The 483,537-nt window shown below is 43.2% G+C and overlaps 1 protein-coding gene, 1 long non-coding RNA gene and 1 other non-coding gene across 9 annotated transcripts; 1 reads left to right on the top strand and 2 right to left on the bottom strand.

The window, feature by feature from the left end:
- Positions 1–31,473: 31,473 nt before the first annotated feature.
- On the bottom strand, positions 31,474–325,995 carry KIAA1217 (KIAA1217 ortholog). 6 transcript variants are annotated; one of them, XM_069458968.1, is made up of 21 exons: positions 325,926–325,995; positions 316,279–316,562; positions 180,604–180,793; positions 135,564–135,762; positions 131,648–131,741; positions 100,539–101,371; positions 80,230–80,334; positions 79,636–79,682; positions 72,494–72,660; positions 61,614–61,789; positions 56,092–56,222; positions 55,060–55,207; positions 50,942–51,383; positions 49,440–49,623; positions 45,632–45,795; positions 42,330–42,494; positions 38,990–39,109; positions 35,194–35,274; positions 33,476–35,080; positions 32,891–33,016; positions 31,474–32,174 (listed from the first exon to the last, which is right to left on the bottom strand). In XM_069458968.1, exons 1-21 carry the CDS (start codon positions 325,993–325,995, stop codon positions 31,677–31,679), a joined length of 5,829 nt encoding a protein of 1,942 aa, XP_069315069.1. In that variant the 3' UTR covers positions 31,474–31,676. The 6 variants fall into 6 exon arrangements, with proteins under 6 accessions (XP_069315069.1, XP_069315070.1, XP_069315072.1 ...); XM_069458969.1 differs by lacking the exon at positions 80,230–80,334; XM_069458971.1 differs by lacking the exons at positions 33,476–35,080; positions 80,230–80,334 and having other exon boundaries at positions 45,632–45,792.
- Positions 108,050–113,521, top strand: LOC138375274 (uncharacterized). Of its 2 annotated transcripts, XR_011231487.1 has the most exons (6): positions 108,050–108,273; positions 109,117–109,287; positions 109,386–109,579; positions 110,974–111,071; positions 112,681–112,832; positions 112,926–113,521. It is a non-coding gene; the product is annotated as an uncharacterized lncRNA (long non-coding RNA). The 2 variants fall into 2 exon arrangements; XR_011231488.1 differs by lacking the exon at positions 110,974–111,071.
- On the bottom strand, positions 140,208–140,299 carry LOC138375443 (small nucleolar RNA SNORD116). The gene has a single exon (XR_011231513.1). It is a non-coding gene; the product is annotated as a small nucleolar RNA SNORD116 (small nucleolar RNA).
- Positions 325,996–483,537: the final 157,542 nt, after the last annotated feature.

Here is a 483,537-nt window from a genome sequence, read left to right as displayed (position 1 = left end):
TGAGTGAAAAGAACCTGAGTTTGAGAGTTAATCCAACTCTGTACTTTCTAGGTATGCAAACTTGGATAACATCTCTGAATTTGTTTCCTCATATAAACAATGACAATAGTAGTACCTATGATAAGGATGGGCATTAGATTTAAATGAGATACTATTCCACATATAGTGCCTACCACATGCTAGTTACAAAAGAAATCAAAGCTGTGCTAGGAAATAATGGTTACCCCCCCCCAAAAAAAATTTCAGAATGTTAAGGTTAAAAAGGACCTTAAAAATCATTGAATTTAGGGATGTTGAATCACTAACAATGCAATAACTCCAAGTGGAGCCAGTACCTTGAATAGTTAGCTACTGGTGATTTTCTTAAATAGGGCCGACTCTTGGTAAAGTTCTGAGCAAAACAAACCATATTCTTTGCTCAAGTTTAATCTGAGTTATTTAGAAACGTATTGCTGAGTTTCCAAACACTTAAACTTTATAGTTACATTAATAACTCTTACATACATAATTCTACATGATCACTAAACTTACTCTTGATAGTTTTCAGACATTCGAAAATAATTGAGATACCCATCTTGGCACAGCATATGGTCAAGTTTCAGAAATGTTGCATGTCTGCTTGGAAAGAATATTCTGTCATCATCGGGTGCTTTTGTTAGGCTGTTAGATCAAGTTTATTCATGTTTTTCAGATCTCCTGTATCCTTAGTGATTTCTTACCTGACTCTTACCAGTTCCTGAGAAGTATCTTATGATTGTAGATTTGCATGTCTCTTCTTTTGTGTCTGTCAATTTTTTCTTCATACATTTGGAAATTAGTTTACTAAGTAAATATAGATTTAGAATTGTTACATCTTCATGATAGATTGACCTTTCTGTTATTATGGAACAGCATTCATGATCTCTACCAAACCTTCTGGCCTTAAAGTTACTATTAATGTAGCTGTATCAGTTACTTTTAGTTAATATTTTTATAATCTTTTTCATCCATTTAATTTTAATCCTTTTGTATTTCTATTTTTCAGGGCTTATCTCTTATAGCAGCATATAGATTTTCTTTAAATATGGTCTGATAATTTTGTCATTTAATTGGAATCTATAACCTATATGAAGAAATTTTTCATATATCCTAGTTGTCTGGTGAAATTCCCCAACTTGTCTATTTCTTGAGCATGTTAATTATAGTTATTTTAAAACTTATTTCTGACAGTTTTAATATCTGGCTCACCTGTAGAACTGTTTTTATTTTGTATATATAAAAAAAACCAAACAGCAATGGTTGATGCTTTCTTCCTCTAGAAAGGACTCACTCTGTATCTGCAGGCAGGATTGCAGTTTTTCTAAGGATGGTTCTACCTCTGGTTCAGCCCTTTCCCAAAGTGTAACCTTCCAGAGACTCAACTTACAGCCTAGTGCATTTCCTAAGGCCCCTCCTGAGCACGTCCTGAACACCATGGTTTGTTACCTCAACACTTCGAGACTGCCCAAAACACCAAACTGGTTTTTTACTTCCTTTTAGTCTCTCATCCTGAACAACTTAGGAGTTAAGCAAATGCCTCCAAGAGAAAACCACCAGGTATGGAGTTCTCTTCTGTCTGCCTCACTCTTTCCAGGAATCTTGGTTTCCCAAGCCTTAGTTGACTGGGCATCCCACATGCCCCTGCTCCTATTATATATGTATTTGTCTCCCTGCCCCCGGCCCAGGGAGATTGCTGCAAGCCTGCTGCTTAGCAGACCCCTCCCCACCATGCCAGACTTCTTAGTCGTCTTCTGCATTCAAGAATCAGCAAATACCCACAAGAAAAACAGCAAACAGAACCTTGGGTTCTCCTCAGTTAGCTTCCCTTCTGCCTTGGATTTTGTCTTCAAGTTCTGGCTGCCTTGACAACTCTCCAGTTATTTTTTGTAGTTTATTCAGCTTTTCTAATTCTCTTTAGGAGTACTGGTCTGCTATTCCATTAGTTGGAAACAGATTGTTTCCCCTAAACTCAGATTGTAAATAGAGGTTTTTTTTTTTTTTTTTTTTAGATGACACAAGTATGAGGCATAATATTAAAAAGTATGAGACACGAGATAATTCTTCATAATGTGGGAATTTTGATAATTTTGTCACCCTGCATCTTCCAACATGCAATTGTATTTATTTTCATGATAAAGGAATATGTACTACTATTAAATGTTAAAGTATTCCCTAATATACCTTAGAATTGTAGATTCTCTGAAAGCATCCAGATAGCCAGAAGATTGTAGGAATCTCTTAAGCAATCTGATTTCACACCTATAATTCAGCAATTTGCAGCTATTTGAACTGACTGCCCTCAGTCCATTTAAATTATTCTCATCTCACTTCACTAAAACTCTAATGGTTAGAATGGCCTCCGACTACAGATATTGTATCTCATTTTTGTACACTTTCTAATCCAAATGTTTTGAGTATTTTTTTTTTTTTTTGAGTCTCATTTTAGAGGTAGCTTGTATTGCTTTTTACTAAAAGGAAACCAGCATTTGTCTAGGCGTTGTTAATTGAAACATTAAAGAAGGGCTTGCAAAGTGGTTTCTGCCCTCGGAAGGGCTGAACAGATGAAATTATACGGAGATTTTGAAAATTTGTACTCCTTGATTTTTTTATACCATCACATTCATCAAGCCCGACTTAAAGTTGGCCTGGAATACTACACCAGATAGACGGACCAGGTGATACCTGTGACCTGACCACTGGCCAGCTGTGCGACTTTGGGCAAGTCACTGCACTTCTCTGGGACTCCCTTTTTCTAATGTGTAAAAGCAAGTGAGTTAGAATAGATGATCCACAAGTCATTTCCAGCTCTACCGTGATTCTGTATACTGCAATACTAGAACCCTCTAGATACGTTTTCCAAAAAAATGATATAAACAAAAAATATTGAAAATTACAGAAAAGAATGACACTCAGTTTATATCACCCAGAATCTACATGTTAATATTACAGTGTTAAATTTTTAACTTATGTAAATCGTATCATAGTATGGTATTTATAGCTGTCACTTGCTTTTTTTCACTCAACAATTTTTGAGATCTGTCCTTATTGATACGTAGAGATCTGGTCCCCATTTTCTTGGGCTTGGTCACTGTCATTGAAGTGGTTTATTTGTCCATACCTCCTGTACACACACACACACACACACACACACACACCCCCCAGTGTTTTAAAATCTCTGGGTTGTAAAATGCGCACATTTCCAACTTTGCCAGGTTTGGCCAAATTAATCTCCAAAGTCCAGCAGTAGCATATGAAGATTCTCATCTCTTCACATCCCTCTGGGACACTAGGCATTGTTAGGGTTTGAAGATTTTAAGACAGAATTGATGGGTATGAGGTGACATCTCACTACTTTGCATTTCCTGCACTAGTAGGCAAGCGAGCGTTTTTCAGATGTTCAACCACCATTCCAGTTTCCCTGGCCAAACTGTGTTAGCCTTTGACCATATTCCTGTTTTTCTTTTTCTCAGAGTCAACATAATCTGGATACTAATCCTGATTTCAAATACCTCCTTTCAGTCTGTATTTTTTTCCTTTAAACTTTAAGGTGTTTCTTTGCATAGTTTTAAAATTTTTTATTTGACCTGATTTGTCAGCTTTTATGCGTGTATCGTGAGATCCACTTAGAAATACTTCCCTGTCCACAGGCACAAGCTAGAGTTGTTTTCTAGTGGGCTTGAAGTATGGTTTTCATGTGTCTAGAATTTACTTTGTGGCCGATAGGTGGTACAGTGGCAGCATTTCCCCACCATGACTTATTTTTGAACTTTTTGCTACAAAATTTCAGATCCATGGATTCATGGCAAGATAATCAAATGTCCCTAACTCGCCACTCCACTGTAGCGAGGTTAAATCACACAACACCAGCAGGGCTGCTTCAGCGCACTGTTGTGTGCGACAGAGACCAGCAGGAGCTGGTTGTCATACAGGCATCTCTGCTGGCTGCTCAGGAGGCAAAGGGGAGCGGGACTAGGGGAAGAACATCTGGTACGTGGGCCTCCAGCATCCCTGCTAGGAGAGCTGAAACCAACACCAGGTAGCATCTCAGAGGAAAAAGAAATACAAAGCAGGGGAAAGCTTGGCTTTGTCCCACCAAGGGGAAGATGAAGACATTATAGGATATGCTCAAACCTTCCAATCATAAAGCAGTCACAAGAGGAAAATATGGGGACATTAAAGATTTATCGACTGTCAAAATTTGTTGACCGTGGCATTCTGAAGATGCCTACAGATACAGAAAACAAAACAGATGTCTTAAAGCCTTTACTTTCTGAGAATAGAATAAAAATGGCAGTCATGAAAATCTACCAGCAGGATAAGGCAAAAACCAGGTGCTCATACACCACGTGGTCTGAATTTCACAGGGATGAGTCAGCATCAGATTTGGAGGTGTGAGTAAGTTTCCAATAGGCTAAATACCTACACCTCGGTTCTAGACTGAGCTATGTAAATACAGATATTTCTTTGGGTAATCTTGTAATGGTATTCATAGTTTCACGGTGGCTTTTTAAACTTACAAATTGAAGTCGTTTTCTACAGAATCTACATTTGCTACTGAATAACCCAACAAATATTTGAAGATCTTTATCATGTCTCCCAAATCCTATCTTTTCCACTCAAAGTGCTGTAACTGCTTAACATGGAGAAGTGGGCATAACTGACAAGGAGGTAGGTTTTGTCTTCGTCTGAGGTTGAGGATTCTAACAAATTCTAGCTGTTCAAAAGGAACAAGGTTGACTTAAAAAACGTGAAGGCTAGTCCCACTCAGATCCTCCACCTCTAAAATGTCATGTTTCAATGGCATTTGCTGCACTGGGCTGCCCCCGACTATGGTTCTAATTCAGTTTCTAGTTGTTGAGCTGAAAGAAAACGGTAAGTGGATTTTGGAAATAAAATGTGTTTGGGCTCTCACAAAGTATGCTCATTTCTGGCTGTGATTTATAGAATTGAAAGTCTAGGACTTACACTCGCTCTCTTTTCTGTGTAAATGTTACCTAAGCAACTCAGGAAATATATCCTAATAACCACTACCAAGAAAGATGGTTCAATTGCAGAAATAGGCAGATTCAGATGTCCCTAAAAACCTATCAGACCTACTATTGCCTTTCATCCGTTAGGGTATCCCTCCAGCCACAAGAAATAACAGTTTTCTCAGTGATGCTTCAGAAGCTTAACTTCTGACACTTACTACCATGACAACAAGTAGTATAATTCTTTAGAAAGAACTTAATGAGCAGCTACAAAATAGAGTTCCAACTTAGTTGTGCTTCCCCCCTTCACTTTCTGGCCTCTGACAAGATCTTTCTCATCTGAGCCGCACAGCACAGAACGTTATGTGAGTAGCTAGTCTCCAGATTCTTCCAAGGATGGGTGGTGTTATGCATATCCAGTGTCACGTTGGGTTCATAGAAGAAAAGTTCATTCATGACACACAATGGATGTCTCAGGATCACACATGAATTTCAGCAAAAGCATTTCACAGCCTGCTCTTCCCCAAGGCAGTGGGCTAAAGAGATAATCATTATCGTACAGCAGTAGCTGGGATCCTGAGGGATGAGACTGACTTCATATCCTAGCTCTACCACTTACAAATAACAACAGCATCTATCAAGGATTAAGTGACTTATGCCAAGGCTTGAGAAGTACCCGATACATAGTAAGTGCCATCTATGCTAATCACCCACAAGAATGTAAACCCCACAAGGGTGACGGTCTTTGGTTTAACTGTTGCATTCCAAATGCCTAGAACAATGGCAGGAACATAGTAGGCGCACAGAAGATGCTCATTGAGTGAATAAGAATATTGTTGAAAGTCTAGACTGAGAAATCACATGGTTAGAAGGTTACCATGTAATTTATTATCCAAGAGTGGACATTCCTTTTTTTTTTTTTTTTTTTTTTTTTTTGAGATAGAGTCTCACTCTGTTGCCTGGGCTAGAGTGAGTGCCGTGGCGTCAGCCTAGCTCACAGCAACCTCAAACTCCTGGGCTTAAGCGATCCTACTGCCTCAGCCTTCCGAGTAGCTGGGACTACAGGCATGCGCCACCATGCCCGGCTAATTTTTTCTATATATATTTTTTTAGTTAGCCAGATAATTTCTTTCTATTTTTAGTAGAGACGGGGTCTCGCTCTTGCTCAGGCTGGTCTTGAACTCCTGACCTCCAGCGATCCACCCGCCTCGGCCTCCCAGAGTGCTAGGATTACAGGCGTGAGCCACCGCGCCCGGCCTAAGAGTGGACATTCTTTGATGTAAAGGATCTTGACCCATGGTAGCATTGGTTTTTGTGCATAGTAGCAGGTAGGATCTATATTTTTTTAAATCCAATGGTCCCAATACCATGTACTGGAAGTGCCCTGTTTTCTGGTTAATTTCCAATGCCAGCTCTGTCATCTCTCACTTCCCATATATGTCCAGAGCTGTTTGGGGCTCGCTATTCTACTCCCTTGCTCCTAGTAGGTGCTTTGTAAGTCTTGATAGGGAAGTTTACTTTCTTGTTTTTCCTTATCCAGGTCATTCTCGGTTTTATGAGCTTCCATACGAATTTTATAATTCAACATTATGTCTTTCATTTTTTCTTTCTATTGGGGAGATTCTTCTGGTCTCTTTTTAATTTGTCAAGTTGGATGTTTAGGCTAAGTATCTTAGTTCATTTATTTTCACCCTTTCCTCTTTTCTAATATTTAAGATTATATATTTCCCTGCAAATTGTCTAAGCTGTATCAAACAAGTTGTAATGCTAAGTAGTTTCATATTTCCTTTGACAGATGGCTTGTTTAGAAGGATATTTTAAATTTGCCAAAGATATAGGATTTTTCTAATTTATCTTTTTGTAATTTTTTTTTTTTCTGAACTTAACTGCATTGTGGTAGAGTATGTGGTGTACATGAGCTTAGTTCTTTGCAATTTGTTGAGGCTAGGATACAGTCCTAGTTAATGTTCTATGTGTGTTTGAAAAAGATGTGTACACTCCAGTTGCAAGGCACACACTATTCTGGGTCTGTCCATTGTGATTTCAAATATTTCTCCTTTGGGGAGGTCTGTCAGTTACTGAGATGGCTGCCCCCTTGTAGGCATGGATGATGAATTTGTCACTTTCTACTTTTTTTTTTTTCTTTTCCCTTTCCCTTTTTTTCCTTCTTTTCGCTTTTACACATTTAGAATGTCTAGAACTTCCCGTTTCTCTCTTTTAGGATGGTTGTGATTACCCAATAATTAAGCTTTTTATCATTTTTCTAGTGATTCTTTTCTATTTTTTACTTAACATCTACTTTGTGTTTTGTTTAATTTAGCTACACTAACTTTGTTTTGGTTTATGTATTTTCCATCCTTGGTGTATTTTTTTCCATCCTTTAATCTTTAACCTTTGTCCCGCTGTATTGAGTTTGTCTTTATAAATACCACATAGCTGCCTTTCATGTTTATTCCTCTTGTTTACAATTAATCTTACAAACTACAGCACTTAAATTCCATGATTAGTCTTTTTCCATTGATAGTACACATTTGTTTTCATCTGTTGAATTGCCTGTTTTGCTATTTTATTTTTCCTTTTTCACTCTGTAATTTGGATTTTTTTCTTCACTTTCCATTTTCCCCATGCCTAATCTCTATCCTTTTAATGGATACCCAAGAAAATTGCATATTCATACTAAACAAGTATTAATCAATAGCTATATCCTTCCCACAAGCAATACAAAGATCTAGGCATACTTTAATTCCAGTTGTCCTCTCTCATATATTAATATATATACTATCATTTTCCAGAATTTAACCCCATAAATTACACATTATTATTGTTTTATATACTCAATGTCAGTGCTTATATTTACAGATTTACAATTTTCATTGATCACTGTTCCTTCTTGCACTCCAGGCTACCTTCTAGGATCATTTTCCTTCTACCTAAATTATATCTTTCAGAGGTTCCTTTAATGAGTCATTGGGGATAAATATTCTCAGCTTTTATTTATCTTTAAATGTAATTATTTTGCTTTCATTCTTGATTCTATCTCAATCCCCAACTCTAAACCCTGCTACTCTACTCCCCATTCCCTGCCTGGCTCTGTCCTCACACTCCTGCTGGGAGATGGTCAAAGCCTCCACTGCTCCTAGACTCGATCTGTCAGACAAGCCACTTCCTCCAGCAGACTTAACTTTCTTTGTTAATGACAGCTGAGTCACAAGTGAGAACAACAAACACCGGGTGGTCTATGCCATTGTCTCTGCCTCTCAGGTAAGAAAAGCCCACCACCTTCCAAATCAACCCCCACCCCTGGCCTCCTATCTCCCATATCTGTCCCTCCTCAGGCAGCTCCTCCAGGCCCACACAGACAGGTATCTGCCTCAGCCACCGGAGACTAACTCTGACATCTCTCACACGGGTATACAGCCTGGCAACTCAGTACTTCTAAAAACTCTTCGTCCAAAGCCCTTGGAGCCACGGTGGTCAGCACCCCATGCAGTTTATGCCCACGGCTGTTAAGCTCCTAAACGACTCCACTAGTTCCTTGCATCACATCTCCCACATCAAACGGTCCCTGCCTCAGGATACTTCACCACCCTACTCCTGCCACCAGGTCAACATTAACAGGCCACATCAACAGGTCTACACCAGGTCCCCGATTCCCGGTCGTGGTGGTTCCTCAACTTACCCTGTACGCCCCATTACAGAGACAGCTGACCTCCTTGGCCCAAGTGGCCCTCCAAAACCAGAGGGCCTTAGACCTACTCACAGCTGAAAAAAAGACACCTCCATCTTCCTCTGTGAAAAGTGCTGCTACGATGTCAACAGGTCAGGTTTGGTAGAACAAAACATCAACGAAACAAACACCCTCAGTGAAGAACTCCACAATCGCTGGTGCCAAGACACATCTCTTGGATAAATACGTTCTCCACGAGCCACCTGGCTTCTGCCTCTTATTAGGCCTGTTATAATCACCTGCCTAATTTTTCTTTTTGCTCCCTGTCTCTTACCGTTCCTCCAATGCTGCATGCAGAAACTCTCTCGGGTCACAGTAAACCAGCTGCTGTTACACCCCTCTCCTCCCTACCAAACTCCCCTCCACCTGACCATTCCAGCCTCACCCCTGAACTACAACCCCTTTCAGCAGGAAGTAGCCAGAAGATTCGGCGTCCCTTATCACCAAAAAGGCTGGAATGTAAGGTTGGTTGGGGGGCCGTGTAGCCCCCTCCCCTGCTATAAACCCCTCTGCCCTAAACAGTGAGTCAGCTCCACTTTTCTGTTTGAACAAACGCCTCCCTCACCAAGCCCAGCCACATCCTGTGACTGGCAGCACACCCAGCCCCCACGCTGTCTGCCCGACCCAGGAGACACACTGTTGCAGCCCCAGAGACATCCTGCTTACTGAGAACCTAATAATCCACTTAAACAAGCACCTAAAAAGCAAGCCCCCACCCCCCTCCTCCACTTATGCCCCTCACCGCATATAAATACCCTTGCCTCAGTCCCAGACAACTGCGACTTCCCGAGCCCCTGGTTTTTCCCGGGACCCAGGAACCTCGCCGGGGTCCTTCCCTTGGGATCCGTTATCCTCACCCTAAAACACTCCAATAAAGCCTCTTTACTTAACCCTTTCAACTCTGCTCGTCTTTCTTTCTCTGGTGCCGACCATCCAAAAACCTTACAATTGCCTCGCAGACACTTCCCGTCCCCACCCTGGGAAGACATCTTTCAAACAGAGGGATTCACCGTCCAAGAAGAGATGAGCGAAATCATCTCCTTGTGCTTGTAGACTTCTCATAGGGCGGGGGGTGGGACAGAACTCCAAAGACTCAAACTTCACATGAGCCAACCCCCAAAACAGGAATATGACTTTCGTATTTTTTCTCATGAGTGCCGTACCGTATTTCTAGTAGAGATAGCATTTTCAATATCTGAAAACAGTAATCTTCCCATTCCTCCAGCCCACGGTACCAGACATTATGCAGACAAAAGCATTCAATCATAAAACTGTGGCTTAAACATTTCTTCCTTCCTTGCGTTCCTTACCCAGCTGAGGGGAGGCTGCAGGCAGTAGGACCACGACAGCCCAAACTTGTCAAGCTCGAGACCCCACATCCTCTCCTACGTGACCCTGCCCTGGGACATTTGACAGTCGCGCCCTCCAGCTATACCTCCTGTTTCCAACCTACCCAGTACCCCAGTTATGTTCATCTCCTGTGGTCTTAGTGAACTGCCTGCCAACATGTGGCCATAATGAGAAGACAGAGTGGTTCAAGGCAAACAAAAAGAGATGTCTCAAAAAAAATCTGGATTTTTTAAAAACTGGAAGCTCTAGCAGCAGTAGTCCCACACAGGATGGTGGCCAGGGTAGCAGCCACCTCTTGGAGCGTGTGTGCCCTCCTGTTCACTCAGCCCCCACAACCTGTGTCACCCACCGGCCGGGCCCGCTGCACATCGGTGTTGCAATCTCGGCTTTAAACCCCGGATTACTACCCGACTCCGGGCGCGAAGGAGGGTCCCTGAACAAACAGAACCACACTGCAACCCCCTGACCTCTCCACCCATCCCCACTCCCAGTCTGATGGGGCAATTGAGGGGAAGTTCGTCTTTTGACACATCCATTTCCCTAATGCCATCTCCACCACTTCCTGTACGATGGCAACAGCAAGGCTACATGCACGGACACTGTGCCGACTGCCATCTCGAGTGTCTGATACGCATCCACACAGAGTTCTCACAACCGCCCGGTGGAACAGATCGTGGCCCAGAATCCTGGTTATTTCCTAGTTCCCGTTCTGAAAGACGACACTTCTGAGCCTCTCTCACAGCTGCGCTTGGACACGTGACTAAGTTCTCACCCACTGTCTAGAAGTGGTTCCTGCCATTTCTAGCCAGTGCGCGTGACAGGCTGGGGACGTGGGCCTCTACGTGCTTTCTTCTTTCCAAGGATTGCATGCAGCCTGGCGCTCTAGAACCCTCTTGAACCATGAGGTAGCCTCAGAATGGGAGCCTTGGACAGTGGATCCCGAGTCCCTGACACCGTGGATTGCCACACCAGCTGGGGACCGCCTACCTCTGGGCTGCTTGGACATGAGAGAGAAAGAGACTTCTCTTTGTTTAAGCCATTATTATGTTGGATTTTCCATCATATGCAGCTGAAGCTTGGCCTAGATGATACAGAAGTATAATATTTCTATCTTATAGATGCAGAAACTCAGACACAGAGACATTGAGCCATCTGTCCAAGGTCATGCAGCTGGGAATGACAACTCTGAGATCTGTACCCGGGTCAGATGTCCCAACCCGCATGTTCTCATGCCTAGTGATGGCGTTGGGGTCTGTCAAATGCACTGCAGTGGTTTCAGTTTTTGTTTTGCTAACATAGAAATTGAGAACTTATAAACTTTAGATAGTTCTATCCCCTTTATATTAATATGCTAAAACACAAAAGTAGGCCGGGCGCGGTGGCTCACGCCTGTAATCCTAGCACTCTGGGAGGCCGAGGCGGGTGGCATTTTTGAGCTCATGAGTTCGAGACCAGCCTCAGCAAGAGTGAGACCCCATCTCTACTAAAAAAATGGGAAGAAATTATATGGACAACTAAAAATATATATAGAAAAAATTAGCCAGGCATGGTGGCGCATGCCTGTAATCCCAGCTACTCGAGAGGCTGAGGCAGGAGGATCACTTGAGTCCAGGAGTTTGAGGTTGCTGATGCCATGGCACTCTAGCCCGGGCAACAGAGCGAAACTCTGTCTCAAAAACAAAAACAAAAACAAAAAAACAAAAGTAAATGGAAACTTCAGGTAAGTATTGTCTATCTAAATAAAATGTAGTCACTTGAGGATTTTAGGTGGTGATATATGTTATGTCACTTGGAAATCAGTCTTTGCTAAATTGAGAGGATTTTCTTGGGTGAAATATATCAAGAAGAAAAAAGAATGTGGAACTTTAATAGTTTAAACACTTAATTTCTCTTACATGTATAATTGAAATATGCTTTTATTTGCTAACTCTGGGCCATTTTTATAAGCAATCTCAGCTTTTCATAGGAAAGCTAAATTCAGAGTAGGGGCTCTGAGAAATAAAATTCCCTTAGGAAAAATGCTTTGATTTAAATTTATTTCATTGTCTGATATGAAAAAAATCATTTCCTAGGGAGGTAAAATTCTCACTTGTAATGGTTCAAGCTGAACATAGCCCACAACTCAATTCCTACTTGAAATTCAAACAATACCTTGGTGCATACAAATTTATTCCTTAAAAGCAAAATATATTAATACAGGTCTGTAAACATTAGAAGTGAGCCCGACAGCTAGAGCAGTTCTCATTTTATGCCCCAAGGCTTTCCCACTAACGACACTGGCTTTGCAGACATCGCCTGGATTCTTCCTGACTCAGCCTCTTTGGTGGTTCCAGCCTCTGGAAGCTGCTGGCAGACATTGCTGCCACCCTCCCGACTTCAGGTCACCCTCCCTCCTTTCTCTCCCCCTCGTCCCAGGCAGCAGTGGCCACCTCTCCTGTCTCCTGCTGGGAGGGACACCAGGGGAGGTCTGGGAGAACGCGCTTCCTCAGAGCAATGCCTGGTCCTTTCTAACTCTGCAGCAGGAAGCCACCCTGGCTGAAGGCCATTGTTCTTTCCCAGGGTTCCAGCAGGGGACACTAAGGTGGGCAAGGGCAGCCCTAACATCAGACAGGCCTGGAGCCAACTGGCATGTGTGAGAGCTCGCTGGTCAGAGGGGACCACAAGCCACTCAGGTCTCTATCTGGGGGACTGTGCTCTTCTTCCCAGGGGAAGCTGGCTGTCACCACCCCAGGGGGTATGAGCAATGGGATGGCATTCTCCCCAAAAGGGAAAGGGACAGTTAAAGCCCAGGGCAGGTCAATGATGTGGCCACATCCAGGAGAGCGTCAGGACATCGCCTTTTAGACTTTGGCGTGACTGACCTTGAGACAGCAATTGAGCTAATTTTTAAAAACCTTGGTCTCCAATTTAAGCCAAAATTGTCAAGATCCCGTCAATTTTTCTCAATGCCTCCATCTTGCCAGAAGCACCTGACATCACTACGGCAAAGGGGTCAGGGAACTGTGCTCGGCTGCCCGGACAGTGGCTGCCGGGATGGATTCAGACCCCTCCTCCCCCAGCGTCACCCCCGGGCAGGCAGCACGTGCCGTGTCGCAGGCAGTGGAGGTGACGAAGAAGACAGTGCAGCCCTGAGCCCACTGCAGCCACTCAGCCACCCCCGCGTCCCATCAGGCGCCAGGTGGGGTCAGTCCCTCCTTGTCAGCCTCTGTGCTCTGTCCCCTAAGCTCCTGCACAGCCACGACTCAGTCGGGGACCCTCCCGTTCCCCACACGGCTTCCAAAATGCTTCCCAAGATGCAAGTCATGACGTCTTTCTGCTTACCATCCACTCGTACTTGCCTTCTGCCCGCACAGCCGGTCACTAAGTGGGTTGCGCGGCGCGCAAGGCCCTTCATTCAGTTCCAACAGCTGCAGCTGTGACCCTCTGCCCTGCGGCCAGACCACCCGGGTCCCTGGCTTGCACTGCTCTTCCTGACGGGCCTGCTCTAGGCTCCCACCTGTCCCTAGCTCTCCGCCAGCAGCCCCACGACGCGTGTCCATGTGCCCTGCCTTTCCCGACGCAGTTCGTGTTCTTAAGGACAGGGCTGTGTGGCCCCCACACTGTGGGATGCCGAGGCCCACGGCGGGCCTGGGACCCTCGAGGCAGGTCAGCAGTGAAGACCACAGACACCGAGGAGTCCAGGCCGGGACAGCCGGGACTAGGCCAGGCATGGGGAGTCACTGGGCAAAACCCCTTCGCCACACGGGGGGCCGCTCCTCCTGCACCCCCCGGGCACTCCCGGGGACCAGACCCCTGGACGCTTTCCCACCTCTCTGCCTCCTTCTCCTCCTGTCGCCATGGAGCTTCCGCTCAGGGGACAGCTCCTCTGTGCGGTTCTCCTTCCTGCCCCACCTCCCAGAGCACGGCTGCTCCGTCCAGGGGTTCCTGCAGCTTTTCTCGTGCCCCTTCTTCTCGGAAGGGGGGGAGGTGACAGATTTCGAGACCCCAGGTCACGCCTTCTAGATGACACCCTCACTTTTCAGGGAACGGGCCTCTGGGAAGTCAGGGACGGTCAGGCAGGATTCCCACAGGGGCCCTTAGAGCCTGCGGGACGGTGTCGCGCCTGCTCAGAAGCAAGAGCCCTCGACGGTCTCAAGAACAAAGCGAAGGTGCCTCAGACCCAGCCCTGGGCCGCGAAAGCTGCCAGGGACGGGACAGCACCAGGTCTCAGCCCCGCCGGTCACCATGGTCACCACGGCGCTTCTCCTGGGGGGAAGAGGACACACCTGCCCCCTCCCCTCCCCCTCCTCCCTCGGGCTCCGCCCCCGCTGCAGCAGCTCCAGGCAGCGAGGGGGGCGAAGCCCCGCCCCTTGTGGAATGAAACTGACTTTCTCTGTCCCCAGCAGCCACCAGAGGCCCACACGGAAGAGCACCTGCAGGGGTCCCTTTGGGGCGGCCTCACCCTTGGGGGTCAGATTGGTTGTGTTATTGAAGTTTAAGACTAATTAGTGCTTATAGGCCGGGGCTGGGGTAGTGCACACACACACACACACACACACACGCACGTGTCACAGGCTCAGGCAAGGACCTATTACCCAAACAGGCCTGTGTCGGGTCCAGGGTGTCACCCACACAGGCCTCCCCTGGCACCTTCACACTGAGCCTAAAGCAGGACCCAGACCCGGGAGTGGCGCCGGGTCCTTATCTCTGGCCACCGGCTGGAGCCGTCGGGGTGCAGCGCAGTACGGGCGGTGGTGTCCAGGGAACTGAGCCCCGTTTCTGGCGTGAACAAAGTAAATTTATATTTAAACATGGATGCTGGCCGGGCGCGGTGGCTCACGCCTGTAATCCCAGCACTCTGGGAGGCCAAGGCGGGTGGATCGTTTGGGTTCAGGAGTTCGAGACCAGCCTGAGCAAGAGCGAGACTCATCTCTACTAAAAATAGAAAGAAATGATCTGGACAGCTAAAAATATATGGAAAGAATTAGCTGGGTGTGGCGGTGCATGCCTGTAGTCCCAGCTACTCGGGAGGCTGAGGCAGGAGGATCGCTTGAGCCCAGGAGTTTGAGGTTGCTGTGAGCTAGGCTGACGCCACGGCACTCACTCTAGCCCAGGCAACAGAGTGAGACTCTATCTCAAAAAAAAAAAAAAAAAAAAAAAAAAATATGAATGAATGAATGGATGCGAAGGCCACGTACAGTCAGAAGCATTCCCTGCGCCACCCCATTTCCCACGGCCGCCTGTCAGCCTCCGCCCTGCTGCAGAGGGAATATTCTCAGGTCAGCCGCCCCTAACCTCCAGCCCTGCCCGACTCAGAAAGCAGGTCACATAGTCCCGACCTGGTGAGGAGGCCACCGAGGGTCTGGGCACCTACGACTCCCTTTCTTGATCTCGCCTGCATTAACCCTTTGTGCGTGCGGTCTACTTCCTGGTCATGCCCCGGCCCCTGTGCCGGCAGGAGGGCTGCACGCTGGCCCCTCCCGCAGGGCAGAGCCATCCAAAGGCTCCCTGCCTGCAGTGCTCATCGAGGGCCCCTCATGGCTGTCCCCAGGAAGACCCCTTCCCGGGACTACTCTCAACCCTGTCCTCCTGCTTCTCGAGCAGTGAATCAAGACATCGGAAGCATCAGCGCTTTGCCCGAGGATAAGCACGTGTGTTTCACACTCCGGGGCCAAGAGAAGGCTGCAGGTTGAACTCTGCAAATTAAGAGAACCTGGTAGCCGAGTTTGGCCGGGAACCTCACATTTGCAGGGCTCAGGATGAGGGTCCAATTGGAGGCACACATACCATATGTCTAAGTATGTAAAAGATATACATCGAGCTAATGGACTGCTGAGGAGAATCTATTCTATGCTTCTGCCTTGATAAACCTGTTTTGATAAACTCCAGTGACATTCCACCCCAAGCAGCCGTCCCTTGGTGACCGCTCCAGCCTAGCAGTCCATACCCCAGAGCCCGCTACCATCTGGACCTTGGACATAGGGCAGAAGCCCTCGCAGGCCCTAGGTGCAGGCTTGAAGCATTTGGGCAGAGAATTCCAGGGTCCCCAGCACTTGCCTCATGGCCGGGTGTGAGAGGACACAGCTCTGGACTGTCATGTCCTTTTGGCTCTGCAGATGGCTTGTCTGCGAAGAGGGTGCCATGGAGCAGGACCACAGGGAAACCCTCTAAAGGAGAGGTCTGGGCCCTTCTTGCTCAATCTCAAGGCAGTTCTTTTTGCTGGGTTAGAATCAGGTTTTAGTAATGTGAGCCAGGATCCAGTAATAACAGTAGCCAATATTATTGAACACTCACTGTATCCTGCACGTTTTAAGCATTTTGCACATATGAACCGATTCAATTCTAACAATTTTATGAGATGGGTGGCACTATTTACATCCTCTTTAGAGGAAACTTAGGAACAGAGATTATGAAAGTACCCACGGCCTCAAAGCTAGTAAGTGGTGTAACCACATTAAAACCCAGGCAGCTGTCACTGGAGTTCTGTGTTCTTAACCATTACAGTCTACACTGCTTTGTCAATGTACCCTATTAATAATAATAATTATACCCCATCATGTCATTAGCCACATTAACAGAATAAAAGGGAAAAAACAAGTGGGTCTTCACGATACAGAAAAAGCATTTACTTAAATTCAATACCCATTCGTGACAGAAAGAACTCTAAGAAAACTAGGGAGAGCAGGTAATCTGATAACAGAATATAATCTCATGAAGATTATTTTACCAAAAACCTTTAGTAAACCTTATACTTAATGATAAAATATTGAAAGCTTTAACCCTGAGAGCAAGACAGGGATAAGTGTTAATGCTGATGCTATTCAGGAAAAAAGAGCACAGACCAATTTTCAACATCAGGAATGAGAGAGTTGTATCACTACAGATTCTAAAGATATTAAAAGGACAGTAAGAGAATATTATGACCAAATTTATGCGAATAAATTTTACAATTTAGGGGAAATATGAAAATGCCTTAAAAGACATAATCTACTACAGCTCCCTCAAGCAGCAGCAGATAACCCGAGTAGCCCTGTATCTATAGGGAAATTGAAGCTGTAGTTAAGAACCTTTCCACAAAAAAAACCTCCAGGTCCAGATGGTTTCACTGGTGAATTCTACCAACGATTTAAGAAAATAATACTGATTTGACACAAATTCTTTCAGAAAATAGAAAAGCAGGGATGTTTCTTTAAGAAGATATTACAAGAAAACTACAGGCCATTTCTCATGAACATACACTCCAAAATTTTCAACAAAATACTAGTAAATTGAATTTAGCAATACATGAAAAGAATTGTACACCATGATCAAGTGGGTTTTATCCCAGAAATGCAAGATGGGTTTAACACTAAACAAAAAACAAAAACAAACAAACCACAATGTAACTTACCATGTTAACAAATCAAAAGAGAAAAATCATACGATCATTTCAAGAGATGTTGAAAAATTATTTGACACAAGCCAACATCCATTCCTATTAAAATATCTTAGCAAACTAAGAATATAAGGGAACAGTCTCATCCAATAAAGGACATCTATGAAAAATTTACAGCTAACATTATACTTAATGGTGACAGACTGAATACTTTTTCCTTTAGATCAGGAGCAAGATAGAAATGTCCGCTCACACCACTTCTACTTATAACGTACTGAAGGTTCTAGTTGTTGCAATATGTTAAGGGAAAAAAACCCATCCAGGTTGGAGAGAAGTAGTAAAAAGAGCCTTTATTTGCAAACAACATGATTGGCTATGTAGAAAATCTAATGGATCTACAAAATGCAACTAAAACTAAGAAATTAGTTGAAATTTTTAAAATACCATTTATGATAGCATCAAAACATATGAAATACTTACAGATAAATCTGAAAATACTATGAAAACCATTACTGAGAGGAATTAAAGAGCACCTAAATAAATGAAGAAAATATATTCCTTAGAGTTGAAAAAATATGTTAAGATGTCAACTCTCACCAAATTGATCTATAGAGTCAATATAATCCCAATAAAAATCCCAGTAGACTTTATCGTATAAATTGTCAAACTAATTCTAAAATTCCTGTGGAAATGCAAAAGACCTAGAATTGCCAAAGCAACTTTTAAAAAGAGCAAAACATTTGGAGAACACACACTAGTGAATTTCAAGGACTTATTATAAAGCTACAGGAAACAAGAGTGCGGCCTCAACGCAGAGACAAATACAGCAATGCAACGACCTGTTGACGCTTACAGGTGGCAACGTGACGGGGATACACATAAATTCATCTCTGCATACAGACTACCAATTGCACAGGCACAAACAGCGGCTGCGTGACAGCATTTGCACGGTGGAAAAGGCTCGGGGAAGCTTTTGGCGACCACCTTCATTGAGCAAACGGTGGGGCATCGCTGCTCAAAATTTAACGCGGTCGGGGAGCTTGAATGGAAACACGATGTTCGGGCTAAGAGAAGGGGACACTCCTAGCAGGCCCTGCCCGGAGACTTGCTCAGATTTTGATAAAATACATCATGATCTGCCCCTTGACTACCTTTTATGAGTTAAACCATTGCTTTGATTAGCACACCTGAGTCAGCCTCCCCCCCCCCAGTTTGTACTTTTTAAGCCATGTGTATACAGACAGCTTCTAGCACCTTCATCCCCATGGTGGACAGCAAGACTTCTTCCAGAAATTCCACACGTAGGAATGAAAGAACAGCAAATTCGTGGTGAGCAAAGTGAAACGTACCGTAGGCAGGACAGAGGGCTGCCTCACCGGGACTCCCGTTTCTGCCCATGGGATTTGAGTTCCCAGAAGATGCCACCTTGGATCTGCCCCCTGACGCCCAGAATTCTACCGCTGGGCACCAGACCCTTTCATTAAATGCTGCCCTCCTCCTGCAGGCCTAGTATGCTTGGAAGGGAACATCAGTTTTCTAGCGCCTTAGTTTATCTTTTCATTCTCCCCCAGAATAGGAATGATGGGACATAGTCGGTAGTCATGAAAGGGAACCCTGAGCTGAGGACAAATGCCACCTGCCTCATGGTTTCATCCAATGTCACAGCTATAAATGGCTAGTCAGTTGTGCATTTAAAATTTTTTTTTTGTTGTTGTTTTTTTTTTTTTTTGTTGAGACAGAGTCTCACTTTGTTGCCCAGGCTAGAGTGAGTGCCGTGGCGTCAGCTTAGCTCACAGCAACCTCAAACTCCTGGGCTCAAGCGATCCTACTGCCTCAGCCTCCCGAGTAGCTGGGACTACAGGCATGCGCCACTATGCCCGGCTAATTTTTTCTATATAGATTTTTAGGTGTCCATATAATGTGTTTCTATTTTTAGTAGAGACGGGGTCTCGCTCAGGCTGGTCTCGAACTCCTGACCTTGAGCGATCCACCCGCCTCGGCCTCCCAGAGTGCTAGGATTACAGGCGTGAGCCACCGCGCCCGGCCTAAAATTTTTTTTTTAATTGACACATAACAATTGTACATATTCGGCCGGGCGCGGTGGCTCACGCCTGTAATCCTAGCACTCTGGGAGGCCGAGGCGGGTGGATCGCTCAAGGTCAGGAGTTCGAGACCAGCCTGAGCGAGACCCCGTCTCTACTAAAAATAGAAACACATTATATGGACACCTAAAAATCTATATAGAAAAAATTAGCCGGGCATAGTGGCGCATGCCTGTAGTCCCAGCTACTCGGGAGGCTGAGGCAGTAGGATCGCTTGAGCCCAGGAGTTTGAGGTTGCTGTGAGCTAAGCTGACGCCACGGCACTCACTCTAGCCTGGGCAACAAAGTGAGACTCTGTCTCAACAAAAAAAAAAAAAAAAAAAAAAAAAAAAAAAAATTAAAAAAAAAAACCAATTGTACATATTCATGGGGTATATAGTGATATTTCAATCAGTGTAATGTATAGGATCAGGGGAATTAGCATTTTCATCATGTCAATTTCATCATGTAGCTACCTAAAACTACATGTCATAGCTGCAGCAAAAGCTGAGAAGGAAATTGAGATTTAATGGGGAAAGGGGCTTCCCACAGTTTAGAGGAAGTTCCACAAGTGACCACTAGATGGCAGAAGATAAACACTCTTTTCCTAAAATGCTGTTGCCTCCTAAGTCTTAAACGTTTGCCTCCAAAGTGGATGATGCAAAGGGTAGGAACCGCGCGGGCCCAGCCACGTCCCGTCCGCCAGCCTAGGGACCCCACAGAAGGGCACGGTCGTCCCTGATCTTCGGCAGGCCCTGCTATGGGCCGCCCCGTGTGTATGTGCACACGTTAATTCCTGTGCTTATTGATGATTTGCTGACCGTTCTGCACCCCACCGTCTATTTCCGTCTCCCCAAGCGCTATGAAGAGGGGGTGCTCACGGGGGAGACCCTGATGCAGGCTTCCTGGAGGGAACCGCGCAAGAGCCGAGATCAGAAGGATGAGGAGGTGGTGTGGTGAGGGTAGAGGTCAGAGGAATATTCCAGAAAGAGGAAGCAGCTTGTGGCTGAGGCTTCCCTGAGGAGCTGAGAACAAGGTAGGGTGGCTGGGCCGGAGGGGGCCACGGGGCGGGGGGTTTAGCTTCACCCGAGGGGCAGGGAGACGCCAGACCCCGTGGGGCAGGAATGCTGTGCTTGGCCTTGGAGGGGCTCCTTCGAGGAATTCTGGACAGAAGGGGCTGAGGGGGGTCATGGCCCCTTTCTCTGGAGTTGCTCCCTCAGTGAAAGGACATTCCTTCTCCAGGATGGGCAAGGCCCCTTCCACTGTGCAACCGATTCCATTCATACGTGAGACGGAAGAACAGTGATCACAGTCACCCTGCAGGGATCGATTTATTCCTGAAAGTTTTCTTCCCCGACTCCATGTCCAGGGGAGTGAACTCTTTCTCCCGAGTCAAATATACCTTCTCGGCTGGGCTTCCTGGAGTCGATGTCGGGTGCAAACAAGCACTTCTCACAAAGAGCGGTGACCTTGCCCGGACTGTCCTGGCCCAGAGGAAACCAGGGACGTGGCAGAAAGAGGCACCGGAGGCCCCAGACCCAGACCCAGACCCTGGTCTGTGCAGTTGTATGAGCACAACATGTGAACAGGGAAAAGACACCCAAGAAAGGAGACGGAACAGGTCCAAGACAAACTCCGCCTTCCCTACAGATCTAAGAAATCTTAGAAATCTTCTACAATCTTAAATCTAACCTGTCTAATCTATAACCTCAGATCTAACCTCTTTACGGGACAGTACTGAATACCAGTTTTAATGCTGGCTCAAAGAGAATATGATGAAGTAAACATGCCTCAGAGAGTGACCCAATGCCTCCCACAGACAGGATGGCATGCCTGTCACTTGCCACCGCTGTGAACCTTCTGGGTCCCTGTTACCCCACACAGGAGTGTTGACCAGTGTGGGTGTAAGTTTTATCAATAGAAAGGGGCCTTAATGACATTTCATATGGAATACTTGTAGGTAAAGCCTTTTTATTATTTATTTATCTTTGAGACAGAGTCTCACTCTGTTGCTCCGGCTAGAGTGCCGTGGCGTCAGCCTAGCTCACAGCAACCTCAACTTCCTGGGCTTAAGCAATCCTTCTGCCTCAGCCTCCCGAGTAGCTGGGACTACAGGCATGCACCACTATGCCCGGCTAATTTTTTCTGTATATATTTTTAGTTGACCAGATAATTTCTATTTTTAGTAGAGACTGGGGGGTCTCGCTCTTGCTCAGGCTGGTCTTGAACTCCTAACCTTGAGTGATCCTCCCGCCTCAGCCTCCCAGAGTGCTAGGATTACAGGCGTCAGCCACCGCGCCCAGCTAAGGCTTTTTATTTTTATTTATTTATTTATTTTAAGAGACAGGGTCTCACCCTGTCCATCAAGGCTGGAGTGCAGAGGTGCAGTCATAGCTCACTGTAGCCTCAAACTCCTGGGCTCAAGAGATCCTCCTGTCTCAGCCTCCTGAGTAGATGGGACTACCCTCACCCAGCTAATTTTTAAATTTTTTGTAGAGATGAGGGTCTTGCTATGCTGTCCAGGCTGCTAAAGGCTTTATATAAAGCCAAAGGGGGCCTAAAAAACTGTGCCCTGGGCATAGCAATATGCAGATGTTGGTGACACTAGAAGTGGCCGTTTTAGGGTGTGGTGCCAGCAGAAGCCTGAGGAGCAGGGGGTGGAGGGGTGGGGGGGTAGAGACCTCTGGTGTAGACAAAAGACAGAAACTGAGGAAGGGTTGGGGCCGATGAAGAAGCTGGAGCAAGCTGTCCACATGCTGCCATGCAAGGCATGCCTGGACAGATGTCAAAGGTGTGGGGGAGCAGCTCATGGAAAGAGCCAGACTTCTGAGATGTGAGGGAGGGAACTTGCTCTGCAAGGCTGAAGTCTGAGACTGGCGTTTCTTCTGCCCAGGACTCCTCTGTGCTCACCCTAAGCACCCCAACTCTCTCCGGCCCCATCCCCAAATCATATCCACATAAGCCACCCTCCCCGAGTCCCCTTTCTATTGGAGTGGCTCAGCACTCGTGATTTTTTGCTTTATGTATTCATACTATGTCACATAGAGCAGCGGTCCCCAACCTTTTTGACACCAGGGACTGGTTTCACGGAAGACAATTTTTCCACGGATGGGGCAGGGGGCAAAGCTCAGGCGGTGATGCCAGCGACGGGGAACAGCTGTAAATACAGATGAAGCTTCATTCCCCACTGCTCACCTCCTGCTGTGCCGCCCCCCCATCTCCTAAGTTGCATGGGAGACAATCTTTCCACGGATGTGGTGGGGGGAGGGTGGCATGTCACAGCTCTGCAGCTGGTCCCTAGCAGGCCACTGACTGGTACCAGTCCAGTCCTCGGCCCGGTGCTTGGTGACCACAGACAGAGAGGCCCGGAGGCAGCTTTTACAATACATCACCAAGACAACATTCACCATCAAGTGGGGCGTCCGTAACAAATGCGTGTGAAACGTCTCATTGACCCGAGTGTTAGGAACCGTGTCTGGGACTTCCAGAGGCTAAGGGAGGAGCTGTACTTCCTTGAAGTTCAGTCCTTGAATGACTCCAACTGCAAAGGCAGCTGAATCCTGTAAACGTTAGCTCGCTGCAACCAACACAAGCGCCACGTTCAGGCGATATTGGCAGACCCTCGGCACTGCAGGTGTCAAAACACAAGCCAAAAAGTGCAGCGAGTGACAGTATCTGCTGGAAAGACAAAAATATACCCACAAATTCCAAGTATTTCTTTTAGAAACACAGTTGGAAAGTTTGTGTGTGGGGGGGGATCAAAACCAGTAGCTAAGCCACATTTCAAGTGTGAATCTGCTGTCGTGGGATCATAGTCACCTTTACTTTTAAAGGACAGAGTCTGCTCAGTACTCTTGGGCCCACTGGTTTCTGGAATGAGACTGTGGTTCTCAAAGCCTGGCTTCCCACTAGGGTCACCGGGGAGGATTTAAAAAGCCTCCTCTTGCTAAGGCAGCACCTGCGAGGGCCTGGCCCAGGCCACAGTACTTTATTAAAAGCTTTCCAGGTGATTGTGGTGTGCGGCCGGCTTTGAGAACCTGGAACACGAGCCACGCCTGTCCCAAATGCAAGATCGGGCTTTGCTGGGCTCTTTTAGTGCTGGGGCGATTCCCGCCGGCCACCGCCCTGTTCCTTAGCTTTTCACGTCAGGTCAGAAAGGAGATGGTGTCTGCAGGGTAGGGCCCTGGCTCTGCGTGATTAAGCCCCGTTGCTAAGCCCGGAGCTTCCACATTCTACCCCAAGAGAAACCCACTCCCACTGCCTTTTCCAAGATTTCTGTTCTTTCCTTCCTTAGCGGTTGGGGTCCTCCTGTGGTTAATCACTCGCCCTTCCAGACAGGAATGAGAAGCGCTTACAGGCTAATACAGATACAGCTTCCTAGAAACCTCCCAGGAGTGGGCCACACGTGAACCCCAAGTGCAGCTGTCAGGCAGAGAGGGGGTCCCAGGCTGGATCCTGCAGAAGCCCATTGCTGGATCCTTCTGCCCTTGGGGCTTGATCGGCTCTCAACAATGAGGTACAATAGCGCTCTGGGAGGCCGAGGCGGGTGGATCGTTTGAGCTCAGGGGTTCGAGACCAGCCTGAGCAAGAGCGAGACCCCCGTCTCTACTAAAAAAATAGAAAGAAATTAACCGGACAACTGGCGCATGCCTGTAGTCCCAGCTACTCGGGAGGCTGAGGCAGGAGGATTGCTTGAGCCCAGGAGTTTGAGGTTGCTGTGAGCTAGGCTGACGCCACGGCACTCTAGCCCTGGCAACACGGTGAGACTATCTCAAAAACAAAACAAAACAAAAAATGAAATGCGAGTTCTTTGTCACATGCCAGTGGTGCTCACTCAGCAGTCCTGCCTCTGAGGGGCCATCGCGGGTATTTTGGAGTTTTAGTTGTCACAGTGATGGAGGCAAAAGTGGCAGCCAGTAGGTGTGGGGCAGGGAAGCCAGATGTCCCACAGGGAGCTGCCCAGGAATAACTCTCCACCCCCCCCCCCATTCCCAGCAGGCCCTGGCGACGTCCCACTGGCCATTTGCTTAAGTGAAAACTCTGTTTATATTAATAATTATCTGAGCCTAGAGGCCAATTCCATTTTATGTTTCAACTTTTTGCATCCTTCAAATATACAATAAAATTTCCAGGAATGGGTAAAATGAGAATCGTGATTTGCTTTGTTTAAAGCGTTAGAGTCGCTCACTGTTTGGGAAAGGTCACAGCACCAGGTAACGTGCACGGTGTTTGAGCTCCCGGTGCAACTTGCCTGAATGCGTCAGCGTTTGTGGCTGAATTCCCCTAGCCGGTGGGGCGCCTTAGACCGCGGCTCTGTTCCATTTCCATTAGGGGGTCATGTTTTGTTCTTGAAATTAGGCGAGTAGGTAGATCATCAAGAATTTCATCTTGCACAAAACATTTGTAGTAACTTAAAGCGGGGCTCAGGTCCGGTAGGAGAGAGTCTCGTCCCCGCATCTCAAATGCCCTCTCTAGTGGCGCAGGGGCTCTTGCCTGTAATCTCAGCACTTAGGGAGGCCAAAGGGGGACGATCGCTTGAGGCCAGGAGCTCGAGACCAGCCTGAGCAACATAGGGAAAGCCTGTCTCTACCAGAAAACCGCCCCCCAAAACAACAAAAACCCCCCCAAAACCCCCAAAAAAACAGCCAAACAAAAAAGCCCCAAACACAATGGCTCTGAGGGGCCAAAGTGCCCACTCACAAGTCTATGCCTGGGAAGCCGAACCTCGAGAAATCCCTTTTAGGGGGCGCTTGGGAGCTGCTTACCCCAGCAAGCGAAGTTCAGGAAGGTACCAGCCAGAAGATTGCAGAGAGAGGGCGTGGCTAGGCTGGGAGGGTGGGATGGGACCCGGACATGGATTGGCTGGGGCGTGCCATGGGCGGGGCTTGGCTGTGCCGGGGGGCGGGGTCTTCCTACAGGTGAGGCGGTTTCCCCACCATCCCAGCTGGGCGCCCTGGAGTTTTAGTTGCCCGCCTGGAGTTTAAAGGCAAAGGAGACGCGATCCCAGGGACCAATCCAGCGTCACCTCCCTTGCAACAGTAACACTAGATGAGAAGGTCGCCCTCTGAGCAGAGCGCCTCTCTACCTACCCACCTTTTGAAGGTGTGACAGCCAAAATTTGCAATCCAATAATCCCGTGGATGGGTGCGCGAGCGTTTGTCCATTAGGCTCATTTGTTTGATCCAAGAGTGAAAAACCGCCTGTTAAGGCCACTGTTTTTAAAGTGACAACCTAAGCAGCTTCCACCCCACGCAGAACGGTCCGCCCACCACTTGTCCATCCCAGAAGTGCGTCCCGCAGCCTGTGTTTTCTACAGCCAGGTGGGCAGGGATGATGACAGTAACTTTCTCAGTGTCTTTGTGAGGATTAAAAGGCAAAAGATGCAAAACACCTGGCCCATGATAGGCAACGGACGGCAGTTGTTGCTGATGTGTTCACAGACACAGGGTTAAGGAGCTCTCCATAAACGCAAGGCAGTGAAAAAATTAAGCATTTTGCGTAGAGCTAATGTGTGCACTGTAAGCTCCCCTGCCTTCTGGGCAGAGCGCATTGAGCGCGACTTAACCTTCCGGCTTCTAGGTCAGCCAGGTGAGTGTTTGCTTCTAAGGTGGGCACCAGATCTGGACATGCGCCAGGGCAGGGCCCGGGGTTTTCTCCTCAAATGTGCTCTTGGCATCACGTTATTGTTTTGGACATGACCTCCTCGAGAGCACAGATCAAGGAGTGCATGATTGCCTGTGGCCAGTGGTGTGTTTCCCTGGACAGTGTCACCTGGTTACTTTTGCAAAATTACCTTTTGAATTTTCAGTGGGACCACTCATTCCTCTACTCCCTCGGAAAAACTTGGTTGCTCTCAAATGCCTTTGCATTTACAGAGCCTTGGAGAAGGGAGGAAGTTAATTAGAACTACGGAGTGGGGCATTTGGGAAGAGGCCCAGGTTTGTCTATGAATCTGGCCTTGGAGTAGTGGCCGTATCTGCTCTCCGTGCCCAGTGGAGACGTCCCCCTTTTTGTTATGGGTCTTGCCCCGAGCACTCAAGCCCAGGGATGGGCACCATTTGGCAGCACCTTCTCCCAAGCCTGAGAATACAACTTCCCAGAGGGACCGTTCTGCAGATGCGATTCCCAGAGCCTGGCTTTTCTCCGTGTGTGTAAACGTGTTTTACTGGAGAAGAAAGCCAGCCCCAAGCAGCATTAAAGGAAAAGCAGCTTCTTTAATGGGACACTATTAGAAGTTCTTTCTTATACCTGCAAGAGCCAGGTGCCACCGTCTCCATGAAGCACTGGACAAGACCCTGCTCTGGACTCCTGAGGCCAACTGTGTGGCCTGCTCTTGCTCGGCTGCTTGCCTCGGCTGGGACTTGTCCTCCTGGGTGTTTGGGTCACCTTCCCCCCAACTAGACTGGAAGCCCCTTAAGGGCAGAACAGTGTCTCAGTCACCATTGTAGCAATAATAATCCTCACTTAGCTTTATGGGATGCTCAATGTGTCAGGCTCTGTCATAAGAATTTTGTATACACCATGTTTAATTCAACAATCCCAAGAGGTGGTTTCCATTATTAACCTCCATTAACAGATGAAGCTGCCCAAACATGCCCAAGGTTGCACACCCAGAAAGCAGCACTGATATCACAGCCACACGACACCCTCTACCCCCGCCCAGTGAAGGCTGGATGAATCTGAGAAGCCCACATGGTTTATTTCCAAAAAATCGTTTTCAGACACAATGATTTACTAGTTGAATGAACTTAAGAGAGACTCTCTTAAGTGAGAACTTTTTTTTTTCCCCCAAAGGGAAGATGACAACTTTTATTATTACAAAAGCAAATTTAACTTTAGTCATTTGAATAATTGCAAGAGCAGACTAAGGGCTCAATCCTCACACAGGCAACAAGTCAGGCACAGCAGGGAGCTACAAATCGTAAGAGAAAGGTTTTTGTCTTACCTAGAGCACTCTTCCATGCTTTGGAATTAGGCTAAAACACTCAGCAAACCTAATCAGTTCCCTTTAATCCTCTGTTCTTTAAAAAAGAATGAGATCTAGGTATTAATCTGCTGTTTAGTGAAAACTAGTCACTAAATCCTGGCCTGAGAGATATCCACATTTCCTTTAGAACAGAAGAAACCAGTTAACTAACAGGTGTGTACATTTCTGAGCGCCCAGTGTGTGAGTCCTTAAGATGCAGACCTTGCAGGCTCAGACCTGTTTCACCCAATGCGTGTGGAGGAAATGGAGGTGAGGACGATCACCTGAGGAGTGCGAGGGCTCGGCTCCAGCACACACTCTTCCCCGGGCAGCAGGAAAAGGAGGCAGCGAGGACTTGGGCTGACATCTAAAGCACTAAGCTAATGTGCCAGGCAGAGGGGAGCCTTGGGAAGCACAAAATGTCACTCCACCTGTGTGTCCACAAACCTGAGGTTTTCCACATTGTTTTAAAGGGCACAGAGGCAAATGTTGACAAGGTAGAAAGGACAATGACCATTTCAAGGGTTGCTTAAGTCCTGGTGTTTTCTGCCTAATCAGACATAATGCCAATCTGCTTTTCCCCTATACTGGAGAACAAAAGATTTTTGTCTCCACTCCCACACCTCTAGGCCCTTATAATAGTCCTTATTAAACAACTCAGCTAGCATATCACTGTTTCAAGGAAGCATAGGATTAGAGGTATGTGAGAACTGTATTTATTGGAGGGAAGACTCAGTAAGTTCTAGGATATTAGTAAGAATATCCTAGAGCCAAAAATCAGCAAAAGTTGAACCAAATCTACCCTATCTGAATTCTGGCAGTACATCGGTTCAATGGAATCCACTCAACTACTATTGGAAAATGAAACCACTTCCTATTCCATTTACTACAAAATCTAATATAACCAACTGACTGCTACATTTAAACCTAGTAAGTCTTTTCAGTTGTGCATACAAAGTTACACTTATTTAACAAGTTGCTGCTATGGCAAGATCTCTAAAGAAACAAGATCATGAATGTATTAGATGGATATCAGAATATATTAGATCTGCTAGATTCACTGAAAAAGTTAGCTGGAAGAAATAAAAGCCATGTTATCTGGAGACAGATAATCGTCCCCCAAGAGACTCTCAATAGTACCTTAACAAAATGTGACCATCTAGCAGCTCAGCTCAGCCTACCTAACATGGTCCACTGTCTATGTTAAAGGACCCGAGGTTCTGCTGTGATTTTCACTGTCACAGTTTCTTTCTAACTTGGTCCTGAGGTCTCTCTGTCGAGGGCAGCTATAAGCCAAGATAGCCACTCTCTAGCAGAGCCCTGATGTGGTGCGGTGGGGGTGTAGTTGGGTTTGGGTGTGTCGGTCAAGTGAGGCACAATGAAAAGGTGAAACCAAACAGCATGAAACAGAAAAAATTTCTTACTTACAGATTCCAGAGAGGAGAGAGATCCCAGGTGCTGCTGCAGGGCCGATAGGAGCGAGTGAGAAAGGACCCAGAGCTCTATGCCTTTATTAAGGTCCGTGCGTGCTAGCCCTTAAGCGTTCCCGTGAGGCTGGGGATTGGCTCGTTTGCAAAAACCCGTGCACACGTGCCAAGGGGCGGCCCGCATTTGCACGACTCCGGTGTTGCCCATTAGATTTTATCATGGTCAGCTGCTGTGGGTGTGCTGAGTTTTGGGCCAGCGAGATGAGGAACAGGTGGGCCGTACTGCAAACAGCCACACAGGGAAGGCAAGTTTTAATGAGACCAAAAGAGGACAGGAGACAGCCGGGTTTCAGACAACTTATGTCAGCCCTAAAGATGGGTGTCGGGGCAGCAACTATATTAAACAAATTTATGACGGGTGTCTTTTTGGTATGTGTTGTCATGGGTGGTCTACACACACCTGGATTTGGTTCCTCCAATTATGCTTGTTTCTTCTCCGGTTTCCTGAAGAGGCAGGCAGAACTCTGCTAGATCTTGCTCAGGGTAGAAGACAGATCTATGTTCATTTTTCCCTTACCTGGTGAACATGTTCTGTCCTCCATTCTATTGGTTGAAATTACCATTACCTATAGGATCTTGCCAGAATGCCAGGAAGTCTGAAGTTAAACTGAAAATGTGAGCCATGATCTGCTATTTAGCTGCTTACAAGGAATTTTCAGCTTGTCCATAAACAGAAACGAAAAAATGGGCACGAATTAGCTATTATGTATGAAAGTAATGTAGGTGTTGAGATTATGACATATGATTGAAATGTTGGAACCTAAATAAAGATTTTCCTAAGCACTATCTGAAACATGTGACTCCATTAATAATAATAATGAGACATCATAAAATATTTCTAGTGAAGCCAGCCCAGCTCAGTAAGCCAGACGCTTGCTAACATGAGCAACTGGGTTCTAATGTAGCAAGAACATCTGCATTATTACATCAGACTACCAAATTAAATATTTTGCAGGTGAAAAATAATGATAAGCGCATTCCTGAGATTGTTCCTGTAGTCGATTCATAATCTTGGTATTATTTCTGCTAACTTTCCTCCCATTCTTTTTAAATGAAAACACATAGTGTAATATTAGCTAACATATTTCCCTTGACCAACAATATTTTTAAAAACTGAGGACTCAGAAAAAAAAAAAGCCCCAGTGATAAAGGTATTTTATTTCCATGTTATGTCTACTGGAAATGTTTTTAAAAGAAAGAGAAAAGAAATAAGAGCCCCTCTGGTAAATGAGGGTGTGAACTCTGTATCCGGGTTTGCTTTCTGGGAGCCAAACCTTGATAAGCCACAGAGAAGACGACAGTCAGCAGGCCACATCCAAGGCACCACACTTGCAATTAATTTATTAGCAACTCATCATTAGTCACCCCAGAGCTTTCAGGAAAGTAGCGTTTGTCTGAGTGGATGTGGTTACATCCCTCAAAGCCAAAAACATTGAACTTGGTAACAGTTACATTTTATTCTTTTGACTAGGAAGTGGTTATAGTGACAAGGTACAAAAAATAAGAAGCATGCAGCCCTTTATTTTATTTTTAGTTTTGCAAAGTCTCTGCTTATAGTTCTGTATATTACATGACTGTGTTATACAAATACATTTATTTACAAAAACACTCTAGCTGTGCAAACTTGTGGCTTTTTAAAAATGTGTGGATAGTCCGTACCCTATCTGCCCATCCCAATATATACTTTTAAAGCATGCATAAAAATTAACTTTGGTGTGGGAAAACTACTCTATGTGCTGTCACATACAGTATTTTAATGTCTATTTGTATTTATATATTTACAAAGTGTATCAGTTTACAGAACCGTACAGAAGTGTACATTTTAAAATCCACAATGCAATAACATGGGTTACCAGGTCTCAGAAAACATAAGAAGGGGTTAGATACTGTAAAGAAAACAACTTGAGAACCTCGATATGTTAAAAAAAAAAAAAAAAAAAAGAAAAAGAAAAACAAAAGAAAGAAAGAAGGAAAGGAAGGAAGAAAGAAAAAAGCAAGCAAAGAAAATGAGCTTGCTTGGGCGAGCAAATTATTATACATACTTTTCATGGCAGTGCAATAGATTTGATAAATTGCCTTCTACAAATGCCCTCTGTTGGCTTGTGTAGAAGTTCATTGGCTTAGAGTCTAGCACACTACTTTCAAATGTACAATGCTATAGTATCAAAATGTTTTGGCAAAAAAGACTTGGAAAGGAACCATGAAGTTTTGACAAAAATAGAAATCTGTAATAAAGCTAAATAACACTAAAATAAAAGGAAATATTATAGTATCTGTTTTACAATTTGTATAGTCACACTTGTGTATTTCTCTGTTCACTTCTAGTCTCCGTAATGAAAAATATTTTTATACAAAACATACTAAAATTCTGGAATCGTACATGTTTTACATGCTTCATACAATTTTCCCGTCTCCCACACGCCTGTCTCTCTCACCACACTCTTTTTGTAACACATGCTTACTGCATTGTACTAGATATTGATATAGACAGTAAACACTATGTAGTTACAACAGCAACAAGGTAAAAAAAAAAAACAAAACAAACGAGCTTTACTGAAATCTATTCATCCAGTACTTAGCACATACTTAGCATTAAGTCTCAAACAACACAGCAATATGTTACATTCTCTTGTGAAAACAGTTATTGCAGACCGTTAAATTTGTTGTTTTTGTTTGTTTGTTTTTTAATGTAACTCCAACTTGTGCCTAATAGGATTTGGCCTTTAAGAGGTTTCCTTTGCAGTGGATGGGATGGCTTTGCTCGAACTTCCGTTCTGTGCCTTGTAGCTGGTGAGGCTAGGAGGAGGGATGGTTCTCACGCCCTTGGCACCTTGGTTCAGTGAGGTGGGGGAGGCAGGGGAGGGGGGCGAGGAGGAGGAGGAGGAAGGAGGGCCTGCTCGGCCGTTTTGAGTCTGCAGTGAGCATGAAAGATGGTGACCTTTCCCTGTGTGAGTGGGGCTCTGAAACTTTAAGGAGCCATTAGAAACAGAGGGGATGAGGGAGGCAGAGTGAGCCGGCCGTCCTGTTTGGGAGCTGAGAGGGTTAGAAGGAATTGCTGTTTTAGTAGCAGGCGGATTAGGGAGGCTAGGGCTGTCACCACTAGAAGAGGGCAGAGAGCTGCTTTTCCCAGAGCTGGGAGAAAGGGCTGGAATCTTAGAAGCAGGTAAGGAGGGGGAAGTAGGTTTATATTCCCCACCAGCTTTCTTAGCAGTTCCATTAGCCTGCAAACAAAGATGGCGGGAGACAGTTTGTCAGAAAGCTGGCAACACGATCGACCCCCAGGGCCTGGCAACACAGCCCTTCCGAGAATAACTCCATAAAAGAAAAATGACAAAACAGTTCAAGGCCTGAGCTAAGTCCTGCCGTGCTGTCCTGGACCTGGTAAGACCCCCCACCCACGCAGCCAAGGAAGGCAGAACAGGAGAAAGGGACGAAGGCGTCTGTGAGAAGATCATGTCATCCCAACTACCATTTCCCACGTGCCAGGTGGGCCGTGCCCCTGGGTGGTTACTGGGGTGGGGGCCCCCCGCGTTGTGATGGAGAGTTAATGTGCTCTAATGCAATGCAGTCAACACAGACGTTAGTACTGGTGGCTTTAAGGGCAGAGTTCAACGACAGGTTGGTTTGTCTCTCTTCCCCAAGGTGTTCGGATGAAGCACTACATTCACCAAAGAAAAGTCACCTGGCCTGGCACCGTGTGTTAACAGTTAAAATGTGGAGTCACAAAGTAAAAGATGTTTTATTGCGAGCATGCAAAAAGCGTGGTGAAGAGTTTAACAAAGGTTTCTTAGGACTTTCTTCATGCCCCCAAGATCCGGGATGTCTACGTAAACCGTATCTTACAAAGAAAAACACAATATTTGGCATAAACTAAGTCAGCGACTTGCTTCTTAACAGAGACAGCGTCCATCCAAAATCGGGTTTAAGGTAAAACTACCTGACGATATTGGCGGGGATCCTGCAGTTTGGACGGCTTGCTGGCTTTGTCCAGGCTCCCGGGTCTGTTCTTGGCGCTCATGGGGACGGGCATCCTGCTCGTCGTCTGTGGGGTCCCGCTGGAGCCCTGCGGGAAGGACCAGGGAGGGACAAGGGGAAGAGAAGGAGAGTGGAGTGAGCGGGTGACCCCCGAGGCTGCCCCACTGTGCGCAGAGAAGCTCGAGGTGAGAAGCCACAGCTCTACATGCAGGACAGATCTAGGAGACACCAACGGGGGTTAATCGGAAGAATCAAACGGAACCAAACTGCTCACTACTGATCAAACGGATTTTAATGGGAGTGTCAGAGCAATCATCTCCTTGCGTTTACCCAACACCAGTCAGCAACAGAGGTCAACGACAGACTCGATTAGCTGTTAGGCACCTAGTTGTTGTTGTTTTGAAGGTGAGGGACAGAGGATGGGAGGAGGGTATCACGCACCACCTCAGAGGAAGCGATTAAATCACAAGACACCTTTGCTAATGGTAATTATGGCAGATTTAAGAAAGCAGCTGCTCCTGGCATTTGTTCCACCAGACCAAGATACCTTACGTGAAGCTGCAGGTACTGACGTTGGGGGCTCTAGGACAATGGGGGCTTCATCCGGAACTAGCAAGGGTCGGGGAGCGGCCTCTGGGGCCACGAGGGATGAGTTTGCAAGAGAATCTCTGTTGGAGGAACACGAGGTCTCGGCGAGGGCTTTGGGGCTCATTTCACTGATGGTGTTCTCGAGCTGCTTAATGGTCTGCTCCAGGCTGTCCAAGGTTCTGTAGGTATTTTTTCTAATTTCATCAGTTCTTGAGATCGGAGATGAGCCCTCCACAATGGGCTGCTCCTGTCTCCTGGCCACGCTCTTTGGGGCGTCGTCGGGCTGAGACCTCGTGATTTCAAAGCGCTTGGCCTCTTTGTGCTGCTTCAAAGTACCATCCTCTTCCTCCTCTTCGTAGACCACCACCTGCAACGTCTTCTTCCCCGTTTTGGTTCCCGTGCGAATGGCCTGAGTGAGAGCAGCGAGTTGCTTTTTAGGGAATTTGAATTTAAACTTTTTCTTGGGGCTTTCAAACTGGTCATCGGTCAGGTCGTCACCCTTGCCGTCTGAGTTTGGAGAATCTGCGGGGCTCCACTTGCCCGGCTCGGCTTTATGCGTTTCCTGCCCCCCTGGGCTTCTGGTGTCTGCCGTCAGCCAGTGTGGCTGTGATTTTGTTTCCGCCTGTTGTCCTGTTCTAGGACTGTCCGAGGCAGCCTTCTTAGGAGACATGTGGGAAGTGTTACTCAGGACTCCGGGGTCTCCACTGTCCTCCTCTTCTTCCTCCTCTATCTTGTCCTCTGTCATCATTTTCTCCAACTCCTCATCACATTCCTCAAATATGGTGGAAAGTCTCTTATACGCAGACCGGATGTCCATGGGCTCGTCGAAGATGATGATCACCGGCTTCTTGTCGAGGCACACGACTGGCTCTTCGTTCTCAGGCCCTTCTTGCTGGGAGGTCCCCTCCTTTTTGGCATCGATGTTCACCGTCTGTACGTCTTCTCCCTTCCGGCTCACGATGTCGTGGACCTCCCCGCTGGAGAGGACCTGGACGGCTGTCTTGGTGATCATGAAGGCGATGTTGTCGCTGCCTGCGCTTTCTTCAGTGGGAGAACTTGGACGTGACTCTCCGTCCTCATTGGGGTTCACACTGGCATGCCTAGCCCCCTTGGGTCTCAGAACCACTTGGCCCAAATCTGTCACCGGAACCTCCTGATCTTGTGTTTTGACATCACGAACACTCGATTCCGTTAATCTAGCAGGAGAGGGAACGTGACATTTGTCCGTGTCTTCGTGTCCTTGCAGCTCTGTCTCCTTGGTCTTTCCATAATTCAACTTCGGATTCTCAGTGCTGGGTATGGGGTACTGCAGTCCTGAGACTTTAGGCCCTTTGTTTATTTCATCTTCCAACGAGCTAACGCCAGAGAAACTGAAATTGACCTTAGGCACATTTTTCTGGGAATGGTTTCTACTGTCTCTGAGTAAACTCATACTGGATACGGAATTTTCCTTCATTACAGTGTCAGTGTTGTATTCTGATGTTCTCGATGCATCAGAAATACTATTTTCCGTTCTTCTTTCCCACTTGGTAGGGTCACTAGGTCTTAGAGCCCCTGCGGTAACCTGCGAGGGAGAATGGAGGAGGGAAACCACACACACGTAATCAGAAATGGATCTGTGGAGGAAGGAAATTAATCTGCGTGGTATCAGCCGGAACACAGATGAGGTGAACTCACCTTTCGGGATTCCATTTGGGGACTGCCATTTTCATACGCAACATCAGATTTCCGTACATCTTCATGGAAAAATTCCAAATTCTGGTAGAATAGCGTAGGACATGTTACTCCACACACCACACCCCCCCAGAGTGGACTATCACTACATTGTGCCTTTAATTACATTTCCAGAACATGCGGGCCAAGCACCTGTGTTACACACCAATCCAAAGCCTATAGCTCTGTTTACCTTGGATTGCTTTGTTCGCCAACTTCCAAAAATGCCCTGTGTTTGCATAAGATGAAAATCTCGATTAGCAAAATATGTCAAGTATGTCAAACTTTGTAGGGGAGCAGTTAAGAGAATAAAGGGACAGATTCTGTAGCAATACGTCCTCCTTTCAAGATCTGATTGTGAGCTTAGCACAATCTAAAGCCAGAAAGTGCGATGCATGAGCCGGCAGACGGTTTGGATGCTAATCCAGATCAGCCAGTGAACTGTGTGACTTTGGGAAAGTCCTTTCCCTTCTATGAGCCTCAGCTTTCTTGCTTATAGAATGAGAACTAGACCAGGAGATTTTTAGTTTCCCTTACAGCTAGTTATTTCAGTCCTAACTCTGCTTCTTTTATGGAAATTGTCCTATAAGGACATCCACATTGCTTGTTGGGTATGGTACTTTGGGATGAAAGACACATTATTTTCCCCTGGTCAAATGACAGATCAAAAATGTCCTTGCAGTTTGTACTGCAAGTGTTAAGTGTCCAAATAACCTTCAAACTAATAATAGCCAAGTCAAGCAAGTCCAAATTTATGGTGATAACGCTGTCACAGTATGACCGTGACCTAAACATTTACCAAGCAGATATCTGAGGCTAAAACAATGACTGTGACATCACGATTCAGCTTTAATTCTCTGTATCTTCCGAGGCAGAATGAAGATATGCTTCTGAGGGTCTCACCAAGATTCAGGATTGAAAGATCCAACCGTGAGGACCCAGGTGTTCAGAGCGTTTCGCCTGCGAGCGCGCGGCCTTTCCCAGCACGGGGTGCCGGTAGACCTGGCCCTGCCCCGACACTAATGCTGGCGATGCCTGGTCGATTCAAGGCACTGCTGCCCCTGCTTCTTGCTGCAGAGGCCCGAGGGGAAGAAGGGCTTGGTGACAGCAGGATGAAACACAGCCCCAGTGCAGGCTGCCTGGCTAAATGACAGCACAAAGCACAATTGCCCAGGCCAAGCCCAGGTCAACCCAGGCTCGTCCTGCTACCCCGGTTAGAAATGGAAAGCGTGTCCATACCCACCCAGGGAATATCACACGACAAAAGTCAGTGTTAATCACATGCAAAAACTGCACAAGGTAGGAGGTCCATTAGCCGCCTCCTGTTTAACTTCTGCTCACTCCCCACAAACCCACCAAACCAGTGTAATGATTCAGCCGCTGCAGCTGAACCACATCATTTCTTCTGTGGAATTTTAAATCTAAAATATAAAACAACTAACACATTGAGTAAAAGGTTTTAAAGAAGAAAAATAAATGAGGTTTCAGCCTAAGGTGTCAACTCCAAACATGGAATCAGCATATCATGCTAGGACCCGAGTGCGAATTTACTGTCTGCATGGAAGAAGGAATTGGCATGTGACCTCAAGAAGACACATGTGTGACAGATGTTCCGCTGGCCCCTTTATTGGGGGTGAGGGCTGGTGTCTGCCCTGGCTGGTCGGGGCTCATGCCATTCAATCGTTAAATATTTCCAATGTCCCCCTGCGATAAATGCGTTGTAAAACTGACCCAGTAGCAGGAACACCACTTCGGAAGGTCACTAAGATAAAGATGTCAAGTGTAGGTTTCACAGGACCAGTAATGCCTTTTTATTACTGGGCTAGAAAAAAAACGATGAATGTATCAAAGCAAATACACGAACTTGGTTATAACTGTCAAGTAAAGTCACAGTGATTTCTTAGTCTCAGCTGGTCAGGACTCTGCATGACAGCTAATTAAGCCTCTTTAATATCTGTTTATAGGCTCTGAGATTTGGATTGTTTAGACAACCAGAGCAGCACACTCAGGATGCATTTGGACAATGAACCAAAATGAGAGACACAGTTACAGGGAAAATTGCATACAAGTCACATATTAGGCTGGAGCTTCATGAGGACAGGAGAAAAATGTTTAAGAAAACATTTGATTTCTGGAATGATAAATGAATAGCACAGGAAGAGGTTAATAGTGACAAAAGTCTGGGTTTAAGTCTGATATTCCTGATTATTATGAAGGAGGTTGATCTACTGAGTATAATTATCTGGAATGAGCACCTGTGATTACACCCAGCACTGGGCACTCAATAAAGACGTGTTTATTATCTGATGGGCCTGTGATTGAGATAATTAAATCAATGGGATATAAATTTCTAATTTTGCAGCAAGAAATCTCATGCAATTTTCTGGCCAATTAGAAAAATTCTACAACGAGACAATGATTGTCTCCAGGGAGATCTTCAAGAAGTTCCAAGTTCACAGTCAGTGTTCTAGACAGAAATGGTCACACTGGCTCCAACACAACATGCCATACCATGCCAGGCCTTCCACGAGCTTGTTTTAGTAAGGCCACATAAGGAAATTCCACGTACTGAAAAAGCAATCTATTTCTGATGTGATTTCACGGGTTCAATTCAAATCAGTAGAAGGTTTTCTTCATGAGGAAGATTTATCAATAATAATCTAATAGTCGTCTCCCCTGGTGCACAATGAGATTCCCGTCCCCCTGTTAATGGTTTCTTACGTCAGTTACGTGGCAGACAGAGTTCACACAAGGGCTCCGTCCATGATGGTTATGAGCCTGGGAGAAACAGGTCGGCCTCCCTGGCTGGGCCTCTTGGCTGTGAGCTGCGAGCCCAGAACTGTGTTTCTCGAAGGGCTGTGTTAGAACAGCCCTCTGATCTTGTGATACTAGATCTTCCTCACTGAGCTTACTTTTACGCAGACCCACGTGGAGTTGCTACTCTGTTATATTGCCGGTGATCTGTTTGACTTTAAGGGAAGCTAGAGTCTTTGAATTCTGAAATAGAAGTTCCTGGTGAAAAATGTTAGGACTTGAGTTGGTCATGGCAAGCTTTTTACCTTGAAATTTAGACAGAGGCTTAATTCAGATAAGATCTAAGCTCTAAATCCGACTTAAAGGTGCAATTCAAACATGCAGGCTAACATCCTTCTCCTAAAGTACTTATGCAATGACTGTGGACTCTGTTTCAGAGGCTGCACATCTTTTTTTGAAGCTACAAGTATATTTTAGCATTAAAATTACACTGCACTGTTTTGGAAGGTGCACTTTAAACATTGGTAACACTTTGCAAAAATTCTGATTGGCGTCCTTGGACGTATGTCTCCAGGAAGACACGCCTGGGTGTGGTGGCAGGAATTTTCTGCCATGCATTTTCTCCCCCAACTCTAAGGTTTACCTATTTTTAACGTAGATTTATTTTTATTTTTATTTTTTTGTCCAGAAGACATGGTAAAAATTAAAAAAGCTGCTATATATTTGGTCGCTGTTTCTATTTTTCCTAGAGTTGTTCTAGAAAATCTTGAAAGGTGAATACTCTCGTTTGGGAACATATCGTCTAAGTTCTGCATGTACTACTGTGTCAACCTGAGCCAGGTATCTCTGATCTCAACCTAAACCTGTGTCTTCATTAGTTTAAAAAAAATTAAAGAGAGGAAAAGGGAGAGGGCATGAAGTTCAAGCCAAGAGAGCAGTGTTAGTGTCAGAGCAAGGAAGGGAGGGACTGTCCAGCCATGTGGCAAATGTGTCATTGCCACGTTACCTTCTTCTCCTTGGGAGGGACTGTGGTGCCCAGCCTAGTGTCTTTAAGGTGACTGTCAGCCCGGGACTGCTCAGCGTGACTGTTTGAATTTACATCCATAAAGGAACACTTCTGGAATGCCTAAGGAATTAAAATACTGAGGTTAACAGGGATCCGAGGGTACCAAGGAGAAACGAAGGAAATAGGCAGGCAACGCAGAGGCATGGGGACCCTGGCCCCAGTCCTGCACGCAGGCTGGCGCCGGGGAAGCAGCACCCCCAAATCCTGCTCCCCATTTGGCCTCATGTTGGAGAAGCTGGCTTAGGGGCTGAGCCCGGGGCAAAGACTTCCTTGCTTGCTTGGGCCGTGCCAAGATAAAATGGACAGATCCCTTGCATTTAGTAACAATCTTTATTCCTGACTGGGGTGAACCTGATCTGTACTTAGTAGGGCTTCTTGCTTTGAGCTTTTAAAAATCTTGAATATATAAATGAATTAAAACAAACAGCTATCTTTCCTTTTTTCTTTCTTTTTTTAAGAGTTTTATTGAAATTATATGAAAAAAGCTCGAAAGACATTTTAAACATTTAAACCTTCAAGTAAAAGAAATCCTTATCAATCCGTTCTCTGAAATACTAACTGGGGCTACTGTGTTCTGATGCTCATGAGAATAAAGTGATGCTTTTTAGCATCCGTGTGATTCTGAGTGGCCCAGGAACTGCCTGAGCCCTAGAGATTTCTCTCTGAAAACTGACGATCACAGTTACGACACACAACAGCTGGCTCGTGTGACGTCTGGGTCAAGGCGGACAGTTCTCAGCCAAAGAGAGAAGTACAGACCGTGTCCAAGGCTGGAAGGCAACGGGGCATCCCGGAAGTGTCCAGACAATACGATCACAAGGGCAGGAGAGACAGATGCCCCAGGGTCCCAAGTGTATGGACATCAGTGGTTCTCAACCAGGCTACATATCACCCGATTTAAAATAAAAATACTGTTGCCCAGACCCCACTTGGAGAAAAAGTAAATCAGAATCTCTGGGCTGTAGTATTTTTCCCCCCGCAACTCCTCAAGTAATGCTAACATGCAGCCAGGATTAAAACCTACTAATTTAAACAAATCATCTTAAATAATTGCCTAGTATTTTCCTTACGTTCAGTGTTGTCATTTGGAAATAACCCTGCAGGCAGGAAGAATAACGCATGTCCCCCCTAAGCGAACATTTCAGCACTGCTGCTAAAATCTGAACATAGCCGATGACTAGGGATCTTCTCTGGCCTTTTCTTCCATGATTCTGCTTGTTCCCTCTGTCCCCGCTGCACCTGGCCTCCTTGCTGTTCCTTAGACACGCTGGTCCTAGCTTGCCCAGCTGTGTTTGGCTTACCTGCTTACTTGGACTTTGTTTACTAAGGCTGCTTGCTATCTCCTTTGGACTGGCAGGTCCTGGATTTCAGAGCCTGTGTCATGTCTGATGCCTGGTGTCATGGAGCACATAAAGTTGTTCCATGACTACTCTTACAAGGCGCTGCACCTGCTCCTTGTCCTACCTTGGTCTAAGTCCAGAGTGTGTAGGGACAGAGGAACCAGTGTGGCCATTGGACATTGATGGACTCCCTGATCTATCAGGTTGGGTCCTTATCCCAGTAGGGGGCTAACAGGGTTTGGTTACGTTAGGGTCGGAGCACTTCATTCACCACTATTATCATCTAACCACCAATAACACTGCAAGACTCCAGATGCTCCATTCTTTGTAAAGCGGTCAAAGAGGGCATCAAAGATTTAGAGTTCAGTGGAGGGAAATATCCTCATGGTGGGCTGTAAGTGGCTGCAACAAACACATCACTTCTCTTAGAGGGCTAGCACCAGATTATTCACAAGCCTAAATGGCATTGACTTTATAAATCTGTGGTTTCTATGAGTAGGACTCTCCAACCACTCTGAAAACCTGCAAACAGTCTGATGTTCCAGGCCAGCTGTGAGTTTTAGCAAGGGTGGAAAGAGCTCATGCAGGTGACAAATCACCTGGCAGCTCTGTTTTCCCTGTAAACTCTAAGCTGCTCAATTTTGGCACATATTTTCCATGGAAACCAGAGTGGAACAAAGGCAGTGAAAATGGTGTTGGTTTGAAACTTCTTCCTACTCCGAATGAAAAATGAAAATTCATGGACCTGCAAAAACCACTAGTACACTGTTGAGAAGGCAACATGTTTTGGGGCACCAACGTGCTTCTGGTCTATCTGATTGGTGGAAAAATTCTAGAATAAATGTGAGTCAAATGAAATACAGTAGGCCGTCTGTATCCGTGGCTTCCACATCCGTGGGTTCAACCAACATCAGATGAAAAATATTCTAAAAAAAATTGCATCTGTACTGGACATGTGCAGACATTTTTTTCTTGTCATTATTCTCTAAACAATAGAGTATAACTATTTACATAGCGTTTACATTGTATTAGGTATTATAAGTAATCTAGACATGATTTAAAGTATACAGGAGGATGTGCACAGATTATATGCAAATATCATGCTCTTTTATGTCGGGGACTTGAGCATCTGTGGATTTTGGTATCTGAGAAAGGTCCTTGGACCGGTCTCCCTACAGGTACTGAGGGACAACTGTGCTCTACAAACAGACTTTGGTCTAGGAACTGTGTACATGTCTCTGATCAGACAAGTTCTGAGAACATGAACATAGGACAGATTCACACCCATGATCTGATGTGGGACCAGTTTGGGGTTCAGCCCCAGCACCCTGTTCTTAATCCTACGAGTAGACTGTGTCAATTAGTTAGAAAATAAACATCTAAAACTAATAAAGTATCTTTTTCCCAACAGGCCGGGGGAAATGGAAAACAAAATCATTCAGCTTTTCAAAATACTTGAAAAGATGACCTTGACATTGAACAGGAACCTGGTATGAGCTATAGGAGGCCGGTCACTGGCCTTGAGTCCGTGATTCAAGGTCAGTCATTCTCCATGTTAAAGCTAAAGAACATGAAGCCACCGAAGGCGTGATTTGATCAGTCCTTATCAAGACAAGACAATGGCCAGTATTCCAGCCCCATCTTAATGCTTCTGCGGTGAAGCACAGACTACTAAGACTGAGAAAGGAAAGTGAATCCTACAGGCAGAAATGGGAAGGCGTGTACGTTTGTGTAAGTTTCCCTGAGTTGTACTGTGAGATGGTCATTCCTTGCCCATGTCTTACAGGCACGCTGAGGCCAAGGTCAGAGATGCAGCTCCCACGGCCGTGGTCCACAGGGCCCTGTGCCGTCCCCTCTGGCTAACAAACCTGCGAGCACTGTGGCCGGAGAGTCCCCCGTGGCAAGGCAGGGGGCCAGCGTCAGTCACTACATCCACATACCTGGAGTTCTGCCATTATTTTCTCTCCTTCTTCCTCCTCCTCCTCCTCGTTCTTTGAGGAGGTGGTGACAAGTGGTGGGGACGGGGTCCAGGCTGAAGCAGGTTCCTCGGGGGGACATTTGGTGGCTCTGGTCTGTGGGCTTGGTCCGGCATCGCCACTGCTTGTCTGCAGGAGATTCAAACCACAGATGTTGCCTCAATGCCTCCCAGGTGCTAGCAGAGAAGGGAGGGGCAGATCACATGGGCCCTCACCGCCCGGCCCTGGCTTTCCTGCTCGTAGCTGATGAAGTGGCCAAAAAGCCATTTTACCCCCTTGCATGGAGTTTGGGTTTTGGTTCACACAGGTTGTCATTTTGATGCATGGACTGAAGAATTATAACATAATTGTAACTCCTCAGCACCCAGTGCCTTCAGGGAAAGGGCCTCCCATACTAAGCTCCTTGGAAACTGTATTTTGCATTTAACATAAATAAAACGTGCCTGGTTAAGTGGAACCTAAAGCTCATTGGAACATCTTTCCGTATGGACTCCCCCAACTGTGCCATTAATCTCTGTTACCTCTTTCTTTTGCTTCCCCCTTCCACCCCCATTTTTCAATCATATGATGCCCTGCTTGGGAAGTAGCCATTGATTTGCATTTCACATTGTCGCAGCTCAAAGTCAAGTCAGGATAAAGCAGGGTGCTGAGTCCAGCCCAGGGGCGGGGAACCTGCCGCCTTAAGGCCACACGTGGCCTTCTCGGTCCTTAAGTGCAGCCTTTTGACTGAATCCAAATTTTATGGAACAAATCCTTTTATTTTTATTAATACATTTTTGTTCGTCTTTTATATTTTTATTTAATTTTAAAAATGAATGTATTTAAAATACTAAAGAATGAAATAAGCTACAACAAAATAATCCTCCCAGATTGACTGGCACAATTAGAACATTAGTAGCCACAAGGGCTAAATTGACGGCTGCTACACTCATGATTTAGTTCTAACTTCCCCTGCCTGACTGGCGCCACTACAGCACGAGGCTGGTTGGTGAGAGTTTATGGGGGTCGAGTATGCCAGTTTGTTACCAGCTTTTGACAACGGTGCACTGTGTTTCTGTTTGAAGTGGAATTTGTGAATAGTTGCACAGCTTGATGGTATTTTTCAATTCCGTCTGCTGAACAGCCCATCATGTCAAAGAAGACCAAGAGGACGCTGAAGGATGGAAACTGATTTTTTAATGAGGATTGGGACTTGCAATATGATCTTGTTTCTGCTAAAGATCAGATGGTTTGCTTGCTTTGTGGTACTGCAATATCAACATTAAAGAAATTCAGTGCCCATCACCATTATACCACTCATAAGGACCACAAATATTTTAAATCAGAGGCAGAGGCAGGAAAAGTTGTATTGCAGAAATTAAAAGATGAAAAGCAAAAGCAAAGACAGTTCTTTCAAGCAGCAACAAGACCTGGAAATAATGCCACCAAAGCAACTTATAAAGTAGCTTATATACTCAGGAAAAAAGAGCAGCCATTCAGTGATGTAGAAATTGTGACAGAATGCATTGTCAAAGTTGTAGGATGCTTGGACCCTGATAACATTTCAAAGTACAAACGACTGCCTCTTTCAAGGAGAAACATAACTGATCAGCAGCATGAATTAGCCTTCAACTTCACAGAACAACTTCATGTAATACTTCAAAAGGAAAATATATATTCTTCAATCGCTTTGGACAAATCAACTGATATACTGACGCAGGTTTTATATTTCATTTGGGTCATATCATTTAAGATTTTCTTTGCTAGGAAGATTTACTCACTTTAGTCACTCTTGAGAACAGAACATGGGAAATAGGTATCTTCAACCACTTTTAAGATCAATGTTATGAAGTTGGACTGAATTTGGTAAATTCAGTGAGTGTATGTACAGACGGTGCACCTTCCATGACAGGAAAACATGAAGCGTTTATTGCACCGATTAAAAAAAGTATTAAAAAATCCAGAAACTCTCATTTCTTTTCATTGTATCTTGCATCAGCAAAATCTTTGTCCTAAAGCTACTATTTTAAGTCATACTTTGCAACAAGTTATAAGTATAGTTAGCTATATTCATGCCAATGCAACATGGCATAGTCAGTTTTGTAACATGCTAAAGCTGAACGATGAGGTATTCGGTGCAGATTTGCTGTATCATTCTAAAGTGTGTTGGCGATCACAGGGACAGGTATTAGCTAAAATTTTATCTCTGTGAGAACAGATAAATTTTATGAAGAACAGATTCAGCAACGTAAATTATAAAAAGAAGATTTCTGTAGGAATGTAGCATTTCTGTGTGATATCATGTCAAATCAAAATGACCTGAATATTTCTTTGCAAGGTAAAACTAATTCTACATATGATATGTGGCAAAACCCCCAAGCATTTTGGAAAAAGCTATCTTTTTTCAAAACACTTCTTCAAAAGGAAATTCCAGACACACATTTTCCCTAGTTAGCAAAGGTCATTGATGAGCAGGATGATATATGCAGATCATTTGGAGAATACACAGCGGTTATAGACCTACTAACTGGAGAATGCAATGAAAGATTCACTGACTTTGAGAATCATGACATCACATTCAAATTAGCATTTCAGCCTCACCTAGTTGATACCGCCAATGCACCTAAAGTATAGATGGAATTGATTGAGCTCTCAGTAGATGACATTTTAAAGTCATTGATGCTAAGAAAGATCCAATGGAAATATGGAGAAATGCAATAGAATACCCATGCCTCCAGCAACATGCCCGAAAAATGCTTTTTTTGCTTTTCAACCACTCATTGCTGCAAATCTGCATTCTCCTACCTGACCCAAATCAAGATGCCCTTAAGGTCACAAATGACTGATCCCATCTAGAGGATCAACTGAACCTGTAGACCTCCATGCTGCAACCAAATATTCAAATGCTTTCCAACAAAAAGCAGACACAGTAAAGTCATCAAAAGGTTAGCTAACTTTAAAATTAACGAATAGTTTTCATTTTTTGAAATTAAGTAATAATGTACATTTTTAAGTACCCATTCTCATTGAAGTTTCTTGAATGCAGCCTTATTTGATTACAGCTAAATTAATGCGGCCTTCCAACATGATAAGGTTCCCCACCCCTGGTCTAGTCCAATGACATTGGCCAACATTTCCCAATCTGTGCTGCTCCCTGGAGATCTAGTATAGTTGAGTCCCTACTTCTCTTCTCTGCCTCGCTACTCTTTATGTCCGAACAGAGAGAACCTTGTCCAGGGGTATATCTGAACCCAGAAACCAGTTTCCCAGGGCTTAACCCATCAGACCTTAGTGGTGGTGGCCTCCTTTCTGCCGGTGTAGACCACATCGCCCGACCTCGTGGTGGTGAGCCCCGATCCAGGCAGGTAGCTTCGCCGAGGGGGTGGGGGAGGAGGAGGGGGTGACTTTCCCCCCAGCTTGTCCACGTCCTGTTCTGAATTTGAAGAGTCTTCTGGAAAACAATATGCCATTGCAAAAATAATCTCTTTTCCAGATAATGTCCAGAAAGTCTCGTAGTATATTGCTATAGCAATAACTCATTGTAATCTGACTTAAAAATTCTCTGTTCTCTCCACAGAGCAATGATTAAGGGTATAGACCCTGAAGACTGAGTGGGTTTAAATCCCAAAAAGACTCTGCACAAGTTATTTAACCTGTGTCTGTCTCAGTGCTCTCATCTGCTAAGTGGGTATTATACTAATATGCTTTCCAAAAATATATATATATACGTACTTTCCCCTGGGGTGTTGTGAGGATTAAATGATTTATATACAGCACTTGGCTTATCGTAAATGCTATGCAAAGTATCAGCTATTATTATTAAACTAATTTCTTGCTATGCAGAAAAGCTGAATATTACTTGGAAAGATGAAAGATCAGAGCCTAAAGGCACACCTTGAGGCCCCTGCATGGCCTGCAAACAAACCTTCATCCCCCTAGTCTGAAAATCCAGCTGCAGCAAGAGGGATTTGTGCAGGAGGATGTTAGAGCAGAACGTGGCCAAGGGACGGCCAGTGAGAAAACAGGATGTAAATGGCAACAAAGAACAAGGCCAGAGAGGAAGTGGACAATTTTAGTCATGGTTATGTGGCTGGAAGAGATTCTTTGCTAACGAAAGGAGGCAGCAAATGCAAAGGTGACAGAATGATAAAGTAGTGTGAGCACCAAAGTTAGGAAGGAGATGCAGGTATCTATCTGCTCACGTTCCACCCAGGACATAGGGAAAGGCGTTCCTTACTCAAAGCTCAACAAATCAGCCACACTCCTGCCCTGTATCAACACTGTGCCCAGGGCTAACAGAGCTTGAGAACCAGCGATTCCAGATTGGGAGCTCTGTGCCAGCTCTCGCTAGGGACTGGTCTCCTAGGAGGGTGTGTTTCTTTTCTGGGGAACTGAGACAGAGGTGTTTCAAGGAGATTCTTGAGGATTTTCTGCTTAACATTGTAATAAAGACCTGGGTATATCCTCAGGGTGAAGAGCAAGTGATTCTCATGCACAAGGGTGTTGGGTGACAGGGTGTTGGATAACAGGGTGCTGGGTGACAGGCTGCAGCCATTCTGGGGCCTTGGGAGGGCCACCCCAGCTCTGGGGGTCCCTCTAGGGACTGGCTTGGGCTGACCTACCTAAGGGGATGAGTTCTCTCATCGGGTGGGTGATGACAGACTCTTTCCTTGACGGAACTTTCGTCAGGCTGCCTGGTGTCCAGTTGGTCACTGTGTCTAGGTTTAGCCAAGAATCTTGCTAGGTCAGTTTAGGATGAATTCCTCCATTCTTAATGAGTGAGCAAGTTCCTCTCCCCCACCCATGCTAAGTCCTAGGCCTGCCTTGAGCAAGAATCCGTCTACCCTTGATATTGAGTTCAGTCTCTGTCCTCTATTGCAAAACTCTTGAATAAACTCTTCCTCGCTGTCTTTAACAAGTGTCCCAGTGAATAATCTTTCTTTGACAATGACTGAGGCTGCAATATCCCCAATTTTCCATTGATTTTTGATAGCTGACCATCATTCCCCATCATCTAAGTAGTCGGACAATTCACACAAGAGGAACCATAAATGTTTTTTAAAACTCCAAGCTTAGACTTTTGTGCCTTATTAGTAAACAAAAATACATGAAAACAATAACATCCATGACAAATAAATTCAAAGGGTAGAAACCAATGTTTGGATGATAATGGCAATGGAATGATACTCTTACACATTTCTGGGGGCCTGCCCATTAGTGGACTCTTTCTGAGAAGAAATCACAGCATGCATTAAAAAATAAAAATTAAAAAAAAAAAACCAATAAGAACATTTTAACTGAGTAAAAATACTTTGGGGTGGAATTTACAAAATAATTCATGTGAATATTTCCAAATCTGAAAGAATAAAAAGCTAAAATGAGGTAAGTTAACAAAATGTAATGTTATATGTTTGTGGTGCAATCACAAGAAAGAACAGTTATGAGAATTATATAAAACATCAAAAGACTATATGACAAAATTTGTAATGGGGGGAACAGAATTAGGCAAGATAGATATGTAATGAGCGAGGTCATTTTCTCCATCAGAAATTCTCCCTGGGGACGGTGGGAAGACACCCATCCTTAGGGGGGAAGAGCTGCCCTTCCCAGGCCCTAACCTCTCTGGACAGCCTCTTGCCTGGCGACCCAGGGCCCTACAGAGGCCTAACACAGCTGGCAGATGGGGAAGGACGTGAGAAAAGCCTCGTAGCACGGACTGAGGGGGAAGAGTTTCAGTGAGTGAAGCGTCAGGGAAGAGAAAAGTCCAGTCGGTCTCCCGTATCTGTGGTTTCCACATCTGTGGATTCAATCAACCACAGATGGAAAACATTCGGAGAAAGAAAATCCACACAGTTCCCAAAAGCAAAACTTGAACTTGCCTCCTGCCCAGTACTATGTTGAAACCATAGAATGAAGTGATGAAGACACTGTATTAGGTATTGTCATTTATCTAACGATGATTTAAAGGACAGGGAGGATGTGCATAGGTTAAATGCAAACATCACGTCATTTTATACCAGGGAGTTGAGCATCTTTGGATTTTGGTGTCTAAGAGGGGTCCTGGACCCAATCCCCGCAATGGATTCTGAGGAATGACTGTATAGTGGTTATAAATCGAATCCACTTTAACGTTTTTTGACATGCAAGCCAAGATGTTGACTCCCTTTCAAATGAATTCTACTTGCTAAATGAGCACTGCTGAATGTGACATCACAGAGACATCAGGCTGCAAGTAAAATAATGTCTGTGTATATGATTTTAAGATCAGAATAAGGCACATGGCTTGTAATTGGTGGGAGATATAGTAGGTTGAGATTTTTTTTTTTTTTAGTTTTTTTTTTTTTTTTTTTTAAATTTCAGCTTATTATGGGGGTACAAAGGTTCAGGTTATATATATTGCCCATGCCCTCCCATCTCCCCGAGTCTGAGCTTCAAGCATGTCCATTCCCTAGACAGTGCACATCGCACTCATCATGTAGGTATGCACCCATCCCCGCCCCCACCCCCCATCCCCCCCGAGTCAGAACTTCAAGCGTGTCCATTTCCTAGACAGTGCACATCGCACTCATGACAAGTTGAGATTTTTAAAAGTTACAATAGTATTGACATGTTGATGTTTAACTTCCATGGTCCAGTTGGTTAAATATACATCCTAATAATTTTGATGAAAAAACTACAATTTTGCCTGATGATCTAATATCCCTCAGGGGCTCAAAAAAGCTGCATTTTCCTTCTGCCAGGACACAGAAGGCTCTTGTTTTAAATGCAGGTCTCATATTCTCCCAGCTGGTGCTGCGAAGTGTCATAAATACATAGGAAATTCGGAAGCTGGGAATTTACATTCCCCTTTATTGGGCATTGTTCTAGCATTCTAACGCAGGACACAGCTTCCCTACCGTGGCTAGAGTTAAAAAGCAGTAATGAAGATCTAGGGAACGCTTGAGGATTTGCTCTTCCAACTGACATTTCTAAAGATGCTGACGAAGCGAGACATCGGTGCTGCTGTCCAGCACGTGCTGCCCTGCGGCACCACCCTGGCCCACGCTCAGGAAGCCACACAGCTGGGTAACCAACTGCCACGGGCCCGGACCTTACCTGACAGTTCTGGCCTGTCCACCGGAGCCTCTCCCTTTGGCAGCGGGCCCGCGGTGGATGGCATCTCCAGGTTTGGAATTGACTTCATGATATTGGCCTGAGCTTCTTCTAGGAGCTTCTCAAACTCTTTCCCATTATAATGGTCCAGATTTTGTCTTTTTTCTTCCCATTTCCTTTCTGCTTTCTGAAGAATAAAAACAGGAAAAGAAAGCTTAAAAACTCGAGGGAAAAGCTAATGAACAGCTTAGAGATTTTATATCAGGGCGGAGAGGGGATGTGTTGGTGAAAGGATGTCCTGGTTTCTGTGCACATCAGACAAGCTCTGCCAAGTGCAGGCCACCTGACCCTTCAGCTGTCTGCTATACTGTCTACAGCGACATGAGCTGCCATTTAAGCCCCAGTGATATTCATTCACAGAGAAGCAAGCTCAGAAACCCAAAATCATTAAATGATTACTGAGCACCTACTGTGTACCTCTGCCCATTCTAAACAGAAAGAGACACAGATAATGCTTTCAAAGGTATGCCTCCCACTACCAAGTGTTTGTTTTTCAAATTGAGTTTTCATTGCCGAAACAAAAACTAAACACAGAAAAACTAGTAGAAATAGAAACAAAAACTAAAACACTAGGAACAAAAAAATCCTGTGTCTTAAGTTTGACTTCTATCAAAGAATTGCTATATGACCTTTCTCTTTCCCTTCTGATGGCCTCCACCTTTCATTCTCAGGTGACTATAATAACTTCTCATCCAGCTCCCTTAATCCTAGACCCACCACCTCAACCAGATCTGTATCCTGTATCTTGTTTCCAGATTAATTTCCTAAAGATGTCACTTAAAAAAACTCATGGATTAAAACTGCAGCATTTCTCTGACACCTTGAGAGTAAACTTCAGACATCTTGGAAGGGTCTCCAAGCTCTCTCAAATCAGACTCCAGCCTATTTCTCTCGTCTTCTCTTTTCTTTCTTGTTCTACTTAGACAGGGTTACTCATGGTCCTGGCCTCATGCAGCCTAGAATACCTTCACCACCCTTCTCTGCTAACCTAAATTCCACTATCTTCCCAGATTGGTGGGAAACCCTCCCCAGTCCTGCCTTCACCGCGGTGGAATGCTTGAGCCAGCTTGCCCTGACTTAGGAGAGTTGTCACATTTCTTCCCAACTTCATGTGCACTATGTCACGGTGTAGTTTGAGATCAGCCACGTGCGGGAATATTTACACCAGGGAAATTGGCAAATGCTACACGTCAGGGCCTTCCCCCTCAGAGAGCCAGTTGTTAAACATTTACCAGCACACCACTGCCCCGCCTTCCTGCAAGTGAGGTGTTTCACCCTTCTTTAAAACTGGATGACCTAACTCTTAACCTGGCCATTGAAGCTCACTTCTAGTTCCAAAAATATATCTCCGATCCATGCATATATCATCTCTACAAACCAGACTGTAAACTCTTGGAGGGAAAGGACCATGTGTCAGACTATGAGAAATGGAAATCGGACCCTACCTCAATAGACACTGCCCTGTTCTTGGCACCCACACCGTGGATTTCCTCGATGAACAAGCTCTGCATGGTGGACCCGTTCATGGGCATCTGTGGGGACTGTGGGACCTGCGCCGAGTGCAGGGTGGAGGCTACTTCCTGGGTGCTGGCTGGGGGGCTGGCTGTGCGAGGCAAGTTCTGGGCAGGGTTCAGCAGGGCCAAGGAGTGCTGGGAGGGCTGGATGACCACCGGAGAGCTCTGTGCGTGGTGGACTGTCATGCTGGACACGGAGACCACTTCCGACTTCACGTCACCAGGGACGCCTGAGCCGTGGAGGGGATGGCCGGGGGTGTGGCCTGCCTCCTCCTGGTTCTTCAGGACTTCTGCAGCCATGGCCTTTTCCATAGCAACATACTGCGCGGCTTGGGCTGCGTCTGCGCCTTTCAGGAGCCCATCGGTGACATGTCTAGGAGAAACCATGCACAGCAGCGTTAACTGTTAGGATCCAGCACCTCCTTGTCATCACTGAGACACACCTGAAGGCTATGGCATCCCAAAGCCAGGTGAGATTCAGACACCCCAAAACTTGGAATAGCAGCTCAGGGATGTCTATTAGAATATCCCTTTTGGTGGGCACTGCTGTGCCCAGACTCCATCATTGTTTGGGTGGTGGTGGCAGGAAGGGAACACTGTGAGTCTAACGACACTCTCTGTAACTCCTCCACCCCATCCTGGCCTGTGCAGTCCTGAAATAAGCCCAGTTCTAACCCAACAGCTTCCTCAAAGCCCTCCTGCTTTCCTCCGTCCTTTGCCAAGCATCCTGGAAGGGCAGCCTGCATCCCGGTTCCTTCTGTTTGCTCTTCCTGTGTATCTCGGGAAACCTGAATTTAGTGGGAAACCTGTTGCTAACTGGTTTCCCCACCCGGACTCAACCAAGTCTTCGGCAAGATCAATAGCGACTCCAAATCTAAAAGTTGTGTTTAGTCCTCATCCTCCTGTGATTTTTGGAGTCACCTGGGTGCTATCTGTCCCTCTCCAGCCATGGCGCAGTGGAAGAGACAGGGCCTTTGGTGTCAGACAGACCTGTGTGTTTGAAATCAGTTCTACCATGTTCTAGCTGTATAATGCCGGGAATTTCACCTTTTTGAGCCTCACATACTTTTCTGTAAAATACAATGATGAAAATGACAATGATGATGCCTTCCTGAGCAGTTGTTAGGATGAACATTGTAAGTTATATGTAAGACAGTGTCAAACACAGTACTTGACCCATACTTTTTAATTAGTTCCTCATTCTCTTATTATAATGCTTTTTTTTTAAATTTGAAAAAAGACATCACATGCTATAACTCTTCTACTCCTCACTTCTCTTTTTTTTTTTTTTTTTTTTTTTTGAGACAGAGTCTCACTCTGTTGCCCAGGCTAGAGTGAGTGCCGTGGTGTCAGCCTAGCTCACAGCAACCTCAAACTCCTGGGCTCAAGCGATCCTCCTGCCTCAGCCTCCCGAGTAGCTGGGACTACAGGCATGCGCCACCATGCCCGGCTAATTTTTCTCTATATATTTTTAGCTGTCCATGTAATTTCTTTCTATTTTTAGTAGAGACAGGGTCTCACTCTTGCTCAAGCTGGTCTCAAACTCCTGACCTTGAGCGATCCTCCCACCTCAGCCTCCCAGAGTGCTAGGATTACAGGCCTGAGCCACCGCGCCCGGCCGTGTTTCTTTACTTTACTTTATCTACCCCAGCCCTTTAAATCCCCAAGGACTTTTGTGCTCTCCTTTCCCTATCTCTCTCTCTTGGCCATTTCTTCCATTTTCAATACTCATCTCCATGAAGGTGAGTCTGATTCTAAATCAATGCTCCCTCCCTCCCTCCGTGTTAGGCAGGGATCCGTGTCTAACTCTGACTCTCGCGCTTCAGTCCACTGCTCCGAGTGCCTAGCGGGCAGCTGTGTTCGGACATCCTTCCGACACCCCAAATTCAACACAGGCCACATCCCTTCAGCCTCTTCCCAAGACCCTGAGTCTGCTCTGAACTGCGACTATGATAGTCACCTGCTGCACCTTCCCTGCTGAGGCACGAGGACATGCGTGCTCTTGGGGACAGGCGTGCAAAATTCCTACCTTCCTCCTTGGGTTTTCTGCAGTGCCGGGTACAGCACAGTAGACGCAGAAGGTGCTAAGACAAAGTCAACTGTATAAAGGCTTGTGAGGGGAGGTCTGATGGCAGCTAAAATTCTTTGTATTTATATTTCTAAAGTGACTTAACTGGCTTTAGGTATCACTCTCATCACCCAGAATTTAATGGGACGAAGTGGCACATGACATTCAAAACACACAATCCCGTCCCCCATCTTTTTTTTTTTTTTAGAACTTGCGTTCACTGGAGATAAGAAAAATACTGAGCTTCATTCCTCTAGCTGTAAAAGTATCTTTTTATTCTTTTTCAGGAAGGAGAAGGGAGAGCGTGGCAGCGACACCTGCCATAGTTTACTTAGTAAGGGTGGTTTGTTTTCAGGCTCTGTGGGTGGGTTACCGCACTTAGGTAAGAACTTAGTGAAGAATTCTATTGACAGATTTTGCTCCCACTGGAAGAAAGAGTTCATTTTGGCAATTTAAAATGAGTGAACCCGTAAGAAAATTTAACACAGGTACAATTTCTTCCTGTACGGAGTTAGATACGGACTCTGCAGGAGGAGGCATTTTTCGTTTGAATTCAGAATTCCTTTGGCATCCTGCAACTTACAGAGGTGACGGCACAGCTGTTCCAGTGTTACCAGCTCAAAGGGGCTCTTTCTCGATGTTGTTCATGACTAGAAACATCTAACTCACTCCTTACGGTTCATAAGTCATCTTAAGTTATCTGCACACTTAGTATATTTCCCTTACAAATCTGATCAAGTGATTGCAGCTGGGGATCGAAATTCTCACAAGAAGGTTTCTTGTATGTTACATCTGCCTGTGACCTGCTCTCAACTCTGGTCCAAGATCTGAAGGGCAAGTTCCTAGTTCTGACAAAAAACTAAAAACTCAGGGACTGCCAACTGCTGGGAAGGGTTGATTTTTGGTTATTGTTCAGTGTCTAGTTCCCACGTGAGAAAGTAAGTTTACAAGGCAGGGGCTGCCTGTCTTGTTTATTACTGGATTTGTGATACCCACAGTGGGGCTGGCACTGATAGAATCTCTGTCACCGACCGCCTGGCTGTGGGACAAGAACCAGTATGAATTCCGGAGTCAAACTATGGGTCTATATCCGAGCTCCACCTTGGACTTGCAGGGAATATCCTGAGACCTCAGATTCTACCTCTAAAGTGGGAGTAACAGCACCTTCCCTACAGGATTTTTAATTAGGACCAAATGAGCTAATAAATTTAAAAGTATTGGTTCAGTGCCTACACAGACATGCTCACTGGGGTAAGTCACTGTCACCATGATGTTGGGAAGAAAGAAATCTAATTGTAACTCAACGACAGGGCATGTAACAGTCTGGGATGTCATTTGCAGAGCTACTTATGCAAACACAAATCCCACATACGCATATGCCAGCAGTTTTTTAGTGGGTGTGGAGTTCTGGAATTTTCTTTTCAATGAAAGTCAGGGATGAGTCATGATTTCTTTTGTCCTTTCCCCCACTGTGACCTGGCCGATGAGCAGAGGTCCATGCCACTCAGCTGAGTTTGTTTCTCTTCGGATACTTTCAGCAGGTAATTTAAGAAGGGCTTTCTAACCTCTACTCAGTGTCTTCTAACTGAAGTCTCCTCTGCCCCTGACATGAAGGAGGTCAATAAACTATTTTGATCCATTCTTCCAACTTCAAAATGTTATTTTTAAAAACCCACCTTACAGTGATTTTTAAAAAATGTTTACTGTGCCCTCTAATTTTAAACTCTAGGATGGGCCCTGACGGCAAGCCTGAGGTGAAGAATAGAACCTGAAGCACCTGCACTCAAAGGTCAAGGGTGGCACGGCTCACGGCTTCTCTCCAGGACACTGGAAAGAAGACCTGGCAAGTCACAAAAATGGGGACAGAGCCCGGGAGCGTGGTAGGAGTCGGGAGTTCAAGACCCTCACCCCCAGCCTGCCCGGCTGCCCCTCCCCCCCTGCCCCGGGCAGGCCCCCCTCAGCCCGGCGGGCGCCCGGTCACCTCCGCAGCATGGTCAGGACGTCCGTCATGCCGCGCACGCGCTTCAGGAGACTGTCCAGCTTGTGCGGCTCCTCCTTCAGGAAGCGCACGGCCTCCACCTCGATGCGCAGGATGGCCCGCATCTTGTTTTGCAAGGTGGGAAATTCTCCTGCAGGCCCAAAGCAGCCGGTGAATTGTAGGAGCAAAAACCAGAACGACAACCGCCATCCCGCACCCCAAGACAGCGGGCAGGGTTGCTGGGAAGCGCAGAGTGCTCGAGCCACAGGGCAGTTCAAACACCCTTGGGAGGTGGAGGGTTGAGAACACAAAAGAGTGTCCAGCAGAGTGACCCCAGGCAAGGGCAGAGCTCCGGAAGGCCCGTTTCCTATCCGCATGTTTGGGGTGAGGCCACCACACTCTTAGGGTTGTTTTTAATGAGTTGGAGGCCAGGGGAGGTAGCTCATTTCTGTAATCCCAGCACTTTGAGAGGCTCAGAAGGCAGGATCACTTGAGGTCAGGAGGTTGAGACCAGACTGGGCAACATAGTGAGACCCCGTCTCTACAAAAAATTTTAAAAAATTAGCCAGGGATGGTGGTGTGTGCCTGCAGTCCTAGCTGCTCGGAAGGCTGAGGTGGGAGGATCACTTGAGCCTAGGAGTTTGAGGCTGCAGTGAGTTATGATGATGCCACTGTACTCCAGCCCAGGTGACAGAGACCCTGTCTCTAAAAAAAAGGGGAAGAAAGAAAGAAAAGAGTTTGACACAGGTGACCTGGCACACTGTGAGAGCCCAGTGACTAGAAAGTGTCATTAGTACCATTTAGTCTGAAATCTTACAGCACTCGCTACAATAGCTCCAAGAAGACAGGTATGTTTGTCACCTTCATTCCGTGATGGGTCCCAAATGCCCAGGACAGTGAGTGGCACGTGTAGGTGTTTGATAAATATTCTCAGGCATGAACGAACTTGACAGATTCTCATTGTCACCACTTGACCAATTTTTAAACACCCCGGGAAAGCCACTTCAGACTCCTCCCCTCGAGCCAAAAGCGTACCTTTCAGGGTAGCTACGGCTTCTCCCACTTGTCGCAGGAGGAAAGCCCCGTCCTCCACGTCTTTCAGAGTCACCACCCGGACAGCTGACGCCGAGTCCTTCTTCAAGTCTTCCACGAAATCTTCCAACTCCCTGCGGGGAGAGAGCAGACCGGCCCGAGGAGCTGAGCGCGAGTCCCCCCAGAGGGAGGTGCAGAAGCCGAGGGCTCGTCCGCGCCTCCCCTGCCGTCCACTTAGGGGCTGGGCGTGCGTCCTAGGTAGCAGCTTGGTGGGCTTGGGACGTTCTGCAGAGGTGTGGGGCCGGGACACGGAGGTTCCCCCGTGGGGAGGCCCAGGTCAGTTAGAGGGATGAGATCGTGCCTGGCTGGTGGGGGACCCACTCGTCATTTCCAGGGGTGCTTATGTCAGCCAAGGGGGGGGTGTACTTTGTGTTGGGGAGGGAGAGGGAGGGAGAGGGACAGAGTGAGAGAGAGGGAGGGGGAGGAGAGGGGAGAAGAGGGGAGAGGAAAGAAAACCTATACTGGAGCAAAACAAGAAGCCCAGATTACTTTCTATCAGGCTTCTCAACTTTGGCATTTGACATTTTGGGCCACATAATTCTTTGCTGGGGGGCTGTGCTGTGCATTGTCAGATGTTTAGCAGCGTCCCTGGCCTGTGCCTGCTAGATGCCACCAGCAGCCTCTTCCCACCGCCCCATAACTTGTGACAACCAAGAATGTCTCCAGATATTGTCAAATGTCCCTGGGAAAAGGGAGAGCAAAATTGCCCCTGAGTGAGCACCTCTGGTTTACACTGGCTGTCTCATCGAGAAGGGTGGACTCTTTCCTGTCCAATCTACGAAGAGAGGAGAGATGACTACAGATCTGATTTCTGGGGGGGGTGTGTGTTTGGGTAGAGGGAGATGCCAGTCCCAGCAGAGCGAGGTTAAGGTTTTCCACATGAAACAGCCACCACCACCTCCCTGCGGGCACATTACTAACGCCATCTAAACACGTGTCTGCATGGTTTCAGTTTGCCTGTAAATCCAAGGAGAAAACCTCTCAAAGCAAAAAGGGAAAAAGAGCTTTGAGAAATGAAGGACCACTAGGTGGCAGTAAGTGACCAGCAGTTCTACCTGCTGGAGCCCCGAGTGGGACGAGTGTGGCTCTGGCAGCGAGAAGAGGAAGAGGCAGGCACAGTGTCATCTGCAGACAGATGGCCCGCGAAGTCCCTCTCCAAGAGGTGGGTGAGTGGACGGAGCTGTGGATCGCGTGGCCGCCGTGGGGGGGATTCACGTGGGACGTGCCACGTGTTCAACAGGAACCACGGGGCAACCGACAAATCTACCCATGTCTACGAAGTGGGATGGAGTTGTTGGAGATGCCTCTCATTCTGTTTGGAAAATGGACCAAAACTGCTTATGGCCATTTGAGAAGAAATGATGCTCTTTCAAGACCAAAGAGGAAAGCCTCCTGTGCTCATTGTCCACGTTTGTGAGCTACAGAAAGGTGCCCTGTGTTCCGCAAACACACCCACGGAAACTTCCTTACAGCTACCGCATCCTCAGGGTGGAGAGGTTGTGCACATTCCCTCTTAAGAGCTCTAAATGTGGCGCCCTCGTGTGCAAATGTTCTTTTCCATTGCATAAGCAGACTGTTTCCATGTCGCCTGGACACACTGGCCAGCCCTGCAAAGCTTTAACAGAAGAGCTAAGACCCAAATGTTATCACGGTTCTCTTAACAACCGACAAGGCTGCCAGTCTGCAATTAACACCGCCAGGAGATGTCATCCGACCCAGAGTTAGTCTGCCTAAAATTCTATTTTCATCCCTTCTACACACTTCGTACACAGAGACCCTTAAACTTCACAGCTTTATGGGATGTACAGAAACATGCACTGATGTGATTGTACACAACAATGTCACTTCTGTGCACATGTTTATGATACCTATTTTAGATCAAGTGTTAAAAAAATCACACTTGTTAATTCAAAAATGTAAAAGATAGGCCGGGCGCGGTGGCTCACGCCTGTAATCCTAGCACTCTGGGAGGCCAAGGCGGGTGGATCGCTCGAGGTCAGGAGTTTGAGACCAGCCTGAGCAAGAGCGAGACCCCGTCTCTACTGAAAATAGAAAGAAGTTATCTGGCCAACTAAAAATATATATAGAAAAAATTAGCCGGGCATGGTGGCGCATGCCTGTAGTCCCAGCTACTCGGGAGGCTGAGGCAGTAGGATCGCTTAAGCCCAGGAGTTTGAGGTTGCTGTGAGCTAGGCTGACGCCACGGCACTCACTCTAGCCCGGGCAACAAAGCAAGACTCTGTCTCAAAAAAATGAAAAAAATTAAAAAAATGTAAAAGATGATGGAAGTAAAACGAACGCTGAAATAAATTTTTGATATGGTAATCAATAGGACTTTTAACAGATCAGCTTTGCTCAACAGAATGTCAGATGTTCACGGATGCTACAGTTGTTCGCATTCTATTTTAGTGGCTTTTCATTCTACCTTTGTTAAAAAGAAGCGTAGAGCTTGTGAAAATATATTTCACCCGTTAGAATTTCCATGTAGAATGATCTGGACCCAATTTCTTTCCATAGTTTTACACCCAAATTTCATCTCTCTGCCTTATGAAGGGCTCACCAGTAACTCAGCCCAACAAGGGGACTCACTTTGTAGTGCAGGGCAGGAGAGGGAGGAAGAGGAGGAGGAAGGAGGGGAGGGGGAGGGAAAGAGAGAGGTCACCTTCCTCCTAATGTTCCAAAGTTGAAATTTCCAGCTGCCTTTTATAACTTGCTCTCTTGCCTCTTAGACTTATCCACCCAATCAGTTATTATTCATAGGATATATATATGTACATATTTAAAAGCATCTTAAAGAACACTCTTGAGACACAGTTTTAGGTGATTAGTGCATTTTGCACGTAGTTTCTTTTCTATTCCTATTTCTACTGCTTGGTTCATGCCTTTTGCCTGGACTAGACACTAGGTTCCAATGTGGTCGCCTAGACACCGATCTCTTGTGCCCTGAATAGCCCTGCACAAGATCACCAGAGGGACCTCTCTCTCAAATACAGCTCTGACTTTGCTCATTCCTTGACCAAGAAGACCTGGGTGACTTCCTCATCATGCCGGACAGTAACTCTCAAATGTCAAGGTGCTTCAGGGTCACCCATGGCGCTCTGTAAATTGCAGATTCCTAAATTCTTTTTTTTTTTTTTTTTTGAGACAGAGTCTCACTCTGTTGCCCAGGCTAGAGTGAGTGCCGTGGCGTCAGCCTAGCTCACAGCAACCTCAAACTCCTGGGCTTAAGCGATCCTCCTGCCTCAGCCTCCCGAGTAGCTGGGACTACAGGCATGTGCCACCATGCCCGGCTAATTTTTCCATATATATATTTTAGTTGGCCAGATAATTTCTTTCTATTTTTAGTAGAGATGGGGTCTCGCTCTTGCTCAGGCTGGTCTCGAACTCCTGACCTTGAGCGATCCACCCGCCTCGGCCTCCCAGAGTGCTAGGATTACAGGCGTGAGCCACCGCGCCCGGCCCAGATTCCTAAATTCCATCCAGAGAACTTGGGAATCTGGGATTGGACCCAGGAACATTCATGAAAAGCCCAAAGTCCAGGTTTCCGTTACACGATCTTCCGATCTCAGTAAGTACAGCCTGGACAGGCATCACGCAGGTATCCAGGGCTGGAGCGTGGTCTAAGTACGGGAAGGCATCGTGCAAAAGGAAGTGGCACAACCCTAACAGGAGACGATATTAGTATCATGCACCCAACTTGCCCACCTAACTAGATCACCCCCAATTCTCCAAGGACATCCTGTGCTTTTGAGGTCCAGAGACTTTTTGGTCTGTAGGATTCCTCTGCCTGGAAGACCCTCTCTCTCTAGCCTCTGCTGAGGAGATCCCCAATCTTCAAGGCCATCTCGGTTTAACAAACCATTTTTGAAATTACTATGTGCATGGTACCGTGCGTGACCTCGGGAGCTTATGAAGAACAACTAGAGTCGGCTACGTCTTCCTGATCGCTGGGGTCGGGAGCAGTCTCTCCTCCGTGTGGGTTCACCTGGCCCCTGTAAATCTCCGATTTTGTGCTGTACTCACATTTGTATGTTCTGCTTTGCTAGACTGTTGTTTCCCAAGGGCCCTGTGTCTATCTTATTCATTTGTGGCCACCCCACAAATCCAACCAGATAAAGTTCTCTTAGGACAAGCTTGTTCCATTACTTTTCCTGTTTCATTCCTATGCTGGGCTCCTAATCTCAGGATATTATTGAGATTAAAGACGGCTTTCGTAGGCCAGGAGCAAGAGTTATCTCAGCTCGCCAATAAACACAATTCTTAAAGGAAGGAAAATTACTTTTCTTCATAATTTTATTGGAAAATTTATACAAATATTATTAAAAGGAAGTGTACTTTTAAAGGAGTTTTCAAGAAGAATTTTGAGACCTAGTTTTAGATAATTGGGCTGTCACAAAAACATTTCAGACAAATAATAGCTTTACTAACTCATGGTGGGGTGATTAATTCTGTCTATAAATGTGTGAACTAAGTAAAATTTTAGAAGCTATTTTGAGATGTGGATGAACAGCGGTCTAATTTAATTTCTTAGGAAAGGAATAACTCAAAATAATTTTTTTCCCCTTCTGGACTACTGAGAGGAAAATTCTAGTTTTAATCAAACACATTGGCTTGGCATCCAGGGTGCGGTAAGCCACAGCTCCAACGTAAGAGAGGTGACAAAACACAACACAACCCAGCACGGAGACTTCTGGTCCTTCCAGTCATGGGAATTTGCAAGTTGCTCCGTTACAATCCCAATTTGGGCCATTTAAGCTTTTCAAGAAACAAGAGAATTACCAACGCTAGAGGAACCCCCTAAAATTTCTATTTATTATTCTAAAAGGGGAAGTGGTTCTATGATAACCCTTCTTTGCATAACAAAACATACATTATCGTAAAAGACCTGTCTGCCTCCAGGCGGGGGGTTAACAAGTCTCTGCTCATTTCAATGGCGGGACTTGATAGATGCTTTCAATAAGAACCTTAAATAACAATCATAACGTGCACGGAAGCATCTTTCATTCTGGGTCAGATTCGCTTTACATTTAAATGCTTCTTTTGCGATTTTAACTACAGCTGAATAATAGGAGGATGATTTTAGTGCTGTGATATTTTGGCCATCAGTTTTAATTTAATGAGATTAAATACGTACTGGCCATTTATCACTGGGTTTTGGCATTCACTCTTTTTAGTTTTATGTGTTGCTGGTTCCCAGGAAAGAGTATGATGCTGCAACTTCTAAAGACACTAGCTCAGTTGTCTCTTTAACAGGAGGAGGACCACTGAACTTCATGGGCCTCAGGGGGGCTGCCTAAGTGTGCATGGATACCGGCGCCAGCAGACCTTGAACTTGTACCTAATATTAACAGGTTTTCCATCAAGAGAGAGGGACACCAACTGGGAAGGACTTCCTTGTTGGCAAAGACAATTTTCCTTTTCAGGTGAAATAGCTCAACATGCAACAAGTGACTGGGAACACTCACCCCAGCTTCTTGACGATCTTCTCTTCCTCGTGAAGGTATTTCTGTCTCTCTTGCTCCACCAGGACGCGCTGGCGTTGCACGGGATCCTCCAGCCGCTTCATGGTTTCCATCACTTTGCCACTGATCTCCAGCTCCGCCTTCTTCATCATGGCCCTCAGCAGCTCCTGGTTCTGCAGCTGTTGAACAAAAGAAACCGCCCTCAGTGGGCTCTGCCTGCCCGGTATCTTGGGGACTGAACGCCTTGCAGCCGTTCAGAGGCAGCTTGGGGTGAATAGCCCCGCAGCTGAGCCTGTATTTATTTCAGTGAGAAAGGGAAGGGAACAGAGACTGTACACAATGTTGCTCCTTCAGCCAACATCTGAGTTTTAGTAGCTGAGCAACAACCAGACTTTGTTTGGTGTCTCTGTCTGCAAAAAAATAGGATTATTTCTGCATCCTGGACAACAGGCATAAACTCTCATTGACATATTTTTATAGCGACAGCCAAGAGCCCCAGCTTTGGGGCCAAAAAGACTTTGGATGAAACACTGGACCCTCTCCCTAGATCACTGTGAGACTTTGGGTCCGTCACTCAGACTCCCTGGGGAATGCACTTTCCCTGTTGGGGCTATTGAGACAGCTACAGGAAATACTGCTTGCCACAGAATAGGTCCTCAACAAGTGGTGATTTGGCTACGGAATATTTCAGAGTATAAGTTATAAAGAGGGTCTGTGTCCCTCTTGTTTGTTGGCTTCCATGGACTAAACACCGTGGAATCACAGACCCTTGGGCACTAGTGTGTGTGGACACCGCATGGATATTGATGGTAGAAACAGTAATGATTCTAGATCAGCCCAAGGCTCTTGACAATTAATTAATATCCCTGGATTTCAGGTAGGTTGCTTGTCATTACAGAAGCCCACGAGTTCCATATAGTTTCCAGAACATTCTTGTTTCTAATCCCAGAGGGTGCAGGATGTAGGAACTCGCACCGGGCTTCACAAGGATCTAGTCAAACACTGGAGTCCTTGGGGCAGGACAGCTTCCTAACAGCACATCCGTCAGGCGAATTCCTCCGTCAGCCTCAGTAACCGTAATTACATTCTGCCCGTTCGTTCCACTATCCCGCAAGTCCTCCTGAAATGGCAATTAGCGAATTTCAATTGTTTCCTTTGTTTCCTGGGTTCGTGGACCGGTTTACAACGAGCGCATGTCACCTCGTGGGAGTGATGATGTCTGTGTCGACTGTCCCCTGTCTGTGCACAGTGAAGGGAAATGCAATCTAACTGTGTCACCGCCTGCAGGTGACCACATCGTGCCTCCCACGTTCTCTCAATAAAGACAAAACATTGCAACACGGGCCACGAGCAGAGCCACCGTTAGGTGCCAACATCAGCACTGCGTGACGATGGCCTGGCCTCCAGAGAGAGAGGTGGCCTAGGTTCAATGTCTAGTTTTACCGCTTCGTAGCTGTGTGACTTTGGGCAGGCTAGGAATCTGTGTCCATCCATTCCGGAATGGGAGGAACAGCTCCCAGCTCATAGGTTGGTCACAGATAGAGTCTCACGAGACAATAAAATAAAGCGGTTACGATAGCGTCTGGCGCCAATCTAGCCCTGAGCACACAGCAGCTGTTGTTATCAGGGAGCGTGAACCTGGGGGTAAGGAAGGCGGTTTTGTCTGGGATGGAACCAATAAAACCGTGCCTCTCCTGGGTTACTGCCTCTGTATGACTCAGCATCACACTCTCACACTGCTTTTGCTAATGTCTTTTTATTGTGGTCATAAAAACCATAGTCAGTCAATATTTTGCTAAAAGTCCCCATTTTTGGAGGCAGTATACAGAGGATGACTTCCTCTAATTTTCTCTGCAGCAACAGCCTGTCCACCAGGTGTGGGCAGTCTGCTTCCTTCCCACACGGCTCATGCACCTGGTACTCTCTGCTCCAGCCACCCACAACCAGTCTACTGACTGGCCAGACTTCTTTCTGCCACAGGGCCTTTGCACCTGCCCATCCCAACTCCTAGAACGCTTTTCCCTCCACCTGGTTAATTTCTGCTCTCCACACAATCTCCACGACACCGTGCCTGGCACACAGTAGAAATTTAATAAATATCTGTGGAATGAATGAACTGAATTGAGCAGTGATGTTGATCATAACAGGTAACAATGGAGAATCCAAAATTCTTTTCAAAATGGTAGAAATATGTGGTGACCCATGGACCCAGATATGCCTTGGGCTCAGCTCTCAGGCCCCACTCCTTGCCATGATGGGAAGGGGCTGTGGTAGGCCTACATGTCAGCACTGTACACATAGGTCAAACAAATACACGCAGCAACACCACCTGCTATCAACACAGCATGCTCAAATTCAAGGCCATGTATCAAATCCCACAGCGCTACCGCCTTTGAAGGGAAAGGGGAATGAGTGATGACTCGTATAGAAGAGAAAATGAGTAATTAACACATTGACCGCCACACTAGAAAAGAAAATGTTTCCTTGGAGCCACGGTGTTTTATTACAAAAATAAAACTTTGAAAACAACATGATCCTTTCTAATTTAATACAAAATGTGTTATTTTTTATTGTTTTTTGTGTGTGAGTTATATGCAACTTGAAAAATAGTTCACGCAGCTCCCAAGGTGAAGGGATGTGTGAGTTACCTATGCTTCACGAGGCCCCAGGCTCAAAACTAGAGTGAGTTAAATATAACTCACACGGCGGTTAATGTGTTAAACAGGTCTAAAAGTTATAAACACCTGCATCCCACCCCTGAGAGATTTTGATTTAATTGGTCTGAGGTGCAGTCTGAACACTGGGAATTTCTAAAACTCCTCCGACGACTCTGATTTGCCACCAAGGATGGCATCATGGACTAAGAAAAGGGCTCTGGAATAGACAGGTATGTCACCGTGCCATGACCTGTGGGGCACAGTGGGACAATTAAACCTCCTGCCCAAGTCCTACAAACAAGCTCAGGTAAAGCCGGGGTCTGGAAAGCAGTAGACATTAACAATGGCTATCAAGCTAGAAATCATTGCTGCAATACCTAAAATTCTTAAAAGCGGAATTTGAAAGACGGGAAAAGGGAAGCCCTGATAAGTCCCGTGACTTGTTCAGGGTCACTCCGCAGTTACAGGGCACAGTCAGGACTAGAACTAGGTCATTCAAATTCAACCCAGTCACCTTCCCACCACCTCAAGTTGCTTTTCTATCACTGTTTAATCCCCAGCTACAGCACGGCGTCTGGCACACAGGAGGCGCCCCATGTATACAGCTGACCCTCAGACAACACAGGTTTGAGCTGCACGGATCCACTTACATGCAAATTTCCTTCCACCCCTGTCACCCCAGAGACAGCAAGACTCATCCCTCCTCTTCCTCCTCCTCTTCTGCCTACTCAACATGAGGATGATGAACATGAAGACCTTTATGTTGATTCACTTCCACTTAATGAATACTAAATGTATTTTCTATTCCTTATGATTTTCTTTTCTTTTTCTTTTTTTTTTTTTTGAGACAGAGTCTCACTCTGTTGCCCGGGCTAGAGTGAGTGCCGTGGCGTCAGCCTAGCTCACAGCAACCTCAAACTCCTGGGCTCAAGTGATCCTCCTGCCTCAGCCTCCCGAGTAGCTGGGACTACAGGCATGTGCCACCATGCCCGGCTAATTAAGCTGTCCAAATCATTTCTTTCTATTTTTAGTAGAGACGGGGTCTTGCTCTTGCTCAGGCTGGTCTTGAACTCCTGACCTTGAGTGATCCTCCCGCCTCGGCCTCCCAGAATGCTAGGATGACAGGCGTGAGCCACCACGCCTGGCCCCTTATGATTTTCTTAATAACAATTTCTTTTCTCTAGCTTACTTTATTGTAAGGATATAGTATCGAATGCATAGAACATACAAAATATGTGTTAATCTACTGTTTATGTGATCAGTGCATTGTTTTTGAGATCCAGTCATATTGTTGAGTATTTCAGTAATTCATTCTTTTTATTGCTGAGTGGTATTCCATTGTATATTTTTATATATTGACTTGATACTGGAAATTTTACTAAGTTTACTTATTTCTGGGGACTTTTGCAGATCCTTTTTGATTTTTTATGTGTACAGTCATGTTATTCATCAGTAAAGTCAAGTACACTTTTTACTTTCCCAATTACATGCCTTTTTCTTTTTCTAGTCTTAGGAACATGCTAGGATCTTCAACGCGGTCCTAAGCAGAGGTGAGAGCAGGTTTCCTTGGCTTTGTTCCTGATTTTATGGGGAATGTGTTCTGTGTTTCCCTGTTAAGTATGATGTTTTCTGTGGGTTATTCACAGATATCTTTTATAAGGTTAAGGAAGTTTCCTTCCACTCCTAAAGTGAAAGTGTTTTTATCCTTGAATCATGCTTTTTCTGCATTTATTGAAACAATATGATTTTTCACCTTTATTCTGTTAATAAGGTCAAATACATTGGTTATTTTCATATTAAAACAACCTTGAATTCTTGGGATAAAACCCTGGGATAACGTATTGTCCTTTTTATACACTGCTAGGTTCAATTACTAATATTTTATTAAGGATTTATGACATCTGTTTTCATGAGGGATATTGGTTTGTGGTTTTCTTTTCTTATAATATCTTTGTCTGGTTTTGCTCTTAGGGTAATACTGGCTTCATAAAATGAGTTGGGAAGTGTCCTGTTTTCTAAAAGAGTTTTTTCCTTTTAATACATTAAAGATGCTTTCCATTGTCTTCTGTTTTGCCTTTTGTTTCTGGTAAGAAGTCAGTGTTAATACTTTTGTTTCCCTGTATATAATGTGTTGCCCCCTCCCCCCAATGCTTTTAAGATTTTTCTATTTATCCCTGTTTTGTGGGGGGTTTTTGTTTGTTTTTGTTTTTTAGCATTTTGATTACAATGTCCTTTGGTGTGATTTCCTTTATCTTTACCATTCTAGGGGTTTACTGAGCTTTTTTAGTCTATAGGTTTACAGCTTTCATCAAATTTGGGAAAAATTTTTAGCCATTATCTCTGAATATTTTTCTCTTCCTACTTGACCACTTAATATTGTTTCACAAGTCACTAGATTTTAGCTCCTTTTCTTCAGTCTTTTGTCTCTCTGTACTTCAGTTTGGACAGTTTCTACTGCTATGTTTTCATGTCGACTGATATTTTGTTTGGACAGTGATAAATCTTCTGTTAAGTTCATTCGGATATTGTGTTTTTTAGCTCTTAAAAGAGCCACTTGGACATTTTTCATATCTTCCATTTTTTTGTCTCATTATGTTCACGTTTTCCTTTAAATCTTTGAGAATAACTATAACAGCTGCTTTGAAATCCTTGCTGCAGACTTCATGATCCCTGTCATTTCTGGTTGGTTTCTACTGACTGATTTTTCCTAAGGTAATAGGTCACATTTTTCAGCAACATCACATCTAGTAATTTTTTATTTTTAAGAGACAGGGTCTTGCTCTGTTGCCCAGGCTGGAGTGAAATTCAGCTAATTTTTAAATGTTTTTGTAGAGACAGGGTCTCGCTATGTTGCCCAGGCTGGTCTCGAACTCCTGGCCTCAAGTGACTCTCCTTCCTTCGTCTCCCAAAGTGTTGGGAGTACAGGCAGGTGCCACTTTATCCAGCCGTATGTATAGTAATTTTTGATTGGCTGTTGGGCATAGAGTTTTGAATTATGTTGTTTTCCTTTACAGATTTTGGACTTTCTCTAGCAGACAGTTCAGTTACTTGTGAATCAACTTTCTCCTTTAGAGGCTTATTTTTAAGCTGTTAGGGTAAATCTAAGGTAGTCTTTAGGGCTAGTTTAGATCTAAGACTGAGGCACAGCCATTCCCTGATCTCGACTAAATGCCTAGGTGCTCAGCAAGACCTCTCACTCCTACTTGTCAAAACATGAACATATCCCAGGCCTGTGTGAGCTCTGGGATTTTTTTTAACTTACAGCCCCTCAGTAGGTCTTTGCCTGCTTAGTGGTCTTTCATAGTACACATGCCTGGCTTATTATTCAGTAACAGACCCGCATATTTATATAGTTCTGTCTCTGCAGAGCTTTCTCCTATTTGGTACTCTAGTCCACACATTCTAGCTGTTTCCATTCTCCAAACTTTGATCTTATCTCCTCAACTCAGTAAGACCATCAATGCCACTCTTGGGTCATCCTTTTCTAGCATTAAGATCTGAAAAGTGCCTCCAGGCAGAAAGCTAGGTCAACTGTAGGTTGATTTCCATTCTCCTAAGCACCACAGTCCTGCATTGTCTGTTGTCCAATTTCTGAAAATAGTTGTTTGAGATATTTATTTTTCAGTTTTCTAGTTGTCAACAGTAGGAAGGCAAGTGGAGTTGCAGTTATTCCCTCCTAGCTGGAAACATAATTTATTGAAAATGCCTTGACATTTTTATAAACACACTTAGACAGAAATAATGTTTTTGGCCATTAAAATTTTAATTGGCCCAAACAAGTTATCTGTATCACTTCACGAAGAAACTAGCAGACGGCTGAACTTAATTCCATCCATCTGAGAATGGCCCCCATCTCACAAACCCAACCTTGATTTCTTAGGTAAAATCTATGACTACTGGTCTTGCCAACAGCGGATAACATGATTGGGCTGACTTTGCTGTGTAGTGGTGGCACTGAGCAGGGGTTATGCCACCAATCAGGAAGTTTCACGATGATAATCTGACCCCAGAGTAACTCCTGACCCTCTGGACAAGCTCCCCCAGGCATCAGAGAACAAGGAAAATGACGCCTCACCATAGCTTCATGTCATCAGGTGCTGTTTCCCCATCTGAGACAGCCTCTTGCTGTTTGAAACCCAGACTAGAGCTTGGTGCATCGTACAGCAGCCTGATCATCGACCCTGTACCAGTTCCATTGATTATTTCTGCCTGGCAGAGGAAAGACAGTCTTTTCTCAGGGATCTGTGACCATTATTTCCCATGTCACAAGATAAATGAGCCTCTGGTACATTTCCACGACGCACTATCTTATAAAAAGACACATTGAGCTAACTGTGTTGGATTTTATCATTTCAAATACAAGGGCTCTATGGACTACTACATTTATGTTTTATTTTGCTATTTTATCTCTTCTTTTTCCTGGGAAGAGATAGCAAGTTCTAAGGAATCCTAAAAAAATGTAACACTAATTTCAGAATAACCCATTTTTTTAAAATTTATCAGGAAGCAGAAAAAGGAGATAGGTCTAAGAAAAAAAATGTGGGGATTAGAGAAGTAGGATGTATCCATTCTCTCTTTAGACCAAGTCTTATCAGACCTCCATAGAACCTGTTCCATCTCTTCCAGAAGCTTCTCTCTCCCCTCAGCCCACAGAGAGCGGCAGAAATGCAGTCACTTCCTTAGATAGGGGATTACTTTGGTAAAATTCAAGTCCTATGGCATTTTGGGAAAAAGATGTTGCTCATTATGTTGAAAAGTGGGCCTTTCCCTAAATCCTATTAGGAAAGGTAGTGGACAAAGATGATCCTTTTCTGAAGAGAACATTTGTTAGGTGCAAGACCTTCACGAGATCCTTTTCCACGGTTTCCAGCTACTCACAGACCCGACTGTTACTTGCAGATGGGAACCTAACACTACAGAAGCTCCATACAGCTCTTGTAGCCATTGTCACTAAGCAGAGAACACATCCGACTAGCCACTAGGAATGAGACACTTTGTTTGAAGTCTGAGCTTTTAGTTGCTGGGTGTGTCTTTTGCACTCATGGGACGGTGGATACCTCATCTGTTTCTGCTTCACCCTTTGTGACAGTGACTGTTCTCAACATTCCCAGGAGGGATCTCAATGGACTGAGCATTTGTAATACCTGAGAGCAGTAGTTCTTATCTTGGAACATTCTAGAATCACCACTGCCTAGCCTCCATTTGGTCCATACCAATGCAGTCAGATTCTGGCAGTGATACCAGGTACTGGTATTTTTGTTCAGGGCCTCAGGTAATTCCAATGAGTAGCCAGGACTGATAATTTATGGGACCGATAATTTATGGGAATCTGGACAGCAGAGGATGACATGAACAGGGTTTTCATGACCTTCCACTCAGGCCCCTTTTACCTCCCTTGACATTACTTTTGCCCCATTGAAATCTACCCACTCCACTGTGTCTGCACCGAATTTTTATTCATGAGAATAATCCATCAATTCTGAAAATGCAATGCTCAAATAGGATATGCTACATAGTCTAGGATTTTCCGATGATTTGATTATCTAATTACTACAGCCGGCTGCCAAGCACAAACGATTTCATTCAGTGTCACTATTTTATCACACAATTCAAAGAACATTTGAATTTCTAATTCAATTTTTTGTTCTTCTGAGACTATTCTAGAGAGTTTCGTATATCTCCAATGATAGCTCCATTATCGGACTTATAATCACTCCGGGGTTGCACTTCATTTTTGGTGTAAAATAATACATGTGCTGAAGGAACACTGGTGCTGAAATAGCTTAATTATACTAAACTGTTTTTATCTTAAATAGACTCCCCTGACTGAAAAGGCAGAAGTTTGAGCAGGAAGAAAGCAAAATGGGACCCCAACAATACTAAGACAGAGACAGAAACAATAGAGCCAGGTTAGGAAGCAAAGTCCTTTCCCTGCGTGTCTGCTACTTAGAACTGCACAAACTCCCCAGCTCAAAAGCACATTTGTTCATTGTTCTTTATTCCCAGAAAGCCAGAAAAGTTGAACAATAAGGAAACTTGTGTGGTTAAGACAGCATTCCTAGACCTTGACCAAAGAGCTTCTTTGTTTAAGAAAGCTACTCTTCTGCACTGAGCTGCTACAGTTCAAGGGTTTTGCAAGGAGAGCCCAGTTGTGGGAAAACCCTCCAAGCCAGTGGGAGGATGAAACAATGCCAGCCACCAACAAGGTGATGCTACAGCCACAAACATAGCCTTGGTACCAAATTCACCTCTGACACCTATGAAGTATCCAGGGAGAAGTGTGCCATTCATGCTAAAGTAATGCCGTCTTGTACCCAAACCTCTCACTTTTGAGAGGTACTTCCAGGCAAATGATACATTTATTTTTCTTGTGAGCGTCCAATGAGGGCAGCACAATTTCCAAATGGCCAGCAGATGGCGCCAAAGGCAGGCGCAGCGAGAGGAGGGGCTTAACCGCCAGAAACCCCAGGTAAGCTAGGAAGTGACCTGCAGCCTCTGGCTGGCAGATGTGTCCTATGGCCTGCAGAGTACTAAGTAATTGGTTTTTAACTACTTTCCAACATTTTAAAATAGAGATAATTCATATAAAACCTGTATTTCCAGGTGTGCTTACAATATTGAAACATCTATTAATAGAAACGCTGGACTCTAATTCCATCGGGTTAAGAGCTGTCTGGAACTGAGTGGCGACTGTCCTTTAAAGGGGCCAATTTCCCATTGTCCTCCTGCTTCACTTGCTGTTACTGCCTGGACTCTGAAGACATGTGACTTTGTCACCTCTGCATACAACCCCAGCCCAACCTGTACATTGCATTTCATTGCAAAGTGTTTTTAAAATTGCAAAGCCATGAAGTGCTAATGCAAAGCATGTGTAACTTCATCGATCACGTGACTCAGAAGAAGCTTTAAATGAATTTGCATTTGATGTCCAAGTGTCTGGGACGTTGCCAGAGAGACAGCAGCTTTGGGAGATCTGAGGATTGGGCAGTGTGATCTGTTCTATCAACTCTCTCTTTTTCTTTTAATTTTTAGAGGCAGGGGCTCGCTCTGTCACCCAAGCTGGAGAGCAGTGGTGTGGTCATAGCTCATTGCAGCCTCGAACTCCTGGGCTCAAGTGATCCTCCTGCCTCAGCCTCCTGACTCACTGGGACTATAGGTATGCACCACCACGCCCAACTAATGTTTCTTAGTTTTTAGAGATGGGGGTCTCGCTAAGTTGCCCAGGCTGGTCTCAAGCTGCTGGCCTCAAGTGATCCTCCCGCCTCTGCCTCCCATCGCTGGGATTATAGGCGTGAGCCACTGTGCCCGGCTCTTTGGGAACTCTCAAGACCCAGGCTGGGGCCTCAGGGCAGGTCTCTCAAAGCAGCTGCCCTTGTGTTTGTTCTCTGGGAGGCAGAGGGTAAGGGGAAATCATTTTCTTAACCTTCATCGGGTGGTGAAAAAATGTAGGGCTCATGCCACCAGCACACTGGATGGGGAGGAGAACTGTGACTTCACACAGAGGTGCACAGACCCACTTTCTTAATGACCACGAGGAGATTGCATATGCTGCTTTGGCACATTTCTGGGATCTGTTGACCAAGATTCGTGACACGAAGGGTCATGTTCCCTCCCCTTTGACTCCCACGTAGCCCATATATTCCCTCCCAGTGGAAAAGGGCAAGGAAAATCAGATGGGTCTCACCCTCCAAATGAAATGCAGATGTTTTTCTTAACAAATAGTCATGGGGGCTTTTTTTGCTTATGGTTTCATCTTCTACTCTACACTCATCATTCTAAATACATCACATTTCCTTGCAAAAAAAAAAAAAAAAAAAGACTTGGGCGACTGTCCACCCTTGTGCCCGCTCACTGCAGAGGGGGACGGCGCCCACACGCTGTCAGCAGGCAGCCTTAACTGGCTGTTGGCGTGTTCTAAGGGAGCTTCCCTGCATTCAACTCTTTTCCAGAAGCAGATGTTGAATAGTTTCTTCCTGGGAAAAGCATGCACAGCTTAAAGAAGGTGGCCTAGATTGACTATAGTTACGGCAGGTGCCTCTAGCCCAGGACTGTGCGTCTGAGAGAGGACACCAGGTCGCTAGGGTTCTACTCTCCAGGTCTTCAGCCAGCCCGGGGAAAAGCACGCTAGACAGAGCCCAGGGAAGGCGCAGGGGAGCTGGGGATGTGGGAGGAGGTGAAAGGGAGGAGGAGAAAGCTGAGCCAGGGCGGCTAAGTCAGCGCCTGTACCTGGAGCTGCCGCATCTGCTGCAGCTGGAGCCTGAGTTCGGCCACGCTCCGCCGCATGTCCAGCAGGCTCGCGTGGATGGTGGAGGTGCCTGCAGGCGGGGGCTGGCCGGGTGGCACCGTGGCCTCCAGGGCGCCGAGGGTCTTCCCACCAGACACGTGGGGAGTTCCTACGAGAAAAGAGCAGCAGAGAACCTCAGAAGGCCAGAAAGGAGAGCCCAAGCTACACGTCCCATCCCCATGCAGATGACTGCGTAACTCTAAAAACACTCGTTTCTTGCATTAAGAAAAAATGCTAAACCGTGCAATGTTAGAGTGCGCAGTCTGTAGAACTCTAGAAGTTCTAGAAGTTTGGTGCCAGAGGAAGGCAGGCCACAGAGCAGCACGACAGCATGGTGCCATGCTAAGGAAGCTGCCTATGTTCCCATCTACCCGTCTGTCTGTCTTGTATGTTTGATACAGAGTCTTGTTCTTTCGCCACAGCTAGAGTGCAGTGGTGTCATCATAGCTCACTGCAGCCTCGAGCTCCTGGGCTGGAGCGATCCTCCTGCCTCAGTCTCTTGAGTAGCTGGAACTACAGGCGTGCACCACCGCGCCTGGCTAACTTTTCTATTTTTGGCAGAGACGGGGTCTCGCTCTTGCTCAGGCTGGTCTTGAACTTCTGACCTCAAGTGATCATCCTGCCTTGGCCTCCCAGAGTGCTAGGATTACAGGCATGAGCCACTGTGCCTGGCCCTATCTATCTATCTTTAAACACACAGGTTTGCACAGAGAAAAGTTTAGAAGTCTACATGACAAGGTTTTAATAGTATCTCTAGCTGTTTGTTGGTTTTCCAATATAAGTTTCATATTTTTTATTACTATTTTTTTGTATTTTTAAATCTGTATAGTGAATACCTGTAATTTCATAATAGAAAAAAATAATTTTTAAATTCTGAGACCTAATATAGACCGCTTATGTGACAATTTCCTGCATGGCCGATGCATCCTTCTTTCTGGGCAGAGATCGGGGATCGACTGATGACCAAGGGGACACGAGTAAGAACTGTGTACCGTCTTGAATCCCTTCAGGTTTCCAAAACCCCAAGACGCAGGACCTCTCCACACACATCCCCTTTGCTAAGAAAACAAGGCGTGATGCAAAAATTCTTCAGGACAGGAATCAAAAAACGCAACAGAGAGCAACTCTTCCTACATTGTTTTCTAGCTACCATAAACGTTTGCTCCTTGAATTCAACTTAAATAATCCTCCTGTATTTCCTGATTCTATCTGGGAAGGGCCTGATACCACCAGGTTGCCTTTGAAATGGCTCAAAAAGAACCGCAGGTGGGTGAAAGGATCAGCAGGGTTTAAGGTACGGGAATGAAAATGAAGTGCTGTGTTCTTCTTAGGACAATGCGGTTCTATGGAACAGGCCCCTGGAGTGGGTGCTGAATCCGCATTACTTAGGCACACACGTGCACACACGCTTCCGTTCCGTTCTCCTTCCAGGGAAGGGAAGGTGGGATCTCTGTCCCAGCCCAGGCTGGCCTTGCAGGACAGCACACGGCCGGTTATCTGCATACGCTGGAGTGGCTACGGCGTGGCAGCCCGTCCCTCCAACCCGGCGCAGCCACCGTGCGGTCCCTCCCCAGCACACACTCCCTGGCAGAGCGTCAGTGGAGCCACTGCCACGGGCTGGAGGTGGCGGGACAGCGGGAGAGGAGGCTCCTCAAAACTGTCCTCTTCCTTGCTTGGCCTCAGCAACACTGATGGGGAGCTGACGGCTCAACACGCCCTTCACCAGCCCTCCATTGGCCCCCCTTGGGGGAGTCGGCAGGGCAGGCCAGCAGGCAATTTACAGGACGGCCGAGGGAGCCCCGGCGGAGCAGACAGTGAGGTGTTTGTCATAGGGCCGCTCACACCATCACCAGGGATGGCTCTCATCAACTCTTGGTTGTTCTCCTATTGCCACCACCCACCCAAGTAAAAGTCACCCTCAAAAGAACAAGGTTGGCCGTCTCTGCAATGTTCAAAAGGATGTTCTCCAATTGCAAAGGTACTAAGAAAAGAATATCCAATCACATTTCTAATGACAGCTGCGTGTTAGAATTAACTTAGTGCCTTCCGAGGTCAATTATTCTGAGATGGGACCAGGATCAATGGCAAGTTTTCCTTTTATGATCTGTCAGATTACTTTATCCTCACTCTCCCTATACACAGAGGCACAGGCGTGTGTGTATGTGCGTGCACACACACACACACTCACAACATGAAATAGCATTTGCACAACAAATCAACCTATTTCTCCAACAAAGACCACACTGCGCTAGCTAGCCCCTCTCTGGTAAGAACCATTCTAATCCCTCAGCCAAAGGCAGGCGCACGATCCTTCCTCACCCCTCCTTCTCCTTACGCTTTCTGAAGGTACCAATACACCTCACCCATCTTTTATTGTTTTCTTTTTGAGACAGGATCTCACTTTATCACCCAGGCTGGAGTGCAGTGGCATCATCATAGCTCACTGCAGCCTCCAACTCCTAAGATCAAGCGATCCTCCTGCCTCGGCCTCCAGAGTAGCTGGGACTACAGGCATGTGCCACCACACCTGGCTAATTTTATTTTATTTTTTTGGTAGAGATGGGGTCTTGCTATGTTGCCCAGGCTGGTCTTGAACTCCTGGCCTCAAGTGATCCTCCTGCCTCAGCCTTCTAAAGCGCTAGGATTACGGGTGTGAGCCACCACACCCAGTCACCAATATTTTATTCCATGGAGGAGAAGCTCGCGTCTACACACGGCTGTGACAGCTGAATGCCTGAATAACTGGTTTAAAAAATATCTTTCATGAGCACATTTCTATATGGAATCTGCACTCATTTTTAAAATGTCTTCATCTATAACTTCTTAATCTGGTATGTCTGGTTTCTAGCTCCATCATTTATGGAAATGGCTCTTTATAAGTGGATCAGTGACATCCTAGTTGTCAACCCCAGGGATGCTCTCCAGGGCTGACGTGACTTCGCTTCAATGTGACGCTGAGCTTTGCCAGTCCCTTCTTTCCTTTTTAGTCACTTTGAAACTTTCCTCTCCTTCATCTTCTGCCCTCTCTGCTGCTCCATATGAGTCAATCTCTTTTCCAGCTCCTTGCTCTGTCACCCTTTGAAACCCTGGCGTCCTGGGTCTCTTCTGCTTTCTAGGGAGATCACTTCCGCTGCCGCCACCTGCCAAGGGCTCCCACGTCCTCGTCTGCAGCACAGCTATTTTCAGACCCACATGTCGAAAACTGCCCAGCACTGCCAGACTTTCCCATGAGCAGGTCAAATTCGTTATTCCCACTTATCTTCCCCAAACCTCTTTCTATCTCTGTGGTCCTAAATTTAGCACTATTATCCACTCAATTATTTAAACCAGAAACTGGGGAATCATTCTCAGTATCCACTTCTTAGTGTGTGACCTTGAGCAAGTAACTTAACCTCTCTCTCAGTTTCCAGATCTGTAAAATGGGTATAAGGGTTACTGGGTGGGCTAACAGAACATGTAGACTGCTCAGCCCAGGGTCTGGCAGAGATGAAGTCCTCACTGCAGTTAGCTGTGATCATTATTTCTCCGAGCACAGTGGGTGGGAGGACCCCCGGCCAGCCGGCCCCTCCTCACCGAGGGTCTCAGCAGGTGCAGAAGGCTGGGCTGGGAGTTGGGGGGCAGCTGGGCTGGGAGTTAGGGGGGCAGCTGGGCTGGGAGTTAGGAGGGCAGCTGGGCTGGCTGAGCTCTCCAGGCGAGTGCCCTGGATTCTAGATTCATCATGGAGCTACATCTGGTGGGTGGGGACCCCAAGTGGCAAACGAGTTCCCATAACCAGAGGACCTGGGATCCACCCACCAGGCCCACGCATGGCGGGGGTCACATGCTGTTCCTCACGTGCCCAGCCGAGAAGGGACAGTCAACACACAGTTTGTCCCCAGAACCTCATTCCTTTCTGCATACTTCACCCCCTCCAGGCAATTTATCTTGGTCAGTTTTCTCTTAAGATGAATCATTAAACGCACATTTGATGTGGATCTACTGTGTCTTGTTGGGATAAGAAGAACACAGGCTTGGGGCCGGCCAGACTGTTACTCTTGCAAGCTGTGCGGCTTTGGATGAGTAACTTAACTTCTCTGAGCTTCCCTTTCCTTCCATGTAAAATATGAATAGTGACATCTTCCCTGCAGGGTTGTGTGTGTTAAATGATCTAAGGCAGAGTATAAAACCCACAGTATGCCTTTGAGATGGGAGGTTCCTTCTGTTCTCGTATATCCACAGTAAACTACCTATTCCTTAAGTAACCAGGGAGTCTACGTTTCCCTCTTTCATTTAATCTTGGCCAATTCTTGACTTCTACATCATTCCATTTCCTCCTCTGCAGAACAGGGATAATACTTCTCGTCTTGTAGCTTACTTCCTAGGATTCTGGAAGAATTATTATGTTTTGTGCACTGTGTGAGGCTGCTATGGCAACCAAGCCCCTGTGGACAACATCGAGCCCTGATACAACAGGACGAGAAAGTCTGAGCTCAGCAGAGATGCGGGGAGCGAGGCCGCGTGTGCGTTGCCGGCGGCGTCACAGATCGGCTCAGGCTTTGGGAAGAGAAAACTGGCAGTGTGTTGCCAGTGCTACTAAACTGTTTGTGCCTTTGGACTCACTGACTCCCCTTTGGGAAACACAGCCAAGGAAACGGCATTTGCTCCTGCCCCGTGATCAAAGCGGAAATTTACAAAATTTTTCAAAGCAAAGAAATGAAACAACTTATATGATCTTTAAAGGCATTGGGGTATCTTAACACAAAAGAATGAAGTAAGATGATGGCATGTGGACTATGTTCATGTGTGTCACATGTGTGTGGACACGTGTTCAGTTTCCTCCTCTGGAACACTGCAGCAAGAATTGCACCTTGAAGCCACAGTCAGGAGTTCACGAGGGACTGTGGGAAACCACTGATCACGGTGCCTGGCACAGAGAAAGCACTTACCACGTGTTTCCTGTCATTATTATCCCACAAAAAGCAAAAAGGAAGAAAATGAGAACACAAAAACGGCTTGCACGTGCTGTTGAGAACCACGGCATCGGACGCTCATCATTTCTAGAATGGATTCCAGAGGGTGGAAGGTTTTAGCGTTTAGTAGGTTCCTTGTAGTCCCTTAAGTTCATAACACATTCAAAAAAATGAATGAATAAATATCTCCAAAACAAACTGGCAACTGCACTGAAGACAAGTTTAGCAATTTCCATGAAATAATTCTCTGGCTGCGGCCAAGGCCACTGATTGATTTCTAAGCAAAACAACAGATCCTGCCAGGGTCAGGAACGCTGGCGAAGCAGTGCCGTTGGCTTTGCAGCTCCGCTGTGCTCGGCCAGTGCAGAGGCAGGACTGCCAGGGGCCTCGCTGAAGTCCCCAATTCGGTCCACTCTACCACGCTGCACACAACTGAGCACATGGCTTCCCTAAATGTGGGGGTTCCACCCAACTTGCCATATGCTTGCTGTGTAATTTAGCATCTGAACATGTCCCTGCTAAAGATTTCTATTTCTAACCCGATGGGAGGGAAGGCCTAACCTTCTGGAAGAAGCTTCTCTTGAGACTGCAGGGGAAGACATTCGTCACATAGACCTGCATACTAGTGATGCCACCGCTAATGGAACTGGGTCCTCTTTTGGGGGAATGCTGGCATTTAAAAAGCAGGCCCTAGTCCATGGATACCTTCACATCCTGCCTGGACACCTGGTCTCTCCCTATTGGCTCTTGTTCCTCCTCGTCCATCCCCATATTGCTGCTGGGCTGACATCCTTCCCCAGTGTAGAACCTTCCAGTAACTTCACTTAGAATAATATCTAAATTGGCCGGGCGCGGTGGCTCACAGTTGTAATCCTAATACTCTGGGAGGCTGAGGCAGGTGGATCGTTTGAGCTCAGGAGTTCAAGACCAGCCTGAGCAAGAGCGAGACCCCATCTCTACTAAAAATAGAAAGAAATTATATGAACAACTAAAAAAAAAATATATAGAAAAAATTAACGAGGCATGGTGGTACATGCCTGTAGTCCCAGCTACTCGGGAGGCTGAGGCAGGAGGATCCCTTGAGTCCAGGAGTTTGAGGTTGCTGTGAGCCAGGCTGACGCCACGGCACTCTAGCCCAGGCAACAGAGGGAGACTCTGTCTCCAAAAAAAAAAAAAGTAAATGCCCTTGACCTGGATGGCTCTTCTCCCCTCTAAATCCTATTCATCCTTCGGGCCCCAGTTTGTGTCACTTCTCAGGGACATATCCTCAGTGTAGCAAGCGTTGTCGGTTAACATATCGACTGCACACTAGAAAAAAAAGTTTTTTCCCTTTCGGACCACGGTGTTTTATTACAAAAACAGAATAAAAACTTTAAAAACAAAATGATGCTTTCTAATTTAATGAATCATTTGTTATTTTTTATCGCTTTCTGTGTTTTTTTCCAATAAAAAAGTAATATAAAAACTTGAAAATTAGTAATGCAAAAAGTAATGTGAAAACTTGACAAATAATTCGTAAGGGTAGAGTGTTTTCCTGGACTTGTCAGCCTTAAGTGTAATTTAAAGGTAAATATAAATAGAAAAATGAAATGTACTGACTTCTGTTTATTTAATGCACGTTTTTAGAATTAAGCTGTCAATATTAATTGTAACAGTAAGAACATCAACAAGTATGATTTTCACGAACCAGCTGCAGGGTTTTTTGCCCAGGTTTTGATTCACGAGGTCCTGGGCTCAAAACTAGCGTGAGTTAAATGCAACTCACACGGCAGTTAATGTGGTAAACATCTACCCCGCACTTCTTAACACTCGGCCCACGGAAAGTTACAGGTCTCATTATCCATCTTCCCCGCAGGCAGCCCCGTGTCTCCGTGAGGCCACCGCACGGCCACAGAGATGGGCAAGCGAGTGACTAAGTGAATGAATGAAGCAAGAGTGACGGGAGAGGACACTGCTTCACTCGTGGCATCAGTGAGTGACACAATCTGCAACGCCAGCATTATCTAAAAAGGTGTGGAAGTGAGGGAGGCATCCAGGAAGCCACTGAAGTCACACCAAGTAGGTGACTTAGAAGGTTGAATACTTCCGAGACCAGCCCCGATCCAGGGCAGCCCGGGGCTCCCAGGAGCACTTACCTGCACTGTCTGCGTGGTTCCTGGCTGTGGTTTTCATCATTTTCTCGCTGAATAAAAGAAAAAGAGAGTCAGCTGTACGGTTTCCAAATGGCCTTTTTTTTGTCCCTCTCATTCACTATTCGAAGCGATTAGCAGTGATGGCATTAAGCGATGAGGCTATTTTAGCATCAGCACCACGACCGGCCGGATGGAACGACTTCCCAGGTGTCCGCCCGACACCGGGGGGTGGAATGCAGCCCGGCACACGCGTGACTTTCGGATGATGGCGACGCGGACACGCGAGGATGGCGGTTGCAGGCACAGCGCAGTGAGTGGTCCATGGAGCCACATGCACTGGGAAGCCCATTCCCCCTTCTTGGGCCAAAGTGTGACATTTGACCAAGAATTACCAGGAGGAAAAAACAAAACAAAACAAAACAAAACCAAGCAAATAAAAAAAAAAACCCACCCATGATTCATAGAGATGTGAATATTTTCAGCCTTGAAATGATTACAAGGAAACAGATTTGAATGAATGAATTATCTTAATGATTAAAGAGAAACAGATCGAATTATTTTTTTCATTGGTTTGTTTTCTTCTTCTTTTTTTTTTACCTAGATGAATCTTTGCTATTACTTGCAATGGGCCCTTTAAAAAGTGCAGACTGCACCAGGCCAGTTAAACTGGCAATCTGTTTCTCCATGGCTTGCATCCTCTCTCTGCAAAACAAGAGAATTGTTTGTTAAAGCTCTATTGACTTTCAGACTGGTTTTTCTAGGTAAATGATCCACCTGCGGGTTATAAAACGTCCTACCTACAAGGCCGCCAAAGTTCACCCAACCCGGCTCAGGAACCTGAACAGCCTGCAAATCCCCTGCTGAGGTCAAGATCTGATGATCACAGTTTAGCATCAAGCTGGTGACCTCACTGCAAAGCCACCGTGCAAACCAGCGGAGGCCTCCCGGGAAATGAAAAACATCTCCCTCGGAAACAGCTCTGCACGTCATGTGTTTTTGAGCCTTTCAACTCTGCTTCCCTTATTCACCCTGCACAAAAGGGCCCCCATTTAGCGCCAGTGGCGTCCCAGGACAGGTGCTGCCTGGCTGCACACACGTCTAAGAGAGCTCCTCGGCTGGGAGGCTGCTGGGAGGTTTTGGGGAAAATGATGGCCATGTTTGTCGTGGGTAGAGTAGTAACATTTGCTTTACAGCTTGAGGGCAACACAAACACATGTCTCTTTTTAAGATTGTGGAAAAATATGATTGAAATCAATGTATGATTTGGGGGTAGTCGATTATCAATCCAATGTCGTAGGAACTTTAGCCTGGAGGCTTCTATAGAATGAGGCAGGAAAACCAATAACCCTAACAACTTGGTCATCTCAAGACGTTAGTGAAAGATTCCTTCAATGATTTACTCTGTGCAAATACTGTTTTTCTCCCTCTTCAGGGCTCTCTGATGCTACATTAGAGTTCGTGTCGCGTTTGAAAGAGGCTCACATTTCTGGACCTCAGATGACGCACGTTTCATAGAAACATCACCATTATTTTCAATGTGGTATAAAAACGATGTCACCTCATGTGAATTCAGTTATATGTACTTGGTAGTTCGAAACAGTCAAAGAAGAGAGGGGAGGATAGTGCTGTGTGTGTGAGGTTTTTTTGTTTTGTTTTTTTTTTTGGTTTTTTTGGAGACAGGCTCTTACTCTTATCTCCCAGGCCAGAGTGCAGTGGCATCATCACAGCTCACTGCAACCTCCAACTCCTGGGCTCAAGCGATCTTCCTGCCTCAGCCTCCCAAGTAGCTGGGACTACTGGTGCATGCCACCAGGCCCCGCTAATTTTTCTATTTTTTGGAGAGACAGAGTCTCACTCTTGCTTGGGCTGGTCTTGAACTCCTGGGCTCAAGGGATCCTCTTACCTCAGCCTCCCAAAGTGCTGGGATTTCAGGCGTGAGCCACTGCACCTCGTGGAACATTTTAAATGGTGTGGGCATCTCACCTGCGATTGTCCTCGTGAGCAGGTGTCCCAGTGTGAGCCTGATACAAGAGAAGAGACCTCACTCCTCACCGTGGGTCTCTGTCCCATGGGGCTCTAGTGTGAGCGACAGGGATTCCCAGGCTACAAACAGCACATGTATACACTGTGGCTCTGAAATACAAGCCAACCACTTCATCTGTTCCTAGTGGACACCATACTGGTTGGTGGTCCACTCTTTCACTACAAAAAACCAACTGGGTAAGTTGGGCTTAGTGAGAGATGGTACCATCTGTATCCTGAACTTTAAGGCAATCAAGAGCATTTTCAAGGGTAATTTTGTCCACACACAAGCTTTGTGGGCTTGAGTTTTGCCTCTAGAGTATAACCCTTACACCGTATGAAACACTGAGCTTGGTTTTGGAATCATAAGCTTCTGACGTCAGAACTGTGTGCATTTCCTTTAGTTTAAAATTGATGGTTCTGTCACTACACCGAGTTTCTTGGCATACCGTCTGGATAGTTAATGATCTTGAACCCACCAAGGGGGAGGAAAAACATCGAACAATTTAAGTGTTAGCAGTATGATCTCTCTGTCCCAATAGAGTGGGAAGAAGACATCTGCCACGGTGAGCGTGGCAATGTTTCTCCACGGAGGGGCTTTGCAAATGTTTCCAGGCGTATTGGTCAATGCTACACGTGTGAGCCATAGAACATTTCACTCATACCTGTGTTCCTGGAGTCCTCTTTGCCATAGAACAGTTCATGTGCCAGAGAGAAAAATTAGTGAGAAATTCAAATAAGGAAAGCAGGTTAGTAAATGCCCATTGGAGATCGCAAGTTGACTGACCCAAGTCACAGTGGCACCTCAGCAACGATGGGGTGGTGACTGATCATGCTGCCTGCCACATGGGAGAAACCGACTCACACAAGCCTTTGGGACATGAAGGACTTCCCTGGGGAAATGCTCAGTCCCAGGTGAAAGTCGTCCGGCACCCGCATCCATCTCACAGGGGCTCTGTTCATGGCAGAGCTAGAAGTCAAATGAACGACCCTGAGGGCGGAGTTGCATTCATAGCGACCCTGAGTTGCACTAGTTTATCACTCGTATTCAATCCTAGGCAAATGCAAAGGCTATTTCTTTAAGAAAAAAAAAAGTGGCATGACATTTTTAGGGTCTAGCCATCTTTGGTTAGGAAGTGGCTTAAAGGGTCCCATACAGTTGGCGTGTGGGCTACGAAGGCGTGGTGACAATATAAGTACATGCAGAAAACAGTGATATTAAGAAATGCAAGAAATAGGTAGGTCTCATTTATGTAGAGACTAAATGAGATTCTGCTAAGAGGGAAATGGCAGAAGACAGTCCTGGGATTCCAACACTGGCCACCGGCACGGTGCTGATCAGGGCTAAACCAGGGTCCTTTCTGATCCCTCTCTGGTCTGCAGGTTTCATTACCTCGTCTGCCAAAGAAGAGCAGGAGCATTAAAAACGGAAACAAAGCACCCAAATCATTCCAGATAAAAGATATTGATCTTCAACAGATTCATCATTGTGGTTAGAATTGTAGAATGTTATCTACAGCACAGTAGCCAGGCGCGGTGGCTCACGCCTGTAATCCCACACTTTGGGAGGTTGAGGCAGAAGGACTGCTTGAGGCCAGGAGTTCAAAACCAGCCTGGGCAACATAGCAAGACCCTGTCTCTACAAAAAAATTAAAAAATAGTTGGGCGTGGTGGCGCACGCCTGTAGTCCCAACTACTCGGGAGGCTGAGTCACAGGATTGCTTGAGCCCAGGAGTCTGAGGTTGCAGTGAGCTATATGATTGCACCATTGCACTCCAGCCTGGGAGACAGAGTGAGATCCTATCTCTAAAAACTGAAAAAGAAAAAAAAGAATATTATAGTACAGGGCAGGTCATCTCCACATGGGAATCCATAGGGCTTTATACATATATGCCTTTGGCATTTTTCCCTGGCTCAGTGGGTACTTGGTTTTTCCCAGATAATAGTTTTAGGGTGCAGAGAAACAGCCCCCAAATAGCATCTCACTCTCCTTCTTCAGGGCTGATATTGACTGAGGTGCAGAACTGCCTGGGATGAGAGTTTGGATGTTTTGGAGCAAAAGTGCTGTATCCGGTGCAGATGCCCACGTGCTTGGCTCTGTTTCCTGTGTCTGTGAGGAAGGCAGTGAAGGCTCCCTGGGTGGCCTCTTGCAGCTACGTCACCAGCAGGGCCACCAGGAAAAAGACGTGATGCGTCAGAGATACTGAGTCAGGCAGCTGCTCATCTGACATCCTCCCTGGAGAGTTGAGACGCTTGAGTCTGAGAGTAGAGGGGGAGCGATCCTCTCCCCTTGCCCAGGAAACGAGGGCGAGACCCTCGTGCAGGGAAGGCCGCTGCACCCGGAGCACGGCGTGGGTCGCACGCCCCGCCATCTTGGCCAAGACCACTGTGCAAAACTACAATTCTTTTGACACATGGTAACGAGAAAATTTTTCCCTCCTATTTAATCGTCAAACTGTTTCTGGTTTCAGGATTCATTTTCGGGAGATTATCTGATTTATAAATTCATAAATAAGATTGTATTTCCATTTCATGGTTGGTAATCTGGAAGCAATTTTATGGTTTAACTCAATTACAGCAACTGGAAACCTACGCCGCCTCCTCCCATGACGAAACGTTATGAAGTCGGTTTTAATGTGGAAGGGACAGAAGTGACACGCAGGGGAAGAAGGGACACGCACACAGCCCTGTCATTTCACTGCAACGGCAATCTTCTGTGCTGATCATTAGAACAGTAAACATGCTTAGGCTAATTCTTGCCAATGTCGCTCGGTTGAAGGTATTACAGGACTGGTATAATAACTGTTGAAAAGATGGTTTAAAAATGATTTCACAAACCATTTTATATCATTCCATAAACCATATTTATGTGATTAGTACGTACAGTCAACTAGTCATTTAGTGCCGTAAGTCAGCCTGGCTGAACGAGTCTTCTCAGGGCCCAAACACAACATTAATACAAAATTCAAGTCCAATTCAGGAAAGTGCTGAGTCTAGTATTGGAAGTCCTGCTACTTTGACCAACTTTCCTGCAAACTCCACGTCTGTCTGTGAAGATGACACAGAACCAAACTGCTGGTGGTCTCCTCTCAAGACAGAGAAAGGAAAACATCTGTATTTGGGGGACTAGTTTTAGCCAGTGACTCCATTTATACAATTTTTTTTTTTTAATTTAATGACCAATCTGAAAACGTAGCATACAACTTTTTGATTCCAGTTTCACCTTCAACATTTGGTTTTTGACTAGGGACTCATCTTTGTACTGACGGAGGCCTCATTAAGCCTGAATTAAGTCCTATTGTACATCTAAGTCAATTAATGGCTATTGGCCGGGCGCGGTGGCTCATGCCTGTAATCCTAGCACTCTGGGAGGCCGAGGCAGGAGGATCGCTCAAGGTCAGGAATTCAAGATCAGCCTGAGCAAGAGCGAGACCCCGTCTCTACTAAAAATAGAAAGAAATGATCTGGACAACTAAAAATGTATATATATACAAAAAAAAAAAATTAGCTGGGCATGGTGGCACATGCCTGTAGTCCCAGCTACTCGGGAGGCTGAGGCAGGAGGATTGCCTGAGCCCAGGAGTTTGAGGTTGCTGTGAGCTAGACTGACGCCACGGTACTCTAGCCTGGGCAACAGAGTGAGACTCTGTCTCAAAAAAAAAAAAAAAAAACAAAAAACCCACAATTAATGGCTAATTAAGAAACAAGTCAACACTGTAACAAGTATGAGGCTGGCAATTCTCCTACAAAGATTCCAAAAGGATGTCTGAAAGAGGTACTAGAAGTGGCTAAAACCAGACAACCAAGCTGACGTGATTAAACCTCAGTCAGCAGCATTAACCTTCCCAACCAGTGACTAATTTTGAAAACCACAGTGATCAGGACTGGCTTTCGGAGCGTACGCACTAGGTGCTTCCTCAATTTAATTCTAGCTCTAATATTTTGCAACTTTTTTCCCTGTTCTTGCTCATTTTCTCTCATCTTCCCCCCTAGAAAGGGATAAATTATCAATCCGTCAGTGAACAAATATTTTTGAGCACTTAACACATTGACTGCCATGCTAGAAAAAAATTTTTTTCCTTGGGGCCATGGCGTTTTATTACAAAAATAGAATAAAAAATTCAAAAACAAAACGATCCTTTTTGATTTCATGAAAAATTAGTTATTTTTTTATTGTTTTCTGTGCTTGAGTTCTATGCAACTTGAAAATATTTCATGCGGCTCCGAAGGTGAAGAGACATGTGAGTTACATATGCTTCACGAGGCCCCGGGCTCAAAACTAGCGTGAGTTAAATACAACTCTCATGGCAGTTGATGTGTTAGTATGTGCTAGGTAACATGCTAGCTGCTATGGACACAGCAAAGAGCAAAATAACATCATTCCTAAACACTGCCTTCTTTTCACATTGTCAAGTTTTTTTTCCCCCCTGGGAGAAATCTAACTGAACTAAAATCCTTTCGTCTTGGCAGTGCTGCAGGCATTTTCCAGAATGGAATAGTGAACAGGTTTAAAGCGAGGCTATGCCCTTGTTTGTTCATGCCCTGATTCTTTGGTATGAGGGGAAAAAAAAACCCAAAGTAATTAAAGACGCTGTTTTCAGATGAGTTCAACAAAACACTGGAATTCAAATCATCTGATTTTGTGGTAAAGCTTCAAATATGACTCTGAGCCATGAACTTTCTGTTTCTGCCCAAAGTTAACCTATTGGCGGAAAAGTTGTATAACTAAAGATGTTGTTTCAGAAACTGACAAATTTAACTTCCCATTGAAATATCTAGATCTATTAAGGAGATGTTGATGTAGCTCATGGTAAATGCTGCTATTTCTCCCCGGGCCCTCTGCGTGAGCAGGATGGCGTGCGCATATGTTCTTTTGTCCCTAAAAGGCACCTCAATCCATTGTTCTGTCTGATGCCTCAACACCTGCCCTGCTTCTGAATTCTGAATTCCTCGTCCCTGAGTTCGCTTCCAGCAGCCAGGACACTCCCTCACGTGCCTGGGTGACTCCAGCGTGGGAGTCCCACTCCTGTCTGACCCACGCCAGCCACTATCTTCCGTGGCTTCAATGTCTGCACCAAGAACCCCTTCTGAAGTTTGGCCTTGTGGATCCTCAAACTCTTTTTTTTTTTTTTGAGACAGAGTCTTGCTCTGTTGCCTGGGCTAGAGTGCCGTGGCATCAAGCTCACGGCAACCTCAAACTCCTGGGCTTAAGCAATCCTTCTGCCTCAGCCTCCTGAGTAGCTGGGACTACAGGCATGTGCCACCATGCCCAGCTAATTTTTTTCTATATATTTTTTTAGCTGTCTAGATCATTTCTTTCTATTTTTAGTAGAGATGGGGGTCTCACTCTTGCTCAGGCAGGTCTCGAACTCCTGACCTTGAGCGATTCTCCCACCTCGGGCTCCCAAACTCTTCTTTATGGACATACTCTGACCTTGAATCCTAACCTGGTATGGTTTTACTGTCTAGGTCTGAAATTCCAAAATCCCCTGCTAAGCATAGCAATCTTTTGTCACCTTTGGTTCCATTATTCATACACACTAGCCCTTGCCCTGCAGTCTGGCCTCACTTTCGTCCACCTTCAATACTATCTGCACGGTCCCCGCTGATTTTCCCTGTCCCTCCTTGACAGGGATTTTACACTTTCCACCCTATCCCAACTGGACTCTCTTGTTTCTGGGCTATTTCTCAGCCCTGCATTTCCCGTGCTAGACTGACTCTGCTTTCCGACCGACTGAGGAGAGCAGCACCTGAGAAAAAATGATCCCTGTGCCCCTTGTTTCCAAGTCAGGGAAGAGCCCATGACCAAACGGAAAGGGTTCATCCGAAATGCTCTGCATTTCACCTACGATGCATGAAGACAGACACATTTAAGAACACCTGTTAAAAAACAAAACAAAACAAAACAAAACAGGCAACAATGAAGCTACGTTTACAAGGATCTAGGGGGAAAAGCTATTTCTAATCTCTCTCCATAAATTCACTGAGGCAGCATGAGAATTAAAGTTCATAATCAGGTGTAAAGAGGGACTGCCACAGATATAATGGCATTCCCACTAACAGTTCTTCACACACTCCGAAGGGGTGCTGTTTATTTTCCTAAAGGCCCCGGAAGATGTTTGATTGTCAATGTCAACTGCAGTTCCCGTCAACAACCACTTTGAGTGTGAGCATCGTGACAGCATTGGGGACCAAGGATGCCAACATCTTCCCTCCAGACCCCAGGCTTCCGATGACCTGGTGTGGGTGGGCGCAGGGGCTCCGCCCCAGCCGGGATCCTATGGGGCTCCCCTGCTCTCGGCGCTAGCGACAAAGTGCTCCAGGGTGATGGAGACAGAGCAGTGGGCCGGGGGAGAACAAATCCTCCTAAGAAGTGACATGTGAATGGAGCCGAAGAGAATGGTAGGATTTAGTTGGGGGGGGGGGGGCGGGGGGCGGAGAGTAGAACACAGTGTTCCAGGGTAGGGCAGAAGAACTAGACCAAATAAAATTTACTGGAAGCAAAAACACCAGGCCAGGAATTAACTTGCATTTGTGCTCTGACTCCACCAGTTTATAGCAGTGTGACCTTTCTTTCACCCATTAATTCAACCAACATTTATTGAGCACCTACTGTATACTAGGCAGTGTTCCAGGCACTAAGAATATAGAAGTGAACAAAACAGATGAAAATCCTTGCCCACGTGGAGGTGATGTCCTACTGACCATAAGTAAAATGAGTAAGAAATCTCGGATGCTAAAGAGTATGAAAGACATAAACAAAGCTGGGAAGAGAGAGAGGAAAGGGAGCTGAAATTTTAGACATGGCGGCCAGAGAGGGCCTCACTGAGAAAGTGACCGTTGAACAAGGACCTGAAGGAACTGAGAGAGCGAGCCATGCACATTATCTGGGGGAGGAATATTCCAGGCCACAGGGAGAGCAGGAGCCTGCCTGGTGGGGCTGAGGAGAGCTGGGGAGGCCCCTATGCCTGCAGGGAGTGAGGGCGGGGGGTCATAGGGGTGGTGCCAGACAGGGAGCAGAGGGGAGACCTGGTCATGGGTTATGGGAAGGGGCCGTATCATTTATCTTCCAAACCAGGATGCTTTGGAAAGAGAAAGGGGAGCTATTGATTATTGCAATGATCGTGTAGGGACAACAGGGATAAGGCAGAGCTGTCCCTGTCCAGGTGGCAAGTGCATTCTCCCTACCTGTGGGTCATCTTAATGACTCTTGCTTTGACTCTTAACATGATGGGAGCCCCCAGCAAGGGACATGAAGGGAACTTGTGTTTTAACAGGGTCACTGTAGCTTCTGCACTCAGAACAGGCTGAAGGTGGGCAGGGACAGAGTGCGGAGATCTCTTAGGAGGCCACTGTAGCACATCAGGTGATAGATAGGGGTGACCTGGACTGGGGGTAGCTGTGAGGTTGAGATCAATAGCTCGAGGCAGGAAATTTTTGAGAATAGATCAAACTGAATTCTCTGGGTGTCCAAAAGTGGGCTGGGAGAGAGCAGTCAAGATGGCACCAAGGCTTTTGGTCTAAGCGACTGGGTGAATGAAGTCACTGGGGAAGGGAGGAGTTCACTTCTGGACATGCTGCATTCGAGCTGACTAACAGATGCCCTGGGTGAGACATAAATTTCTACTCATAAGTCACTTACTATCTCTGCATCTGTTTCCTCAACCGCCAAACTGGGATAACAACTACCTTATCTAACCCAAAGGTTATCACTCTACAGAGACACTGGAAATAAGGGCAGATGGGAAAATGTGCAGGCAAGCACATTGTAACCTGTAACACATTACGGATGTGTAAGTCTTCATTATATCCCTTCAAATTCATTCACTTAACACATACTTCTTGGGCGTCAACCATGTGCCAGGCACAGTACAAGATACTGGGGAAATAGTGGTAAAAGCAAAGGGTTTGTCCTCATGAAATTTGCATTCTAGGGGGTGGGGGTAATGGCTCAATAAACTAGATAGGTAAAGAAATATATATGTGTATGTAAGTGTATATACTCATATATAAATGCACATATATTGTTTATTTAATTTTGCCATTTATATATCTGTGTATGGCGGGGGAGAGGGATGTTGCAAGTTCAAACATCATGGTCAGGAAAGGTCTCCCTGAACTGGTGGCATTTGGGTAGAGCTCTGATGTTGGAGAGAAGCTAGACAGGTGGACGTTTGGTGGCATAATGCACAAGGCAGAAGAATAGCAAATACAAAGTCCTGGAGGTAGGAAAGTCTCCAACAAGTTCAAACCCAGGAAGCTAATGACCATGGAGCTGAGTTCATGACAGAGAATGTAAAACACTGAGCAAACTCTTAGTATGCAGAGGAAACAGGGTGTCATAAGAACCCCATGCCTTGTTAAATAGGGGTGCCCATTCTCTCATAAGGTTCCCACCACCCAAAGAATGTCACGTGGAAATCCAACCTGACTTAGAATTCTAGAATGACAGAATGACCAAAGTTTCTGGTTGGCAGGGACTTATGTAGGCTCCGTAGTTCTTCCCATTCTGGTTCTGTGATCTTGACTGAAGGAAAAACAGAAAGGTGTGGCCAGCCCGGTCACACCCAGGCCTGCTGTTCCCAACACGCGCTATCAATTTCTGAGGTTCCCGCAGTGCTCTGCCCAGCACAGCAGAACGGACTTGGGACTCACTCCAGGAAGCCTTTCATCTATTTCACAATCTACTTTCTGCGCAGGCTCTTCTGGTTGGCACCAGAAAACGGTCCCAAGTCAGGGATAAGGGCACAGTCGTCCCTTAGATCAAAAGAGTCAGCACAACTGTATGATTTCACAGATTTATGTCAATAAGGCTCTTCTTTATAGAGAACTTTCCAGTTTGAAAGTGATCTTATAGCTATTTTCATTTAGATTGCACAGAACTCTTTTTTTTTTTTTTTAAAAAAAAACTTTTATTTCAGAGTTTTACAGGGGTACACACGTTTTGGTTACATAATTTGCTTTTGTACAGTCTGAGTCAAAGTTAAGTGTGCCTATCACCCAGATAGTGTGCACTGTAGCCGTTAGGTATGAATTTACCCATCCCCTCCTTCCCACCTCCCACCTGCTTGATTTCCCTTGAGTTTTACTTCTTATACGTGCACGTAAGTATGAATTGATTAATTCCAATTTAATAGTGAGTACATGTGGTGTTTGTTTTTCCATTCTTGCAATGCTTTACTAAGAAGAATGGTCTCCAGTTCCACCCAGGTTGTTACAAAAGATACTAGATCACCATGTTTTTCACGTCTGAGTGGTGCCCCATCAACAACAGATGCTGGTGTGGATGCGGAGAGAAAGGAACACTTACACACCGTTGGTGGGACTGCAAACTAGCACAACCTCTGTGCAAAGTAGTCTGGAGATTCCTCAAAGAACTGGAAGTAGACCTACTATTTGATCCAGCGATCCCAGTACTGGGTATCTGCGGAGAACTCCCGAGTAGCAGTTATCGTCCCTTTGTTGGGGCAAAGGATGCTGCGGCTTAGGGAGGCAGGGATTTTCCTGGGGAAGCCGAGCTAATTAGCTCGCAGACTCTCCCAGAGCCGCACTATGGCTCTGAGCCGCCTCCCGGTGACTCACTCTCTGGGGTGAGGCCCTTCACTTCCTGCTGGCTCTCTGCTGGGTGACGAGGGCCCCCACTCCCCAGGGCAAGCCTACACCCTGCTTTATGAAATCGCCTATTTTGCATTTTCTTTCTCTTCCCTGAGGGGAATCTGTAATATTCATGCTCTGGAAGTGACATCTCATTTTTTGAACAGGTACAAACCGGTAGGAATAGCCGTTCGTTCATGTTCTGGGCGACCTGAACACGGACCTCCCATCTGGCCTCAAAGGAGAGATGGTGTCAGAAGATACGGCAAGGGATGGTCCCCTGAGTGGTCCTCAGGTGGCTGCGGGAATAAGCCCGCACTCCCACCTGCTTGTGAGCTGTAAAATCGTAGGGCAGCCCCCAAAGAAATAAGATAATGACTCAGGAAAAAGAAGGAAGACAGCTCCTATATTTGGCCTCTCTAGTGTGTGTCTGTTTTTGTTTTGTCTTCTTAGTTACCTGTGTTTGTTGGGGGATGTAGTAGGGACATGCTACTTTCATGACAATGACAAAAATCACTGACACAGCATGACAGTGAAGCAACCATTTCACCAGAGCAACCCAAGTTGCTGGACCTTCAGGAAGTCTCCTGGCTGTTCCCCAACCTGTAAAGTCAGGGGTGAGGACACGGTGTTCTCTGAGCTCCCTTTAGCTCTGAGGATAGACAATGCAGAAGAGGAGGTATTTACTGGAAACATGTGTTGGCCCAACACGAGTGTAGTGGCCAATACAGACTTTTAAAGACCTACCATTTTGGAAAGTTAGAATGAATACTTAGACCTGGCTATATCGTTCATGAAAAATAAAGTCTGGAATGAAATCAGGACAAGTGTAATCTCCATGGAATCCACCAGAGAGAAGGACAACCAATCACAAGAGAGGCTAAGGGTGGCCGGGGCGCCAGGAGAGACCAGGAGCTGTGCGCTGGCTACTTAGACGAGCCCACCTTTGGGCTGGGTGGCACCACACTGATTCTGCATCGAGTCGATCCTACCATCTTTTAAGGAGACCGAGTCTGCACCTACAGCATTACTCTTCTCTTTGAAGAGGCTCTAGTTGGCAAGGAAAGGGAGTTTTCTGAATCTCCCTTTATTTAGCTTCTTCCGGTTTCGTTTCTGGTGTCAGACTTCTGATTGACAGCATTTCATGAATATTCAAAGGAGATACAGAGGCGCATCTCATTTGGTCTAATTAGTGACAGATGATGGCTCTTCCCTTTGAGAGACTGGTTTGTTGAAAGCAGGACAGCCCTTGTGGCAGTCATTCCACTGGTATTTTTGACAGAATCTCCCTGGTGGAAGAGGACGGCTGGCTTCTTCTACATTTGTCAGTTGGTCAAGTATGTTTATCAAACATCTGTCACCTGAACTAAGCAGTCTAAGGAATCGCTCCCTAATATTACTTAACCATGAAGTTCTATGCCCGTGAATGAAGTAATAATTCAATTTATCGGCACTTGATTTCTAAGAGTGGCAAAACATCACATAGAGATGTCATGTTTACAGGCACCGTGATGGTAGAAGTACAGCACATTTTGCATAAAGACCAGTCTGCCTTCCCAAATGACACCTTTCCCTGTCCTTATTTACCTGCCCTACATCCTAGATCCTCTTGCTGTTCTCACGAAGCCTCCCAGACCAGCATAACTTCGGGCAAGTGCTCCCTTTTCTGAATTCATAGCAATTACTGCCTGTATCACTTCTTTGGAATTAATTACGTACAAGCAGTCTCCAAATTATGGCAGGCTTGTAATTGAAAAGTTTCCTTGTACTTTCATTGTTTAAAACTTGGAATAAATGCTGGTTGGGTTTCCAGCTGGCCCACGGAAGCCTCTTGAACCTACAACGTGTTATTAGTCCCGTCATTGTTCCGCATTGTTTTCAAGGAAAACGTGCCCCGACTTCCCAACTGGGCTTGGAGAAGCTGGGAAGAGATCTCGCCCCTACAAACTCAAGCCTCCAGGAGAAGCATTTGCCTTGGCATTTCCTCTTCCCTCCTTCCTCCCTGATTCACTAGAAGACATTGTCACTCTCAGGCTGATGAGAAGAGCATCCCTGGGCATTACCAAAGCCTAAAGAAATGTCAAGAATGCAAGCCTCTTGTGGTTGTTCCTCTAAAACAGGTCTTAATAGGCATTTGTAACTCAGAAGTTTCGGGTAGTTAACTGTGGCACAGCTTTTATGTTTATATTAAGCTTTTAATGTTTTATTACTGTCTTCACAGTTAATGTTCCTAGCGTACGGGGACCACATCTGAGCTTCTTTGTATCCACCAAAGCATCCAGGCCACGGCTAAGCACATAAGACGAGCTCAATAAACATTTATTGATCCATAATTAGAGGTGCATGAAAAAGCAATTCAGACAAGAGCTGAAGTCGGGTACCCTTCAGCATCAAAACACATAACCTAATAATTTCAACCATCCTGGTTAGGTGTCTTTATCATCAGACATGTAGCTCAGAAGCAATTGTAAAAGGATGCCCTAAACCTGGCTTGTCTTTGTGGCCCTGGACCCAAGCAGATATGCAATTCTGACCACTCTCCTGAAATGCACTTCAAAGCGTTTTGATTTGGATCTGTCAACTCAGCTAATTCCATTCCCTCTTCATACTTAGTTTTACTCTCTCAACCCCACTCCTTTATGTGCTTTCTGACATTATGTTCAAAAATGTCTTCCCCCGTTTCTTCCCGCTGCCCCTGGTCTTAGCTCTGTGCATTTATCTCCTTGTTTAACACTCTGCTAGCATTTACTGGAGGGCTTTGCTCAGAGCAGGAACTCTTGACCACTTACTATATTCCAGGATGGCACAAGGCACTTAACCGTAAGGAGCTGCTCCACCCTACGAGGAAGACACGATTATTATCTCTATTTCACAGATGAGCAAACGGAGGTAGAGCAGGATTCAGGTCCCAGCTGGTACCAAGTGTCAGAACTGGGATCTGAACCAGGCAGTCCGGCTTGGGAGCCCACTACAACTTCCTGCCTCTCAATAAGTGGTGGACAGGCAGATTGATTGACCTGCAGGTAGCAATAGCAAATGCTATCAATAATGAGCTGCTTTACCAAAGATGCAAGGTAACAACGGTCATGATCCTTTTCTTATGAATGCTGAAATTTATACTGCTTGAGGATGGGGCAATTCTTTCTTTTCTCTACTCCGTTAAGTAGAAAAAGTTCAAATTTCCTTGAGAGCAGAGTTTCTGAGCCAGAGGTATTTTGCCCTCCCCCTGCCAGGGCACTGGTCTGGAGATGTCTTTGATTGTCATGACTAGAGCAGGATTGGGGGTCATTTGCTGCTGGCACCCAGTGCCTAGAGGCTGGGGATGCTGAGAAGCATTTGCTACAGTTTGGATATGGTTTGTTTGTCCCCCATCAGAACCCAGGTTAAAATTGGATCCCCCATGTGGCAGTGTTGGGAGGTTGGGGTTATGGCGGTGGACTCCCCATGATCGGCTTGGTGCCATTCTTGCAGTAGTGAGTTCTCGCTCGCGAGAGGCTGCATCAGTTTCTTGGAAATGAATTAGTTCCTAGGAGGGGGACTAGGAAGCCAGATGCCCCTCAGATTTCCCTCTCTTTGCATGAGTCCACTTCCCCTTTGATCTCCTCTGCCATCTGATCACTCAGCATGAAAGCCCTCGTCACGTCCTTGAACTTCTCAGCCTGCAGAACCGTGAGCTAAATAAATCTCTTTTCTCTATAAATTACCCAGTTTTAGATGACCTTTTATGGCAACACAAAACGGACAAAGAGAACATCCTGCAATGCATAAGACAGCCTTCTACAGCAAATTATCAGGCCCAGACTGTCAACAGCACCAAGTTTAAGAAACCCTGCTTTAGAGAGATGCCGAGTCTAACTACTTAGGAGATCTCTCATGTGACTTCCTTTTGACTGCACAAGCAAGAAAGGAAAAAAATTAATCATTCTTTTCCCATCATTCAGACTCACTGCCCTCTAGCCAGATAAAGCATAGTTTAGAAAATCTTCAAAGGTCTGCCAGTCACAATGAACATTTTAAAATGATATAGGTCTGAATTTGCACTTTCATTCCATCAACTGTTAAACCAAGCCTCCATCGCATCACTCCAAGCTACCAACACAGTAAGATTGGACCCTCATGAAATGAGAAAGTGACGTAAAATGATTAAAAACAGACACAAGCTACCAGTTAGCGTGCGGGCTTCCCCCTGTACACCAAAGTTTCTGCTCTCTAAGTCTACACCGACTCAGAAATCATAACAGGAACTCATATGGCTTTTCCTTCTCCAGCTACAGGTGCCCAGACAGGGCAGGAATTTGCCCCCCAGTGTTACTCTTTATTAGTTTGTTGGATTTAGCTGCTTTAGGTGCAGAATAAGGTAAAAATATGACCTCCAGTTCAAGTTCACTATGTCTTGAAAAGTCATATTCCATTTGGAGGAATCCATGATACATTTGGAAGGAGAGCTCGTCACTTTGCAAGGAGTACTCTTGAATTTTGAGTGTTATTTCAATAAAGATATTTTACATTAAAGTATATGATCCAAACTACAAATAGAAAATAGCAAAACATAAATGTCATAGAATTTTACAATTCTTAAGGGCCGTTTTATGTGCCATGAATAGAAATAATGATGCTGTTTAATGAAGTAATTTTATAATCTAGGGAAGACAGAGCCTCACATGCCAAGCCATCTGTCACACATGGTCTCCCTGGACAATCTCTGATACTTGCTTGGACTTATCTTCTTTCTGGAGTCCCAGCTAAAGGGAAGTCATTTGGGTAATGCCACCACATCACTCAAAATTGCTTTCTTTCTAGAAGCTCAGACAGGAGAATGGCTGTTCCGAAAGTCAAGGCAACTGTGATCTATTACTCTACCCCAAAGGCCACGGTCCCCTTGGAGGACACGCCTAGCATCACACATGTTATACTACAGACACTGTATTTTCCAGATCTTCTAGATACAATTTGTCAGTACTAGATGCTTATTGAAGCATCTTAAAAAAGAGAGATGACAAATTCATTAGAACGAGGCACATGATGAAATATGAGAATCAAGTTCAAATTACTTAGTCTCGAGCTCTTCATTTTCAAGTCAATAGAGCTGTTATAAAATCATGTTCCTACCAAAAAAAAAAAAAAAAAAGCTACCATTGGATGTCTCCTAAGTCTGGATGTGAAAGAAAGAATTTTCCTCTCTGATTTTTAACATCCTACAGATTTTGGGGCTATTACATTGAAGTGCTCTTCGGAACAGCGTATGAACCCAGCAGAGACGCAAGAAAGCACAGCCAAAGATTTCTCAGCCTCCCTCCTGTGTTTTTGTAGCTTCACATCTCAGAGTAAAATCTCACTTGAGAGTCTCATCTAAAAAGTACTCTCAAGATTTATTTGCTTTCTAACGTTATAAAATTGCAGCAGAAATTGGTTTGATACTTTACAGGACCCTGTACTCATGAAGTTAGGCTTTAAGGGGTTGAAGACTCTTTAACAATACTTATCCAGATTAGATATTTCTAAATAATATCACGGTATGGGTGAGACAATGGACTATAATTTTGTGCTCCAGTAATCATTTCTGGTATTCTTGTTTTTAAAATTTTCTTTGAACATAGTACTCTGATGTATTTTTTTGAAAACAAAATCTACCAAGGATGTTCTCTTCTTTCTTTCCCTATTTCTGCATAATTGTGCTAATATACTAGCTAGGGCAGTTATATTTTAAATGGCATGTATATATTTAGCAGCATAATTATGCAAATTACATGTGTTTATGATTGTAAATATCCTTTAGGAGCAGTTACTTAGCATCTAGTCCTGAAACAATTTTTGAAGAATTCTGGTTGAAATGCTTACAGTTTACGCCTGAATTCACTTCCCTGCTGTGTGAAGGTGGGTCTCATAATTCTCCCTCACCAGGCAGAATAGTGCACAGCGGCAAAAAAAAAGTATGGATTCTTTAGTGGACCTGGACATTTTATGCCACTTAGTGGCTTTGTGGCCTTGGGAAAGTCACTTAACCTCTCTGAGCCTCAGTTTCTGCATCTGTGAAATAGGGATGATGACAGCGCATACCTCACTGGGCTGTCGTGACAATGACTTCATATGATGTGTCAGAACTGCTCAGCACAGTGCCTGGCTGGTAAAAGGCTCAATAATTGCCAGCTGCCACCCACATCCTCCTCCTCCTCCTCACACATATCCCAGCAGCAGGACATGGCAGCCCAGTCCCTGAGTTCTCCCAAACTGAGCTCCGGGCAGACTGTGCGCTGCAGCTGGGGAGGAGGAAGGATGGTGCGAGCCCCACAATTCACTGTCGAGGGCACGATGGGGGGACAGGTGGGGGTGCTGCAGGCAGTTCTAGACTCAAGTTCTTTTTACTAGAGAATCATTCTTCACTTTTGTCATGTGCCTTGCGGAATAAGTGGGGGTGTCTAGGTCTTTCATAAGAGTGACTCTACTGTAGAGGGTAGGGCGTGTGTGTCTGCATGGGCTGTATTTGTCTGTGTGTGTATGTCTGTATAGTGTGTCTTACATGGTATGTGTGTCTGTGTGTGTCTGTATGGTGTGCATGTCCGTGTCTATGTGGTATATGTGTCTGTCTGTGTTATGTGTGTATATGTCTGTGTGTGTGTCCGTGTGTGTCTGTTCATATGTGTGGGGCTTCAGGAGAAGGAATCTAGCCAGCCTACATGCACACAAGCATTCCAATTCTGCCCTCCAGAGATGAGCCGGTTAACAGGTGAGGAGTCACCTTGGCAAGTGTGTGAGATAAAATTCTTCCTCAGCTATTTCACATTTTGGGAAATGAAAAATGTGAAAATGTAAAATTATATTCATAATTACAATCGTATGTCAGCATATGATAGCAATGACAGTATATTTTAGGTGAACATTAATCTTTTTTAGTCAGCCTTTCTAAAATTTCTTATTCTGGAAATATGATGATTTTGATTTTCTAAGAAGGTTTTCTAACATGGAAAAGAGAAATCCATAGAATTTTCTGAGGTTTGGTAAAATGGTAATCTCTGATGCTGGCAAATCCTTTTTAAAGAGGAAGTGGAGGCCCTAAAAGAATACTGGTGGTTGGCTAGGTGCGGTGGCTCACGCCTGTAATCCCAACACTCTGGGAGGCCGAGGCAGGAGGATTGCTTGAGGCCAGGAGTTAAAGACCAGCCTGAGCAAGACAGTGATACCCCAACTCTACTAAAATTTAAAAAATTAGCTGGGCAGAGTGGCATGTGCCTGTAGTCCCAGCTGCTTGGGAGGCTGAGGCAGGAGGATCGCTTGAGCCCAGCAGTTGGAGGCCGCAGTGAACTATGATGACGCCACGGCACTCTAGCCAGGGCAACAGGCGAGACCCTGTCTCAAAAAAAAAAAAAAAAAAAAAAGAATATCGATGGTACTGAAAGCCAAACTCCTCCAAGACTTTGATCAGGGATCCATACAGAGAAGACTCCACAGATTAGCAGAAGCTTTCTTCATTTTTGTTCTCTCCCATAACTAAATCCCTGGAAACACAGGGCTCAATGACGCTCATTAAGTTGCGTATATGTGGTTAACTACATGGTGACGTCAGACTAGGTTCTGGGATAAAAGCAGACAAAATCCCCCAAACCTAGAGAGGTGGGAATAGTTTAATATGATCACGGCAGACTCAAGCTCTCCATCCTTTTCTACCCACAAAGCGGGGCAGCGTGTGTTGGGGGGACGGTGGGATGGTGGGATTCAGGCTGTCAACATTATCTACTGGAGATGGACTGTTTTTTATTGTTTCCCGGACTAAATTCTTACAGCTCTAAGTCCCATCCCCTCAGCGACACACCATTTCCCACCCAGCGCCTCCCAGCCCGCTGCGGGGACCAGTGTGTCATCCCTTCTGTGAAGCCCACGGCACAAGCTTCCAAGCCTTCCGGCACATCTTAGTAGATTTCTCTCTCGTTGTGACACTGGTCGGCTTTAACGAGCCACTCTGAGTGTTTATCCTATACCCCTTGGCTGTCCATGGTTATGAGAAGAGTCCCTTTCATGGATGCTTAGAATTTCACTTCCGAAAGACGTTGGAAAGGAGAGAATAAATACTATTTTGCAATCCTTAATTGTTCTCAGTTCTGCTTAATCAAGCCAGTCACCGTGGCTGTTGTTCTAACTCCATGAGAGAATTAGAATTTGTTGTTCCGTGCATGACTCCAAAACTTTCACATTCATTCTCTTTCCATCCTCCTAAAACCCTTCTGCTGTGACATTCCCTATGACTGAACACATAAGGACGGACAGACCTTTTGTGATAAAACTCTGCCAAAGGGGACAGGGCTTTCTGACTCGTGTGTGAAAATGGTAAGGTAGTTCACATTCCACTTACAATTTTGGTCTTCCTTTTATAAGGTTATGTAAGAATAAATGATATTATCATTTTTAGGCAGGAGCAATGGTTCTAATAAGGTACTGAGTAACTCCATATCTAGATCTTATTTTTTATACCTTTTCTGATCCATATACGACAACAGATAACGTCTTTAACCTCTTTTGGACTCAATTTCTTTGACTAGATTTTTATGATTATAATTATTATGTTGATTTCCTTCAACCAATTCAGGCTAGGGAAATTTCCTCTATCCAAATGAGCTTTTCTATTACTAGATGAGCTTTGGAGAATTTTCAAGATACACCAGGAAGGCTCTGGACTATCATAAAATATATATCTATTTAAGAAGAAATTTAGATACCCGAAAGTGTCTCATTCACTAGCAAAATTCTGCTGATTTCAACACCACCCCTGAACGAGGCTTAAATCCAAACCATTTTATTTTCACGCAAGTTCAATTTTTATCATCCTAGAAGATAGATCGTGACACATTCTTTCTATTTCCCCACCACCAGATAAGAAAACGAAATTGCAACCCACAAGGAAAAACACAAACTGCCATTTCAAACAGGTAAAACTGGAACCACTCACTCCCTAGTGTCAATGGTAGATCAATTATTAGGACCTTTTGATCTCTTTGTCTGAATGGTTTCCGTTAATCGCAATTTTCTTCCAAATTATTCTGATTTATAGGAATAATAAGGCTGTTAGAACCACGCTCCAGTGGCTGCTGTTGGCATACCCGTCCCCTCTGAACACGGCTGCCGGTGTCCCTAACTCAGCCCCCACCGATTTAGAAACTCTTTGCAAAAAAGGACAACTGTGACACTACTCTGTTCTCCACAGCACCCGCCGGGCACCCTGCATTTGTGCTCTTGATTTGACCTCTGCAGAGCGGCCCACACGGGCACAGACCACCCTCGGCCGCCCTCCCCCTCCTTACCTGGTCTCTCTGTCTTTGGGGATCGTAGCGGTGCTGTAAGCAAAAACTTGCTTCTCCACTAGAGGAGGGCCAAGGTCCACGATGCCGGATAATCCCGGAGCGTTCCGTGGTTTTTCTATGTACACCAGGGTGCCCGGCTCCTTCTTAAAGGACTGGCGGCCCGGCGAGGCCCGGTCGGGCTGCAGGGTGAGAGCGGGCCCGTGGGCGTTATAGTGAGCGTGCATATCTATCATGCGCAGGTCACCGACGCGGTGCGGAGAGGCGGGCGGCGTTTTGGGGCCCAGCGTCGGCAAATGGCTATCTGGATACTTCCTGGGCTTCTGTCTGTACAGCGACTGCTCCATGTGCATCTCCGCTTGCAAAGCCGGGTTGCAGTAAGCGCTGGCCGACCGGATGGCCGTGCGGTGATACGCGATGATGTGATCGGGGACGTCCAGCGGGTGCCCGCCGTGGGACGAGGCTATGCTCATGCGGCCCTCGTGATAGAGGTACGGATCGGCGTAGAAACCCTCGTTCCTGTACATCGTGACGTTTTTGCCGCTCAGGTCTTCGTCTGGCTTGACGTCTCTCCTTTCCAGAATGGCGCTGGGGCTCGGCGAGATGGGTCTGGAGACCGGGAGGCTGGAGAGTCTGTCCCTGGGGATGGTGGCATTGCCGGGCACAACCACGGGGCGGGTGCCCCCGTAAGGAATTCTGGAGGGGGAGGGCGGCATGGAATGCGGCACGGGAGTGGGCGGCGGGGAGGTGGGGGCCACGTGGGGCGGGTGGGCTGTGGATCCAGGCCGGGAGGCACCCGGGCCGTCTCCTCTCGCATAAACAATTTCTCTCTGCATCTGGAAAGAAAGCAAGGAATTAGAACGTCTACTTGGATATTCACGTTCTTAAAGAAGTCTCAATTTGTGACCACGTGGCTTCCCGGAAGCGGGAGTCTGAATAATGCCTGTGCCCTGCAAGCTGTCCACACCCTCGTTGCTGGAACCTGCGAACACATTCCAGGTGGCTCCAATGCAGTCCCAGGGGGCTTTGCATGTGGAAGAGAGTAGCAGGAATGTCGGGGTTGGGGGAACTGTGATGTCAGAAATAGAGACAGAGGCCTGGCGCGGTGGCTCACGCCTGTAATCCTAGCACTCTGGGAGGCCGAGGTGGGCGGATCGTTTGAGCTCAGGAGTTCGAGACCAGCCTGAGCAAGAGCGAGACCCCACCTCTACCAAAAATAGAAAGAAATTATATGGACAGCTAAAAATATATATAGAAAAAATTAGCCGGGCATGGTGGCGCATGCCTGTAGTCCCAGCTACTCGGGAGGCTGAGACAGGAGGATCGCTTGAGCTCAGGAGTTTGAGGTTGCTGTGAGCTAGGCTGACGCCACGGCACTCACTCTAGCCTGGGCAACAGAGTGAGACTCTGTCTCAAAAAAAAAAAAAAAAAAAAAGAAATAGAGACAGAAGCCGGAAGGTGGCAAGAGGCGGGGCTGTGAGCCAAGGAATGGAGGCGGTCGCTGGCAGCTGGGACAGGCAGGGAGACCGATCGTCCCCTACAGCCTCCAGAGCGAGTGTGGCCCTGCCGACACACGGCTGCTGGCCCGTGAAACCCATTTTGGACTTCTGACCTCCACACCTGTAAGATAATAAATTTCTGGTGTTTTCAGCCACGACTTTTGCTGTAATTTGTGGCAGCAACCATAACACATGAATACCCCCATGTAGAGCTCAACGTTGCGGGGTCTGAAGGAAAAATAGCGCCACGGTTTAAATTTTGAGGTCATAGTGTTTAATAAATGTGGAGCTCGTGTATCCACAGCGCTGCACTTACGTCTCCTAAAGCTTGTCTCGGGTGCATTTTCCTACCGTCAGCTCTGGGGAACAGGTAGTGACCAGGTTTCCCATCTGTGACAGCTGATACAATCTGGGGACATGACCGGTGAGGAAGAGGAGATGCACGAGGAACAACGCAGAGGGAAGTTCCATTCATTCACCAGTTCTTTATCTGAGCCCGTGAAAAATTCAGGAGGTCAGAGTGCAATTACGGCTGACCCTTGAACAACACGGGTTTGAACTACACGTGTGTGTACGGATTTTCTCCTGCATCTGTCACCCGGAGACAGCAAAACCAAGCTGCCCTCCCCCTCCCCCTCCTCCTATTCAACATGAAGATGATGGGGATGAAGACCTTCATGGTGATGCACTTCCACTCAACGAATAGCAATTGTATTTTCTCTGCCTTATGACCTTCTAAATAACATTTTCTTTTCTCTAGCTTACTTGGTTGTAAGAATGCAGTATCTAATATACGTAACATACAAAATCTGTGGTAATTAACTGTTTCTATTATCGGTAAGGTTTGCAGTCAACAGCAGGCTGTTAGTAGTGAAGTTTTGGGGGAGTCAAGAGCTGTACATGGACTTCTGACTGCCCGGGGATCGGCGCCCCTAACCACTGCACTGTTCTAGTGTCAACTGTAATTTGCAACCACACCCTGTGTTTGGCAGGGAGCAATACTAAAAACTACAGATGCATGGAGGATATGATTCTTCGATGCATTTTTGTTCTGGCCAAGGCCCCAGAGGGAAATGCCCACTAAGATTTTCTGAATGGCCATGAGGGAAGGACAGGCAGCCTTGGCCTGTCCTCCATGTTCCAGTTGTGCCACCACAGGAACCCACATTCCCTGTCCTGACTTCCAGGACATGTGACGAACAAGAAGGGCATAAATGGTTGGGGAGTGCACCAGGAGGGACAAGGGGGGTTAGACCAAGATGAGCAGCTGAGACCCATGGAGTGGGTGATGGTGTGGGTGACAGTGTGGGTGACAGGGGAAAGACAGTAGAAAAGGTTGTAAAGGAAGTAGAACCCAATGCCCTGAATACAAATCAACTGATTCCTTATCATAAAATGCATTTGTTTAGTAAACACTACTTACTGAGCATTTGCTAAGAGCCCGGCATTACTCTAGGACACAGTTCTGAACAAGCCCCCAAGTTCCTGCCATGGAGAGGGCACATTCTTGTGTACCTCTCTCTCATAGATGACAATGTAGAAGAACCCACAGGGACTGGGACTTCCTTATCTTGTTCCAGCCCCGCAAAATCCCCGACCTGGGAGTTTTACATATGACGGTGGATTTCTTAAGGCAAGTGACCAATTAAAAGTTCAAACAGTTATGTGCACATACGGAAGTAACATTCACCAGGTGTTGGGCAGGTAGGGGCGGGGGGAGGAGGAGATGGGTAAATTCACACCTAATGGGTGCGGTGTGCACTTTCTAGGGGATGGGCATGCTTGTAGCTCTGACTTGGGCAGTGCAAAGGCAAGATAGGTAACCAAAGTGTTTGCACCCCCAAAATATTCTGGGAAAAAAGTGCAAACAAGGTGCAAACGTGTGGCAACAAAATGAAGCCCATTGAGTGTACATTAATTAAGCACCACTAAATTGGCCTCTGGGCTCCTGTTTCTGGGGCCCAGACTGTTTCTGGGGCCTGCAGAGTGTGCAGTCTCCTCCTTACAATTACAGTTTTATCTCCACTGCCCCCACAACACACACAGACACACACACACACACACACACAGACACAGATACAGTTCCCACCACAATAGGCTAGTCTGTTCTCTAAATATAACTTGCGACATCCTCAAGCTGTCCTCACCCTGAAACTCTCTCCCCACGTCCTGGCCCTTGTGGGTACACACCTGGGCCTTGGCTTGAGGCTGGATTCCAGGCGCATCTGCTCCACCTGGTCCCTTCCGGGACATGCTCCGGGACAGTCCTCCCTGCCTGCTCAACACCCTCGTGACTCAGGTGTTCATTGCCTTGGACCAAGAGGGACAGTCCCAAGGTCACTGTGTGATAATATACGGGATTGATTCTGATTCCAGAATGGCTGGAGCAACCACGTGACCGAGGTTTTGCAGGAGAGCAACAAAGAACCTCCACGCCTACCTCTCCCACTCTGACTTCCACCATTCAGAGCTCAATCAGAAGAAAGGTGTGGCTCGGCCACAAGCAGCACAGGGCTTCACAGGTCAGAAAATACAAGAGGACTGGCTCAGCGAGCAGCGGGTATCTGGGCAAATTCCCCACATAATCAGATCACGCAATGCAACAATCAACCAACACAAACATCAAGATAAATTCATCACATCGACTCAAACATGCCACTGTGTATAAAGCATCACACGGCGCCCAGGGCAAATCAGGTACAACAGATGGTAGGTCCTATTACCATTGGTCTTATTAATTCCCCCCCCCAAAGACTGAAAACGTCTAGAACTCAATCAGGATGTACAATAGTCCTAAATGGGTTAGTCACTACTCCCTGTTTTTTTTCCTCCCTTAGCTGGCTTCAGATGACATCATGATTTGAGGGACCTTGACCCCAATTAACACAAAGCAGAAACCTCCCTCTTTCTGGCAAGAGAGTAAAAGGAGATATTATGATTCTAGGGCGTATAGAACCATGTAGAAGGATAAAGAACATGAATAAAAGGAATATGCAAAATTAATTTTAATTAATGAAAACTTGAGCAAATATCCTTTAAAACAGTAGAAATATCTGCACAGATATTTTAAAAACGTTTGGTGATGTGCAAAAAAAAATGGTCAGGAGGTACATTATATAAATAGCTTTTAAAACGAAACATTAAAAAAATCTCATTAGAAAAAAATCTCATTGGACTTTCTGTTAGCATGTATAGATGAGATCCAAAAGAAATATAATAATTAATTAAAGATAATTCTGATACATTGTGTTAGGCATTCACATGGGGGACGTTGATGATATTGAAAATATTTAATAGCCAATATCCAGTATGGCACAGGGAGTAGCCAACCAGGATGGGACCTCAGCCAGTGAGGATGGATCTGGGCCATGAGCAATTGGCATTGTGGATCTGGTGGTAATGGCGCGTATCAAAAATAATCTTGCCACCATCCAACAGGGTCCCTGAAAGGATCCCTGTCAACCGTAGTTATCCACAGTGGAGCTGAGTACAAGGATTCGGTTGTGATACAACAGGTAAGCTGAAGTCGAATGTCTCCATCAATACAGGCCAGGCGACTTAGAGGTTGGAAGCCTTTGGCAGAATCCTCATGTTGGTTTGCCAAGCTATGACTGACTTCCCAAGACCGAGTTTTAAAAAAAACTCTGATCATTTCATCCTTGCCTCTAAATAGAGCCCAAGAAGAGAATGACATAATGATCCCATTTTACAGTGTGAATTTTTTTTAAACCCACAACTAGAATGAACCCTTGAAACTGGATAACTTGGGTTCATATACTAAAGGATACGGACCAACCAAAGGCACTCACTCTTAGGATGTGGCGGATGGTAAGAGGAAATGAGAAGAGAGAATCGTTTTCATGTCTTCAGTGTGATCTACCAAGGAGAACACTTGCCATTGCAATAAAAAGTAGACTTTAGAGACTCCAGAAGGTACTTATTCAAGTGACTCAGACAAGGTGATGATTCAGATTCTGTAATTCATAATTTAAAATGACCCCAGCCTTTCATGCTAGTGGTCTTTTCCATGGAGAGATCTTCCTAGAATCAGGCACCTACACAATTTCATTTTGTTTTGTTTTTAAACTGTTATTCGGCGAATGAGTAAAGACATGGTATGAAATACATACTGGGTTTTTTCTGCACTGGTACTCATAGACTTTCTAGGATAGAATTATATTAAACTTGCAAAATGAAATAAATAAACAAAACACCACATACACACACAGAATTGCCATTAACCTTAATATGTCTGAATCCTTTGTTGTACCAACAATATCTCTGACGCTTCATCTTCTCTATCATCTCTTTTCTTCTAGTAAAATTATCTGGATATGCTATATCATTGACACTTTTCCCCCAGAAGATTTCAACGCTCATGTCTTTATGTGATCTTTAAAGAATTTCATTTTATAGCAAGAAAGAGACAACCTACACACAAAAATAAAGGTTCTTCTAACACCTTATCCAAATATAACACAGAGACTTATTTGTCTGCACCTAAGCCCAGACACAGAAAATGTTACTTTATCTGCACCAGAGATGTTGGCAATGTTATGAACGAGAACGTTCTCCCCCATTTATCTGCTCTGTGGGGTGCTGTCTCTCCCTCTTTCCATTACTGTCCAAACCACTATTGTGTCTTGGTTGTTTGAGTCCTTCTAGCTCTTGGAAACAAGGCAGTTTCTTCTAGAGCCTCATTACCAAGGTCCCAGCTGAGAGGCTGTGTCCCTGTCCACGGCACGGCAGCCCAAGATGCTGTCTGCCTCATTCTCCTGGAAGACCAGAAAATATCTGGGGTGGTTCCAAATTAATTATCTGAAGTTCAAGTTAGGAATCCTTACATACAGCTATATTCCATTTCCCAAAAGCCCATTAAGTCAAATCAAATATCCCTCATTTGGAAGTTTCAGTAAGATAAGAAGGAACGTCTTAAAATTATTTCTGGGGGGGAAAAAATCTAGCATGAAAAATGTTCATTTAAAATCATTTTGGGAAACTGTCTCATGTAATCACGTCTCTCTCTGGAGCACTTAAAATACATATATTCGTTGCGGAAAGGGAATAATATCCTCAGTTTATTGTATTTCAAACCCCACCCTTCCCAAGTCTAGAATTTGTAAACATACCACTCAAACAGACCACACAATGAAGTAACCGAAGAAAATCGTAAAGGATTCTTAAGACACTTTCACCCTCAAAGAATTAAAGCCACTTACTTTGTCTTAAGGAAAATCACCTGTATAACTAGCGCCGTGAACAAGCACATTGGCTCAGCTCCCGGCTACACAATTCTTTTGTTTGCTGGCTTCATCTAAATCGTCGCTTCCACACTTGGGTATTTTAAAAACAGCTTTCTCTTCAGAGACAAAAAGCATCACAAAACACACAGAGGGCCTAAGAAGTTTCCCAGCTTGAGTGTTCACAAGACCATTCTGTGTTACCCAGTTTTCTCAGTGGAGCTGCCCCGGGCATGGATACAAAGTAGCCCTCCCTATGATAAGGCAATTTCTCCTCCCCTTGGAAATTAGTCACTGAATAACCTCAGCCAACCCACATCCAACCACAGGCTAGCGCCCGGGTGACTCAGTCCTTCAACAATTGCTTACAGGGAGAACGCTCACCAACTCCCAGAGGCCTAGGTGAATGGGTTAACAGTAAAGGAAATATTACAACAGAGATTTTTCCTAAGGCAAACGGGATCATTAAAACAAGCAAACAACCAGCCACCGAGAAATGAAACCATCAGAAAACCCAACCCCGAGGACCGACCCTCGGATCACTCTTCTGTTGAGTTAAGGGTGCTGTTGTAAAAACCTAGACCAGCACCCAACACTCATTCTGCTGCTGGACTTTTGAAGTCTGGGGATTGGCAACTGGAGGGAGGAGAGCCTCTTCCACTGGTTTATAACATGGGAGGGCGACAAGGAGGCTGTCTATTAATTAACCAGCCTGGTTTTATTTACCAAGCTGGACTTTGGGTGGCAGCCATTATCCGTCCTGCACTGCGCTGGGCAAGTGCGATCAATCAACCCGGAAAATGTATCCGAGACGGGAAGAAAAGAGAGAGAGGGGAAGCCATGCTGTGTAAAGAGGAGATTTGAGAAAGGAAACGAGAGCCCTTCTGCCCCTCCCTAAACAGGACAAAGGAGGAGAAGGCCAGGTAGTCTCCAGAGACTCCGCCAAGCGCAGCTGCTGTCAGCACAGCTGTCCTCTTGCAGGGGAACAGGTACGAGGAGGTAGGTGCGTGTCCATAACCCCAAGTGACTTGTGCTGCTCTCAGCCGAGGACAGGTGTTAATGCATTGCTAACAAAAGGCGAAGGCGAAAGCAAGCATCTCCTTTGCAGGCAGGTAGGCTCTGGTTAATCACCGTCGTGTTTGCTGAGCCCTTGGGGACCGAGTGGATCCCAAAGCTATCCAAGTGGGAATCAGGCGACAAGGAAATCCACACGCCACACGCCGGGCTGGAAGCCCCACTGGCCTCATGCCACACCCAGCTACCACGCTCCGGGCAGCCTGTGCATTTTTAAAACATTTCAAGGCTTTTAGAGGCTGTTTTTGCTGACCAAAAGAATGCTATGACGTCTTTTAAGTTCAACTCCAGTCACCATTGCAGATTTCTAAAAAAAACTGTTTACTGCTATCAAATCGCTTTCTAAGTTATTTAAAAGAGGGGAAAACGGACCACGTGACATTGCCACCCTCCTAAGATGTCTCATGAGAAACAATATTTGGATGAGGTGGTTGTAACAGATGCCACCTAAGAGGTTGGAAAAGAGCAGAAGGAATTCAAAAGCCCTTGTTTTGATTTTTCATCAAATCAGCAAGGGTTTGTTATTTCTCTCCAGAGTAGGGGAAACACACACCATCAGCCCCTGATGCATCTGGTAGACATTTGGCAGGTTTGGTTTCTTCGGTCAAACACGTGCTTTCCAGGAAGGGGGATGTGGGATCGGTTTCCCTTGTCTGATTAAGCCACGACCCCACCCCTACCACATCCCCCAAAGACTCCTGTTTTACGGCGTGAGACGTGCTAACATGCACGGCTCTTTATTGTCATTTACCTACTTATTATGTGCAGGGCTGCTTGTTCCAGTGGCTGCATGGGAAGTGTCCCGGGCCCGGCTGCCCCCCAGGAAGCAGAAGCAGCGAACTCTCCCTGCTCTTTGGCTAAGTGACTCACGCCCTCTTCAACAAGTCATTCTACCTCGGCCACCTTCGAGAGGGTGGCTTCTGTTGACCTTGGCATAATGTAAGTCGGTGGGTTCAATCAATGCAAGAGGAGGTCTGGTTTACCTCTCCCATCCCTTCCTTCCGGCCGTGTTCACAGCAATTTCCTTTCACTTTCAGAATGCTCCAGGGCACCGTCTGCAGCGCACGCATGGCTTCGTCATTAGCAGAGCAGTCACTCACTGTCAGGAGTTTGCAAGCCAAACCCATCCTGTGGTGAATCAGGATGAGTTAAATGCTCTCTAGCAAGCATGGAGCTCACCCAAGAGAGAGGGGAGTTCAGCAGGCCCCAAGAGTACCAGCTAATGAACCAGGCAAGCCCATTTCCTAACCAATATCCTGGTGCCCTGTAGGTCCCATTGGCGTCGCCTGAGTGGGTGACGCTTGGCAGAGGAGGGCTCGTTCAGGCGAACTCGCCACAGGGTTTGGTTCGGTGTGAGAGCACCCACCACTAACACCCCCACGCTGTGGTCTGATCGCTTCACCAGATCCTTCTCAGCAGCGCTACCTTGGGATGCTACAGCCCTTGTTAAATTACTCTTCCCAGCAGTGTATGAAGAGTCGCACTCATTTTCCCTCTCCCTCTCTAATACTAGGGCTATAAGCAAAGTGGAAACAATTTATTCCTTTTGAGTTAGTGTAACGAACGGAAATGCCAGGAAATATTCAGAATTGCTTCCCCAGGAAATAATTTTCATGCTCTGGTAAGGCCAATAGTATTGTGAAATTTAATCCTATTTTCCCTTTCTTATGCATTTATTGGCTTTTCAAAAAAAAAAAAAAAAAAACACATGCCAAAAATACTCTAAACTGTGCCTGTACATATGAAGGTGTCATGAAGTGGTTATGATGTTGGAAAAATTTCAAATGCCTCTTGTTTGCACGGTTAAAATGGAAAAGACTGTCATTTGCAAGGTCTTAAGGTCTTAGTGAACCTATTAATGTTTGATCATAAATGGAATGTCTCCTAGACATGAGACACACTACTGCCCACATCATTTAATTCTCAGGGAAGCGAAGGTCCACTCAGCGGTTAGCTTATGGCTATATTTAAGACGAGCATAATTTCCATAAATATTTTGACACGAGGAACTCTGCTGAGCCCTCTAGTGCCAGGCCAGGTTGGCCGGTACTGCGTCCAACACTCATGAAAGATCGCAGTCTGTAGCGGAATAAAGAAGTCATGTTAAATAAATCATTTAACTTCTAAGCCACAATCGATAACTGTGCAGAGCTGTAGGATGGATAAAAGAAAAATGTCCTTCTCTCACTGATACTCAATCTTCTGTGAGGCCACTCCCCTGCCACCCAGGCCAAGGACAAGCTCCTTTTGTACCTAAAATAGTTACAGTTTGTAAAACGATATCTTCTTTCTACCACTTGCAACAGACGGTACAAATAATTCCTTCTCATGATTTATCTTTATCTGTGCACATCCACCCATTTCCTGGATGGATACTTCTTTTATGCACGACTCCCTTTTGGTGTTTTCTAGATTTGTTGCTAGTAAGTTGTCTGTGTCACCCAGTTATAACTTTTCAGTGCCTTAGACTTTATTTTTCTGACAGTTCTTGAAACTCCTATTTAACTTGTCAACCTACATCCTGCAGTGTGTGATATATTGTTTTATTTGCTCACAACACTTCTTATTCTAACAAAGGCTTTTTATTAGTATGTTTTAAGACAGGATCTTCCCTCTGTTGCTCAGGCTGGAGTGCAGCGGCACAATCACAGCTCACTGCAACCTTGAACTCCTGGGCTGATGCAATCCTCCCACCTCAGCCTCTCAAGTAACTAGGACTACAGGTATGCACCACGATGCTCAGCTAATTTTCATTTGCTTGTTTTAATTTTTTGTAGATGGGTCTCACTATGTTGCCCAGGCTGGTCTCAAACTTCTGGCCTCAAACAATGCTACTGCTTCAGCCTCCCAAAGTGCTGGGATTACAGGTGTGAGCCACCGCACCTGGCCACTCCCCAACCCCAGCCAGCCGGCAGTTTGCAGTTTACAAAGTGCTCTCAACTGTGACCTTACTTCATGAGCCCCAGAACTCAGTGCAAGACACAGAACAGGTGTTACTATCCCCATTTGGACGGGTAGGAAACAGAAGTGCAGGGAGTTAAGAACTTCGCCCAACTTCACATAGCCAGGAAGCAGAGCAGCAGCAAGAAGCCCCGTTTCTGGCGGCTGCAGCTTCACTGCTGCCTCTACTGTGTGAGTATGGAATGCCGTGTCCTCCTGGGCACTGGGAGCCGTTCTGCGAGAAATCACGCTCCTAATGCCATCCCAACCGGGATCGCTGAGAGGTTCCTGGCTTGATTCTTGGCCTTTCCCCAAAGGCCAAACATGGAGTTCTGAAACCAATGAGTGAAACCAACGAGCTACTTCTCAGATGGAGTTCTCCATGAACATTTCTTCTGCTACATGGAGAACTGCATCTGAGACGTAGCTCATTGGTTTCACTCCCCGGTCCAGAGTTTCACAGCAAAGGAAAGGAATCACTGCGCCATCTCTGTGGGCTTGGGATCCGACTGTCTAGGTACTCTCTCAACTTACTAGTAGCTCTTCTCTACTTGCATCAAAAGTAGTAATGGTAATTATATGATTAATTATATATGTTGTATTTAACTAACAGACATAACAGTATATATTATGCTTATATATTATACTTACATATATTTATGTATTATATATCACTCATTAGTTATCACTATATAGATATCACATATTAGTTATATATGTGTATATATCTACATATACACATATATGAATATGTACACACCGATACTCGTATTTCATTATCAATCATAAACACCAGATTATTTATGGAATGAAATATCTGGGTCTTATCTGATTAAAATTCGTTGCCATTATGACCCCAATTCCCCCACTGGGTGACATTCCTGAGACCACACCTCTCAGAGAGGCACGTGCCACTGACAGTAGCACTGGGTCTTCCTTTCAATGGGGGAAACTGACCAAGTTCATTATGCTGTGAGAGAAAAAAGCTAGATACAGCATTATATAGCTCTAGGATGACTATAACAATGTGAGAATTATTAAGTATATGTATTTTAGTTTGATGGTGTGAGATATCCGAACTTAACACGATGATGATCTGTATAGAATTTCATGCGGTCTACTGGAGAGTTTTCAGGGCCCAGGAGAGAACATGGCGGTGGACGTGCTGACGAATGGTAGGTGCCGACTTGGAAACCAAATGGTCCTTAATTCTCGGTCTGTCATTGTCTTCTCACAATGGAGCTACTCAAATCTCAGGAGGCCTGTGCCTTCAACAGCCCCTTTCCATGGGCTCAGGCAGACCCAGCTTCTTACCACCGAGTGTTCCCTGGTAGATTTAACCCCTTCACGCCTGCCTCGGGTATCCTTTCATTTCTCCTTCTTTGCTCACAGCTTTTCTGGAACCACCTCCACGGACCTGGGTTACAATCTCAGCCCTTCTGCTGGAATCATCCCAGTGCCTGCCTTCTGCTGTTTTCACATCGATCTCAGCAGGGTATGTGTTTGTTCTATTACCGAGTAAAAGAACAAACACATAACACAAGGTGAGCTGTGTCAGCAGGGCCGATTTTACAGGGAGGGTTATAGATGACTTCTGATGAAAGGTGTTTTAGCTGTGCCATTATTTTGATCCTCAGCTAAATAATATCAGCCCATATGTCACGAGAAGAAAGGGCTGTGTGAGGGAAGAGCCCCGGAGGATAACACCGACGGACAATAATTCACAAATCCGCCAAGTTCAATTTCTCCTCAAAATAAACATGGAAAAACAATGACGGAGATCTGAATCAGAACAGCTCCTGTGCCAATTCTTCCTGGGTTCAGAAGAGCCACTTGCTCTACTGTCAAGAGCGACTTTCAGAACCAAAAACAGTCCCAATGGGCTATCCTAGGCCTACTGAGTGCACGAGCTGGGAAAATCCTCATGTGTAAGGCTGAAAACTGAGGCCATTTGTTATACAATTCTACAGGCTCGTGAGTGGAAAAAGTTGCACTTTCCCAGTTTTCATTAGTTATGAAAGAATCTAAGAGGTTCCAGGTTTATAAATGAAATGAATATACCTTTGAAAACCCATCTGTTTTCCTTGGGTTTATTTGGAGTCTGTGGCAGAGAACACAAGAGCACCTGCTAGTTTTGGGGCCAGGCCAGTGGCCCTGAATGTCCCCAGGTGTATCTCTCGGCAGTCAGCACAGCGTGGAGAAGGGTGAAAAACACCAAATAAGGAATCACAGAACTTTCCTTCTGGTCCAGGTGTTCACACCTGGTCTCACTTTCTTCATCTGTAAATAAGTCTGATCTAGACTTTCGCTAAAGCCCATTCCAACAAGATTCAGTGGGTCCATGATTGAGTAGCTACCATATATTCAAAGCCCGGGGTTAAGACAGAAGTCCGGATTTTGAAGAGGTTACATTCCAGTGGAAAAAATAAAGCATGTCCATGAATGTTAATAACACGACAGAGCAAGAATGACTTTGCCAAGTGTCAAATGAGTATGACAGACAAATCCTCCTGAAGTCCACAGAAGAATGAGATTCTTCTGGCTATGGTAGTTGAGGGACACTTCTCTGAAGAGGTGAGATTGAAGTGGGTCCATGCATCAGGAGTAGCATTTCAGTAGGTAAGAAAGAGGTTTCTTTCGTAGATATTCCAGGCAGGAAGTAAGGTGTGGTCAGAGACAAGAGGTAGGGAAGGCCAGGTGCCCTGAGAGATTGGATAGACTACTGACCCACCAGAAAGTTACTCTAGGAACTTCAGTGTGTGTCAGATCACCTAGAGCAGCGGTCCCCAACCTTTTTGGCACCAGGGACCAGTTTCATGGAAGACAATTTTCCCACTCACCAGGTGTTTGGGGGATAGTTTTGGAATGATGCAAGCATATTACATTTGTTGTGCAGTCAAACCTCTCTGCTAATGATAATCTGCATTTGCAGCCGCTCCCCAGCACTAGCATCACTGCCTCAGCTCCACCTCAGATCATCAGGCATTAGACTCTCATTAGGAGCCGTAACCCAGATCCCTGGCATGCGCAGTGTATGGTAGGCTTCGTGCTCCTATGAGAATCTAATGCTGCTGCTGATCTGACAGTAGGCGGAGCTCAGGCAGTGATGCTGGCGATGGGGAGTGGCTGTAAATACAGATGAAGCTTCATTGGCTTGCTCACCTGCTGCTCACCTCCTGCTGTGTGGCCCAGTTCCTAACAGGCCATCAGCCAGTACTGGTCCGCAGCCTGGGGGTTGGGACCACAGACCTGGAGGGTTTGTTAATGCAGATCACTGGGTTTTACATCCATTGTGTCTGATGTAGTAGGTCTGGGTGGTGCCCAAGAACTTGCAATTCTAACAGGTGCCTGGTGACACTGACCTGCTGTTCCAGGGACTACTCTTTGAGAACCACCATTTTGGTGAGTAGAAGGACGTGGTAATACAGGGTCACCGAACATTCATATCACAATCTCTGTTCTACGGTGGGCTTGGTTAAACCCTGCTTCAGAAACCCTAATTCACTTTGGATGGTGATCATAATTACCTAAAGTTTCCCTCTCAGTAAATATTTTCAACTAAATCTGCCAGGAGAAGATGGAAATATGGAAGGAAACAAATATTTCTGGAGACTTCCTACTTATCAAATGCTTTCCAGAATGACCTCATTTCATTCCCATCAGATAAACACTATGATCCCTACTTCACAGATGAACAAACTGGGGCCCAGAGACTCTGAATGCCTTACCCAAAGTCCAATAACTGGGCTGGGATATATGAAGCGCCAGAACAATCTTGCACTCTAGCATTAAGAAGTCAGTGTGGAGGTCTGACCGCCTTTGAATGCTCTTCAAAGAAGGGCAATGCTTCAAGGACCTCTGGAGATGAGTATTATTTCCGTCTAAAATCAGGTCCAGAGATACATGAACAGAGTCATCTGTATTGAGTGTTGCCAGAGTCACAGGAGAAGGGTAAAACAGACCAGACCAGGTTAATGTTATCTACAAATGGTGGGGGAAAAAACATCTTCCAAACAATGACTGCAGGATATTCACGTGCCCCACAAGAGTGCTCCATTTCAAAGGAATACCTTCGTGTTTGCAGTTCAAATATCAAGTCAGCCAGCCAGCCAGTGAGCGTGGCTTGGAAATCTGAGATGGTCAGCAAAACCACTGCTTCTCCTTATTTGGATAAATAACAGCCTCAAAGACAACCAGTTTGGGAGCTGTGCGTGCCCTCAGGCTGGGCTTGGCGGGCCTCTCCACCCACACCCTGCCATGCCTTGCGCTGCACCAACAGCTGGAGGAGTTTAGGCAAACATCAGCCAGTCCCTTCTTCCTCAGCGGGTCCAATACCAACAGGAGCTTCCTCCTCAGAGACAGGATCTGCTTCCCTGTGTCCCAACAACAAACATCCAGGTCTTTGAGCATTCCTACACTCAAGGGAAGCCCTGCATTCCTGAGTCTGAGTAGCTCACGAGAAACAAACAGATAGCTACTGGCCCAGCGACTCCACACAAAGAAGTCATACTCCATAGGACAAAACGCCCACGCCGGGCAGGGGTTAGACACTGTCTAGTTGCTCCCCTATACATTGTCCCCATAAAGGAAAGACTTCTGTGCCACACGGGAGGTAAGGCATGTAAAGAAAATGCTCTGTAATCCATGGAGCGCTTTGCAAAGTTCATGATTAGTGAGTTTTCCACTCACTTTAAACAGAAACAAGCTCTAGGCTGAACCAAAAGTAGCTTATATTCCCCCGATGCCCCACCCAACCTCTGGCCCATTTTTACTCTTATTCTCTTTCCAAAAAGTAATCTTGGGGCAAAATTTCTCCTAGCGAGGGCAGGAATATAAAGGTCAATAAACAGAAGGTACCTTCTTAAAATTAGGGAAAGACATTGGCTCCATTTGGATGACTTCTCGGATGCACTGAAGTATACAAATTAGTTTCCAAATATATATATATATATATATATATTTTTAAAGGTTTAATCATCGTCATCAATCAGCACTCCTCTGTACCATCCTACTGGAGGAAGGCAGCAGGGTGTGGTGAAATGAGCACTGGATTATGACTCAAAAGGCTTGGTTTCTCCTCCTGAGAATGTCTTGTCAGCTACGGTCTCATGACAGTGACTGTGGTCCTGACACTGAACTTCTCTGAGCCCCGATTCTGCTGCTAAGCTGGCTCAGTAACACCTTCGGCGCTTACTCTTCCGGTGCTGTGAATATCCAATGAGCTTGGTCATTGCTACCATATTTGCATGCAAAAAGTGTGATTGACACGCATTATCATCAACATTGCCAACCAACGCTCATGGGCCCGCTCCATGAGTTGTGGGGCAGGGCAAAAGGAATAAAATGGATAATACTCATTTTAATATATTCACAGGATGATGAAGAGAATGGCACATTTTTTTTCTGAAATACAAGAACTCACAGAAGGATGGAGATTCTGAATGCAGCCAGTATAAGAACACAGAGCTGTGTTGTATCCCAAAGACAGCATCCAATACTCTGTAGACTCGCGTTCAACAAGGTACTTTTCCTTATTCCCATTCCCAAATTAATTGATGATTTACAACCCCGATCAGGCTATGTAAAAGACTCCTTGTTCATTTCATACTGGTCTGACAACAAGTAGACTCAAATTTCAATGCCTTATAATCATTATGAGATGGGTGATTACCTACATCTTGCTTTGGATTGTTCTCATTCCCTTCTCATCTTATCCCCTGGGAGCACATCTTTCAGGGAACCATGTCATTACCTGCCTGTTGCCAGAATAAAAGTTTTGGTTGGTGAGGAGGAGGCTGAACCAGTTAGCTCAAGATAAGTTTTTGGATGTTCTCAGAATTTCCACCATATTATCTATTCTAGTCCTGTTCCACATTTATATTAAAAACAGGGATCTGGAGGCTTTAGGATAGTTCTTGATGGGAAAACATTTATCCTGCAATAGAACTCAAAATTAATTTTTGGCATTTTTTTTTTTTGGCATAGCCAAGAATGGTGATTTAATGCAAATGTAGAGATGTTTTGTTATTGCATATATATGCCAAGACAGCTTCGCACATATACTCACTGTAGCTATATTTAAGATATAAAATTATATTTGGGTAGTTTTTATATTAAGATCCCCTCTATATATATATGAGTACATATCTGTCGATAAAAATTCTGTGCCAAAATTAAAAATATCAAAATTCCACATCTGACTCATTTTTCTGCTTTAGTCTCAAAGTGATACTGAATAGAAACTTATTAGCATTTCACTAAATTTCCTCAGATCATTGTTACGAATAATAAAAATACAGAAACATTTTAAAACAACATATTTCAGTCTTAAAACGGTCAGATTAACATAATTATAGCCTTAGGTTGCCAAGAGTGGCACATTTTTCATTTTCATGAGAATGCAGAGGTTCCAGCAGATCACAAGCTAATAGGCTCCTTGGTCTAAATATATACGGTAAAATCTGCAGCAAATTTCTGAAGCATTAAGGTCTGAACCCTGTAGATATCTGGTGAGTAAATTACGCTGCAGTGGAGATTTTTTTTTGTTTTGTTTTGCAGTTACACAGCTGCTGGGAAATATATTTTTAGATTTGCTTCTAAAAGCAAGCAAAAATGGTATCCACTCTGTGGATCTGTGTCCATGATGTTCCGTCAGTGCCTACTGCATGGGGTCAACCGTCTACAAAATGTTCTATCCAGTGCCCCTCGTTCCTTGGACGTGAGTACAGGGAACGGCACTCAATGCAAATTCTAGACGGCGCTCTCAGACCCTGACCACAAATCCCATGCTGCAGAGGCGGCGCCTTTCATGACAAATACGCATGGAAGTTTAAGTCCCCCAGTAGATCAGACCCCTGCTGTTTCTAAATTAGATGTCACCCCTTCGCTGACATCATTATGATTTGTCATTGTTGTTTGGGTTTTTGTGTCGCGGCTCTTCCTACTCTATCCAGGGCAAATGAAAAGGAACAGGTTCAAAGAGTGAAATCAGAGCAAGGCAAAGCATGACCTTTGATGTCACCGGAAAAGAAAGAAGTCACGTACACGTGTCGATCGACCGAGCCAAATCTATTTTGTGTATTTCGGGAATACGGAATGAGCGCGAGCTGCCCGCACAATGGGAAGGGATCCTCTAGCTTCAGTGACAAGCTGGAAGTTCACACCTTTTTTTCTGGGGAGGACTTGAATAAATGATTGAATGAACAGCTCTTCTTTTGTGCTAAATGATAAGATGCTGAAGGTCTTGAGAATTCTTACAGAAGAATTGGATTTGATTCTGACGTTAAAATGGTTCATTTTTTTCCAACTGTATAATCTGTAAAGAAGTTTTACTCTTTCCCTTTATGAATCCCCTATTTGCACTTCATCTTAAAGCCTTGGTGTCTACACTTCCTGCATTAACGAGATACGGTCACCACCGTGGCTGTGTCCTTATACTAGCTGTATTAGCACTAATTTAATAATTTTCTTTAAGTCAGTTTTAAATTGACTTTTTTTCCTCTTTTCTTGTGACCTAAGCAATAATATTAACTCTCAGGTTCTTCATGCTACCTACCTATCTTTCCAATATTCATGAAAAACATTACATAATTATTAAAATTTAAAAACCTGCCTTTCTAGGTGCTAACTAAAATCACTGGCTCTAGTGAAGAACAACATTAGAAGTAGTTTAAGTAGTATTATATTCAAGTTTCAAACAGAGTGATTGTAGGAGCTATTTGTCATGGCAAAGAGGCTGATTTTTAAAATAATGCTACAATACTGTACAACATTTCTGAGTCAATATCGCTTTACTCAAAGTATCTCATAATTCGAAGCAGCTGCTATTTTTCAGTTGACCTGATGGCCTATTCTCCTTCCATAAAAATATTGGTTAATCTAAATCCGGTTAGTTCAAAATCCATTTATTTTTGGTCCAGGCTCATGCATTTCCGACTAATGAGCTCTGGCCCTACGACATGATCTCTGGTTCTGTTTTAGTAAGATCATCTAGACCAGAGAGAGCTGTCCCGCTTTCTGGAGGGTAAGTGAAAGCTGGCTATGCCCAACTACCATAATGGATGGCTAAGAGAAGTCAACTAAATTTATAGTGTTTTCCCAAATCAATCAAGAAAACAAAACTTTTAAACCCAGAGGACAACAAACCCAGAGGGATTGGCTTGACAGGGCTCCAGATATAGACAAGAGTCTGGTCTAGGGCAGTGGTCCCCAACCTTTCGGGCACCAGGGACCGGTTTCATGGACTGGGGGTGGGGTGGGGCAGAGCTCTGCAGCCTGGTTCCTAACAGGCCATGGACTGGTACCAGTCCGCAGCCTGGGGGTTGGGGACCGCAGGTCTAGCGGGCAGGTGGCTTGAGCGCCACCCTATTTTTGTCACTTCCTTCTTCTGTGATCTCAACCAAGTCACTCCAACCACTCTGGGTTTCTTGGGTCTCAACTTCCAGGTGAATCGGTTACCAAAGAGGATGCCTAAGATCCTCTTTCGACCTCAAAAACCCGACGACTCCAAATAAGTCAGGCCTGTTCCTCAAAAGCAGGCAGAGTATCTATCACTCCTGCAAATTACACGGAAGCAAAGGAATCACCTACCCTATGGGAGAAAGTAGGACAGAGAGGAAATGTGTTACCAGCAGGCGACATGTATCTTAAAAACATTTTTCCTCTTTCAAAGATTCACATGTGCTTCCCCCACCCCTAAATTTATATAAAAGTAACACATGTTCACTTGAGAAATTTTGGAAAAAGCATAAAGTGAAGAATGGTCACCTGGAAGCCCTCTATGGGGTGGGATCTTGGACTTGGGGAGCCTAGGCTGATGTGGTAGGGAACATTCTGGTACAGTCTGGGCTGCTCTGATGGGGACCCACGAAGAACACAGGAAAGCAAAACCCCAGTACAAGAACAAGTAGGTGCAAGAGATACAACCTGAAAACTCAAGGATATACGCCCCCGGTCAAAGGCAGTTTCTGCTACCATCTATATTTATAAGGGCAAAGAGAAGAGACGTGGCTTGGGTTCCAAAGGGGAGAGGGATGTGGTGAAAACCTCTCACGTGCACTCCAGCCAGTGGCGGCTCAGGACCCTTCAGGAGCTACCCCTGGCACCCCCTGAAGGAGGAGGAGCCTCTGCTCCAATCGCCTTTCAGGTGTGTTGCTTGTGCAGCCAACCCTGGGCTCGATGCTGAAGTGGGGCTGGAAGCCAGCTGCCTGGATCCCAAAGCCCAAACTCTGTGTTGTGATGAGCAGCTGCATCCCCTGTGGATGCTGGTACTTTGCATAACAAATCACCAGGATATTTTTGCTACTGCCAGGAGGAGGTAGGAAGAGCAATGTCCAAGGTGAAGTTCAACGTCCAAGGTGAAGTGCAATGTCCAAGGTGAAGTTCCAGCTTGGAGGCAGCTGAGCCAGCTGCCCTGACCCCAGACCCTCTGACCCTAGACCCCCTCACCTTCAGCCTTTTTAAACATTCTTCCTGTTTCCCTGCTCTGCCAGCAGCCTAGAAGGGCAGGCACTGTTGGCCAGTCTCCATTCAAAGACATTTTCTTGCTCCCAAATCAAACTCACTAATAAGCTCCCTGCCCTGTCCCATGAAAACATTTCTTTTTTTTTAATGAGCGACACAGCACAGGAAGCAAAGAAGAAAGCAGGAAAGGTGTCTGCAGTGAAGAGGAAAGAGTAGTTTATCCAAAAAATGCTTGTTTGCTATTGCCACACTATCTAATGGTCACTGTGTTTATTTTACCCTGGTAAGTTTTCACCAGGTCCCTGGATAAACATCCAGTCTGATACTAAGTTTTGGATGGCATAGTTCTTAAAAAAAAAAAAAAAAAACCACAATCCAGAATAGTGTAAAATAATTTATCTTGAAGCCAAATAAACATTACTTAATTATTCTTATTATTTTCAAGATAAGTTATCTGTATTTGACTCCAAGTTCTCAGCTACTAAGGTTGTGCAGTGCACGACCTAAAAACAAGGAGTGTGGAGACAGCCTGTCTTCAAAGCCAGCTGTGCTACTTACTAGTGTGTGACCTCATTACTTAATCTCTCTTGGCCTCAGTTTTCCAGTCTTAAAATGGGTATAATAGGACCTATGCTGTAGGGTGATTACAATGACCAAATGAAATAGTATATATTATTGAGACCACGTTAGATAACAACTTCTCACATATATTAACTCAGCCATTGACTAGGATAACGATATTTACAGGAATATGGATAAGTAGCTCCATGTACCTTTAAAGGAATCAGTCTGACTTAAAAGGACAGCACTCTTATTAAATTCCTTTAAAAGAAATCAATGCAAAACATTGTGTTGAACTACTGCAAGAGTGAGGCCAAATAGTTATCTCAAGTAAGATTTCTGTCAAAGACTTTTTCAGGTAACCATTAAACCTGATATAACAAGCTTGTATCTGTTATTTAAAAACTGTAGGAGTTTTTAATGTTATATCATAAGGTTTACAGTGGTAGCTCTTTAAAAAAACTTTTTTTCAAAACCCAGATCAAAGCTATTTTTATTTTAAGATTTAAAGTGATTTGCACAAGAACCAAAACACCGAATCATTTTTCCCTAGAATGCTGAAGAACACATACTAATTCCCTCCCTTGTTTGTACCATGTTTTCAAATTTCCTACATTTGCTCAGAAACGGAATGCAAGTCAACAGCTTTGCAAAAACCCTGCAAACTGTCACAAGACACATAAATCAATGAGACCTGTACAAGCAAACGATGCTGACACTTGAAATCCTTTTCTAAATTATAAGGTTAAACAGAAACTAGATCATAAGATTTATAGATTGGAGACAGCCCACTGTAATTTAAGTGGATTCTGAAAAACCGACTAATGCCAGTAACAAAGAGGTTTCCTGCTAAGCAGCGTGCAAGAAGTTAAAATAAAACCTGAGACTGTAATTCCTTATTGCATTCAACTTGACTACGGAAGGCAGCTCCATTGAATCTCAATGTGCCAGGGCGTGACCGAAAAAACCCTGAAGATTATATTTTATTATAAAGGCACAGTTCTTACCTTACATTTTCCGTGAACCTTTCTTTTCTAGAAGAAACTTTCTAGACTTGCAGAGACCTCGAAACCACTCATCTCTCTCGCATGCTTCCAGCTCTGCCTGTCTTCACGGTGACTAACTGCAAGGCTTGGGGTTTTTTTTTTTTTTACAGAAGGAAGCTTTTAGTCAAAATATGTGGTTTAAAGGAGCGGTATCCACCCTTGTTAAAACTATTTCACGGACATTCAGAGGTTTTGTTTCTACTCTATGAAAGTTAAATCTGAGTAGGAAGGCATTTTTTCTGTCCCGGAAATCAGCATAACTAAAACCAATGCTGAGCTAACGAGAAATGTTTCTTCCATGTGTTCTGTCTGGCAGAATCTGCAAGCCATATCAAGGAAACACGTGATGTTTATAAATACAATATGGCTCATGTTGTCATAACCTCTCAATGACAAAAAAAAAAAAAAAAGTACAAGGAAAAGCAAGCAGCCACGCAGGAAAGATGAGATTTGTATCGCTTGGAAGCTGCGTACGAGATATGCATATATTACCCTTTCTTGCTTCTTAAAAAATAAGACTTTATAACTGGAAGCAGGGAGGGAAGAAAAAAATATCACCATATTTCTGGATAGCCACTGTATTCAAATGTGTCTGCCCAGCTAATCATGTCAGTAAGAGAACTTCCTTATCAAATGCAACAGAAACATCTTTTTGCCTCCCAGAGAGGCACAATGTATTAATAAAATATGCATCGTTTGGTACAGCACTCATAAGAAAGTTCCATAGTGCTAACTCAGGCAAATAATAGAATGAAAGCAAGGATTTCACATAGCCTGAACTGATGCAAAAAATTATAGATGTCTGTATAATAGTATTGACTGAGTTATTGATTATTGACTTTTCATCATTGTATCTTCAGAATCTTGCAGGAGAGCCCAGGTCAGAGGAGGGTCCCCACTTGGGTGGGTGAAATCGGTGAACCTTTACAATAATGAAGTTAGGTCAACTGTTCTCAAATCAGCATCCCTATTTTATATTAAATAAGTTTGGAGTTATTTGAAATACTAACCACCAACCCAATCTAAAAGCAAGATCTGCCTTAGCGAGTTATAAACGCAGCAAAACAAGATCTGTCTTGTTTCATTTGTTATCTAGAGATTTACCTCACTTTCTACCATAGGTGAATTTAACCCCTGAAAAACCACCCCCTCCCCAAATAAAATGGCAGATAAGTGTGCATTTCTGACAATTGCTTATTTTAATCTGACAAAGCTAGACTTTTTTTTATTGTTATTCACATCTTGAACTTCAGCGTTATGAACTGCTATCAGATTATATCGATGGAAGGGGGAATTTTGTTAGGACAAACAGACATTCTTATTTCTCGTTTCGGGCAGCAAACAATACCAGGATAAACTAGGAAATGTACTGTAAACCTTGAACGTTTACATTTACCAATCACTGTATTGATCGTAGAAGATAAGGCACTGGCTGAAGGTCTGTGATAGGAAAGTGCTGACATCAGTATCTTTTTCCACCCAGATATTTAACAAGAATCTACCCAGGGAAGGACATTGTCTGAGAGAGCCGCAGGGAGTGTGAAGATGAATGAAATGGAAACCTTGCTACCAAAAAAGCCTTAAGAGTTGAAAAAGGATTTTAAGACGTGCACGTCACTAACTACAATGCAGGCAGGAGAAGGGGCGTGTGCAAAGAGAGGAGGGCAGGGAGGTGGGATTCTATGGAAGTTCCAAGAAGGGACAGACGTGAGGTTTGGAGAAGAGCGGCTGGATGAAGATTGTGGCTTTTGAGTTTGGTCTTCGGAAATTGTTGACCCAGAGACACAAATGATGAAGACAGCAGTGAGAGAGGACAGTAGCGACCCCAGGTGTGATTAAGAAGGGCCCATGCGAGAGAGTTGGCCTGCAGAGCTGTGTGGCTTGGAGCATGCTCACTAACCTCTCTAAGCCTTGGCCTCCACGTTGGAAACCGGAGACTAATAAGAATTCCTCGCACAGTGTAATTGTGAAAACCAAATGAGAGTGAATACAAGCAAAATGCGCAGCATGGTGCCTGGCGCAGTGTATCTGATGAGTGTTAGTTATTAATACGACTGTCGCTGCATGAGTGGAGGGCTTGCTGTGGCTGGCCAAGGAAGATCTCGAACAAATAAAAGAAAATTAGCTAGGAGGGTTTTCTCTAACTTCCATTTCTATGGGATTACTTCACCATCTCCCCAAATCCCAAACCCTTCTTTTCAACGAGAGCACTGCCCTGTGGAAAAAAGAGCTTTGAGTTCTGTGGCCACCGAACACACACGTACGACATAGGCACATGCTTCTTGGTCTTCTCTAGTTTTTGGGGGGCCGTGGGGTGGTGGGTATCTTTTTAGTGCAGTCAGAAGAGAACAGAATGGAGCAAAGTTAAATATAAAAAGATGCCATGAAATAGATGTGTAATAGAGTTAAGGAGTGAAACAAATATTAATAAACGATATTTTGTGTGTTCTTATTAAGAGTATCATTTCAAAACTTGAAAACTTACATGGAAATATCGAGAAGGGAGGTTGTGGACTGAATGCAAAGAAACAGAAAGAAGTGAGTTCAAATCTGAAGTCTGACGTGTGTCAGCTGAGGGAGCTTGGGAACGACCTCTGAGGCCTCAGTTTTACCATCTGTAAAAAGGGAGTTGGTGCGAGTTCTCTGCAGAGTTGCTGACTAATTTAAATAATATTAACATGTAAAGTACTTAACACATTACCTACTACAAGTACAGACACAAAAAGGTCTGTTATCTTATGGTTAGACAACAATGGTATAGAAAGAATACTATTTATATCCTGATAGATTCTGCAAAGAAATTAATAGAATTCACATAAGTTTTTACGATTTTGCAAAAAAAAAAAAAAAGGATGAAGAAGTCAAAGTGAAATGTGTGACAAAAGGAAGATGAAAGTAGGAAAATTAAAAAGAGAGGCCAGGAATGAAGCCAACACACAAAATACACGCCACAAATGCCTGTATCTCCGCTGTGGGTGGGCCACAAATTTAATTCTAAGCTTTAGAGTAGCAGCACAAAGACAGAAAATGATCACTTACATGATTCAAAGATTTGTCCACATGATAAAAATAAACCAAGAGAAGCACAACTATTTTGGGGATGAGAAGAGAAAGTTTTACAGTGGGTCCTCATTAATGACAGAAAATGAATAAGATGGCATTTGTAGCACCATCATTAAAGTGCTCAATGCATCCTGTTTACCGAGCGTTTACATTCACCATGGGTTAAGATGCCCCCACTGGCTTTCGGAGGGATACAAAGTTAAACATAGTATGGTCTCTGCCTTTGAAGAACTTACAATCTTGCGGATGAGACAAACATGCACCTAAGCGATTATAACAGCAGGAGAATGTACAGCACACCCCCAAAAGGGAAAGATTAAATCTAACAGAGCATTAGGGAAAGCTTCGTGGAGTAGGCAGTCTTTTATTTGAGCTCTAAAAGCAAGTTTTTATTTTTTAACGTTTTATTATGGGATTTTCAAAACAGAAAAAGGTAGAAAAAAAATAATATAAGGAACTCCTATCATCTAGCTTTGACATTTTCAACATTTTACCATTTTCTTTCATCTACTTCCACCTTTTTTTTTTTGGTCTGCTGCAGTATTTGAAAGCAAATCCCATTCATCATGTTGTTTAACCTGTAAATACTTTAGTATGTCTTGTTTTTTAAAACATAACCACCAACCTATTATTATGCCCAACAGAATTACCAGTGATCCCTTAATATCCTCTGACTCCGAACACATGTTCCAATTTCCCAAATAGTTTCAAAGACATCTTTTACAGTCGCTTCGTTCCACTTCAGATCCAAACGTGGTGCACGTGTCGCATTTGGTTGTTATAGTACAGTGGATCCCTGAGAACCTTAACTGGGCTCCCGCCCACATTTCTTTATGCCAGCAATTTGTTGAAGGAATGGGACAATTGTCCTGTAATACATTAGATGGGTGGAATTTTGTAAGGCAGATATATGGGGAGGGAGAAGGCATTTCAGACACTTGGAAGAGGAGAATAGGAGAATGCAACGAGGGGTAAAAACTGTGAGTGGCTCAGTAAAGAAACAAGCAATGCTGTTAACTGCAGCCGCAGAGCTGTAGCTGAGAGCCTGGGATGTGGGGCCACACTGCCCGGGTTCAAATCTCACCTCTGCCACTCTATAGCTTTGGGGCTTTGGGAAAATTTCTTAACATAAGCAGTTGTTTCATCAGCTGTAAATATGGGGGTTCATATCAATACCTGCCTCAGAAATTTTACCTTGTGGATTAAATAAAATTATCCATGAACATGCTTGATAAATGCTCAAATAAGTTAGCTATTATAAGAGTGGACGGTCATCTGTAACAGCCCTGGCAGAGAGGAGTGGACGAGCTCTGGTGATTAGCTGGATGCACTGAAGAAAAGTGTCAGGCAAGAGAAGAATCATTGATTATGCAATGTCTGAAATACCTAGTCCCGCACCCCCAAAACATGCATGGGTGCACACGCATGCACACAAACACACCAGCACAGCCCCTCCATCCTTCAAAGGACAGAGAATCAAGAAGGATAAAGACTTGGTGGGAAAAGATTAGAAATTTATTCTTCAAAAGGATACACTGGAAACACTGAAACCACATCCATGTGAGGACAGCCACTGAGAAGTTGGACATTGGTGGGAGGCTGTGGCAGGGAGGATCGCTGGACCCCAGGAGTTTGAGATCAGCCTGGACAATATAGCAAGACCCTTTGTCTACAAAACATAAAAAATCAGCCAGGCCTGCCGGTGTGCGCCTGTAGTCCCAGCTACATGGGAGGTTTAGGTGGGAGTATTGCGTGAGGCCAGGAGTTTGAGACTGCAGTGAACTATGATCGCACTCCAGCCTAGGGGACAGAGAGAGACCCTGTCTCTTAAAGGAAAAAAAAAAAAAGAAAGGAAGGGGACATTTGGGTCTCGAATTCTAGATATGGTAGAGCTAAGGATACAGTTTCAAGTATCATCCACATTAATATAATAGTTAAATTAGCAGTAAGATAAAAATCACAAGTCACAAGTGCAAATGTTCAGATAAAAAAAGAACAAATCAAAAAAAAAAAAAAGAAAAAAAAAAAAGAAAAGAAAACCAAACCCCAAACTGGTAAAGCCAGCTTGAACACACTGAAGACCATTTAGAGGGCAAGAGAAAGGAGTTAGTGAATGAAGGAGGCTGAGGCGTGTTTGAATGTAGGCAAGGAATGTAGACACGCGGTGTGGTGCAAACCAATGGTTTCAAAGGAGACCATTCACAGCGTCAAGCACAGAGCTCCATGGGAGGGGGCTGGGAGGCAGCCGCTGACGGGTGCTGGGGAGTAATTTGAGAAGCGGGGCCAATTCAGGGAGTGTGTTCAAAATGCCAATCTAGCAGTTGTCTGCATACAAGTAAAAATTAAAGACATACAAGTGAAATTAAGGGGAGGAGAGAAGAGGGAGAGTATTCAATGAAGAGAACAGAGACTCTTGGGAACGTAATCTCAAAGCACACAAGAAGGTGGAGAAGCCCCCAAACTATGAAAAACCCACTGGGTTTGGTGCAAAGGAAGTCACCCTTAAAACAGGCAACTGCCGAAGTCCTTCAACAAACAGTTGGTATGAGAAAAGTATACCCTTTGAGAGCCACAAAATGCAATGGTTCATCTTTGAGTTGTACATTTGGGAATGAGAAACCCTGTGAGTACACACATCAATTTTGCAAAAGGGCCCGTTCTGTATGGTGAGCTCCGTCCCTCAGGAAGTGAATTATCAAAGCTACTATCTGATGTAAGGAAACAAAAGCCATGTGATTAAATCAGACCAGGGTGATACGTAGAGAACCAGGAACCTGGTGTGCTGAGTTCCAGCCGAGAATCACAAGTCTCATCAGACAGATGAGCCTCAAAAAAAGTGCTCAGCTAGATGCTAAGTGAAAAACCAGACACACGCCCTCCCCACCACGCACGCATTCCACGCACACCCGGGGGCCCAGTCCAACACCATTCCTATCCTAAAACCGCTCTGGGAGGACTGCCTGCTTTAGATGCAGAGTCTTACATTTTCTTTTCTTTCCAAGGCAAGATATTAAATGCATTGTTTAAGGGGGGGTCTCAGAGGGTTCTGGTGTGGCTGTTGTTGCCACTCTGCTAGTTCCAGCCAGTGTTTTTCACACTATGCATGTTTATTGGTAGTGAGTGCACAGCTGTGGCGTCTGCCCCAGGTGTTCTCTGGAGGCTGAGGAGTGAGGTTTGACATCGGGGGCAGTGACCAGCTCATGCACGTAGTTAACGTTGAATTCTTCCGTGGCCACGTTCACTGCAAACACACGGGAGACCGGAGCTCCCCTAAACCCACCACGCAGCGTGGTTTAGTCTGCAGCAATTGATCCTTGCTGTGGTCTCGATTTCTGTTCCTCGCCGCCAACAACAGACTCGTGCGGCTGGGCTCCAGGCAGAGCTCACCCAAACTTCCTGGCCTTTAATGGCAATGAAGCCACAATCATCAGGAAAGGAGAAAGAATTCCAACCTCCAGAGCCAAAAGGTGAGGCTAAATGAATTTCACGCCTTTTAGTGTCTGGAATCCGCGAACAGGGACCAAGCTGCAAACTGCAGGCAGGATCACACCTAGTCGGTTATGAAACCACTTTGTATTTCTAAGTCCTCTACACTGAGATATAAAAGCTTTTCTGTTGGTTACATGGTGACCATTTGCTGTCCCCTCATCTGGGGACAATGGTTGCTTTTCTCACACAGAAAAACTGGTGGGCTATGGGGAACTCAGAAAGCGACCATGAAGGTCTCATCTGAAAGTAACAACAGAACGACTTTGCTGAAACCCACAGCATAAACTCTGCGTTCTTTTCTTTTTTTTTCTGAGACAGTCTTGCTCTTTTGCCCAGGCTAGAGTGCCATGGTGTCAGCCTAGCTCACAGCAACCTCAAACTCCTGGGCTCAAGTAGTCCTCCTGCTTCAGCCTCCCGAGTAGCTGGGACTACAGGCATGCACCACCATGCCCGGCTACTTTTTTCTATGTATTTTTAGTTGTCCAGCTAATTTCTTTCTATTTTTAGTAGAGACAGGGTCTCGCTCTTGCTTAGGCTGGTCTCGAAATCCTGACCTCGAGCGATCCTCCCGCCTCGGCCTCCCAGAGTGCCAGGGTTACAGGTGTGAGCCACCGCGCCCGGCCAAGCTCTGCATTCTAATTGCCTTTGTTCACGGGGTTAATATTTGATTCTCTCAATCCTCACTGCCGGTCTCTGTGGAGGTGCCACACCTGCGTGAGAGCTAAAGCAGGTGTCCTTCCCAGCCACAAACAGGATCCTCAGAGGCGGTGCTGGGGCACCTGTGTGGAAATGGCTCCGCATGACAGAAACGGAGCTCTGAGCACCACGGAACTCCAGCCCGAAGGAGGGACGTGTCCAAAAATAAAGACATCCCAGGGAGCGAAGACTCTCCCGAAAGCCACCGAGAAAAAGGATAACCAAATAATAAAAGGCAGAGGGTGCCATGATTATTTAGTCCCTGCTCCATGACTGGCATGACCCGATCTGCCTTCACGTGGCTTCGGTTTACATTTGGAGGGTAACCAGATAAATATGCCTCCGAACCTTAGATGTTTTTGAAGTGGCAACACAGCTGTCACTTCAAGTCACACGTTACTTCTGACATAAAAAAGCAGCAGTTGAGTACGAGAGAGGCCTTTTCCTCCAAAGTGTGGGCTTGGAGCCCACGACGTCATCACAGCTATTCCCATCCGGAGTTACACAGAGATCCTTCCAGAACATTCCGGTGGACCTCCTGGCCTCTTCCTTGGTCCTAAACTCACACGCCCTGGATAGAAGGCAGGGCGGTGGTCCCCTAAAGATGTCTGCATCGTAATCCCCTAAACCTGTGAGTGCATTAGAGGTTACGTGGAAAAGGGAGAGTAAAGATGGCTAATACACTGGCCTTCAAATGGGGAGATTTTTCTCGAGTACTGGGTAGGCCCAATGTAATCACAAGTGTCCTCAAAAGCGGAAAGGGAGGCTTAGAGATGAGATCGTGGAAGCAGGGTCAGGGGGATGCTATTTTGCTGGGTTTGAAGACAGAGGAAGGAAACTGCAAACCAAGAAATGCGGTAACCGCTAGAGCTGGGGGAGGGGTGGGGAAGGAAACAGATTACCTCTAGAAGCCTCCAGAAGAGACATGCAGCCCAGCCAGTGACCCCTTATTTGAGACCAGTGAGACTTGTGACAGTCTACAGACTCTAGGACCGTAAGATAGTAAATCTGTGTTGTTTTGAGCCACTAAATTCATTCTAATTTGTTACAGGAGCAATAGGAAACTTATACATGCTGTCAGGAAGCAGAGATAGCCTCACTCAGGAACAATACAATTCCAGGGCGGAATAGTGCCTAGTTTCTTTGGCAATAAAACCTATTAGTTTATTTATTTTTTTCTAGTTAAACTTGAGCATTCAGCCGAGTGCTAATCCACAGACAAGATGAGAAAAAATGGTGCAGAAGCTTCTAAATTTGTATGTGTGTGTGTGTGTGTGTGTGTGTGTGTATGTGTAGAGGATGTACAACTGAGAAGCTAATCTTTTTACCGCCCATTTTTGCTACATAGGAACGCAGCATTATTTTTAGAAATTCAATCCCTTTCTAGTGGCCCTGCATTAATGTGATCTTAAAATCTGCTTTTTCAATGTCCTCTTCTTTTTCCTTCCAAACATCCCTCTATCCTTTGAATGTTCGGATAGTCTCCAGAGATGACCTAAATCTAGAGAATTGAACTCCCAAATCATGCAGATTTTTGTACTCTGCCCTCAACATGGTTCAGTGAAGATTTGATAATATTTAATACAGTGCCATAGCAAAAGTCCAGAATTAGAAGGTGAGAAATTGAATTAGAAAGCTAGGACTTGGAATCACTAATGTGAGAACATGAGGAGATTTCCCGTGCAATCGTACACTTTTTTGTTTGTATGTTAGCTTTGTTTTAACAGGAGAAAAAAAAAATGCAAAAGATCTTCTGAGCAGGTTAATGGACTCTTTTATGCGAAGATTTTCAGGATTTCCTTGGCATGAGGACCTAACCAGCTCCCACTTGAAGATGAAGTAGGATGTGTCCAGCCCTGTTGCGGTACCTTTCCCCCCAAATGACCATGAAATCTTACTTTTCCACCACAGAGAGAGATGAGTGGAGAGCAGCCCCCAAAACTGGGTTGTGCAGTATGATATCATTACATCAGGAGTATAAGAGAGAAGAAGAGACGGTTTGACCCACGGAATAAAATAAAAAATAGGACAGAAACACTTACCCGCATGTCTCCGTTCACAGTTTTTGGTGTGTGATTAAACGCATGGGCGGGGTCTTTGTTGTACACTTTGAGGAGCGATCTGTCTTGAATGTTCCTGGAATCAAAAACATCAATAACTATAGCAGATGAAAGGAGCTTCACTCTGGCCATGGCTTTCGCCTGCTGTTAAGGACCTTTAACAGCCAATCCAGGGGGTGCCTCCAATAAGCCAGTGGAAAGTTCTTTTGCCATAAAATAGGCAAAATAAGGAAAAGAAGAAGAAAAATGACTTTGGCTTTCCTTCCCTTTTCTTGCTCCTCAGGAAAAAATTACACTTTCAGGGCAGCTCCCCTCCCACATACATCGGGTGGCATGAACTGACTTTGAAGGTCCCGAGCACGGACCGCTAACGCTTTCAAAAACAATAAAGCTCCAATATTTACAATCCATTCAAAGAGATTTGGTTAATATTTAAATATTTGATGGTTTACTTTTCCCAAACACCTGCTTTGCTGCTTATCTAATGAATGCACACAAAAGAAAAATGCTTTTTTTGTTTCTTTCTTTCTTTTTTTGGCCTTCAAACACTTTCAGGAAGGGAAAGAAAATTTATCTGCAGCACAGGGGGAAAAAAAAAAAAAAACGACCACGAAGATCAAAACTAATATCTTTACCATGCCTTTTTGTTTTCTTCCATAATGGATTTAAAAAACAAATACTTTTTCTACATGTAAACTGAATTACTGCTCATGAAGGAATAAAAGCAGATAGATTCTTCTCTCCCCTTCAGAGCGCAGCTCTTAGAGCCAAGGAGTCAGACTGTAACAAAAGAGAGGAGTCCCATCTTTGCTCAGAGTTTACCTGAAAATTATTGAAGAGCACGTGAATGGCTAGGAAGTCCTTCTCCCTCCATGTTCAGCTTTCTCCAAGCAGAAGGGCCACCCACGTCCCTTTCAACTCCATCTACACTGCGATCCCTTGCAAGGTGGCTCAGAGAAACGTGTGGAGGAGGAGGAATTCCTTTCCTCCAGGTGTGACCACGTTTAGTGGGCCGACCCAATTGCTGGGATTATTAGGTGTGTTTTTGTTTTAAAAGAAGTGGAGGATTCTTAGACTCGTCTTGTTTCTCTCCTTTAAGTAACTGCCAGTAATTGCTTTGAAGCAACGACTAGCCCAAGCTTGCGCGGTGGCTGTAGGTTTCGGGCAGCTCGTTAGAAGTCTGCTTGAGGGGGAGCCCGCAGCCCTGGTTATTAAAAGGGGTTGGGTTAATATGAAGGGGAAACTTGCAGGGGTAAAGATGTGGGGATTCACTAAAGGAACTCACCCTTTGGCTAGAGGAAGAAGTCACAGGTGAGGACAGGAAAAAACAAAACCTCACTGAAGCCACAAAGGAATTTAGAATGCAGGAGGTTGGTTTACGATTTCTTTAGAGACATGTTCATCTGGGATGAACTAACAATAAAGGCCGGGATTGCTATTACCCTGGTAACATTTACAACACACTGTAGCATTTCCCTAAAGGAAGTTCGAGGAACCCAGCACAATGATGAGATAGCCAAATGTTTAGCAAATAGCCTCTCAATTCAACAACACTGAAGGATGGGAAATGACATTTGGCTCTGAATTTAGAAGATTAAAACCATTGTCTTTAGTTAAAACCTACACGATACTTATTTTAGTCCTATAGAATGCTGGTGGTGAGAACTTTTTCTACCATTCAAATAAAATATAGTTGAGGCATTTTATGCACAAAAGCAAAGACATAGAACAATTCTTTGGAAAGGACGTGCGCTTGCTCATTGAGCACAAACATTATATTCATGACCGAATAAAAGCATTTTCTCCATCTGAACATTTTTAGCTCCATTTTTTTAGATTTGAATCAAAGTAATTGAAAAGTAAAATTACAGACAAATGTATAAATCAATGACTTTCCACTTACATATTTTAAATCACATTTTACAAAATAAGGCTACCAGTCTATCTTAAGGATCAACAAGACCATCAGTTTTGCAAATATATGCACATAAACTGAGAATTATTAGTCTGTAAAGTGATCATCTCCTCTCTCGAGTGTTGCTTTTGTTTACTTGATCAACTGGATTTCCACCGAGGAGGACTCTGGCCTTTCCTCCTTGTCCTGTACCTCCCAATTTTCTCTTTGGGACTACTTCTCAACGTTCCCAAAGAAGGCAAAAAGGAAGTCAAAGGAGTCATACTTTGAGGTTTGGGAAAGACTCTAGAAAAAGGTGATTCATTGTAATATGAAAGTCCTAGCACAGGCTGAAAGACAGTGGGGTCCAATTATTCATAATAACCTCGTCAGCCTTGAGCTCCGTAATCAACTGTGGCTTTGCTTAGTTTCGTGCTTACTTATTATCACTGTGTCTCTCACTTCCTCTAACTGCAAATGCAGAAATGTAAGATGATTGCTGTAAAACAGCATCTCCACGTAAAAATGCTACATGGGATTGTACTACTGCAAACACGCTCTTTAAATATAATGTGATTATTTCATGTTTCACATTTACGCTTTGTATTATTATAAATGCAAAAAAAATTTCTTTTGGTGACAGCTTGATTAATAATTTATTTCAAAAACAAACATGAATTTTCTGATACCCATGAATATTTAAACATGTTTTTAAAGAGCATGAAGGTTGTGCAACAGATGTAGCAACTGTACCTTGGGGCATGTGTCAAACTTTGAAAGCTCTAAATTACTCATACACCTGGACACATGCCTAAATATGTCTTTTGTGATCATTGGTAGATATGTATCAGTTTACATTTATTATGCACTGGAGGCACATTTTAAAAAAGTAGGACTCATTAATTCCACAATGAAGAAACAGGGCAGCTTGCTGTCCCCACAGGGCAGGGACCTAGAAACCCCAAGTCTTGTCCCTGATGATTTGGTGAAGGAACATTTGAAGGTCTTGACCGGTTTGGGGCTGGGCTTGGTACCGAATTGGCTGTGTGCTTTCGGATAAGTCCCTTAACTTTTATGCAGTTCAGACTCTAGTTCCATAAAATGAAAGGGCTGGATTAGTCAATATACAATCTTCGCAGTTCTAAAATGTTTGGAGGCTAAACTAGCAACTGCTTATGTGTGTTGATTTAAGTCCCGTTTCACAGGTTGTTTGTTGGGACAGATCAAATGAATCCCTTCTTCTCTGTACACGACAATACACCAGTCAATAAAAATGCTTTTGTTTCTATGCCAATCGCAATAGCATGAGTCCATTTAGCTTAATTTTAGAGGACGTTCAACCAAAAGTCCTGGAGAAAGTCCATCTGGACAGTGAGATCTTTGGGTAAAGAACAACTATTTAAGAAACAAATGGAAAGTGAGACTGCTTCTCAGTCACTTTTCTTATAGAAAATAATACAGGGTCCACTGCTTTTATTCTAACTGGTTGGGTATAAATCATGACCCAGGAGGATCATGACCTAAAATGTCCACGGGCCCTGTCTATGGGAAAAGAACACTTGAGAGGGAGGAGGCAAAGTTCCAGTATGAAATACTGCCTTCGACTCTCATGACCTTGACTGAGTCTCTCCACTACCTCTCTGGGCCTTAGTTTCCCTAACTCTTAGATAAAACGGTGGACTGAATTATTTCTAACGTTCCTTTCAGATGTAACATTCAAAGACCCGTGTGGGAGAAGTCTGTCCTCATCCTTATAAACTACATCTTGGAAACGAAGTGTAGAAAACCAGACAGTGAATTCACACCTGGTCCAGATAAGCCTGCCTATCAGGATAATGACACGGTTTTATTCACTGGGACCCAGATAATTTAGGACTCAGTACAAACTCCAACAAAACAATATGGTGGACCAAAAACACCCTCTAAATGCAATATAGTGAATGCCCCACCCCCCGCCAAAAAAAGTTCTAAATGCAATATGATGGACCAAAAAAAAAGACTTACCTTACATCATTTAATTCATAATAGACATTTCTGCTTTCATCTTTGATGTAAATGGCGACACTGGGCGACTCCAGCATTTTCATGGTGAGCTGCTGCGGAAAGGCACTTACGAAGAGAGCACGGATTGTGTCTGCGCTTGTGATTTCATTCGGCATCCTGAGCTGCTTGGTTTCATCTCCGTACTGAAGATAGAGAACCCCTGTGTGCAAAAGAAACGAAGTTGTTTCAGCCGCAAGTCAAGACTCACAGGACATGCATGGCAAGCCGAGCCACTTCCTTCCAACCGCACTTAGGAACTCAGGAAGGTTAGGACAAGCTTGGAACAAGAGACCTGTGGGTTTGGAATTTCCAAGGAATGCACTGTCTGGTTAGCATGTAAATACCCACTTTTATTCTTTGAAGTCCAGGCAGGTGTTAAAGAGACTGTTTTCCAGCTATCTTAAAATCAAAAGGAAAAGAAGCTAACTTCTGGTAGCCTAAAGGAAAAGACAATGCTTAATTCCTTTGGAAGGTCTATTTAGAAATCTGACCCTGTAGGGTGATTTTTGTTCATGGCTTTCATTACCTAGGAACACAAGCATGATGGTCATGGGTAAGCTATACAGCTTAAATCTTCATAGGCCATTCAGAAACATTCGAAGTGGAAATGCTACGGTATTTTCCGGTCCCAATACATGTTTATTGAATGTTTATACCATATTACTGTGTACAAGAAAAGAGTCCTGGCACCCTGATGTTTCAGAAATAAGATGGAACAAGTCAGTTACCAAGCACAGGATCACAGAATTTTAGAGTTGCAAGGGGTGCGGGGCCCCAAAAGCAGCACACCGCTGTGTACTCAGACCCTGGAAGGACAGTCCCTTCCCACATTGATGCTGGGCTTGGTCACGTGACTTGCTTTAGCCAATGGGATGTTAGCGAGCGTCATGCAGAAGGAACCCGTGGTATGCGCTTGCGCACTGGATTTTGTTCCCTTGGTGAGCTTGGTCTCGGATGTTCCCTCATATAGAGAAGAACTGAAGCCCCACTAAGCACCGATTCTACAGCTGGAACCACTGGCCAGCAATGTGGATGGACCATCTGGGGGGTGTACTCCCCAGCTCCAGGCGAGCCACCCCGGCTGATGTCACATGGAACGGAAATAAGATATCCCCTCCAAGCACTGCCCAGTTGCATAATCATAAGCAAATATTTTATTTTTGTTATTTTAAGTGGTTATGCTTAGGGTCACTTGTTACTCTGAAACAGATACCTAAAACAGGGTGCTACAATCCTGACACTGAATTTGAATCCGACTTTTTGTGAGAATCTGCTGGGGGTGAACGACCACCACTAGGGTAAGCTCTGGCAAGAGAGGCTCAAAGGACAATAGAATGAATTCTGGTTAAAAAAATGACAATAAGGAATAACAGAAGCACATATCAAAGAATTAAAGGAATGAGAGAGGAAGCAATAACAGATGAGAGGAAGCCAACACCTAAGTTTTCGAGAGAAGAACTCAACATAAAACAGCCTGAGCAACAGCGAGACCCCAAGCTTTACCAAAAATAGAAAAAATTGGCTGGGCGTTGGGGTGCACCCTGTAGTCCCTGCTACTTGTGAGGCTGAGGTAGGATCGCTTGAGCCCAGGAGTTTGAGGTTGCAGTGAGCTGTGATGATGCCATTGCACTCTACCTGGGGCGACAGGGTGAGACTCTGTCTCAAAATCAAACAAACACACAGGGCCAGGAAAGCTCAGGAAATGAGGCACCAGATCCTTGTGAAGGTCGGAATGCACTGAGTTGGAACCACGAGGCTGGATTGAACTTTTCTTTTTTTAAGTGGTGCACGAGATGTGCATTTCTCCCTTTCCACCCCGCTCAGCCAAGTAGCCTCGTAGCATCCACAGGGGGACACAGAAGAGCCCACACCAAACACACCGGATTCTGGCTGACCAGGCACAGGGGGAGGGGGTCAGGTGCCCTCGGACACAGCCCCCTCATTCAGGACGCTGGAGGTCCCCTCTAGGGAAGCCGACTGGCCTATGAGGAGAGACCAACAGATTTTGAGGGGAATGTCAGGTTCTGTCTGGCCACCCCCATGGTGAAGCAGCCCAACCACGTAGAAAAGCTTCCAGCTGTTACGATCGTGCCTCCCTGGTCCGTGAACGCACTCCCAAGGATTCACAGACAGTGTATAAAAGCCTCCATCATGAAAGAAAACCCCCAAATAGACGGGAAACAGAAACTCAGAAGAGATGGGAACATTTGGAGAACAAGAGCCAGCTCCGGGAACCATGAGAACAGAATTAAAAATTCACTGAAGAAGCAAAAACTGATGAAATCTCAGAAAGCAGAGCAAGAAAACTGAAGGATAGGAAGAGAGAGAGAGAGAGAGAGAGAGAGAAGAGAAATAAGAAAAATAGAGAATGACATCAGAACATCCAGACTCCTAGTAATGGAGATTTGGGTAAAGAGATCAGAAAAAACAGAGAAGATTCCCCCCCCAAAATATTATAAGCATGAAGAATATTCTCTCCCCTCCCCCCCAAACTGAGGGACAGGAGACTGCAGAGCGAAAAGGTTCATAAAATGCTCGACACACTCAAGCTCATCACTGATACGTTCTAGAAAACAGGAACAACAGAAGGTCCCGAAAGCTCCCAGAAGGGGTTAATAAAGTCACAGCAGGCATCAGAAGAGCATTCGATTTCTTAGTAGCAGCCCCAGAAGCCAAAAGACAATGAACAACATCTTTGAAAATCCAGAGGGAAATATGAATATTTTCAGTCTAGGTCTATACCCATCCAAACCGTCGGCCAGGTCTCTATTCAGGTCAGCTTCTCAGTGGAGTCTTCCCTGGCCACCTACCTAGACTTTCAGCACGTGTCCTTGCTTTATTTCTGTTCCTTGGCATTTCACTATATGTTATAATTCATATTTTAATTCTTGATATTGCTTATTATCTCACTAAAATCTAAGGTTCATGAGCTCAGGGATTTTTTAAAAAATTTTTGTTGTTGTTTGCCACTGTTATCCTTAGTACCTATGATAGCACCCGTTACATAGTAGGTTCTCAATAAATATTTGTTGAATGAATGTATAAATTATTTATTAGTCATCCAAAAGGAATGTCTCATTTGAGGGGTCTACTGAGCGGTAATAGCTTTTGCTGGATGAAGTAAACAGCCCAGTAACCTCACCCCTGGTTTGTATACACGTTAGAACTACATTCTGAAGCAGCTGTTTCCTTGACCAGAATAGTCCCTTTGTGTTGGGCACAAGCGGTCCCATTTCCCTCTCCATGGGGCCCGGTTCTGACCCTCAGCTTCTGCAGGGAGCTAGCTGTCCAGAGAAAACCTTCAGAGCCTGTCTGATCACAGATCATGCAATGTTCTGGCCCCAAACGGGAGGGGTGGTGACTGTCCCATGTGATTGCTGATGCTATACCAAAAGGCCAAAACCACTCTTGAGGTCTGGGCTCCAGCGATGCCTGGGCGAGGCCACTGCAGACAGGCCACTTGCGGCCTCCCTACGGTTAAGTATCACAGCCTACATTGCTGTCCCCAAGGGCCTGGTTTTCATCTGACATCTGCATTCGGTACGTGCGTGTGCCTGAAATAGAATGTGCGGGCTCTGGAGTGGGGGAAAAGAATTGGGCCCAAACTCCAGTTACGTCGGGGTCTGGCTGGTGCAGCTGGCAGCTGGGTACACAAGTCCAGTCGCAGAGCATGGAAATCTGGACGGGATGGGAACGATGCCTTCACACACAGAGAACGGTCTTTTGACGCTTGACTTTTCCACCGTTTGTTTTCTCGATCCAGGAAAGGCATTTAGAAATGCTTAAACTCGGAAAAAATTCTCTTAACAGACGATGGCGTTTTATTGGCATTGTGATGAACTAAAGCCACATGGTTTTTAGAGATTCCGCGTGTCCTGGCCCACGCTCCCTCGCTCCGAGTTGCTGCTGGCTGCCCCAGACTCACAGAAGACGTCGGGGGCTTTGCATCATAAACGAAGGGATGAGGACGAGAGAAATGCATTTATAGGATGCCTGTTGTATGTCAGAGACCGTGTGCGTGTATTTCATCTCAGCAGCACAGCTCTTGTCGGGTTGGTATTAGGACCTCGTTTTACAGATAAAAAGTAGATGCTCAAAAAGTCCAAATAACTTGCCTAAAAGTTACAGCTAGTAACTAAGACGTATGTCCTCTTCTGTCAATTCCGGAACCCACACTCTCTCCCTTGAAGCAACTGTGGCTGAAATTCTGCATTTACTAAAGCTTTTTCCATTCACTCAGGACGACCTGAGCTGTCCCCATGCTTTTAAGATGTGGAAGCATGCTGGGACAAAAAGTTCCTGTCTGTACCTCAACTGAAGGAAATTCCGACACATGGCAAGAAAAAATCGACATGCTGGGGGCTGGGGGTGGGATTGGGGGGCAACTACAGAGCTCTGAAAGCTGGACAGTGTTGAAATGAACTCGCAACGCGTGGAGTTTTCCTGAACAGCCTGAATATCGAGGAGTTCTCTCGCCTCAGTGAGTCTGCAAAAGCAATGTGGATTTGAACCAAGAACTCTTAGCCACATTTTACAAAAAAAAAAAAAAAAAAAAAGCAAGGTGCATTTGGAGGGTCCTACTTATGCCTACAGATCTTTATTATGTTTCTTTTTCTCTTTTTGAATGATGGTAGTGAGTTTTTACGCATTTTGTTCAGATTTTCCAAGGCATGTTTTTATGGGGGATGCCTCGGCAATGGATCATTATCTTTCGAATCTCAGAATCAGTTCCAGAAGCTAGGACATCTTCTACAGTATCTTTATCTTCATAGGGTATCCAAGGATATTCACAATGTGACCTCAACCTCCTGTTCCTGCCTTAGTTTTCTAAATCCTCCCACCTTCCTGGGGCACCACAGTGACAGAGGACATGTCACCGTGCACACTCACACCTATGCTGCACTGCTGGCCTGCACGCTACTGCTTTGCTTCAATTGCAGACGGACCTCCTCGGAACCGTCTGCCCCAGCCGCTGCACCATCGCTTTTCCATTAAAAGCAGAGGAATTCACTTACCTTACCTACGTGCTCACACTGTGCTTTGTTGAAACTGCAAGCACAGCCTTTAATTCTGCAGTACGGTTTGCTACATACATGTCAGTTTCTCTCATCAGGTGAGAATGTGTAGTAGAGTGATAAGCACCTAGTAGATGTTCAAACATCTTTAATCAAAATGAAGTAAATTCTCCCTCCAGTGTGCCAAGTTAATACGATGTGTGCTTGCCCTCTGGAATGGCAATACAATTTCCCCTAAAGGGCACCTTCTGCAGGCACATGACGGTGACAATCCCGAATGAACTAAATCCCTCCGTTTCTCCAGATCCCATTTGAGATCATGCAGATCACAAGATGCTTTACCAATGGCCAATGGCTAACGCCTTAAATATACAAACAGCCCTGTAGTACTTTCTGATGGGAAATAAGTTTTCAACTTAAGAAAACTTATAACTAAAATAATATTTTACACTAATGAAATTGGCAAAGGTTTTTACAGTAAAATAAACGGTGTTGAAAAGGATTGGGAAAATGGGTGCTTTCACATATCATTGTAGGGAAACTAAATGGATACCACTTCTCTGGAAGGCTATCTGTCAAGGTGTCAAAAGCCCCCAAAAGACACATAAGGTTTGAGGCAGTTAATTCAACTTTTACATATTTAGGCACAAAGATGTTCTTACCAGGATGCTCAATGAAGCATCATTTGTAAGAATAATGTTGGGGAACCAGGAGTGGATGGGGAATGTTCAAAATAGGGGATTAATTTAATAAGTCAATTCCTTTAACTAATCTATTTATTGGAACACCAAACTTTAATTAAAAGGAATTATAAAAGAATGTGGCAAAGTGGAAAAATATGTATTTCGTTAAGTGACAAAGTATATTACAAAACAGGAAGGCACTAGATTTATAAAAATCTGTTAATCACCTTGATGACGTGATGGATCCAGGCATTGTGGGCCCTGAAACCTACACAATTTCGAGGAGCCTCTTAAGAACAAGGATACACAGTCAGGAACATAAGATTAGATATGAAAGTGAGTATTTATTCAGAAGCAGCTGAAACTTGGTTTCACGAATACACCAAAATGTTAACGTGTGGCAGTCTTTGCGTGGTAAGTTCACCCAAACTTCTTTATAATTTTCTAAAATAAGCATGCTTTGGTTTGATCATCTTCAAAGATAATTTCCACCCATCTAAAAAGACTGGCCAAATAGGAATCCTACTTGGGTAATTTTTTGAGCCGGAAGAGGTAAGCCAAGGGAGGGGGCTCAAATAAAAACTTTCAGTAGAGTTGGAAGAATGTAAATTGGCATCTGAAATGAGGAAGACATTGGCATTTAAGATCAGCAGAAGATTCCAGTATAGTTAATGCAGTAAATATAGTCTCTGAAGCTTCAGAGACTATATTCAAGAGTCTTATGATTTAAAACCAAAAAGAGTGTAATGTACTTACAGGTACCTTAGAGATACCTGTAAAATTAGAGATACCTGTAGAAATGGCTTCGTTCATTCACTAGACAAGCCCCCATCTTGTACCAGGAACTGGGGTCGGGGAGGAGGGTACAAAGGCAGTCAAAAGAGTCACAATCCCTTTCTTCTTGGAGGTGTTTTCTGATCTCCCTCTGTGTTCTAACCCCCACAGTGGTTCCATAAATGACACTATTCTTTAGAAGTCAGCACTTCCTACCTAACACCAGCTGACATTTTGTCTGAAACACAGCAGCAATGTGAACAAGGCTGTGTGTGTCCTTCAATGGCTCCAGCGTGCCCACCGATGTCAGTAACTTCTCCCATCCCAGGGAGGACCTCATGCAGCTCAGTCTCTTCCTAGGGGACAGCTTTTCAAGTAGGTGACAAAGAAGAATGATGACAGCCGCCTTACAAAGAAGAAAAAGATAACAGAAAATTTATTCTCCATGGAAAGTCTGAATGCCCTTTATTTTTGGAATAAATTTACCCTTAGAGTTCACTGTCTTTATCTTGAGTTGGGTAAACATCAAACTTCTGCGGCATCCAAGAAGGATCATATCAATCAGTTATTTTCTTATTTCGCTCAAAGACCTGACATTTAAAGACAATATAAGACTTCATAAATTTCTCAAGGAGCTTTTACGAAGGACCAAGAAACTCTAGGCTATGGCAATTTTAAGCCAACTTCTAATTTAGAGTGTGCTTTAAAGAGTCAGGATTGTGGGGCAACCTATGTTAGCATCATGGAAGAATATGTTAAAAAATAAAATTTTGTAGGAAGTTAAATATGATAGAGTCTTGCCCCACCTGACAGACAGCAGTCACGGGACACAGATCCTGTTAGGAGGCATTCATTGTCAGTGCCAAGTCTTGGGGCTCAACCCCTTAACTTAATCTTGTTCTAGACTAACCTATACAGTTGGGATTCAAGTGAAATGATAATATCATTGAAATGAGCAGCCCAAGGCATTCCTCTAAAAAAAAGTCTCAAAGAATGGGTGGATAAATTCTGGAATTCAGGCTGTGTTAAAGATGTGACTGTCTAGATGCTGATTTCCAGTGTTGCAACCCTGTTCATTCCCAGTGAGACTTACTGCTTTTTTACATGGATATTTAGAGACGCGTCCATGAAGAAGCTACAATGCAAAGTCACAACAGAATTTGTATCAACATCAACCAAGTCCATATTTTAATCTTAAAGGTTACTCAACAATTAGGGCAGAAAATAATTATAAGAAAATGCCGTGAGAAACACTATTCTAATTATGGGTATACTACAACTGTTAACTGACTTCTCTTATATGTAAGGTAAACTGTAGGTTAAATTAAATATTGCAATATCAATTCATTTTATAAGGCTAGTATTAACCTGGACATTAGACAAATAGTATAAGAAGGAACTTTAAATTTAAACGCAAACCCCTAAATAAAATATTAGCAAAGCAGATATAGCAATGTAAGAAAAAACACATCATGACCAAAGAGAGTTTATCTCAAGAATGTAAGGATAGTTTAATCTTAGAAAGTCTAGTCCTAATAATTCCTGCAATCTAAATAAGTAGAAAAACTATACACTAATTTAATAGAGTCAGGTAAATGTTAAGAAATATCCAACATACATTCATAATTTTTTAAAAAACCAATAATTTAAGAATTAAAGAGAACTTTCTTAACTTGATGAAAGATAGCCATCAAAAACCTCAAACAAGCATAAGGCTTAATGCTGAAATGTTAGAAGTATCATCTTTAAATTCAGAATTTTTGCTACCACCGCATCTGAAGAACTCACTAACATGGTTAACATAAGAAAGAGAATTCAAAGGTATATGGATTAAAAAGGGATAACCAAGATGGTACTTGCTATAGATGATAAAACAGAGAACCTAAGGAAATCTACCAACTCCTTATTAGAACTATTCAATATTACTGAATAGTACAAGATCAATATATAGGATCAACAGTAACCTCAAATACTAGATAGAAGTCAGAGAATGTGGTTTAATAAAAATATACCATTTATAAAAATAATCTGACAACTTCAAGCCACAATAGTAAGAGGCACGCTTGGTCTGCCAGATATCGGCACTATTAAAACAGTGTGGTTTGGCACAGGGATAGAACAAGTAAGAGCATGGAATAACACAGAGACCCCAGCAAAAGACACAGGTTTTATGAGAGCTTGATATATGAGACGTGGCCATACAAATCCATGGAGAAATGACTATTCAATAAATAGCATCAGAAAATTGGTTCTCTGTATGGAAAAAATAAAAAAATATATCCCTTTCCTATACCATAAGTAAAATCAATTCCTGATGGACTAAAGACTTATACACAAGCAGCTCAATTATGAATCTTCAAAACAAAACACATGGTGTTTTCTCCCAGTATACTGGCATAGGGAAATATTTTTAAAAATTTTTAATTATGGCTGGGCGCGGTGGCTCACGCCTGTAATCCTAGCACTCTGGGAGGCCGAGGTGGGCGGATCGTTTGAGCTCAGGAGTTCGAGACCAGCCTGAGCAAGAGCGAGACCCCACCTCTACTAAAAATAGAAAGAAATTATATGGACAGCTAAAAATATATATAGAAAAAATTAGCCGGGCATGGTGGCGCATGCCTGTAGTCCCAGCTACTCGGGAGGCTGAGACAGGAGGATCGCTTGAGCTCAGGAGTTTGAGGTTGCTGTGAGCTAGGCTGACGCCACGGCACTCACTCTAGCCTGGGCAACAGAGTGAGACTCTGTCTCAAAAAAAAAAAAAAAAAAAAAAAAAAAAAAAAAAAAAAAAAATTTAATTATTATGGGTGCATAATAGTTGTGTATCTTTATAGGGTCCATGTGATGTTTTGATAAAGGCATCAATGTATATTAATCAAATCAGGGTAATTGGAGTATCTATCCCCTCAGGCGTTTGTCATTTCTTTGTGTTAGGAACATTCCAATTCCACTCTTTTAGTTATTGTTGATTATAGTCATTTTGTTGTGCTATCAAATATTATTCATTCTATCTACCTACCTAACTATATTTTTGTACCCATTAATCATCTCCACTTTATCTCCCCTCCCCTCTTTCTAAAAGAAAAAAAGATCATAAACCTCAATATTTGCCAATATTGCTTAATCATACTACATTAAAATGATTATTTTGTACCACAAAAAACATTGCAAAGTAAAGAAGACAAACCATAGAATGAGAGAAGATATTTACAACTCACATGCTCTACTAAGGATTAGTATGGAGAATAATTTAAGAACCCTTATAAAGCAGTAAGAAAATAGCAACGTAGAAAATGGGCAATAATAGATATCCAAAAATGAATATAAATAGGCAATTCAAAGAGAAAGAATCCTAGTGGCCAAAAAACATAAAAATGCTCATTAATAATTATGGAAATAAAAATGAAAACAGCAACACACTATTTTATACCCATCACATAGGCAAAAGTCAGTAGATCTAACAGCCTTATGTATTGGCGAGGATGTGGGCGAAGGAAGCCTGTTATTCATTTCTGGTAAGAGTGTAAATTTGCCCAATTACCATGAGACACCTGAAAAAGTTAAAGATTTGCATCCCATACCTGGTGTCCATCACAGAGAAAACCTCACATGTGAGCACTTGTTCTGGATGCTTATTGTAACACAATTTCTTATTGATTTATTGCCAGTGGTTTATTTGTATAATGGGATAGTAAACAGCAGTTACAATAATTGAAATAGAACCATATCTACCAACATGGATAAATCTCAAAAACTTAATGTTGAGCGAGCATGGAAACTTTCAACATTTAATTCTTTTTGTAAGAGGCAGGGTTTTGCACTGTCGCCCAGAATGGGGTACAGTGGCATGATCATAGCTCACTGCAGCCTTGAACTCCTGGGCTCAAGCCATCCTCCTGCCTCAGCCTCCCAGGTAGCTAGGACTATAGGCACATGCCCAGTTATTTTTTCAAATTTACCTTTTTGTAGAGACTTGGTCTTGCTATGTTGCCCAGGCTGGTCTTGAACTCCTGGGCTCAAGCCATCCTTCCACCTCAGTCTCTCAAAGTACTAGGATTACAGGCATGAGCCACCATGCCAGGCCAACATTTTACTTCTTTAACAATGTAAGAGGGCAGAACCAATTTTGGAAACATGTTTTTCTTTTTAAAATTTGACAAAAATGTATATAGCGCTTGATGTGTGCCAGGTAGTGATCTAAACCCTTTCCAAATATTAACTCACTTAATCTTCTCTATGAGGTTGCTACTATTATCCCCATTTCACAGATGAGGAACACTGAGGCAAAGATCAGTAAGTTATGTGACAAATCTAGCTAATCATTTTAACTATTATGCTATGCTGCCTCTCAGATGTCAAACAGATGCTAACATTTGTTTAATTTCAATAACATCTATTATATTGTCATGTTTTCTATACTTTTTCCATTCAAAAATTTAAAGAAAAATCATTTTTTTAAAAAAGAATGACATGGTACCGGCATTAAAAAAGACACATATAGACCAAGGAAACAAAACAGAGAATCCAGAAATAAATCCACACATCTATAGTGAACTTATCTTCGACAAAGGTGCCAAGAACATATAGTGGGGCAAGGACAGTCTCTTCAGTAAATGGTGCTGGGAAAACTGGACATCCACATGCACAAGAATGACACTAGACGCTTATCTCTTGCCATATATAAAAGTCAAATCAAAATGGATTAAAAACTTAAATCTCAGGCCTAAAACTATGAAACTACTAAAAGAAACATTGGGGAAATGCTTTATGACATTGGTCTGGGCAAGGGCTTCTTGACCTAACACCCTCAAAGCACAGGCAACCAAAGCAAAATTGGACAAATGGGATCACACCAAGCTAAAAAGCTTCTGCACAGCAACGGCAACAATCGACAAAGTGAAAAGACAATCCACAGAACAGGAGAAAGTATTTGCAAATTACCCATCTGACAAGGTATTAATAACTGGAATATATAAGGAGCTCTAACAACTCACCAGGAAAAAAAAATCAAATAATCCAATTAAAAAATGGGCGAAGATCTGAATAGACATTTCTAAAAAGAAGACATACGAATGGCCAACAGGCATATTTTAAAAAATGTTCAATATCATTAGTCATTGGAGAAATGCAAATCAAAACTACGATGAGTTATCATCTCACCCCAGTTAAAATGGCTTTTATCAAAAAAGTAAGAAATGCCAATGAGGATGTGGAGAAAGGGGAACCCTTGAATACTGTTGGTGGGAATGTAAATTAGTGCAACCACTATGGGGAACAGTATGGAGGTTCCTCAAAAAACTAAAAATGGAACTACCCTATGATCCAGAAATCCCACTGCTGGGTATATATGCAAAAGAAGAGAATTCAGTATACTGAAAAGATATCTACACTGACATGTTAACTGCAGCACTATTCACAATAGCCAAGATAAGGAATCAACCTAAGTGTCCATCAATGGATGAATGGGTAAAGAAACTGTGGTACATGTTTATACTGGAGTATTATGTAGCCACAAAAAATGAAATCCTGCCATTTGCAATAACATGGATGGAAATGGATAAAATTATGTTAAGTGAAATAAGGCAGGCACAGAAAGACAAATCTCACATGTTCTCACTCATATGCAGGAGCTAAATGTTAAAAACAATTGATGTCATGGAGAGAGAGAGTAGAATGATGGGTACCAGAGGCTGGCAAAAGTACTAGGGAGGGGGCAATAAAGTGGGGTGGCTCATGGGTACAAATATATAGTCAGGTACTTAGACAGAATGAACAATATTTGATAGCACAACAAAGGGACTATAATCAACAATAAGTTAGGATATACTTTCAAATAACTAAAAGAGTAGAATTGGAATGTTCCTAACACAAAGAAATGATAAATACCTGCGGTGATAGACACCCCAGTTTAATTAATTCACATTGTAGGCCTGTATCAAAACATCACATGTACCCTATAAAGATATACAACTATTATGTACCCATAATAGTTAAAAATAATTTTTTTTAAAAAAAATGACAAAATAGTACTGTCTTAATAGTGCTGCTTTCACAGAGCACCAGATCTGACTCGGGAGCTCTAACCTGAACACAGTTAACAGGAATTTGGAAGTTTCCCTTGGTTTGTGATAAGAGTGGGTGTAGAAATTCTATCAGAAAGCAAAGAGTGAAGACCACAAAGGGAAGAATGAGATTTTCTTAAAGATAAAAGCAAAAATCCAAAAGTACAATAATCATGGCCTTTTAAGGATATGAAAAGCACAACTTTTACAGTTTCCAATTCATGTTTCCAAAGAATCGGAAAGACTCTGGCTGTAATTTATAAAAAGGTTGTAATCACTCCCCCAGGAGATTTATACAGCCTGCATTTTCTTCGGTCACACCGACTAGGACCTTTAGGCACAGAGATTATGGACATTAGGGAAAAACCGTGTGAGTTAACCTAACATGTTTCTTCTCTGCTTAAGTATTAGTACTTCACACAGTGATAACCAGTAATTAATACAGATGAGTAAATATATCTTTAGAAAAGTTTTCAGTATGAAACGCTAGTTTTTATATAATTTACATGTAGTTTTTTTTTTTAAACCACCAATACGTAGTGTTATGAATTTTATTATTTAGGATTTCTCTTATTTTCTTCTACTGGGAAAAAATACTCTGCTTGAAAAGATACAACCTGTTTGGTCCCCAAGTTGGGGGAGAAAGACATTGGGAAGTGTCAACATGACGAACTTTCCTACTCTGGTAAACAAAACTCAGGATCCCTAAGAATTTCTAGAGGAAACCTGCAGGGTAAAGGAGAAGACGCATGCTTCTTTATACTTTCATTCCATTAAGTCATGCTCATGACGAAAAAATAAAGCCACCTGTTGACAGCAAATATTGGAAACAGCTGTCAGCAGGCTTGCACCTGTGGGATTCCATTTCCCAGGACAGACACCTACTTTTTCAGGCTCATTTTTTGAAAGTAGCAAAAGTGTGGGATGCTTAGACCCCACAGAACCTTGCCCTGTGGCACCATCTCTTCCCACCTCGTCCTTTTTCTCACTCTCACACCTAGACGCCACACCTTGGCATCCTTCCTCTCTACTGCGGCTCAACGCCCAGCCCTCTGCAGGGGTCCCTGTCCCCAGCAACGCGAGTCCTTTCTGTCTGTGACTCTCATGACAGTCATCCCCTCTCCAGCAGCTCAGGGAAATGTTTTGGGGAAACAATTACCATCAGTCTGTGAACGGCTGGCCTTTGCCACCCGTAGGCTTAGGGGTACACCCATTTATGTCACCGGGCCCTGAGAAGGGGGTGTCTCAATCAAAGGGTGACGCTGGTCACAGGCAGCCACTGGGAGCTATGCAGGGACACTCCAATGTCACTCCTCACTTTCTCAATCCCCAGACCCACAGAAGAAGGCGGTAGAGTTGGAAAGCTGGCCGGCCAGGGAGGGTGAGGCATGCTCTGAGCATCTGCTCCTCTTCTGGGTGGATTTTTCTCAGCTTCTTCTTAGGTGTCTGAGGGGGAGGTTCAGAGTTTTTTCCAGAGGATGGTGAGAAAGAGTGTGTGGGCAGTTTGGGGAAATTCATATCTCGCTGGCCTTCATTTTGGAGCTCTTAAAAAAAAAAATAGACTCGGTGTACCTCCCACGTGACCTGAAAACATAAAATAAGCTGAAGCATAAAATGCAGGATTTCGCAGGAATGGTCGGCTTGCCCAGATCCTTGTGATTGGACGTGATGGAGGTGCAGGGCTTCCGTGTGTGCGTCCGATGGGATAAGGGTCAAAGTGTGCAATGGAGGAGGGAGTCTGGGAAAGGGACCCCCCCATCCCTCACCTGACATTGGCATATGCACCGCTGATATTCTGGGGTGACCAAAACTGTCTGCAGGGCGCGTGGGGTGAGCCTGCCCACTATGCAGGTTGGGGACATCACTTGTATGTGCCTGAGACCCCCTTGCTGTTTGGAAGGGAGCTGGAAGGAGGAAGAGGAAGGAGGACAGCTGCTGCAGGCCGGGATGGGGGAGGGGACACCTCTTGACCACATGATCCAGCACAGAACTCTGAGGGACCAGAGAATTCTAAACTCAAATCTGGGCCGGGCGCGGTGGCTCACACCTGTAATCCCAGCACTTTGGGAGGCCGAGGCAGGAGGATCCCTTGAGGCCAGGAGTTCCAGACCAGCCTGGGCAATGTAGCAAGACCCTGTCTCTCTAAAAATATAAAATAAAAAATAAAACCTGGCTTTCTAGGTCACTATGATGGTACAGTCATCAAAATAGGATAGAACTTAGCTTATTAGTTAGCTTGGTTTTGGCCTTTAGGAATAGTTAGACACATGGCATATGAGCCTCTGTCAGGCTTGTGTGTGTGACACAGAAAGACTAGGGGTGTTTTCCAGATGCCAGCATCAAACCCAGGAATAGAACCTTCTTCACCTTTTGACACTCAAGTTGGTGTGCTGTCCACTCCATCAACAGGCTATTTTATTTTTATTTTTATTTTTAAAGTAGTGCTCTGGAGGCGGGTACCTGAGCGTCCCCGACTCCTGCCGGGATGTGACTGCTTTATTTCTGGTTTTCTGCTAGTAGCAAACGCTGAGTCATGCTGAGCCGATTTTAGCGCACCCACATTTTATATAGCGGTGAACTACTTTTGTTATAATTTAAGCTCTAAAATTTTCCTGTTACTATTATGCGCTAATTATTTTGTTATTTGTTCCCTCTCTGATTCCCCTGAGCTTTCAGTAGCCCTTCCTGGGGCTGTGATAAAAATTCCCTCTTCCATGACAGGTCACAGCTGCCCTGGGGACATTTTCAGACAGATCCAGCCGGACTCCAGCCTGACGCCGGGGGTGACGGAGCGCCGGGCCGGCTGGTCATCCCTTCTGAGGCTTGTCCCTGGCTGTCCTCCCCCTCCCCCTCCCTGGTCTCGCCTGCTGTTCCCAGTACCGCTCCTCCCGTGTCCTCAGGCCCAGGCCAGAGGGCGTGGAGCCGCTGGCAGCTCTGTGGGTGTCTTCTGTCTCTGCCCCTCTACACGCCCTGTTCCTGTGGGAGAAATGGAATGTCCTCCTTCAGCCCTGGCCAGAGGAGCAAAGGGGTTCCCAAGGGAGCTACTGTTTCTGAGGACCCGGCAGCGGAAAGGGCCCCGATTCTCTAAGGCTCGGGATGGGTCCTCAGATCACGGTCATGTGTGTGGGTCTGCAAGAGTGTGTGCACGTGCAGAGAAGGGAGAATGGGGTTTGAGACCAGGTGTTCAGATCTGGGCCATTTGGTGGCACTTGTCCTGGTAGAGAAGGGGGCTTTTACAAAGCATTCGTAAGACTTATCTAATTTTTGTAAGGGGTATTTTTGAATGCCATTTCTTGCTCCAAGAGCAAGTGGGAAAGAAGAGAGTTGCTGCTAGTGGAAGTCCAAGTGCAAGGAGGTAACAAGAGACCAGGCTACAACATTCCCCCCAACCACCCAGCCCCCAGCACGCAGGGACTTTAAGGAATGGCCAGCTTGGGGGGGGCAGGGGGTGGGCTTGTCCCCATGATGTAAATCTCCAGGGGGCTTGACAAACCTAATTTTCCAATCTGCCCTCAGAAGCCCCCCAAAGACTTTTTCTTGTACCTTTCCCTTTTGTTCCCCTCTAGTACTTTCTGTCTTCAGACATTTAAGAGACATCACACATGGCTACTTCCTCCTCTCCGTTTCCCTTTGAAGTGTCCAAACGGCCTTTTAAGAGTAGCTTCTGTTCCCAACCACAAGATCGCAATAAAGAACAAATGTCCGCAGGTGGCTGAAGCACACAGGGCCCCATTTGAACAGCTCTGGGAGTGGTGGGAGGGAGGGACCGCAAGGACAGAGTGTCCCTGCGCGGATCCACGTCCCCAGGTCTCCCCAACACTGCCTGTGAAACACAAACCCTGCTTCCAGATCCACCACCGATCACCTTTCTCTCTTTCTCACCCCTTTCTCCCGCACGTGCCTCATGATCAAAATGACAACTGTTGGCATTCCAACTAAAAGCACTGGAAAAGCAGCAATAAGCCCTGGAGGTACCTCTATCTGCTTTGTCACCTAAGGACATTGCAGTGGGCTACTCCCATGATAACATGCATTGGCCAAGGTGAGCACCTACCCCGGGGAGAGGAAACCTAGAGAGACTAGACTCAACTCCAACCGCCATCGCTCACTGGCATCTGCCCATTCTCTTGGCTTTACCTTCGGTGACAGCAGTTTAGCTCCTATGTAAACATTATGCTTATGTAACAAGCATAACAAAAGGGAGAATAATAGTCTATGTCCCTTTTCCACCGGACGGGATAATGCAACCTACACAGTGTGCTTATGCAAGGAAGAGCAACTACAGCAAAGCAGACTGCACTATGATTTGCATCCTTAAATTCCTTAGGAATAGAGAACTGTTGATGACACTTAGGACTGTTTTAGATTTACAGAGCAGCAGCGCTGCACTCACTTAAGCAGAATGGGTGCGATCAAAGATGGATTTCATTTACTCTAGAAGTATATCTTGAGTTCCTACATGTGCCACATAGTCTTCTAAAGGCTGGGGCTACAACAGGAAGTTCAGAGATCGAGATCGTAGCTTCTGTGGATATACGATAGACCATAAACTCATAGCAAGTAGGTGGAGGGTGTGCCAAGTTACAGGGAGAAAAATAAAACAGGGTGTGGGGAAGGGAGAGCAGCGGGGTGGGAGTGGGTGGATTGCTATTTTATTCACAGTAGCTGGACATCCTGCCGATGTGAAGGTATTTGAGAGGAGTGTGGGAGAGAGCCTCGCAGATATCTGGGGGCAGAAGGATCCAGGCAAAGGGAAGAGCAAGTTTTCTTGAGACAAAAGCATGCTCGGCCGGGTGCGGTGGCTCACGCCTGTAATCCTAGCACTCTGGGAGGCCGAGGTGGGAGGATGGCTTGAGGTCAAGAGTTCGAGACCAGCCTGAGCAAGAGCGAGACCCCCGTCTCAACTAAAAATGGAAAGAAATTATATGGACAGCTAAAAATATATATAGAAAAAATTAGCTGGGCATGGTGGGCATGCCTGTAGAGCCAGCTACTTGGGAGGCTGAGGCAGGAGGATCCCTTGAGCCCAGGATTTTGAGGTTGCTGTGAGCTAGGCTGATGCCATGGCACTCTAGTCCAGGCAACAGAGTGAGACTCTGTCTCAAAAAAAAACAAAAAAACAAAAACCAAACCAAAACAACACAACACATGCTCGATGTGCTCCAGAAACAGCCAAGAGTACTGTGCTTGGAGGAAAATAAGAGAGATGGCTCATGGAAGGAGGTGAGGTCAGACAAGTAGCCGGTGGTCAGATCGTAGATGTCCTTGTACCCCCCACTGAGCTGGGAAGCCGACAGGATTATGAGCAGAGGGGTGGTGAGATGAGAATGGTTCCCAGGGCTGCTTTGCTCAGAACCGCCTGCGGTGGACAAGGTCTAAAATCCAGAGACCATGGGAAGCCAAAGCAATAAACCAGGAGAGAGATTATGGTGGGTCAGGGCTAGGGAGGGTGAGAAGTGGGCATATTTCTGGATATATTCTGGAAGTAGAATGAATAGCGTTTCCTATCGGATTGGATATGAAATGAGATCAAAAGAGGAGTTAAGATCATGGCAAGGTTTTGTTGATGGGGTTGCAATTTACCGAGATGGTGAAGATTGCAGGAGGAGATGGTTTTGCTGGGGGGAATTAGAAGTTCATTTTTGGACCTGTTGAGGTTGAGGTGTCAAGTAGATGATTTGAACTATTAATATTAATCTGGACTTGAGAGGAGACGTCTGGGCCAGAGGCGTCATCATGTAGCTGACATTTGGCACCAATGGGACTAGACCAGGTCACCGACAGCGTGAGTAGAGAGAGGTGCTGAGGTCCAGGGCAGAGGCTAATGTCTACGGATGAGAACATGAGAAGCCACCAACCAAGGAGACCCCAGAGGAGCAGCCAGTGAGGTCCTAAGAAAGCCGAGAGGAAGAAGTGTCCAGGAAGCCAAGGAAAAGGTGTGTCTTAAGGATGGGACATGCTGAAGTCCAGTGAAATGAGCACCGATCAACATGCGGAGTCAGCCATGACCTCCATCAGAACTGATGGCCCGAACAGACGGGTTCAAGAGGTGACAGGAGGGGACCTGGATGGAGCTAGTGCTTCCAGAAAACCCTTTCTAGTCACTTGGTTACAATGGGACGGTAGCTGGAGGGGATTGAGTAAAACATGTGGAGCTAAAGCTAAAACACGGGGTCACCCAGTCTCGAAATAGTCCCAAATGACCGCTGCACACTGACAAGCCAGTCAGATGAGCCACAGCTCGATGCCACCAGTAATAACAGAAATATTTTTAGAAGATTCAGATTTCTTTTTTTTTTTTTTTTTGACCAAACATTTTTGTGGTATTGTTTCAATCTTAATGGAAAATTATAACAAACATAAAAATCGCCTTGGATCTTTCTTGTAGAATTCTGCCGATACAAACAACTTTTGGTCACAGTGATACGTCCGGCCATGCGGCTACAGTTGTCCCTATGCAGGTGTCCCTAACCCGCCCTTGGCAACGATGGCTCTTGCTGTATAAGGCGTGTTTCGTTTACAAGTCTCTGATCTTTGTGGGCTGCCTGGCTGGAGTCAAAGGGATCGAATGTCCATTAGCAACTTGGTACCGATAATATCTAGTCTCTAAAACCCAAAGAAAAGCTAAACATTTTCCATGTTCACAGCGAGACCCGAGGAAACTGTGTTCATTTAGATGTCAGGCGTGACACAAATGCAAAAAAAAAAAAAAAAAAAAAAAAAAAAAATCACACGGGAATTTTAATTTTCCATTGTTTTCTTTTCTCTCTGCCAGGATAGGCCTAACTCAGATTGCTCAGTAATGCTGACAAATATAATAGAAAAGTATGTCTCAGTTTCAGAAAGTGTATATGTGTGTATATTCATATACGTATGATACCTACATATAATATGCACATATATATGAATACACACACAATTTCTCGTAACAGATAAACCAGCGAGTAATATTAATATTATGAAAGAATTCATCAAGCATATCCTGTAAAGCAGCAGTTAGTATCAAAATGCACTTAAAATCATAATTATAAATTAATTGACCAAGAGTCTTGGGAGTATAAGTGCGATAAAGGGTATAAACCAATAAATTAAAGCTAAAGGGTAAAGACCCATTAATTGGTTTTTTTTTTTTAAAAAACCCACGTCTCAAGTATCTCAAAAACAGTATGCTTTCCTTGTAATTGCAAAACACTTGTACATTTGTTCTATCCTGTCTGCTTGGGAGTTAGTGAGGCTGACTCATCTTTGAATCCTTTCGTGTCAGTGAGTATTAAGTAGGTGCTCAGCAACACACAGCAGTAAAGCCAAAAATTAAAAAAGCGTCTGTCTGAATAGGAAAATACTGATTAACTGAAGAGCAATTGCTTTGTCAGGAACAAATTTATTAAGCTCAGTGTGGCCTATTTAAACGCCACAGTTGGAATTTCAGCCTTAATCTGACATGCACAGTTTACTATGCTATCTTGGCTGACTTGGGTTTTATTAATATTGTTTTTAATAGGCAGCGCCCTCGTACATGGTGAATGTACGTATGTAATAGCAGGTCCCGTACGTGCCAGGGGGCATTTAGAACGCCTCCTTCGCAAGAGAGAAAAAGACATGCACAAAGGACTGAGAGAAACAGGTATTTTAGGTACTTTGAAAAAAACGAGTTACAACTTGCCAATAAAGAATGGAAGAAAATGGGGCTTTTATGCTGAAAAACCAATGCAGGGTTATCTTGTCTCTAATTCCTGTGCCAAAGTGCTGCTCTAGGTGACCCTGGGCAAATCCTTTCATTCTCTCCATTTGCTCATATAAAAGTTCTATTAACCTGCAATTCCTCACATACCAGCCAATCAGTGCTGGCTATTGGATTTTCACTTCGTTTAAGGGATAGAGCCTGACACAAGTGACAGAGAACACTCCCAAACTGTAAAATCAAAGTTCTCCTCCCAGCTCAGAGGAATACGTAAATAAATGTGATTCTAAATGGGGCGGTGTTACTGCTAAAAACCTGAGCGTCGTTAGCCACTGGGCGGGCACTGCTGGACACGGGAGAACACACCAAGAATCCAGACACGGGCTCTAGTCGGGGTTCGCAGAAATATGCCATGTGACCTTGGGCAAATTATTTTTCTTTAAAAAAATACATCTTTATTGAGCAAAATAATATGCAATAAATCACACATTTTTAAAGTGCACAAGTTTTGATATATGCATACAGTTATGAAACTATGACTAAATGAAGATAATGAACATCTGTGTTACCCCAAAATGTTCCCTTGGGCCCTTTGTAATGCGTCCCCCTGTCCCTTGAGCAACGAGTAACCTGCTTTCTGTCACTATACATTTGTTAGCATTTCTTAGAATTTTATATACACAAAATCATACAATATATACTCTATGGGTCTGGTTTCTTTCGTCCATCATAATTATCTTGGGATTCGTCCATGTTGTTGTTTGTGTAAGAGTACATTAAGTGATTTAACTTATTGAAACTCACTTATCAAATATAACAAAATCAGGCCAGGCACGGTGGCTCATGCCTGTAATCCTAGCACTCTGGGAGGCCAAGGCCCGTGGATCGTTTGAGGTCAGGAGTTCGAGACCAGCCTGAGCAAGAGCGAGACCCCATCTCTACTAAAAATAGAAAGAAATGATCTGGGCAGCTAAAAATATATAGAAAAAATCAGTCAGGCATGGTGGCACATACCTGTAGTCCCAGCTACTTGGGAGGCTGAGGCAGAAGGATCCCTTGAGCCCAGGAGTTTGAGGTTGCTGTGAGCTAGGCTGACGCCACGGCACTCTAGCCCAGGCAACAGAGTGAGACTCTGTCTCAAAAAAAACAAAAAAAACCAAAACAAAACAAAACAAATATAACAAAATAGCAGTATTTGACATAAGAATGAAGGTAAAGTCGTGGCAGGCTGCTTAGGTCTGGGAATAGTAGAACCCTCTTTGGGATCTGGCCAATCTTTATAGGTGCAGGGGCAAGAACTTTGTCCCTCTGTGATCCTTACCTCCTGGGATTAAATCAGACTATACATGTGAAAGAGCTTTGAAAGTCTGATATAAACTACTCCATCATGCACTCCAGTTCATTAATTTATGCAACACATATTTATTGAGCATCTACTATGTGCAGGCACTGTACTCGGAGCTTGTAATACAGTGGTGAACAAGAGAGCTGTTCTCATGGACCTTTAATGCTAACTGGGGAGAGACAGGCCATGTGTCAATAAATGAATGAAGCAAGTCAGGAATAAACTTAACAGGGAAGGAAAGGATATTTTAGAAAGTGTGCCCAGAAAAGCCTTCTTCAGATAAGATGATGTTTGAATAAAGATCGAATGGAAGAGAAGCTACCTTCCCATAGATGTCTAGGAGAAGAATATTTCAGGCAAAAGGAACAGTAAGTACAAAGGCCTTAGGGTTGCTGGCAATAAACTAGGCTGTCATAGGAATTGCCAAGATGCCAGTAGCTGGAGCAGAGAGGTGAGGAAAGGGCGGCAGGGAGGCAAGGGCATGTACTCTGCCTTTAGTTCTGTAAGAAATGATGGGCCATGCAGCTTATGAACAGAGGGCTGGTGTGATGTGACTTAGGAGTTGGAACGACCACTCAGGCTGCTCCATGGAGACTGCTGGTAGCAAGAGGGAAAGCAGGGGAACCGGTTAGGAGGCTACTGCAATAGTCCTAGCAAGAGGTGGGGGTGGACCAGGAGTGGAGCAGATCAGAAGTGTTCAGATTCTAGATACATTTTAAAGGTGGGCTGACAGCTCATGATTTATTTTCCCAAAGTGGTTTTATGAAGTGCTTAATAATAACAATATCCCCAATTTATGTAGTATTTACTATGGTTCAGTACTACGGTTTAGTTACACTGAACAATTAATATAGATTATCTAATTTAATCATCACAACAATACTATGCAGTAGGTTCTACCATTTATATCCATTTACTGATGAGGAAATTGAGGCAAAGAGTAGCTAGATAACTTGACCAACATCACACATGGCATTGAGATGTGATCCCAGGTGGTTTCTGGATCAGAGTTTATGCTGGTAATCATAATGCTAAATGACCTCTCAAAGTGAATGTGTAAAAGAAATAATAATATTAAATCTTTTGTTCAAGGTATAGCTAGATCAATCAAACAGCTGAAAAATATAAGGACCATTCATTTAAAACTTAGGGTCTCAAACAAAAAATTCAGAAACAATCTCCTTATCTTTTGTTAAGAACATGACAAACCAATTGTTCAGTGGGGCCACTTTTCCTGGTCTACCCCAATAAGGTAGGGTACCTGGCCACTATTCACGACCATGGCCACATGGCTGTGAAGGACCGTCCTAAGGTGACCCTTTGGAAACCACTGATTCTGAAATGGAACTGAACACCAACAGTTCAGAGCATTAGGCCACGTTTGCCTTCTTTTTGGTGAAATCTTTCTTGCTGGTACTTTCCTTTTGGTTTTTACCTTGGTAAAGGAATGGCTGTCTGGATTTTATCAAGGACACAAAATAATTTTATTGCTAATGATAAAATATTGCTGGGAGACATCCTGTCATTCAGAAACATTTCTATAAAGCCGATCTTCCTCTCAAATTTCTTGGGAAATGTGTCAGGAGCTTACGGATGAGGAAATTGAAGTCTGGAAAAGATAAGAGCTTTGCCCAGGGTCTCTGGCTGATTCCATGACAGAGCTGCGGTGGCAATTCTGGGATCAGAATGTTCCTGAGGTTTTTATAGCAGGCTGCGAGCTCCCGCTGTGACAGGTGCTTCTGTTGTTTCATCAGATGAAACTATTATGAAAGAGCTGGGCAAACTCCTCCCGAATTCTGAGCACAAACGGGTGGGCAACCGCACAGGTTTCTAGGGTGTGTGGCCACATTTTGCTTAATGTTCTATTTGGGTTTACTTCAATCCCTCCTGCCAATGCTGAAATCTGCACACATTAAGGAAGGCAGGACTGTTCAATAATACACCTGATTATAATTCTAACTCCAGGAGGAAACACATTTCCAATCTTTTTCTAGTACATTCTCTACAGTCATCTTAAGCACAACAGATGAGGCATAAAATCTTTTATGAGTCAGTAAATAGACGCTTTTGCTGCACAGTGGTTCAGGTAAGATAAAAGCACTCCCTCTTTTCATCCTATAAACTGGAAACCTTTAGCCATTTATTCCAGGCTAGAAGAGGAAGAAAAAGTCTCATAGACCAGAGAGGAACGTTCAGATTTCTTTTATTTAAACCTGTCAACAAACACGTGCAACTAAATCTGATCACCTCTTTTTTAGGATCCACTCTGTGTGTGTGTGTGTGTGTGTGTGTGTGTGTGTATACGAGAATGTGCCTTAGCACAATTGGGCTTCAAGATCATTTTGACATCAGGAGAAACAGAAACAAAATTTACAAATAGGGGCAACGTATGTAACCTGCAATTCTGTATCCCCCATAACAATAAGATGAAATTAAAAAAAAAAAAAGTATTAAAAAAAATAAAAAAAAAATTTACAAATAGGAAATCAATAGATTTGTGGGGTTTTTTTGATCTTCAAAATACCACTTCCCTTTTCTCACCCATACAGGATCATATCAAGCATTTTATTTCTATGCTCGTAGCTTTACTGAGTGAACACTAAACCCAAGCGTGAATGGGTCTCCCCCTTCTTCCAGGAAACACGACTCGCTGAATGGTGGCTGTTGGGACACAGCTTCACAACTGCCTAGAGCTGACGAGACAAAGGACAGGTGTGAACGCTCTCTGCTGTGCCCATGGTTTCGAGATGATTCCTATTGCATTCCATCAAAGGTGAAACTACGTCAGTTTCAAAACACTGCGGGTACATCTTTTAGGAAATTAGTTTATCTCTGTATTCATTGTGGCCAAGAGGGCACAGTGGGGTTCAAAGAACGTACGCTTGGGAGCTAGAGAGCCCCAGGTTCAAGTTCTGACTTGGCCACTTACTGCTCTGATCTGTCCATAATTTACCCCCGTTTGGTCTTTGTTTCTTATCAATAAAAAGAAGAGAAAGCCACATCCTTTCAGGATTATAACAGGGATTGCGATGTCAGGAGGTTTCTGAACACAGAGCAGACACTCAATAAATGATACCTCATATTAAAATAGCATCGATGGGTTTAGATGCCATTCTACCTTTTTATCATAAAAATATTTCCAAGGCATGCATATCAATCTCCTTCTAGAAAACATGAAGATTTTAGACTGTCTTCACCCTTATCACCTTCCCTGGTCTTTTATTGTTTCTCTCTGGGATTTTTATTTTGTCTTACTTTTAACCTCTTTAAATGATTGGTTACGGCTTATGCTAATTCAGGTTTTCCCAAAGCACGTTTCCCATTTTATTTTCCCACCGTCCCATCACACATTCCATTCCTTCCTTCTAGGCTTATGGTCCCTTCTTAGTAAAGTATACGTTCTTTAACATTTTATTTTGAAATAATTATACAAGGAAAGTTGCAAAGAAACGTACAGGGAGATCTCATGTACTCTTCCTCTCCTGATCGTATAAATACAGGACAACAGCAAAACCAGGTTGTTGACACTGGTGTGACCCGCAGAGCTCAGATTTATACATATACTCGCGTGTGTGTGTGTGTGTGTGTGTGTGTGCGTTGCTCTCTGCAATTTTATCACACGTGAAGCTGTGCTTAACTACTACTGCAATAAAGATACTCAATTAGGCCGGCGCGGTGGCTCACGCCTGTAATCCTAGCACTCTGGGAGGCCGAGGTGGGCGGATTGTTTGAGCTCAGGAGTTCGAGACCAGCCTGAGCAAGAGCGAGACCCCATCTCTATTTTTTAAAAAAATAAAAAATAAATAAATAAGTAAAGATACTCAATTGTACCACTGGTAAGATGACCTTTTATTCAAACTCCTTTCCCCCAGCCACCACTAATCTGTCCCCCATCTCTATAATTTTATTTCAAGAGTGTTACATGTAAATGAAATGGTACAGTATGCAACCTTTTGAGACTGGCTTTTCTTCACTGACATAATTCCCTTGAGGTCCATCCAATTCACTGCATATATCGACAGTTTGTCACTTGTCACTGGGTGGTATGCGCGGCATGGATGTATCATAGTTTAACCATTCGCCCACTGAAGGACACTTGAGTAATCTCTGGCTTTTGTCTATTACAGACAAAGCTGCTGTGCACATTCACATACAAATTTCTGCGTAAATATTAAGTTTTCATTTTTTCTGAGATAAATGCAAAAGAGTGCAATTGCCAGGTCCTGTGGTAAGTCCGTTTTTAGTTTTAAAAGGAATCATGAAACTATTTTCCTGGGGGACTGTGCCATTTTACACTCCCACCAACAACGTAGGAGTGATCCAGTTTCTCTGAATCCTTGCCCGCATTTGGTCACTATTTTTTATTTTAACTATTCTGATATGTGTGCAGTGATATCTCGTGGTGGTTTTCATGGGCATTTTCCTACGGGCTAATGATGTCGAACACCTTTTCACGCGCTTATTTACCATCCACACCTCCTCTTTAGCGAATGTCTCTTTCTGTAATTCATCCAATTTCTAACTGGACTGTTTGCTTTTTACTATTGAGTTTTGAGAGTTCTTTATACATGCTAGATATTGGTCCTTTGTCAGATATGCAGTTTGCAAATACCGCCGCTCAGACTGCAGCTTGTCTTTTCGTCCTTTTAACAGGGTCTTTTAAAAAATGAGATCCAATGTATTGATTTTTCCTTTTAAGGATCATGCTTTTGGTGTCCTGTCTAAAAAATCTTCACGAAGCCCTAGGTCCTGATGAATAGGTCCTGGTTTTTTAATCTAAATTTTTACAGTTTTACATTTAAGTCTATGGTCTATTTTGAGTTAGTTTTTGTATAAAGTGAGACTTAGGTTGAAGCTCTTTTTTTTTGCCTATTGATAGATATCCCATTGATCCAGCACCATTTGTTGAAAAATATATCTTTCCTCCAGTAAATTGCTTTTGCAATTTTGTAAAAAATCAAGTGGGAATATTTATGAGAGTCTATTTCTGGGTTCTTTATTGTTTCATTGACTTGGGTGTCTGTCCTTCTGCCAGTGCCACGGTCTTGATTACTGTAGCTCTTCAGGAAGCCCGGAAATCAGATAGGCTAATTCCTCCCACTTTACTCTTCTTTGTCAAAATAGTTGTAGCTATTCTAGCTCCTTTGCCTTTTTAAAGCAAATTCTAAATTTTAGAATAAGCTTGTTTATGCTTACTAAAATACCCCTTGCTTTGTAATTCATTGTTTTAAACCAATTTGGGAAGAACTGGTGTTTTTACTTGGCCAAGTCTTCCAATCTATGAACATAGTATGTCTCTTCGGTTATTAGGTCTTTGATTTCTTTCATTGGCATGTTGTAATTTTCAGCATGTGGATTGTATATGCGTTTTGTTTTATTTATACCTAAGTATTTCACTTTTTTTGAGCAACTGGAAGTGGTGGCATGCTTTTTATTTTAGTTTCCATTTGTTCATTGTTAGCATACAGAAACACAATCGATTTTGTGTGTTGATCTCAAATTCTGTGACCCCCACTGAACTCATGTATTACTTCTAGGAGACTTTTGTTTTGTTTTGTTTGGTATATTCATGGAGATTTTCTACACAACGTCATCTGGAAACAGAAACAGTTTTATTTCTTGCTTTCCAAACTGCATACCTTTTATTTCTTTCTCCTGCTTATTGCGCTGGCTAGCATGTCCAGAATTATGTTGAGTGACAGTCATGAGATCAGACACTCTTGGTTGCCCCCAATTGTAAAGTGTTTAGTCTTTTACCATTAAGTATAATGTTTAGCTGTAGTTTTTTTTTTGTGTGTGTGTGTGTGTGTGTGTGTGTGTGTGCTCTTTATGAAGTGATGAAGTTCTCCTCTATTCCTAGTTTGCTGAAGTTTTTTTATTTTAATCATGAATTTTCATTGGATTTTGTCAAATGTTTTCTATGTGTCAAATGACATGATCATATGATTCTCCTTCTTTAGCCTGTTGATATGGGGGAAAATCAATTACTTTAATTGATTTTCAAATATTGAACCAGCTTTGCATACCTAGAACAAATCTCACTTGGTTGTGATGTATTATTGCTTATATACATTGATGGATTTGATTTGCGAATATTTTATTGAGGATTTTTCTGTGAAATGCATATGTTACTAGTGTTTTCAATGAATTTGTGAATAGTAAATATTCCTAATTTTGTTTATCTGAATATGGCTTTTTTGCTCTCACTCTCAAATAATTTTGCTGGATAAATAAATATTGGTTGATGGTAATTTTTCCCCCCTGGATTCTGAAGATGCTGTTTCATTGCTTTCTGACTCCTTGGCTTACAAACTCATGCCTTGTAGAGTTTTCTTTTCTTTGTAAGTAACCTGTCACTTCTTTCTGACAGCTTTTTAAGATTTTCTTTTGATCTTTGATGTCTTACAGTTTCTCCACAGTGGGCCTATGTGTTAATATTTTTATTATTCTTATTCTTGCTTGGAATTTTGTTTGCTTTTTCAATCTTAAGACTCAAGCTTGTCTTCAAGTCTAGAAAACGTCTCATCCATTCTCTTAACCACTATTGTCTTTTCCCAACTTTTTTCTAGTCTTCCAGCATTCCTATTAGATACAGGGGGTCTCAATCATTTTATCCTGTCTCTGAGTTGCCCTCTCCTGTCTTCTTTATGTCTCCTCAGACTGTGAGATTTCCTCATATTTATATTTTAGTTGACTATTTCTCTCTTCAGCTGAATAATCTGCATTAGAGGTTTCGATGATCCTAATTATGTTTATGCAAATTTATAGGCTTGGTGTGGTCATCACTAATATTGTTCACAAAGATTCTAGGACCATTGTCGGACTGACTGCACTTCCTTGTCCTCTTTGCAGGGAAGCATGGCCTTGTGACTTCTTTTAACTCAAGCATCACTTCTTGCAGAAGCTTTAGGAGCCAAAGCGAGATTCATCGCACTCCCTTTATCCTGCTTTGGTGATGTGCTCAGATGGGGCCTCCATCAGCAATGGGACCCCATGGCTGTGACAGGCAGGAGCTTCTGCCAACCTGCACTGGACACGCAGCTTGAGCAAAGAACAGTGGTTGTGACACGTGCCACTGCGATTTGGGGGCTGTTTGTTACTGAAGGATCATCTCGCCTGTCCTGACTGATACACTTGGGGAGTCCCCGGAATGCAGGCGGTGAAAGTTCAGGCTCCATCCCTGTGCTCGGTTCCTGTCTAGAGCTTTTTGTTTCTCCCAGATAATTTTCTCTTTTCTGTTTCGATGCCCAGGTCAGAGACAAACTTCTTTGCTGCTTTCCTGGGCTGTGAGCAGCGTCCTCCCCTCCCTCTGCCCCATTTTATTAAATGATTTACTTTATCTGAACCTCAAGGCTATTTATGTGGAAGCCATCAGTCCGCCTTTCTGTTCATTTTCCTGTTATGTAAGTGTCAGAGTCCTAGCTCAAGGGCCTGGTACCCATCTCAGAAATAGCCACCTTCATGGTCATTTCCATTTTGATTTTCTTCTGCACTTCTGGAATCTGGAGATTTCCTGTCCTTTCTTTCAAACTTGCCAAGTGTGAATTTTTTGTTGCTGCTATATTTCATCCTGTGTGTCTGTAGCCACAGGGCACTATTAGTACTCTGAGCTCCCTCAGAGTACTACATGCTGCCAGGTTGCTAGAAATCCTCCTAAGATCGTCTTCACTATCATAATTTCTCTATTTTCCAGACTCTTCTGAAGCATTATCCACGTTCACCTTAACATTAACTGTCTCCCTCCGAGGATGCCTTGGTCACACTCTTAGAGCTGATGAACCCAGGCCCCCAGAGATAGGGATCCACACAACAATGCAACATGCAATGGCCTTTAGAACCTAGAGACGATGTCTAACGTAACCCAAAATGTAATTTAAAGACACGTTATTTGTGAGAATAACGACTATCAGAATTCAACCAACCAACCTAAAATGTTAATTACCATAAACTAACTTATAAACTTAGCAAATAAAACGTAGTGTGAAAGGACAATGACAGAGCACTCATTTTGAACTGGGGGAAAGATGAGGTGATCTGTTTGAATTAACTTCATAGATAGGCCGGGCGCGGTGGCTCACGCCTGTAATCCTAGCACTCTGGGAGGCCGAGGCGGGTGGATTGCTCGAGGTCAGGAGTTCGAGACCAGCCTGAGCAAGAGCGAGCCCCCGTCTTTACTAAAAATAGAAAGAAATTATATGGACAACTAAAAATATATATAGAAAAATTAGCCGGGCATGGTGGCGCATGCCTGTAGTCCCAGCTACTCAGGAGGCTGAGGCAGGAGGATTGCTTGAGCCCAGGAGTTTGAGGTTGCTGTGAGCTAGGCTGACGCCACGGCACTCACTCTAGCCTGGGCAACAGAGTGAGACTCTGTCTCAACAACAAAAAAAAAAAAAAAAAAAAAAAAAAAAACTTCATAGATAAAAAGAACAAAAGCGAACACCTCTCAAACAGGAAATGTCTTGATTTTAACCGTTCTCATGTAAACATTTCTAAATGAAATTCATAATGTCTTATCTTAGAAAACAGAATGTAATGGACTTTTTTTTTTTTCTTTGTAACTCAGGTCATCATTGTGACCATCAGCTAATTCATAGAGCACTTACTATGCACTAAGGCACTCTATTAGGAAATTAACTACACGATCTCACTTGCTCCTTACAACTACGGTTGGGCTGACCCTTCAACAACATGGCTCCGATTGTGGGCATCCACTTACATGTGGCTTTTCTGCTGCCACCCCTGTGACAGGAAGACCAACCCCTCCACTTCCACCTCCTCCTCAGCCTACTCAATGTGAAGATGATGAGGATGAAGACCTTTATGATGATCCACTTCCCCTTAATGAATAGTAAATATATCTTCTCTTCCTTATGATTTTCTTTTTCTTTTCTTTTTTTTTTTTTTTTTTTTGAGACAGAGTCTCACTCTGTTGCCCAGGCTAGAGTGCCGTGGCGTCAGCCTAGCTCACAGCAACCTCAAACTCCTGGGCTCAAGCGATCCTCCTGCCTCAGCCTCCCGAGCAGCTGGGACTACAGGCATGTGCCACCATGCCCGGCTAATTTTTCTATATATATATTTAGCTGTCCATGTAATTTCTTTCTATTTTTAGCAGAGATGGGGTCTCGCTCTCGCTCAGGCTGGTCTCGAACTCCTGAGTTCAAACGATCCTCCTGCCTCGGCCTCCCAGAGTGCTAGGATTACAGGCGTGAGCCACCGTGCCCGGCCTGATTTTCTTAACATTCTCTTTTCTGTAGCTCACTTTATTGTAAGAACACAGTATAGAATACATATGACATACAAAATATGTGTTCATCAACTGTTTATGTTATTGGGGAGGTCAACAGTAGGCTATTAGTAGTCAAGTTTTGGGGAGTCAAAAGTTATATACGCAGGTAGAACACAGGGTAGAATAACTTCCATGGAGAGAAATATACCACTGTGGATCCAGCTCAACTTCAGGGGAGTTTGAGTGATTACTACATGGTCATTTATATGTTATTTGTAGAAACTTCTTCTTACAGTTACGGCCCTCATGAGAGATCTTCACCTTTTCAAACTGTCAAATTTTATTCATCCTTCAAAACCCAAATCGAATGCCACTTTTCATTAAAAGCTCCCCAAGTTATCCCAATCAGAATGTCTTTCTTTCTCTTTTACACTTTTAGTACAATGCAGTGGTTAAGTATGTAGGCTCTGGAGACAGACCACCTGGGTTCCAATCCTGGCTTTGCTCCTTGGCGTGTTAGACGCTGCCTGGTATACAGTAAGGGCTTAGTAAACATTAGCTACTACTGTGTCATTTGCATTCATACCTTGGGTTAGAGTTTCTTACATATACACCCTCTCCGTTAGAGCACAAACTCTTGTGTGGCAGAAACCAACCTTACTTTAATGTCAAAACACCTACAGAACCCAAATTCTCCTTACAGCCTATTCTGCTAACACTCTCATCATCTCCCCTGGATTATTGCAAGACTTTGAACTGGTCTCCCAACTTCTGCCCATGCTACCTTGAGTCTGCTCCAAACTTGGCAGCCAGAATACAACCTTTAAATCTAAAGTGGCCCCAAGGATCCTAACTGGGCAATGTAGCCATTCTCATTCCAATGTGGCCAATGGAGCCAGAGTCCTTGCTGTTGGAAATGTCACATTATTCAGCCGGTTACCTCTCTGACCTCATCACTGGCGGCTCCATCTGCCTCGAATTCTGTTCCCTTGATATCTATGTGGCTTACACACTCACACGCTCCGGGTCAGGGCTCAAATGCCACTTTCCCAGTGAGGCTTTCCCGTCTTCCCTTTGTAAAATTACAACTCCTCCATGATCATCTCTTTGGCACTCCCCGTATCCCTTCTCCTGTTTTGTTTTCCTCCATAGCACTTATACCATCTATTGTATATTTTATTTATCGTCTACCTTCTCTAACAGAATAGAAGCTCCAGAAGTTGAGAGGTTTGTAGCTCTTTTATCGACTGCACTCAAGGTTGCCTAGCACTCTGAGCGCCTGGTAGGTACTCAGTAAGTATTTCTTAAAAGAATGATTTTCCTTCTTCCCACCTAATAGAGCACCATGTACATTGCTGGCATATAATACATATTTTTAGTTGAACTTTGACTCTAAAAAAGGCTCCTGTATTACATGACTCTTTTTATGAATGCAAATAGAAGCACAAGAAAGTGCCTAACCCTAGAGTCACAGAAGACCAGTTACTGAACCAAAGCATAAAGCATCTTGTCCCAGGGGAACTTTATCCCCCGGTGCAATCTTCAGGGGCACTGGCCTTACCCATTTGTCCTCTGCCTTGTCCACTCCACGGACAGTATTGATGTCTGGGTGCTAAACTGACCATGGTGGGGCCAGGGGGCCCGTGGAGCAGGTCAAGGGCAAGACACTGTATAGAAAATCCCTCAGTTAGGTAACTTGGGATGTGTGTGCAAAGTGGCTTGAAGTCATGTGAAAAGATTACCACCCAACACCCAAGAAACGGGTCAGAGGTTAGATGTTGAGTCTAAGCACATTTCTAAGGGTATCAAGCTGGGAGATGACGAGGCAGATAAAGTTGGTTCCCAGATCAAGTATGGAGCAAAAATGGGAACAGCAAGGAGCAGAGGAAGAGACAGAGTCAGGTCAGCAGGATGGCTCCGAGCTTCACCACGGGGAGGACACGGATCCCCAAACCTCTTGTGAGGACCACGCTAGTCACGTGTGCTGGGATTGAATATGTCTAGTTTAAGGACATGATCCAGGCCAGACCTCTGCATTTCCCTTGTAGGAAGGTCTTTGTACTTTCCTGCCAAAGTATAGTGAAAACGTTGATCCTCTAATGGGGACTGATTAAAGCGCCCTCATGTGGTGCTGCGTTGTAACAACACTTTCATTCTTTCCAGGGCACACTGTCACCCTACTTAAGGGGTCCCCTGGCCTGCGGTGTCAGTGCCACCTGGGAACTGAGATGCCAATTCTCGGGTCCCACCCAGATCTCCTGAATCAGAAACTCAAGGAGGTAGGGCTGGAAATCCGTGTTTCAACAAGTTCTCTGCTAAAGTTTGAGAACCACTGTTCTAAATAAGGGTCACGAAAAGAGAAGACAACAGGTTAGGAGACAGAGGCTGGCAGGGTGGGTGCCATTTCTGAACGCAGATGTGGGAAATTGTGGCTGGGGGTGAATCCCATCAGCGCGGGCGGCAGGGACGGAGGATCTGAGGGGAGAAACTGCTGGAACAGCCAGGCCAGGGTGGCTGGGTGTAATCACAGCTTCATCTGTGAAGTCTTTGATTTATGGCTATTTTAAAGCTGGTCCGTACATGGTTACCATGTGTCTTTAGTTATACTGGAAATTCCTTAAATACAAGAATCAGATTTCATGTTTTCTTTTTTTTTTTTTTTTTTTAAATAACTCACCCTGGCACCTTTACCAGTGCCAGAAACCAAGCTGATTCTTAATAAATACATGAATGAAGACAAAGACTAACAGTGGACAAAACTTGGGGTGGAGGGAAGACGTGAAGGATTTATTTTTATCATATTCAGCTTTCTATTACTGGGTGACGTTTAGCCAGAGATGTCTGAAAGCCAATTAACACCTTAGAAAATTCTGCAAATGAAAAGTTGGTGGGAATATCATTTTTAATGACATTACCAAACTTTTCAGAAGCCAAACTCAGCATGATGAAAATCGGAGCTTTACTTGATGGGACGCAGTTAAATCAGCTGCATGTCAAACAAGCGCCGTTTGCTGAACTTGAGAATTGCCGCAAAGAAAAGTAGTCAGAGAAGTCGAGTCTGTACCTAAACTTTTCAAATTTCCCCTCCTGATGCTAAGAAAGCGAGTTGATGTGCTGGGATAAAAACAAAATTAAAACAAACAGACAACTTGACAAACATAATGTTAATGTCTTGAAGAAAGACACACGATATGTTTGTGACAACTGCCATAAGCCCGACTTTCCCCGCAAAGGAGAAAGGAGGTGGCATTTGTTCAGGCTGCCACATCTAAGTCCCGCAGGCTGTGGGGCTTACACAACAGACGTTTATTTTGTCACTGTTCAGGAGCAAGTGTGGGCATGGCTGGTTTCTTCTGAGGCCTCTGTCCTTGGCTTGTGGATGGCTTCCTTCTTCCTGTGTCTTTGCATGGTTTTTGTGCATGTCTATGTCTGAATCTGCTCTTCTTATAAGGACTCCAGTCATATTGGATTAGGACCCACCCTCATGACCTCATTTTAACTTAATCGCCTCTTTAAAGATCCTATCTCCAAAAAATGCAGCCACAGTTCTGAAGTATTGGGGGTTAGGACTTCAACATGGGAGTCTGGGAGGCGCAGACACAATTCAGCCCATAGTAGCCCCTTAGAGAGTGACACATTCTCCCAAGAAACTAAATACCAGCATAGTGCTGCCTCTAGGGCTCACCTGCTGTGCTGCACAAAAGCAGCTTTCCCAGCTGGAAAGTCTGGTCCCCAGATGGCTGCTCCAGACGGGACCTTGACCCCAGCCCCGCTAAGTCTCAACCCCACATCGGGAGCGAACTTGAGAAATCTGGACTGCAGTGGACCAGAAAGAAACCCTCACCAACTCCTTTGCCTAAGGAGACATACATCTAGTCTCTAGCAATGCAGAATGTGTCTTTCCATGTTCTTATACTCCATCCGAAACAGGGGAAACTACCAGAAATCTCAGTTTATGGTCATCAGGAGGCAGCCTTCTGAAGGCCACTGCTAGGATGAGAACACCAAGAATGAAGTTCTCCTTGGGTGGATGGCATAAGATTCGCTTGCATCTTAAATTTTATTTCCAGTATGTCATAGAATATTCTTTAAAATCTGGTGCAAAAAAAAAAAAAATGTAGGAGTACTCATATAGAATTAAATAAACATAAAGGATCATATTTGTAAGTGAGATTTTTAAAAACAAATTAACTTGGCAAGAAACTTTTCATTTATAAAAAATGGTGTGTGCAATGAATCTTGCATTTACCAAAACAGCGAGGCACAGTGAACAGATTTTAAGAAAGAGTTTTTGTGGCAGAGGGAAACAAAAGAGACTGATAAACTAAATGTTTTCCCTCAGAAATAGTTCAGGCAATGTTTTTTAATGTCTCATCTCTCGTTCCAACCAAACCACTGCAGAGTATCTGAGGGTATACTTCCAATCTCATTCCTGGAGAGAGGGTAGAGTAATAGCTAGTATTATTAGAACACATTAAAATTTTGGAATTTTGTCACTGTGGGAGAGATTCCTTCTCCAGCTCTCTTTAGCCTTTCAAGCCTTCAACAATGACCTGGCCCTCAAATACTCCTCACCAATTGAACTTACCCACCCAGCTAAGACAATAATAGCCAAGGGCCAATCACCTGAGGGCTAAATTAATTATCAAGACTTGTATCCCCGGCCCAGGGCACTGGCTCACGCCTATAATCCTAGCACTCCGGGAGGCCGAGGCGGGAGGATCGTTTGAGCTCAGGAGTTCAAGACCAGCCTGAGCAAGAGCAAGACCCCGTCTCAACTAAAAATAGAAAGAAATTATATGGACAACTAAAAATATATAGAAAAAATTAGCCGGGCATGGTGGCGCATGCCTGTAGTCCCAGCTACTCGGAAGGCTGAGGCAGGAGGATCGCTTGAGGCCAGGAGTTTGAGGTTGCTGTGAGCGAGGCTGACGCCACAGCACTCTAGCCTGGGCAACAGAGTGAGACTCTGACTCAAAAAAAAAAAAAAAAAACAGACTGTATCCCCACAGAATGGGAAAAAGTATTTACAAACTACTCCTCTGACAAGAGATTAGCAACCAGAATATATAATGAGCTGAAACAACTCAATCAGAAAAAAACCAAGTAAACTGATTTTTAAAAAGTGAAGGATTCGAATAGACATTTCTCAAAAGAAGACATACACGTGGCCAATAGGTATATGAAAAATGCTCAACATCACTAATCATCAGAGAAATGCAAATCTACAATGAGATATCATCTTACTCTGGTTAAAATGGCTTTTATCCAAAACACAGGCAATAACGACATGCTGGCGGGAATGTGGAGAAAGGGAAGCCTCCTACACTGTGGGTGGGGATGGAGAACATTGCAACAACTATGGAAAACAGTATGGAGTTTCTGCAAAAAACTAAAAAATAAAACTACCACATGACCCAGCAATCCCACTGCTGGGTATATATCTAAAAGAAAGGAATTCGGTATATTGAAAAGATATCTGCACCCCACGTTTACTGTAGCACTACTCACAACGGCCAAGATATGGAATCAACCTAAGTGTCCATATATGGATGAATGGACAAAGAAAATGTGGTACAAATACAATATGGAATATTATTTGGCCATAAACAAGAACGAGATCCTGCCACTTGCAACAACATGGGTGGAACTGGAGGACGTTATGTTAAGTGAAATAAGCCAGACACAGAAAGACAAATCTCACATGTTCTCACTCATATGTGGGAGCTTAAAAAAAAATTAAATTCATGGAGATAAAAAGGAGAATGAAGGCCGGGCACAGTGGCTCCTAATCTTAGCACTCTGGGAGGCAGAGGCGGGTGGATCGTTGGAGCTCAGGAGTTTGAGACCAGCCTGAACAAGAGCGAGACCCCGTCTCTACTAAAAATGGAAAGAAATTATATGGACAACTAAAAATATATATAGAAAAAATTAGCCGAGTATGGTGGCGCATGCCTGCAGTCCCAGCTACTTGGGAGGCTGAGGCAGGAGGATCGCTTGAGCCCAGGTGTTTGAGGTTGCTGTGAGCTGGGCTGACGCCACGGCACTCACTCACTCTAGCCTGGGCAACAGAGTGAGACTCTGTCTCAAAAAAAAAAAAAAAAAAAAAAGGAAAATGACGGTTACCAGAGGCTGGGAAGTAGGAAGGGTGGTGGGGAGGGGGGTAAAGAGAAGGATGGTTAGTGGGTGCAAAAATACAGTTAGGTAGGGTGAATAAGGTCTAGTATTCAGTAGCACGATAGGGTGACTAAAGTTAACAATAATTTATGGCATATTTTTAAATAACTAAAAGAGTGGAATTGGAATGTTCTAACACAAAGAATAGATAAATGCTTGCAGTGACGGATACCCCAATTACCCTGCTTTAATAATTATACATTGCATGCCTGTATCAAAACGTCACATGTACCCCATAAATATGTACAGCTATTATGTATCCATAATAATTAAAAATAAAAAATTTTAAAAAGACCATATCAACTCTTTCCATGTATCAAATTAGATCCCTAGAAAGCTACAGATTCCAGATACGCCCTTCTGACCGCATGACTTAATATCATACTATGTTATTGGAGTTTTATGGTAAAGATACAACTATACGAAAAACCTTTCATAAAACTGTTAAATATAACTGCTTATTACATAATAAGATGTCAAGAACATTAAGATATAGGAGTTCTTGGATTATAATGTTTTAAAACTTTTTTTTCCTTATGAACTGGTATAAATCTCTTCTTAACCCATTTAACTCCCTGCATTTCCTCTTTTTTTTTTGTCTTAGCTGCAATTACAGAAATTCTCTTTATCTTAATTTTTCTGGGACCTGTATTTTGTCCAACTTCTACTGTATTAATTCTTGTTTTAATGGTTCTTATGTATTTTTATTGATTTCAATGAAGCCAAGTCCAATCTATTTTGGATGTAGAGAGGTATCAATAGAAAACACTTACATTATTTTAGTCTATGTTGTCTTTGAAGCTTGACAGAGAGTTCTTTTTAGAATTAGAGTATTTTTCACATCAGAAAAAAAATTAGCTATATGTCTGGGTTAGGATGGAACATCACAGCTGTGACAGAGAGAGACATATGGGAAGATTGATTTTCTGAAATGGCTTTGGGAATGTCACCATTCCAGTAATTTAACCCTATGGCTCCGTCTTCAGCATTGGTAAGTTTTATGTTAACTTTACAACGACCTGTACTCCAGGTTTAGCAACACCCTGGCTACAAAGGAAGAAACAGAAACAGAAGAATCCAATTCTAAGATCCTTCTCAGTGCTAAGGTGTCTCCTTCTTGTCCCCAGCCACTGACAGACCCTGTAAAATAATGACAGCTCAGTGAAGGCTCCAACCCTTAGCATCGATCAAAACTTCCCTCCTTCTCAGTCTGCAGAAAAATCCTAGAAGATACTGGTAAAGGGCATAGAACCTCTCAGGTCCAAATGAACTAAACAATTTCTTCACGGTTTCAGAAATCTACTCTAGAGTTTCAACCCAGGAATTTTAATAGCGAAAGATTTCTAAAGATATACAACTAATAACTACTTTATTTTTTAAAGTAAACACAAACGCATCATGAGTCTACACAATCTTTTACAAGAACATTCTTTCTCGTGGGTGAATTGAGAGCCAAGTGGGTAAATTCGGATCAGTACTCGCTTTTCGCAGCAGACCTCACGTATGAAAATCCTGGTCTGTAAAGGACAAATCAGGGGTGACGACTTGTATCACAAACGCGTGTTTCGCTACGTGAAAGGATTTCTTGACATATTTCTTCCAATGGTTAATTCTCTGCCCCCAATCCATGTTGTATTTAAAGATTGATTCAGTTCATAAAGACATTCATTACATCAAATGTGAGAAAACTAAGAGGCCATCTGTGACTTATCCAATACAGCCAAATGACAAGCACGTGAGGATTCTTGCTGTATAGAGGAAATTTCCTTATAATCCAACTTTCCTCTCTCCCTTCCTTCCTTCCACCACTGGCCTGTTTAATTTCTTTTTCTTATTGTGTGTATGCATTTGATTTTATTTACCAGTTTACCATAAGCTTATTCTTCAGATGAAATCTTATACACACCTGCAATATTTATAGCAGAGAAAACGCCATAGAACTGGAGTGTTCTCTAGAACAGTTTGAAAACCACGCCTTCGCTCACTGCCCGTCCCCCCCAGGCCATCAGGCTGTCCCTGCCAGCGCTTGCCGTATTTCCCGAAACACACAGCCGAGGCTGCACTACAACACCCACAACACAGTAAATCAGACCCCTGTGTCAGCCAGGGTCCAGGTGTAGAGAACTGGACCGGCTCCAGGCAGTTAAAGAAAAAATGGATTTATTCAATGGCTTGCAGAATCACTGTGCTGGGTTTTCACGGTAGAGCTGGGCCATCGCTCAACCTGTTTGACAAAGCGGATGCTTCCTGCCACCCTGGTCAGGTGTGACTCCAAAGCCACGCTGCCTGGATCAGGAAGCTTCCAGTACTGTTGCAGAGACGGGCCATAGCGACGGGCCATAGCTGCACCCTCCTTGCTAGAAAAACCAGATGCTCCGGCCCTGTTCTCTCAACCCTACCTGGCTAGTGACTATGCCCTGGGGCCTTGGCAAATGATAATGAAGAAAACCCAAAAGCCTCCCAGCATGCCTTGCTTCCCACGTTCCAGAACCCAGTGTGCATTTCATAATCCAGGATGAGTCTTCTCTCCAGCCTCAGCAGTAACAGAAGGTGCACTGGGGGGGATGAGGCTGGCATAGGTGACTCCAGCCCGTCACCCTGTCCACCCACTGCCACCCACTTCGGCCAGGGTGCTGGCATATTCTGGCATGTTCTTTTCTAGCACCCTAGAAAAGGTCAGGGATGTGCCCCGAACCAACTGACCCGCTCTGAAACCCTCCTCTGCAAATTTTTGTTTTTATATTATCCTTCCATTACTACCATCGCTTAGGAAAACAAATTGCATACATGTTTCGCTTATTCTATGGAGCAATACCTTTTTTTATTTGTAAAACATAAATAATAAATTTAAAAAATTATTAATGTTTAAATAATCAAGGGATAACTGACTGAAACCATCTAATGCTCAAGCAATCTAATACTAGGCTCACAGTCGTTGCACACACTTCCTCTGGGCTCTCCTCTTTGGAGACTAATATTTCCCCAATCCTTTGCCCTGACCTCCTACCCAGCCTCGCACTGCAGATTCTGGCAACCACAAACCTTCTTGTCCTTAAATCCCCATAGGGAATGATAACCATCAAAGTCACCACCTTGGAAAAAAAGGCCAGCCACACATCCGCTCAGTAATTCACCCCCTGCTGGGGAACTTCTCCCACAACTAGTCTAAAATCCTCCCACGCCATTGAAAACCATTCCTGCTTTTTCAGTCTGAGTGTTTAAGAGGTAGTTTGTTCTAGAAACGGTAACACCTCCGGGGCTGCTGGGCGGTAGCGAGGCCTCTTTCCTAAAGCCATCCATTCAGAATACGGTCGACAAAGGAATCTGGCTGCGTCTAGATTGTGCTTGTTTTCACATGAGTTTTATTTTCAAATTCCTGAGGGCACACAGAAGGGTGGGAACATCTTGTGGCTACCCTTTCCCCGAAGGCGGACTGCAGAGCAGCCAGACACCAGCCACGGCCCGGGGTCACATTCCAGACAGGCATTTATCAGACGGCAGTACCGTGATTAAAAGGAACCTACTCCGTCATTAAGACTCCAGATCTAATATCAGCCGGACAATTCTTCATGGAAATTATTTCTAAAAACCAAACTCTACTGGAAGGCAGTTTTCACTTTTTTTTTTTATTTTTATTTTTTGAGACAGAGTCTCACTCTGTTGCCCGGGCTAGAGTGGCGGGGCATCAGCCTAGCTCACAGCAACCTCCAACTCCTGGGCTCAAGCGATCCTCCTGCCTCAGCCTCCCGAGTAGCTGGGACTACAGGCATGCGCCACTATGCCCGGCTAATTTTTTCTATATAGATTTTTAGTTGTCCATATAATGTCTTTCTATTTTTAGTAGAGATGGGGTCTCGCTCTAGCTCAGGCTGGTCTCGAACTCCTGACCTCGAGTGATCCACCCGCCTCGGCCTCCCAGAGTGCTAGGATTACAGGCGTGAGCCACCACGCCCGGCCTCAGACTCACTTTTATTTTTTAGGCATCTTTTCTCCTCATCCTTTCCATTTTCATTGAAGACAGAGGGAAAGAGAAATGTCATCAATTCCACTGAAAGGATTTCTGCTGGACCCTGGATGGGCAGAGCGGGCAGGGAACCCGCCACTCCATAGAAGTAAAGATTTGGAGATAAAAGGTCATCGGAACCTGGTCATGGGATTAGTCAGAGCCCTGAGCCAATTTCTTTCTTTATTTACCTTTCTGCTTTGTGAGTCTCCAAGATTGGCTAGTCGGCTCTCGGCCTCAGAAAGGACTTGCGTTTTGCTGTCATTTGGCCCTGCCTGCAGCAGCACAATGCTTCTCCCAAAAAAGCAGCGCACACCTTGCATCCCGGGACAGCATCCGAGGGGCGGCTTACTGCTCCCCGTTCTCTCCCCTGCGTGTGTCCTGAAAGCATCTGCGAAATGCACCGTGCCCAGCCTCCCTGCCTTCCTCCCGGTCCCAAAATACACCGAAGCTAGAGAAACGAGGGATTATTCCAGGGGAAGAATCATGAGGCGGGCAGGTTCCTCTCCAGGCACAGGCAGTCTCAAGCGAGGGAAGGCGTCCTCCCTCCCAGGAGGGAGGGGAATGGGTTGAGGATTCTGTCGGTCCAGGCTCCACCCTTGGGGTGCCCAAGCCTCCCCTCAGTCCTGTGCTGCCCGAGCTGGGGAAGGACTCAAGGGACAAACTGAGCCACGTGCAGAGGCGCAGCCCGAGGCCTGGGCTCTCTCCCCTCGCTCTGGGCTCCATGGCTGGGGGCCGGCAGCGGCCGTATCTGACGATCCTGGGGTGACATGCAGTGCTGGTGCTGGGGTGAGGCATATGCTTCCAGAGAAAAATATAAGGGGGCCCCCAAAACTCGGTAATCATGATAAATAATATCCTACTGCACTGTTTTTAAAAATCAAAATTAATGCAAGAATCCACGATGGAACAAAACTAAACACAGTCTTCTCATATAACCCAGCAATAGTGCTCCTTGGTGTCTACCCAAAGGAGTGAAAAGTGATATCCACACAAAAACCTGCGCAGGGACATTTATAGCAACTTTATTCATAATTGCCAAGACTTGGAGGCAACCCTGATGTCCTTCAGGAGGTGAATAAATATATAAACGGTGGTACATCCAGACAACAGAATATTATTCAGATGCTAAAATGAACTATCAAGCCATGGAAATACAGGGAGGAAGCTTCAATGCATATTACTAAGTCAAAGAAGCTAATCTGAAAAGCCTACCTACCGTAGGATTCCCACTATATGACATTCTGGAAATAGCAAAATGATGGAGACACTGAAAAGATCAGAGGTTGTCAGGGGTTGGCGGGAGGGAGGGTGGACAGGCAGAGCAGGGCAGTGAACCCCTCCGTGTGACACTGCAATGGTAGAATCATGGCATTACACATCTGTCCCCAAGAGAGAACCCGAAAGTAAGCTACAGACTCTGGGTGACAACGACGTGTCCAGTAGGTTCATGGATTATAATACATGCGCCACTCTGGTGGGGGATGTGGATCGCAGGGGAGGCTGTGCTTGTGTAGGGGCTGGAGCCATTTGGGGACTCTCTAAACTTTCCACTCAATCTTGTTGCAAACGTAAAATTGCTCTTAAAAAAAAATAAAGTCTTTAATTAAAAAAAAAATCCATCATGAACAGACCACCAAAATTTTAAGTAAAGATAAGATCAACAGGGCTTCGTGGGAGATCTTAAAACTCTGTGGATTAAGAAAATGACAACGTACAGATGCCAAATGACACCCAGGGCTTCCAAATGGCACCAACAGTGGGTTTTTCCAGGAGGTCACAGCTCAGTGTCCAGTGTGCAGCCCCTGGGGAGTCACAGCTGTGCTTCTGGGCCACCCAGGTGCTGGAAGACACGGCTGCTCGTGGCCCGGGCTCTCCGGGGAGCCACTGGTCCCAGGGGACTGCGTGTCTGCGTGTTAAATAAGGCCAGACACGTGGGGAGTTTCCCAGAGAGGAGGCTGAGGAAGGCCCTGGGGAGGGAGATTGCATTTAGAGTCTCCATGACTCACACTTTCCTCTTTATTTCCCACCCAGGCCCAAATGGATCACGCCATGAGGGCCAGGTGCGGTGGGGAGGACATTTCCCCAATTCACCTCAAAGAGGCGGTCAAGGACAGCGCCAACCCCGCTGGCCTGGGGCCAGACTCATCTTCTGGGAACTGGGCTCCCCTTGCTTTGGCAAGAAACGTCTTATTTCTCTCCTTTCCTCTCACTGGGTTCCTTTGTTTCTATCCAGGAGTTATGAAAAATCACAGGCCAAAAAGCCCCCCGAATGGCAAAAGCAGAATAAACAGCTCTGATATATTTTTTCTGCCAGCCACGACAGCGACCACCAGCACTTTACAGCAAGGGGTACAGGGTGCTCTGCAGAAGCTCAGCCGCCCCTGCAGGGAACACCCACCACCCTCGGAATCCCCTGGGCAAGGCTGCCCCCAGCTCCAGCAGCCTCTCTGCTCCGTCCCTGAACTTCGCCAGTGTCTGCCAAACCCTCTTGGCTGCCAGGGGAAAATTCCTGCCTTCAAGACAAAGGCTCCATTATCCAACAGACCCAAGGTTGCCTAGGTATGGGGGAAGGTGAATAGGTATTTATTCTTATCTTCATCTTACTTTGCAAAGCAGAAGCTATCTTTCCAGAGTCCTGAACTTCACTCATTTCCTGCAAAGCACAAAGGAGAAATTCCACTCCTTGCCAGGCTCCTGGGTGAGTGTGATTGGTGTTGAGAAAGCGCAAGTTCCTCTAATTCAGATGGGAAGTCCCAGCCTGGGGGCGGTGTGGCAGCCTTAGGCATCTTGACATTGTCCTGGCCTAGTGTGTTCCTTGGGTGGGTCTCACCCCTGCGGGTCCCCTGGGGCTTCTTTCTGCCTGACACACACACAAGCGGATTTTCTGTGGCCGCCTTCTTTCATTAGAAGAATAAGGACCCTGGATTATAATCCAAGTATACAAATTATAATGTTAAACATTAATATTGATAATGCAAATAGTAATGGTGTTTTTTTTTTTTTTTGAGACAGAGTCTCACTCTGTTGCCCAGGCTAGAGTGAGTGCCGTGGCGTCAGCCTAGCTCACAGCAACCTCAAACTCCTGAGCTCAAGCGATCCTCCTGTCTCAGCCTCCCGAGTAGCTGGGACTACAGGCATGTGCCACCATGCCCGGCTAATTTTTTCTACATATATTTTTAGCTGTCCATATAATTTCTTTCTATTTTTAGTGGAGATGGGGTCTCGCTCTTGCTCAGGCTGGTCTTGAACTCCTGAGCTCAAACGATCCGCCCACCTCGGGCTCCCAGAGTGCTAGGATTACAGGCGTGAGCCACCGCGCCCGGCCTTTTTTTTGGACAGCTGGGACATTGTCTGAACCCAATGTGCTCGGGGCATCATCTGTGATCGAGGAGGCAAAATCAGGGCACCTTCTCACATCTAAATCCTTATGATTTATACACTCTGTTAAAGGTCCAAAAATAGAAATACAAAAAGCAAAGCCAGATAGAAAGTGACTGTCCAATACAAAAAAGCGAATGACACGTGGCAAAGGTAGAAAGAATCCTTCTGCTTTTGGAAAAGCGGCGCACTGCACACGCCGAGCCCCTCCCAAGGTGGCGGGAACAGCCATGGAGGTGTTGGCCACCTCGTCCCTCCCTGACCTGGAGCCGTTCCTACCCTTCTCTGGGCTGCCAGACAGGCGGAGCGGAGCGGGTCACAGGGCACACACCCCAACCGTCCTGGCTTCCGGGACTGGGGAGGAGGTTTGCCAGGTGAGACGCGGTTCATTCTCTTGCCACGTCCTTCCTGCCTCTTGGCTGGAATCGCTAATCCCAGTCAGTTCTGAACGTGCCCAGCCCCAAAGACAGCGTGGACTGCACTGACTCTTTGGCAAATCCTCCATGTTTGCTATTAAACCAATGAAGTTTCCCAGGCCCAGTGTTTTTACAAATCAAGACCAGATTAATAGGGAATGCAGGGCAGATGTTCAGAGTATAAAAATATGCACATGCAATAATAAAGGGGCATCAGAAACCGCCTTCCGAAGCTTACCCAGAGATCTTTCTTTCGTCTGGTTGGTCGACCTCACCACGGGAAGGCTTGCTCGGGTCCGGCTGCCTCTGGAAAAAGGGCTTGGAGCATCCCCCTCAGACATGGCTTCCAGAGAATCACCGGACGTCTCTGATAAATGCTCGATCGGGTCGGGAGGTTGAGGACTGTGAGACAGTTTGGGGCTTCTTGTCTGCAAAAAGCATTTTAAAGACAGTGAGAAAACAGATTACTTTTAATGACGCCGAAAACATTTTCAGGGCTATCTCTGCCAGTCTGGAAAAATAATACTGCCAAAGGGTAAAAAGTCTATCAGAAGATCTGGACAAAGAAGGACAGAAACTAAAGACCCAATGTGTCAAAGTACCAGTTGTGAAAGTTACTGAAAAAACATCATATTGTCCCTGCATCACCCATGAAGATTTTCATTGCTGGACTTCTGTGGTACAAATGCCATTTCGAACGGGGAGTTGAGGACAAGTCACAGTATAAGAAAGAATGATGGCAAATCAATTCCTTTTGCCAGACAAATTCGAACAGTTGCTATCACAACAGATAGGTCTGTGCACTTTCTATGCACGCAAGGGGGATGATGGCCTCACAGCAGAGTAGACTGAACACTCAGTCCTTCAACGTCTTAGAACGAGACTGTTTCCAAAATCAGTAAACTAAGATTGTGAGGGAGATATTTATATCACAGTTGAATTTTTTTTTTATTTTGAGGCAGAAATCCCATAGGTAAGATTATGTCTAGCTTTGGTTATTACTTACCTTGCCAATCAGCAGAAAGTATCTATAATAACTTGAACCCACACAGACAACACATAATTGAATTTCTCTCTTAGTTATCTAGCCTGTTATGGCAGGGGCTGAATGTATAAAATGCTCATAATCCATTAGCCAGCAATAGTCCCTGAACATGACTATCAGGTGAACACTGTGGGGGACTCAGAAAAACAGACACCATGTTGGCTGATGTCAAAGAGTTGCTAAACTAATTGGTGAAATTCATGAAACACAACAAATAATACAACACAGTGTATAAGTGCAAATTATGAACTGTGTGGTATATCCATTCATCTTTCAGCAAACACCTATTGAGCAGCCCCTGTGTTAGGTACTGGGTACAGAATGATGCACAAGACAGACACGCCTTCTGCCCTGATGGTGTTTACAATCTAGAAAGAGGACATAAATTAATGACAAATTAAAGGTGCAATAAGAGCGTGCAGCCCGGACTGGAGGTGGTATGGTGCGTACGGGTGGAGAGTCGGAAAAGTACATCAACTTTGATCTCAAGGAAGACGAAAGTTGGGGAGAAGGGACAAGCCAGAGGGTAGGTGTGAAGAGAGAGAAAGGCATTCCAGGCACAGGAACGGCATGTGCAAAGTCCCTGAGGCAGAGAGAAGGGACATGCATGGGAGGCCTGGTGGGACAGAGACCAGATCACACCTGACCTTGGAGTCATCATAATTCTCCATTTGACTCTAGGGTCACAGAATGTCACTTAAGTATTTAGACACAGAAAGAGGAAGGAGGGGACAGGATCAGAAACATAATTTAGACGATCACTCAGGCTACTGTGTGGAGACAGGAGATTATACACGTGGAAGAGCAGAGAAAGGGAGCTGGTAAAACTTTGGGGATTAGGCTGACCCTGCATCATCTCAACTTTCTCCTTCCCCATGCCCCAGCCCTGACTTGCACGAGATGATCCCAGGCACCTTCTGGGAGGCAAGCTGGCCTGAATTAATCAGGCAAGTGAGTTTTACTAAGATGGCAGCCGTGCTGCAGGGCTGGCGGTGAGATGCAGGCCGCCTCCGTATCCCAGGAGCTGGGTTTGTGTGTTTGTTTGCACTTCCTTAATTTCCTTTCAATCTTCCTAAGGCTGCCAAATGCACTTTGAAGTTAAGTGCCAAGGCACTTAGCTCTTGAGGCAGGGCCAGCTTCCTAGGGGAGCAACCAGTGTGCTCACCCAGGGCCCTGTGCTTGAAAGGTCTGTGCTTGGTTTCATGGTCTGCAGCGGCTTCTGGAACAAGGTACCCTGAAAAGTCTGTAGCCCATCCTGACTCAAGGCCCTGGCTGTACGTCTCTTTCAGGGATGCCCCAGGGGGGCCTGATATTCCAGGGGAACTCCTGGAGCATGGGATGGTCAGCTTCTTCCCGTCTTTCTTGCTAAAAGCACAAGGAGACCAGACCCCTGTTGGCAGAGCACCATGGCACTATCCAGGCACCCGCACCTTGCCACACCTTTCAGGGTCTTCCCACAGAGGGAAACGGGATAAGCTCAGTACTTCCTCCCCTGTGTCCCTTTGGGGACATGGCTCCGGGGAGATGCCTGGGTGTTCCACAGGAAATTCAGCTCAGCTTAGACACCAATATCACAGCCAGAGAGGACACCCATAGACAGTCAAATTATCTCTTTGGGTTAATTTTTCTGTTTAAGTCCCCAAAGTGGTTTATTCCCAGCTTATTCTTCATCAAGTCTGTTTCTGTTATGGGAATCTGGTTTTTGCACATGTTACAAGTATTATTTGACTAGGAAAATCATCCCTAAATCACTGCCCAGTTCACAAAGATTTCGACAAACGCATGGGCTCCTCAATGAAGCTTCCTAGTTCCTCTGCTCAGCAGCATCAAGCCGTGCTGTCCTCATCCCAGACAAAAAAAAAAAAAAAGAAGATATATTCAGTTTGGCAAGATAGCCAAGGAATAACATTACTTTAAACAACATGGCCACATTTACAACCTCTGCTGTTTGGTCATCTTTGCAGCCGAGGGCAGACACGACACGTCTGATGAGTTGTCATTTCCACTGCAGAAGGCAATAATCCTTGAAGAAATCAAAATGCAATCTCTATTTCTCGTTCAGGGTCATTGTGGTGGTGTGTAGAAAAACAGAGATGTAGGCCTAAACCTTCTTTTTCCCCCTAACTTCCTATACATAACTATTCAGCTCCAGACATAAACTACTCTCGCTTTTTCTGTCATTCACTTTCTCCCTGAAAACCATCACTGCATATTAGCAATCTCCTCACACGCGGCATCCTCCCCTCTGATGCCAGCTCACCGCTGAGACATCATTTAGCTCAGAGAAATGACAATGGAAATTGCTGACACTTGCGCCAGATACTCTGTGATTTAATATATTGGAAAAAAAAAAGTCAGAAAGCATTTGGGACACGACCTCCGCACTCAGGACAGTACTAGGCACAAGGGGCTAAGTGCTGTGCACGGTTCTTGAGCTCACCAGGCAATGGAGGTACATTCGGGGCCAAGGACAATACACACACAACAGCTGGACAAAAAGCGCCAAGCGGTGCACACCCCGAGTGCAGACGGCGCTGCCATTAAAGGGTGGGCCAGGAGAGGAGGAAGAGTGTGGGTGGGGGGTGCCGGGGGTGGCCCTGGGCAGAGCGACAGAGCGCACGGCCACCCACTCCCGGCCTGGTCTCCCCTGATTGGACAAAGCAGCAGCCCTGATCTTGGCTGGACCAATCAAATTCCCTTCTCTGGAAATGACCACCTGGGACACGGGATCTATCAGTCGGTGACTATGAAGAACTGGAAATGTGACATCATTTGAAGATGTGGCTGAAATGGGTAAGGAAGGTGACACAGAGAAAGAGTCTAGAGAGAGGACGGAGCCGGGCTCCCACTCCTGTTTCCAGCAGCTCTGAGGCCCTTCCAGTGAATTCCTCTGACCGATTCCATTTTTGTGTGCACAGAACCACCCACAGACACCCATTCCGGCTCCTCCAGCCCAGGCTGCTAAGGCGCCGCACATGTGTATCGGTGATGACCGTGGAGAAAGCTCCGCTCTCTGGAGCTGTAGTTTCTATTTCGTATCTCATGGACTAAAATTTCTCAAAAAGATACAACATGGGGGTTACACTATAGGGATGTTGATTTCATTGGGCAAAGTGAGAGGCATTAAAAATACCTTTCTTCTCTGTGGTACCATTATAATCACAAGAAAGGAAAGATATTTTAATACTAAATAAAGGAGGCAGTATACTCACACAATGTCAGATTTGAAAAAGTGTTTATGTTGGAATTACGGTTCTCATTTTGCCTCAAGTGAAACCTTCTCTCGGGCATGTGTGGTCCACAGCGTGGGGTTTGAAGCCTCCACCCTGAGATGCCCTAGCTGGGGGGAAGCAGGAGATGGGAGGAGCGATCTCTGAGCCATCTGAGCAGGACTCAAGCGACCCTAAGACTGGATTTCCCTCCAAGCTCCACGGAGACCCATGACGCCAATCTCCCTCTGTTTCCATCACAACCTTCTAGAGGGTTCCCCAAATCACTAGATGACCCAAACTTGCCAGCCCAAATGGGAAGTCCTTTGGGGTCATGCACGGAGGGGGTAGGCTGTATAACCTGAACCCCACTTTGTCCTTTCTAGTCTTCTCTTCTTGGAAGAGGACCCCCTGCCACCGAGGGATGCTGGGGAGACAGGCTCCGCGCGATCCCCTCTTCTTGTGCCACCTACACAGCCGGCTCTCCAGGAAAAACACCCTTCCTAACTCGGGGCCGTGGGAAGAGATGAAGAACTAACCTATCAAGTGCCTGCCGCGCTGTGCCCGGTGACTGTCACGTGGTAATCCCATTTCATCCTCCCTACAACTTCCTAACACTGGCTACTATTGAGAAAACAGAGCGGCTACGCAGCTTGCCCCCGAAATGCTAGGAAATGAAGGAACGGAGATCAAGGGTGTAGGATTCCAGCCGACATCCGGGGATGCTGGCTCTAGATCAGTTTCTACCAAAAACTGGTCAACGTATAGCCTCACTGAGCCACAGTTTTCTCATCTGTAAGGCCAGGCATTGAACTACTTGGTATCTAAGATCTCTTTCAGAACTAAAACTTCCTAATCCGATTCATAAGACACACATCGCACAAAGAAGAAAACATCATGTCACCCCCTAAAAATGAGTTTACTGAGATTTCCTTCCAATTATTTACCCTGTACTACTCTCCAGACGTATGTAGCCGGGCAGTGCTAAGATCTAGCTTTGTGCATTTACGTCCTCAAGTGTATGCAACATAGTTGCGCAGCATTAATTTTTAAATGACTGCCACGCTTGCACTTTATCATCATGAACAAATATTTGCTGAGATGTTCGCCATGTACACTATACCTTACAAGGGATCAGATTTATTCTTACTCTTTGCAATGCTATTGGATTTGGAGACTAAAGCCAAAGAGAAAAGAAAATTAGAGCTAGAGGCATGGATGATGTTTTTTTTTTCCTTCCCGCTTTCAGACCCTTTAAACTCTAAATTGACATGCCAAGGTTCAGAAAAGGATCCTGCAAATGTAGCTTTACGTAATATATTAATTGTCAGGAAACCGCGGGGTGTCTGCCTAGCCAAGGTATTCGCTTTGCTTGAGATTACATTCTATGGTGAAAAGAAAAATCAACATTGCCTTAATGAAGTTTTACTTCATCCTAATTAGTGCCCAATTTGCCACAGAGAATTCAGAAATATAACGAAGCTTCCCACATGCAAATGTGTCTGGAATGACTCATTCCTCGGGCTCTTTAATTGACCTGGTTAATTTAGTCGTGACATGCAGACACTTTAACCCCATTTCTTTCGCTTGCGAGACTTTAATTCAAGCCTAGTCAATATCCTGATTTTGATCCACGAGAACTTTTTAGTTGCTAGGTGCCCTTATTAAAGATTCAAGGAACAAAGTATTTAGTTAACAAACAATGGATCATCCATGGACATCAGCTTTTCTCTGTCATTCCTGCTCCATGATACTCTAGCCTCCGGGAGAATGAACTAACTGTCACTAGGGAAGGTCGAAGCTTCTCAATTTGCTTCCAGAGTCCTTTCTACAATCCACATCTTTCTCCCTTCTTTGCACCTTTCTAGTTTTCAGTTTTTGGGTCCTATGCTGAGAACCGGGGATGGAAAGACAAACAGCTCCACCTGTCACACCAGGCTTCCATGATGCCTGTGGTCCTTACATAAACCCAGGTGGCAGCATCAGCTCAGATCCTCCCCCTTCAGGACGGCCACCTGCCACTCTCGGGCAAGTCTTAGGAGCCACAGCCAGGTGTACTCTTGGAATAGCGAACCCCGGTCTCTGCACGGCTGCATGGCTACTTCCCGCAGCTTGGTGGCTTATGGCCAGAAAAACAGAACCTGAGTCAATATCTCCCCAGCACCATTCTTAGCATGGCGGCCACTCTGGGGAACTGAGGACGGCCACGGTTCTAGAATGTCACCTGTGGAAATGAGAACTGCGGTACAAATACAGAAAAGAACTGTAGTTAGTTTTATTACAAGCTTGTAACTTTGGAGCGGGCCTCGCACTACCACCCAGAGACAGTGGTAGATGAGAATAAATCAGCTTTTAATAGAAAACTTGGGCACAAACGCTAATCGGTCTTGCCGTTAATCAAGAACAGGATATAAACACGCAGAAAATTGAGTGTTTAGTGCATATCTGGGTGCTTCATGTGAGCTGTCTGTGGACACATGCCAGGCTTCCTAGTAACCAAGAACTCCTGGGCCTTGCAAGAAGAGGAATCTATATGTACAAACCCCCATTTTATTTTTTATTTTATTTTTATTTTTTTTTGAGACAGAGTCTCACTCTGTTGCCCAGGCTAGAGTGAGTGCCGTGGCGTCAGCCTAGCTCACAGCAACCTCAAACTCCTGAGCTCAAGGGATCCTCCTGCCTCAGCCTCCCGAGTAGCTGGGACTACAGGCATGTGCCACCATGCCCGGCTAATTTTTTCTATATATATTTTTAGCTGTCCATATAATTTCTTTCTATTTTTAGTAGAGATGGGGTCTCGCTCTTGCTCAGGCTGGTCTCGAACTCCCGAGCTCAAACGATCCGCCCACCTCGGCCTCCCAGAGTGCTAGGATTACAGGTGTGAGCCACCGCGCCCGGCCTAAACCCCCATTTTAATGCCAACTTCCAACTCTGCATATCCGAGTTGCTCATAAGCCTCTCCTACCTTGAGTTCTGAAAATTAGCATTTCCCTCCCCCTTCTTGGGCAAAGGGGAAGCATTTTCCCTACTATTTATTTTGATGAATTATCCTTGATAAACTCAGTTTATACCTTGCTTCTTCAAGGCTAATATTTCAATGCTTTCCTCCCTCTTCCACCAAAAGCGGTACCCAGGAATTATTCGTGATTTTCACCTGTGAAAACAGAACGGCGTTTGGTCCTGGAGTAAAATCAGATGATTCAGCAGTTGAGCAAAGTACAACTGTGCCTTTTGCTTCCCCATTTTCCTTCTCTGTGTATATTATTTCATTATAGGACCAGAAAGATGAAAAAGCAATGTTACCAAGTACCCACGAATGGCTCATCTAGAGCCACCCACAGGCATGCATTGCGCTGAGCAAAGTGAGGCAGGTGGGACTCCTCTGCCAACCCACTGTCACTGTGCAAAGTCCTTTCCCCACCTACAGTTGCAAACAAACAAATGACAAGGACACCTCTGTGCAGAAAAGGACTCTTCCTCATTATTTAAAGAAACACCGCATTATACAAATACTCTCCATAGAGTATTATTTGTGTGTCAGATTCATCTTTTGAGGTATTGTTAATCTATCTTGTCCTTGAGGTTGTCAGAAACAAACAAACAAATTTACAGAATGTCTATTCCTGGCCCTAACCTGTCCAGCCTTTGAGTTCTAAGGTCTTCCCAGGGGGAAGGGTTGTGAACAGCATCTTCATGCACCAGGGGCCACTCTGAAGAGTGTCGCCCTAAAATGGGCTCAGAAGGTGAAAGCCTTCAGGAAGTGCATCTGGAGTTGCCTCTAGAAGGGAGAAGGAGGGGTCCCTAACTGGCCAAGAAGAGGGAAGCTGGAAGAGGATGGCAGTTTTGCTGTCAGTGGTGGTGATGATTTTCTTCCAATTGGGAAGACCTGGATTCCATTTGCAATGAATGGCCCCAGCCAGGAGCGTGGACGGGTGCCATGCTTAGAGTGGCTGAAACCAGGAGCTCAAGCTTAGGAGACTTACAGGTCCCCTGCAAACAGGCTGCACGGGAGGCTATTTGCTCTGAGTCCCAGGAAACTCAGAGGCACTTGCTCACTTTTACTGTACCAAACTTCTAAAGATTTCTTATGACTCCAAGCAAGGGGACGGTGCTTCCCCTTCATATGACATGAATGAATTTCTCCATGATTGCTGAAGCCAAACCAGGTTAGTTCGATTTGGGAAAATTAAGAAAAATGACAGTTCCTGTATTAGAGTGTCAGAAAGTCAATCTGTACACAAGACATCTTTAACAGAATAAATAAATCTAGAAACAACCTACAAGCCTGGTTAACACACTGCAATGTATTCGTACTCTAGAATACTACGCAGTCATAATAAAGGTGTTTTTAAGGACTTTTGGGGGTATAATTTAGAAAATGGAAGGAATACACTCAAATATTAGCATGAGTTTTCCTTTGATGATGCCATTATGGATATTATACTTTCTTCCTTTTTCCAAAATGAGAATATATTGCTTTTATAAATCAGAGCATTACTGAATAGTAGTATCTTTAGAGAACAGATCAGAAGGGACGACTTTCTCACATAACATTTAGAATCCAGGAGGATTCCTGTCTATGGCGACCTGAAGGTATTCGTGCCCGTCGCTGTCTTCTCTGGTGTTTTCCACGCGACTGGATTCCAGGTTTAAGGACTTGTCCTTAGAGATGGGCCCTGAAATGAGGACACACATGCACGGAAAAAACACGGGAAGGGAAACACATCTTCATTTTCATGCCATGTCAGATTCGGCAGCGATCCAGAATTGCAAGGACTTCAGTTCCAAAACAAGATACAGTTAATTGGGAAAGACGCGCCAAAGCCATCCGATCGATGCTGGACGTGCAGATTGCCCTTCACCCTTTACAGAGAAAGACTTTCCTATCTGTAGTGCTGATGCTATTGCAGGAAGGTGAGGCAGCCTCTTCACCCTCCTGGATCAGACGTCAACCCGCCACCTGCCTGCCTGGTGGCCCTACCTGTATCATGACATAGACTCTCTTCTGAAATAGCACCTAGAACGGGCTAGCTCAAGAAAATAAGCTTAGCTTGCCCATCATCTCGATTTCTTATCCTACCAAGTTAGCAAATAAGATCATCAGCAAGTTCTATGTCTGGATCTCATGAACTCAAACACCCACCCCTGTCAGACATACGTTCATGCAATTATTATTTAGTGCTGTGTTTTCCTCTTTTATTTTGTTGATACGTTATCTTTTTATGAAGGCATGAACAATGTTGCTTTTAGAATTTCAAACAGGGAAAACGATTTCGCCTCATGAAGAATGAACAAGTATTACTTTGTCACATAACGAGAATTATGTAAAATACCGTGTATGTCACGAAGCTTAAAGCTAAATTTAATGTTCAAACTAATCATAGTACCTATATTTGAAAATTTGCTTCCTTCGAGGTTTTGCCTTTTAATTTTTAGTATATCCACCTTAGGGTAGAAGTCTTTACTGCAAGCTGCCTTGAATCAAAAAATTAATTTATTCATTCTCCCCTTTCTTTCTGGAACAAGAAAGGTATACAGTATAAACAAGCAAAAAAGTTGAATAAGCTTTGGCTCCCACAGTCCTCATTGGCTGAGGTCTGAGCGAGGCAGCAGATGCCTTTGCAATTCAGAGAGTCAAGAATGCACTTTCAAAGGCTCCGGGATAAAAGGTGTCTGCGTGAGGATTGCTGTTATTCCGGTGATGAAAGCCAAAGGACCTGCTTGTAGCTTTTGAAATTTCAAGTAAAGTAAAACCAGCATAAGGCAGAGTGCTAAATACATAGAAGACCTCCGAACAAAAGCCAGTATTAGACCCCTCCTTGCAGCCTAGGATTCAGTGCTTTCTGGAAAGATGTGGGGCCCCAAGCCCAGAGGTGGTACCCCGAAAGTTTAACTGCATTGTTGACAAATCAAAGAGGCTTTCCAGACAGCAAAGGCCCTCAACCCCCGCGAGAGGCTGGGCCACATCAAGGGAGAACTTACAATGTCCTCATCACCCCAAGTGCAGAGGGCCACCAAGCCTTCAGCACTGTGGCCAGACCCTGTCTGTACATCCTGGGAATAGAGTTCACTGTGACTTTCTCACACACACACCATCCACCACCTGCTCAATTTCATTTCACTGGAATGATTTTCAAATGAAAAAAACACACCTTGTGAAAGTTCTAGATTTCCAGGTGAAAGATTCTTTTCTTCCTCCAGTCCTGCTATAGGAAAAGAGGACCATGGTTTGCAAAGATGGACAGAAGACAAGATTGAGAATGAAAGGACTTACTGCTTTTATTGTGTTATTTTACGAAATGCCAACTCCAGTCCTGCCATTTACTGGCAGCGCGGCCCTATGTGAAGCCTTTCTGAACCTCGTTCTCGCTTATATAACATAATCAGATAGAGCTGCAGTGAGGAGTAACTGAGAAAAATGTACAGGACAGCAACTTATAAACCATAAACGATGCAAAGCTTTTAGCTACGCTTACGCAGTAATGCAGTATTCATCTTGTTAGGGTGGTGCTAGATGGCTCAGCTCCCTGCCATGCTTGGGCTGTCCCATGTCCTGTGGGGTCCCACGTGAGAGGGGACCCGCCCTTTAATAGGTCCGCCATGCCTTGGTCTTGTGAGATCGGCAAATGGTCACATCCAACTTCAAAACAGATAATTTGACATCAACAGAGGATCTGAGAGTTCCTCATTTATTAGAGGAGGAAGAACATCTTCAGTTTCCAACCTGAACCTTCCTTCTATCCCATCTCCGAAAAACACCGCTATAACTGTAACTTATTTGTAAATGCTAAAAAAAAAACAACTTTGAAAAAGTTCCCAGAAATCCAAATATTTGCTGTTATGCTAAAAAAAAAAAAAAAAAAAAAAAGGAAAAGGAAAAAGAAAGAAAAGTCAGTACTAAGGAGTTATTTGTTTCAAGCATAAGACAAACAGAAGAGTGGGAGGGGGTCCCACACTCTGTACGATTTATGATGGAAGAATCCCACATGGGTGTCAAACCTGTTCTGGAAGCAGGAGGATGGTTAATGGCAGGGCATGACGTTGTAGGGAAGGGCTCTGACCACGCCATTCTTTTCTGTCTCTGCATATATATCTATTTAGCGTACAGTACATGTGCCAGGAAGTCATAAAGATGGCTGTGTTCTGCATGAATTGTAGAAATGTGAAAATGATTAAGAACTGGTGGAAAAAACTTAGGATGAAACCCGTCAGAATTAGGATGCTGTAGGGCGTGACGATGATTCTCTTTAGAATGTCTAAACATGAACTTCTGTGTTTATTTGTTTGGGCAGGAACTTTCTAATTTGAGCTTGTTACCCTAAAAAAAGATCAAAGAGACTGATTAGGACGGGAAGGTGACAGGGTCAGCGTGGTCACTGGGGACTGACGGATGGGCAGGAGGTCACCTTTGTACGGAGACCAGACGGCTGGCCGTTTCCTAAGCACAGTGTGTCTCAGGCCTCACCATGAAGACCGAATGGTTCCAGCCTGAACGTGTTCAGGGGACAACAGAGAAACAGTCCATGTCCGGGGGACAAAAAGGACGTGGGTGGCTACGTGGCACAGCATCATTGGGCACAGTTATCCAACGCTGAGCAGAATGGCTAGAATCTCCCCATTCCCTTCCTCCCAGTTGTAACACTTTCAACTGACCCAACCTAAAATAGAGGACACGGAGATTTATGGGCAAATAAACCCAGACTCTGGGGCCTGAAGTCAAATCCCAACTCTGCCACTACCTCGCTGTGTGACCTTGGGTAAGTTACTTAACGTCTCTGTGCCTCAGTTTCCTCATTTGTAAAATGGAGTTCACAGTACACCTGTCCCCACAGGGCTGCTGTGAGAAGTTGATCCTTCTAAAGCACTTAGAATGGTGCCTGCTACATAGTAAGGTCTACAGAAATGTATTTGTTCCCATCATCATCATTATCAAAAAGTATATAAGTAGAATGATCCGGACCAAATATTGGATATATTGGAACTGAGTGAAGGAGAGTTATAGAGCTCTGGGATTTCATAATGATGCTGCTTTCTGCTTTTCTTCCCTGAGTATTCTGCCTGAGTAAGCCAACAAGGATGGAGTCTCTTGTTAGAGAGGCCCCACTTTTCAAACGATTGTTCAAAGATCCCTAACTTGCTGTCACATATTACTGCTGACTCCACAATCCAATCTGTGGAAAGCGAATTAAACATTTCCGAGCAAGCATGCAATTAGTGTTCATTTTAATATCAACGCCCATAATTTAAAAAAAAAAAATGCACACGTTTCAGAATGCTGCAAGCACTTGGCTTTGAACGTTTTGAATCAGGGCTTGGGGTAAACAGAAAAGAAGTCCAGGCATCTGGTTTAGTCGCTGACGCTGATTAGAATGCCACACGCAGTTGAGTCAAAAGGCGCACGATGAGGTACAAGTCAGTGCAGAAAAAGAAAAGGGAGAGTACTAACTCGCTGAGATGATTCAATTTTCATCAAGTACCTTTGAATGTCAAGTTCTGCCTGAAGAGAGATCAGCATGCACTTCAAAGCCTGTGGACCAGGAGGAAAAGAGAGAGAGAAAATAGAAAAGAAAAGTGGTGAAAACACGAAGGGGAAAAGAACAGGTTGACTGCATGGACCATTTATTTGTTCGTGACGAATACGTAGCACAGTTAACCCCTCTCCCCCACACAGAGAGAAAAACTCGTGGCAGTTCCATCCTTATATTTTAGAAAGAAATGTTGAAAGCAAGCCCTAACTAGCAATGAATTTTCCCCAAAATCTCCCGCCATGGGTGCATCTGAATTCACCTTGGATCATTAGAGAAATGTGTCTTGTTGACCCACTGCCCCTGAGGTGACTTCCTCTTGTACCCACAATCAGCCAATGGGGTATCACAGCTGCATCTATAATATTATTGCACGTGTGTACAGATACATCCATCTGGACCACCAACACACAGGAGCTTCTAAATGCCATCAGATTTGAATCATACAACATCCAAGATCCACATCACCATTGTATGTCTATAATATATATGTGTGTATTTCTGAATAACTGTATTATTTTAACCTAGTCCCACATATATTAGAGATAAACGTCCACAAGAAGAAAAAGAACATTTGAATACAGATGGCTATACTCAAAAGCCAAAAGACAGGTTTCCAGACAATAACTGTACTAAAATATTCTGCCCAGAATGCACTTCCGTATTAAAAAAAAAAAAAAAAAAAAGTAAAGAATTTGAAGAGAAAAAGGGAGTGACACCATTACAAGAACTATTAGCTACCATGACCTCATAAAAGCCTTTTCTTTGCAGGGGAATAGATTCTCGCCAGGAAGGTGAGCATTGCTGTAGGGCCCTCTCATTCTCTGCTGTGACGTTTACGGGCTTTGTCAACTATGAAAGGAATATCCTGAAGTGGAACCACAAATAATAAAGCCCCGCAGGGGGATGGTAAATAAAAGCTCAAGATAAAAACAGGACGATAGCTCTGAAGAGCTGCTACGGACAGGGAACAGGAAAAAGGGTACAAAAAAATCACAGAGAGTTTCCATTACAAGATGAGGAGTAACATGGGCTGTGGGCAGAGAGGACCAGGACAGCCACAGTTGTGCACAGAGATGACCCAACATGGAAGGGGGTCCCAGAGGAACCAGAGCCCCAACAAAGCTGCCAAGAGGGACAGAGACCCCAACTACTCTCTGCAAGGCAACTCTCACCAGAAGGTCTTGCAACAAAGAAAATGGGATACCCACAGAAAAGGGGACAGGGAAAGTCACTACAGTGGCTGTTGTAGGCAAATATCATTTGAAGGCCAAGACAGTAGGGGCAAGGGAAACACGTGAGTGGTCACAGGCTGCAGACTTTGGAGCAGACCCCAACTCTACTGGTTGTATCTTTTCTTGCCTTCCCCAATCGAGGTCAAGGAAGCTTAGAAGCTGGAAGAGTCGCCCAGCATCAGAGCAGGGAAGGTCCCATGGGGTGCTGGAAAAACAGGAAGCCCTTCTTGGAAGATTCAGTTTACCCTTAAGAAGAAGCTCAAGAACTTGTGGCCTCAGGAACTTCAGTCTCTGCAATCCCGGATAAGTTTTCTCAGGATTACAGAACGAAGCTCACAGAGAACCTTTTTTCGCTTCTCAGTGTGGAAAAGATTTTGAGCCCTATAAGTTTTGAGCCTGACAGTCAGAAAGCAGAGAAAAAATAAAAAATTGGATTTTATTAGGCCTCTCACATACACCAGCTAAATCAAGTGTGTAGAACCTAGAAGCCTGATTTATGGCTTTGACTATAAAATAGAAAATTGTTCCTAAAAAAATAAGAGTGGGTGAGAAAAGAGCTGAGTGCTTTGGATGAACCACTAAATTATCAATTAGAATGCTAATCCAGTGGTTTATCAAACAGAAAGAGGTTATACCAAGATTACGGGAAGGTAACTGGGAAAACAGGAAGGCTCAACCACCTCAAGGAAATGACTAGAACAGCAAAAATATTAATGCTGTAAAAATTAAATAGAAGGGCATTTATTGTTTCAAAGACTCCTAATAAATTCACCAGCTATAATAAGAGGAAAATGGTAAAAAGAAGCTAGAGGTGTTGCCGTCATAAGGAAGACACGTGAGTGCTCTTTGAAAGGCTAAGTGTGGCGGGAAGAAAAGGGATTGGAAGTTTCTTTCCTAAGACTAGACGGTGCTTCTGAGCCCGAAAAGAGTTGATCACCAACCGCAAATATTGTGTAAATGCCTAAGGCACAGATGTGGCAGATAGAACCAAAAATGAATAACACACATATAGTAGTTACGACAGTCTGAACAGTGAGCAGTATTTATTTTCCTTCTTTTGCTATATCTATTTTTTTGGGTTTTCTAGAACAAAGATGATTATTTAACGAGGTAAAAAGAAAAGTATAAGTAAAGGTGGCAAAAAGTGAAATGTCTCTAGTGAGCAACAATAAGGAACTTTGGAGGCTGCTAAAAATTTAAACGTGCACCCAAAGTTCTGGTTTTGTTCAGAAATGGAAGATTTTTCTGACGTCACTTTCCGTAGAGTCAACTTTTGACTCTTTGGAAGCAATCTGACAAGTTAGAGGACTAACCGTGGTGAGGGAAAATGCACTCATGAAAAAAAAAAAAACTATAAGATCTTGTGAAAACATTTCTGTATTAGAGTCTTTCCAGAGTTTGTATAATAATTACAGAGTGATCGCTGAGTCATCCGCCATATACGCCAAGATAAAGATCTAACCGCCAGAGACTTAACATAGATTTTCATTCATGTTTCTAAATCTATGGCAGCACATTGCCTTTTTCTCCTCCGAACTTTTATTGTTAACATCCTTGGTCTCTATTTGGCCAGGGGAGAAGTTTTAGAATAATATTAGTTTCCACTTAGTTCAAGATTCAAGAATGCAAAGTTCCTTTTTTATCCAGTTTCTGGAAGCCTACTGTCTTCCCAGCTTTAGAAGTCTCATAACAGCTATTTAATTTCCATAAGCCCAACTTTCCTCATCAGTAAAAGCAGAGATAACAATAGATCATAAGAGGATGTTGGGAAGATTAAATGAAACCGAGATCTGTAAAACACTACGCATAAATCCTAACATATTCTAGGGATGCACATGTTAGGAATTTGAAGGCTTTTAAAAAATATGCATTATCAACAAGATGTTTTCCTTTAACAAATAAACCACAATAAATACCAAAAGTCTTCAAATTTTGCATACCCTTTTGATTCAGCCATTCTATTTCCAGCAAATGATCTTGCAGAAATAATCTACGATAACCCACAAGGAAGCCTCATGTGGCATTGTGTTTGCAGCACACAGTGAAACTAGCAGGACTAGCAACCTCTAGCAAAGATTGCAGGGGCCAAATCTACAACAACAAGGAAAGAAGTTCACACATATAATTAAGTGGATAAAATCATATTAGAAAAAATGGCATGTGCTTTTGGTTGTCTTTGGGTCTATATGCCTAGGAAAAAATAACAGAAGGACAGACACTAAAATTTTTTTCTTTCATTTTTTTAAATTTCTATGTATTCATGGGGAATAAGTGCAATTTTGCTACATTGATAAATTGCATTGTGTACACCAAAATATTAATAGAGATATTCTATGTGGATCATGGGATTGTAAATGATTCTTCTACTCTTAATCTATTCTTCCTAACATTGGTAGAATATACAAGTATTACTTTTGTAATAAATAAGGAAATGTCTTAAAAAGCCAGCTGGGATTAAGCATCAAATTATTTTGTGCTTGCTTTTCTGATTTGTTCCTGTCTGCAAAAAACTTAGCATTGAATATGATAGAAATAGCTACAGATGAATTTGAAACAAAGGGAGAAAACAAGATTTTATTCATCTGAGAGCTTTAAAAATGGAATAACAGTAAGATCATAGCTAATGCATAACCTCTTCGTTACTTGTCATCTTGCATCGGTTAGTGTGCGCTCATGGAGTTTGTATCAGTTGCACCACGAGGGGGCGCCCTGAACTTAGCAAGTGCAATGCAGCCTCCAGTAGGATGGGAGGAGGCAGTGAAAATCCCAAACATAGAAGGAAACATGACACACTCCACACTGATTGCTTTGGGTCAGTCTTTAGCCTTTTCAATTTGCCCCCCAGAGCCCCTCGCCCAAACCCACTTCGGCTGTAGCCAGTCTAGGAAAAAGCTACAGTGAGCAGACTGCTTTCGTCGTCACCACCCACGACAGAGAGGAGACAGTTGACTGCTGCAAGTCTAATAGATTCAATAAAGTTGCCACTGAAGAATCAAAAGGTAGCAGCCCCTGCGACACAGAACTAAAGAAGACAGGAGCAAATGTTGGGGAAATCCTCTTAGAAGCAATTCTATCCTAAAGATTCAGCCTATGCACATTAAAAAAAGAAAAAGAAAAGTTCTTTTCGAAATTGGTTCATATAAAAAAACTCCTTAAAAAAAGATACAGTCGGCAGGGCGCGGTGGCTCACGCCTGTAATCCTAGCACTCTGGGAGGCCGAGGTGGGAGGATCGCTCGAGGTCAGGAGTTCGAGACCAGCCTGAGCAAGAGCGAGACCCCCGCCTCTACTATAAATAGAAAGAAATTATCTGGACAACTAAAAATATATAGAATATATTAGCCAGGCATGGTGGCACATGCTTGTAGTCTCAGCTACTCGGGAGGCTGAGGCAGGAGGATTGCTTGAGCCCAGGAGTTTGAGGTTGCTGTGAGCTAGGCTGACGCCACGGCACTCACTCTAGCCCAGGCAACAAAGCATGACTCTGTCCCAAAAAAAAAAAAAAAATACAGTCTATCAGTAACTTGGGGAACCAAAGCAATTTCCGGTTATTTGGGGTTTAAAAAAATAGTTACTCAATTGAGAAATCCAATTGTAATATAATTCCTTTTGTAAATATTTAGAATATTAAAGATGCAATAAACTTGTGTAAACTTGTGAGATTTTATAAGTCATGCTCAGATTTATAACTGACATAACAATAATCTCCGAATATAACAAAGTCTGAGGGACGTCGAAGGGTACACAAAGAAAGCAGCAACATCGAACAGGAAGGAATTCAGAGCAGGTATCCTGAGACTATCTAATCCTAAAAATTTCTAATTTCCTAAGAAATCTTAGGACTCTTCAGTAATCCTATAGAGAAGAGAGGGTAGTGGTTGAGAGTATAACTTTTGGAAAGAGCCAGAACTGGGTTTAAGCCTCAATTTCAGCGTTTACTATCTTTGAGACCTTGGGCACGTTACCATAGGCATGTTGTGTGTGGTTTCCTCATCCATGAGATAGCAATCAGAGTATTAATAATAATAATGTTTATACTGCCATTTGTTGTATGAAATAAGAAAAATGCTAAAGCCAGCACGTGGCAGACAGTGACACAGCACTTGGCTTAATAAGAGGCTGATAAATATTGTGACTCCTGGGCCAGTAGGTGGCCAGTGGGGACGTGTGACCCCCTGTGTGCTCCTGTTCTCATGAGTCAAAGTAAGAAGTCTGATTAAAAAAAAAAAAACAAGTATACTTTGCATATATATTGTGTATACAATGGAATACTGGCTTTCAAAGTAGTGGGTTTGAAGGATTACACAATTATTTCTATGACCTTGCCATTACATGCCAAAAAAAAAAAAATTGCAAAGTAAACCTGTCCTAGGCAGGGTGGACATTCAGCCGGTTGTCATTATGGCCACACCACTTTGTGTGGCCACTGTTCTGCTTGGACAACCCCAGGCCACCGCAGCGGTTAAATACTATAGTATTAACCTTGGTTGTTCATCTTCCATTCTGTGTCTCCATATTCTGTGCTGGGAACTTAGTCCCTGATGCAACAGTGTGGAAAGGTGGGATGTCTAAGAGGCTCTGCCCCCATGAAAGGGTTAATATCTCGGGAATGGGTTTTAGATTGAAGGATGAGTTTAGGCCCCTTCCACTCTCATGCACACTGAGACAGAGGCCATCTGTGTCTCGACCAACCCAAAGTTCAAGTTTAATGTTCAATCCAACTCTTCACGTTAACACACGCGGAAATCAGAGGCCAGAGGACACTCGAGTTTCACTGAGTTCCAGGCAGGGCCTGGACTGGATCCTGGTCCCCGACTCTGAGCCCTGTGTTCTCACTGCTGAGCATCGGAGCGTCCTCAGGGGTCATCCCACAGATGCCCCGTTGAGACCACGCCAGCCATGACGGAAGCTTCCAGAGTGGCCGCTGGGTGAAGGCCAGCCCCTCCCCACTGCAGGAATAGCTTCATCGGTGCTCAGATTTCACATACAGAATGAATGAATGAAAGGCTGGAAGAAGCCTCTGGAAGGCTTGGCAGTGCACAGCTTGCTTGATTTGGGAGTTTCCCTCCTGATGATAAACTCCCTGTGCGGGGAATTGAGATGCGTGTCCCAGGCAGGGCACCCACAGCCCTGCAAGCTCCGAGGGCCCGGGCCCAGCCCTCGCCAGCCCACCTGTGGGGACTCCCTCCCTCCCAGATACCGATCACGCTCCAGCCTCCAACTCCCTGGTGCCTCCCTGCTTCCTGGCTGCTCTCATACCTTCTTGAAAGGAGGAAAATATCCATCCCATACGGAATTTCTGTTTGGCAGAGTTTTCCTTCGATTTTCCCCAAAACCCTCCTCCCCTGGAACACGAAGCTAAAGCTAAATAAAAATACTCAGAACCTCTCAAGAAGAAAAAAGAGCTTCCAAACTCCAGGTTTCTGCTTTCCCCTCGCTATGACAAAGGCTTTGTACTGTAAGACGTTCCATCCTGGCTTCTAGAGCTGCCTGCGGGTGCAGGAATTGAGCTCTGTGCCGGATGACAGCTGACAAGTGCCGGCTGACACTGGCCAGGCCACGCAGCACCGGCCTTGCTTTCGGGCAGGCTTCTCACACTTGAGTCCGGGCTAAAGGTAAGAACCTTAAGAGGGAGGAGAGGTAGGATGCGACATGGGGTCATTTATGGGAGCCAGTCAGGAACGCACTTCTGATTCTCCCTTTTCTCCCACAGAAATAGGCTCCACGTTCTAGAACCAACCTGCATCAGAAGCGGGGAGACGTGAGGGGAGCGGGGACACTGTACCCCAGCGACAGGCGGCCAGCTTGGGGTGCTTCTGAGTGCCCTGCCTTCCTCTACCTGCAGTGGGGAGGGGCTGGCCTTCACCCAGCGGCCACTCTGGAAGCTTCCGTCATGGCTGGCGTGGTCTCAACGGGGCGTCTGTGGGATGACCCCTGAGGACGCTCCGATGCTCAGCAGTGAGAACACAGGGCTCAGAGTCGGGGACCAGGATCCAGTCCAGGCCCTGCCTGGAACTCAGTGAAACTCAGGTGTCCTCTGGCCTCTGATTTCCGCGTGTGTTAACGTGAAGAGTTGGATTGAACATTAAACTTGAACTTTGGGTTGGTCGAGACACAGATGGCCTCTGTCTCAGTGTGCATGAGAGTGGAAGGGGCCTAAATTCACCATTCAATCTAAAACCCATTCCCGAGATATGAACCCTTTCATGGGGGCAGAGCCTCTTAGACATCCCACCTTTCCACACTGTTGCACCAGGGATCAAGTTCCCAGCACAGAAATTTGGGTGGGGGTGGGGGGCACATTCGATGCACAGCAGCCTCCCAGCGACACTGGACGTCTCCCCTCACAGGTCATCATCAGGGACGTGCCTAAGCTGGAGGGCAGGTGCTCTGAGGGCTCTCGCAAAGCAAAGCTCTGAACGCCCCTGGGAAGGACCTGCCGTCGCATGACCTGAGTCCCAGACCTCGGTTCAGCACTCGTTTGCTGTTTTACTTTGAATAAATGACTGAACCCGACATTGGGCTTTGTACTGGGCTCATTAAATCGCAGAGCCTCACTCTCCACATCTGCAGGATGACAATGACCATCCCACCTACTGCCCAGGGTCACCAAGAAGCACAAATGAGTTTAACTGGATGAAAGCACTGTTCGCTATAAAGCGCTAAACGTAACAAAGCAATGACGTTATTATCAAGGAGAAGGACCTTAGGGCAAACACAAAAGAAAGAGTCCCTAAAATGTTCTGCTGCTAAAGCACCAGGACTTGTTATGCCCACCCCAGTCCACTCAGTGCAGGGACAGAAGACCTCCAGCGCTGGCCTAAGTTCACAAGTGCTATGGACTAAATGTTTGTGTCCCCTCCGAATTCCTGTGTTGAAGCCCTAATCCTCAATGTGATGGTTTTGGAGGTGTAGCCTTTGGGAGGTGATTAGGTCATGAGGGTGGGGCCCTCATGATGGGATTAGCACCCTTTTACAAGGACAGGAGAGATCTCTCTCTCTCTCTCTCTCTCTAAGGATACATTTGCAAACTAGGAAGAAACCCTCACCAGAACCTGACCATGTTGGCACCCTGACCTTGGACTCTCAGCCTCTAGAACTGTAAGAAATAAATTTCTGTTGTTTGAGGTGCCAAATCTACACTGTTCTGACAGCCCAAACTAAGATCATGAAAACTATGGTGCCAGATGTTAGCATCCGCAGCCCCAGCTGGGGACCCTGCCATGAGACTTGCTAACCTGGGGCCCTGCGGCCCACCTCCCCACAAAGCTGCAATTTCCTCTGACCCCAAGCCCCGTGCACTGGGCTCAGCCAACCCGGCCGCCCTCACCAGCCTGCATTACGCGGGGAGTTCAGTGCCGGTCTCTGGCCTCCCTTCCTGGCGTCTGGCCTGGTAACCTACAGAGACAGCCAGAAATGCTTTTGAGGCTGTGTTCATTCTGTGAAAGCTGATAAGGTTTATTGGGAGGAAAATACCTTCCTGTACAAATACTATTCTTGACAGTTCCATTTCACTAAGAGCAATCACGTAAGAGAGTGATACTATTTCTGAAAGTCAAAGAGGGGTCGATATTATTTAAACAAACAAGGAACATGTGCCATCATCAATTGCCAGTTTGTTTGACCAACATCATTATAATACACACAACATAACTGCGGGCCGTAGTTATAAATTGTTATTTTTAACACTGCATTGTTGGAAGATCATCTATGGAAGAACAACAACAACAGCAACACGACCACCACCACCCAGCTATAGCTCTCTAGCATGATTTGGAAGTCAATGGAGTGAAGGTTATATATTCTGCTAGCTGGGTGAATACTACTGGCTGTCATTTTTCATATCCAGTCAAAGCTTTTATTCATAAAATAAGTAAAGGCCAGGCACAGTAGCTCACGCCTGCAATCCTAGCACTCTGGGAGGCCAAGGTGGGAGGAATGCTTGAGGCTAGGAGCTTAAGACTACCCTGTCTTTACAAAAAATAGAAAAACTAACCAGGCGTGGTGGTGCACCTATAGTTCCAGCTACTTGGGAGGCTAAGGCAGGAGGATCGCATGAGCCCAGGAGTTGGAGGTTGCAGTGAGCTATGATAATGTCACTGCACTCTAACCTGGGCAACAGAGCAAGACCCTATCTCAAAATAATAATAATAAAATAAGTAAAGATTTCAATCCTTGGAAATCAGATGATTGGATTCTAGGAGTTCTTCTTGAAGAAGTTTAATGCTCATTCCCCTGATTGCAAAGAATTAAAATAGAATGTACGCACATGACAATTCAACTCTAAACAGCCTTCGCTAATTGCTTGGAAATACCAAGTTGCAAAAAGTTGAAAGCACAGTCTCTGAGCACACAAACAGCCTCTGGCCCGACACAGAAAAACCGAGAGAGTCAGCTCAAGAGAGAGAAACAGCCCCTTAGCAAAATTAAGTCTTACAGCTCCCTTTATCATTATAAATATGCAAATTCTGGAGTCCATCCACCATTCACAAGTGATCAGCGGGGCACCGAGTAGTGTCATTAAAAGGCTTTTGAAAAACATTTAAGAAGATTACCAAGGGCCCTTCCAGAAGGACAAGAAAACATTACTGCAGAGCTTCCTGGACACTCCGCCCATCAGAACGTCACAGAAATAAGCTGAAAATATGTGATGGAACCAATCTAATGAGAAATATGTTTTGGGAGACAGAGAAAACAGAAATTATTACTTACAAATAGACTGCTGTCGTAAAGGTGGTATAAGCCATAAATAAGGTCCAAAGGGGTTTGGGTGACATTGTCATTTCATAGGCATTTCCATCCGAAACATCTGCCTGGTGGCTCCATCTCCCATCCTTTAGAGCAGCGGTCCCCAACCTTTTTGGCACCAGCGGTCAGTTTCATGGAAGACAATGTTTCCACAGACCAGTGGGGTAGGGAAGGCATGGTTTGGGGGTGACTCAAGCACACTGCATTTATGGTGCAGTTGAAGAACAGGAATTGATAGTAGGAAAATGTGTGCTCTCTTTGATTCTAACTGATGCTATTCGCTTCTGTGACTATGCTTGCTTTTAGCTGTTTGATAAATATAGTTAATCAGAATGAAAAACAGGGATAAGAGCAAAGGTAACTCCATGATAGGCTGGGCTTCCTGGATGTGAGAAGCCTAGTTCTGCTTCTGTATATATGGCTTGCTGGCTTGGTGCTTAGCGTAAGTGGAGCCATGGCAGGTTTCACTAAAGTAAAGGGAAACAAAGCCCCGGGGAGGGAACCGCAAGTTACTTCCTGATAAAGGGCTGGAGAGTCCAGGGGCCTCCAATCAACTAAGTAGATAAGAAGAGCAACACATGATCAGCGCATGAACGGCTTGTGCAGGGCGTGTGTTCCCAGTGTCGCTTGTAACCAAAAACTAGAAGGTATGCAGCAACAGCCCCCCTCCCCCGTCGGAGACCCTCCTCTTCCCCTGGATGACGTTAACTACAACTGGCGCCAGCGTGAAAAGCCCGAAGCTTAGAGTCAACAAACCAGGAGCCAACGCGATCAGCCACTTCTAAACAAAAGGACAAATGAACTAAAGGGGGATGAAGAGCAGACTAGTGTGTCGTGTGCAGACTAGTGTGCCGTGTGCAGACTGACGTGTCGTGTGCAGACTAGTGTGCCGTGTGCAGACTGACGTGTCGTGTGCAGACTAGTGTGTTGTGTGCAGACCAACGTGTCGTGTGCAGACCAACGTGTCATGTGCAGACTAACGTGTCGTGTGAAAACTAGCATACAGAAAAGTATAAAAGCCTAATCTTTACCCCAGGGCAGGGTCCTAGTTCATGGAGAGGCCACTGCGTTGGTGCTCTGGAATTTGGACCCTAGCTCGGGCTAGCCAATAAACTCCTTTGCCTTTTTGCAGCCTCGGTGACTCTGCCTCTCTGTTCCTGGGGCCAAGGGGAACCAGATCTAACACAGTTAAACCTCTCTGCTAATGATAATCTGTATCTACAGCTGCTGCCCAGCACTAGCATCACCGCCTCAGCTCCACCTCAGATCATCAGGCATTAGATTCTCATAGGGAGTCACAACCTAGATCCCTCGCATGCATGGTTTACAGTAGGGTTAGTGCATCGTTAGGGTGCAGGCAGGGGAAGAGGGACCTTGAAGTCAGGTGGCAAAGAGGAAACCATGTTACCAAGATGAGCGCTCTTGGTTGGTCTTGAACAGCCCTGCACAGAACACCTCTAATCTCATCTTCCACCTAGAAGACCCAGAAGGCTGCAGCGGGCCTGAGGCTGATGTGGAGGGACGCGGGGGTCATTCTAGGGCTCCCAGGGAGGGCTCAACACCCTTTTCACCCTCCAGCACTGCTTTGGGGAACCCCACGAGAAATTGTCCAGCCAACCCCCACCAACACTCAAATCTCTACAAAGCCACTCTTTCCTTCAGTTTGCAATCCCAGGCACGAGGGTTTAGGACAAAGTTGAGAAGGTCGCTCATAATTTTCAGATTATTTGCTCCATGATCATTCAACTCTTAGCCAGGAATGTCTGGCAAGGAATCACCTTCTTTTTGTTCCCCTGGCCTCTCTCATAATTTGCCAAGTATCACGGTGACCTCCCACCCCCTTCACAAAGCCAATAAATCCACTTGCCTATCATCAACCAGCAGGTCCTTTGCCTCTGGGAACAGTAACCCACTCTTTCAAGGCAAGATGGCTGAGCAAGAACAACCTTGACACTCCGTCTAGTCCTAGTTTGACATTGACCTTCTCAGTATGGGGCTGTGACCAAGCACCCTTGAAATCCAGAGTAGAGGGCAGTTTAAACAGACAGAGCATTTGATGGGTCGGCATGAAAAGGATGATACTTTTTAATAGCATGGTATACTCTCTGTTAGGCAGATCAGTATGCCTGTTTACGAGAGGGATAGAGCAAGGTTTTCAAGTTTAAACCTACCGTCAACACATAGACCTTGAAATTGGTTGTATGTCAATGAAAAAATATTGCACTACCCATGAATACTCCATGCGGAACACTTCAAAGAAGGTCAACTTTCGGTGGACTCAGTCTCTCTTTAAACGACTGTCTAGTGAGTCTCTCTTCCTCCCCATTCACAATGTGGTTCTCGGGTCAGCCGAAAAGACCAGGGGTGAAGTGTAGGCCAACCCTCAGCTCTGTCGTGGAGTTGTCTGCTGACCTTTTTCCCACCCCAGTGGAGCCCGTAATGTGGCAGAGGAGGACGCAGGCTTCCACTGGGTGTGCAGAGCGCCATGCTGGTGGCCAGCAAGGATGAAGACGAACAGCCTGGCTGGACAAGCCACCCTGCAAGAGGCATCTCTGCTGGGGTCCCCATTGTGCTACCAGACACTGGGGTGTGCAGGGTCTCGTCCTGTTCATCAACCACGGGATGGGGCTAGACCTGTGAGGAGGCAGGATGAACGCTGGAGGGTTGAGGGTGGCTTTAGGGGAACCAGGAGCCATCGTGGTCCAGGAATGCCTCACCAACCTGCCCGCTGCACCCTGCAAATCCCCAGCTGCCTGGTGCGCTAAGCGGGGGCTGCGACCTTCATTGTTAAAAGTGCAAACACCACTGGGAGAGATGCGACAGCAGTCCCATCAGACAGTTAGATTTTACTATCAATAAGTTCAGTAAGAACCCTTTTTGAGCGGAGATTTTGCTAAGATGCAGGTAAAGGGGTCCAGAAATGAACATAACTGGTGCAAAAGGCAATTGTTCCTCACTTCATTGTGAGTAGATGGAGAAAATCCTGTGTTGTCCCTGGCTCCCTAGCTTCCCTTGTCCCACGGGACTGGGACCTCCCCGTCGTACAGGGGACAACAGGTTCAGACGGTAGCACAGCTACACCCACCCATTCTGCCGAATGGAAGACGTGTATGGACGCTGACCTTGAACAGGCGGTGAAGGGCACCGTCACAAAGACTGGCAGCATCTCTAGAGAAGAATGGAGCCCAGGACAAGATAAAGACGCTCAGTGGGGAAGAAAGGAAACCAGATAGGAATTTTGGAAAAGTTAGATTCCAACAATCTACGGACAATGCACAAATTTTCACTCTTCCAAGAAAAGCAACAGCTGAAATACATGACCCATTAAGTATGATCAACTACGAAAATGACCCTTACAATTAAGACATCATCAGTTTTCTGGTTTTGTCCCCACGCATCACTTCCTCATCCCTCCTGCCTGCCGGGTATCTGTCAGCCAGCTCCCATGGCTGCGGGAAGGTGGTTCACACACAATCCGTTTCATGATGTTTCTTTTGGTTTTATCACTTAACCTCATGCTAATGAGACTAAAACTGAGACTGACTTGTAGACTCCAGAGGAAAGACATACCTACCCTAGTTCAAGGTCAATTACTGATGGGTAAAAGGAGTTTACTGTGACCCTCCAGAGATGTCAAAAATTAAACAAAGGAAGCAGAATTTCCTTGATTCTTCTCCAAAGGGAGAGTTTTTCTTAATTACTAATATATCATGGGTTGGGTAGTCTCAACTGATTATGAAAACACACCCAAAATAGGTTATCCCACAAAGACCTTTCAAAATGCAAACAGGCAAGATAGGTTATCTACGATACTGTCCCAGAAGTAGAACACAATAAAAAATTTATCTTCACATACAGTCAAAGTCATGCTAAAGAACTTTGCCTTGAGGAGTTCATGATCTAAAGTGTCAGACTGCCTGCCCTCCCCCTACTTTGGTACAGGCTACCCCCACGGCTGCTACTGGCATTACACGACATGGAAGAATGTTAGCCCTCAACGCTGATGTCATCGTGGTTTAGGAGACAGATCACAGCTTTCAAACCAGGGAGCATCTGCAGCAGATAAAATAGAAAATTACTTTCAACTTCTGAGGTTTCTAGGCCTAACGCCAGAAGGTAATAAGTTATTATAGCTCAAAAATATTTTTTTTTATCCTTTCTTTGAAAAGAAAAAAAGATTTGGGGGCATAGGAGTAAAACAAAAGCAATTTATACCACCTTCTCCAGGGGTGGAGAGTAACCGCATATCATGCCTGCTTTTATCTCCGTGTTCTCTAGTCCTGTCTTTCCCTCCAAGGAGGGACTCTTCTCATGTCCCCAATTCCACCTCCTTCTAGCACCATCCCCCCAAAGGCCTGTTCTTCGGCTCTCTGGGTTAAAGGGATTCCGAGTACACAAGCTTTTCATTATTGCTTAGATTTCTTTTCTGCTGACCATGATTATACACGAACTGGCCAACAATCTCTACTGGGGAGAGAGATTCAATTCTTTTTAAGAAGAAATATCATTTCTATACTTTATTTCCCCATGAAGCTCTCCCAACCTAAAGACATTTAACGTATCCAGCAAGCGACTCATTTTCCTTAATGGCTTTCAGGGCTTGGCATGGATTTTCCCGTGTTTACAATCCTGCCCCAGGAAGTGGAGAAGACAAAAACAGCCTCAGGTTAGAAGGGGAAGGTTCCACCTCTGTGTGTCTGGTGACACTGAGCTGGCCAGGCACGGGAAGATGTTTTGCAAAGGGCACGGGCTTGGAAACACACTGTCCTAGATGTGTCGTCTGCCAAATGACTTAGCCTGACTGAGCTTCAGTCTTCCGGTCTGTAAAATGCAAATGCTGTAATATCATGTAGCATAACCAAAGCTGCAGTCAGTGGTAAATGAAATAACGTCAGCGTCTGGCACATGGTTACAGCTCAACAAATACCTTCGCTTTGCTATTCTCCAACCTCTATTCAAAAACGTTGCCAGGAGACACACAGATGTTAGGGGATCCAAACCAGGGCACTGTTTCCTGTATTACACATTGGCTGATTCTGGTCGCCATTTTTTTTTCTTTCAAATGACCCAGATTATATGTTCCTCACAAACAAAATCACTAAGTGAATATGTGTTCATTGACAATCAATGTAGCCTCCTACAAAAATATAAGATCCTAGCTCTGTCTGAATCCTTGGGCCTACACTTGGGAGAAGCAATTTATGCAGAGCACTAACTACTCTTTGCTGGGCCCCCAAATTTCTCCCCAAAGCGAATTACCAATGACTTCGCCGAAATCACTGCTCAGGGAATTGGTGTGAAAATTTAACTTGCTTAGTCTGGAAATCCATTATTTACAAGATCCTATGGAATGTGAGGGTGGTGGGCTTTCCTGATATGTACACATTTTTCTTTTTTTCTCAAGATCTCACTAATATCCCCCTTTCAAGCAAATATAATAGCTTCCCTTTATCGTTAGGTAAATTTTACCAAAAACACAAAATAATTCTTAGAAAATCTCTTAAACCACAAAGTAAAAAGGAAAGAAATATCTGCTGTGAATTTATCATGAGGACCAATAAATGGGTGCATTTGCTACACTACGCTAGATAAGCTGTTTTCAAGCCAATGCATCTACTAGTCATAAAAATGACCACACACACACACTTCTAGCTATTTGTGTATGTGAGGTTACACGGCAGGTACGTTCCTGAAAAGTACATATGAGTCAAACAAATTTTAATGAAATTATATTTTTCATTTACTAATTGGTTACATATTAGGATTTATTTTCATTTATGAATTATTTTCATTTATACTTTACCTTCAATTGACTTTTCACCATTCAATGTATAGTTGTAAAATGAGTAGACTCTATTATGTGACTATTGGAATGAACTAGAGTAACTTGTATTTTAGAAGTAAATTTGCTGGTAGTCCTTTTAGGATAAGAATAATCATACCTTAAGTTCATTGGGTTAGTAATCATTTTTTGGTTATAAAGCAATTTTCTTAAGACAAGAAATGATATGCAAATCATATGGATTTTATTCTGTTCATTCACCTCAAAACTCATTTTTCTTTTCATCCTAAAATGCTCAAATGCAAACCTCAAAACTCAAAGCAAAGGAACTATGTGTGGGGATGGATGTATTCATTAATTTGATTATAGTAATCATTTCACAATGTATTCACATGTGAAATTGTCACATTGGACACCTTGAATATATACAGTTTTTATTTGTTAATTATACCTTAATAAAGCTGGGAAGGAACCTCCAAGCATTTCTTTCCCAAACTGACAAAGAATTTGTTGTATCTTGTTATGTATGTGTGCATTGTTGTCATTGTTTAATTAGTACTCCCTCTTTTACCCTAATATATTTTTTTTCATTCTCTCTCCCTGTAAGCCAACAGAAATCCCCAGCTATGAAAATAAAATATCTTAAAAAGCAAAAATTGTGATAGAAGCCTTTTGACTTTTTCCATGGGCATGATCCTAACCATTCATCTCCCACTCCCCTCATGCCAAGAGTGGTGAAAGCTGGCATGTATGTAAAACACAAATGAACTGAGTTTCCATTTCTTTCTTTGTCTGAGAAACGTGAAGACAGTGTTGAAGAAGCACTCCAGGGCAAGAGGAGGTGAAAAACACTCAATGGCCCCTCTAGTCCCATTTCCTGCACCTCGGAGTGTTTATCTAGCGGAGTCTTCGAGAAAGTCTGGGGAGAAAGATCACGCACTGTGTCCTTGAGAAAATAAACCGACATCTCAGGCTTAGAGGTCTGAAAACATCCATGAAAAACACACCTTTCTGGACCCTGGGAAGAGGGATATTAATTCCAGAAGGCAAACATCCCTCAGCAAGTGGCTGTCTCCTTTGTCTTTTGACTCTTTTATGAATCCTGCACCTGCCTAAACTTGACGTGAGGAAGGTACGAGGTATCGAGACTAGTGATCCGTCCCTGGAATGTATTTTGAAAGCAATCCCTTGGACTGCTATTGTGCGGTGTTAGCACTCACTAAGCCAGCTCTCAGTTATTAACAGCAGTGAAAGTTCAGCCAGGAAGTTATCTTTAGATTCTATACCAGCTTTGTTGAGATATGGTCAGATAGACAAAGGCAATGTTGGCATATTTTACTGACTCAGAGCGAACAAAACCCAAATGTCCATTGACAGATGAATGAATGAACAAAATATGGTATAGACATACAGTGGAATATCATTCAGCTTTACAAAGGAAGGACATTCTGACATATGTTACAACACGGATGAACCTTGAGGGCACTGAGCTAAGTAAAATAAACCAGCCACATACAAAAAAACACACTATGTGATTAAACCTACGTGAGTGTCTAGAGTAGTCAAACTCATAGAAACTAAGCAGGATGGTGGTTGGCAGGGGCTGGGGGAAGGGGGATGGACAGCTCTTGTTGAATGGATATAGAGTTTCAATTTTATAAGATGAAAAAGTTCTGGAGATTGGTTGCATAACAAGATGAACTTAACAGCACTAAACTGTACACTTAAAAATGGTTAAGATGGTAAATCTTATGTTGTATGTATTTTACCAGAATTTAGAGAATTACTGTTGACAGTCAAAATAAATACATAAAATAAGAGAGAAAAAAAGTGAACCAATAAGCAAAAGAAAACAGAACAACTCCAACCCTGGGTTCTCTGCAAAGTGTCTAAGGAAAGCTCAAATGGCAAATTATTCTTAGCCTATCATTTTTTTTTATTTCAGCACATTATGGGGGTACAAATGTTTAGGTTACATATATGGCCTTTGCCCCATCCATGTCAGAGCTTCAAGCGTGTCCATCCCCCCAGATGGTGCTACCCATTAGGTGTGAATATACCCATTCCCTCCACCCCCCTTCCACCTGCCCAACACTTGATGAATTAACATTCTATACGTGTACATAAGTGTTGATCAGTTAATATCAATTTGTTGGTGAGTACACGTGGTGATTGTTTTTCCATTCTTGTGATACTTCACTTAGTAGAATGGGCTCCAGCTCTATCCAGGATAATACAAGAGGTGCTAGATCACCATTGTTTTTTGTGGCTGAGTAGAACTCCATGGTATACGTATACCACATTTTATTAATCCACTCATGTATTGATGGGCACTTGGGTTGTTTCCACATCTTTGCAATTGTGAATTGTGCTGCTATAGACATTCTAGTGTAGATGTCTTTTTTTACAGAATGTCTTTTTTTCCTTTGGATAGATGCCCAGTAATGGGATTGCTGGATCAAATGGTAGGTTTACTCGTAGCTCTTTGAGGTATCTACATATTACTTTCCACAGAGGTTGCACTAGTTTGCAGTCCCACCAGCAGGGTATGAGTGTTCCTATCTCTCCACATCCACACCAACATTTATTGTTTTGGGACTTTTTGATAAAAGCCATTCTCACTGGAGTTAAGTAATCTCTCATTGTGGTTTTGATTTGCATTTCCCTGATGATTAGAGATGTTGAGCATTTTTTCATATTTTTTGGCCGTTAATCTATCTTCTTTTGAAAAGTCTCTGTTCATGTCCTTTGTCCACTTTTAATGGGGTTATTTGATTTTTTTCTTGCTGATTTTCCTGAGTTCTATATAGATTCTAGTTATCAGCCCTTTATCAGATGTGTAGCATGTGAATATTTTTTCCTCTTCTGTGTGTTGTCTGTTTGCTCTGGTGATAGTTTCCTTGGCTGTGCAGAAGCTTCTTAATTTGATCAGGTCCCATGTATTTATTTTTGTTGTTGCTGTGATTGCCTTTGGGGTCTTCCTCATCAATTCTTTCTGTAGACCAATGCCTATAAGAGTTTTTCTAACATTTTCTTCTAGAATTCTTGTAGTTTCATGCCTTAGGTTTAAGTCTGTTATTCACCATGAGTTGATTTTTGTGAGAGGTGAGAGGTACGGATACTGTTTCAGCCTTCTACATGTGGCTATCCAATTTTCCCAGCAACACTTATTGAATAAGGTTCTTTCCCCAGTGTGTGTTTTTGTCAGCTTTGTCAAAGATTAGATAGCTATATGAGGATGGTTTTATATCTGGGTTCTCAGTTCTGTTCCATTGGTCTATGTCTCTGTTCTTGTGCCAGTACCATACGGTTTTAGTTACTATAGTCTTGCAGTATAGCTTGAAGCCTGGTGAATTGATGCCTCCCGATTTGTTCTTAGCCTATCATTTGTGTTGCAGAGGCAATTCCTTGCTTGTGGATTTAGTCAAAGTAAAATCTTATTCTAAGAACTCTCTCCAGGGGGGACTGGCTCTAGACTCAATCAAGTTTGAATGAAGATCTTCAGCACATTTTATTTAGCCTAATGGACAGCTCTGCACTCCACGCTGAGGGGAACTCAAGCCAAACACTACAGCTGTCCCTAAGTGCCAACTGCCATGATCTGCCACAGCATCTCACAGCCCCTTTTTGTGCATTGGGAAGAAGCAGTTCATTTTCAGTGTTAATTGTCAGTGAAGAAATTACCATGCTTGGTGTCTCAAGCTAGTTGGATTGTAAAAAGATTGTTCAATATTTGAAGCCAAGACAATAGAATACATACCCGCTTTTCCACACCCCCATGTTGCTTCTCTGACTGGGGTCTGGAACTAATAAGCACCTATGCCTGTTGGTTCAACTGAACAGAAACAACCAAACTGCCTATTCAGCTTATGATGTATTTACCACCTGGACACTTGATATTGGATTTTCTGAGACAGTCTGCAGAGCTGATTCTGAGATAAGAATGGTTCTTAATTGCATCGACTCACTGAATCCACAGTCTGTTTTAATTCCAGATCCAAGACACAATCCTACCATTAAACATATGGAAGACAGAGAGAAAGAAATCTCATTTATTTTCTCTCCACATAAATAGTCAGGGCTCTCCCTTAGACTACATGTACAAATAAGGAGATTTTTAAAGCAGGGGCCGTTCGCTGGCCATGTTTAAGTACAGATCTGTGCAAAATGCAAAGTTACATTGCTGCTATTAAAAGCTCATCCTCTTTTAGAAAATACCCAATCAGCTCAGAGGGAAAAAATCCTTCACTATTCACATTATTAACTCAAGGAAGGCTTTAGGTTTCCACATTCCCCAACAATAAGGTCAGAACTGACTCTTGGAATCCACCCCAAAACCTCAACTTCCTGCTCTGCAAGATTTACCTCGGAGAATGAATAGATCCCAACTGCTGCCAAAGCAAAGACCTTTATGTGAAATCAGTCAGATCAGGGCAACCCATAACTCTATGTGACGGGCCACATACTACGAGACAAAGCATAAGAAATACTAATACTTTTCTGGCGGATCGCCTACAAGTGTGTGTGTGAGCAGATATAGTATATTTATTGAACGCTGTCACAGAAGTGAGATTTCCAGATAAGACACTTAAAAATGATCTTCCTAGATGCTATTTTAAAAAATCATCTTATTTATTTTTAATTTTGTTTACATTCAGTCTTCTTAAGCTTAATGTGATGGCCAAAGTTAATTCTTTTTAGATAATACAATGGCAGCATGAACATTAATTCTGATAATAGAGAAAATGGAAACAAAGATGTCCCTTCATTAAATAGCCTCAAAAACAGTGAACAGAGCAGAACAACAGCAAATCTTCCCCCTGCGTGACCCATAAATAAAAATTCTGTCACTCAAACATATTGGAATTGGAGAAGGAAAAAACAGCTCAAAGGAACTAAACATAGAGCTCAGAAACAGACCCAAACACAAGTAGAAATCTGGATCTCACAGATTTCAAATCAGTGGGGGAAAAGATTAATTATTCAGTCAGTACTGTTCACTAGCCACTTGGAAAAAGAAATAAACCTAGATCCCTATCTAACTCCTTACCCCGAAATAAAACTTCAGGAGGATCAAACATTACAAGCTAAGAAAGTTAAACTCAAAAAGCACTAGAATAAAACAAAAAATTTTATTACGTAATATTGGAGTGGGGAAGGCCTTTCTAAAGACACAATTCTAAGAAGAGAAATAAGAAAGAAAAGACTGCTGAATTTGATTACTGGAAAAATTTAAATTTCTAGGGGAAAAAAAAATCTCCACAAACAAAATTTAAAAACTGGAAAAATAGTTGCATCAAATATGGTAGTTAATTCCTTAATTTATGAAGTGGTCCTGCAAATCAATACAAAAGAAAGTAATGAATTAAAAATGGGCAAAAACACAAACTGTAATTTTATACATACACAATTGACTAACATAGGAAAATACACTTTAACATCAATGATTTTAAAAATATAAGTCAAAACAATGAATTTCTCTTTCCACTCATTGGGTTATCAGAACTTTAAAAAAAATCTGATATCCAGGGATAGTAAGTAGAAACTAGCATTCTTACTTGTTGCAAGGATATCCAAATTGGTACAACCTTTCTGGTAAAATCTGTAAATATTTTGAACAATCAATTCCACTTTTAGAAATTTACTCTATGGGTGAAAAAAACACCCAGATGTAGGAACAGACTATCCGATGAAGCTTTGCCTTCCTAAGAAAGAGGATAAAGACGGAAATGGAGAACTTGCAGATTGGGAAATGTGGAAACAAGAGAAATTATCATTTGATTTGCATAGGAGACTGATTTAATAAATTATGATCATCCACATGATAAACAATATAGTCGTTAAAAACGGAGATGTATCTGTCTAAGATGGTGTGGAGTACCTTAAAGATGCATCATTAAGCAAAGAAGCAAGGTACAGAATAATCGTACATTATTATAATTTATATAAATGTAAAAATAAGCTATGCTTCTATACGTTGAAATATGCATATGCCATTTTAGGAGAGGATCTAACAAAAACCTATGAACAATGGTTAATTTCAGAAAGTAAGATGGAGAACGGAGGGTAGAAGCTCTTAATTTTGTGAGTATATGCACAGCTTATTGTGTGATTTGAAGATTTTCCTGTGTACACAGTATGGAAAAATTCATTTAAAATTTTTAATTGAAAAAAAATTAGTCCTCTTTTTGCTGTCAGCTGCTATCTTCTCTGTTTTCAGAGTCTTCTACTAAACTGGTGTAGTATGTAAGGTAGGTCTCTCTAATGAAAACGCTTAGGCTTGGTGACAATCACTTGATTGTCAATTTTTTCCCGGATCTGAATTTATTGCTATGTTCCGATGTTTGAGGCTGTTGCTTTCTGTGATTGTGATCTTGTGAGTCTTGTACACAGGGCTCACCAGCTACTGTGATGTCTATGGTGTATTGTGCTTCTCCAACTCGAGCCGACCGGCTGCAGAGGACGTAATGCTATACCTTCAAGCGTAATTTCATGCTAACAAGGACAGTCTGGTAGACTTCCTTCAATTTTAATTATTTGTCCAACATCTGAATATCAGCTCTCTTTCCAAACATCTATTATAAAGGATAATACTTTAGGAACAAATATTCCTAGTCTATGCAACTATCCTTTCCCTCCCCGCCCCCCCAGGATCCTGGAATGTTAAACCTAAAAGGAATCTTCAAGGCGACCCAGTTCAACTCCCACATTTAAGGTATTAAAACTAGTCAAAGTTCCACAGCTTGTCTGAGTCACCAGTTAGCAACTGGCAAAGCCAGTGGGAAATCTGAAATCTCCTAAACACGAGTTTCGTGCTCTTTGCTCTATAGTCCGTACTGAGGAAATCTAAACTACAACCTCAGTTCATGAAAATAAATGTGAATGGAGCCACAGGATGTGACATAGAGTACAAAAGGAAGTACGGGCCGGGCGCGGTGGCTCATGCCTGTAATCCTAGCACTCTGGGAGGCCGAGACGGGAGGATCGCTTGAGGTCAGGAGTTCGAGATCAGCCTGAGCAAGAGCGAGACCCCGTCTCTACTAAAAATAGAAAGAAATGATTTGGACAGCTAAAAATATATAGAGAAAAAATTAGCCGGGCATGGTGGCGCACGCCTGTAGTCCCAGCTACCTGGGAGGCTGAGGCAGGAGGATCACTTGAGCCCAGGAGTTTGAGGTTGCTGTGAGCTGGGCTGACCCCACGGCACTCTAGCCCAGGCAACAGAGTGAGACTCTGTCTCAAAAAAAAAGGAAGTACGCTTTGTTTCTCTGATTAAACTTCATAAAATTTTCCCAGGAACACTGGGTTCAGATAGGGGAGATGCTATACTTAACCCGGAAGCAGAAGTACTTTAAGTCTCCCCTGAAAGGAAAAGCAAAAGGTGAACTCACTCCACACAGAGACTAATGAAACATCCAATTTAAATAAAAACAACTCCCGAGGACTCTTTTTTAGGAGAAGGAATCCTCTTGGCATGACAATCTTCCAGGCTGACCTCGTGACTGCCATCCCAGTGAGGGGCTTAATAAAGACTTTGCCTACACATATTAGACGTGGGAAAGGGAATCCTATTGCCTACGACTGTGGAATGCTTCTAGAATAGAAAGAAAGAAAAAAGAGTTCATTTGAAAGCTGGCCGCTGCGTCCAGCTTCAGCCCAGGGAGGATGCATTTCTTGGCTTTCCTGTTGCACTGTGATGGTTATTTTGACAGGAGTACTAGAAGGGTAAGAGGCGGCTCTAACTCATATGGACTTGGCAGGCTATTGGGTGTGACGTGGTATCTGCAGGGAATCAGCAATCAGAGAGAAAAGGATTTGCACTTCTTAGGCTTGCACGACAGAGAACTGTTGTCTCCACGTAACATGTGTCAGACACATTTATAGACACACACACGTGTATTCAAAGAATATTCCCACCCACTAGAAGGCTGGATCGGGTACTGAGGCCTTTCTACTTACTTGAAAATAATTTCCAAGTGAACTTCATTATTCTTTATAAGGCTGGTATCTCAGAAGGAAAGAACATGCCAGTAAATGTGAGGGTGTCAACGACACAGGGTAGCTGTCTAGATCGCCCTGTTTTGGGGCAGTTTGGGGGCAAAAGAAAATTCTCAAGAGTAGACTTCACAATGGATCGTTCTGCCTGGGCCAAGGGGGCCTTGCCTGGCTTCAGCCTGGTGACAGGTGCTACAGGGGGTGGGAGGGGAGAGACGGGGGTGGAGGAAGCTGCGACAGTCCCAACCGGAAGAGGACAGAGGGACGGGGAGAGTCTGTCCTGTGAGATGGACTTTGCCACTGGTTTTGGGGGATACTCAAGTTTTTTATGCTAAAAGATGGCCACCCCCCATAATCACGACCCCTAAATGCAATTAGCTGGTGGAAAATACTAACAGTCTCCAACAGGCCTAGGTGCGACAGTGGCCCAGAACTTTCTTAGTGCGCCATCCCAAGTGAGTATCACGATAATGGTACCCATCAGAGAGCAGAGAAGATTCAACGTGGAAATGTATGTACAACATCTGGCCCAGCTCCTGCCCTATGTCGTTATGAGGCAAACACCAAAATTCCTATCATCACACCTTTGAGGTTCTAAACCTAGCAATTTAACAGGTCCACGTGAGAGTAAATACTTCACAAGGGATGGGCATGCGATTTTCTACCACTTAGAAGGCTAAATTTCTTTAGATCGAAATTAGGTAATAACTAGTGAACTATACATCAAGATCTATTAGAATGGCCAAAAATTGGGTGACAATGCCCCAAAGTGAAAAAATATATTCAATGACTTGAATGGCAACGATTATAACCCCAAAGCAACATTTTCTGTGCTAATGAAGAGATATCCAACATGGAATAATACGTGGAAACAAAAAGAAAGAGATTAAGCAGAGATTTGAGAGGCTACTATGTTGCTATGTGTATCAGATACCTTTTAGGCTCTTTGACATGTAGTGTTTTATTCAATCCACACATTAACAATGGGAAAAATACAGTATCTTCACCTCTACAGATAAGAAAACCAAGCTTCAGAGACTTGCGTTAAAAAGCTGGTTCATCCATTAAAGCAGGATTTAAATGTGAGTCACTTAGACTCAAAGTTTTCCTTCTCCGTGTCAATAAAATTTATTCCTAAAATGTTAGTTTATATTTTTCTGAATGTCCTTCTATAAAATAGTTTCAACATAATTCTGTTAAGGTGAACCTCCTCTTTCATAGAGTTATCTATGCTATAAGAATCAATTCTGTCTAGATTTCCTTCCCAGCCACAAAAAAAAAGAACTAAATGAAATAAACTTAAAATACCTCAAATTGACAATATTTTTAAAGGAACATGTATTGCTTCCAGAATGGGGGGGGGAGGAACCACAAATAAGTTTGCATTATGTGAAAAGAAAACCTGCTTCAAACAAAGTTTGAGATTAGGCAGAAATTTCTTGAGCATCAAGGTCAAAATTATAAAATATGTTCAGCTTCATAAAAAGTTGACAGATGCCTCTCTTTGAAGGATTAAATTCAGCCCAGCTTGAATGCATGAATAATTTCATGAGGTGCTTTCCAGCGTGTGCACATGCTGTAGGGCGTGGAGAGCATCTGTAAGTCCTTCAGAAGCCAGGCGCAGTCGATGTCATTTGTTTCAGGGCAGCCACTTGCGTGTCAACCTCCAGGACTGGGGGACTCGGGCTAAGAGGGTTGCTGAGGGTCCAGATTTCCCAGACTGGGATGTTAAGTATTCTGCAAGGGACGGACAAAGGCCCTGCTCTTCAGACACTGGGGAACTCATAAGCACAAGGGTAGGTGTGGGTTCTATCCCAGGTCTCTTTAGAATAACTGAACAAAGCCTCGGCAGAAGAATCTAGAAAGTCACCCACACTGGCACATAAACTACTCAGCACTTCTGGTGACAAAAGGACAGAGGGGGAACTGAGTGAGGCGGGTGGGGCACTGAGACCCTCCTGCTGGAATGGGCATTTGTTAGTTGCCTTCTAGACCACAGCCTCACTGAAGTGAAATTTAGAAAACATTTTGAGAGATTGCAACGTCCCATGTATTGCTGAAACTGGCAAAAAAAAAAAAAAAAAAAAAAAAAAAAAAAAAACCCCGACCAGGAAAAAAGCAAACGCAAAAAACATTTTAAGTCTTCAGATTAACAAAATGCTATTTGTCATGCACCATGGGGTGAGGCATGCGTGGGTGGCCCAAGCCACCATGGGCAGCCACAGGTCACAGCAGAAACGGCGCGTCCGCAGTAGCAATTTCCCAGACTCGTTTCCAAGCACCCAAATTACACTCCATCACTATGAGGAAGTCTTTGGGTTTCTACTAGGAAATAGCTCATGAGACACAGTAGTATCCTGCAAAAATACAATGCAGGTATTTGTACACATATTTTTAAAGGGCTGCGGCAAGTAAATTAGTAGGAAAGATTATTAGACCTCCAATAACAACAACAAAAACAACACTATGACATCTCAGAGTTTGGCCCAGATGATGCCTAGCAAGTCCTGGGTTTTTCAATAGTGTTTTGAACACTACTGTAAATTTGGTAAATGACCGTGTGGTTTACTTAGTAATCCTGAAGAGACTGTCCTCGCTGTGATCTAGAAGAAGCCACGGAGGAGACTTATGCTGGAACAAGCAGTATGCAACTTTTGTGGCCAACTTCTGCCTACATAAATAAACATCCTCAGTTTAAAATAATTTTTATACTGTGGTAAAAAAATACATATAACATAAACTTTACCACTTCATGTTTAAGGGTGCATTCACCTTGTTGTGCGACCATCACCACACCCATCTCCAGAACTCTTCATCTTGCAAAACTGAAACTCTGTATCCATTAAAGAATTCCCCATCCCCCTCCCTCCAGCCCTTGGCAACCAGCGCTCAGCTTTCTGTCTCTGTGAATTTCACTACTGTCTGGACTTCATGTAAGCGAAAGCACAGGATATCTGTCCTTTTGTGATTGGCTTATTTCACTTAGCATCGTGTGTTCAGGGTTCATCCACGTTACACCGTGTGTCAAAATTTTCTTCCTTTTTAGGGCTGAATGATATTCTCTCATATGTGCACACCATGTTTTGTTTATTTTTCGATCGATGGACACTTAGGTTGCTTCCACCTTGTATAATAGCTATTGTGAATAATGCTGCTATGAACGTGATGTTCAGATATATCTGTGTGAGTCCTTATTTTCACTTCTTTGGGATATATACCCAGAAGTGAAATTGCTAGATCCCATAGTATAGCCTAGGTCTAATTTTTTGAGGAATCACCAAACTGTTTTCCACATTGACTACAGCACTTTGCATTCCTACCAGCAGTGCTCCAATGTCTCCAAATCCTGGCCAACACTGTTATTTCTCTCTCATCCTCCCTCCCTCTCTCTCTCTCTGTCTCTCTCTTGCATATGCGCATGTCCCAACCTAAGTGTGCACTAGTATCTCACTGTGGTTTTGATTTGCATCTCCCTAGTGACTAGCAAAGTTGACCACCTTTTCATGTGCTTATTGGCTTTTTGTACATCTTCTTTGGAGAAATGTCTATTCAAGCCCTTTACCTGGTTTTTTAATTGGGTTTAAAAAAATCTGTTGTTGGCCGGGTGCAGTGGCTCATGCCTGTAATCCTAGCAGTCTGGAGGGCCAAGGCGGGAGGATCACTTGCGCTCAGGAGTTGAAGACCAGTCTGAGGAAGAGGAAGACCCCATCTCCACTAAAAATTAAAAAAAATTAGCCAGGCACAGTGGCTAACGCCTATAGTCCCAGCTACTTGGAAGGCTGGGGCAGGAGGATCGCTTGAGCCCAGGAGTTTGAGGTTATAGTGAGCTATGAGCCACCACTGCACTCTAGCCAGGGTGACAGAGGAAGACCTTGTCTCAAAAAAAAAAAAAAAAAAAAAAAAAAATTTTGTTGTTGTTCTTGAGTTGTAGGAGTTCTTTGTATGTTCTGGATACCAATCCCTTGTCAGGTATCACATACCTGAGTTGCAAATATTTACCCCATACTAGGGGTTACCTTTTCCCTTTGTTGACAGTATCCTTGGAGGCAAAACAGTTTTAAATTTTGATGAAGTCCAATTTATCCAGTTTTTCTGTGGTTGTCTTGTATTTCTTTGCATATATTATGCTTTGGTGTCAAATTCATGAAATCACTGCCAAATTCAATGTCATGAAACTTTCCCCCTGTGTTTTCTTTTAAGAGTTATATAGTTTTAGCTCTCACATTTAGGTCTTGTGTCCATTTTGAGTTCATTTTCGTATACGGTATAAAGTAAGGGTCAACTTCATTTTTTTGCAGGTGAAGTTACAGTTTTCCCAGCACCATCTGTTGGAAAGACTTTCCTTTCCCTGCTGAATGGTCCCGGAACCTCAGTTGAAAATCATTTGAGTATTAATTTCTTTTTAAGGTATTTACTAAGCAGGCAACTCTGTTACGCTCATACTAGAGTCTATGTCCTTTCTTAAAGCTAAATCTCCCCAGGCCTTTATATCTAAATACAGATAGCTCAGCGACATCCACGGTTCGCCCACCACGGGCCGAGTCTTGGGATAATCAACATGGACAGAACGCTGAACAGGACAGGGTCACAGTGCTCAGTTTCATGTCCTGAAGGGGAGACAGACACAGAAACCCACACTTAAGCCCTAATGTGCTATGCGCAAGACTAGGTCTGCGCACATTCTAAGGGGAAACAGCAACACTCTACAATGCTTGTTTTGCAGAAAAGGTATTCGCCAACTGTAATTCCTGAGCACAGTTAGCCAAAGGCAAAATCGGAAAGTAGGAAACATTTTGGATTTTGTGTTGTCTGAACTCTATGTTTTTTGTGCTCTTTTTTTCTTGTTGGAGCCCTGTCGCCATGATGGTAGGTGTTCCCACGAATGTCCCACCCATGACAGTGCACAGTCCACTGGCTTTCAGTACACTCACAGGCGTGTGTGCCACAGCGATGCATTTTGGAACATTTTTATCATCCTATAAGGAAATTCCATACCCGTCAGTGGTTATTCCCTCTCTACTTCTAACTTCCTCGGCCCTAGGCAACTAACCGGTCTACTTTCTATCTCCACGGATTTGCCTATTCTGGACATTTCATAGAAATGGAATCATGTAAGTGGTCCCCTGTGACTGGCTTCCTTCACATGGCGTAATGTTTTCAAGATTAATCCATGTCGTAGCATATATTAGCACCCTTGTTTGGATATACCACCTTTTGTTTATCAATTCATCAGCTCATGGACATTTGGGTTGTTTCCACCTTTTGGCAATTATGAACAGTACTGCTATGAACATTTTGTGTGGATTCCATTTGCATTTAAAAGAAGAAGGTTAGAGAGGAAGCTCTTTAAGTCAAGTGACACATATTTCCAGCAGTGGGACTTCAACAGCATGACAAAGATTGGGAAATACATTTTAGCAATATTCCGGCCTCCACAAATCATTCTGAAAATGACAACCTTCTAAGCCTGCAACCTTCTGCCCTGTGCTTCTTTAAACATCCGTGGCTCCAGTCTACAAATACTCTGTGCCGGACATTGTTGGAACTCAAGTCACAACGGGGAGCAGGATAGACATGTTCAGCTCACAGAACCGAGGGGCACCAGGAAGACTGCTGATTAAGTAAGCAAATACAATAAAAATCTACAAACACTGCTCTAACAGACTTCCACGGCAATTAAAAGAGAGCTGAGCACACACAGTTGTGTTAGGAAGAGGAAAATGCCAATTAAAACTTTCTTACAAACCACTAAGTCCTTCAAAACAAGTACAAATTTTGACATATTGTTGAAAGAGATGAGAGGGCTCATCTCCTTCGTTTTCTACTTTGAGTGCAAACTCAAACATTTTATAAATGTATGTATTCATCCCCAAAATATATTCGCTCATAATTTTAAAGATCTCTTGGAAGGAGACACCCACCCTCCCTCACTCACTTATCTCGATGTTTAGCAACAGTCTTCTATCTTCTTTTAAATCTATTCCAAATCTTCTATTCAGTTAAGCCTTTGCCCTCTTAGCGTGTCATTAAAAGAAATATGGAAAAGCTGTCACCAATGTGCTTTTAGGAGTTCTTCGCATACCTAACATGAATAACTTATCTCTCAACATTTTTTCGCATGAATTCAAGTTTTGTTTGGCCTGGAAGCCTTATTTTTCCCAATCTTTTAACCATTTTTGTGGCTCTTTCAATGTGTCTGATCAGTTCTTTGCTTGTAGAGCTAACACTAGATTTCTGAGCCATGAAGGCTAAGACCGGACCTTAGTACAACGTGCTTTGTTACTTGACCTTGTAGGTTGACCTGTTGATTTTGAGCTTATACCCATAAGGCCTTCTCTTAACTCTACTTAGAGGGGAGTTGATCCTGAAAGGACCAACTTACAGGGCTCAGAAAGGAACCCACTCAATACTGCTTTGGGGGGAAAATGCGGTTCTCAGATACACTCCACATGTATGCCTTCTAAGCATGCGTTCATCACCATGAACCTTACACATAAAAGAGTATGTACTCTCTGTACGTCCTACCTTTCTGCCCTCGACATCACCTGCTACAACTTTGTTTTCAACCATGCCTCTAGATCTCCATAATCGCTTTGGCCAGTGATCCTAAACCCCTCCTCCCTGCCTCCTTCCCCTCCCTGCCACCAGCCCGGTCATTTCCTGTGTTTCCTGCACACCTTACATGTTATTCACCATGCTGAATAGGCACTGGGTCCAGCTCTGATTGCCTTGGGACATTTCGTGATATGACCCTCTCTGCCCCTCCGTTAGGACCATTAACTCCGGCTGAAACACACTTCCCATGTGTTCTAACGAGGTACCCCTCGAAGAGCGGGACAGCGGGAAAATAGTCACTTCTTTGTGGCCCGATAGGTGTGACCAGTGGATGGACATCGGCAGCGTTCCTAAAATCAAGCCAGATGACATCTTTCTCTTGCCCTCAATCTACAGTGCCGCCACCGTGTCACAGAGGGAGACCGCCCTGGTCTGACAGCACGTCCTCTCCTTCAAACCACACTGCTAAGACCTGCTACCTTCCGGCCTTCAAGTTATGTCCAAATCGATTTTGTGACGACACCTGCCTGCCACCTGCCACCTGCCACCCTGCCCTGCCCCAGAGTTTCTTCCAGGTCATAAAAGCTTTCAGATTTGTCATTTCAAGGCTGCTCTGCAGCCCGCGTTACACAGAAATGACATGTTGCTCTTTCCCGCGTCCTATCTTCTCTCTATGACTGGTGCTCTGTGAGGATCTCATCGTAAACAAATATTTCAGCACCTTGAGAGCCAGGCTGTGGGTGCCTACAGACTGTAATGTACAGAAGCAGTCTGCGAAAACAGGCTTTTGTCAGCTCTTCTCATAATTTTTCTCATACTCCCCACTCTTAGCCAATACTACCAGACTCTTAAAACAAAGCCGTTTTGCTTTGGGGGGAAAAAATAGACAACCTGACCTACCGTACCGATGTCATTCAAAACCGACTCCCCGCCTCTACCTAAGAAACTACATTTCCCTGTCCTGTTGTTTCTGATGTATTTAAAGAATGTTTCCCTTGATGTGTTTTGAAAGTTGCTTCTCATTTCCTGCCGCAGCTCTCCCGACTCTAGGCTGCCGCTATGCCTTTGTGTTCCTCCTTGGCCCTCTGCCACCTCCGCCACTTTGTTGCAGCGTTCTTGTCTCAGCTATTCAGGCAGCTCTTTGTTCCTCCCATTGAGTTCCTGGTCCCTTCCCCACCTTCATTAGAATAGCCTTGCATTGTTCCCTGAACTGGAATTTCATTAAGTCCCAGCTAGCTCCCCTGGATTCCTGTGTCTTTTTCTATTCAATGCCCACACTCATGGCTTCCTCTTAAAGACCTGAAATCCACTATCATCAATTCCACTTCATTAATACTGCTGATTTTTAGTCCTGGAAGATCCTAAGAAGTCCTAATGTCTTTCATAATCAGATACTTACCCACCTCCTGTGTTTGTAATATTTAATTCTGAAGAGGGCACCCACCCTGGCTCATTCTTCCGCTTTCTCCTTGAAAATGTCCCTACTGTTTCTCTGTGAATTGATTTAACTCTATAAGGCAGAAGAGGGCCATGCCAAGGTTCATGGCTTTGGCCAGATGTTCGGGAAGCCTGTCCCACGGCTTCTCTGAAATGAGAGATCTACATCAGAAGTCCCCGAAAGGGTTCCCTTTACTTTTCCTAAAATTTTACTTCCCAAACCTACAAATTTTCTGACTGATGATATCCTTTTATGTCCTCTTAAATGTCAAAAAAAAAAAAAATTGTGCAAAGGGTAACACAGACTTACTTTTCAAGTCGCTACCTATTCTTAAGCCACACTTTTGAAGTCTTAGGTAAATTATGCATTAGACAAGACAAGCAAGGTTAAGTGAAGAATTGAGATCTCCTCGCCCTCATTTTGCCTGATTTCCTATATTTTAGGCAAACCCATGATGCATTTCCCCAGCCTCTTGCCATTATGATTCCTTTGCTAATGGCTGTGTCTCCAAAACCGTTCATGTTCCTTACAGCAGTCTACTGACAATCCACGGTGGCTACTCCTTGTTGAGTGCCTACATTAGGCGGTGGGGAGGCACAGCGCTGAGCACATCACATGATTATACTCAAATGTCGATAAACCTGGCAAGATAAGTATGCTTATTTCCAACAGATACAAACATCAGGCTCAGAAAATTTCAATAACTTATGATTTACTAAATATAGGCTATTCACATTCGAATTCCTGTTGATGGGCTCCATCAGAGGGTCCACTGTCTGTGACTGCCCCTTAGGGTGTACAAAGGACTGATCACCCAATAAGAGATGGATTTACATCTTATGACAATTTGCCTTTCTCCTTTGGCTCTGAAGAAAGGGGAATTTATACACGTTTTACCCATAGAACAGACTTTTTACTACTTCAATGTAAGCTAATAATTCTTATTTTCCTTTGAGCAGCAAGTACAATGGGAAATATATATATATACACACACACACACACACAAATAATATATATATACAATACAGTATAAATGCAATATGGTATAAATCATCACAATGCTGCTAGTTAACACCATAAGCTTTGAAAACTGGGAAGACACATACAGGAGACTGATCTCATATCCTGTGTTGGCTGTTCACTTACTAACACCAGGATCCCAGCTTCCATGGAATCAGCTATGGTGTCCATCTCAGTACATAGATTCAAGCTAATGCAAGCCACAAATAGAAAACTAAGCATGGGTCTCAAAAATTACGAGATGAAAATTTATCTCTTAATTGTGTTGTTTCTGAGGACATTTTGTGATTACAAAAAGGAGAGGAGAGGCCGGGCATGGTGGCTCACACCTGTAATCCCAGCACTCTGGGAGGCCGAGGTGGGAGGATCGCTCAAGGTCAGGAGTTCGAGACCAACCTGAGCAACAGTGAGACCCCGTCTCTACTGAAAAATAGAAACAAATTATCTGAACAACTAAAAATATATAGAAAAAATTAGCTGGGCATGGTGGCACATGCCTGTAGTCCCAGCTACTCAGGAGGCTGAGGCAGGAGGATCACTTAAGCCCAGGAGGTTGCTGTGAGCTAGGCTGATGCCACGGCACTCTAGCCAGGGCAAAAGAGTGAGACTCTGTCTTCAAAAAACTAAAACTAAAAATAAAAATAAAGGAGAGGAGAAAAAGAACACAGTCCTGAAAATTTGAAAACAACATATCAAGGACTCATTTATTACTAGTAAATAGAAAATAAATACATTGGTATCTCTGCTAATAAAGTCGTTTCACTGCTCAGTGGGCCAGTCTGGGTCCCCATCAGGGAGTCACCAGGTCAGATGCAGATGACATTAACATTTAGCCTCTGGAATGAGGTGCAGGGTGACCGCACATAGCAGGTGAACAACATTAGACCCGGAATCCCCGACCTGAAGGAAACAGATTAAAGATTCTACTCTCTAGAACTAGGGTTTGAAGGGCCATTTGTTAGCTGTGATGACAACGTACGCCCATCCTCCGAGCCTTCATTCCCCTGTCAGTGAAGTGGAAATAACACCAAAAACTACATATTTCAAAGGGTATTGGAGAGGCATTAATACATATATAAAGCACACAGAACTCAATGAATGATTCCCTTAAGTGTAAACCCATACAGGACTTTACATCAATTAATAAAATAGCAAGAACACATGAAAATCAAAGAGGTACTCATGTTTTACATCTCACTTAGGTAAGATGCCATGACTTGTCTGGGTGCCACAGTGATGACAGCCCACTGAACTGACATTTCTGAAACATCTGTATTTGGACCCTCACACCCTTCTCTGGGAAGGCAGCCCCCAGGAAATGTTTTTCTAAAACGCTGACAGCACCCAAGCTAGTTCTCAACAAAGGGTACACCCATTTAGAAGACTGCACCTAGCTTGCATCCATCCTGATGTAAATCTGATGAGTTTGCACTTTACATCTTACCTTTCAGAAAACAAATTAAACCCAAATATTTTATGCTATCTTTTGAAAATACCAAGAAGCAATAATTGAACAAAAAGAAAACCCAAAGTGGTATGCATAGAATACTTCCAATGTAGACAACAATTTACCAGCTTTCTCTGCTTACATTAAGTGTTATTTATAAATCATCGGTAATTTCATGTCATTCTCTTCCCCAGTTATCATCAAAATACCATCCTATTGCCAACGGTACCTTTCCTATGTGTGAGGGTTTGAGGACCAGTGTTAATTCATATAATTGTGAAAGTGTCCAAAAGCAATTTCCGTTTCCATTCTTCACTGGAAAAACAATAATGCCACACACCTTCACTGGATAGCCCAGTTGAGAGAATGCAAAAGCTTAAGAATAGGAAAATCCATTTTTTTGAGATAAGACATGACAAATCAGAAGCGTGACATTTAATAACACAGCATCTTTCACGTCTATTTGCTTTGGCAACCATATCTTCACACCTTTCTATGCAAGAAATGTTAGAGCACGCTGGAAAAAAATGAATTCTGTAACTATGACACCTGTTTTATAAAACACTTTTGTCAGTTATTCTCAAACTAGGCTACCATAAATATTTGTATTTCATGAAGTGGACCCAAGTATTCTGCCATGAAGATTTAAAAATAGCAATCTCTTTCATTCTTAGGGGGTGAGGGGGTCCGAGAATCAAATGGCGTTTCTGTGATTTAAGATTTTTCTCTGTAAGATGTTAATTTCAAGATCTTGGGTGAAATGAATGATCCCAGGAGATACAAGTAAGATGGTAGCTTATGGAAACTTTTACAACATGTAACATCTAACAATATTGATACAGGTATTGTGCTGATGGAAGAGCTTAACGAAAAGGTAAATAAAGAAGTAAAAACTGGAAATGCAGTATAGTTATTTTAGTTCCCCAAGAACACAATGCTTTCATAATGGTACTTTCTTCCAGAAATGTCTCCTGGAACCTGATGAAATAGAAATATTGCTCCAAATCAGGCTTTACTGGGGCAGGTCAGGGTTCTGCCCTGACCTTGTAGGTACAGTTGGTACACCTACCACTTAAAATAGTCTCCCGCTGGGGCTCATTTCAAAGTTATTAATGATATTATATATGAGAAAATAATTCAGTCTAATAAGAGAATAATAATTTTATATATTTAAAAAATTGACACAAATATCAAGCAACCATTAAAAAAAGACATTATGTAATAGAAACTATTTCAATATATGTGAAAAAATGAAAAGACATTTCTATATGTAGACATGGATTTTTTAAAAAAATTTTCTTAAACTTTCTGATTTTTCCATAATAAATGATTTCCTTTTTTTTTTTTAAATTTCCAGAGGACTGGATATTAATTTTTACCTCTATCTGTGATTTATTTGTAATTTATAAAATCAGAAAAAAAGAAACTTTTAAGACGGACAGATTTTTAAAAATTATGAAAGAACAGCTGAGCTTTTTAAGAAATTAGTAAGTTAATACTAAATTGAACAAAGGCCGATAAAATAAAATTTTTATCATCTTTCAAATGTTAACACCATCTATTAAATAAAAACCCTGATGTCGGCATTTGACTATTAGACTTATAGACAACCCCACCCCTACATGACCTCAGGACAGCTGGCTAACTAGGGCATAATTTAGACAATGCACAAATAGAAGGCATAAAGATTAAAGCAGTCAAAACCACTTACCCTAGCAACCCCTTCCCAATAATTCCTGGACCCACAGGAATCTCATCCTTCCATTCTAATCCACATGTACTTCATTCAAGTGCTCACTGTCTTCCATGGTCAACTTAGACTTTGTGGTACAACTTTATGATCAACCCCTTACAAATACCTTTATTGGCCTTCCTTGCCTCTCTCTTCTGCCATTGGACGAGCCTGGCAATCAGTACAGGTTCAATCCATCTAACCATTTGTAACTGAGCAGCTAAAATTACTAGAAGAAAAACAAAAACCCACACAACTGTCCTCAATGGTCTTACCTTCAATTCATTACAGCAAATCTCAAATTGGCACTAGACGTTGCTGAAGGATTCTTCTACATGATCCTAGTTATTTTGTTTTTTATCTTGCAGGATGACAATCTATTTCAAACTGTTTCCTCTCTCCTCCAACTTCCAATGTCCTCTTCCTTCTTCTGATCCCCCCCTTCATATGTCATTGACAGATAGGAACTTCCTCATCCCCCCACCACCACCCCGCCATGGTTTGAATCTGTCCCCAAATTCACGTTTGGAAACTTACTGCCCAAATTCATATACTGATGGTATTTGGAGACAGGGCCTCTGGGAGGTAATTGGGATAAGACAAGGTCATCAGGGTGGTGTCCCCACGATGGGACTGGTGGCTTTTCAAGAAGAGGAAGAGAGACCTGAGCTGGCACGCTCTTGCCCTCTCGCCATGTTACAACTCAGCAAGAAAGCCCTTGCCAGATGCCAACACCTGGCACCTTGATTTCAGACTTCCCACCCTCTAGAATGGAGAATAATTTAAGAAATAAATTTCTTTTTCTTGTAAATTACCCAATCTGGGGTATTCTGTTCTAGCAACAAGAAAAGGACAAAGATACTCTCAATTTTTGTGTACTCATGCACTGTGACTTTCCGACTCTCCAGGTAGAAAAGTCGTCTCGCTCCTGAGGCCACCCTTTCACTGGGCACTAATTCCCAACCCTCAGGCCTGATCAGTATCTTCCCTCCTACACTCTTCCTCGTCCTTTCTCCACACCCCACCCATGGGATACAAGCTTGCCTTCGTATTGTTTATCGTAAAAGCCGTAAAAACGATGGCTTTATGTTCACGTTTCCCTGTAATTATACAATGCGATGATATACAATAGATGATGGGAAACCAGGAAATTTTAGCTCTTAGCAAATATCCTTTAGCTGAGTAGCCCTAAGCACATGTAAACCATGTAATTTGCATGAAATTATTTAGTCGGAGAATATGCTATTTCATTAACAGTGTCATGCATAAATGGAACCAGACTGCCAGTAGCATGAACAAAATTTACAAAACAAAAATAGGAGTGTAATTATTTGGTATTTCCAAAGGTTTTCCCCTACAAAGTCAATGAAGTGTTCATTTAGAGAGAGGAGCTTCCCTATTCAATTCTGAAATTGAAATTAGGAGAGAAGCTGGCAAATTATTTCTTCATTTTCTTCCCCTTGTCTCACCTCTGAAATGCACTGACAGGTACACACATGTCCACACATACCCACATGCAAAGCAACACTTCCACCCCATTGCCTGCTTTGTTTTCCACACTCTGCATTAAGAGCATAATTTTCTCTAATCTTATAGTAGGACCAACAAATCAGTGAATTATAGATCAACTGGATGCTTCTAATTAGTCTTGTCTGAAAGGTTTAAGACCATCTATCCATATTGCGGTACAAAAGGCAGTTGATAAGGGGGTTGAGAGCCCCGTGTTCTCTCTGAACTGTCATCTGTACACTGAAGGGCTGGAACTAAGATGACCTTCTCGCTTTCACTCTTAGATGCCCACTCAGGGACCACACACACCCTTCTTTGTCATCTCATCTTGTTTCCATAATTCCCCCCTAGTAATTCTGCATTTCTCCAAAACTCCAGGGATTGCAATCCTGCCTGAGCACTGAATTGCCACAGCCTGCCTCAGCTTTCCTCCTGGAAATCAAAGAGCTGAGCTCCAAACCCCAAAGGGAAAAGAAACTCCCCTGATGTAAAACACTATCGTCAAAGAACTTGCAAAGCATTGTCCCACACTTCTGTAATGAGCAAAAGTTGTAAAAACGAAGACGAGTCAGCAATCTGAGCCTCAACTTAAATACACTGCTCAGTTCCAGGTGGCTTTGGCATTGCTCTTGGATAAGTGGTAATGAGAATTTCTAGGACTGGTTCAAGTTGAGAAGGTGGCAATCGACCAGCACGTCATCGGTCACCTACTTATACCTTTTCCAACTCAAGTTCTGCACTGCCAATATCTGAGAGGTCAAGTTCACGGCCAACCCAAGAAGGCCAGGCTCTTCCAAGCAGTCTTTGAATAAGAACAAGTTTAAGCACTATTATGAAAACAAAATAATCTTAGGCTCCTATCCAAGAAACTAGCACAACAGCCGTACAAGTTTGCAAGACCTGACAAGACCAGCCCACAAACAAATATCAACATCATCTTTTTTTTTTTTGGAAAAAAAAAACCAAAACAAAACAGGGTCTAAGAGGCAGTACAAAGATTACAGAGGAGGCACAACTACAAAATAACTAACAAGCCACAGTTTGGGGAGAAAAAAAAAAAATCTAAGAGTCTAATAGTCCCACCCTGAGCAATTCATCCCTACTTTCTTCTCTGTATTTCCAGTGGTTGCTTAGCCCAAGATCTAATGCTTAACTTTGTAATATTTTATCATTAAAAGTATAATTCCAGGCCAGGCACCGTGGCTCACACCTGTAATCCTAGCACTCTGGGAGGCCGAGGCAGGAGGATTGCTTGAGCTCAGGAGTTCGAGACCAGTCTGAGCAAGAATGAGACCCCATCTCTACTAAAAATAGAAAGAAATTAGCCAAACAACTAAAAATAGAAAAAATTAGCTGGGCATGGTGGTGCATGCCTGTAGTCTCAACTACCTGGGAGTCTGAGGCAGGAGGATCACTTGAGCCCAGGAGTTTGAGGTTGCTGTGAGCTAGGCTGATGCCACGGCACTCTAGCCCAGGCAAGAGTGAGACTCTGTCTCAAAAAGAAAAAAAAAAAAAGTATAATTCCTCCTTTCATATTTAGAAACTTTTGTTCATAATTCCATCATTAACTAGGGAACATTAACTCTCAAGTATTAAGAAATAAATTTTTTAAGTTAGCCAAACATACACATACACACGCACACACACACACACACACACACAACCAAAAGAAGACGTTGCCACTGTCTTCAAAGAGCACCTGAGTTTGGTGCAAAGTTAATGCACACAAATTTTTCTTCCAGTGAAAAACATTCAGTCGATACCTTTTTCCTTCCTCGCACAGCTGGTTTTTACAATGACATTATAGAGCAGATGGAATGCCAGGAACCAAGAGTCAGAGGGCTGATTAGGCTGTCTGCAATCTGCACTTCACAAATAAAGAACTATTACTGAAAAGTAAAGGTCACTCAAAATGAATTGTATTCAATAAGGAGCATGAATAGGAACACCAGAGCTTGCTATTGACTCCTATAAAATTCCCTGGGAAAGGAGACTGGATCACTGTCAGGGACATCTTGTGGCACAGGGGGACTTAAATGAACTGTGGTTCGCCTTGCTTGGTGAGCCGCTGAGACACGCAAAAAAAAAAAAACAACTGTCTGCACAGATGTGTAAATTACGTGGACCATAGATCCACTCCATGAATCTAATGTTCGGGAAGGTGCCCCTGGGCCAGGAGAAGTCCAGGCCCTTGAAGAAACAAAAGGACCGAAGCCAGGTCCACTCCTTCACAGATTAAAGAAGGAACAGTCACACGTAAACCACGTTATCAAATCGCTCTCTTGCGCTTCTAACATTGTTGTTTTATTTAGTCACAAATTGCTGAGATGAAACGTAGTATGGTCCATTCATTCTGAGCCTCTCTCCTATTTCTTTCTGCCCCTAAGCAGATGGGTGTCTATCCTGCTCAAGATTCTGATGAGCGTCCCGCGAGGCGAGACCCAGCACAGAGGCGGCGCTTCTCGTTGGCGTGACAGACTGCCACCTGCACTGGGTGGCTCGAAAGACAGCTCAGATGAGATTTAATGACCTCTCTGGCCCATGTGCACCATGCCTGCAGTTTGCATCATTGGAACCATTCTGCGGCCAAGTTCATGTGCAGAGTCTTCCTTGCTGGCGCCTCTCTGCTCGGCACATCCCCAATCTCTCCTTCCTGGCGCCCAGTTCTCCCATCCCGGCACTTGGCCTTAACTACTCAAGAGATCACACCATACCTTGGACCAGAATCGCTGCAGCCCAGACCCCCGCTGCTGACTACCCGGAACCGAATTTCTATGGCGGGGTCCACTCTTCTACAGGTTTTTTTAAAAAATTTCAGTAAAATACACACACCATAAAATTTACCATCTTAGCCATTTTTAAGTGCACAGTTCAGTGGCATCGAGTACATTCACACTGTTGTGAAACTGTCATCAATGGCACTATACCTTCCCAGAACTCCTTTCATTTTGCAAAACGCTAACACCCCATGTCCATGTCCCCCGGCTCCTGGCAACCACCGTTCTAATCTCTGTCTCTAAATTTGATCAAAGTACCTCTTGTAAGTGGCATCATACAGTATTTGTCTTTTTATGTGTGAATGGCCAAGGTTCAACCACATTATAGCATGTGTCAGAATTTCCTTCCCCATCTTATCCAATCTTCCATGGAGGAACACATGGGTGGCTTCTACCCCTCGGCTGCTATGAATAGCACAGCGATGAATACAGGTGTACAAATATGTCTTTGAGCTGCTGGTTCCAATCCTGTTGGGTATATGCCGAGAAGTGGGATTGCTGGGTCATATGGCAATTCTATTTTTATTTTTCCTGAGGAACCACCACGCTCTTTTCCATAGCAGCTGCCTCCTTTCTCTGCAGTCTCTAAGATGTTCCAAGGGGGCTCTGATGAGAATGGGAAAGTGGAGAATCTTCAGAACCATCTCGATGCTATTAAATCAATTAATGGAGATTACTACTGAATGTTGTTTTGTTTTTACGCACTAAAGATGCTTGTGTTCTCTGAGCCACTGGCAGAGCGGGTTATTCTGATAAATGGATGGGTGCTACGGTGCCATGAAAACTTCCCCGAGGCAGTATTTATAGTTCATTACGGGCCTCCTGAAGATAACACTCTAACCAAAAAGGAATAGAAAGTGTGCACCATGATTAGGAGAATTTAAGATGAATTGTATGCTTTTGAATCATACATCAAAAACAGCACTGCCAGCCCAAGATCTAAATTCTTAATTGTTCGCAATAGACTGGAGAGAGAGTAATCATCACTGAGCATGCAATTTATATCTGCCGTTTGTCATTCTAGGTCTGATTTGTGGCTTTTGGGTGAACGAGTGCCAATTTATTTTTCCTCCGCAGATCTCCAAGCATGAAGTGTAATTACAAATTACAAATCTGTTTGCATTTTCTGGGGTGTGGAATTAAAAAACATTAACTTTTTGGAGTCTCAGAATAGGATGCTTTCCTTGTGCTTTATTTTTTATTCAAAATAAAAATGTCATAGATGCCAAATAGCATTTTATATCATACACGTAAGCTCACGGATTCCAGCCACATGATTCTGTTGGAATCTCACCGCTTTTACCCGAGGAAACAACCAGTTAGGAGACGACAGCAATTGCAAAAAAAAAAAAAATCTAGAGTTTTCTATGCTTAATCATGCCACCTTTCAGTTTGGTCACCCCGTTGTATCATTAATATGGGTTTTAGTTATCTCGTGGAAACATTTTACCCAAATGTACGGTTAACGAAGCTGGCTGTATGAATTTTCTTGCAAGTAAATTAAATTTCAATGAATGCCAAGGGACGTAAAGTGCTCTGGCAAAAACATGGGGATTTCATGCTGGCCTGTTAAAACTATGTCTCTGAATTCAAGCAGGGCCACGCACCCTTAGTTCAAGCCACTTTCAACAGCCAGTGGCTGGGGTCTTGCCCAAGCGCTGTGCTAAGTCTTACCCCCACGGGGTGTTCTTCCAGCTTGGCCCACCTGTGCAATTCTCAAAACCGCCACCAGGGGCCGCTCTAGCCCCTTGGCCCCTTCTACCTGGGTACACGTGGCTCCAGACTCCCCCAATCATGTCACTTTTATAGATTATTTCCTCCCACCTTCTCTCCTACACCAAATTCACTTCTTAGTTGTAATCATACTGTAATCATATTTTCCTTGCTGTTTTCAGACAGTGTATCCATTTTTCCCTATTTCTCTAGTCTCCCTTTAAAATCTCTCAAAAGCTCTTCAGCTACTCTCTCCTTCCAGGTGTCCCCTATGGAGCGCATCTACTCCGCATGACCACGGCGAACACCTGCACCCGCAGGTCCCAAACTGTGCACCCAGCTGTCCTGGGATGCCACAGGCATGAACTTACAGAGGTACTGACGGATATTCCTAAATTTTTGAAGGAAGCACAGCAATATTTGTTGGACACTGTGCAAACTACTAGCTTCAGGTAGTTCAGTTTCAACATTAACTCACTACATTCCTTTGGGTGATGTCATCTTTGCCAAGTGAGGTTTTTTGCCACGATAAAAAGTGAGTACTGCACAAAAATCAAAGCGGAACGAGAAATGGTGCCCAATCGGATTCCAAAGTTCAGGAAGTTTGTGCAGTGCCCAACAGGAGCATACATCCCACTGGTAAATGTATTAGAGTTCTCCAGAGAAACAGAACTGATAGGGGGTGTGTATGAATATGTGTGTATTTAGAGAGAAAGAGAAAGAGAGAGAAGTTTATTTTAAGGAACTGGCTCACATGTAGGGGCTGGCAAACCCAAAATCTCCTGGGCAGGTTACCAGGATGTAGACCCAAGGCAGAACTGACGTTGCAGCTCAAGTCTGAAGACAGTCTGAAGGCAGAATTCCCTCTTCCTCCCAGAAACCTCCGTCTGTTTCCTCTTACGGCCTTCAACTGATTAAATGAGGCCCACCACATCATAGAGGGTCATAATCTACTCAAAGTCTACTGATTTAAATGTTCATCTCTTCTGAAAAATATCTTCACAACAATATCTAGACCGGTACTTGACCAAATATCTGGGCACCAAGGCCTAGCTACATTGACATGAAACTAACCATCACCTGAGAATGAAAAAATATATCTTTGCCTTTGAATTTATGTGATTATATTTTTAATCGGCCACCACATTGTTGGGTCATAAAGGCATACTAAATTGTTTGCACTTTACTACTTAATTTAATAAATGGAAATGTTAGCTATTTCTTTTGGCCTGCAGCACAGAGAATGCCACGAACAGAGAAAGTTTCAGAACCTTTGACCTTGATGACTGCACCCGGCTTGCAGCCTGGAGTTCCAGACGCACATGTTCTTTTTTTTTTTTTTTTTTTTTTTTTTTGAGACAGAGTCTCACTCTGTTGCCCAGGCTAGAGTGAGTGCCGTGGCGTCAGCCTAGCTCACAGCAACCTCAAACTCCTGAGCCCAAGCGATCCTCCTGTCTCAGCCTCCCGAGTAGCTGGGACTACAGGCATGCGCCACCATGCCCGGCTAATTTTTTTTTTTTTCTATATATATTTTTAGCTGTCCATATAATTTCTTTCTATTTTTAGTAGAGGTGGGGTCTCGCTCTTGCTCAGGCTGGTCTCGAACTCCTGAGCTCAAACGATCCGCCCACCTCGGCCTCCCAGAGTGCTAGGATTACAGGCGTGAGCCACCGCGCCCGGCCCAGACGCACATGTTCTAAATGCATCTCTAAACAGCAGCCCTGACCCTGACCCTGACCTCAAAGATTTCACACTAAATTTCTTAGATCCTCCACCAAATCTACTGCCAATCTGATTTCCAGCAATGCATTTTCTAATCCTCTCCCCCTTCTTCATTTCCACCCCATCGTGACACTCCCTTGAAGAGTCATGTAATGATTTTTACTTATGTTGTATTTTATCATAAAAGTAAAATTAAATACCGACAGATTAAAAGCCCTTTTCACCAATTATGGGTTTATAATTTTCCAAAGGAAAAATGTTAATTTTTAACTTCTCCCATTTCTTCCTATCCAGTAAAAGCGGTCCAGATAGGGTACCCAGCCTGGAAACAAATTAGGATGTTTTTATAAGGGAAATGCCCCTTGATTTAGAAGAAGCAACACTTGAAAACGTTGCCTCTAATGACATTTCATTAAAAGGAGCCTTGATACATCTGGCCCCTCCGCAATAACAAACTTGCACCAGCCTCTGGGCCCGTGATGAGTCCAGCCGCACCCCACAGCCGAGTCTGTGGGTGGCTTAAAACACAAGTGCAACGTGTGACCTTATAAAGCAAAAACCAAAGGCAGAAAATGCTAGGGAAAAAAAAAAAATTCTATTTTCTCTATTTTCCCCTGAAAGCATATACACCTCAGGCACTGGATCACGTGCAAAAAACTTATATTGTAAACTCTCTCTTTTTTTTTTTCACTTATTTCTCATGATTAAAGCTGGAAAACACTGGAAGTTATTTCCTTTATAATTTCGCGTTTGTCGGCAATATCTGCTCTGTTCAATAAAGATGCTATTCCATCATGCATGAGAATATGTAAGGAACTGCACTCCTAAGATACCAAGGCAACGTGATTTTTTTTTTTTCTCTCTCTCAAGGAGGGGCACTTGTTATTCATAAAGGACAGGTGCTTTGCCATGAAAAGAAGTCATCCCGTTTAAACGGGGTCTCTAGCCCCAGCTGAGCGACTGGTGGCTGTCAGCAGCCCTGCAGAAAACTCAGTATTCTAGGGGAAATAAATATCAAAAGGCTAGACGTAATTGACAGCTAAGAGAAAACTCATAAAATATTTGGTTAACACTAAAAACTAGGAAGTATTACAATTCAAATGCATTTGTCTAACAGACAAACAAATCCACACTAAGATTTATAATGAAAGCAACGTAAATAAATGAATCCAAAATTGGGGGTTTTGAGATAAGCAAGAACTCTAATATAAAAACACATTTGACCAAAAAAAAAAAAAAAAAAAAAAGGCATGGTACAAGTATTTATATATCTCTGTGAAAAGCGCTTTCTTAGTTTATTCTCCTCAGCCAATGTATACATTTTCAGACAAGAAACTAGGTGAAAAATCTATAAGTTGACTTATATATTGTGGTATTTTTTGGTATATGAATTCCCCCACCTGGCCAAAGTTTATAATAATTTATAATTCTAGCATTTTCTAGACTACACACAATCTCACCAGTCTCCCCCCAGACACTCAGAATAAATACAACCTGATTTTTTTCCAACACTATTACTAAAAATAAAAGGACCACACAGTGAGCATCTCTCACTGTCCTAAGAACCATTTGAACAGGCAGTTTTCTTTAAATTCATTCCATTCTGAGCCTTTTTAAAATTAGCCGTTCTCTATAGAAGACCACAAAATGCTGAAGCCGGGAGGGATATGTAGGCATCTAATCTCTGGCTTGGAAATACATTGTTATTATTATTAAATTTTAGCTGCAAAGCCCACCTCCTAATAGACAGAAGTGAATGATGAGGGAGTGAGCAGCCAGGGGACAGGGACGGGGTGGAGTACCCTGTCATCGGAGCCTACCTTCGGCCAGAACACAGTCACCAAAGTGTCAGTGCCTGTGGACAAGTAGAACGAGATGCGTTCTACAGCTGTTCTAAACTGTTCTAAAACTGTCCTTCCTGGTAACGGCATTGAGTCCATTGGGGGACAAGTCCACTCTGCAAGGCAGTATAGGTCCGGGGGCATCCAGAATGCGGATTTTATGTTTTGAAATGTAATGCTGACGTTTATGGCCAGATCCATTGGCCCCACACCGGGTGACGACTCATCCTGGTTTGCTCAGGACTTTCCCAGTTTTAAAACTGAAAGTCCCACATCTGGGGAAGCCCCTCAGTGCCAGCAAAATGGGACAGGACAGTTAGAGAAAGGGCCAGCAAAATGCGACAGGACACTTAGAGAACCCCACACCACCATGCACATGATGCCATAAAACGGCTCCTGCAGCCAACGGATCTCACTTCGAAGGGACCCAGACCACAGTGATTCAGCGACTGGTGAACAGCCTGGATTGTGGAAAGACCTGTCGGCATAGACACATCACCTGGAGCTTCTTACGTCATCGGGATGATACTGAACACACCAAATCGCTAGCGGGCTGGGACCCACGAGGTGTCCCTTTGGTAGAAACAGATGCCTCAAGTGTTTGAAGAAAGGGTTTTCAGCTTAGCAGGTACCTACCCTTTATAATCTTAATTATACCAGCTATCTTTGATAAGCTCCTTTGATTCCCCCACTATTAGATAAGATCAAGATAAACTTAGGTCCAATCACTGATTAAATGATCAAAAGTTAAAGTCGACATAAATAACAAAAAATGTATGTAGTCAAGTGATACTGTTTCATCGTTCATTCACATTTTAAAATATTTGACTCCCATTCTGACAACAGATAAAATCACAATCATTTCCACCCGTGGACAGTCAGTGCCTTTGAAAGCATCTTAATGCTCAGAACCCAGTGGCGGACGCTCTGGCTGCTGGGCTACGCCACGCAGGGCTACGTGACCTCAGGAAGGCAGCTTCTGGGGCACAGAGCGAGGGGGTCCCTGCACTTGGCAAACAGGACATTGCATTTGTGCGATTAGTCAAAGCTCTGCCTCCTTCCTCGCGGGGGGGTCCCCACACTCAGCTTCACTCTGCGGGAAACCAGCGAGGAGGCCTGTGGTTTGTTTGCCTGCGTTTCAATCTCCTCTAACTGGGCAGTTTCCACTTCCGAAGCAGGGGATCGGGCAAACACGGGGAGGAATTCCTAGTTGTCGTGACATGCCTGTGACACTCAGGCTCATTTTCCCTTTGAAAAAGCTTCCTCTAGCCCTCAAACTCCACCCTCCCTTTGCGAGGCGCAGCCCTGCTTTCCCGCAGTTTCCCGCAGTTTCCCGCACACCAGCAACCGCTGGTGGTGGGAGCCACTTCCCAAAACCTCCTCTTCCTGGGCTGCCTGGGTGTCATGCCCCGCACTTTCCACACCCTCTCTGCCCTCCGCCTCAGTCTTCCAGATGCTCCCAGACACTGCTGCGTCCCACGGAAGAGTCAGCACCAAGATGAGATGGAGAGCCACCCAGAAGACGTGAGTGCGTCCTTGGGTCAACAGTGGGCTCATTTCATAGAGAGTTAAGATCACTAAATTTCACATCGGAACCTCCATTAGCAACCAAGGGAACTAACGAGAACTATAGGGCAGTTTATAGGAACACAGGGCAAACCGCATACTTCCCTGCCTGTTTTCTGGAGAGTTACAACACACACACACACACACACACAGATACCATACATGCACACACACGTGTGTGCACTCCCCACTTAGGAAACTGTTAAAAGTGCTACCCTGGACAGATTACATAACTTGCTGAGCTGAGAGTTTATTCCTCTGAGAAATCTGAGAGTTTATTCCTCTGAGAAATGGCCCTTACCTGCCACGACCTAAGTCTTCACCACATTGTCAAGATGCTTAAATTTGGCTGGGTGCGGTGGCTCACGCCTGTAATCCTAGCACTCTGGGAGGCCGAGGCGGGTGGATCGCTCAAGGTCAGGAGTTCGAGACCAGCCTGAGCAAGAGCGAGACCCCCGCCTCTACTAAAAATAGAAAGAAATGATTTGGACAACTAAAATATATATAGAAAAAATTAGCCGGGCGTGGTGGCACATGCCTGTAGTCCCAGCTACTCGGGAGGCCAAGGCAGAAGGATCGTTTGAACCCAGGAGTTTGAGGTTGCTGTGAGCTGGGCTGACGCCACGGCACTCTAGCCCAGGGAACACAGCAAGACTCTGTCTCAAAAAAAAAAACAAAACAAAAAACCACGCTTAAATTTCAGGCAGAAATGTGACCACGGGCTAACAGGACCAGACCTCTTCAAACACACGCAGTTGGTGCTCTTTATTTTATAATATGTAAACAGAACTATAGTAGGAGTTGGAGAGGAGTTAACAAAGCAATAGGGATTTCTTTGTTAAATGAACGGACAGAATAACAGGTCTTTTTGAAGTTCTCTTGCTGAGGATGAAGTTGTCTTTCAGAAGTAAATAAAGTTGACCCCATCATTCCCAAGAAGGGCATTTGCCAAAACCATGACCAGCAATTCTACAAATCAGCAATCAGTGCTAAGATTATGGCCCATGACATTTAGCCTGACAGCGGTTCCAAGCTGGGCGTTGTCGCTGGATGGGAAAACATCCACCCAAACGCTCACCGCTCACCAGGGGCTTTCAGCAGCTCCGGGCAATACATAAACAGTCAAAATAAACACATTTCTGCAGGTGGCATCCCAAAGCAGCAAAACAATAATTATCTAAAACCACCCCCCTCTGCAGGAGGGCACCCCACATGCAAATAACACAAGAGCTCTGCAGCGACTTCATACCAAAAAGCCGCATTTGGCTGTAACAACACAGCCCACCCATATTCCCCCAGCCACAGCCCTTTCCTCCTAATTGGACCTTGTGCCCAGCTAATGGGCTCTTCTGAACACGCCCATGCTGCTCACTCGGAAATAAGAACATTTAATCACCAGGCTACGCTCCTCGGGTCTACCGAGATGAGCATGTAGTCATGCATTTATGTCAGTGCTTACGAACAAATAAAGATACAACTTCACTGTTGTCTCTGCTGACAGTAAGGGCTCCCTAAAAATCAATTTAATAGCAAACTGCAAAATATGCCCCATTCTCCTGTCGAATCTCATGCACAGCTTAACTGGAGGAGACTGCAGCGAGGAGAGGGAAGGACGGTTCGGTGAAGCTACGTTTTCCTGCGTATCTTATGAAACCAAAGTTATCAGTCACCACTTTCTGCACCTGAGGTGCGTCATGACAGCATATTCTTAAATACTCATTTTTTTTTTAAATCTACGATTTAGAGTTCCACTTCAACCTTCCCACAGCAGAAAAACCCACTCAACCTTCCAGACATTTCTATGCACGTCCATTTTTCCTGAATGACTTGTGGACTGGCGCCCCCCGGCTGGGCTCCTTTTCTTCTTGCTTTTGTGCTGAGAAGCTCAGAGGGTGAGCAGGGATCTTGAGCCTAAGCGCTACCTGCTTTGGAGGCGGGCGCTCAGATCCACAAATAAACCGGGACAGTATCATCGTTTCTCCTCCTGGCACCTTACGTATCCAGAGAACCTGACACCGGCCCAGGGAGGAAAATAAAATTCCACAGCAAGGAGAGTCCACTTTGTCGGGCAAACGGCTTCTCGTGCATGGGCCACAGGGTCAGTGAGTCTTATAAAGAAGCCAGCTCTGCTCCTGTCCTCTCACTCCTGCCCCTGTGCCCAACAAAGTCCAGGGGACAGCTGCAATCCCTCTCTTATCTCGTTTACCAGAAGCCCCTACCTATCCTAACTGCATTTCTTTTTCACCCTCAGAGAGTGAAAAGGCAACCATTTTTTTTTTCTAGAACAGCCTCTTTCTTTTGCCAGATGACATAAAAGTCCCCAAGGGTCCCTGACCCTAGACCCTATGTGTCTGTTAATGAGCTACAAGGAACCCCAACTCAAATGTCAAAGCCACCCCTGCGGCAGCACCCGGCCTGAGACCAGTCCTCAGGATCTGAGGGTGATTAGTTCAGGCAACAAGGTAGGAAGAGTCGCACAGAGCTGGAGCCACTGGCTGAGAAAAAGTGACACAGTCAGTGTCACAGATTCACGCAGAGGGCAGCTCGGTCAATGCTGCTCAGGGTCCCCCCGCGTCACCGTATCCCAGGCAGGTCGTACCGAGCACACAGCCGACATTCAGCCGATATTCACTATTTGACTCCCGGGTCAAGGTCAAGTGTGATGCTCGGAAATGGGCCCACGGAGGACCCACTCACTGCTCTCAAGATGCACAGACGACAGCAGAGTAGCCGTCACAGGGCACAGGCTGAGACCTAACACATATCCATCCCATCCTGGGGCTGGGCCACACGTGCGGGGCACAAAGCTCCGGTTTTAGGGTCACCAGAGATCATCCCATCAGGCCTGAGGGTCCACTGTTAGGATTTCTGGCATTAGGGAAAATTTTTGACTTCAAGGAGACCCCTGGTAAAAAAATTTAAATATTTAAATTAACAGTAACTGACATCTGGCTATCTGGCAATATTCAGTTATATACATGCCTTTATCGTATGAAAGGGGCTACATTTTGGAGAAGCTTTTGGAATGAGGTCCCTGAACTCCGTAGGATGCCGCTGGGTCCTGCTGATCCTGCTTGAATACGTAGCGGCTAGACAGGCGGATGCCTGAAGTGTGATTTAAACCTTGGAATACTGTACATAACTTTGCCTTCCTGAAAAATGAGGAATTTTCACCTAAACTTGGCAAGAAAATAAAAACTTTGAGGTTCTCCACCAGGTGGTTCTCCCATTTTCTTTCTTTTTTTTATTGAGAAACGGTCTCACTCTGTTACCCGGGCTACAGTGCAGTGGCGTCATCATAGCTCACTGCAACCTTGAACTCCTGGGCTCAAGCGATTCTCCCGCTTCAGCCTCCTGAGTAGCTGGGACTACAGGTATGTGCCATTACACCCAGCTTTTTTTTTTTTGTAGAGACAGGGGTCTCACTATGTTGCCCAGCTGGTTTCAAACTCCTAGCCCTAAGTGATCCTCCTGCCTCAGCCTCCCAAAGTGCTAGGATTACAGCAGTGAGCCACCGCGCTGGCTGGTTTTCCCATTTTCAACTCATCCTTGTCTGTGCGTATCTACAGCGGCTCTAGTCACTCAGAGTCACAGTCGTCACTCCCTAGCTGGGTGGCCTCAGACGTGTTACTCCCCCAGCCACATGTCCTTATCTGCAACCGTGCTCCCTTCAGCGGGTTGTCGTGAGGATGACACAGAGCAGCGGCTGGCACATGGTAAAAGCAAACGAACGTTAGTGGCTGCTATTCTTGTTACACAGAGTTGTTGGACAGCCATTTATTTGGTATGTTAATAAAAGATATTTCTAGAAAGACTTCTCCTTTTTAATATCCAATTTGGAAGAACCTGGGGGAGTTAAAACACACACACACACACACACACACACACAAATAATGTTGCCAGAACTTAGGAGGCAAGAGCACCAACATGTGAAAAAAAAAACTTAGGAGCACGAGCCCTTTGTCATACTTTTCCTTTGGGAGAGCAGTTTTTTTAAAAAAGACTAATTATTCACATTTTACAAGTGCAAATAACATTGTTTGCACTGGCCATAAAGATCAAGGACAAGAGGTGGCATCCTAAGAATTCTCTCTCTGTGGGTAGCGGCGTGGCGCAGAGAAAAGCCACGTCTTACAGGAGAAATTACCAACCTGGGAAGATCCACCCTGTGCTGGTGCACAAAAGGTTTGCCTGCATCACCTGGCTTAAGTCTCACATTTCAGGAGGTGACATTATCCTCATGGAACAGAAGGAGGGGACCAGAGCTTTTGTAATGTGACTCAGGATCACACACTATGTGGTAAACCGTGATTTGAACCCAGGTCGGCTAGACTTGAGCCTATAATGATTTTATAAATTTTGGCCAAAGTGTGCTCAGGGGGTTCTGGAACGTGGAGAGGTGTGATGCAGAGAGCTCCACGGTCAAATGCAATAGGGAAAAGCTGAGTTCAATCAAGGTTAATCAGGTTATCTTGGTCGTAGGTCTTTTCAGAGACTTTGGTATACAAACACACGCTGGGGATCCCGCAGTGTGAAACGGTGCGCGACATCAGTCAGACCGCGGGAGGCTGTGTGTGTGCGGGCGTGCACTTGGACGTGATCTGCCGCGGCCTACCGTTCCGAGGACTACAGTTTGGAAAACTTTATACTCATCCCGATTCTTCCCCCACAGCACTGAGGACATACCCTTACCCTCAGAACGAGAACTTGCTGTTTTCCACCTTTCCTCCCCTCACTAACATTTTCCTTGTTTTTTTTTTTCTCGCCATTGCCATTCATTCATTCATCCACCCAACAACTAGGTTACGCTAGGCATTATGTCACGTGCCAGGGACAAAAGAAATGAAGGTGCCATGGACCTTGGCTGGCATTTATTAGATGCAAGCAAGTACTTATTTCAGAGCCCTGTTTCTGAGAAGGACGAGGGAGATAAAAGAAGATCGTGTGGCGGGTTATGATGGATGAGCACAGGTTTTTCTGCCCGGATTCAAGATCTTTGTCCCTTCCAGAGAACAAAAGACAAAGCTCTGGACCCACGTTTGGATTAAACCCCCAGAAAGTGGATGGTCTGCCCTGTCTCCATGTGGCAGACCTCGCCTCGTTCTGAAAGGGCAGAGGAGACTGCCTGTGATTTTGAACCTGGCCTTCGGCCAGTTGTCCAGACCACCCTATTACTGTTTAACTGCAGTCAATTATATTAGCTCCGCAAAGCCTTTGATTCCTTTCCAATCCAAATTCCCCCTTTCTGGGGTAACTTGGGACGGGTGAGCCAGCGTATTATCTAACGGCATGTGGAATCTGGAATGGCATATCCACACGAGGGCCGTGCGCATTCCTTTTCCAGGTTCCATTCTGAAACACATGTGCTATCGGTTAGCACAGGAGGCTGAGAAGAGAGGAGGCTGGAAAAAGACGGGGAGGAAAAGCCCAGAGAATTCCACAGAAGGCTCCTTGCACCGCTCAGCAGTAAAAACCGTAGTACGCACACAACAGTTTTTATACGTAAGAACAGAGAAATCGGTTTATTGCATCTAATTATCTTAGGCTGTATTTTTCTTTTGCAATTTTAAATGTCATAGGTCCATTGCATATGGCTCCAGAAATCAAGAACTTTCCACAGCTCAGGCAGTCAGCCTAAGATTCGGGCAGTGACCTAACATTCTTTTGTTTCCTTCAAGAGCAAAGCACCCAGTTATTTTAGCAGCTGCAACGGGAGTTTTTGCTCCATAGGGAGTGAGCTGGCGCGGCTGCTGCGGGGGGCTGGAGATGGACACCCTCCTGTCTCGACGCGACGGCGACAGCGTCGGGCCCGGCAGTGCGTGTGGGAGGGCGGTGCCCACGGCACTTCAGCGCTCTGCCAGGTCTGCAGTGGGAGGCTTGACACGGGAAGTAACACCACTGGCAGCCGCATCTTTCAATGATTAATAACCCCAGCATCATTCCTTCTCTGCTTGCTCACGCAGGCTTCATCAAGAGCTCTTGAGAAGGAGCTCAACGCAGAGCCAAGGGAAAAGGAGAAATCACATTCACAAGGCAATAAAGGTTTCCAAAAGAAACTTATGAAAAACTTCAAAATCTAAAAGTGCATCCAGTATTCTGGAAGAAATACATCTATCTATTGTCAGAATGTAAGACCTCAAAGAGCCTTCTGTGACCTGGCAATAAAATAAAGCAAGACCTTCAAGAGGATTCCTGACCTGGAAGCTGGTGCCCGCCCATGAAACCGCGAAGGTCTACAAAAACCGGGAGAAAAATAGCAATCAAAGTATAAGCACCTCTGCTAACTGACTAGAGCCCGGCAGGCGGGCGGCTGTCAAATGCCTGCTGTAGGAATGAACAATAGACACGAGACTGTAAAATGCAAGTGATCAGGAGGTAAAGACCTTCAAAATACACAACGAGAGGAGAAGCAGACAGAAATTAAGATGGTTACATCAGCGAGAACAGAAACATCCCATTCCAAACTGCAGAAGACAAGATGTCCCTTTGGAGAATACCAACGGAGAACAGGAAGTGAAAGGGGACACTTGACTTCAGGGCTACTGACTACAGCTGAGTTATTTTTAGCACTTGGAAGATGCCGCTGCTGGAAGCCTGTTTCTCATGCACGCATGTGATGTGCGTCCAGGCTTCCCTGATGCACCGTACGGCTTCAGAGAATAGCGCCTGCTAAAGACGACAGCTGCCTGCAATCGCTCAGACATGCCACGCGGCCAGAGAGGCGGCTTTAAATACTATGTGCTTAAGGACCTGGAATTGCGAAGAGAATTCACAAATGTAGGATTTATTATTGTCCCATGATGTTATTCAGGAACCCACACTGCTGGTAAGAGCAGCCTGTTTGGTGTTTTATTATGGTGTCCAGGTTTGGGGCAGAATGATGCCCTAATCCAACTCCTAAAGATTCCCCGAGTCTCAAGTCCCGCTGAGTGTTGTACAATATTAAGACGGAACAGCTATGCCCAAAACTGCAAATTTTCGGTGCATTGGGGAAGCCAGAAGGTGCAGTCATCCTCCACGATGACTGACTTCAAAGTTGGTGGCCGTGGGTATTGACAGAAGAAAGGACATTTTATTAAACTGTATTCGTTGACACCACTTGGCGCTGCCTGAAGAGTGATTGAATAGTTTGTATTCTTTTTTTTTAATAAAACAAAAATAATGTAATATTTCCCTGGGATATTTACCAGTTGGTTAGTCAGCCAATGTTAATAAAAGGAGTAAATTAAACAGAATTTGAAGATAACTCCCTTCTCTATTTTAACTCCAACATCAATGGTAAGACCATGGGTGCCACAGGGACTCAATAGCACGTGATGGATTCTATCTTTGACCGTTTTCCCTTCTTGCTTTATTTCCTTTCCTGGGATGATCTCTTTCTCTTCCCTAACTGCCGACAACTTCTAAACGTGTTCGTCCAGGCTGAGGTCTCTGCTGAGCCCAAGACCTGTATTTCCAGTTGCCTAATGGATGCTCCATGAGCTCCACACAGATGACACGTCGAGACAGAACTGGGACCCCTATTCAACCTCCACCTAACCCCACCTGCTCCTCGTCCTAGAATGGCATCACCTTCATCCAAGTAGACGCTGTAATCCTACATGTAAAATGTCTCTCCAATTTTGTGCTCTCTTCCCCATCTCGAATGTTTCTGGTTTCATTCATTTATGTTAGAAACGTCTACATCACACTGAATGCATCCCAGTTGCTGCTCTAAGAACTTTGTAAGAACTTCATCACCTTTTACCTGCAACATCAAGAACTTTCCAACCAGTCTCCCTCACCTCCCATCTGCTCTTCCTATGCCAAATTAGCTTTGCCTAAAAATGCAAATCTCATCATAGTACTCTCGAGCTCCACACTTTGGACACTCCCCATTTCTATACTCCTTAGCAAAGCCTATAAGGACTTTAATTACCTGCCTGTCATCTGTTCTCTGAGCCTTAGCTCTCTTCCCAATTCCCATGAAGCCCATGTTCTAGTGACCCCAAACTATGTCTCTGCCCTCCCAGTGGCCATGTACCTTTGCACTTGGCTTTTCCTTCTGCCTGGGAGGTCTTTCTCCACCTGCAATCCCCACAATCACACTAAGCTCAACCAGGTGTAAGGAAGTTTCCTTACAGAAGCCTTCCCCAAACCACTAAAAAGAGGTGCCCGGAGGGCCTCAAAGGCAAATAACAAAACCCCAAGTGGATCTAAAACAAAACAGCAAGGCCAGGCGCAGTGGCTCATGCCTGTAATCCCAGCACTTTGGGAGGCCAAGTCAGGAGGATCACTGGAGCCCATGAGTTTGAGACCAGCCTGGGCAACATAGCAAGACCCCATCTCTACAAAAATAATAATAAAAATTAGCCAGGCATGGTATTGTGCGTCTGTAGTCCCAGCTACTTAGGAGGCCGAGGAGGGAGGATTGCTTGAGCCCAGGAGTTTGAGGTTGCAGTGAGCTATGATCATGCCACTGCACTCTAGCCTGGGTGACAAAGAAAGATCCTGCCCCTGACCTCCAAAAAAAGTAATTAGTAAATAAATAAAACAAGATGCCAAGTAAAAACAAATGAAATAGATCAACAGAATGAAGGATAGTTGCAAGACTTTTTTTAACCATTATGGTCAGACAAAAAAAAAAAAGAAACCTAATATAAAATTGCAAGTGATGAAGCAGTGACAAACTGGAATACTTTTTCCAGGCAAAAGGAAAACGTGGAGGAATTACACAGCTGTGGTATTAGCAGCTGTTGAGTCAACCAACTCGGGTAAGTAGGCGTGGAAATCAGAGAATGATTTATGCTAATTTACTTATATTTGGTCTGAGCGCTCTCTATTTTTCACTTCTAAACCTCCTGTCAGCATCATTTCTGGTTCTACCCATTTCCAGAAAGTTTCATGCAGCATTCCTTTCCAATTGTCTCTCCCTGATTATGATGAAAAAGAACATGAGGATGCGAGTGAAACTGTGGGCACTCTCGGAACACCCCACACAATGCAAATCTGAATCCATGAAATCAAACACGACCGTCAGGCATCCCAGGGGCCACAACCTTGGTAAACTATTAATAAGTGGAGAACACAACGGTGGCCAAGATGGGTGACCTTGAATTCAAGGACTCACAGATCAGGAAGCGAGTCTCAGTCAACAGCCTTGGATGCCCAACAGAAACGTCAAATGTAGCCCATCCAAAACCCAACCGGAGTTCGTCCCTCGAACTTGATGCTCCCTCGTCGCAGTAAACAACAACAGGAACCTTCTAGCTGCTGAGGCCACAAGCCTTGCTCACAATCCTTCCTGACGGCCCTCGTTCCCTCACAGCCCCCACGGTCAGACCAGCAGCAGATCCCATCAACTCTGCGAACCAGGCAGTTCTCACCCCTCCGGCCACCGCTCTAGTCTCCCCCTGTTGTCCCTCACTGAGCCCCTGAGCTGTGCCCGGGCCTCCTCACGGCTCTCCCTGCTTCCAGGTTTGCCCCGGCCCCCTAGAGGCCACTTTTACCAAGTGTGTAGGACCTCAGAGCCCTCCAATGACTTCCTCTCTTGCTCAGAGTAAAAACTCAAGTCTTCACCACAGCCTACAAGGCCCTACATGACCTTGACTTTGACCTTGACTGGCTATGCCCCACCCCTACTCCACCCTCACTTGGGTCCCTCAGTGCCCTTCCCGGCCATGCTAACTCCCCACATCCTAGTGCTCCTCAGACACCCGACCTGCAGGCCTTGACCTTAACCCTCTAACTCGGCTTCTTTCCTCCGCCTTCTGGGCTCTCCCACTGCACTTCGCCCACATGCCATTCGTTATTTATTTATTCATCTCCTCTCCTCTCTGAAACGATAGCACTAAGAAGGCGGGTACTCTGTGTGTTCCCTGCATTCTTCCCAGACCTAGACAGGGGTGCACAGTATGCCCTTATGAAACATACGCTGAAGAAACGAAAGAATAAAAGAGAAGCAAAACATGGACATGAAGATCGTAATGCCAAATCCAAGGTAATTCACTCATAAAAGGGCAACACGTTAGGCAGTGGCTCGTTAATGCTAAAAAAAAAAAATCATTTGCTTCCCTTAAAGTTTCTATTAAACGATGAGCTTTTCTCTCATAGGATTCTGTTTTAAAAAGCCAATTCCCATCCCATGCAACTCTAGGAATAGTTGGTGCGTGAAGTGATACCTACATGCTCACTCACTCAGAACGATCGTGTAGTAACTGCAACAGGCCGTGTGCTGAGCACACTGGTGAACAAAGATCAGCTACTCCCCACCTGTCCTCAAGGAGCCCAGACTGCATTATATTAAGAAAAATGAGGCATAAACTTGAAGGGTTGAATGTGGATACTGTATGATTGCAACGATATGACATTCTGGAAAAATCGAAACTGCTGATAGTAAAAACGATCTGTAGTTGCCAGGGTTTGGAGGGAGGGAGGGGTGAACAGGCAGAGCACAGAGGGCTTTAGGGCAGCGAAACACTCCGTATGACACAGTAATGGTGGGTACCGGTCGGTATGACTTTATCCAAACCCATACGTTGGACAGCCCCAAGAGTGAAGCCCAATGGAAACGATGGGCTCTGGGTGATGACGACACATCAACGTGGCTTCACTGGTTGTAACAAACGTGCCACTCTGGTGGGGACCCGGACAGTGGGGGAGGCTGTGTGTGCAGGGGCAGGGGGTTGATGGGAACCAAGTACCTTCCACTTAATTTCACCACGAGCCCTAACCTGTTCTAAAAAATAAAGTATATTTTTTGAAAAAGATTAATTGTGGAACTTCTGTTGCCTTTTTTTTTTTTTTAAGTTATTTTTTGCAAGCAAAGCCCTTCTTGGAATTCAGAAAAGGGAAAATCACTTTCAGCTGGAGTGATCAAGGGCTGGGGCTTTGTCAGTGGGTGGAGACGGCCGGGGTTTGGGGAACGGTGCGGAGGGAGGACCCGTTGGGGAATGGCAGTTAGAAGGATCGTGTGGCACGGAGAGCAGGGCTGGCATGGCATCTCAGTGATGTGGAGGAGACGGCAATTAAATTTCCCTTTTCCAGATACCGAATACCTTGGGTCTGAAGTCACGCAACACGCTTTATAATAAATTTATACTTATAAAGAGATGTGAAAGGCTAACACCCTTAATATGAAATGCTTCAAGAAATGTTCTGGTCATTTTTAAGGCTTTTTTGGTGTTCTTAACACCTCATTACTTAGTGCATTATGAAAATGTCATTGATACAAAAATAATGACCTGGGTCTAACTTTAACATGCCAAGATCAAAGAGAAATGTCAGAGCAGGGAGTGTTTATCCAGCCTAGATGTGCTCAATTTTGCTGTCGGATGTTGCCGGGCTCAGAAGCAGCGTTAAGAATGCAGACGACACCCAAAACACACACGACAGCTTAAGGGAACCGGCATGAAATTCTGAGGGAGGACACTTCATTAATGGGAACAGGAGAGGGATATTTATACCACTCTTAATTAAAGATGATCCTCCCAAAGACACGAGCAGAAGGAACCTCTGCAGAAACCTTGTGACAAGCGTTAGCAAGAGGTGGGGACGAGTTGAGACAGAAAATGGACCAAAATGTCAGAACAGACACAATGGCTACATGGCCACTCTTCTAATGAGCAGCATTGAACTTCCCAAAAAGAATCACAGATAATTCTCCCAAAAGGCAACTGACTAAGCAGTGATCCCTTTGCACTACAGAGATTCATTTTGTTATCAACATTTAAAGGGGTTTGAATGCAAAATCTGTAACCCACATTGTCTTACAAACGTTTCTCGGAGAGTCTCCCCAGATGCCCCAGCGAAGGTGAGCGGCTGGCAAAGCATCCTTATTTACACAGCCTTAGCATCAGTGTTTGAGCAAAAGGTTGGTGATTGTCCCCTGTGGTATCTTTTCTTTTTTTCTTTTTAAGAAGTCATCATTAAAAAGATCTGAAACACGGGTGAAGTCTACACTGCTCGTATCTGAAATGGAACGAGCCAGTAAGGAATCTAAAAGAGAAAAGTTGTCACCGAGTCACAGCTTGCACAGGTTCTGGGGGTCCAAAGGGAAGGAAAAGGGTTTGGTCACAGAGTAAAGTTAGGTGGCAGGGAGATGCTACGCCAGTGAAATCTCGCGAGAAGCTGACAAGGCAGGTGGAACCCGGAGAGAAAGTGCTCGGGCTGCAGAGGCTCCTGGGAAGATGGAGGGAGGAGGGAGGAGGGAGGAGGGAGGAGGGGGGAGGAGGGAGGGGGGAGGAGGGAGGGAGCCAGAGGAAATGTTTTTCTCATCTCCTCGTCCTCATAAAATTGAACTTTTTTAATAGGTGCAAAAGTGACTATTAAAAAGGAAAAAACTCACATGCCGAAGCCACTTAAGTTGCCATGGGAAAGCCACAGGATTGCTTGAGGATTCGTATGATATTTTGTCATTGGAAGGAAGAGTCCTGGATGGGCAGGAGTCCAGGGGATTTTGGAGGAAGAGAGTGATTTAAGTTAGGAGTTTGACCTACAGTTGAATGGCAGGGTCAAAATCATCTGAAGACCCTGGATTTTGGAGTCTGGACCCAAAATCCAGCCATGAAGAACTGCCAAAAGCCCAGTCAACATCTATGGAAGGCTTCTTCATTTTCCATTTTCGAAAAGCCACACAGCATTAGGGTTATTATATACATTATTTACAATGTGGGACATTTTTGTACCTCTGTGCCAGGTGTTTTAAGGCTATTATCTCTAATATTCATTCGGACTCCACTGGCACCCCTAGAAGCTGGAATTCAGGACAGTTACGGAGGCCACGTGGTAGAAAGTGGCAGGAAAGAGCTTCAGACTCAAGTGCATTAACCTCTGAGCCCAAGCTCTGTCCATTCTGACCAGCTGCCCAATATATGAATCTCCTGCGTGCTTCTCCCCATCTTTTCCTGTGGAATGTGCCTGTCCTTATTTCTAACACCCAGATTAAACCTGAGCCTTCTCTCTCTTAAGACAAGAACTAATGAGGCTGTCTATGCAAACCTCATCAAACCCAGAGCTGCTTTTTATATCCTGAGATGTAATTAATAAAAAACTTACCTAGTCATATACATACTTAAAAAAATCAATATAATGTCTTATTCTATAAAGGAGAAATAAAAGAAATTGAGATTTATAAACAAATGCAGTTCAACATACAAATGCTCGGGTACAAGGATACCAGATGCTTGCACCTCTAGGTAGAATCAGTGTGAATTTAACAGCTATTAATACAAGTGCCGACTGGTCAGAGCAGGGACATCATTGTACAGTCAAGGTCTAAACAAAACACAGGACAATATCCTCTTAATTTAAAAAGTCATTGCATTCCTGAAAAATTCAGCATGAATTTAAAATGCCTTTTGTTTATATGTATAATATGTTTAGATTCTAGTAATATAAATATTTTCTTACCCTAAAAATGTGTGGCCGGATGTTCTGAAGTTGCAGCCTCACGTGGGGTAATTCTTCATGGTGTGAGACTGTCCTGTGCCTCGCAGGACATCTAACACCCTTGACCTGTGCCTGCTAAAATGTCACCCCTTCAATTATGGTGACAAAAGGGCCCCCCAGATTTTCACAATGTGCCACAGTGGGTGGTACCTTTGCCTGGTCTGAGCTGTAGGTACATATTCTTCCCTGCTTTATGTGTTTCTTCCCACTCTTGTTTTAGTCGCAGACAGCTAAGGAGACTTTAATACCAAATTCTTTAGCATGTTGAAAATTCAGTGTATTATACTGTCATCTCCTTCTGTGGTTATTAGCAAGTTAAGTGTGAACTGGAACATTCAGCTCTGGACAGGGTGACAGAGAACGCTCCTAGCCTACGGTTTCCACTTACTTGGTCCTGAAGAACATAGCCAGTAACATAATAAAATGATACACCCACATGAGTACTTATTTTTAGATGCTAGCAATTTTTTTTTCTGCACAGAGTCTATATTTAGACCCAATTAACAGAATCTCTCTCTATGCTTGTTCACATAAGGCCATATACTACTCTGGGAGGGTATTAACAAAAAAACAACTACCAAAGGTGACCCCAAGTAACACATCAAAGATTCCAAAGGCAGAAAAGGGGCTCCATGTTTTTAAGATTGAATATGGTGACAGGAAATGACACGTGCTGGCTTATATTTCTGTATTTGCGAGATTATGAGACAATCTCACTCTAAGTCAATGAGAACAACATCAGCTTCTAATGTCATTCATTCATTCGCTATTCAGTAGATATCCGCGGAGTCCCTGCTCCATGCAGGGTTCAGTGTGCGATGTACTATACCAGAACGTGTGATCCATGCGCCTTGGAATCACGTGGGCGCCCTTATTAAAATGCAGATTCTGATTCGGCAGGTCTGGGATGGGGGCTGAGATTCTGCCTTGCTGGCAAGTTCCCAGATGATCCCAGGCTGCTGCTCATCAGATGACCTTTCTGGGCAATAAGGCACTTCAGGGAATAAAATAATTCACCATGAGCCCTGCCTTCAAAGAACTTACAGTTTCCAAGTCAAACAGAAGAGCCAGTGCTGTAAGAGTAACACCACAGATAAAGCGCTACTACAAGTCAAACAATTACTCCTGGTTCCGGGGCGATGCGATGTCTGGGAAGACAGGATGACCAAGGTGGCCTTGAGGCTGGTTTAGTAACGAAGGAAGGATCGGGTGTGTAGCAACAGGGAGGGGTAGGAAGGAGAACGTGCCTGGAAGAGGGGTCAACGTCAACAAAAGGACAGCATTAAAAAGCGTGACATGCTCAGGTGAAGAGGGACAAGTCACTTGGGAGGGAATGACCGCAGGAGGCGTGGATAAAACGGTGGGCGAGAGGGCTGGGAAGTCATCTGAGAGTAGCACCCCGGACACCCAGGCCAGAAGTTTTTTCCCAAGCTTTATGACAACTGTCCCCAGGGCAGTGTGAGGGACAAACCGAAGAGGTGGAGGAAAAGAAAAAGGGGTTGACAGACCAAGGAAGAGGCTACTGAAATAGTCCAGAAGAGAGAAAGAACGTCGAGGTAGACACAGTCATAAATCTTTGATAAGAAAAAAAATGCTGAACTATTTATCCCTGAATTTCCTATATTGGGTTTTACTTTGAATAATGACCTACTTTTTCCTGATTTGACAAGCAGTTTCAGGCATTTCTTTAAGGGTTTGGGAAAAACCAATACATTAATGAAAAATTGTAAGAGGATGCTCTTGGAATGCTCACTCCTGGGCTACGTTGGAAATAACTAAGAGATGCTGACTTTTTTTTTCCCCAGAGACTCAAGATTTAAGTTCTCTAGTAATGAATAGTGTCTCACTTCACCCAAGATACTCAGTAATTTTTCATTCTCAGAAGAGGTGGCGCTAGTGCCACTACCAGCGTTTCCTCTTACTCCAATTCCTGGCACCGTGTCCACCCCCAGGAAGAGATGTATTTCCAGAGAAAAGCATGTGGCTTTGAGATAAAGTGAGACAGGATGCCCCCAAAGTATCAGTTTACAGAGTGGGAGGATGCGAGGTGTGCCACGGTAGAAAATACTATCATTTTCAATTCTCCAGTTCCTAGATTATCAGGCAGAGTATGTGTGATGTGATACCCTGATAAAGGGGACAATGTCCGAATTGTGCTTACCTTTTGGATCTTAAAGTGCCAGACCTGTTTCCTTTCCTGTCCCAGTAGGCGACACGAGAAGCCCCTGAAATATTCAACAGGCTAAATGGAGACCTTAAAGTTTCCATGTTCCTTTCTAAGTCCTAATTAAACAAAAATTCTAAGGAATAATCTTACTTTGAAGCAGGTGGTCAAATTGTACAGTGCAGCAGAAGCGTGTTCTGTTAAGAAAACAGACCCCCCCCCACCCCGACTACGTCTGTGTTTACTAAATACATATTCAGTAGTCTATCTCCTCAGTGTAAATGCAGGTAACTACCATTAACCTGCCCAACGTAAGTAGCACGTACGTGCACAGCAAACCCACGCCCCCTGACGGATGGACGCCTGGGGAATGTGCCACTTGTTTAGTCCCTGATTGCATGACCACAACAAAAAAAATTTGGAGTCTTTAAATGATTGACTGTTAGAAGAAGTTTATGTCTGAGTAGGCAATCCCATTAAGAATTTGAACTGAGAGAAGCTAGCAGGAGAAAAGCGTGAAATGTATATGAAATATACATGAAATGAGACAAAACTGGGGGAACCAAGCTGGGCAAAGGCAGAGCCCCAAGGTGGCCCAAGAAAGGGGACTGTACCAAAGATATTGGTGGGAGCCCTTTGTGCCAGGACACCTACAAAGATGGCAGAACAGACCCTGCAAGGGTTTCTGTGTTCCAGGTGTAAGTTTCATCAACTCAGGACTGAGAAATCTCATGTTGGCTCTAGCAGGCGGAACAGCCAGTAAAGAGAAGCTTATAATTTAAGACACTGTTGATAAAGTCTGCCTGTGCCAGGCTACCTAAAGAACAGGCGACAAGCGGCGTCAGAGGTTGAAGCACACGCTCAAGACATCCTGGAACTCTAAGTCCAATGGTGCATGCTCAGGGTGGAGACCAACGATGAAAGCTTTTAAGCTGAGCCCCCTTTAATCCTGATGACTGCCAAACCCAACAAAAAAAAACATCCCTGGTTACAAACTAGAGGAAAAGTCCCTGAGCATATCTGTTGTTTCCTGGGTGCAGAATGAAAGGTGCTAAATGCCAGGTGCTTTCCTCTGATGAGTGGCAGGGAAGGGGCAGGGCAGTGCTCGCCCAGGCCAGCAAGGGCAAGACAGAGTTCACTTGGTTACTGCCATTAATCATGACTTCCTGAGAAACCCCCTGAGTGCATTTCGAAGTGCAGCTTGCAGCAAGGAGGGGTCAGGCTTCTGGTTCACAGGATGCAGCAACCGAAGTACTAGATGTCTGTGTATTTCCAGACATACTTAGATAAGAATATTTTAGACCACCTATTTTCTTTCTTTCTTTTCCTCTAATCCAAGAATGTGCCCTGAATCCCTTCTCTACTCACCATGAAGAACTTCAAGAAGTGGCTACACTTTGCAGTGTCTCACACTCTGGCTGCAATACCCTAAGTGTTACAGTACCCTCAACTCTCGTGGGTCTCTGGAAACAGTCCACCCACCTCAACCAAGACTTGGTCGTCTTTCCTTACCAAGAGAATAGCAGTGCAATGGGGTTCCCCGTTTTTGGAGTTGGCACATCACCAATGCACGTAATTCTGTAGTAGATTTGAAGTGCAGCATAAATAGTCCAGGGCGAATTCTCCCAGGAATTTAAGATGGTAACAGGAAATGTTTAACTCTAGGTGGAATGTAAGAATGTCTAATGCTTCTCCACTCTTCTGCCTAACCTGTGTAATTAACTGTTCACGGTTATGCAGAATAAACTCCTCTTACTTCCACTGAGTGAAGCAAATGGACTTCCTGTAGACCCAAAACCACAAGGATCTCCAGGAAAGTTTGCATGGCCAGCCTGAGTTACCAGGGGAGAGGAGTGGGATTTGGATGGGCCGAGTGTGTGGCTACACAAATACCGTGGATGATACTGATTCTAAGTTATTGCTCCAAATTGGTCCATTTCAGCTCCTGGACCCATCTTCTGGAGTTGTCCATTGGTTAAAGAACTTCCATAGTAAACTGTCGTGACAACTTACCCCTAGCTCCAAACTACATCAACTCAATTTTGGGGGGTCCTTTGTTTTTCATAATAATCCAGAATAATTTTGCATTGTTTTGATGGTGTTTTATTTTCTCAATCATGTCTCCTTTAATTCTCTAATGAGATTTTTTCCGATTAAGCCAGAAAATTCATCCAAGCATGTCTGTTAAAGACCTGGACAAAGCATTTCAAATATTACTGAATTTTTAAAATACCAAACAAAACTCCTCCAGTATTGCTTCATTTTATTTCAGGGTCTAGTTTGTCTAAGCATCTACAAGGGCAAGGGCTACATATTTATTATGTTTTACCTATAACCCTATGTGTGTATATGGGAGAATTTAACATACACAGGATGAGCCTAAATTCTCTAAAGTCTTAGATTTGGGGGATTTTCTCTATTTAAATAGCAGCTCTTGGGCCAGGCGCGGTGGCTCACGCCTGTAATCCTAGCACCCTGGGAGGCCGAGGCGGGAGGATCACTCAAGGAGACCAGCCTGAGCAAGAGTGAGACCTTGTCTCTACTAAAAAATAGAAAGAAATTAACCGGACAACTAAAAACATATAGAAAAAATTAGCCATGCCTGGTGGCACATGCCTGTAGTCCCAGCTACTTTGCTGAGACAGAAGGATTGCTTGAGCCCAGGAGTTTGAGGTTGCTGTGAGCTGGGCTGACACCACGGCACTCTAGCCCGGGCAACAGAGTGAGACTCTGTCTCAAAAAAAATAAAAATAAAAATAAAAATAATAATAATAGCTCTTGATTTGAAAAATCTGCAAGGGAAACATAATCCTTAATGGAATTTTTTTCCAAATTGGGGTAGAATAGCAAGCTGAAATTGGTTTGTCAGCCCTGTAGTGGTACATACACATGGTGTAGTTTGATTATTTCTGATAAAAGCCCATTGACTAGACAGGACACAACCTAAAAGTTACTGTCTTAGAAGTGGCCCCACACTCCAAAGAGCAGTGGGAGAAATAGAGGTGGAATGGTTGGTCAAAGGTTTCTAAGATAAAAGATATTATAGGATAATATCTCTTGGGGTATCAGGCTCTGGAAGAAAAGGTATCTGAGTTTTCTTGTACACAAGACAACCACTGTGGTCAAGAGGAAGGAAGCATTTGAAAACTTGGTATCATGCAGAACAACCCAAATACAGATGATGGATAGAAAACAAGCTCTGAAAAGCGAGGCCAACTTGCTATTCCTACCAGATTTATTTTAATCCCTCCCAAAATAAAAGGTCTTAAGAAAGACACCTGTTCATAGTACACTTTGTTAAACTTCCTTCCTATTTCACTATTAGCGTGGTAAAGTGAAATGCAAAAACAGAGAAAGAGTTTTTTGATTGTTTTGTTTTTGGAACCTATACAACCTCGCATGACAGATGAATAAAAAGTAGAATTTCCAGGCATAGTTTGTAGGATACTTTTAAAATTCCAACAGATTTCTACTTTAGGGCACTTTTGAATTTTTCCAAAGCCCTAAAATCCACTCTGAGAAACTGTGATTAAAATCAGATTTTAAGAGTCACCTTTAATATTTTTAATGCAAGTAAGCAGTTTCCTTCTCCTGAGGAGGGCACTTCCCATCCCATTAATGCTGACTTCCATTCGGGTAGTGAGCCCATTGTTCATTGATGATTGATTCATTTGGAGTTCTCCTCCCACTGTCTTTTCCCTCCAATTTCTGCCACCATCCTGGGGACCCCAGAGCCCTTAGGACAAGCCGTTTGCCCCTCTGTCCCCAGGTTCCTTGGCCTCCTTATCTCTGAGGACGGCTGCCTGTACTCCGACCACACTAACCGCTATACCTTGGAGCTTAGCATTGCTTGCAACTGTTGCTCCATGTCTGGAATCTTCAACTCTGTTATCCTCACTTCTGATCACAACCGATCAGTTCCCGCAACATCCTACTCTGACCGTACACGTCTTCTTTCAGTTCCCTGCTGCGTACATATCTGTCCCTAAACAGACTGGATGTCACAGTCTATCACGTCCTCACTTTTTTCTCAAAGCCGTCTGCTCTGCTGACAACTTACCCTCCCCCCTACCACATCTGCCCAGCCCAGTCTCAATCCCAGCGGGTTCCAGTGTCCTCTGTCCCCGGCCTGGGCTGCTGATCACTGCTGAGACTACCTTCCCTTGGGCCTCCACGCTGAGCAGGGCCCTGGTGAGAATCCCCATCAACGTTCCCCTCTCCGTCCCACACAGACACTCGCGCACACCTGCCCTTTCTCTCCCAGCCTCCTTCCGTGCCAGGCTCTTCCCCTACTTGCAGTGGAGGATCTTTGTCGGAAAAACTGAAGGCAAGCAGTAGGCCTTCTCCAACTTCCTCCTCTTCCTCCTCCTCTTCCTCCTCCTCTTCTTCCTCCTCCTCCTCCACGGGACAGCTTTATCTATATTCGGCCCCATCTCAGTCTTCCATCATTGACAGTGGAAAAAATACGTCCATCCTTTCTCCTCCTCCTCCTCTTTCTTCTACTGAAAGCCACCTCCCCACCAACTTTTTCCAGCCTCCTGGGTCTCTCCTCCAGGCTTCCACAGGGACACACACTTCTTACTCTTTCCTTTCACAGTCAAGCTTCCAGAAAGAGCATCTATATTCCTGCTTCAGCTCCCTGACCTCCCAGCCAGTCACTGCCCCATTGCCTCCGTCCCCACCGAACCAGCTCTTGGCTCTTCCCAAGGAAGCAGGACCTCCTGACTGCTGAATCCAACAGTGCTGGAAATGCCCTCACCTTCATGGCTTTGCGTTATTATTTTATTGACAATATTGGACTTAGTCATGTTTATAAACTTGGCACAAGATGAGGCAGGTAGGCGCCAGTAGAGAGAAAAGGAGTAGAAAGTACAGGAGAAAGTGCATGGGCTGTCCAGGTATACAGTAGGGGATTAACACACCACAGCTGTCTGAGTGTAAAGGGCATCTAGAAGCAGATTTTCATAAGACGGAACACAAACCCTTCTCACTGGACTTGCCTAACATGCAAATTTCACCATGTCACTTTCCCAGTTATAATCTGTCAGTCGCTTCCCATTGGCCTCTGGATTAAGTACGAATTTCTTACCCAGGAACTTCAGTGATCGGGCTCCAGCTCCAACTCCCTTCCCAACACGTCCCCCACACATGCTGTCCGTGCTCATGAAACTCTTCACAGCATGCATCACAGTACCTTTGCTTCCGACGGACTCTTTTGTATTTGACAAACTCTACCTCATTCTTGAAGACTCAGTTGAAGGGTCACCTCCTCTGGGCAGCCTTCCCGGATCCAAATCGCCTGTCATCTTCTTGCCCTCTGCTGTGTTCCGTGCCCTGTGCCTCGGGTCCCACTGCATGCTCTGTCCCTTGGGCCAGCACTTACCATATAGCAATCCTGTGCCATCTCCCCCACTAGGTTTGAGGGCAAGCACAGAGCAACACCCACACCTGCAGCTCCATCGCCTGGCATGCGGGTGCTGCTCAATATGTAAGTGTCAGAGGAATGGCAAACGGCAGTAAGACCCATACAATGCTCCATTGCGTAGCTGCCTTGTACGGACTGCACTGAATAGCAGAAGAGAAAGCTAAATGGATATCTAGCCCTGGAAGCTTAAGCCCACCTAAATCACATACCTCAGTTTATTAATCTGTAAAATAGGACAATACCTGGTTATCTATTTTGCCATTTTCAAATTAAAATGACACACGAGAAGAAAAGCAATCATAATCTATGTAGTCCAACCTCCATCACAATCTCTTTCAAATAAACAAGTCATCTTGGCAAATGAGTAATTAGAAGAACATTAGGGAGTAGGCTGCTAAGTAGCACGTCTACTATGTTATTAAAAAATCCTGCAGTACTTTTCAGATTAAAATAAATTTCAAAGGCTGGCAAAGTTTCAAATGGTAAGATTATATTCTGCCAGCTCAGTTTTTCTACAGGCTTTTAGGAGTGACCTAAGACGCCCTTCCCAACGTGTGTGTTTCTCTGGCAGCTACTAAGGGCCAGGGTGAAATTTTAAAAAGAAAAACAAAAAAATCCTGCCGTTATTGAGATATATTTTATACATTTGAATTCTAAACAGTTTGGAGAATCAAATCATGGTTTTGTTTCATCAATTCTCACTAGTACAATTTAAGGCGATTCAAGGGTCACAGAAAAAGGTATGGTACTTGACAGAGAATCAGAGGTCAGATGTCTAGTTCAGTAAAATCACGAGTAAAGCAAATATGCTTTAAAAACATTAAACCACAGGCTGGGCACAGTGGCTCAAGCCTATAATCCTAGCACTGTGGGAGGCTGAGGAAGGAGGATCACTTGAGGTCAGGAGTTCGAGACCAGCCTGACCAACAGCAAGACCCCATCTCTACTAAAAATAGAAACAAACAAAGAAAATTAGCCAGGTGTGGCGGCGTGCACCTATTTTCCCAGCTACTTGGGAGGCTGAGGCAGGAGGATCGCTTGAGCCCAGGAGTCTGAGGTTGCTGTGAGCTACCCTGATGCCAAGGCACTTTAGCCCGGGCAACGGGCAAAAATAAAAAAAAAAAAAAAAGACATTAAACTACTTCTAGCAACGGGGTGAAAAAATCCTATTAACTAATTTCTTTGATTTCAACAAAATTCATTTCCATATCCACAGCAGGCAATTACAGAGTTCAGACCATAAGTATGAAAGAACACAGTATTTCTTATAATGAGCTTGGGGAGAAAAATATAAAAGACAAACAAGCTTCTCCCAAAGCAAAATGCCTTTAATTGCGTCTCCAGTAGTTTGTGATTATGTCCTGTAATTAAAAACTTGATTTGTCGGCCCAAGTCTTCTCAAATATGAGCGTGGCTGTTTTTGACTCGCAGAGGCTCTCACTGACCTAAGCATTGTGATTCAAAGCAGGTGAGAAAAGCTGGGAGGTAAAGGCAGGACGCTGTTAAATCCAAATCCATAGGTACTGACAGGGGAATTTTCCATTATTTGGTTGAATCCAACATAATTAGAATCCCCTATCTTGTGATGTGAAGTGAAATGAATGGACTGACCACGTTGCCCTTCCAATGAGTGCTAGGTAGGAAAGGCGAGAGATCACTGGTATTTTTGTTTGCCAAATGTTTGGCTTCATGGATGGGACAGAATGCTTTGGTGAGAAACTGCAGAACAGAATCTTAGCACCCAGTGTCTGGAGTAAAAAGTATCCAGAATGAGGATTTTTACCATTCCTTCAGAAAATGCAAGAATGTCTCTGGAAGGCTTCTGAAGTCTCTGTAGCCACAATCAGTAAAGGGTGAAGAGGATATTAAGGGGATAATGTCCTCGAAACTTTCTGCCTCGTTTCCCATCAAATTAATCATAATAATACCTCTCATTAAATTTTCCTTCCTGAATTGAAACTTGTAAAAGTAAGGTCCTGGTCTGGCCCATTTAATGTGTGTGTATGTATGTATGTTTGTTGAAACTAAACATATAAATCTCCTACCCAGTATTAATGGAGGAAGAATAACTTTTATTATGAATTAATTTTTAAAAATCTGTAAAGTTAAGAAGTTGATGATCGCATTTAAGGTCTCTTAGAATATGTAGAATATTTTGGCTGTGAAAAATAAGCAAAGTTAGACAAAGAATGCTTAAAACTCAATACGAAAACCACCCAATTTAAAAATGGGCAAAAGGTCTGAACAAACACCTCACCAGAGAACATATACAGATGGAGAATAAGCATGTGAAAAGATACTCAACATCATTTGTTGTTAGAGAACTGCAAATAACAACAACAATGAAATGCCACTACACACTTATTAGAATGGCTAAGATCCAAAAAATCCTGACAACACCAAATGCTAACCCGGATGCAGAGACTTATTCCAGAAATTCCAGAGAAGCAAAAACGTAACAAACATTTTGTTTGTCTAAGGCTAGACAGGCTTCTAGCCTTAAAACATGGAACCCCCCATTCCTTGTCAACTCTGATGTGTCTGATCTTCCCATTTAGAATTCATTAGCGCCAACCACATGAAACTATAGATATTTAACTGTTTTTGACATATGGAATTGTCAATTTCCTATGGCTCCATCTAAAAGACTTCAGCCTTCCTTTCCTGGAGAAGCATCAATCTGAGCATAAAGGAATAACATCAGCTTCTACCAATCCTATCTTCATGGGTCCAAGCACTCCATCCCATTATAAAGGATAAAGGGCCCATATGCTCATTTTATTACAGGGAGTCATTTTTTCAACAAGATGAGCCTCCACTGAGCCCTGCACACCCTGAATCTTCAAATTACTTTTTAAGAAAATCAAACATTAAACTTGGAGAATTAAATGGCAGAGAACCTCTTTAGAACATTTTAGCGGCAACCATCAGATGAACCTGAGCCTTCTCAATGCCTCTCACTATTTTTTCTGTCTATTAGCCACATTATTTTCACTTTTTTACCGTAATGACATATTTAGGATGTATTTTTCTCCCTGTCACTGCAAAAAGAAGCAAAAAGCTTTAACTAGATTTAATCGGTGAATCTGTGTTTCTATTTTGGACTTACTGCATTTTAGTTTTGTAAGTTTCCACATAAATTCCAGATACTAAATGATAAGCTCTAATTTACTCTTTTTGATTAGAATAAAATTGATATTTTAATAGCTATTTATATTTAATACGTGGAATTCACAAACCTTTGGTTTATAATATCTTTCTCATATGCTCATCCGCAAAAATCCTCTGGTCTCTTTCACAAAGTCTTTGTTTTCTAAAAGAAATTTTCCACATAGTCCTTAATCATTAATATCTCCCAGTTACATGGTAATATCTTCACTTGATAATATTGTAGATTTTATAGTGACTTATTAAAGACAATTATGACTGAGTCAGATGCCATCAGTGCTAAAGGATTTCAAAGTCAAGGATGCTACTGGGCTCTTGGCTTTAGCAAAGCACCCAATGGGCTCTGCAAATCTTTTTTTTTTTTTTTTTTTTGGTCAGGAAGGACATGTACACACAGATACAAGAGACCCCAAGAAGAAAGCATAAGAATAGAGAATTCCTGCCCTGTCTGATCCTCAAATATCCCCATTAATTTGGGCCCACCCACAGCCAATTCAACTGACCTAGCTCTTCCTTTTGTGATGTCTCCAGTAAACAATCTTCAACCCATCTCTTATTTAAAAACAAGGAGACGGGTGGCCATTTGAGAGAGGTAAATTTCTATCTAGCACGACACCGTGAAGCAAGCTACTGGTAACACCCAATTCATTCTGCAGGGAGTATCTGGCTGCTGGAATTAGCCGACTCAAAAACCATCATGCTTTGGTTCCACCCTGATTTTCCAGACCATACCTTATGGCTTGAGCTAACATCAGTGATTGACATTGGCCCACAACCACCTATGTGTAATGGAGCTCAGAGCAACTTTGGCTCCTGGTCTGCTAGGAGCCATATATTTCAAAGAGGAAAATCCAATTCATTCACCTACAGTGGTAAATCCTTGAAGGTAGGGATTCAGCAGTGTAGTTTTTCTGTTGGTTATGGGATGCTCTGTAAATTCCGTGCTTAGCTAATGCTTTCTGATGGAGGTGGTGACAGTTATGACATGCCACATAGCCAACTGGGAGTTTCTCTAACTGAATGAAATAAATACTGGACTCTAGCTGTCCATCACATATTACTGACACCTCTGGCATAAGTGAGGCAGAAGAATTATAATTATTCCTAAAGGTGTTATGACAAGGTAATTTTACATGTACTGCTTGAAGATAGCGTCTAAGGTTGGGGCTTGCTGAGCAGAAGCAAAGAGATCAGGGAGTCGAAATGGGATGGATTTTCAGTGTTTAGAGGATATGAGTTAGTTTAAAAATGTATATTACTTCCTTGATGACTCGAGAACATCCTCATGAAATGTTGACACATTGAAAAGATGAAAGTGTTCCAAGAGATCCTATTTTTGTCTAAAAATATCTATGCATAGATAAAATGCTGAAAATTATAAACAACGGTGTTAACAGGGATCATTTCTTGGGAATGGGAGTAGGAAAGACTGTTTTTCAGACTTTCCCAACTTTTTTTATCCAGAAAAAATAACATTTTAAAACATTCACATGGATGCTGCTTCACAAAACCCAATGATGTGTACCCTAAGAAAAATCATACAGCCAAAGCTCTCACTGTAAATCAGCAAGATTTTAAGCCCCTTCATGATACGATGCCATGAGCTTGTAACTTGAGGAGCAGTTGGAGATTTTGGCTCAAGGCGCTGGCACACCCTCCTACCCTGAGTCACCTTCCTGAGAAATTAAAGCGTGTGCAGGACACCGAATTTGTTTTATATTCTTAGCTTTCCGTAAGATCTAGATCATTAACTCTGTGCCAATTTCCTCTGCAGAAACTACTTTAAATAAAATGTCTCCAATAGAAATGCAATTTAGAGATAATGAGATAAAAGTTTTTCAAAGACAGAACACAGGTTGCCCAAGGTGCATTTTAGATCATTTTTGTGTTGCCTTTCTTGACCCTGAGACCGTGATATAGACTTTCAAAAAATATGGCTAAACTAGACATTGAAATGCTAAGAGGTCTCCTTTCTGGTGCACACAGAGAACCCATCCTCACTGCTACTGTACAGGAAATCCTAGCGAAACAGAAGATACATGCCAAACATCTCAAATGTTAATTTTGACTGTTGCATGCTTTCTGTTAACCTATAGAACTTCAGACGTTTAAATTAAAATATTTCCCACGTCATAGAAGGGAACAGTTATACAATTAAAAACAACTGCATTTACCTGCGGGATAGAATTCTTGCTATTTTTATTTTATTTGCAAAGTAGCAGATGCAAGTGAGGCATGTCTGTCTACAGGGCTTAAATCCTGCATCCTGAGAGATAAACTTCATAATCCTCTAGAGAGCAATGTTTAATTGCAATGTCCTTCAGCTCCTAGACACCAGTTTTGCTAATATTGGGCCTTGATCTATGTAAATAATCTCTCTCAGGAATGTCTTCCTTTCTTAGAACACTTTGTCTCTATGAAGTCCTTGTCACCATTTCTCTAAACTTGTTAAAATGTGCTTTGTTAAAATATAGTTTTGTTTTTTGCTATTACCCAACATAAAAATGTAGAAAATTCTCTCACCCTTCTGTTTGCCCTTACTTGCTGATGGATGTATTAATAACTTATGGAAACTGGTAAAATGCAAAGAGGTTTCCAGGAAAGGATTCAACGTTCTGGCCACGCCCCACTGTGTACAGGGTCGTCCTGTGCCCTCATCTTCTGGTTCTGCTCACAATCCTTTGTCATCTCATCCACACCTTCGCTTTCAAATAATCCACAAGCCCCTCTGTCTCAAATCAATCCCTCTAGCTCATACCTATCTTCTGGCTTTAATTTCCGTTGTTTCAACTGCCTAAGGACAGCTGAATGTCCTGTTAATATACAATCCCAAACCAAAACCAAACTCCTTATCTACTTCAGCCTCTTAAACTGCTCCCCAGTCTCGTGAAACATGCATCATCCACCTGATGTTCTTGCTAGAAACTGAAGAATCCCCCCGACTCCTCTTTCTCCTTCCTCCCTCTCCTCCACTGACCAAGCTCCAAGACTTGGATCCTGAACACGATTTGACTCCACCCGCGTCTCTGCATCCTCCTCCCAGCCACAACTTATACCCTGAAGCTGGCTCTGCTTGTCCTCTGCGTGGGTTACGGCAGCAACTGTCCCTGCCTGCTGTCTTACAACTGCCTCTCCACCCCATGCTGCTGTCCTATCCCCATCCTACAAACAGTGGCCTTTCAAAGCAAATCTGATCATGACACTCTGTGTCTAACACCTTTTGTGGCTCCCTATTTCCCTTAATATTAATGCTAGGCTCTGATGTGGCCACCTGGTTCTGCGCATCCTCTCTCCACACCCTAAAGTCCAACACATCCTGTTATACCTATGCTAAAGTGCCTTGAACTTGGTTCATTTCCACTAAAGATCCATGTTGTCTTCTCCCCAGGCCTTTGCACACACTCCTGTGTGTATGTCTAGAAGCCCAATCCCTGCCCACTTCCTTCCCTGTCTAACTCATCTTTCAAGGCTCCATGTAGCTGATTCTTCCTCATGGAAAAGTTTTCTGACCCCACAAGCATCGGTTAAGAGCCACTTTTATGTGTTCTCATGTCACCAGCTTCTTCTTCCATCACAGAACTTTTCACAGTCTCTTTTAACTACCTATTTATTTGCAGCCCCCACTGGACTGCACACACCAGTTTACACTGTCTCTCTTATTCCTTTTATCTCCCCAGTGCCTAACCTAATGCTCAGACCAGAGTCAGTACCCAAACATTCCTTGAGTGGATGAATGGGACTCAATGTAGGGGACCTGCACTTCCCTAATCCCCACTTGGTGCCTGCCACCTGCCAGATGTTTGAATAGATTATCTCTTATCCACACAACTCTGCAAGCTCTGTATTATTTTTGGACACTTTACGGATGCAGGTCAGTGGGATTAAATAGCTTTCCCTAAGTCACACGGTGCATAAGTGAATTCAAAACCAGGTCTGTGTAACTTCAAAATTCCTGTTTATCTCACTACAAACAGTGCCTCTCTCCACACACAGCCTGCACACAATGACCAGAGTTCTAGGCATCGGGCCTCACGGGGTAATTCTCATCTGTCTTCTACCTGACAGTCTTTTCACAAATGAAGCCTTTGCAGAAGCCGGTGGTTAGCCTGACCCTTGACACCCCCACTGGGGCTCAAAGGTTCTCCCCACGGGGCGTGTAGCCCATTGGAAAGTGGCTCACAAGGACCACGCTGCTTCTTGCTAATTTCACACAGAGTCTAAGAGGCGGCGTCACCACGCTCTAAAGCATCTCACCCATGACAGCTTCGCCACGCTGCAGAGACCATGCAGCGACAGGCTCAGAGGACAAGAGGCACAGATCCATACAACTGCCACCCAAAAGTGTCACAAAGGGAAGCCAGTGAGCAGTGCTTTATACTATAGGGGCGGCCGGGCGCGGTGGCTCACACCTGTAATCCTAGCACTCTGGAAGGCCGAGGCGGGTGGATCACTCGAGCTCAGGAGTTCGAGACCAGCCTGAGCAAGAGCAAGACCCTGTCTCTATTAAAAAAAAATAGAAAGAAATTATCTGGCCAACTAAAATATATATAGAGAAAAAATTAGCTGGGCATGGTGGCACATGCCTGTAGTCCCAGCTACTCGGGAGGCTGAGGCAGGAGGATTGCTTGAGCCCAGGAGTTTGAGGTTTGCTTGAGCCCAGGAGTTTGAGGTTGCTGTGAGCTAGGCTGACGCCACGGCACTCTAGCCCGGGCAACAGAGCGAGACTCTGTCTCAGAAAATAAATAAATAAATAAATATACCATAGGGGGAAGTCCCCTGGCAGATGGCTGGCAGCGGTGCGCTGTCCTTTAGCTGTCACCTGCCTCAGGTACTTGCAAGGGTGAATCAGAGAGAGGACATGGGAACCTAAACAGCAGGTGGCCTTCTGTCTGTCCGCCAGCCCCCAACCCCATAGCAGCATGTCCCTCTTACAAAGCTTCCCCCTAGGACGGACACCTGCCATAGACCTACTGGCTGCACGCGTGGAGGTCACACAGGGTCTACCCCAGAAACATCTGAAGGATTGGAAGTAAATTCAGCAAGCCAGAAAAAGCCGCCCTTTGCAATGAGCAAATCCAGGCTGCGCAAGGCCACGGCCTGGATTTGACAAGCTGCCACCTTCTAATCGGGCTGGAGTTAAGACACGGTTTGAATGAGAATTTCCAACCAACACAACTAGGGATAAGAGTCTAAGAGGATAAAACATTTGAATACCGGTTTAAAAAGTTTTTGACAAATTCAAACCCAGATTTCCAAAGGATTCTTATTAGTGGCTATCTCGGCAATAGCAAGGGATGTTCTCACGTCAGGCAGAACTGGATGGAATTTTAAGTCGTCGTGTCTTTGGCATTTCTGAAAAGACCTTCATCTTTCAAAGGACATCAAAGCTGAAATGCCACATAATTCCTTTCGTGTTTCTGCATTATGTTCAATGTCATCAATGAGATGAATGATCAGCAGATGGCATCAAACTCCATTTGTACTCTTGTTAGAATAATCACATGTAAAATAATATGAAATCAAATGGCACTGATGCCGATGACCTTGTAGCCCAATTCAATCACTGTGTCACTAAATAACAGCAAAATCAACAGTCCTCAAGCTGCTGAGTTTATGAATTAAACTCAACTTCTATGTTCTGGGCAGGACTGAGTAGAAGGAGATACGGCCAGTCAAGACGGGCAGCCGCCTCCCTCTCCTCGGAGATTCACCGCAACAACGCCAAGCCCACCGGGGGGTCGAGTATGGAAAGACAGTCTAGGAAGGGATATCAAGGAAGCCACGGAGGTAGCAACAAAGGCCAGGACCCTTGTTCCTGCAGAGGAGAGACTACTTTGGAAAATTCTATCATTAACCAAATTGCACTGATGCTGAACATCTACAAATCCAGAAGTACCAATCTTGCCTGCACCTTAAGCAAAGACTCATTGAGAAAAAAAAAGTTCCTGGGAACTATTATATTACTATACAGTCGATCCCCACTATCTGTATTTTCTGTATTTGTATATTTATAAATTTACTTGTGACCCCCCAAATTAATGCTCCTAGCACTTTCGCAGTCACCATGGACACACACAGAGCAGCAAACGATGAGTTGGTTACCAAGCACGTTCCCAGGTGGAGGCTAAACAATGCTCTACCTTCTTGTTTCAGTTTTCATACTATAAAGAAGTGTTCTTTCCATAGTCTATTTAGTGCTACAAGTTTTGCATTTTTTGTGTGCGTGTGAGAGAGAGAGAGAGATTTTGCTATTTAAAATGGTCCCCAAGTGTCCAAGTACAGTGACAAAGTGCCGTCTGGTGTTCCTAAGCTCAAGAAGGCTGCGACGTGCCTTACACAGAAAACACACAGTGCTAGATAAGCTTTGCTCAGGGATGAGTTGTAGTGCTGCTGGCTTTGGTTTAAAGCTAATGAATCAACAATATATATTACATTAGGTGTCTTTAAACAAAAACACACATAAAACAAAGATTTGTGTTGACTGATTAACAAAAATGCTGTGACCGGAGGCTCCCAGGAACCTAACCCTGTATTTCCCCTAGGAAATTCGGTACTCACCACGTCAGGGTTTACGGCAACTTTATAGAACAAAGTTACCACGAATCACGAATATTGATTGTATTTTCAAACTACAGTAAAAATGCCATAAACATGCAAACTAAGACTTTCAGGAAAACAACAAAGGATATTTAAATGTGGTAGGTTCATCTTTTTAACTTTTTCACAGATTTGAGAACTTGACAATTTCTGATCACTGAACTTAGGTTAGAAAACATAGCCGGCTGCTACCTAGGTGGTCCTCTACATATTGTGAAGTTTTGTTAGAAATCAGTCATAATTATTAGCATTAACTCCTAACCATGATGTATATTTTCACCTTAGAAAAAAGAGATTATACATGGTAGCCACCTGTCGATCAAAATGGGCTTCCTCAAAATGAAAATTTTATTTATTTACTTATTTGTGCGTGTGTGCATGTGTGTGTGTGTCTGTGTGTGTGGAGAAGTGTTTTAAAGAGAAGGGGATGCTACGAAATGGTGCCTATGTTAGGATTATAATTATTGGAAATGTTTATACATACTTGGCCTATTCGTTATGACAAGAGGCCTGTTTGCCATTTTGTGGTGTACGTATCTTGCTCTTGCTCTGTAAACCTATCTTGTCCTTCCTCAATAAACTTCGTTTCATGCTTGCAAAATACATATATACATATTTTTATATTTATACATACAGGTAAAATTTGGAAGGAGATAGAGACATGAAAATTAAGGTATGCTGGTAGGGCTATGAGTGAATATTTTACAAACCTTCCTGTCTTGATTTTTTTTTTAACCTTTCTCTTTTTTTTGAACTTCTAAATATTAGGGGGGTATAAGTGTTTTTGTTACACGAATACCTTGTATAATAGATACTTAAGTCAGGGCTTTCAGTGTGCCCGTCACCAGAACAGTGTTCATTGTACCCAACAGGTAGGATATTTTACCCCTCCCCCTGCCTGGTTTCCAGTGTCTTTTACATCTCTTTGTGCCTGTGTGTGCCCATTGTTTAGCTCCCAATTATTAGAAAGTATGCATGGTTTTGTTTTTCCATTCCTGGAAAATGAGGATATTCAAGGTGTACTACTTATGTTCATCGGGGAGTTAAGACCTCAAATCTGGTCTTATCTACCACTCTGCAAACTACGACTAGTAATGTTCGTGCTGCAAAGTTGATCTTTACCTACAGCAACATGAAATCTTAGCCACTGCTTCAACTCAGAAGCCGTGTGGTTATTCCGTCTAAGTCACATTGCCAATGCTCTCCAGGGCCTATGTTTTACAGAAAGCTAAATTTCAACAACCAAAGTGTTAGAATAAAAACAAATGGAGCATTTTTAGTATAGATAAACCAAAGTTAGCTAATGCAGCGTGAATGCCTTTGTAACATTTTGCTTTTGTCTGATCTGGGTACCACTTCGCTAAACCCATTTCCACGTTTTTAAAGCAAGCACTGTTTAGGCTTTCTTACCAGCAGCTCTCAGAAACCGTCCATTATTCTGTAGATTGGCCAGTAATTTTGGACCAATCTGCAAAGAAGCATCAGTCACTTTTCAGTGCATCCACGTGTGTGCTGTTAGTAATTACTCCAGTCATATGTCGAACACAAATCACCACCTTTTTATTTACAGATAACAGGCTGCTTATTGGTTTGAGGTCTGTATTTCTAAGTCATTGGTACGATATCAGAAAATTCACTACACCAAACATCTGCTTTGGGAGGGCTCTGGATCTTACATTTTTGTGTTTGGGAATATTACTCATGCTCTGAAATTAAGAGAGGTGAGGGCCCTGTCCTAGTCCCTTCTGCAGTAACTCAGACTTCCAATTAATGATGTTGTGTGCAACAGTTAATTGCAACAGGAGGGAAGCAACGACCCTCTTTTGCTGGGACCCTCACTGGGCCGGAAGAGTCGCCGGGATGTGACAGCTTCTGCCCCATTGTCATTAGCCTCAAGTCCTCCAAGAGGAAGAACTTAAAAATAATAATGTAATGAAAGTAGCAAGAGTATATTTAAGTTCAAAGAAGACTGTTAATGCTTAGGCCGGGTGCGATGGCTCACGCCTGTAATCCTAGCACTCTGGGAGGCAGAGGTGGGCCGATCATTTGAGCTCAGGAGTTCGAGACCAGCCTGAGCAAGAGCGAGACCCCAACTCTACTAAAAATAAAAAGAAATTATATGGACAGCTAAAAATACATATAGAAAAAATTAGCCGGGCATGGTGGTGCATGCCTGTAGTCCCAGCTACTCGGGAGGCTGAGGCAGGAGGATCGCTTGAGCTCAGGAGTTTGAGGTTGCTGTGAGCTAGGCTGACGCCATGGCACTCACTCTAGCCTGGGCAACAGAGAGAGACTCTGTCTCAAAAAAAAAAAAAAAAAAAAAAGACTGTTAATGCTTAGCATGGACTCCCTAAGAACTCTCTCTAGAGGAGGGAAATGAAGGAAAGAATAATACTTAATCTAGGCTTATTGTTCAAATATTCTTACACTTTGCAAATGTTAATAAAAGTCTGTTCTCTTGAGAGAAACCACCGATAACTTTATCAGACCTAGACATAATTCTTCCCCATTCTCTTCCCTGAGTGTCCGATGAGTTGGTCAAAACGAAGAACCATCTCATGGGGAAAACGCCACCTTCTCTCTCATATATTTAGAGTTGTTAAAATAACTCACAGAAAATTAACTAGTTTTTATTTATTTTTCCCTCTCAAAGGCTGATCTCCATAAATAGTCAACAGAGCAACTGTCTAAGGGGCAGAAGGGCATAGATTTTTATGCAGTGGGAGTCCCGGCCATTCTGCCAGCCATCTAAGGCTTAATTCTCCAGAGCACAAAGTCCAGAGAAAAAACTAGGGTGGATGCTGTTCCCTTGTTTGTTCTTCTCACTAAGACTTTTCAAAGACTTTCTTCTAACATGCATTTAGAAGAAAAAGAAAGTAAAGAATTTTCCTCCAGGCAGATAACTCATAACGGGAAAATATTTCACTATGATTTATTTCACAGGGATCACCGAAGAGTGTGTGAAAACCCATCTCTGCTGAAATCTAAGATGTCTGTTAATGTTACCTTGAAAGAAATAAACAAAGAATTTCAAAGACGATTATTAAACAAATCTACTACAGCCTGCCACAGTGGCTAACACCTGGAATCCTAGCGCTTTGGGAGGCTGAGGCAGGAGGATCATTTGAGCCCAGGAATTTGAGACCAGCCTGGGTGATAGCAAGACCCCCGTCTCCACAAAAAATAAAAAAATTTGCCAGGCGTGGTGGTGAGCACCTGTAGTCCCAGCTACTTGAGAGGCTGAGGCAGGAGGATCACCAGAGCCCAGGAGTTTGAGGTTACAGTGAGCTTTAATCATGCCACTGCACTCTAGCCCAGGCAACAGAGCGAGACCTTGTCTCAAAAAAAAAAAAAAAAAAAATCCACTACTATTTTAATAGCTATCTCAATTTGGCTGGAATTTGGCTAGAATTTGTGTACGTACCCTCAATTAGATTAGAATGAGACTCTGACAATCCATCAACCTCGGTATTTTATCCTCAACAGTGATGGGGTGTCTTGGTAACCTTAGGGCTGCCTAGAGCGGAGCTTGGGGAACGCCCACTCTTCTTTCAACAGACTGCTTGATGGAGAAATTTTAGAGTTGAAAGAAATCTCAGATATCATTTAGTCATCTATGCAACTTGAACATTTTTTCCAATAGGTAAGATGACCAAGGCCAAAAACACGAAGGGGCCAAGGTCACACATTGAGTTAGAAGAAACAGGACGAGGCTGGATCCGAGCTCTCCTGGCTCCCGGTCTGGAGCTCTTATCACTAACCAGGATCTGCAGTGAGCATTACTGACACCCCTAACCCAGCAGTGGTTCTCCTGGTAATTCCCCCATCTAATTTTACTGCCTAACCATATTGCCACCTGTCACAGGAATGGGACCCTGGTCATGAGGAAAGAAGGGAGAAGGAGGCAGGAAGGACCTTCTAATCTCACTGCTAGGCTGCCCAGTAGAGAAATGCCAGGTCATCTCCCCAGTCCAGAGCCCCTTTGCACTCTATTTCTCACTCTTGGGGGTGTCTCTGCAGGCCTTGGTCTCTCTCTGCGCCCTTTGTGGAGGTGCGTTTGGTATGAACATGCCAAGAGGGCAATTTTTATCTTGTATGAGGTTATAAAACAATTTTCATTGGAAGAGGCTGGGGTCCAAGAATACGTAGGGTTAAAATGAGCTGTGCACAGGGAAAAGGTTTCATTAAAACTTTTGTGTGCACAATTTCATTATCTCTATTCTTTACTCCTTTAGTAAAAAGTAAGTATTAACTAGTGAACTGATTATAGTCCAAACTGAAATTAGCACTTATGATCTAGAATCTCAACCAAGACTCAGCTAGCATGTTGGCTATATTGGCTCCTTTCCCCAATACTGATGACCACTAAACTTCACCCCAAGGGAGGTAATTACCAAGCTCAATATTCCTGAGTTGCTTACCCACCCCCCCAAAAAAAATGTGTTGATAGTATTCCTTTCAGAATGACATACTTTATGTCAATCAAAATAGAAAATAATCCTAAAATTAAATGGCACTTACAGAAAAATAACTTTGATGCCAAATTGGAAAAGAAAGCTTCAAAAGTGCTTTGAAAATGGAGCCAAAGTACCAATGAAAGGAAAAATTACAGGCAAATTAAGAATGTGCTTTTTTATCCAATGACGCTAAACCTCAATAATTTTCTGCGTGATGATTTGAAAACCCTATAATTCTCATAGAAATCTGGCAATGTCACCCACCTTCCCTCGGCAGAATAAATAGGAAAGTATATGGTGCAGTTGAAAGAAATATCACTTTACAATGGAGGTGGGGTGGGGGGAGACCAGCCAGGATCACTCCTGAGCATCATTAAAAGAAAGAAATCTAAGCCACACTTCACGATGCCACAGCTTAATTCATTGCCTTTATTTTTCATGCTTGCTAATTGGCAAAAAGATGAAACTAAGAAAGATGACATTATTCATGCAATTTAGTGGCAATGCAGTTTGTGCACATAAATTGCCTTTATAATGGTTGAGTGACGGGCTGCATTTCATCCAACAGCCTCAGAGAACAGCGTCCTAGGAGCCTGGCACGTGGGGGAGCGTGAGCCACCTACAACAGAACTCACGTGAGCGTCACAGAGCTGGGCGGGACAGCGTTTAGGGACCGAACTGACTTCACATCAACAACAGTCTTGGGTTTGGGTCCAGAATAATCATTCAGAATGAGAAAGGTTTACTGGGAGAGATGTCAAAAATTAATTACTCTGTTGAACATCAAAGAATGTATTAAGGATTCTCCATTTCCGATACCTTCATTCTATAGTTAGGGAAACACGCCAGACTTGGCTGGACCCAGAACCAGGCTCAGCAAGCTCAGAGTTCCACCACTCACGCCCACTCCCGAGGTGGGAGGAGATGCTTCCATACCTGTGCTGTTCAGGTGTGCCCGCTGGAGATGATGGGATAGTGGGAGCAGACGAGAGGCCTTCTCATGGTCTCTTCCAACCACAGAATTGGAATTATTTTATATAGCACAGGGCCCTAATACTTAGGTGCGGAAGGGTGTTGACACTACATGCCAATTTTAGTTCTTGGTACCCTGCTACTTCTAAAAGTACTTTTTGTTCGGGCTGGTGGCTCATGCCTATAATCCTAGCACTTTGGGAGGTCAAGGCAGGAGGATCACTTGAGACCAGGAGTTCAAAACCAGCTTGGGCAACATAGTGAGATCCCATCTCTACAAAAAAGAAAAAGCTTAGCTGGGCACAGTGATCCACACCTGTAGCCCAGCTACCCCAGAGGCTGAGGCAGGAGGATCGCTTAAGCCCAGGAATTCAAGGTTACGATGAGCTATGACGATGCCACTGCACTCCAGCCTAGGTGACAGAGCAAGACCTTGTCTCAAGAAAAGAAAAAGAAAGATTCTCCTTCGTTGGAGAACTTGACTCATTGTCCCAGAGCAACATTTTCGGGGAGAAAAACCAACCCCACTCATGTTGCCTTCCTGTGGTAAGCCCTGAGGGAGTGGGAACTCAGATCCAAACATTAGCCTTCATGTTTCTGCCAAAGTATAATTTGCTATGTGCTTTTTGATGAATGTTTAAAGCAATCCTTTTTTAAAATGGACACGTCTTGGCAGGAGATTAGCAAGTCAATTAATTGGCAGAGAGAAAGTATAGTCCAGTTTTACCCTTCCCATTTTAAAGATGAATTTCAAATATAATAGGCTGTTGATATATCGTGCATGGAGAACTATTAGCTTGCCCAGTTTCATGAAAATCCAGTATGAGGAATCTGACTTTCTACCCCAATTAACTAAAGAGCAATGGCACCAGATCATTTCTTATTCCCCAACAGCTTGTGTGTGTGTGTGTGTGTGTTTTAATAGCAGCACCCCAAGTAAGTTTACTGTTAGTCTCTGTGCACAGATGATTAACTAACTGCTGGAGAAGGGAGCTTCAGGGCAGGGAAGCAGAATTTAAGGGTTAGTTACCACTGCCAATTACAGGGTAATCAGAAAGCACAGCACCTCTTTAATTAAATGTAAGATAATGGGAAACAGGATGTGATTTATGAAAATTCAACCCACACCCAAATTTCAATATTCCATTTATTGAGTAGTCTTAGGCAAACCGTGCAGCAGTGTGAGCAGAATATCAAATTGTTTCTAAGCCAACTTATGCCAAGTATGATACCTAGGTGAAAAGAAAACAGGCTTGCTTCAGTTGGTGCTTTTTTCCCTCTTTTTAAAGCATTATTGCTCATATTTAAGCATTAGCTACAAGAATAACTGGACTCTTCATAAAAATCTATTTAGCTATTTTAGCAGTCTATGATTCTTTTAGGATCGATTCAAATATCTCCTTCTTTCTGAAAGTTTTTCCAGGTTCCCTTACTTGGGAAGAACTCTTTTCTCCTGTGGGTTCCTACCAGGCTTTACTCATATTCTTGGCAGACTATTCATTCCATGGGTTCTACATAAGCCAGGCTCTGCCAATAGACTCCTTAAGAGAACACAAATGGTCTTTATTAATCTTTACGTTCCCAGCAGCTATGTGAATTCCTCGCTCTTAGGGATTGATGCTTAATGAGACTTAATTATATTTATGGAGAAAATTACAAAACCAGACATAACTCAACTCCATTGTAACTGACAAATTTCGACTCCAGACATTTCACCTCCAATTATAGCTAGTAACATGATCACAGATACCACCCTGGCAGGTGTTTTTTGATTCCTGTCATCACTTTGGGAGGCCGAGGTGGGAGGATGGCTTGAGCCCAGGAGTTCGAGACCAGCCTGGGCAATAACAAGACCCCATCTCTGCAAAAGATAAAGAAAATGAGCTGGGCGTGGTGGTACGTGCCTGCAGTCCTAGCTACTAGGAAGGCTGAGGATGGAGGACTGCTGAACCCAGGAGCTGGAGGCTGTAGTGAGCTCTGATGACACCACTGCACTCCAGCCTGGGTGACAGGGTGAGACCCTGTCTAAAAAAAAAAAGAAAAAAAAAAGTAACGGTATTGGAGTAAGAAAAAAAATGAAATATTTGGATAACCACTAAAAAATGATCAGTGTTCACAGATACATAGATTTGGGCTTGACTATAATGTGGCCTCCAGTGTTCTGTATAAAACACAGAACACATTTTTCTGCCCTTTTCCCCTTAGAATTTTATTTCTTCCTCCTTCTCCTCTGAAGAGAAATTCTGGAGTGTAGTTCTTTAATCTCTCTCTGAATTTACTTACTCAGACTTCCTTATTCCTCATCCCACTCCTAGACAATGTCATTCTCTCTATTAAACATTCCTTGTCTTCTCTTAATTCTCACCACCCTTACAACTTTTTTTTTTTTTTTTTTTTTTTTGAGACAGAGTCTCACTTTGTTGCCCGGGCTAGAGTGCTGTGGCGTCAGCCTAACTCACAGCAACCTCAAACTCCCAAGCTCAAGTGATCCTCCTGTCTCAGCCTCCCAAGTAGCTGGGACTAGAAGAATGCGCCACCATGCCCGGCTAATTTTTTCTATATATATTTTTAGTTGCATAGCTAATTTCTTTCTATTTTTTGTAGAGCTGGGGTCTTGCTCTTGCTCAGGCTGGTCTCAAACTCCTGACCTCGAGCGATCCTCCCACCTCGGCCTCCCAGAGTGCTAAGATGTGAGCCACCGCGCCCGGCCTATTTATTTCGATGTTTCATTCCCCTGAAGCTGTAACGTGCATGAAGATGGAAACTGTGTCCATCTTGTGCACGGCTGCACATCCACTGACTACACAGTGCCTGGTTCAAAACAGATACTCATCCAGAGAGAGAGGGAAAGAGGGAAGCAGGAGGGAGGAAAACTTCCATGTGAAGCCAGGAGAGACGAACACACAAAGACAGGAAAGACACAGCTGTGGCTGTTTGTGCAGTGCCCCTTCGCCCTCAGCTCTTCCAACTCTGAGCCGCACCGAGAAGAAAGAGCCTTCGTTCACACACCTTCCTGGGATACAGACAAGAGCCTAGAAAGCAAGCCCAGAGGAAGGCGGAATATCTCGTATGGGGTGGGGCAGTACGTGTTGTGGGATTAAGGAGTGTGGGCCAAGATGAAGATGAAGGTCAAGTGGTGTCAGTTATAAAAGATTTCTTTTCTTTTCTTAAAGACAGGGTGTTGCTTTGCTGCCCAGGCTGGAGTGCAGCGATGCGATCATAGCTCACTGCAACCTTGAACTCCTGGGCTCACGCGATCCTCCCACTTCAGCCTCCTGAGTAGCTGGGACTCCAGGCACGCACCGCCACACTTGGCTAATATTTTTATTATTTTTTGTAGAGATGGAGTCCTACTAAGTGGCTTAGGCTGGTCTTGAACTCCTGGTTTCAAGTAATTCTCTCACCTTGGCCCCCCAAAGCGCTGGGATTACAGGCATGAGCCACCACCCCTGGCCAAGGATTTTTTAATATTCTCTAAAGGCCCACACATATACATGGCGACATTACCAAGACAATTATTGTTTGTCCTGAATGAAGCGTTGGTGGGTCTACAACCATGTTCAAGACTAATTTAAGCATCACATATAGTCGACGGTATGAAGTCTTCAAGTCCAACTAAATATGAAGGCAATGGCCAATGTCTTCGAAATAGAAGACCACCACATTAGTAAATTCAGATTAAATTAACTGAAGACAAACTTTGGTGATAATAAATGCTGGGTCAGATAGTTCCCTTCCCTATTCTTTACAAACCCCCCATATTGTTTTACAGCACTAACTCTTATCTGGCTCCCCTCTGAAACAAATCTTCGAAGGAAAAGAAGGAAACACGTTACCGCTCACAGTCCAATGGCTTCCTGGAATGTTCTGTGCAACTCCCTTTTTTTGTGTGTGCTTTGCTTTGCTTCTTCTTCTTCTCCTCTCTTTTTTTTTTTTAAACCTTCAAAGCTGGTCTTACTAGTTCAACGCATTGTCACCGACTTCACCTTTCATCTGCTTACACAACTGTGTCGACCTGCCAGCGCCTGGGCCTGTCTGCTTCTGTTTCATCTTGCCCTCCCTCTTCCCCAATCACCACCCGGGTGTGTGTTCACCGGCAGCTTCTCTGCAAAGGCATCTTTTGCCCGTCCTCCTGCGTGTCTCAGACATGAAACAAAAATAGGAAGAAACTGCACTTTGAGCTCTTCGAACACGCTTTGGATCTTTGTTACGTATGTTCTACCCAACCTGCTGGCCTCAGAGCAGAGAGGGAAAATCACGCTGCACTTGTAGGGATTCGGGGTGTAGGATGGATGGAGTATACCCTCCACTAAATCTATAATTACCCTAACAAAAGCTTCAGTATTCCTCCCAAACCGACTCCATAGAGAAGAAAAATTATTTTTGTAATAAAAACGTTAGCGGCTTCTCACAGCATGAAATGGAGACATAACTGTCTCCCCAGTTGGGGAAAGTCAGTCAGAGACAACGCAGCTCTGGAAGGAAACAGCCTCTCACACGAAACGCTCAGGGGTCAGTCTCCCCACGTACATGTGGGGGACAAGTATCAATAGCTGATTTATGTTTGGCTGGAAAACAAGGCATTGAGAGGTTAAAATGCCCTTCGTTTTTTTTTTTTTTTTTTTTTTGAGACAGAGTCTCGCTCTGTTGCCCGGGCTAGAGTGAGTGCCGTGGCGTCAGCCCAGCTCACAGCAACCTTGAACTCCTGGGCTCAAGCGATCCTCCTGCCTCAGCCTCCCGAGTAGCTGGGACTACAGGCATGTGTCACCATGCCCAGCTAATATTTTCTATATATTTTTAGCTGTCCAGCTAACTTCCTTCTATTTTTAGTAGAGACGGGGGTCTCACTGTTGTTCAGGCTAGTCTCGAACTCCTGACCTGGAGCGATCCACCCGCCTTGGCCTCCCAGAGTGCTAGGATTACAGGCGTGAGCCACCATGCCCGGCCTAAAATGCCTTTCTGAGAGTCAAGATGAGGCAGAGAGGCAGGCGTTCAAGAACCCAGTGTCCCTTCTGTGAGGCGCTAAAGGCGCCATCGCGCTCTCCCATGGCGGGACCGAAACCCGGGCAGAAGACAATACAAAGCACGGCGAGCGTTTCTGGCAAGAGCCGAGCGTGACGGAGCGACCCCAGCCTTGACTCCCCAGCTTCCCCCGCCCCGAAAAGGCCTGGCATTTCGTGCATATTCAGTGCTAAGCGCCTTCCGCACAGCCCCTTCCCGCACAGTCTCCACTGAGGAAGCGCAATTGGAACGTTCACGAACAGCTGCTAATCTGTGCGTATTTCCATGCACACACAGGGCACGGGTGACGCCCTGGCAGCCACATGCACACACGCATGTATCAGCCCATGTCTGGAACAGAGAGGGAAAACTAGAATGAAGGACCTCCGAGACTGCACAAAGTGGTGCCTGACACACAGGACTCTTCCTATTAGCATTTTCGTGACACTAAAGTGACTTACAGTACTTTTATAAGGCATTTTATCTTGGAGACAACCTTAGAAGGAACTCCCACTTTACCTAGCTGCTTCGACTGGGACTTCTGCAAATACTGACTCTTAAAGACAGTGGCCATCAAGCCCCTAAAACAGCAACATTCTCTCTGCCTAATTGGTGACACATGCCAGTGTCCTATCACTTGGACCCTTAGGACTTCATCAACCTCTATGTCACCTGGGAGACCTTTTCTCCTGTGTGGCTCTCCATGGGCAGGTGGAATGACATCTGAACGCTCCTCAGGGCAATCCGTCATATACTTCCAAACACCTAATAAATCACCTTCGTTCCTCTGTTCAATGACAATCCGATGCCTTTAGCCTTTCTATTCCTTTATCACTTTTGTTGCCTTTTCCTCCCTGAATCCTCTGGAATAATAAAATGGGGATGGACACCGTGATATGGATCCAGTACATTCCGGGATCTTCTCCGACACACACAAGCGCTGAGGAGGTTCTTCTGTGAAACTGAGCCTCGTGTGTCAAAACCCAAATTCGGAAAGGCCAAACCATTCTGTCTGCTGTGTCTTGGCTTAGTTGTTGCAAAGAGCTCAGGTATCTAAATTTAGATTTTCCCGTGGCTGAGCTCAGGCAAATGTCCTTCCCATACAAAATAAAATGCCAGGCAGCAGGACCTCCAAGCCTTCCCAGCCATTGCCTGCCCTGCGTCTGTCCTCAGGGTTGTGGTTAGGATAATTCCCCCCCAATCACTCCCCCCCCTTTATCCCCAGACCCCTCCCCACCAGAGGGTCCTACTGCTGAAGCCACCACAGCCTAGGAGACACGTACTCACCAAGTCCCAAACACAGAAGGAGAAGGCAGGACCTGTTCCCCATACACATAATGGAAAAATCCCAGTACAGCAGGTCAGCTCAGTAGCGGATTAAGGCACTTCTGCAGGACAGTTTGGAAGGCAGGTGCCAAATTCCACACAACCAGCTTAGGTGACAAACTTTTACAGCAACAAACTGTCCTTTGGGGAAGGACAATTATGAATAACGGCAAAGACGTTTTAATATATAAAGTGCCTGTGGCGATGAGAATGGCCACCAAGAATTGACATTCAGTGTTGACTTCATGCAGCTTGTCAACAGGACTCCTTCACAAAGCAGCATTCTGTCCCTCCTCCTCCAAAACTACGAATCCAGTATTACTTCCCCTTTCCTCAGGACGGTCCCATAAACTCGGTCAGGAACAGACATCTCTATTCACAGTCAGAACAGGTGAGGCAAGGCAATAACATAGCATTTCCAGTATTTAACAATTTCCGTCAAGTCCAAAGAAAAGGTTTGCATTCTAGATAAAGCTGTGAGTACACTACAGTATAGCTCAAATTTGTCTTTTTAAATATGTTTGTGCTTTTCATGGTGCAATTAATTACTATACAATTCAGATGTTGATCATGGCGCAATTGATTATAACTGGCTAACGAATACTTTGTGTTTTGTTTTTCATGGTGATACTTTGAGGTCAGACGCTTCCTAACCACGTTTAGAGAGTCTTTCTAAGGAACACATACGAAAACATGCTTCCTGGGGCAGAAATGCCCATTTTTGTGTCCCCTTCCTCATCCTTCAAAGAGATCCCACCATCAACTTCATTTTTCAAGCTGGCACCGCACGCACACAAAACCCAAGCTCGTGGCTCTACGATGAGAGAGCTTTGATTTAAAGGATCTTTCCTTCCTACAGAGGCCCTCACCACGAAGGCCTAAAGCTCTGTGTTTTCTTGACATGCTGAGAAAAACAAACACGAGGAAGGCCACTCAGTTTCCTTATGGGGTGGAGACAGAGCCACAGGACTGAATTTCAAGCCACGGGGAAATTCCAGAGGTAGATACCTGAGTCAAAAACACAGCAGGTGAAGGGCTGGCTCCAGCTGCTCGGGAGGAAGGAGAAAGAACCCCAACTTCAGTGGTGTGTGCTGGGGATGCAGGGAGGAGGTGGAGGTTTGCTGGCTTTTCCTGTGGCACCTTCTCTTTCTCCATCTGGGAGAGAAGGGGGAGGGGAGGGGTCCCTGCAGGGCACAGGCTCCCCTGTGAGTCTGTGACTTTCAGGGCTGCTCAGGCTGCCAGAGGGAGGGTGTGGGGGAACCACAGAGTTCAGTTCCAGGACCCAGGAGTTTCCCAAAAGGACCCCCGAGCAGGACCCATTTTTAGCGCCAAGCATCTTGACAAAGCTATTAGGGTAATTCCAAGTGATCTGGCAAACATGCTTCCAGGGCGGAAAGACTACCAGAAACCCCTAAAGTCTATTTTGTGAAAATCTGCACTCTCCTTTTCCTCCTGAAAGACACACTCACAGACGTAGACACACACACACAGATCCTTCCTCCTCTATTTTTTAAAACATACCAGGGCTCCTTGCACACAGAGTCCCTTGATTACTAATCTTCGCTGGAATCTCATCGCAGTTCAACAGAGGAAAAGTAGCTTAACTTCCCACCACGTGCATCTGCTGGAATCAGAGAGTGGTTCGTCTCGGAAGGGCTGCCCCTGAGCCCTGGGCTTTGAGGGGAAAAGAGCCTGCTGGAAAAAGCTATCACCTCTGTGATGACACAGTGCTGCAAGGCATCTACAGGCTCATTAAAACTTAAGTCCCTGGATAACAGGGACTGCTTCTGTGTGCGGTTAGCACCATGGGTTTGCTCTAGTACTACGCACCGTAAGGCTTAGGTTCAATGAACTGCCTATAGTTGTGGGTCCTGCTTCTCAGCGTGTATCTTCTGCAGATTTGCTTTTTCACGTTCACCCTTCACTTTGTACAACTGGTAGCCCCAGATTTTCAAAGCCAGTCCGGATCTCAAATATCCTGTCCCACTGTGGCTGCGTATCCGCATCTGAGGTTTGGAGAACGCGGTAAATAATCCAGCGCAATATTCTCTCTTCCACCTACAGTTGCGTTCCTTTCTCCATGCAGAATCTGCCTGGCACGTGACACTTGTAAGAGTCCTGATCATCAGGGTTTTTAGGGGAGCGACGCAAGAGCACCGGGAAACGGCACCCCTCGGCCTCCACGGCCACCCGCACGGCCCACTCCAGGAAGAGAAAGGCGTCAGCGGCGGGACCTGAATCAGGTCTGATGTATTAATAGCAGAAATCAAAATACTGGGGTCTAGGGGAAGTGTCAGGGTGTGTGCCCAAGTCACCTGCGACTGCTGAGTGATGCCGCCCTTTCCATATCTCTCCGTCCTTCCTCAAGAAGGGTCTTAAACCAGAGGCAGGAGCTGCTCCCAGGAAGCTGATGTCTGGAATCCAGATCTCTGCCTAATGACTTGCAGGCCCCTGGACAAGTCACCCAAGCTTCCCGGCCACAGTGTCCTCACCTGCCATTTAGGGGAGGCTGGATGTACCTCCCAGCTCCTGTGTTCTTTTATTCTCTGAGGTAGATGTTCATGAGTTCATTTTTATTTTATTTATTTATTTACTTATTTATTTTTTTGAGACAGAGTCTCACTCTGTTGCCCAGGCTAGAGTGAGTGCCGTGGCGTCAGCCTAGCTCACAGCAACCTCAAACTCCTGGGCTCAAGCGATCCTCCTGCCTCAGCCTCCCGAGTAGCTGGGACTACAGGCATGCGCCACCATGCCCGGCTAATTTTTTCTATATATATATATGCCTATATATATATGTATATTTTTAGCTGTCCGAATTATTTCTTTCTATTTTTAGTAGAGACGAGGTCTCGCTCTTGCTCGGGCTGATCTCAAACTCCTGACCTCGAGCGATCCACCCGCCTCGGCCTCCCAGAGTGCTAGGATTACAGGCATGAGCCACCGCGCCCGGCCCGAGTTCGTTTTGATTCTCAGATCAAGACTAAGAGGACTTAACTAGGTGGTGATAACTAGAAAAGGGTCTTAGGACAGTGTGAGGGAATCAGGGACTCATTCCGATCCAGACTTAAAGTGAGAGAAAGAAAAGGAGGAAGGGGAAAGGCCCCAGATCTGATGGGCGAACTGCGTGGACCATGCCGTTCTGCTCCTGGGAGTTCGGAGTGTGGTTCCAAGGCCCTCTCCGCTCACCACGCCTCTCCGTCCTCCCTCCAGAGTAAGTTTGCACGGATGGAAGTGGAGAACATCATGTTAAGTGAAATAGGCCAAGCACAGAAAGACAAGTGTCGCATGTTCTCCTTCAGATGTGGGAGCTAAATATTAAAACAATTGATCTGATAGAGACAGAGAGTAGAGTGACAGTTACCAGAGGCGGGGGAGGGTGGCGGGGAGGGGAGGATAATTGGGGATGGTCAAAGGGTACAAAAATACAGTTAGACAGTTAGAGTGAGCAATATCTGATTGCACAACAAAGTGACTACACTCAACAATAAGTTAGTGTATACTTTAAAATAACTAAAAGAGTGGAACTGGAATGCTCCTAACACAAGGAAATGATGAATGCCTGCGGTGATGGATACCCCAATTACCCTGATTTGTTTATCACACACAGTATGCCCGTATCAAAACATCACATGGACCCTATAAAGACATACAACTATTATGCACCCATACTGATGAAAACTAAAAAATTTTAAAAAGAAAAAAAGAATCAACCCGGCCCATCTTGCCAACTGTGCTCTTATAAATATCTTCCTTTTGGCCGGGCGCGGTGGCTCACGCCTGTAATCCTAGCACTCTGCGAGGCCGAGGTGGGCGGATCGTTTGAGCTCAGGAGTTCGAGACCAGCCTGAGCAAGAGCGAGACCCCATCTCTGCTAAAAAAAAAATAGAAAGAAATTATATGGACAGCTAAAAAAATATATATAGAAAAAATTAGCCGGGCATAGTGGCGCATGCCTGTAGTCCCAGCTACTCGGGAGGCTGAGACAGGAGGATCGCTTGAGCTCAGGAGTTTGAGGTTGCTGTGAGCTAGGCTGACGCCACGGCACTCACTCTAACCTGGGCAACAGAGAGAGACTTTGTCTCAAAAAAAAATAAAAAAATAAATATCTTCCTTTTCATTCCCTGAATACACCAAAGTTTTAAAAAGCCATACGAAAACCAGGTAGAAACCAAAATACTCTTCAATCCTCTACTCTGGAATGGACAAAACTAAAGTTTCCGTGCGGAAGTCATTACCCTGTCCTTTCCCATGAAGCGACACCAATATCACGATCGTGGGTTTCCTTCCCTCACTCTGTTCATACTGTCCTCGAAAAACATCTTTTTCTTGACCATCTCGGTTTCATAGATTTACATTTGCCTAAACTTCTTTGCTCTAACAGGTCCAAAATATCTTTAAGGGCCTTCGAATCCCTGGGCCTTTTTCCTCTCCTCCCTAGAAATGAGAAGCATCTATTTTCTCCTGCCTGTGACCCTACTATGTGTCTTGTTCTCAGTTATTTTCTCTGCTGACCCCCAGGATTCCATACCTTGTCCCCACGCCTTCTGCTGCGTGCTCAGGTATCACCTCAACCCAGAAACATCTGAACAAAACACAAAATCAACCTCTAAGATGAAGATAGCAGTATGAACCAAAAATGTTGCAACGCTCTAAAACAAGATAAAACAGACACACAGAAGTACAACGCAAGACAAATCCTCATACTGCCAATACTTTCTATGGAAATTTGAAACCCAGGCTTTTGAAAACCACAGTTGGTTTGGTTCCTTCAGGAAAATTATTTTTCCCCTCTGTCCTATTCCTACTTCCAACATGGGATGTAGCTCCACTGCCTAAGGTTTCTTTGCAGCACATCTTAATTCGGGCGCTGGGGAGTCAGAGGCATGAAAGGAGAGACGAGATGCAAAGCCTTATCAGCCGAATTTCAGTTTTAGGGCTTTTCCTTCTTGAAGGTTTACTTTTTTCTTTGTATGGGCTTCAGCCAAAGTCCCTCCTCTGCCTCCATGGTCCCAAAATGGTTTCCTCGTGGGAAAGACAGTTGGTTAACTTCTCAAGCACTGGGGAAAGGTGAGAGTCCCACAGTCCGAGCTCTGAGGGCTGCTACCGTGGGCTCGAAGCCAGATCACAACGTCTGTGTGCAGGACTGAAGTCGGGCAGGGACAAGACGGGACACGCCAAACCTCACTCGCACTCTGAAAAGGTGAAACATACCAGCCCAGAAGCAGCCGTGCCTGTTTTAAGAAAACCCCTAAGCAAAGTGTTAAGGCAGAACCAGAGGGAGAATAACTTTTTTTTGTTGTTGTCTGAGAAAATTGTTAACGAGCTGGCAGAGCTCCGTTTTCTAACCTCTGTGGCATTTCCAAACCGGGATCCCACAGACTCGTTATTTCCGAGACCGGCAAGGTAAGATGGATTGATTACACCTTACCTAGAAACATTCTGTATAATCAAAGAAAAATGCTTCCTGCCTTCACACACAAAATGAAGAGATTTTTCAAAGTAAAGAAAAGCAATTTAATTATCATTAAGGAAGGTTTAACTGCTGTGGGCAATCATCTTCCACTTGAAGAAGCATAATTTAACTTAAAAGAAAGCATGGGGACCTCCGGCCCTCTCTGGCGGGCAGGCAGCAAGAAGCGTCCAGAAACAGCGCACTCCCAGCTAGTCAGGAACGCACCACCCAGGAGTTTGGGGACCCCAGGGAGGGGAGGGGACCCCCAGAATCATGTCACCTCGGTACCTTGCTCCTGTCTGCTGCACAGCAGGGGCCCCGACAGCAGAAACACGTGAAGCCTCCTTCCTTCCGTGGCTTTTCCGCGGGAGAGGACACAAGCGCCTCCATGTCCAGATCTTGTGCGTTCCCGGAACAGTCAAGTGCGCGGCGCACGGAGGCGGCCCCGGGCCCCTCCACACCCCGCCGGCCCCGTGCCTGGCCCATTCATTCTCCCGGCAAGCTGGCCTGGCGCGCCCCTGACAGACAGGCGCCCAGGATTTGCAGTGTGATTCAGGGACAGAAAGAAAATACCGGTTTTGCATTGCTATGCAGCCTGGGTGGGGTTTAGGTAAACGCGGATGTGGACACCAAAAGTCAGGGCGAGAAAGTGTCTATTTCCCATGGAACCCACTGGGCCACACGGACTCCGCCCACCCGCCGGTCATTAGAGAAAGTGAGAGTTGAGCGTAGTGGGAAGGGGTCGTTTCTCGTTCCCCAGTATGGACTGGGAAGTTCATGTTCACGTGCAGTCTGAGAGTCCAGAGAGAGCTTTACTTAATTCCTATCTGAATGTATTTATCATGTCTCTACCATCACGTGACAAAGCCCAGCTTGCCAACTGTCTGGACACCAGTGTTTGGTCAGATTGCGTCACCCTGAAGGGCGGGCAGTCACGTGAACATGCTTCATTTGTGGCCATATCTGCCTCAAATGCACACAGGTTGGAACTTCCAGAACAACAGTGTAAATGGGGGGCGGGTTGAGAACCACCCAGAGGGCATGCCACGCCCCCCAACTTCCCGATGGCACGGCCTGTCCCACCCACCCCGCCTGACTGCCCTCACCACGTGGCCTTCGAAGGGCACGTCCTGCTACGCAAGGGACGCCCAGCGACAGAAACCCCGATCCCAGCCCTGGCAGGGGCGCTCAGGAGCTTTGCGACTAACCCACATCGCGGTGCTTCTCTGAGACTCGGTTTCCCCCCCCATAAAGTGAGGGAGCTGAATGTCCTCTACTAACCTTTCCAGCATTTCCCTCATTCTTACAAACGAGCCCAGATGGAACACTGTCCCGTCTAGGGTGTCGCTGGGACTCCTAATATCCCCCGTCCTGTGTTCAGCCAGTCTCCACCGGGTGCGTTCTGAGTGCCCCGCCTGAGCCCAGAGAGGGGAGACGCTTACAATCGGCATCTTGAAACAGAAAGCAAAGATCTCCTTTTTCTAGTTGAGAACAGATGAAAAGGCAAAGGTCAGATGTATCATTATGTCATGGGGAACCCCAAGCTCAGGAACAAATAACACTCATATCCCGTTTCAGACATCATAGCATCCATGTACACCTTTTGGTGTGTGTGTGGTCAAGAGGAAAATTAGTAACCTAAGTAAGTAGCACTGAACTTGTTAGGAACTAAGAAACAAACAAACCAGCTTGGCGTTTGGGTAACTGACAAGAACACTGGATTGTGCTGTTTCTGGATCCCATGTCCAAGGCCCCGGGTGGGCAAGTCACAGATGGTCAAGATTCTGTAAACTGCCTGGATTGGGGGTCTCCACAGTGCGTCAGGTGGAGCCCTAGCGTCCCAAAGACTCCTGCGAGGACAGCCGCACAGACAGAGATGGAGACAGGCTTAGCTAGAAGTCCCACTACCCCATCCTAAGAGCCTTCCATGAAAAATAGTGTTTGAGCAAAAGCTGAAAATATTCCATCATTCTTCTGCTTAAAGCGCTCCGTACTGCACTAAGTATAAAATCCAAACTCCTAACTGCGGCTCACTAAGCCCCCAGCCACCTCTCCCAGGTCGCCTGGGTCCTTCAGCAGACAAGCCCCTCCCTGCGTTGGGGTCTCAGCACCCCTCCTGCCCACTCTGCGCCTGGCTGTCTGCAAGACTGATTCCTTCTCACATAATCCTCTTCGTTTCCTCCGTGACATTTATCTCCAGCTAAAATTATCCGTGTATCTGTTTTCTCCTCTGCCTTCCCCTGTGAGATTCTAGACTCTCTGAAGGCATCGAGCGTCCTTGTCACTCTTGCCTAGCACTGTCTTCCCAGCACCCAGCACAAGACCCGTCCAAACAAGAGACTAACTCCATCAGGGCCCAGAGAATGAATCAATGAACAAATAGATGGATGGTTATTTTTTTCTAAACGGATGATCACACGTAGTCATCCCATCTTCATGCTAATCCAAATTATCTTGTTCTCACACTTCATAATTCAAATAGCACTTTCTTGTACTTAATCGCCAAAGCTATACTCTGAGGTCTTTTTCGTGGGTCAGTGGAAAGTCATTGGCTCTGGACGTGTTTGCCTTTAAATAATTGGACTAGTCAGTTTTTCCTGCTTCGAATTCCTTCCCCATAAAACCAGGGGGATTCCTATAGCAGCCTGAACAACCTATGAATGTTTAAGACACTGATTGGCTAGAAACCGAGCCTTTCTCACAAAATGTGTTGTGAAATGTTTCCATTATAGCTGCTACCAGGTACTGAGCATCTACAGCCTGCCAGGTGCTGGCTTAAGTACTTCTCACACACTGCCTCTGATCTGCAAACCACCTTTGCAGGGTAGGTATTCTTAGTCCTTTTTCTACCGATGCAGAAATGGAAATGTGCGTGGATTAAGTGACTGGCCCAAGACCACACAAGCAGTAAGTGGTAGAACCAGCTCTCACACCTAAGTCTGTCCAACAGCAAAGGTGAGATTCCTACCCCCCCACACAGTGCTAGGAGACGGCCTACAAAAAATGTTAGTTTAGGGTCAGTGTCTACAACAGGGCAGGTGTGAGACGGAGTGGGGGCGTGGGGCACCCTAGAACCTGTACCCCACCTTCATGGGGCAGCTGCTACTTAGCTCTAGGGAAGGTTGTAACAAAGGAATTTGAGCCTAGTGTTTCCTGATCATCTGATTTTTTTTTTCTCTCCTCAGAATGTAAGAAATTTGATTTTTATGTGAAAACTCCTGATTCTACAAAGTTTTGGTTGCTTTTCAAAATCTAGAGAAGCCATCGTGCGGGCTTTTCTGGAGAACCTGGTCCTAGGCCGGGGCCTGTGATCTATTGGCACAAATCATTGACCTGTGACAGTTGCCCAATGTGCCCCTTCAATTCCAGCGAGCACTTTCACAATCATATGTGAAAATATTGGCTGCATGTGTGTATGTCTGTGCGTGCGTGGGCGTTTGGGGGTTATTGTGCAAAATGCGTGAGCAATACCATTTTGTGAATCAAATTCTATCAAAAATTCTTTCTCCAGGCTGCATCCTAAGGCTCTGTTCACAGAGCACAGCTTTCTGAAGGAAGGGATTTGATCTACGTACGCGAATTTCTTTCTAGAATGCTGGGAAGGAGGTTGCTTAATAAATGCTTTTGACATTCCTGACAAGTAATCTCCAGGTTCTGCTTCAGGGATAAGTTAAACCTCTCCCTTTTCAGGCCTTTCAGAGACTACTGCTAACAAGTAGCAAAACTGATGGCTGCTCCAACTCCAGAAGCTTCCTCAACTCCACCCTTTGGTGTGTCCTTGAAGTGGCAAAAAGGTAGGCGGTGCAGAGGAGAACTTCGGGCTGCAGAGGCAAAAAGTCAACCATGGCGGGCATGATGATAGTGTTTGGAAATCCAGCCTCATAAAAGGAGCCACAGTTTTGACAGCGGACACCTTGGGGACCTCGGAAACATGCCCCAGGCTTGAGTCACTATAGCTGGCTGGGTTCACATCCCCACTCTGTTGCCTAAAGAATCAAGTCTCAGCCTTGGTCTTTTTTATTTGTATGTTCTTCATAGGGTTTTTTTTAAAAGAGAACTATATTTGAAATAATTTATGTGAAAGTTTCTGACATAGAGTAAGTAATAATACTTGTGGGAATTCTAGTACTTACTTGCGGTGGTTTGAATGCGTACAAGGAACATTTTTATTGTATTGTATTGGCACACATAAAGGCATTGGAGATTTGGATGTATATATCTTAAAAAGCCAGTGGTATTTCATATTTGGAGAAAGAAAATGTATTTACCCTATGATATAGGAACCTTGGCCCATTTTTCTAATGATATAAAAAAAGTTCAGTTTGGCTTAAACGTGACCTACCACCACCTGAGGCTATAGTAATTATATTCTCTTCAATCGACTTGCTTAAATTACAGCTTTCTCTTGATTTGCACATTTATAGCCTCAGTTTTCCCCTTTTTCCTCTAAGCAGAGATGTTTCTTATTATTTTTGGGGTTAACCAACCAATGTCAGGCGTATGTTTATTCACACAACACTATATTAAGAGACATTTATTTTACATTTGTTCCCTTTTGCAAATATTTGCAGTTAGCTGCAGAAGTGTTTTTTTCAAAAATAATATATCTAGGGAAAACATGAAGTTTCAAAAGTAGCTTTTGAGAAGGAGAAAGAAAGAAAAGTCTAATTACCATGAAGATAGGTACTGATTTGTGCTTGTAGAACTTATAAATCACATCCACTACACTTGTGGTTTTAATGCATTCTGTGCATCTGAATTAAAAAGGAGTTAGAGTTTGAAATCATGTCTGAAGCTTTCTTCAGTGATTTGGGAATATAAAAAGTGTTGTTTCTTTTCTTTCAAAAGAAAATGTGAAAAGCACTGACGGTATGCCTTCTATTCCTGACTTGCTGTAGAAGAAAAAGCTCTCCAAGTCATTTCAAATCTAAATATCCTATATATTAAAACAGGTTTTTCTTTTCATTTAGGAAACCAAATCAGTTATATAGTTACAAACTTAATATGAAAACCTAAATATTCTTTATCCAAAATTGACCCTCAGCAAATTGGCAAGGGATAAGGTTTAGTTATAAAGTATTTTCGTGTAAATCAGAAGTGAGTATTTTATACAAGATGCCCTGACCTATGAAGGTGAATTTACTGCTTTTGTGGAAAAGTTTAGGCAGCTTAAAAAGATTTAAAACAAACACACCTGATGCTCAGAACTCAAAATAGCATTTGTTTAGAAAAATGTGGGATCCTACCTGGAATAAACTTGTTTAGGGAAGATTCTGCAAGGAATGAGACTACTAATGCTCTTTGAAGTTGAATTCTAGCCTGGCGCAGTGGCTCACGCCTGTAATCCTAGCACTCTGGGAGGCCACGGCGGGAGGATCGCTTGAGGTCAGGAGTTTGAGATCAACCTGACCTAGAGTCAGAGTGAGAGTCTGTCCCTACTAAAGATGGAAAAGAAATTAGCCGGGCATGGTGGTGCATGCCTGGAATCCCAGCTACTAGGGAGGCTGAGGCAGGAGGATCGCTTGAGCCCAGGAGTTTGAGGTTGCTGTGAGCTATGAAGACACCACTCCACTCTACCCTACCCAGAGTGACAGAGTAAGACTCTATCTCAAAAAAAAAAAAAAAAGAAAAAAAAATGAAAAAGAAAAAGAAGTTGAATTCCTATAAAGGAGTTCCTATAAAGTTCCTTTAAAGGAAAAAGGAGAATTGCTTCCTTCTTCAAGGGACAACTACAGCAAAGCATAAATAAACTCCTGCGTTGGTGTGTGAGATGAAGTCACTTTCTCAGCCTACCTGGAAAGCGCCGACCTCCCTTGGAAGAACACAGGCCACGCTCCAAGACTGCTTTTGCTTTAAACTAGTTTTTAAATGTTAAAGTACTATACGCATATGATAAAAATATAATGGCTAGCAAAGTATAGAAGTTAAGAATCAAAGATCCTGTCCTCACTAGCCTGCGGGTGGGTCTCTTTCGTTTATTCGATATCATTCTAGAAATTTTTAAAGTCTAGATAAGTACAGAGAAAATGCATGTGCTTTTCCATATAAATAGGATTCACCTTATTGAAAATAAATGGGATCATGCTAACCATACTGCTCTGTCACCTGTACTGTTTATTAAATGTAACTGCGTTATGTTTCCCTACCTGGGCACAGGGTCTATTATCATAGATTGTCATGACTGCAGTGAACCGTATTCTCTGAATGTACCAGAACATTCTCTGCAACACTCACATCGACAGGATAAACTGGTGAGTCCTTCTGAGATAAAATTGGGTGACACACCTTTCAACACTAGCAATCCAACCGGACATCTAGGAATTTGTCCTTCAGACAGGCTGACACGTGCACAGATACAAGGATGGTCACTGCAGCACTGCTCAGAACAGGGAGAGAATAAAGCAGCAATCTAAACAGCAATTAAAAGGGGTCAAGTTAATATATCATGGGCCAGCGTTATAATTGCTCCGAAGAAAGAATGGTTTTAAATCAGAGTCTGCCGGTGGTATTCTCACCATCAGTAACACACACACACACACACACACACACTCTCTCTCTCTCTCTCTCCACAAAAAAGAAACTGGAGATTGTCCTTTATAGGCAATGGACTGGGGCTGCTTTCTTCTTCAGTCTTAAAATTTATCGTGAAAAAGGATTCAAATAATAACACAGTTAAAGATGAAGGGAGCCCATGCAACCTTTTTTTTTTTTTTGTGCAAAAATTCAAAGAGACAATTAAAAAACAAGTGTCCCCCTGGAACACAGGCCAAATGACAGCTGCCACATGTTTACCTGAGGAAAGACTACTAGGCAAACGAGATATGATGTCCGCATGACCTTCTGAGGGTGTTTGCAAACATTCTTAATGCCAAAGAGAGAAAACGACCAAGTTTACATCGGAATCTCTGTTCTCTCTGTCATTCTCAAAACGTACGAGGCAGCAGCCTGCTTTGCCTCTGAGTGGCAAAGAGAAAGGCCAGAGAAAGTCCTTTCTGGAAAGTCTGCCCTGCTGCGTTGCAGGGCAATGAAAACCTCTCTCAGAAGGGGTCTCTGCTCGCCCCAGCTTGTGGGATCTGAGCAGAGCCCAGACCAGTGCACCCCGCCAGGGAGGAGCCCACAGCCCTGAGGAGTCTCCCTCCATCACCTTCATGGGGCCCAGGTGACGATCCGCATTTACTGACCCTAGATGAAGGCTCCATGGCTCCCTTCATCTATTACTGTGTTATCATTCGAATCCCATGGAAACAGGGTGGGAAACACTGACCCCTTCTGTTGCTTAGTCACGAGCAGGCAGAAAGGAGTGGAAGTTGAGAGTCCTACACAACGGCAAACAAGGGCGTGAAGTTAAACCACAATTTCGAACCCTGGGGCTCCAAGAGGCCACAAATGCCATCATCTGCCTTGACTTTGGACTGACCATACTCATGCATCCCATAAACCTAACTGTACATTCCTGACTGGAAGAGCTCTGGAGAAGGACTGCTCCAAATGGGTAATATTTCACACCTGTTCCTGTCATTCACACAACCAGGGAATTGAAAATGCTTCCTGTTGCCTATTAGTCTGCTGTCCAGAAGCAAAAGCATCATTAGGATAAGCTGATCCCAGTCGCTCGCCTTCGTCCCTTCCTTCTTCCCTCCCCACCTAAGACTGTCCTGATGTCCATTCTTCCCACACAGCCCACAGATCCCATGGCTTCCAGCTGTCCAGATGCCACACGTCACCACGTCACCACGTCACCACGAACCAAGGAGGATGTGGTTTTCTGGTTATCAAACCAAAAGAAAGAACAATTTGGCCAGTCGGAATCCTGCCTTCCTGGAGCTTAAGCCTCCATAAAAAAGGAAAACAAAAGTCCTTCTACCCCCCATATTTTCTCTCCTCCACAGTTACAGGTTTAATACAAAAGCTGGGAAGTTTACAGGAAGGCAGTCAAGGTTGGAACAACTTACCAGGAAATCCCACCCTGAAATAAGAAATGGCCAAAGTTCACAGGCAAGACCCTGCCGTGTGCTTTATAATTCACAGCAAAAACAAACCCCAAACTTGGGTCCCCCTCTGGAATTTCAGCTTCTGGCAGGTTATGTTTTTACCTGTTTAAGAAAAAGTTGAAAGAAAAGGAGAAGAAAGCTTGATTGTCCAAGGATGAAAACACCCTTCGCATTCTACCTGCTGCTCCCTGCCGTGGCCACACATCTGAAGAGGAAAAGTGGAGTCATCTGGGATGATGATGTTTTTCAGGATGACTTTCTTTGAAATAGAGGGATTTTGGAAACTACTTCTCTAACAGGTTCAAAATTGGATTATTTCTGATCAAGTTGAATGGATGAATAGCAATGAAAAGGGCCTCAGCTTCTAGAAGTAGCTTCTAGAAGCTTCTAGAAATAGCCTCCTTCCCACTCAGGAGCACTCTTCCTCCCCCTCCCCACCCCCAGCCTGCCTGAGAGGAACTTCTAGTTCCATTTCCTGCACTGGGAGACTCTTGTACCTTTCTGAAGAAGTAACTTTCATAGAAATTCCAAAAAGGTTCTTAGAAGAGAATAATGTAATACCTAAAGATCACTAATTCCTTTATTAAGAGGTTTTTAAATTCAGATGCTCTATTTGGAATATGAACAGACCCAGGCATGTCCTTCAGTGGAAAGCCTGTGCCACTAGTAAGTAACAGAGGCAGGACTCAGACCCCAGCAGTCTGATTCTCCAATCACTGCACACAATTTCTCTGACTTAACAAAACTCTCCTAAACCCCACTGGGTGCAAAGCAATCACTACTCATTGATCAAAGATAATCTCTGAACACTCCAACAATTAAGTGTAATAAAAAGCTTCAATGGACTTCTAAAACAGGGTCTGTGGTGGGGAAAAAAACCATCTAAGAATATTCATCCGTGATTCCAAACCTATTTGGAATTTTGGCACCCTACTTACTGCTGTTTGATTTCAGGACTCTTTTTTCCTACCTTAAAATTGTTGCTTTGCGATTCATATTTGGAATTAAAACTTTGAATGAAATAAATATTTGCATTCATACTCATAGCTCTGCCCTGGAGAGAAGATAAGCAGAGCTTTTCCCGGTGTCCCCAGACAGTGCTGGGACCGGGAGTCAGCAGAGCAGCCTAATTCTTAGAACCAGGGACACCGTCTGCCACTCAGCAGCTCAGACGTCCAAAGGCCTCTAGAATCCGGCTCCGCGAGTCTACCCAGCACTCCTGCCTTCTTCCTGGAGTGTGGAACCTGAACAATTCTCGATAGTCTGACACGGAAAAATTGGAAAAGTTGGTAGGAAAACCCTGGAACGCATAGAGTGTTTTCCCTGGCTAGAAATATGACTGCTAAAAATAACACAATGAAAAACATATTTGTCTCTTACATACAATGGTTGCAGAATATAATTACGGGCTGCGTTTCTGTCTGGGCTGGAGACGAGGGAGGAGTTGCCAACATGTAGAATACGGAAGGAATAAAGGACAGTGTGTCCAACTCCCAGGTGGCTCCTGCACCCTGCGGGATCCACAGCCTGTTGGTGACTTGGGTTTTTGCTCAAGAAATACCTGCAACATCAAAACCTGACTATTCTTGTGGGGCCAAGGAAATTTTGGAGGCAGGTAAGATTGAAAATTGTAGGTCTGTGCAGTGACTAGAGCGCCCGTCAGCAAGTACCAACAAAAAGTAAATTAATACCACTTCTATAGCCTACCTGGAAAAAAGTGGCCAAAGCCTAATTAATGTAAAAATATAAATATCCTAGCTCCTTTGACATACTTAACACTTCGTATTTTAATTAATTTATAGAAATAATTGCTGCTGCTGCTGGGAGTTATTTCAGTAACACATTGGTTTTTTTTTTTCTATACCTCCTGAGATGAGAACAAATGCAGGGAATGTAGGAGAGGTTATGATGTTGTATTTCTCTGAGCCAGTTTCTTCAACTGCAAAGTAGGAATAAAAAGATGGCTAGCTTTACTTGGCTGTTAGTGGTAAGATGAAGTAAAGGGTATAAAACCACTTTAACAGTCCAGTGCCATATAAATAGTAAATAAAAACAATTGCTAACATGTGGAACACCGATGCTTAGACGTGTGCGACGTGTGTTTTGTCCTTTAATCCTCACACCCCTGCTACTGTCGTTTCCATTTTATGGAAATGAAAACTGAGGCTTAAGGATATGAGTTTACTCTTCCCAAGTTACACAGGTAGTAAGCGGTGAAGCCCAGAACTTCTGGTATTAGAGGCACGGTTGTTTGTCACTGTTTTGCAATAACTGCGGTTACGATTTAATACGAATGTCAGGTCTGGCATGAATCCACGTGACCTGACTGCGAAATTCCAGGAGGTCTCATTGTCACACGTTAGACAGTTTTTAAAACATTTGAAAAACCTGTCCACTTGCTCCTATGTTGTTTCTGTTTCGAAACTTCAAATTCCCATTTCACAGGTGTCTTTAAAGTATTCTGAAGTCTGTGCTTTAACCTCATGCACTGTTTGGAAGCAACTATGGGCTTGCTTTATGTTCCTTTTCAGCTTGGTGGACTTAACCACTCACAGGGCAACTGATGCCCCTGAATTAACCCCTTTCAGCTAATCACCATGAGTGTGGCTCTCTCTTATCACATCCAAATGGCCGGCCAGATTGTTTACCTACCCTCACCGTGGCTGGTGCAAACAGAAGACCCCCTACTACCAAGTGACTAGGTTTCCTTTTTTTTTTTTTTTTTAAGGGTTTTCTTTTTAAAGCATGCCTTAAAAACTACCTTTACCGTCCACACCTCCTTCTTCCCGAAGAAGCCTTTATCTGTCTTCTTGGGATTTAGAAGTCCTGTTTTTCCTAAAAGTCCAGAAACTCTGATATCTCTAACAGGATTTTTTTTTTCCTAGTCCCAGAAAATGCCGGTGAGAAAAGCACACAGATATATGCACTTAAAAAAAAATGTGCAATGTTCATAAACTCGAATCAAAGACTATTTCTGTGATATTCCACAGATTTTATTTCTGGCATTTTATGATGTGAAAATACAGAACTATACACAGTCCTATTAATAATTTCAGATCTGTCTTAAAAGTAAAAAAAAAAAAACCCACAAACACACACATACACACAACATCTGGGAATAATCAACAAAAACATATAGTATCCCAATTCTCAGATCATCCTAACCCTTATCTATGACATTTTTATAGCACTATTTGCAGGGCACACTCAGAATAATGCATAATGCATCACTTGTTTTCAGCTCTATTCAAAAATCTCAGTTCATTCAATTAAAAAAAAAAAAGCCCTTAAAAACAGCCCTGAAGCACGAACATTTGTGTGGGAAAGCTCTAGTTATTGATTCAGTCCTTCCTGCCAAGAGAACAATGCAGAGAAACCGACCGCAATGTTTCCAAATAATTTTTGGCAATAACTCAGGGAAAAAAAAAAAAAACGCGTTATTTACCTGTACCCAAAGCTCCACAGGTGAGGCAGTGAAAGCAGAAACTCTAAGTCGTCTTCTGGAAGTTTCCGTCTCTAATGGAGTCCAGGGTCATCCTTCCGAGCTGTCAGGTAAACCCCCCTCCATGTCTCTGCTATTTTCTTTTGCAGTTTTTCCCAGTGAAACTCTTGTAATTTGCATAAAACCTACTTGTAGCCTATAGGACTTTTTGAGTAGCTACTTGTTAAATCGGCTGTCTTGACATGCTCTTTCAAGCATGACATCAGAAATCTCCATGGAAACCCTAACCCCACCTACCTACATGCCAACGTTACCTGTTAGGGGAAGACTTAAACAATCGTCTGAAATTGTTCATTAATGAAACCTTTTTAGGGGCTTTGGATCTCTGCACTGTGTAATTTGGGCTGTTGGCAGAAACTTAAGCCAAGAACGATGGCTTCATTTTCAAAGCCTGAGCTGTTTTGCAAAAAACAATGATCAAAATTATAGGCATTCGTTAATCTGCCTCTCCCTGTCTAACAATGCACTTAATTGGTGGAAGAAAAACCTACAGCGGCCACGCATGCCTCTCTCGGCAGGATAAAGTTACACTGAAAACTCAGATCTTGGAAAAACCTCCAATTGATACTTCTAAGGCTTTTCCACTCAGTTCTCCACCAACCCCCTTCCTCCTTTTTACCAGCAAAACTTGCAAAACAGGTTCCCTGCCAGAGTGTGTGGTGTGTGTATAAGTGTGTGCATTTTTCCCTTAGCCTCTGTGGTTGCAGATGGCAGGAGAAGGTGACGAGAATTTTTAACTCTTTCCTCACACACCCGCATCTTTTGCACATCTATCCTAGTTCACTCGAATTACCAGAATAACACTGAAATCTATTCTAGGCTTTTGAGGAATAGTCACTAGGCTGCAAGGTATTCAACCCTTCCTTCATTCATTCACCTTTTCACTATCTCAAATGTCGTGGAATTCCTACTGTTTGCACAAAGCTTTGGACAAACTTCTTCCAAATCTGTGCCCAAACCCTCTTGGTAAGACTAGGCTCAGCCCTCTTTCTTCTCACCTCTAAATTCACTGCAGACCCACCTCATACTCCTCACCTCTAAGACTGCTGACCCAGGGGCACCAGAAAGGGCCCAAGTTCAAACCCCGGGGAGTCTATCATAATGTTATCAAGTGACTGTCACATGCCAAAGCATAAAGCTCTTCAGTGGGACCGAGCAGGGAACAGAATGAAGTTACACGCGCAGAATGAGCAGAGAAGCGCTTTGAAGCAGCCTGGAGCAGAAGGCATCTCTGCAGAGTGCTGGAAACAGCAGTAGCTGAAGACCAGCCTGCTTGAACTTGCCACAGATCCTGCTGCAAAGGGCAACAGGCTCAGCAGCATCTGTCTTTGAGGGTTAGAGAGCAAATATTAACCTCTCCACCTGGCTGAGCCCGCCCTGGTATTTGCAGAGAGAGCCAACATAGGTTAAAAACAAAACAACAAAACATAACAAAACAAAAAACTCAGAATGACTCTTACATAGAGGGGAATTATAAATGCTTTGGATCACCACCTCCCACGATTCTGAGAGTTTTGCATTGCCATAGTTCACGGTCAACAGATGGGACATTACCTTTGAAGGGAACCAAGAACTTCCCTGGTTTAATATAGCAGCCAGAGTTGGAACACTCCTCCCAGGCAAGACTATTGTCAGAGATTCAATTACTGCCTCTGCGAGATGAAAATACATCCAGATGAAGCCCAAGCTTGTGCTTTACCCAGTGGGGCACAAACACAACGTGAAACAAACAAAAACAAGATAGAACCAGATCCAGGCTTTACTCAGTGAAATCTGAAGATGGGAGTGGACGTACTGTTCAATTACAGTTATTCCTCAAAGTTCCATTAGAGAGAAGAGCATGTGGGAGTTGATTCGGTAGTCGGAGTGGTTATAAATTATGCCGATTCTTCCCTTTGGGTTATTTAGGAAATTACAATATCTCAGCTTTTGCTTACTGAATTCAAGCTCGGGAAAGAGAGTGAGAAGAGTCAGAATGTCACAGGCAAATGGAAATAGTCACAGAGATAATTCAGACGTGAAAGCAACTTGATTAACCCCTTCATCTGCAGGCAGACAGAGGTAAACGCTGACATAAGAATTTGCAACCGACAATGACAATGACATCATTATATGATAAGGGGATCTTGAACAACTCAGAGCTGGGAAAGTTTTGCAACAACAATCTCAGCAATGAGGACAAGACGTGAGGGCTGGGCAGAAATGCCAAGACTTGATTAGAGGTGACCGGTCCAGTAACGATTTTTCCAACCATCCTCAAATGAGAACCTCATGCTGACTAAGCTTTAACGGGTCATGATTTTGCTTGATAGCAACACAGCACCACACTGATCAAGTCGGAGCTCAATAAATGCAGGGAGATGAGCTAGTTTGTTTCTAAATTTAGGACCATCACAGGTATCTATAATTGACTTGGAGAGCAAATAAGAGGCTGGCTTTCTCTTGAATTTCAATGAACTTATTTTATAACAGAAGTAGAAAACTGCTCACTGAAAAAAAACATGAAAATATAAGAATACCAATAACTGGTGAAAGAGGGTAGATTTAACCATTTATGGCTTGAATTTTTGTTTCTTAAGAAACATGAGTTAAAAGTTGTTGGGTAGAAAAGGAATACTTTTTCGAAGAGAAATACCAATGCTTTTTAATCATTAAAATAATCAATCCTTATTTCATTTAAGCCTCACAGCAATAGTGTGATGTAGGATAGTATGATGAAACCCTATTTCACAAATGGAAAAATTGAGCCTCAGAGAGGTTAGGTATTAATAATTTCAGTATATTTACACGGTCGTAAGTGTTGGAGTTTTGCTTTAAACTCAGGTAGACCCAAGATTTGAACCCAAAATGCCTGTGCTTAACCAGCAGGCATTGTTATCCCTAGTTTAAGAAAATTGCTCCTTCTTGGGGATACCAAAATCCTAACTGAACTAAATCCTGGTGAAAGGCTTTATTTAGTAGACAGACCTGAAAGTACATACTGTATTGCCAAGGGTAAAAGCCCACCTTCTGCAGATCCTCCCAGAGATACCAAGGCAACAGATGGTTCTTTCTGGAATAGGCAGGGATATTACATCAGCACAGCAGCGGCAGTGGAGAAACACCATTTATTTAGCTGCAGGCTGTGTATAGGCTTGTAAGCACCGCACAGAGCAGGGTTAATGCATTATGACTCAGGGCTCAGCCCTCAAAACCCCAGGGCAAACAGATCTCTGGATGCAGATAAGGCTAATGAGACAGAGACTCTCAAGATATATCTGCAACCTGAACTTCTGGTCTAAAGACAAACTGCCAAACATTAAAGGATAATAAAAACAGGTATAACATTTTGTAAGTCAAGAACACACTATAAGTATCACCAAGAGAATAAGGGCGCTTGAATTTTTGGATGAAACAATGGAACCCAACTGTGGTAATTCCCTAATGCTAAATCCTTGATCTTTGGCTCTGTTTTTGATTGCAGTTGCTGTTTGTTTTAGAAATCATCCATTCACATTTTGCCAGCTGTTGTTATGGTGCTGAGGGTGATGGTTAATTTCATGGGTTGAATTGGCCAGGTTATGGCGCCCAATTGTTGGGTCAAGCACCAGTCTAGATGTTCCTGTAATACTGACATTTGGCTCTGAGAAAAGACAAAAAAAAAAAAAAAATAGATGTCCCTGTAAAAGTATTTTTTAGATGTGATTAACATTTAAATCAGTCGACTTTGAGTAAAGCAGAATGCCCACCATAATGTGGGTGGACCTCATTCAATCAATTGAACGCCTTAAGAGCAAAGACTGAGGTCCCCTGAAGAAAAAGGAATTCTGCTATTGGTTCTGTTTTTCTAGAGAGCCCTGACTAATACAGCTGATAACTCCGACATGTATGTGTCTTGTTTTCTGGCATAGGGTCTAGTCCTATTCTACGTCCAATTGTCTAACAGTCATTTTCACTTGGAACAACTGTCATTTCAGATACAGCTTGTCAAGACCTAAACTTAAGCAATTGTTTGGCATTTACCTAACATGAGCTGTACTTAATAGAGAAGAATAGACATACAATATCTGCTGTCAAGTTTAGATGAAGTCCATTGGTTGTTATAGACTGAATTCTCTCATTAAAAGATACACTAACAAATTGGGCTTAAAACAAAAGAGCAAAAGCAAGTTATAAGTAGTTTCTAATAAACATATTCATTACAGGTTGAGTGCCTTTTATCCAAGATGGTTGAGACCATGTTTTGGATTTCAGATTTTTTTTCAGATTTTGGAATACTTCAATTATATATTATACTTACCAGTCAAGCATCCCTAATCCAAAAATTCAAAATCCCAAACCCTAAATGCTCCAGTAAGCATGACCTCTGAACATCATGTCAGCACTCAAAAAGTTTCAAATTTTGGAGCATTTCAGATTTCAAATTTTCAGATTAGGGATACTCAACCTGGATTAATACAGAAAAGTTGAAAACAAGTGGTAAGACATGCCTGACAAATGCAAACAAATATAAAGCAAGAGTGATAATATTAAGAAAAGTTAAACACGAAACGGAATAAAGAGGTCATCTGGTAATGTTAAAGACACAATTTATGAAGAAGGCATAACCATTCTAAATTTCTTTGCAACAAACAACAAAGCAACTAAAAAACCGTAAAGCAAAAATTCTTAGGAATGCAAGGAGAACAAGATAAAAACCCAATTATATGGGAGACTTTATCATACTTTGTTCAGAACGACATTAACTCTGACAAATAAAGGACTGAGAAGAAATGAACAATGCAATCAACAAACCTGACATCTATGTGCCTGTCTGTCTGTGTAAGATAACTGTCCACACAATATCTATGGAACACTTATAAACATTGACTGCATATTTGGCTATTCAAAAAAACCTTTTTTAAACAAATCTTTAAGCAAAATTTAAGAGCAGGAGTTTTACAGACTGTAATTTCTGATCACATCCAATAAAATGATTAACGAATAATGATAATCTTAATTACTTGGAAATTAAACATTCCTGGACAACACTCTCACCACTGTCACCAGTGGTTCTTCACAGTTCTCTAGTCCTTGGTATTTGCACAAACCGTGCGCGGGTGATACAGACAGCTGGGTGACTTGTTCAAGCTCCTAGCACAGGGGAAGGCAAAGTGAGACCAGCACCCAGGTCTGGGGTGTCCCGTGGGTGGTCTTGCTCTTCCTGCTATACCTGCTGCAGCCTGTGTGTACCTTCATCCTTCTCCAATCACTCCCCAAGGTGCTCCTACTTTTCTTCCAAATATCTCGTATGTCAGCAAGCTTTTGATATGTATACCACCATTTCCTAATGCATGTCCCATAAAACGTGACTCCTGAAAACAATAATTCTATGGGTCTAATAGGTTTGGGAAGCGCTGTGTATTTCATTCCTCACCCACCTACCCCCAAATCTCCCCTGGAGATTCACAATGCCAATCAGCATATTCCAAGATCTGAACGGTCCTGCAGTGTAGAAATTCATTTCACTTTGGTTAACCGAGAACTTTTCCCCAATTGAAAACTTTCTCCCCATCCCTCAAACAGTTATTAACAGCCTGGGGGCCTAGGGTTCTGTAGAACACTGCAATTTAGAACGTGCACTCTTTCGGGATGCCCTAAGGTGTCCTGGCCTTGACCATCCAACCGGAATGCCTTCCCCTTAATGAAAAGGGCTTCAAGATGTGTTTGACACCTGCTGCCCTGTAGATGTATTAATATCGCCTCATCTGACCCTCACCACAACAGTATTGTTTATCTCATTCTGCAGTTTAAAAAAAGCTTCAAGGCAATTGACTGACTCCCTCTAACCATGCAGCAAAGAGTATGCCAGTGTATATAAATTCGATTTTTTTTTGAGACAGGGTCTCTCTCTGTTACCCAGGCTAGAGTGAAGTGGCATCATCATAGCTCACTGCAACCTCAAACTCCTGGGCTTAAGCGATCCTCCTGCCTCAGCCTCCCGAGTAGCCGGGACTACAGGCTCCTGCCACCACGCCTGGCTAATTTTTCAACTTTTTGTAGAGATGGGGTCTCACTCAGGCTGGTCTTGAACTCCTGGACTCAATCGATCCTCCCTCCTCAGCCTCCCAAAGTGCTAGGATTACAGGCACAAGCCACTGCGCCCAGCCTAGAAATTGAATTTTATCAGACCCACTACTCTTTCCACTAAAGAGACATATATCCTTGGCAGGGCAAGCTATGGTTTGGATGTTTGTCTCTCCAAACCTCATGCTGAAATTTGATCCCCATTGTTGGAGCTGTCATCTAATGGGAGAGATTGGGTCACGGGGGCAGATCCCTCGAGAAAAGATTAGTGCCCTCCCTCGAGAGCTGACTGTTAAAAAGAGCCTGGCACCCCGCCATGGCGTCCTCTCTCGCCATGTGAGCTCTGCACACACCGGCTCCCCTTTGCCACCTGCCACGAGTGGAAGCAGCCTGAGGCTCTCGCCAGGGGCAGATGCCCAATCCGGAACTTTCCAACCATCAGAATCATGAGCCACGTAAACACTTTTTCTTCACAAGTTACCCAGTTACAGGTATTCCTTCATAGCAACACAGAATGCACTGAGACAGGGCAGGTACTGGGTTTTGTACTTTTTATATAATGCCCAAAGCCGAGCTCGGAACGTAGGTCAGGTCCACAATAAACACCAATTCAATTGCATTCATCCAAGAACACACCTGCAGGAGGAGGAACGAATAAATGGCAAGGAAGTGAGCCTGGTAAGAAAGGACAGGAACGGCAATGTAGACACGTGCAACAGGAGTTCTGCATCTACGTACTGGACTCAATCATGTTGGGCTATTTCAGATGCCTCAGTACCAAAAATGTCTGTCTAACATGGTGGCAATTTTCTCTAGGTTTTGCTGATCACTTTCCAGGTGTTTCCTGCCCCCGCACAGCTCCACTTTGGATTCTCGCTGCCCCTTACTTTGCCACCTACTCCCGGGCACCCTTTAACAGGTTTTCCAGTAGAAGCTTATTTTGATTTTTTTCCAGAGCTCTTCTTAATATAGCACTGTTCTCAAGATACGTGTTCTTCTTGCTCTTCCACCACACTAATTAAAGTGAAAACTAACACTGAGGTTGGTGGCACCCAATTAAACATGGATCAAAAGCCACGTGTTATGAATGATCCTCGTTTAGGATTCTTCTTCTCTTTTTCTACATTCTTTATGATTAATGTCAACTCGACATTAGATCTGCAAGTAAAACTGCAACCCCCAAACTCAGGCTTTTTGATCACTGATTCCCCACTGCAAGACGTCCCACTGTGTAATAGTGCAAATCTTCTGAGATGTATTTCCATAACCCTTTAAGGCTGCAGTCCCCAATGCCTGGGTGGTGACCCGGTACCGATCTGTGGCCTGTTAGGAACCGGGCCACACATCACTGCCTGAGCTCTGCCACCTGCTCCCTGCCCAGTTCATGGAAAAATTGTCTTCCATGAAACTTAGGAATGAGGCTGCACAGCAGGAGGTCAGCAGTGGGCAGGCCAGCGAAGCTTCATCTGTATTTACAGCCGCTCCCCATCATTTGCATCACCGCCTGAGCTCTGCCTACCCCTCAATCCACTCCCCTCCACCACCCCGCCAAGGAAAAACTACTTCCCATGAAACTGGTCCCTAGTGCCAAAAGGGTGGGGACCACCGCTTTAAGTCACCATTCCAAACAGCAGGCCTCTGGCAAACACTGGCAGGCCCACACCTCACCTGTTCCGCGGAGGAAAATCACCTCTCCTACGTGTCACACTCTTCTTTCCATCCATTGTTTTCACTACTGTGTTTCGTCATATCCAGGTTTAGGTAACTGTTGTTTCTGACCACTGAACACATGCTGATTTCCCTTAGACGTATCCAGGATTACGTGGAATTTGAGGACAAGAAATGTTTTTAGACCGGTTCTTTCAATCCTATCACATCCTTTGCTCACAGGCCTCTAGCATTTCATTGAACACACGCTCACACGTGCAAGAACATAAATTCTCCAAATATGACTTATGATTCTGTTACGACACCACGGTGTGGCAGCTGTTGCTCTGGCAACATTTTCTCAATTTTTAACCTTTTCTCAGATACCACTATTTATGCCACTGCTGCTTTGGTGCCAAATTCCTTTTTTCCCCCAAATTATTAAAGGCAGATCCAACCAGCAGGCTGGCATGTCAGACATGTTAGGATACCACTAAATCTCACTCACATCTACTGACGCAGGGCACCCGGGTCCTCCCCATCCAGTTCTCCTTCATTTCTTCAGTGTTTCAGAACATCTTTCTGTTCTGTCACCCACCAGAGGGGAGGTGTGATCTAGGGGTCAAGAGCAAGGCCCCCCAGCCAGATAACAGCATTCGAATACAGGTGCTTGCCTGCTGTGTCACCTGGGACAACACTGAACTGCTTTGTGCCTCAGTTTCCCATTTTGTTAAATAAATCTAACGGTAGTGCCTACCCAACAGGGTTGTCGGGAAGACAGACTATACTACAGGATGAGCATCCCTAATCCAAAAATCCGAAAACTGAAATACTCCAAAATCCAAGATTCTTTGAGCACCAACATGATGCTCCAAGGTCATTTCGCTGGAGCATTTCCTGTTTCAAATTATGAGTTTAGGGATGCTCGACCAGTTAAGTATATAATGCAAATATTCCAAAATCTGAAAAAATCCAGAATCTACAACACTTGTGGTCCCAAGCATTCCGGACAAGGGATACTCAACCTGCAGTGTGTGTAAAAAGTATAGCAATAGTGCCACAATTAACTGATGCCAATAATATGTTCTTCTAAGAGTCTTTACTACTTTTCGCCATTAAAAATAATTGTTGGAAAAATAGTGCTAAAGAAATAATGAGCATTTAACTGACATTCTCCATGTTCTTGGTAATTTGCGTAAAGGTATTTCTTCCCTCTTCCCATTGTGGTTGGTTATCATTACATGCTTAGCACACATTATATGAGATTTCTTTCTTTTTTTTTTTTTTGAGACAGAGTCTCACTGTGTTGCCCAGGCTAGAGTGCCATGGCGTCAGCCTAGCTCACAGCAACCTCAAACTCCTGGGTTCAAGCAATCCTTCTGCCTCAGCCTCCCGAGTAGCTGGGACTACAGGTATGCGCCACCATGCCCGGCTAATATTTTTCTATATATATTTTTAGCTGCCCAGATCATTTCTTTCTATTTTCAGTAGAGACTGGGTCTCGCTCTTACTCAGGCTGGCCTCGAACTCCTGAGCTCAAATGATCCACCCGCCTCGGCCTCCCAGAGTGCTAGGATTACAGGCGTGAGCCACCGCGCCCGGCCTATATGGGATTTCTTAATTGCCATGATGTTGTTTCCTTTTCCCTCAAAGTTTAGGTAAGCAATTGATCTGTAAACCCGTATTCACTCCTTAGTTCAAACAGCTAAATGGTTGCAGCTACTAAACATGGCTATTCTATCATTTTCCCCTTTGGATTACAATAAATTAATAGCTTTAGAGAGGAAATTCTCAGCTGAGTCTATTTCCTTTACTATACTCCGTAAACTTTTTACTTATGCAGTTATTTATTTACAAAACATGTCTAGTTTTTCAAAACCTACATCTTCTATAACCTTAGCCTCTTACCTAGACCTTCACCATGGCTGAGGCCTCCACTAACAGAACCGTCTGTGATGTCAGTACATCTTCAGTTCCAATTAGCCTCACCTTCCAGCCTTCATGGACAGGTTATCCATAAATATAGATGCACATATGTTAATTTTAAACACACACACACTAAGGCAAACGTGATAGGCAAAAATCTAATTAGAGTTTTTCATACATGACAGAGGGACTACACCTAGGGGATAAATTGATACCCTGAGATCTACAGCATGCAGAGGAACCCAGTGTGATGGGGTTACACTGGATTGCGTCAACTAAATTCATCAAAAATAAATCACAAAAATAAAGATGTCATTACATATAGATATAAATATGTTCATATATTTACATTATATATAAAAGCCATTGATGTTACTGTACAGAGGGCTATAAAGCACTATATACAATGAAGATGATGAAACAGTTATATTTGGAAGAGTTGATAAAAAGAAATGAGGCAAGAGGATTTTATTCTTAAAATGGATTCCACAGCCAATATCTGGATAAAACATCCCAGAAGGTGGTAGAACCAAGATGTTACAATGAAGGGAACTGACATACGCCACTTCTGGGCCAATATATTTAAGAGCTTGTACACAGCCAATCAGCTCTCTCTCTCTCTGTCTCTCTCTGTCATAGTAACTTAGAATCCATATGTTGGCTGGGTACAGTGGCTCACGCCTGTAATTCCAGCACCTTGGGAGGCTGAGGCAGGAGGATCACTCGAGCCCAGGAGTTCGAGGCTGCAGTGAGCTATGACTGCCACTGCACTCCAGCCTGGGCAACAGAGTGAGACCCTGTCTCTAAAAAATAAATAAATAACTAAAAAGTTTCCATGTGCTGAGATGGCATTATCACAAGATGGAAATAGCCAGAATTCCCAAGTCATCCCAAGAACAGCTTCTCTGGAGAGTTGTGTAAGCAACAACAGACTTTGTGTGTGCGAGAAATAAAACATTTCCGTGCCACACCACAAATAAATCACAGGGTTTGTTTGTTACGCAGCATAATCTAGACCAGGGGTCCCCAACCTATGGTGAGTTGTATAATTATTTCATTATATATTACAATGTAATAACAATAGAAACAAAGTGCACAACAAATGTAATGCACTTGAATCATCTCAAAACCACCCCCCGCCCTCCCCATTCCATGGAAAAATTGTTCTTCCATGAAAACGGTCCCTGGTGCCAAAAAGGTTGGGGACCACTGATCTAGACTGTCCTGATCAATACATCAGTTTTAGGGTACACCTCTCCCATTAGCACCTTTCCTGTGATAACTCATATTTGAATGGGGCCAACTGGCTACTGAAAATAGTCTACAGAAGGAAGGAGTCTGCGGAGGCAGCCTGCACCCTCTCCTCTGGTGTGTGACATCAAATGCCCTCTCCACAAAAATATGCCACTTTGCCCTGAAATCACAACACCCCCACTCTTCCATCTGGGGCATTCCATGTCTGTGAGGCTCACAGCAAAGCTCTCTGCGACTGTACGTGTTGTTATCTGGTAATCACTGCCTTTCTCTTCTGTTAATATTAACCCTGCTTTTAACCCAAACAGCTTCTTCTTTTTGAAGGCAAGGCCAAGATCACAGGAATTGTCGGTAGCATACGTTCCTCCATTGGCCATGTTTTCCCTTTCTATGTTCCCCACCTACCAGGTCTCCACAAAGACCGTCCTACTTTCCCAAAGCCATTGCATAGGTCCTGATCATTTCCTTGTTTTATTCCAGGTAGAGCGGTGTTTGTTCCTCTCTCCACTGGAAATACTTCTCATTGTTTTCAGTGAATTTTGAGGAAACAGGAGTAAAATTGCTTTTTTCTACCAACTTGAAGTAGTTTTTGCTTCTTGAGACCTGCTCTTCTGATTCAAATGCAGCTAAGACTCTTCTTGCCCTCTGTCTTTCATTTTCCACGATTCTTGGCAAAATCAAGCATATACCTTCTGGAAAGGAGAAGCCAGTCGAAGGAACAGATAACGTGGAGACCAAACCAAAGCCACACGAGTTCCAGATTCCATAGAACAACTCTTGTGAATAAAGTGCTTTAGAAGTCATTAAAAGAGCACGGTGAACTACAGCTTGAGGGATGTATGAATAAATAGATAGATATTTTCCTTATTTTCATTGTCACAATTATTAGCAGAGCTACATTTCATTGCTGAATACACTGGACTAGACACTAGCAGAGAATGGTAAGAGGTGCCCAACTAGCCGGGCACAGAGAGCTCCGGCGCTGTTTCCAGGCAAACACTGCCAAAGGTGTGGCTGGTTGATGGGGGCACCAAGAAGGTCTTTGAGGCACCTGGACAGCAGCACAGCCCTGGCCCGAGGGGAGGAGATGGCCAAATGGCCCCCTGGCCTCACTAACCCCATTTCGATGGTCACATTGCTCATGTTCTCATCTCCTGATTTTTGCCCCCCGTAATGTCCACGGTAAAGGATAATACCTTTATAACACTCTCACTCTTTGTACTAAACTGCAGAACACATCAGATTTTCAAGGTAAAATGTATCACTAGTTCCTCCTAAGGGATGACCACATTAGATATAAGACTCCACATAGACTAGCCGGAACCCCAAAGGAGGTACCATATACTAGTGAGTTAAATAGAACTTCTGAGAGTAACCAGGAATAAAGACTGAAAAAATATTTTCAGAAGGGTTTCCTAGACTAGGAGTGGAAAGTTGGTTTCTGCAGGTGACAAGCCAGATGGTCATCTGTCTCCTTAGTAGTGAAGACATAAAGAATCCCATTTCCAAGCTGTACAGTCACACAGTGACCAGGACGGCGAGCGACTGCGAACTACAGACTTCCCTGAACTCAGAGCTACTTTGAAGCAGCAACTTTCTGTTAATGTAAAATATATACAGGAATCTATTTTCTCTGGTTATTTAATACGCTCTGGAACTGAGTTAAGATTTACGTGTATAAATAATTGGCAATGGAAGTCATGTTTATATCTCTATTGCTCGACCCAATGTGATGTACATAATGTTACCAAATTTTGGAAAAATTAAAGGTGGAAAAAGCAAAAACTAAGGTCAGTAATGAATGGAAAGACCACAGACTAGGAATTCTGACCCTGGTTCAAGTGTTGACTTCTTCACCTGGGGAAAATTACTTAGCCTTTCTTAACTTCTTGGCCTCCAACTCTTTCTTTCTGACTGTCTACACCGAAATCACTCATTTAATTCTTGGACTTCCTACCCGTCTCTATCTGCACCACCTAGCACAGCCTCATTGTGCTAGACACAGTGGCTCATTTCTTCATTCAACAGATTTCCTGATCTTGTCTAATCTAGGTTGTGTCCTCCCCTAAACGCCGAGTTTACAAAGGTGATTAAGACAAGGTTCCTGTCTCCAGAAGCTTATTCTAGGTGGAGAAGAAACATGAAGAAATGTTATTATGCACCATATGACTGGAAGCCCCGGATGTAAATGCTGCAAGGATGCTATGACCAGCTCAGAAGGTGTGATATTTTGGCTAGATTGCTAAGGACTGTGCTTTGCACACGAACACCTATTTATCTTACTGACTTGAAGACAGGGCCAAGTCTCAACAATGCCTTTACCATGGTAGATGCCAAATAAATACATATGGGGTAAACAAATGAAAGAAATCTGAATTTTAAGCTGCTATTGAAAGAAAAATACCAGTTTCAGAAACATAAAATTATTCCCTGACAATGGAAAAAAATAGACCTCTTCGGGTACTCAAATATTCGTTGATAAAAAAGTCCAACAATTTTAAATACTAATTTTAAAACAAGAGCCTCCAACACTCTTCTTCTGGACACCATACACCAGAATATTATAATGCTAAGTGCTGCCATTGAAACAGTAAGCGGTTCCACCATTTTCTTTCTCAATACTTTATGATGTAGATAACTAGTGTCTGTTGACAAACGAGGAAACTGAGATAAAGAAATACTAAGTCAGCAGCCCCAAATCACATAATTAGCATAGGGGGAAGGCTGGATTCCAATCTGTCCAGACTCCAAAGCCCAGCCCTTAGCTGTCCAGCCAATGGGGCCTCACAGTCCATTGGCCCTGGACAATGACTCATGCCTGTAATCCTAGCACTCTGGGAGGCTAAGGCGGGAGGACTGCTTGAGGCTAGTAATTCGAGACCAGCCTGAGCAAGAGCAAGATCCCATCTCTATTAAAAATGGAAACAATTAGCTGGGCGGTGGTGGCACAGGCCAGCAATCCCAGCTACTTGGGAGGCTGAGGCAGAAGGATCACTTGAGCCCAGGAGTTTGAGGTTACAGTGGGCTATGATGATGCCACTGCACTCTAGCCCAGACAATAGAGCAAGACTCCGTCTCAAAATAAATTAATTAATTAAAAGGACCTAGGTATGCAGGGGGAAATCAGGAATGATGACAGCTACTACCATGTAGATAACCATTTTGTTGCAATAATGGCCCACACTATAGAAGGGAGTTAAGGCGACTTCTTAACCTTTCAGTAATTCAGACTCAAGAAAATTCTTGACCAACGTATCTTTTTAAAGACTCAGATATACATTTTTCAACCACAAATCCGCCAATGTTTGACTTCAGATTTCGAAACGTAAGGCACGCGCTAATTCTCATTATGTCTAATACCAGGGCATTAGAACCTAGATTTTCCTAGTACCAAGAGATTTCATGCAAGGTGCCAGAGACATCATTTTCAACACCTTATTCTCTATCTTGCTCACTGGCTCTCTTCTCTTTCAGGCCACTTTTCTGGGAGGCAGCCAGGAAAACAGCCACCAAAGAGCATCTGGTGTTTAGAACCTCGGTATCCAGAGAAGTGCATCAGACCTGTGTTGTCTGACTTCTTCCTTACAGCCGGTTGTGTCATCTTCCTGCAAAGGAAGCCTGGAATAATCTATAGTCAGGAAGTCACGGAGGAATAAAGGCATCACCGAGAAGAGGAAAGGAGAGAAGAAACGGGTGGTAGGAGAAAAAGAATGAAAAAGACAGAAGATGAGGTGATGTCTGCAGCAATTTCATAAGCCATGCCTACGCTGATCTCTGCTGTTTACAACGCTGGTCGGGGTTTGCTTGCAGAAGCAAAGCAACAAGATGGAAATGTACACACAGATTCGCACATCGAAATCTCTTTACTTTTGCATGGCCAGCTTGGAATACAAAAAAGGCAGAGACAGAATGTGGTACTTGTCCATCTTGTGTTACTCAGAGAAAGGACCAGCTGACCTGTGGCCCAGATGTATGTAACAGGAGATCAGAGCTTGAGGCCACCAAACCGCATTCATTATTCCCTTTCCTGGGCTACCACATACCCCTTGCAACCTTCTTATTACATTTGGACCCATCCTGTAATAATTTTAGCCAAAGCCACGATCATCACAGAAGTAGCAATAATTATGACATCACAAATAGTAATAGTAACAGTAATAATGAGATATTTTTGACATGGAAAAATATACCATTTGATAACAGGCTAATTTCTATATTTTTCAGCAAAAGTAATATATTTTAACTTTTAGAGAAAAAAATATTCTCCCTCCTTACTCAACTTGTAACCAAATTTTTTGTCTTTTTCAGCCTCGCTTCTGTCCCCCAGGTCACACACACGCCCTCAACGAGTCCCTTACCCCAAGTACTCAGACCACACTGTCTACTCTAACCCCATAACCAATGATCTTCAACTTGTAGGATTAGTCGAATGAACAAGGATTCTGAGTTCAGACTTATCTGAGTTCAAATGCAGCCTTTTCCTTAGAAAATCATGTAACTGTAACTTCTCTGACTTTGAGTTTTCTCAATCTGAACAGCTTTGGATAAAATACTGTGCCACCCAAAAACTAACACAGGGAGAGGCCCAGATCCCAACACTTAACTGCACGGGGACCCCACGATCAACAGAAATGAGGGGTATTCTTTGTGAATGCTTGAGATGAAAAGATCGCCTTCATTTCTTAAGTACCAAAGAATTAATCATCAGCCCATCTTCACACAAATCAGGATGCCTGTTTCTTCTCTTCTAGGTTTACTGCCTTCTGGAAAGTATGAACCCTAAATTCCATAAAGCACATTTCATATTTTTAAGCACTCTGCTTCCCTAGAGGGAAAGGTTGGATTTAAGGAAGAATAGGAGATGGAGGATGAAGTATAGATTTAAATTATTCAGGCTGATGCCGAGCTCCATTTCCGAGGGTAATGAAAAGCTGACTGAGTCAGGAATAATTTTTGCAACTAACTCGCAAGATGGCAGACTGAAAACAGGGAGCTTGCCCCCCAACCCGGAATCAATAGCAGTCTGCCCTTCCTCCCTCCCCCACCCACCACACATGGCCATGCGCCGTCTGCCTTCTCTGCTGTGTTCTCCGCACCCAAAGGTCAATCTGATTACAGCCCAGTGAGGTCCACGGAGGAGGCCTCCCATCTCCTGTGACCCCAAACCCGCTCTGTCTGCTAAAAAGTAATCGCACACAGCCAAGAAACAAAAGCATCCCAAAGCCACACATGGGTGATATCTCTGCAGCTGTCAAAATAACCAGAGAAAACAGGTAGCCGAAGACTGCTGAAATCAAGGCATGTAAAAAAAAAACAAAAACAAAAACAAAAACAAACAAAAAAACTCTGTGCTTAAAAAGGAACAAGAAGAACAGAAACAAAACCCTCATGTCAGCTTCCTAAGGAAAAGGGGTTTATCGCGAGTCTACACCTCTACGCTCCACCTTACTCTGAAAATGTATTTACGGGTTCATTCATTCACGCGCTGTGCTAAGACTCAGTGCTTGCAGGGTGCCTAGCAGCCGGTGCCACGCTGACTCAGCAAAGCAATACCCCTCCATTGCCTGCACTTTGGATGTGTCTGTGGTTGAACATAGGAACAGTCCACTGCAAACTGTTTTTTTCCCCTTTAAACCGAAGGTCACTTTGCTTTCCCTCATGTTCATTAATGCACGAGCTCTCTAAGGGGGAACACTCATACCTGGTCTCTCAGCCTCTCTTGGTGGCCCATGATTGCTGAGGCATGGTGGGGGTACTTCTGCTTCAGATGTTCCAGGAATGCTTCTCTCTTCCTATCCATCTCAGATGTTTGCATTCCCAGTATTTCTTTGGAACTTCGGGGCCCACCTAGGGTGTGTCTCCTCGGGATATTGCGGGAGGACTTGGGAAGCGAAACGCGGCTGTTCCCATTAGAAAGGCGTTCCTTGGTTCTGCGGCATTCTGCATCTTCCAACGACGTTACATGCAGATTGCTCTTTCCTTGTTCTGAAAGACAAAAAAAAAAATTCAGTTCACCATTAATGATTTCACACTAGAAATCTCATTTACAGGACACCAAGAGGGTTTGTGGCAGTTGTTAATGTATGAATGTAACTTGGTAAATTTTTTTGCTTTCTTTTTTTTTTTTTTTTTTGGTGGCAAGGGAGGAAAAATTCACAATTAAAAGAAATGTGAAAAATCGTACTTTAGAAATAAAGACGTTGCAGCAAAAACTGCTATTTCTGACTCTCTTTCTCTGAGGTTATTCAAAACGAGAATACTTGGTTGGACTAGTTAGTTGTTTGCAAGCAACTGGGTAATCCCTTACCCTCATTTCTAATTATAGAAGAGTTAACTCTAGTGATTCTGATGATTTTTGTATTTTTCATTTCAGTTTTATTCTGGTAACAGGATTTTGATATTTTTATAATCTGAAAATGGTTTCTGAAACATTTGTTTGCCACCAAGAACAAAAATAGCTATCACCCTACACATAAATCATATAATCATTGACACCTGTGACCCACTGGAAAATTCTATCGTCCCCTGCCGGCATAAGCCAAGCAAGCATAAGAATACCATTAGAGGTAGTAACCGAGAGGATATAAAGCAAAGGCTGAGACACACAGTACTTGAAGTGGACTGGACCCAAAACACACGACGAAAGGGAAGAGCAGTGCTACGTTCTGATAGCCTCGACCTAAAACATACTGCCTCTGAGCTGGCTTTTGGGGAACAAGTCGGTTTCTGCTAAGAACAGGTCAACTAAGGCATCCAGTGTCCATGCTCAGTATGCAGGACACGGATGGGGAATCTCTGTTCATTCTCGATGGCTGGGAAACAGGATCTTAGGTTTGACTATTCCAGTTAACTGAGAAAAGAGAGATTAAGGACCCAGATTAGACTGGGCACGGTGGATCACGCCTGTAATCCGACCACTCTGGGAGGCCAAGGCAGGAGGATCGCTCGAGGTCAGGAGTTTGAGACCAGCCTGAGCAACAGCAAGACGCCATCTCTACTAAAAAAATAGAAAGAAATTAACCGGACAACTAAAAATATATAGAAAAAGTTAGCCGGGCATGGCGGTGCAAGCCTGTAGTCCCAGCTACTCGGGAGGCTGAGGCAAGAGGATCACTGGAGCCCAGGAGTTTGAGGTTGCTGTGAGCTAGGCTGACACCACGGCACTCTAGCCTGGGCAACAGAGCGAGACTCTGTGTCAAAAAAAAAAAAAAAAAAAAAAAGACCCAGATTAGAGAGAGAAAGTGAAGAACATTCAGTTCAGGAGCTAGACAGGTTCTCTCTTAATGAAGCCAGGTTCTCTTCGCAGAGAACAGTTCTCATCACATGGTGTTACAGATGCAGGCAGAATAATGTGTCCTTGTCCGTTGAATTCCCTGGAAAAAGCACTAGGCTTGGGTCTCAGGAGTCCTGGCTTTAATCCTAGACTTAGAACAAACAATTTGACCTCTCTCTGCCTCATTTTCTTCATTAATAAAATGAGGATGATTAAACCAGCATTAGTTATGCAAAGAGCCTTCTACCTCCATTAAATCTATTCTAAATTTTTTAAAAAGTAAGTTTCCAATAAAAGCTTGTTTGCCAATTATTTATCTTTAAAAGTTAAGTGCAGAGGGCGGGTGCGGTGGCTCACGCCTGTAATCCTGTAATCTTAGCACTCCAGGAGGCCGAGGTAGGAGGATCTTTTGAGGCCAGGAGTTGGAGGCTGCAGTGAGCTACAGTGACACCACTGTACTCTCGCTGGGGCAACAGAGCGAGAATCTGTCTCAAAAAAATAAATAAAAATAAATTTTAAAAAAACATTTAAGTGGAGAAAAATAGATTCACTATTTGTAAGGGGTTCTGCTCATTTGAATCTCAGATAAACAGAGAACCAAACCTTCACACCAGGGATATAAAGTAACAGGTGTCTAGAGTTGAGGCATAAACCAGTTCCCCAAAAGCAATGCTATCAATACCGTTTCCCTCTTCTTTGCCCAGAAAGCTCTGTGCATAGAATTCTAGCATGGAGACCTTCTGGTTAGGCATAGAATATATTTTAATCTCACACTGGCTTTCCTGTTCCAGTCTTCTACCCCTTTTCTGAGAATAATTCTGCTTGTTTACCCTTCACTTCTCATTACATTGCTAATTATAGCATCTCCATCAGACACTGATGAGGAAAGGGAGGAAAAACAGCCGTATTAGTTAATTTTTGTACTTTTCGTTAATTTCAGTGGAATGTTTAGAAGGAGAAGAAGATGGAACTTTTGGTTTAAAAGGCATTGCAGGGCCGGGTGCAGTGGCTCACGCCTGTCATCCTAGCACTCTGGGAGGCCGAGGCAAGAGGATCGCTCAAGCTCAGGAGTTCGAGACCAGCCTGAGCAAAAGCGAGACCCCATCTCTACTAAAAATAGAAAGAAATTATGTGGCCAACTAAATATGTATATAGAAAAAAATTAGCTGGGCATGGTGGCACATGCCTGTAGTCCCAGCTACTCAGGAGGCTGAGGCAGGAGGATTGCTTGAGCTCAGGAGTTTGAGGTTTGCTTGAGCCCAGGAGTTCGAGGTTGCTGTGAGCTAGGCTGACACCACGGCACTCTACCCCAGGCAACAGAGCGAGACTCTGTCTCAAAAAAAAAAAAAAAAAAAAAAAAAGACATTGCAGGATTAACCATAATTTCACTTATTTAGGTTACCCTTCTAATACTCAGTCTCACATCACAGCTACTTTTTTTTACAGTCTCTTCCGTAATAATGTAGAAGTAGCAGGCTCTGTTGAACAAACCTAGATGGAGAAAATGTGTATTTTAGGCTGATCGATACGTGCAGTCTGAAGAGGTTTACCTTCACATTTTGGGTGTGTTGTACAAACCTTGCGTGTTAGCCAAAATGTCAAGATTACTTTTGACATCATTAAAATAATACATTTTTAAAATTATCCAGGACAGCTAGATTAATGAACAGGATCGAGTTTTGGAAAGGCGGTTTGTTTACATAGTCACAACACACATCCATCCACACACACCCATGTGATAAATGTCCGTGCACTTGACCCCCACAACAGAAGCAGAAAGTCACATTCGGCCTTGCTGTGCCGCACGGGCTCACGTGAACTATTCTGTTTCATCCGAGGATCATCAGAAGAGGTCGAGACGGCCAGGACAGTCATCCCTCAGAGGCTGTAAGTTTTCCATTTTCTTCTTTAAAATAAATAGGGAAAGAAATGGAAAGGGGAGAGTCTCGGAGGTCATGGTCAGTCTGTCAACGGTAACCTTTGAGCGACCCCAACTTACCGGACTCTCTGAACACCCATTCTTTTCTAATGCTTTTTGCTTTCTCATTTTTTCTCTCTTTTGTGGATCTTTCTAAAATGTCTCCAGGTGCTTAGCAAGGTTGGGTGTGATTTGGAAGAAAGTGCAAACAGCACCAATGGTTCAAGGGGCTGGAAGGCTCCGTGTGCAATCTCTTGGCAGACGTCTGGTTGCCTTCAGAGCCCCCTTCGTCCCTTCGTGTTGCCTTCCTGCCCAGCTCTCTAGCACCCACCTGCCTCCCGTCCTGCCCACAGGCTCCTGTTCCGCTGTCACCAGCATCCGGGACAACCCAACACCGCTCTCCACACGAAGCCACTCTGCACGCGTCCGTCATCTGAGCCACATCTGAGAGAGAAGTGACAACTCAACCACTGCAGCCCTTTGGGGAGAATGCGGTCTTTCAGCAGAGGAGAAAAACTAAGTCGGGTTACAAACAAATGAAAGAGAGCGCCAGCAAAAGACATCTAGTCCCAATTCCACAGCCGGGGAGTCAGAAATCTGCGGCCCGCCAATTCCTCATCATCCACGTGAACAGAGGAAAGCTCGAGCGTGGATTATCCAAGCCACCAAAACAGAAAAGCAATGCTGTGTCTTGTTTAGAATGCGCTTTGGTGCAAACATTTAAACCTGGGTGTGTCTAGCTGTTTGCAACTCTGGGAATCCTTGTCTGACAAAATAACGAAGCCGGAGCCTGAAGGGAGGCTCAGGCTTCCAGAAAGGCGGCCCTGTTTCTGCTTCCTGCCCCTCCCACCGGCCTCCGCAGAGCCCCGAGCTACTCCCCCGGGAGCTCGCTTCAAGCAGGGCAAAGAGCAACAGAAGCACAAAGCCAGAATAACCCCCTTGAAGACACTCCCTTGAGAAGCCGGGACAAGGCAGGCAGGAAGACCAGAGAGAGGCTCATCAGAGATCCAAATGGCCTCCCCACTGGGATGTGGGCATTCTGGAAAGAGAAGTGGAAAAGGGGGGTGGGGACAGACACCAGACAGGCAGGGGATTGTGGAGGACAGGGTGCCCGCAGGGAGATCGCCACATGGCAAGGCCTGCAGGCAGGTGACGGCAGCAGCGCCAAGGCCGGCTTCTGTGCCACAACTTGGGTTACTGCGGCCGTGTCAGCTGACCCACAGCAAGGGACTGGGAGCCTTGCATCCACCAGACATTCCACACCTGCTTGCTCCCTGCGAGCGGCGACAACGCGGACAGCATCTCTGAGATTTTCTTCCTGGCAGCCCACGGACGCTTCGGGAAGGCATCCCTCACTTCTTTATGGTGGCTTCTGGCTAGCTGTGTCTTAAAATTGCGATGAGACACTCTCTTGTCACAGGGAAGTTTGTGGGAGTGGTGTTCTGTCCCGCTGCACGACCTCTCTCGGGGCACTGTGGCCGAGACAGGCCACGCGTTCAACCCATAGCGCCCTCCTGCTGCACCCACGGGAAAACTGGATTTTCCAGCCTCTTCCTCGCACGGATTCTGGTCATGTGGGCAACAGTCGTGTGGGCCACCTTTGGGCCTGGCCCCTGGACCTCCTGAAGAATCTTCCTGCTCTCTCTCTCTCTTTACTCTTTGGCCAACTGAATGCAAAGGACCCAGGAGGTCCACCTGGCCGAGACCATCACATTACGCTGTGCGTGGGCGAGAAAGCAACCTTGCGCAAAGCCGCCAAGAGTGGGGACGTCAGCCTATCTGACTAATACACATATTCTGTTGGCAGCCCCCTGGGGTCCCTGGGTTTTCCAGCTCTCTTGTTAATGTCATAAAGATCACTACCAAATACAAATAGGCACAGAAATCACACCTGTAACTAGGTCACTGTATTCCTCTAAAGAACCTTACAATTTTAAGTCAATGATGACGCGGACTTCTGGTATAGACCTTAGACAAAATAGGGACAGCCCTTCCCCTACCCAGAAAAGCATTTGTTTCAAGAATGGATTAACTGATTGTTCATTGATTCATTCATTCATTCACACACATATCTATTGAATGTCAGCTCGTACACCGAAAGGAGTGAGGAGATAGGGCGGTGAAGTAGATCAAGGAAGATGTAATTCCCTTTCCTCATAGAAGAGTCTGTGTCATAATTCAGGATGCAGACAATAAACAAATAGTTCATATACCATAAATGTCAAGTAGTGCTAAGTGCTTTGAAGAATAAAGCAGGATAAGGATACAGAGGCTGATGTGGGCTATTTTAGAGGAGACTTCTGAGCCAAAACCTACATTTCTGTGATTCCCCAGGCTTTCACTCCACTGGGGGCTGCCGATCAAAGGGTCTGGGGGAAATGACAACACTTCACCTGCCTGGATATTTCTAGACCTTAGGGGCCAGAGCAAAAGCAGACACCCCCGGGGCTACTGTGGCAGACAGAGCCATCCCAGAGATTGCCCACCCCCCAGGATGACACCGAGGAGCCCGTGGCCTTCAAAGGGAGCATGATATAGTTAGATTCAAATTCCACCAATAAATTATTGAGGTCCTGCTCTGCAAAATGCACTATCAGTCCACTTCCACACTGTTACTGACCTGGCTATTCGGCCATGGAAACCTCACTGATTACAGCTGTTCCTGGGGAGGCCATATGCCCCAGTTTGACGGAACAGCTCTGGGTGACAACTGTTGTCCCAGTGAAATTATATATAGTGTCCCCTTTCACTCTCAATAGTGCCTCACTTGGACAATAAGTTATCTGATCACCCAAGGGATCCTTATCTAGAGTAAAATGATAAACTCAAAAGTCCTGGGGTGGTATCATTAGCCTCTCATTCAACAAATATTTATTGAGTGCCTTCTGCATGCCTGGTGCTCTGCTACATGCTGGGAAGGCAAAGGGGAATAGGAAAGGCTGGTCTTTGCCCTGGAATATCACATTGTAAACTGGGTGAAACAGATACGTAGACACATGCAGAGAGAGCGCAATGACAGCAATGGACATTATTGGTGATGTTAGCATCAGAGATGCCCTCTCTGGTGGTCCTCGTGCTGGAACTGAAGGAGAACTGGAAATGAAGACACACGCCTTTTCAGCATCATATTCGCCCAGAACGAAACGGGATCTTAAAAATCTAACCTGGAGTCTTGCCCTACTTTTGCAATTTTTCCAGCCACTCCTGATCTCCCTGACCTCTAAATGCTAGAGTGCCTGGGGGCGGCGGGAGGGGGGAGGGATACTTTGGAACTTTCTTTCTGCATACGGACTCAATCCTAGGGCCCCTCTCACAGTTCCCAGGCCTCCTTCCTCAACTCCAGTCACGAATATCCAAATTGCAATCAACATCTCCACTCCTATGCCTGATAAACATCTCAATCTTCACCTATCCAAAAGATTTTCTGCTCTTCCCACTCCCAAATCATAAAACACCCTCTCATCTATTCCTCTTAAACACTTCCTCACTTAGATAAATGGCAACTCCATCCTTCCAGCTGCTCACGCCAAAATTTTGGAAGTCATCTCTCACTCCTCTTTTTTTTCCTCTTACATCCCACATCCGATCTCTTCGCAAATTCTTTTGGCTTTACCTTTAATATACATCTAGAATCCGCCTTCCTATCGCCACATGCTTATCACCACCTGGTCCAAGCTAGTGCTGGTTCTTGTTGGAAGCCTCCTAACAGCCTCCCTGCCTTTCCCCACCCCTACTTGAGCTACACCTAAAACAAAACCCAGTATTATTATTATTTTTTAGAGATAGAGTCTTGCTGTGTTTCCCAGGCTGGAGTGCAGTGGCATGATCACAGCTCACTGTAGCCTCAAACTCCTGGGCTCAAGCCATACTCCTACCTCAGCCTCCCGAGTAGCTGAGACTACAGGCACATATCAACATGCCTTGTTAATTTTTTTTTTTATTTTTTATAGAGATGGGGTCTTGCTATGTTGCCCAGGCTGGTCTTGAACTCCTAGCCTCAAGCAGTCCTCTTGCCTCGGCCTCCCAAATTGCTGGAACTACAGGTATGAGCCACAGCACCTGGCCAGTTATTATCCTTTGAAAAGATAAACCTGCCAGCAGCTCCCCACCTCGCTCAAAATAAAAGCCCAAGTCCTCACCATGGCTTCACAGGTCCTATGTGATCTGGCCTGGGATTACCTCTAAACCTCTTTTCCTCCCATCTACCTCCCATGTTCTTGCATGTTCTTTGAACATGTTAGATCCTTGCAGTTCCCTCCCTCACCTTTGTTCAAATACCGCCTCAGTGAAGGTCTCCCCATAATCCTGTTTACACCTTTGCCCCCCTCCCCCGGCACTTCCTGTTCCTTTTCCCTGTCTTACTTTTCCCCATCACCTTAATACCATCAAATAGCACTGCTGGATTAAATACAGGCTGCCCAGTAAAATGTGAATTTCAGATAAATAAGGGAATTTTTAGCATAAGTATAGCCCAAACATTGCATGGGATATACTTATACTAAAATATTATTCACTGTTTACCTGAAGTTCACATTTAACTGGGCACCCTGTATTTTTATTTGTTAAATGTGGCAACCCTGCCATCCAACAAGCTATATGTTTTACTTATTTGTTCATTGTCTGCCTCTACCACCGCCTCCCCCATCCGCCCCCCACGCTGCCACCCCATAAACTTGGCCCTTAGAATAGAAGTTCAATGAAGACAAGTATTTTTAGTCTGCTTTGTTCCCTGCTGGGTCCCCAACAGCTATAAGACAACCACATAACAGCTGCTGCTATTCGTTGAAGGAATGAATGGATGGACAGAGTGAGTACACTGTCTCGGCCTGACCATCCTGGCCTCTGAAGCATCTCTGAATTGCTGTGGTTGTTTACAAGTTATCTCTTAAATTGGTCCCATTCTAATTGCCCCTGTAGAAGCTGGGTCATTTCTTTCAGGACAGGCCCAGGGGTTGAATTCCTGCTGCAGGACCCTGTCCTATCAAATAAGGGTCAGTGGGGGGACGAAGAGGGGTCTTATCTCCCACCGGCCCCCCCGACCCTGGTGCCCGCAAGGAGACAGCTGTGTCTGGAAGCACAAACACAGACACCTAGACTGATGACTGTAAGACTTCAGGGACCCTTCAGGGTTTACTCAGCTTAAGGTTGTCTGCATTTCGTTGGGGGATTTCTATCTCTTGTAACTGTATTTTCTTCTGTCTGGCTTAGTTTTGCATTTTCAGAGTGGATGAGTCATGTGTTACTTCCCTTTCACATTTTTAAAAAACACACACCTTTTCCCCTGTGCACAATGCCTGCTCCCACGCACAGCGCTGCACTCCGGCACATCTTTGTGCAGCTAACTGGCCCCTGCGTGAACCTGGGGAAGGAGGGTGGGACGGGCGGTTCAGGACCCTGCGGGTGATGAACAGGCTGCCTATACGATCCTACAGCCCATCACACCGGGGAACAGAGGCGCCCTCTGGCCACCCAACCCCACTGGGAAATTTCTTTGGAACAACATAAGCTTCTGGAAACTCCCTACGGAAAAGACAAGTCTATTATAAACACAATTAAAGGGAAACCGCCTGGAGAAAATTTACCAGAATTGTCTAACAACTCCCAACTTTGGAATTAAAACATAAAAGAAGATTCGGGAGTTCTACCTATCATCCAGCTGTACAAGTACTCCCTGCTGTTCTGATCTGTAAAATAAAACTTCCCTCCAACTCTGCGATTTAACTCTAAAATACTGCAAAACTTTGCATCTAGCATGCGTTTGCCTCCTGGAATCCTGCAGCCAATGAATGGAAGCTGGCGTCCCGCAGACAGTTCACAAAAACAGCCCATTTCTCCCAGGGCTGGAACTCGGGGGAAATGATTAAAAAGCTGCTTAGTGATTTATTTGTCATTGCCTGGAGATACGGCACATACTGACTGCTCACTGTGCTACTCATGTGACATCACCCCGCCACCTCTTTTGCAGCTTAAGATCGCGCCGGAGATAATCAAGGCAAGCCCAAGAAATCACAGCTCTGGGCTCAGTGTGGGACACGCACCACCCCAAGAGAGAGGCTGTTCCTTTGCCAGGCGCCGGGGCTGCCGCGTTATAAAAGGCAGCGAGCGGCCGGGGACACGCGTGCCTGTAACTCCATCTTTGAATGGGTCTGTCGCTTACCCTGCAACTGTCCGCCGTCTGCCGGGCGAGGAAGGCTCGGCTCACGTTTCTGGCTTTCGTTTTCTTCCATTGTCTCGGCGGCGCGAGGTCCCCGCTGCCGGGGAAGTTGAGAGCGCAGCTCCTAAAAGCTCCCAGCAAGCGCCTGGGAGGGGGCCGGGGCCTGGGAGGAGGGGACGGGGCGAAACCCCACCCCAAACTAGTTTCCACTCCGGTGCAGAGTCTCCCTCGCCCGGGAAAACTGCATTCCAGCGCCGGGCCTCCGCGTCCCCCTCCCCGGCCCGCGTGCGGTCTGTCCCCTCGTCCGCCCGCCCGGCGGGTCCCCGAGGACTGGGGGCCGCGCTCCGCCCCCGGGGAGGCCCCAACAGGTGACGAGGGCCTGGCCTCCCCGCCGCTGGGCCCGCCCGGCTCCACCGAGCTCTGCAGCCGGGGACGAGAGCATTTCACACATGATTAGGGCCGGGGACCTTTGCTGCAAGGCCAGGGCTCTGGTCGCTCTAATCTCAGGCAGAATGAGCCTCCCACACCGGTTCGCAGGCAGATCAAGAGACAACGACCTGCTGAACCTTACAAATTTCAGTGAAATCCCTTAAAAAAAAATCCCAAACAACTAGAAAGAAAGAGTATATCCATATATAGGCTGTGTTGTTAAGTACGCACTAACTTTTTAGGTTCTGATTAACATCTCTAAAGAGGTAGTGGAATTTCCACACAGTTGATTTCAATCACTTGATCTGGACTTTAAACACTTGCCTTCACTTTCCCAGACTCCTCTCTTCCCCCAACTCTCTCTCTCTCCACCCCCCCCCCAACTGCCATTGCAAACTACTAAGTCAACCTTCTGAATCTCTGCAGTTAATGCCTTTAAAACATCTGAAAGACAATTCAAACGCATTTCTTCCGATGGGCAGAGTTACAGCCAACATACTTACCCTCCTTTTAATCTACCTGCAAATATTTATTTTGTTCTTCACCCAGTCCTTGAAAACCTGGCAGATATCCCAGAAAGTGAAAATAGGAGGCGTGATGTCCACAAACAAGGATGGGACAATAACCCCAAGCCACACGGGCTCTGCGATTCCAGCTATGGAACAGCAACACAGTAACTAGGAGGCAGCCTGTGATATTGTCATCTGCAGTGGCCCCGTCACTTGAGGGGAGAAAAAGACAATGATGCTGACCGGGTGACCATACCTTGACCCAATTTGCAAGGCATTCAGGCGAGGTGTTAGATGGACTTAGATCAAGAATGTGGGCAGAACAATGGCTGGCCGGTCCTCCAGATGATGACCTTGAGTGACCTGTGTGTTTTGGCAGTGTGGGGGACATATTTTGGCCATTTAGGACATAAAGATGCGGAAGCCCCTAAAGGACAAAAAATATAGAACAAAAGGAAAATATTCATGCCAGGGAGTGAGTTATACTCACGTCAGGAGAGCAGAAGAGAGAGCCCCTCAACTGCGAACAGGATTTTTCTTGAAATCCAAGAGGTGATGAATCTTTCAGAAAATGACAGCCCTGCCTTGGCGGCATCAATACGGGGTAGCTGGGTTTTGCAGGGCAGATAAGGCAGATCTCTTAAGGTCTCCAGGACTTGGCAACAGAATTACCTGCTAATCTGGCTTTAAGGAGGAACAAATCTTACACAATTTCTGTGCTGGTGGCCTTTGGGCAAACTGCAGGTGAATCTTGTTAATGGTCATGACGGCGGGATCGCCTGTGTTCAGCCCCTCCGTTATAGGTTATCCTGGTTCTTATATAGCTACGATGTATTTGTCTTCAAATTATTAATGCTAGAAGGGGAGGGAGGGGAGAGTGAGGGGGGAGGTGGGGCGAGAGCGAGAGAAATATTGCACCATGTCAGAATGGCAGCCTCAACTATATCTAAACTAGATGTCCCTCAGCCTGGGGCTCGGATGCCAACCAACTTGCTTTGGTGTGGGAAGAGCCCTCTCTTAAGGAGCTCTTACCTGTCACTTGACATAGTACAGAGACAAAACCCCCAGGGCAAAGGACACAACAGCACGCCTGCAATGGCAGCTGAGAAGGACGAATTGCACCCTGCGGGGGGGGGGGAGGGGGAGGCAGGAGGGGGGGCGCCTCAGGGCTGGCTCAATCCAGGCAGAAAAGAACCATTCGTAGATGCAGATTACACTCCCCTGAGGCTGTTTGGAAAGTACAGCCCTTGGGCCTCCCTTGATCCCCTGATGGGAAAAATGCAGAAAGCTCTCCCACCTGGTCAGAACTCCCGGGTTCCAGGCAGGGCAAGGAGCCCCCCAGCCGACCTCGTGTTCCAGCTGCTAGGACCCTCCCCTCCGCCACTGCCATGTCTGCTGCTATGCCAGGAAGCAAAACTCTTTGTGACATGCACAAAAGAGAGAGGCATTAGGAGGAAGATAAATAACATACATCATTAAGGACCAGGAAATCTAGACGTATATTTACAGTAAAACATGTCCTCTTGCAGAGTCAAACTTTCCCATTCTACAGGGAAAAGCTTCTGTCGGATTAGTTATTCACTCTTTGTTCCTCCTCCTTAATAAAACAATTTGAGAAGGCACTGTATTAATGCCACTGCACTGACTACTGCGTACATCTCTCCTCAAAGCAGAGACCTTACTAACAATTTAGCACCATTGACAGTTTCTCTGGAAAGCAGCCTCTGTGTTCTGCAGTCCCCATAAACTTGGTAACTCGGATCTTCATGAAAAATTCTCTGTTGTCACTGCTGTGACTGTGGAGGTGTTCTTCTTTCTGGAAAAACACTATTGAACTGGAAGGAGGTGTAGTTCTTTTTGGTTTAATTTAATTTCTGGGTTTAAAAATTGCTATTACAATCCAATCTGCCTACTGCTGTATTGTGAAATTTGCTGTGAAAGGCATCAGGAACTTGGGAAGAACTTGAAATTTGATTTCCTTCCAGTCATATAGAGAACTACAATAATGACACCAGGAGGCGAAATTTCCAACTCCGTTTCTGTTAACCAGGCAAGGTGCAAGACTTTTTCTTGGTTAATGGCTCCATATGTTGCAATTTATGACTCGAAATGAGCTAACACATGAAACAAGTGTCATTTAAAAGGAAAGACAAGAGATGACATAAAAGAGTGCTACAAAGACAAATGGTGATTTTGCAGTCATAGCTAATCTATTACAGAACTAGGGCCATTATTGGTTTTGATAATGCAATGTAACTGGCATCCACCATGATGGGAATTAATCACAAGAATTATAAACAATCGCATACGATTTCTCGGCAGGCCTGTTTAATTACAGGGCTGTGGAAAGCAAGTCAACTTCCTTTGTGCAAGGTTTTCAAGGGAGAAATCATTGCTAGCACCAAGCCTAAGTGGAACTGCCCTGATACATGTTTAATTTCCCTTTAAATCCTATTAGAGCAAGATAATTTAAAACGACTTGGCATCGGGACACAAAAGAAATAACGGCTTGCTGAATGAAGTCCTTAAAATGTATTCTTTCAGCTGACAACTGTGAGAGTCAAGCAAAACAACATCAAGTGAAAAACAAACAAGTCAACAAAAATGTTTCAACCAGAGGCCTCAGGTTGGATGTGTTACCCAGCGCAGTTTCTAGGGGACAGGCTGCTGTGTGTCACCCTGTGAGTCAGAAAGGACTTTTGACAACTGGGAAAACATTTGCTTAAACGGAATGATCCAGCGAATGTGAAATGTAGGATCTCCAGTCCTAGTTTTGACAGCAACGTGTCAGGTGGTCAGGGTGACCTTATCCTTAAATATAAACCGGAGCACTCGTGAGAGGGAAAGGGGACACTATTAATAATTGCAACTGGGCAATAAGAAACCATGATTATCCCTGGTGAACCAGCACAGATGGTCACCTATGGGTGATCCAAGAGAAGGCAAGTGTTCCTCAGGTTTCCAAATGTGAAATGAGCATAATAATGCTGTTGGACTTCCCCCAACAATGACCCTGTAAGAGAATTTTAAGCAATAATTAAAGCAAAGTTGTGAGCTCATCAGATACATAAGCCTCATCAACAATTTCACATTGGAAAACATAAATTCTGCAATAGGATACATTTCTATATGATTCATCCATCAAAACAGAATTTTCCCTTCTGTGTCAAGAGCAAGGACCTCAAGGGTACAACTAGGTAATATCTCCAGAGGGTAACTGATCTTCCATTACTTGGAGTCCTTAAAAATCCCAGCAACTCCAAGGAGGCCCTGCCAGACAAGAAGTGAGGTGGCCAAAAGCCCCCTGACACCCAAGTCTCCCTGTCTTGGACGCCCCTCCGTGCAAATGCCTCATGTGGTTATACACTGTGAGACTACATTTAGCTCCAATGTGTTAATACTTTGAGCATATTTGCTTTCTTTCCAAGAGAATCCATTGATGTTGATTTTTATTGGGGTTTCTTTTATCTGTTTTAAGCTGGAGGATGCAGGGGCGCAAAGACCCGGGCTGCGCCACAGTGTAGACAGAGCTGCCACGTGCGTAGCTCACCATCTAGAATGCACAGCTCTGCTCTCCCGTCACCCCAGCAGGCCAAGTCTGGATTCCAGGTGGCAACTTTTAAGTGAAAATTGCAACATGTATCTGCTCACCCCTTTAATCCCAGAGGGAGACAAACCCTCTGTTCTGCAGAGTTCCTGGAAGCCCAGGGTGGGGTACGTCGATACAAGCACCCCATTTTACTACCTTGCTTTACCCGGTGGTGCCATCATTGTCAGCCCTTCCAACAGAGTATTTAGTGGAAGGGGACTTCCCTGGCCTACTTTCTGGGCTCCTCCACCTGCTGGCCCTCAAAGCGACAGCGAGCCCTGAAGAGGAACAAGAACAACAGCGAACCAATCACATTGCCAGAAAACTCGGATCTTGCAGTGCATTCTCGCCACCCCACTCTACAGATGAGCAAATTGAGGCCTGGAGAGTTCATCTCGCCCATCTCTCCTGTCTCTGGGGTCCTACTCAGCCTTAGCTCTGTTACACCTGCTGAAGACGTTAGGCTCTTTTATCCTCTTTTCTCTCCGCTGAAGTCAGAGACAATTGCCCTAGGTAACCCCTCAATGCTTCTAATTCTTTTTGCTCCACTGAAATGGAGAATAAAATCAGGGTTGGTAAAGGGGAAGGTGTAGCTATTTTCTAAAATCCTTGTCCCTTCCACTGTAGAACTGGGCCTGGTATTACTTGGGAGGCATCAGGCAGTTCCCTGCAGCCAGCTCTGGTCCTGGGCACCCTTAGCTGTGCTGGGACTGCCAGGCCAGGGACCCTCCCAGGTGGGGCAGGGCTTCCCTGAGGAGGCCCCGCGGGAAGCATCCCTCAGACCTAGTGGGGAGGAGCCTGTGCGGTGTGGCCGCCTGCAGGGGAGCACCTGGAGCACCTCTGGGCAGGGGTGGCCGTGAGGGCTGGGGGCGGGGAGTGCAGCGCGGGGTGGAAGGTGAGGGCTCCGCTAGCCGGCCCTGGAGGTCACCCTGGTACAGCAGCAAGATGGGCCTGTGAAATGCTTCCTGGGGTCCTGGCAGGGACTCTCTGGGCCCGGGGACAGTCTCCTTACTGCCCCCATCTCTGCAGTTCAGAGCTCCTCGCCTTCCCCACCTGGGCGGGGGAAACGCGTGAAACTGGGTCGATCACTTCTACGGGCCTCTCCGCCAGATCAGCACTGAAATAGACTTTGTTCCAACAATGCATCCGGTTTTGTTTTGGTTTTGTTCTCTTTCCCTCAGGTCTCAGCTTCCGTGAGTGACAGCCGCACACACTTTGAAGGAGACACAGACCAGGGAGAATGACAGGGGCAGTGCGAAAGCATTCGCCCTTCCGAGTCACCTGGGGCTGAGGGGACGGTCCCACGCGGACCCCGGGCTGTGCCTCCTGTCTGCACTCGTCCCGGGGTTCGGGGGGCTCCGTGGGCAGGGGGTGCTCGAGGCGGGGGTCGGGGGTTCCAGCCCAGCCGCGCCCCCAGCTCCTCCAAGGCGCTGCACCCACGAGTTTTACAGGATCCTTGAAAGCCAATCACGTGCTTCAGAAGTTAAGTATTTTTACAGCGATCTTATTTTTCCCTCCCCACCCCCGTCCGCAGAATTTAAGGCAGGGCGGAAGCGGGGGTGGGGTGGGGCGGGGGGCATTTCTGGACTTCTGTTCCTTGCAGATGGGAAAAACAGTTTTACTAGCGAAGGACTCTGGAGCCAAGTGGGCAGAGAGGGTGCTGCGATTCGATCCGGGCCGGGGAAGCAGCCCTCCCGCCCTCACACACTACTCCGCCCTAAGCCAGGGTGAATCTTGTGTTTGTCCCCAGGGCCGCTAGAGCTTGAAATTCTTCATCTGCCGGATGATTCTGTTTTGTTTTTGAAACATTCCCCTGTTTGCCAATGTTACAGTCTCTCCACTGGACAGTATTTAGTGGGATAAACTATTTAATCACAGGTTGGGCCAGGGCTTCCCCAACATCGTGTTAGGAGCCTAAATTGTGTCACGTGATTGAATTCCTAAAAGTGAAAAGGGTGAAATGATTTTTAAAGAAAGATTATTTCTAATTGCCCCTCCCCCGCATTCCACACACACCTCCGCCCAGCAGGCGCAGCCCCGGGACTCGGTTCCAAACTCCTGGAGAAGGGGACCAGAAGAACTCAAGGACCATATTCCCAGGCTGCTCTCACTGGCGCCTTCTGAGACCTTGGTCCGGTGGCCGCGGCTCAGCTCAGAGTGGCCTGGCCCATAGCTCAGTGGCCGCCTGGGCTGGGCAAGGGACTAACAGACCCAGCCAGATCTTCCCTCTTCTCCTTTACAGAATTTCAATATGAAATGTGTAGAAAAGGGATCCGGGTAGAGTGAACAATAGTCCCAGTTTGCCCGGGACTTTGGGTGTTCCCAGGATGCAGAAATTCTGGTGCTAAAACTGGAAAGGTCCCAGGAAAACTCGGTTGAGTTGGTCAGCCCAGGTGCAGATAGTATGGTGGGCAAAAGCTGAATCCTACAAACAAAAGCAGCACGAAAAAGCCATGAGGCAGTGCAAGCCAGGGAGAGGGGGCGGGGGAGGAGAGAGACAGAAGAGCAGATAGAGAAAGAAGCAGGAATGGAGAAGCTAAATGGGGGTTGCGGGAGCTTTGGGGTTAAGGACACATTCCTACTGGTCTCCCAGAGTTGCTGTCAACCTGATGCAGCTACTGCTGTATCCTAAATGTCAAAGAACCATGCCTGGACAGGGCAAGGTGGCTCACGCCTGTAATCCCATCACTCTGGGAGGCCAAAGCCGGACGATCTCTTGAGGTCAGGAGTTCGAGACCAGCCTGAGCAATAGCGAGACCCCTATCTCTACAAAAAATAAAAAATTAGCTGGGTGTCGTGGTGCACACTGTAGTCCCAGCTACCTGGGAGGCTGAGGCAGGAGGATCAATCATTTGAACCTAGGAGACTGAGGTTGCAGTGAGCTATGATGACGCCATGGCATTCTACCTGGGGTGACAAGAGGGAGACTTTGTACCCCCCTTGAAAAACAAAAAAAAGAACCATGTCCAGCTGCTTAGGCGATCTGGGAAAGCCATTTCCTCTTCTTCCTCACTTTCATATATAAATAATAACCCACCCTATGGGTAGGTCTAGTCTTTGTCACCTAAATGAGTCACAATCTTTGAAAATCAGGAAATTCAAGTGGACGGTTTACAGAATCGCTTCTGAAACAAAATAAATAATAAACATTTCATCTTAGAAACAGACACAATATGCATACAATGTTCTTTGTCCTATCTTTTTAAAGATTTCAATTCAATAGTTAAAAATTGCCTTTGGTTGCACATTCTTACAGTCAAATGATTTCTTTTAAGAGGTCCCAAAAATTCTAAAGGCAAATTTTTGTAGACTGAAATCAGGAAGAGAATGAAACCTAAGGAAAGGAAACAGTGAAAATTACCTGGTTTAGGTTACTGTCTCCTAAACTTCAACAGTTTCTCCTCTGCTATGGTTTGAATGTCTGTCCCCTCCAAAACTCATGTTGAAACTTAATTTCCAATGTGGCAGTGTTGAAAGGTGGGGGCCTTTAGGAGATGATGGGGTCAAATTGTTACTATTTCTGTTAGTATTGACTTTATGCTGACTTAAAACATTAAGCTTTTCAGCTGGGCGTGGTGGGAGGCTGAGGTGGGAGGATCACTTGAGGCCAAGAGTTCGAGACTAGCCTGGGCAACATAGCAAGACCCCATCTCTATGGAAAATTTGAAAAATTAGCCAGGCATGATGGCAAGTGCCTGTAGTCCCAGGTACTTGGGAGACTGAGGCAGGAGGATCACTTGAGCCCAGGAGTTCAAGTTTTCAGTGAGCTATGATCATGCCACTGTACTCTAGCCTGGGCAACAGAGCAAGATCCTGTCTCTTAAAAAAAAAAAAATGAGCTTTTCCTCATCTATAATATTGTTAAGTTATAGGTTTGATAAAATAGTTATCTTTTTTCTTACCCTCAGTGCAGTAAATATATATATAACTATGAAAAAAGTAAAATGTTTTGTTCACATAATTCTTCAAATTATCTCCTAAGACATTGTAGTTTAGAGAGGACTGGCTTAGGCCATAAGTGACCAATTCATCTATTTTTTTTGGGGGGGTGACAGAGTTTCACTCTGTTGCCTGGGCTAGAGTGCCGTGGCATCAAGCTCACAGCAACCTCAAACTCCTGGGCTCAAGCAATCCTCCTGCCTCAGCCTCCTGAGTAGCTGGGACTACAGGCATGTGCCACCATGCCCGGCTAATTTTTCTCTATATATATTTTTTAGCTGTCCGTATAATTTCTTTCTATTTTTAGTAGAGACGGGGTCTCGCTCTTGCTCAGGCTGGTCTCGAACTCCTGAGCTCAAACGATCCCCCTGCCTTGGCCTCCCAGATTGCTAGGATTACAGGCCTGGGCCACCGCGCGCCCGGCCCCAATTCATCTATCTTGTTGTTCACTCACATCTTCATTTGTTCAAGAAATTATTGAGCACAATTTGCCAATGGTGAGTGCCAAGGATGCTGAAATTAATGAGATACCACAGAATTGTGGACATTTGTCACACATTATTTGCTTATATGTGAGCCTGTCTCATGAAAGTATGAGGTCTCGAAGGAGTAAGACTAGCTTTAGTCACTGTTGAATCTCCAGCTACTACCACACTCCTTGGCACATGTAGATGCTGAGTAAACTTATTTTGCATGATGGGATCAATGAAGGAATGATGAAGCCATGTAGACTAAGAAGATTATGTCTATGTTTTTAGAGAAAGAAGAGAAGACTTCTGCTAGAACCATAAACAGCATGGAAGAAGGAACAAGCACATTAGTCAAGAAAAGGAAAGGTTTAGGAGACAAGGTACCATGGTCTCAAAGAACGAATAGAATTTGACCAGGTGCCTCACGCAGGCAAGCGCATTTCAAGTCCAAGAATCCTACGTGCAAGAGCCAATGTCTTGACAGACTCTGAACGTGATGTGTTGCGTTGGGGAATACAAGGGACGGGAGTGGGGGTGAACAATGGGAGGGAATCAAGGCATTTTTTAAAAAGTCGTGGCGGGGGCAGAGATAGGCAGAAGACCAATAAGTAAGAGCCAATTTTGAGGGTTCTTGCATGTCAAATGGGGAGTTTCAATTGCATCCAGTAGGCAATGAGAAATGAGTGGACCAACTCTGAGCTTTAGAAGAGTGATTCTGTTGGCCGTGGAGGCTGGTTTGAAGGGGAGAGGTGAGCAGCAGGGCAGGAGCTATGACGAATGTGTCCTGTTTCGTGGTGTGTGTCTGCGGGGACTCACAGACACTGTTCCTCTGTTACACCTTCCCCCATTCTCCACTGATTTGCTCACAAGAGAAAGTGCCCAGCGACCTGCCCACCCTGCTTTAAATATTCTGCCAAGTTCAAGCCCATCAACACAAGTCTGTGTCACTGTTATACAGAAATTATGTCGACTATCAAACCAGCATCTGTGTTTATCCAGTAAGAAGAATAAGTCAACCACAAACGTGGCCTGGTGAATGAAAAATCACAAGATAAAACAGAAGCAGAAAACACTATTAATTACCAAAGTGCTATTTCATTCCAGTTCTCAGTTTATGCAGAAATACCTTCCTGTTCACTCTTTAGTTCTACAATCTTGGGCAAGTAGCTACTTAACCTCTGTCAGCCCCAGCGTTTGTGATCTGTGAAATAAACTTTAGCCTAGATAAACTCAGAGATTCCTCTCAAAGATAACATTATGTTTCAATTCCTACTTCTAAAATGACAATAATGACAGTACCTGTCTCCTAGCATTGTTGTAAGGATTAAAGGAGAACCGTGCCTGGCACGTTGCAAATGCCATTAAACTGTGTTAGGGGAATACATAGAATAAATGTGATGGCAATTCTATCAATATTGGCCATAAAAGACTGCCCTAATAAACCAACCTTTGTCACCCAAATGTGGATCAAGATCCCCATGGGACCTGGACACGTGCCATGTTGGGTCAAGGTGGAAGGTGACATTGCTGGACAGAAGAGCAAAGTCCCTTAGGATTCATGGGCTCACTCCTGCACAATGACATGGATAGCTCTTCCTTCTCTACTTCACAGGGAATTAATTTTGGCACTTTTCTCCGATGTCTGTAGTGCTCTGAATGAAAATAAAATGCAGTGACCAGTAATCTGAACATAATAGAAATATCAAGAATAAGTTTGGCTGAGGTGTGACCAGCCATATTAAGTTGGCAAGCCTGGTTGGGAGAGTTAGAATACTCAGGACACGGTCAGCCAGGGAAGAACTTGCCCCCCACCGCCCCCCAGCTGGAAAGCCCGGGCTCCCCACCCTTATTCTGAAATATAAAGAATGGGCCTCTGTAACCAAAGCACTTCTGTTCTATGTGGAGGTCAAAATCCAATTAACTCAACCCTGAGCACCTAAAGAGAATTAGCCGGATAATTCTATGCCACTGGGGGGGGGGGGGGGGAGGGCAGGGCAGGAAGCCTCTGGAATCTGATAAACATATTACTCACTGACAATGGGATCCTTAGAACAATGGATCATAACATATATAGAATGGGATTTGCTCACCTCAGGGCTACCTAGTTCGCCAAGGAGAAAACCCACGAGCAGCATAGCACAAAAGTAAGTGTATACGTTTGGATCCTCATTTAGAAGGTCCACAGACCAATCCAGGGCACCTGCGAGACCCCCCCCAGCAGGGCTGTGATGGGAAGAATGACAGAGTGACGGGGCAGGTGGAAGTCACATGCATTCAGGGACCAAAAAGCTCAGACTTTGTCCTGTAAGTACTGTGGAGCCGTGCGCAGGATAAAAACGTAGCGGTGACATAATCAGATTTGTGTTTGAGATAAATCTGTATGGAGAATGGATTTGAGAGAGGCAGGAAAAGAGACAACAATAAAGTTTCTGTTATATTAACAGTTCAGGAAAAAAGACGTGAGACTTGGAACTGAGGAGGCAATAAGATAAAAAGAAGGACAGAGTTGAGAAATACTCGGATTGGCAGGACACAGGGATGCAAGGAACGCGGGGCAGGTGGCCCTTGCAGCTGAACCAACTCAGGTCACCTGTCAACATTCCTCCTGAGTTTTTACACCGATTCGGTTTGGTCGGTGCTACTCCAAATAGGCCCGACTATTTCCAAAACAACTTCATTGCTCTAATAGGTTTCTGTTGGCACATTCTTTCAATGTCAGCAACTCCGCATTGAACATTCTAGAAAACGGGGGAAAAAAAATCAACATTCTGCCAGGACCCTCTTTTTTCATAAGTTAGGAATGGCCCCAGGCGCCTCACGTGCCATTAATTCTGTACTATATGCAATTCTGATTGATTACTGTGTGCCAAATTATAAATAGTTGTCAAGAAGTCCAATGACCATTTATCAAACAGATGCTGAAACCCCGTATGTATGAGTTATAAAGAAAGGATACGGTAGGAAAATTAGAGCTTCACTAGAAAGGCATGGCTCACGTGGATCTTTGAATTACAATTCTGAAGCTCCTGCCTGCGCCTAGCTGCGTGTTCAGTTTGCTTTGGGTGCGATTCCTAGAATTCTGTGCACACTCTTTGGTTTTACTCCACATCATGAAAGGTGTCAGGTGTTTCTTGTGGCACAGAGCACAGTGCCTGGCGTATAGTAGGCATTCCAGAAATAGGTGTTGGGTAAATGCATGAAAATAAACGCAACCAACTCTGGGAAAATTCGATCCCAAGGGCCCGAAGCCAAATCCTCCCCTATTAGCCCGGGGGGCCCCAGTGAAGTCGCAGGAGGTTGCTGGTGAGCAACACAGCGTTCTACACCTCAGCCCTGGGCCCACGCTCCTCCCAGGTGGTTGGGGACTAAGGATCTGCCTGGGCCTGCACCTGCCTGTCTTTTGTGCTTGCTACAGCGTTCGCCAATGGAGGGGTCCAAGGATGAGACCTTCAGAGTAGGAACTCTGATCCCTGCTCACGCCTTTGACCGCTAGAGGGCAAGAGAGCGAAAAGCCGGCTTCCCCGTGTCTGCGGTGCCCTCTTCAGGGTGCTAACTTCTTCCCAGCATCCTCAGATTTCTTTTCACTAACGGTCCCCAACACTTGGTACAGCAGGAACCAGGAATCAGAGCATGTGGCCAGACACACTGCATGTTGGGCACAGTTGCCAGGGGAAATACAGGATGCCTAGTTAAATTCAAATTTCATAGAAGCAATGAATAATTTTTCAATGTAAGCATGCTCCAATTTGGGGGGCAATTTGATATTTTTATTTGCTAAGTCCAGCAGCCTATCTGCATGGGCCACTAGGACTGCTGGCTCTTCTTCCCCAAAATGCACCAGGTTACTTTCATGTCTCTACCTTGGCTCACGCCACATCCCCTGCCTGGAATATCCCTCCTCTCTACTCACTTTACTCACCCGCTCATCGATCCTACTCACAATTAAAGGCCTGGCTTGTGTGTTATTATTGCTTCCTCTTCCATACACATTTGCCTCCTGTGATGTAGTGTTTGTCACAGCCAGCCTGGGAGAAGGATCATTCATGTGCCTCTATACTGGAGTAAAAGCAAGGTTGAAAAGCACTGCACTAGATTACCCACTCCTGGAGGGCAGGGCCTGGAGGGCAGGGCCTTCTCTGTTACTCATCTTTGTGTCCTCTGTACCTAGCACAGACACCAGCTCCTAGTAGAAACTCAATAGATAAGTGTCATTATTATTATTATTCCCCAGGTTTGAGTGTGTAGAGGCGTGATCATAGCTCATTGCAGCCTCAAACTCCTGGCCCCAAGTGATCCTCCCGCTTCAGCCTCCAAGCTGCTAGGACCACAGGTGCTCACCACCACACCCAGTTAATTTTTTTGTTTGTAGAGACAGAGTCTGGCTATGTTGTCCAGGCTGGTCTCAAACTCCTGCCCTCAAGTGATCCTCCTGCCTCAACCTCCCAAAGTGCTGAGATTACAGGCATGAGCCACCGCATCTGGCTGGAAAGTCGACAGATAAGTACTTTTAACAGAATATAATCAGCAAAGTCCCAGTTCTTTGTAAAAACAAACAAACAAAAGCAAACCTCCCTTAAATTCCCTTCCTTGACACATTTTATCTAAGAGACTTGCTCCTCTCTGGTTCCTGCAACCCCCACCCAGCCACTTCCTTCTTTGCCTGATGGAGAATACGCATTTGGTGACTTGCTGTCATCAGATCTTCCCACGTTCCCGCCTTCCTGGGAACACTGTCACATGTCATCTTATCAGCTCTGTGGCCCTCACATCCCAGCCTCCCTCTGTTTCTGCCCACTTTTCTGGAGGCAGAAGCCCTAAAACAGAAATGCTCACCCCAGTCCCAGTAGTCAGTCCCCAGGGGGCCTTCCGGGCAGGGCAGGTTCGTGGCTGCTTTGTCTAAAAGAGCCTCGTGCTCCGCGCTCCTTGGACTGCGCAATGTGTAGGGTCAGAGCCATCATCGAAGGATGACTCGGGCTTCAGTGTAAACAAAGACAAATTGTTCCTGGGTCATCATCTGCCTAATGGTCGGCTCGGGCGGGGTCCTGGGTAAGAGGACAAGACACCCTGATGCGGGAAATAGAGGAAGCTTAATAAAGGGACTGCACTATTTCCATAGGAGGGGCAGGGCCCTAAAGATGCCACCGAAGATGCTACCAGGATGCTGGGGATGGGGAATTTTATCCCTCCCAGCTCTGAAGGAATAAGAGGAGAGAGGACCTACCCCAGCCTGGAGAGAGAGCTCGAGGGGACAGCTGCCTGGGCGAGGCGGTGGCCCAGCAGGGAGGGGCCACCAGGGGAGGGGGACAGCCTCATTCTCCTCTTGACTCCAGAACATGGACGGGTAAGACTGGGGACAGGTTATCCACGTGGAGAGAAAAAACAGTCATGTCAAATAGAAATAAGAACACAGGCTGCCTGTCCTATGGACCAAGTGAGCCGCACAGACACCTGCTGTGGGAGTTGAGCAGAGAGTTAAAAGAAAGGCCAGGGGTCAGGCATGGCGGCACAGTCCTGTAGTTTCAGCTACTTGGGAGGCTGAGGTGGGGGGATCACTTGAGCCTGGGAGTTGGAGACCAGCCTGGGCAACACAGCAAGATCCCATCTCAAAAAAAAAAAAATCAAGATAAAGGGTAGGATTGGTGGGGAAGGTTTGGCAAGTTACTCGTAAATTTTTGGAGATAATTTTTAATAAAAACAAACATGAAAGTACATAGCACTCCTCCATTCCTTCAGAAGCATTTATTGAGGACATCTTATGACCCAGCTCAATTACATAATGATGCGGATTAAGGCAGGCTGTGGGCTCTTTCTTTCTTTCTTTTTAAAAAAATTTTTTTAATAGAGGTGGGGTCTTGCTCTTACTCAGGCTGGTCTCGAACTCCTGACCTCAAACGATCCTCCCACCTCGGCTTCCCAGAGTGCTAGGGTTACAGGCATGAGCCACCACGCCCGGCCCAGGCTGTGGTTTAAGGCAGGCAGGCACTTTTTCCCACTCCTTGATTTTCCAGAAGGAAGGATTTTCCCCCCACCCTCTCGGCCCATCCTTACTCTTTCCTAGAGAGGAATAGATGCCCAGTCCAGCGCTCATGCTCGTACTTAACTGTGTGCGCTCTCTCTCTCTCTCTCTCTCTCTTTCTCTCTTTCTAGGCCCCATGTTGGGAAGCCTGGAGTTGTTCCAGCCAGGTGGGAAAGTTAGCTTAATTCTGGGGTGCAGCCCACTGTCACCCTAACCCTAAACCCTACTTTTGAATCAGCTTTATTAGTAAGCACGCTGATATGTTAGTCTCTTTCTGTCTTACTGTTTCATTTACTTCTTAATTTGTTCAGAACTGGGGTAGAGAAAGTGGCGTTATATCTGGGGCCCTCCCAAACCACAAACTGTGCTTTTGTACGTGTTAGTCATTGTTCTTACATGTGCTTTCATATGTAATCCTCACCGCAACCCTGTGAAGAAGGTGCTATTACTATTATTCCTACTTTGCAAAGGAAGAAATGGAGATGTTCATTAGCCTGACAAAGATCACACAGGAAGGGGAGGAGCCAGGACTAGAACTCAGAGTCTGGCTATAAAGAGAGATAGGCTATGCTGCGTCTCTTACAAATTCTTTTGTGGTATAATGCTCTCATTTGTTCTAGCCTAGGTATTTTATTATTATTATTTTTTTTAGAGACAGGGTCTTCCTCTGTCACCCAGGCAGGAGTGCAATGGCATCACCATAGCTCACTGCAGTGTGGAACTCCTGAGCTCAATCCATCCTCCCACGTCAGCCTCCAGAGTAGCTAGGACTATAGGCATGTGCCACTATGCCTAGGGTCATTAAAAAAAAATTTTTTTTTTTAGAGATGGGGTCTTGCTATGTTGCCCAGGCTGGTCCTGAACTCGTGGCCTAAAGCGATCCTCCTGCCTCAGCCTCCCAAAGTGCTGGGATTACAGGCATGAGCCACCATATCTGACCTATTTTAAATTATTTTTAAATGAACAAACCAAAGTACATGTACATGACAGTTTTTTGTTATTTTTTTTTTTGTAAAGAAAAAACTGAAGAGGGAGATCACAACAAAAATACACAAACATCCTTGAGCTCTGAGATCTGCTGTCACTCATCAAATATTAAGAACTGAACACACTTTCCCCATCTCCTGTGGACACAGAGGAGTTATCCGGATTAGTGTACAGTGCAGCATCTAGCAGCTCACTTATTTCCTCCAGGAGAAGCAATTTTAGCCACCGTTCATGTTCAGGTTAGATCGCAACAATTTAGAGAGTTCTCCTCTGTAGATAAAGGAAGACAAGTATTATCTGACCCGACCGTGGGGAAGATGAAGAAGTGTATCTAACGCTGTATTTATAACTCACAGGACAGATGGCCAGCGATACAACCGCAAAGACCCTACTGTCTATATAGGGCTATGGCTGGATCATGCTAAGCAGCTGGTTAAATTGGACACCAGTACAGACTCGGCTGTCAGACTACAGCTTCATAGCAATTCTCTCCAGATAAGCCTGCAGGACTCCTATAAAACCAGAGCTATATGATTTGTTTGCGACAAGTAAAAAGTTACCTGAGGGAGTTTAGAAACAAGAGCTTTTGAGCCATTAATAATCTAAGCTTCCCAAGGTCTCGCTGTGAGCACTACCCCGGCCAGTGCAAATGTCACCTATGGTCAGAAACACGGAATGCCCAGCCTGAGCAAGAGCGAGACCCCACCTCTACTAAAAATAGAAAGAAATTATATGGACAGCTAAAAATATATATAGAAAAAATTAGCCGGGCATGGTGGCGCATGCCTGTAGTCCCAGCTACTCAGGAGGCTGAGACAGGAGGATCGCCTGAGCTCAGGAGTTTGAGGTTGCTGTGAGCTAGGCTGACGCCACGGCACTCACTCTAGCCTGGGCAACAGAGTGAGACTCTGTCTCAAAAAAAAAAAAAAAAAAAAAGAAACACGGAATGAACTGTCTGGGCCCTGAGCTTTCTCCAGTCTCTTAGGGATCTTGCTAGTCCTCCTTTGGGGCCGACCGTTAGCTCAGGTTGGAGGGCCCTTACGAGACCCCATGTGGTCTGTGCCTAACGTGGGCCATGAACGGGCGGGATGTGGGACACTTGACCCTGGGGATGGCACTGGGAAACAGGGTCACGGGGATTGCTTGATGGGGTTCAGGACACACTACCGCAAAATATGACACCTTGGCATTTGAGAAAACAGCAGAAGCAAGAAGGCCTCTCACTTTCCCTTTGCTCTTCTCCCCTGGAGCAGGTAAGACCCTCCTGTGGGAGGTGCCTTCCCTATACCTGGAAGGAAAAAACATCCTTATCTTTGAAGACACAGGGACACAGAAAAACCTGAACACACAGGCCTTGCTAGGTGTCCCTTCTTTTTTTTGGTTTTTTTTTTTTTTTTTTTTTTGAGACAGAGTCTCCCTCTATTGCCCGGGCTAGAGTGCCATGGCGTCAGCCTAGCTCACAGCAACCTCACACTCCTGGGCTCAAGCGATCCTCCTGCCTCAGCCTCTCTAGTAGCTGGGACTATAGGCATGCGCCACCATGCCCGGCTAATTTTTTCTACATATAATTTTAGCTGTCCATATAATTTCTTTCTATTTTTAGTAGAGACGGGGTCTCGCTCTTGCTCAGGCTGGTCTCGAATTCCTGACCTGGAGTGATCCTCCTGCCTCGGCCTCCCAGAGTGCTAGGGTGACAGGCGTGAGCCACCATGCCCAGCCTAAGTGTCCCTGTTTTATTAGCATTAGATCACACACCCTTTTGTCCACACGACTGTCTACTCTTCATCAAACTTAAGCATAAACACACACAAGTTTACCTGTTTCTTTAGGTCTTCATGTCCAAAGCCTCTGTGTCATGTTAAATTTACATTAAATAAATGTCTGCGCTTTTCTCTTGTTAATCTGTCTTTTGGTAAGACTCGGTGATGGCACCTCAGCCGTGAACCCAGCGGTGGGTAAGAACAGAAATCTTCCCCCGTATGGAGTTTTATCGACTCTGTCTCCAATCCTCACCTGGGATTTCTTTGGCAGAAATTTCACGACCATAAATAACTCTCCTGAACGGAGAACTTTCCTGTTCTGCCCACTGAATGTCTCTTATTCCTGATCAGATTAATAGGGTAAAAATGCGGGTCTTTAAATCACATTAACAGAGTGAAACTGTGTTAGGAAAAAAAAAAATAGACTGTAACTTTTTCAGAGGACAGCATGGCACACCTTTGTCCTTGTCATCCTTTTCTCTCCATGAAATCATCTGCTCATCACAGCACTTCACTGATGCAGACCATACATTGTCTTCTTATAGATTCTACCCATATGGCAGCTAATTGGAGAGTTCTGGCTGGCGTTTCCAGAGTAGGTGCCAAAGGATGGAAAGTTGTTAAGAAAATAACCGGTCAGCAGCCAGCCAACCCTTAAACACGATATCCTCAATGGCTCATTCTAATTCTGGAATTCCTAGATAGCACGGGGCTCTCCCAGGACATATGGGGGAATCTGTGGGTTGGAGAAACTTCTGGACTCTGTTTGTCAACCGGGGCAATCCTGCCATGGGAAATCCCGAAAGCTAACTTGTCAAGCCCAGCGGGAGTCCAAGGCTGCTGACTGTTCTACCACGAGGTAAGCTCCCGTGCACAGCAGCCTGTTCAGAGAAGTTCAAGAGAAGTTCAGGCTTTCCATACAAGGATGAGAAATGGCGACAGCATGCACGCGACCTATAAGCAAAACCGCCGCCCACTTGCTACTGTGCTATTTCTGGGTGTTGAGGCTTAAAACATGCTACCTCCAAATACGGCACCTGGCAGGTCACTTTCTGACTTTCTCCCACTTCTCTATGTAAGAGCCGGCCATACAGGAATTCTCTGACCTACCTCTCCTGAAAGTAAGTCATAAGACTGCCACATGACAGGTGTCTTGCCCTGTACCCACAGGAAAGGCATGCTACACAGAGAGGCCAGTAAGAATCTGAGCAAACAGACCTTGCTAAATTTCTCCAATTTATTACCATCAGATCACACCCTTTCTGTCCAATCACACTTCTACGAGGCTGTCCATGCTCCAGCAAACCTAAGCATAAACACACACCGTTCTCCCTGGGTCTTCATTTCTAAAGGCTTCCATGTCCCATAAAACTTTGGTAAAATACATTTGTTAGTCTATCGTTAGTCTTCTCTAACGTTAGGCTTCTCTCGTTAGTCTATCTTTTGTTATGGGGGTGTCATGCAAGACCCTTGCAATGGCCAAGAAAAAAGTATTACTTTCTGTTGCCTACATGCGTAAAAATGTGTGCACATGTGTGTTTGTGGGGGTGGGGGATGGGAAAATATTTTAAATTATTATATTAATTGTATTGGAAGATAGTGATGTGGAAAAAAAAATATTATATTAATTGTAGAAATTATAGAATTTGATACTAAGGTAATTAATTGTTGTCTAGAGCAGGTCCCCCTAGGCTCTGGGGTCACATTTTCAAAGTATTTTTAAACAAAATGATTTGGGCTTATCTTATCATCTCTCTACCCCTGCAGCCAAGCACATAATAATATAGAAGCTGTCGTTTACTGAGTACATACTTTATATCAGGTCGTATGTTAAGTATTTTCATAGGTGGCATCATTTATTCCTTCCAAAGACCTGATGAGGTAGGTCTTATCATCCTCATATTACAGGTGAGGAAAATGAACAAGCCTGGTGAACTGACAAGCCCAGGGACAGGAGGCTTAAGGAAAGTGTCTAGTCTTCTTGGTGTTGGAAGGAGTGACCACAAAATGCCAATTTCAGTAGCTGATTCCTGATGCTCCAAGTATAAACACATGCTATTCTTGATTCTCTTTTTTATTCTTATTTGTTTTTTAGAGACAGAGTCTCGCTCTGTCACCCAGGCTGGAGTGCAGTGGTACAATCATAGCTCGAACTCCTCAGCTCTATCTATCCTCCTGCCTCAGCCCCTTGAGTAGCTGCGACTACAGGCATGAGCCACGAAGCCTAGCTAATTTTTCTATTTTTATTTTTAGAGATGGGGTCTTGCTATACTGCCCAGGCTGGTCTGGAACTCCTGGGCTCAAGCGATCCTTCCACCTCGGCCTCCAGAGCAGCTGGTACTACTGGTGCACACCACCATGCCAGCCCCTATACTTGATTCTTTAAAGTCCATCTTTCTTTCAGTACAAAGAATGATTCCATTTTATGTAGAATAACAGTAAGAATAAACTAAAATAGGCAATAACCTATTGAATATAGCCAAGAAGAAAACTTGCAACTTCAATTCCAGCTAATTCCACAATTACTGAACGCCAAGATGCCTGGTACTGTGTCAGAAGCCAGAGATTCACAGATGCAAATGAGGGTCCTTTTACCATGTGGTTTGTGCAAGGCTGTGGTCCTTGTTCCCGTAGGACCCCAGTGATAAGATAGGAAGTACTTGAAACCTCATTACAATCATGGCTTATCTTTTTAAGTCTTCAATTTTACTCAAATTTCAAGGTGGGATGGGGGATTTAAGTAATTTAAAAATGAAGTCATTTAAAACACTCCAAATAAAGATAGTTAAAACAAACACATATTATGGAGCTGAATCAAAATAGTGCCTTATTTTTTAAGATAAAATGCTGGACTTCAAAGAAATTGCAGGCGTGAGGTTGACCCCTCGGGGTTGTACCCTTGAATTCCCAAGAGTACTTGTCCCCTTTGCTGATAGTTCTAATGCTTCAAAACTAGGGGGAAATGGTTTAAAAGCACAGAACGTATTAATTAATGAAGGGAGATGAAGTATAGACAAGTGACATGTTTTAGAAGCTGGGCCCTCCGGACTGAGGGAGGAAGGATGACTTGGGAGGCAGCGGAGAGGGAGGAGTTCTGAGAAGTTTAATTACCGTCAGCTCTGTCAGCCACAAAGGTCATGTGAGCAAATACGACAGAGGGAAGAATAGAGAACGGGAGTCGGTGAACCCATGATGTTGTGACAAGAAAGGACACTCATGTTAGGAAAATTGAGTAAAGCATAGGGTCCTTCATCAGGTTTTCAGAAATTGTTTATGAGCAGATCTTAAGGGCAATGGTGAAGGTTGCAGGTCAGGGCTTTCTGCGAGGAAGGCCTCCAGGACCGACTGATAAAGTTGTCTTGAAAATGAGACAACATTGGAAGAAGATTCCAGCAGAAGAGAAGTTGTTGCAAGCACAGTCTGAGTCACAGAGTGTACAGTTGGGGAAACTCAGTAAAATGAACTGGGGCGGGGGCGGTGGGGAACAAAGGAGATCCAACTTCTACATAATAGGTATCTCGGGAGAAGACCAAGTCACTGGAAGAGAAAAGGGTATAATTATATCCAAAGAAACTTCAAGAAGCTTTCCTGAAATAAAAGACTTGAATCTACACATTGAAATACAGGCTAAGAAAAAATGGACACAGATCAAATCATAGGAAGGAAAAAAATGCAGTGGGTAATAGGCACAAAGTCTTCAGAGATGTAAAGTACGACTCAAGAATCTTATACTCAACACTGTCACCCAAGTGTAAAAGCAGAGAATTTTCATATTTAAGTGCTCAGGTAAATAGCTCCTGTGAGCCCTTTTGAAGAAGTACTGGAAGACCAAACCCCAGCCATCCAGGAGAGAACCGAAATAGTCAGGGCAGAAGGGTTGCTTTAAGGACTGATCCCACTTATGACTAAAACCAGAACTAAAGGAACTGTAAGAATTATGATTTCAGAACTTAAATCTTACGGACAGTGACCACTGGAAAATAATATCATTAACAAGTGTTGGGAAGTGGAGGGGAAGGAAGGATACAAATTAGAATAAATATGTTGATTTTCTTCATTTTTCAAATGGAGGGTCAAAAGATCTTCTTGAAAGCTGGTAAATCAGGTCATAGGAGTATGATTTGGCAGCGTTTTTAAAAAATCATGTGTATGGGTTAATTATTAAAATAAATTTAAAATAATAAAATAACAGACAGTGATATCAGAGGAAGAGCTCGAGGACTTGCAGGAAGAATGCTGAAGGGAATGTCTCAGAGAAGATTCTCATCAAGTCTTGAACAACCACACTGCAGAACCCAGTTGTGCCTTTGTATGTGTTCTTGTAACTTTCCTTAACTAGAATTCCTTACGCTGCAGGGTTAACACGGGGCACCCCTTTACAGGACATCAATATTACTCAAATGTTAGGGGGTTACCTATGGTTTTCCCAGGTAGAAAGTGAAAGATGGAAGACTTCCACAACAGGGATGGTTGGGTAAATGGTGATCCCACGAGTTGACTCCTTAGCAAAGAATGTTTCTCCTCCTCTTAGATCATAGGTAAATGGGGACCAGAGATTAGCAAGAGGAGCCTCTTTTTGAGGGTACCCTGTTTCATTTCAGGTTGAGCTTTTAGTCATTTGAAAAAAATATTTCAGCCTATCCATCTCTTTCTCTTTTTACTTACAGAAGCATGTATTTTATAAATGTTACACATACGTAATGGGAGAAATATATGTATTTTTTCTGAGATAATATAGATTTTTGTCTTTGCATCAATGAGGAGCAGAGTTCACCAGCATGTCTGTGATTTCCTTCTGGTTTCAGTGACTATCTATTTTTGGCCCAAGCCAAAAATCTAGCAGTACAGACAATTAGAAAAAAGAACAATTCTATGCTCCTAGTTTTGAGTCTAATACTCCCAGCAATGGGGCCGCCTTTCCTGCCTCTTTTCACAGGGACCTCGGCATGAGCTGGACTCCTGCCTCCAGAGAGCAATAGTGTGTTGAAAGTTTCTTAAGGCAAGGATGGGGCTTTAGTTTCATGGGACGTCCCCCACAACACGTAACTGAGGACTGTGCCCTTGGAAGGTGCTTGGTCAGTATGGGTGACAATCTGAAGATGCCGTACAAATGGTAGCTTATTTGCACTAGAAAAAAGTTTTGGGCTTTCATAAACATCTCTTCATGGAAAGGCTTTTGCTAGGTATACTAAAAAAAAAAAAAGATACCATCTAAAACGAACATCTGTTGCCACAGCTGTTCTTAAAAGCAGATTAAGGTACAACTGCCACATAAAAAGTGAAAAAGGGAAATATCGTCCCATTTTGCTCTGATGAAATTTAAAACCCCTCTCATCTATTACCCAGTGATTCCAATGGGATTCAGCACATTTCAAGTCCCGCAAATGCAAAACCACTTCTGTTGTAAACCACACATACATATTCTACCTACCTTGGAACGTCTCAGAGCTTTAGAAACAGCACACATCTTTAAATCTCCACTCATTGTCCTCTGCTGAACACTAAAGCCTTTGTCATTAAAAATAAACACAAGAACAACCAAGAGGCAGCCGCCCTACCTGCTGAATATGGCATTGATCAGAGTGTAGGTGTGACTCAGGGGTGACTGCCCTTTGAAAGGGCCCAGAGGAGACAGGTTTTTATAAAGATGATGAAGAATGCAGAAACTGTGTCCTACCTGTTAAAAATGTATTTGAGGGAATTGGGGATATGTAGTTTGCAGAGGAGAAGGCTTGAAGACACATGGTAGTTGTCTTAACATATTTGAAAGGCTGTCAAATACAGAATAGATTTATTCTGTGTTGCTGTGAGGTGCAGAACCAGCCAGTGAGGTAGGTTTATTTTGATTCATTTATAGGAAAAATATTCTGTCTAATTAGATTTAGTAAAAAAAAAAAAAAAAAGAAAAAAAAAAAGAATGGTTGATTCCTAAAATAGAGAGGGAGCTCCCTGCTGCTAAGAATAACCACACAGAGGCTCCTTGAGCATTGTTCAGGAATCGTGTGGAGGGGTTTCTCATACCAGAATGCACCAGAACCAAAGGACTTACTTTTACATTCTATCATTTCTGCTTCTGCTCAGTTATAAAGCCTTTTGTGTGATTGTTAATACACAGGGAATGATGATTTAGGGGAATTATTTTTAGGACACAAAGAGTAATTCAGCCCCACTGCCTTTGTATGCATTATTCTTTTTCCCGAAGATGAATGAGAATAAGACGATGAACAGAAAGAGGGGAAGGAAAATCAGAGGAACAGAGGTAGAAGGGGAATTCGCAGCTTTCCATGATCCTCTTTTTCTTGGAAATTTGGCCATATTGGAATAATTCTATGAAATGTAAACCTTTGTGTTCCAGTCCATTTTGTGTTGCTGTAACAGGAGACCTTATACTGGGTAATTTATAAAGAAGAGAGGTTTATTTAGCTCACGATTCTGCAGGCTGGGAAGTTCAAGGGCATGGCCCTGACTTCTGGTGAGGGCTTTTGGGCTTCATCACAACATGGCGGAGAAGGTCCAAGGGGAGGAAACAGACATGTGCAAAGAGAGAAAACCCCAGGGGTGTCCTGGCTTTAAAACAACCTGCTCTCATGGGAACTATAACAGTTCAGTCTTGCAGGAGTGAGAACTCATTCACTACCTCGAAAATGGCACCACGCCATTCTTGAGGGATCTGTCTCTACGATCCAAACCCCTCCCACTAGGCTTCCCCTCCCAACACTGCCACATTGGGGATCACAGTTCCACACAAGTTTTGGTGGGAGTCCAGCAAGCCATATCCAAACCATAACACCTTGCACAAGTACAGTGCTCTTTCATCAAAGACCAACTCATTCCTGCAAATAATCTCCCTAAATAACTCAGTGGACATGAATTTTCACCAGCAGTACTACAATTATAGTACAAAATGATATAGTTCTTAGTTTTTACTTGTTCTCTTCATGTAAGTTCTCTTGTATCTTCAAGTATATCTGACCTCACCCATAACTGATTAATGGAGTCCTTAAAGAAAAATACAAACTGTTTACAGGTTAACTTCAGAGAATATGCGCTTCTACACTAAGCCCGTCCCCAACCAAAGAACAAATATAAACACAGTTCACACGAAGAGCCTCACTAACACAACCCACTTGCTAACAAAACAAAATGAAAACAAACCATGCCATTGTTATCTCCTTGGCGTACACAGTCACTTTTGAAGATGGATTAAAAAATATGGAACTATGAACTCAGCACATCAAGTAAGAAGAAAGACACAAAGATACCCCTTTGATGGAGAAGCACACCTGTGGTCTTCTAACTGGATTCCATTGGTGCTAATCTAAATTCCACGGTCCTCTCAGGCCCGCTTGAATTGCACCCCTTCCATGGGGAATATGAAAAAGTACATGACGTGTTCCACCTTAATGTTTCATGAGTACTTTAAAATCTGTGCACCTAGAACTGAACTGCTGTCCTTAAAACCTGGTCCCCGTCAAGTGTTCCATGGACCCACCGAATGCTTTCAAAACAAAAATCAATGATATCTTTGACACTTTTCTCTCACCCAAAAAGGATTTAATAACTGCATCCCACCTAATCTATCTCCTAAGTGCCATTGGAATCCATCCTACCACCACCCTGAAAAAAAAAAACATTCTCTTCTCTTGCCTTGAACATTGCAAATGCTGATCAGTTACTTCTCCAGGCACATGTTGGTTCCATTCTAGAGATGAAATGATCTGAGAGGCAGCACTGACCATGCTGTTCTCCTTCAGTGGCTTGTCCTTAGGATAAGTTCCAAATTCCTTAGCCACTAGCTCGACCTCCTCTCACTTTCTCCCTTCTGCCTGAGGGCTCAAGTCATGTTGATCTTGTTCATGTCCCTCCAAAGACGTCATGCTCTTTACCACCTCCCAGCCTTCACACGTGCTGTTCCTTCTGCCTCTCCTCGCCGCCTCTCTCCCTCCACCTAGCCAGGCTCTACTCCTTCCTTAGATCTCACTGTACACCCCCAGGGAAGTGTTCCCTGACACCTGCCGCTGCTGGCTTAGGTTCCCGTCTTAGTCCCATAGCTCATTACATCTTTCCTTTCTAACCACATCCTACTTTTATGTCCTTGCTTATTGTCTGTCTTCCAAACTGGATCAGAAATTCCAAGACACCAGGGACCATGGCTGCCTGAATCTCAGGCAGGGTTGTTGCATGAATAAATGAATGAGTGACACGCACTGTCTGAATCAATGCTTTGTAAACTTCATTCTGCAGAAGAACCACCTTGACAGCCAGTTTAGCAGATCCGTGATCAGCCCCAGGAATCTACCTTTTCAACAACTCTGCGGGTGGGACTGGGAGGATTTTGACTCATATTGTCCTTGGCTCACCCTTTGGAAAGCAGTGATACTCCAGGGTCCAGAGAGCAAGGGAGAGAAACAGAACTGAAGTTAAGGAGACAAAAGGGAACAAAATGTGAGAAGTTATGTAACAATAGAGGATTTACATAACTGTTAAAACCACCACTGAAAATCTGCAGGGCCAAAGGACAGGTTGTCAGATTAATTCCTCAGACCGTGGTAGTTCAAAATGCTTAGCATAAGAAGCCACTTGAGATAGCTGGAGGTCTGCAGAGGCATTAAAATATTAAAATAGGAAAATAAAATTTGGGCTTGCATTGAAGGCTGGATAAGGTCAGAAAGGAGAAGAGGGGCAAATGTTACCGCAGACAGATAAGTGTGAGCACGAATTCAGAGGAAGGGAAGTATAGAGCAAGAAGTGCAGCAATTTGCTGAAAAGAAGGTTCAGAAATTGGGTGGCTGGGGATACAGTTGGAAAGAGAGGGAAGGGTCTGACTGTAGAGGTCCTCAAAGTTAATGAAGTGGATCAGAATACACCACTAAAATATGCCATTGTGGCATAAGGATTATTTTGAGCTAAAGGCAACTAAGTAACAGCACATCTAGGAAGAACTCTCTGCCCTCCCCCTTTCTGCCTAAAAGCAGGGCATAAATCTCTCTTTGTAAAGGTATCCTCCCTGCCCTCTCTTGTACCGGGAAGAGGAGATGACTATCATTGGAGATGGCATTCATTGAGCCTGCATAATAAAACTTACCAATATCTTCCATTAATTTTCTTCATATATTTACCTTCATACAATTCACTACCCTTGGAAGCCCAAATCCCTTATACTTTATCTTGTCACTTCTCCACAATTTATTGCCCTTTGTTAAAACGGTACGTAAGCTTCAGAGCCTAACTACTTTTTGAAGGTTTTCACTACTTTTCTGTGAAGCCATATGCATGCAAATAAACCTTTGCTCCTATTAATCTGTCTTTTGTCAGTTTAATTCACAGCCCCCAGTCACTGAACTTAAGAGAGTAGAAGTAAAGTTTTTTTTCCCCCTCCCCTATATCAAGTAAAGGAATGACAGGAAGAAATGCCTCAAAGTAACATCTGACTTGTGATTTATATAAAGGGCTAAAATTTGGGACAGTTAACAGGAAATACTCTATTTTTTCATAAAATGCCCCATTTCCTTGAAACATTAAAAGATTTCTCCATAACATAGCTTTCCTGCATGTTGTAAAAATATAGGACAGAAAAGAATCCAGGCTAAAGAAAATGGTGATATGTACGTCATATCACAGAGGCATTTAGTTCTAAGACCATGGGTGCTGAGAAATTTCAAAGAAAATGGAACAACTGAAATAAAAGTCTAACTTTGAACTCAGTTAATGTAAGAAGACTCCCTTTTCCCCTTTTACTTATTTTATGTCTGCTTTGATGAGCAGTGGAAAGGAAATTAAACAGCGGAAATTAAAATGGCTCAATCCAATATATGGTGTCTGAGTGCTATCAAAGGGTGTGTGTGTGTATGTGTGTGAGAAAAGGTACAAAGGAAAACTCCAGAATTTCACCCTGCCTAGATCCTATCAGAGCACCCACAACCAGCTCCTGAACTTCTACACATGGAATTTGCAGGCAGGGGTAGAGCTCGGAAGACATGGCTGTATGTCCCGATTCCGCCATGTTGAAGCCAGATGGACTGACCTCAACTCAACTGCAGAGTCTTCACCTGTGACATGGGGACAGGACGGATTCCTTGCCATCTTTACAAAGTTGTGAAAATTCAACGTGAAATCATTTGTAAACTGTTAAGTCATTTTATAAAAGTCAGGCATTATAAATTCTATCAACAGGCACTCCCCCACCCCTTAAATTACTACGGAAGTGACATTCAAGTAAACAGTAGTTGTAGTAGATGATGTCAGGTATAACGGCAAAACAATTCTGAATGATCTGTAGTACTCTTGTGTGGACACTTATCTTTTTGTCTGGCCTTATTTCATTTGCTTTCCTCAGAATAAACATCTTCATCTCCAGCAGTACATCAGTGTTACTCTCTGAAGGCTAAATACTGCAGGAATTCATATCTGATATTTAGGAAGAGCGCCAAACCTGGTGATGGCTGTACACACATTAGATAAAGGATTCAGCAAACAGATGCTCCTTGCAATCAGCCAAGAACTTCTAATATTCTGACAACTTGTTAATCAACCAACATATGGTATCACTTTAGTAAACACAACACTCAGATTTTTGCTTTTTACAGGGCATTTTCTGAGAGATGTAATGGTCCTGACTCATCAACACTATTCACTGGAAATCAAGTGAAGCTAGCCAGCCTCCCCACCACCTTCGATTTGTTTAATTACCCAGGGAAAAAAATAAATATAGGCATTGATTTCAATTTTTGTGTATTTTTTTCTGAGTTGAGATTTTTAAAATGTCATCCTGGTAGACATTTGTGAAAGTTGTAGAATATCTTTAAAATACAGATTTACCTATATCACAGGTCAAAAAGTGTCTACAGTTCTTGTGTTAATTTCTTGGGGCTTCCTTGACAAAGTCCCATCAACTGAGTGGCTTAAAACAAGAGAAATTTATTCTTTCATAGCTCTGGAGGCTGGAAGTCTGAATTAAGCTGTTGGTGGGGTGATGTTTCCTCTGAATCCTCTAGGGGAGATTCTTTCCTTGCCTCTTTTAGCTTTTGGTGGCCACAAACTTCTCTTGGTTTGTGGCAGTGTAACTCCAATCAGTATCTCATGCTCACATGACCATCTTACCTCTGTGTTTATCTGTGTCTAAGTTTTCCTCTCATCATAAGGACACTAGTCATATTGGATTAGAGCTCCTCCTACTCTAATGTGGCCTCATCTTAACCTGATTATTACATCTACAAAGACTCTATTTCCAATGTGAGTCACATTCACAAGTACCAGGGGTAGAGATTCAACATACCCTTTTGAGGAACACAATACCACCCATAAAGTTCCAAAGAGCACAAATTTGAACCTATGGGATGATCCTATAAGACTGTGGTTCCCAACCCCCCCAGGCCACGGACTGGTACCTGCCAATGGCCTGCTAGGAACTGAGCCACGGATCACTGCCTAAGTTCTGCCTCTTCCTGGCCCCCAATCCATGGAAATATTGTCTTCCATGAAACTTAGGAACCAGGCTACACAGCAGGTGGGTGGTGGGCAAACGAGTGAAACTTCATCTGCATTTACAGCCGCTCCCCATCGCTCACATCACCGCCTGAGCTCCGCCTCCCACCTCCCCACCCCCACCCCATGGAAAAGTTACCTTCCATGGAACTGGTCCCTGGTGCCAAAAAGGCTGGGGACTGCTGTTATAAGGCATGTGTGAGCTTTTTCTCCTGGTACTATTACTATAGGTGACCATCTTCCTTGAGTCCCTTCAAATTGGCCCAGTTGGCTGATGTGATATGCAGATATGAACCTGGACCTCACAAAAACCCTTCTCTGTACATCTCCCTCCTGTCTTAGAAATCTTTTTCTCGCCATCTCATCTCCCATTTTGGCCTTTTTCTTTCCTCCTGGGTCCCCTTTTGATTTCACACTTTGTTTCCTGGGCCTAACCTCCATATTATGCCTCAAATACATCCTCACTTGTGCCCTCTGGCTCCACGTGACTGAGTCCCCAGACAAGGGACTTCCAGCGCCAGTGCACGAAGTTGTGCCAGGCACTCTGAGCACTGTAAATCCAGCTCCTTCCCTCGCAAGGTGAGTGGCCGGGCCCTGATCAGGTGAGGGAGGCAGGCAGGGCACATGTGGGGCAATTACCCTTCCAAGGGGCCCCCCCACCATAGTTGAGCACATGGTGACGTGGGGTGACAGCATCCTCGTTCTCATTCATCTAACTTCCACTTCTAAAATTTCAATAATCATGTTCCCACCTGACATTCCGAGAAATCACCTATGTCGTGTGATTTAATGACTGCAAAAGCATCTCTTCTGCAAGACGTTAAAAAGTTATACCTATTGCTGAGGACAATGTTTGTGAAAAAATAAAGTTATGCCTATGTTAAAGATGATGAGGATTATGGGAAGACTGCAAGAATTGGTGTGAATTCACCATTCTGACTTATAGTTGCAGCCTGTGGGGAAAACACCACTAAGAATGACACCGTAGGTCTGAGGTCCCCCTCCCGTGGGTTTTATACCCCTACACCACCCCACTGAAATGCTTCTCATCGATATAGGACTGATTTCAACTTGACAGATCCAATAGTTAACCCTCAGCCCTGATCCTACTCAGCCTCTCTCAGCAGTCAAGACCACTGATTTCCTCATTCCTCCGGAAACGCTCTCTTCACGTGGTTTCTGGGATGTTGCCGTCTCTTGGTTCTCCTCCTCCTTGCTCGTGGCCTTTGCTTGTCTCCTTTGCTTGACCCTCCACCTCTCCTTTGAGCTCCAGCTGTGCACATCTGTCTCTCTGACATTTCCACTTGAGTCTCCAACAGACTCTTCAAAGTTAACATGCCCAGACTCGAACTTCTAACTTACCCCTCACGCCTGTAATCCCAGCCCTTTGGGAGGCTAAGGCAGGAGGATAGCTTCAGGTCCGGAGTTCAAGACCAGCCTGAGCAAGAGTGAGACCCCCGTCTCTACTAAAAATGGAAAAATTAGCCCCAAATACCATGGTGTGCGCCTGTAGTCCTAGCTACTCGGGAGGCTGAGGCAGGAGGATCACTTGAGCCCAGGAGTTTGAGGTTGCAATAAGCTATGATGACACCACTGCCCAAACAACAGAGCAAGATTCTGTCTCCAAAAAAAAAAGATACCATGTCAAATCATCAATATGCTCCATAATTCTCTCACTCCATGTTTGGTGGGGGCAGGCAACTGTGTCCTTGAGATCTTCAACAAAATTTATTCCAATGTGGGTAACCAGTAATGGCCAACATTTACATAGTCTTCTATGTGCTAAGTATGCTTTTAAACACTGGACAAATATGCACTCTTTTAATCTTCACAATGGCTCAATGAATAGCTGTTATTATTGTCTTAAATCTAGAGATTAGAAGTTGGAGGCACAGAGAGGCTAAGTAACTTTCCTGAGGTCACACAGCTAGTATATACTGGGGCCAGGACCTGAACCCAGGAGAATTTGGCTCCAGGGTTTGTGCTCTTAAGCACTACACAGACTGCTTCTCAAAGTTGTGATTGAGATGTTTTCTCTTTTCAGAATCCCAGAGCAGTTTGTTTATCCTGTCTCTATGAATTTGGACATGGAAGAATATCTTCTTGGCATAGTGGTAGTAGGAAAAGATTCCTCTAGGAGCGACAAATTATTTGACAGTGTTTCCTGTAAATCTTTTCTCCTATTCTACCATTCCAGGGCAAGATAGAACAAACTCTTAGCTCCCATTCAAATGGTGGCTGTCTCAACAGAAACCCAGAATTTCAAATTTATTCAATTCTTTTTTTTTTTTTTTTTTTTTTTTCTTTGAGACAGAGTCTCACTCTGTTGCCCAGGCTAGAGTGCCGTGGCGTCAGGCTCGCTCACAGCAACCTCAAACTCCTGGGCTCAAGTGATCCTCCTGCCTCAGCCTTCCAAGTAGCTGGGGCTACAGGCATGCACCACCATCCCTGGCTAATTTTTTTTCTATATATATTCTTAGTTGTCCAGATAATTTCTTTCTATTTTTTAGTAGAGATGGGGTCTCGCTCTTGTTCAGGCTGGTCTCGAACTCCTGAGCTGAAACAATCCATCTGCCTTGGCCTCCCAGGGTGCTAGGATTACAAGTATGAGCCACCAAATTTATTCAATTCTTTTCCTTACCACTCTATGTGAATTACATACAAGCCACCCGTTTGAGGCTTAAAGTCTGGTTCCGTCACATACCAGCTTATGACTTCTGTCAAGCCACTTGCTGTCTCTGAACTACAATTTCCTCTTTGGTAAAATGGGGGTAGTAATAGTACCAGCCTAGAAGGTGCTCTGAGGATTACAGGAAGATGATGTGTGCAAACTGCTTACTCCACTGTCTAGCTTGCAGGAAGGTTTCAATAACTCCTAGCTATTTGCTATGATTTCGATGACAATGCTAATCATCAGTATTACTGGAGGAAAAACAATACTATATTTGAAATATTTTCAATGCTTTTCATTAAAATTATTCATTTAAAAAGATTTATGAAGTCCTGCTAAATATCTAGACAAGTGGCATCCCTTCCAGGCATGCTATATTCCCTATTTACAAGATTTTTTTTTTCCATTCAAATTGTGTCTTTAATACAGAATCTATACTTATACAGATGTACGGAATACAGACATTAAGACTCTCAAACAGCACTAACCAATAGAATTAGATTGCTAGCCAAATATGTACTTTTAAATTTTCTATTATAGTAGCCACATTAAAAAAAATAGATGAAATTAATTTTTTTAACATTTCTACATGATCTTTTCATTAAAAATGTTTCTTGCAACTTTTCTTGACAGAGACGTGTATTTTGGTGTCATAAATTCATTATAAACATGATGATGATGGTGATGACACTGGCACTCACAAACCTTTCCACTTGGAGCCTTTGTATTTCAACAGCATCTAATTCAACAGCTGAGGATGATTCTGACGACGTCTCTGTGCAAAGGAAGTGCTGGATGCCTTGTTTGCTCTTGGCCGAATCATCCTGCGAATCTACGCTTTTAGCTGTCCCCAGTGGGTTGGTAAGGCTGTTTTGCAGATGCCACTCAGAGAAAAGAGAGTGTTTAGAAAGCTACATTGGGATTTTGCTTTTCCTGCAGGCATCACTGGGCAGATTACTGCCTGGGACAAAGCAGACCCTTCTGGGCTCCCATTCACAAGGATTTCACAGCCCAGAGCACCCAGAGGACATGGGACCTCTGCACCCATAAGGCAGTTGCAGAGAGAATATCTTACAGCTACCAACAGTACCATTTTGTATGTTTCTAACTTTCAATCCACGCAGCCTTTTTTTTTTTTTTTTAGCCAGGGTCTCACTCTGTCACCCTGGCTAGAGTGCCATGGTGTCATCATAGCTCACTACAACCTCAAACTTTTGGGCTCAAGCAATCCTCCTGCCTCAGCCTCCCAGGTAGCTGGGACTACAGGCACGCACCACTATGCCTGGCTAACTTCTCTATTTTTGTAAAGATGGGGTCTCGCTCAGGTTGGTCTTGAACTCCTGACCTCAAGCGATCCTCCCGCTTCAGCCTCCCAGAGAGCTAGGATTACAGTCGTGAGCCACCGTGCCCGGCCCCGTGCAGACTTTTCTTCAAGTTCCTAGGGCCTCTATTTAGATTTGGAAAACGCCAGTCAACCCAGCATAGCAATGGATGACGCCAACCTAAATCTTCCGTTACACAGACAGTAGACGTGGTGGGGATGTAAACTCAGAGTTGGAAGTGGCGAGGGTCTTTTGGCCATCATACCTATTTGCCACTGCCTTTGTCCCCTCTCTGTCATGGAACTTGGACTTTGCTGAGCACCTGTCCCCAGCCCATTATCCGAGGCAAGGGAGGTTGGCAGAGAACAGCGTCCCCCTGGGACTATCTCTAGACAGCACATTCCTGCAAACCCCACTGATTGGACATTTCACAGCCAGAAAAATAATGGAGTCCCCATACAATGAACTTGGGGACAGATAGGAGAGTGTCTCTGTTTCCTTTAAAAAAACCAAACAACGGAGATACCAGAAAAGACTCATTCATCAAACACAAAGGCCAGCTTCTCCTGGGAGTCCCACCTCCCTCTTCTTTCAGGAGCAAGTCTATTTATTTCCCTGTTCTAAAGCCCCAACTTGCCACCAGGCAAGGAGCAGCGAGTGTTGCAAAATATTGAACATAGAATAAAGTCTTTTCAACACTGCTGTATTTAGGACAGAAACGAACTCGCCTTGGAAAATGTTACTCTTAATTTAATTTGGGTTTCTGTATAAAGCAGGGATGTATATGGATAATCACACCCAGTAGTGTCTTTAATAGCATAAAATCTACATTTTCCACGGCTAGCGGAGAAATGTACTTGCATAACATGTTACACTCTTGCTATTAAATATAGCCTGTTTATGAAAAAAAAGCCCTTAAAGCTTTTTGAATACTAATAAATTATCTTCTAAAATAGTAATTTAAGGAGCTTAGATTCATTTTATTTATTTATTTATTTATTTTACTATTTTATGAGTACAGGGTACTTTATTTCCCATAAATTTCTCAGGGTCAGAGGTGCCTTTTATGGGTTGCTATGGAAACCAGATGATAACTGAGACGGGAGGAGGAATTCATCCCTGTCTAAGAGAAGCACCTTTTTCTTTTCTCTTTTGTTTGTTTTTTTTTTTTTTTGACAGAGTCTCACTCTGTTGCCTGGGCTAGAGTGCCATGGCATCAGCCTAGCTCACAGCAACCTCAAACTCCTGGGCTCAAGCGATCCTCCTGCCTCAGCCTCCCGGGTAGCTGGGACTACAGGCACGTGCCACCATGCCCAGCTAATTTTTTCTATTTTTAGTTGTCTGGCTAATTTCTTTCTATTTTTAGTAGAGACGGGGTCTTGCTCTTGCTCAGGCTGGTCTTGAACTCCTGACCTCGAGCGATCCACCCGCCTTGGCCTCCCAGAGTGCTAGGATTACAGGCGTGAGCCACCTCGGCCTGGCCAGAAGTACCCTTTTCCTTGGGAGAGTTCTGGCAATCTGGGATGCCTGAGGGCCGTGCAGACCCAGGCAAAGTGAACCCACAACAGTAAAATATTCAGTAAGTTTCTTGTACTTGCTGATTGAATACCGCCATCTTTTCTAGATCTACACTTCATTCATTCATTCATCACGATTTTTTGATTTATTGAATAACTACCGGCCATTTGGATATGACAGGGAGCAAAACAAATTCTCTATCCTCAGAGAGTTAGCTTCCTGGTGGTGTAGACAACAGTAAACAAAGAGTGATCCATGCAGTAGAGAAAGGTGAGGCAGGATACAGGCTAGAGATGTTGGCAGTGTCATTGGAGGGTGGGAAGAAGGGTGATTAGGGAGGGTGTCACTGAGGAAGTAACACTGATTCCCTAGGTACTGAAATGAGGTGGCAGAGGGAGCCGAACAGCCACTAGAGGGAAAATGTCCCAGGTAGGAAAAACAGCAAACGTGCAAATGTCCTGGGGCCAACGATGTTTGATAACTATGCAGAGCAGGCATGGGCCAAATCATTAGGGTCTTGTCAACTTTTATGCCAAGTGGGATGAGAAGTGATGGTGTATTTACTGAGAGCCCTACAGTTCTGAGTTTTAATGCCCTTGGTAATATAAAGATAATATCATTCTTTATGAATGAAGATAAATACGGGCATGGCACAAAAATTCGCCATGTAGAAGGTTTCTGGAAATGCTGCTGTATCTCATGCTGCTGAAGGGTTAACCACGCCCATCAGAGCAGCCAGCCTTCCTGCCTGGGTCCCCGGGCAGCTGGCATCTAGCCGGTTATGCACCTGAATGATCTTGCGGCACCTGGGCTGAGTGCTTGGCAAGCAGACCCAAGAGTGAACTAAAGACACCTTCAGAGCCACTGCTTGATGATCCGATGAACAATGGCCTCTTTAGATCATGGAGTTTCCTTTGCTTAAAAGAAGAAAAACAATTTCTCCAGGAAGTGAGAGGCGGGTGCTCTGCCACGCGGGGCATCCTTTGAGGCTAACGCGTGTGAACACGGATAATGTCAGACGGTGGCCAGGAAGAGCCACGACCGGCTTCAGTGAACGGAAGACACAGGGTGGCCCCTGCTTCTGCCCTGGGGGGTGGTGGGGGGGGTCAGGAAATCCTTTGATGTGTCGGCGGGTCTGCTCTCTCTTCCCTCCGTCCTTCATCGTACGGAAAAGGACCCAATTCTTTAATAATCAGTATTCAGGCTCTGTCGCATTTTTGTTCAAAAAAACTGTGGGCGTCCCATGCAGGGTGACAATGGCCGCACCGCCACCCAAAGTTCTCTACAGCACAGAGGCAATGTCCTGTCACCCTTCAGCATCGGCTTATGAGTTTTTTGTGCATAGAGGCCACACTCTAGTCGCACAACTCAGGGCTGAACCCGGTTCACCTACTCACTAGTCGTGTGTCCTTGGGCAAGACACTACTTTCATCAAATCTCAGTTTCCTCATCTGAAAAAATAATCATTTCCTCCTTATAATCATTCCCTCCTTATAAGCCAGATCTAGGATAGGAAATTAGACCTATACTTACGTTACCTGGAACCTAGAAGGTGCTTAAAAATGGTCAGAATTTTTATTATCATTATGAATAATAACTCAAGTCTGATCATTTTTAAGTCCCTGTGTTACACAGCCCCACTGACCCCCAGGATTTAAACGCAGCAGCAATCAGAGAGTGAAGAATCTTCCAGAATTAGAGTCCTTGTGTCTCGTCCATTAACAGAGGTCACGGTTCATTTGAAACTTACCCCCCCAATGCAACAGTGCCGGGAGGTGGGGCCTAGCAGGAAGTGTTTGGGTCTCGAGGGCTCTGTGTTTATGAAAGGGTTAATGTTACGGCCTCAGGAGTGGGTTTGTTATAACAGCGAGGTTGGCCCCCTCTTGCTCTCTCTCACGCTCACTCTCTCGCCTTCTGCCAGGGGATGACACAGTAAGAAGACCCCTGGCAGGTGCCAACCCCTCCATATCTCAGACTTCCCAGCTTCTAGAATCGCGAGCTGATCCTGTTCATTACACATGACCCCGTCTGTGGTGTTCTGTCGCAGCAGCATGACACAGACTAAGATATTCCTATCCTTGTTCTAAATGATGACGAGAAAACATTGGTTTTGTGTGAAGGAGTCGGGCCAGGGAGGAAAGAGTTTGTTGGTGACAATGAAAACAATAATGCCATGCCAATGGGTTCTTCACGGTTGTCCACATTGGGAAACTGTGGAGAAAGCCTCAGCCCTCTGGGGTCTGGGCCTGTCTCTTTACAAGACGACCCTCTTGCCTGCCCGAGAGGTGTAGCCCCTCCATATCAGGTTCAGTTTTGCACAGGCTACTGTAGAGAACTTCAGGTAAGAGGGACACCCCGAGTTTGGGCTGTTACCAACAAATGACTTCACCAATGCCACGACAACGTTTTTGAATTCCACAAAATTCTGAAAGGACACATATAGGGCATTGGTTTGCTTCACATTTTGTTACATCTAAAGTAACACACACACACAAACACACACTACAAAACCTCTCTAATACTTCTAAGTAGGTGCTATTCTGCCATTCACTGTTTTTTTATCAGGAAGACGAAAGGAATTTACAAGAGCAGAGCTACCTTGAAACAAAGGCGACAGAAGTCCAAGGAGGAAGAAATCTTACCAGTTGGCGGTCATTAGATCACTCTCTCTTTTTAAAGTGTCTCTGTTTGTTTTTTTTTAACATTCAAGAAATATATTTTCCTTTTAAAAATAGATTATATGAAACCCACAGCTAGATGCATAACTTTTAACTCATTCAACTATCATTCCTTTCCCCAGAAGCTTTCTTCTCCAGCTGTCCACACTCGGCATGTGTTTCTTCTGACCGAGGTTATTCTTAACATCAATTTCATTCAGTGTTCCCTTGAACGAGCTTTCAGCAGTCAAAGGAAATGCCTCCCCAAGACACCCACCCACTGGGGACAGTCTCATGGCGTTTCCTGGTGATTTCCTTATCAAGGAACGAGGGAATGAGGGGGGTGTTTTTCTTTCAATGTAGCCACTTTGTTTTAGCAAAAAGTATCACTGAAATTTTAAAAGTCCTTTGCCCAGAGGTCTAAAAAATCCTTTGAAACTGCAGAAAAATGATTGTCACAAAATTAGTTTTTAGTCCCTTCCTCTCTTGATTTGTAAAACTGGGGGTGGGGGAGGGGTAACACACAGAAGAAGAAAAGGCAACTGAGTCAGCAGTACGAAGAGTGTGTCTTGAACCTTGGATTTTATAAATTAGCTTGTCACCTCACCCTCTGACAAAAACCGGCAATAGTTCACCCAAAGATAAATCAAATGCCTGGGAAACTCGTTGACTAAAAGTCCACCAAACTGCCTTTTTCCTGCTACAACTAGGAGATTGGATAGTTTGAACTCAACGTTGAAAACACGAAATGGTTTCATTTATTTTTTTTTTTTTCCAGTTACTGCCTTCAACTGTGCTCTGTCAAATACCTTTTTCCTGTCCCTTAATGATACCTGAGCAAAATCTTATAAACGTCTGGTCACTTTCAGTTATAAAAAGTCCAGGCTGGTTTAAAACTCCAATCTCAGGCCCAACTGAAATCGCATCTCCTCCCCCTCCCCGGTGCAGGCTGGGCTGTAGCTCTCGAGGGCTACCCCGGGGCGGGGGGACAGGCCGTGGTCTGCCTCTGGGTGCCTCCTCCTCAACGCCCACCCCAAAAATGGCTCCTGGGGGCTGGGGCAGCGAGAGGCATTGGGTGAATCCTCGCTGGGTGGTTTTCTTTGCTTCTTGAGCTAACACTGATACGCCGTTAGCATCTCCTGGGTGATAAGCATCCGAATGTGGCTCTTGGGTGCCTGACCGGATTTTCTAGCTATTTTTTGCAGGGTCTACACAGTTCCTGGAAGTGGGAGATCAGGCTCCTGTTCAACCTCCTCTCACTCCCCACATGCATGTGTCCTCTGGGGAACTTGGGAGCCTTGTCCGCTGGTAGAGAGTTGTCAAGAACCACCAGCCTGCCTGTGGCCCACGCACGAGTCACCCCCACCCTGCCATGCCACACGGTACAAGCTCAGTCAGCATGGTGGCCGGTTCTTCTCTCTGCTTTGCTGCGCCCCCTTCTCTCATTCCTTCTTCCCCGCTAGCAAAGCTCAGGGGCTGAACTGCCGGTCTGCACCCTCTGCAGACGCCCAGCCAGCTCCTACTCCCGTCAGCACCCTCCTCTTCAAGGTGATCCTCCCTTGGCTTCCAGAAGGGGAAGGCACTCCTCTGTCCCAGGGGAGAGATCCGCCCGTCACAACGAGCACAGCAATCATCCAGCGGTCCCAAATACTCCAGGAACGCCCTTCTCTCCTCTTCTTCTCTTCCAGGGGTACAATCGGTAGTTCTGGCAGGAGGGCCTGTTCCCCTGGAATTCCTGAAGGTGTCCGCTCCCAATTCTTGGGGTTATCTTTAGTACATGGGATGTACAAGCCTCTGTGTTCTCAGATTTTGTCCCTACATTGCTGATTCCAAGGAAACGAGAAACAAACCCATATAATATTCTTTTATACGATTGTCCAAACGTCTCCTGAAACTCACCTCCATCAAACCACGAGCCTTTCCCAACCAATTCACTCATCCATTGAACAAATATTTATCAGGTGCCCACTTTGCAACAGGGAACTATTCCAGGCAGAGATGGGGTTACCTCTCTCAGACAGCTCCCCCTCTATCTATCATCTATTTATTTATTTAAGAGATGAGGTCTCACTATGTTGTCCAGGCTGGACTTGAGCACCTGGGCTCAAGCGATCCTCCTGCCTCAGCCTCCCGAGTAGCTGGGACTCATGGGTGTGCACTGCCACACTTGACTTAGACTTTAGACTCGAAGGAGCCTTTTCACTTATTTATTTGAGCCACATGTCAGGAAGTGTCTTTATTAGGAGGCTACCATATAGCTCTGGCCAAACTGCCACCCGTGTATAAACATGAGCCACCACGCAACTCGAAAATAGAGCCAGAGATCACCCCATGCCCAATACCTTCCTAATGGGGTTTATGATGAATTCACTTGCATATGTAAAATTTGTGTATTACACCTCAAAGCATTAAACGAATAAAAATATGTTATTCTGAGACTTATGTATTAGAATAAAGTGCGCATAATGAATGGAAAAGACATAAATTCTAAGAAAGCTCTAGGGTCCCATTTCTCCTGTTGGTTTATTACTTTGAAACGAGGGAAATCTCATTGGAGAATTGCCCATTTTGTTCAACAAAATCACCTTCATAACATTCATGCTTGAAACGGCATATTTCTTAATGAGAGTTAAGAAAAATGAATTAAGAAATAGAATTTTAGGGTTGAGAGATATCTTTGAGATCATTAATGACAGTCTCATTTTACAGGTGAGATGACAGGTATCCAAAAAGGTGATGCAGCATTCCAAAGTCACACAGTATTCATAACTGTCAGCACTGAAGCTGAATCCAGACCTCTTTACTGCTAGTCTACTAATCTTGCTCCCACACTGCAGTACCTCTAGGCTAAGAAGTGTGTTACCTGGGAAACACTATATCCAAGACCAGGGCCAACTGTGTTCTCAGCACAAGTTGATCAGAGGTGTTGTGGTCGGCAGCTTTCAAGATGGTCCTCAGTGAACCCATTTGTAGTCCCCTCCTACATTGTTCCAGGGTTGGTCTCTATGACCAATGGTAGAACGGGGCGGAAGTGACGGCATGTCATTTCCAAGACAGGTTATAAAAGACCGTGGTAGCCATATTGGTCTCTCTCTTGGATCATGCGCTCTGGAGAAAGCCAGCTGCCATGTCCTGAGGTTGCTCAGGCAGCCTGTGGCATGGCCCATGTGCTGAGAGAGTGAGATACTCAACCAACAGCCAGCAAGAAACCGAGTCTGGCCCACAACGACAAGAGTGGGCTTGGAAACAGATCCTCCAGCCTCATGTGACTACGGCCCTAGCCAATAGCTTCAATGCAACCTCCCAAGAGACCCTGAGCCCATCTGAGTTGCTCCCAGATTCCTAACACCAGAAACTGTGAGATAATAAATATCTATGACGTAAGCTGCTATTTTGGGGGTTAATTTTTTTTTTTTTTTTTTTTTTTTGTGCAGAATACTGGCATTGTGCTTTAATTCCTAGAAATCATCTTAGGTGATGGGCCGAATTACTCAGGGACAAAGTCACCTTCTTTCTCTTTCTTGCACAGAGAAGAGACAGACAGACACCTGCTTGCTCAGGCTCTGCAAGAGAAACGCAGAAGTCAGAGGGTGGCTCTGCCAAATGCCACAACGCCTCCTCAAGGTCACCTCATGGCGGGGTTTAGCCAGTGCTCACTTTCCACTGGCAAACCTGGAACAGAGGCGCGGCCGCGGTTTGATGTTCACAGAGAGGAGTGAGCACAAAGCGTGGCTGCAGGCAGACTGCCGCTAAACACGCACGGTCTCTTGCTGCTCTTTTCATGCTCTGGGGAGGACTGGAAATTTCCAGAGGCTGTTCTTTCCCTGCCCTGTTACAAGTTTGGATTCTGTAGAAGACATTTTTGAAGCTGTCAGTGGGCCCAAATTTCATATTTTCTTCACCAGTTCCAGGGCTGTGGACACCTTAAAATATTTGCAGTTTAGGGAGTGGGGTTCACTCGCGCTTGTTTGCTTTGGGTCTGAAAAGCATCACCCAGCACCTGAGACATATTGTCCTTGTTTCTCTGCTGGAGTGCACCCCTTCCCTTCTTCAGAGTTAACCTTGATCTCAGTTTCTATCTGGTTAGTACCATCTCTTAACCCATCTCCTTCTCACCACCATGAGTAGAGCTGAGCCTGGCTCTACGTCCCTCTTGTCTCTGTGGGTGTCCTTCCTGGGTCCCCACATTGACTCTCAGAGATGACAGCCATTCAAGGCTTTAAACAGTAAGGGTTTAATAAATGTCACCACATAATGCCAGTGCCCGAGAGGCTGATGTGGGAAGGAGGGGGTTGGGTGACAGTAATAACGCCAACTCCACCTGTGCACAGACTGTCTTCAGTGTGACTTCGAATATTGTGTTCTATCTTCTCGATTTTCCTGTGGGCAATGTAAAAAACAACGAAACAAAAATCCATGATCCATTGTTCCATTGTTGGGGATACAGGGACAGAAAAGTCTCGTGTGCATTAGTAATGTATTTTATTAGGTCATTAAATATGAAATGTCCGATTTTGAATCAAAAGTTTAGTTTATTATATCTCAAACAAGAAGTACAATTAGTCAAAGTATATGTCTAAACTGTCGACACAGTTTTGCCATTTTAACAGCTTGTTTATGCCAGCAGCGAAGAAGCCTGGAGAGTGAGTGGTGAGGAAATTGCAAAAGGCATTTTTCACAGCTTGTTGAGAATTGAGTATTTTTTCTTGTAAGGAGTGGCCCAAAGCCTGGAAGAAGTGGTAGTCAGTTGGTGCAAGGTCTGGTGAATACGGTGGATGCCAGAGAGTTTCCAAGTTCAGCTTCTGTAGTTTGAGCAGCGTTGTTTGTGTGACATGTGGTCAAGTGCTGTCTTGTAAAAGGATGGCCCGTCTCTGTTGACCAATCTCTGCTGTTTAATCGCAAGCATCCTCATCATTTTGTCTGGTTGGTTGCAGTGGACACCTGCTGTAACGGACTGACCAGGTTCCATGAAGCTGTAGGGGATAATACCAGCGCTGGACCACGAAACAGACGCCACTAGCTTTTTTTGATGAATATTTGGTCTTGGACTGTGTTTCAGCACTTTATCTTTATCCAGTCATTGTGCCAAGCTCTTGTGATTGTCAAAAAGAATCTATTTTTTTATCACACATAACAATACGATGTAGAAATGGTTTGCCTTTATGTCATGACAGCAAAGAAAGGCAAGCTTAGAGGTGATTTTTCTTTTGACATTTATTTAATTCATGTAGTACCCATCTATCCAGCTTCTTTACTTTGTAAATTTGTTTTAAATGGTCTAATATTGTTGGAATAGTAACGTCAAATCCTGTTGCTAATTTATGCATAAGTTGATGAATTCACTTGCACTACAGTTTGTTTGTTTGTTTTTTGAGACAGAGTCTCACTCTGTTGCCCGGGCTAGAGTGCTGTGGCGTCAGCCTAGCTCACAGCAACCTCAAACTCCTGGGCTCAAGCAATCCTCCTGCCTCAGCCTCCCAAGTAGCTGGGACTACAGGCATGCGCCACCATGCCCGGCTAATTTTTTCTATATATTTTTAGTTGTCCAGATACTTTCTTTCTATTTTTAGTAGAGACAGGGTCTCACTCTTGCTCAGGCTGGTCTCGAACTCCTGACCTCGAGCGATCCACCCGCCTCAGCCTACTAGAGTGCTAGGGTTACAGGCGTGAGCCACCTCGCCTGGTCTGCACTACAGTTTTTAATTTATCATTACCCATATTGGTCTCAGGTTGTCCACGTGGCTCATTTTAAGATTAAAATGACCGGAATGGAACTTTTTAAAACATCGACGTACTGTGTATTCATTAGCCACATTCTTTCCAAACACTGTTGGTATTTTGAGCTGTCTGTATTGTATCAGTTTTACAGTGGAACTCATATTTGAAAATAATACGAACTTTTGACTTACTCATGGTTGTACGAAATTGTTCTAAAAAGTTTGAAAGATAATCACAGTGTGCGCCTGTGTGACACAGTGTGTCAAAGTGTGCGCCTGAAAGAATGAGAATGCACCTTTGCAATAACAATAAAACAAGAACTGTCAAAAGGAAATGTCACAGGTAGTAACGGTCAAACTTAATACTTAAGGAAATCGGACATTTCATACTTAACAACCTACACGTTAGGTGTTAGTGCCCAGCCTTGACGTAGTCAGAGGTGAAAGTCGGACCAGATCTTCCAAAGGGCGTGACTAATGATGCGATACGGGGGTGACAGAAGGCTCTCTTGCTGCTTTTTCTTTCTCTCCCACAATGCCTGAAATCCACCATTACAATACACGTGTCTGCATTAGACTTACAGTCTTGTGAAATGCAGGTTGTCTTAGAAGTGTTAACCTGCTCTCTGTTCTTAATATTTTATGCCAAAGGAGTTTACCAGAACACCCTTCCTCAAGGCTCTGAGAGCGTAAGAGTTTCATGGAACAGAAGGAGACAAGACCCAGCTAAATTTAGACCATGACACCTCCCCTGAGAAGGGCTATCTCTTTGGGCAGGTAGAGCAGCTCCTCGTTCCTGTAAGGACTCATGGCAGAGGTGAGGCTGTTTGCTTTAGGAAAAGTTCACAGGTAGGAAACAAAAAGTGAAGCACTCCCAGAAAGTACATATAGAGTAGCTGAATTTTTTTTAAATAAGAATTTATAGCCTTGTGGGGATCTGGTAATTAGTGCTATTAAATTCAAACACTTTGGGGAATACCACGTCGGTATTTCAATTTTAGCCAGGGCAAAGTCAGGAAGTGCAAAAGTTGAAGTTCTCATGGCAAGAGTAATTCATCCTTGTTACACATTCTTGACAAAATCCTCCCAAGTCCTAGAAATTTGTGTCTCTAATATATTCAGTTTGCTGACCGGCTTTTGTAAAAGAGGAAGGCACAGTCAGCTTCCTCCAGGCAATATGGTTACATTTTCAGCCTCATTACAGGACTCTTGGCATTTAGTGTGAAAGGCTGAGAGGCAAATCCTCTTGTCAAACTTCTTTAGAGAGGTAAGGGCCAAAATAAAACACGGAAACCATTATTTTGCTGTTCTCTACGTATACACAGCATTTGAGTTTGAAGTAACAAGGGTTGTTCCAGTTGGAAATCAAAATTAAGAAAAGAATACCATTTATATAGCATCCAAATTTGGAGATACTTGAGGGTACATTTCACAGAAGATGTGTAATACATGGACACCAAAAACGTACAAGATTGCTTAGAAAAGTTAAAGACCTAAATAAATGGAGAGATACATGCCGTGTTCTTAGGTTGGAAAAGTTAATATTAAGATATCTGTTTTCCCTAAATTGATATATTCCTATGAACATTCCAGAAGGCTTTTTTTCTTTGGTAGAAATTAACAAGATGATTCTAAAATGCTTATTAAACGGAGAGAACCTAGAATAGCCAAAACTATTTTGAAAAAGAAGAGCCAAGTTGGAGGACTAATGCTACCTGATTTCATGATTTATTACAAATTTATAGCAAGCAAGATGATGTGGAATTAACAGAAGGATGGACAAATAGATTAGTGGAACAGAGTAGAGAATCTGGAAATAGCCTGTACTGATATATGTGGACAATTGATTTTTTACCAGGGGACAAAGGCCATTGTACAGGAAAGAATAATCTCAACAAATGATTCTGGAACAATGCGATATCCACAGGCAAAAAAGGAAACAAACTTCAATTGGTATTTTACAACAGATAAAAAAAAACTAACACTATATGTTTCATAAACTAAATGTAAACCTAAGACTACAAAACCTCTAAAAGAAAATCATTCTTGGGTCAAGGAATGATTTCTTAGAAATGACACTAAAAACAAAATCCACAAAAAGAACAAATTGACAAAATTGACTTCATCAAAATTAGAAACTTCTTCTCTCCAAAAGACACTGTTAAGAGAACCAAAAGACAAGCCAGAGACTGGGGGGAAATCTTTTAAACCATACATCTGGCAAAAGGACTTGTATCTAGAATATATAAAGAGCTCTCAAAACCCAACAATAAGGAAACAAACAACCCAATAAAAAAGTATGCAAAAGATGTAAACAGATACATCTAAAAGAAGACACAAGGATGGCAAATTAGCACACACACACAAAATGTTGAACATAATTGTTCACTTAGGGTATGCAAATTAATGCGATTGTAGCTCTTAAAATGGCTAAAATCAAAAAGACTGATTATACCAAGCGTCGGTGAGGAACTGTAGCAGCTGGGACTCTCATATGCTGCTGTTGAGAATGTAAAATGGTACAAACACTTTGGACAACAGTTTGGTAGTTTCTTAAAAACTTAAAACACATACCTATCATATGATCCAGCAACTCCACTCCTAGGATTCACTCAAGAAAAATGAATATTTAAAAACATACGTGGGATTTGTTTTAATCAGGTCTGATAAGACACGCAGACACAGAACTGACTGCCATGGAGAAAGAAGTTTTACCCACAGTTCTCTAGAAACAGAGGCCTGGCATGCCACCTGAGGGGCCACATGGGGTTAGTCAGGAGGCAGAGGACAACATGGGCAAGAGCCTGTATTGTGGTTTTTGCAGGAAGGAACGGGCGAGGCAGGGTAAGAATGCTAAACAGGTTGAGGATTGCCTAGTTTGAATAATTTCAGCAGGCTCTGTGGTGTAAAGCCTGCCCCTAGTTGTCTGGTACCCAGCCCTGGGGTGATGAGGGAAGGCGGAATGCAAGAGCAGACAAAAGAGGCAGTCAGAGGTATGGGCTCTGCACTGGTTAGAAAAAAAAAGTTAGGCTGGTAGGTGAGTCTTTTGCTATCTCTAGGAATTGGCTAATCCCGGGAGGGGCAATGTCTCCAAGCTCAGCAAGTCCCCAGATGTCAAAACATCAGAAACACATGGTTAATATAGAAATCCTATGTCTGTACAAAAACTTTACATGAATGTCCATATCAGCCTAATTTGCAATAGCCCCAAACGGGAAACAACCCAAATATATGTCAACAGTTAAATGCATAAACAGATCATGACATAGCCCAATAGTGGGCTATTACTCAACAATACAAAACAATTCAAATAATTATGCTGGTTGAAAGAAGGCGACAAAATGGAGTATATATGATTCTGTTTATTCTGGAAAATGCAAACTGGGTTATAGCGATAGGACACAGATCAGTGATGGCCTGGTGATGAAGGGGGATGGAGGGAAACATTAAAAAGGGTGACGGATACGTCACCATCGTCACTATGGGTGATGATTTCATGGTATATACATACATCAAGGCTTGTCAAATGGTACAATTTAAATGTGTGCAGTTACTAACAGTCATTTAGACCTCAATCAAGCTATTTAAAACAACTGCTTGTCAAGGGAATGTTTTATATCCCAGTTCCTGAAGTTATCTCATCAGAATATAGACAATCCCTAGCCCAGTTTGAGGTCCCTGAGGGGCCCAAATGATCCCCAGAGTAAGCTACAGATCCAAGATTACTTGGGAAGCAAACTGGACCAGGAATTGGTAGTCTTGGGTTTTGGTTCCAGCTCTGCCACTGATTTCCTGTGTCATTTTAGGCGAATCACTTAATTTCTCCAGTCCTCGGTTTTCTGGTGTAGCATATGAATACATGCAACTTAGATGTTCTCTGAGCACTTGCCATTTCTGAACAGCGGATCCCGCACCACTAACTAGGGTTAGGTGGATCTCCCTAAGTTGCCCAGCTCAGAGAGTTCCAGGTAACCCCTGACCCTATCTCCAGGGGCTGTGAGCCATTTGTCAAGGGCAACTAGGAAGATGAGGAAAGGAGACAGTAGCAGGGTTGACAGAATTGTCTGGCAGTACAATAATTGCTTTTTTAAAATGATTGTGGTAAAATCCACATACCATAAAATTTGCCATTTAATCATCTTTAAGTGTACTATGCAGTGGCACTAAGTTTATTCATACTATTGTGCAATCGTCACCACCACTCATCTCCAAAACCCTTTTCCTCTTGCAAAACCCAAACTCCGCATGTATTAAACAGTAACGCCCCATTCCCTCTTCCCCCTACTCTGTCTGTATGAACTTGACTACTCTAGGTACCTCGTGTAAGCGGCACCATACAACGCACCAAGTGCTTTTATATTATCTCATTTAATGCTCTCAATAAGCCAGGAAGTAGGAATTATTCTTAAAAACAAAACAAGATGAACAAACGAAGGCTTCGAGTGGAGAGCTCTATATCATACAACTAAGAAGTCACCGGCCTCGCATTGAATCACAGGTCAGCTGCTTCCAAAGTCCTGATCTTTCCATTACTCTAATCTGATAACAATGCATTTACTGAAAAGGCAGTGATCTAGCAAAGAGAGAACAGAAGTTTGAGAACAATATACAGGTCAGCGGAATTCATTCAACTCCCAGTCTTGATTGGATTATAAGGTTTTAAAGCCTCAGCGGCTCATTCTCTGCATGTGTATAAATTATGTGTGTGTTTGTTTAGACTGCTTTATTCCTAAAGCCAAGGTGAGATAAAAATGAGTTAGATAAGCTGTGTGAAGCTCCAGGCGCCTTGTGAAAGAAGTGTAGCACTGTGTAACCACAGAACATGCTTTTATTATTTCCAGTGTTTGCAGTTAAATGTCTCTAGAAAACACAGAATGGGATTCCAGACAGACATAACCACACGTGGTTTTCTTACCCTCAAAAGCATAAACTAACCCTTTCCCAGCTGCTGTCTCAGCCGTTGGCGAATCCTAGGGTGCAGGAATTTGCAACCCTTAGTGTTATATGAAGAGATGTTGGCTTCCAAGACCAGCTGTAGCCAATCAACCCCAGAGTGAACCAGACAGCCCCACGGCCAGGCTGCATGGTAGACGGTATAAAAGTCCTGTGCTGGGCAGACTGACTTAAGGCGAGCAGTTCATGAATTCAACAGTAAGCACCAAAGCCCGAGAAAAAAGGATTTGCATACACCATGCTCATTCTGAATAAATTCGCCTTGTAGACATTCAAGGATTTTTTTTTCATACAAAACTATTACTAGGTTTATTCTCAACTTCAGAATGAGTGAATTTTGTTCCTTTTCTCTACTAATCGTTTGAGACATTTATTCCTTATTAAAGAATTTTGCAAGCATTCCACAATATCAAGGAACAGATTGTTTTTAATGAAAAAAAAATCCAATCTTAGAGTCTTCCCTTCTTGGTTTACCAAGATTTAGCTTTGCTTTTAAAATAAATTGATGCAGTCATTCTTTATAAAGGGAACTTTTAATTTTTTTAAGGAAACAGAAAGTCCAAGATAGTAAAGTTTATGTGTTAAACAATATATGGAAAAGGAATAATATGTTCTGCCTTATTTAGTCCGAAGAGAGAATTACCCGACAGAGAGGAGAATTTAAAAATCTCACAGAAGTAACATAATCTCTGCTTTGTAAAGACCATTATCACACTTAAAGCCACTGTCTCTCTCTGTGCACTTCATGCAGAAAGAGATATAAAATGCTATTTCACAAAATAAGAATTTTTGTAATTCATTAACTTTCAGTTTGGACACGTCGCAAATATTTTACATACTGATTCGCACGGAAAAATTTTTTAAAGGCTAAGTACTTACGCAGTAAATGAGAAGGAAAGGAAATGGAGATGGAATGGGCGCTCATTCCGTGTCTGTGGATGTTTACTACAATAAGAACGTTTTATTTTTATAGCATCTCGCTACCATTTGCAATCTGGGCATTTACAGTAAATGTAGGCTAGTCAAACCAGACTTTAAAATACATAAAACCACATCAGAAAAAAAATCATAAGCTCACTGCATGATATACTAAACACTGAGAGAGAGAAAGAAGGAGAGCTTATTGCCCACATCCAAGAACCAAAGCATTCCTGAAACAGTGGAGGCTAAAAAGGAGAGGGAGAGAGAGAGAGAGAGAGAGATACGGAAGGAGGGAGGAAGGAAGGAAAACTATTCTAACCTACAATGTTAGATCTCACCTATGGTCATAAAACTTAACTACTTTGGCTAATAACAAGGAACTTCTATTTGGATATTTAAACATGAAACTTAAATGGTCGGGGTTAGCATGGAAAGAGTACAGGATTTGGAATTAGATCAGATTCAAGTTTTGCATGCCATTGGCCAGTTGTGTGATCTTGAGTGAACCATTCATCCCGTCTGACCCTCCGTTCCCTCCCCTATAAAACAAGGAGATTGGATTAAATCCTTCCTTTGGGTAGCTGTAAGAGACTATGATTCTCTAGTTAAGCAACACAAAAAGCCAGTAGTGCGTCTAGCAAGGGGCCTTCAGTTATACTTCGCAAAATTTAGGGAGGAATTTAAGCAAGGAGGAAGGCAGACATACTCTTTCCTGAGATAAAAGAGCATTCTCTCTTCCAGAGAGACCTTAAGTCCTCCTGAATGCTTATGAATCAACTCTGACGCATGCACGCCTAGACCACATCGCTCCCTGTAGTACTGTGTATGTCCCGCCACCGTTAGCTGGGACATCTTTCTTCCAGCGTGTGTCACAGAAACTTGAAGCACGCCTGGCACATACTAGATGCTCAGTGAATGAGCTCCCAGGAAATCTCTCTGGCCAGATTCCAACCTGACTAGGGCAAGTGACCCTGGGCAAGTTTCTTAGTCTCTTAAAGCCTCCATGTCCTTATCCTTAATCTTGACAGCTGCTAACTCTAAGGTTTTCATAAAGAGTCAATGAGATAAAATATGTAAAATTCAGTCTGAGCAGCCCAGATGCCTGTAAAATTAAGTACGTGATGTCTGTCTTTAATAAGTTTTTCCCACACCCTCTAAGACCAAAAGTAAACGAACAACAGATAGAAGTGTGTGCATTCCTATACTTCTTTCCAGTAACTGCCTTAGTTGTGCCTCCCTCCTTCTGACTTTGTCATCCCTCCCTGCCCAGCTCCTGGCACACCTGGCCTCATCCCCGTGGCTTCATCTTCCAAAACTGGAGTCTGATCTCAGCTTTTGTAGCTTCCTACGTCTCACTCTCAGGCATATCTTACTCCTGGCCATGTTGGATGTGACATGCTCTTCCATTTCACGTGTGAACTGGAATTTGCAAGGCTGCCAGCCAGGCCTGTGTTGCCTCTGTGTTCCTTGGGGAAGGGTGACCCTCTCCAGTTCCAATTATTGATACTGTGGGGAAATTATGCCCTTTTAGAAACTTCAGCTCTATCAGATTCGTCAGTTACTGTGAATGAAGCCACCAGAAAGGCACACAGAACCTAGAGACGGTGGGAGGAGGGGAGGTTCCTGATAAGGACTTCGGGGACCCTGGAGGCAGCCGTGGCTGATGCTGATGCTACTGCACAACCAACTGATTGTCTTCGATTCCCTTCCCCAAGCCAATTTACTTTGATTCGGGCCCTGGAAAGTGAGAGCCCTGATACCTGGACTCTATCCAGACAAAGACAAGAACAGAAGAAGGAAGCGTGGAAATGACAGGTCTGGGAATTAGTGGAACCTCCAGGATGAGTTCAAAAGAAGCCCTCTGTTCCCACAGATCTCCCCAGTGAAACTACAGTCAGGCCAGTTGCCAGAGGAATGACCATTCTCTTAAAGGAATTCTCAGTGTTGACTTTCCTCTTAAATACGAACGCACTAGTTGACAAGATCTTACTGCCTTCTACAAAAATGCCTATGAATGTTTTAGAAAAATGCAGAATGTTTTTTAGCTCTATTTTTTCCTAAGAGCTTTATTATTTTACTTTTCACATCTGGCTCCATTTTCTATTATTTTATTGTCTTCTGGATCCCACTACTTCTTTTTAAAAAATCCAAATATACTAGTTGTACATACTTTGGGGTACGTGAAATGTTCTGATACATGTATACAATATATAATGATCAAATCAGGGTAATTGGAATGTCCCTTACCTTGAATATTTATCTTTGTGTTGGGGACATCATAAATCTTCTCTTGTAGCTATGTTGAAATATATAATAAATCATTTTTAACTATAATTTCTCTACCATACTATTGAATATTAGAACTTATTCCTTCTATCTTAACTGTATTTTTGTACCCCTTAACCAACTTCTCTTCATCCTCCTCTCCTCCCTTTTTAGTTCTATTTAAACTAAGAATTTTTTTTTTTTTTGAGACAGAGTCTCACTCTGTTGCCCAGGCTAGAGTGAGTGCCGTGGCATCAGCCTAGCTCACAAGAACCTCAAACTCCTGGGCTTAAGCAATCCTCCTGCCTCAGCTGCCCGAGTAGCTGGGACTACAGGCATGTGCCACTATGCCCGGCTAATGTTTTTCTATATATATTTTTAGCTGTCCAGATAACTTGTTTCTATTTTTAGTAGACACGGGGGTCTCGCTCTTGCTCAGGCTGGTCTCGAACTCCTGACCTCGAGCGATCCACCCGCCTCGGCCTCCCAGAGTGCTAGGATTACAGGTGTGAGCCACTGCACCCGGCCTCCATGTCATTTTAAGATACATAAAATAGATTAAGGCCTGAGGATCTGGCATGAATATTTTATAGAAACAAAAACATATATTCAGATAAAAGAATGGTAGACATCTTTTTCCCAGAACCATTAAATATAAGTAAATGGGAAAAAATACTAAGTTTAACTTTAGATTATTTTCCTTTTTAGCTTTAGAAAACTGTATCTTTCTATTTATACGTAAAAAATTAGCATCAGAAGGAGCAATTCTTCTACATAATACTACATAAGTGTTCTGTAAAACTCGGTTCAATTTGTGCAAGAAAAATTTTAAATCTATTCATAGAAATGAATGCTGTAGTTAAGAATGCAAAATCGTTTTGGTAATTTAAAACTAAGAAAGAAAAAAAGTCTCTTTTAGGGATAAATATTCCATATATGGTTTTTATTCAAAGGCAACTTATTTTTAGGAAACAGGAGAAAAAAACATTTTAGCTCTTTTGGACTTACATGCTCAAGAAACAATATTCTAACCTTATATTTTAAAAACCAGTGTTTTGGTAATATGTGTCCTAAGTGTAGTAGCTTTTATTTTGTACTTTCTAAAATATATAATTGAAAATGTGAATCTAGGTACAAAGTCCATTTTTCAAATGACTAAGTGATTTTGCTCAATTCACATCTCTGACATTGTAACTATTTTACCACTATTTAAACACAGCACATCTGTTGTACAACCTTCTCTGTAAAACTCACATATATTCACTGGGTCCTTCAACGAATTCCCCAAGTGATGCTTTCAGGGCTCAGAGAGGCTCTCTAAGAATTGACAATATAGATCACTTTAAAGAGTTTTAATTTTCCTACAAAATGAAATGTGTTTAGGGATATCAAATCCACTCTTCACCCCCACTTCGTCCCCACTGAATCACAAACATAAAAATATTAAATTTTCAAACTGTCAAAAGAGAACAAGAGTGCTTCTTTGATCTCTGCAACGAAAACACTGGTTAGAAAAGAGCAATATGGCCCACATTTATCAATCCGCAGAAGCTATTACCCACACCGTTCCAGAACTACGGAGAATTTAACGTAATTAAAACTGCAAATCCTGGAGCTTTACCAAATCATTTGAATTTTGAAACGGAATCAGAATCTCTGGGAATTTTTGTTGAACATGCTCCCCGAATGATTCTTAGGAACACTGAAATTTGCAAGTCATCTAGTGCAACGTTGAAGAGATGAACAACCCTTAAATCCCTCCAGAAACACCAAGTATTGTCCAAGACACTTTCCCTTTGACACATGTCTGTTTTGTGACTGCTTTCTCCCCCCTTTTGTTGGGAGATACGGTGGAGGGACATATGGGAGGTAGAAAGATGGGTCATCCCGACCTATTCTTTCCCATCAGTGGTGTGGACAAAAGGTGGATCTAATGTATTCTCCTATTCAATCAGGGTCCCAACAAATGGCTTGATGACATTGGGTCCACTTAAGGACTCCATTCTCCACGAATCAACTTGATGGCACTCTCATCTGGATTCCCTTTAAGATATCAAATCCTAAAAAGAATGTTATAAAGAGAATATTTCTTTATATACCTCATATAACTTAGAATGAGCAACTTCTCATTACCAAATGCTTTGAGAGGAGCTAAAAAAAAAAAATACAAAGAAGTGTGTACAAGGGGATAATTTCTGTGACCCTTTTGTGTCTTATATCTTTCTCGATCAAATGTTACAAATGGATACATCATGGTTGATCCTTATTACAAGTAGATGTTTTTCACCTTTTATCAGGTCAGTGTGAAATTTCTTATCAAGGCAAAAAAAAAATCTTTTGCTTGTGACACAGTAAACACTTATGTTTTAAGTAAACATAAGTAAACAGTAAACACAGTAAACACTGGCTTTCCCTGTCTTGAGGTTTTGTTTATATGATTCTCTTATGACAATTAATTCGCAGACTAGCTCTTGTAAAAAGTACCTACGCATAGATGTGTACGATGCTTAATTATAATTGAAGCCTCTGATTAATCTCCAATAATCAACACCTGGACGTGTTTGTGAGCAAGGTCTCAAAGTCACAGTGACACAGACAATGAGGATATAACAGAGTTGTTCTTGGCTTGATTGCTTAAAACTGTTATCCCGATTTTGAAGCAATTCAAGACCTGTTTGTGTAACTGCTGGAAAAGTGTCAGAGACAGATAATAAGTAGGAACTGCAGGGGAGGGGTCCTGGCATATGAGCTAGCTCATGTGGAGGAAGACTTTGCTCGCATTCTTCTCTCTGAGCAACTTCAAAATAGAACCTCTAAACATTTCAATCTCATACTAAATCAAATTCCAAAGGGTTCTTTGATCTACAAGGAAAACCTGAGTAAGATGATCATCATTAACTCGAATAAATGCCCTGTTTACAAAACCACTGGGATCATTTGGTAACGGTAAATAACTCCTTGTCTGGGATTGGAAAACTCAGCAGAGAAGCAGGATATATAAATTATAAAGAATGCGAGAGGGGAAGGAGAGAGGCGGAGCCCCCGAGAGAAAAGCAGATAGACTGAGTAACTTGGAGGTCACTAAAAGGCAGGCTGGGGAGACCTAAGGAAGAAGCCAGCACAAAACACCTAAAAATAGCAGGACCATAGGAAATGGTCCTAAAGATATTTGATGTGCCATTGTACTCTAGATCCTGCCAATTCAAGTTCAGATCTATAAAAAGGCATCTTTAAAAAATGCATCATCTCCTTCCTATCTATTCAGCAAAGGTACTGATTACGCATCCTGCTTCAAGCTGGTGGTCCCTCTGCCAGGATTTCTTACTTTATAAAGTCAGTCAGATGTTTCATTGCTTTCTCTTTGGAAATTCACATGAATCACAAAATTACATCACCAATAGTTGCCCCTCTTGTCTTTGCAATCAACCATGGAAGCATGAGGCAGAGCGGATGCAGGATTTGCAAACACGTTTTAAAATATGCATCCCTCCTACCCCTGGCAGGGCTCACTCTACATCAATTTTTGCTTGGTGTCTTTCTTATTTTCCTTCCCTCTTTGCTTTACAAGCGATGTTATCTAAATATCCTTTTGCTCAGATTTCCTATCAATTAAAGGTTTCTGAATTACTGACGTGTCTCAGATGATTGCTAAAATGAGAATCAAACTTTGAAACACTGAGTACTGAAAAGTACTTTAAGATTTGAATGACTATTTGAACAAAAATCCTTTATGTAATAAAACTTTTTGTGATCAATGCAATTTCATTTACCTTATTTATTGCTGAGATCTTTTCCCCCTCCACTTTCCTGCACAGATTATGTAGATTTAAGTCTAGTCTGATACTGCAGATAGCGAGCATGTGCATTACTTTTACAGAGTTGGTTTACAGATTTGCCTGTTGGCTGAGAAGTCCATGCTTCACTTAGTGTCTGCCATGCCCAGAACTCCCTTTGATGGAACCACTATTTCTCTGGGTCAGATGCTTGGCACCACATGATCCTGCGGTCCCAGCCAGAGCTGTTTTTATCAGGAATGAACTCCTGATCCAAAGGTTTGCTGGTGGCATGGGAGGAGGCCAGGCATGTCAACGAGGCTGCCCATCTCAGTGGTGACCGGCAGAACCAATCAAGCCCTGCTGGTTCGTGAGACTGAGCATGGAACACATTGGGAGGGTTAGTTAGTTAGGAAATTACAGCAGCAAGATAAGCAGAAGCATAAACAGAAACAGAAGGTAGCTTGTCCCCAAAATGGTGGGGGCACAGGTTTAGAAGAGATGGACATTGTCACTGAGGGCATGACAGATAAGGGACATCACCGCAGCTGTGGTGTCCAGGGGGCCTCCGGAGGTGCAGCTGCATCCTGAATGGCTTTCCTGTTCCAGGAGACTTCCATGCTGCTGCGGAGACACGCCCCTCCTCATTTCTCTATGTAACTTTAAACTCTCTTTAGCCAAGGTAAACTACACATCCCTCTGCTCCTCGCAACCTCAAAGAATCTACCCAAGACAGCCAGTAAATTGCTCACTGATATCTGTTCTCTCTGGCCTACTTTTTAAAGGTATAAGAAAACAATTTCAACATAGTGTGGATTAATGTTTTTGCCTCTGCTGTGGATCATTGTAGTTTTGGTCTCTGACATTGGTAATAAATTCCCTTTCTCTGATACACACATACATATATATATATATATACACACACACACACACACACACGCACCTTTTAGAATATATATCTGTCTTTTAGAATCAAGAACAGTACTCAGATACTTTTTTCAGTTACTTTTTATATTAAACCAACCCGACAACAGTGATGTTTTTCAGTAACATTTCTTGGTCATGTGACACCATGGGAAGACAAGCTGGTTCATTCTTTCCAAATTCTCAACAGTGCTCCAGGTCGACAACCACCCCCTTCCCTCTTGTCTTTCTAAAAATAGTGCTTAGCATCTTCCTTGCCATCTTCATTCTTTCTCTAGCTCTTCTACATGTCCCATTTGTTCTCGTTCATATCTGTCTAGATCAGGGAAACCATCTCCTCTCCATCAAGGCACTGCCTCGACACTGTCTTACCTGTATGAAGATCGTGCCTAAGATTGTTGAATCATATAATTTAGCAAAAACTAGAGCCCTTGACTAATAGGCCAAGAAGAGAACATCTAGTCCAGGCTCTTCAATTTATAAACTTGAATTTAAAACCTGCTACTTGATTCAATTAGTGGAAAACTTCTAGGTATGTTTGGAACAACTTCAGTACCTGTCTGTGAATTTACTTTTTTCAATGGTAAATTTTATGAAATCGAAAAATACATCAAGTATTTTTTCTTTTCCTTTTTTTTTTTTTTCTTTTTTAAAGAGATGGGGTCTCATTGATGTTGCCCAGGCTGGACTTGAACTCCTGGAGGATCACTTGAGCCCAGGAGTTCAAGTCCAGACTGGGCTCAAGTGATCCTCCCACCTCAGCCTCTCAAGTACCTAGGACTATAAGCACATACCAGGTATTCCTGATGAAAATTTAATGTCTGAATTGAACTGTGCTTTAAATATAAAATGCACACTGGATTTTGAAAACTTAGTATAAATAAAAGAGTGGAAATATCTCATTCATATTTTTTAAATATTGATTACATCCTGAACTAATATTTTGTATATATTGGTGTCTTTGTCTGTTTGGGCTGCTATAACAAAATACTCTAGCCTGGGCAGCTTATAAACGATAGGCATTTATGTCTCACAGTTCTGGTGGCTGGGAATTCCAAGATCAAGGTATTGGCATATTTGGTTTCTGGCGATGGCTCATTTCCTGGTTTATAAATGGTCCTTCTCCCTGGGTCCTCACATGATGGAAGGGCCACAGAAGCTCTCTGGGGCCTCTTTTATAAGGGCACTGATCACATTCATGAGGGCTCTCTCCCATGACCTAATCACCTTCCATGCCCTACCTCCCGATCTATCATATTAGTGATTAGATTTCAACATAAAAATTTTGGGGGGCAAAAACATTCAGACCATAGCAATTGGGTTAAATAAAATATGTTATTAAAATTCACTTCATCTGTTTTATTTTACTTTTTAAAGATGGCTGCCAGAAAATTTAATATTACATATGTGGCTTGTATGATATTCCTAATAGATAGCACTGGTCTAGACATAACAGGGAAGTCAGTGTATACACACAGGAGCAACCCGGTTCAGGTGGAAAATTCCCTCTGTCAGGTAAACTGACCCCAGTCATGAGAAAAGGGGGAATATTCACTGTCACCCAATTTTAATTTCAATATACTAAATAAATTGTCTCTTGCTCTTCTTTTCCTAATCAAATCTATCTTCAATAGGCTGGTTTCTAAACACTCCCCAAATCAAATCTTGTTTCTTAATCAAAGATCTAGCTTTTGGTTTATTTTATTTATTACTTTTCTGTTTTTAATTCTATTGATTTCTGTTCTTATTTCTTTTTTGAGACAGAGTCTCACTTTGTTGCCTGGGCCAGAGTGCCGTGGCGTCAGCCTAGCTCACAGCAACCTCAAATTCCTGGGCTCAAGCAATCCCTCTGCCTCACCTTCCCGGGTAGCTACAGGCATGCACCACCATGCCCGGCTAATTTTTTCTATATATATTTTTAGTTGGCCAGATAATTTCTTTCTATTTCTTTAGTAGAGACGGGGTCTCACTCTTGCTCAGGCTGGTCTGGAACACCTGATCTCGAGCGATCCTCCCACCTCGGCCTCCCTGAGTGCTAGGATGACAGGCGTGAGCCACCGCGCCCGGCCCTAAACAACTTTAAGTGGTTGCTTTCCCAAACTTTCTCTTTCTGCAATATCTCTGTGACATGGTACTTACTAGTTTAGTTCTTTGAGGCTTCCCAAGAAATCTGGAACTTTATTTATCCCGCTGCTTGGGCATACTTCCTGCCACTACACTGTATCTGGGTCCAAATGGTAGAAGGACAGAGAGCGAGCGAGAGAATGAAACCAACAGGTACTTGCCCCAGACTCTTGGAAGCACAGAGTTCCTCTGAATGGAGAGGAAAATTTTCCTTCTTTACAGTTTTATGTTCCTGCCTCCATGGGTGCTACAGCCACCAGGAGACTGGTGTGGGCTTGGATGCAAGAGAACAGAGAGAAGGAAAGAAAAAGAGAGGAACGGGGCACTCCACACTCTCTCTGAACATCAAGACTCTTTTCTTGCTCTTTGAGCCAGAAATAAGGGGATTCTTCTGCAAGTGTTTCTGTTGGCACCAATGCCCTTTTGAGCTAAAGCTGGGAAATACTGGAGGAAACAAACTAGGTAAACTCATTGCCATTTCAGCGGTAGTTTGAATTTCAGTCTTGCACCCCAGAAGACTTTTTAGTCCTCAAAAACTATTTCCTGCATTCTGCAGAGGTTTTATAGCTGCATTCAATGGAAGAGACAGGGCGACTTTGCTGCATCCTATCTAGAACAGGACTTGCACTATTATAATTACTTAATACTGTTTTAGAAGTTCTGGACGGTGCAGTCAGGCATGACACAGAAATGAGATATAATGATTGGGAAGGAGACAACACGATCACTCTTTGCAAATTACAATAAGCGCAAACATTCACTGACTACATCCTGTGTGTCAAGCTCTACCTTCAGTAGTTTATCTACATGAGTCCCTCCTTATCTATGGTTTTGCTTTCTGCAGTTTCAGTTACCCAGAGTCAAACATCTGGATCAAAAATATTAAATGGAAAATTCCAGAAATAAACAATTCCTAACTTCTACATTGCCTGCCATTCTGAGGGGCGTGATGAAATCTCATGTGGTCCTGCTCCATTTCACCCACAGCACGAATGATCCCTCTGCCCAGTGGATCCATGCTGTCTCACCTACCCACCCCACAGTCACCCAGGAGCCATCTGGGTCAACAGGTCAACTGTCATGGTATCGGTACTGCAGTGCTTGGGTTCAAGTCACTCTTATTTCATTTCATAATGGCCCCATAGCAAAAATGTAGTGATGCCGGCAATTTGGACATACCAAAGAGAAGCAGGAAAGTGCCACCTTTAAGTGAAAAGGTGAAATTGCTCAACTTAACAAGGAAAAAAAGAATTGTATGCTGAGGTTGCTACGGTCTATGGTAAGAACGAGTACTCTATCTGTGAAAATGTGAATAGTATATTGTCATAATTGTTCTATTTTATTATTATTGTTCATCTCTTACTGTGCCTAATTAAAAATCAAACTTTATCATAGGTATAAAGACACAGTATAGGAAAAAACATAGTATATATAGGGTTTGGTACTATCTGTGGTTTCAGGTGCCCGCTGGAGGTTTCGGAATGGATCCCCTGTGGATAATGGGGGACGACTGTATACACCACTTCACTGATCTGTACACACCACCTCACACGATCCTAATAATAAATGTGTGAAGTGGATATTGTTATTACTGTCTCCATTTCACAGATAGGAAAATTGAGGCCAAAATAAATTATGTAAGTTGCTCAAGATCTCATCGTCAATTAGTGGAAGAGCCAGTATATTAGGCCAGATAGACTAACTGCCAAATTTATGCTCTTAAATAAAGATAATCCATTGAAAAAATTATTGAAAAAACATAAGAATGAAGCAGGAAAACCCTAGCAAATACTGAGACATGGTATCAAGGTACAATAATTAAAATATTTTGGCACTGATTTAGAAAGACATATAGATACACGAGATAACAGAGAGAAGCCCAAAATAGAATTTATAACATAATATATAAGAAATTAATGTATACTAAATGAAGCATCATAAACCAACTAGGTAAGTAATTATTCCAAAATAATTACATATTACATATTATTCCAAAATAATTACTTATCTAGTTGGAAAACAGTCATTTATAATTACATGTTATAGCACATAGCTAAATGAAATTCCAAATGGATATATACTAAAATGGAAACATTCAATAAACTAGATAAGTGGAAGTAAATATTATTAAATCTCTAAAGGATTTCCTGAGCTTAAAAGTGATAACAGCAATCGATATATTTTGTCACGCTAAAAAAATACAAAACTCATACAGATAACTAAAATGAAATGAAAAGGCAAAGGACAGTTGGAAAAACTATTCACACAAATATAATGAAGCTTTAATATTATTAATACCATTGTCATATGAATTTTAAGAAAACATTCTTACCCTAAATAGATGAATAAAGGATACAAACACAATTCTTTCCTCATAAACAATTAGATATGAAAACTTTTCAGCATTAAAAAATGCACATTGAAATGAGACCATAATGACACCTATTTAAAAAGTGATAAAATCTCATGACACTGGGGCCCTTGCTATAAAACTATAAAATGGTTAAAAAACAAAATAAAAAAGTTTTAGACACTGAATTTATAATATAATAGGTGTGAAGATCCTTAAAATGTGATTGCAATTTTGATAGGTAACATTTCTGAGAATACAGCTCAAGGAAATAATTCCAAATGTGGGGAGGCGGGAGCATATAAATGTCCACTGAAGTGTTTTTTTTTTTTTTAATAAATGGAAGAAATGTAAATTTAAAAATCATAGAAAATTAGCTAAGTCAATTATGAAATATCCAGTTTATGGAAAATATAACCATTAAAATTATGTCTATAAATAGCTTATAGTAGCATAAAAACATTTAATCGTAAGAAAAAAATAGTCTGATCATATACATAATAGTACCTGAAAAAACAGATACAACTGAATGCTGCAAACGAGAAGCTCAGAAGAAAACCACACATAATGCTAAGGTTGGGAAGAACCTAATGCTACTATATGTTAATAGCGATCATCTTTCATTTTTCTTCTAAATTCCTATTTTTCTACATTTTTAAAAACATTAAAATACATTACTTTTATGTTTTAAAATGTGTTATTTAAAGCAAAACAAACATCCTTTGTGATTAAGAAAATCCCAACAAACTTCATTTGTGCATTTGAAAGAACGGCTGAATATGTACTGACATGTCTACCCAAACCCTTGTTTTTAAAGGCCATGCATAGAAAAGGAGTGTTTTTAATAAGATGTCATGACATCAGTTTAATAAAGGAATCAACAGATAATTAAGTCAGAATGCTCCACAGTCTTTAGGATGAATAGGATATTTGTGATGTTGAAACCTTCCAAATAAAACTGTCTTTAGTGTTTTCAAGTTGAGGCTTGGCACACCCTGGTGGAGTTATAAATGGCTTATGATACTTTATAGAATAATATGATTTGACTCTATTTTTAAAGACACGTGCTTAACAAATGAACTCAGATGATAACAATTTAAAACAAAGTCTGGGCAATGAGTTTTGGCTCTTGGCCCACCTTAGTGGTGCTAGACATCTCAAGAATAGCAGATTTGCTCAAATGGTGTGACCTTACCAAGAGAGCATTGGTGCAGCAGCAGAAAACGCTGTTTGCAAAGTGTTACTCTCTGTTCTGACGCACCACTGGGAGAGCACTGTCCTAAGGGTTTAGGAATGACCCTTGCAAACCCAGCATCTGGCTCTGAGCAGGTGATGACACGCCTGCCTGCAGTTGTGGGGTCTCTGCAGGATTCAGTCATCACCATACCAGGCTGCAGAGAGAACTATGGATCCTACCAACAGCAGTGAAGGCGACCTGAGTTCGTGCAAGCTTCAGCCACCTAGGTAACCTCCAATGGGAGGATGGTGACAACAATATTTTTCCTTTTGTAAAGGCATTAATAATTGCTAATACTCTCTCAAATCTGATTCCACAGGACGTATTTTTTACACTAGTATGCCAGAACTCACATATTAAATGAGTGTTGTCCCCTTCAAAGGAGTGACCTTATTTTAATGACATTGCCATTGTTCAAGCCATCTTTGATACTCTCCTTCGGATCCTGACACCAGAGTGCACGGTACGTTAAATCTTTTCAATAGTAGCAACATTTTGACCTTTAGGATAGGTTTAATGTTTCTGTAAGCAGTTAAAAAAGAATAAAGCTTGTGGATAATGTGCATAATTCAGTTACACTCTGAGCTAATTTCAAGGACCATGCAAGAGCCTCTCTCTCAATGGCATAGGGTAGTTAAATAGTCAGCTAATGCTTCCTAGAAGAACAAGGCTGAAAATATGTTGCTATTAGTGGAAGGTGTTCTTTTTATGGATGGCCAGGTGAGATTCTAAAGTAAGGAGTTTATTTCCTTGTATTACTACAAACTCACTAAAAAGGCTATGTAGACAATAAATGCTAATCAAAAAAATATTTTCAGCAAAGGTAGACTCATCAGTGTAAGTGTACAATCTACACTCTCCAAGATGATCATTTGTTTCACTATATTCTGGCATGTCTCTTTCCTCTTTTTTATTTTAAAGTAGTCTTCACTTTTTATAGTCTCATTATTATTATTATTATTTTCTGAGACAGGGTCTCACCCTGTCACCCAGGCTGGAGGGCAGTGGCACAATCATAGCTCACTGTAACCTTCAACTCCTGAGCTTGGGCAATCCTCCTGCCTCAGCCTCCTGAATAGGTGGAATTACAAGTTTACGCTACCATCCCTAGATAATTTTTTAAAAAATTTTTGTAGAGACAGAATCTTGCTATGTTGTCCGAACTGGTCTTGAACTCCTGGCCTCAGGCGATTCTCCTGCCTTGGCCTCCCAAAGTGCTGGGATTACAGGTGTGAGCCACCATGCCCAGCTAGTCCCATTATTATAGTAAGAATAGTTCGACTTGTAAAAGACAAACATTGAATAAATGAATATTCACATAATGAAAACTTACCCCCTTGAAAAGCCCTAATTTTAAAAAGTTTAGAATTTCCAGTAGAATTTTAAAAATGTCTTTCACTTCCCTCCTCTGCCTCTTTAGAAACAGAGGCTTCTGGATGCAATTTATCCATTTCCTGATGACTCAGAATTATCTTTGTAGACATCGATTACTCATTATGTTTGGAGCCTCTAGAAACCATAGCATAAATAGGGAGAGATCTTCAGAGCACAGGAAGATGTGGACATTCTTGGTCCCTGCATTGAATGGATCCGTAGTGCTATTTTGAAAATAATTCCTTTGCTCCTTTTTATCTCCACCTTACAGGGGGCTTTTCACCCTTGTTTGTGCCTATTCGCATGCCTGAAGCTCATACTCTATACTTCCTTTTAGTTGCAACTTCAGTTTTCTGGAAAGAGTAACTAGAACGTCAAATATATTAAAATTGTCCCCAAACTAAAGTATATAGCAGTGACGCAGAAGCTGGAAAGGAGAACCGTCCTGTTTCAGCATGAAGCTTGTGATAATTCAACTCTTTGGCCTGCATACCTCCTCCCCATTATCCCTTTTATTTCTGCCTCCCTGAGGACTTGAAACACAGAAGACTCGGGACCTGCAAACCCAGCCATACCCAGTCCCCGCGCCAATCTCACCCAAGGCCAGCAGACTCAGAAATGGGACAGCGTGGGTGCCTCTTGCCTAAGGTACTTAGGGGATCTGAAATCCATTGACCTAACGCCTTCCCCCAGCTCCTGCTGACGGCTTGCTGGTTTGGCCAATGAAGCAAAGCATCTGCTTTGGCTGCCTGAAAAGAAACTTTTCCTAACTCTACAGATTTGACTCCAAAACCTACTCTAAGCTGAGAGCACCACCTTCAAGCACAACTTACTGAATTTATCACCCCACTGCCTATAATTCCCTGTTCTCACACCCCAATGATCACACTAGCTCCCTTGGATGTCAGCTTGGTCTAGATAAAAATGAGTGCCCATATCTCATTGGACACTGCAAACTAGACACTTGGTGACCTACTGCAAAGGTGACCCCAACTACATGGGTTCTCCTTGGGCCCTCGTTACTGGGACCCTGAAACCTTGCCTTTTCTGCAGATACCCTACTGAGGTTTCAAGCATGTCTTATGCCTCTTGCCCAAGCTGGAAGCCAATACTTTTTACCATATTTTCCATTATTGCCCCATGCTTGGCTTCAGCCAAATGGAACTAATTGCTATTCTGTCTGCATCTGCTGTGTTTTTCTATCTCCTTGTCTTTTTATGTTAGCTCTGCTAGAAATGTCTTTAACAAGGCTCCATCAGCCACCCCTCCTTCTCCAGCCCCCCTCAAATCTCTGCACATCCAAATGCCTTTATCTTTAAGGTCTGGTGTGTATTTCCTCTTCTCCACGAAGCCTTTCCTGAAGCACACTTCTACTGCAGCTAGAAACAAGCACTTTTTGTGTACTTCTCCCAGGGTACTTCACCAGAATTCAAACGTAAATGGCACATTGAACAAATCAGTTGTTTCTGCTACAGTCAGAAAAGAAGGCTGTTTTTGCCTGTCGCTGTTCCCCAAGCCTGATCAGAGGGGTGAGCTCCTCCCCAACCTCTGGTGAAAACTCAGGCAAAACCATGATTTTCTGATCACTCCTGATTAAGAAGTTCTATGTTCATAATAGATTATAAAATACAGTCTGAATTCAGAAAGTAGAACACCCAGCCCAATACACATCAGCACTCGAATCACTGCTCAAAGATAACATTTCTTTACCATCCTACAGCCACTCGGCCTGCTGTGGTGCTGGTGTTTTCAATATAAAAGGTATTTTTGGCTTCCTCTTTCTCACTTCCGTTCTCCTTTACTGACTAACTGCCCTTTCTGATGAACCTCCAGTTCCAGGGTTGAAGTAAGGAAGAGAGATAAGTGGAATAGGAAATACCTTCTTTTTTTTTTTTTTTTTGGAGACAGTGTCTCATTCTGTCACACTGGGTAGAGTACAGTGGCATCATCGTAGCTCACAGCAACCTCAAACTCCTGGGCTCAAGCAATCCTCCTGCCTCAGCCTCCCGAGTAGCTGGGACTACAGGCCCGCACCACCACACCTCTGTAATTTTTCTATTTTTAGTAGAGAACGGGTCTCACTTCTGCTCTGGCTGATCTCCAACTCCTGACCTCAAGCAACCCTCCTTCCTCAGCCTCCCAGAGTGCTGGGATTACAGGTGTGAGCCACCGCGCCCAGCCGGGAAAGATCATTTTGATCAATAAAATCACAGGAGAGTTTGGCCAGTGTTTAAAGCTGATCCTTTCTCTCTAAGACCACTTTTGAGAGTTCTTCAGAGATCCTCCTGTTCTTCTCATTTGCTGACTCAAGCAGTGCAGCTTGAGTCCAGGTAGTTCTTTCTTTTTCAGCCCCTCAGGATCATAGCAGTCCACAGTTTGTCTCTGCTGAGGTCTCATGTCCCCTCTTGGGCCACATTAGATGCGTCCTCACCCTTTCATGGAACAAACTCCCGAGAGAGAGGCTGACTTCAACGCATCAACAGCTCTCCCTTGCTCTTGCCATCTGAACTGCGAGCCAGTCGGAGTGTAACCTCCTCCAGACTTCTCAGATTTGAGTCATCAATCCATATGTCCCCTCTTCCAGCCCCCGGGGACATGTGTCAAGTTCTCAAAATGGTACCACTGAAGTCAGTCTTACTAGAACTTAGGTAAGGGGGCAGCCAGCCTTCACCCAGCATCTTTTTAAAAATAGAAATCTTCCTCATGAAGTCCTCCCTCAACCTTTACCCTTGGGGGCTATTTATAGCCTCGCCGTGGCTGAGAAATTTTTAGTGTATAGAACCCAATCTTGATTTTCCTTTGTAAATTGGCACCTTCATCTGGCACCTCACTTTGGAATTCCGTATCTATTAAAACTAGGAGCCTCAGTAGAAATTTCCAACGTAACATCCTGTTGGGCAGCTAGAAACCAGCCATGCAGAGAGAGACTCCTCCTTTAGAAGACTGTACAGAACCCAAAGGCAGAGGCCTGATTCATCTTCTATCCCTCACAGCCTCTAAAACTGAGCATGCTCGACCTAAAAGGCAATACACGGGTCTACCTCCCTAGAATGGGCTTGCTTGGTCTTGTACGTTTTTATAGCTACTACCATCAGGACCAACCACGTGGCTATTTTCAACCCCCCCTGTTAATTAACCCCAACCCAAAGCTATTGATCATGTGACAGACACTGCTCTGCATGCAACAGATGGTTTTTCCATTTCCTCTCTCAGCCAGCGGGGTTACATCTCCCGGCCTGCCTTGCGTGAGGTGGGGGCCATATGACTGAGTTCCAGCCAATGGGATGAGGGCGGAAGTGACGTAATCACTGTCGGGTCTGGACCCAGAAGACCTCCTGGGCAGTCCTCCATGATTTCCTTCCATTGGTAGGCTGAATGCAGAGAAGGTAGGGGTCCTACACATAGCAAAGCCAATCTCTTAAAAAAAAAAAAAAAAGAAAAAAGAAAAAGAAAAAGAAAAAAATAGCAAAGACACACATTGGAAGAAGCGCGGGTCCCTGAATGAGTTCATGGAGCAGAGCCTCATGCTGTACTAATCCGCACAACACTGAATTATGCTGAGTGATAACCACACCTTTTTATAGTGAGACGCAACTGAGATGTGCAGACTGTTTATTACAGTTATGCCCACTAACACAGAGGACTAGATTCTAATAATATACTTTTTGAAATTTATTTTTTAGAGACTGGGGTCTCACTATGTTGCCCAGGTTGGACTCGAACTACTGGACTCAAGTGATCGTCCCACCTCAGCCTCCCGACTACAGGTGCCTGGCCTTAATAACATGCCTTCTAAAGCAAGCCAAAGAAATTCTCCTAGGATCATTTTTCTTACCTTCCCTGAGAAAATGCCAAAAGTGTATTTCCTCAGCTTCCAGGTAACACAATCTATTCCTTTTTCTGACAGCCCACATGCCCCCACCTAAAATATTTCTCACCGCTCTTTTTAGGTTAAGTGATTTCATTATTAGTTACCCTTCTTTTATCATATTCTGAGGCCTGTAGGCTTAGAATTAATTTTTAATTAAAAAAATTGTTATGGGGTATGAAGGTGTAGAGTGGGTGTAATTATGGAATGCTAACTTAGCGGCTTGGCCTCTTTTCTGAGGGGCTGTGGTTTAAAATGTGGTGGGCTGGATTTCTGAAGTAGGAGAGAGACAAGTTCATTCATCCATGCAAATTAAATTACAAGATTTGGAATCGTTATTTTTGTGAAAATGTGTTCTCTACACTGTGTTTGTTCTGACATTCTTTTCAGATTTTCACCATAACGGTTCCATTTGGCCTTTAAATAACACAGAATTGGTTACTGTTTCTCAGGAAAGAGATGAAACTCCAAGGTTCAATTTGAACATCTCTGCTTCAGTGTTCCAAAGTTTAAAAATACCTTGAAAGAAACACCAAGTAATCAAAGAACAGAAGAACTATCACTGATAAATATAAAATCTTAGGTCTGTAGACTTAAAATAGTCTTCAAATCCACCTTGGATCTCAGTATGTTAATCTTATTTTTAATAAAATATAAGGGAGGCAATTCCATATCGTGCACTATTACATTTCAATATTCAACAACACTCAACTGTAATTATTCTTTGCTTTAACTAAATCATTCATGTAGCAATCTAAAGATAGGTATTCTTATTCCTCCACGAGGAAGAACTGTTACCATGGTCTCAACCAGTTTTGACAATCTTTAACTTTTTATCTTTTAGGTATACCAAGGGAAGACACAGAGTCTTGTACCTCTAGATTAAAGAACATCAGTTGAAAGAGTCCTGTCTACCAACTGCTGCTTAGATTTATAATGACTTCGGAGTTTTGAGGTAACCACAAAATAGCTAGAGATTTTATAGAAAAGTTGCTGGAAAAGATGATGGTGATGAATTATATGGTATTGAAAACATATTCCAGTTACATCAAATTTAATATTATTGAAAACTTACTATATGCTAGGCATTAGGTACATGAAAGGTAATTCTAACAGGTAGAGAGTTTCAATTTTTATGAACAGCTAGCTGATTTGTCTGTTTTGAGTGGTTCCCAGATATTTCTTTCTTTATAATTTTCAGGTTTTAAAGAATAACGCAGCAACTCCATGATACTCTGTCAACTCTATGTTCCAGGTATATTATTTGCTAGAAGTTCATTTTACATAGGGAGTTAGAAACCACCACGTTCATTAGCTGCTGTGATATAGATTATGCAAATTAAGGGTTCATGGATGCACAAAGATGCCACAGGACATGACACCTGATAACTCTCTTAAAATAGCCTATAACCTGGTTCTAGGAAATAAGAAAATATAGCTTTCTCAGTGCATGCCAATTGCATGTGTTTTTACATAGGAAACAAATGCTGCTCAAGTTGTATCTTATCTTTGAAGTTAGTAACACCTCAAATAACCCCATTAAGCGCGAATCTAGGAAGTTTTCATGGAAAGGTTGAGTTATAACTTCTACACAAAGGGAGGAAAGGATATAAATAAAAACGTTTCTGTGTGAGAGATGACAGAAGAGAATGGTCAACAAGTTTCTACAAGCGTCTGCAGATGCTAAAGATGCAGGTCTTAGTACAAAGGAGGAAGGAGGCTGGCAGGGGTCAAAGGTAATGTGGGATGGAGTAAGTGGGCAGAGACACATGAGGCCTTAGACTGTGAATCTTAATCAAAGCAATAATAAGCCAGTGGAATGGCACAAAAAGGGGAGAGAAAAAAATCTCCATGAAAAACTGAGGACTGCATGGTTCATCTGGACAGGAGGGAAGGGAATTCAAATCAAGCTTCCACGATGGGTAAGAGGGAGGTGCAAAATAAATGAGACAGATAAGTAGAGATGCCAGGATACAGCTTTATAGGACAAGAAATAGTAGAGTCATATGGTACAGAGATGAGTGTTTTAAATCAAGATCAACAATTGGAGTGGGAAACAGTCCTATAGGCTACGGATCAGAATAGTTTTAGCTTAAAAAAATTAATGGTTACATACTTTAAAGACATTTGAAGTATTTTTATCAAATATGTATTCATACTCATGCCACTTGGAATTATGAAGTCCATCATGTGCCAGTGACTAAATGACACTTACAAGTGTCCTTTCAAACATTAATGCTAAGATCTTAGGGAATGAGCGTGACTCCTCCCCCCCGGCCCTAGCAATTTACTGATTTTAATGACTACATTTATCTGATGTCCTTGACTAACTAAAATAAATAATAGATAATGACCATGAGTTCTTCATTCTGATTCTTCTCTAATCCACTTAATTCCTCTATCACACTGCAGCAAGGCACATAATTGAAAGCATAAATTAAAAAACAAAAATGGCAAAAAATCTTAGGGCAGAACTATCTGCATTGGCATTTTGTGTATACAGTAGGAGTTTAGCACCTTTCCCCCCAGCTCAGTGTGGCCCATCTCCAGCCCACTTACTTCATTGCACGTGACCTCAGGCGGAAGAGGATCACTACCATACACAAAAAGGGGGAAAATCTCTTTGCTGGGAACAATTTACTCAGACTACACTTTAGCTAAAGTAGGGTTAATTCAGATTCTCTTGCAAAGAAGTATGTGGCCTTTCACAGCCAGGCCCAGTGAGGGCCTCAGTTCTGATAGCTTAGGTAATAATACTGTAAGTGCAGTGTAATTTAGCTAAGAATTATTAATGCCAGTTTATGAAGGTAGATAGTGAAACTATCAGTTGTTGTTTATCTCAAGCCTTTGGCCCTGCCTTCTCCTGCTTCAAGCTTGATAAACCCTGAACTTGGAGCGCTTCTTAATGGGTGGTGGAAGACTGTGCTTCATTTCTCCTGGGACTTCATGCTCGTTAGTCACAGACGCCAATTAAAAGCTTTGTTAGGGAACTAGAGGAATGTGCCGCAGCACATGCAGAGGTCCGGAAGCCCCTTTCGCTTATAACATGGATGAATGAGTCTCCATGGCGCCCCAAGCCACACAGCACTAGGTCGTGTGCATCGGCGGCCGAGACCAACAAAAGCAGCACAAAAATGTCCAAGTCAGCACCTTCTGGAGCCAGCCCTTTTCATTCCAACTGATAAGGCTTTAAACATTTCCATTAGCTTTGCTGATTCTGGTCAATTACAATGACAAACACATTATAATTATTTTTAAAGCAAATTACATAATCTAGGGTCCAGCCCGGGCTTGATAATGTTCTAGAAATGATTACTGACCCTTGTATACCCCCTCCTGCAACCATGAGGGGTCAAGCTGGGGTTAACGTTCTGGCAAACCACTTAGGATCTAGAGTAAAAACTGTTTTGGAAGGAGCGATTGCCATTGTAAACCACTGATGGGGATTTGACATGGTAATTCTTAATTAAGAAAATAGAAATTTGCAGTGTCTGTGGTTTCATCATGCAGCTTACAGCTGACTCCACCTCAATCCAAACACGGAAAAATATTCAGCCGAGAGATGGATTTATTTTTGTAATCATTTGTTTTAGATATTTTATCTAAAATAATATGGTGGGGCTTCAGAAATAACTTTGGTATCGAGTGTCAAAAGAACATTTGCCATATTGTTGTCTTACGAATCCTTTGTTCTTATTTCAACTGTGTCTTATTGCTGACTAATTACTAACTTGTTGCTTCCAAAGAGAATTTTAGGGCAAAATATCTCAAAATTATAGCACGGAAGTAATAAAAGCTTCCAACAGTATATATTGTGAAATATGTCATATGTTTAGATAACATTCAATAATTAATGTTCTTCTTAATCAACTAATTATTTTGTTTGCTAATGTACTCTTTTAAATGTCAGAAAAATTATGTGGACAATCATATCAGAGAAGTATGCATAGCAGAAAAAATGTTGAATACCATCCCTGTGGTATCTATGAACCCGTTGAGTGCTATGGAGAATGGTAGGAAGAACTGACGTGCATTTTGAGAAGATTGCACTACTTTGATACATAGGATTTGGTTACAAAGCTGTACACAGGTTGTAAGAAGATTTGTCAGGAAAATGTCTCAAGGAAGTAGAAAAATCATAGAACTAGGATGAGAAAAAGCTTGGGTTTTTATTATAACCTTTAAAAAAATACATCCTCCTAGTCTTTCAGTAAAGAAAAGCAAAAGACATTTGCACCATTCCAGAAAGTATTATTAGTTCCTCTATAGTAAACTCCCTGAAAATTTTCTCAAGGTAGGATTTATCCCTTCCCCATCCTCACCCCATCTTTTCTCAGTACACCGGGCTGTGCCTGAATTTACTCTAGAAGTTCAAAGGACTCCAACTCCTCAGAGGTTATATAGTAAACCATTCAAGGTTACATTAGTTTAATACTTTTCAAGCTGATTTTTGGACAGTCTACAATTGGACAGATGCTAGCAAGAAAGCTTTGTAGGGAAAATATGATTTCTGAAATTATAAGATTTTTTTTTAATGTCAAAAAGGTCAAAAGTAGAATTTCTCGTCCTGCATTTCTTTCCTTGAGAAAACCTGAAAACTTTTTCACTGCAAACATTTAGAAATAACAGCTAAAAAGGCATTCTTTCAAATGCATTACTGAGCTTGCAAAAAGAGAGAGAGCAAAAGTGAACGAGGGAGAGACCTTTGTGTAAGATACAGAGATCTAAAAGCAGTGTGGTAAGGACACGAACAGATACTGATCTACATTAGGAAGACCTACAGGTCTCAGTAGCCAAGAAGCGTAGGTTTAGATTCTTATATAGGGGTGGGGGACTGGTGAAAGTGTCCCAGCAAATGGTGTCTGTCTTTATCTAGATGCCAAGTGAAGGGAAAAGATAGCATCACTCAGAATTTATAATCTGGGCTATGTGGGTGGTCCAGGAATACCTGAGTCAAGAAATTAGCCTAAGGATTCATCTAGGACATGAATCAAAAACAAATGCAAAATGTCTCTGAAGGGCTGGCTATATCCACTCTGGCTACCTATTTTTATACAGTATTCCCCATTAAAGATAAACTCATTATCCCAAATTACAATCACATGAAGAAACAATCTACCACGAGATGAATCACATCACCAGACACAATAAATATGAGAATCTGGATCCTAAGAACTTTGGATATATAAATGAACAAAATAACAGCTTATTTAACATAAATTTTAAATTATTAAGACTAAAGGGAATACATACTGTATAGAAAGAAAAAATACACATTAAAATAATAGGTAAATAAACCACATGGAAATAAAAACTATAGCAAATGAATGAAAAAGTCAATGAATAGGTAAAACAGCTTTTTAGACATAATTGAAGACATTACTGGTCTGAAAGACAGGTTTAAGGAAACAGTTCCAAATGCTGCACAGTGAGATAAAGGGGATAAATATAAAGTTAAGAAACAGGAGGCACCAAATGAACAAAAAAATTCAACATGTCTAATGTGAATTTCAGAAAGAGAATAGAATTATAAAGTGGCAATATTCAAGGATATATGCCTATACATTTCCCAGAATTGATTAAATATATGATTCCTCTGAGTTAAGAAGAAATCAAGATGAATAAAGACAAATCCACAATGAGCTACATTGTAGTGAAATTAGAACAAAGGCAAGAGAGATCTTAAAAGCAACCAGAGAGAAAAGATAAATTAGCTATCAAGAGATAACTTGATAAGTTGACTCCTTAACAGCAAAAATAAATAACAGAAATCAGTGGACTATCTCAAAAGGGATGAGAGAACATAACTGCCAATATAGAATAATATACCCAGCTAAATTAGCAGTTGGCTATTGAGGCTATTTGCTATTCACTGACTGTGATATTTTAGAAAACCAAACATTGTTTCTTTGGGGGAAAAAAAAACTCTAATAGACAAAATTCTTGCAAGACTGAATTTAAAAAGAGAGAGAAAGGGAAAGCAGAAATGATTATATTAGTATGAAAAAAAAAGGTGGCATAAGTGCAGAGAAGGTAGAGATTTTTAAAATGAGAACATCACAAAGAACTTTATGTAAATGCATTTAAAAATCTAGCCAAAATGGTCAATTCGCTATAAATTTAACTCTTAATTGTTCAAGAAGCAGGGAAAAAACCTGAATTGATCAATTATAATAAAAGACAGTTAATCAATAAGGTCTATTCACACATACACCCCCTCCCAAGACCTAGGATTCTTTCAGACAACTTCTTACCAACTTTCAAAGTAAAAGTATTAAATAATTCTAACCTTGTAAACCCTGTCTCATAGAATAAACAAATAATCTTTCCTAACTCATTTTAAGAGGTAGAATAGACATAAAGGTTGAATAGACATGATATACGATGAGCACAAAAAAAAAAGCCAGTCTTTTTTATGAATCTAAAAATTCTAAATGAAATATTAGCCAATCAAGTTTAGAATGAATATGCAAAAAAATTTTAATCAACTAGAGTTTATCCCAGAATGGAAGAATGGTTTAATTTTAGAAAAGTTATTAAAATAATTAATCAATTAACACATTAAAACAGAAAAATCATAAACTCAATAAATGCAGAAAATATTTGATATAATTCAAAAACACTTTCTTGATAAAACCTTCGAGCAAACAAGGAATAGTAAGAAGTTTTATCAACCTGATAAAAGATATTTTACACTAAAACTCCAAGAAAATAACATACTTAATGGTGAAAAGTCAGAGGCGTTTCATATAAAATCTGGAACAAGACAGGGTGCCTGTTATGAAAGCCTGTATTCAACATTGGGCAAGAAAGAGGTCCTAATCATGATAGCAAGAAGGGAAAAAGAAATAATAAAAATACGTAAATATTACAAAAGAATGAACAGAACTGCCATTATTTGCATATATATTATTTTTTTAGAAAATGTAAAACAATATACATTTTAAAACTAGTAAGGACTTCAACATGGTTGGAAACAAGATAGACTGATTAATAAGTTGTACTGCGGCAATTGCTCAACGGCACCATATAGAAATACAAATTTTAGATAGATTAAAGATCTCATTGGGAAAAAGTAACTGTAAAACTTTTCAGAGAAAACAGAAAAATAACTATTAAATCATGTGGGAAAGTATTTCTTAAGATCCCCAAAGTATAAACCGTAAGGGAAAATATTGACAGATTTCACTGATTAAAACTTTTAAACTTCTATATGATAAAAGGTAACGAAAGTGAAAAGAAAAGTCATTTACTGGGGGTAACTATTTGTAAATCATATACCACCTTCTTCAAAATTACTGTCCAGAATATTTAAAAAGTGCCTACAAATCAACAATAAAGGACAATTAAAGGGAAAAAATGGGTGAGATACATAACACACAGTTCTCAATGGAAGGCATTGGAATAGTTGATAACATTATAAAAATACACTAAACTTCACCAGTAATCACAAAGTCCTTACATCTAAGAGATTACCAAAAAAGAATGTCTGATAATCCCTAGTATTGGAAAAAATATCGGGAGACAGACATGCTAATTCAGTGGATCTTAACCCTAGTTGTACATTAGAGTCAGCTGGGGAGCTTTAAAACAAGTATCATTTTTGGGTCCCCTCTCTAGAGATTCTGATTTAATTGGTCTGAATTGGGACTTAGGTCTTGGTAATTTTTTAAAGCTCCCTGGGTAAGTCTCATCTGCACCTAGAGTTTGGAACTGCTGCTCAACCTGGTTGAGCATGAGTAAACTAGTACAGTTTGTAGAGCAATTTGGCAACATCTAGTAAAGAGATATACATTCCTTATGACCCAACAATCCAATTTCTAAGTGACTCCCCTCAAGAAATTCTAGTGCACGTTTAAAAGGATCTGTATAAGGATCACAGCAGCATGGTTGTAACGACAAAACTGCAGAGACAAATGCAAATTTCCTTCAGTAGGAAAAATGGATAAATGAAACTTGAGTTTTTGATGCAACATAATACTATCCTGCACTTGCAATAAATGGACTAGATATCTGTGTACCAACACGGATACAGCTCTAAAACAACGTTGAATAAAAGTTGCAAAAGAGTGTGGATGATGAGTCATATATTTTAAATTTTCAACACAATAGTATCATCACAAATATAACTACATATAGATATAGTCGTGTCTGTATCTAACACACACACATGCACACAGAGTAAAAATGCCAAAATATCACAATATCCATAGGAATGATATGCAGCAATTTCAGGATAGTAATTATCTTGAGAAGAAAGGAGAAGAGAAAAAGGTAGTGTTTAGCTGCATTTGTAATGAGCTTCGTTTCATTTTACAAGTTATCTGAACTAAAGATGGCAAAATAACATACATTCTTGATGGTAGGTTTGCAGATAACTATTATATATTTTTTGTATATTTGAGATATTTTTATTAAAAATATTTAAAAGGCAAAAGAGCAGAATATAAAAATATTTATAAGGCAAAAGCTATGATAATGGGGGCATATCTTTATTATTTTTTAATCATTGTGAAAAAATAATATTTTTAAACATAAGAACTAAAAAATAAACAAAAAAGCATTGGATTTGCAGGCCAGAGGCTTGAATTCTCACCCTAGTTCTGCAGCTAATTAGTGAGGTTGCATAAGTCATTTTGCTACACTGGCTTCGGTTTCCTTATACATAAAGCAAAGGAGTTGAATAAGATGACCCAAAATCCATTCTACAGGGTGTCCCCAAAGTCACCATGCATAGGGAAAATGGAAAATTGTAGCTAAATGTACCTTTGTTTATAAAATATTCATTATAAAATTTTCCCTTTGTATGGAGACTTTTGGGACACCCTGTAGTTTCAAATTTCTATGAATCTAAAATTGTGAGAGGATAGTATTTCTGAATTCAGTTGTTCTCTCTCATTGGATGCCATCATCAAAGTACATACTCACCCTGTAGTAGGATATTTGTTCTCAAAAGTAATCATGAACTATCCCTGATACATTTTAAAATTTGAAGACAAAGCAATGTATAACCACATATAGATATATTCATGTCTATATCTAACACACACACACACCCACCTCTTAGTGATGCCCTAAGAAATATTCAATAAATAATCATTGAATTGATGGTATACTAAAGGTAGAAATTAGCCTGAAAATGTTCACGATAACCCAGATTAGGAACAATACGAAAACAAGGAAAAGTATTACCAACCCCCCAATGACTTCCTTTCCCAAATTTATAAACTTTTTCTTCATCATTTGCTCATTGATTATTTAGTATGCCTTTTGTGCTGAATGATTGTTTATAAATCAGCTAATCACTATTTGTGATATACTAATAAAATGTTTATAACAGTAGATGTCATGGTAAATTTTACTTAAAATACATGTTTTATGACAGCAAAAAATCTGACACCTCCCCTCCTCCTTTCTGGTAATTTGAAAGACTTCATTCTAAGTGTCTTATTTGCTTCCAGTCAAAACCTGGTTGACACCTGCACTCGAATGTTTATAGCAGCACAATTCACAATTGCAAAGATGTGGAAACAACCCAAGTGCTCATCAACACATGAGTGGCTTAATAAAATGTGGTAGATGTATACCATGGATACTCAGCCATTAAAAAACATGGTGAACTACCTATTGTATTATCCTGGATGGAACTGGAGCCCATTCTTCTAAGTGAAGTATCCCAAGAATGGAAAAACAAACACTACATGTACTCACCATTAAAAATTGGTACTAATCGATCAACACTAAGGTGCACATATGGGAATTAACATTCATAGGATACCAGGCAGGTGGGAGGGGGGAGAGGAGATGGGTAAATTCACATCTAACGGATGTGGTACGCACTTTTTGGGGGATGGGCATGCTAGTAGCTCTGGTGGTGCAAAGGCAATCTAGGTAACCAAAGATTTTTGTGCCCCTGTAATACTCTAGAAAAAAAAAAACAAAAGAAACAATCAACCAACCAACCAACCAACCAACCAAACAAACAAACAACAACAAAAAAAAAGATGGACTAATACCCCTTGTATTAACCTGGATGGAAGTAGAGACCATTCTTCTAAGTGAAATATCACAACAATGGAAAAACAAACACCACATGTACTCACCATTAAATTGGAACTAATCGATCAACACTTGTGTATACATATGGACATAACACTCATCAGAGATAAAGCAGGTCGTAGCGGGGAGAAGGGGATCGGTAAATTCACACCTAACGGGTACAATGCATACTATCTGGGGAATGGGCATAGTTACAACTTAGACTCAAATGGTATAGAAGCAACTTATGTAACTAAAACATTTGCACCCCTGGAATAGTCTGAAATAAAAAAAAAGTACATCACATACCCATACATACACACACACACAAACCTGGTCCAATATAAACACCTAAAACACATTTGCTCATGAATGTACTGCTTTCTTCCAAAAATGTCAATGCTTTTAGCCAATATATTTTAATTATCCCCATAACCCTGTGGAAACTGAAGCCCAGAAAAGCAGGACATGGGGTGAAGTCACACTTCACACAGAGGTGAACACAGAGCAGAGAGAACCGAAATCCATCTCTAATGCCCGTAGCAAAAACTCACTGCTGAGGTCCCCATGTTTCCTTCCGCTCCACTCCCACCCCAGCCTGCTACCTGTTCTCGGCTACCTGTTTTCTGCTAGAAATGCCATCCAAGAATTAAAGTACTACACAAAGGAGCCTGGACAATCCACAGCTCTGATAGCTAACAGCTGCACAAAGGAAACGACGACAACAAACAGAAAGAGTATAGCGTGCTAGTTGATGGGAACATTCTTGGATCTCTGTTGTCACTTAGCCATTGAAATATGTGAATGAGGCTGCCTATATTACCTGCATTACAGGTAAGGAAGATTTAATGTGATTAAGTGTTACAGAATATTTAGTATCACATCTGGCAAAGGATGGCAGTCAATGCTTGTTAGATGTCATCATCATCATCTTCCTCCTTCTCATCTCCTAGTACCACAGGACATGGCAGTTCAGATTTATTCAGAACATAGGTTAATATATGAGCTACTCAATGCAAACCATTTTTTTTTTTTTTTTTTACAAAGGACAGCTGCCCGAGGTTGAGAGATGACCTGATGTCTTTTGAAATTCACCAATATAATTTCCACTGGGGGAGAAGGAAGTCATAAGGCCCATTCTTATTTAGCAGGTAGATAACAGGCCAGTTAAAGAAGGCAAAATCTACTGAGCATCTTTTTAATTGGTTAGGGAGGAACATGACAAGTAGGAAAACTCACATTCTTCATTGTTCTCCTTTGTAAGGATGGAGGACCAAGACCGCCATAGCTAGTACCCATAAGGGGGGTTGTTGGGCAACTCCGTGCCCCATAGAAAGAAGCACAAATCCCTAAGCATGACTGAATCAGAAGGCAAACAATTCCTCCAAAAGCAACCATCCCGGATGGCAAAGACCAGACTCTCATTTTGTTTCATTTTTCACAGTTCCCAGATTGCCCCTTCCCCTCCCCCAAGGGCGGGTTTGTGGCCATCCAAGATTATACCATTGCCACTAATGCTCTCCAAAGTGGGACACTGATTCCCGTTGTTCACAACAGGACTTTACCCTTGGACTACATCTAGCTACTATATAACGTGTAGGGGAAATTTAAAGGACATCTATAGATCTGAAATAATACACTGTCCTCAAAGAAAATAACAGATGGCCTGGCAGATAATGATCTTTAACTGAAGGGCTAAACAGTAACATGATCGGTTCTGGGAGCCCTCAGCCATGGCAATGGGCGATGAATAGGAATCATGCTTCTCAGAGGGCGAGGCAGACAGTATCTGAAGACTAGAGGAAGTTGGACAGAACAATGCAAGACCCTCCTTCCATGGAAGTGGGATTCACCCATTGTCTTTCTTCTATAGTCTGCACAAGGCTTGGCACGGGTGATGGCTTTGTTGTGAAGTGGGGGACCCGAGATCTGGAGGAAGCTCAGATCATTCCTGTGTTCATTCTAGCCCAGACACCAACCAGACAGCACACTGCTGCAGACATCTCTTTCCCTAAATGACTGTTGGGAAAGGTAGCACGACCACCCTACTAGCAAATTCTCAGGATTTCCAGCTACCACATTAGGACGAGAGGGCTGAGGGATGGGGGGTAGATGTTAGGAGCCCCAAGGGGAAAAGGACATTTTGGCCCCTTCTAGATTTCTAGATTGCCTCCCTGATTACCTGCGCACCATTTAACCACACGCAGCTAGATCAGCGCCACAGCTCTAGACTCCTGGAGTCCAGAAAAGGCTCCAACACACGCACAGCTGTAGTTCAATTTAATAATGTAACCAAAGGTAATAGCAATTGAAATATTTTAATGTTTCAAAGCCCTTTTGCCACAGAGGTTTTTTTTTTTTTTTTTTCACATTTGCAATATGATTTCATGACATTTTTAAAAGGGGTTCACCAGAGTCATAGTTTAGCTAACTCTACCCTGACAAGTCCTTCAGCGAAGTCTACCTAAATATTCCAGAGAAATTCTAGCACATGTGGAAGAGGCTGGTTTGCTTGCTAGAGAACAATGCTCTTTTCAGAAGAGATTTTTTTACTTGCTTATTTTCCAATTTAAAATATAGTTTATATTACTGGAGGAAATGAGGCAAAAGATACTCACATGAAATGTTAATGAAATTAAATGATTCTCAACATGAAAACATAAACACCACTGTAAATATTACCTGCTACATGCTAAACAGTGTTAAGAGCAGAAAACTCCGTATCTCATCTTGTAATTAACTTATGAGTTGGCAAATTGTTGTATTTATATTTATAGTCCAACTGACAACTTCATTGAGATTACAATACAATACAATATAGCAAAAAGAGGCTGATTAGGGGATTAAGAAGGAAGAAAAGAGAAAAATAGAGACAAAGTACTTACTTGCAGTGATATTTTTAAAGTAATCCTGAATTTCAAATTGGGCTTTTTTGTTTAAAAAGAAAAATTGATCTAGCTATAATCCGTTGGTCCTACATCCGTTGGGTGTACTCCGTCACTCCACGGGACAAGTCTTTGAGAAATCTTCCTTCTCTATCTATTTCTCCAAAGGTCTAAGCTTTATTTACTAGGAAGTAGTAAAAAAACAAGACAGACTGCCCTTAAAAAAAAAAAAAAGCATGCAAATTCAAAATGTAAGCAACATTGGAAAAATAAACACTCTCCCAAACTAGACTCTAATCCAGAGGGTAACGGTCTTTGCAATCTCCAACTGGAGGTGTCCTCCTGGAGTCCTGGTGACATTTCTCACCATTCAGCCCAACGCTGTTTCACAGCAACGCGAGGATGTTTGGAGAGAAATGAACTCATCCTCTGAAGTTCCTTGTGGTAAAGCAAAACAGATGGAGGATTTCCTGCTGAGGACTCCCTACTGTGGCACAAATTCGAGGGGGTGTGGAGTTGACTTGTTAAGGCGCTGGGTTTTCTAGGCTCAGCAGAATCGGCTCAGCAACGAGCCCACATGCGCTGCCTGTGTGCTAAAGAGAGCTCTGTCATTCTCGGATAACCCCACCGGCAGCGATGACCGGGAGGAAGCCGGTCAACAGCATTTTAGGGCCCTGTTTGTCATCATCCCTGTTTCAATCACATCTCACCTCCAGGCCCAGAGAACTGTACTTAAAGACTTTTTGCTGTACACAGTCTACTTCCCATTCCTTTCCTCCCTGTCTCCCAGGTTTCTCGCTTGATATAAGACGTTCCCAGGTACACGCACTTTGTATTAGCAAATGCATTTCCGAAAAGTAATTTAAAATGTTACCATTTTCTCTCTCCTTCTGCCCCTTCCCGTAGGAATGTACACTTCTTCTAAGGGCAGTGCATTTTAAAATAGATTACAAAGACTTTGCTTCGCTTTAGGCATATTAAATTGCACATATACGGAAAGCAGGATTCTGTATAAGCCACTCACGGCTACAGAGCCCTGCCCACAGACTGATACCCTTTAGTTTGAAAAACAAAAGCAGAAACAGCTCATGGCCCAAAACTCACCTTTCAAAGCACTATTTGGGGTTATTTCCTTCCCCATCACCAAGAGTGAGGACACTACTGCCCATCAGAGGAGGTTTTCCCCTATTAATCTAACAATCCTATTAACAAAGCATTAACCACGTATTATTTTAATTATCTTGACAAGTCACTCTAACTCCATATCCATCTTTCATATTACAAACTTGTGTTAAACATCCCTCTAGAAATAAGTACCACACAATCTTTCTTTCCATGTCAATGTCTTGGTATAAGCATATATATTTGTGCGACAAAGGTTTCCATCAGCCCAGCTGAGTGACAGTGCAAATGTCCGAGAGAGGTGAGAAGGGGTGTTAGAGAGCAGATGTGTACGTTGTGCGGAGCTATGGCCTAGCTGATTGGTTAGGACAAAGGAAACTTCTGTGGCCTTAATAAAAAATTGTCAAAATTATCTGAAAGGATGTTCTACATCAGGGGTCCACAAATGACAGCCAAATTAGGTTCACTACCTGTGTTTATAAATAAAGTTTTATTGGAACACAGTCACACCTACTTGTTGCCATATTATCTACAGCTGCTTTCATTTTTTTTGTTTGTTTGTTTGTTTGAGAATCTCACTCTGTCGCCCAGAATAGAGTGCAGCAGTGTCATCATAGCTCACTGCAACCTCAAACTTCTGGGCTCAAGCAATCCTCCTGCCTTAGCCTCCCGAGTAGCTGGGACCAAAGATGCAAGCCACCATGCATGGGTAATTTTTCTATTTTTAGTAGAGACAGGGTCTCTCACTCTTGCTCGGACTGGTCTTGAACTCCTGACCTCAAGCAATCCTCCTGCCTCTGCCTCCCAGAGTGCTAGGATTACAGGCATGAGCCACCTCGCCCAGACTATAGTTGCTTTCATGCTCCAACAGCAGAATTGTAGAGTTATGACATGTGTATGGTCTGCAAAGTCCAAAATAGTTACTCTCTGGCCCTTTACAAAAAAAGTTTGCAGACTCCTCTTCTTTATAATAGACTGTCACCAGATAACCCTTGAATCCTGTGGCCTTTTTCTCTGGGCTGTGCAGTCAGAGCTGTACCATCATATAATTGTATTTAAGAATAATGCCCATCAGTCATCGTCCTCCCGCCACTCCTGGAGTAAATGTGACAAGAGGGCTTCTTGGGGGCCCGGGGTGGGGGTAGAACCCCAAGCTCCCAGGGGACAAGGTGGATCAGACCCTGTAGGGGTGTGGGAGGATGACACAGGCAGAGAAAGAACCCAGACAAGGAGGGAAGCCAGAGAAGCAGGGCTGAGAGTGAGGGCTGACAAGCACAATAAAGCCATAAATGCAGAAAAAAGAACAGGGATTGGGTACAAGTTGGCAGGTGGAGTATGAAACCAGCTGAAGCAAGCTGGCAGGACTAAGCCCCTGAGCAAAAGTAAGAATGCTAGACATCGTCTCTCTGGTGGCCCAGTAGAAGGTGACTAAATCATCCCAATTTGTCCCATTGGACTGTTCCGGGTTTAAAACCAAAGGCCCCGTAACCAGGAACCTCCTTGACCCCCAGGAATCCAGACACTTGTCCACCCTACCTGGTGGTGCCACGCAGGAAGCATGGAAGTCAGGCTGGAGCGAGAAACCCGAAGTTTGCCAGCTTTCCCAGGGCCTAGAACATTCCGTCCTTCGAGAGCTTAGACAAGGAGCAAGAGGACACTCTGGTGCTACTGGGGAACAGGGGGACACTGCAGAAAGACAAGGTCCCTGTTCTCAGTAAGTGATCCCGCTGTGGAAACTCACGCCATGGGAACAGGAAGAGAAACAGCCTCAAAACAGCCCGTAAACAAATGTGAGATCATCTGTCCTACTGCACAGTTTTTGGCCTGGCCTTTTCACCCCAAAGCCAGGCTGCATTTTTTCCGGAATAGCTGACCTGCGTGATTCGATGACTGCCGGTTGCCTTGAACTCTCTGCTTTAATTTCTGTAAACTCCACAACCGCCCCGAATAATGCTCGGTTTTTAAGTTAGATTCCTTTTACCTCAATAACGAACGCTGACCTACCTGACTCTCTAGGCTCTATGCATGTAGCTGATTTTTTCATTTCACCCATCTGTCAGTAAGCCAGCTCATCAACACGGTTTCCTGAGCTCCTGCCACGTGCCACGAGCTGTGCTGTGCCCGGGTAAGGGACTGGACCAGGCAGGTGAGGACAGGAAAGGTAAACACACAAACACACACACACACACACACAGGATAACCTCGGGTTGTGATAAGTGCATGGGGCGAAATAAGCAAAGTGATCCGATGCAGAAGAGCTGGGCTGATGAGGGGATTCTATCCCAGGTAGGATGGTCAGAGAGAACCTTCCTAAGAAGGTGGCATCTTAGCCAAATGCCGGCTCCTGAGAAGCAGCCAGCTGTGCAACGAGCCGGAAAAGCTCAAGTTCAGAGACAGAGGTAGGAAGGAACTTGGCACGTCCCAAAAAGCAGGGAGGACACTGAGCTGACATATGGGCCAGGGGGGAAGGGTCAGAGGCAGGCAGAGCCCAGACGGTGTGTGGTCTTGTCAGGAACGATGAGGAGGTCTGGATTTTTTCCAAAAGCAAGGCAAAACTACCGAAAGGACCCAAAGCAGGGGTGTGGTTTGATTTGTTTTTCAAAGGCTTTCTCTAACCCTGCTGTTGAGAATGAACGGGAGGCAGGAAAGAGTGAGAATGCTCACTTGTTAATTTTTCATTTCTGTCCACTTGAGGGAAATCCGGGGGGCAGGGACCTCATCTTCCTGGGTCAGCTCGTAGCACACGCCTGGCGCAGAGCAGGAATGCGCGTGACGCCGGCAGCTGCGTGTCGGGTGCTGTGTACGGAAGCTCCGGCTACGGTGGGTATGTCCTTACGTGAGAAGAGAGCCCAGTGCTCTGCAATAAGTTATCTTTGAATAGCTGGGTGGATGCAATAGACTAGCTCACGCAGAATCTCTTGTAGCTTCTGGACTCTCCCAGACTTGAATTTGGCGCTGCCCTAAGGGAAGGAAGAGTGACAGTATAGGGTGCGTCCATCCTGACCCGTTTTGCGGGTGCAGATTAGCAGGCCACCGTGGCTCTGAAGCCAACAGTCGGGGCCAGCTTCATGGGCTGTGCCAGAGCAGTCACCAGGGCTCCGTGCGCATAAGGGCCCACACACTTGGATCAATGCTCTGTTGTCGCTGTCTTGACTCTTAATAAGTTTGAACACGGGGTCTGCATTTGCATTTTGCACGGGCCACACAAATGACGCAGCGTGTCCCGCCAGCAGTTCTGGTACCAGCTTCCTCCACGCTGAAGGGAGCGAGGTGATGGGTTCTCAGCAGGCACGGCAGCGGCTCCCTGGGTATGGCCGAGGGCGTGGTTCCCCAGCGGGCCAGCTCTGCGTCGTGGTGCTGCTTTAGGAGCCATTTTTGGAATCTCAGCCTAGATCCTGATCTTCTAGCCTTTCCAGTGATTTTGTGAACAAAATTCCTTTTCTGTTTACAATAGAGTGGATGCTGTTATCGTCTATAATATCCCTAATTAAGGACACTCTTGCAAGGACAACCTGGCTTCCTTAAAAAGCTGTTCTATTGTTTTGTCATCAGACTGTGCTATAGGTAGCATTTAGCAGCACCTCTGAGATTCCATGTTCTACACGTGCCCCTTATCATGGAGAGAGCCTAGAGCCTGACCTGTTGTTCACGCTTACTAGGGAGAAACTTGGGCGTGTTAGTGACACCCCTTTTTTTTTCTTACAGATATACTACTGATTTCTCACTGGTGGACCTAGAAGAATTAGTCTGTCTACAGTTTCACCTGGATGCTTATACAACAGGTGGAGCGTGATCATGCTGTCTGTCCAGGTGTCGTGGTTACTCTTGGCCACCGTAACAAACTACCACAAACTGGGTGGCTTAAAACAATGGGAATTTATTCTCTCACAGTTCTGAAATCTGAAATCAAGGTGTGGCAGGATTGGTTCCTTCTGGAATCTCTGAGGGGGAATCTGTTCTATGCCCCTGTTGTAGCTTCTGGTGGCTGCAATCTCTGCCTTCACATGGCATTCTCCTCTTCTTATAAGGACACCAGTCATTGGGTTTAGGGCCAACTCTAATGCAATATAACTTCATCTTAACCTAATTACATCTGCAAAGATCAATTTCTAAGTAAGGTCATATTCTGAAGTTCTGGGCGGGCATAAATTTGGGGGGACATTGTTCAATCCGCTACACCAGGGTACCCATTTGAACTTACGGAATAAAATAAAGCTGTCTGGTCTACAAAGAAGTCAAACATCTGTCTGTTCCTGGCCAGCTGAACCAACCAGCTAGAGACATGTGACATTAGAAAGACTTAGAGGGAACCACACTGTCATGGAAAAAGGTGAAGCTGGTCTCTGTTTCACCTTTGAACATACCCTTCCATTCACGGTACCTCTGCATAGGTGGTGACATTTCACTTCCTTCCAATGCATTTGTTCTCAGAAAATCTTAACGTTACAGGGAAATGTCCATAATTAAACAAAAATATCTACAAATGTAAATCCCCTCATCCAAAACTTTTTCTCCGTGAATATACCCCTCTGATTTCTACAGTGCCATCACCAAAGGACAAGTGTGTGTGCAGAGGAGAAAAAGGTTGGGCAAAGTCATCAAAACTAATGTGGCTTCACTCATCCACAGTGAGGACATTTTACATTTCACAAATCAAAAAACAATTTAAGCTATTTTAGAAGCTCTTTCTTTTCTAGTTCAATGAAATCTAATTCCTTAAAGTTGAAGAAGCAAGGATTTTTTTCCCCCAAAAAATGAATACCTAAAATGACGCTATAACATATAGCCTTAGGATGGAAATATCTTTTTTTTATGGGCACAGAAGAGAAGACTGCATTATTCAACTAGACAAAAAGCCATTCCGTCAGAATTCCTTTATCATTTTTCACTGTATTTTTCTTGCCATGAGAGAATTACATTTACTAGGTGGTATTGATGCTATTTATTCCCTTTTTATTTCATTAATTAAACCATAACACAATCAGTTGGATTCCTCACAGCCAATCTTTGCAAGATTAATACAGGATATTATTCTTTTGCTCATATTTGGCTTCTACATGGTAATGAGACAGCAATAAAGTTTATGTTCCCATACCGTGTAAGAATTGTATTTTGTACCAAATAGCTAACATCAAATATAACTACTGGCATAAACAAACCACATAACACAATCATTCTTGGCATCCATTAATGTGTCACTGAAAATATTAATACAATGCCCACTGTAGCTAAAATCCGAATATTTAATTTACAAGAATGTATAAAGAAAAATTACTAAAAATATGTCATGTCTGCAAAAGTAATTTGAAAATAGATTTTGGTGGTTAGCTATCAAATTACCTCATTTTTAATATGCACTTTGAGGAAACTCAAACCCGCGTTGCCCTAACCTAAGTATTTGTCTCCATACAACTTAAAATCCAAATTTACAATGCAGAAATAGTACTGGCATAATGGGCACTTAAAACCTGTGCCATTTTGCCTTCTGGCAATATTTCACATTTATTAATGAATTATTTCTCATTGCACTTCTCAACAAAGGTTTATAATCCATTTGCTTAAGGTAGAGAAATTAAAGACAAAAATATTTTAGATTTTTTGGGGGGCCCACAGAAGGAAAAAGAGGCACAGGAATAAAGGAAAGAAATTATTAATCAGTACTTTGCATAAATATGCCTCAATCTACATATATTTTTCTTCTCTGGCCACATAATTACAAAATTTCATTTCACCATTCAAGGGATGGCAAATACCTTAAATTGTATGTTTTTATTGTCTAATTGTAACAATCATTAATGGTGCATGCTAGCTCCTTTGAAAAATGAATCTGCATTTTTTACTATTTTAAGCTCCTTAAGGGCACTGAATAAAATCTCCAAATATACAACTTTTAATAGTCCTCTCATATGGATAAAAGAGAACTTTGAATATCTGTGCTGATACTTTACTCTCCTATAATTGATGCAAATATACAACTAGTTTGTCTTCAGATGAAGACAGAGGTTAACTAATTTACCAACATGAAAAAGTGAATTAGGAACCACAATCTTTTATACAAACTTAAGTTTTAAGACTCTCTTAAAGTCCAACGTTCATCTGTAGTTACACCAGCACCATTCTGCACTTTATGGGTATGTAAAACATAGTGAGTTAAAAAAAAAAAAAAAAGCCAAACATAGCATGAATCATCAGCAGCAACCAAATGGAATTTTTATTTCATTTTTCATCCATTCCAAATTGATCTCAAACCAAATCCTTTAATACTGTCCCTGGATCACTCTGACAGCTACTCCGTTCTTCCTGTATTTTTTATATTCCCCCAATATTTATTTTTTTTATTCCTGGTTATTTTTGTATTTATTCCTGGATTAATCTTTCCTTTCACTTTCAAGCATTTTTCCCTCTTTTTTTTTTTTTAGCCTCCTTCATTCTTCTCTGAATGTCCATCTGGATTTCTGTTGATTTCAGATCCCCATTAAATGACGTTCTACTCCACCCTCCGGTTTCCATCTGTTCATTTCCCTGGTTCTCTCGAGCACAGTTAATCCACGTGGAGAATTATTGACAGAAGGTAGGAGCCATGCAAAGATCATAAAGCTGTAGCTCAATGTAAATACTGCTCAGCAATCTATTTAGCAAACTTAAGCATGTTAATTTCACAAAGAGACCACAATTCAACTGAAAAGTTAATAAACTCACTTAACTATATAAAACAAGACAGCTATCACAGTTTAAAAAAAAAGGCAACTGGGAAGACAGACAAAAGAGTTAGTGCCTTTCCATCTGTGACATTAAATAATTTAAGCACCCAGAGTGGAATTTTTTGTTTGTTTTGTCATTACTCGTGGTGTCAATCCCACCTCTTTGATCATTGGCGAAAGAGATGATAAAGTGAAATTCAAATTACAGCCAGTTTGGAGAGCACATTCCTCCCTCGTAAGTCTCCCCCCATCATTCATCATTAGATATTGCCTAAATTCCCATCCACTTTACAGTCTAGGGGACATACTTAGATCTTAGCAAGTTTGAATCAACTTGTGAGGTACAATTCGATGACAGGACGATAATAGCTTCTTGAAAGTGCAGATATATTACATCGATTGCATCCCCTTCATCCATTAATTTTATCATTCCATAAAAAAGCCATTGAGTTAGTAAAACATGATTTCTGCTCCTCATTTTTCTAATCTCTAGTTGGCTTAAAGGCTTATTTTCTCTTAATATGTGTTCAACTGTTTTACAAAGGATTTAAGAAAGACTTTCTGGGCAGTAAATTCTAAGATGTATTTTGTGAACATCTTTTAAAACTGCAAGTACCACACTATTTTCTTTTCCCTCCAGCTCTTATTTACTATTTGACCTACTATGTCTTTTCAATCTTAAGAGCCCCCCAGTCACTGAATTCTGGTTGATAACATGATCATCAGGCATCCTTAACTGTTTTTTGCCACCAAAATATTTTTGGTTGTGTGGTAATCCTAGCATTTTTGTCCCTGCTTCAACTGAGGTTAGTATTTTTCTGAAGATGTGCGACTTCCTTCTGTCATAAACAATATTCTGGTTACACAGTTGCTCACACCTAGTAGATAAAACAAAATAGCCTGCCTTTGGAGGAAAGATCAAATCTAGCATGTGCAGGCTTCCAGAACCTTCTTGGCTGCTTCTTCCCTGCCTTGACATGTGAAGCCTGTTGGGTGCCTATGGATGCTCTTCCAGATGAACCCCCAGGCCTACTTTTTCCTGGCCAACCCCTTCCTACCACCTACTATGTTGCAGAGTAATGAGATCAAATCATTAATTTTTTTCTCCTTCATTTCATATAATAATTTCGCAACTAACTGAAAGTAACTTATAGAAGATAACCCAGACAGTACCTTCTGGCATTGTTCTTCCCCTTTGCAACACTAAACAACAGTCTTCAACCCTTGTGTGAGTACCAGGGCCTTTTAAAAGGAAAAAGATTCTAATAATGCTGTTAACAATTGTTAGGCGATTTGATGAGGCAAGACATTCACTTTCTTCTTCTTTTTTTTTTTTGAGACAGAGTCCCACTCTGTTGCCTGGGCTAGAGTGAGTGCCGTGGCGTCAGCCTAGCACACAGCAACCTCAAACTCCTGGGCTCAAGGGATCCTCCTGCCTCAGCCTCCCAAGTAGCTGGGACTACAAGCATGTGCCACCATGCCCGGCTAATTTTTTCTATATATATTTTTAGTTGGCCAGATAATTTCTTTCTATTTTTAGTAGAGACGGGGTCTCTCTCTTGCTCAGGCTGGTCTCGAACTCCTGACCTCGAGCAATCCACTCGCCTTTCCCTTCCAGAGTGCTAGGATTACAGGCGTAAGCCACCGAGCCCGGCCAAGACATTCACTTTCGAGATATTCTATTTGAGAACTGGTGATAAAATATGTTGTAAAGGCATTTGGTCCTATCTTCTACATTTAGGCAGAAAAAAATATATAAATTGATAAGAGCTGGTTGAGATGTATTCTCTTGTACATCTATTAAATAGCATAGAATACTTGGTAACATAAGGTGAGATAAGCTGGGATACCCAATGACATCCAGTTTCCTGGCCTATTATTCATCTGTAGGTAACTGAGATTCCCCACTCTCATCACTGAAGCATAAACACACAAGTGTTTCATGCTATCATGTCAAAAAAGTCAGCTCCTAGGCAATTAGGATTTGCATGGGATATCCACACAATCAGGGACCAAGTCCCCTTTTATCTTTATAATCTAGTAAATGAGATCTGGTCTCCAGTCTCCATGACGTTTCATGGTCCAAAATGGCTGCTGCAGTGCCAGCCATTAACTCTGCATTCTAGGCAAGAGGGAGGAGAAAGGGTGGAAGATGTTCTTACATTTTCTTTTTAAAGACATTTTTCTGAAGTCCTGTACAACTGACCATATCGTTCAGTCTATAGCGACATGGCCACACCTAATTGCAAAGGAGGCTGGAAAATGCAATCCCTTTCTCCAGATGCCATTGTGCCCAGCCAAGCATCAGCGTTCTGTTATCAAGGAGGCAAAATGCAATAGTAGGTAACTAACTGTCTCTGCCAGCCTTGTGTACTGGAAGTGGTTACACAGAACATTTCACATAAAGCGCCACCATCTGATGGGTGGCAGGGGGTTGTTAAAACTGCTGCACAAAGTCTGATTCCTTCACGATGTTCCCTGTGCCTAGAATTGGTCTCTAACTTCCTAATAACTCCTACTCTTCCTTTAGGCCTCAGCCCCTCACCGCTTCCCTGGGAAGGCCTTCCTTGCCTGGATCAAAGCCCTCCTTCCACATGGGAGAGCTCCGCCCAGGGGGAGGTTCCACGTGGGCGCATGTTGCCCCCTGGACTGGTGATGGCAATGGCTTCCACCCTAGGCTGAACGCCCCAGGAAGGCAGGCGCCTGGTCCTTCCATTTGCTTCCTCACCATTACGTCCTAGAAGAGTGGCTGGGCCGTAGCAGGTGCTCAGCAAAGACTTGTTGAGAAATGAATCAAACTATGCTGCACGAGGCAACGCAGCCCCGCAGAGGACCCGCCCTGCTCTGAGAAGATGGGCAGAACTGCAGCCCCTGTTCTAGATAAGAACAGATACTTCTTGTCGCTTGGGCAGAAGGAACTAGAAGTTTATCTAGGCCTGGTCCAGCTCACTTCTCTTGGGGGTTCCATCCTCACCTATGGGATGGCTGAAAGAGGCGGCATTAAAAAGCTACCACCTTTTGTTCATGAATGTCTGCCTATGGCTGAGTGTTTAGATTTCTGCGACTATTAGACTCACACTTTTTGGAACTTGATGCTTGCTACCATGCAGGTGTTTCCTGAGTTGATTTTTCTGGAATTCTGTCGTGGTTTTTTTTTTTGACTCTATGAGCTTCTAGAATTTCTGCCTGGACCCAATCCTAGGACTTTATAGGTGTATTCTTGTTACTAGGCCATGTACCTCTATGTTTACATAACTATCAAATAAAATAGGCATAGTTATCATCTTGGGGTGGGAAGTTTAGTCATTTTTCAACGTTTTCTTTGGTGCCTTCCCAAAATTCCAAGTAGAAAATTACCCTGAGAATTTTAACAGGTAGGAATGTGTTTCAGGGAAACCACCCTGATTATTCCAGGCAATACTGTGCACTGGGTAAAACCAGATACACAGCAACCTTAACAAAATTGTTGCTTTGCCAATTTTTAAAAACCAACCATTGCCATTTTTCTAACTACGGATAAATATTTTTAAATAGATTTTATTTTTTAGAGTAGTTTTAGGTTCACAGCAAAATTGAGCAGAAAGTACAGAGAGTTCCCATATATACCCATCCCTATACAAGCACAACCTTTATTCCATAAACTGGAATATCTCTCCATTTATTTAGTTCTTTGATTTCTTTAATCAGAGTTTTATAGTCTTCCTTATCTAGATTTCATACATGCTGTGTTAGATTTATACCTAAGTATTCAAATTTCTTGGCCAATGGTATTGTGTTTTGAAATTCAAATTTCAATTGTTTATTGCTGGTATATAAAAAAGCAACTGACTTTTGTGTATTAACCTGGTATTCTGCAACCTTGCTGTAACTGCTTCTTAGTTCCAGGATGTTTTTGGTTGGTTCTTTCAGATTTATCGCATAGATAAAATCATGTTGTCTGTAAACAAAGATTTTTTTTTTTTTATTTCTTCCTTCCCAAACTGTATATCTTTGGATCTTTTTCTTTTTTGAGACAGAGTCTTGCTCTGTTGCCTGGGCTAGAGTGCTGTGGCATCAGCCTAGCTCACAGCAACCTCAAACTCCTGGGCTCAAGCAATCCTCCTGCCTTAGCCTCCCGAGTAGCTGGGACTACAGGCACATGCCAAAACACCCAGCTAATTTTTTCTATTTTTAGTTGCCTGGCTATTTTTTTTCTTCTATTTTTTAGTAGAGATGGCTCTCACTCTTGCTGAGGCTGGTCTTTTTTTTTTTTTTTTTTTTTTTTTTGAGACAGAGTCTCACTCTGTTGCCCGGGCTAGAGTGAGTGCCGTGGCGTCAGCCTAGCTCACAGCAACCTCAAACTCCTGAGCTCAAGCGATCCTCCTGTCTCAGCCTCCCGAGTAGCTGGGACTACAGGCATGCGCCACCATGCCCGGCTAATTTTTTCTATATATATTTTTAGCTGTCCATATAATTTCTTTCTATTTTTAGTAGAGGTGGGGTCTCGCTCTTGCTCAGGCTGGTCTCGAACTCCTGAGCTCAAACGATCCGCCCACCTCGGCCTCCCAGAGTGCTAGGATTACAGGCGTGAGCCACCGCGCCCGGCCTGAGGCTGGTCTTGAACTCCTGACTTCAAGTGATCCTCCTGACTTGGCCTCCCAAAGTGGTAGGATTACAGGTGTCGACCACCGCGCCCAGCCTGGATAAGTTTTTACTTGAGATATAATTCACATACCATAAAGCTGACACCTTTAAAATGTACAATTCAGTGGCTTTTAGTATATTCACAGAATTGTGCAGCTATCATCACTACGTAATGCCAGACCATTTTCATAACACTCTCCCCGGAAAAAAAAAATCCCATACCCATTGTCACTTCCAGTTTCCCACTTCCTGGATGTGTCACCTTTTATACCAAGAATCCAACATCCAAGATAAATAAACTACTGTTACAAAATTTAAAAGCACAAAGGAAAAAAGCAAAAACAAAACCAAAACACAAGGAAAAGTGCAATATGACTGATTTCTAAGTGAAAATACCAGGCTAAACATTATAAAAATTATCATTTTATAGGCAAAATGGCCTAATGATGGCAATTTCATATGGTTCAATCTAGTATTTTTATCAGTATTTTTAAATCACTGAATTCCTTCAAAGTACCTTGATGAGTATAGCCTTCAATTTTATTTTATTTTATTTTTTTTTTGAGGTAGTCTCACTCTCTTGCCTGGGCTAGAGTGCCGTGGTATCAGCCTAGCTCACAGCAACCTCAAACTCCTGGGCTCAAGCGATCCTCCTGCCTCAGCCTCCCAAGTAGCTGGGACTACAGGCATGCTCCACCATGCCCGGCTAATTTTTGTATATATTTTTAATTGTCCAGCCAATTTCTTTCTATTTTTAGTAGAGACGGGGGTCTCGCTCTTGCTCAGGCTGGTCTCAAACTCCTGAGCTCAAATGATCCACCCGCCTCGGCCTCCCAGAGTGCTAGGATTACAGGCGTGAGCCACCGCGCCCAGCCTAGCCTTCAATTTAACTCATTATTACCTCCCAAGTAGAACAACAATAATGTGCAAGCAAATCATGAATAAATGAAAATTGCAAACATTTTTTAAAGAATCACATTCAAATCTTCTATTTAAGCGTCCAAGAATGCTGACATATTTCTACAAAAATGGATGTCCTTCCTGAGTGGTTTCTAAGCATGCACAGAAAGGGGGTCAAAATACTTAAAAACTAATTTCAAAAACTTTTTTTAAGCAGCATTTAAACTGTTAGATGATTTTATGAATAATTTAGAAATATTTGAAAACCCCACTAATACCCATTAGAGAAAAAAAATGGAACTTGTGCTAATCTGTGTGCCTATTGCTAACGATCTTCTCAGATGTCCCATCAGCTGGGTTCTGCAATAATATATGCTATTAACACAAGGGTGCTGTTTTCACCAAGCTGTGACTGTGTTTTGACCTTGACTGTTATTGTGAATTGACTGGACAAATTGCAGTTTGTTTTTTTAGGTCACGTGGAACATTATATATTTATATATATATATAAAAATATATTTTTTTTTTGAGAAAAAGAAACACCATAGAAAACTTTAAAAATGTTTGTTAGCAGGGCTAAAATTTTCAACAAAGTGGTTACAAAGTTCCTGATATTTTAATATTTATTCTAGACCCCTTGGACATATTCTTTCTATGTGTTTTCCTAGAGCATTTAATAAAAGGGTTATATAGCTACATTTTTTCTTTTCCTAGCCCAATGTATGAGGAAAATGTTAAAAAAAAAAACCCTATTTCTCTAAAAACTGACATGAAAAGGAAGAAAATAGAGAAGAATAATATCTGAGATAATTGAGACCTAAATAATAAAAATTGCACTAATGGTAGAAATGCATCCTTTAGTAAGAGAATTAACACCCTTGCAAAGTAGTTTGGGAAGGGAAAAGTTAGTAAATATCCCTTGCCTTTAAGGCAATCCTCTAAACTGGGCCAGGACACAAACTAAATGATAGCTTTGCTAAAAGCAGTATTCACCTGATATACTGAGTGGGTGCTTTATATAAGACACTGGGTGAAAAACCAGCGCAGTTACAGAGAACGTTGAGGATCAGTAGATAGATTTGAGAAGGAACGACTGGGTGATGCTTAGTTATGTTGGTTTTGTTGTCATTCTTTTGTGATAATTTTCATGCCAAAGTATGGGTTCTTTTTAAAATTTTTGGCTCAGGTAAACATTGAAAGATGGACATATTTGAGTGCATGTTCCAAGCGCACTCTTGCTGTCCCCTGGACTGAGCGTCCTGTCCGGGAACAGCACCCAGTAGGCTGCTGTCTGCAGGGAAACCTTTTATTCCCAGCCAAACACACGTGCAGCCTGCTGTGCTCAGAAGTTATTGGCCAAGTAGAGCCACAGCTTGGAGCTTGTTACCAACTTAACTATCATAATGGCAGCCTCCGATCCCTCCTCCCTGGTGGGGTGATGGAAAACCAAAAAAAAAAACCCCAAATCTAGAAGGTTTGAAGACCAATGAAATAAGACACCAAGACCTTGCAGTTGATCTTGCCAGCGAAGGTAGAGAGGGTGAGGAGGAGGAGAAGGAAGGAAAGGGGTGGTCGGAATAATGTAGCTACGGCCGCCCTCTTGGCAGGTACGATATTCTTGGCAGGCAAATGAAACATTGGGAAATCAAATTAATTCTCCCTTTTAATGCAGGCAAAGCGAGGCAGCTTTTTAAAGTGGGAGTGATTTCCCCAGTGGCAGAACCAGTAAACGCGCCACCTCTGCGGTGTGTATAAAAGGGTCTTCCCCTCCTCCTCCCAGCTGGGAAGTGGGGTTGCCCAGGCAGGGGTGGGATTCACCGGCAGGATTAGAGAGGGAGCCCGAGAGCTTTTCTTGCTGTCGTTTTCTCTACTGTAATTGAGGCAAGTGGACTAAAGTGGGTGCAGTCTGGTCTTGAGCCCCTTCTAAGGTAGACACTGGCAAGTTCAAGTTCTCCGGCTGAGGCATTCTTAGTGTCTCCGTCTCTCTCTCCTCTCCTGCACGACATACCCACACACACCCACCCAGGCTGCCGTCTATGAGACAAACAGTGTGGGGTCAGAACAAAGACTGTCGCCCTATGGAGCCCACCTTAAACCCACTTTCTCTGCCCCCACTCAGAGCTCAGAGAAATTCTCCTACCCCCAGAGCTGCCAGAAAGTGGCCGGCGTGGCTGGTTCTCTGCAGAGTGCTTGGGGGCTTCAACTGCTGGCCTCTGGTCTCTGGGCAGACCCTTCTCCACGCACAGACCAGAGCAATCCGTCGAGAGCCCCAGTGAGCTTTTAGCACCGAATGGTCCTGGTTTTGTCCCTATTTGGGTTTTTGCAAACTTCAGTTCCGTATTTCAGACATCCTTCTTTCTCTACACTCGGTAGCCTAAAACCACACTTTATTTTTTTCTCTATGTTTATGTTAGGTAAAACAGTTGCATCCTCTATACTGTAAGGTGAGAATCTCATCCCCTAAGCAGTGACTCTCTCAACTCTACCCTCGCCCCAATCCTACCCCTCCGAGGGCCCTCCAGCTTTCTGTAGAAGTTTCCATAGAAGCCCCTGTGCCTTACTGACAGCCTCTCTTCCTCCCTTGCCTCCGAGAACCAAAGCCTACCAGCTCCACAACCCCAACACTCACAGGCCTGTGGGTCTGGGGGTTAACTGGCCCTTTAAGATCAGTGGCGGCTCGCGGGCACAGGGGCAGAGGGGAGGTTCGATGCCCCTGGAACGCAGAGCTCCGCAGCTTGCGGCTCCAGGCAGCTCCCTCGAGGAATGCAAGCACCTTCCCCGTGGCGCTGTGGCCGCTCCCGCGTGTGAAATGCGGTCTGGCCCCGGCACAGTCCCGCCCCGAGAAAAGCAGACCACCTGCAGAGAAAATTATCTGCACAAATAACGATTTCACCGGAGCCTTCCTTGCAGATGGTCCTGATTTGGAAGCGGTATGCAGACAGTCTTTGAAATATGACTTCTGTGTTTTAGGCCACTTGGAATTCTTCATAAATCTCGCCATCACCGTGACAATGGATCGACCTGAAATCGTTAGCTTCCTCCGAAACCCCGTTCTCTTCTCTTCATTTCTTATTATTTAAAAAATTACCAGGCCCTAGTTTCTGAATCTATGTTTTTCCCTTCTGCCTTCCAAATACGATTAGTCACAAAACCTAACGATTTTTCCCTCCCTATTCCTTTGTCTCTATTCTAACCCCGGGCCCGTATGGCTCCTTGCCTGGCCTGTCACATTCCAATCTCCATGCTGATGGAATCCCCCAATCTCTCCTGCACGTGACCGCCAAGTTAATGGCGTTTAACATACTTCCCCTTTGTCTTCTTATGCACTGATACCTTCAGTGGCTCACTATTACCTACATACAGTCCACTGCACTGTGTATTATTCAATTTATTAACTTAATTTTTATTTCCGCCCAACAGATATTTGTTGAGTACCTGCAGGGTATTGTACGTCATCCCTGGCTCTAGAGAGACAGCACTGAATAAGCCGGACCCCTTTCCTTCTTGCCGTTCAGAGAAGAGCGGTTGATACGAAAAATAAATGCTCAGAAAGAAAAACTAGGAAAACATGTCACGAGGGGAGCCCATCTAGTCTTAGGGGTCATGGCAGGCAGAAGTGACAATTTAGCTGAGGCCTGAAGGGGGAACAAGGATGAATTAGTGAAGTGCACGTGAAGGAGACAGCACGTGCAAAGGGCCTGGGGTGAGGAGGAGCCTGCTGCGGTGTGGAAAGAAGAAGGCTGGTGTGGCTGGACGCAGGGGGAGGTAGGAAAGCAGCAGGGGACAAAGGTGGGGAGGTCACCAGCAGCCAGACCACGCAGAGCCTGGCAGGACTTGTTCAGGAATTTGGGCTTTATTGTAAAAGCAATGGGAAACCGCAGCAGGCTTGCAGCAGAGGAATGCAACGATTTATCGTGTTTCAAAAAGATCACCCCGGCTGCAGAGTGGAGGAGGTTTGAGGAAAAGGCTGCAGGGTGATCTCATAGGAGGAACGGGAGTGTAGATCAGAGATGGTGGCAGCGTGGCCCAGTGTGGTGCCACTGAAGTGACAGAAAGGGAGAAAATAGATGAATTCAAGAGGGAATGAGATTAGTGGTCAGCAGTGGGGGTAGGCGTGTGGTTTCTAGAAAACTGGTTCTGGGAATATCCGGTGGGGCCAGAGGGAGGGAGGGGGCGCTGTCACAGTATCGAATGCAGTAGGCTACGGCTATTAAGTCCCCATTGAGGCATGGAGGTCATTAGTATCATTTTTTATTTTTTTATTTTTTTATTTTTATTTATTTTTTTTTTTTTATTTATTTTTTTTTTGAGACAGAGTGTCGCTTTGTTGCCCAGGCTAGAGTGAGTGCCGTGGCGTCAGCCTAGCTCACAGCAACCTCAAACGCCTGGGCTTAAGCAATCCTACTGCCTCAGCCTCCCGAGTAGCTGGGACTACAGGCATGCGCCACCATGCCCGGCTAATTTTTTTTTTCTATATATATTTTAGTTGGCCAGATAATTTCTTTCTATTTTTTTTTTAGTAGAGACGAGGTCTCGCTCATTGCTCAGGCTGGTCTCGAACTCCTGACCTTGAGCGATCCACCCGCCTCGGCCTCCCAGAGTGCTAGGATTACAGGCGTGAGCCACCGCGCCCGGCCATTAGTATCATTTTTTAAAAAAATTCCTTAGTTTGTATTCCATTTTGGGGTGCCTCCACATCCTGGCTGATTTTTTTTAAAAATACATACACATAGTAAAATTCACTCTGCTGTAGGATTCCGTGTGTTCTGAAAGATACAGAGGGTCACATATCTGTCCCCTCACTCATGATACAGAACAGTCCCATCACCCCCAACTTTCCCCATGCTATTTCCTTTGTGACTCCGTCTTTCTCCCGGACTCCTGGAAACCATAGGTTGGTTCTACATTCCTAGGGCTTTGTCTTTCCCGTAATGTCAAACATGGAATCCTACAGTATGTAACTTTTTGGGTCAGGGTCCTTTTACTTAGCAAAATACATTTAAGAATCATTTATGTTACTGCATGAGTCAATAGTAGTGTCGAGTAGTGTCCCATTGTGTGAATATACAGTAATTTGTGTATCTATTCATAGGTGAAAGGATGTGTTGCTTATTTTTGGTTTTTGCGGATCATGAACAGAGCTGCTTAAAACATTCGCATACGGGTCTTGTCTGGACATTAGTTCGTTTCTCTTGGGAGTGAGATCGGGGGTTTGTGACGAGGCTGTGTTTAGCTTTATGATCGTGGCAAGCGGGAGGATTGCAGGAGTTGGGGAGGTCATGGGGTCGAAGCAGGAGGGGAGGGTGTTAAGGAGGAAGTCAGGAGGGGGTGCAAGCGATGCTTTGGAGAATTCCAGCTGACAGAGTGAAGCAGGCATGTGGTTGGGGGTGTCCTTGAGGTTTAGGGAGGGAGGATTTGTCCAAGATAAAAGAGACTGGAGCATGTTTAATGACGACAGGAGGGAGGGGGCAGACAGCGGCGGAGGTTGAAGATAAGGGAAGGGGAGGCTGTAGGGGCAGACGGGGCCAGCAAGGTCTCTAAGGGTGGGAGGGACTGGCTTTGCACAAAAGAAGGTAGCACCTCCATTTTCATGCAGGGACATGAATGCAGTGAGCCTTTCAAAGCCCTCGTCTGAACTTCTAGTGATCTCTTAGGGGATGGCAGAAGGCAAGTTCAGCCCTTTCTAACTACGTGCCTGCATAAACCCCGACCTCCAGCTAGACCGTCACAAGATGACACCACATTCACTCTGTTCTTTAAGAGCCAATCAGTTTTTGGAGAAGGGAATCGATCACCTTTGCATTTATGAAACATTTGCCAAGGAAAAACAGAGTAGTACGTTCAGCAGACTGTTAATATTTATCCCCAGGGGTATGTTTTGCCTCATTTTCTACAAAAATACTCTTACATTGTTCAAAATTGGATCGTAACGTCACAATAACCACCCAGACCCCCAGGACCTGGGTTTGTATAGGACTTGGGGTCAGGTGACATGGTCACAAAAGTTCCCCTAACTTTGTACAATTTGGCGTATGCGTTAACTTTCTTGATAACATAAACACATTTCCTTGCTAAGGGTCTTGACATTGACCCTTGAGAATTAGAAGCAGTGGCAACTTTTCCTCTGACTCATTAATGAGTAAAACAGGCTGTAGTTTTTCCTCCCTGTGTTTCAACTCTTAAAAAGAAAATGGTATCCACAATAATGACACAATAAGGAAAACAACATTTGTATTCTCCAAAATGACGGCGATGCCAGTCGCTGGGCACATTGTTTAGGAAGTTAAGACCTTCAGGGAAATATCTGGAATGACTCTAGTCAATCATATAGATTCCACAAAACCTCATTCTGATATGTAGCAGAGCAATTTGTGAGCCAGGACTAATAATAACATAGACAGTTGTTAGATAGAAGCTTTAACACCTTAAAAACTCATAGGAACCAATAAATGTTTTATGGAATAGTTCTGTACAAAAGAACTCACTGTGGTCATCTCATCTTAATGTACCTGGAAATGCTAGGGGTTTTAAGTCAGGAAACATGATTTCTCATTTCTGGAAAAGGCCTTGAGACAGTACTAAGTCCAATATAGTCAGGCAGGAGTTCTGCAAATGGCAACTTGGGCTGTGAAACCAGACATAATCTACATGAGTGATTAATGGTTTAATGACTTTCAGCTATTGTTTTGATTTTCTCAGCTACAGCATTATATATTGCAGGGCTGCTGTATTATAAATAAAATAGCTGTTCTTTTGAGAAATTCCTTCTTGAATACTTAGTACCATTTATATCAGGGCTAGGAAGTTGCTCTGTGATTATCAGTTATTGCTTGATTTTGACTTCTACAGAGCAGTCACTATCCGCCAGGGACAGGGAAACCACTGTGGATTAGCGACAGTCCCTCCCCATAAATTCTCTTTGGGAAAGACCCAAAAGCAAAGATTATAATCCACTGTGATTTGTGTCGTCGGGAGTCCAGGAAAGGGAAGATTAGCTAGCTGTGTTTGGAAAAACTGGAGAAGGGCTTGGGAAAGCGTCTACATCTGCTGGATCCCAGCAAATGAGCAGGGTCTCCCTGATTTCGGAGGCAGAGGAGAGAGCAAGGCGAAGGCAGACAGGTCAAGATGTGTTGAAACACAGACTTGGAGAACTTGGGTTTGGAAATGACTCCTTGCGCGTGCGCAGAGGACAGCCATGTGCCCGCAGGCATCTCTGACTTCCCAAAGTCACGAGCTTCTTCTCCAGGGAAAGAATCATCAACCTTCATCCTTAGAGTTCATCCTGCACCCTGTGGTCGTAGGGCCACTGAGTGGTGCGGAATGGCGTGCGCCCAGGAGCACAGACAAAGGACTTCGCCAGGGCCACCTTGTCAACAGCGCGAGCCCGATAGAGCTCTGATCTGACACAAACAGTCACTCACAAGGTATCTTTCTAACTCCTCTGCTAGCAGGAAGTGTACACACCTCCTTGCAGTAGACGTGTAATGTGAAAAGAGTTCTGAGGTCCATCACCCTGGGCAAGAGGACTGCGTGATGGCATAAACACACGTCACATAGCAGTAACATGCCTTCCTTCGTGGGCTGCCCTGTACAAATGGCCTTTGCAAGTGGCATCAAATGAGTGGTCAGAACTAGGCATTCTGTCTCTGCACGTGGAATAAAGTAGGGCTAACTCATAGCTGTGAGGCTTGAATCTATGGCCTTTTGCCATTTGTGTATTTGCTGATTAAATCACCCAGATTTTTATTATGTTTGCCAAGCGTTGTGTAAGCAGAGAAAATGTGGGATAAAAGTTAAGAGAACCACAATAATAAAACCTCATGTATTTGGACCTCTCTAGTGAAGAATTTGAGGAAGTATATAAAATTTAACATTGAAATAAATTCTTAGTAAACTAATGAAAAGCATAAATATAGCTATAAAAGAACACTCATGAAGTAAGACAGCAGTTTTCAAGAATTTTAACTTTAGAAGGAACTTGAGAAGTACACAAAGATAATACATTAAAAACACACCATTCTTAAAGATGTGTCAATGTTGGCCAGGTACAGTGGCTCACGCCTGTGATCCTAGCACTTTGGGAGGCTGAGGCAGGAGGATTGCTCGAGCTCAGAAGCTGGAGGCTGCAGTGAGCTATGATGATGCCACTGTACTCTAACCTGGGTGACAGAGCAAGACCCTGTCTCCATAAAAAACCAAAAAAACAAAAACCCCAAACAGATGTGTATCAAAGTAGTTTTTGGAAAACTTGCCAGTAGGCCAGGATTTAATCTGACCCTTGCTACTATAAATCTTTTAAAGCAATACAACTGCATTCTATGATTCCATACTTCCAACTAAATCAGACTAGTTTTTTTCTTCCACCCTAAGCTAAGTCATAGTTGGTGCTAAAGCTTTTCCCGCAGAGCACCTTTCCTGTAAGGATTAGCGAGGTTGCTGAATTTGCATACCATAAATGTCACACATAAGTCTCCAAATGACATGAAGGCCTCTGCCCGGAGGCCTTACTGGACAGGGTGGGGATGAGGACGACCCAAGGCCATGTCATCGCAGGACTGTTACCACATCCCTGCACCAGCTGGAAACCTCAGTGTCACTTAGGCCAATGTGCATCCCAGTCCCCGCTGAACAAATGCAGGAAACAGGCATGAGGTGGTAGACCTACTTGGTGAAGGTTACACAGTAAGTCTCTCATGGGAAACTAGCAGCAAAGACCAGACTGTGTCTATTTTAATGTCTGTAACTATCTCTCCCCATTCCTGGTGATAAGCCACTTCTATTTTTATTGCTAATTTTGATGTTTTTGAGCTTGAGATGGCATTTCTCAGTCATTCTCTCTTTTCTTCCCTTCATTAATGTTTGGCATATCTATTACATTAAAAAAAAAAACACTTTCCATTAAACAGCCAAATTATGACATTTATGGAACATTAGCCAGAAAATATGAAACTGAAGCTTTCTTCCAAGTTCAGTTAGACTGCCTCCTTGATAAGATTCAGGATTCGTACAACAACAGAAAAAAATCAAGCTGGAAATACTCCTTATTTAAAATGTTGCCCACATGGAAACTTCCAAAGGGGATATAAGAAATAATTAGGCCAACAATCATTCCCATGTCTTTGTTGACATTCAAATATTCTGGCTAATGTCAATCTGATAATGAATGAGTGTCTGTACTCTCAAAACATGCGGGAGGCTAACCCTCGTTTGAAATACTGTCAGAAGCAAAAGGAATGCTTAATTTGCTCCACCGCCCAAGGCAGAGCTGACCCTGGAAAAAAGCCTCCCTTTGTCAAAGCTCCTTTTCAGAGTCACTTCCACTCTGCTTTTAGTAATCTCCTTTTAAAGCCGTCCTCTGTTAACCACCAACACCAGGCACCGCACCACATACAATCTCACCTGCCAAGTCGTGGTGCTCAGATTTCTACTGTGTGTGTGTGTGTGTGTGTGTGTGTGTGGGTGTGTGTGGGTGTGTAGGGGAGCAAGGAGGGACAGTCAGGGCACTTGACTTAAAATGACAAAGCAAGCACATGCTTTATTGAGATTGTATGACTGTATATTTATCAGCGTCATTGGGGGGCGTTGATGGAGATTATTGGTTGTGGGCGCTAAAGACTTTTCAGGCTACTTCTGGGCAATGCGATGGTGAATAAAAGCATGAAGGCAAACACACTGCCCACAGGGGAGCAAGTTTGGTGGCAAATGGCTGGAAGTCTTGCCCTTTCCAAAAGGATTTCTGACTTACACCGAAGACCAGAAGCCAACGTGAACCATCTCGACTGGGTTCCGTGCCTCCTAAATGATTCGCAACTGACTCGTTCCCTCTGGTCAGACTGTGCTATAGGAATTGAGCTGGATGACTCAGAGGTTTGGCAAGTTGGTCTAATATTTCAGTGATCTTTTTTTTTTTTTCCCTTCAAATGTTATCAGTTCATGACATTCCAGAGTCTGGGAACCACTGAACTAGCTATCGTCATCTACATTTTGCTTAAAAGTAAACTCTGACATTGATAGTTTTGCAACATGCTCTGTCAGAGGAGATAGTAATAAAAACAATTTTACCCATTTTGGTAGGAGGCTTGTCAGCAGTGACTCTAAATCAGAGGAGGGCGGATGGATCTACTGGAATGTTCTCTCTCAATCACAGTTTGCTCCTTCCCTAGACCAGCTTCTCCATAACAACCAACACCTCTGAGCACTTCCTCCCTCTTGCAATGTTCCCTCAGTTGATCTCCATTTAAGGATTAGTAGAGTCGCTGAATTTGCATACCATAAATGTCACACATGGGTCCCCAAGTGAGATGAAGGTGTCATTAACTGCACCATGGCAACCAGCCTTTCCTTCTGCTCTCCGAGAGGCTTTTCTTGGCTTCCTATGTGGGGTTCATCTCCCTTGTCTGCCTCAGAAGGTTTTCTTTAGGGCTCTGTTCTTAAACCTCTTCTCTGTTTCATCAGACACTCTCCCTACAGACCTTATTCATTCCATGCCTCTCATTATTATTTATAAAGCCATGTGTCTAAATTTACTCTTTCGCTCAGATTCCATAAGATAATACATGGAAAGCACTTAGCGTCAGGCACATAGGAAGGACTCATTCTCTCACGTGACAAATACTTCTTGGGTGCTCCCGTGTGCCGGGCACCATCGTGGAGCTTACATTCTGACAGGTAGAACATCATACACAAAATAAATAAGTAAAAGTAAGTAAAATATTGAGAAGGTTCTTTCGTGCTATGCACTATGGAAAAAGATCATGCCGAGAAGGTGGACAGGAAGGGCTTGGGTAGGACGCATTTGCCATTTGAAATTGGCCAAGAGAGTCTTACTGCAAAGATGACATTTTTGAGCAAAGACCTGGAAGGGGACGGGAAGTGAAGCATGTAGGTACCTGGAGAAACCGTGTGCCGGGCAGGAGGGACAGCAAGTGCAAAACCTCACAACTCTCTATATTATCTTAGCTCTTAGGTTTCCTCTTGAGGTCCAGCCTCTTATCGGACATCTCCTTTCAGATGTTCTAAGGCCACCTGAAATGCGACATGCCCTCAAACAGACTGATCATGCTCCTGCTTGACCTGCCGGTTCCGTGAGGTCCCTGTTTCCGTCAACAGTACCATCACCCACCCACTGCGTGGGGCAGAAATCCCAGAGGCAGCCTCACTTCCTCCTCCTCTCTCGCCACTACAGCTAGCTAGGTGCAAATTCTTAATGTAACAGGTTCAGATTTACATTTTACTTTAAATTTTACTCAATCCCCTCATCTATTAGGCCACCATGATCTAATTAACATTCGATGGAAAAAATATTTAGAGATGTGTGTCCGAGTGCTCCAAAATGCAAAGTGCTATTTCTCTACTGCAAAGAAGAGCTAGATGAGAACGTGGAGATTCATTCTTTCCCAGGATAGATAGAGGCCCACGTATTACCCTAAATCTTAAGTTGTAATGTGAGCTAGTGATCATTGAGCACTTCGTCTTATTTTATATAATTGCATTTTTCATAAAACCAAGGCATTCACCACCAAGAGATGGGGTAGTTTGCTGGAGGGTGTGCAAACATTATGGAAGGGTCTGGATTCGAACTCAGGCAGGCGATGCCCAGGCACCAGCCATGTCCTCTGGGCCATGGAGCCCACTTTCATCAGGGGCCTGAGACTGCAGTGAGGCACCGGGACAGTCATCTGTGGCATCAAAGGAGGCAAGAGCAGAGCAGCCCGAGGAAGGCTGGGCTCCTTAGCGCTTGCTCATTTCTTGTCCTTCTCCAGAAAAACTTGATTTTGGTATCTTGCACATGCTTTAATTTCATATAAAATGAACAATTGTAAAAAGGCAGCAAAGATGCCAAACCAATAACACACACACCAAAACACGTTGAAGCTCAAAAAGAATTCGACCAAAAGCCCAGCTGGGGTCCCGGGGAAGCACGGTGGATTCCTCAGGGGTGAAGTTACGCGTAGCCTGGCCGTCATTCCGAACCGGAGGCTGAATTACAAGCATGGACAAAGCACCGTGGCCTTCAGGCACAGAAAGCTTCTTTTCATCTTCCTTTACGAACTCTGGCAACGTGAATGCCACACTGGGTCCACCCTAACTGGCCGGGAGATCTGCCAAGGTCAGGCCTCCAGCACACCCGACCTTGTGAAGTCAAAGATGCACTTCTGAGACCTGGTGGGCAAGGCCGCAGCCCCTGCGGGAAGGGACGCTAGAATGTAGACAGTTTCCAACTCGTTCTAAAAATCTGCCTTAGTTTTCATGCTGTGTTCTTTTAGACTGTGCAGATAATCTTAGGGGCCCAGGTTAAACGCAAGGCAGGAAGCTGAGAGCAGCGAAAGTAACAGGATAAGTCGGGAAGGAGGCTCCATCAGGCTCTCTCTGGTTCCCAGCAGGTGCCATGCCAGGGCCAGCCCAAAAGCTGTGCCCACCTCTCTCATCCCAGCATTTCTCCATTTCTCCCCTGAAAACAATCAGCAACTCTGCCTTGGTAGCCCAACGCAGCCCACATCTGGTGTCCTGATGGGACGTGAATTTAGTGTAGCGATTGATGACATCTCTATTCACAAAACCAGTCTTGGCTTCCAGGTTCATTTGCCTTAGACTTTATCAACAGCAAGTAAACCATCGGGAGAAATGATACGAGACACTAGACATCCCATTCTCAGGCTCATTTCCTTTTACCCTCGTCTCTTTGTAAATTGGGACCCTGGTGGAAAGATCACAGCGGCAGCAAACGTGTGGGAGGAAAGATCTGCAGCTCATGCAGGGCTCCGCCGTCCCACCCTGCTCTTAACTAAAGCAGCTGCCTTTTCAGCTGCAGTGTCAGACCCTGGGAGAGACCTAGACAGCTTCAGAGCAGGTTTTCATGATGCTTTAACTCAAGCCATTCATTCCCCTAAACACTGTCATATTGATTCAGAAATATAATAATCTCTGTAATTCAGGCCCTACTTATTTAAAAATGATTTTGACAAGTGCTAAGATTAAGTTAATCATTGTGTTGTCAATGGGAAAAAAAGCACTTGCTAAACTGTTAATACTACAAGCGTGTAAGTAGAATGATCAAATTGCCTGCCTAAAAGAACAAGCTGTTTCTTAAAGACCCTTTAGGACCAAAAATGCATATATTAAGTGGATGTGCCGTTTTAGAAATCATTTTTATTTATACGTTAAGTCAAAGATACTTGGTTAGCCTCATTTAAATCACTGTGCGAAACTGGAAGAAATTAAAATGTTGCCTCTTTTAGAATCTTAAAATTGAGACAGGCCTTTCCTCCTAATTATGGTTAATTAGTGAGGTTTTATTGTAATCATAAATCACAAGGGAAGTTTCTAGTTTCATGGGTAGTTGATGCCGATTCTAATCAGGATTGCTGACCTAGTGCTCGAGAAAGGATTGGCTGTTTCCGGAAGGATCCATTAATGACTTAGGAAAACAGATGTGCCACTGAACAACACTAGCTATGCCAAGGACAGAGTGTCCCTCTTCCTCTTCTATCCTCTCAAATAAAACCAAGGACAAACATTGACCCCGCCGTGCTGTATAAACAACCAAACAGCTCACAGCATCACCAGGCTTTGAAGGGCCCTGCTCAGGCCATTACCAACAGAGGGGACCTGCTTTCATGTCTCATTCTGCAAAGATGTCACCAGATCTGAGATACCTACAAGAAACCTTAAACAGAAACAAGAAAGGAAAAAAAGGCCTTGGAGATCGGGTGTCTTAATCTGGGATCTTTTGTTGGTAAGTAACAGAGACAGAAAGTAGCTCAAACGGAAAGGAGGTTTTAAAGAATGTCAGAGTGGGAAACACAGAAAGATCACAGAAGGGTCTGGACTCAGCCTTCTCCTCTGTCTCTGTCTCTCTCTGCGTGTCTCTTTGTTGTTTTTTTTCTCCCTATAAACCATCTTTCTCTGTCTGCACTGGGCCAAACTTGGATGTGCCAGGATGTTCTGGTTTAAGTACTAACAGCAACTCCCTGGAGTCTCTCACATCCAATTCCAGAATTTCGGAAGAGGCTGTTACACCAGCGTGTGAGTTCAGCTGTGCGTGGCATTTCGGATGCGAACGTCGCCACGGGGCTACACCTGTGAGTGATGGCCTGCACGTGTCTACGTGCTGTGCCGTCACCCCAAAGGCTGTCCACAGCCATCGTTGGGGCGGCCCTCCCGTTTGCAAATGACTCATTTTCTGGGTACAAAAAAAATGTCATGTTATGGAATGGATAATTTCTTATCCAAGATTGGCAATAGATATTTTACAGCAAGCATGTCTCAATACTTCAAAGGAAGGGGAATAATCAGATACCGTACTTATATTTCAATGGGCTTATCTTATTTTCTTTTTATGACAGTATGGTGCCATTAAGGGGCATATGGCATTATCCTATTTATTTTCTCAGGGAAACAGATTGTTATTCTGCTCATAGGGAGAATGGTAAGAGGTAGCCACTTGATTACGTATCAGTAAGGTATGGACAGAAAGTGCTCAAATTTAACTCTGGTGCTCTGATCTCTACAATAGCTTCATGTCCGCCCTGTGGGGGTACAGGTGACCACTGACCTCCATGGCCCCGACACTGTGCCTCCATTCCAAACCTCCCAGGCACACGCCACAGACTAGCTCCTCTTCTATTTCAATGTTGGATTTCCATACTCCCGTATCTTTCATAGTTGTCTTTTCCCATAATCCCTGCATACTGTGGACACTTGATAAATCCTTCTGTGAATCAAGCCAGTCAAGGAGGGGTCAAGTGGCTTAACACAAGTCTCCTAAATGTGCCATCTGCAAGAGGAACTCAGCGTGCCACAGCAATGGTCACTGTCTCGCAGAATAGGAATGCCGTGGAAATAAACTAAGAGATCGATTAGCTATAGTGCCGCCTTCATTTTATGAGAGAAAATGTAGGTTCAGAGAAGTGAATGGTCAACACAACTAGCTGGAGGAAACACAAAGATTCCAGCCCAAGTACCTGCCCACACATCAGCACTGCTGGTGGATGTACAATGTGATAATAACTCTCATTGAAGAGAAAAAGTGTGCAGTATAAAGCCAATGGATTTGGGCTCTGCTAGGGAGAAATCTTGGAATGTTGCCAGTCTAAGTTGGGGCTGCATAGTAGACAACGTCCCTCTCAATTGCATCCTTGTCCAGATGCCCAACTTCTCAGAGACCCCAGGACACTGCTCCCTGCGGGCTTACCCTCTGCCGTAGCAGCCAATCCCCCACGCCCCAAGGCCCAGTTCGAATCCTTGGGCCAAATCCTCGCCTGAGTAATGTTTCTTGTCTTAACATCTATAGTGCTTTGCATCTGAATCTCCTTTAAATCGTATTTTTACGACTAGTTTTTAAATAGTAGTTTGAGCTTATTAGATTGAAGAAGATAATAGCTTTCTTTTATTTTAAAAATTCCTGAACTCACAAGAATTTAAGCCTATCTCTTTTTCTAGTTTTCTCTTAGCATGAAAAAGACGACAGCCTTTTATTTTATTTTGTTAGGAAGGAGCAGAGCACGGACTTTAGAAACAGAGGAAGCTGAGTTTGGGTTGCAACTCTGGCATTTCCGACACCCTGAGATAAGACACCTTTCCTAGGTGGCTTCAGTTTCCTCATTGTAAATGTTGAAAGGGAGACTGTGCACGTGGAAGCTAATGTGGTTCCAGGAATTGTCAGGAGGTAGCAGCATCTTAATGAGTAAAAGTAAGCATTCACCCACTACTATCCTGAGGTTCTTGCACTCTAAGTTGCAGGAACCCAAGGACGGGCCAGCTGGGCTGCTCGAGGGAGCGCCACAGACAAGTGCCAAAGGCAAGTGCCTTTTCTTCCTGGCCACGATACAAAAGTGCCTGTTTATGTCCAAAATAAGCCACACTGCCAGGTCCTGGGACAGCCCCCGCAGCTCTGTCCGCTCTGTTTAATATCAGTAAGTTCTCCAAGCAGTAGACGCTGGGTGTTCAGGATTCAACATGGCACAGTTGCTCAGCGTCAATCCTTAGGGTTAGCCAGCAGGAAAATAACTCCATGAGCTGGACATGCTACTTTGGAAGTGACTGAAGGCAGCCCACGCTGGCCACCAATCCCTGCCTCGGGTCTCCATGAAACCAATACACTGATAAGGTCCCACTCGCTGTCCCTTGGCCCTTAGGGGCTCCACTTCCCACAAGTGATTCCTCGTGGAAAATTCCTCCAGTTGCCTGGAACGACAGAAACATTTCCAGGCTTCTTTTGAGAGGTTAAACTATCTTCAGTACTGACCTCTCAGAATTAAAAAAAAAAAAAAAAAAAAATGAGGGTTCTTTAATAAGCATACTAATAATAGATAAAAATGCTTTTAGATTTGAGGACAGAACCAACATTTTCAGGTCACTAGGAAAGCCATGGATGAGATAATATCGTAAACATAAAATGATCAGATTGAAGACCTACATTGTTCAATAATGTAATATATCACTGACTGAAATGAATTGCCACTGTGACAATTACAGAGAGGAAGAACAATCTAGAAAAGATAGACTCAAAATATGTGGTGAAAATACTGATAATATGTCTTTCACAAGAGGCAAAAATCTTAAAAGACATCCTGGTAGCATTTGAAGACCAGATGGGAAGGAGCAGAGAGAGTTCCCGTGTGTCGGCCCTGGCCGCCCCTCGGGTCTTGCTGCACGGGTTCCATTTCTTCCTTTCGCCTTAGGCTACAACCTCCTCCTATAACCTCCCATTTGACAAATAGCTCTTGGAGAGTTGTCAGATTCACACGAGGTCTAGAAAACCACTAATAATTGGAGATGGTATGTCTTCCAGGATGGGTTGTGGTTTTGCAGGGAGAACTTACTTAGTCCAGGGAATAAAGTGCCTACTTTGGCATTTCAGACTATGATGAGCACATGAGGAACATGTGTGTATGTGTGTGTGTGTGTGTGTGTGTGTGTGTGTGTTTAGGAGGAGCAGAAGGACTTTCTAAGCTTCCTTGAACCCATAGGAGGTTCTATCATATAGAGCAGCAAGGGAGGCGTTGAGCACTACAGTGCCAGGTGGTGGAGGAGATGAAATCCGAATTCCAGACCGTATGAACAGAAAGAACAAAAAGAAAAAGGAAGACATCAGACCTCAAAGAAATCCCATATGACCGGCCTGTCCTTTCTGTTCCCTTTTCTAGTTGGTTTCTTTGACATTTTTATGGGACAAAAGCCAAGTTACCGACATGTTCTTGTAGAGAACCAGGCAGCAAAGGGAAGAATAAGAAAGGAATGGGTGATAGTGGTCCACGTAGACAGAAAATTAAAATGTCTGCAATCCCAAAAGCCTTTTTTAAAGTTAGTTTTTTTAAACTTCTCTGTTGGGCCAGTCCAATTATCTTCTCTTATGCTGGACCTTTGCTGCATTTCGTTCCACGGCAGCACATGGCCTATCTGTTCTGCTCCTCACCCAAGGCAGGAACTCCGCCTTCGCTCCACTCCCACTTGGCCTGGTGATGGGAGTTGAGACTCTCTCCTTCTTGAGGCAGTCTATTTGCTTGTTGTGGCACTCCAGTTTTTCATCTGTTCTCTTTTATATTAAGCTCAGAGTTCCCTCCACTGAACTGCCCCCAGCTCCAGAGGAAGGAGCCCAAGCCTTCACACAACACGCTCTTCTTGGCCCAGTCTTCACCTTGCAGTTCCCCAGCCCTGCTAACCAATTCCCACATCTCAAGCTTGCTCCTGCCTCTTCCAATGTGTGGAATGAGACCATCTCAAATCCCCAGGCTCTAGTCGTTAGCTTTCGACATGTTTTTTGGATAATTTTATCCTTATCCCAATCTTAAATAACTCTGCAAATTTATATATGCAGCTTAGAACCCTTGCATTTCAGCTCCATAACTATCCAGCTGTTTTCTGAACATCTACTTGGGTGTTCCTTGGATTCCTCAAACTGAATATGCCCCTGACTACTTCCGGCACCTTCCCCGGTATAGCTGCTATGCACCTCCTATTCCGTAGCTCTGTGAACAGCTCACTACCTACGCAGCCATCCCAGGTCACCCAGGAAATGTAGACCCTTTCCCCTCTTTCATTGTTCACAACGCCTTGTTGTCTATAGGTGTCAGCTATGCTTTGTTCATAGTTCTCTTCCTCAGCCCCACAGCTCATTCCTTAATTCAGGCCTGACCAGGAGCTGAGACCAGCCTGGGCAACACTGTGAGACCCCATCGCTACAAAAAAATTTTAAAAACTAGACTGGTGTCGTGGCACATGCCAGTTACTGAGTAAGCCCAGCTACTTGGGAAGCTAAGGTAGGAGGACCACTTGAGCCTGGGAGTTTGAGGCTGCAGTGAGGTATGATGATGCCACTTTATGCTAGCCCAGGTGACAGGGTAAGACTCTGCCTCAAAAAAAAAAAAAAAAAATTCATGCCTAAGCTGAAGGTTTATAAAGTGAGCGTGTTTGATTTTGCTTGCACAATGGCTGCTGAGATGTTGGCAAAACCAATCCTTCTTTCTGATGGGATTCTGTCCCCCCTTGTTAGGGACACCTCCTCTCTGCTGGTATCCTTCATTTCCACCCCCAATCCTTCAAAGTGCTCCCAAAGTTACCTTGATAGTGCAGATTTAATCATGTCACTGTGCCTTCTCAACAGTCTTCAAAGGTTCGCTAGATGATCAGTGTTCTAAGCACAGCATAGGCTTCTGTGGCAGTGGCTGCCCAAGAGTGACCCTTGTCATTTGACCTTTAAAGGACTTAATGGTCCTTGAAGCTACTTGACCACATTTGTTGGGCAGCACACACTGCCCTTCCTTTAAAAGATCCTACAAAGGTAACACATTCTTGAGAGCCTGGGGTAGAATCATCTAAATAGTAGCCTGAAAATAATCATGTTTATTATTTATATTTACCTTAGACATTTTGGAAAAAAATGATGTTTCTTTCTTCTTCCTTGATTAATTGACCAATCTTAAATTTAGGATATCCACGTTAAATTAGTGCTTCTCATCTCTCCTCTGGAACTTGGTTTTTATTGTTAAGTCAGAATAAAATTTTCCCATTTTGTTTTTTTGTAGCATTCGTAAAAAAGAATGCTGAGGAAGTACTTTTTAATCAAATATTCTGTATGTTGAATTTAAAAATGGGGAAATAAAAGGAAAAATATTCTATCATTTTTGTCATTTTCCAAGTTTATATATATTTTTTCTCTCTCTTCTCTCTCTCCCTCTGTGCCATACTTCCTCATTCTACCCTCAATACCCCACTGTATTTTTCTTCTCCTTTCTGACAGTGATGGGCAATATGCTTCTTCAGGGTCACTGCTGCAGTGACAGTTCATGTTATTGTCATCTGGTAACTGATGGCATTTAGTTAGGCATTCAGCATTGTGCAGGTATATTCTTCATCTGGGTGGTCCCTACTGGGCTGGACCTAATCCTTCACTCACCATTTGGCATTATAATCACCAAAGCAAGAAATGTGACTTCCCAAATCATATACTTCAAAATCTGAAATCAGCCGGGCGCGGTGGCTCACACCTGTAACCCTAGCACTCTGGGAGGCTGAGGCAGGTGGATTGCTCGATGTCAGGAGTTCGAGACCAGCCTGAGCAAGAGTGAGACCCTGTCTCTACTGAAAATAGAAAGAAGTTATCTGGCCAACTAAAAATATATATAGAAAAAATTAGCCGGGCATGGTGGCACATGCCTGTAGTCCCAGCTACTCGGGAGGCTGAGGCAGAAGGATCGCTTGAGCCCAGGAGTTTGAGGTTGCTGTGAGCTAGGCTGATGCCACGGCACTCACTCTAGCCCGGGCAACAAAGCGAGACTCTGTCTAAAAAAAAAAAAAAAAATCTGAAATCATTAAGCATAGTGGCTATTTACTTAAATATTAAGTTATAAAGAAAGATTTAAAATTACTAACCCTTTTTTTTCTGATTTCAATGAGCAATTAAGGCTCATATCAGCAGAAATATTGAGAATAACCGAGGACAAGTAGAAAGGGGAAAGCTAACATTAGCATGTCCAATGTTAAGTGCACCAACTTCAGCTGGATAAAGTTTTAAATGTACACATGAACCAGTAAGTACAAAGGTATTTCTCAAACCATATTTTTCCCAATGAAGGTTGTATAAACAAAACTTGTAATATTTTGTCCACTTCTGAAGTACTCAGAAGAGGATTACATAATTATATGCACAGTGTTTAGAATTTTTAGCTATTTAGATGGATAACTCAAAAAGAAGCTTTATATTATCTCAGTAATTGGGAATTATCTATATAGGGAGATTCTAATTCCCTTGCTGATTCCACAATGTTCTCTTTAATTGGTCTCATTAGGTATGCGAACAGTACAGTGATTTGTTTAGTAGATAACCTATCTACTTTTGTGAATATTCAAAAAATGATAATTGTAGAAATACCCTTTAAAAATAAAACAAGGCTACAATGTCATTCAAGCAACCCGAATACTCATTGAATCCCATAGAGACAAGCTTTCAGTGATACATATGCATGTTCTGAATATAAAACAATGATCATCTAGAATTCTATTTTCTACCGCCCATTTGCATATTGTTCTCTAAATAGTTTTTCCTTTTTTTTTCAACCTTTCTTTTAACTGATAATGTGCAAATGAAAGTGAGTGGAAAACACTTTGAGCAAAAATTGAAAAAATTAGCACTAATATTTATTCCCTCCTCCCTACACAACGGGAAAACAGGTTATGACTTATTAAACCTGACCTTGAGAGTTTTAACTATTGGGTTTCTTGTTGGTTCAAGAAGCAAGATATGGTTACAAAACACACTCCTGTCTCATATATCTGACACAATTTTAAAAGAGCCAGTAACTGATTTATGTATTCATGAATTATCCAAAAATACATCTATAGAATACACATTTTTAATTAAAATTTATGAACTACTATATACCAATCTATTAACTACTATTTGAGTCATATAGATATAAAAATTGAATAGTAATTTTTTATTATATGTCTAGGTATGGGTTTTTGCTTTATTCATTTTTTTGTTCAATGTATCTTGCTTGGGAATTGTTGGGCTTCCTGGGTATAAATATGAATATCCTTTCATCAATTCTGGAATATCCTCAGCCACTATCTTTCAAATAATGCCTCTTTCCTGGTCTCTGTATGGCCTCTTTCTGGACATCCAATTAGACTTATCTGAGACTGTCTCACTCTGTTGTTTATATCTTTTAAGCTCCCATATTTCTCATCACTTTGTCTCTCAGTGCTGCAGTATCAGAAATTTTATTTATTTATTTATTTATTTAATTTCAGAATATTATGGGGGTGCAAATGCTTTGGTTACATAAATTGTCTTTGTACCACCTGAGTCAGAGCTACAAGTGTTCCCATACCCCAGGCAGAACACACCACCACTGTTAAGTTGGAGTTTACTCCTCCTCTCCTCCCTCTTCCCGCCTGCCCAATACCTGATGAATATTACTTCCATATGTACACATAAGTTTTGATCAATTAGTACCAATTTAATGGTGAGTACATGTGGTATTTGTTTTTCCATTATTGTGATACTTAATTTAGAAGAATGGGCTCCAGCTCCGTTCAGGATAATATCATAGGTAATTCACCATTTTTTATGGCTCAGTAGTGCTCCATGGTATATATATACCACATTTTATTAATCCACTTGTGTATTGATGGGCACTTGGACTGTTTCCACATCTTTGCAATTGTGAATTATGCTGCTATAAACATTTGAATACAAATGTCTTTTTTATAGGATGTCTTTTTTCCCTTTGGGTAGAGTGGGATTGCTAGATCAAATGATAGTTCTACTTTTAGTTCTTTGAGGTATCTCCATATTACTTTCCACAGAGGTTGTACCACTTTGCAGTCCCACCAGCAGTGTAGGAATGTTCCCATCTCTCTGCATCCACGCCAACATTTGTTGTTTGAGACTTTCTGATAAAAGCCATTCACACTGGAGTTAAGTGATACTTCATTGTGGTTTTGATTTGCATTTCCCTGATGATTAGAGATGTTGAGCACTTTTTCATATGTTTGTTGGCCATTAGTCTATCTTCTTTTAAAAAGTTTCTGTTGATGTCCTTTGCCCACTTTTTAATAATGTTGTTTGATTTTATTCTTGCTGATTTTCCTGAGTTCTATATAGATTCCAGTTGTCAGCCCTTTGTTGGATAGCATGCAAATATTTTCTCCTGTTCTGCAGGCTGTCTATTGGCTCTGATTATAGTTTCCTTGGCTGCGTAGAAGCTTTTTAATTTGATCAGATCCAATTTATTTATTTTTGTTGTTGCTGTGATTGCCTTTGGGGTCTTCTTCATAAATTCTTTGCCTAGGCTGACGTCTGTAAGAGTTTTTCCAACATTTTCTTCTAGAATTCTTATGGTTTCATGCCTTAGGTTTAAGTCTGTTATCCATCTTGAGTTGATTTTTGTGAGTGGTTAGAGGTGCAGATCCTGTTTCAGTCTTCTACATGTGGCTATCTAATTTTCCCAGCACCATTTATTGAATAGGGATTCTTTTCCCTAGTGTATGTTTTTGTCTGCTTTACCAAAGATCAGATGGCAATATGAGGATGATTTTATATCTGGGTTTTCAGTCCTGTTCCACTGGTCTATGTCTCTGTTCTTATGCCAGTACCATGATGTTTTGGTGACTATGGCCTTCTAGGATAGCTTGAAGTCTGGCAATTGATGCCTCCAAATTTGTTTGTTTTGCTTAAAGTTGCTTTGGCTATATGGGGTCTTCTCTGTTTCTACACAAAGCACAGAATTATTTTTTCTAGATCTAAAAAAAATGATGTTGGTATTTTAATAGGGATTGCATTGAATCTGTAGATCACTTTGGCTAGTATAGACATTTTAACAATATTGATTCCGCTGATCCGTGAGCATGTTATGGTTTTCCATCTGGGTGTCTTCTGTTATTTCCTTCCTCAGTGTTTTGCAGTTCTCCCTGTAGAGGTCTTTTACTTCGTTAGTCAAATATATTCCTAGGTATTTTATTTTTTTGTTGCTATTGTGAAAGGTGTTGAATCTTTGATTTGGTTCTCAGTTTGACTGTTGTTGGTGTATAGGAATGCTACTGATTTGTATACATTGATTTTGTAACCTGAGACTTTGCTGAATTTATTTTTCAATTCCAGTAGTCTCTTAGCAGAATCTTTGGGGTTTTCTAGACATAAGATCATATTGTCAGCAAAGAGCAGAAATTTTAAAAGTTTGTCTTGGAGTGACATCAGCAACATGGTAGACTAGGAAGCTCTGGACTCACTTCATCACCTTGAACAAATTGATTCAACAGCAATAAATGAATTAATTCCCCTTGGGAAAATCCAGAAATTAGTTTAGAGGCTCCTGCACCATTTGCAAGTGTGAAACTGGTGAAATCTAGATTGGTGGGAAAACTGGAGACATGTTGTTACCATAATCCCTACCCCCAGGGCAGCGCTGTTTGGGAGAAAACCCCCAGCTCCCAGCTTCTCTCTTAGGAGGAAAAGATTTGAATTACACATCCAGTGTTTCAACTTGTCTGGGCACTGTCCAGGGGAACTGCTTCTCTCTCACCTACCTCAGAGTCCTGATAGGACCTGCCAATATGCTCAACCCCCAGGGCTATAGAGAACAAAGGTGGCAGTTTGAACTAGCATGTGGGCACTCACTCCAGCTCCTCTTCCTGGCTCAGCATACAGTGAGTGAGTAAAACAAAAACGAGTTCCCAGCTTTTCCCTGGGGAGGAAAAGAGTTGGAACATATATCAAACATTACAAACTTTCTGGTGCTACCTAAAGGACTTACTTTTGTGTCACCTCTATTGCAGTGCTGATGAGGCCCAGCAAATGCTCAACCCCTAGGGATTCTAGAGAAAAAGGTCGTGGTTTGAACTGGCCTACAGGTACTTGCCATATTTCTTCCTCCAGGCTCAATGCAGAGCAAGCAGGCACAAAACTACAGCCCCCAGTTTTTCTCTGTGGAGGGAAAGAATTGGACTGTGTGTCAGGTGCTCCAACTTTTCTGAGTGTGGCCTGAAAGATGACTGGCTTCAGTCACAGCTGTCTATGAGTATTGATGGGACTTGGCATGTTCTACATGCCTGGGAGCTACTGAAAACAAAGAATGTGGTTTAAACTAGTATGCACAATCTCCCTACAAAATTATAGGCCACATGCAGAACAATGAAATCGGATGATTATCTTATACTATACACAAAAATCAACTCAAAATGAATTAAAGACTTAAACATAAGACCCAAAGCTGTAGAACTCCTAGAAGAAAATAGGGGGGAAGTTTCATGATATTGACCCCAGTAATGATTTCATAGATATGACAGCAAACAAAAGCACAGGTAAGAAAAACAAAAATAGACAAGTGGAACTATATCAAACAAAAAGCTCCTGTATAGGAAAGGAAGGACTCAGCAGAGTGAAAAGGCAACATATGGAATGGGAGAAAATATTTGTGTACCATATATCCATCTGATGAGGGGTTAATTTCCAAAATAGATAAGGATCTCCCACAACTCAGTAGCAAAAAAGCTAATAACCGGACTTAAAAAATGGGCTAAGAAATTGAATAAACATGAGTCCAAAGAAGACATAGAAAGCTTCAGTAGGGATATAAAAAGATGCATCACCAGGGACATGGAAAGTCAAAACCACAATGAGCTATCACCTGCAGTAAGTGACAACATGGATGGACCTTGAGGACATTATGCTAAGTAAAACAGGCCAGTCACAGAAGGACAAATACCACATGATTCCACTTATATGAGATATCTAAACTAGTCAAACTCACATAAACAGAGGGTAGAATTGTGGTTGCCTAGGGCTGAGGGGAGACAGAAACAAGGAGTTGCTAAACAATGGGTGTAATATTTCAGTTACGCAAGATGAATAAATTCCAGAGATCTGCTGCACATGTTGTGCCTATAATGAACAATACCATATTGTACACTTAAAAATCTGTTAAGAGGATAGATCTCATGTTATGTTACAACAAAATTTTTTTTAAAAGTCTACCGTCCAGGTTATCAGTTCCCTCTTTCCTATGTCTAGTCCACGTTTAACAATGTCACTGAGTTTCTACCTTTAGTTATTGTATTTCTCCTTTCTAGAAGTTCTATTTTTAAAATATGATAGGTCACTATTGCTAGAATCTGTCCAATATATGTATTTATTTCATATTCCTTATCTCATCATTCCAGCATCAGCAGTTTATTGTAGATCTGACTCAGTGGGGTTCTTTTCCATTCCTGACTCTCACTCATGGTCACGTGTTTCCTTGTGTGTTTAGTGAATTTTTATTGTGAGCTCATGTTTTTGAACCTTCATCTATGGGAATTCTTAGATGCCTGGATGTCAAGTACAATTTTTCCAAGAGGATTTTCATTTTCTGCCTCCAGGCAGCTGGGGACAACCGCCAATCTGGAGCCATGAAATAACATCTTTAGCTTTTGGATTTTTGGATTCTTTTCCCCCTATTGTGTGACAATATAACTTTAGGGCCCAAGACCATGTGGATGAAGACATGAGGTTAGACATTCTCAGTATACTCCTTTCTTTTCTTCTTCTCTGAACACAGAGCCAAGGCTGAGTCAAGAGTTTTCTCTAAGGACTCTCTCTGCAGGGCAAGTATTTTTTTTTCTCTTGTTCATCCCTGATGGTGTCGCCACTATTCTGGGACTCAGGATTTACTTACTGTCCACTGAGTGTGTCTATTAAAATTCCCTGGGCCACAGAGGATTGAGAAAGACCACAACAGCGAATGATGGCTACAGCTTTCATTTACTCCTTTGCATGGAAGCTTTCTTGTTTTTTGACTCAGAGGAATTCCTTTATTTTCTGCCAGATCAACCAGGCATGACAAAAGACATTTGTGGTTTTTTTCTTAAAAAAAATTCAGTGTTTTTCGCTTTGGTCTTCTGGGAGGGCATTCTCCGAATATCTATTATGTACTATTCCTGTCATTATTTGTTGATGACTCGTCTAGTTACAGCTATGCAAAAATCTTTGTGAAATAACTCTAATAAATAGGGAACACAGAATAGATTTTCCTAGTGTATTATATTTAACTATTCAAGATGCTTCTTCAAACATCTCTAAGAATGTAAATAGAAGTTACATCATAAAAAAGGACTTTACATTGTGTTAGAAACTGAAGTAGGAAATTAGTCCTTCCCTTCTTAGAAAGACGTTCATAAACAAAAACAGAAAACTCCACTTCTCAGGGATGAAGGACAGCCAAACAAATACTAACCAACCATATGAAATAATTACGTGATGCAAATATGAAATTACAAACAAGAATGGAAGGCTGTGAAAGCCTCTTAATGGTCCCCCATTGCTGAATCTTTCTTCTAAAGGTGGAATAGAGGTACCCTCAGTAATATGTGATATGTTTTTGTGAATACCTGATGATATAAATGAAACTTGGTAGAAAACATTTCAATTCTGATGGTAATTCAGCTAACCATGATCTAATATTAAATTAAACAAGATATTATGGGCTATATTACAAGTGATGTATCATTTTAAATATAAAACATTTCTAAGAAAATCATTTTTTTAATTTTATTATTTTGAGACAGGGTCTTGCTCTGTTGCCCAGCCTAGAGTATCATGGAGTCATCATAGCTCGCTGCAACCTCAAACTCCTGGGCTCAAGCGATCCTCTTGCCTCAGCCTCCTGAGTAGCTGGGATTACAGGTGTGCGCCACCATGCCTAGCTAATTTTTCTTTTCTTTTTTTTTTTTTGTAGAGACTGGATCTTGCCATGGTGTTCACGCTGGTCTTGAACTATTGGCGTCAAGCAATCCTCTTGCCTTGGCCTCCCAAAGTGCTAGGATTATAGCCATGAGCCACAGCACCTGGCATAAGAAAATTCTTATTTGGAGTACAGTCATGTGCTGCATAACATTTTGGTTAACCATGAACCACATACACAACAGGGGTCCCATAAAACTGTAATACTATTTTCACTGTAACTTTTCTATGTTTAGATGTTTATATACACAAATTCTTGCCATAGTGTTATAGTTGCCTACAGTATTCAGTACAGTAACCTGCTGTACAGGTTTGTTGCCTAGGAGCAACAGGCTACACCATAGAGCCTAGGTGCGTAGCAGGCTAGGTATGTGTACGTATGTTCTATGATGTTCACATAATTATGAAATGGCCTAATGATGCATTTCTCATAACATATACCTGCCATTAGGTGATGTGTAACTGTATTTGTTTGAAACCACAAAAGGGGCACAAATGCATTTGTTTATGTTGGGAGGAAACATTGGACTTTCAAAAGAAAGTTCTCAAGTTAGCATGCAAGAGCTCTAATACTTTGGTCTTAACTCTGCTCATGTTTTGACCCTGGAATGTTGGAATGCCCCAGGGTCCTGAGCCACCTCCATCTCCCTAGGCGTTCATCCAATCCCTTGGCTTTAAATATTATAGCACTTACATACTGGTGAGCCACTTATTTATAGACATAGCCCCTGCCCTGCCCTGATCTCTAGATCCACGTACTCAACTTCCTATCTGGCATCTCCTCCTGAATATGTAATAGCTGTGCCATATTAACATCACAAACAAAACTTCTTACTTTCTCAATTTCCAAGACCTGCTCCTTCCCTGCTTCTCATTACTCTTCATCACTTGGCCTTAACGTTTGTCTTAGAGCCCACAGGTCAACCCCATGGAAACACAGTCTTCATCTACCAGGGCCTTCATCTTAGAGCACAGAACAATGCCTGACATCTAGTAGGAGCCTAATAAATGTTCATTGATGAAATGAAAAAATGAGCACACTTTCTTCTTTTGAAATCCTTTCAAACAGCTTCGCCCTCCCTCCCCATTTTCCCTGACCAATTCTCTCTTATTCCAGCCACTCTGGTCTACTCTGCCATTTCCTAAATGCAGCGAGGTCTGTTATGATGTTTCCTTCCTCCTCCTACCTGGTGCACTCCTGTTACCTGGAGGAAACAGCCTGCTCACTTCTTCTGTGCACTCGCACAAATTTATATGAAAATATATACAGAAAATTCTATTTGGATATCCAGATAACCTGAATATCTCAGTTGTATAATCCTCCTCAAGGGCAAGAATGATGTTTTACTTATTTTTTTTTTAACTTTCCAGTATTTAGCACAATGCTACACACATAGATGGTCAAAGAGGCTTTTTTTTTTTTTTTTTTGAGTGGGCAAAGACATTGTAGAAATTATATTTTCAGAAAACAACCTAATCATCACGGTCAAATATTAAAACACTGGCTCAAGAAAAGTCTATCTAATGTATTAAATGTATCTAACATATATGCAAAATGGAACTTAAGTTTATTAATTCCCAAATACTAATATGTAAAAGATACAATATACCAGCATATTATATATATTCACAATGCATTTAATGAGCTGTCAGATACAAGCATAATATTCTGTAGTCTGAATAAATAATTGTGTTTAAATAATCAACTTCCTTTACAGCCTAACTTGTGTATTATAGTTGTAAATATGAATGATCCAGAAAAACAAAATATAACAAAAATATCTGTGTTCCTGACAAATGTATTAAACCAATGTTTCTTATATATAAGAAGGGATTCTTTGCTTATTTGTGATTTTCACTAGGGTATTTTGGTAATATGATTGTACATTTCAGAAACATGGAAAATAAAATTAACCTGAACCCATTTGAGTTTTTCCTTGTTAAAAAAATGGGAGAAAGCCATACAGGTAGACTTTTTGGCTCAACTAACAATTCTAAAGATCATTAACTCAATAAACCATAATAGTTAACCTGGTACAGCAGCATCATTAATAAGAGGGCTTTTCTTCTATCTAGATTTTCAAAATCCCAAATGCTTATCCTACCTATATGTAGCCATGAGTTAAGAAGGTTGGTATTATGTAATTATAGAAAGAGATAAGTAATCTGACAGGCAGAGAGACAGGTAGAGGCTCATGATAGTTTGCTCCTAAATAGCCAAGACTGATGAAACTATCCTTAAAAACACATATAGCATGTAATGATGTAAGAAGATGATTTATTTGCTTGGAAGAAGTTTTACAAATATATCCCCAAATAACAAGATAATCACACACTCATCTATACTAATTCTAGTTATTTTTCAAATAGCCAAGTTCTGATTGCTTAAGTGAATCCACTGTAAACAAATGCCACATGTACTCACTATTAAATTGGAACTAACCAATGAGCACACACGTGCACAGAGGAACGTAAAACTTCTCTGTGCACATGTGTGGAAATCAAGCAGGGGAGAGGGGAGGGACAAAAACAAAAACTTACCTAATGGGTACAGTGAACACTATTTGGGTGATGGCCACACTTACAGTTGTGACTCAAGCATTACAAAAGCAATCCATATAACCAAAAACATTTGTACTGCCTTAATACTTCGAAATAAAAAAAAAACATTAAAAAAAAGAAGTATTTTAAAAGTAAGGCCACTCATTAGATTTGAAAACAAAGTTGGAAGCAATATACGTGCAAAGTAAGAAACTGAATATAGGGGATTAAACTGAAAAAGTAGTTCAGGCAGCAAAATATTCTATTAGAGTTGGCAAAAATTCTCATTTGTGATTTTATACAATCACTTAGCTCTTTATAAAGGAAAAATTTCACTGGGACACTGACATAAATTTTGGAAGGTACTATATAATTCAGATTTTAGAAAAATATCCATAGAGTTTACTACTTTAGTTTTCAACTCTAGTGAAAGCAGAAATAGAAAATCGTTTTATGAGTTTTTAACTTTATTGAGTTGAGAAATGTAGTTCTGTATCAGGCCCATCAGAGATAAGCAATCAAAAACAAACTTGTGTATTATAAACATAATAAGAGATATAGCGCACAACTTTTTAGCATTTAATGAGCCCTGATTATAACTTAGTTAATATAGATAAAATTCAATAAAGAATCAGCACGACCATTGCCCACTCAATGCTCACTCTTCTTGAACTTGGAGTAAGTAACAACAGAGAACCTGGAGTGTAAGTTACATAGTACAAGAGACACCATATATCGGAGGTCAACAGGCGTCCATGCCAAGGAAATGAACATTTAAAGGGAAACCTGAAGGTATTCTAGCAGTTTCTGCCTTTTCTGCTAAGGATATATGAAAAGAAAAAAGCACTGAGTTAGAAGGCATTGGTTTAAGCCGTAGACCTCTAGTCTTGATCAAAAGAAGTAACTTTAACTCTTTCCATATGTATTAAAAAAGAGAGATAAATTAGATGATCTTTAGGTTTCTATCCCATTCTAAAACTCTGAGACTGTTAATTTTCTTTTACTCATGCTTCCTCAATGTGGGTGCACTTACTTTTTGCTCAGACTTGTGAGTTATTGATCTCTCTACATTAAGTGGGCTATGCTACGGTAACCCAAACTACAGATTAGCTCAAAGAAAACCCAAGACTGACTTTAAGAGGTAATTTCATACTCCTTTTCTGACATACTGAATTTCAACAGAATCAAGGAAGAAAAGAAAATATGGGAAAAAAGAGTTACTTATATTTCTTGCTTCTCAGCTCTTACTAGGTAGAAGAAGACAAATATAGACAAGGTTCATTAAGAAAAGTAAAGAGAACTCTAGAAGTATTACTTTCAATATTCACACAGTCGTAGCTCATATTATATTTAGTTGGAGAAAAATGGCCATTAAATACTGTTAAGCAACATTAAGTATGTTTAGTTTTCATTCATAAAATAACTGTCCAAAGTAAGCCATGCACATTCTAGCAATAGGATGGAGAGAAACGTAAGGACTCAAACATGTCTGTAATGCATGACTCTGGGCTAACCGGTCTCAATAATGAGTCAAAACTATGAATTTCTTAACTGTGAGTATAAGTTACCATTGCTCTGCTGAATAAATACTACACCCTTGACCTAAGCTCTCTTTAAAAAAATGAGTGGAATTGGTCTCAAAGGCAGTCAGATAAAGAAATGTATATAATCAGTACGAATCCACTGTTGCTTCTAAAAATACTAGGAAAAGTACAAGACCTACCAATGGATAATAACTATTTACTGGTATTATCAGCTTGCTACAGAAAACAGGCATACATTAAGTTCACCTTTTAGAGACACCGTCTACCAACAGCCATGACTACTTCATGTTACTTCACTGTGCAAGCGTCTAACGTCACAGCAGTCTTTGGTAGTATCCAGAATAAAGTTGAACACTACTGGGGGGAGGACATGCTTTCTCTGCTCCAGCTGGTCATATGTTCGACTTATACAGGTGGGAAATATCGGGCTCCAGGTATGCAAAGGTGATCGCCATCAGCATGTGCCACAGCAAATAAGATGCAGGTGAGGTCACCCCTGGGACATGAAGAATAGCGTAGGGCATGCAATCAGGGGCTTATAATGGACTTTTCCTGGCGTGGGTACATGCGTGATATTTGTAAGAAAATAAATTTTTACCTTATTTTACATCTCAGTCGGAGAGATGGATATAGAGACCCCATTGTGCTTGACTTACAGCACTCACCAGCCCACGAGCTCTTAAAAGCACTTGACGCACATTAACCAAGTCATTAATCCTCACCACTACTTCTCCCCATAAACCACATGTTATTATTCTTTAATGGTTGACAAAACTCGGTCAGGAAGGATAATTGCTTTGCTGAAGGCCACAGAGAGAGCCTGTGTCAGAATAGAATTAGACTTGAGTGATTTTTGGCCTGCAGGCTGGTGCTTGGACCACCAGGCCACGTGTGATGGAAGAGCCTTTCTTGAATTGTATGGGGGGTGTGTGTGTGTAAAGATATCCTAATATATAAGTATACATATTAGGATAGCATGGTCCTATAGTCAACGCATCCTTTAATTTTTTTCAATGTTAGAATAGCATTTACAGCATTGTGATATGATACATTGATTAACTCTGAACTTTGCTCCAGTTTCTTTTCCATGTCTTTGTTTTGCCTAAGAAACAGCCACCCTGGGCAATGAATAAAAAGACTGAAAACAGAAGCGCTCATTTTGAACTCCAGAATGCCATCAGGAAGATTTTTCAGGGACTGGACTTGCCAATCACAAAGTTCAATTAATTTTATTAACGTCTTTGATGAGTGAATTGTTTTTCTGTATAGAAAGGTGCTTTAGCATCGCGGTGAAGTGTTCAAGTTCAGAAGCCAAAACTGCTGGAATTAGAATGCGTTTGGTCTGCACGATCTTGGAGAAAAATAACTCAAACTCTGTCAGTATCCTCGTCTGCAAAATAGGGACAGTAGTAGCGCTACATCGTAGTATTGCTGTGAGAACTACAGGAGACGATGTATTTATAATGTGCTTAAAACTGTGCTGGGGATATAGGAAGAGCCCAATAGAGGTTAGATATTATCGTCATCCTCATTATTATTGCAAATATATAAAAGAGGGAAGCTATTTTTTTCAAACCAAGCTTTGCAGTCAGTATTTACGTCTACTTCTAAAGAATGTTTTTCCTTATTTAGAACAGTTCAGGAGGAAACATAAATAAATTAATTAATTAAATCAGGACAAAACGATTTGGGGGTACATATCTAAACAGAAATCAGGGGAATACAGAAAACTTAGGAAGAAATGTCACACTCCCAGATGTTGACTCACATCTTCATCTTAAATAAAATTGTTGACATGTATCAACACAGATTTCAAAATTCATCTTCTACCTGGTGGGTTTTCATCATGAAGAAAAGTTCTTAAGTGGTGAATGTTAACTGCTAGTGTTCTTGTCCTAAGGATCTTCGTCCTAAGGATTATTGCTCTTCTGTTCCAGGGCCCAACCTGGCCCACTGGTTCAGAACGGAAGGCACCCAACATCACGGCGATGTAGTTACGCTTGCCATGAAACATGGGTGTGTGGGACCATCTGGCAGGAACAGGCGATAATAGCTACATTAGAATAACTACTTATTCTGATTATAAGAAAAGCTTCCTGGAAATTAAAAATATGATGATGACCAAAATTAGAGAGTGGAAGAGTTGGAACATAAAGTCAAGAAAATCACCTAGAAAACCTAGAAAGACAAAAACTAAAGAATATAAGGGAAAGATAAGTACCAGAAAACTGATACAGTAGATTCAACAGCTGACTCATAGGAGATCCACAAAGAGAAAATTAGAGCAAATGCAGAGGACAAAATTATCAAAGAATTAATAAAAAAAAGAATACCCAGAACTGAAGGCCACTCTTCTTCAAATTGAAAGGGCCCATCAAGTCAAAATCAATTGAACCCCCCCAACTTTTGACACTTCAGTGAAATTTCAGAACATCAAGAATAAAGAGGAGATCCTTAAAGCTTCGAGAGAGAGAGAGAGAGAGAGAGAGAGAGAAAGAAAACCACCTACAAAGGAAATTGTAAATCTGTGAACAACATAGCACTTCTCATTAATACTTCCAGATCCCAAAGGTAATGGAGAAAGGCCTTTAATATATGAGGAAAAAATTGTTTTCAGTCTAAAAATCTATGCCTGTCCAAACTGTCTTTGAAATGTGAAAAGGGAATAAAGATATTTTTTGGACACGCAAAAACTCAGGAAGTTTCCCTCCCATTTAGCTTTTCTTAGGAAGTTTCTTGGAAATGTGGCTCACCAAAATCAAGAAAATAAAGTAAGAGATTCCTGTCCAGTTGTTCTAGAAATCAGGCAGGGAAGAGCAGGGCAGAAAAAGTGAGGGATACAGAAAACAGTATCTGGAAAAAAGAAGGTTCTATGAATATGATCATATCCATATTATCTGTGGGAGAATTAGAAATGATGAGGAGAAAAAAAGATGAAAGACTTTAAAACTGTAGGAGAAAATGATTTAGCACACGTTTTGGCTTAGCAATAAAAATATTTATGAGGTCATGTCAGTTACACACTTTATTGATTTTTCTTTCTTTTCTTTTTTTTTTTTTTTTGAGACAGAGTCTTGCTCCGTTGCCCAGGCTAGATTGCAATGGCATCATCATAGCTCACTGCAGCCTTAAACTCCTGGGCTCAAGCAATCCTCCTGCCTCAGCCTCCCGAGTAGCTGGGACCACAGGCATGTGCCACCATGCCCAGCTAATTTTTCTATTTTTAGTAGAGACAAGGTGCTCAGGCTCACTTTTGCTCAGGCTGGTCTCAAACTTCTGACCTTAAGTGATCCTCCCTCTTAAGCCTCCCGAAGTCCTAGGATTATAGGCATGAGCCACAGCCTGATTTTTCAATTTTTAAAACTAGCCTATACATAAACCATGGAAGACTTTATTATGATAACTAAACATAACTGTTATCAATACTTTAATATCAAAATAAAAGTACAGAAGATAAAATTTAAGAGGTGGAGAGGGGAGCATGGAAAAGAGGTAAAAGGAAGGGTCACCACATTAATTTAAGAAATACACTCTAGAGACATATTTTAAAAAAGAGATAAAAATGTGCCAGAATGCACTTATATTACTTAACAAATTACACAAGGGGAAAATAAAAGAAGTCAGACACGTGATAACCTACATAAAGAGGTTTAAGCTAAATCTTGCAGAGCAAAGAGAATAAACATTCTGAAAAACTATCACTAAGATCAATAACACGCACCAATTCAACACAAACTTCACATGGTGTGACTACACTTGGATTTCTTGATTTTATGACAACTTTAAGTCAAAGCCTAACACAACATAGCTACCCTATAAAGAGAGTCTTAGTCTGTTCTCCAACAATTAAAGGTTTCTACTGATAGTATATAAGCCAATGTGTTGCTATGAAAAAGGAATGCTCATTAAAGAATTAAAAACTAATATACGTTCTGATGATGTCTCTCAAAATAATTCAGTCCTGTTGCCAATTTCAAAATCCTTTTGGTGGAACTTTCCTTTTCCTCTCAAATACAAATGAAATGCCACCTTATTACTTTATAGTTTGCCCCTCGTTTATTTTTTACAGAATGTGCCTTATCTATATAGATCTTGCACCTTGATAATCATTCTTGGTTATAATTGACTTTTAACTAATTCCAAACCAAATCCATCATCAAAGAAAATTATTTTCACCCACTAAGTCTATTCAAATGTGTCCTCATAGGTTACCAAAGGAAAGTCAGCATTTTGAATAATCTTTGGAATATGCGCCTAGCCTTGGATTGTTTAAAAAATGCCTCCCGCTGCATATCTTATACATAGGCATATATATCATACAAATGTTTAGACACTCTTTATGTAGAAGTGCTTGACATTCTTTTTTATAAGCATTTTTCAGACTTTTACACATAACATGGAAGAAAGTTTTTATTTTATGCAGCCAAAATTCATTCCATTAATATTCAGCAACTTCTACCAATACTTTCAAAGCCTTTCAGTGTTCATTGGATATGTCTTTTATAAAGTGTTTTGGTTCCAGTTTTTGTACAAACACTTCACTGATCACAGTGGACGAAATCATAGTAATAAAGCTAAGGAAAACATTAAATTATTCTAGACAGATATTTGCACCTTTGAAATAGTACACGGCACAAAAATGTATCATTGCATATTCATTTGTCATAGTGTTTAACAGAGAAGGGTTCCGGATTAAAATTATAAAATGAACTTATTTCTTTTCTACAAAATAAAAACTTCCAGTTACAAGAATGAGAATATTAAAACAATTTTTTATTTTACTCTAAAATCATAGGGCCAAATATTACAGTTTTAGTAGAGAGCTCAAACTGTATTAAAATTAGTATAAATGTTGCTTAGTGATTTAATATGTAGTTCTTGATACAATGGAGAAAATTACTATTATATTTTTAGCTGTGATTTCATTGCCCTCTGTGATTACATACGCTGAAATAACCAATAGCTTTATTTAGTTACTGCATTTCTCAATTCCAGGTCATATATTCAAAAACATTCTTGCTAAGTGAAACGTTCTAACACTCACCTGAGACGGCTTATTTAAATGTTCCACGTAACAATGCTAGCAGAGATGTTTTTGTCATGCTTGGCAAGGAACCATATCGTTAAGTTAGCATTTCAGATACAATTCATTTTCTTAAAAAGACCACAACAGTTAAGCATGAAAAAATTCTGTTGCTAGTTAATGATGTGGTTTCTGAATATTTCCCTTCTTTTTTTTTTTTTTGTTTCTTTTCTACAGACAAGCAGTAAGAAACTTTGTGTGCATATGATTGGATTATGAAAGACTGTATAACACAACCAAGAATAAAATCTTTCATTCTGGAAGAGAAATGCAAACAATCAGTGTTTCTTATATCATTCTTTAATTAACGATAGAAAGTTCTATTATCTCCATCTTGCTAAATGTTGGTTATTTTAGCAATGTACCCCGGGATTTTAGAAAATGTTATATTCATACAAACGGCTAAGTTTTGAAACCCTAAAAGTCTCATGCATCTAAGTTACTGGGCAGTATTATTAAGAAGGAAGTTTCTGAGCAAAAGCTGAGAAAAGCAACAGATTTAAAACATTACCTTTGTGCGTCGCAGCCTTGCGCTGAGCAGGAGTTGGTGCTGTTTGCACCTGCTGCTGTTTGGCCAAATTTCCTTCACTTCCCGTTCTTAAAATCTTCTCCTCTAAGCTGATTTTTTTCTGTTTGCTGTTCAAATCATCCCTCCTAGCTGATGGCAGCTTAGAAGCTGCACTAGAGAAGAAAGGTCTAGCCAAGCGAGAAGGTTTGGACATTTTTAACAGCAGAATAAAAAAAAAAAAAACAATAACAAAAAGAACCAATCCCAGAATGTTACCTGCTGGGGCAGCAGGTTCTAAAAAAGCCTTTGAGCTCCACTTTTCCACTGACACAGTTACAGTAGGAAGTGCAGTCGGATGCAAAGTGCTGGGCTGCCACTTGGATTTTTTTTAAGCACAAGGCATCGTGCAGCCCCAGAGCCCATTCACTGGACCTGTGGAATGTAAATGCGTAGTTCAAAGACGCCGGTGACAGTTTTGCAATGGTAAATGCTCCAACTCAGAGTGAATAGCGGATGCCGGAATAGGGAATGTAACACACACACACACACACACACACACACACACGAGCAACTCCTTTGCATGCACAGACTAGACTCTGGAGAGCCTAGAAATGGAAAAAGAATGTAAATATTATCCCACCCACTCAGGTACAATGCATACAAATGAGCCAGATGTGTGGTTTATATTATTATGAAGTGCATGCCACGTTCAGTTTCCAGGCATTAGTTCAAGCAAGTATTTCCTTGCCTTAGCACATTCCTCTATTATATTCCAAGAGTTGACCGTGTAACGAATGCCCACCTCCATAATTGCTTCTCCTGCTGTTTACAGGACATGCATAGCACTGCGGGGCAAAAAAAAAAAAAAAAGACCCAGAAAACAGTAGAATCTAATTTCCATACCTAACTTGGGCTGCCACAGGGTACCTACTAATTGATAAGGAGGGGAGTTGTGTGTCCGTATGATGTGGTGTGGGATGTGTGTGCTTGTGTATGGTGTGTGCACGTATGCCTGCATGAGTGTGTGTGTGTGTGTGTGTGTGTGTTTGTGGGGCGGGAGAGAGTGTTTGCAGAAGAAATATAAATTATTTCACCTTTTAAAGGGCTTGCAGTTTATTCAAACAAATCCTTGTAATTACCATGCTTCATGAAAAAGCAATAGTAATGATGTAAAAATCAAGCGTGTTCAAGGGGGTCACATGTTTCCAGACTGAAAACATTCCTTCTACCAACTGAACACACAGCCGGTCCCAGAAGCACACAACCTCTTCCCCACTAAGGGTGACCATTTTTGCTCTGAGTTTCCCATGTCAGTGATTTTTATGACTGGAGGTTAAGCTGTTTCCAACCTCAATTATCCTGTGTTCCCTTGGGGAGAGTCTACACAAACTCTCGATGAACTATAAAAAGGTTCTGGGAAGATGTGGTCATGCAACTCCACTCCAAGTGTAAATACTGCGTTATTCCCCATTTACAGTTGATAAATGTGCAACTACTTAGCACTTCATTAGACGCAGAGTTATGTGCTAGAAATAGTATAAATTTTGGACTCAACTGGCACCATAGTTACCTCTAAATGCTAAATGTGAACCCAACTCCGGGCAAGTTACCTTCTCTGGCTTTTCATTAATAAAATTAGGAGACTAATTTTTGCCTCGGAGCTGCTCTTATACATAGATCAACCGAGATGACAAATCTGCGCCTTGTCGGGGACATGGTAGCACTCAATAAATACAAATTTCCTTACCCTGTCCTTCCAGAAATTCACAGTTTTAATGATTCCTAACAGGTCTTATAAAAACATGGCAGTTACAAGATCAAATCCTGACTCCGAGCAGAGAGTCCAAAGTAGGATCCCATTTCTGATCTCAGACCTATGAAACTGGGAGGAAAAATGTGAGGGTAAAACCTCAATATTAAGAGAAAAGGGTCCTGTGAATGTAACGAACCACTACACTTGCAAATACTGCGGCATCATAAAATCCACCCCATTAAATAAAGTACAGCAGAACTGCAACATCTAAGTGATCCCTTTACTCTTAATAATCCTGTCCAAATGAGACAATCCATGCGTTAATTTACCCAAATTATCTTTTATGCCTGCCTGAGAACCATTGTTTTCTCTGACTTCAGGTTTCTTCATTTCTTTCACCATACTCGCAAGTGGCTTTCGGTTGAAGAACTGAATTCACAAAGAAACTAACTTTGGCTACTCATAGATGGTCAAATGGAGAGTATCAGAGTTGTGTGAAGATGTAGGTGCTGGTGGTCAGGAATTGTCACCCACCAGCCAAGTGACCACTGCAGAGGCCGGGCTCACATGTTAGATTCATGCTGCAGAACAATGACCAGCAGTGACTTAGCCTGGACACTGGGGTATAAAAATTACATGAGTCCTGAGGGCTGTGGCACCTGGCAGTGGACTTTGGCTTGGAGAACTGGCTGGAAGGATCAATGCCAGGAAAGAAGTGTGATTGCATCCTGACACCATCTAAAGCAGGTGGTTCACCCATGCAATGTGGATAGAAGCATTTTAGAGCAATGTGTCATTTACAGGCCACTTTCCTTTCTGGGAGAGCCAGTATAGTTAGACTAATTTTACAAAAGAGAGGGGAAAACATCAAAGCAATTATGCAATGGGTCACTTGTAGAGTTGGGGACTGTATAAGTGAGGGTTCCCCAGAGGAACAGGAGATATATACACACACACATATATATGTATATCCTATTAGAGAGAAAATACCAATATGATATATATGTTATATATATGTGTAGATGTATATATTTATGTGTGTATATATGATCATTATTTGTGCTATATCAATAGGTTTCTGCCTCCATGAATAAGTGTTATGTTTGATATTTTAAAATTTATAAGTATAAAATAGACTTCTCGCTTTAACCTAAAAAAATACTCTAAGTTATAAATATCCCCTGATGATCCTTTCCAGAAAGCAGATTTTCAGTGGGTTAGAATTCAGGGTCTGCTGAGGACAGAAAAGAGATGTCCAGGAAGCAGAAAGAAGTAAAAGGAGCCGGGGGCTGTGAAATGACATTAAAATATAATGGAAAATAAACTGAAATGTCTCTGTTTTCCTAGCTGCCCATAGTGGATACATTTTTTTCTATCTTTTTTTTTTTTTTTTTTTTTTAAGAAGGAAAAGAATGTAATCATCTGAATAATCCTACCTTAGATTTGGAGATGCAAGAGATTTCAAAAAGAAAACTTAAGGGCCTATCTGGTTTTGTAAATTAGAAATGTCTAAAAAAGGGGAAGGGGACAGCAAACCTCTCTTTAAAACAGATGATGCTCTGGTTCTTTACATGAATATCTGCACTGCCTTGTGTGTGCAGGGGCTCCCACCCATCACGCCACCCCCACGCCCACCCGGCAGTGTGGACACCCGCGTCACACACACCTGTACATGCCATTAGTGCGCGGATGATCCCTGACTTACTATGATGATTCATGACTTATGATTTTTGACTTTAAGATGGTGCAGAAAGCATATGCACTCAGTAGAAAACCATATTTTGAATTTTGATCTTTTCCTGGGCTTGTGATTCATGGTGCAATACGCCCTCGTGATTCCGGACAGGGGCCGCGGGCCACAGCGCCCGGCGACGCAGCCAGCACGAGGGTGAGCAGCAGACACGCTACAGTGTACTGCGCTGCCCCAGGATTTCGCCCAGCTGCGGGTTAATGGAAGCGCTCTGAGCATGTTTAAGGTAGACTAGGCTAAGCTATGATGTTCGGCAGGTTAGGCGCATTCAATACATGTTAGATTTATGGTATTTTCAATTTCTGATGGCTTTATCAGGACCTAACCCCATTGTAAGTTGAGGAGCATCTGTGTATACGTATGTGTACAAATGAGAGACTCTAGAATCACCTGGAGAGCCTCTAAAAATGAACATTTCTGGGCTCCACTTCGGGCTCAGTGAGTTTGAATTTCTGGGAACAGCCTAGAAATTTACAAAAGCCGTTCTCACCTGATTCTCATGCTCGGTGGGCTTTGGGAACCACTGCTTGTCTGAGCTGCTTGAGGCCATCCCCCGCTCCCCGTGCCCACGCGGGCTCTGGATCCAGCTTTCCCTGGCTGCCTTCCCGGGTACAGCTGCTCCTTAGGGACTGGGTTGCATGCAGGGCTGCTCGCTCATTTTGTAGGGACCACCTGCCATAAACAGGTTGTGCCCCTTATGTGGGCCCTGGGGAATCCATCTGAGAACACCGAGCTCATTTCACCTGTCACTTAATTAGAGTTTCAGTGACTGTGCTTGGTTTGAGCTGGGCTACTTGGGGTCAACGTATCTTGTCATTCAAGAAACCCACTTCTTATGTCTGCACCAAAACTCATGCATCTGTTTAAATAGAGCTGGTTCATTTGCAAGGTCAATACTTTAAAGCAAACGGAAGAACACCATGTGGTTCATTATTTTCCGCCTCTACCCACTGGAAGTTTCCTGGGATGCTTTGTCATTTAGTGTGTATCCAACCCTTAGCCCATCATAAAGGCTGAACACAGCGGTTATGATCAACAGTGTGTGCTATGTTTTTATTTTAAACCAAGGAATGAATAGACAGTTGACACAGAAGCATTTGCTTGGCCATGCAGTCTCATAAAAATGGAAAATAGAAATAAAGAAGAGAGGTTTTATTACTATTTTTTTCTATCCTTCCTTCACTTCTAATAAAGGATCTGCAAAATACACGACAGTAAGATAAAATCTGTGTGATGTGAAAATAAGAAATGAACAGTAATAGAGCCTGGAGGAAAAGAAACTTGGCTATGAGCTTCCTAGCACCAAAGCAAAAAGAGAAAAAGGAGAGTTTGAGAGTCTATGTTATTTTATCATTAATTTGATTCCAAAGATAAGGAAGTTGTCATTGGATCACAATGATAGTGTTCGAATTGTGAGTGACCTCCAGGTAAAGACTACCTCCTACAGAACAAACCCTGCCTCACCCCGGGAATACACCAGTACACCTATGTGCGTATTCCAAGAAGGCTGCTTTCATCTACAAAAGACAATTTCTCTCCTGTGATCAACAGGCCACTTGCCCATCTACTCCTGATCTGATCCTAACACTTCTCAGTTCTCCAGCTGATCAGGTGGACCACCAGGTCTAGACTCAGGGTTACTTTGAATTCTTGGGGTTTATTCCTGCCTGTTTTCCCTTCTTGGTTAGTACCTGCCCACAATGGCCTAATCACAGCATAATTCAACACCCTGGACCTTGACTTTGGCCTTTTCCTTAAAACTTTGCAACAAGCCTCCTACATGTGCTGGTGACAGCCTCTGCCCACCAGAGTCCTCTGCATTTTCTACCCGAGTCTCCAAGATTCAGTGTCAGGACCTCTGGAATCGGCCCGATTATCCTTAGACCTGTTCAGAAAGGGTGGGACCAGAAGTTTTCTTCCTACTCTAAAAGTCCGAGTACTTACTCAGTCTTCTCCAAATCCAGCCACACCACTTTTTCAATATTAGAACATCTCACTGGACCACTGTCAGGGTCATCACTATTGAATTATTCATTGTCCTTCCCACATAGATCTCTATTTAGTTTCCCAACTGGATGCCTCTAGCCGCCCACACCTGCCTGGAACTCTTTTCTACTGCATCATTCTTAACCTAAGAGATGATATTATGATGTGCAGAACATGGCGCTTGAGCGAATAGTTAACCCTTCTTATGAGCGCTCTTCCTGGCTCCTGAGCCTTTGCTATAGCTCTGGATTCTGCTTTGGTAACTGCCCAAGCAGCCCTGGGCCAGGGATGAACTTTGGCTGCCCCAGGGGAGGAGGGGGCTGCCGGGGCTCTGCGGCCAGGGCTGGTTCAAGGCCGCAGCCTGCACTTACCCTGTGCGTAGCCGGCCCTCCCCTGGGCTCTATCCCAGTCTCTGAGCAATTCTATCTGTTAATCTGCAGCTTCTATCTTCCTTCCAGGATTTCACATCAGTGGCTACACACCCCACACTGGTCCTTCAGTCCATAGCTGGGGTCTGGCTCTGAGACCTCCTGTGCTCTCCTGGCTCAACAAATCCCGTGTCTGAGCTGCCCTATATTTCTCTGAGTCTATTCTGTTTTCCAAATCCCCAAAGCCATAAACTGACTTTTTTGCCAGCACATAAAATCTCCACGCGTCCTAACTGGGGTTTTCTCCATGAGTTGGTGACTGGAATTGGCCCTGGCCACCTTTCCAGGCAGCCACACTGTGCTTCAAAAGCCAGAGTGATCAGTGTCTTCCCAGGGAACCAGCATCTTGGTGTTGCAGGTATGAAGTGGGTTTTCCTAAGTTCTGTTTTCTTTCCAACCTGTGGGATGTGAGAAAATGTAGGTGACGACGCACATCCAACTGAGGGTGTAAGGCATCAGGTACCCCAGACAATAAAGATGCCTCCCAAGATGAAAATGTCACAAGTCGTGGCAGGTCCCTGGCTCTCCTTGAGACAGTAATGATCACTAATAATATTTACTAACATTTATTGAGCATTTACTTTATGCCTAACACCGTTGTAAGTCATTCATCCTTCATAGAAACCTAAGAGATAGATACTATTATTATCCCCATTTTACAGATGAGTAAACTGAAGCACTCAGAGACCTAGGAAATCATCCCAGATCCCACAGATAACAAGTACTGGAGCAGGAACTGAATGAACTCTGTCAATCTAGCCCCAGGGTCAGCCCTCTTCTCTATAAATCAAGAAGTCGGGTTGCGATCCATATCGCACACTGAGTGTGAGCGTTCAGTAGCTGTTTAGCCACAGTGGTGACCTGGGGCTAGTGGCTCTGCCACCTTGGATGCTGTGTGGCAGACTCCCATGCACTGCACCCCGGTGGTTGCAGGAGTCCCCGTATAGGATGTGCGCATGAGTTCAGTGTCGCGGGAACCCAGCAGCTCCTATCTGGAGGAGCGACACCCTGCCCTGAGCAGCAGGCGGGAAAGCAGGAGTCTGGAGGATGGAGCAGAGGAGCAACCTGCGCGTCCCCAGCAAGCCTCGGAAAAGGTCAGGGAGGGACCAGGGTGGCAGTTCAGTTCCTGAGCACACATGGCTCCCGGCTTCGTGATCTTTCCCCTTACCCTGCCCCTCAGTGTTGCTTTCTGACCAAGTGTCAAGAAGAACAACTCAGTAAGATTTGTCTGACTGCTAAGCTCACCCTGGCCAGAAAACAGAATAAAAATCTTGTTATGTAACCACAGAGAAATCACTTCTCAGGGCCAAATCACCTTTGAAAAAGGTATCATATCTACCCTGACTATATCACAGGATTGTTGCCAACAATCAAGTGAGATGACGAATATGAAAATGCTTTGACAACCGTAAGATGACACATGAATTAAAGGTAATTATGTTAATGGTTATGAGGTACCAATGTTTTACTTTGTCCTGGCTTGATACTAGCTTTTCTACTTTGTCCTGCCTAAAGATTGGGTTAGTATCTTAGCAGAATGTTCTATAGTAGCAGTTAGAACTCAGTTAGGGGTCAGCAAACTTTTTCAGTAAAGGGCCAAACAGTAGATATTTTCAGCTTTGGGAACTGTATGATCTCTGTTCAACTCTTCGACTTTACCATCAGAGAGTGAAAACAGCCATAGACAAAATGTAAATGAATGAGCAAGGCTGTGTTCCAGTAAAACTTTATAAAAAACAGGGGCCCACAGATTCAGGGGCCTCTAGTTTGTTGACCTTTGTTCAGTGGTAGCCAATTAAAACCATTTGTGAATGATAACACCATTCTCGCTCCTGTCTCCTTGACTAATACCTGCTGTATAGATTCATTGCCTTGCTCTATGTCTAGATGCACGAACTCTGTGTTCTAGAGCCAACCCTAGTGTGAACAATCTCTCAAATTTATCTCCATCCTATTTGGACATCATATCACATTGAGGTAAGTGTATATGGTCTCCAAGAACAGCCAATATTGATTCTAACTTAATTGAAAAACAGTGGGGCAGGGGTAACGCCCACCTCTTTGGCTACCTGGGTTAGACCGTGCTTTGTCATTTTATACTGATGATTAATTTATACGGGTTGCCATATGTAGGGAGGCATGGTGTGAGTACTTTGGATAACTGAATTTGTGGTCTACACTTATCTTGTAAAATTTTTTCATGCTTCCTAGATTCAAGACAAAGGCTTGTAAGTCCAGATTCTTCAATTTCCTAGTTAAATGCTACAGAAAGATTTCTTGCTTTAACAACTCTAATTTCCAAGAACCCTTTAAAGAGTAGTTTTTATGATTTCAATAAAAGTTGCTTTATACCATGATGTCACCCATCTGTGCTTCTATATTGTAAAGGAATCTTAAAATTATTGAGGACATGCTTCATTATGTTATAAAATTGTCAGTGCCAAGGAGGAACTTTTTGGGTTTTTTATTGCAAAACACCCCCTTACATAGAAGGCTGAACGACTTATCTGAACCAACAGTAGATTTAGAAGCAGTTTCAAAAGTTGTACAAAAATGTGTTAGACAGCCAGGTTGTGACGGAGGCTGGAATTTCATAGTCACAGTTTTCCATGTGCCATTTTAAGAATTATCTTGGCTCTAAGTACAAGTTAAAATTTTATATTTGAGAGTAGAATCCTAAATTAAAAATAAGCTATTTCTTATTAGGGTGGTCTCCAGTGGTATTATTGAAAGTATAACTTAAAGTAAAACAACCCTAAAACATTGGGTAACTTAAAAGTTATTCTTATTCGTTATTAGTATTATAATAATGGTGTATTCAGATTAATCCATGAGGTTTTAAATGCTGTGACTCTAATGGGCATGACCTTTTACTCCCTTGAAAATTCAAATGAAGCAATGCTGACCAAATGCCCTCCTTCCCTTTATAAAGGATCCTAAACTGCATAGTTCTGAGGAGGAAAACAACAGATCAAACTCATGAAGACTTAAAGGAACTAAGCAACACCACAGTGATGATTTGGCAATTGGATGAGCTTATTAATTCTTTTACCATAACTTAGAAAGGTAATGGCATTTCATTTGTACAATGTCAAATGATCTTGCTCAACTTCTTTGTTATTATAAAGCATCCGACATATTGAATTTTCCAGGTTACTAATAGCCAAATCTTAAAAAGGAAAAAAGAAGAGGTTATTTCAAAAATTCCAGGCACCTGTGGAATGACATTTAGTTCAACATACATCTGCTACTTTTCTAAGCTACTTATAGAAATATTTCTGGTTTCCATTAGCTTTAAAATGCTCTCATTTAATGGTAGTGGGGGCGGGGGGGGGGATGAGAAATCATGATATGAATGAGCAAAATTGAATAAACAAAGAATGTGCCAAGCTTCTGGGGAAATTCTGTATGTCTAATTAACTTCTGATGAAGGATGAGCAGGGACAAAGTGCATTCATTAAACATTCTGAAAATCATGTGATCAACAAAGTCAACGCAAATGTTTTAAAATGTGTTTCAAGATTACATTTCCCTTTTCTCTTTATTCAAACCACATGAAGTTTACAGATAAGTGATAAAGAAATCAAACACACTAAAAAAATAGTGATATTAAATGGCTCTTTTCCTTGAATATGAGAGAGCACAATTTTAAAAATTACTCAAGGCCAATAAGCCCATGAAAAGATGCTCAACATCACTAATCGTTTGTGAAATGTAATTCAGAATCACAATGAGATACCACTTCATGCTCATTGGGATGGATATTATGAAAAAATACAAAAGACAAAAATAATAGAAAATAACAAGTGTTGGTGGGGATGTGGAAAAATTGGAACCCTTGCGCACTGGTGGTGGGAATGTAAAATGGTACAGTTACTGTGGAAAATGGTATGGTGGTTCCTCAAAGAATTAAACTTAGAATTTCCCTAAAATCCAGCAATTCCATTTCCTGGTATAGATCCAAAAAGAAATGAAAGCAGGGATTCAAAAAGATATTTATACACCTGCATTCACAGTAGTATTATTAGCAATATCCAGAAAGTAGAAACAACCAAATATCCACGGACAGATAAGCAGAATGTGGTACATACGTACAATGGATTGTTCTTCAGCCTTAAAAATGAAGGGAATTCTGACATGTGCTACAATATAGATGAACTTTGAGGACCTTATGCTAAGCGAAATAAGCCAGTCACCAAAGGACAAATACTGTATGATTCCACGTATGTGAGGTTCCCAGTGTAGTCAAATTCATAGAGACAGAAAGTAGAAGGGTGGTTGCCAGGGGCTGGGGGAGGAGGGGGGTGGTTAGTGTTTAAAGGGTACAGAGTTTCAGTTGAGGAGGACGAAAAAGTTCTGCAGATGGGTGGTGGTGATGGTTGCACAATGATGTGAATGTACATACTGCCATAGAACTGTGTATTTTAAAATGGTAATTTTATGGCAATAAAAATTATGGAATTCATATTTTCAAGTAGTTGGTACTCAACCTTCTCCTTGGGAAACTAGCTAGACAATGAATGATCCACCTTCCCTCTCTCCAACTTTCTATAGCCTGGGCAACGCCAAGATGCTCGCTGTTTTCACAAGGTAGATTTAAGAAGGTGGCCAGAGTTACTGTGCTACAAGGCCCATGTATCCCCATTTTAACATTTTAACAAAGACAAATGCAAACTGCCACCCTACAGGTCACGGGCAAGGGCGGAGATGAAATGGCGTCATAAAGACTCTGAAAATCACCTTTTCAGAACTTGGCTCCTGGCTCCTTGTTTCTCTGGCCCCAGCCTTGCATTTTTCTTGGTGAACCTCTCTTCGTTGGGAGGGGTAGTAAATCCTCCCCAAAATGAGAGAGATTTCCCGCCATTGCTTTAGAATCCTCACTAGCAAATCCTTTGGCTTTTCCAAAATTTGCCCAGAATTATATTATAGAAGCTCCTGAACTACAGTTCCATATTTTCTAAGTGAGTAAATAAAGATCCACTGAGCACCCTGCACTTGTTTTTATGAGAACAGAAGCTCATGCCTGTCCCTGAATACTCTTTCGAGCAGATGAAAGGAAGAATTTATGGCGTGGTGTGTGGAGGTCCCCTCACACACAAGGCAGTGCAGATATTTATGCAAAGAACCAGAGCAGCATCTGTTTTAAAGAGAGGTTTGGTGTCCCCTCCCCCCTTTTTAGACATTTCTAATTTGCAAAACCAGATGAGGTTCTTATGGCTTCTTTTTGACATATCTTGCATCTCCAAATCTAAGGTAGGATTATTCAGATGATTATATTCTTTTCCTCAAAAAAAAAAAAAAGATAGAAAAAATGTATCCACTATGGGCAGCTAGGAAAACAGAGACATTTCAGTTTATTTTCCATTATATTTTAATGTCATTTCACAGCCCCCGGCTCCTTTTACTTCTTTCTGCTTCCTGGACATCTCTTTTCTGTCCTCAGCAGACCCCAGATTCTAATCCACTGAAAATCTGCTTTCTGGAAAGGATCATCAGGGGATATTTATAACTTAGAATTTTTTTTTTTTTTAGGTTAAAGCAAGAAGTCTACTTTACACTTATAAATTTTAAAATATCAAACATAACATTTACGGAGGCAGAAACCTATTGATATAGCATAAATAATAATCATTTAGATTTTGGGGGTACTCCTCAGATGATTTTTAAAAATTGTTGAAATGTAGCAAACATGAAAAGGATATATGCAAAACTGTAATGATAATAACAACAGAAAGGATACACATGGACCCACTGCTACTCTTCAGAAAGAATACACTACCTTCTGAAGTCTTTCAAATCCTCTAAGTCTGTGGTCCCCAACCCCTGGGCCATGGACCAGTACCAGTCTGTGCCTGTTAGGGACTGGGCCGTAGAGCTCCACCACCCACCCCCTGTCCATGGAAAAATTATCTTCTGTGAAACTCAGCAACCAGGGGACAAGTGAGCAATGGTTCATCTGTACCTACAGCTGCTCCCCATCGCTCACATGATGCCCCGAGCTCTGCCTCCTCCTCTCCCCTCTGTGGAAAAATTTTATTCCATGAAACCGGTCCATGGTGTCAAAAAGGCCGGGGACCACTGCTCTAAATGCCTCCAACTGGTCACATGCTCCTTGGACCCTGAGTGATAGCTTATCTGGCTGTATGTAGTTTTAATGATTCTCTTATTTTTCTTCATAATTTTACAAATGTGTATATCTCTCTAAACAATATATTGTTTGGCTTTGCTTTTTTAAAAACTTTATGTAAATATCATCACATGACAGGAAGTTTATTTATTCTTCTGTGACTTGCTTTGAGGCTCAGCATTAAGCATTTTGAGATTCATATATGTATGTATCTGATATACTGTATGTCAGATACTTTGTATGGTAGTCCATGGCATGAATATCCTGTAATGAATGAATATATTACATTCTACGGTTGATGATCTTTTCTGGGTTCCCTAATGTGATTTGTTTATCTATTTGTCTATTCTTAATGCTTTGCTGTCTTAATGCTTAGAGCTGAATAATAATAAAAATGGCTAATACACGTTGACATTTATGATATGCCAGCCACTCTTCCAAGCACATTTCACACATTAACTCATTTATGCCTCATCATTACCTTGTATAGTGGGCACTGTTATGCGGATGAGGAAAGTAAACTCAGAAATGGATCGTAGGCACCTAGGCAAGATTAGAAACTCAGACAATCCACCCACGGAGATTGTGCTGTTAGACACTAGGAAGATCTGACTTTTATTATAAATCATGATGTCTGGCTGGGCAATGAGTCTCATTTAGGAGTGACTTGAGTATTCTTAGTCCTTTGCTCTTACGTACAAATTTTATAAATATCTTGTAAAGTGCCATGCAAAACAAAAACTTAAAATTTTCATTAGTATTTCATAAAATCTGCAAATAAATTCACACTATTGAGTTTTCCAATCTATTAGCATTGTATTTTTCTCTCACTTATTTAGGTATTAATGTGTTTTTATCATATTTTATAATATTCTACAAATTGCACATCTTTTGTTAAATATATTCCTAGCTATCCTATGTTGTTTCTGCTACTGGAAATGGCATCATTTGAAAGTTGCATTTTCTGTTTGTTGGTATATGAGGAAACATAACAAGACTTTAAATAGTTCTTGGCTTGCTTCTGGCAAAGGGACCAGATTTACTCTTTCTCCTTAAACAAATCGGAAAACAATTGAAATATATAAAAGTGGTTTTCAGATACTATACAATGCACAGCACAGGACAGTGATTGCTGAAAGGATAAAAACAAGTGTGGTAAACCCAATGAATGTCCCAGGTCACTGCCTGAAAAGAGTTTCCCGGCCATGGTGCAGGGAGGGGACACCCAAACGGAACTCAGCAGTCTCTCTGAGTTGAGGAGAAAGAGTTCCCATTTCAGGGAGGCAAAGGCATGATTTGCAGGGCAAAATATCGGAAGAGATGCTGCACAGAGATATGAAGATATATGGAGTATTTTCTCTGGTAACAGAACTAAATAAGAAATCAACAACAGAAAGATACTTGAAAAATCCCTGAATACTTGGAAGTTAAACAACAAACATCTAAATAACCAATGGATCAAAGAAGAAACAGGAAAATTATAAAAATATTTTGAACTGAAAATCTGAGATGTTGCTAAAGCATGCTTAAAGGTAAAGTTAAAGCACTGTATGATATTATATAGGCTTATGTTATAAATGTTTGTGCCAGAATATAAGAAAGATCTCAAATCGATGTTCTGAGCATCCCTCCTGAAAAAACTAAATACAAAATAAGCATAAGGGGAAAAGTAAATAAGAGCAAAAATCAGTGAAATAGATGACAGAAAGCAATGGAGAAGCATCAATACAACCAAAAGCTAGTTCTATAAAAGGATCAATAAAATAAGACTCAAGCTAGCCTAACTGATAAAAAAGAAGAATTACACAGATTACCAATATCAAGAATGAAAGAGAAGACATCACCACAGAAAGAAACTATTAAGAATAGCTTTATATTAATAAATTCAACAATATGGATGAAATGTACAAATTGTTTTAAAGATCTAAACTATCAGAGCTCACTCAAGAAGATAAAGGTGAGATTCCTACATCTATAAAAGAAATTGAACTGGTAATTAAAAACCTTAAAAGAAAACTCCAGGCTGAGATGGCTTCATTGGTGAATTTTACCAAACTTTTAAGAAAAATGTAACACAAATGCTATCCACGCTCCCCCAGAAAATAGAAGCAGAGGGAATACTTCCTAACTCATTCTATGAGGCCAGAATTATAATGATAACAAAACCAGACAATGATAGTTTAAGAAAATAAAACTACATATTAAAATTTATCATGAACATATAACTAAAAGTCTCTGAGAAAATTTTAGCACCTTGAAACTAGCAATATATAAAAAGGATAATATGTTAAGACCAAGTAGAATATATCTCAAAAATGTAAAGTTGTTTTAACATTTGAAAATCAACAGTGTAATTCACCATTTTAACAAACTAAAAAAACAGAAAAAAATCTAGATTTAAAAATTAAATAGAATTTTAAAAAAGTATTTGCCCAAATTCAACACTCATCATCATAAAAACTCTCAGCTAGGCCGGGCGCGGTGGCTCACGCCTGTAATCCTAGCACTCTGGGAGGCCGAGGCGGGTGGATCGCTCGAGGTCAGGAGTTCGAGACCAGCCTGAGCAAGAGTGAGACCCCGTCTCTACTAAAAATAGAAAGAAATTATATGGACAACTAAAATATATATATACAAAAAATTAGCCGGGCATGGTGGCGCATGCCTGTAGTCCCAGCTACTCGGGAGGCTGAGGCAGGAGGATCGCTTAAGTCCAGGAGTTTGAGGTTGCTGTGAGCTAGACTGACGCCACGGCACTCACTCTAGCCCGGGCAACAAATCGAGACTCTGTCTCAAAAAAAAAAAAAAAAAAAACTCTCAGCTAATTAGGAATAAACAGAATTTCTTCAATCTGATAAAGGCATTGAATTAAAAAAAAACACCTCTTACAGCTAACATCTTAATGGTAAAAGACTGACTTCTCTCTCAGGTGTGGAAAAGACAAGATATTTGCTCTTGGTATTTCTCTTCAGCATTTTACTGATGGCTTTAGCTGGTACAATAATGCAATAAAAAGAAATAAAATGCATTCAGATTAGAAAGAAATGAGAAAGTTGTCTTTATTCATAGCTGACATGATTGTATATGTAGAAAATCCAAAAGAATCTATAATAAAGCTACTAGGACTAGTAAGTGAATTTAGTAAGGTCACAGAAGAAGAGGTAAATATATAAAATTAATTACATTTCTATATTTTCATGAAGAATAGTTAGAAATTAAAATCCAAAATTACCATTCAGAATAGTATCAAAAAAGTGAAATACTTAGAGATAAATTTAACAAGATATGTGGAAGACTTGTACACTAGAAGCTTCAAAAGTTTGCTGAGGGAAATTAAGAAAGATACAAATAAATGGAGAGACATACCATGTTCATGAACTGGAAGACTACCTATTGTTTTGCTTTCAATTATCCTCCAATTCATCTGTAGATTCAATGTAACCTCAATTAAAATTTTAGCTAGATTTTATGTAGAAACTGGCAAAGTGATTCTAAAATTTATATGGAAGTGTAAAAGACCTAAAATAGCCAAAACAATTTTGAAAAGGAAGAACAAAAGTGGAGGATATACTCTCCATAATTTCAAGTTTTATACAGCTACAGTTGCCCAGAAAGTGTGTTTGGAATAAGATTGGATATATAGGTCAATCGAACACAATAGAAATTCCAGATATAGGTCCATACATATATGGTCAATTAATTTTTGAAAAAGGTATCAAGGCAATTTAATGCAGAAAAGGATAATCTTTTAAACAAATCACACTAGACTAATTGGATATTCATAGGCAAAATATGAGCCTCAACCCCTACCTCATACCAAACACAAACATCTATTCCAAATGGATTATAAATCGAAATGTAAAACCTAAAAATTAAAACTTCTAGAAGAAAACATAGAAACCTTTGTGACTTTAGGTTAGACTAAGATTTTTTAAATAGAACACAAAAAATGTAAACCATAGGAGAAGAAATTTTTAAATTACACTTAATTAAAAACTTTAGCTCTTCAGAAGTCATACTTAAGGAAGTATGTAGGTAATACATAGATTGAGACATATTTTCCAAAACATGTATCTGATAACGGACTTGCATCTACAAAAGAAAAAAAATTCTTACAGATCAATAAGAATGCAAACTGATTAGAAATGGGTAAAATATTTTAACAGTCAATTCACCAAAGATGACTTACAAATTGCAAATAAGCACATGAGAAGATACTTAACATAACTGCTCACTAAGGAAATGCAAATTAAAACCCCACTAGAATGGCTGAAATTAAAAATATTTGTAATACCAAGTGTTGATGAGAATGTAGAGCAATCAAAATTCTCATATATTGCTGGTGGAAATGCAAAATGATACAGCCACCTTGAAAAACAGTTCAGCAGTTTCTTATAAAATTTGGTATGCACTGACCTTATGAACCAGCAATTGCACTCTGAGGTTTTTACTCAAGAGAAATTAAAACATGTCCACATGTAGATGGACCCAAATACTCACCATGGCTATATTCATGGAGGCCCCGAACTGAAAGCTATCTGATATCCATCAACTACTGAATGTTTAAAAATACTGTCTATAGAATCCTGATAAGCAAAATGACATGGATAAATGTCAAAAATATTGTTATGAGTGAAAGAAACCAGATACAGAAGACTACTTACTTTATTATTCCATTCATTTAGGACCAGGATGGATGAAGGAGACTGACTACAAAAGGGCACAATGGAAATTCTTGGCATGGAAGAAATGTTCTATATCATGATTATGGTGATGGTTATAAAACTGCGTGTATTTATCAAAACTTGTGAAATTGTATATTTAACATTTGTGAATTTATTATTTGTAAATTATATCTCAATAAAGCTGATTAAAATAAAATGAATAAAGCTTGGGAAATTCTGACTATCTAAATTTTTGAAAGCAGAAAAATTAAGGTAATCTTTATACATCTATATACCTGTGTAACCACCACTCAGACCAAGATGTAGATTATGTCCAGCCTCTCAGAAGACTCTAACGTACCTTCTAGTCAATACTCCCTCACTCCATTAAGGAAACTCTATTCTGATCTCTTTAAACAGAGATTAATTTTTTCTTTTTTCTACTTCCTATAACTGGAATTACAGTATGAACTCTTCAGTCTCTGCCCTCTTTGCTCAATATTAAGTCTACAAGATTCACCCATATTGTACATGTTTGTTTCTCATTGCTATGTAGTACTATATGACAACATTACAATTTGTTTGGTGTCAATTTTTTATATTATGAATAAAGCTGCTATGAACATTCTTGTATATCTTTTGAGGGATATAAACACTATTTTCATTGATTATAGTTGTCTCTTGGTGTATGCAGGGGCTGGGTTCCAGGACCCCCACACGTACCAAAATCTTGCAGACTCAAGTCCCATAATTGGCTTTATGGAAGCCATAGATATATGAAAAGTCTGTTCTCTGTTTGTGTGGGTTTCACATCCTGAGAATACTGTATTTTTGATCCATGTTTTGTTGAAAAAAATTCATGTATAAGTGGACCTGTGCAGTTCAAAACTGTGTTGTTCAAAGGTCAACTGTATATACACAGATGGAAAACTGCTGGTTACAGGGTTTATACATATTTAACTTAATAGACACTGGCAAATATTAACAGTTTGCCAGAATGTTGTACAATTTTACTTTTCCCTCAGCAAAGTATGAGAACTCCACTTTCTTTACATGCTTGACTATACTTGGTATTGAAAGTTAACTTGGTAGCTTGATCTTACATGCAGTAATTTTACTAAACTGCCTTATTAACACCAATATATGGATTCATTTGGATTTTCTAGACAGATAATCAGCAAATAATGACAAATTTGTTTCTTCCTCTCTAATCCTTATGCTTTTAGTTCTTGTCTTATTGCAATGGTGAGGCTCACTAGTACCATGTTGAAACGAAACACTGATAGCAGCTGGGTCCTGTTCTTGAATATGAAGAGAATTCCATTACTATTTCAACATCAGTTATAATATTAATATTTGCTGTAGGATTTTTGTAGAAATCCTTTTTTAGTTAAGTATCCATCCTTTTTTTAGTGGTTACAAGTTTTGACCATGAATAACTACTGAATTTTGTTATACATTTGTTTTTGAATATTTGAGGATAATCATGTGGTTTTTCTCCTTTAAACTATTAATGATTATATTAGTAACTCATTTACACTCACTGTGATTATACATATATTTCAATTTATTTCCATTCTTAAATTTTATCCTTTTTATTTAGTTTGATTTTTCTTTGTTCTTTTTTCTTTACTTAGACATTTCTTTCTCCTTTCTTATAATTTTTTTTCTCTGTGAGTTTAGAACGGTACCTTCTATTGTGTTAATCTTAGAGGTTTAAACATAAATATTTATCTTTAAAAATTCCAAAAATAATTAATGTTTTCCCTTTCTCTTTCTTCAGAACAATTACAAAGACCACAAGAAATATTATTAATATTTCAATTCATGCCTTCCTTATGTGTTAGGGGGTCCAACAATTAATTTTCCTTTCTTTTTAAACTTTGCAAGTTAAATATCATTGTCAGTTTAATTTTGTTTAACTTCTAATAATTTTACAGTTGTTTGTTTATATTTATTCCATTTTCAAGATAAAAATCTATTCATTATGTTTTATAATCTACAAATTATAAGCTTTCATTTGATGCATTCTTAGATACCCTATTTTGATTGTAATATTGTAAATGATATTATTTTCAAGTTGTATTTTTCATCTGTTGCTGTTATATGGAAATACAATTGACTTTAAAAAATTATTGAAGTACACTGTGCATAATAAAATAAGCAAATACTCTTGAATTGTCATTTTGAAATGTATAAAGTATCTCCCTTTGGTGAGGTTCTGTTGCCAGAATATGCTACTAGCTTTTTGTTCTTTTGAAAAAAGGTGTTCCTTTTACCCTCATTCTTGAAATATAATTTGCTGGGTTTATTGGTTGTCTAGCATGATAGTTATTTTCCCTCAAATCATTAAAGATACTGTTCCACTATATATGGCTCCCATCATTGTTGAGATAACACATAGTCAAATTGATGGTCTTTTGGATGCTCTGTCTTTTCTCTATGAAATCTGCCACTATACTTCGTTTTAAAATTTGCCGCTATAATTGTTGAATTGTCTATTTTTTTTTAATCTGGCAGTTTTTGCTTCATGTAATTTTGGGGTTTTGATGTTAGATGCACGTCCATTTATAGTTGTTCTGTCTTCCTGATATAGCAACCCTTTTATCATTAGGAAACATCCATCTTTTTTCCTAGTAACATTTTTTTGTCTTAAAGTATTCTTTGTCTTATGAACACAGGCACTTCAGCTCTCTTATGGTTACTGTTTGCATGGAATATCTTTTTTCATGCTTTTACTTTCAATCTACTTATGTCTTAGAATCTAAATTGAGTCTCTTATATAGCATATAGTTGGATCTTACTTTTTTAACCTTGTGACTGGAGCTCATTCATATTTTTAATCTACTCATATTTAATGTATTTACTGATAGGGTTAGGCTTATGCCTGCCATTAGTTGTTTTCTAAATGTTTCATGTCTTTTATTCTTCCTATTTTTCTCCTTTACTGCCTTCTTTGTGTTAAAGAATTTTTAATGTATCATTATTAATTCTTTCATTACTTTTTAAGCTTTATTTTTGAGTTATTCTCTTAGGGCCTACTCTAGAGATTACAATAGTCATTTTAATTTATCACACTCCACTTCAGGTTACTGCTGATTTAATTTCAGTAAAATATGGCAACTTTGTTCCAATATAGCTTTATTTTCTCCCTACTTTGTGCTATTACTGTCATACATAGTATACGTATGTGTGTTATAAGCCCAATTATACAATGTTAAATTATTGCTTTATATAATTTTATGAGCTTTACAGAAATTAAGAGAAAAATGTTTTAAACAGTCTCATATTTACCTACATAGTTACCATTTGGGAGCTTTTCATTTCTTTCTTTGAATTCAAATTACTGTTTGATGCCTTTTCTTTTCAGAAAAATACTTTCTTTACTATTTCTTATAAGGCAGATCTGTCAATAAATGTTTTTAAGACATTTTCTCTTTTTAAAGAAGTTTTAGGTTTACAGAAAAATTGCACAGAAAGTACAGAGACTTCCTTACATCTCTTGTCCTTCTGCAAACAATCCCATTATTAACATCTTGCATTAGTATGGTCCACTTATTAAAAACTGATGAACCAATATTGATGCATTACTATTAATATTAACTAAAGTCCATAGTTTATATTAGGGTTTATCCTTTATGTTGTGCAGTTCTATAAGTTTGGACAAATGCATATTGTCATGTATCTACCCCTATAGTAACATACAGAACAGTTTCATCCTCTTAAAAATCCTGTGTTCCACCTGGTCCTTCTTATCCTCCCCATCCCGGTTTCCTCTCTCCCACCTGACAACCACTAATCTTTTAGTGTCTCCCTAGTTTTACCTTTTACAGAATGTCATATGGTTGGAATCATATAGTATACAGCATTTTCAAACTGTCTTCTTTCACTTACCAATATGCATTTAAATTTCCTCCGTGTCTTTCCATGGCTTGACAGCTTGATTTTATCAGTGAGTAATATTCTATATTATGGATATACTACAGTTTGTTTGTCCATTCACTTATTGAAGGATATCTTGATTCCTTCCAAATTTTGACAATTATTAAAAAACTGCTATAAACATTTACGTGCAGGTTTTTGTGTAGACATAAGTTTTCAATTAATTTAGGTAAATACCTAGGAGCATTATTGCTGGATTGTATATGGTAAGTCTAGGTTTAACTTTGTAAGGCATTGTCAAACTGTCTTCTAAAGTTGTTGCACCATTTTGTTGAAAATTGACATGTTAGATAATATAATATAGCAACTATGCTTCTCCCCCACCACCGCCACAAGGGTTTTTTTTGTTTTTAAAGAAACCTGCTAGGAATTAATCTATGTAATCTGTCTCTTCTGCTTTGTATAACTGCTGATATCTCCACTCAGTTCTCATATTCTTATTTTTATATTTCAGCCTGGCTTCCCAGAGGCTCCCCCTGCATTATCTTAGCTCAGTGGTCAACCAGTGATTACGCAGAGTTTATTCAAACACTTCAAGCTATAGGACTTCCAATCGTGTGTGTGTCAGGGAGCATGTTCAAACTCTGGGCATTTTCACCTCTACTTTGACTTTTACTTTCCTTGGTCTTCCCTGTGAGTGTCCAGTTTTCAACCAGCCATGGATGTGTGGAGCTTATCTAGCCCTTCGATAACTTTCTCTCTTCCGGGATCTCCTTGCTCAATTTCTGGTTCGTCCACTGCTCACTCACATGGGACCACAATCTCAAGCTTCAGAGTGGCATTTTTTTTTCCTACTCATTTCTATCAAGTTTGCTACTTTTATTGACAATACTCCTTAGTGTGGATTTTTGCCTTCCATTCCAAATCAAATCAGCCCCCTCTGACAGTGAAGCTGCTGGTTTTCAAAGCCAGCTTCACTCTTGTGCAAGTAGTGGTAGTGGGGTGATGGTGACCCCAGGAATGAGCGTCGCAGACTCCCACTGTTCTTACCCAAAGCTCTATGAGTTTCCATGAAGAAATGCCTTTCGTCAATTTCCAGGGCCCTGATATGGTTATTTTGGATATTTCTGTCCAGTTTGTACATGTTTTGGGGAAAAAATTTGCTGACTTTTATGGCTACTTTTAAGATCTCTTTGTCATCCCTGTCCTGCAGTTTCACAGTAATTTATCTTGGTGTGACTTTATTTTTATTTTATCCTGCTTTGGATTTTTTTGGTCTCCTTGAATCTGAGAATTGCTGTGTTTTATTTCTGGAAAATCCTTGGCCATTATTGTGCCTTCTCTTTTTTTTTTTTTCTTTTGAGATTTAATTGTTTTATATTTTAGGCCATATTCATTGGGCATAATGCACTCTCTTTTCAAATTTTACTCTGCTCTAATTTTCTATTTCCTAGGCTAAGAGTTAACAAACTGTTATATAATCCAAGGGCCAAATATAGTCTGCTGACTTTTTATAAATAAAGTCATACTGGGACTTAGCCAGGCTAATTTGTTTACATTATTATCTTTGGCTGTTTTTGCACTACAAAGGCAGAGTTGAGTATTTTCAGGAGAGACTATATGGTCCTCTAAAAACAAAACATTTACCATCTTATCTTCTACAGAAAAAGTTTGCCCACCCCATTCTAAACCTCCAATCTGAAATGTGTTCTACCTTTCCCGTTATACTCTTCATCTTTCAACACCTCTTTCATACTTACCTCCTCTTTGTCTTTCTAAGTGAAATTTTAATCATTATTATTATCTTATCTTCCAGTTCACAAATCCTCTCTTCAGCTGAGTCTAATCTGATGTTGAAAGCTGTTTCTCATTTCAATTATATTTTTAACTTCTAGTAATTTATTTTTTCAAGTTGTACTGTTTAACCTTATATAACTGTATACTTGCTGTATGCTTTTATGTTCTAGAGCATATCAAAGATATAAAACTTACATATTCTGAGCCTGACAATTCCAATGTCTGAAATTCTTCACTTTTTGTTTCTCCTGGATTTTGCTAATGATGTCTCACTTCTTTGTATTTGATGATTTTGTTTGTAAACACAATATTCATGTTCCTTGGAAACTTTTTTTTTAAATGTGAAGCTTAAGTTTAAGGTGCATTGTTCCAGAGAGGATTTACATTTCTTTTATCAAGAACCTGCGACACTATCAAGTTGAGGCCACTTTAAACCCAAATTTTGCCTTTTTTGGAGGCTACCATGGTAACCTGGTAGGGTTGTGGTTAGGCATTTTGAAGGCAGATATTTTCAGTCTCCTGCTCTTCCCAGAATGAGGAGTAAGGCAAATAATCATCTCAATTAACTCTCTATGAGATGTGCATTTGCTTCTACCCTAGTCACTTTTCTTGCTTTTCAATGTACGTCTCCAATCTGTCCTTCCACCCTGTTGTGTCCCAAGACTTTATTTTTTATCACCTGGGTGGACCTTTGGAACCCAGGTCTGGGCCACAAAGAAAAGGTAAACTCCCCAGTGCTTCTGTGGAATCGTACTTCCATATAATTTCTGACCTTTACAGGAATTCCCCTACTTTCACAAAAGCTCAGCTGTATGTATAAAATTAGATTTTTTAATTTTATCCAGTTTTTTAGGTATGTTGTATTAGGAGGTGTTTCACTTAAAGTAGAAAATTATGATGCGAATTTAAGCCAATATGTCATCTTTTCAGACTTATTTGCATTTTGACATTAATTCCTAATTGTGAATAAAATGATTATATCTTAATTAAGGTTGACAACTGTATGGAACTGGAGAACATATACTGGGGAAAGATTCTTTATAGCTCCCTCTACATTGAAGTAGAAGGCTCCTAGTTGATCAATCAAACATATTCATGATTTCTTTTAGCAAACATTTATTGTGACCTCCTATGGCTAGGCCAATATGCTAGCTTCAATAGAGGGTTCAAGAAAATAAAGTCATAGTTCTTGACTGTATTAATAATTATAATTAACATCTCCTGACGGTTCACTATACTCTCAGTGCTTTATATATTGTATCATGTACAATCCTCATAACAAATGTATTAGATAGGCACTTTACTTACTATGTTCATTCTTAAATGAGTAAACTGGGTTAGGGAAAGCTTAAATAATTATGTAAGGTAAGTAGCTGGTAAGTAAATGCTTACAGTCTGACTCCAGAGTGCATGTCCGTAACAGTTATACAGTAGAAGGCTGTATGATACTACACTACACTGTGCTACACAACACTATTATACATAAGAGGCTTATAGTCTGATAGAAAGATTTCCTGTCTTCTACTTTGTTGGTTCTAGGGGTTTCCAAGAGTTTTTATCAATGGTAGTAAACAGAAAATGATACTTTTTGATAACTATATGCTACTGTAGGGTCAACATTCACTGTAATAATAGTATTCTAGATACAATACATAGAAAGAAAGAATACAAAGAACTATTTGCTAACTGTCACTATAGCAGCTCACATGACATGATCACTACAGGGTCTGACGAGATGAACAGGGAAGTTGCATGGAAGACTTGGAACTTTAGCTGTGCTTAAGAATCAACCTCAACGGTGTGTGCTGAGATACATTCATCATGGTGTCAAATGATGCCTTTTTTGTAGTCCATTTAATGGCATGCTAAAAAACTAATTGAACATATGGGGAAGTTTAAATTTTTATTACTTTTGAAAGATTAAGAAAGCATATCTTGTTCTTTTCCCCGGGCAAACAGGAAGACAACATATCCCAGTCCAGCTTATAGTTACTTCGTGAGCTTAGGACTAGGTTCTGGTGTAAACATGAGAGTAGAGGTTGTGTTGTTATTTCTAGGTCTGGCCACAAACCTCCCTAATAATCACACAAACTCTCTCTCTTACTCTGAGATAGTGAAGGCTACAAAATGAAAGAAATTATTTAAGGAGAACCAACCCCCGGAAGAGCCACCTGACTCTTATTTAAGTTTTACACCAATAATAAATCTTTAAATTGTTTTATGCTGCAGATATTTTGAGGTTGCTTGTCATAGCAGCTAGTTTTAGTCCCAACTAACAAAACAGATATGAATGTAGACCAAGCAAACTCATCCTACAGTCCTTTATAGGGAATGTCTTGGAGGAATCAGGAAAGTGTCTTTGTGGCTCTCAAAAGTTCCTTTGCCTCATGGTTTCCTGTCTTTTAATTTGTTGGTTCTAGGGCTTTTCAAGAGTGGAATGTTTTTATCAATGGTAGTCAACAGAAAATGATACTTTTCGATAACCATATGCTATTTCAGAGTCAGCATTAACTATAATAATAGTATCATAATGGCTAATACTTATTGAAGAAATTCTATTAATTTTTGTTCTATGTGCTTTATTTTGTTTAATTCTCAAAAAATGAAAAGGGTATGACTATTACTCTTTAACAGCTGTTCAATGTGGTTTTAACACTGCTTAGAAAAACTGAGTCCTCAAAATGATTTTCAAACTCTTAGAAAAATATAGAACATTTTTCATGTGTGAAGATACAACTTGGCCATATTTCACAAACACTAATTTTTTCTAAAGTTTTGAGAATCTGCCCTGAGAAACTAAAAAATACTTCTCCATCAGATGAGATTTCTAACTGAAGCTTATGAGTTAGATGTTGTATTGATCTAATACACCATTAAGTAGCAAAATGGTACAATTTATCATGTCCACATGGCATTATGGGAAATTCTCTTTTACTGTTTGGGTATACACTTTCTCATTTCTTCACATAACAGACTAATGATAGAGGAGCTCTCATTTCAGTCTTTTGTTTCCAACAACGAAATGCATGTAAACAAGCAATTATTTTTAAAGCAGTGTACTTTCTCCTACACTGTTTAAAGCAGCGACTTGTTTATTTCAAACTGTAAACTCTATTTTCTGCCTATAAAACAAATTACCTTATGCGTGAATATGAGAACACATAGTTTCTCTACGTTAGCTAGTAAAAATCTCTCTCTCGCCATAGCACATTAAATAGATTATTAAAGTCCATTAACTTAAGTACATGCAAGTGCCCTTTGTTTAAGAAACACATTTGTACAGATACTATGTATCCAAAATCAGAATTGTTTTTTCTGGGTAGCCATGAAACAAAGATTCATGACCTTATATGAGGCAGGAAAAACAAATATTAATAACAGGCTCAATCTGCATAAACATGATGTCATTAAGTTCTGCAGAATGTGTTGGTGTCTCACCCACAGCCTCTCAAGAAAGTATAACAGATGACATTTTATACACATTGATTTTCTTGTTCCATACTTTGGTGGAAAGAGTAATGTTGAATACTCTCAGACAATGACACATCCCACGATGAATAGCATTGTCTGACATGCTGACTCTCAGCGTGACTGCGAACACACCCGTATTTCCCTCTACTTTTGGTTTCCTCTCGTGAGCTTCTTCCCACATCTTCACTTCCCTCCCCCATGGCAGCACTGCCCACAGCCAAGTTTCCCTCCTCTCACCCCATCCCAGAACCAGCTTCCTTTTCTTTATCTCAAGTATAAGATTCATTGGGCTCTCATTCGGTCTACGGAACTCTTAACTTCTCCGAAACCTGGTCTGGAACACAGTAGGACATTTCTGAGCCACATGAGATGATTCACGTGGAGACTATCCACACACAGCAGAGCCACTCAAGTAACCAGATGGCACAGAGCTGTCACTCACACACAGTCAGTTCTGTTATCCACAGTCGTTGTGTCTGTATCATCGACACGAACGCTGAATGAGCAAATACTGAACCATTGCTCCTAGAGGAAATTCAGGGCTCAGTTCCTATGAGCCTCTGATCACAACATTTTTGTCAACAGATTAATACATAACTTTGTTTTATGTGTCTTTCTGCTTAAAGACATCTTATTTAATCTGTAACTAATATATATTGAAATAATATATGCATTCTATATATGTTGTTGATTCATTCACACTCACAGCCAAAAGCACTATAACTCATGCCTGAATGAAGCTTGTCTAATACATATATTTTCTCTGTAAGGCACATCACAGCCTTTTTATACTTATGTACACTGAACAGCACTTCAGCACTATGCTCAGGCACCATCTTAAACATCAAAATCACCAAAAAATATACAAAAAATGTAAAAATGCAAAAGACATGACACTAAATGGACCATAAAAAAGACACTTGTTTATGGTGCATTTTGGGTGACGCAAATTTATCACCACGCTGTGCTTGTCTGTGAATGACTACAAAAGCAACCTGAATACTGATTTGGGGATTACAAATACATTTTAGTGAGTATGTGAATTTGCAAATACAGACTCCACGGGCAGTGAGGACTGATTGTAATTAAATCATAAAAAATGTTACGATCAGGATGCAATCAGTGAAGCTCCACTCCCCCCCGCCCCGCCCAAAAAATAGTTCTATTTTTTAAAAGGTGTATTTTCTATCAACGAAAGCATGAGGAAGTCAGCAATTGCTTAATCCAGCTAAAGTTTAGATTTTTGTTAAAGCCGTGTTTAAAAAACCTTGACTTCTCTTGTCTCTACAGGGAGCTTCTAAGTTACAGTTCTTCATAATAGGCATTCTATTCCAGCTTCCTCTGAAAGTTCTGCCTTTAAAAAAAACAATCCCCAGTCTCCAGGATTCCAGCAACTAAACACAGAGTTCAGTATTGTGTTTAATAGGGGAAATCCCTCCTTCAAAGACACAAGGGACAATCTTACTCAGTCCTATCTTACAATCAAACACCCTGGTTTTGTATGACTGAGGAATTCCTTTCTTCCTGTTTCTCTTTACCCTGCCCAATAGCTCTGTGCAAAATGGCACTCACAGAGTTTTTGCTTCTTGGCTGAGTTTCAGCAGGATCAAGAAAACCACAGGGCCAGTGGTGTGGCTAGGAAGGGTGGGCTTAAAGGAGCCCAAGAGTGTTGGAGGAATGACCTGAGATTTCAAATTATGAGGTTTGACATGTAGCCAAGATCCTAGGTTTACCTGGCTTATTTTCTCATTAGGATTTATATTGTGACCCATTTCAATGGGAGCTTAAAACCGCTGCCTCAGAGTGCTTTGTGATGCTGAATCCTGAAATAGTCTCAGAAAGTCAACATAATCCTTTTCACAAGGGCTCACAGCGGAACAGCGGAACCACACCCGGCACCACCTGTCTGCAGTACACCTTAGGTCTGCTTTAGACTGTAAAATGGAAATAAGCTTTCAAAGTGTTTTTCAAGTTGCCTTTGGGTTCTGTTAAATGTGGAAATGTTTCTTTCTTTCTTTTCTTGGCCAAATGCAATGTCATTGCCAATTCTCTCTGAACGCGGAATCACGCCATTGGATACTTGGGGAAAGAAAACCCACATGAAACATCTACCCAGATGTTAGGGGAGAAATGCTGGTTTCGAAAAGCCTTTGTTCTGGGGCTGGGGCTGCCATGGTTGTTCCAACACATCAATTTCTACTTACACAATTTAGTGAAGAAAACCACGCTAGCTGACAAT

Source organism: Eulemur rufifrons, chromosome 25 (assembly GCF_041146395.1).
Source record: "Eulemur rufifrons isolate Redbay chromosome 25, OSU_ERuf_1, whole genome shotgun sequence".
In the NCBI taxonomy this organism is placed as follows: Eukaryota; Metazoa; Chordata; class Mammalia; order Primates; family Lemuridae; genus Eulemur; species Eulemur rufifrons.
The sequence above is the reverse complement of the archived record's forward strand: the minus strand, read 5'-3'. Positions and strand labels throughout refer to the sequence as shown.

Bases quoted from the DNA above. Each gene is read 5' to 3' on its own strand.
- KIAA1217 (XM_069458968.1), bottom strand. From the start codon at position 325,995: ATGGAAGAAAACGAAAGCCAGAAACGTGAGCCGAGCCTTCCTCGCCCG. The intron at 135,763-180,603 runs GTAAGCTTCGGA...TTTTGCACACAG, and splicing joins GACGAAAGAAAGATCTCTGG to GGGTTCTCTATCTTCAGTAC. The intron at 39,110-42,329 runs GTATGTGGATGT...TTAATTCCTTAG, and splicing joins AAATAATGGCAGAACTCCAG to GCATTCCAGAAGTGTTCCTT.